The 576,716-nt window shown below is 42.0% G+C and overlaps 1 protein-coding gene and 1 long non-coding RNA gene across 7 annotated transcripts; one reads left to right on the top strand and one right to left on the bottom strand.

Annotated features, from left to right (window-relative positions):
- The first annotated feature begins 154,037 nt into the window (after positions 1-154,037).
- PLXNA2 (plexin A2) lies at positions 154,038-552,425 on the top strand. 5 transcript variants are annotated; one of them, XM_028734447.2, is made up of 32 exons: positions 154,044-154,612; positions 197,052-198,330; positions 201,376-201,558; positions 312,634-312,768; positions 383,500-383,600; positions 393,759-393,882; positions 395,206-395,359; positions 397,031-397,127; positions 400,563-400,677; positions 420,436-420,636; positions 424,804-424,900; positions 430,678-430,877; positions 448,033-448,184; positions 455,918-456,035; positions 463,608-463,744; positions 468,732-468,899; positions 472,996-473,089; positions 482,083-482,322; positions 482,968-483,111; positions 485,732-485,966; positions 492,351-492,493; positions 495,158-495,426; positions 509,868-509,934; positions 512,281-512,427; positions 513,981-514,140; positions 514,337-514,440; positions 527,192-527,291; positions 530,469-530,680; positions 531,584-531,753; positions 539,530-539,742; positions 540,340-540,490; positions 542,930-552,425. In XM_028734447.2, the coding sequence occupies exons 2-32, from the start codon at positions 197,143-197,145 to the stop codon at positions 543,023-543,025; spliced, it is 5,715 nt and encodes a 1,904-aa protein (XP_028590280.2). In that variant the 5' UTR covers positions 154,044-154,612; positions 197,052-197,142; the 3' UTR covers positions 543,026-552,425. The 5 variants fall into 5 exon arrangements, 4 of the variants coding, with proteins under 4 accessions (XP_028590283.2, XP_028590285.2, XP_028590280.2 ...); XM_028734448.2 differs by having other exon boundaries at positions 154,045-154,612; positions 530,490-530,680; XR_013392973.1 differs by lacking the exons at positions 400,563-400,677; positions 420,436-420,636; positions 424,804-424,900; ... (19 more) ...; positions 540,340-540,490; positions 542,930-552,425 and having other exon boundaries at positions 154,041-154,612; positions 395,211-395,359; positions 397,031-397,125.
- On the bottom strand, positions 266,054-278,921 carry LOC144327822 (uncharacterized). 2 transcript variants are annotated; one of them, XR_013392975.1, is made up of 4 exons: positions 278,794-278,909; positions 269,974-270,108; positions 267,596-267,680; positions 266,054-266,212 (listed from the first exon to the last, which is right to left on the bottom strand). It is a non-coding gene; the product is annotated as an uncharacterized LOC144327822 (long non-coding RNA). The 2 variants fall into 2 exon arrangements; XR_013392974.1 differs by lacking the exon at positions 269,974-270,108 and having other exon boundaries at positions 278,794-278,921.
- Positions 552,426-576,716: the final 24,291 nt, after the last annotated feature.

Here is a 576,716-nt window from a genome sequence, read left to right as displayed (position 1 = left end):
GGCATTGTTTTTGCTGTCACATATGATGTAAAGAACAATACAGGCGGCAATAATTACATTCAGCTCCTCAACTTCAAGTCAGATGGCCAGCCAGCACCAACAGTTCCCTGACCCACATTTCCACCTGCCCACCAATGAAACACCCACATGGGCATATATCTGGTTTGGAAGGGTAATTATGCTTTAAAAAAAGAAGAAGAAGAAGCTATTGAGGTGCTGCTTAGCACATCTGGAAGAAAACAGGTAGAAGAATGAGAGATTCAGGCATCTGCTAGCACAGAGTCCCAGTGCAGAAACTGATGAGGAAAAAACACAAGATGAGCATATTTATGTACCTTTAATTAGGGTCTGTAAAAGACCTAATTGTTTTTAAAAAAAACAAAAAAAACCATGAAGACTGCTTTAACCTCTCTCTGGTTACATGGACAGCATCTAACTTTAGAGGGAATTCTATCAAATCTGTCATTTAAAACCACTGAAGATAAAACATTTCAACAGACCAATCAAATAGCTCTTATGTACTTAGGCATTGTTTTAAAAGCATGCCTATAATTGACAACAGCTACAATTCTCCCAGATAAACGTGCCCATTTATTAAGATCCATAATGGAGTCATTCCAGAGTGTCCCTTCATTCACTAAAATATGTTTGGTTGAAACCCACTTTGTCAATGGCTTTTGCCACATACTGAAAATGTTTCCTTTTAGGAAGTCTTTGGGGGCCTAAGTTTTCACATTCTGCTGGAATTGGCTTAAGTGGAAGCTTTCTGCTTCTTACTGTTTTCATTCTACTTCATACTGTTCTTATTTTTGTTGCTGTTGTATTTTTATATGATAAAAATTCCAGGGATGGTTGTACCATGAGCCAAGACTTGGCTGTGGTGGTGGATCAGGAGAGGAAGTGAATCACACATACCCATCCACCACCCCGGGCTGCCCAATGGTCTGACTTGGTTTAAGGCATCCTCTTATGTTCCCTCAACAAGCACTTTTAAAGCAGCAACAGGAGGTTATTGCCTTATGGGGGAGAAGAGAAACAGGAAGCTCTTCTGCTGCAAATGGCAAAATGTCTTGCGGCAGATTGTTAGTTGAACTGCTTCAGGAAAGGCAGAACTGGATGTAGCTACACACAGACACACACACACACACACACACACACACACACACACGTGTTGTGCAGGTTTAGAAGCTGGTAGGGGTACCTCTAGTTAGATCATTGCCATCCTAAGAAAAGTCTTCCTTTTGTATATAAAAGAATAAACTGAAACATACGAGTTTATATAAAGCAGTCATGTCCAACAGGTAGATCAGGACCTACCGGTAGATCACTGGATGTATGTGGTAGATCACCAATAGATCACTGGTTCCCCCCAAAGAAGCTCAACAAGTTTGGCTTGACCTGAACCCCTAAAAAAACAGGCCTTCCTGTTCCCTAAAAAACAGCTCAACTTTGACCTGAACTCCCAGTTCACTGCCAATCTTTAAATCCATGAGTAGATCGCAGTCTCTTGGGAGGTGGCCAACCCTGATATAAAGCATAGTATATTAACTATGGTATCTCTCAAATGCAACTACTAAGTCTTTCTGAAATGACTTATCGGGATAAAGACCATACTCAAGTCCTAAATCCAGAATTTCTGCTTCTATTTAAGTAGATTGTATTTTACTTGTACCTTGACTGATGAATAAACAAAATATGTTTTCCCTTTCTTCTAATTTTTAAGTGTGAAACACACACACACAGAGAGAGAGAGAGAGAACATTGCTCACATAGCCATGCCATTACCGCTAATAAGATTCTGCGGAATAGGAGCAAGAGGCTCCTTCAAGTCAGGATGTGGCAGCTAGCCCAAGATGCATAGGCTCTGAATTTGCAATCTCATATATGCCATTGATCTCAACAGTAATAAAGGGAAGAAAGTGGAAGGAGTAACCAGGAGACACATTGGGGCCACGATGTCACCAAAATCACAGCTTGCAATAGATACCTGCCATATGAATTTGTTATTTGGCATGGCCATATTAAAAGTCTTGCAAAAACCATGCATTACATCAACTTTTGTGGAATCGTCTAGGCATCTACAAGAGCTATTTTACACACACACACACACACACACACACACACACACACACTATAGCAACTGATCTAATTGCAGGCTGGGCCTAATGCTGTTCTACTCTGAGAGTAAATGAGAATCAGGTGGGAGAGGCCAAGATAGTCTGTTGGCTGCCTTGAGGATTTTACCAGAATTATTGTTTCTTAAGTGTTCAAAGGCAATTTCATTTTCAACGAAGGAGTGCAGAATTTGGGTATGATAAACACAATACCAAAGGGATGCAGTGTGCAAGGACAAGACCATTTGACCTAAATTCTTGCAGTAGAGCTTGCTATAATGAACCCTGTCTTATCTCTGTGGATAGGCAGATGATTTGCAGACATCAAATTCTGTAATTCAGCGAATGCCGCTCTAAACTTGGGAGACCAGCACATATATACGCACAAAAGAATTGTTGATGCAGAATAATATACTTGCACATGGTAAGCAATAGACAAGCAACTGTATATCACAGTGAGCAATAATGTCAGGTTTGGGAATCAGATAAATTGCAAATAACAATGGAGAAGACAAGTGACCCTTGAGGAGAATCAGCTGATAGAATGAGACGAAGTGGATGTAAAGCCCTCTCCTTGTTTAGTGAAGGGGGATGGGTGCCAGTAAGATGGAGGATATTTTTGCAGAAAGTGGGGTAACGATGGACTATAAAGCTGTGTTGAGGCATAGACAAAATTATGACAGCTGTTAACACAGGGAAGTGGGGAAGGAGAGAAACCACAGTGTCAAGGAATAGACAGGAGTGTTCTAAGGTACATAGTATAAGGGCTTGTTCACATTTCTGTTTTCCCGTGTCTAGAAAGCATGGGCCCAAGTGATCGTCTGCTTGACCCACACATTCTAGGCATAGGTTCATGAGCCTCGTCTTTTTATTTTGTATTTTATTTCTTAAACTTCTATATTGCCCTTCATCAGAGGATAACAAGGTGGTTTATAATATAAAAACACAAAACACAACATAGTAATGAACGAAAACAATACCCTCAAACAAACATTTTTAAAGGCCTGAGAGAAGGGGAATGTTTTTTGCCTGGCACCTAAATATATGTAACGAATGCACCAAGCAAGCTTTTTACATAACAGAATAATCAAACGATCTGGATCCACAGGGCTAACGTCTACTAAATATGGACTGACACCTCTTCAGCCTTATCTGTGCTTTCAGAGAATTTGATCGGCACCTTGACCATGTGTGTCAAAGCTTAGCTAACAGCCGGATTTCACACCTTTCCAAATGCTGCAGTGTTGCTCCTGACGGTATTTATATGCATTGAAATAAACATATAAAGTATTTTGAGTGTGGATGGGGATACACATTTCAATATTGAGATAACATGCACATTTAAATATGTGTTTTGAGAGAAAATAGATGCTTAAATATGTACCTTGAAGGAAAATACACATTTTAGTATGATTTAATTATGCATTTTAAGAGTGGCTGCTTTTGGAAGATCACAGGCTAATGCAGAAATAGAACAGAATTCTGAATAAAAACATGCAAAAGTAAATGGACCTGGAGTAGACAGATCACCCATCCCAAAAATAACACCTGAAAATATTGCTAGAAGCAAAACAGAATTGAGTCAAACTACTATTGGTGTTTCACAATATTTATAGCAGCACCAATTCTCTTTTGATTTTTTTCAGCAATAGCTGGAAAAAATGTTTCCTTGTTCAGTTAGATCTCCTCATCTTCCATTTGCAGCAGAATATGATAAGTTATGTTGCATCGAAATGTCACCATATGACATTATTTGCACGATTGGCTCCGGTCTTTCTCTTTACTGAGTAACAATTGGGGGAAAGGGGTTCCCAGTTTGAAAGAAAGAGGTTTTAACTTTTTACCTCAGTTCAAATCCAGATGTTCTTCCACTAGAGATGGGGGTGATTCAATTCAATTCACATTTAATGTCAAATCTTACACCTTATGAAACAATATGAGAACTGAAACACAGCCTTCCTCCAAAATTCACACTTATCAAAAGTCTGCAAAACAGTTCTCTAAAGGCAAACATAGTTTGTTTGGTTTTTTACAAAAATGCATCTATTAGAGGAAAGTGTGCATAAAAATCAATATATTACTGAAAATAGTTTACAAAAATGCATTATGCTATGAGAAATTGCTTACAAAAATGTGTTCATTAGTGAAACCTGAATGCCAAAAAGGGTCTTTATTAGGAGAAAGTCACATTAAAATGCTGAAGAATTTTCAGGAGGATGCATAAAAAAGAAATTTGTGAATTAAGAACTGTAGAGAACTTATTTTGAGACTGGAAAAATGAGAAACATAGAGAACAGAAACCTTCTGTTGGAAGCCGCCCAGAGTGGCTGGGGAAACCCAGCCAGATGGGGGGGGGGTAGAAATAATAAATTTTATTATTATTATTATTATTATTATTATTATTATTATTATTATTACTACTACTATTACTATTATTATTCCTACCTTCCATGCTTCACATGCAGCTGCTGTTCACTCCAAGAGGGAAGTTGCCATGGGTGTAAACTTCCATAGATTTTCCCAAACTGAAAATGGAAGAGTTATCAGTTTTTCGAAATGTATTTGTGATCGTAATGATGTATTGATTTTTAGAAGAAGAAGAAGAAATATGAATACTTTCAAACCAAGTTAATTTTATCCTATCAATTTAGTTTTGCTCTCACAATATGTGAGGACCCCACAGTTAAATCTCTGTCACTGTACATCCCTTGTATTCTCCTACATGCCCCCTGAATTATATTAAAATCTAGATCATCTGTTACTAATTAAGTTGGACATTTTTTATCCAAATGTATTTCCAGATTTCCATCCCATACTTAAAAAAACAAATTAGTTAGCATTGCTTCATCCACAATATTGCTCCTGGAGTCACTTCCTGCATTTTGCATTGCTTTTAATGGAGAGGAAGATTCAAACCCTAAAAGGATGCCACAAGACAGAAAATGAGAAACATGTTCCTTTTTGAGATAAGAGGCAATGGTTAAGATAATATAAAGGGGGACAAGAAAGCAATAACCAAAACACCTGTTAGGAAAAATGGAACAAATTATTAAAATAAACACTTGAATCTCCTTCACAAAGGGCATTTGAGATAGTTTGTGACTGCATTATGTTCAGAAATTTCTGGGGTTTGATTCAGTCCTTTTATTCTGAAGATGCATGCTACATAACCACTTTTGTGATGTCCTTGGTCCTTGCATTCAGTAAGTGAATAGGAAGGGCGAAAGCATGAGATTATTCTAGATCTTTATTATAACAACTGGGTTATTTTATAACAACATTAACTGAAATGCAGTTCCACCGAGACTGCTGCCACCAGTTTCTTCACCCAGCCAGTGGCTATGATCTGATTGTCTCACTTTGTACATGTCCAGCAGAAGTCAGTTTCTACAATGGTTTGGCTGAGCATGTGAACAGAAGCACTAGTGAGCACAGCAGCAAACAGGATAAGCTGGGTGGGGGAGGGGAAGGTCACCACGCAAGACTTGCCATTCTGTATTTAAATCTATCATCACAGCTTTAGGCAGTGCTGGGTAATTACTTTGACTTGGTAGGAGACGTGTGGCACTATGCTGCGCAAACACATCGTGCTCATCAGAGTCAAATAATTGATCCAGCACGAGCCCACTGTCTCATACAGAATCCCCCCAACCAAAGGATGCTCCAGCCAGTTTACATTGCAAATGCGACTGCTTATGTCCCAGAAAACCGTGTTGCCTTTCCTCCTTTCTTTCTCATTTATGTACTTCGTCTCTATGCACACAGTAGCTGGTGGGTCATTTTTCAGACTTGGTGGTGGGATGTTTCTTTGTCCAGAAACAATTTCACTTCAAGCCCACAGGGCTTGTCAGTTGGCCCTTTGCCCAATTCCTGCTCCCTTTGCCGCAAATTACCAGGCAGGGAAATAAATGACAGTTTTCATCATTCCTGCGTAAATGATTCCGTGCTGAATCAGCCATTTTGGACTCTGACTGCATTGCCTGTCTGAGAAGAAAGGGCTGCATGCGTGGAGATGGCATGAAAGTCAAATGAAAATCTCCCAAGGAAGGGGGAGGGGATAAGAGATTTCAGCTTGTTGTTGTTCCCAGGCCTAAATAAATAAATAAATCCTCCTCTCTCTCCTTCTCTTCTTAACTCCTCCATCTTTCAAAAGCCCTTCCTTCCTTCCTTCCTTCCTTCCTTCCATTTTATTTTATTTTTTAAATTGGTTTTGTTGTGACAAAAAAGGGGACAGTTGAATTTTCAGGGGCAAAAGAGGACCAGACTCCTGCATATTTCATAGTCACATAGCTGACAAAGACTGAAATCTTATATTGAGCCCAATGAGCCTTACTTCTGAGTAGACATGTATAGAAATGTGCTATTAAAAAGCACTATTTGCAGAGATGGCATCCATTTCACCTGCAGTGGAGTGTTTACAAGGACTAACTTTGTGTTCATTTAGTGCCAGTGAGTCAGCACTAGACATTTCCTCCTTGTCCAGTGAACCTTGCTCAAGTGTAGGTTTAGACTGTAACTTTAAAGTGTTAGGTTTCTTTGACAGTTACATTTTTGTTTGACAATCGGGGGGGGGGGTATCTTTTCATATACTGAGCTGTATATTCGTCACCCTCGTGGGCTCACAGCTTTTGAGAATCGTTAATGTACTGTAATGAATGAGTTGCCAAAAGAGTTCGCCTGGCAACATTTATTAGCAAGATTGTAGCTGACACAACAGAAGATGACGAACCTTAGATTTATTTAGTGTAATGGGGGGATACATGAAGTGGCTGTTAAGTTTGGAAAAGAAGAAAGGCATAATTCACTAGAGCATTTAGTAAGCCATTCGTGATTTACTGTTAAAGCTGCCTGCCAGATTGACCTTTGGCAGACCAGTTCACTTCTCTGGGACCTAGCTTACTCTCTGCACAAGGAAATTAAGTAGTCCGTCTTAAATCCCGCATAGAGAGCACTGAAGATCTGCAGTCCTTACAGACAGTCAAACCACAGGAACCATCCTGTCAGAAACCTGCTTTACAGGCTGGCTCTTTAATTTATGCTTGAATCAATCCACTCCAAGATAAGAACATCCACAGGGACTGTCTTGCCTATGTATGCCCACCTGGGTACATTCTATCACATAATTTTGCTTTATACTTTTGGATGCATTGGATTTTATTTTTAGCCCACTGCATTCCATCCTGGTGTTAAACATAGGTGTGTCACTGCACATAAAAGCATAAATCTCCACAGGTGAGGCGTGCAGCTACTGAGAATCCATCTGTGGACTTGCTCCCTCCTTCATCTAGCAGCAGCCTATTCCACCTGGCTGAAGGAGAGGGAGAGATTGGAACCACGGCAAGGTAGTGAGTCTAAGAACTTTGGATTGCATTCAGCTGAGGCCACATTCATGCCATATATTTAAAGCACTATGCTATTACTTTAAGGAGGCATGGCTTCCCCCCTCACACCTACAATTTGTGAGGGGAACAGGGGCCTCCTAACAACCCTATAGTTCTCAGGATTTGGGGTGAAGCCATGTCCATAGTGCTTTAAATGCATGATGCAAATGTGGCCAAAGCTCTACTCAGAGAAAACCCATTGAAATCAATGAACCTAAGTTAGACATGTCCATGAACTTCAATAGATCTACGCTGAATTAGACTGCTGCTGGATGCCACCCTTGGAAATTTAAAAACTGGTACCTGCATTTGCTTTCCTCTTTCCAGTTTCCCATTTTTTTCCCATTTTCTGAGATGTCTTTTAGACAGTGCGCCTGAAGTCAGGGACTGTCTTGTGTATCATTGATCTGAGGTAAACAGTTCTGGGAACCTTTTCAGCTGAAGAGCAGGATAAAGATGCTTTAAATAAATCAACACATCTTTGTGTTCCCTTGAAGCCACAATTGGGACACAGATGGCAACCTTAAGAAGCCTCTCTCAAGATGGAAACAGGGCATGATGCTGGAGATCATAACAGGATTTTTCTTCTTTGGCAAAACTGTAGTACTGCAAAGGACTACAATTTTACTCAGAGCATCAGAACATTTGTGACAATGTTAATTTTTTTAACTGGCACAAGGGTTGGGGTATTTTGACAGTGGTTCCAACTCTCTCACTTGGGAGTTATATTTGGCTCCCTCCTTTCTTGTAGTTGGGCATTGAAAACATTTGTTTCAGATTGCTTTTAAATAGGGTTAACTAGAGTATTTGAGGTAAGGTAGGGTAGGGTTTTATTAAGTTGTTCTCATGGCTCTGCTCATATTTTATGCTAAACTGGCTGTCTAATTTGGAATGTCTCTTTTGCTCCATGACAGCTTTTTTATTATTGTCCTTGTCTCTCTTTTTTAATACTCATGTTGATAATGGCGTTAACTGCTTTTTTGTTATTGCTTTTTTCTATGCAGTCTTAGAGGGAATTTTGTCTTAGGGGAGATTTTTCTTATAGGTCTAAACATACATACATACATACATACATACATACATACATACATACATATGCCCAAATCACAGATATATTTTTTATAAAAAAACCACCAAACAAGACTAATAGCAGCAAGTGGAAGTGGAGAGCATAGGAAGAAAGAATTTAGCATCTTCTTCTCCAGTATTGCTGTTCCAATCAAAACCACCCATCCATACCTGTTTTAAAACAAAAACATTTTGGGAGATCCAGGGATAGATCTCCCCCTACATTGTGTCTGCTTTGGTCTATCAGCAGAGCAAGCCCCATTGTTAGGGAGAGTGAGAGTGGCCACTTCAGGTGATAGATGCAGAGGGGTAGTATGCAGTCTGGGCATACAGGGCTGTGTGTGTCACAGGATCTGCCTTGCCCCTCCTAAGATAGCCTACTGCATTCAGGCACAGTGGAAGATGCTGTGCTGTTACTAGTGTTGAAGGAAGATTGAAGTTCCAGACTCCTCAACTGCCTGCATGGAAAAATAGGAAAGGACACTATTTTGTCCTTCACCTTTGGTGGCAAAATGGTCCTCAGCTCACACTTCTAGTTATGAGGGACCCCACTAACATGTTTATACTGTATCAACTGAGTTGAGCTCAGGGAATTTAGGGCTTTACAGATTTATACAACTTTCTGCCAAAAAGAAAAAAGCTTTGATCAAAATTTATTTTTGCACTTCTCATTTTGAGCTTCTCTCTATGCCACTGATGAGTAAATGCAATTTAGTTTATACTTATGATTTGTATTATTATTATCATTTCCCTTTCTGTGCCTTCGTCTGGAGGTCTTTGAGTAACGCCAAAGTCCCAGATCCATCTGTGTGCTGAAACTTCATTGTAGAATAAAAATGCTACATTAGACTGTAAAGGGTAAAACTGATTACGTAATTATTTGCCCAGGGATTTTGAATTTCAGTGTCTTGTTACCATCTTGAAAACCCTATTGAGAGGGATTGTTTTCCCCAAATCCTCATTTGTAAGCAGTTTTGTTGTGATGCATTTCTTAAGTGCTTGGATGTTGAAGTGCACTTTGCAGAAAGGAGGGAGGAAGATTGCCTCAATTATGCCAGTAAATGCATCTCCATAGTAATTACAAGCTGGTCTTCATTTTTTATTCTTAGCCAATTGCCCTTCATCTTTTGCCTATTCGGGGAAAACAGCAGACGACCCAACATAGGGGTGCAACCAGTAAGTCCAGGGTAGTCACAGCTGCAAAACTGCAAAGTGGCAGCTCTTAGGTATGTAAGGAAGCAGCTACATGTGCCCCAGTACTAAGGAAAGTGGAAACTCTAATACCTCTAATACAACCCCATCCATTAGATAGAATCCTGTCCCACATCTGGTGAGCATTCTCTACAAAGGTCATATTCACGCCATCCATTTACGAGCCTCTTATCCCACTTTAATAGTTATAGGAACTGAGAATTGTCGTTTGTTAAGGGTGTCCCTCCACAGGGTATTAAGGCTACCAACTTGCAGAAGAATAATTCCAGGGCCTTGGGAGGGGTATATATAAGAGATTTCCTCCATAATCAGAGGGGAAGCAGAGGTTTGTCTCCTGTTGTTCCTTACCTTAAAATAATTAAGGGGTGGTTATGTGGTATGTTTCCCTGTCTGCAGATTTCTAAAGTTTTGCAGCTTCATATTGGCTTTTCTGGTGCTTGTTTGTTTCCTCCAATAGGTCTTACAATGTGAAGCTATCCTAATGTTCTGATGAGCTTTTGTTGTTGAAGCAAAGCAACAGCCCTTTTAAAAAACCAACACCTTAAATGAAGCTTTTAACTTTAAAAATTTAAATCCTGTGATTGTGTTCATTGACACACACAAAAGACAGTAACAATGCTCTGCTAGCATTTTAGACAGCCTCACTTCTTGCAAAGCCTATGGGCCTAGAGAAACATAAGAGATATGGAAAATACAGAGCAGTGCACAGAACAGGAAAGCACAAGAAAAGAGAGTGGCACAATGCGTTGTATGGGGCCTGATCTGACTTGGGGGGAGTATTGACATCCTGCTTTGACTCAGACAGGGGTAAAAGATCACTGAACCACCCACTGTGCCTCATTATTCAACCCCCTGCCCCAAGCTAAGTACATAACCCTACAATTTACCCTGTTTAGGGAAGTTTTTAATGTTTGGTTCTATTTTTAATATTCTGTTAGGAGCCAGCCAGATGGGCAGGGTATAAATTTATTATTATTATTATTATTATTAGCCACTTCACATCAGGAGTGGACAAAAAAAAATCAATAGCTGCTTTGGTTTTCAGAAGCTGTTTCATTCAGTGTTCAAAGACTGCCCTTTGCATGATGCACATGAATTTGACCAGATCCAGTGAAAGGAATGGAAAACCTTGTTTTGGTTTCATTAGATGTTGATGCAATGCTGTATTCATCTTGGTTTCTGGCAGTATAATTAGTTAAAGTAAGCTTTTAAAGTGGTGTCCCCTGCCCTCTTTCTGTCAATGCTGAGTCCTCAGTTGCTGTGATGTCATCAAATGTCAATGAGCATTGGAGCTGCAGAGAGAGTAAGATGTGAGCAATAGCTTGTTGAGAAAACAGCATTTTTGTGAGAGAAATTAAAGAGCCAATTAGCCAGAGACTGGAGGCACCATGATGTCTTGGAATGAGATAAGTGACAGAATGGATTAAGGAAGAAGGGCAGAACAGAAAGTAGAGAATGAAGATGGATACGTGGAGGAGGTAAAAGCAGGAAATTTAGGAAAGCATAAAGGAAAATGGGGTTGGAAACTTCACACAGAGGGTCTAGGGAAGAAAGGTCTTTAAGTTGTTGGTATGAGGGAAGTGAATGAGCAAATGAATTTTTCAGAAAAGGGATTGTGGGGATGCAGTCCAGGTACTTGTTTTTGCATTTTGATTTGAATTATTTGGTGAAAAGTTAGCAATGGCTCCTTAAATGTGTGCCAGAGCTATCAAATGAATTTTAAGGAGATTCTGAAAAAATCCCAAGAATGAACTTTTTAATTTATTGCACATCTACAGACCATAAACCTTATTAAAGAAGGGTTGTGGACATGATCCAATTGTCCTATATGTCAACATTAGAAGATTATTATAATCAGTGAAAAATGAGAGAGAAAGTAACTAGGGAAATTTACAATCAAGATTCTTCTATCAGCTTCCCTAACAGCTCCATCTCTTCTCAGAAGGACTGGAGCATTATTCTGGTAGTCAACAGTAGAATAGCAGGCTAAGTCCAAAGGGGCCTCTACTTATCAATTCTCCATCTGTAACAAGTTCTCAGTGAACATGACAGATATGTATAAAATCCTGCATTGTGTGGAGAAAACAGAGCTCTTGTCTCTCTCTCATGAGTCTAAAACCCAGAATAATCCAGCAAAACTGAAAGTTGAGAGATTCAGGACAGGCAAAATGAAGCACTTCACACAGTTAAACTATAGCATCCACTGACACAAACTGCAGTGATGTCCACTGATTTATATGGCCTTAAAAGAGGATTAGATGAATTCATCGAGGATACATGTATCAGTGGTAACTAGTCATGATGACTATATTGTCTTCAGTATCGCAGGCAGTATATCTCCAAATACCAGCTGCTGTGGACATGGATGGAAGCATGTTATTGCATTCTTGCCCTGCTTGTACACATTGATAGGCATCCGGTTGACCACCATGGAAACAGGATGCCAGACAAGATAGGTTTTTGGTCTGAATCACCTAGCTCTGAATTCATGAGGTCTTTCTGGTAGTCAGATGGCTCTCTCTTTAAGATGATGTAGAAATGCCTAAGCTGGCTAAGATAGAAATCCACAAAGCAATATCACAAAAGAAACAAAATATACAATAAAATTCATGGGGGGAAATAAAACAAACAGAATAGCAGAAAAATATAAGACCCTACACCATATGTGTTCTATTTCTGTAATAGGTCTGAGTGTGATTCTATTTTGAGAATCTTTTGTAAGAACCCCTCTGAGAACCCCTTGGCGCTAAAAAGTGCCATATAAGTATTATAAATAATAGATACACAACTACGGCATATTTCAGTAGTGCTAGGTTTGCTTTCTCTAGTGATGTGTGCAATTGGCCCACCAATCTAAGCTGGGCAAAAGCACTGCTAGCTACAACCCCCACATGCACATCCAGATCGCTCATTTCCACCATCACTGATGACAAGAAAAAACTGGAATTTTGTATCCCAAAAGACTGCCTTGTTTGATAAGGTGCGTAGTAGACTGCCTTTGCTTCCTGGATCTGCAATACAGACACTGCTTCAGTCCTGCTGACTTGCTTTCTGTGTTGTTGGTAGTTAGTGTGTGACGCTAATCAGTGTTAGAAGTAACATTTGGGGTAGGATAGGTTTTACCAAGAGGTTTTTATTTGCAGTGTCAAAAAGAGCCTTAGTAACCTGTAACCTTAGTAACCTGTGTCCTGATCTCTGTAGGCTGAGCAAGTCTCACAGGTGTAAGTTCCATAGAATTTAAAGGATTTTAATCCCACATAAGTATGTATAGAAGTGCAACTATAGGCTGGAAATTGATCTTTCTGTTTTCCACCCATAAGCAGGCACAAATACAAATATCCTCTGAGAACTCTATTTCCCTGCTCTTATTTTCCTTATGTTGATTAGGACATTCCTTCTTTAGGCAATGCTTTGAACCTAAATAATAATTCATTTTAATGTACTGCTGCATTTCCCCCCCTCCAGTCCCCACTATACAGGGAGGAAGCAGAATTAGTAATGGAAATACAGAATTTTAAAACAAAACTGCTTTTAAAACTGCAGTATACAAAAAAGGGGCCATAAGTACATTTTGCTTGCAAAACAGAGTAGTAAATGTGATTTTTCATTTACTCACATTTAGGAGGTGTTAAATGTACTGGAACGTAGCAATAACCATAGACTCCAACTGTATAGCAAGCTAAAAAATGTTATGGCAATCAGAGCTGGGGAAGTGACATAAGCTCTCTCCTCTCCACAATACCCTAAAGACTGGTGCTGTTTAATCCAAGTGAAGGACTTAACTTTTAATTGGAAAATAATGCTCCTTGATAGAGGTATCCAACATGGACTGACTCCAGACCACAGAAATTGTATCTTGCTTTCTGCCCTCTGACACAAACCTGCCAGATTTCTTCTGATTGGATGGTCGTGCTCCAAAATGAGAAGCTTCTCCATGAATCATCTAAAGCCTTGACGGGATCTTTGAAGTGGGTCACTTATCTCAGGTGCTTGAAAGTTGGCAGAGTAAATCTTTTTTGTGTGTGCTACTCTTTTGATGTCCTTCTGCTGCTTTGGCTCTGAAAAGGCATTAGCACACTCTGCATAGTATTTAGCATGCCAAGATTAATATCCTGAACTTACACACTGCTGCTCTTTCTTTTTCTTTCTTTCTTTCTTTCTTTCTTTCTTTCTTTCTTTCTTTCCTTCCTTCTTTTTGCAGCATCCTTTTAAAGTCATCCTAATGGAACTCTTCATAAACTTTTACAATCAACATGGCATGGCTGGATCTGCTAAGGAAGCTAAAATGTGACACCATTATCATACAGTGTGTGGAGAGATCCCTGAGCTCAGGAAACAGGGCTTGCTTCATTATCCCATCCAGGGCATAAATGGCAGTCTGCTTAGCACAATGAGTTCAGTAATTGCATTTGCTTGTGCTAGGTCCACACTAAGTTTTCAAATAATGCATCCAGACCTGAACATCTTCTGCTCCAGCAAGGTTTGGGTTGCAAAGAAAACATCTTCTCCTCCAGCAAGGTTTGGGTTGCAAAGAAAAGGAAACAATGTTTTCCCCGAGTGCCCGGAAATCAATCCATTGGTGCAATATTTACACTCACAGGGAGCAGCTCTTCAAAATCTCAGACATCTTTCCCAGACCTATCTAAATACTATTATTAATTATGATATTTACTATATTTATTAGTTGCTTTTTTCCAAAATGAAACTCAAAGTGACTTACCAAAAAATGGTGGCATGAACTAAAGCTGGGGTCTTCTATATGCAAATAATGCACTCTGACATTGAGCTGCAACCACACTATCTAAATTGCTTATTTGCAGGAACTGTCTCCTGCCCTGCCCCTCCAGCTTCTGAAGCAGAACTGCTCTCTGCCCCAGTGTCTTCCTGCTCACTAACCCTGGTGTCTCTTCAGCTTCCAGCACCTCCCCCCCCCCCGCCCAGTCTGCTCCTTCTTCTCCCTCTGACCACTCATTGTCATCCTACCACCTCTGGCTCTGAGCTTCTTCCCTGGGGGTTGCATCCAGCCAGTCCAGGGCACATGTATATGTGAAGCAGCCCTTAAAAGTCTGCCCAGAACTGACAACAGGTCAAATTCTTTATTCACCATTTTTCTACACTGAATTCCTAAAAAATATTGTTAACTATTCTAAATAACTGAAAACACCATCAACCTCTTATCTTGAGAAAAAGCAAGGTTCCACCTTTATTCTGATTCACAAGCCATCAACAGTTGTGGAAAAGTCAGAGATTCAACAGGAAAATGTTCACATCACTGTGACATGTTCAATTTCTGCCTATCATTCAGCTATTAAAAGCATGAGAGTCCTTCCAGAAAGAAAAGGAGGGGGCAACCCCATCTACTGGCTGCTGTGCCTGTTTAGTTACAGAATATCTGGTCTGTTCATTTCCATTTCAGATTGTAGTAAATGGGAGCATTATTATTATTTTAAATCAGTGCAAGCAACAGGGGGTTTCATCCCAACTTATACTAGAATAATATAGGCCAGTCATAATGAACCAGTTCCTGGGGTAGAATTAATGTGAGATAGTAGCGGTGATTAGGTAATTATCAAGCACTGTAAGTATTTAACCTTCCCTATGACAGACACATCTGGCATCACCTGAGCTCACACAGACTCTCTGAAAAGAATTATCAGTTTTAAATTGTGCCATTTAAACTATTAATCAAGAAATTAAGAATAAAGCAGGTCATCCACATATTGTCCTTGTGTTTTTAGTATTTTGGCATCACTCATATCTAGGTACTTCCTTTCTGCATTAGTATATAATGAAAATGGGATTGCAAGCATTTCAGGTTAGATAGGCAAATTGGCATTCACTTCCATAAAGGAAGGAGGGATACAGAAAGCTGCCTCATCTTCCATCAAACTAACAACCTGCCTAGCTCAGTATTGCTTGCATTGATTGGCAGTGGCTCTCCAAGGTTTCAGAAAGGAAGACTTTCCAAGTCCTACCTGGAGATGCTGCGGATTGAACCTGGGGCCTCCCACATGCAAAGAAAATGCTCTAGCACTGAGCTACAGCCCTCCCCCCTTTTTTCTCCAAAGAGCAGCAACACCACATTCCACTCTCAGATATTCACATGCAACATTTCTTCACTGTTCACATGCCTCCAAACATGGTGCTTGCAGGACTGATTGTTGGAATGGTGCTTTTAGAGATGAGACTCTCTCGAAGGGTGAATATATCCCTGAACTGTCATTCCCTTCCTGAATGAGGTTAGGTCTCTGCTTAGTTAGGGGAGAGTGACTCTTGCCCTAGCAGAAGCAGGTAAACAACCCACTCCTGTATAATCTATGAATCAGGACTATTAGGTTTATATTGGACAGCTAACACCACATAAAACTACACTGATCTAACCCCTTTCTTTTTAATTCAACTCATTTTACCGCAATACAGGACTACTTGTACAAGTGGTTCACATGCTAGTATTCCTCAATAGCTTGCATACGGCTTAACTGATCAACTAACAAGTGAGCTGTCCACGGTTCTGATCTCCTCCAAATTATCTGGAAACCAAGCCTTATGAGGAATACAGTGGTACCTCGGGTTGCAGATGCTTCACGTTACAGACTCTGCTAACCCAGAAACAATACCTCGGGTTAAGAACTTTGCTTCAGTATGAGAACAGAAATTGTGTGGCGGCAGCGCAGCGGCAGCGGGAGACCCCATTAGCTAAAGTGGTACCTCAGGTTAAGAACAGTTTCAGGTTAAGAACGGACCTCCAGAACGAATTAAGTTCTTAACCCGAGGTACCACTGTAGTTTAGAGATTCGGGTATGCTTAACCCAGAGAAGAGAATACTGAGAGGTGATATGATAGCCATCTTCAAATATCTAAAGAGCTGTCACATGGAAGATGGAGCAAGCTTCTTTTCTCCTGCTCTGGAGAGTAGGACCTGAACCAATGGATTCAAATTACAAGAAAAGAGATTCCTAACAAGGAAGAACCTTCTGACTGTAAGAGGTCTTGGACAGCAGAACAGATTGCCTCACAAGGTGGTGGACTCTTCTTCATCTGAAATTTTTAAACAGTGGTTGGATACCCATCTGTCAGGGATTATTTAGTTGAGATCCATGCATTGCAGGGGGTTTGGACTAGAACCTTGGGGTCCCTTCCAACTCTACAGTATGATTTTTTTGTATGGACTTTTTGTGTGCTTGGGCAGTTTGGCCCTGCAGGCTCTAGTCTGGAAGAAGGCAGCTCTCTTCTAGAATTGATTCAACCAGGATCAGTCAGCATGATATGGCAGTGATGCAGAGCTAGCCTTTCAACAACAATGTCATTGCCATTTTAGTTTAGGTAAATAACTGGACTTTTGTGAAACTACTTTTTTCATTAAAGTATTAGTGAGGGAGGTTTGTAGAAGAGCAAAGTCTGTTCTGAAAATATTTGGCACATGTATGTTTTTAACTGAACTTTCTATCATGCTATGTGTGCACAATTAAGGAACATCTCATGGCATGGTGAACATTTTTTACAGAAATTCTGTCTGAAAATGTGAAAAATATCTAAGGCAGGCTTCTTCAACCTCGGCCCTCCAGATGTTTTTGGCCTACAACTCCCATGATCCCTAGCTAGCAGGACCAGTGGTCAGAGATGATGGGAATTGTAGTCTCAAAACATCTGGAGGGCCGAGGTTGAGGAAGCCTAGTCTAAGGTTTTCAAGGTACCTTAACTCTAGCTTGTTGTTCAGAAATTGCATGATTTTAGTCCAGATATGACACCTGTAAAAAGATTACATGTTGTTCCTATATGCCATTCTATTGGCTGTGCTGAAACATAAATGGTCAATCAATATAATGGTACATGAGAAATTGACACATGAAGGGCTTGCATTCCTGAGTGCCACTGCCTAATCTGAGATAAAATAACACAGTGAATGATATAAGACACTGACAATGAAGTGCCATATTACATGGTGATATAATTATCTGATGACATCACTGGATCCTCACAATTCAAATCAAAATAAATTAAAAATCAAAGTGAAGGCTGGTGAACTCAGCTATCATTTTTAATTAGAATTGTTCCAGCTTGGCTTCTAACCATCTTTTATACATATAGTTGCAATTCTCTTCACATTGAAGACAAAATGCCTTGCCGTTGACTTCAAAAGAATGAGGTTTGCTCCTTCATCTTCTAGTTAAGAGAAGTCTGCATTCAAGAATCTCCTCCCTATGGAGATCAAATAACATCTTAACCTTGTCTTTGAAAAATAATAATTAGGCTGACAGCTCAGTCCTCAAAGTTCTACATGGGCCAAGTCACATTACAACAAATGGGTCTAAGACCAACAGAATACTTTGAAGTATACAGCAGATTTCTGAATAAGAAAGCTTGCATTCCAGTGTTCTTAATATTCTATTACTTACTTCTGAATTTTCCTCAATTTCAGAGTTTAATAAAGTCATAAGCAGCTAAAATAGCTTGAAAGTATTTGTGGTAGGTACTGTATCAGATTTGGTCATGGCCCTACATGTATTCATGTATTTCTTTCTGTTCCATATGCATTCTCTCTAACACAGAGTTTTTGTATTGTGCCCACAGTGTGGAGTGAGGAACAGGAGCAAATAACTACACAGTAGACTGAAGTGGAATTAAATGGCTACAGCTCATAGGGATCGGCATTGCACAGGGCAGAGATTCATTCATTGGGCAGCTTGACTGCTGACCAATATCTCTATCCCAGCCCTAGTGCTGGGATAACATTGGGAGTGGAATGAATCTCTGGTCAGTCACAGCATAAACTCATACTGTAATCTCATCATACAACTGGAGAAGAAATCAGCTGATGCTGAGGATGAGGCTTTGAAGTGTCACCCCCAAGACCCCAGGGTATGTCTACTCCCACTTGTCCCTGTTATTCATCCACTCCAGTGCCACTAAAGAATGGTTCACCTGATTCTGCATCCAATCTAATGCAACACAACAAATGCAACAAGCGAGACTGAATATTTCCCAATAAGTCATCACTGCCAATCCTCAAGAGCTGGACAAGGAGACATACGTATATGCACCTTGGAGCTTCTCCTATAACTTGTATTTGTGTATCTGTTTCTGATCAGTATGAGCGCTCTCCTATATCATAGTTTTAGCATTCATTTTGTATTCTTCTCACTACATCAAAGAGTCTCTTTCTTTCTCTTTATTAGTAGCCAGTAATATATTAATGCATTCCTTGGTGTGAAATGTGCTCTTAACTATTACCTTGGACACTCATTTAGCTGAATTTGATAGTGACAACACATTGACATTGGTAAGGTTAATGATCCAATCTTTTATTTCGTTGAACAAGTTGAACAACATTTAGTACACTGTTTCACGATGTCCTAGAGAGCTGTCTTGGCTATTACTTTAATCGTGCTATGGCATCTATGCCCTTTAAGTAATTGGCACCATGAAAATATTCTCTAAGTCCTGTCACAATTGATTAGTATTGTGCTGAATTACAGCAAGATTACTCTCTTTTTTTGCTTTTTACTGGAAGATGGCGAAATTTGATGCTTCAGTAAGTGCAACGTTGTTGATTCCAGTGTAAACCACCCAACAAATCCTTACTAGACTTCCAATATCCCACTTAATAACATCACCTGTATCAAGTATGGATACCATTACCCACATCTCACTTACATATTGTGGACACAGAATAATTTGCCAACCAATTCAAAGCACTATGGCTCAACACCACCTTTTGCTATGTTCCTCAACCTTTGACATTGTTGCATGTCTGACACAGTATCTCAAATCTGATGTATCCCATAGATCAGTGGTTCCCAGCCTTTTCAGTATGGTGATCTACAAGTCCAAATCTACTTGGGATGCTGACCCATTGATTTATTATCATATGATTTTTGGACCTTAAGTCTTCAGCAGTTATCAGATTCATGCATTTTAACTGCAGATTTGTCAATTTTATAAATATGATTTGAGATACCCAAGCTGTGCTTAACATCTATGAGCATCCTGTGGGCAAGGCTGGGAGAGACAACTGCCATTTATTGTTCTGATTCCCTAAACAAAACAGAGACAAACCTAAGCAAAATTAACATCAAAAAGTTTTTAATGCATACTACCAGCACTGACTTCTCTTATGTATCAAATAAGCACCCTTCCCCCCCATTGTACCCTATATATACTAGAGGTATATATAGACACCACTTAATTATTTTACTTTTGTTACCACTTGTGTATTAACCATTGTTTCTATCTTGCAATAAATCACATATTCTTTGTTTCTAGCCTTTGTTGTCTGATTGCTAATGCCCCCAGCTAAAAGTGTATAAGGGACGCGGGTGGCGCTGTGGGTAAAAGCCTCAGCGCCTAGGGCTTGCCGATCGGAAGGTCGGCGGTTCGAATCCCCGTGGCGGGGTGCGCTCCCGCTGCTCGGTCCCAGCGCCTGCCAACCTAGCAGTTCGAAAGCACCCCCGGGTGCAAGTAGATAAATAGGGACCGCTTTATAGTGGGAAGGTAAACGGCGTTTCCGTGTGCGGCTCTGGCTCGCCAGAGCAGCTTTGTCACGCTGGCCATGTGACCCGGAAGTGTCTCCGGACAGCGCTGGCCCACGGCCTCTTGAGTGAGATGGGCGCACAACCCCAGAGTCTGTCAAGACTGGCCCGTACGGGCAGGGGTACCTTTACCTTTTACCTTTAAAAGTGTATAAGGGTAATTTGACCTATGATCCCAAAATGCATGTGTCAGTTGAGCACATGCATCTCTGCATACATGAGTAAAGGGGTTGGGGGTGGGAAATGGTAACGTGTATCAGCTCACAGAGTTCAAAATGTGGTAAATTAGCCCTGGTGCATTTGTGCGACTTCCTGCTCATCTGGCTGAGTGGGGATCTGGTCTCCTAAGCCGAAAACCTGCCCTGTATGCACCACTGGGGATGAGTTAACACACTTCGCTGTGCTGTGGGTCTGTCTGTCTCATTACCTTACAAGGAATTTCTGTAGGTAACCACTGGCTCTTTAGTATATCATATGGTTTCAAGAACACATCCCTGAATGTGTGTCCAAAATAAGCATCTTATGTGGATAACACACCAATGGAACTGAATATGCCATTTTTGAAAGCAACGTATCCCATTCAATGTGTAGCATAGAGCAAGCAGGTTGGGAGGGTGATATCCCATTCAGGGCAAGGAGCCAGGAGCAACAGTATTGAAACGATGACATCTGGAAAAAGAAGTGGCATTTGGTGGCATTGATTTGGAATCTAGCCAAAGTATTCACTATGGGACTTGGAGACGCAAACACAACAGCATAAAACAAGAAAGACAGATCTTAACGGTGGCTGCTATTTGTCCTTCCACCACCTTCTCTTTTTCTTTTAAATTACCCTTGATTGTGTAGCATCTGCTCCTTTCAAGCCTGCATATGCTTCTCTTTTTACATCTGCATGTGCCTGTCTAGAAAAGGCATAAAAGCAACTGAAAAACAAATATCCATCAGAAAGTTTTCTTTCAAAGCCTACTGTAAATCAAATAGGCTGGCAAACAGAGCAGCTCAAAGCCTTACATACAAGTACTGAGTAATCTTATCTATCTAGGTAATCATTCTGAGAGACCAGTAACATTTTTAGAAGAGGCAAGACCCCAGGAAGAGACTTGTAATTGAAGTGGATTTGGCAGGCAGAATGGCTTCTCGGCAATGGAAGTTTAGCTGAGGTACCTGAAGAAAGAATTTCATATCTACACAGAGGCAGCCATCACAAAATACAAGTATATTTGCACCAAGGCTTTGCTTGCCGGGGTTAGGTTTTTTCACTGTTTCTCATAAGGTGGACAGTGAGTCCCTGAACAATTAATGATGAAAGACAAGCCTCTCTCAGCTTTCAGAGATGTTTCATAAGTCCAGACATCTACAAGTTGATCCCCTGTTGAAATACTGTGAGTTTCTCCTAGACATGGATCAGGGGTTCCAGTGGCCCCATGTAACTCATAGCCTTAAGTTATGTTTCCCTTCTCCACACCTGGTAATTGAAAGCTTCAGACAGCTTTACCTGCTACTCTCTGCTTGTTCAAAACTTAACAGGTGCACAAGCAAGTTCCAGTTCTCAGCCAGCCTAGTTTTTAATTTCATTAATGACTGTACGTACGTACGTATGTATATCTGTATCCCACCCTGCATCACATATGATAATGGTGCAGGTCACAACAAATAACGAAAAACAGATAAATGTAAAACCAAATCCATACATTCTTGAAGTTCTGACATCGGCCTCCTGTACTCCCTGCAATGCCTAAGGCTACTCCCATCTTAAATCCTAGGGTCAATGTAATATCATGTGATTATGCCCTGGAAATGTCTGTAAGTAAACACGGGGCAAAAATGTGAGCTCAAAAATATGAGCCGTTCCTCCACTGGAATCATTGAGATTCATTTTAAATATGGTCCAGGTTCAGCTGAGCCTTGATAAACCCCAGGATGAAGTTTGCTTTCCACCCAACCCATTAGGCCTTCTTTCCTTGGGGAAAAAGTATTTGGTGGTTTCAATATAATAGTGTAAGTCATGGAAACCTCACCAATTCTAAGTTGTACTGGTGCACCAGCCACTTAACTGACCTTTCTATCAAAGAAGAGTTGAAACAGCTTTATGACCTTTGACTGGATCCCAGCTCCTTATATGAAAACCCAATTAGGATACTCTCACAGTTTTAAAGCAGCTTTTGCCATTGAGAACTTGAGGTTTGGACTATTTTCTTCATATGACAGCACAGTTGCTTCCAGCCATGACAGGCTGTTTCATGATCTATGGTGTTATAATAGCAAAAGCTGTTCTTTATTGCTAAAAAATCCAAGCAATTCCATCTCCAATGCAACACAGGGGCTGAACATAAATCAATTATATATTTTTTGTTATCTCCAGTTGGTTCTCTGACAGTTCAGTCTCATAGAGCTATATAGCTGTACAATCCAATGCAAAAGAAGATTTACCTTAGGTCTTAAAGTGATCCCCATTTACAAACATCAAGATGTATTTGGGGTTTTTCCCCCAGCTCACTTCTTTAAGGTACTTCCTTTCCTGACCTTTCCTATAGCAATACCTGCAAGTAGATGAGCTGCTCCTTTATTGGAAACTTCCTCAATCTCCTTATCTGTATTCCTGTCACCACTCTGGCCTTCTTCCCTTGTATCCTTCTAAGGCTGGATAAGATACAATTTTGAAGCTGCAGCTACCCAATTATGCATTGGCTCTACAAGGTTCCTAGCACTTTATGTTGTCCATATCTGTTTTCACACTGGTAAAATCCATGATATTTGTGATTATCAGTTTACATTTCAAAATATATTCCTGTGCTACAGGGATTAAAGGTAGGACAACATTATGTAACTGTTTTGCAGAACCCAGACAGATGAAAACTTGGAATATATATTGGAATGAATGACTCTGAGAGTGGATTCAAGTATAATTATATCCATTGCTTCCTACTCCTCTCACGAACAAGTTTTTCTATTAAAAAAAAGTAGTAGTCAGTTGCAAAATTGGATACGTAATTTTTAAAAATTGAATCCTTGGGATAAAGGGAATAAATGAATATTGTATTTGTCAGATAACTCAAGTACACACGTGACAAGTGGATTATTGAGTAACTGGACAGGCTTGATGCTAACTGTAGACTAAGGTAGTAAAACAGAGATGGGTAACCTGTGATCTTCCAGACATTGTTGGACTCCATGCTATCAGCCCCAGCCAGTAGTCAGGAATGATGGGCCCTGTAGTCCAGCAGCTTCCCAATCCCTGCATTAGAAGAGCAGATAATGCCAAGAGCTGTTGATTTCAGGGGTTGCAAGTAGAGCAGCAGCAAGAATAAAGAGTGAAGATAGTATGAGGAGCTGCCATTCCTTTAGCTTTAGTTGTTAAACCCCTAGTGGAATCAAGATTGTTCAAGTGAAAGGCACATGAGCCTGATATGTTCATGTCTGCTGAAACATTGTAACCCATCACACAGCAGGCTGTGAAAAATAAAACCCTGCTTTTAAGTGATATTCTTGCCTTTCAACACCACATAGAGTAGACAGGGTACATTCAATACCAGTGGCGTAGCGTGGGGGTGCAGGGGGGGCCGGCCGCACCGGGCGCAACATCTGGGGTTAGGGCAAATCCACAGATTAGGGGGCGCAAATCCACGGGTTAGGGGGTGCAAATCCACGTGTTAGGGGGCGCAAATTACTTGCCTTGCCCCGGGTGCTGACAACCCACGCTACGCCACTGTTCAATACATAAGCTTAGCACCAGCAGTCAACCAGGATGGGCACTTGGCAAGGTCCCAAGGGGCTTAGAAGTGTCCCTCAATGGTACGACCCAGCTTTGCTGCCTTTGCTGCCTCAGGCTGCTTTAGCAGTGGGTCAGTGGCAATGTTGCTTTTCAGTGGGAGCAATTCTCAGCTTCCATCTGCAGTGGCTGCCTGCCATATGATTTTACCTAAAACATAATGCCCAGCCTACAGATCATTTCATAGATTTTTACAGTGTTAGGTTGGTGTTTTTTGTTTTTTTAAAAAAAGAAATGCTTAATGTCCCCTAGTGCTCTGTGAGCATTTGGTCTGAAAATAGACAAAACCAAACTGCAGACAAGTAGATGTGGGGAGGGGGGTTGCTAGGCACTTTTTTTACTAGGGAGAAGTAAAAGGAATTCAGTTCCTGTGAGTTTGTGGACACCAGTTCAATGGCATCAGTTGCCCAAACTTGGTTCAGGAGCCTCAAGGGGTGTAGGCCCAAGTTTTGAGTTTTGGGCCCTAGATAACATGGCCAAGCTAAGCAAAATTTGAAAGAGGTGTAAGTCTATCCTTGTTCAAGCCCACTCCACCCTTGGAAAGCCCCTTTTGTGAAATTTATGCCTACATAAATTATGCCAGCAGAGCCAGGTAAGGGACTTACGTTGTCGCATCTGCAGTTCAACTGTGGGTAAGAAATTTATGTTGGCATAGGCCTGTCTGAGCTCAGCTGAGAAACCTAAGCATCCACTGAATCCAAACTGTCTCATCCCACTGGATCTTGTGTTTGGACTGTGCTGTTTTTGTATTATTTTTGTATACTGTTTCAAGATTTTTAAAGATTCAAAGTGGTCTGGAAATTATTTTAATTAATTAATTAATTAAATTATTCATTTAAAGTTTAAGACAAAGGTCCACTTCGTGAGCTGCCAGCCGTCAAGACAAAAACGCTATATTACCTATCCAATCAGAAAAACTATAATTAACCTCTGTTTACAACCTAAATTATTATTCAGCCTGTGGCCGGCTGCTTCAGGAAATAACAATAAAAAAATAATTTTGACCTAGCTATGAGAGAAGATAGCCAATAGTGTGACAGAATGATAATGGCAGGTGTCAAACAGGGACATTGAAAATGGTCATAAAAGACCAAAAGCAGCGATCACAGCAAACAGCCACAGTTGGGAGCACAATATTAGGCTTTTTCTTTCTTAATCCACAGAGATGTAAAATGCTGGAAAATAAGACGAAAGTGTTTCTTGTCTCTGTGTGAAGAATCCATACAATTAACATGCTCAGGAGGTCTCTGCAACAGATGCTTGTTAGCCTAAACCGGGCACCAAAGAGCTTCAACAAAGCACAGAGTCATGAGCAGATAGGTCTTTAGTATAAAGCCATGTTTGCCTGCAAGCTGTATTTAATGAAAGCCATTCTCCACCACCACTCCTCCTTTGTTTTTTGTTTGTTTGTGTGTTTGTTTTTCCTGAATCTGAGATATTGGCAACCATTTCCTACTCTATTTTTTTAAGTATCCCTTATAAAAAGATACGGCATTACTGAATAGTCCCCTGCAGCAGCTTGTGACAGTTTTACTGCAATTTTTTGTTATCTTGCAGGAGGGCACAGCTGTGTTTCTCAATTGAAATTCAGGTTGTAGATTGAGCAACACAAAGCAAAATATGCCCTTTTCTAAAGCTAAGGCCTGTCCAGTCATGGGGACAATAACCCTAGGCTGATTTGACACTAAGGTGAACAATTAAAGGTGTTTGGCTGTTTGCTATAGGAGTTTATGTGCAGCTGAGAAAGCCCCTTGAGGTGCATGCAAAGGCTTGGAAACAGCTGTTTTCTTCTTCACATTCAGTTTGAGGTCACTTCTGGAGGTGCCCCTGAATTTTGCAGACAACCATGCAGCACTGTCTTTAGAAGAAGGAATTCAGGAGTTCTGTTGCGTGCATGGAGCCGTTACACACACACACACACACACACACACACACACACGGATTAGTAGCCCTATGCCCCACACCCAGAATACATACTTTGTCTCACAGTACATGTTTTCCATATTTTTTGTTACCGTAGCTGGGTTACCATCCTTTGCTAAGCAGATTGCTTGCTAATAACCAGGGATGATTGATGTTTCCTCAACAGATGCTACCAACTAGGGATGTTTTCCAGAATGGGCAATTTACCTGCAGGGTTGATTCTAAGTTGAGTGTTCTGTCATTGGGTGAACGTAACGAAGCTAAGGCAGAGGAACAGACAGCTTTTAGCTTGATTTTGCTAAAAATGGGGCGTCCATGGGGTGTAATTAGGATACAGCATTAGCAGTTGTGCTATGTGTTTTGAGGCATCAGCCTAGAGGAAGGATTTCACCTGTATCATTCATCTGATGAAGTAATGTACCCTGAAGAAGTGATATGTTTTCACAGGATGATTAACTGTGGAATGGTGTGTTTGAAATGCTATCCCATGACATTGTTTTAAATTACAGTTGCGTTGTCACCTATCTAGAACCCCATGTAGGTATAGGATTCATATGCCCATGGACTGCTATAGTAATTTCATTTTAATGAATGCAAATCCTTTTGGATTCATGGGTTGCACTGAAATCAGTGCCACAAGATCTTAGCAAGTGGGGAGCTCCTATCTGTACCCATAAGAGAATCATTGCATCTGATGTCCCAGCTCATTTTGCAATGTTGTGCTTCATTCTCAGATGACCCTGATTTGGGACATGGTATAAAACTACCAAATTTGTCAAGTATTAATTTTCCGGTATGTGTTGGATTCATCCTTCTCCTGTTTCCTATCCCTCCAAGTCTTTGTGTCTCATTCCCTCGTGTATAAAACTGGGTTCTCCTTGATTGCATGGCCTTGGCCCTTTCTCCACAGGTCCTCCCGAGTAGTTCCTGCTTATTACTTTCAGTAACAGCTTTTCATTTGCATTGGCTGCACCCACTTCCATCAGCCTTGCCCCAGCTCTGAATGCACAAAAGCCACATATGCTTATTTAGAACCATCAGAGACAAATGAAATGACCTCATTTAAAAAAATGTTTTATTCAAGTGTTTTGCAATTGCTCTTCCCTGCTCTCCTCTTGCCCTCCCTGTGGGTCTTTCCCTCCACCCTCAAGTTGAGTCTTCCTGGAACAGGCTACATATTTGTCTCTTGCTTCCCTGCACACCCATTATTATGGGGGATGCAGGAGTTCAGCTCAGCACCTCTGCTCAGTGGCTCGAAGTGGGTTGAATTGTAGCCAGCGGCAGGGGGGGGATAAATGTAGCGTAAGATGCCTTTTTCCATAGCAAACTGCAAATTGCCTCAGCAGCACGGTCCACAAAAGGTTCCTGCAGAGCGAATTTATCTCCCATTGTCGTCCCGAAGAGGGGAGCGGATAAGACCAGGCATTTTATTTTTAAAAAGTCACATTCGATCTTGTTCAGCTTGGAGTCCACAGCACTTTAAAGGACTTTCCACGGGGAAAAGTACAAGAATGCAAGCCCGAGAATGCGGCAGAGATAAAGGGATTTATTTTTAACAGCAGACAGGGTTCATGACCATGTAAGCATTTCAATTTCTAAGCCCCTCTCTTTGGATAATATAGTTTGCCAATGTGAGTGTTATGTCATCTAATGACCCATGGGGCAGAAGGAAGGTTGGCAGCAGGAGAAGGGGAATAGGAGGAATTTATCCAGTAATGATTCTCATATTCTGCCTTAAAAGGGGGAAAGAGACATGGAGTTTATCTCAGTCTCTTGATCTCCATTACTATAGTGCCACAGACATGGCAGTTTCCAACCAATCCTGTTCACAGTCTCCCTAGCTCACACTGTGATGCTACAGATAAGCACAGTTACTGTGCCACACACAGTGTGACTAGTAATAGCCACAGTGAGAAATATCACCTGAAAATACTGTAACACAAAGACTAAATGAAATCAAAAGCTTTGCATTTTTAAAAACAAACATTTCAATGTTACATAGCAAAAAAATTATAATAATCCTACAGTTGGGCAAAAGCAGCACAACATTGCAAGCTACTAAGAACAGAAATCCATTAATATAGTCCTCATAGGAAAGATCAAGGAATGGCAACTATGAGCCAAAGATGGCATAGCCAAGAATTGTGACAACCAAGGTCAAAATGGTTGAGCCATAATGGTAAATTAATAAGTAGCCTTCCCACAGCTTATTTTGACCTGAGCTCAAAATCCAGAGTTCAGCTTTGACTCATAAGTTATTTAATGAGTTCACCGGCACAATCACATCTTTGACAGTGAAACTGCTATATTTCTTTCCCACTCACCTGACAAAAGTGATATTGGGGGCCTTGCAAAATCTCCCTTCCTTCTTCCCTCACTCTCTCCATCTTGGATAATGTCAAACTAGAAATCCACAAGAAACAATATTGAGGATTTACAGCTATGACATTACTCTTGTGATGTATGTTTATTGTATGTAATATTGTTTTTAATATTATGTTTTAATGCTGTAACCCACCCAGGGATCTTAGGGTGAATAATATTCATTTGCTTAGAAAATTGCTGTTACTTTTCACTACAGAATGGCTTTCAAAGTTATAAGAAAAAAACTCATATTAAAAAAAAAACCACAACAGCCCTCTTTAAGCATACTAGCTGGGGCTGGCTTTTTGCTGCCAGAGGCAAAGGGCAAGATCTTCCCCTCCCATTCCATGTACAGAATCCAATTGGCAACAGAATCATACCTCAACACTGGCAATGGGACAGTGCCCTTCACTACACCTGTGGGTAGCAGGCTAGCTTTAGGATCCTGGGGGAATAGAGGGCTTTTGCTCTGCCCACTCCCTAGCACCTGCAGCCTGAGGCAGCTGTTTCAGTTTGCCTTATGGTAGGGCCAGCCTTTGTAAAAGTGACATGTAATATCTTCTACAGTTCTAAATCACTCAGGACACCTCCAAGGGAAATTGACCCTCCAACTCATGGGGGCCCCGTCATGGGGGACAGTGGTGACAGAGCAGAGAGCACCCTTGCTTTCCCTGATCTCCCTTTGTTCCTCGTGCAGTTGGGTTGTCTGAAGAGGGCTGGCATAAAAATGCATTCCTATATTTTATGACTAGCTTCCTAACTATATGAAAATGTAGGGCTGTCACCACACAGCCCCCTATTGGAGAATTTGTAGTGCCTCATAACAATCCTGGGTTTGCAGGATGCCAGGGTCAATTAGGGGAACAGAAGAGAAGGCAAGTGGCATAACTGCAGTGGTTGCCGCATGGGAGCTAAAAGGGAAGGGAAGGAAGAGTGGGATGTAGTGGGAGAGGTCTAGATAGATAGGGAAGGGTGGGTTGTTGATGATGATTTTTTTAAAAAACTGTTAACAAGGGAAAATAGCAGAGACAGCTACATCACAGAAGCTCGCACCAAAAGGCTAACACAACAAAGCTTTTCTCAACTCACTTTTTGGTGTACGGAAGCCTTGTCTAAACTGCAATTCCACCCACCCACCATCCTACTGCCGCTTCCTGACATTGTGAGGATGCTAGGAAGCAGCCATTGACAAAGTCACTGACAGAGCCAATGCAGCACTGGACCGTCTTCAACCAGATTTCAAAAATAAATAAATGAATATCTTCAAAAGGCAAGCAAAAATATTGGACAGAGGAGAGATTGTAAAGCCAGCAATGCTTAGATTAGCACTATCGGTCAGCTTTCCAGCATCAGTCTCTCCTGATAAAATACTGCAGCTAGATCAGATGTCAGGCCACTTTAGCTTGGAGATATGCATACTACCCATCCATAGGAAGGTGGTCAAGGAAACAACATCTAAGACAATTTTCTCCATGTATTCATTTTCTCTCATGCTAGAGGAAAACAGATTGACCTTTTTACAATTCATTGTGATATTCTGGGAAAAGAAATACCCTGGTGTGACATGTTATTATAGTGAGAAATACATTATGCACATTTTATGTGCTTATCTTTATAAAGGAACATTTGAAAATAAGAGAGTTTGCTCAGACACTGTAGCATTGGTAAATGACAGCAGTCAAAAACTATCATCCTTATGTGCAACAAAATATCCCACGCCACTGAAAACAACCCAGTTTCCTTCAAAGCAGCAATGAGGAACCAAATGTCATCCATATGTTGAACGTCAGCTCCAGCCAGCATGGGATGATGGGAGTTGTAGAACAATAACACCTGGAGAACACAGGTCTCCATCCCCACTATAAATAATTTTGACCTGGACCTTCACTGTGGTTCCTTCTATTAGGGCAGTATTTCTTGAATCATCTTGTAAAAGAGAAGGCACATCCTGAAGCTTTAAAGGTCTTTGCTACAGCTTTTTAGAATACTGGTTTTCTTTAGCAAATAAATGAAGAGACTGAAGGTGTGTGTACATCCTCATAATTACAAAAATAACCTGGCCATATTTTACTGTGTGACTGTTTTAAAACTGTTGCTTGTTTTTATTTTTATTTTTTTTAAATATTTTTTATTGCTTTGTTTTCCAGGTTCAAAGTACAGTGTCAATACATCGTCGGTAACACAACCAAAGCTTTTTTTACAAAATAAGAAAAAATAAAGAAAAAAAAATACCCTTTTCCAAGTCTTTTTTTTTTTTTCCATCATCAACTGGACTTCCCCACATCCTCCATCCCTGCATTCTTTACAATAAAAATCAACAGCAAATTAATACCTTGTTTCATGTGTTTTTGTGATTTCATCTAAATATTTACTCTAAAGGTTCAACTTTTCTCAGTCATAACTTGGTTTCGATCATTTCCGAATCTCAATACTGAAGCATGTTTTTCTCAAAACTTAGCAAATTCTCAACATTCATATAACTTGAAATGTTTTTGTAAATAGTCCTTAAATTTTTTCCAATCCTCTTCCACTGCCTCTTCTCCCAGGTCTTGGATTCTGCCGGTCATTTCAGCCAATTCCATGTAGTCCATCAGTTGCGTGTGCCATTCTTCCAGTGTGGGTAACTCCTGTGCCTTCCAGTATTTGGCTATAAGAATTCTTGCTGCTGTAGTTGCATATAAAAAGAAAGTTCTATCTTTCTTTAGCACTCTCTGGCCCACAATGCCCAGGAGGAAGGCTTCTGGTTTCTTATGAAAGGTATACTTAAATACCTTTTTCAACTCGTTATAAATCATTTCCCAGAAAGCCTTCACCCTCGGGCATGTCCACCAAAGGTGAAAGAATGTTCCTTCAGCCTCCTTACATTTCCAACATTTATTATCAGACAAATGATATATCTTTGCAAGTTTGACTGGGGTCATGTACCACCTGTACATCATTTTCATAATGTTTTCTTTTAAGGCACTACATGCCGTAAATTTCATACCAGTGGTCCATAACCTTTCCCAGTCTTCAAACATAATGTTGTACCCAATATCTTGCGCCCATTTTATCATGGCTGACTTAACTGTCTCGTCTTGAGTATTCCATTTAAGCAACAAGTTATACATTCTTGAAAGCACTTTCGTCTTAGGTTCAAGTAGTTCTGACTCTAATTTTGATTTTTCCACCTGGAAACCAATTTTTTTGTCCTTTTTGAAGATCTCTAAAATTTGGGCATAATGAAACCAGTCTCGCACCTTTCCTTTCAATTTTTCAAAGCTCTGCAACCTCCAAGTGTCCCCCACTTTTTCTGTTATTTCACAATATTTTGCCCAGCCACCCCCCATATTAAGTATTTTTGTGGCTTTTGCCTCCATCGGTGACAACCACCTCGGAGTCTTATTTTCGAGTAAGTCCTTGTATTTAATCCAGACAGTAAACAAAGATTTCCTGACAATATGGTTTTTAAATAACTTATGAGACTTTACCTTGTCGTACCACAAATATGCATGCCATCCAAAAGCATTGTTAAACCCTTCCAGATCTAGGACATCAGTGTTTTCTAGCAAGAACCAATCTTTCATCCAGCAGAAGAAACTTTTGCTTGTTTTTAACTGCTCTTGGTAACGTATTTGTTACTGTTCTGGCTTGTGAGTTTTTGCAGAAAAGTAGGGTATAAATTCATCATCATCACCACCATTTGCAAATATTTATAATGTGGCTTAAACAGCAGAATCAGTTATCCATCCCTCTCATCAATAAATGCATCAATGAGAATATCGACTTAAAGCAATAAAACTATCAATGTAGTTTTGTAGCATAAATATTGTAACATAACCAACTTTTTCTTAAAATGACAGTTAGTTCAGCTGTTTATTTACCTACATGTAGAATGTAAAATCCATCTACATCTTTGCAGACAATGGGTTTTCACACATTAGATTTTTGCCTAAGAATCAGAGCAAAACCCGTGAGCTTCAGAATTCATTTTTTGGGATAGAGCTTACCACTGGTGAGATATATATTTTAAATTAATTATTATTTCTTTGTGAAAACAAATTAATTAGTGGTGTAAAATTCCTGCACATCATGAAATTGGGTGGACTACATCCATGTGACTGAAGCAAAAATATGAAGAAAGGAATGTGAGAGTTAAATTGTATAACTAGAGTTATACAAAGTAACTAGAGTTCCTTTGGAAGATACATGTGAATATTCATCCTGAAGACTTTAGAATAGTGTATTCTAAGAATAGACTTTAGAAGAATAGTTTTTCAGATGAAGAAATAAATTTTCTTCAAGTCTTTCAGCATCCTTATTTACTAATAAGTGCATGCTTGTCAAAATGGTTTTTACAAGTGTATTCTCTTTTCACATCTACTCCATTGCTAATTGCTCTAAAATGTTATGCAGCTTAAGCTTTGTCTTTAAGTTGGAAAAATCACTTCCTGCACAATAAATAGCATTCATTCTAACATCTCAACTGAGAGAACATAAGTGAACAATTAGAGCAGAGCACAAATAATTTTTAAGTCAAGACCTTGGCGGGTCATGGACTGTAAAGTTTAATGTGCCTGTGGCTCCTGGCTTGATGGCAATTACATATAGTGAAATGAGAAGTGTCTCATAATTCTGTTCAGAATTGGAAACGTCTTCCCCTTCTTTGGCCATTAGTATTCTATGTAGTGCTCAGTCATTTAGTCAGAGGTACATGTAAGTGGTTGTTTGGATTGGTTCTTTTAATGCACTGGTGGTTCTTCTATCTTTTCATTCATTACTGGTCAGTGAGATTCCCACACCCCCTGCCTGCCTATATTGCACTGGCTGAGAATATTTCCCCAAAGTTTCAAAATTAGTTCAGCTTTTCTAATTTCAAAACCAATCTGAATTTTTTTTAATCAACCCTACCCTATAAACCAGGAAACCCATTTGCTCTGATCCATCAATCCATTCAGGTCTCTACCATATCACCTGTCTCCATCCATAAAAGGAAAATGTAAAATACAAGACCATTAGTTATTGGTCTGAACTCTGAAACATCAGACTAAAAGTTGATCTGCACATTCAGAACACTATTCTGTGTTCAAAATTCAAACTCTGGTGGTCAAAGATAGAGAAGACATTTCTCATTTTGCCTAGAAATATGGGGCTATTTCCCACATTTTAGTGGAGGCAATTACTTTGAACCTCTGCACCCATTTTCAAAGATCCTTGGAAAGATGCAAAGCAGACAACAATGTGGGACATGCCTTGTAGATAGAATCAGTATCAGCATGGAAGAAGCTGTGCATGTTCAGGATACTATTCTATGTTTCACATTCAAATAAAGCTCATCCCTCTACACTTGTTTTATAAATGCCCAGAAACAACACAGATTGTGGCAGAATGCTCTCTCTCTCTCTCTTGAGCATAGAGATACTTGAATGAAAGTTGGCACACACATTTATGAAATTCTTTATTTGATGTTCAATCACTTTCTCAAAATCTGTGCCCATTTTCAAAGGTGGGACGTATGCAAAAACTATTAATGACATATCAGAGACAAAAATCTCTAAAACACTGTTAATAGAAGTTAACAAATCCTGTAAGCATTACAGTCCCTAAATCTAACACTGTGTGACATCAACTCAGCAGGAACCTATCTGTGTCACTAATTATATAGTTCTCTGGCTCCAAGACATTATCAGTGAATAAATTATAATAAGGAACAGTTAGAGTTCAATAATGAACTTAGCAAAAGATAATAAGATAGTCATTAGACTGACAGAGCTTTGCCTGGTATTGAGGAGAGAACTGTGCTCTCTTAAGCAGTTCTTCTGCTAATCGAGTGTGCCATCACATGCAGGAAAACACATATTTCAATTAGTCTGAAAGAAAACACCAAGGGGAAGCCCTCCACCCACTGAGCCAGCCCTAGACTTGGATCCAGATGATTTGGCCTATCATCTCACTTCTGCAATCAATGTGTGAGCAAAATGTTTGGGGAAAGACATAGGCAGCCTGGGGATGATGAGCGATAGATGGATTATGCTTTCAGATGCTTAATATCATCACAGGATTTTTCTGAAGGATCCCTCTGGGAGACCTCATGGGAGTCACAATGGGTGGGAGAGGACTAAGTGTTCTGACAGATGTTGCTGCCAAGAGCAATAGGGTATACCGGAAAGTAAGAGGAAAGTAGTTACAGGAATGAGTCACTGCCAGTGTCTTAGAAGCAATGATTGCTCTGTAGATTTTACTGGCCCAAATGTACTGGCAATAATATACATTGAAGCTGTGGCCCTCCAGATGTTGTTGGACTCCAGCTCACATCAGCCCCAGCCAATATGCCCAATGCTCAGAGCTGATCAAAATGGTAGTCTAATGATATCTGTAAGGTCATAGGTTCCCCATTCTTGCCATATGGATTCTAAATGTTCATCAAGGTGATTACATGCACATTTCACACATTAAACTGTCTACAAGTGCTCCAAATCAACCTTCAGCTGTTTTCTTAGTCATCTTACTTCCACAGATGTTCAAGTTATTTTGTTTGTTCCGGCTTCCATAACTGACCCTTCAGATGGATTGAAATCTTTATGGTAAAAAGGAAGCTGGGGAACAGAAGGAGCAGAATGTTTAGCCTGTGGTCTCTGTGACTTACAGTGTGCTGATGAACTTATAACAGGGATTTATTCACCCAACTAAGATATAGAAGAAGGCAGAATAAATGTCACTCAGATGTGTCTGGACAACAATCTGGACTAGTTTTTGCCAGGATGCTCAGGGATCATGAAAACAAATACAGAAACCTTGGCTTAACAAGAATATCCAGGGCCCAGAGCCTCCATATACAGCAAAGTCTAAGAACAAATGATATTAGAAATGGTATCTCATGAATTCCACAAAATTATGCCTTATCACTACTGTAATTTATATCAGGCAGAAAACATTTCTTTGAGCTCTAAATCCATGACAGTTTGCATACTTTTGGCTATAACATCAAGTTGGTGAAATATAGGTTTCTAAAAACAATGCTAGCAGGCAGGGGTGGTGGGTCCCGTTTACCACTTGAGGCAAAACAGGAAGTGCCGCCCTGTCCTGCCACTGCCGCCGCCACTACTATCACCAGTGCTATCATAACTGAGACCACTGAGACCGCGTTCACCACCCACACTGCCATGTCCACTGTCTGCCTCTTTATTTATCTGGGTAAAGAGGAATGTTTTTGCTTGGTGCCTAAAGACATGCAATGATGGCACCAGGTGAGTCTTGTGCTGACAAGATGGAAGCAGGGGGGGGGAGCAGTGTTCTTGCACTTCTCCCTCCCATTCCCAAATATAAATCAACAGGAAAACACATTTATTTGTAATGTCAATGGGAATGTTGTTTTGTGTTTGTGGGGGAAGGAGAAAAGTCTGCTTGGAAATGAGTCATCTCTGCATGCAAGGAAGGCAACTGTTTTGGGGGTGGGAAGCCCTTTATGGATTTTCCTGTCCCTAGCCTGGTCTTCTAAGTTTAGAATCTGAATCGAGAGATCTTGTTTTTAATAATAGTAAGAACAATTAATTACAAGTAATTTAGCAAATGTCTTCATGGCCACAAATGCATTAAACGGAACAGATTAAATGTGATTCTGGGAAATTATACATTTTAACTCCATCTTTGATGAGTATGTAATACATAAACTCCCACAGCACCACACAGTATTTTGAATTGGGGGTCTTTTGAACAGGGAATTGCCATGCAGAGTTGCACTGTAACTGAGCTGGTTTATGAAGCCAAAAGGAATGAAGCACAGAAACATGTATTAAAGGGGGTGGGGTGGAGAGACTCAATTATTTGATGAAATTAAATGTATGACTGTCAAGTAAGAAAAAGCAGAAGTCAGCCATTCTCTGTCTTTAATAAATGGAGGCACATAATGGAACAGTGTTGGTGAGTTCGGAAAGAGCATTGCTTTGTACACACACACAAAGGGGGAGCCTAAAATACACTGGCATCTAATTCAGCTAACATCAATCTACTCAACTGAATGTATTCCATTTCCCTGTTGGAAGAATGTTTCATTGCTGAAATGTCTGTTCCTATTGTTATTTTAGTCATAAATTCCTTAAAGTTTATTGAAATGTGATTGTTCTCAAATCAATCAGACGATTTGGCTAGCTGCTGTTGAATCAATACACAAAGCAAGCAAGGTACCCACAAAATGGTAGCAAGGGGCCTATTGCTAAGTAGGCAGGCAAGACCTACCACTTCTCTCCTACTCCCAATGACTTTTGACACACCCTCCTTTTCTTTGGCCCCTGCTTTTTTCAGTCCTCTGCCCCTCCCTTTCTCAACCTTGGGTTCCCAGGTATTGCTGGACTACAACTCCCATCATCCAGTAAAGAATGATGGGAGTGGTAGTCCACCAACATCTGGGAGCCCAAGGTTGGAAAAGGCTGGGCTAGAGAATGCACTGGGACCCAGTGATTCAAAGCCACCTGCACATTCTTCCCTATCTGCCTTACTCTCATGGAAGCCCATGAGTTTTGTCTGGACTGTGAAGGGGAGAACAACACCAGTTGTGACTTATTGACACCTTCTTTTTCTTTTGCGCTTGTGTTTTGCTTTGTTGCTACTATAGACTAAGGGGGGAAGGTTCTTGCTGTGGATGCTTGTGGACAATGACTCAGGCGTTAGAGCCTGGATTGGCAGGAGAACAGGGGTGAAAGGTGTTAAGTTGCGCAAAAATCACACAGCCAGAATCTATTGGCCAAGAGTGACCTCCTCCTTTGTGTGAGAGGCCAAAGGCGAGTGAATGGGTTGTCATGAGTGAAAAATGGGCTAGGAATAATTGCTAAACCATTGTTGGTTAACCTGTTTGAATATCCCATTATTATTATTTTTCTAGGCATTTGATTAAATAGAAAATTTTAGTTTTTATCTTCATTGTGATTTTGTTTGTTTGCCTTAAAGAATTGTTAATTTGCTGTTTATTGGACCTGCTGATATGATTTTGTAATTTTTGTATATTGCTTTTCTCTATCTCTCTATCTATCCCTCCCTCCCTCCCTCCCTCTCTCTTCATCATTATTACTTTGCTCCCTGCCTCTGGGGCTGAAAATATGCAGTGGAGAGTTGGCAATAAATACTGTAAATAAATAAATAAATCTACACCAGTGTGATGGCTTGTGAATGCTCTTCGCAAGAAATGCCTCTGCTCACTCAGAGATACATATATATACAGTCTTTATTTTACATATGTACAAGCAGTGCATTACAATCAAGCACCCGAATCCTCTGGCTCAGATTCTGGGAGTGACTTATGCCAGCCCCTTCTCCAACAGAAAAGGTGGGGAAGTTTCACGTGATACCTCTGCCCATTCCTCTTTAACAGTCTCCTTTCTTTGGCAGACGGAATAGGCATTGTTTCACCGTCTGTGCCAGAACTTCCTGTGTGGTGTTGAGGCTCTGGTTCAACCTCCTGGCTTTCCCCTCTTTCCTCAATCGCCACTTCCTGCCCCCCTTCCTCTGCCTGTCTCTGCTCCTCCCCTTCATTCTCTGGCAATACCATGACAACCAGTAATGTCCCCTCAGTCATAAGTGATTAAGTGGACATTTACTGGAAAGCTGAATGGTACCTCAGAAAGGAGAAGAAGAAGAAAAACCCAACTTATCTTATATAGCAGCACTAATAGCAAAGTGAAAATGATGCCTAAGAAGCCAAAACAAGCACAAGAGGGTGTTGTCTATATGCATGGGGTAACTCCAAAGTTTGCAAAAGTATAAAAACATCTACAAAAACCCTTTTTTCAAAACCTACCAAAGAAACTTGGCCAACAATGAAAACTAACGAGCTGGATCTGTAAATAAACTTTCTCACTGAATCATCTGTGATTCATAAGGGGGGAATAAAACTTTCCAAATGGTGCTGCAAAAAAGAGAGGGAGAGAGAGTTTACATCAGCCCCACAGGATAGAATGAAAGGGCTGAATTTCTTTGATTTGTTTGATTCACTGAGAGGATATAAAAGAGAAGCAGCAAACACCTGGCCAGATTATCTCTGGCCAAGATACTAATGGAAAGAAAAATATCAGAACAGATGAAAATTAGGTTGTTTCTCGCTCAGGGAAGTTGGCAGAGGAGATCAAAGTGTTTCTGTCAATGGTGTCTGGCCTTTCATTAGTGGCAAAAGAATGCCCTGATTAATGGGTATGGGGCAAGGCTGCCATTGGCCTTGATGAACTGGGATACACTCAACAGAGTTCAGTGAGGGGAATCAAACTCCAAAGAGTTTTCAGCAATCACAGCCAAGATGCTGACAAAACCTGTAACTTATCATTGTCTGAGTTCAGTCTCAAAGGGGGGGAAATGTCAGAGTCATTTCCAGATTACTCACAAAGAATCAATAACCAAACAGGAAGACCCCATCCAACTGCATGCCCAAGGAGCCTTCTTCAAAATGCAGAGATTGGACTGATCAGGTGTTCAGCTAGAGAGCTGTCTGAAATTCAGGCATTCCTTACTCCCACCCAGACAGATTTCTGAAGAGGAATCCATACACAATCCTAGCAGTTTCATCAGAAAGAGGAACCCTTCCAGCAGCATTTGTGCATGTCGTTCCTCTTTCAGCTTGGAATGCCTGCTGGAAACCATGCACTTCTGTGCATGGATGGCCCTTTGGTAAACAAGGGAGTGTGCCATCAATCTGATGTATACTCTCACTTTCTCCACAGACAACAGGTGTGATGCTTATCTTATTCAACAAAAATCATGGATAACAGATTTTTATTAATTTATTTATGCTGTACTTTGCAGATCTGTACCCAAAGCGGCTAGCAAAAACAAAACAAAACAAAAGCACACAAAGCAAGGAACTATGGTAATAACAACAAAAGCTGTCATCATCATGTAAGTGAGTAACAAGGATCCCAGTGCCCATGGGTAACCTTTGTTGGCCTGTCAGAGTCCCAGCCACAGGAAGAGAAGCTGAACTAGAATACAGATACTTAGAAAGGTATGTGACACACTGGTTCCTTAAAAAGCCGAGAGAAAGGTTTTTAAACATTTCTACTGCCAAAGGATTCAGGATATATCTGCAAACATTAACTCGTATCATTCTACCATGAGACAGCTTGAGATTGGAAAATGTGCTGGTCGCTGATTCGAAACTGACCAGATGGAGCAATAACTTGAGTGGGTGGATTAGCAATTCATGGGACTCATCATCTATGTTTGGGGGATGAAAATTATTGTAGCAGCTGTTATTAATAATGAGATATTTTTGTGCTGCATATGGCACTTCTCTTACTTTTATGACACCTGACACATAGTACATGTGTTGGTCAACAAAACATTATTGAAGGAGTCATTCATCATTTGCACTGTGTGCAAAATTCCAATTAACATTGAGCACAACTTGAAATTGTAAAATATATTCCTCCGTGAGCAATCAAGGGTGCCAAGTTGCAGAAGATCACCTTTGAAGCATTTCTGATAGAGGAGGAGATGGAAGCAAACAGGATATTCTATAAACTCAGAGCTGCAGTGAAAATAGGAACAAAGGACTCTCGGAATTTTTCAATTATTGCTTAATTTCATGAATTCAAAATGAGTCAACCTTTTTTGGCAAGGGGTCAGTGGCTAATGATGATGATAATGATATGCAAGATCACACTCTTGTATATGTTTCATGTTAATTAATTGGGACCACTTCTTGGCCTCACACAATTGCTAACCCAGAATCCAATTTTCCACTTCTATATTTTTGTTATCATATTATATATACCTAGATTGTAAGAGCATCAGTTATTGGACCATTGTGATAATTAAATTGCCCCTAAGGTACAATTAAGGTTAGCAAGATGCCCACCATATGGTATACTGTAAATGTCTATGAAAATGTTGTCCTAAAGGTGACTATAATTGAATAGTCTCTGTCTTCTCAATTTGAGCTTCCATCAGGCTTTGCCCTACCTTCCTCTCATTTAGATCCTGCTTCCTCCTCTCATCAGTCTCTTGGTTTCCTTGCCCCAGAAGCTGAGTACAACAGCACACTCTTCACATGTGATTCCTAAAGGTAAAGGTAAAGCGACCCCTGACCATTAGGCCCAGTCGCGAACGACTCTGGGATTCCTAGCAACTGGTATTCAGAGGCATCATGCCTCCAACAATGGAGGTAGAATATAGCCATCATGGCTAGTATCCTCCATGAATGCCACAGATAGCGCCAGAAGAGCAACTTTGAAAAAGGTTTTCAGCTCGACTGAGATTGTAATCCGTCTCCAGTCTACCCTTACTCAAAGAATGGAGACTTTTAGAAAGCTAAATGCCTGGTCTGGAGATGGACACTTCTGCATTCTTTGACCTCCTGGAATGTTCCCTACACCATTGAGCAGGTGTGAGAGTGCAAGAGGATCTTGGTTCCTCAAGCTCAGGGGAAGGTGCATGTGAGGTTCCTAACTCTGGTTCAACACTTGGGTGAGCTCTGGCCTGATGGGCTCAGGCTCAGTATCAGAAGCCTGGTCCTGAGAATGTAGAGAACATAGGAGGCTGCCTTTTATCAAGACATGCCACTGGTTCATCAACCTCAGTATCGTCTACACTGACTGACTCCACGCTTGAGGCTGGGACCATGTCACCCTTGCTCCTTCTTATTCCTCTGCCACCACAGATCCTCTGGATCCTTCATGCTTTCTTGCCATCTTCCTTTTCCCACTCAGCTAATGCTGAACTAGGGGCTTTGCAAACCTGTAAATATGTGCTGGGGGTGGAGGGAAAAGATTGCTCCAGTGGCTGTAACTGTCACAAATGCCAGTTGCTAGGAATCGCAGAGTCGTTCGCGACTGGACCTAACTGTCAGGGGTCCCTTTACAGAAGGCTGGTCGTCGAAGAATTAATGCTTTTGAACGATGGTGCTGGAGAAGACTCTTGAGAGTCCCATGGACTGCAAGAAGCTCAAACCTATCCATTCTTAAGGAAATCAGCCCTGAGTGCTCACTGGAAGGACAGATCCCGAAGCTGAGGCTCCAATACTTTGGCAACCTCATGAGAAGAGAAGACTCCCTGGAAAACACCTTGATGCTGGGAAAGATTGAGGGCACAAGGAGAAGGGGACGACAGAGGACGAGATGGTTGGACAGTGTTCTCGAAGCTATCAATGTGAGTTTGACCAAACTGCGAGAGGCAGTGGAAGACAGCAGTGCCTGGCATGCTCTGATCCATGGGGTCACAAAGAGTCGAACACAACTAAACGACTAAACAGCAACATAATACATTGTTCCTAGCAGGAAGAAGTATGTGGTGACTAAGATTGTTACCTCCTCCCTTTCAACTTTCAGACCTCTGCACACTCATATTGGCAAAAGTGCATAGATGCACGAACAAATGGGGTTTCGTGTAGGCAACTGGAAGGGCAAGTGCTCTTAGGTACCCAAGAACACTCAGGACAACCCAAGCACACCTGACACCCCTGTTCTAAAGTTGCATGGAAGTAGACTGATATGAAGTGTCACTGGCATTTATAAGCATTAGCAGTTCAGGATTATTTTCAGGCAGGTGCTTGTCAGATTAAAATGTTTCTTGGGGATGGTGGCTTATTTCCTTTCTCAAATCAAATAGACTCTGCTGCCATCAGGGAGCAGAAGGGGAATCAATAGATTCTCTTTCTTTCCTCTCTATTCCCTTCAGAGAAAGGTCTCTGTATTTGCACAGTGGTAAAGTGCATTTTGCACATTTTTTTCCTGCAAGGTTCAGTCTTCGAATCTCTAACTAAAGAATATCAGGTAGACAGGCTTGGAGTTTTATAGATGATTGATTGATTGATTGATTGATTGATTGCATTTATATTCCACCTTTCCTTCAAGTAGCTTAAAGTGATGTTGTACATTGTTTTTCCTTTCACCACCACCCCCATTTTATTTTCACAACTATTCCATGAAGCATTTTATACATAAAGTGTGACTGCCCTAAAGTCACCTAGTAAGCTCAGTGGGGATTTGAACCCTGGTTTTCTAGGTCCTAGTTTAACACTCTATCCAATACACCACTACCATATCTTGGAATACAATTCTGGACTTGGTGGACCAATCCTCTGAGTCAGTCAAATGAAGCTTCCTTGTGTAAATAGGGTCTCAGATTATTCTACAGTTATCATGCAGTGGACAGAACATATGGGAGAGCAATGGCCAAAGCAGGACTTGAAGTTCCATGTGGAAATCTGAAAGGAAGTGCACTTCATTTAGGCTTCAGGTTCTAATTTATGGCCAGTCCTAAGACATCTAATGTTGGCTGAGATATATGTGCTGCCAAGTGCTATGAACTGAGCTAGTTTTATTTTCCTGCGGGTACGTGATATACAATGGCATTTGTAGATAAAATGCCCCTGATGATTCTAATAGTTGTTCATGGGTGCTATACTGTTAACAAAAAGGACACTCCAGTGAAGTACTTCTGAATAAACTTCTCTGCTATAACCATCAAGAGCTGTTCCATCGAAAATGGTCATAAAATGGTATTAGATGCTCGCAGGCATTTTAGGCACGAAATGGGCATTTATGTTTCATTTGCCACTGGCATGCTTTTTATAGCAGCACTCCTTAGGCTGCTTTGATGTCTGGATGTGTGAGTTTTTCTTTGCACACACAGATGCATCTGAATTATTATAGCACAGCTACAAGGCAAGGACTCTCGAACAACCGGTTCTTTAAACAGCTCCTGGGAATTGCCTGCATCTAACAAAGGAATCCACCAAGATTACCTCCTGTTTGGATAATATTCCGCTAATTGTGCTGTTTTATTTTCATTGTCATTTCTATTATCCCATGTCTGGTTCCCTGTCAAGCAAAGCATTTGGCTGTGTTTTATTTTACTACTTTGGCTATAAGGCTGCAAGATTGCTGACTCTTTTATTCCTAAAGATGGTCATTTTCCAGAGCAAGATTGCCAGCTTCATCCTATCACAATGCTGCAACGGGAAGAGAAGCTGGCCCTGCTGAAGTCCCTTTTCTAAGCCCTTGTCTAATATGGGGCTGGGGATTCACAGCTTAGAGGTTCAGTCCCCAACACCTCCATATGAAGGCTCTTGGAAAGCAGCTGTGAAAATCTCCACCTGAAATTCTAGACAGCCTCTGCCAAACAAAGCAGTCAGTGTCAAGCCTGACTACAGATGGCCTCATTACTATAAGAGAACTTCATACAGAGTGGACTTGTGGCTGGATTGCCAGGCTGCAAACTCGAGAATGCTCCTATTTCTTTAGAAGCAGAGTGACAAGATGCAAATGATGGCAAGACCACAGCACCTGGAATTGTGGTGACGAAGAGGGAATTTCAGCAGGTGTCATGCAAGCTACACCTTCTTCTGCAAAGCCTTTAAAAGGTCTTATCGCCTTTTCCATCTGACCACCCTATGCAATGTTGGTATCACCTGACATATTTCATGGCACCCACATAGATCCCTGAGTAGGACTCCTGCAAAGAATGCATGCAACCCTTTGGGTTCAATAGCCACCCAGGGAGGAAAAGATTCCACAGGAATGCTGTAGAAGGGGATTTCCTACATCAGCAAAGGCTCTGACTAGATGCCCTTTGGAAATTCCTTTCAAACATCAGCCAACATCCCCTCTGGTCTCTTGAACACAGAGTGTGCCCACAGGAATGGAAGTGACTAAAGTAGGGTACTTTGATGAGATCCGCTGGGGTCCTCAATCCACCTTCTCTGTCAATCTCCCCTGTGCCTGGAGAGAGCAAGAGGAAAGGCAAATTACAGACTCTTCTGGGTCTGGGTCTTAGCTTGGTGGACCATCAAACATACATGAGCCTATGACAGCTGACTGACCTTGCTGGATGTTTATATTCATCTATATCCCAGTGAAAAATTGGTCTCCTGGGAACCTGGTGTTGCTTTCCATAGGCATTATATAAAACCTGATGCAATTGCTTAGCCCCTCTGTGCCTTGAGTACCTTTTAAACAAAATTTAGGGACATTAAAGATGGTATTTCTCCTATTGGGATGCAGGTATACAATAGCTGAAGCAGCGGGACAGAGATCATACACATAAGTGCCTAGGCAGCTTGAAACTTAAGGCTTGGTGCTTCTGATCACCAGTAGAGGGGGATAAAACAGCAGCAGCTGAATCTGGCTTTGTTTCTTTCTTCCTACATCTGGAGAGAGGAAGAGATCAAAATCCTCTTCCCCTGTTTGTTTTGGTTTTTTAAAAAGATTCTGGCCTTTGTTTTGTTGCCATATATAGTAAAAGACCTTTTCTCTCTCTCCTGGACATTCTCACTGCCTGTGGGCAGTGAGGAAATACAGTGAAAGGAAAAAGGAAAGTGTTGGAAGAATTAGCAATGAAATGAATGGGATTTTATGACCGCAGGGGGGGGGGGAGCACGTTACTGGTTAGCCATGCTCCTTTTCCAGAATCCTTTCAAGTAAACATGGAACTCGAGCACTGATGTTAATGGGAGACATTCCACATTTAATCCTGCATTTCATCTAACCACAAGGTTGCGTGACTTCTCATTTATATGAACAGATGAAGTAAACTCTGTTATGTATGTATTCCTTATAAGTATATTTTGTAATGTGTTCGTATGATTCTAACCTCATTGTATACACGATTTTATGGTTTCTTCCATAAAAATGTCCACACTAGCTCCATTAAGCCTAGTGTAAAAATAACCAACAAATGTCAATGTAGCTGTAGCAGCTTTATTCTCTCTCTCCCTCTCTGTGTGTGTTATCTCCCCCCACCCCTCTTTCCAGGAAGAGCTGATGAAAACCAATAGGTTATTCTAGACTTTTTTAAGGGTAGTCCCCACTTTAATACATTTATGTGAATCCATATTACTTTTGGGGAACAGACATTGGTATCTTTAGACAAAACTGGGATACTCTTGGTTTTTATAAACACTGCTATGCTGTTTTAGGGACGCGGGTGGCACTGTGGGTTAAACCACAGAGCCTAGGACTTGCCGATCAGAAGGTCGGCAGTTCGAATCCCCGTGACGGGGTGAGCTCCTGTTGCTCAGTCCCTGCTCCTGCCAACCTAGCAATTCAAAAGCACATCAAAGTGCAAGTAGATAAATATGTACTGCTCTGGCAGGAAGGTAAAGGGCGTTTCCGTGCGCTGCTCTGATTCACCAGAAGTGGCTTAGTCATGCTGGCCACATGACCCGGAAGCTGTACGCCGGTTCCCTCGGCCAATAAAGTGAGATGAGCGCCGCAACCCCAGAGTCAGTCACGACTGGACCTAATGGTCAGGGGTCCCTTTACCTTTTTATGCTGTTTTCTTCCAGGCTCCCTTCCCCAATAAACGACTGCTCCCTCCTTTTGGCATTCATCTCCATCTACCATTAGAATTAAATCACTAACAACAAAAACAACAAACTGCTGAGCTCACAACCATCATATATTACTATCACTTCTCGTCAGCTAGTTTGATAATACTGGTTAACTAGCTGGAAACCAGTAGAATCTCCAAAGGGATGCAATGGTTACTTTTTCAGGGACAATTTGAGCTGATGTTTTAGTTCTCCTGAAACATGCACAAAGAAGCAAATTTCCAACACGAATTAACTCTGTTTAGAAAATGAAACAGTTGCTGCTGCATCCAATTTTTGCATAAGTACCTAAGTACACATCACAGCAAGATCACCTGCACTCTGAAAAAAGTGTGAAAAATCATACTAAACTTGCCGTCAATGCAACATTCACAGATGTTAGTTTAACAGAGCAGCTCTTTCCGACAGAGGAATTCAGAAGTTTGGCTGTGAATATGGCACAAACAACAGATGTTGCTGTAATGGACAATATTTTGCAGCTCAACATATTTTGTGCTAAGCACTCTTATGCTACAGTGAAATAGTTTCGAAAGTAACTTTGCCCTAAACTCCACCTGTGAAACCTTTGAGTAAGGATAGTTTATAAGGAACTCAAGTGCATGACAAAAAAGAAGGAGTTTAGTGGATTCATTGCTAAGGTACGTCTTTGTTGATGCTTTGCCAGGCCTCAGATATACTAATCTGAGATACACGATGCTACTGAGCTGACCCAGATCTGATCCCCTACCAGCAGAATTGCAGGCAGTGTGGGTGGCAGAGTTCACTAAGAGACAGAGAGATCATCAAAACCCTGTAACCCTTGTATTTATAAAAAATCATTTATTTATCTAAGGTGCTTATTTTGACTTGCTTTTATCTGAAGTTGCGCTGTGTTTCTATTTTTTATTGCTGCTGCTGAACGCTTTTTAATTCCACAATAGTTAGCTGATCTCTGCTTTTAATATATATATATACTGTATACGATTTTTGTTGTATGGCTTTATAGTCTTAACTGTTGTAAACTCCTCTGATTCTGTTTCTATGAATAGCAATACATAAATATTTTATAAATGACTTTGTTTATATGAGGACTGTGCTCAACAATGATTGCCTCCAGACTCTCAGTATTTTGCAGGATGGATCGAGCTGCAGACTTTCTGTACATTAGCATAGCTGAACACTACAAGGCCTGGTCAAGTACAAATAAGTTTCTACTTGGCACTGAAAAGAAAACAGAAACAAGACAGTGCAGCTTCTCTAAAGAAGACATTTCAAAGCTAAGGTGCCACAACTGAAAAGGCCTTGTCGCTAGTCAGTACTCATCACATTACACAAGGTGGAGGAATCCAAAGCTGAGCCTAATCTTAATCCCTGGTCTTTATATGTAAAAATCTGAATTTTAAATTGTGTTCTGAAATGAACTAGAAGCCACTGTTTATCTTTCTGTATTGCATCTTATATCCTGCTAAGGCACTAATTCAAGAAAAAAGGAAGGTTAGACATGCTTTTGGGGTAACACACATCAACACCACAATGGTATTTGGGGGGAAACAGGAAATGTTTTGTGGGATTCCATAACAGAAGTCTTGTCAATAAAAAATGGTTGTTTATCTCTATTTGCCAGTGGCCAAGCTTGGATGGAAATATTTAGGAAAGATGGAGCCAAAGCTGGAATCGATTTGAAGTATGGAGAAAAGTATTCATGTGAAGTCAGTAATAGCATTTTGACATTTATCAAGAGTGACTGATAGAATTTAGCAAGTCCAGTCTTCAAAAACTGAGTGGAGAAGGGGCATGAAAGCAATTCAGATATATAGAATGAGTTGTACTAAACAAGTTCAAGGTTGAGCTTATTAATATTTCAGGAGGAAAGCATTGGGCATTGGAAGGAGGGAATCTAAGGAAAATTGTGGGACTTGCACCAACAAAATGTTTTTAAAATACTCTGGCTGCAATCCATACTGAATACCTGAATTCAATGGGACATACTTGTGGCCAGGGTGGGGGAGAGATAAATTAAATTCTGTTCACATTTAAAGGCAAACACCCAATTCACACTTTATGAAAGAAGACAGAGAAACGTAGCCTTCCTTTTCAACTTGTACATTTCTGAATTTTGAAATGCAGTTCTGCAACTCAGTAATGTTTACAAAAAAATTATAGATGAAACCGTAAAAGCATATATTAGTGAAAACAATATAGAAAATACATTGTATTATGGGAAACTGCTTTGCAAAGATGTGTGTTTTAAGCAAAACTACATAGAAAATGTGTATGCCAGGAGATTATGGGCTGGAGGATGAATTTTCATGAGGAGATGATATAGATATAGATATAGATATAGATATAGATATAGATATAGATATAGATACAGATACAGATATAGATATAGATATAGATAGATATAGATTATAGATGATATAGATATAGATATAGATATAGATATAGATATAGATATAGATATAAAAATGCAAACTGATGCAGAAATATGGAGAACTGAATTTATGACTGGAAAAATTAGAAACTCAGAGAAATCAAAATTGACATATTTGCCCATCCCCTAAGTAAAGGTAAAGTAAATGAGGATAGAATCAAACTGCATGGCTACAATCCTTGCCACAGTTGTGTACATTTTATTCCATTCGGTAGGGTTTATGAGTGAGTAAAATAGATAGAATCACATTACACATAATTGTCTAGAAGCAGACACAATTAACCAAGAAAGTTTACTGATTCTAAATTTGTTTTTCAGTTATAAAATGAAATACTAGTATTCTTGTCTCTCAAAAACTCAAAGAAATTTGTAAGGATTCTACCGTGATGTAGGCATCATTATTGTTCAGCACCAGCATACTGTAAATAGAACTAAATCAGGTCAGTTGTGTATGTGAAAGAGCCTTGGCTCAAGCTGGGCCCTGCCAAATGAAATACAGGATTTGGTTGAGGTCCTCAAAGCTTCACATCTATTTCTTTCAATGGCATTTCTTCACAAAGTCACAAGCTCTGATTTGTTTTTTTTTAAAGGGACTGTGTAAGCACTTAGGTTTCTAGAATTCAGCAATAAGCTTTTTAAAAGTCTTGCCTAATTACAACCTACCCAAAATTCTGGTGCACAATATTTAAAGCTGGAACTTATTGCTTTATATCCACCTTTAACTTAAAATGATAGTCTAGGTTACTGGACAAAAAGTCTAAATTGTAAAATGCAGCCTGCTGAGTTAATTTCTTCCAGTTTATAAAGCATAGTTTTTATATTGAATGTAATGAGATGGTTACATTTACTTATTAAAACTGAACTGCAGTAGATGTGGGAATATTTTTGGTTGTTTTTGAAAAGTATGCCGACATCCCAATGAATAGTTGCAAGTTATCATTGAGTGGTGCTATTTTCTTCCTTTCAGCAGGGTTGCCCAATCTTCCAAGTACAGTAGGTTAAGTGATTTCTCAACCTTCTACTTAGTACAATAAACTTTGTCAGATGTTGTTATTATTATTATTTGCTCTGAGCACTACCCAGAGTGTAACAATTTGCATAAAATTCCCCTCTGACTTGGTGAGAATTTTAAATAGGATAGAAACAAAGCAGAGTTTTAAAAAGGGAATCTGGCAAGGTGGCTTTTATTTAATTTAGGTAGAACAGCATGTAATAATAGATGTTTAAAATGTCAGTAAAATTCAGCAGGAAATTGTTATTTGCATTGACAGTGTAAACCAAGTGCAATGACGGTCAATTGCCCCCACCACTTCCATCCTTGTACTGCAGCTGAAGGTTTTAGAGATGGATCAAACTGTTTTGATTCAGAACCTGGTAACATTTTTACTCAGAGGTACAGATTTCACTTTTCAACAAGGTTAAAGGAATATCCAACAAAAGCACATTATCTGCAGCACATTATGGATTATCACAGTTAGGCTGTAGCAAATTGATGCAAATGTCTGGGAAACCTATGGGGGGAAAATAACATAATGCACTCATGCTGCTTCTGAAATCATACAGACAGCAAAACAATCCTGCACAGCAGATATTCTAAAAAGTAAACCACATAGAAAACATCAAAATATTGTAACCCCCCTAGGGGATTAATAGATGTCACTATAGTCCTTTGGAAGAGCAGAGTGGCGATGAGAACTCAGTATAGATACTTCTGTCCAGGATGCCCTTCTCAGACCCAATTCATTAGCGGGGGGAAAGAAGAGTGAATCTCGTGGTTCCAATTCAAATAAGCCAGAACTACCAGATCTCTTCTGGATTGGTTTCCCTTGCTGACATGGATCAATGACACAATCCATTGTGACAATGAAGGCTTCCCACCCAATAAAAAAAAACTATCCGCTTCAGAGGCCTGATTTGTGCCAGGACCGTGACAAGGGAAAAGGTTTAAACTTTCCTTTCCCATCCCTTGTGATCCAATATTGGTCAACAACACACACAGCAGTTGATATAGATAGAGGGGACATACACACACAAGAGAGAGAGAGTCAAAGTTTCCCCCTACTATCCAGTTGTCTCCTTACTGTCTCCCACACTGTCAAATTGCATTATTACCTATGACGCTGAAGCAAAGGACAATATGAAGCCTTTAACCAGAACAAATGCTGCTGCCACTTATGTCCTCCCAGCCTATTGGCTTCATTATATGCTGGTTGAAGAAGCATAGGCACCACTGGTCCCACCCATCATCACCCAACTCCATCTCTGATCCAGGTGTATTTACTTCCAACTGGAGAAGGGGTGTAGCAGCACAACAAGTCCACTTGTTACTAGTCCTTGACACATGGTACTACCAGTCATAAAGAACCTTTGATAAGATCATGTATATGTGGTGCATAATGACCATGATGTCAATACAAGCTTAGGGAAGAAGAACAATAATACTGAAGAATAGTTGCCAATGTCCCTTGCTCATTTTGAAAAAGCCACTATAGCATACTGCCCTCTCTTAAAAGCAGAATAACAAGTGAAAAGGCACACTACATTGAGTGTGATGGACTCCCAATTGTTCAGGTATAGGGGTGGATGGGTGTTTTAATGGTTCTTTTCCCATTACTCACTGACAAGGACACCATGCCATGTGAGCAAGGGCTGAGGAGAAGACATGTGCTTTATACTTGAACTGAAGAGAGGCTTCCATTAGAATGCTGTTAACATGCAGGCCCTGTCCTGTTTTGACTGATAGCTCCACATAAGAGCAGCTGCTTTTGACTTTATGTACAGTAGACAATGGATGAAATGCCGCCTGCAGTGTTCAGCTGCTACACTTGAACAAAGAATAAGCCATAGTTGCCCCTGAAATAATGGCAATTGGTAAAGCACAATGGGTCTAGGTAGGCACTACAAAGTGAGAAGGCTCTTGTTTTTATGGTGTTTTATGTACACTGCCATGTTATGTCGTATGAAGTGGTGGTGTATTTTTAAAATAAGACTTTAATTTCTAAAACGATTTCTCTCCAGACAACCAAGACAATTTACATCCAACACCAATGTACTATACCTTTTTACATTTCCAGTTCTATTTTTTCCTGCCCTTCCTCCTGAAACAAGGAAGGAATAAAACATATCCAATAAAACAAACTTATAAAATACTAATTCAAGGCGCTAAAAACTGGCATTTACAGTCTGGGCAAATAGATAAGCACCCCCTAGTTAGAACTTGCTTCATCTCCAGCAAGGTCATTCCGTAATATAGGTGCCACCACAGTGAAGACTCTTTTCCATACCATCATAAGGCAAAGCTCTGTAGGCTGTGTGTTGTGGTTAACAGAGGCTCCTCTGCATATCTTAGTGCCCTGGCAGAGTTGTACGGGAAAAAGGCATGATCTTACATATCTTGGTCCCCATTTCTTTATGGCTTTATAAACAAACAAAATAACCTTAAGATTGGCTTGGTAGTACATTGGCAGCCAGTGCAGTTTTTTTTAGCATAGGTGTTTTGTGTGTTGTAGGAAGCACCAGTAAGCAACTGCACAAACTGCAGCTTCCAGACCTACTTTAAAGTCAGTCTCACAAAGAGCACATTGCAATGGTACATGCAGTGTTTTGATGATTTTTCAGGGGGTACTCAAGGGTACACAGTAATGGCACCTCTTTTTGTTGTTGTTGTTAAAAAGTGTGGCACTTACTGTAACAACTTCATGGTGAGTACCAGCACCTATTTTTCTAGGGGGAGGGGAGTAGTGGGCACATGCTACCAGTGTATGGATCACAGTGGCCAACCTATCCCGGAATGGTCATTACTGGAGCACCATCCAGAAATGGTAAGTGGCAACATAGACAACCATTTTTACCTATCAGACCAGAGTCAGGGACATGGAATATGAAGCTTCCCCCACTGAAAAGCAACCGAGGTGAAGCCACCTCCCACAATGCCTCTGCTGTAAAGGTGAATGAGGCAGTAACCAAGACAGAAAGACTCTGTTTGCATTGCACAGGAGCTAGTGAACGCAGTGCCTATGTGGGCGCAGGGTGGTGACATCATGAGGATATGAAGAGCATTGCTAGGCATTTAATAGCCATATGCAGACACAGTGCTGACAACTTGCTGCCAGTTGGGTTGCCAGCATATGCCTCTCTCCACTAAGGGCATGTTATCTCTCTCCCTTGGACAGTACTCAGCGGTGGTAACTGAAGACTACTGCCCACTCCATGGCTCAGCATCCTTACTTTAAAGTTAAAGACAAAACATTTCACTAGGTTGACAGTCCAGCAGCAATACTTGCACAAGGTCATATAGTGAATCCCAAACACTTGCCTCCCAAGTTCACTAGACCTTTAAAGCTTGCATCACTTCTTAGCTTACATCTCTTTACATGCAGACACTCTCATTCTTCCCTGAGTTTTCATCTTTTAAAATGAAGCCTTCTTCAGCCACTGTTATGCAGCAATGGGCTGTAATAAGCTTAGGCAGTGGGGGAGGCAGAGCTCCCACACTATCCAAAGGATACTAGAAGGCCAATTGCTTAGGAATGAGAAAATGAATTGGTTCCAAGGTAGTTGGGAGAAATTTGCTGGTGGGCTTTAATTGGGGTTAAGTTTGGCACACAGGTCAATTGAATGGTCAAATGTTGTAAATCGACTGGCTTATTGAACACCTATTATTTGACTACAGTGAAATATTGTTGAATATCCCACAAAGCCACAGTGCTGACTAGGTGGCCTGCTACCTAATTCATCACACCTGACTTTACAAAATGACATAATAAATAAATAAATATGTAGGCTGAACTTAATGTTCCAGGATAAACGCCAAAGCTTGTCTAGTGAATCATTCACATGTATAGAAACACTTGCCAAATATTGCTAAAAGATATAATAAAAACTCATTATAATTTTTAAAAAGTTACTTCCAATGTTGTACAATAAGTTAGCTAATTTGTTGCTGTAATTAACATAAATATCAAACACAATGATTAAATTGTCTTTTTAATTGTCCTGCTTTGAATCCTGCCACCCCCGCCATGCACCTGCTGTTTATCAAAATGTAAGGAGAACACTGGCTCACCACAGAATCATCTATTTTTGGCTGAATGGAGGAGTGAACAGGAACCTGAGAGTGATCCATTGCCCTGTGTGGAACCTTTGTGTGAACAAGCTATACACTTAGGTCCCCCCCCCCAACTTCTGTTTCCTGCATATATTTTTTTCAGGGTAGAGAACACATGTACGGTGCCAATGCATTTACAGCTTACATACAGCTTGTATACAAGTAGACCATAAACAGAACAGCAATACATGCTTAAGAGATCAGGTCTTGAAGAGCTGGCCCTACCATTAGACAGAATGATGCACCTGCCTGACACAGCTGATACTGGGTGTCATGAAATGGCTACAAATTACTAAACCATTTAGGCTGCAGTCCTGTGTCTGGGATATAATCTAACTCAGTGTTCTGCAAAACAATATGTAAGAGATTGTTAACATTTTTCCCAACATGGAGTGGGGAGCACCTCAGGCAGCAAAATGTTTTGGACTTTGTCAGAGGTAGAGACAACAGGCTCAGTTCTGTGTGCATCACCACCACCACCCTATGTCTAGTTGACCAGTGTATATGCCCTCAAAGTTTAGTATGATACCTACCGTTCCAAACAATGTTGTGGCTGCTTCATGTTAGGGACTAGCTTTAATTAGGAGAATTTACTGTGAAGTTACTGGGTGGTAGCAAGCTAAGTCAACTCAGAGCAGATCCTTTGAAGACCCTTTAAGTATGACTAATATTGGATATCACCCACAGTATTGTTAAAGCATTATGTGTATGGTAGGGTAATTAAAGTTTAAAAGCACATAATTGTTAAATTATAACATATACCGGTAATTTGAGGGAGGGGGACATCCATGTATTTTATTTTCAAAAGAGTAGTTGTAAGCATCCGCTTATTTTATTAAATTCTGTAGCTATCACAATTATTCCTCTGTGGGCTGACAGCTGGGCAACTTGAAGTTTCAGCTTGATTTGAAATGGCTGAGACATAGATTCCAAGGCAAAATAACCCCAGCTGCGTAATGGACATGCTGACAGAGCCTTTAACTAGGATGTTGTTCTCCACCTTAGCAAGCAGCAATTGTAATTATAGGTCAGGAAGGAGAGCTGTATTTCAGGTGAATAGAACCTGTTTGCATTTCTCCTGGCTAGAAAACACACACACACACACACACACAGAGAGAGAGAGAGAGAGAGAGAGAGAGAGAGAGAGAGAGGGGAAGTACAGGGCATATGGGAGTTTAAGCGTCTATTCTATGCCGGGGGGAGGGGTGTTCAATTCTGTGAGAAAACAATCTTGTGAGAATGAAGTTTTGCCATTTTTGGAAATGTATATGAGGTGTGTGTGTGTGGATACCAGAAGAGTGGTGGTGGTGACTTGTAGCACTAGCAGTACACTTAGAAAAATCACAGATATTTATTAAAGTTTTCAGGCACAAGAGTGGGGGAGGGGCAGGCAAACCTGAGGGTTGCATTCTCTTCAGAGCAACCCTCGGGATGGGGTGTGGGGGTTACATGCTTGTGCTGTTTCAGGTCAGAGGCAAAAAATGGCAGAGCAACTGTAATTTTGCCCTTGTATAGTACAGTAGTCAAGTTTCTACACACGCCCCACACCTCTTTGTCCTTCATCCAGGCAAGCAAGAAGCATTATTAGTATTCCAGGACACATTACAGCCTTGTGAAAGCATTCAGGACCAGTCAGGGGTGTGGCTGAGGAGCAAGCATGACCGGGGGGGGGGGCTGTACTGGGTGCCAGAGAGAGGGACATCTGTGAAGACTGTGAAGAATGCGGACCAGAGATTATTTGTGAAATGAAAGAATAGTCACAAAAAAGCCATCAACCAACTTGAAAGGTAAGCTAAGACCAACACAAAGCCTTGCACCTGACATGTGATAATTTCTCTTAATTTTTCTCTCCTCTTTAATAATTTTTGAATTCGGATTATTTTCTAATTAATTGATAGGGAATGGTTTGTGGGGGAAATGTGGAATTTTTTTATTTTATTTTTTGCACAGCACAAGGTTTGCTGCTCAGCCCTCATCAGAACACCAGGAAAGGTGAGGTGCAACACAGCTACAGCAGCAGTGCTGGGTTGAAGGCGGCTGCCAAACATGCCATTGATGATGCCAGGCCTGGTTATTCAGTTGGGGGGGGGGCACAGGGAGAAAACTGATTGGAATATGATAGGGAAATGAAGTAGTTGAAGGAATAGCACAGGCTCCATTTTAACTTTTACTGTTATTGATTCAAACTTGAATTATGCAAAAAAAAACCAAAACCTTCCTGCTTTAAAACTATGTTGTTTTAAACAAACACATGTTTAAAGGAAGAGGTCAGCATACTTCTCCACAAAAATTCAATATAGATCTCCACAGCTGCCCACTAAACACCACAAGATAAATAAGGAATTGGATTGTGCCACTTAGGCCTTTGTTTATTTTTCAAACACTAATGCACAAAAGAACACTAAATGTGGGCCGCTTGAGGTCTCGGACCCATAGGCTTTACTTTCTGAGGTAAACATTATTCTTGAGTGTATTAAAGTACATGGCAAAAGATTACATAAGGTACAAATAACATGAAAACAGCCATTGTGTGCCAGCATTTGCTTGCATTCTAGTCAAAAGAGTATCACAACACAAACCTTTATTCCTGCTCTAAGCAACAGTCAAAAGTTAACAGCCATTCCTGAATTAGATGTCTCTTCGGGTTGAGAGGAATTGCTTCCTGCAGCAGAAATATGAGTATTACTTCTAAGCACTTGGGTTGTGCAGTACTTTATAAAGCCACATCTTCTTCCTTATATGGTTTGACTCACAACAGGCTCATCTGAGTTACTCCACAGAAAATTGGAAGAGGCATCGGTGGCCATACACATCTGAACAAGGGACGGAGTTCGTTATTATTTTATTCCACCTTTCCTCCAACAAGCTCAAGGTGATTTAGTGTGTGTTATATGGCATTTAATTTACTTCCTGTTTTAGTAGGGAGAATTTTGCTACTCACCCTGTACCTCTCAGGTATGGCACAGTTCCCACTAGCTTAAACAAATAATTAAGAAACGTGAATAAGAACCTGACAGGACTAGCCAGGCTGTTAGGCCAAGTAAGGTGGTCACCTCAGGCAGCCAACGTTGTAGTGCTTTTTTGGCAAAATCGCAAATTGCCATTTTTGAGCTAATTTTATGGGCTGCCATAAACAAACACACCCAGGCCACTAAGTCAGCCTGCTGACATCTGCTGAATATACACGTGGGCAGAAGGCCCACTAGTGGTACCCCTGCTTGCAGAAAGCCCAGGATTCCTTGGATCCCAGACTGCTCTCACACCTGAGGCTGGCCTGCAATGGGCTCAATCTGCCTGCCCCCCCCCATCCATCATGAACGTCTGGGCTGCCAATGTGGTGGATCTGGCACACCCTTGAGTGCCAGCAGCAGTACACTGTTAGGATTGCTCTTCCTGGAGATGCCTGTCTACTCTGGGGTGAGTAAACTGTAGATGAACGCAGATCAGCATAGCTTCTCAAAGAACACCCCCCTCTGTCCATGGTGGTGCTTGTTTTAAAAAAGCAACAACCACCAATTCTGTTGTTTATGAATAGGAAAAAAGGAAAGGGAAACATTCATTTTTATTTGCCTCAAAAAAATAGGAGGTGGCAAGAGGCGCAATAGAGAAAACTATGGATGAAAAAAGGAATCTTGCGCAGTTACGTGAGATACACTAGCGAGTAGCTTTATATGTCTTTATATTGTTATTTCTAATATTAGTTTGCTGTTTCTCCATGAAAGCTGATTTATTTGAAATGTTATTACTTGAGAAACACCCTAATCTTTTTGTAATAATTCATATACTGGAGATTACAGTTTTGGAAGGCAGCCCAGCTCTGGCTCCAATCCTATTTATGGATTAAAGGATTTGAACAGCCTTGCAAGCTAGATCTCCAATAGCAAGGATAATGTAAACCTGGTTCCATATAAAATGCTTTTCCTCTGCAATCGTAACCCCATTAAAGGCAGATTGTTGGAGAGCACTGGACAAGAGGCCTTTTTCATTACAGCAGAAAAGGGATATCTTCAGCCCGCAAAGAGCAGGATTTTTCAGAGCCCTTATTAGGATCCCTCTCAGCCTTCTTTTGTGGTTAGCCATGGACCTGGAAGGCCATCAAGACAACTAATTACAGAAGCTTTGTGGCAAATTCTGAAAAATCTTTTGTGTGTCTTACCCCCAGGAAAAACAAAACAAAATGCCAATTGTTCCTTTGGGGAATCCCTAACAAGGAAAAATACCTCCTCAAACTTCATTTATTTTGAGCACTTGCCAGGAGATTGCAAAGGTGCAATATATTGTTTAAGATTTAGATGCTTCTAGTTAACTTCTGCACCAGGATTGTTTTCTGCTAAGATCAGTTCAAGATGCTGGTTTTATAATATGAAACCAGGTCAGTGGTAGAGCATCTGCTTTGCATTCAGAAGGTCCCAGGTTCAATCCTTGGCATCTACAAGACGGGCTGGGGAAAATTTCCTGCTTGGAACTCTGGAAATCCCCTGCCAGTCAGTGCAGACATACTGAGCTATATTGACCAGTAGTCTGACTCGGTATAAGGCAGCTTCCTATGTTCATATGAATCCGTGTTTCTGACGCCAAGTACAACTTTCGAGAGCCAGTGTGCTGTTCTTGTTAGAGTGCTGGAGAAGGACCGGGGAAGCCAGGGTTCAAATCCTCATTCATCCATGAAGTATACTGAGTAACCTTAAGCCAGTCACTATTTCTCAGCATACCGTAACTTACTTCACAGGACTGTTGTGAGGCAGAAATGGGAGAGAGGTGTTCATATCACCTTGAGCTTCTTGGAGAAAATGCAACAAATGTAATGGTAAAAGCTTTGGCTCTGCATATGTTGGAGCCCATCTCCTTGACTCTTTTGCTGTCTTCCGTTATAATTAGGCCAAGAAAATCTTCATAATGATGATTTCATCTTCGTGTCAAGCCTGCATAATGAGATTACACAGGAAGGTCCTGTTGCAGGTAACTGAGGGATTCTCTTTCTCTGAAGCCTCACCAAGTGCAATTGTTTTCTGGGAAATCTGTATTTTCTTGTTTGGGTTGAAGCTGGTGGTGGGAAACTATAAGATATATTCATGTTGTTGCCACCTAGTAGCCAAAGGGCAGATTTGTTTATTCTGAAAAGTTTAAGATACAGCATACTTCAGGGCTCAAGCTGTTTTCTGAGATGGATGCCAGGCTGAGTCGTGTGTGAACAGAGGACAAAATAAAACCAAGTTGCCATACTGTTACAGTTATGGAGGCTATACCAGCAATTTGATATGTTATACAAAATCCCACCTTCCCCGCCACACAAACGGGGCACTGTGCCTTTTACATTTCAAGAATACAGTAGGTAGAAGCAAAAAGACAGTACGTACAATATTCTCTGGCACTGTGATACAGTGATAGAGAATGCTGCATCTGTAAAATTTCTGCCTGCTGTGAAGGCACAGAGTTTCTGCCAGGAAAAAAGATGCTAGGATGACCGAGACTGATGCTATACATTTCAAAGCATTTGACCATCTGTTGATGACATCCAGTTTGGTTTCTTGTTATGATAGAATAGTGTGTCTGTGTGAGTGCAATCATGTGAGCGATAAGCATGCATGTGTTCTCAAACACAAATGTTCCTTTGTCCCTCTATCCTGAGTGGCTACATGCACAAGGATTAATGTTTCCATCTAATAAATTAATGTTGGCGATCGTTCTTAGAAATCTCTTCAGCTAATAAAAAAAATCATTGGCAGTAGGTGAGTGCATGGAGAGTGGGAAGGAATTTAGAACTGAAGCATCTGCTCCTGGTCCTAACTTCATGCATTAATGTGCAAGCTCCATACAGACAATCAGATGGCTGTGCAGGCATCAAGACCCTGGAAGAACAGAGACAGTCCCCATCCCTCCCCATTCACGAGCTCACTAACTATCCCAGTGTTAGTGTTGTGCTACACCTGTTAACCACTTGTATAGTGGGAGGAGGGAGCAAGACCATGCCAACTGGCCCTGCTTCTGATATCACATTCCCTGCTGGACACTAGCACTGTGATATCTCTGTTTCAGAGAACATATGTAAAGAACCTATGTGCATATAGGTGCACGTCACACTTCTTTTTATAATAGTCCGTAAAATGTGTGGATGTTGGCGGGCAAGACCAGCAAGTGTGGTCTAATTTTCTCTTCTGCACAGCGTAAAGATACGGAAGGGGCACCAACTGAATAGGATTGAAAGGCAACAGCAACTCTAGCAATTTTTTGGCCCATAAAATGTGTCCAGGATTAGAAGGGTCTAAGGTGCATATGTTCCTCGCAACAAATACAAGGCTGTGGGATAGACTTTGACAGAGGGAATGCTTTATTCAGGCAAAACTAGAAAAGAAATTACAGAAAGTCAAGAATAATTATGGGTCCTCCAGCAGCCAAGAAATGTTGGCATATTTTATTAAGCTCCCATATGGTGTAAGAATCTGTCTGTAAATAGAAGGTTGTGGGTTACTGTTTAAATAAAGAGGAGGGATGCTAAGACACCAGTTAAAGTTTTAAATTTCAGCTTTGTAATTTCAGCTTCTGCAAGTAGGCTACAGCCTTTCAATCTATACCTCTGTAGAGAGGATATGACAGGGCCCCTGTTATTTGAATTGTGATCATTCAAACGTTATGATGGAAAGAATCACTGACTAGTTTCCAAAACGCCATGTATTTTGCATGCAGAAGCTTTTCCGTTCTCTGCTGCAGTGGCAGATCCTGCACTTTTTTCAACCAAGCCCCTGAAAGGTTGGGGGCCCCATGGGGCAAAAGTCGCTTTCACTGGACAGCACAAATAAGCTACCACCATTACTCAGTATCTGCACTGAAACACTTTGGATTCCACCCGTCTTTGCTACCTATGTAATTCTGGTCAGGCTGTCATGATGATGAGTTCATAGACTGATTTAAAGTATCCTGAATGGGTCATTCAGTGAAGAATATACTGCCCAGAGGCTTGTGGTTGGAGCCCGTCTCTTGATTGGAGCCTATCCTCCCATGCTGTTTTTAAAAGATATATTATACAGAAGAACATATAAGATATACAGTGATAAATGAGTTTGCCTCCATTGCCAGAAGTGGACATAGACTACCACTTTGTGCCAAATGGGCTCTGGCAAATGTGAGAGAGCTTGCTCTGCCGTTAATACATCACCATGACTTACAGGCAGAAAATTCTTCATTTTATTCCTCCTTTGTATTTCAAATGCACCCAAACACTACGGCAGACAAAATGATTCTGTTAATGCTCCCTAAATGCGTCTGTAATCATTCATGCCGTCTTTTGATGCAGCCATGTTCTGGCTGACAGCCCAAATGTTTAATGGAGTCTCAGATGGAGCTTTGATGGGCATTTGCATGACTTAGGATGTTTCTGAATGTAAACAGAACCAGCATGGTATCCCTACTTGCACATGCACATGACCCCAGGAAAGAAATCCTAATTTCACTTCTTCTCTGAGTAAGGGGGCTCTTAAACTTAGGCAGGGGGTGGGCTCTTAAACTTAGCCAGATGGATTCTGTTTCCAAGCATTTTTTTCTGTCTGTCTAAGCAGGGGGAAGGTGGGTGGAAGCAACCTTTCCAAGACTTAGTGAACACTTACACACACGGCAGGGGGTTCTCTAATCACCGCGCTGCGCAATACAGCAAAAGGCAATTGATCTAGCTTGCAATTAGATGCTTTTCAAAATATCTTGTATGCTTATTAGAATGACGATGAAGGACAAAAAGGGTGAAAGTTATTCCTGTGCAAAAGACAAAACTGATGCTCTATTGATCTTTCCAGTTCACCATGCAAAACTTCATTCTGGGTGTTCCTTGTTCATGCCAGCGAGTCAAACAAATGTTGTGTTTGTTCAGTTTGGAAGAACATGGGTTCCATTTACCTCAGCAATGTATAGTCCCCCAATGAGTGCTGAGTAAGAAAATTCATTCCCATCCTGTCTCCAAAATAAGATTTATTTTAATATGTTTTGAATATTTAGATCCTACTCTTCAACAGGATTCTCAGTGTATCTGATTATTAGTGTCCTGTTTGAAATACAAAATGCAGCATGCCAATAATACAACATAGAAAATACAAGATAAAAGTATAGCTGCTGCCTAAAACCCCACCTTGCAGTTAAAAATGATTTAAGCTGAACAAACAAATAAATGAAGAGGCCTGGGCAAATCTGGAACAGCTTTTGGGATGGTGTAGTGCACACATTGGGGACGTGAGTGGCGCTGTGGGTAAAAGCCTCAGCACCTAGGGCTTGCCGATCGAAAGGTCGGCGGTTCGAATCCCCGCGGTGGGGTGCGCTCCCGTTGTTCGGTCCCAGCACCTGCCAACCTAGCAGTTCGAAAGCATCCCCAGGTGCAAGTAGATAAATAGGGACAGCTTACTAGCGGGAAGGTAAACGGCGTTCCATGTGCGGCTCTGGCTCGCCAGAGCAGCGACGTCATTCTGGCCACGTGACCCGGAAGTGTCTCCGGACAGCGCTGGCCCCCGGCCTCTTGAGTGAGATGGGCGCACAACCCTAGAGTCTGTCAAGACTGGCCCGTATGGGTAGGGGTACCTTTACCTTTACCTTTTTAGTGCACACATTGAGCAGAGGAGAAGGGGGGTGGTTCTGTTGCGCAAGGGAAAGTTGTTCTACAGAACATCATGGAAGAATGGATGGGATGTCACAAGGGGAGTTCAATGTAATGTATATAGAAATATGTGTAAAAAAATGAAAATTCAGTAAATCAAATAATTAAGAGAGGGGGGTGAGTTGTTCTAGTTGTGCAATTATTTAGTTATTGCCCCTCAAATTTGGCTGAGTAGCATACTGGCAGCCAGTGTAGGTCTTTCAGCAGAAGTGTTATATGCAATCTATGGCCCATGCCAGACAACAATCGTGCTGCTGCATTCTGCACTAGCTGCCCATTGACCAAGGTGCTGACTATATATAACAAACTATTATGGAATAAAGGGATACAGTGTATAGCAAGCAGAGAAGAGCCTTCTGTATAAGAATAAAGAGGGCACAAGTACAGCAATCCTGTGTGTGAGAGGAGGGATGTAATAATGGCACAAATGTGTCCACTTTTATCTCTGAAATGTTGAAGGGATATGTAACCTAAGAGAATCACACTATATTTTCACTGGCTTCTTTTTGTCCCCAAATTAAAATTCGTCTATTTAATTAAGCTGCAACAGAATTAACACACTACATGTGGTTCTGTGGCTCTTTCCCCATCCCCACTGGCTCTGGGAGGCTGAAACCTTTAGCAGAGGACTGGATAGGGGATCTCCAGAAAGGGAGAAAGTGTGCTGCATAATCCACTTCAGGAAATGACTATAGCTCAGTGGTAGAGCACATGCTTTGAATTATTTTATTTTATTTTATTTTACTTATTTAGTATATTTATGAGATGCCTCATAAAATCAATTCTCTAGGCATTGTACAAATAAAAGGAGAACAAAAACAATAAAACCACAATAAACCTAAGAGAATGTCATCAGAAAACCCAAAAACCAAATGTAAAACTAAAACAGCTACCAAATACATAAATATTAAATTCATCAATGGATACCACAGGGACTTAAAAGGCCTGGTAAAACATAAAAATCTTAACCTGATGTTGCAAAGACAGCAATGTGGGCACCATACAGGCCTCCCGAAAAAGAACATTTCATAGCCAGGGGGCCGCCACTGAAAAGGCCCTTTTTTCTCATGAATACAAACTGGCCATGTTAGACTTGATATAAGAAAGTTGCCTGTATTCCTCTACCCTTTCCTTGCCAGCCACTTAAAACTCATCCGCTCAAAATCATACCTCAGCTAATTTCCTATCCATGGGCAAGAGATGAAAATATGGATTATTAATCTTTTCCTATGTATGAAGAAAAGCTGTGGCAAGGTGGTGTGATGTTGAGTGGACCTTGTCCAGTAGGAAAAGTATTAAGTAGCTTGTCTGCCAGCCCTACCTCACCCACTGTCTCTCCTCCTCTTCTTCCTTCTAGCCCACTACTACATGACTAGCCTCTCCTTTGCCCCTAATTGGAGACAAATTCTTTGAATTAAATAATTCCCATCTTTAAAAACAGCATTATATGTTCAGTATCAATGGTAATCCTATTGCATATATTCTGTTTCCGATATCTATGACCACAGAATCATCTGTAATGGATTCAGAAATAGATTAGAATACCAAATTTGTATTAATGTTAATGGGCTATTTTTCAAATTAGTTTTATATCATACAAACCCTATTATTGTCGGCTGTTCACCCATTCTTGCCCGGCACTACATAGCTGTAACAATGAAACATGATGCCTTGGACAAAGCTCATACAAAGGGAGGCTTTCAATTGAGAAACGTTTGATCTGTGCATGCCATTCTTGCAACAACCCCCCACTAAATTCCAATCTCTAAAATGAATACATTTGGTGGAATCATTTGCTTGAATTTGCTGGGAACTTGAGGGTCAAACTGGACAGGAAAGATCCATCCACGTGTATTGTGGGGCTTCCTCCATGTATAAAGAAAGATGGGGGGGGGGTGAAAAAGGCTTCACAAGTGAGCCTTCCCAGAATTATTGTTCCATGTTCTGTTGCTTCAAGTATTTTGCTGCCAAGCTTGGCTTCCTTTGGTTTCTCAGCTGGGTTAAGAACAATAGGTGATAGGAAGCTAACCTGTCCTGTTTTCCAAGGATTTCCACTTATGCAATGAGACTTCCTCCCTCTTCTCCACCCCACTGTGCCTTCCCAGCATCCTCCCCAAATCTGCTCCGTGCACTGAGGGAATCCCAGAACAGGTTTAAGGAGTCCTATTATGCAAGCAGAAATCCTTCCACTGATATGAGGATTACGTAGTAATACTTTGGATACAGCCCCGGGTGTCTGGGGCAATGAAGCAAAAGTAGGAGTGGTCTCTCCCTTTGCCTGTGGGCCAATTTTCATGTTAAAATAAAGCCCTCTCCTTGCTTTATATGTCAACACAGAAGGTATATGAGCAATAAATATGGCTGTATTGCTACATTGACTTTGGTCCTGAAATAATAACCATGGAGAGTGGTAAACTATATCACTGGTTCCTCAAAAGCCACCTAATGTCTCATTAGGACTAAATGAACTGTGTATTGCAGCCTCAAGTGGCTAATTGAGCCCTTTAAATGTCAAGAAAGGAAAATACCATCTTATGAAGATCTATCCAATCTTTTTGCTTATGTGGCTTAAAATAATGCATGGCAAAACCAAAGCAGATACCATTACAAACTGTCTTGCACAGGTTGCTCTCCTCTAAACTCAATTCACACATTCAGAAGCTTTCATCCTTGTTCTTTATGGTATATAATCTAGGATAAGGGTCTCTAGCATGGAAACATTACCTCCTATGCTGCTTGTGAAAGGTTTCATTAAATATCCCCTTAAAAATCTACAATGACCATCTTCTGGTATTCCTGTCTGCATAGGGGAGGAGCCAGGGGTGACTCTGTTGTGAGACAAAATGAGGTAATTGACTTGGGTGGTGGGGGTGGCATATTTGCATGCCCAGACACCCTCCCCCCACTTCCTTGCAACACCAGCCCAAGCAGTTATCCAAGTATCAGCTATCCGGATAGTATATGACTCCCTTGAGCCTTCCACTCTCTGCCACTGTCATAGCCTCTGTTTTCTCACCTCCCATCCCTTGTTCGTTGCTTTGCTGCTGAGTGCTGGCCACGTCCTGAACTCCAGGAGAGGAGAGGCTGAAGGTATTCCAGAGGAAGGCATTCTGGGCAAAGTGGCCTACGAGATTGCCTGTCCTACCATATCTAAAAATTATCTTTTGAATTTAGTTAAATATTTAAAGCTACTAAAGTAACTTTAAACTTAGGATTGGGTTGCAAAGCGCATTTAAAAGCATCATGGATCACATTTAGCGCAAACTGCAGGGAACTGCTAGATCCAAAAGTTGTGACCTTCAATCATTGTTGCCTAAGTGTACTTAAACTGTTCTGGGACCTTGTGGTGGGTAAGAAACATCCTCATCATCATATTGTGTATTCTTTAAAGAAAATTCAATGGTTATATATTTTGTAAGTATAGTGGATAGGCCCTGTGGTAATTTCGCTAGTGGAGGTGTGGAATCAGTCCACTTTCAGCAGCTTATTTTGCCTGGTTTTTTAAAGTACAAAACAAAACAGAAAGTTGGTATGTTCTGTCTCTTGAATAAGTGCAGAGAGTAGTGTTCTACAGAGATTCTGTCTTGGCAGATTGGAAATCATAAAGCCATTCTTTGCAGTGTCTACAGAGGAATCACAGGCCGATCTTGATAAATAAAATGTGACATTCATAACACACCAAAAGAAAAGAAAGATAAAGGATAAGAGCCTTAACATCATTGCTTTAAAAAGCATGGTGATAAATAAGGGATATTATAATTCAGAGTCACTTGTTGGGGAGGGGGATATAATATTGTCTGAGAAGAAAGATGGATCATCCAAGTTGTTTGCCTGACAGTAAAATAATGGCTATTGGATGAGATGTTCAGTAGCATAGCAGAAAATCAGTGTTAAAAGAGAAGACAACATCCAGATAGGCACAGTACTGTACAGTTAGTATCCTGTTCGTGTATTGAAAAGAAGTGGGTGCACAAAGAAGGAGGAGATAAATGGGCAGAATGAGATGCTGAGCCTGGGTACAAATGTGTTTTTCCCTTCACCTCCAAGATAGGCATGTAGTGTAGAATGTAGTTATGGGTTGTGGTATGCCTGTGTAAATTTTTTTAAAAATACATTTATGTATACATATTGCATGCATTAATTCCTCTTTAAAAAAATGATTTTTTTACAAGCAGCTGTAAAACTGATGTAGACCTGGTTTGTGTGTGTTCATTCCTTGGTTCCAAATGATGACATGGACACTAACCAATAGGTGTCACCAACAGCCATACACACCATTGTTGAGTTATGCCACTCTTCAGCTCCCTTTTGGGAAGATGGATTGGATCTTCCCAGGTTCAGCCTGAAGATTAACAGAAACCAGCAAAACTGGTTTTAGCAGAAACTGCCATGCAATGTGGGGGGGGGGGGGAACTATTGTGTTGAGGATAACGAGGGCACTGGCACACAGATTTCTACATTATTTAGAATCATAGAACCATAGAGCTGGAGGGACCTTGCAGGTCACGTAATCCAACCCCCCTGCTCAGTGCAGGGTCTGCATTTCAAGTTGCAACCACAGCATCCCTGACAGGTGGACATAAATCCTAGGGAAAAGGTAATGAAGTGGCAAGACTGCATAGGAGATAATGGCAATCTCCCCCCCCAACCCCAATACTACAAAACATTATTTCATCTCCCCAGATTTCATATCCAAGGAGCAGTCCATGGCAGGATTTATCGGTCCAATGACATGTGTACGGTTTGATGACAATATCAAACAACACTTGCCTTACTCTTCTATAGAGGAAAAATGCTTACATTTGACATCTACTTGTAATGGCTTGCAGTTTGCACTCATTTCAGAGACTGGAGAGCTGGGTGGGTGTGAAGGTCAGAAGGTGGTGCTACAAGAACAGAGGAGTCCATCTGGCAGTGAGAGTGGGACAATGTGATGTGTGAAGCTGCTCAATGATTTGATTGGCAGGCAGGGCTGTGGCTCCACCTGGTCCGGCTGTCTAGCTGCAAAGCCATCCCAGGAATGCCATTGCCTCTTCCATTCTGAGCACTGGGAGTCACGGAAATTTCTCTCTGTAAAGCTTCTGTGAAACTGCTAATGGCTGTAGACAAAGCCAGCTTCTGACGACTTGGACTTCACTTACCAGTTGGTCCCTTTCATTATCAAACAAAAACCCGCTCAACCATCAAAGTTATGCCAGCTGGGCAGTAGGGATTGTGGGGGAAGGGGGGGGGAGAGAAAGCTTCTTCCAACAAACTCTAAACAAATCCCTTTATTGGGGTGGGGGTGGGATTCTCAGCTGCCCACACAGTTGGCCCAACAAAAAATCAGTTTCTCACCAGCCTGAGGATAGCTCCTGCATGTGTTGGTAATACCTCTTTATAGTAAAAGGAAGAAAGCTGAAACTACTACAGTAGTTATTTGGTCTAGGATAGTCAATATTTCAGCATGCTGCCATTAGCAGTTTTGCAAGCATTTTAGCACACATCCAAACAGCCGAAACAGGGTTTTTACTATTAAAAAAAGAAGACTATATTAAATATAGGCCTTTTGCCCTTTATATGTTCTTAGGTTTTCCAGTCCTATCAAGTCCTATCTAGTCCCAGTGGCCAACCGCATGCCCATAGGAAGCCCATAAACAGGATATGAAGGTGACTAAGGACTTCCTTTAGTTATCAGGTTGGATACTGTGAGAACATGATTTTGCTCTAATCCAGCCTGGTCTTATTATGTTGTTATGAGGGCATAGCTCCCTCCTGTTCTTTTATCCAGAGCAACTGGTATTCACAAGCATCCTGACACTGATCCTACAGCTAACATAAAGTCATCACTATTAGCCATTGATAGCAATATTGTTCATTAATGTTTCTAATTCTGTTTAAAAAGCCATCTGACCTAGTGGCTATCATCACATCTTGTGGCAGGAATTCCACAAGTTAACTATGCACTATGTGAAGGAGTAATTGCTTTTGCTTTTGTCCTGAGCCTCCCACAACTCAGCTTCAAATGATGAATTGTTCTAGAGCTATATTATTATTTCATTGTGAATTTAAATGGTTTTTAACTGCCCTGAGTGGTATATGGGCACCAGAAGGGTCTGCAGATTGCAGATCATGGATGAGATGATTTGGAGAATGGAAGGAAGGAGAAACTCCTCAACCATCTCAAAAGTAAGATAAGTGCACCCCACCCATGAGAATTTCATCAGCATTTTCTTTTCCCTTTGATAATTTCAAATGCAATTTCTTTTTTCACTTATTGATTGAGAATGGTCAAAATAATGTGGGAGAAATTTTCAACACAGCAGTACTTCCAATTTGATGTCTCAAATTGATAATGACATTCTGGAAACATTAAGTACAAGCATGTTCTAAGTCTGATGGTTCATATAATAGCTATTGCTGACTCCAAGAATAGCTTAAATGATGTGATATTTTGCAGTGTGATCAAGAAGACATTGATCATCTCTAAATTCTTGTCATCTCTAAATTGGACAGTAGTGAAAACTGTGCCTCTGGGTATCCTACTGAGCTCAGGGGTGGGAACCAAAGACAAAAATGATGTTCTTTTGCAGAGTCACCCACAAATAATAGAGTTACAGAATCAAAGAGTTGGAAGAGCCTATTTAGTCCAACTGTGCCAATACAGGAAATCAACTACTTGTCTTAGTTCAGTGGTAGAGCATCTACTTTGCATGCGGAAGGTCCCAGGTTCAATCTCCAAGATCTCCAGGTAGGACTGAGAGAGAATCCTGTCTGAAATTCTGGAGAGACCCTGCCTGTCAGTGTAGAAGATGACACTGAGCTAGATGGACCAATGGTCTGACTAAGTTTAAGATGGTTTTCTATGTTTCTATCCAACTTCTTCTTAAAAACCTTTAATTAAGGTGGGGTCACCACCATGTGAAGGAATCTGTTCCACTACTGAGCAGCTCATGCCATCAGGAAGACCATCCTGATGCTTAGTCTAACTGGTTTTTCATGCCATTCAGGCTCAACCCTCTGGAGCAACAGGAAACAAATTTGCTCCATCATATTTGTGGCAACCCTTCAGATATAACCTCTTAAACATCATCTTCACACCCACCAACTTCAGTTTTTCCTCATTGGATTAGGGATCTGTGGACTCAACTCTGAAATTCAACTGTGATTCACTTGGGTTGCCACCTCATATCAGAACATGCATGGAGAAGCTAGAAGAAAAGTAGGCTAGCTTAGAGCCCATCTTCATGCTGATCATAAAAAGAGTGGGAAGAGGATGAATGTGCTCTGGTGTTCCCAGTACATATCAAAACAGCTAGATCAGGCCAATGGCCCATCTAGTCCAACATCTCACAGTGGCCAACCAGATGTCTGTGGGAAACCCACAAACAAGAGCCCTGCACAAGAGCATTTTCTCCTCCTGCAGTTTCCAGCAACTAGTGGAGGCAGAGCATAGCCACCATGACTAGTAAGCCGTTGATAGCTTTAATCACTATGAATTTGTCTAATGCTCTTTTAAAGTCATTCAAGTTGATGGCCACTTCTGCCTTCGGTGGGACCAAGTTCCATAGTTTAACTATGCTCTGTGTGATAAGGTACTTTTTATCAGGGGTAGGGAACACTTTTTCAGGGCCACTTTCCTCCATGGACAATATTTTATGCTGCTTCTAATGTATTCATATTGCTGCACACCACCCTGATATTTCATGAACTGGTGTTAAATAAATACTTTTATGAGCAGATAGATATAGATAGAACAGACAAACAGACTTTGCAGGGACTGCATGCCAGTGGTGGGTCAGGTAATGAATGTGGCTCTCATCTTAGTACAGCAGACTGCAGTCCAGCCACCCAAAAGTCATCTACAAGTTATTTTCTCCAACCCTGCATGCTAGAGATGCTATTACAGTTCATTGACACATTCCAATTAGGCAACCCCCCCCAAAAAAAACCTGGATGAAGAGGATAAAACAGGTCCACATAGGGGTGTGGGTGTGACTTGGGGTAGAGGCATGCCATGGGGAGAGTCCTGAGGGCCAGAGCTATAGGGCCTAATTTGGCCCTTAGGTCTGAGGTTCTTGAGTGACACCAGTGCTATTTTTCTAGAAAAAGAGGTGCCAGAACTCACCATGAATGCCTCCCTTGTTCTCTTATAATTGCAATCGCACCCACCTGAGAGGTGTTGGAACTGAGTTCTGGCAAGTTCTGGCTGAAAAAAAGCACTGAGCGACACCATCAGTTACATCACAGTTTTTAAAGGAAAACATCAGAGACTCAGCACCTGCTACTTGCATTACACAGCAGGATATGCAGCAGGAGTGTGGAAGAGTTTATGAATGGATTTGCTGCCTAATGCATTCTCACATGAAATGACAATCTAAAAAAAAAAAGCATTTAAAATCCCACAATGCAATCCAGTCTTCAGTTGGCTGGGGGACTTACAACAAATTCAAACACCTGTGTAGCAGAGGAATGCACCTGCTTACTTCATTGCCGCTGATCAGTCTGAAGATTAGGACACTGTTTCTATTAAAATAAATAGGGTTCTTGTTGTTTTTAACCATGAAAGGATTTTAGGAACAACAGAACTGGATTTGTACATTTTCTGTATGAGTATTCAGCAAAACAAGGCCACTCAAATGTTATATTATATAAATCCACTTAATGACAGGCTGCAATCCTAATTACATTTACCGAGGAGTGTTCCATTGAACTCAGTGTGGCTGATTTCTGAGTAGACATATATAAGATTGCACTGCATTACTGTGATCTGTCCTCTGGGAAAGGAGATGATGATGATTATGCCTTATTAACTGCCCTTCACCATCTAACTTCCCAGGTTACAACAATTAAAACACACCATCAATATTAAAGCACAATATTACACAATATTTTAAACAATATAAAACAACTGTGTACTGTATGACACTGGATAACAACTGGATAATGAATATGTAGGAGGGCAGCATCTTGACAATAGTCTTCAGTCTCATCCCTGCTTGTTCATCCTGATGTATGCATGTACTTCTGAAGAGAGTCTTCAGCATCAGATGACTTTTCATGCAGCCTTCCCCAACCTAGTAACCCCCATGTGCGTTGATACTACAAAATGCCAGGAAACTGCAGCTGTTAAGGGACACATTATTCAGGCAACATAGGTATGAAATGGCATCCTATGTTGTGACTAGTTCCAGCTCCATCACTGCCTTGGAGTTAGATGGCAGATGGGTGAACCTAAGTCTCAGATATGTCCGTTCGCTGGAATAGACACATGGAGTCTATGATACTGAAGTTATAGTCATAGAACTGTAGAGTTGAAAGGGACTCCTAGGGTCATCTAATCCAAACCCCTGCAATGCAGGAATCACAGCTAAGTAATACCTGACAGATAGCCATCCAACCTCTGTTTAAAAACTTCCAATGAAGGAGAGACGGTCACTTTTTGTGGTAATGCATTCCATAGTCCAACAACTCTTACCACCAGAAAGTTGTTCCTATGTTTAATTGGAATCTCCTTTCTTTTAACTCATTGGTTGGGTTCTACCCTCTGGAGCAGCAGAAAACAAGCTTGCCCAAGCTTCCATGTGACAGCCCTTTAGAAATTTGAAGATGGCTATCATTTCACTCTAAGTCTTCTCTTCTCCAGGTTAAGCATATTTAACTCCCTCATCTGTTCCACATTACAAGTGCCCAGCTGACAACAAATGCCATCTACCTCCCAGGTTTCTTCTTATAATGGCAGAATACAAGTCAGATAACTCAGCCTTAGCTAAGTCCCCAGAGGGAAACAAGGGGCCCATTGCCTCCATCCCCAGGATGAACCATAATTTCCAGCTTTTCCAGATTTTTTAAGAGAGGGAGAAGGTTCCTCACATTTGTAGAACATGAGATAGGAAAAGTGTACAGCCACTATTCTTAGCTCTTTTTGGTGAGAAACTAGCCTGTTCTCTCTCAGTGTTTTTACTTTGCCACCCCTGCTGGAAGAAATCCTGCAGACACCCATGCCTATAAGTAGAGCTCTGCTGGATCAGATACAGTCCAGCATCCCATCACCCAAAGTGGCCAATCAAATATCTCTGCAGCCCAGTAAGGCTGGTTGGGTTGAGAAATGCTAACTTGCCCAAGGCTTATATAAGATGAGAAAACTACCGTATGAAGGTGCTGGATTTTTCACAGCGAAGTTCAACACTCTAACCAATATATATCACATTTGCTGTTATATTATATGATTTTTATTTATTTATTTATTTATTTTTTAAAAACTGTTGTGAAATGTGCAAAAAAATGTTTTTATGTTGCTCCAATGCTTCAAGTAAGAGCAGTAAGACTAATGTGTATCCACTAAAACAGTAAAGAACTTTGTACCTTTAGGAAAAAATATGTCTTCTCTGCTTCATATATTTTTAATTTCAAATTAATTGAAAGAACATTTATCAAGGTCTTAGTAGGAAGGAAATTAAATATTTTATATTAATGGAAGTATTCCTATGATACAAAGTTTGGAAAGCTTTAAAGAATAATTTCTGTTTAATAAATAATAAAACTACACTGGTCATTTAGGTGTACAATTAAATCCTCATTAAAAAGGTATACATTTATCATATTCTAGCAATAAATTAAATAGACAATTCTCCACTATAATTTTATGAAAGCTAAACAAATCTGTATTTAATGGCTGGAAGATGTGTAATCAGCATAATTGTCTTCTTAGCTCTAAGTGCAGTCTTTATTGGTTTCATGTAATTTAGAAGTATGACCTTTATTATGTCTTCCAAACTCAGCAAAACCTCCCTGTTTGTTTTTTAGCTGCAGGCATTTCTTTCCATTGCATTAATAAAATATTGAGTCCCAGGGATGGTTGTACACAAGAGAGCAGTCACAGTATATGGCAGCAAGAATTTTTTCCCCCAGATGTCTCTCAGATACTTAGGTCCCTGCCATACCCTAACCCTCCACATACTGTATTTACTATTGTATCATGGGATTCAATAGGTGGTATTCCAAGATAAATATACTTATTTATTTGTTCCTTTTGTACTCAACTCTTCTCAAACGGGCACCATGTTTGGCTTACATAACAACCCTGTGAGGTAGGTTAAGCTGAAAGACTGATTTGCCCTAAGCTATTCTGCAAGCTTAATAGTTGCAGACCAAAGCACATGAGTCAATGGCAGGTCAGGATCCAATTTTAGGAGCAAAAGAGGTTCATTGTGTTGATATTAAAATTAGACTCAAAGAAAAGTGACATCAAGGGACACAGGTAAGTAAATGAAATTACTGACAAGGTGAAGGGATGGCTCTAAAAATTATATTTTCTCATTTGTTGCTTGAGGCAGATCCACATTTAAAAAGACAAAACTACTGCCACATTTAGTTTGGGCGTGAGCGGCAACCTGGGGTTCCCATAGCCATCCCCAGCCATTTAGCTACTATCCCACATTGCCTTAAGCTTACAAAACTGAAAACACATATGGCTGTGAGATCTAACTTTATATGCTTGAGTTAAGATCTACATTCCAAGTAGGATATGTCTTCTTCAGTGTTGGACAGCCCCATCAAAATGGTGTCAAATAGAACAAGGTGTCTGGCTTAGGTCAAGAGGCAGAAAGTTTAGAAGAGGGTATAACTTCACAAGAGCTGAGAAACAGACTCAAATGAGACATTGTTCATCTGAATGGAAACGTGGATAAAATGGCTAAATGTTCATCTCCCCCTGCAGGCCACATTTGGTGCCACAATGTCAGATGATGTATTTTTGCCTTCGTGGTTTGAAATCAAACTGTGTGGGCAAAGTCAATGTGCTGATTGTCAGGCCTATGCAACTGATCAGGCCCTTGTGGCCTTTACTTGCTCCACACTTGAAATCATATATGACATTAGGTGTAGGGCAGTTGGGTATGGGCTTCTCCAAAATGGCGTCACAGGACAAATACAGAAACCAGTGGGCCAGAGTTTCCCCACTGCTTGACTAGAAAGAAATTATTTTCCCCACTCCCTCGCAACACTAGAACCAATTGAACTTATTGATAGTGGTTTCAGGACTAACCAACCAACAAAATTCTCACATGGAACAAAATATCTTACGGAATTCATTACTTTGTTATGCGGTGGATTTTTAAAAAGTAATTGGGTTAAAAACTCAAAAAAGCAACCTCTACTTTACAAATCCTCTGGAAACTTGCCTTTGATTGCCATGTGACGGAGACAATCAACAGGGTATGGTTGTCATTGTCATGGCCTGCAGCTGAGAAGTGTCTAACTAACCACAATTACAAGACAATGTTGCACTAGATGTGGAATGACGAATCTGTGGCCCTCCAGATGTTGTTGGACTACAACTCCCATCAGCCCTGACCATTGACTATGCTGTCTTGGATTGAGGAATCCCAACATCTGGAGGGCTGCAAGTACCACACCTCTTCACCAGAGGGACCTGTGGTCTTACCCAGTGTACCAATTCTTACAATACATTAAACGTCAATGCAGAGAGCTCTTTATACATCTCAAAACATGCCGATTCAACTACTCATTCCTTTGTAACATTTAATTATAGGAAGGATACCATCTGCGAACAGTTTATGACAGATAATATAACATAACATTCTTCTCCTTGTGTTTGACTATTATTCAACAAGAATGTCAGCAAGCTCTAGTTTTATTTTTGGTTCACCCATTCTGAAACTGTGATATTATCAATCCATGGAGTCACAGAGTTCCATAGTACATAACAGATAAATCTTCATGGAGGAAAAATGTGTCAGCTATCAAAAGAGACTACATTTCCCAATATACCTTTCAACTTACATACATGCTCATTTTCCACTGCATTGAATGGCTGCAGCTCCAGTCAAGACCTGGGATTCAGCTACATTAGTCAAGAAACAGTGTTTTGAATGGGTTATAAACATGCAACACCAGGTGGCACCAGAGAGCAAAAGAAATTCTAAGCGATTTTCCTTAGTGTTTGTTTTTCTTTTGTTATAACAATTTGATTTCAGACTTACGGGGTTTTTTCCCCTGTATGCAGATCCACCCCTGGTTTTCTGCAGTCAAGAACATTGTGTGAGACACACAGCAAGGAGAAAGCACATAAATATAAGGGAGTGTGGTGGGATCAGTCTTGCCATTTGCTGGTTCCCAAAACAATTTGAATGTCCCCAACACTACCCTGGCACACCTATATTTTTTTTTAAAAAAATTTTTTATTGGGTTTTCAAATTTTATAAAGACAACACACACATAAAAAAGACAAAGACAAAACACGTATAATTTCATATCCTTACTTTCTTATCCCTCTTTCCCTGACTTCCCCCCACCCCCCCCCTCATACATCCCAATTTCCAAAGTTAGTTCAGCAAGTTTTTATCCCTCCCTTAACCTAATCTGTTGTTTTTGAACTTAATTCTTTTAACTAAGTCACATTTTACTTATCCCATTCTCTTATTAATATCAAATCTTTTTTTTCTAAGGTCGACCTAATTTCTCATCCACAAATTTCCCCTTTTTTATATTAAAATATAAATCAAAATAACAAAACACAAAAGTCATAAATTTTCCAACTTCTGCTCTCCCCCTCTCCCCCTACCCCGGTTTCCGTCCCTTCCCAAATAATTATCCACCCATACAGTTCCTAGCCCGGATTCCTCACGTCCGAGGCCTTTAAATCTCTGTCCGTCTCTCTCTGTCGGTTTTGTTGGTAGTCCTTTTTGTTGGACCTCAGGTTTCGAGGGTGATCTGTCACAACCTCATCTCCTTCTCTTGCGTCCAAAGTAGTTAAAAGAACTTGCTGCCAGAGATCTGCCATAGGTCTCCCGTACTCAAACTCAGAAAAGAAGAGGAAGTCCCAATCATATTCCTTTGCTCTTTTAAAATCCATTATTCCAAAAAGTCCAGAGACTTCCTCCTTTGCTTTTCTCATCCTTCTCACCTTTCCCAGATTTGTAATCCAAAAATCTTCTGCTTCATTTTCTGACAACATAGACTTCTGCTTGACATTTTCTGCCAGTACTTTCTCCCCTCCTTCCTCCTTTTCCATCAATTCCACAGATGTCACTTCTGATTCAGCTGCAGATTTTTCCCCAGTCAAGTCCTTTGTTCCATCAGTAGGGTTGTTTGTTTTAGAGATCAAGGTCGTGAGTTCTTTGTTCATAGCCATACTCTGTTCTTGCAAAATTCCCACGAGAAAAAAAGCTCTTTCAATTTCTGCCAGTAATTTTCCCTCTGCAGCCATTGCAATGTCACTAAATCCCCCCTAGGGGGATTCCAGTTAAGTTACTTTCCTTTCCAACAATCCGTTACTTTGTTTTTTTATTATTATTACTTTGTTTCCAACCACTTCTAGTAAAATGTAACACTTTTAGTCCAGAGAGATATTAAGTAATTCAATTCTTAGTTTTGTCCACCCGTTTGACAGCTCCTTTGACAGCTGTCAAACTCCTTATTCTTTTTCGTAGGACTCACACGCAGGACGCTCCCGGGTTCGGGGGGGGGGGTTACACAAATTTTTCTAACGCTCCTTTCTTCTCTCCAGCACAAAAAACTTCTTCTATCAAATTCTTGGAGTAGCTTTTATCAAACATCAAAAACACACTGTTCTCTCAACCTTAGTTCTCCGATCCTTGCTTTAGATCGTTTGTAGATAGGGGGGTGCGGACTTCCCTTTAGCACATCCCCCCGGTCGTACCAAATTAAAGGTAGGAATTTTTAAAGTCCGAATTCCCTGTACTCACAGGTTTTTGTTTCCAGTCCAAATTTCGGGAAGAAAGTTAACGCTCTCCGGCCATGGCTCGCGGCTTCGCTCCACTGAAGTAGCGGTCTACTCCCAGCACCACGCCACTCTCCGTACCCTCTCCGTAGCCTTTAAAAAGGCTCTTCGTGGGTCAGGGAGGGCGCTTAAGGTGCCCACTGAGACACCAAGTCCACAGGCATCCGCGCCTGTGGTTTCTGAGGGTCCCCGTGTCGCCGGCACGGCAAGACCCGTCTTCAGCAGAGCCGATTCCCTCCGGAGCTCGGAGGGAATCCGCCATTAGCCGATCGCGTCAACCCGGAAGTCCCTACCCTGGCACACCTAGGAACCTTTGGAGGAAAGCTCCCAGTGGCATCAATGGCAACATTTTCCCTTAGGCTCTGAGCCACGTGGGAGAGAGGCTTCATTCTGGTCAGCTGTGTGTTGCATATCTCATTTTGCCCTGCTGCTTAGATAGATGCATTTCACTTCATAATGCAACATATTTTCAAACCAGCCATGTCCAGTTTCTAAATGTATTGATTCTGCTATCATTTCACTTGGTCGTCCCTCCACCACCACCTTTTTCATTTGTCACTGATCTCTCTGTAAGAACACATACAACTTTCAGTAGCAGATTCTTTTTTATTCTGTGCAAATGTGATTTGTAACTGAATGGGTAACTGAAAATCCTTTTGGCACAGCATCATAAAACAATAGAGCATGTGTTGCTAATACCATTTCCCTCTTACAAAGAAAACTTTTTCAAGCCAGCCAATTGCTGAAATGTCAAGAATTTGATCCAAAAGCCTCTTGGGGGCCAGGAGCACTCCTCCACGGGGTGCAACACACACGTTGCAACCTGGCATTTAAGCAGCTGCTCCTATAGATCATGTTCTTAAATATTCACTAGCATTTGTCAAAGAACCTGAGAAATATGTTTCAGTCTTGTAAAACAGACTATAGAAAAATACCTCTCTCCTTAGTGCATTCACAAAACATAATGAATTTAGGGAAAAGGGAACCAAGATGCATAGTATTCTTTACCTGAATAATCAGTTCCAACTTCCCACAGTTTTCAAAAAAAAAGCATCGGTAGTTCTAGGAGGAAGGATAGTTACAGGATAGATCAGTGGCCATCTTGAGACTAAAATGTTTGGATGGTAAATATAATTTGGAACCAGATAATTTGCCGAGCCCAAATAGCTGGAAGGCACAAAAATAAAGTGAGACCAGTTGCAGCATAAGGGCAGAGGGCCGTCTCGTGAGTGGCGCCTGACCTGTGGAATGCCCTTTCATCAGATGTCAAGGAAATAAATCTAAAAGATGACTTTTAGAAGACATCTGAAGGCAGACCTGTTTAGGGAAGTTCTCAATTTTGATGTTTTATTGTATTTTTAATATTTTGTTGGAAGCCGCCTAGAGTGGTTGGGGAAACTCAACCAGATAGGTGGGGTATTAATAATAATAATAATGTGGTTTCCCGGCTGTGCTGCCCATCTGGCTAAGAGGGTACGTCACCCCTGCCCTTGCTGCACCCCATACCACTACCAATGGCTCGCCACTACAGCTGGGGAGCAGAGCAGCAGCAGCAGCCCACTTCATCTGCCACCATTGAATGAGATCATACAGGAATGACCACCAGATGATCCTGGTGAAAGACAGAATGCCATCTCCTGAAGACAGGAGCTGCATCCTAGTGCCCCGATGACTTGACACATATTTGTCAAAATATGTAACTGAATGGGTAACTGATCAAAATGACAAATACATTGATCAAAATGACAAATGATATCGGCCTACCACATTGAGTAGGGATGAATACAACTCCAGTGTCTGTATACTGTATTCACAATGTTTGACCTCAAAAGGCTGGTGTTTTTCCCATGCTGCTTTCCTTTCCTAGAAAAACAGCTTTTAATGTAATGTATTAAATAGGTGATCACAGATTCACTTTTGCAAGATTATGTTTGTATTAAATCCAGGTTTCATTTAAAACCAGGTAATTTAAGTTTACCACATGTATTATGTATCTTTTTAAGCGGGTTGATTTTTTTTTTAAAAAAAGAATCCAATTTAAATTCCCTCCCCCTATCACTTATCTATTTTGCCTTTCCTCAAACTTCCCTCATTATAGATGAAGGAAGACATTTCAAACAGCTCTAAAATGGTCAAAAGCACCAGTGTATGTTTACTTAGAAAATCTCACTGGATCCCATGATACTGTACTTATTCCCAAGAAAGCATACATGGACTTGGAGCTTTAAGCCCAAAGTAACATGTATATGTGATTGAGCTATGCAAGTATGTGTCTCCTTGAGTTCTAAGGCTCCTTTACTTAGTCCATACTGTCTTGCTTTGGAGGCTGAAACTATCAAGGTAGCATTTTGCAATATATTGAAGAAATCTGAAATAGTGTTTAAACAAATCCTTTGTCTACATTATCTTTTCATCTAAGATGTTTGCAGTGCTTTGAATGAACTAAAGCAGGAGCTGGTTTTACATGAAAGCAACCAGCACACTTTTTTATCAGCTATGTTATATATGAGTCTAATTTATACACTGCTATTGCTGGAAAGTAAAGAATCCTCTTAAAAGAAAAAAAGCAAATAAAGGGCTGCAGTGGCAAATTATGGAAGCTGGAATCACACAAAGACCAAAAGTAAAAAACAAAGGGAGGGAAATCACAAGATTGTGTATGTTTCTTTATACTCCTCAAGTAGGATTATTGTTGGTTTTATGGAAAGTTCATCCTGAAGGCACATGGCAGTTGCATTAGTTTAGCAAGATTGAGCTGTTTAAAATTTCAGGGTTGTCCGCCAAAAAAATAATAATAGGAAGTTGTATGGAGAGGAATGTGCTGACAGCAGTAATGTTTCGGTAATAATTCATGTGTTGTAGATGATGCTCTGGAAAGCAGCCCAGCTGGCTAATGCAGATTGGTGATGCTCTCCTGCTGATGGCTGTACAATTGATTGGCATTTCTGCTCCATCATGAAATCAGCTTGCAAATTAAATGGAGATAGTTTGGAAAGGGGGGGAGCGAGAACAGAAGAAGGGTCTCACTGCCTGAATGTGTTGCGTTGGATGAGGTTCAGAGGGTTGGGTTCTTCTCAAAAGAAAAAAGCTGGGTTTGTCAGCTCAGTTTGATTTCAACTAGTGCTCAATCATCCAGCAAAAGAAGCACCCTTGCCTTCTGCCTGATTCAGTCCCTCCTTCCTTTTCTCTCTTCCTCTCTCAATAATACACTGCTGATATTATATAGATATGCACCTGCTGGTGTTCATGAAGTCCTTTGCTCATCTGACTTTTCAGGCAGCGCTCAAGTAGGTACTGAAGCATGGAGGTGAAAGCTAAAGATAACACATCATCTTGAAACATGTCTTAGGACAAGAGCACTTGACTATGGCCAAGTATATTGAATATGTGGATCTCCCTCAAGTTCTCATGCAGTGGTTCACAGCACCACTCAGGCGACTCTCCCACCATGACAGACTTCCTACTTGCTGTTTCCCATTTGTAGCAGCATGAAGAAAACAGTCCTATTTGTGTGGTGGGCACCACAGAGATAGATTGCCCAAATGCAAAGGACTGCCACATGGTGACAGTTGTCATGTCAAACAATTTAAAGCAGCTTTCATGTGGCAGCCACAACAGATGCATTGTATGGCAGCTGGAAGACATGCACTTTTTGTTTAGGCTATCATGGGACAGCAAGAAAATATGGAGGGGGTGGTACCTTGAAACATTTTTTTTAAAAAAGTTACTCACCATGAAATCATCAGACTCTTGGCCCAACCTTCTTCTCAGGGTAGTTTTGTGGATAGTAGGGGACAACATGTGTGCCACTTTGATCAGCTTGGAAGATGGATGAGATATAGAACATAATGTAAATAAGACTTCCTTATTAAAGATCTGGGCACATTTGCAGATGCATCCATTACTGGATGCTAGGAGTAAGGAACAGTTAAGCTGAGTGTAAATTATACAAGTTCAGCAGAGGTGAGACTCTTCCTTGGTGTGCGGTAAAAATATCACATGTTCACACTTTTTTCAGTACCCAGAAATACAACAAAGTAATGTCTCTTTCCACAATTCACTAGAATGAAAGTGTATCCAGCTGTAGCTCAGATATCATCGCTTTTATATAAAATACAGCAGGACATTTACCAACATTCTACCAAGCATTACTGTAAATAATTAAAACTGAACACTTAATCAAAATTACTAAATGCATTTGCTGCTGTAACATACTTGCTATAAAAAGAAACTTGTTTTCTATCTCTGTCTTGCACAGTAATATCTTCATTTATTTAGACTGCAATCTTACGTGCATATACAGTACAGTGGTACCTTGGGTTAAGAACTTAATTCGTTCTGGAGGTCTGTTCTTAACCTGAAACTGTTCTTAACCTGAAGCACCACTTTAGCTAATGGGGCCTCCCGCTGCCGCCACGCCGCTGCTGCATGATTTCTTTTCTCATCCTGAAGCAAAGTTCTTAACCCTAGGTATTATTTCTGGGTTAGCAGAGTCTGTAACCTGAAGCGTCTGTAACCTGAGGTACCACTGTATCTGGAAATAAGCTCCATTGAATTCAATGTGGCTTGCTTCAAAGTTGAGTATAGGATTGTACTGCTTTTACTGTACTTACATTAACATTAACTTTATCTTAAAGGTTCAAAGCATGTAAGGTTTAAAATTTATATTATGCTTATCTCAAATGCCTCAAAGCAGTTAAAGTGATCTCCAACTGAGTATGATGAAATGAAAAAGACTCACAAGCTCCCAGCTGCTGGGCATAAATAAATATATGTAGCTTGAGGTCCACTTAAAATGGATTCTGCATCCCTTTGGTTAAGATCCTAAAGCAAAAAGTGGGGGCAAAGGTAGATTGTCTGCCCTATCCAAACCCTATCCAAAAGATCCATAGAATTGCTGTGTCCATTTTTCTCTTATAATCACAGAGTAGCTGAAAGAGTGATTGAAGAATGGATAAGATTTCCAGCTTTTTAGTTTGTGATTAAGGAAAATGCAGGTTCTAACCCACATGATAAGCACTAAGTGAAAAAGCAATGCTCATGAATTCTGTTTTAATGAACACTAAGTAGAAGAACATAATCTCATGTATGTGGCATTATACTACTTCCATATAATGTGATTAGCAAAACTCCAGGGAAGGAGGGATCCATAGCTGTGCAGTTTTAGCTGCCAAAACTGCAAAAGGGCCAGTTATTACTAGGATTTTTATTTTTTTATTTTTTTATACCTTATTTACAAAACACACAGAATCTCATAAGTAGGTTGTGGGGTGGGTGGAAGCTGCAATGCTATTTTTACAGCAGAGGGGTAAAGGCATTAAGGAGGTCAGCATGGAGGTCACTGGTGTAGACATTTCCTCCAGAATGTACCCAAAGAAGTTTATCAATCCATCCATCTTTCCTGGGAATGCTATGAATTGAAGCTCTGTGAGGGGAATAGGGGTCTCCTGACAACTCTCAGCAGCCTTAAACTACAGTTCCCAGGATTCTTTGGGGGAAAGCTATGACCGTTTAGAGTGATATAATATTGCTTTAAATGTATAGTACAGATGGGGCCCATTGGTATTTTGCAGAATGGAGAATTCCCAGCAACCTTGCACTAAACTATCTGACTTTTAGAAGACATCTGAAGGCAGCCCTGCAGAGGGAAGTTTTTAATGTTTGATGTTTTAGTGTTCTTTTATAATCGTTGTAAGCTGCACAGAGTGGTTGGGGCAACCCAGTCAGATGGGCAGAATTAATTTAAGAAGAAGAAGAAGAAGAAGAAGAAGAAGAAGAAGAAGAAGAAGAAGAAGAAGAAGAAGAAGAAGAAGTAGTAGCTGGTCATTTAGTGGTTTGAATAAGGAACAGTGATAAGAAATACTCAGGCACTGTATTCAATTGTTAGCCAAACCATGAGAAGTTTCAATTAGGTTTGATGCTTTAAAAAAATAGCCTGATACAAATATATATCTGAGTAAAGAAGAGTTTCGATTTTATATCCTGCTTTATCACTGCCCTAAGGAGTCTCAAAGTGGCTAACAATCTCCTTTCCCTTCCTCCCCCACAACAAACACTCTGTGAGGTGAGTGGGGCTGAGAGACTTCAGAGAAGTGTGACTAGCCCAAGGTCACCCAGCAGCTGCATGTGGAGGAGCGGGGAATCAAACCCGGTTCACCAGATTACGAGTCTTAACCACTACACCACACTGGCTCTCAGTGTGAATGGATGTGCCTGTGCAATATTAAAACAAAAAAAACAAGCAATATATTTAAGACAAGTGAGTGAGTCTTTTATAGAAAATAGAGTACAGTAATGCTAGGATGAAAACTAAATGTGCTAAATAATTCAGAAAAACCTCTCCATGTTAAGAGTATATATTTACTATTTGCCATTGCAGATAACACTGCAACACTACATTTTAATTATATTAATGCAAATAGAAAATAAAAGTATAACACATATTCAATGAGATAAAGTAAATAAAATGGGAAGGTTCTTTGTTATACATAACAAGTGAATTGTTAATATGCACATATATTATCCCACATTTGATATCATACCTAAATTAGCAATAAATGTGCAACAGCAAAATATAAATCCCAATAAAGACTATATACCATGCCAATCTTAAAAATATCATATCACTCCAAGCAAGACATATAACTGAACAAGAGCTATATTTTATACAAAAAATTGTACATATAACAAAATAATGCACCTTACGCTAATTAAATCTAAACAATTTCTCTTATACTTCATGATCATACCACCTGGTCATGTCAGGGGATGACCCCCCACACACACACACACAGAGTTAGGGTGAACCTCATCCTATTTATCAACCTACAGACAGGCTGCTTTATACCAGACACACATCAAATGCCTTGGCCAAAACCTACTTGTTGTGGCCTCTTTCAACCCAGTACCAATGCCTTGTATCTTATTTCTGTTGTTGGCCCCTCACCAGGCTGTGGGCATCATGTGCCTGGGTATGCAAACACATCAGAACTAATGCCCACAAAGACCAGCTACAACCTGACCTCCATATAAGATTTATGCAAAAAATTCAGATGAATGCTCAATAAAATGGTTGTCTGGAGGAGCCCTCTGTTCTGCCTATTGGCAGAAAGGCAGGAAATAAAGAAAATAAATTAATAAACAACAAAACACAGGTGCATTATTTCCTCCAGGGACTGGCTAGAAAATGGTTTTCCTAGGTTGTGAATGTTTTGGTTGGTTGTATTTATGAAATTAGAAAATGTTCAGGATTTCAGAATTTACCAGAAAAAATACTTCCCTGCTGTCCTCTTTGAACTGAAATGGGGAAGAAATGCACTTGATTTTTTTTCATCTCTCTCATCACATTGGAACATTTCTAAAGAACAATAAAGCAGTTCTGCTACACCAGCCACTACTTCGTGCTTCTCTTCTGCATTAGTAATTTAATCTGGCATTCAATTTATGCATCTACAGACATCTGTAACAAAACCCAAGGTTTCTTCCTACACAGCTTCTTTTGTTGTTATAATAATCTGCTTATTGAATTTTCTTCAATAGTCATAAAATAGAAAGGTCTTGGTAAGAAAACAGGCTATGCTACGTTAGCACAATTCACTTGATATTTAGAAAGAATATTGTTGGGTTGCACAATGTACCTTCATGTCTAACTTGCCTAGAAACAGGTGAGAGCAAGAACTCAACTTGTCTGTGCAGAGCCTTTAGCAATAAATGAATGTTCAGGAAGCCACAATGCAATAAAACAACTGAATGTGGCATATAGACAAAGCAAGAGAGAATGAGGGGAAGAGGGATATATATATATATATATATATTCATTTTTTGGAATACATTATATTCACACACACACACATCTGTATATTCCAGTAAAAAGGGCATTGGACAAAATCCACACCTCAGCTCAGGTCAAGGAGCACATAACCACCAGCTCCTGAAAGGACCATCAACAGAGAACAGTCCTACCATGACCTTTCCTGGGGCTATTTAAGACATGTGTGTCCTGAGGAAAAGCAGAAGAGGAAAAGTCCAGCCCTGGGAGCTAGTACCATCAGTTCCTAAAATCAGCATGAGAATATTTTGTTGTTTAGGTTAATATTTAAAATACAAAGAAATGTTTGAAATATAAATGCACAGCATCTAAGTATCTGGAATACCACCTCCTTGTCTTCAGATCCTTTCAGGTGTTGATCAGCAGAGGAGGTCTTCTTGATAGTTCCAGCATCCTCAGAATTGGCCGGGGAGATGGCATTCTCTGTGGTAGCCCCTAAGCTGTGGAATTCCCTCCCCACAAAGGGGCCTCTGGCACCTTCATTGTATAGCCTTCATTATATGCTGAAGATGCTGTTTACCCTGGCTATAAACAGAAACCCTGTGCAATGTCTTCTGTTTGCACAATGGGGCTTTCTGCCCTTTTCTTCCTCCTGTGCACCCCTCAAAATTGGCTTTGTTTTTTTCCTGCAGCCAGTTAAGATGGCCCCTCCTCACCCAACCTACATGATCCTGAAACTGGATTATGCCAGAGAAAAACCTCAGCAGAATTGACAGGCATTTGCAAATACTCTCTCTATATTTTTCAAAATGCTTTTGGCTTGAGATCTATGAATTATTAGTGCATTGAGATTTTGCACACACTTATACTACATGGTTTGGGATTATGTTCAACTCTGTTGATGAGTGAGGATCAAGTATCACAGAATACTGTAAGGGAGAAATGCTCCAAAGACTTTTGAATTACTTCTTTCACCATTAATTCTATGACATACTGTTAGGGACTTTTGCAGACTGGTCTGCTTCCGTAAGAGATGGCAAGGAATCTTAAGAGATCAGTTTGTGGTGCAAGGAAATAGCATGGAGGTAGAAAGGAAATGGCTATAAAGGGGGAGTTATCACAACTGAGAAAACTCGCATGAAACACACACACACACACACACACACACACACACACACACACACACACCAAAAAGTCTTCAGGTTCTACCTAGATACATAAAATAATTTCCCAATCTTTGGACAGCAGAGATGGAGTTCTTTTTTAAAAAAGTATTTTGCACATGCTCATGGACACTTTAACCATTCAACTTATTAGTCTTGTCAACACAAGGATTTTTACTTCTACAATGAGACTTTCACCTTTTCCTCCTTCCATGCATATCCTACACCCTCCTCAGATTATGTGGGAGATTCCATGTGTACCCTGCGCCCTCCTTGGATATGTTCTAGAGGCTTGGGAGAATCCACAGAACATATTGGGGAGAGGGAATATCATTCCATTGCACAAACAGAAATCCTTACACTGACAGAAAATTCATGGGGTGGTATGTTCGATAATAACTAATATTCTTTTTAAAAGACTTCTTTCGCCTTGGAAATGAATTCTGCATATGTTCAATGGCACTCAGCTATAAGTGCCAATGTGTTGGAAACAAAATATGAGAGCGTTGCTCAAGATCAGAATTGCTCAGGCATAAGCCCATTGCATCTGCCATGGAGAGATTTGACTTCCATGAGATCTGGTGTGATCCAGACATTGTACACAGGAAGCTGCCTTATACTGAATCAGACCCTTTGTCTATCTTGTTCAGTGTTGGTTACACTGACTGGCAGAGGCTCCCAGAGTTTCAATCAGGAACATTTCCTACCCTTACCCTGGGATTGAATCTGAGACTTTTGCATGTTCTCTACCACTGAGTTTCAACTTACTTCCCCATGAATCTTACTTCAAAATTTGAAGGGCTTAGAGCTGTTTTACAAATACTGTAAACACATAACATCTGTAAGGCTGCAACAAATGTTACCAACCTGCACATACCAGCATGTTACTAGGAATGCAAGTGTGACACGACAAGCTATTTTCCGGAAGAAAACTGTTACCCTGTGGATAAGGGAAAGTGTCGGTCTAAAGATAGATGCCGCGCTGTCTGGAAACAATTGTGCAGATCAGCATCCTTACTTTTTAGTACATGCATGCACAATATTCTAATTCTGTTAGCAAAAAAATAAACATAACATCACGACCACCAATTCCTTCTCCCTTTGAGACTTCTCAAGTGAAGAAAAGTCGAGTATCAGATTCTAGTCTCAGATAAATGAACCCTGCTGTTCCATGTGGCTTCACTATATTGTGTGCTGGGAAGGAGCATAGTGGTCCCTAGACAAGGAAGTTTTTAAAAGGCAGCTGGTTTTTGAAATGTTTTACAGGCCGCAGCTGCCTTTGTAATTGCTTACAGAACAAAATAAGCACCAAAGCAAACAGACACACACACAGAAAAAAAAATCCAAAACTGGTTTCTCTTCCAAGAAACTGAATACAAGATCAACAAGCAGTGAGAGCCAAGGAGTCTAATTCCCTTCCATTCATTTTAGCCCATTATCATACTGACCCATTTGACGGTGATGCTTGTAATGAGTAATAACTTCTGAATCGAAGAGGGTGACTGTCAGTTTGAGGGAAGCCTGACGGGAAATAGCGCTGAAGCATTACTGTCAACAGGTCTAATTGAGTCTTGATAATTTCCCCATCTAAAGATATTAGCTAGGGCTACTTTGCCATGTGGTTTTGCAAACCTCTCAGCTGAAGAGCGGAAATATTAGTATGTGAGCTGCTTTGGGAGGCATTAATTGTCTGAAAAGTGGGATAAAATATAGTAAATAAATAAAAACAGTAGATCCACTGCTTTGAAAGGGTGTCTGCTGTTTGTTAGTAAAGCAAAAAGTACAAAGATGACAGAGGTTTCCAGCCTTTTCCCATCCAAAGAAAGCCTAATGTGGAACCCCTAGACTTCCAACTGTGCAGAGATTTGTTAAGCATCTAACAATATTATTGAAACAGACTGCTCCACTTAGATCTACTAGTAGACATGTGTCATGCCAGACAAGGCGTTATGGTGACTGAGGCAGAAAATCCAAATAGCACAAACTGGAGATTCCTCTGACAACAGCTTCACTGAACTGAGCAGGGTAAGGACACTATTATGAGAACACTACTGAGTTCTTGCACTGCTCTGTTCCTGTTGTTTTCAATGCTGGATTTATGTGGGAGAGATTCTTCATGGATTCTCATCAATGTGTCAGATCTGTGTGATACCCTGGTGATGGCCACACCTACCCCAAGAGACCTGCCTCACCTTACCTCAAGTAACTTATGTTGCCTATGGCTTCCTTTCTATATTAAGATGTGCCAAGGAAAGGTTCAAATTCTCAGCTGAAGCTATTTTTCTCAGTATCATTTCTTATTCCAGTCCCAGATTTCTGCTGCTCATCCTCAGTAAAATTAGATTAACCTGGTGTGTGAATGTTCAACTGTACAACAGATACAGCGAATTCCTGGGGAAAGTGAAAGCTCAGGGTATGTCTCACCATGAAACATCTCACTGAAGAGGCTTTTAAAAAAATATTCATCCAATAAAGGAATAGAAAAAAACATTAGATGATTATTTTCTTCCCACTCTAAATTGAATCAAACAGTCAAAAAATATTACAGTTCTTTGCCAACCAGACTAAATATGCTTAGCGTACGTGTGAAATTCAAATCATTTTAAATTTTATATGGAGTTGTTGTTTTACTCAGGCCTGTTAAACTATGCAACACTCCAGAATGACTTGCTTATGATCTTTTAATATTTTGGTCTCTCCAATGTGTTGTTATTATAATTATTATTTATTCATTTAATGAATTGCTTCCTGTGCAGTATCTTGAAATGATTTCACAATAAAATCACACACACACAAATATAATTGCATATATAAAACCAGTAGTTTTTGTTTTTTTAATCATTTCAGTCCAATATAGATACCTACTGGGGAAAAGTCTCCAATTAAAAGGCTTGTTGAAAAAGAAAAGACAACAGAGGCAGCAGCTCTCAGGCTCCTCCTCTGTCTATTACATACCAGGGTTGTTGGGATCAACTCCCATCATCTTTCACCATTAGCTACACTGGGAATGGGGGATAGAAGCTGGAGTCCAGCAACTACATTGTCTGGCCCTGGAGTTTACAATATAGAGCTTCAGTACTTTTTAACTGGACCTCTAATATGGGGCTACTAGAGTCAGGGTTCATAGTTGGCATGGGTATACAATATAATAAACACCTATATGGCACTTTCAGTGCTAAAAACATCTCACACACTTTATTCTCAGTTCACCTTTCTAAGGTAGTCCAATATATTGGTGATGTGGAGGTTGAGTTTGAAAAATTGTTTTGCCAGAGAATGGCAACAGTGATGTAAAATGGGAAATTCCAGCTGATAGCTCATACACTTAACAGATAAGTGTCACCAGATCCCACCTCTGTATATTAACTCACATACACTGAAATCAAGAATAGAACATCCCAATTTTGCCAAACTATGTTGCTTCCTTTTTACAGTGCAAGCCTAACCATGCCTACTCAGGAGTAAGTCTCCCTGTATTCAGTGGGCCTACTCAAGATAATTGATAGGATTGCTGCCCTAGCCTTACAACTTTCATAGGTAAACAGTCACAAGTAGCCCATACTGACAAAGTCTGAGAAGTTGTTTGCCCAGTTAGCTGGCACATCCCACTTATACTGACATCACATTTAAGTAATCACGGTGCAGCCATTTGATCTTTCACATCCCTGAGTGTTTATTCCTAGCTATCATTCTTCACAGTAATACTGTCCATGTTAACCTATTTGGCAACTCTGTATGATTCAGCTATTTGTCCTGATAAATACACCCACATACATAACCTCCCCTGTAACAAGTGCCAGCAGTGAAAGCATCGATTTTATGCTTTTTTGCTTTGCTACCTAGAATGCTTTCTGCAGAAAGAAGACTCCCAACCCAGAAGGTCATGTTTGAAACAAGGATGACGGTAGAGACTAGCACACCAGGAGAATGGCCGTGAACTCCTACCAAAAAAAAAAGCTGCCATTTACAAAAGCTTATACCAGTCCTGCTTTATCTATTTAACCTTTTCCTCTTTCAAAACACAGTTGTTATTTTAGACAGGCTAAATTGATTTCACCACGCATTTCGCCATGACATTTGCTTCTTTTATTTTGGTGTGTGGGACTGAGTTCTCACCGTGTTTCCAGCGCTTTAACCTCTGTGCTTTTAAGCTTTTTCACCTTGAAAGAAGGAAGCTCTTCCACACTTAACCAATTAAATATACATACCACAGTGTTCTCGAAAAGATCAGTAAAAGTGTGTACACCGTGAAGGGAAAGCATTTTAGGATGAATTATTGATCAGAATTTCAATTAAAACAACAACAACTGTCACTGTGTCCTGTTGGGCCAGAGAATTGTACCATCATGTAGCATTCATAGGGTTAAAGAGGATGGTGTCTCTGGCAACTTCCACATTTGCATTTAAAGCATTATGAAACATTTAAAGCATCTTGGGAACTGTAGTTTGTTGTTTGGTGCCGAGAATTGTTAGGAGTCATACACCCCATTCCCCTCATAGAGCTGCAATTATCAGAATCCCGCTTCCCAAGAAACAATGGGAATTGGGAGCTCTGTGAGGAGAATAGGAGTCTCCTAACAAGTCTCAGCAAATTACACTTCTCTGGGGAAACCATGATTGTTTAGAGCAGAATGATAGTTCTTTTGATGTACAGTGTGGATGTGGCCTCTGCCTCAAGGTCTATTCATTAGCTGGGCAGCAGTGGTTCGCTCACTAACCTCCTTAAGATGTATGGTGGTGAGGAACAGCAGCAATAGCTTACTCATCGGCTGTCTGCCTGGATAGCAAGTAGATGGTGAGGCAGGGAGCAGGGAACTCACAGAGGGTGTTTTGCTGAAGGGTCCTCCAAAATCTGGAGCCAACACTGCAAGGCCTTGAATTCTTCTCAGAGAGATGGAGGGGGAGAGAGAGGGAGGGAGAGAGAGACTCTTAACTGGCTGAAGCAGCAGCAGCTGTGGTTTGGGGGCCACAAGAATATATGATTGCTCCTTCCCTTTCTGGCACATTGGTAACATGTCAGGAAGAAAAGTAGCAGAGGAAATGCAGAAGAGAATTGGAAGAAGGCATGGACCTGAAGAATCAATAACCTTCCAAGTCCCCCAGCATTTCCCAAGTCATGCTGAGACTGCAGCAGTTTTGGTTTTAGAGCTGGTGTTCCCATCATCCCTGACCGAAGTCCAAGCTGTCTAGTGCTGATGGGAGTAGCAGTCCAGCAATACCTGGAGAGCACCATGTTGGTTACCTTTGATGCACCCTTCTATTCTTCTGGAAGAAGCCTGCCAGGGCACTGGATATGGTGGTTCAATAATCCTCAATTCTCCCTCCGCTATTTAGGATTGCAACCTGAATCTCCAGAAGCTAGCACTATGTCCAAACTAAAAGCCTTCACATTACAATGCACATTTGCAAATTCTGACTGTAAAATATGTGGCAAATATTATTGGGGGCAAATGACAATTCATTATCTGGGTAGGGAACAGGAAGACAAACTGAACAGCATTTTGAACACGGATTAGCAGCAGAGAAGACTATAACATCTCCATTAGCAGTACTGTTGTTGTTTTTCTTTAGATGAGTCATATTCATTTGCAATACAGAGATTCAATGTCCCTTACCTCCATACATCCTCTTTGGCTTTGTGGACCATTAAATAAAATTAATAATTAACCATGTTGTCAAGGACTTAGATTAATTTCTGCAGTAATGGCCAGGTTGAAAACTTTCCTGATCAAGCTGAACTGGAGTAGGTTTCAGCTGAAGTCCCTGAACTGAAAAGATAATAGATTAATCTAACTCATTACATGAGTGAGAAATGTATTCTCTCGCTCACTTCCTCTTTCACCACTTTATGATAAAGTATCTTGTTATCGGCTAGAAATGTGAGTTACAAAAATAGTGATGCATGATACACCACTGAATGTCTGCTTGAGATTAACGGGGAAGGCAAATGGCTTCCATAATTATAGTTTGTCAAGATGACCATGATCGGCCTCTTTACTCATAAATTTGGTTTGATCAAATGGAGATTCTAGTCATATATTTGCATCTGTGCATATAAAACTAATGCCTTCCCCAGAACGTTTTTCTTACACACTTGTTGGCTGTGACCTTGGAATAGGGCATATCCAGTCAAGATCATTAATATCTAGCAAGTTTCACTTATCTGTGCTGCAACATTCTCAACAAAGGCAGGTGCCAGCCAGTACTGCCCCATTGCCAAACCCTAACACTGTGTGGTCTGGTAGCTGCTCACCCAATATGTTGTGCTGTGCACCAGCTCCTACCCGCCTGATGATAGAGCAGTTGCACCATTCTGCAATGTATACAAAACACAGAGCATGCTGTGGGGTGGGAGAAGCATCTAGGAGGACCAGAGGAGAAGGTGGGGAGAAGGTGGGATTTCTGGTCAGCTGGGCTAAAAGTTCCTTCCTCTTCAAGGCCAAAGAAAGACAGGAGGGAAAGGGCAGCAGGGGCAGAATGGAACCTTGCACCAGAGTTTCGGAAGCAACCTGCCCTGAGGGTAGGGCAGCACTGTTGGCTGCCTGTAGTCTGAGGTTTGAACTCATGAGCCAAAAAAAAATTGCATAGCTTAACAACAACGAGCAACAGGGATCTGAGAAAGCATGTTTAATTCCCTTATATAAAATAAGCACATCATTAAAAGTACACCATTTTATTCGAACATACTGCATAAACATCTCACATTTCTCCCAATTGTCAAAAGTAGTTGAACTGAAATATTTGAGGGGGGGGAATCAATAAATCTCACTTAATCTTGTTTAATTTGTGCAATCACAGGAATATTGATTTTGTTTTTTACCTACAAATATATCAGTTTGAATAAAACATGATTGAGCTTCAGTTTTGATGTAACTTGCAGCCAGTCTGGATAAATTTTAACTTCATTTTTGGTTTGTTTTATGTCTACTTTTTCTTTTAATTTACTCCTCTCCTCTTTACAAATAAATGGAGCCTGTATGTGTTTGAGAGAGGTGATTATATTATAACCTCCCATGGATAAATACAACTTTGAAACTGCCAGATTTAACTAATGTTATAACCATTCATTTATGTTACTAATAAATTGAAGAAACAATGGACTTTTATAAGCAGAATATGTTGTGTGGAAAAATATAGCACCAGGAATCTTTTCCACCCCACATCATCTGTGAGAAGGATTCTGAAGCACAGAAGCTTGTGGGATGTAAAAATGGGATGCTTTTAATGTTGGGCATAGGCAGAATTAAAGGTAAAGGGACCCCTGACCATTAAGTCCAGCCGTGGACAACTCTGGGGTTGCGGCGCTCATCTTGCTTTACTGGCCAAGGGAGCCAGTGTTTGTCCGCAGACAGCTTCCGGGTCATGTGGCCAGCATGACTAAGCTGCTTCTGGAAAACCAGAGCAGCGCACAGAAACACAATTTACCTTCCTGCCAGAGTGGTACCCATTTATCTACTTGCACTTGATGTGCTTTCGAACTGCTGGGTGGGCAGGAACAGGGACCGAACAATGGGAGCTTACCCTGTCGCGGGGATTCGAACCACCAACCTTCCAATCGGCAAGCCCTAGGCTCAGTGGTTTAGACCACAGCGCCACCCGCATCCCATAGGCAGAATTAGCAAGGGCTAAAGGAAGGAACTTGGCTGAATACAGAAGTTTATCTCTGCACCTGCTCACTGACAGGGCAGCCCTACCATTAGGCAAAGGGCAGCAACTGCCTCAGGCAGCTAATGCTGTGAAAGGAATGGCAACAGTGTTGGAGGACAGAACTGTGTGTGCCATGTGACCTGCCCTGAGCCACCTCAGCTAGCTGGTCTCCTTAGGTACAGTGGAGAACACTGTTCCATAACTGGTGCTGAAGTTTGATTTACCTGTTTTTAGGTGGTTGCTTTTACTGGGTTTTTTGAAGTTCTAATTGTATTTTAGTATTGACATTTTCTCCTTCTGGGCCCTTTGGAGTTTGTGAGATGTTCCCATTAGGAAATGCTATCATTTAAACTGTAGCTGAATGATTGTCTCACCCCTTATATGCTTATAAAATCAAATGATCATCTCACTTGGAACATCATCTCACCTCTTATATATGCAATCAGTCTCGGTGCTTTTTAGGGGAGCACCTCCTGCAGATACCATCTTATCAGGAGGTTTGTTCTACACAATGTAGGAATCAGGCTTTTGGTGTTGTGGAAACCTACCCTTTTGAAGTTCCTCCCCTTTGAATATATACTTTCAGAACCTACAGCAAGCAGTTTAAGCTGAGATCTTTCCCAGTCTGCATCAGTACTGGAAATATTTTTTAAACATTTTAAATATATTTTATTATTTTATCTCTTGTTGTTTGCTGCCCAGGATTCTTCTGTGATAAATAAATAAGTTCCTTCCCTTCAAATTGCATTGAGAGCTTCTTGTCTCCAAGAGCCCACTGAGGTCAAGTCAGCAGATCAAAGCTCAATGAGCAAAATAAAAAAATATGCAAATTAGGTAACTTTCAGATAACTTTTGAAGCACCAAAATGAGCAGTCCAAAGGGAAAATATATTGAAATCAAACAGAGAAGACTCGGAGTGCAAGAAAATTAAATGTATTTTTTGTGATGGTACTTACATTTTTTTACATTAAAAATGAAAAATATTGTTTAATAAAACACTTAAAATGAGATTTTTAGGCTATCTCATTGGTAGTTTGACATCAGTAGAAATTCCTTGCTGGTCATCAGATGGACCAGAATTGTCAGATTCATAATATCAGAAGATGCAGTTTATGTAAATATTCAGGATTTTATCTATATTAATTTACCTTGGAGCAATAATTACAGGATTTTCCAGGCATATAGTCAACTGGTTTCCTTTTGAAATCCTATTTTTATTAGAAATATATAAAAATGCATAGAAGCATCCTGCGGTAGATATATAATATTTCTACATCAGTGCTTAACTTTTTTCAGCACACCACCACACAGGAGGCATGGTTACTCATACCCAGTTGGCTTCACAGCCTGTGTTTTGCCACTTGTGCTCTCGCTGTCTGGCCTGTTTCATTGTGCTTAGTGCACTGGTGTAACAAGGTGCAGAACAGGTTTCACGATACCAGAGATGATGCTCAGGGACAACCACCTCAACAACAAGTGTGATAAGCACTTCAACAGGTTCACCAGTTCTATCTACTGGAAACCCCCTCATGGCATTCAGGATTCCATTACTCTCCAGGGGCAGACCATCTTAATCTGCCCACCACAGATCCTGCAGGGGAGGATTAGAACTATAAATCCAAACTTCTGCCATGAAGTGACCTGACTGTGACAACGACGTAACATCCACCCCCACTTCCATCTCCAGATCACCCCTTCCTCCATCTGGAGCAAACACTAAATCAGATACCGACTATTATGTAAAGATAGTTTCTTAATTGCTTACATAAACCTGGCGGCATATATAGATTTTCCGCAGATATTTAAAGGTTGAAACACAAGGTACCTGCTGATTCTGCATTGGAAGAGCATTTCACAGGACTGAGCCAATCACACTAAAGCAGGCATGGCCAAACTTGGCCCTCCAGCTGTTTTGGGACTACAACTCCCATCATCCCTAGCTAACAGGACCAGTGGTCAGGGATGATGGGAATTGTAGTCCCAAAACAGCTGGAGGGCTAAGTTTGGCCATGCCTGTAATAAAGGCTCTGTTTTGTGTTGATGTCAGATGAGCCTCACCTACTCAGGAAACTACCAACGGCACTCCTGCAAATTATTACAGTGATCAAGTTAGGATATAAGGGTTTATCCTGAACCTGGGTTGTTCAGGGTCTTGTAAATTATTGCAATACCTTGAACCTGGCTCAGTAGTTCATTGGCAGCCTGTGCTTATGCTTTCCGTACTTAACCTGAAACTGTTCTTAACCTGAAGCACTACTTTAGCTAATGGGGCCTCCTGCTGCCGCTGTGCCGCCAGAGCACGATTTCTGTTCTTATCCTGAAGCCAAGTTCTTAACCTGAAGCACTATTTCTGGGTTAGCGGAGTCTGTAACCTGAAGCGTATGTAACCTGAAGCATATGTAACCTGAAGCATATGTAACCCGAGGTACCACTGTAAAGCATTTAAACTTACTAAACAGAGGGGTAGAGGAGGGCAGCACTGTAAGTGGCTAGAACAAGTTATTTATACCCTATAGAACAAGTCTAATAGCCTTTTATTCCCACGCTTCACCATGCTGCATGATTCTGTTATTTTAATACTCTGCTGGGGACTCTCTCTTGCAGGAGAGTGTGTTTAGACCCACGCTTTGGATCCAGGGATCCAGTCAAGTCTCTTACTAATTGCCCCACATGGGTGATCTATATCCTACCCCTCACGCCACCCTCCACAGCCATTGTCCTCTGGGATATAGTCAGAGTGAGGAGGTGAATGAGATGGTTAGGTATTAATAAGTTTATACTCAGAAGTCCAGGACGTTTTTTTAGTGGTAACTCACAGGAATTCAGTTCCAGCACCATTCAGGCAGGCGCTTGAAAAATAGCACTGCAGAAGTCAATGAGCAAATGACTGCCATTTTGTAAAACAGCATGAGGAGCAGACTCCTTTATATGCCATCTTCAAGACCTACCAAGATTGTGGAGCTGCAGATATCAATATGGCATGCCTTGCTCTTTCCAAACATGTCATTGACACTTGTCAAGCCGTGCAAAAGTCGGGGTGTGTGTGTTCTGTTTAAGGTTCCAACCCAAATTTCAGGAGAATTCAAAAGAGAACTCAGTTGCCATGAAAGTCAAGCACAGCAATGAGCTTCAATCTGCGCAGAAAGAAGAGTGCAGATGGACTGCTGGGATGGCAGGCCCAAAACTCCCCTCCTGCCTGCTCCTCTCAATCAAGCTGGTCCCTAAATCTGTGACTTTAACCAGACTTCATGCCCAGGAGCTCAGTCTGGGTGTGGCGGATAGCCAAATAGGCAAGCCAAGAATAGCATGCCTGTTTATATAAGCCATTCCAATGGGCCAGAGCAACTAGCATCTGTCCCAGCATTAAGAATTTGACAGTTATCCTCATGTCTGAGCCAAATAGCCTCTGGAGCATGTTGTTTTTAAACATCTAATTCTAATTTCTTTTCTCTTTCATTTCATTTATCATCTATGTAGCTGCTGTAATGTTAAAAGTGCTTTACAATCTGTGTCTTCCCCTCTCATGAAAGTACTTCGAGAGGGTGTCTAAGCCAGTGCTTGTGGCATATTTCATTTTATTTCGCTTTTGGCCTTAGTTATATTGGCATTCAACTTTGTGCAATTCCCATTAGGAAGCTCTTCCTTCTCCTAGAATTTCTGTAGAGTTTGGTTTTTATTTTTATTTAACAAATGCCAAAATGCAAGCATAAATCTAAACAATCTGATACAGCTTGAATAGTAACTGAATAGATATGTGCTGTTGAAGGAAAAGAATGAACAGCTGTGGTATATCAAAAGAACCACACCTTAGACAACATGCAAACTGAAACACAGCTATAATTTGAAATTCACACTGTTCTGTAATTTTGCAATGCGCTTCTATAGCCAAGCAATGTTTACAAAAATGCATACACTGTGATAAATTGTACATAAACTGCAAACAATAGTGAATTTAACCAACAAAAATGTATCATATATGGGGAAATGGGTTTGCAAAAATGTGTGTTTTAGGCAAAACAGCATACAGATATATGTACATTGGCAGAAATTCCCACTAACACCAATGTTTAATTTTTACAAGGATGTTGTTTTTTAAGCAAACTGGTGTGGAAATGTGGAAAAATGGGGAAATGAAAGAAATAAAAAATGACAGATTCACCAATCCCTACCTACAGAATATATAAATGCATACACTCAGAGAGCAGCAGAGCGTGTCATAACACCCAATTTAGGGCTCATCCACATTTCTGCTTGTCCTGTGCCTAGAAACAGTGTTAGAAACTGAGATATGAAAGCTAGGAGCCAAATGGCACCTTAAACTTAAGTTATGGGTGCCGCAACAGAGTGTCTAGGCGCGCTTTTTTATAACAAGAATACAAAGCTGAACATGAACTGCAGCTAAAATCTTATGTTCATTTTCCGCATGGTCTAGTCCTCATCTGAAGACTGCAAAAAACAAAGTCATACTTCCCCTTCCCCAAAGGACTTCCCTTTACCCACCCACCCCTAATATTCTTCTGAAGGTCCCTTCCCCAGTCTTCAGAGAGTGCCTGGAAGTGAGGAAGCAGTGACAGTTTTAATCTGAAATCTTAGGTGCAGTACTGCGCCCAGAGCTCAGAAACTGCTCGCATTAATGAAATTCTCTGTCACAAAACGTGCCTAGCACAATGGGAGTTTCCAACGCTGCATAGAAAGCATGGGTCCACATGGTTTTTCACTCTGCGGCTCTACCCACACTTCCTAAGCATGGGTCTGCCCCACTTCTTTCCCAGGGAAAACGTGCTCTTTAGCTCTAAATCAGAACAAATGGCAATCCGTTGAAATCCAAAATTGCCATTTGCTCTGATTGCTTGCTAAACAGTGGTTTTCCCTAGGAGAAAAGAGCAGGACAAGAGGAAGTGTGGATAAGCCCTTAGTCAGCTGGTGGTCACAGAATGTGACTTCCTCTCTGCTAATACAGTATGTTCCATCAGTTACCCTGGCATCTTGGCATCCTGGCAGTCTTATTCTGAAAAATGTCTCAGAGCTAGAATACACCACTGCATGTACAGCATGATAGTATGCATGTTTACTCACAAGCTTACTCCCAAGAAAGTGAGACTAGGATTGCAGTTTTATTTTTTTAAATCCACTTTTCTCTGCACTGTGTACACCATCCTCAACCAGCACTAGAATGACCATCTAAAGACTCCTGAAGCAGACCTGATTTAGTACTAGTTCCTCTATAGTTGCTCCTTTTTTGTTGCACAGAAATAATAATATCTACCTTAAAGGCCACTTCCAATCAACCTTTTGTTTCCCACTTGTAAACATCCGTCTGGAGATTTCCCTGCCCTAAATGCAAACATATTTGCAGAACAATCATATCAGGCTTTGCCCATGCAGATCCTGCAAAACAGATATCTTCGTAGCCTGTGTTGGCATCAGGCTGAAATAGAGACTATGGTGACCAACACCCCAGCTGCAAAAACTGACTCTAGAATTGGATATACATAAATATGTGAAATCAATCCTATTATCAAAAGAAAACTTAGCCAGATTTTGAATACTACTTGTGTTTACTTAGCTTCCACAGTGGTGACTCTAACAAGGAGCCTTTTCAAAACTTACATGAGATTAGCTCACGTTTAAAACTTACAAAATCATGCATGTGTTCCTAGGTGGAGGAATTTAGCCACTACAAGTTGCTGAAGTCACAGGCACTCTCCTGTGTTGTGTATGGGTTGGAAAGTTGGGAGAAGGACCAGGGAGATCCAGGTTCAAATCCCACTCAGTCATGAATACCACCTTGGGACAATTACTAGCTTTCATCCTAATGTACCTCAAACACTTGTTTGAGTTTATTTAAGGAAAGGTGGGGAAACAATTTTTTTATATGCAAGAAATCACCTTCTACAGCGGTCACAATGGGCAGGCTAATGGGACGATCACACTTTCCACAGCACCGAAATATCACAATTTGCTTTTGTAAAAAACTAATGTAATGTGCCCTCAACTGTAATGCTACCTTCAGGAAAGTGTCTGTCAGGATCCTTGCAACTTTGCTGGGGGGGGGGGCAAGGTGGAATCATGTGAAAAAGTCCATAATAAAAAAGTTCCCCAGGGAACCTCGGGGGCTTGCTGCACTTTGATGCTCATTAATGAGCTGCCAGTTTTTGTACAGAGGCCAGGACTTGCATGTACAGAGATGACACTGAACAGCTAGAGGAGGCGGCAGGGTCCTGTCCACCCTCAACACCGCAGCACAATGAAACTCTGACATGATCTGCACAGTGCTTGAAAGAAGCAGCCACTCATCAGCTCGTGTGTCAGAAATAAAAAAGAATTGGCATTAGCACGATGGCATTTACCGGTGCTGTTGTCACTGGTGCAGCAATGCCCAAGATATTATCAGGAAGAGGAAAGGAGCTTTGCTTAATCTCAGAGATTTCTCTGCAACAGTTCAACTGATTGTTCAGTGCCACTTTCAAACCTTTCCTAGAATGCATATCCCCACGTCCTGTGAGCCTGCAACCCATTCATCAGTGTTTTCCCATCAGTGTCAGTGCTACCATGTCCAGCTTATCCAAATGAGAAGCTAAACAAATCCTCAGAAACACATTCAGGGTAGGAATACCTGGGCTGCTACAGAGGCAAACCAAATGCTTTAAATTGAAGCCTCTTATTTTGGCAAGGCTGGAATGTAGCCCACTCCAGAATGGTAGGAGTTACATCCATTTCTCCATCCACTTTTCTCTTTGACCCAAACCATCACTAGTTCCTCACAAAAGGAATGTGGCCCTCATGCTGAACAAAGATACTCACTTCAGAATCAAAGCCAGCAAGCAGAAGAAGATTCCCTGGCTCAGGATTGTTTACATCTGGCCTTAAACATTCACAAAATGCTTCTATGCATAGGCGCCAACTCTATGTAGCTGAGGTCACTTCAGCTGCTCCCCAAGTATGTGGAGATGAGGCTGAGCACCCACAACCTTGAGGGGCCGAACCTCACTGTGGCAGCAGCAGGCCCCTCTGGGCCTCCCCACATCAACGGAGGCCCTCACGGCCTCCTCCCAATGCATGTGATGTCACACATGTGTGACCCCACACATATGTAATGAGCAACCCCCCCCCCCAATATCGGACAGCACTTGGCCCCTCTGCTCCTATGCATCAGCTTATCTTACGGCTGAGTAATGTGAGGGTCATTTAAATCGGTGGCCATGTGACTGTGTCACATGATGCTCCACTAGGCCAGCAGCCCACAAGACTGCATCACAAATGGAAAGCCATCAAAGCTTTGATATATGTATTTAATATATTAAGCAGTATAGAAATTATGTAATCTATCAAAGCTTTGATGGCTTTCCATTTGTGGTAGAAAAAACTGAAGCAACAACATTCAACTTAAACAAAATATTACAAAAATGCACAGCTACATATAAAAATGCTACATTAATACAAAGTGTGTGTGTATATATATATATATAAATAATTTTCAATTCATTTTCCTTCTGACATACCTTTCCTCCCACCCTCTGGATTCTCACCCAGGGTTCAAACAAACTCTCAGGTCACCACAAAAGACTCACCCTGAGAAAAGTTCCTGGGAACAGTGGACATCTCCGTAGTCTCTTACTCTAGACTTACTGTACTTTTTATGGGCAGGCGCAAGGTCGATGGTACTTCCTCAGGCTGCCCACAGCTGTGTCCCATTCAGCTGCACTCTCCACACCCAGTTCCAGGTGCAACAGGTTTGTTGAGTTTCCTAGGGACAATTCCATTGTAAGTATATCCCTCCACAAAAGTGGTTATTTTTAAATAAAGACTCCTATTTTCTCTCTCTGCAGGACTAATAGCACCAGGACTGAAAGGGATGTAGATTAGGAAGTTGTCACAGGAGGGTTAACCCCTTCAGATGCCAAAGCCCCAAACACCACTTCTCTAATCAGATTCGGACCCTACACACTGCAGCTCATTTTAAGTAAAGTATATCATGGTGGGAACAACCTGGACTCTGCTTCCATGTATAATTGCAGCTATGGAACTATTTCGTTTAATGACATATGCATTGTTCTAAAGAATTTTTTTCATCCAGTAATGGGACATTTTTCAGATTTTCTTAAGCCCTTAATAGCATCTGAATGTCATTTAATGAATGCTTATTAGGAAGTGCTACAGACTGAGCATTTTGGATCCTATTAGCCCAGTGGAAAATATGAAAGAAAAACAACTTTGCATTTCTTGTGTGGGCCTCACCTGCTAAATCTTTTATTTGATGCTGTAGCATGCCTTGTGTATGGGATATCATATGTTTTATGAGCATTCTGACCAGATTCTCACATCTTTGACATGAAAAGACTAGAGAAATGAGCAGTTTTCAACTTGCAACATGATCTCTCCCTGATGATACGCACCACACTGAGGTCCTTCTAATAATTTTTACACTTTTCAAAGGTTTGACATTTCCCACACAAAGTCTCTGGAGGTGAGGGATGCTTAAAAAGGAAATGGGGAAAAAGTTCAACACTGAAAGTCAGGAAAGAACTCTCCATCAAATTCATATTTTCTCCACTTGGATCTGTAAAACCAAATTATATCAAAGAACAGAGGTCAGCATCAAGACACCTTAATAAAAGATACACTTTCAAAAGCTTTCAGTATGCAGCAGATATAAGACTGGATTTTCCAAACAAGATTACTTGTACTATGAATTTTCACTGTCTAGATCTAGAGGACCACTTCTGCAAATCTTATTTCAGGTTACAGTGGCATTAAACTGTGGCATAAATTTGAAATCTGTTAGGGAATTTTATAAACTGAACACATTTTCAGTTATGAATTTATGTATGCAAATTCAACATTTGCAGTGCATCTGCCCCTCAGTAACAAGTAATATATGTTATCAGAATATATGGTATTTCACACAATAGAGAGATGCAGGGCAAACCTAAGCTTGTTTACTCAAAAGTAAGTCAGATTGAGCTCAGTGGGGCTTACCTCTTAGTATGCATGCTTAACTTTATAGTCTTACAATACAACCCTATACACATACCTGGCAGTCTATTTGAACTCAATGGAGTTGAATAGACAAGTATAGGATTGCACTAATTGCGTCCAGGTTTCATAAACCACCAGTTTGGGCTAAAAACAATTTCATTGGGGATGTGTATACACTTTTTGTATTCCCTCACTCTACATTTTAAGAATGATATGTGATTTTTGCAAAATGAAACATTATTGCATGGCACATACATATTAGTGAGGGCTGGACCTTTTAGTTGATAAATTGGTTCAATTAATTGATTAAAAACATTATGATTTTGATTAAAGAGCTGTCCATAATTAATTTATATCGCTCAGGAGGGACTGTGTCTTCTAAGATTATGTCTGCTGAGACATACATCATCTAAAACAAGCCTATGCTTGCTCTCCTTTAAAAAAAACCCCCACCATAAATTGTATTGCATTTTTTCATAACAAAAAGCATATTTAACAGAAAACTCAAGTACAAGCCATTGTGTTCATGTTGCATGCACCTATTCCATTCTAATATTTTGTAGTGTTAACCTCAGGGTGAAAAAGCCCTCCAGAACTATGTAACCCATTCTATCAGTTACATAAGCTAAAAAGGGGGACCAAATTTGCCATATTATGGGAATCTAGCAAGTGCCATTTCCAGTGTTTGGCTATTTTCATACAAACTCCATGTCAGTATCATAAATAAGAAACTCTTGTGAAGGATTTTTATCTGCAGATCAAATATAGAAAACAGTTCAGTGATTGGGTGCATCTCAATCAAATTCTTCATTATATCTGTGACCAGTATCCAATATGTCTGAACTGAGGGACACTTGTACCATCAGTTTCCACATCCCCTCCACTCCACAGATGATAAGATGTTATAGATATACACTTGTGCAATGTACAATATACACTGATTCACTGAGGTCAAGTGACAGCAATGTACAAAAGGTCAGCACAGATTCCTATATCCCTGCTTATGGAATTCACTTTGCTCACTTGGTTCACGTTCCATCGCATCTCTCCTGTGGGATCTCAGTACCACTTTCAGATAATTCAGGTTGTATGCCCTCTTCCTTAAAAAAAACTATTAGCATATGCAAATTTGTGCAAATGTACTTGATTGATTAAGTCTCAGTATTAATCAAGTATTAGCATCTGGAGCAGGCTCAGTTGTTCCCATATCAACATTTTTACTTATGCAGCACCCTTCAACACCTTCCACTGAATTGCAGAGGTCATGGGCAAGGTCATCCAATGGATACACTTTCAGAATGAGTGAATGGTACTTCATTAGTCAGTGTACATGTTAGCATTTTTATTGCAGAGTCTCTGCAAGGAACGAAGCATGTCGATGCAAGCTACTTCAGGAGCCAGCATTTCCCTTCCCCATCTGCTTTTCCGTGGTGTGCCCATATTTGCACAACTGTCACCTCTATCTTCCCTGCATGTTTTCTCCATCTTCAAGCTTGTTCCTGTCATGTTTTGGGGGCTCTAAAAGTGGGCAGAGAGACATTTCATTCACTTCAAAGAGTGAATGTCAATTTCCTCTGTTTCGAAGGAATTGCTTTTCTGCTAATGATCAGACAAAAAGACAAATGGCACTACTTTGCAACTTTATGGTTTGCAAGACAACTTCCATCCTATATTTATTCATATTCTCCTATACATGTGTGCTTTGGATATGAACATGATCGTTTCTACAGTCACTTATACATATGCATGTACATGCACATTCACCCATACAATGATAATGGGCCAATATCCACACATCTGGTATAGGCTGTAAATAACAGCAATCCAAATCACCCTTATGCCAGGCTGTCAGGGGAGGGGGCTGGATTGGGCAACACCTCCATTCAGCACTGCTGGCTGAGCCCTCCTGCTGACACTTGCATGCCTCCATTGGCACCAACTTCCCCCTTCCACTAGCTGAACATGCAGGTGGAATGCTGTCAGGTTCTTTGCTGCCAGATGCACCTCTAAGGGGCGATCATTCCAGATTCAGGGCCCTACCATGGAAAAGGCCCTTCTTTGTGTCTCCACACCTGACTCCTGATGTTAAACAAGGCTTGAGCAGTTCAGTTGTAAACCTGATTCCATGCTCTTCTGCCCAGGTATGATGAAAATCTTTGCAGACTTGCTATCTGTTATCCATAGCAATGAATATGTGGGATTTATTTCAGGAGTGAAATATCATGCCTGTTAATGGTTCTTTAGTGCCATCAAATTCCTAACATTGATATATTACAATTTAACCTTCTTTATTATGCTTTGGCTGTCTTTACCTTTGCTCAAAGTTCTCCTGCTAGGATTACTCACATTTTCTGCTTCGTAGAAGCTACCAAACCTTTCCTCAGTTATCTCCACAGGCTATCCTTGACCTTTCACATCCAGAAAAAATTCTTGTCTTTACATTCAAGTCTTTCTGTGATCCTGCCCGGTCCTGTCCTTTTGGTTTTTGTTTCTCACTAAATCCATGTCTGAGACATTTGCTCTTGCCAACCCCCATCATCATTTGTGAAACCTCCTCCTCACTTGCTAAGAGAACATTCAGCTGCACGATACATGGATCTGTCTCCTCCTTCCTGCTCCACTTGTTCTATTTCCATATATCTGTTTCTTGCCTTAGATTTGTATACAACTACATATAAACACTTGGAACATAGGAAGCTGCCTTATACAAAGTTAGGCCATCGGTCCATCTAGTTCAGTTTCGACACTAGGGGTGGGGACCCTCTGGTCCAGGGGCCATATGTGGTCCTTCAAAACTCTCTTTCTGGCCTTTGTGACTGTCCCCAAGCAACACACACCGTCTAACCTGCTGCATCCCTCACCAATCCAACTTTGAACCCTCCCCAAGTGTTTTTACATCATCACAAGCAGACCTTTGCCACAAAACATGAAGCCTTCCAAAAGTTTTAGGACAAAGATGTGCAGCTTCTGAAGTTTGGGGGAAAGGGGAACTCCCTCTCATTCACAATGGAAAGTAAAGGGAGATTTCACCCATGCTAATTTCTAGGTATGCTTTAAAGGTAAGGTGTAGATCTTTTCTGTGATACTGGTTCTGTCTCTGAACATTGGGAAAGGAGACCTCCCTGAGTCTGCAGCTTAATTTGGTCTGCTGTTGTTTGCATTTTTAATATGTAACAACACACAAATCCCTGCATAGGATCAGCCTGCAAGGCTACATAAAGTCCTAAGCATAATGACTTGGAAGTAAGCCTCCTTGAAATCAATGAGTAAACAAAGTTAGCATTGGGCTGAAAGCTAGCTACTGAGCTCTGAGCTTGTTCCACTAATGAGATTGGCTGTTGTCCCCCTCTCTCTACGAAAATAATCATCCAGTTGCTTTCTCAGTCCTCTGCAAGCAGTTTGCATTCATTTAAGACAAGGAACTTGCCAAACCTTGAAACATGAGCAATAAAAGGGAAGGGTGAGGCACAAATTCCCTTGATAATCAATTTGCAGAAATTGAAAGCAGAGAATTAACTGCCATTTCCAAACCCAGACGTCTCTTCTTGTTTACAATCACCCACCTCTATAGACCTTAAGGTTTCCTTTTCTTTAACTGCCAGCCAGTCAGTGTCCCTCAGTCTCACTTACTATAAAGTAAAAGGGCTCTGAGATCTTTTGGGGAGGCCCTAGTTTTGCTGCCAATATCCTTTTATCTAGAATATTGCAGTCTAAGGAATAGAGGAGCACAGGTCCTTTCCAAACTATAACTGGATTAAAGTGCTCTGGCACAACAAACCTATTTGTAAAGAAAATGGACGTTTTGCCATAAGGGAAGTGGTGGGGCAACATAGTAGAAAGTGTACCATAAAACTCAATCAATAAGAAGTTGTATAATTTCTGTGCAAACAAATCAGGGTGAATACTCAAAAAACAGTGGATATTGTATAACCTCCGTATGAGCTTTGCTCAAACAAATCAAGACTGATGCTAAATAAACAGGCCTGCCCCACAAATATAGACTGCCCCCAAACAGCAACCCCTTCTCAGTTATTCTAGACACTTTCCCAAGAAAGAAGCGCCAGCTCTTGCCTCCGTTTGTTAATGTAACTTGGCTACAAACATCTTTTTAATAACAGCCCCATTAACCTCTTTGCTTGTCATGCAACTTGGAATGCTTTCAGCGCCACAAGTAGAATAAAGAAATCTGACACTCATTCTTTAAGCAATTAGACTTTGTAAGATCAACAGTGTGCATTTCATTAAGGAAATGGATCCATCAGCCTTGGGAGTGTCACATGAATATTTCTTCATAGTGGAAAATGCACATGTTTACAAACTGAGCCACTTGAAATAGTTTTACAAACAGCTGTTTAACTGTGTTAGCAAAATTACTAGCTGCATTCCTTATTCATTTTTTTAATGTAGCATTTAGTGTAAATTGATATTTTTCCCCAATTAACTTTCACAAAAGAGAAGCAAGTTACTTCTACCCATAAAGGATGCACTCAGGTCTCTGTCAGGGATCCCATCCCAAATGCTACCACAGAGGTGAGTAAGAAAGAAAGCTTTATTCAAGGCTCACAACAGTATAGGTTATGGTATAGATACAGATCACCTCAGACACAATGAGTCTGAAACAAGATATCATGGGTCCAAGGCCAGACAAAAGCTGTGAAGATGTTTCAAGAAATTGCCATGCCCCTCCTGCCAGCTTTTAAAGATGAGAAGTGGTGTGTTCATGAGTGAGACCCCCTCTCTCTCTGAGACATTTGCACTTGGAGACACACTCTTCCTTAATGGAGGTTCGACTGAGGAGGTGGCATAAAGTTGTTGGTGATGGGATACAGCTCTGCCCCTCTGACTGTCCATTCCACAGTGATGGGATGGAGGTCAGCCCCTCCAGCTGTCCAGCCTCCCCTCTTGGCTGGTCAACACCCTAACCCATTGCCAGGGAATCTATCCATTTCATGGATGGGGCAGGACAGAGAACCAGTGAAACTGCTTCTGCTTCCCCCAACCTCTAAAGGTGAAAGAGTTGGGGGGCATCCTTCATTTTGGGCTGCTTCCCACAGAGAGCATCCTCAACATCTTCCTCCTCTGCTTCCTCATCCGGCAGCAACTGCCATGACAGCCCCAAGCCAACTCAGATCATGGGGCTCACTCCAGTCTCAGATAAAAAAATATAAACTTCAGGCACTGTCTGGTCCTCACCATGGGATAGATGTGTTAAATAGTGGGTAGACATAGCAGACAACGCAGCGATTTCTCCAAAGCAGCTCTTTATTTGTAAGCTGGAACAGAACTGAACTGCAAACAGCTCAGCCGGCCTGCTTTTATAGGCAGCCAGCTGTCAACATTGTAGCAACAACAACCCAGGGTTTCCCACCTAAAGTAACTGACGTGGACCTGAGTGAAAACTATATACACGATACTCCTGGTGGCCAGGGTGAGAACTTCAATACATAACAAGATATATATTGCATTTTGTCACTTAAATGGTGCTTTGAACAAAGTGCTCAAACACTATCCTTATGGAGGGCAACATTTGGTTCTTGGAATTACAGTGTTGCGCTGATAGCTTTAGATACTCATGGGTTCGTAATCCCATCTTCTCATCCTTCCATTGAAACACGGGTCATATTTCTCCTATGATGCCCAGCCTTTGGAAACTTCCCCCCTCCTCACTCTCACCCCAGGTAGGGCAGTGCAGTCTTTGGCATCTTTTAAAGATTCATTTGTTCAATCAAGCTGACTTTGCTGACTTTTAATACCAGGCTTTTAGTGCTGATCATTTTTATTGATTTGTTTTCTGCAGTGGATTGTTGTTCCTGTAATTTGTATTTTAATGAATTGTAACTCTGGATCTTAATGTGTTGTCTTGATACCATTGGTACACCACCCAGAGATTATGATGATGAAAGACAGTACATAAATATTTGTAGTAGTAGTAGTTGTAGTAGTAGTAGTAGTAGTAATAATAATAATAATAATAATAATATGATATGTAGCATGAAATTAACCTCCAGATGGTTCATTTTTCTTGAGGATGATGATTGGCAATGACATCTTTCACATTAACATGATAAGTATCATGAATGCAGAAGCCAGAGCTTCTCAACCTACTGTAGCTGAAAAACTCATTTGTAAATGTACCTGACCTACTGGGACCAGAAAAACAATCACAGTGCTGTGGAAGACAGTTGAATTTGCAATATATTCACAGCATCCAGGGAAAGAGAGGAATTGGTGGAGAAAGGACAGGCATTCATGGCCCTTCCAGACTGTTGCTATTTCGGGGTGGGATTCAATCATATACTAGCAAATTCAGGTAGCACAATTAAGGCTGTTTTAGAACTCTTGCACAGACTTTTGTGACCAGGGAAGTGATGGGAAAATGCAGTGGAAAGCATGTGACAATGCTTGATGCAATGTCATCTAGCCTTCCTGCAAATAAATCAGGATGAATGTTCAGAAAATCGGCTGTCTGGATCTGACTTTAGTGTACAGAATTTATCTGGGGAATTATTTCATCACAGAGGAGCTATGTGTTTCAGGATCTTGGGGTGAAAGTTACTACAGAAGACTTGAGCGCTGCTGATACAGTTCTCTCCAAAAATTTCTCCATCCTCCCTTTGGTTCAACTGGTTTTTCTCTAGCCGACTGACTCATTTTTCTCTTTGGCTAGACACCATGTGGAAAGTTCCCTGGGTTATTTCCACTTGACTACACAACAGCAGCTGGCAACAGTGACAAAACTGCAGCTAGTTAGTTGTGGAAGGGCAGTTTTAATCTGTTCATTGCCCTCTTGATGAGCTCAGCCATTTGGTGTTTTGGGACATGCCCTTTAGGCTAAGAAGCATATTCCAAAAAATCACTTTCCCCCATCTCTCAATGAATTTCTGTTTCTCCTGATTACTGACTAGATCCTAGAAGAACTGAACATTTATGCAGTCATAGAATTAGGAAGGGGTAGAAAGTTCAAAACAACTTTGCAGGATAGTGTTCCTGTGGAAAACTGAAATATTTCATTGTTCCTAAAAAAAAAAATAAAGTTCACCACACTCAATTGTACTGTGAATGGCGCTGCCTTCCCCCGAAAGTTTTACTCCATTCATAATTAAAAATCAGTCTATATTTCAATTTTGTACCTGTATGATCAGCATTCATCCAAATGCTGTTGCTCATTGCTGGTGCATGCTCTGAAGTTGATGCTCTAATGGAAACTGTCTTATATTTGCTGAACTTGACATTACACTTTAATATGGAAATATATTTACAGAATAATGCCTTGTCTTCTGGGCAATCAGCCGGCTTGGGGGTGTCACATACTATATTTCACCAGGGATTTTGAGGGCAGCAAGGTGGAGTACGGATCAATTCTGCCTCATACTCATTGCTGATTTCTGCTACTAGGAAGGTTCCTTGGATTTTATAGGGAAGATTCTTGTGTATTTAATGGCTGCATGAAATTGTTTGTGCAAAGAGCAGGAAGAAAGGTGCTGAAATCCTTCTAGATCACTCATAGTATGAAGATTTGGTATAGGAACTGTGCTATCTTGCCAAATACTACAGTGTCTAGGCAGCATTGTGATAATGTGCAAAACAATGTAAGCCAACTCTTGAGGAAAGTGACCTTAATAATAATAATAATAATAATAATAATAATAATAATAATAATAATTAACTGATATACTGACATTGTCATAACAGATACACATGTTTACATGAATACAGACAGAAGGATACAGATAACTCTATTATGAGGATTTCTCTTTCACTTTGCACTCTTGTTCCTTCTCACTCAGCTGTTGCACCCCCTCCTTCTCATCCCCCATTATACTGTTGTGATGTCTCCTCTCAGACATAAGTACGGTACTTATCAAATTAATGAATTTTATGTATTTTTGTTAATCTGTGTATTTTAAAAAAATTTTAAAGCACACGACTTTTGGCTGCACGATATCTATTAATAAAGACAGGTAATTGTGTGATATTTTTAGAATGGATGAAAAATGTCAGAAAACACTCTTGCCTAGATTTCTGCAAGCATTTAGTGAATATTTAACCTTAACATTTGAACAGAACAATTCCATTAAATAGGATGGAACTACATGGAAGCTTTCCATAGCACCTTCATAGAACATACTGAAGTGTCCATTCAAATGGAACTGAATAGCCCAGAAGGAAATAATCACTTTCTCTAATCCCTTTGTTCTTCTTTTTTCCACTCCCTGCCTCTCACTTGTATCATAAATAGTGAAATTGCTTTAAAAATGCTCAGGATGTTTTATGACCTGGTCACTAGTGGTGCTTACACTGATGTGTTAAGTTGTACCTTGGATACTGTTGCTAGGTGGAAATGGAGCAGATAGCAATATGTCACCATGTTCCTTTGGCAGCACAATGACAGAGCATGTGTGGGAGAAACCAACTGTCTTGCTCTCACTATGTGTGGGTTGCAAAAACAAAAACTTTACACAAACTCTTCTTTTCCATTTTAATCTTTCACAGCTTTGCAAGTGCCACCTCCTCCATTTTTTTCCTGTTGAGTTGTTGTTGTTGTTGTTGTTGAGTTCCCCTAGACTTAATTTTTGGGGATGGAGAAAAATACTATGGAATATGAACAGTGCTTCAGCCTGGGCACAGATGAACTGCACTGTATTTATAAGAATGCTTTAATCCATGGAGAGAATTTGCAGTTCTCAAACCTTCCATAAAATATGCTATGGGAATAGGCAGCAGAGTTCTTACAAAGGAGGGGAGCTCAGTGGTAAAGCAGCTGCTCTGCATGCAGAAAACCCCCAGGTTTGATTCCAAGTAGATCCAGATAGGACTAGAGAAGACTCCTACCTGAAACCCCAGAAAGCCACTGTACTCAGTGTAAACAGCACTAAATGAACCAGCGGTAAGGTTTTTATGAACATATGAAGGATTAGTTAAATGGGTGCAAAGTGTGACTAAGGGACAGCTTGCCAAAGGCTTAAACAAGTATGATATACTTTATGGATTCACATTGTGATATCTGAGAAAGTAAGTTGTACTTACAGAGTACAACTACACAGGATGTACTCTAATATGATCTAATATTTAACACAGAGTAGACAACTGGAGAAGAATACTGGTTGCTAGAAGGCACAAGATAGGAGAGTACTGTTAAGCTTGGACCCTGCTGCTGGGCTTCCCAGAGGCATCTGGTTGGCCACTGTGAGAACAGGGTGTTGGACTAGATAGGTGACTGGCCTGCTGCAGTAGGTTCTTGCGTTGTTCTTATGAAGGTGCAAATGAAGGCAGGGCTAAACAGATTCCTTTCAAGGTGGTCTCTTTACTGAGCACAGCACTGTCTAGTTCCCCATTATGAAAGTTATTATTCATGACAAGGGTGCAGTTTCTTGGGATGTCATATATTCCATTTCCTATGCAGCTGACATTCAGTACACAGTACACACAACACCAGATACTCAGAAAAAAAATCATAAGAACAAAGTACAGTGGTACCTCGGGTTACAGACGCTTCAGGTTACAGACGCTTCAGGTTACAGACTCCGCTAACCCAGAAATAGTACCTCGGGTTAAGAACTTTGCTTCAGGATGAGAACAGAAATCGTGCAGCAGCGGCACAGCAGGAGGCCCCATTAGCTAAAGTGGTGCTTCAGGTTAAATTTCAGGTTAAGAACGGACCTCCAGAATGAATTAAGTACTTAACCCGAGGTACCACTGTATGGGATTTCAAGGGCAGCTGACAACATTTATGCCCAGTTTGTGACACATAGACACACACAGCTTCCTTTCTTGATACTATGTTGCACAACTCAGCCCATTTCAGGGCTTCTTTTCCTTGGTCCCCAACGCTGCTGCTATCCAGCTTCCAGATGGGTTGGAAGGAAACAAATAGTCTGGGTTTGAAAGAGAAAACAGGGAACAAATAGGGAGTTCTGATCCAGGGATGGGAACCTGTGGCCCTCCTGATGTTGTTGGACTTCAAGTCCCATTATTCTTCACCGTTGGCAGTGCTGTCTGGGGCTTATGGGAGTTGTAATCCAACAACATCCGGAAACCCACAGGTTCCCAACATTAAGAACCCAGCAAACAAGAGTGGCCAAATACAGGTCTTTCAGGACCCTGGACAGGTCATGAGGACAACTTCCAACACCTGCTTTGTTTAAACTGAATTCTTATACTCTCAGACCACTCTCAGACTTTGCCCCGAACAGAAAGAAGACAATCCTTAAATGGAGAGTCCTTTGACCCCACCATCACCACCCCCCACCTTCCCTGGCCCTCTGCTGACCATGCATTAGGAAGAACATATTTAAAGGGCAGAATTTTCTGCACACATAGAGTGTACCTATGATTAAGAACCATGGTTGCACAAGGAATGCCTGAATATGAAGCAAACACCCAAATAAGGTTATGAATTCTCAACATTTTACTAGGTGATGTCTGAAAACACCCCTCTTCATTTATCTAAGTTGTAATGGGGCATTTAAAAAAAATTAAAGTTGTAGTGCCTGCCAGGTTTCTCAAGATGATGATGATGATAGTTGCTATAGTTGTTATTTAAAAACATGTATTATTCTTTATGCCTCTCATAGGGAATAAAAAAGTTTTTTTCAAAAAACTATGAGGCCAAACAAGACACGTTAATTAAGTTCTAAGCAGTATACTCTCATAGAAACATGGTACAGTGACTTTATCATACGAGGTAGAGACACTCATCTCATGCTGAGCTTTTAGTGACAGCACTGGGAATCTACAGATTGAAGACAGAAAACTCCTAGCATTTCATATATATAGTGTTCTACAAAAATCCCAGCAATTAAAGACACAGATGGCACTTTCCCCAAAAGGTTCAAGAGAACATTGTTCAATTAAAACAAAATCTGGTATGTAGAAAGCATACATTAATCCATCTCCTGATAATATTGAATATATATATATATTTTAAAGAATTGCAGCAAATGTCTCTCTCTCTCATTGATCATATAACTCTGCTAGTATCACCCTTGAAATGGGCTGAATCTGAAACTTTGATAGACAATTTGAAATCAGGAAAAGCTCCAGGGCTAAATGGATTTTCATCCGAGTGGTACAAAGTACTGAAAAATAAATTTGGATCTTGCTACTTAAAGTTAAGAGCAAAGCTGAAAAAACTAATCAATTGCTTGATTCTATGCAGGAGGCACATATTTCTATTTGGTTTTAAAAGGATAAAAATCCTATGAACTGCTCAGGCTATAGACATATCTCTGTTGATAGTAAGATTCATGAGGCTGCTGTCTGAATACTTTTTGTGATTATCACTATGGGCTTGTGTGATGGGCAGGTCCCAGCCACCCTCTGGGTCCTGTGCCTTCTGGGGAAGAGAGACTGGCCACAGCACACTGTGTCCCTCTGCTGTGTCCCCTCAGCTGTGTCCCCCATTTGAGGTACTTGTTGCCACCAGATAAGAGATTGTTTGCCAGGTTGTTCCTTAAGCCTCCTTAGGTAGCTGCAGGTTAGGGCATTGAGGCGTGAGAGTGCTTACGTTAAGCTAAGACCATACTGTTTTATGAAACAATAAATTAGTTTACAGAGATGGAAATAAAATGGAATGTAAGACATGCAAACACTAGAAAGAATGAAAAATGAAATGCCCCAAAATGAGAAACACAAAATATTTCCTTTGGAGCAAAACAAACCAAAATTGGGCAAACACAATTCTCTATCCTTGGTCTATACAGACCCTAACTTACCTGGGTTCCTTACCTGCAAGTAAACCCTTTGTGCCTTGAAGTCCTCCTCACCATCTTCAAAACTTTGGTTGTCACACTTGTTGAAATTATTGATCTAACAGTTTCCAGAATGACAACTGGTAGTATAGATTCCCCCTGTCAATTATAGACCCCTCCTTTGGGTTTCAGGAAATCTGATGCTTTTAAATCTCCCACCTTCAAATGAGAGATGTGCAGTTCTGTATATCAGCAATGGTGCACACCTTTGTCTTGATGTTTAGAGCCTCAGGGCACTTGCAAGGACTTTCAAGTTATCTCTACATTCCCCCTACAGGTTGTGACAAGACATGCAAGCAAGACATACATTCCCATATAATACACAGACAGTTCAGGGTAGTAATGTCCCATACATCTGCAGTTTGTCTGAAAGTAATGCTGAACCATGGCATGCGATTGGGGGGAAATGAGAACGGCCCAGAATAATTGGTAGATGTTACTTTAATGGGAGCTAATGATTAAGAAATAGCCTCTCCCAATTAAAATGCTTCAGAGGTATCTCCAGCTATCAGAACTTGAAGATGACACACGCATCCCTCAAGCTAACTGGAGATGGATGATGTAAACTCTGTTGATTGGCATCCGTTTGTCTTTGGAGACAATGGAGGAATGTGCCTTTGGGGGTGAAGTCAAAACTGTTGGGAGGCTACAGCGCATGCTGTGGCTGTAGAAACCAATACAGGAGAGACATGTTTTGTTGCAGCTGGGGCAGATGAAGACATCCGGTTGTGCTGCTGCAGATGCACCATGGTATTTCTTGTCTCTGCACTCCTCCCTGCAGTCATTTCTCCTCTGATCTCTGCTAGGCATGCATAATCTATCTGTCTCCAAGCACTGTGGTTTTCTGCAAGGGATTCCAGCACAGCAGAGTTAATGTTGCCAGCCTTCGTGTCACATTTGCAGACATCTTTGTAACACAGTGTTCGACTGTCAATTGGCCTAGTGCCAGAAGCCAGCTCCTCATAGAGCATGTCCTTGGGGATTTGGCCATTATCCATTATGTGGACATGACCAAACCAGTGTAGATGTCGCTGAGACAGGAATGTGAACATGCTGGGAATGTGGGCTTGGGACAGCATATATTTGTTCGAGACTGTCCTGCCATGTGATAGAAATACTGCATATATGAAGGAAATACCATTTTGGGACAGAGAAACACAGAAGGAAGAGAGCGCTGTAACTTAAAGGCATAGCACCTGAAGAGTGAACACCTTTCTCTCTGGGGATATGGTGGGAAGTATCATATAGCCTGCTTGGTAGGTCTTTGGAATGGAGAAGAATTTTGTTCTTTCCACATTTTTAAGTGAACCAACCTAATCTGCACCTTCTGGACTAATGCACAGACCAGAATGTAATTCTCCTTTGGATTTTGCGCTTCTCTGAGTTTTGCAATACACTTCTCAGCTCTGAAAACACACCAAAATTTATTTAAAATGTATATTTTAGGAGAAAATACATTTAGAAATTCCTACATTGAGAAAAAAATACACAATGAAGTACATATTTTGTGATTATACACACACACATATATGCATGTATCTAAATATAAAATGTCATACAGATTTTTTAAAAGAAAACAACAAAAATTAATGCAGAAACAGGATGAGACTGGCATAACCATGTATACATTCAAAACTGACAGCGACTAGAAATAGCATGCTGCTTGCCTTCTATTTATTTTTAAATAAATCAAATATTACAAAAGTACCACAAGTCTCCAGTACTCCCACCTCCCAAAAAACTTCAGAGCTCTGGAACTTGCACACACCCAGGAAAGCAGACAGCACATAACAAGACCAACATGACTTTATCAAAATCTGCCTTTTTTTAAGGGGGGGAGGGTTATCAGAAGACTGGGTTGTGGACAGGGTTCTGTCATCTTGGGAATTTAGCTGGGATACTGTCTACAGCTGAAATACAGAGAATACCTGCTTTTAGCTATATGTTCAAAAGACATGGGAAGGTTTTATATAGTGCCTTGGCAAAATATGTTTTCTCAGGGCAAATTGTTAAACCAGCAATTGTATTATGTAAAAACATATTGGATAGCTTAAGTGACTATATTGAGAGCAGCTACAGTTCAGTGGAATGGATCCAGGAGTCTTGGCTATTACACATTCATAAAGAAAAGTTGCAATTAAATCTATTACATCTACTTCAATAGATTTATATCCACAACTCATTCAAGAAAGTATTATTTTGTAAGTATGGCAAGTTCTAATTAATTTTTGAAATTGGATTAGTAACACAAAATAATTTTTAGCACTGTGAGAGGTCACCAGCAATTTTAGTACACATTATAGAATGGCCCACTGCTTGTGGGAAGATGTAGATCAGGCATAGGCAAACTCGGCCCTCCAGATGTTTTTGGCCTACAACTCCCATCATCCCTGACCACTGGTCCTGTTAGCTAGGGATGATAGGAGTTGTAGGCCAAAAACATCTGGTAGGCCGAGTCTGCCTATGCCTGATGTAGATATTAACATGATCCTATTTTATGTTTCTCATTTCTTATTCTAGATTATTTTCCTAATGCTCAATAGTAACTATGGTTACTATTGACAGCTGTTCTGGTAGCCGATGGTAGAAAATCTTTCTACTTTCCTTATGTGGATCAATAACTTAAAGACCTACTAGATTCGGTCAATTAAGCAAAAGTTGCTTACAACAGAGAAAATTATCCAAAGAAGTTTGATCTAATTTGGAAACTATTATGGAGCTTTATAGAGATTGAAATATCTGGATGGTTTTGGAGGCATCAGATACCTGTGACTTTACTCTCCATTACTTTATTTAAACATGTTCACATCTAAAAATGGAGAAAGACAAACTATCGCGAGATGCTTTTAATAGGGCAAAACTAAGGCTGCAATCTTATTTACACTTCCCTGGGAGTAAGTCCCACTGAACTCACTGGAACTTACTTCTGGGTAGATTGCTCTGTAAATCATTTATGGTTTGTGGGTGTGGGTGTGTGGGTGTAATGAAGCAACAGAGTACTCATTAAAAGCCTGTGTGGCCATATCTGTCTGACAGAGGCAAATTGTAAATGTGGTGTAAGTTGTCCAGTTGTTGTTGTTGTTTTTACACCCTGTCCATCTGACTGGGTTTTCCCAGCCACTCTGGGCAGGTTCCAACAGAATATAAAAACACAGTGAGACATCAAACATTAAAAACTTCCCTTCACAGGGCTGCCTTCAGATGTCTTCTGAAAGTTGTATAGTTGTTAATCGGTTTGACGTCTGATGGGAGGGCATTCCACAGGGAGCATGCCACCACCGAGAAAGCCCTCTGCCTGGTTCCCTGTAACTTCACTTCCCACAGTGAGGGAACTGCCAGAAGGTCCTCAGAGCTATATCTCAGTGCCTGGGTTGAATGATGTTGGTGGAGACGCTCCTTCAGGTATACTGGGCCGAGGCCCAAGTTTGAGAACCTACAGCCCTCCAGGTGTCACAGGAATACAATTCCCATCATCACTGTTGCTGGACTGCAACTACCATCATCCCTGAATACATGTTTGAGTACAACAACATCTGGAGGGCTGCAGGTTCTCTACCTCTGTACTAGTAAAGGTAAAGGGACCCCTGACCATTAGGTCCAGTCGTGACCGACTCTGGGGTTGCGGCACTCATCTCACTTTATTGGCCCAGGGAGCTGGCGTACAGCTTCCGGGTCATGTGGCCAGCATGACTAAGCCACTTCTGGCAAAACAGAGCAGCACACAGAAACGCCATTTACCATTTAAACTGCTAGGTGGGCAGGAGCAGGGACCGAGCAACGGGAGCTCACCCCGTTGAGGAGATTCGAACCGCCAACATTCTGATCAGCAAGTCCTAGGCTCTGTAGTTTAACCCACAGTGCCACCCGCGTCCCATCTACCTCTGTACTAAGCAGCAGATAACTCAGGCACAAGTAGCAATTTGCTGTGCTGTCACTGTGTAGAATTGCACACTATTCAGATACCAGCATCTTTACAGCCAAGTACTTTGATGCTTTGAGAAAATTCTGGCCACTGTTCTTTTACAAATCTGAAATATAGTTAATCAGGAGTAAAGGAATATGGTCCTGGGCTTTAGTTTTTTCACACAGATCCCTATCTACTATAGGATCAGATGATGCAGGTGGGGAGAGAGATTTCTGAATGTGCAAGCTTACTCTCCAGGGTGCTTCAGCTGATGAGGAGTCTGTAAAGAAAATCAACTTTGGAAATCATTGAGAGAGAGAGAAATCCTTTTTTCCCCCTGTGCTGCCTGCCAGGTGATTGATCTGGTCCATTCGGAGCATCAGATCATAGCATTCTGTAATATAATTTTGCTTATGTGATCTGTCTTTGTATGTGATCAATATGATAAATACTATTTAAAAAATATATATTGCAAGGCAAAGTGTGTTATTTCTCACTAAAGCAGGCAGCCAAAGGGGCATGCTCTGCCCCCGTGCTATGTGTCTCATGAAGCAGAAAAGCAATTCAGTCAGACTACAGGGCTACAGACAAAGTGGTATATTCTTGGCAATAAATGCAAATGATTTGAATTCATTTCCCTGCTAAGAGAGAGAGAGAAATTAAAGCTAAAGATATTGCAGATCAAGGATTTCAACTTTAAGCTGGCACAAAATTATCATAAAGGAAAACAAGTGACTAAAGAGGGGGGAAGAGGGGGAGATGCCTCTGAAATATTCTGTGCTAATGAACAGACCCCTGCTCTGGGTTTGAAGTACCTCTCTGCTCTGCAGCTCCCCTCCCCCCACCCCCCACCATGCACAATAGCATGAGGCCTTTGCTGCAATCAGTCGGCTAAGAACAGCTTGTAAATATTTGGATGCTCATTGGCCCATGAGGATAAATCGTCCTCCCTTAACATCAAAGAGTTCCTTTGCTAGTGCCTTTGTTAGGTAACAAATGGCTGCAGTTTCTGAAGCACATTCAGATTTCTTTTAATGAGTTGTGACATTTTTCTTAGCCTTTTTCCCCCCAGAAGGAAAGTGAAGTGGTCCATGCTTGATTATTAATCATGATGAAACAAAGAATAATAATGCTGATTTCTTTCATTCTGCTTGCAAAGACCAGAAATAGACAGAAGTTCGCCAGTGCAAAGATAAATGGATTCTCTTATATAACAATTACCGGAGTGTTCTTCTGTATACCAAGAAAGAACACAAGAGCCACTTTGCCACAGCATCCAAACACTTCATTTATCTACAGTGCAGTTGAGCTGTGTCACTACCCTTGTTGAACTGAAATGTTGTGCAACTGTTGTCACAATTACTTTGTTTTCTCTTTTTCCTGGTTGGATGTCAAACAACAATGAGTACACTGGGATTTTTGAGGAGGCCCAGCCCCACCGTGAAGGAACTGTAGAGCACTCGACAGAGTTTTGACCATGCTCAAAATTGGAATCCATAATTGAGCTGTGTCCTTCAAATTTCAGCTGTTCAGTTGTGGCATCCTTGGGTAGTCATGTGTGGTGATGGAGTGTACCAAAGGCACAGTGCAAGCCAGGATCAAAGAAGGTGAATTGGGGGTGGGAAATGAACCAGGGATCCTGTTGAAGGCATACAGCCCATTTCCCCAGTTCAGGAAAGCTTTGAACTAGTGCCTGGCACTCTTAAAGCAGTGATTTCAGCAATGGAACAGCTTAGATTATTCTGAGAAGCACATGCCAGTTAATATCTGTTGGTGCCTGCTTGCCTCCTCCAACCTGGCCCCTTCCATTGTCCTCTCACTCAGAGCAATGAAGCCTCAGTGGGGTGCCATGGCCCTGCTGAGCATGGCCAGGAGCCGGCCGTATTGCAAGACCATGGGGCAACCAGAGGGCATCAAGTTGGAACAGGAAATGGACCGTCCTTTTATGCACTGGAGCACTATTCCTACCAAGCACTTCCAGCCCAGCCTGCCCAGATTGCGTATTCCAAAACTGGAAGATACTATCAATAGATATTTAGCTGCTCAGAAGCCACTATTGAATGAAGAAGTCAGAAATACTGAAAAAAACTTGCTAGAAAGTTTGAAACAGGATAAGGGAAGTTCATACATCCTGCTCTTCCGGAACATGATAGAATGAATAAACATCCAAGCTGTTTATCAGGCCAAGGATTTGATCACCACTGACTTACCCTGAAGTACCTTGTCCAGCGCAGAGGTGGATGTATTCCTAATCAAACCTACAAGAACATAAACCATATTATAGTAGTACATTAGGCAGTGTAGCAGTTATTCATGGTGGGTTTGGACGAGTGGTGCTAGATGGTTTTGGAGTTGGATACAATGTGATGATTGGATGGGAAGTACAGTGGTACCTCAGGTTAAGAACTTAATTCGTTCTGGAGGTCCGTTCTTAACTGTTCTTAACCTGAAGCACCACTTTAGCTAATGGGGCCTCCCGCTGCCGCCGCACCGCTGCTGCACAATTTCTGTTCTCATCCTGAAGCAAAGTTCTTAACCCGAGGTACTATTTCTGGGTTAGGAGTCTGTAACCTGAAGCGTCGGTAACCTGAAGTGTATGTAACCCGAGGTACCACTGTAATATAACTAGATCTTTAGAAAAAGACCTAGAAGAATTTATAAAATGCCTTGAGTATACCTTAAATGATATATCTGACATCTTAGAATGATGAAGTCTTAAATTAATAGTATCAGACTTCCCATTATTTTGAGCTAGCAAAATAATGACACAAAATAAACATTTTAATATTGTGTGGACTACCAGGAAAATCAAGTTAGAAAAGGAACTTTTCTTGGACCATAGCTGTCAACTTTCCCCTTTTTTAAAGGGAAATTCTCTTATTCCGAATAGGATTCCTCGCAAGAAAAGAGAAAAGTTGACAGCTATGTCTTGGACACTGTAGAAAGCCCAGCAATTCAGACAAAAAGTTAAAGCATTTCTAGGTGAATGACAATATACTAATACTCTATTTTTTTGTTACTGTATATTATTGCTGTATATATATTCCTGTATATTATTGCTATTATTGATTTTATAATATATAAAATCAACAATAATATAATATTTTCCTAGTTTTTTATCTCTTCTGTTCCTGTTCCTGTGGCTGTGTGTGTGTGTGTGTATGTGTGTGTGTGTAGGCCAAGAACTGGAGATTGAGCTTCAACCCACTAAGCTACGAATCCCACAAATTAAGGGAAACTTAAATTAAGGGGGAATTAATGGAGGTTAGCTTACACCAATACACTGCACTTGCTTTTCTTCTTATGAAGCAATTTTAGCCACAACATAGCATTATTTATACACCTTGGAATTTGAGGAGCTGGTAACCCAAGAATTTCCTGCACTAAAATTGTTCAGAGATTTGAAAGTATTGGCAGGCAACTCTTTGGTTTCCCCTGTTGCCAGTCCAAATTTGTTCTTCCCGGTCCAGATAACATCAAAAGGCATGCAACAACAACAGAAAATCTCCAAATATTTGTAATTAAAAGCAGTCCTCTCTCTTCATCAGGGCCAGTGTTGCTAGCTCATTGGGTGCCAGAGCCAGCTAATATTTGCCAAGGAAAATATTCTTGCTAAAACCTTATTCCTTATCTAAATACTGAGATGGTCTGGAAATGGAACTTGGCAGAAACCCACAAATTTTACTCATAGGATTTAATCATGTGTGCATGGCGGCGGGGGGGGGGGGGGGAGGTAAGTGCCTAACTTTGATCCAGTTGGTTTTTTTAAAAAAATGATTGAAATAGGTGGGTAGGCTGATTAGCCAAATGCCCTGCAGGTCACACAGCTTGAGAGGCACATGGAATGTTGCACAGTGCCAATCACTGTAACACAGTAAACACACTTTTCTCTTCCTTTATTTTTAAACCTGTGTGCTCTTTTACCAATCTGTACACTGGGCGCCAAATTACTGACAGGTGACTCTACCTAATTCATGTTTCCTTGTCCTCCTTTTCTGAATTTCCACTACAGTTCTCCAACCAAGCAATGTGGGCAAAAATCAACATATTAGTAAAGAAATAGCATACAAAATGCATTATTTTAGGTAAAATTGCTTGCAAAAATATGTATTTGGGGGCTAATGAATTTTTGCAAGGGTTTCTTTAAATAAAATAAAATAAATTGTAACCTGATGTGGATAGGTGGAAAACTGAACTGCAAATTGGAAAAATGAGAGAAACTGAAACTGACAGATTCACCTATCCCTACCGACAGGTTTGATTAGTGTTTATTATATCAAGCATCACTTTGCACCAAGAATTGCCCCACTGTCATGAAGATCATGATCATTACAGAATGGAAAGAGCAAGGCAGCAGTGATCAGCTATGACCTGGAAAGCCTGAAGCTAAAAATCTCAGCTATAGCTCTAAGCAGCCATAACTGAGGCTGTGGGAAAATACATACTCAGCCAGAGGCCTTTTGAAACTTTTTAATGCTGCCAGTCATCTGACTGTAAATGGAAGAGGTGCAATAAAAACTTTCAGTACTGTCTAATATTTCACACTCAGTCTAAACATTTCAACCAGCAAAGATAAAAGATCTACATATTTCTTTTAATTAATGTAACTGCCTTTGCTGCCATGTGAGTTTCTCACAGCATTTAATGCAATTATTGCACAAGCTTTTAATGTAAGAATAATTCTCTTTCTATGGGGGAAAGTATATGTGGTTTGTTTTAGCTCAGACAAGCTAATTTTGTTGGAGCAAAGACAAAATTAATGGGTTTCAGCCAGTGGTGGCTTTGCACTAGTGGAAATCATTCTGCTCATACACGGCAGGTCACCCAGTTTTGCCAACCCTTAGTATTGCACGCATGCACACGTGCGCGCACACACACACAATATCTGCTTCTGAGACTCTGAAGGAATATAGGATATGGTGCAAATGGGGTGTCAGGGGGTTGCTCGAGAGCAATCAGGCAAATGCCTCCCTGGTCTGTTGTAAAGCCTTGTTATTGGTGCCAAAAAAAAACCTTCACCATGCAGAGCGCCACTGTTCCGTGGCTCGCTCATTCACTGGCAGAATCTTAGAGTGGGCGGTCCTTAAACCTTCCCCAGCAGAGTAGTTTCTTGACCCCCAGTCTGCGCTTCCCCTCTCTGCACGGAAGCCTACTGCGCAAGGAGGGCGTGGGTAACGGAGGACCTCTCTCCTCCCCTCTTTGCTCAGGCAAGGTGTCCTGGCACCGCCTCGCCTCCTCCGAGCTGTGGAACTCCTCTCCACTGGAGGCGTGGTTACTCTCCTCTGCTGAGGAGGTGCTGCATCCAACGATCTTTGGGGGCTCTCTGTAATCCATCCGGCTTTTACCCTCTTGCCCCTGAGCCAATGGCAGTTCCCTGACATGGGGGGATCACAATATGCAAGAAGAAGCATTTTCCACCAGTGCAAATCCATCATTGGATACAACCCAATGATTTTTGCTTGAATTCCAAACAAGTTCTCTGATCGTGTTTGGAACTCTGTCCAGGAGACTTGGCCAAATGCAGCTGTTTTAATTCAGTCAACGCTTAACCTGACACCCCCTCCTCTGTTTTCCTTAACTCTGTCTCTGAATTTGAACCTTGTGCTTTGTTCATTTAAATTGTGGAAGCTGCCTGCCCAGTCTTTCTCTCTCATCATCCTTTCCTACTTCTAGATCTTTTGCTTTAAATTGTTTTGCTGCTTTTGATGTTTTAGTTTCCTTTCTGCTGCATTCCTCTGGGGTTTTTTTCTCTTTGTGCTAAAAGTAAACCTAGAATTTGTTTAAATATTATCATTCCAGGAGCTCCAGATCCTGGTCCAAAATTTCATTCCAAAATATACTATGCTCCTGATAAATCTGCTGTGCATTTACCCTAAGAACATATCTCCATTGCAGATTAAATTTCTCCTGTGATTTTGATTGCATGACTTAGTGTACCAGTTCAATTGCTCCCCATTAGAGAAACATCTTACATTTTCACACATTTACTAAGCCTGGAACATCTAGATTATCCTTCAGGATATATGGATGCAGGCTTGATTTCTGTTATGCTCACAAGTGCTTCCCACTTTGAAGAAACCCTGCCTAGTCCGTTTATGATAGACACCTTTTTATTATTTCTCATAACTAAGACTGTAAAACATATGAAGTTCTATTGCTCACCCACCTCCCACCAGACTGAAGACACAAGACATTTAGGGATAGACCAGCCAAATGGCTGATCTGTGTCTTTCATCACCGACTCACCAAGAATGAGCAAGGGAAGGCCATAGAGGACAAGGGCTGTAGCTCGGCGGTGAACTTCGGATTTGCTTGCCTAAGGTCCCAGATTAAATCCCTATCATCTCCAAGTAGAGCTGGTAGAGAAATCCCTGTCTTAGAGAGCTCCTGTCAGTCAGTGTATGGAGCTAGATTAGACCAAAGGTCTGATTCAGTATAAGGCAGCTCTCAATATTTGTACCATAATGCTTTCTTCTAAGCTGCTTTGTGCATCTTCAGACAGAGTAGGGTAAAGAAGAAGAAAATCTGCTTCCAGGGGAACAATTGAAATTGGGAGTAGTAGGGGAGACCTAACCCTTTCGTCATCCATTATTTTCCCACTCCAGATTACCTCCAGAGGATTTCCCTTCCCCTTCCAGACTCCTGTGTTCTATTTGGGCAAATATGCATTGAAACCCTGTGGAAGGCAGAAACATTGAAGTAGATACGGAGTTAGGGAAAAGCTAACCTGCTTTTCTCCCCTCCTCCCCTCTTTTCTGATACCAAGCACTCTTCCAGTTGTGGTTGTCTTTCCTGTTTAAAAGGGGCCACTGGGGCAATATTACATGCATCTGCATGTAACATCTAGATTTACTCTTTCAGTTCAGATCAACATCACAGATGCCTTAAACTGACATGGTAAATAACCAGTGCAGATGAGCACGAAGTCATTTGTTTTCAGTAGCTTCTATGGCAGAGATTGCAGTTGCACATCCTGTTTTCTAATGAACAGGAATATAGCTAAACAGAAAGCTGCAGAACGTGGTCAGTCAGTTTCCTTAGATGACATCAAGTCTAAAGACGGTTGATTATCCCCAGATAGCATCACCAAAATGATTTGTAAGTGTTCTCTAAACTTTAGAGAATTGATTTATTTATGAAAATGTTTGGCTAAAAGAATTGTGTCGTGTCTGTTTTTTTGCTTGGAAACATTTGAAAGCCAAGACATTTATTGTGATTTGCTTTTGTTACCAAATGCCAAAATGTTTGACTTTTCAGAAACAAGTATGTTAGGTCTTAGGGCAGAAGAGGAGACTGTAAATTACACGGCAAGCAGCAGTCCCATTCCTTCTGCAATATGACACTATGTGACATGATGGCATCAGTTTCCAGAGAAATAACTAATGAAGTATTAGTCTTTTGCAACAAAACTAAACAAAACGCTTGTGACATTTTAAAAGATTTGCTTGTAAGCTATTATTCACTTCTTCTTAGACTTTTCTTACTTACCTAATTTTTGTATAGGTAAATAAACATAACCCAGCAGCTGCATGTGGAGGAGCAGAGACGCGAACCCAGTTCACCAGATTACGAGTATACCGCTCTTAACCACTACACCACACTGGCTCAGGAAAGGTGCTTCAGTCAGATTTTTAGAGTGCTGTCAAGTTTAAAGTCTTTTGAACATCTTAGGTGATCAAGTAGAGCAGGGCAACCATATCTTGCCCTCCAGATCTTTTGGACTGCAAATCCAACCATCCCTTACCATTAACCATGGTGGCTAGGGCAGATGGGAGATGTAGTTCACAGCATCTGTAGGGCACCATGTTGGCTATTCCTAAAGTATTCCACATGTGGTGTGGCTGTGGGCTTGTGGACAGATAGATTTCCAGCTGTGGATAACATTTCATGCCTTTAATGTAGTGAATCACAACTCAAGAAAATCTTTGCTACCATTTAATTATTAACCTTTACAATCTCACAAGACTCTCTCCTTTTCATAACATCATCACACTCCATGTTTCTCTGTACCTTCTCCACCAGGCAACTAGAAAGGTCAGGGACAGCCCAAGTCCATTGTGCTGTTATAGGGATGGTTACTGGTAGGTTCCTGCTGAACCCTTCCTTCACCTCCAGTCTTGGAGCTGACCCTGTTAGCAGAAGAAGCTGCTGTCCTCTTTCATGAGTACTGTCTCTGAAGTGCTTATTTCACTGCTGGAGTGGAATATTAATGTGAACAATTATTTGTACGTATGACCCCACTCTAAGAATGTATGACTCCAAATAAACACCATCTTTGTTCAGGAGCTGATTCAGAGTCTTTTGAAACAAAAGGGATAGAAGCTGCAAATTCACCACTTCTACCTCAAGACCTGCAGTGGCAATGAGCAAAGCAGCAGCATTACTTTTGGAAAGAGCATTTTGAACCAGAAAGGAAGACCAAAAAGAGAAATGCTCAGATCCCCAAGCCTGCTTTTAAAATGCCCTTTTATTTCATTATAATTTTTCTTGGTGCTTTGCAAGGGGGGGAAAAGTGAAAAGACCAGCTGTATGGCCAGAGCTCCATAGGGACCATTTTCCCCGCACTACATTGCTATTACGTTTTTCCTCTAGACCCCCAGAAAGAGCAATGTTTAATTGGTGTCCTGGTGAAATAAAATATTTCAAATGGCTGAATTTTCCATCCTTTGCTGCAGAACTAATCCCCCCAATATCCAGGGGCCCCTCACTGAGTATTCAACTAAAGAAAGGAATCGGCAGTGAGCTCTCCTTAATACATCTGGCCACAATGCTCAAACTCCCTAGGTACCTTTATCGTACAATAACCCAATACATCAATTAAACCCAACAGACCTTTCTTCAATAATCACCACCTCGCACAATAAATCTCTTTCAGTGATCATTTCTTTTCTACTCACAGCAGACCCTTTTGCATATGGGATGTCTTAGTGGACGTCTCTCTCCTTTTTTTAATGTTAGCTTGGTGGCAGGGGTAAAGTGAGAAATAATAATTCAATCGCCTAAGCTGGAATGTGGTATCTGTTTTTGATGTTTTCTACTTCAGCTGCCCACTACCACATATGCACACCAAATCAAAGGGCAGCTTTTAGAAAGCAGGTGCCTAATAGAAATGATGGGTTCAGGTTATATTATAATTTGAAATAATGTGCTTTTCCAGCAGAAATCCATACCCTTAAGCTTCTGGACACAACCCACCTGCACATTTCCCTAATATTCTGCTGTGTCCTTATGCAGCTCCTGTTCATTTAAATCAGAAAGAAAACTCAGGTGGATTGTGCCTTTTATTAGAATTTGTGCAGCAAAAGTTAAAAACAGAGAGATTCTCCTTCAGGTTTTTAAAGCATGTATTTATGGCTATTAAATATCCACCCAATAGGCTGTAGAATGTTAAGCCAACAGGAGATATACCTAATATTTGAGAACTGAATTTTTCTTTTCTTTTTAAAAATATTTTTAATATTAACAACAAAATCTAACAATATGCCAAAACAAGAAAGAAAGAATTCCAAACCTTACAGATTAAAACACGAAACTAAGAATGAAAGAAAAGAAAAGAAAAGAAACAAGAAAAAAGACAAAGAAAAAAGAAGAAAAACAGACATTTTCCCAACACCATATTCATCGTTACATAACCAAAGTTGATAAAACAAAGAGTTCCACTGATCTCACAACACTTCATTTCAGTGTCGTTATATCTTTCTGTATTTCCTTATTATCTCAATCCTAATGTGTGTGTATATAAATATTCCTTCCCCTTTCTATTCACGAGAACTGACTTTTTCTGGAGAATGAGTCTTGCTACCTTAGTTTTATTTTCATTTGCACCCCATGCTTCTCTCTTCCCCCACATTTTCTCTGTAGTCAACATCATTCCCTTCCCACTGTCTGCCAAGAAATACCTTTTACTAGAGGGGCGAGGAATGCCTTCTGGCTGGCAGGACATATCTCCCTACCCCAATGGTCAAATCTGACAGGTGAGCATGGTCTCCTTCTTGTCCATCACCTGATGTCAGGTGACAGAGTGCTTTGAAGCCCGAAATGTTGAGACTTCAAAGCACAGCACGGGGCTGTTTGAAAGCCAGTTTGAAAACACACACACACCCGCCACCCCAGAAGTTTAAACAGCAGCAAAGTTCAGAAAACCAAGATAAATGATGCCACTCAGTGTAGACAATACTGAGCTAGATAGACCTTTTTTGATGTTTGGATGTAGGATCAGTGCTGGGCCAAAGCTTACTGTGGGGTTCACACCCCAAATTCCTTATTTGTTATGGGCATCATGCTTTCATGAGCACTGTGAAACATGAAAATTATGAATGAAGAAAACTATTGTGTTTCATGAAGGAGACAGTTGCCTGGTCATTAAGATATATTATATAATGGGGTATTCCAAAGCTTACTTCGGGGTTTGGCACTAGGCCTGTTAGCAGACCAGCTCTGTGTTACAAAGATGTCTGCAAGAGTGACATGAAAGCTGGCAACATTAACCCCACAGTGTGGGAATCCCTTGTGGATGACCACCATGCCTGGAGACAGACAGACAAGTTGTGTATCCACAGCAGTGACCACAGAAGGAATGACCACTTGGAGGAGTGCAGAGAGAAAAAACTCTATAGTGCACCTGTAGCAGCAAAACCTTCACCTCCCCGACATGCAGTAAAACATGTCTTTCCTGTACTGGTCTCTACAGCCACAGCAGGTACTGTTACTCTTCAGTGGATTGACTTTACCCCCGAAGGTATACTCTTCCATTGTCTCTGAAGACAGATGGATGCCAACAACTTTGGGGTTTAGGGACATACTATATGCTTTAGTTCTATTTTAAGTTTTCTGATTGAGCTGCATTTTCAACTTTCAAATAAAAGATTGATAACTTCTAATCAGCTTCAACACCATAAAAAGGGAACGTGATCATTGTAAGCAATGGAACTGTATGCACTACGAGAGCTTTTATCCCTGCCCCTTCAGAATAATGCTGTCTGAAACTCCTGACTGAGAGCTACTAGCTCAGGCATAGGCAAACTCAGCCCTCCAGATGTTTTGGGACTACAACTCCCATCATCCCTAGCTAACAGGACCAGTGGTCAGGGATGATGGGAGTTGTAGTCCCAAAACATCTGGAGGGCCAAGTTTGCCTATGCATGTACTAGCTGATATATCTTCACAGCTTTGTGGGGAGAAAGTAGACAACCATTTATCTCTTGTTCTTGAGTTTGCCTCAAAATCTCTCTTTTGGCCATCCTTCCCCAACCTGGTGCCCTCCAGATGTTTGGGACTTTAGCTCCCATAGGCATGCTAACTGGGGATGATGGGGCTGCAGTCCAAAATATCTGGAGTATTCCAGCTTGGGAAAGCTATTTAGAACTTAGGAGCTGGGTTTCATGAAGATGCTGCGTTGCACAGAGGTCTTTTTCATGAAGTGTTCAAAATATCTCCCCATAGAGGCGTCTAAGAACAGTAGCTAAGTGAGCCATGACAAAACCTGAACACTGCTTCCTTATAGGAAAAAGCATATTCAATATGCTGTCATGTATGAATTATGGACAAGGGTCTTTCCCCACTTTTCCTCCTTTTTTTTTCTTTTTTGTATGTATGCATGCATTGAGAAAACGCAGATGTCCCTGCCTAATATGCTCCAATAAGGGTTATAAAAGCTATAGTGCTTTTAAAGGAGGGACATCCATTATTCTCAATGAAGCTGTCACTTTCTGAAATAAGGGGTGTTGCTTTAAAATAAAGGACATCTGGCAACTCTGACACTAGCACCCCAGCCCACGCACACATACATATTCTGACAGCTGTACAAGTTCAAAGCCGAATGCCTGATCTGACTATTAGAAGATGATGAAGCCTTAAAAGAACTAGAATAACTCTGCTTGTCTGTTTCTCCTCAAGGACTATGTGGAAACGTCTTAGTTAGTTAATCAATAATTGACTTAATAGCCCATAATGGCTCATTCTGATCAGATACAGTCCATTGGACAAATGTTCTGCAAATTACAGTCCTTTATGTTCTCCATTCATGTACGGCTGTACAACTTTCATTCAGTTCCTTTATTTTAGACAAGATTCCATGGAGAAGCCAGAAAAATTATGTGCATTGTCTAGACCTGACATATATCAAGAATCACCCTTCTTTTATATGTACCCACTCAAGCCCTGAGATCAGTTTCAGAATCCCTGCTTTGTCAGAGATTCAACTGCCAGGTGAAAAGCGGAGGCCCTTTTCAGTGATGGCCCCAAAGTCTGAAATGGCCTCACTACTGAGCGGGTTTGGCAGAGCGCCAGTGAATGGGTACAAGGAGGAAGGCCTTTTAAGTGATGGCACCAAAGTTTTGGAATGACTTTCCTAGTGAGGTTGATTGATCTTTGAAATTTCACCATTTCAAAAAGGATTTTAATGCTTAATACTTGCTTATTAAAGATTGTTTTACAGTTTGTTTTGTCAATTTTATAACTATGGTTTTGATGTTTGCATTGGGCTGTGCAATTAAATTCAACTCACAGAAGACCAATTTAAATGAACCTGTTGGTAATGCCCATTAATTTCAATTGGTCTACTCTAGGTATGATTAATGTTGGAAAGAATCTATTGTTCTAAGTAGTTCTTATTTTATAGTTGGGTGTGCATTTTATAGAAAAGATGGGTACAAAAAGAATAAATATGCCCAAATTAGCAGAGAGGAAGAAGCAAAACAGTATTGCAGCTACCTGGAATAGACTTCTGGGGGTATTTTATTTTATTTTTTAAGCATCTAGCAATTTCACAGCAGCAACATCTCAAAGGGAATGACTGGTTGCTGGGGGAAAACAGGAAAGTCTTTTGCTGATAATGAAGGTGTGTGCTTTTTCCTGGGTTTGTTACCTGGCCCAGTAGAACTGGGTGGTTTTTTTGCAGCCTGCGCAATATTTGTTTTAGCCTAACTTCCACGATAAGCAATGTACAAATATAATGTGTGTGTATTTACATTAAAATACAGGGGCCAGCCTTCTAGTTAACTACAGAGTTGTTAACAGGCCCTAAGAAGTGTCTACATATGAAACACACAGAGGGTCTTTACTCATTCACCTGCCAAACAGCTCCCCTAGAAGGAACTGTTGCTCATCATAAACATGGCAGATTACAAGACTTTGACTATGAAACAGCAAATGGCTCTCTCCACCACTTCTCACTCCATGAAGAGGTGTAGTACCAGAATTCCAATTTCATCTCACTCACCAGAAAATTACTTTATTTCCTGTGATGTAGGGAGGGATCCCAGCTGGTGGTTTCACTCAATCCTGTTTGCTATCACATGGTATTATTGGTCCACATTCCAGCACATATAGCACATCCTTGCTACAGTCAGTAATCACAATGCTGACTTCAGACTGGACATAGTCTTCTTCACTGTCAGTACTGCCTATTCACTTTCCCTTCCCCTCCAGGCTCAGTTTATGCAATGACACAGAGGGATAGCAGAAGGGAAATGGAGGCTGTTCCATCTACTTATTGTTGCAGCAGTCTGGGTGCTCAGGAAGACTTGATCAACAAGCAGTATGGCCAGAAAGCTCCAGGGCTTGGCTGTGGCGTCCCTGTTTGGTGGAGGGAGTGGGGACAGAGAGAGAGACTTTGCAGGTTCCCAACAAGGCTGATCCCTGATGTCAGCCCCAGATGTTCTACTTCCACTGTCAGATGCTGCATCCCTGTGAATACCAGTGGACAGAGTGCTGTTGTGCTCGTGTCTTGCTTGTAGGCGTCCCACAGGCATCTGGTTGGCCACTGTGAGAACAGGATGCTGGACTAGATGGGCCATTGACATCAGCGAACATGCTCTTCTTATGTCCAGAACAGTAATCACAGTTGACCTAGAAAAGATGCAAGTATTTTGAATGAGCTACTGGTGTAAAACTCTCAATATTCTATGGAGAAATGAAACTCTAGAGTCTAGGTCAAAACTAAAAAGCATTATGAGGCTTTTGTGCCACTGTGACTTGCATGATGTGTAGTGCAGACTGCCCATCTAGCAGCACCTTAGAAGAGAAAACATGTCAAAGCACAATAAAGTATTCACTCACGCTATGTGAGTGTGTGTGTATTTATGTGAGCATTTGCATTTAAATTACTACCTCCCTTCCCAAACAGGGATTTCCACAAGGAAACAGAGTAGATGCAAAGCCCTGACCTGCCTTTAAGAACAGCAAATGGCAATGGGGAAATATAGGCCAATGTAGTGTTGGCATTGTCCTCTCAGGATTGTTTGCAAGGCCCAGGAGTGTAACTAGCAAGGATGCAGAAGGGTATTAATGAAAAGAGTTATGAGGGCCTGTGACACATAATGGTCACATTACTAGACTATTTTCCGGGCTGGGAATGAAGTGGACGTCTGTGTAACTGCATTGAAACCTGGCATGCAGCTTCCTTGCTGTGTTAAGTTCAGTACCTAGCCAAGCTGGAAGCTGCACTGATTGGACTTACTGGCATTAACAATATGATGATGGTCAATGAGTATTACTGAACTAAAGCAGCAATAATGATCCTGATCATGATGATGATCATGAGGCTTAATGTGCTTCAGGCATCAACAAATAGTGGTTGTCAACTGGCTCTTGGAGGCTTGTTACTAGGCATGGTTGATGGAGGAGAAATGTAGCTACGAACTCCAGCATCAAGAAGAGAAGCTTGGCAAGGGACAAGAGAGAGGAATGGATAAATCAGTAGACCCAGTCCATTGGGATTTGGCAGCCTGGCGCTCCGAGGGGATGGGACATGACTTTGGAAATGGACAAGATCTGTCTTTGGTCTTTGGGTCTGTATGGAAAGTGGGAAAGATAGTATTTAAATTTATTAGAATAGCTGCATAATACATAAATCTTGTTCAGACCACAATCAATCATGAATGCATGGATGAAGTGGGGTTATGCCCACTGCCCCTGCCCACCAGCATCCATGGGTTTGGTGGAAAGGCTGAACACAGCCAACATACAACACAACTACATGTAGGCTCTGTATCAGGTGTCTTACTTTGGCAATGTGCATGATCTGATAGAAATTGCCTGCTTATATACAACTTGTACATGTGTAGGTTCTTTTTGCTCCTTTGAATGAGCATGTTGTTGTTGTTTAGTCGTTTAGTCGTGTCCGACTCTTCGTGACCCCATGGACCAGAGCACGCCAGGCACTCCTGTCTTCCACCGCCTCCCGCAGTTTGGTCAGGCTCATGTTTGTAGCTTCGAGAACACTATCCAACCATCTCATCCTCTGTCGTCCCCTTCTCCTTGTGCCCTCCATCTTTCCCAACATCAGGGTCTTTTCCAGGGAGTCTTCTCTTCTCATGAGGTGGCCAAAGTATTGGAGCCTCAACTCCACGATCTGTCCTTCCAGTGAGCACTCAGGTCTGATTTCCTTAAGAATGGATGCGTTTGATCTTCTTGCAGTCTTGAATGAGCATATGGAGTTCATTAAAATGTAAAGGTAAAGGTAAAGGGACCCCTGACCATTAGGTCCAGTTGTGGCCGACTCTGGGGTTGTGGCGCTCATCTCGCGTTATTGGCTGAGGGAGCCGGCGTACAGCTTCTGGGTCGTGTGGCCAGCATGACTAAGCCACTTCTGGCGAACCAGAGCAGCGCATGGAAACGCCATTTACCTTCCCACCGGAGTGGTACCTATTTATCTACTTGCACTTTGACGTGCTTTTGAACTGCTAGGTTGGCAGGAGCAGGGACCGAGCAACGGGAGCTTACCCCGTCACGGGGATTCGAACCGCCGACCTTCTGATCAGCAAGTCCTAGGCTCTGTGGTTTAACCCACAGCGCTACCGGCATCCCCATGGAGTTCATAGCCATGGATAAAAGGCAGAATCCTGCTTCCCCCTTCTGCATATTTGGTGAATATGTGAACGTGGAAGGGGGTATAGGGTGCTGTTGTTCTGTGACAAAATGGTAACAAAATGCAATAAATAAGTTGTTTCACTTATAGCTCAAATCTTAGTATCTAAGACCGAAGCCAGCTCAATACATATTGGCACCTTCTCCCTCATTCCACATATAGATTAGTGGACTGGCGATGGGATGGTGTCCTCCACTGCATTGCACCTAAGACATCAGGCCAGGCCAGGTGGCATACATTGACCTGTCCTCCCACAGAAGAGAGTAGTCAGGGGGGCTTCAGGGGGGCAACCAAGGGGCCGCCTCCATTGATATTCCCTCTGCAGCAAAGTGTGACAGTTGCCTTAATTTGCCCAAAGCTTGCCCTGTCCAACACCCCAGAGTTGATATGCTCTTCCTCAATATTATTATTATTACTATATCACTCTTCATCTGAGGATCACAGGGAAGTTTAAAATACAAAAACACAAAAATGCATAATGTTGTAACAAACAAAAGCAATACCCCACCTGGTTTTATCCATCCCAGAACTCAAGATTTGGCAGGCTAGAAATCTTTTCATAGGTGATTTCACATTCATAGCTGGTATCCTTTTTGCTCCCCTCAGGTGACATTGATCTTTGAACTCTGATAAAGAGAGAACCTGAAAAAGAGAGAGAGAGATATCTGCATTAGCATGATGATGTATAGGAGATCTGACCATTTGTCCTGTAATATGACTGCATATTCTCTTTTGTATAATGTTTTAGTTTTCTCTTTATAGCATACTTTTTTTAATAAAAACAATCTCTGACATGTATCTTTAGTACCTTTCTGCACAATGGAAACCCATGCATTAAAAGATACAAACAAATGTCTTGGTATGAGTTACTGGCACAGCAAGGAGAACATGCCAAATGAAAATGTTCCATCTGCTAAACCGTTACCTCACTTTTAATTGTGGAGAACAAATAATGCAAATTAGAATTCACATTTGCAAAAAAATATCTGGCATAACATTCATCCTATTCTTTCAGTGTCTCAGAAAACACTATTTAGGATATTGCAGAATTCTAGGATAATTCTATCCTTTTCCAGTGTATTCCGCCTTAGTCCTTTGGAGCCATTCTCAAGTAGCTTATGAAAGCAGGTTCAAAACAGCATATTATCTGAGCCTTCAATTTTTGGTATCTGAGCAGAAACTGTTGGCAATTGTGTTTTTGACAGTAACAAGACATCCTGTAACTCAAGAGTCTCAGGCATTCTGTTCTTCTGTCACTGAACTGAATGAAAACATATTTAAATGGGGGTGGGTGGGATCCCTGTTAATTTTTTCCTTCATTCAAATGGCAGGGTGCGGGGGAAGAGAAGAAAATCTCACATTTGCCAGGATCTTAGAGGGGAATGACAACAAACTGGTGAGGCAAAGAAAGATCATCTTCCATCTTCCAAGGATTAATCTAGAAAGAGCAAAATGAATGTGAAATAGCTTAAAGCAATTTTTGCAAAAGAAGGGGCAGAAGAATTATAAAGTAAAGGCTCCCCTCAATTTTTTTCTCTGTTTTGCATGCACAGATTTTCCTGTTTGATGTTTCAATTCACTATTGAAGGTAATAACTGAGTAGAACTAATAATTTTGATATAATTGCCTGTGATTCTCCTATAGCAGTGATTAAGGTTAAATTATTATTAGCTCCCTTGAATGTTGCTTCAAAGTGGCACAATGCCTGTGAGCACAGTTTTCCATTGTAGGCCTGCCTGGTACACCATGGAAGCTATAGATGGTGCTGTTTTCTTTTCCCATGATTTCCAGTGAAGCCTTCAAGAAATCCTAAGCAGGCACCCAGCTGGTTTCTTGGACAATATCCAAAATGGCTTTGTGTAAGAGAGAAGGGTCACTTGATTCACTGGAAAATATATCAAGATAGGGAAATATTATGTTTTCCCTTGTTAAGTACAGTACAAACATTTGCCTTATTGCCGAACTATTGTGGTGATAATGGTGACACCACTGAACTCTGTCACAGCATTGATGTGCATGCAGGTTGTGATTTGCCACGAAGTAGAAAAATGTTCAGAGTGAGAGGTGATCCAGATAGTTGTGAGCTTTGATTTTGACATGTTCTTCTCCTTGTCCTTGTCCTTGTCCTTGTCCTTGTCCTTCTCCTTCTCCTTCTCCTCCTTCTTCTTCTCCTTCTCCTTCTCCTCCTCCTTCTTCTTCTCCTTCTCCTCCTTCTCCTCCTTCTCCTTCTTTGGCCATCACTTGTAGCTGAGTAAGATTGTCTTCCATGAAAATGGTCTTAACAGTGAGTCCGTAAGTGACTGTGGAGGCCAATTTTGAATCCACCCATCCTTCCACAGTGGGGACATAGGTTTCTGGGAGGGAGTTGATCACAGTGAGGGTTTTCCAGACATGCCTTCCTCTTAGCTTGTTTCTCCTTTTTGCCCTGAGTTTGTGCTTCTTCAAAGTCCATGACACCTTTGGTAAAGGCTGTTCTCCAGTTGGAGCACTCTCAGGCCAGTGTTTCCCAGTTATCAGTGCTTATACTACATTTTTTCAGATTTGCTTTGAGAGCGTCTTTAAACCTCTTTTGTTGTTGCTTTTGGGGAGTAGAGTAGTTGCTTTGGGAGACAATAATCAGGCATCCAAACAACATGGCCAGTTCAATGAAGTTGATGTTGAAGATCATGCACAAAGTTCCCACATTGCTGGCTGTCGCATCTCAGCAACTGTCAAGCTCCAGACAGTGTGGCAGTGTTCCAAAAAATGGCAGGGGCTGAGCTCTGGAACAGCAAATATAATCAGAGGGAGTACTTACCACTCAACATTCTCAATTTGAGTGGGACATCATGGAATTACAGAAACCATCACGACTTCTGAGTAGTTCCTGGAATGTCCCATTTTTTTTGCTCCAGTGCTCTGGCAAGTCACCTGGATGATGCCAGTGCCAGACCAAAAGACATTCAGTTTTTGGGTCTCTCACTCTCACACAAGTCACCTTACTTCAGCGAGGACTCGGGACCAAAAATGAGCATCCTGATTTTGATCAGCGGGATGTTGGTGGGTATAGGGGTAGGTGCACTACAAGAGATGCTTATAAGAGTTCATGAAGAGAGACAACAATGATGTAATTTATGCTCTGATCAGTGGCCACCACCTTCTCTGCCACCATGTTGGCCAAGATGCAGCTGAAAAAGCTGGAGCAGCTACTGGTGGGTAAACTGCAGTGTAGCAAGAGCATCCTGTGCATGGAGACCCTGCTGGGCTTCTGGTCAGCCTCTACACCAAGTGTAGCCATAAGTCGCCACTCCAGAGGGACAGGCTCATCTTGGACTTCCTTAAATGGAATAGACCTCCTGATTATTGAGAGTGATGTAGGCAAGTTCCTCATCAATGGCACCTGGGCAGGCTACCCAGAGTAATCATACGCCCTCTACCCAAGGACCCCAGCCAGCACAACATCTGGCTGAGCTGCCTTAACAACCGGCATTATGTGTATTTTATATACATATGTATCAGCATGGTCAAGCAGTCAGAAATTCATGCAGTTGTATATTTGCCTACACATAAAAATGCATGTACATAGAGGCATAGTAACACAGGGAGAAGTATTGGAACTAAGGGGACACCCATGCTTAATAAAAACCAGATACAAACACAGATGGGCATGATGTGTATAAGGGATTCTCACACAGCTTTTCTCCTGATTCAGCTCACAAAATGAGCTCAATGACAAACAGAGGAATGGGTGCACTGGCAAACAGAGCCGTAACTAGGTGATCTTGCGCCCCGGCAGAACTGTCCAGATTGAACCCCCTAGCCATGGACAAATTAGCTGTTTTTTCCGCCTCTCCTCCAACACCCCCACCCACCCTTTCAATTCACCCTCTATTTAAAACCATATCTTATGAGGCGATAATCAATATTTATATTTATGGACATATTTTGCAGGGGGGGAAATCACCTGCACTCCTGGTGGGGGCCCACACCACCCCCTAGCTACAGTCCTGCTGGCAAATCGGAATGTCCAGCTGCTACGACTTCATTGTTTAATCTCCACACACACACACACACACACCACTTTTGAGATCATGAAAGCTTCTTAGAAGAATATAACAGGTGACTTGACTCATACGTTTCCCATAATGGTGCTATGGTGGTGTTCACCTGACCTCCCAACAGCAAAGTCACTGCAGCTTACCAAAGAGATGAAGGGGTGAATTGGGGGAACTTGGCACAGTGTAAACGCACCAGCAGAGTCAAACTGGCACTTCTGCTGGTGCATTTGCACCACACCAACCTCCCCACTTCCACAACACTCCCCCTCTCCCTCTCAGTGAACAGCAGCAGCTCAGTTATCAGGAGGTCAGGTGGACACTGTTACCCCACCACATTGTCCACTACTCAGTATTAGTCAAAAATATGACGTCTGTCCCTTTGAACCTTGCAATTCTTATCACAAAGATCACAGGGGAAATTATATGTCCAGATGCCCAAGTGTTCCTTTTTAACACTTCCTTTTACAAGCAGAACCAACGTGTAAGGCGTATATAGCGTAACTATATCCTCATACCCTGCAGCCTTTTCCCTCTTATTTGCTCCATACTGTTCTTGTGAGTGGCATTTATTTTTTTACGGAGCCAGTAAAGCCTTGGACACATATTTACAATGGTTCCATTTCAGAATGATGGAGCTGGATTCACCTGCTTTTTGTTTGTTTGAATCGACCGGACGGTTTGACAAAATTTGAGCATTGAAACAAGAGAGATCTGTTTGAAGATGTACTGCCCTGGTTCTTTTCAGTAAATGCTTTTACTGATTCTGTGTATACCACAATACAGATGTAACCCCAAACCTCCAAACTACTTGGTGATAAAGCGGTATCCACGTGTGTGAGAGAAAGAGAACTGGGAATATAAGGGAAGACAACAGGTGCAAAGTTTAGATCTTACAGGCACAATTTGGAGATTGCATTCAATTGCTCCAAAAAGCAGGCAACAGTACACCATGCGAATTAGGCAATTTGTCTGTGCTGCTGCCATTTTTTAAAGAGCTGTCTATGGGGTGTAGAGAAAATAGCTCTGGGCCATTAGGCTTGTTTGACCCCAGATGTCACTGCAAAGTGTTCAGATCTGGGATTTTGAATTTCTCATGCATATGTATTTTACTGGATCTGCAACAGAGATACTTCTTTTTCTGTCACTGGTGATGGGATGAGGAGGAGGATTGCAACCCAGGATCAGGCCTCTAAATAAACAAATGTTTAACCTTATTCTCTCCTGAGATGAGAAATCGCCTCAGGCAAGCTAACAATCGCCCCTTCCAGTACACAGCAGGCAGAGGAGTGTGTGAAAGAGAGCCAAAAGTATTTTGCTTTTCTCGCTCACTCATTTGCGTCCTGTTTTATTTATTTTAAACATTTGCATCCTGCCTTTCCACTATTGAGCCCTCAAGGTGGCTCACACAACATCAAAAGCTATGTTAGAAGAAACCAAAAGCTCTCCTGGAGATTTCAAAAATCCAATCAATATCAGCTAAAATAAAAAAGCACTCTATAACACCCTCCCACACCTCCTTCCCACCAAACAGCTGATCGGCACAATTGCTCATACTTGACAGAGCTATACACAGAGAGACCTGCATGCACATTTGTATCAGAACTGCAGAAGCCTAACCACTCTCCCTCTTTATTTCCCAACTGTACGTGCATGAACAACAAGCAATAAATATTGGCACCGAATGAGTGCCAATTTGTACCGAAAAGTGTTTTGAGTACTAATGCTTTCTCTGGGGGTGGGTGATGGTCACCTCAAATTATATAAATCTTCTCTGTTTGGGGTAAAAGCATGTTCATGTTCAGATTGAAGACGAGTGCCAAATAGCCTTGAAACCTGATTAGGCAAGCTGCAGTATTCATTGCTTTGCATACAAGCAATCCCGGTTTAATATTGCAGCCCACCTGAGCTGTTTTCTTCCTGCCTGCATTCTAGCTCATAACATCCAGCAGGCTGTGAAATAGGCTGCCAAGCTGCCTTCTCGGAAGCCCAGGCTAGATCAACCACATTTCTGTGAGCCCAAGGAAGAGGTGGAAGGAACCATTTGCAATCAATATATAACAGACAGGATGTAGGATGCAGACAGTCATGCAAAAAGGGAAATATTGGAGATGCTCTATCTTACTGCAGAAGAAAAACATGCATTAGTGGTATATAGATATAGATCGTACTTAACTATAGAAGGTTTTTCAGTGGAGGTCTAGAATAGAGCACATGACAGTAAAAGATGGAGATGTTCTTTCGCTGCAGGGAGCATTTTGGAGACACCTTTATCCTGCTTGGCTCAGAGCTCTTTTTCTTGGGTTCTGGTTTCGGCAGGGCCAGATTTAGGTTTGATGAGGCCCTAAGCTACTGAAGGTAATGGCGCCCTTTATATGTCCAGCTGTCCTTTGTCAACAACAAATTGTCGCTGTTTTTTGTTTTGGATATATACTATATGGTAATTTATGGACCTAATAGGTATCTAAAGCCATTTGCACATAACAAAATATGTATTTTATCAAAGTAATTGTTGAAAAACTTTCCTTTATTTTTTGGAGGGCCCCCAAGAGAGTGGGGCCCTAAGCTATAGCTTGTTTAGCTTATACGTAAATTCGACACTGGGTTTTGGTCCTCCAGACCTGCTTAGTTTTGCTGCACCTCAAACATGCTCCTCATAAATGGTCCTCAACCCAGTTTTGGTTTATAGGTGATGGGAATAAAACTGCCTGAGGCCCCTTTGGCTATTCTAAACAACACCTCATTGTGTTACAGTGTGTTTGGAATTGCAGGCTGTGTGCCTTAGTGTTCATGTGCATACATTTACATGCAAGTGCAATGCCTTATTGTTCACATGTGTGCATTTATTATTTGTTAATTGCCTTCCACACACATGCCTCAGAACAATGTAAAAAATTCATTAGCACTTAAAACGAAAAAGGTTAACAGCAACATCAGATAAATGGATTTGCATACATGTGCAGTACCACCTGGTGGCTTCTGCTTCTCTCTAGGTCTTTACAGAACTCTTAGCTACAAGGGACAGGTGAGCACATGTGCACTGTCTCTCATAACACGGAGCCAGAACATATGTCAGAGGATTTCTTCAGTTCTTTTGCATCTCTTTTGCATGGTTTTTGTTGGTGACACTTCTATAGCCCTTGACTTTGGCCCTAAAAACATAGCAATGGAGACTTCATATCTACATGTTAGAGAATCATTGGTCTGTTTTTAAAAGCATGGCTTTCCAAAGGAATCATAATTATTTCATGCTATTTCCCCACATTTTTAGCACCAAGAGAGAGCAGATATTTATACACTTCTGCTATTTTATGCACTTCCTCCTATTTCATTGAAGTCACTTCAATTTGCATCCTGAACATATTGGCAACAGAACAGCAAAGCAAACAGAGACAAACAAGACAAATATTAAACACAATTTAGACTTAATAGCACAGTTTTTACATTTAGGGTAATGTTTATGAGCTATACAACAAATACAGTGAAAGGATAGCATAAAGGATTCAATTTGCAAACAAAAGGACTGCATTTGCATCTATATACTTAAGCTCTTCTGAGGAGCAAAATTAGAAAAAGAGTCTGGCTGTTTTACTTCATTTTTCACCCTCTTCTCTTCCAAGCAACCTTTCATGGCCAGGAAATGAGGCTGTAAATTAATGAATGGGATCCACGCAATAGCTGCTTAAAAGTTTAGCTTAACATGCGAAAAGCTCAATGTTACCACGATCACCAAGCTACCACCAGTCCTGGGTGTATTCAGAAGTGGTGGGGTGGGTAGTTTGCTAGCAACATGACCAGATGCTCAAATGTTACAGATAGCTGCCACACACACATACCAGTAGTAAGCTTTCAAGTGGCTAACAGGCAATTTGACCACCCTGCAATTTTGAGCCTAACAGGAAGAAACAGAAACCTGCTCCTTTAAAAAATGGGACAAGTATGAAGATGTTGATCATGGGTAGGCAAACTAAGGCCCAGGGGCTGGATCCGGCCCAATCGCCTTCTAAATCCGGCCCGCGGACAGTCTGGGAATCAGCGTGTTTTTACACGAGTAGAATGTGTCCTTTTATTTAAAATGCATCTCTGAGTTATTTGTGGGGCATAGGAATTCGTTCATTTCTCCCCCCAAAAAATATAGTCCGGCCCCCCACAAGGTCTGAGGGACAGTGGACCGGCCCCCTGCTGAAAAGGTTTGCTGAACCCTGATGTTGCTGATGGATCCAGGCTTTCCCTTCTGTTAGAAGAAGAGACAGGGGCTTACTTGGGAGAGTGAGACTCTTAACACCAGCTTAGATCCCATTCAGTGTATGGATAGTGCTCCTTTTTATTGCTGCAGGCATGCAACCTACCACTAGAGGGAGTCTAATGCACCTTTACAGCAGTACTCGCATCTTCCCCAAGACTGTGTCAAGAAAACTAGAGGCTCTGTGTTCATTGTCGTGGCAAAAATAAAAGCAGCTTCTTTATTCATGTTTATGCCGTGGCTTATTCCATATCCACCAAAATAACAGAATGGCTCTGAGTAGCACAGAATCACCTGGGCAGGGCACTTCCCACGTAGTTAGCGGCAAGAGTTGACCTGAATGTCAAAACTGCAGCCGTTGGCACCTGCTCTCTGCTACAAGCATATTCAAGAATTGTGGGCTGTTAGGAGGAGGCCATCAAAGAGAGAACTGCCTATTGCGCTTTCCCTCGGGCTTGGTTGGCTAAAAACCTCAGCTGCTCCTGCACATATGGCTCGCCTTTTGTCATAATTTGTGTTCTTTGTGCTTTCCGAGATGAGAGATTTATTTACATCAGTCAAATCTCTCGAGTTCTGGGAGGCATTTTTTGTTTGCTTCCTCGGCTCGGCGATGCATCTGGAATCAGGTTCCTGCAAAGTTAGCTGGCCTTTGTTTAGTGCCGTATTAATATCACTTTTGACATTTGCAATGAGGCAGCACCGTCTACTCCCAATCACTTGAAATTACTATGATCATTACAAGGACAGACATTCACAAGTGCTCAGCTCTCCTCTGGCACTTAAGTGCCCCACAAGGTCACTGGCGGCTTCAGAAACCCTTCCTGTTGCACAGGGTCTCTCTGTCAATGCTGCCACGTTCCCTTTGGTCTGGCTGGAAGGGATGCAGGTCAGCTCCATCGGCAGAGATTGCATGGGATTATTTCAGTCTGACCTGCTGCCTTGCCACCTACAGTAAGTGTGAATGCACCCTATAACTCTGCCTGGAAACAATAAGCAGGTTGCAAGTGTGGAGAATGTAGCACACTGTCAGAGAGACATGCTGCTTACTCAGCAAGCTGCTGAATGCCCCACCAGCTTGAACTTCTTCAGGGCCTAAAGTAGTAACCCCTGTACAAGCACATTACATTAACCTAATCTCATTTAGAAAAGGCCACTCCACGGGGCACAGGCTGGCTCTAGAGTGGTCATCTGACCCACTTTGGAGGGGGAGAAGGCTTGCTGCATTTCCAAAATGTACGTCTGCTGTCTGAACCCGTTGTTTCTCACCTTACATTAAGAGTTTAAGCTTAATGGAACAAAGCAACCTTTTTTATTTTTATTGTCTTCTTTGAGTGTGATTTGGCTGTGATTTGACACGTAGAGGGAAAAACTCTGTCCCCCCCAAAAAACACACCCAGATTTTGGAATGCAACTGTATAGAGTCCCAGGGTTTTAGATTAAAAGCAGGAGTGTGACATGAGTATGTAAGGAAAGCCCAAAGTGTTGACTCCACAAGGACAATTGCTTAAACCCCCTTAAAATGGCTTCTTCCCAGGACTGGGCTCCAGGACTTTGGAATTCCTTGGGCAATAGACCAATCCTTGGGCAAGATGTCAATCATTAATTTCCCTTAAGGGAAGCTCAGAGTGATCTGGGTGGGTTCCTCCATCGTTGTCCTCCCCCAGAGGACTCTGGGAAAATCGAGCCCTTCAATTTGCTCTGGGTGTCTGATGAGGCCAGAAGCAGGACCCAGCACTTGCCTGACCCTGTTGAACTCTAGTGCTGCCCATGTCTCATTCCATCAGCCTATATGCATGCATGCATGTGTACATAATTTGCCCTGCCTTCCTTCCTCCTCACAGACACTGTTTTCTATCCGGTGAAGATCTCCTTTGTTCCTTGCTGCCGCTGCACCTCATCTCATCCTACTCTTCCCCTTAGAAGAGTACAGAGCAAGTTGCATACAGGTAAGAGGACTTCACCACCAAATAACATCTATATAAGAAAATATTGCCCTTATACATTTCTGAATAGAACATAAATACATGTTCCACTTCAGGCGACTGACTAACATTTGCTGCTTTAGCTATCACCTGAAGGCCAGCTAACATTTGACATGATGTAGCCAGTGTACACCAGTGTTTACAGCACTGGAGTACCATATTGCTTAAGTTACAAACTCATTGGATAGCCGTAGGCAAGCCACTAATTCTGTCAGACTCCATATGAGGATAATGATAATGATGGTGGCCTGACATATAGCCTTTGTTAGAATTACTGCAGTAATGTATAGCAGAGTTGGGGACCCTCAAGCCTGCAGACCAAGTGCAGCCCTCCTTCCAGGCCTCTCCACCTGTCCCTTGGGATTCTCCACAGACCACACAACCTCCCAAGCCACACTCCTTACCAGCTCTGCTTGGACTGTTTTTGCCTGGCTGGAATATGTCCTTGAACTCTGATAATGTTTCTTGCTTGCCTAGGCAGAGGATAGGGAAGGGTGTGGTTGTGAAGGAACTACAGTCATACCTCGGGTTACGAATGCTGCGAGTTGTGCATTTTCAGGTTGCGGACCACACTGGACCAGGAAGTACCAGGATAGGTTACTTCCGGGTTTCGGTGCTCGCGCATGCGCAGAAGCGCAAAATGGCGTCATGTGCATGCGCAGAAATGCCAAATTGTGTCACGCGCGTGCACAGACACGGCGCTTCAGGCTGCAAATGCTGCGGGTTGTGAATGTGCCTCCCGCACGGATCACATTGACAACCCAAGGTATGACTGTACTGAAAAAAAGGTAAAATTTATATCCCTTGCTCCACCCACTTCTGCCTCTGGCCTCCCCCACCACTGGCCTGTGGCTCCTGAGCAGCTTCACAGAATAGAATGTTGGCATCAAACTTCAACATTATCCCCCCCCCCCCCCAATATATAGGAAGGAAAGTTCTTAGTACATTCCAAATGTGCTATATAAATAGGTGGTGGTGATGATGATAAAATAATATTATCATCAGGAGGGAGACTCCTTGAAGAACTAAATTCAATAAAATTGTGATGGGGAAATTCAAGTCTCCAAGCAGTCGGTAGTATCAGTTATAGGCGTGCACCAAGTAGCCACAGTAGCATATTGGTATTCGAGGGAGTGCCTTAAAAATCACTTTGCTTATCACTGCCAAACCTTTGATAATGATATCAGCACTGTCCTATCTGATTCACATTGCCTTTCTTCACAAGGGAGACATCTTCTTTAGTGCCTCATAGCTAGTCATGCTGAGGAATTTTCCACACTTGGCCTAGTTTTAGAAATATAGTGGTATTCATGGTGGATGGGAAACCAATATTGCACTTAAGGCAGAGGGCATCTGTTCAGAGGTGATACCAAAAGCTCATGAAGGTTGAAATGGGAATGTAACTTGATGTAGGGTAGCGTGACAGGTTCCACCACACTGGGCACCAAGCCAGGGGTGCTGCAGGGCATTGCCAACTAAAACATAGTGAACTGAGCAGAACAGAAGGAAAGAGGAGGGAAGACACTGAATTTTGGGCTCACACAGGATGCCTCTGAAATTTGAAAGACCAAAGTCCACCCCTGAACCTTCGCACACTCTGAAAACTTGTGCATGGGTTGCAAAGCTTCACAAATGTGTACACCAACTGCATAAGAAAGCCTAAAAGGTGCTTTGACTGTCACTTGTGAAAATGTCCTGAATGGTGACAGTCTTGGCCCAGGGAAGCAGCAGATTCATAGACTTGAAAGGCCTACCATCGGCACTAGTGAGCACACAGACTGTCAGAATGTCTGCACAGCCTAACTCTCCTGTGAGTGGTGAGTCTTGGATGTCCAATGGAGAGGAGGAGGAAGACCTTTCCCAATTTCGTGGTACAGTCATACCTCGAGTTACGGACACTTCAGGTTGTGTTTTTTCGGGTTATGGACTGCCAAAACCCAGAAGTACCGGAACGGGTTACTTCCAGGTTTCGGCAGTCGCACATGCGCAGAAGCGCTAAATCGCACTTTGCGCATGTGCAGAAGCGCTGAATCGCAACCCACGCGTGCGCAGACGCACAGCTGCAGGTTGCAAACACTGCGGGTTGCAAACGTTCATCCTGCATGGATCACGTTTGCAACCCAAGCATCCACTGTATTGCAATGTCTCTGCACTACCACACTGAACAACTTCCAGAGGGGTAACTGTTAGTCTGTTGTAGCAAAAAGGTAAGAAATGGTGGCAGTCTCAAGGTCACCAGTGGGCTTCATGGCTGAGTAGAGATTAGAACCTGGCCTCTCCTAGACACAGTACAACATTATTGCCTCTATACTACGCTAGGTACGCATACAGCTATAGAGGAAAATGTAAAACAGTGAAACCAAGTGTATTTGCTGTATTTGCATTTCATAGCCATTTGACACCACTGTTAAGTGTGTACATGTGTGGATAAAACTCAATCCTAGTCCATGAAATCTTATGCCATAATAAATCTGATGATGTTTAAGGTGTCACTAGAGTGCTTAAACCGAACAGTCATACCTTTGTACGCCATACCTGATAGCACCACTTAAGAACCTTGAGAAATGCCTTGTTGGAGCAGACCCAAAATTCATCCAGACTTATCCTCCATTGATAGACTTATCCTCCATTAATTTGTCTAATCTCTCTAAAAAGCCAACTAAACTAATGACTAGGACCGTGTTGTGGTAATGAATTCTGTAAGTTAATTATGTGTTGAGAGGGAAGAGATACTTCCTTTTGTTTGTGGTTAACCTATTGGAAATCAGTTTCAGTGGATGACCCTGTAGAAAAGTGATACACAAACTGGGAGAAAATTTGGCTAGGATTTTTTTTTAAAAAAAGAAAAGAAAATACAGTTGTGCTGCACAATGTCCTCACTGAAATGCAATTGGAAGGGAGGTCTTCTAATAATGAAGTGCCTCTTTTTTGTCAAAATTGTCTTTAACTTTTTCAAGGATAAGAGATTTTTTTGGCTGATTTTCTGCCTAGTTTAAGGTGAGTCACTTAAAAGGTTTTATTTTGGAGGGGGGCAGAATGCAGCCTTTCCTCAAAATAAAAATGTCAAGGAATCATGTTTCATAGGAAATAAAGGAGGCAACCCTACACTCACATACAAGTGAGGGCGATCAAACTGAATGGGGCTTATTTCTGATGTATAGGATAGCAACTCAGCAAGGAGTATAGCTCACCAGATCATAAGTGATTTTAGAACCATTAACTTGTAATCACCTGCTCAAATGCAGCTTACGTTGGTAGCAACTAAAAGTTTTTACTGTGGACTGATAATTTAGTGGTTGTGTGTGATAGCTTGAGGACATCGTTTTAAAGCTTTATTGAAGCAAGTCCTGTCTTGACTGCATCTCATAACTGATTCATGCATCCCATGTTGGAGTTATTTTTTCAACCAGGTTGGTTTTTTAAAAAGAAACATTTGAAAGTGCTGGTTGTAAGAGTGACAGATGAGTGGGTTCACCACATAGCCAAATCATTGTCATGCCTTGGGGAAATAGGGCAAGAGCCACAGAGATGTCGGGCTAAGCATACAAAGCACTGATTTGAGAGGTTGCATATGCTCCTGCTGGGTGTGTACATCTGCATGCGGCAGAGGCTTACTCCTTGATCCCATAGCTCAGCAATGGGGAACCTCCATCCCACTGGCCTAATTAGGCCCACCAGACTAATTGGCCCATAAGATCGTTTTGGCCAAGGCATGTCGACCGATCCCACAATTTACATTAGATGTGAGGCACTGATGTTTCCTGGGCTGAAAGGAGATTTCTAGGCACTGTCGATCAGTAGCATGCAAAAATCCATGCACAGTGCTTTGCAACTAAGTAGCCCACACTACTGGTTTTCTGTTGTTGGCATGGGTAGCTTGCGAGAAAATGGTGCCTGTCTTCTCCAGGAACAACTTCCATTCTTCAGACTGCACACTGCAGTGCTCTGCCAGGAATACTTGCAACTGCTTCATACAGGGGCGGGAGACAAATGCAGTGTGGCCCACAGCAATGTCCCTTGCCAAAAATGATGAACTAAGCCATAGTGGCTCATCTCCCATGCTTATGCTACCACGCTCAAGCAGTAGGAGACTGTAGAGTGCCGTAGATGTTTTCTGTGGAAAAAGAGTGCCGTGGTGGACGCCAATCAGCTCCAGCCAACATAAAGCTCTTTATGGTTTTGGACAGGGCCTGTCTGAACAGCAGACTGAGGCAGCAGAATCCAAGGGGCGCCACCATGGGTGTCCCTGCCACCACCAGAGAAGCGGCTGCAGCAATGGTTTCCAGGTTCCACAGTGATACTGTGAGAGCCCCATGAAATCTCATGAGATCTTTGGGGAGTCCAGAAGTCGCTGCCACAGCCTCATGACCCTTGTAAATGAGGCTTTGGCGGTGGCAGCACATCTCCATTTTGCATCAGGAGCCAAAATGGGATGGCCTACCCCTGGTTTGGGACAAAGTATCCTTTCTCCCATGCAAATGCCATCTTTCTGACACTGCTCTAGGTGCCACTGCCCTCAGAGGTGAGACAGGTGGTAACCCGAAAAAGGGTCTCTCTCTTTTTGCTGTGGCACTGTTTACAGAACTCACTCCCCAAGGAGATTTGCTTGGCATCTTCCTTGTTGCCTTTAAGGCACCAGATAAAAACATCCTTGCTCTCCCAAACCTTTTAGGTGTTCTTTGAATTTTTTTTAAGGCTGCAATACCATGCACACCTACTTGTGAAGGAGTAAAGTCTCATTGAACTTGGTGGGCAGAGAATTGTACTGTTAAAACACTTTCTGCTTTCTCTCAACTCTGTTGTCTTAAGTCTTTTTTACAGTGTATTTCTTAGTTAGAACCCTCTAGGTGGGATTCATCCAACTGTTCCCATCAGCAAAAGCCTTGTGCTAGGACTTCCACCTGCCCTGGCATCATCTGATGAAGGATGGTTTTAAAAAGCACAAACCTTTACACTGTACTATTTTGCCACTAAGAAAATGCAATGTTTTCCCCAGCTTAAATATCAGGTGGTACTGTTTGGAATATCAGCACCTACTGGACAGTACCTGTAACATCTCCTCGAGCATGTTCAGCTTTATGAAAGCATTAAAAAGATTTTGTTTTTAAATTATTTAAAGGGTGGGTATTTTACACACACACACACACACACTGCTTAAGCATGTGGGGAGGGTTTGTGCTCTTGTAGCCCATTTTAAATAAAAGCAGTGCTCCCCTGTCTTCTGACATGGAAAGAACAGTAGAACTATTCTGAGTAAAAAAAAAGTTTGTCAACCAATACTAATGTCAGCTGCTCTACGAATGTGTAGCATAGACTTGGGTGCAAGCAGCATTGGAGCAAGGAGACATTATTCTCTTGTTCTGGCATGGAGGCTGCTGTGACAGACCCTGTGCTGCAGCCTTTTTATAACTATAATAAATAACAGGACTGTTGGGATTCATACTGAATGTTTGCTGGACTTGCTCTAGTCTTTAAATCTCCCTCTAATTGAGCCCAAAGCTTCTGGCTAAGCGGATAATTTCTGATGACTCAATGCCAGGAATTTTGAGAGAGCCAGTGTGATGTAGTGGATAGAATGGTATGTTTGAACCAGAAGTACCCAAGTTTACTTCCCTGGTCACTTATAAAGCTGAGTCAATCCACCGTCTCAGTCTATTCTACCTCACAAGGTTGTTGTGGGGATCAGCAGAATAACCCCCCAGGGATGCTTCTCTGAGCTGCTTGGCAGAAGGCTGAGATAAAAGTTATGATGATGATTAACAAAGCATACTTCACCATTCATTATTTTATTTCTAATTCAATTTCTAAACTGCCCTTCATCAATTATGATCCCAGAGCAATTTACAGCACAGGCATCAATTCATTAAAACAATGAATTCTTAACTAACAATTTTAAAACAGCTTAAAACAAACCATATGATCAGTGCAGAGGACAACCCTCATCAATTTACTGCTGGACTTGTAAAAGAAATTTCCACCAAAGGCCTGGGTGAGGAGTAGGAAGGGAGGAGAAATTTGATTCAGTATGCACTTACAGTTGGATCTATCAAATTCACATTTTCCAAAACAGTAAGTGAACTGAAACACAAGTGTTCTTGAAAATTCGCAGTTATCCAGATTTTGTGATGCAGTCCTCCTACCAAGGGATGCGTACAAAAATTCATACTACATATTAGGGGAAAGACTGTATTAACAATGAAGATATTGGTGAAAATAACATACAAAAATGCATATGGAGAAACTGCATGAAAAATGTGTTTATTAGGGGGAAATTTACCCTAAAACGCTGATAGATTGTCTGGAGGATTTGCTGTTTAAAAAACTGCAAATTGCTGCAAAATGTGGATAACTGAATTTAAGACCGGGGAAAATGAGAAACCGAGAGAACTGAAATTGACAGAATATTCCATCCCTAACGTGGAGCTCCATCTTTAACTGGCACCAAAAATGTCAAAGGAAGCCTTACATTGCAGCAATCAGATGAGGGAGTTAGCAGAGCATGGATTACAGAGTCCAGAGTCCAGGTAGTCCAGGTCCCAAAACAACCATAGCTGGCAAACTGGTCATAGCTGGAAATAGCTACTTGGGTCTGCAGTAACATGCTGGATCCATGAGCCCCATCCCCTGCAGACTATCTACCCAATTCCTCAACACAAGAACCACCAATCCACAACCCCTTGTTGAGTTTCAACTTTAGTTTATCATCCAGCCCCATGAACATAGCCATTATTGTATCAGAACTCAGTGTCAGCTTTAAGATTTGACACAAAAGCCAAAAAGATGAAGGCGCTCGTCTTCAGCCCAAATCCTGGGACATACATATATATGGAACTATGTCAGACAAAGGCTGGAGACAAGGAAATAGAACCCCCTTCATAGCTTGGCTTGGACAAGAAGAAAACAGTAGACAGGATCTGAACACCAAGGATATGATTCAGCCCCTTTGGGCAAACATTGTTCAGACAGCATGACAGCTGGTACTGAATTCTTTAATAATAATAATAATAATAATAATAATAATAATAATAATAATAATATACTGCCCTATACCTGGAGGTCTCAGGGCAGTTCACAGAATGCATGAATGCATAGAAGAGGAAGCAGGATCTTAACTTCTGGCTCCTCCTCTCAGCCTTCCTGTGATCTTATGCACAAAATCTACACAAGTGCAAGTGGTACACACAAAGCATCTCTCTGCACCCTGTGTGCATGTGTCATTTGATTACACTGTGTACAAAAGGACCACTGAATACATGGAGGTCCCTTCAGTAGAAGAGCCAGGCAGCAGATGCTGGGAAGTGGGGGACAGCAGTAAAGTCTTAAGAGAGGATGGAGCTTTGTATGCCACACAACTTGACCTGCATCCCCTAAGCTGGCCTACTGTCCTCAGGTGCACTGTCCTATCACCAGAGGCGAGGTAAGACACAGCTGCCAGCCTATTGGCTTCTGTACATGGAAGGAGTGGGGAGCTACAGTGGTACCTCTGGTTATGTACTTAATTCGTTCCGGAGGTCCATTCTTAACCTGAAACTGTTCTTAACCTGAAGCACCACTTTAGCTAATAGGGCCTCCTGCTGCTGCTGCTGCGCCGCCGCGCGATTTCTGTTCTCATCCTGAAGCAAAGTTCTTAACCCGAGGTACTAGTTCTGGGTTAGCGGAGTCTGTAACCTGAAGCGTATGTAACCTGAAGCATATGTAACCCAAGGTACCACTGTATGCCCAATATGGAATCAGCTTCCACAATTATGGTGCAGGAAAACTGTAGTGTGAAAACTCACCACTTCAGATCGCATCATGTTTTGCTGTATGGTTCCCCCTCTCCACAGCAATATGTGTAACTTGGATGTGCTTTTCATTGGGGAAATGGTGCAAGACTGGGGGCTGACCTCTTGCACACTCTTTCACATGCACAGTCCTACACAGATTCAAGCCATTCCTGCAGCTGTTCTGTTCCAACCGATTGCTCACTCAGTGAAGGAATAGATACAGCACACATTTCCTAGGCAGGTACAGTGGCACCTTGGGTTACAGATGCTTCAGATTACAGACGCTTCAGGTTACAGACTCCACTAACCCAGAAATAGTACCTCAGGTTAAGAACTTTGCTTCAGGATGAGAACAGAAATCACGCAGTGGCGGCGTGGTGGCAGCGGGAGGCCCCATTAGCTAAAGTGGTACCTCAGGTTAAGAACAGTTTCAGGTTAAGAACGGACCTCCAGAACGAATTATGTTCTTAACCCAAGGTACCACTGTAGTTCCAGTGATGATTTGCCTTGCGTATGTTACATTTGCTCCCATTTCCAACCAAAAAGATCACTGAAGAGTCATCTGAAATCAAAAAGTCTTTTGGGGTGTACCAGCAGATTCATCACTGCCCACTCCCAATTCCCATGTTCAGAGATGGTTAGTGAATATATTTAGATCCTGCCTTTCTTTTGAAAGAATAAGAATCCCCCCTCCCTAGATAATTACTTACTTAGATTCCTGCCTGCTGCACAAGCCACTGGGCCCTTTAAGTCAAAGTCAACTAAAATAAGAACAATACATAAAACTCTATAAAATAACACAGCCCTTAAAATATTCCACACAGAAATTCAACAATAATTCGCTACATTGCAATTTATTAATAGCAGCAGTAACAACTAATTGATTTGTCTCCTCCTCCAAACGTCCTCTGAAAAAGGTGGGTCTTAACCACCCTAAAGCTATCAACTTTACAGTTAAGAAATGGGGCCTCAGGAAGGTGGGAGTTCTTGGTGGGAGAGGGGCCACCACTGAAAAGGCTTGCAGCACTTGTTATAGTACTAGACTAGTCACTACCTACATTTCCTGTATAGAAAGATGGATATCTAGCAATATTTTGAAGGAAACGGACAAACGTCTGTAGTTAAAATGTGTTAACTTTCTTCTGCGGCACTCCTGTGCCCACTTTATTGGGGAGGAAGGCTTACTTCTGAGTAAGCATGCATCTCCTTGCCCTGTTCATTTCTCTGCTTCCCCTGCCTAGAAATCTGGTGGGAAAATACTATTTCCCCGTGTTGTATTGCACCTACCCGCCGCACCTTTGCACTCCCAGGTGTGTCTGTGTTTCCTGATTTCCGCACAGGAATTTCCTGAATTGATGCACATCGACTATGACACGCCGTCGTAGCTTAGCTTGACACTCGCCTATATGGAAACCCTGAACCCTACATTCCATAATCGCAAAACACTCTCCCGAGAGACTTTCAGCATAATGTGCAACAGGCCGGAAGGAAGAGCTAGGACCACCCTTTTTTTCCTCCTTTTTATTTGAAGGCTGCGATCCTGTGGTCACTTCCTTGGGAGCCTGCCTCCCGGGGACACTTGCTGCAAACCTTTTGGTGGTATGGGTGGGGGGACAAGGAGAAGAGTGAAGGAGAGAGGGAGGTCCCCCTCCCCTCCCTCCATCCCCAGGATGATGTCCCACCTGTGGCAACGCACCTGTGCGCCTGATTTTACCTGGCCCAGCTCGCGCGGCTCTGGGATTGAGCCCCCTGAGCCCACTTCCCCTTCTTCAGGCTGCCTTGCCGTCCCCTTTTTCGCCCGCCAGCCTTGGACGCAGGAGCCGGTGCCAGCCACCCCGATTCTTCCTCTTGAGCTCTGAATTCTGTTGCTTTTCCGCTGGAGTTTGGCTTTCTGCTCCCTCCCTCCTCCCCCCGCCCCTCCACTCCCTTCCCTTAGGAGCCAGCGAGGACCCCCACCCACCCCCTTGACAGGTAGCATCCCTGCTGTGGATGAATGGGGGGAGGGCGACAACCCCGGCTGCGGATCTATTCCAAAACATATACCTGCTTCCACACACGCCCACCCCCTAAAAATCATCCCTGTTCCTTCCCGATCCAGCCAAAATCTTCCCCCTCCCTCCGACGGATTCCTTGATTTTGCTTTGCTCTGACGTTACCGAGGAGAGAGGAAGAGGGAGAGAGAAGCGGGCGTGGGGGGAGTTCCAAAGACTGCAGCAAATTGGGGCAGGCCTGGGATCTGTGGGCGCTGGCCGGGGAAGGGTTAATCCCCGGTGCCTGTATGTTAATGAGCTCCATGGTAATGCAAGGAGGCCGGCTTTCGCGGGCAGGCTGCTGGTGATGGAGAGAGGAGGGAGGGAGGGAGGGAGAAGGAGCGCCGTGCCAGTCTAGCTCCTGTGGTACTGGCAGAAAGCGAGCGAGAGCGAAGCGCGCGGAGTGAGCGAGCGTGAGGGAGAGAGAGAGAGAGGGTGGGCGGGAGCGAGAGGGAAACGCCGAGCCACATCCATGAAGGAAATGACAGCGTGAGGCAGGCGAGGCAAGGCAGCCCTAGCCAGCCAGCCAGCCGCCGCCGGGGCTCGCCGATGCCAGCCCGGAGTCCGAACGGATCCCTGAGGTGGCCAAGCCCCGCCAGCCAGACGAGCGGGAAGCAGCCTCGGGCACCGCATCTCGGGCACAACAAGCGGGCGAGGCGCGCGCGCCGGGCTGCTGCCGCGGAATGACTGACTGACTGACTGACGCGCGGACTGAGTGCCGGAGGGGCGGCAGGCAGGCAGGCAGGCAGCGGCTCCGTCAGGCAGGAGGAGCAGCCGCCGCGCGACTTTCGGAATACAGATCCATGCCAGGCTGGCCGGGGGTTTCATGAAGCCGGGCTGTGTGTGGATTACCTCGCCGTAATTCCGAGGAGGGAGAGGGCGACGGGGAGCGCCCGGGCAGCGGCGAGGCGAAAGAGTCCTTCTGGAGCCTGGGTAAGTCCGCGAAGGCTGCCCACCGCGGAGCCCGCGCCTTGCCCGCCAGCACCTGGTTCCCGCCCCGCTCGGCTCGCTCTGGAGCGCAGCAGGGCAGTCTGCTTTCCTTATCGATTCTCGACGGGTTTATGTTAAATATGATGATGGTGGCTCACCAGCCACTTTCCCGCCGTCGCGGCGGGGGGGGGGGGGGAGGTGTCGCCTCTCTTGACAGCGCGATCCCAGTCGCCGTGCCCGCTCCCCGTGGACTTCCGCGGGACTCGCTCCCAGTTTGTAAGGGGGTGTTGCTGCATGTAGAGGATTGCAAGCCGTCCAGGCGCTTCTCCCTCGGCGGGAACGGTGGCTTTCTAGCCGTGGGGACGCAAGACAGGTGCGTCTCTGGAGCCCGCTCCCCTCGAGCCGTCGATGGCGGCAGGAGGTCGCTCCCCTGATCTCTAGGATCGCTGCTTCCAAACGGGCTCGATCTCTTCGGGATTGTGCTGCTCCTTCCGGAAGCCCGCTCCGCGTTTGGCGGAGGCAAGTGCGCTGGAAGAAGCAAACAGGTTCACCCTCCCGAAGAAAAGTTCCCACCGAGAGAGACTTGGAAGTGGTTTCGATTTCCCTTTGGAAACGTCTCTCCCAGTGTCCCAGCAGCTTCTGGGGGGCGGGGTATGACTTTGTATCCATGGTTCAAACCCTGCAGAGATGGTGATTCCCCCCCCCAAAAAAAACAACACCCCAAAGTTGCTTGCTTGATAGAATATCCCACCGCTGAAGCTTTTCTGTCTGTTGCACTGGTTTGCATTCCTCCTTATAATGCGGGTACCAGCCTCTCTGGGACCCTCTTTTGCAATGTGGCTCGCTGCAAAACTTCGTGTTTCTAGAGACTGTGGGTTGTTAAGTGCTGCCACAATAACTCCCAGTTAGATGATGAAGTCCACGGAACCACACTGAACAGAGGAGGAGTTTGCATGGTAAGGAAAGAGATAGGATCTGCTTTGGTTTGGGGATTCTGCAGGTGAGGAGGGAATAATAAGGGATACATCCAATTAGTAGACCATTGAAACCAATGGACTAAAGGTATGCCCAATCATTTCAACACGTCTACACTGAGTATGGTCAGCATTAGAACTTACCCTGTGATTGCCCACCCACCCCCGTTGTGTTTACAAGCATTCTCCCAGGATTTGTATAGCTTGTCAGTAAAATGGGTCACTTTAGCAGCTCTGACTGATTGTGGGTTATGAGCTCTCATTGACTGGGCTGCCTCATTGATGACATCGTTCCACCAAGTTAAGTCAATGACCTACTTTTTTCTATGGTCAGGAGACTGATATAACTATTCAGCAAAGACCAAATGCCATTCAAAGCCTGCAACGTCAATACCTTCAACACTTCATTTCCTTGGTATCCCCCTTGGCCAGCTCCTCCCTCCCTCCATGAACCTGCAGACTTTTTATAACACAGTGTTTTGGTATCATTCTGTTAAAACTGAATGAAAACAACCAGTGTAGACTTTGGAAGTAATATACAGTTGAAAGTTTCGTGCAGTGTGGGTCTTGAAATGGAAGAAAAAGTGATTCTTTGCTCTGATGGACCCACTGCAAGAAGATGAAGGTAACCCCTATTTATTCGCCATTCCCTGAATCACTATTTTCAGTGTATTTATTTGTTGACTGACCCCATCCCAGCACAACTTAAAAGAGGTTTGTGCTGTGGAAAGAGGTAATGGATTCTGTTTCAGAATCTGAACAAATTCCAAAAATGTAATAGACACTTCCTTTCTCTCTTGACACACACACCCCTCATCCCTGATCTAACCCTGCCTGATACTTCTCTTTAACCCTGTAATCTTCTGAACGCCTCAGCTGAAGAATATGAATTTCCTAGAATACAAAATTTAAACAAAGAAACAAATCCAGCAGTTCCAATCACTCTGATGGTAGAGAATAAATGTTTCCCTGCCTTTGGCTCTCTCTGTTTGGCAAAATTACACTTAACCCAGGACAAACTGGCTTGCAGTGCAGCAAAATGGAAATGGCATTTGGAATGGGTTTTGTGGTGGAGACACAGGGACCACAGGGTTTTTCAAAGGTGTCTCCTGTAATCTGAAACCCCCTGTGCTGAAAGGAGCAATGAAGAACTTTCTGCTTGGTTGCAAGGTTTCTTGAAGGCTTCGAAAGTTTTTTTTTGCTACTTTCAGGCTATAGGCATCCCTCATGTTCCATTGCAGTGTTTTGGGACTTGCACTGAGAAAGTTGCAAACAACTCTAGGGAAGTCATTTGGATACCAACATGCAAAACTCCAGAAAGCCATGGTGCAAGTAATTTGCATGTTTAGCCAAAACTCCCTGTAGTATTCTGGTGCACCAGTAAAAGTTATTCATGTGAGTGATTCCCCGCCCCCTGGCAACCCAGAACTTCATAAGTGCAGGTACACATGACTGTCTGTTTCTGCCCACTTTCACAACTGTTCCCAAAGAGAACTATCTCCTCAGCAGCGTCCAAAAGGCTGTCATCCTCCACTGGCAACAATAAAGTATTACTCTGTTGTTTCCACTCACACTTTAACTCTTGCCCTGGATCAATGTGTGCTAAAAGTTCACATCCTCTACTCTTTTTGCAAACACCATTTTGGCAGTCTACCTGCCCATCTAATTCTAAGCAACCGCACTGGTAGGGATGTGCCCTCCTGCTTTCTCTCTTCTGATATTTCCATTCAGTCCCTGGAACATTTTACTTCTTTGCCTGTCAGGCATCCATAAAAAAATAATGGTAGCAGCAGCAGCAGCAGCAGCAATAATAATAATAATAATAATAATAATAATAATAGCTTCCCACCTCTCTCCCAACCTGAGCCAGTGGGTGCTCTTGAGACAGGCCCTTTCCCCCATTTCCAAACACTCTTGATTATTCAGCTAATCTTTATTTCATGGGCACGTTACAAGAAACACACAAACAGAGGGAGAGAGAGTGGAAGGCGGTGACATGTTTAAAATACACAAGAAAGGCGCTGGCAGGAATATAATCGTCCTTATTCTGCTGATATGAAATATTTATGGCTCTAAGTTGCGGCGAGGTTCTCTCCCCCTTCCCCCTTCCTCTTTGCAAACCTTTCAGCACCACCCCTCCCCTTTCTGCCTCGGTAAAAATCATATTTAAACAATTCAGCACGGGGCCCTTCATTCTTACGCTTTACCCCCTCACCCAGCTGTCTCTTCGTGTAGCTGCGCACAGCTGTCTACATGCGTAGCCGGGGGGTACAATGTACTTCTGTCCATCACTACAAATGGGAAAACCAGGAATTGCTAGCCAAGCTACTAACCAAATCATAAAGAGACCCACGCATTGTGTTACAGTCTGTTAACTAGAAATAATTCACAACCATCCATTTAGCCAGGCCTGGGAAGGAGGGGGAAGCCTACAAAAGAAGCCCCCCAAACCCTCATTTCCCTCTCCTTCCTTCATCCAAGGTGCCTGTATTTGATAGCCAAAGCCTGCTTACCCCCTTGGGCATTCTGTTATTAATTCATTAGATCTGATCTTACTTTATTTTATTTTATTTTGCTCCCTCCTGGCATTCTCCCTCCCCACCCCCCCACCCCTTCTCACAATTCAAACAGTGGTGAATGGACAAAACTCCCTCAAGGGAAACATTTTTTCACTTAGTTACAAAGATTTCATGGCTAATTAGAGTAAATGTGGTTTTAAGAGTGTTAATCTCTTAACCAGCTTGGCTGGCAGGCCAGGGCGCTTACAAAAGGAAGAGAAGGATGAAAAGAGGAAGAGGGGGCTGCTTCTCAGGGTTCTACCATTATTGATGACGGTGTCCATCCTATCCAATAAGAGCCCTGTAGATGGTCAAGTTAGGCCCACCGCTCCTCTCAGTGAGGGATCCCTTCATAGAACAGGGCTCTGTCTTGATGTGGTTTGTATTCCCAGTCCTCCCCTACATGACCCCAAATTAGTGCCTGTGAAACTTAAAGCCTCAGAGGCTGAGGCAAAGGAAAGAAAGTTATTTGTCCTTAGAAAAGAGATTTCTGGAAAGCTTCGATGATAATAACATCAGAACAGAAAGAGGATCAAGGCAGTGTATTCTACTTGGCAGGTACAGGCTGCTGCCTAACGTGTTTTATGGGCAAGTTCATCCAATGCAGCTAAAAAAAATAAACTCTGTAAGATGTTTCCCCAAGCTCCACCAGCCCCATGGTTAGGGATGATGGGAACTGGAGTCTGGCAATGTGTGGAAGGGACCACAGGTTACACACCCCTGTGCTATATATAGCCTATGAAGTGTGATGAGAGGGAGGGTGCTGACGTATGATCCAAAGGCTTCTTCTCTGCCAAACATTTTGCAGGGAAGTTTTCCGAAACAGTTGAACCCTCCCCAGTCTCTTCAGTGGAGGCCCTTCACCCTCTTGTCTCCCAGAGATGGATCTGAGGACACATAGACAAATAAGGAGAGTTGTTTGTGTGCAGAATCATTCTGTCTCTGCCCAGCGTATCAGTTTTGCTTCAAGGTCAAATGTATGTTAATGATGGAGAGGTGAGGCAAGTGCTTCCAATTTTTCTTCTTTCTGACATCGTTTTCAGATCCAGAAGTGTTAAGGAGGGAGGGGGGGGGGAGGAAAGAAGGAAGAAAAAGAAAAAAGAAATCTCCCTGTCAAACCACTTTGGCATGAGCAGGAGTTAGTTGTGGGGTGGGATTTGTTTGTTTATTTATTTAAAATAAGGTTTCTTCTCTGAAGCAGATGGCTCCTGCCAGACCTGCAATCCATCTTCTCCTTGATACCATTTTGACATAAGACCCAACGCTGCAGTAAATAAACTCCAGGGCGCTGCAAGCCAAGGACTCCTGAGCTTGGCCAAAAAAACCCAGAGCCACTGATTAAGAATGCTCTGGATTTTCTATTGAGCTTCTTGTTTATTTAAATACGCCTGCCTTTTCCTTTTCTCTATGCTCAAGACATCCCAAAGTTTTCTCCAGTGACTTTCATCTTTTCGATTTTCACATGAATGGGTTGTGAAACCTGCAGTGCCACTTTTCCCCACTAGAGGGGGGCTCCTGCAGATAAAGGTTGATATACTGGAAAGTCGCTTTTGTATAGAGCAGTGGGTGGGTGGTAGTGGTGCCGGGAGCGGGACACTCTGCTATGATCATGCCACTGTTCAGAATCTGCTAAAAACCACCCAGTCTTTTCCTTCTGTATATCATATGGTGAAGCAAGGCATGCCTGTGCAGTTGTGTGCTTAAAATGTGATATACATCTGGCCTGCAAAGTCCTAGCTGTGAATGGCAGTAGCAGTATGGGGGGGGGGGAGCAAGAGCAGTTGAGTACTTGAAAAGCATTCCTGGTCTTGAACCAGGTTGATGTTTTCTCCCCTCGTTTTATCAGGGAGAGAGACCTGCTTTCAGAATCTTCTCAGCATGGTTCCATCTTTCTTTCGCCCCTGCTGTGGCTGGAATGTAGCTCCGAGAACAGCCACAGATGTTAGTAAAACAGCATTAGGAGGACTCTCAGAAATATAAAAATGCAGCAACTCAGAAAACCGATGTCAATTGTGAGGTCTCTCTCTTTCGTTCCCTTTCTCTCTCTAATCCAATATACCTTGCACCATGTCCGCTCCGCTGCTTGCTGTTTTGCCTGAATTAGGTCGCATCCTTGTGCTTCATTGGCTGGGAGAATATAGTGCGGCCTGACTCTGTTGGCAAACGGGGATACTACCTGGCATCTCTGTGGGATGGTGCATGCCAGCAGAGGGGTTCTGGGAAAGCGTTGGCCTCCCTCATTCCAATCTGATTGAGCCCAGCTCGTGTTTCTGAGTTTAATCTACACTTCTCTTTGGGCTGAAATTGAACTGGGGGGTGGAGGTGGCAGAAGGGGGGTGGCAGGTGGAGGCTGGAAATATGAAAAAAGAGATAAATGTATCGTGTTATGAAAGTTTAATCCTGCTTTGCTGTGGCTAAAATTACATTCAGGGCTGGAGATAAAAGGCATCGGAGTAACATTATAAAAAGGCCAGATCATCTTAAAAGGGAGAGCGATAGCGAGCCCAAGTCAGACAAGCCATCAATCCAATGCTCACACACAGAGGCAGTTCTCCAAGGGAGCGGAGAAGCAAATGAGGTGTGCTGCCGGTTCCCTCCTGCCTAATACTGCTGACTTGCTGCAGTGGGAAAAGAAAAGGCACTTGGCTCAGAATGTCCATATCGGAGAAACGGCTGACCGGCTGCCTGGTGTGTTGTTTGTCGGCCACTTTCTTCATGGGCTGGAATGGGCTGGCTGGGGGAACCTTGAACAGCGGGATCTCAGGGACCCCAACAGTGCAATCTGGAGACGATTAGCCACATTTGGAGGATCACAGAAGGTTGAGAGGTCTGTGAAGTTTTGGCACATGCACGATGCTGCTCAATAAGGCACACTGGAGTGAATGTGAACTATGGTGGAAGTGAAACAGTGGAATGCTGTCAGCAGCTTGTGTGTTTCAATAGATGGGTTGCACAGGGGACCTGAGTTCAAATGCTGCTCTCCTTAGATCCTGTGTATATTTCATATTATCAAATAGCAGCCCCTTTGCTATTTGTTAGACATTTGGAAAAAGCAAAGGCCAAACCAGTTCTTTATCTTTCTTGAAGCACATGCATTCATCAGCCCTCTCGCCAACTGCCACCAATGATTTCATGCTGTTCGGGTGCTTCACGTGTTCAGTACCTCTGAAGTCCTCAGTGACTCCTTTACATGTGAACTTTCTGGGTTAAGGCCAGGAAAGAAAGCAAATTCAACCCAATATTCTTCATAATGTTGCACAAATGGTTAATGACCAATGAGAATGAGAACTCTGGGAGAAGAGGAGCCAAATGGCAGTTGGTATAGGCCTTGCTGCATTCCTTCTTTTTGCTGAGGTAGAGTGTCACCCAAGAGAAGAGTTAATAGGCACACTCTTTCCCTGCAAAACAAAATTTAAAAATAAACACTTGAGATATAACTTATAACTGGTTCTCACCTCCATATTAGTTGGAGTTTCTGTTTATCGGTGGGGATGGAGCAAGACTAGTCAAAACAATTTACTGCCTGAGGCAATGAAAAGACAGTGCTGCCCCTTCTCCCCAATTCCACAAGCTGAATGAATCCCATTGGACTGGAAGTTGAAGGGACTGGAGAAGACAGGAAGAAGCTTTGGGAATTGTCACCATTCAGCTCCCATAGTGGCCTCTCCCTCCACACACCCCAACTGCCACCACAGGAGCATCTTGCCCTGAGGAGAGGGGAGAAGAAGCAGTAACAGCTTTTTCTAAACAAACAAGTTATCTTATCCATTCTGTTGTAACTTTATATATACAGTGGAACCTCGGTTTTCTAACATGAGCCATTCCAGAAGTCTGTTTGACTTCCGAAACGTTTGGAAATCAAGGATCAAGTTCAGTGGGGAAAATTGAGAAACACACCTCGGAAGCCGTTCAACTTCTGAGGCACGTTTCCCCACCACATCCTTTGCCTGATTTTGGCCATCCATTTTTTCCTAATGGTAGCTCTGGGCTGGAAACCTGAAAAGAGAACAGATTGTGACTGTTCTGTCTGCTGACAGACTTCTTTTTTTCCAACCTCACAGTGACCACCTGCCCCAAAGACTGAACTATAGGCCCTCACTCTATCACTGCATCGAGGTATAGTTTCTCTTTCTAGTGTTGAAGGAAGGTGAGGACAATATTTTCCCACCCGAGGGCAAAGCCTCATAAGGCTACAGTGTCTTCTGACCAGTATCTCTTAGTTCTTTCATGACACCTAACACCCTTTTTGCCCAATCCATATCACCAGTATATAGAATTATCCACCCTCCCCTTCTCCGGCAGAAAACCCCGCATACATATGTTGTGTCCAGTTTTATACTGTAGTTTTCCTCTGCCCACCCTGAGGTAGCATTTTCTGTGCATCTGCTCTTCTTGTCCTTATGCTGAGTTTCCAACAATTCATTTCTGCCAGTTTTCCTAGCATTTGCACCACTGATTTGAACCCATAGACCAGTGTTTCTCAAACTTGGGTCCCTAGCTTTTGTTGGAATACAACTCCCATCAACCCTGACAACTGATCCTACTAGCTAGGGACGATGAGAGTTGTAGTCCAACAACAGCTGGGGACCCAAATTTGAGCAACACAGCTATAGACAGAAAGTGTGAGGGAGAGCATCATTGTAGTAACAAGTGTGGTTTTTCCCTCACAGGCAGGCAGGCAGGCAGGCCTTCTTCTCCTTTGAAGTAAACTTCAAGAAAGTGAAAGGTGACATCTGGATAAATATTACTGTGACCTCTCACCTCCCATTCCTCCTCCAGCTTCACCTTTCTTATCACTCCCTAATGAATCCATCAACGTGGCAGCAGGAGGGAGAACAGCTCCTCCAGGCCAAAGCAAATTTTATTCCCCCAGCACCAATTTCCTCAGGGGTGGGTAAAGGGAAGAAGTGTTCCAAATTTTGAGGAATACTTCAGTTATTTTGAAGCCAACATCCAAACAGGAAAGGAAAGTCTCCTTCCTAGTTGCCTGGAGTGACCGGGAGGCTGGGCAAGTGTGAGATAAACATTTATTTTATTTTATTTTTGCAACATCAAAGCACTACTGGAGTGAGGCAGTCTGTACTCCCCAAGCTTGTTGAAGGCAGCTGAGGTCTGAGGTTATCAAATACTCAAAGTTGGCTCTTGGGAAAATCACTGTAATTTTGTGATAGTGTTGTTTTCTCACCCCGTCTCTCTGCTCTTTGCAATAAATATTTGAAAGCTAGAGTAGATGGGGCTTTTAAAATATCAGCAATGTTCACATTGGGGTGCCTTGGTCCTGAGATTCTGGGGGATTTCTGTGTCATTCACAGGTATGCAGGAGGGCTTTGTTCTTTGCAAGTTTCAATACAAATTCACCTGATCTGCACCTCCTGGACTAATGTGCAGATTGGAATGCAATTTACCCTACAGATTTTATATTTCTCCAAATTTTGAGATGCAGCTCTTGATTTAAAAAACAACAACCAAACTGTACATTAAAATGCATATTTTTGGGGCAAATACATTTAGAAATGTGTACTTTAAGAGAAAATATGTTTAGAAATGTGTAATTTGTGAGAAAATATGCATTTATTGTTTTTGTATAGATTTAAAAAAACACCTCTGATTAATGCAGAAATGGAATGAATTTATGAATGAACACATGTGAAAATGACTGTTCCAGCCACCATATTCATGGGGTAAAAATGCATCTAGTGATAGTGTAAGGCATAGTTCTTCCAACAGTGTAAGGCAATGCTCTTCAACTTTGTACCCCGTGATGTGTGGGCTAAATTGATTGGGGATGATGGGAGCTGAAGTCCAGCAACATTCGGCGACCCAAAGTTAAAGAATGGTGATGTAAAGGGCTTTGTGGTGTGGAATCAGGGCTGATGATACCTGGACTAAGATGAGACTATAAGAAAAAGAAACAAAGGATTCAGGCAAGACTATTGAATGTGTTAACACCTGCAGCAAGAGTTAAAATGTTCCACTCATGAAGGGCAGCAGGTGGGTGATTGGATAGAAAATGTAGATTAGGATGGAGGACAAGTACCGTACTATGCAGGAGCAAGGCTGAAATGTGGGAGCTGATGGTGGGTCACTAGGGAGAGCAGATTAAGGAACCATCCAAAACAGAGAGAAAAACATGACAATGATAGTGGAAATATAGGGAGCTTTTGTAGCAAGATCAGGGATTCACAAGGTCCTAGCTGAGACCTCCTTTACTGCTTGCACCTGAGCTGCTTCCATGAAATTTTCTTGGATCCTACACCCATGTTCTGGAACATGATACTCCACGCTTACCCAGGCCCATTCCTCCTGTGATTGCGACTGTTCTCTTCCTCATAAACCCTGACTTGGATATAAACAGGGTCTGTTATGATCACAGTAAACCCCTCAACAATCATGTAAAGTAGATATTATGATACCCCCTACAGATTGGTGGGTGCTGAGTCTACAAGAGAGATTGGTTTGCCTAAAACCACTGAGTACGTTCATAGCTGAGATGAGAGTTAAACCAATGGCTTCCCCACTCACACGCTTAGCTGAAACATTGCACCAGTTCTTATCAGCTGCTGGGAAGCCAATTTTTATGTTTCTCCCTTAATGCACCAAGCAGCATAAGGCAGCCAAACTCCCACTGCTCTTTACCAGTTTTCAGGAAGCTGAGAAAAACAGGAAACTTCTAGGGAGCAGTGCTTAGTCACAAACTGTTCTACATATGGAGGCTTTCAAGGAAGCTGACCACTGTTATGTACAGGCCTTAGTAAGACGCTGCTGACTCACCTTGGAAAAAATTATTCGGGTTATTTCCAGAGGTGATCTCTTTAGGAACAAATGCCTCTGGGAGAGGTTTGCATGCTTGCTTGAGACTGTATATTTCATTACTGGTCAGTTACCTTATTTGTAATCAGAGAATCCTATAAAATCCAGTAGAGGTTTGCCTTGCCTCTTCAGTAAGTAACACCTGAACTGATCTTCCTCTTCTACCTTTTCCCCAAGTCCCCTTTCCTTATCTGCCTTGTCTTTCTAAGCCTGATGGCAGCTCCCCCTCTTTTTAAATTGGCATTAGCTGCTTTGGGGGATATTGTTTGAAAAGTGAAATATAAACGTTGAAAATAAACTGGAAAATGGGGGTCCCGCTAAAGTTGGAAATCCTTCTTTCTCACCTAAAGTTGTTCAGTGCTGTGTAAATGGATAGTCTGTGTGGCACCCGGGTGGGGGGAGGGGAAGACACATTAAGAGAGTGAAGGAAAAGATCCATACCTGTCAATTCTACCACTTTCCAAATGAACCCAGAGCTTCGCCCATGGGAAGTGGAAACACATTCAGTAGATCTCATTGATCTGATCTGTTACGGTTAGATGAACTTGACCTGAAAGTGACATCGGGTCAATGAGATTTACCAAACAAAGTCTTCCGCTTCCCATAGGTCAGCCCTGCGGTTAACCAAAAGGCAGTCAGGTTAGCACCTCAACATTTATTCCTACCACTCTACTTTGATCTTTGCCCTAAAAGTGGAAGGCTCAGAAAGACATGGTCGCACAGGGTCTAGGCATGCAGCAACAGATTTACTATTTTGTTCCAAACCTCACCGTGCTAAGCATGGGATGTATCTACATCCAGAATAATTAGCCTCAGAAGCCCTGTGTGAGTGTCTCTGGGAATTAATGGCATCTGGTCCCCATAGCAGACTTCTTTAAAATGCTGTTGAATCCCAGAGCAGTAGCTACTATTCTCAGAGGAGAGTAAATTGAAGGGAAGTTTATTTAGCCAGCATCAGGAGCAAAAATACTGCCACCTCTATACAGTTCATGAATGGAATGGACTGTAGCAGTTTAGAGGAGCTAAGATTGATGTATATGTCCTTGGGTGGTGGTCTTTTGCATGTTCCCCAAGGACAGATGTATGGAAAGAAAGTCTGTCATTCAGCCTTGGGTGTGATTATCACTAAGGTTGCAATCTTATGCACACTTAACAGTGAGTAAACCTCAATAAACACAGTGAGGATGTACTTCTGAGTAAACAGCATTGAATTATGATGAACAGCTCACACTCTTCAATCCATTCCTGCTCCTGTTCAGCTGTAATGTTTTCTTTTAACAGGGTGAACATCCCCATCTTTTCTTTAATGCATTTTAGTGCTGTTCAGATAACCTACCGCACTTAGACATAGAGTGCCGGAGAAATGCAGGGCATGTTTTAATGGCTCTAGTGCAGGTGTACCAGGTTGCTAATGAGACCTTAATGTCGGTGGCATCATCATTGCCATGGAGAGGCAAGGGGACAGCAGCCAAACACGCTCCCTTTAACTGACATAAATGATCCATTAAATATTGCTGTGTTGTAGGCCTGCACAACTTGTGACCCACCAAGCCAAATGCCCTGTTTTTTGAAGTCTCAACTGAAAAGCAAAACCAGGAGATTTATCAAAGCCCATAGTGGGCTGTAATGTGTAGACAGGGAGTTGAACTTGACTTAGTGCATCACACAGTGCTAATCACTGCAAAAGGGAAGAATGCCATGTTACCCTAGGATAACCCTCTTGTTACCCTCTTGAACCTTGAGTCCCCAGGTGTTGTTTAACTACAACTCCCATAATCCCTGGCCATTAGCTAAGCTGGTTGAAGATGATAGGATTTGTAGTGCAACAACAAGTTTGTATTCCAAGGACCCAAGAACACTGCTCCAGGAAGTCAGTGCCATAATTATATTTGTTTTGAGCCTTGCCCCTGATACAGCCTGGATCATATCTATGGCCTTCATGCAACACACAGGGTGAAGTGTCCAAATGGACAACATTGTGCTGTCCTAGACACATTCACCAGCACATTCCTCATCACACAAAAGTCCAGCTGCATCCCTGAGGATATCCTTCAAGGCAAACTTTTGGAAAGTGCTAAATGTGGTTTATGGTAATCACCACTAGAGGACTCACAATTATTCCATAAATCCCCCCACCCCAGTACTCACAACTTTCATCCTCATTACCAAATGTTTCAGTGGAAAGAGCCTGAGCTAGGGAATCCTGTACATACTTTGGCTGCACCTTTGATATCATTGCAATGGTAGACCTAATATTGCGGAAGGCCTTTTTTTCCAGCCATTACCCTCGATCTAGAATCAACCTGGGAGCCTCTGGAAACATGAAGCTTGCAAAGCTCAGTGTGCTGCTACAATCTGCCTGGGCTGATAGATGCCAAGACTGGTCCATGTCAGCTTTAAAGCTGTGTAGCAATGGCAGAGAGCCTGCGAACCAAGTTAAAGAGCAAGCCTAGGAGTTCTTATTTGCTTGGTTGCTCTCTGTGTAATAATGTTCTGATAGAAGGGATTGTGCAATGCAGCCTTTCAAAGCATAGAAATCACACGGCATGGGCAATTCTAGTGCATCAGTTCCACCAAATAAATTCTCTGACTTGGAGGTGGTCACACATTGTGGCAGCCCAGGCTGCAAAGCACCAGAACAAATTTTTGGGAAGATGCAAAGACAGCTGCTGTTTAAGGACTCCAAAGCCTGTTTCAGTATTTGTTCAAAAATGGATAAATAAGTAGAATATGCCATAGGGATAGTGGACCAGTGTGAAGCTTCTTTCTTTTCTTTTTAAGTTTAGAAACCCCGACTGATTTTTATTTTATTTTTTGGCCTAAATTTTACCACTCTTCATCTAGTTTTCAAGAGGCAATAGTTGGTAATTTTGTCTTCCCAACCCCCAGCCCACCTCTGAAGAGGAATCTAGGCTTTAGTTGGTTTTAAAAAGATTATAGTACTCTGGTTTTCAGATTTAAGGGGCCCTTATAATTTAACTCTAATTGACATTTAGTAGCCACATCTTCAAAAAGCTCTGCCAGGTACTTTGGAAATTTTGTCTCCATTAGGAAAAATTGGCCTGTGCAGCCCACAGAAGCTAGAAACTACCACATCTGTGTGCAGCAGAGAATGGACATAAAGGACTCCTAGGGATTGATTTGAAGGTGTATTATGCTGCTGTGTGGTTGAAGTTTAAGCAGGTCTCTGACTGGTTCTTGCCAGGGGTGGGAGGCTGCCTGCCTGTGTGAGCCACAACTGAGATTTCTGAAGGAAGAGCAGAATAAAAGTGCCATAAATTACAGCACCATAAGAGATGTGGACATCAGTCGTTGCACATTTGTTACACATTTTTGTTCTCTACATTTTCTCAGCACTGAAAACATAGTATTTTGTTACTAGGGAACAACAAGTCTTCTATTGCACAGAATCAGGTTGTGCAAGTGAGGTTGAGCTGGGCTGCAGAACATATATATAAGTGTTGAAGACAGCTTCTGCAACTATGACATCAGTAATGATAAGCAGAAAACTCTCCTCTCCCCACCAGTTTTCAGAACTTTAATTGTTCAAGTCTTTCATAGCTTTGCACTCATCCAGCACTACCAGTTTTTGTTTTAGAACTTGAGCCCAAACAACAGCAGATATTTTAATTTAAGCGAGGGCTAAGGCCTTGAATTGGTTTTGAAAGCCAGGGAACATGTAAGGTCATGATTAAAAATAAACAAACAAACCTGCATCCTACTTTTAGATGGACACATCTTAGGTGGGATGTGCAGTGCCTTGCTGTCAAAAACATGACCAGGTCCACACTTGTTTAGTTTCAGCAATGCTACACCATAAAGTGTTCTCAGACTACTCACAGCTACCACATAGCATCTAATAATAAAGGAAGTTATCTCTGGGCACATGCAGAGTGTACTTCCATCACCATTGAGTAACCATAGCTCAGGAATTAGAGGTTTCTCAGATCAGAATGTATAGCTTCTAGGCAGGTTTTTGTGCCAGAAGTTTTCTCTGTAACAATTAACTACTGCATACTAGAATGTTTTTGCATCAGCATTAATTTAGCCAGTAAATGACTGTATGTTTGAAAACAAACATCCTCTAACACATCTGACACTAGTTCCTTCCTCTGTTTGTTTAAATTTGTTTTTAATGATGAAAAATTGAAATAAGAAAACTCACAAAATACTGACTCATAGATGCGGTCATCCCCAAACGATTCCTTCTCAGTTCTGTGATAAGCACCAACTGTAGATAACAACATGCTAAATTGTCTCATTATCAAACTACCTTTCTTCTTGTGGATCAGTTTTTCCTATCTAAACTTTATTATGATGGTTATTATTTTTGTCTGTGCAACGCTGGGGATTTTATAACTCTTCAAAAATACTAAAAATACTAAATGCCTGGGTAGGCTTGCATTAAAAATAGAATTCTCCAGATAAATATGCCAAACACTGACACAGGACCATCTCTACTGTCATTTGAGCTGTGGTAGTGGAGGCAGCACACACAAACACACACACACTTATTCTTCATGTACTGGCAAAGTTCAGCAAAATTACATAATGTGGACTGTTGGCTCTAAAAGCAAGTGAGTTTTGACTAAGCAACAGGATGGGAGAAGTGTTCTAGGCATTTTGGAATGAGGCAGGTTTTCCTGTGTTCCTGTGAAGAACAGCCCCATGAACAAATATGCAGGTTCAGAAAGATTTATCAGCATCCCAGGCTATCCTGGATTCAGTTTCTAGGGCTAGATGTAGGAAGGAAATGACTCAGTGGCTCTACAGGCCAAAGCAGCTTAGAAACTGACAAAAGACTGAAATGGAGCTAACATTCCGACACTTGCTTTCTTTGAGACAAATGTAGGAAATAGTGGTCCCACTTAGCAGATCCCAGACCATCCAATGTCAGAGTCTGAACTGTGAGACAAGAACAATGTTTTACTTTAGCCTGTAGGACTAAATGGCAGCTCTGTCGTCTTCAGGCACAGGGAATAAAGTGTATGCTGTCCCTTTAATTACAACCCAACCTCTGGACTCTTTCCCCACTCTACCCCCATTTCCCTTTGGCTAGGTAGGAGAAACATTGTTGCAGGCCTGCATTTTGAGCCCTTTCAGAGAGCTGCTCCACCTGTGTGTAGCCTGAATTCAGTAGACATCGCTCACCAGAAAACACGTGTTCTCTGAGAATGTAAGGATGCACATCAAAAGGCACTGGCCCAGCTCAGATGTCATATTAAATTACAGTTTATTTAGAATGGAGCCCAAATTTAAGAAACACTGGCATAGTCCCCATCCATTTCTTGGTCACACTATAATGTGACAAAGAGATCATGAAACCAAGGAAAGGCATTCACTATTTATTATCACCCCTTTTTTTTTTTTTTGAGAGCCAGTGTGGTGTAGTGGTTAAGAGTGGTAGTCTCGTAATCTGGGGAACCGGGTTCGCGTCTCCGCTCCTCCACATGCAGCTGCTGGGTGACCTTGGGCCAGTCACACTTCTCAGCCCCACTCACCTCACAGAGTGTTTGTTGTGGGGGAGGAAGGGAAAGGAGATTGTTAGCCGCTTTGAGACTCCTGAAGGGGAGTGAAAGGCGGGATATCAAATCCAAACTCTTCTTCTTCTTCTCCTCCTTCTTTCCATAATGGCTCTCTGGACAACATGTGTGGGGTTGCATCCAGGCATTGACAGATCTGGTCTTGCTTAGTTTCACAGGCTTGTTGCATCATGCACCTTTGGACCATATCCTGCTCCAGCAAAGGCCCTTACAGTGTTAACCATAAGTTAGGGCTTTCGTTTTCATTGCTTTGCATAAAATGTATTTCAAGTTATTTACTGGTATTCCACCTACAAAAATGCTGGTTGTAATTTGAAAATCAGGAAGGTTTAGTATTTAATTGAGCAAGAGTGTCAAATTTTGTCACAGTAGGTCTCCCTAAGTCCCTCATGTGTAATTGCATTTCCTTTTTCTGTACTGGAACCAGAAACAGTCTATTGCTGCCAGGTAGAAATGAAGTGCTTGGCTTGTGTCAAGGGACAAACACCAGAGAAGAAGGATTGCAAAAATAAAAGGTCACAGACCCTTGCATTACACTGAGAGGGAGGAAAAGCTGGTCCCAGATCGGTATCCTGCCATTTGAATTCTGGAACAGCACTTGTTCATTTTTGCATTGTGTGCACATTGCTGGGGATGCATTTTACTTGGTTCGCCACAGTGTCAGATACCATGGGGTGTGTGTCTGTTGTTTAATCACTATTGCAATTAAAAACTTCCTTAAGATCTCATTCTATGAGCCACTGCATAGCAAAAGTGAACATACAAGGAGCTGCTGGCGTAACACCATGGGACAAGGTTTCCACATTTCAAAAAGCGAAAAATCAGTGATTTCTGCCTGGACAGCTGAATCCTGTCTATGTCCGGGAAATTCCTGACCTATGGCAACCCTACCATAGGAGGAATTCAACATCACCCTCTTCTGGTGATTCCATCAGCCTGCCAGGTGGAATGGGCACCCTCATCTCCTTTCATGTACTCTTCTGGAGGTTCTCGTGACTCTCCAGAGTGGATTTGAGGGAAGCATGGGGTGTGTGGGAGAAGAGCAGAGGAAGCCTCATTGCATTAGCAGGAGCCCATGCACTGGCTTCTGCTAGCACACCAGGTTAGTTGAACCCTGAGCCATGTCCTGTTTGCTTTGCACCTGTGTCACAAGCCAAGCCAAGTTCTTGCTGTGGCACACCAAGGGAAATAAGTGGCTGAATTTAAGGAGGAATGGTGTTCTAGGAATAGTAGCATGCTCTTTAGACCTAAAGCTGAGCCTACACTGAGCTTGAACTGAAAGCTAGCTCTACACCAGTATTTTATAGTTTAGTCTTTCCCCACTTCCTAGCTCTGCATTTTGACCTTGGTCAATATATATATATATTGAGTTTAGTCTAGGTATCTGGCTGAAGATGTAACTAGGCTTCCAACTTGGACAGCTTTAAATAGATGAGACAAATTCATGGAGGATAAAGCTATCGTAGGCTACTAGTCATGATACCTGTACAATGTCAGTATGCCTCTAAATGCCAGTTGCTGGGAAAGATGTGCAAGAAAGGTTGTTGTGCTCATGTCCTGCTTGTGGGCTTCTCATAGACACCTACTTGGCCACTGTGGGAACAGACTGTTTGACAAAATGGGCTTTTGGCCTGTTCCCACAGGGTTCTCATCTTCTTATGATACCCACCATCACAGCAAGTTGTATCTATACTGCTATGAGGTTAGAGAGTAAAGAATAGTGTTAGGCAAGCATGGCAATGACCATCTTTATATAGAACTTTCTACACCAAAGTCTTGCAAGATAACTGAGATCTGGCAAGAGGGAAGAAAATGAGACTTCATTCCAGGCTGCCAATCCTCTCAGAGCTGAATGATGCTTAAGGGCCTCATTATATCATCACACTGACTGGTCTTCCCTGTCTACATCCAGCCCATTTCTCATGGCAATCACTATTGTGTGGAACTCTCATCAGCTGCATCCTCCACCCTGTTAGCATGGCTGGGGAAGAGAAAATGGTTTTGGTTTTTTTAATGACAGGAACATCCTTAGCAAAGAAGCAAGAGTCAGTGTTAAAAATAAAAGAAAACAAGACAGCTTGTTTCATCCAAACAGAGAGGTTATTAAAGAAGCTTGAATTAATCAGTGATCTGCCACTGCTCTGAAATGGAAAAGCAGGGCTGTGAACTGAGTGGGAAGAAAGTCACTTTCCCAGGTACACATTTACATTAAATTATTATTGAAGAGGTCATACTGTGCTCTGTTGTGGATGCAGATATGCTCATCAGCCCTCTGCTTCTTGGGAAACAGATGCATAGAAAACACTTCAGTCGGGGGTGTTGCCATTACCAATGATCTGAGTACAAGACACGCATATTGCCAAGCATGGAAGCATTCCCACCTGCCTCCACTTCAGCTCCCAGTAGAATGGCTGCAAATTCAAATCTCAAAGTGTTCAGAATAGCATGCCTGATGGATCATGTGACTCTACACAGTGCCTAGTAACAGATCCTTGACATTTATCCTTGATCAGAGTATCCATCCCAATGCCAGACCTCGGAAATCAGGGCAAAGGACTATGCCTCATGCAGTGTATGGGCTCCATACCAGGGATGGTGGCTCCAGAAGTTGTTGTCCCTTGCAAGGTCAGATGCTGGGGCTGCTGGGAGTCCAGCAAGATCTGGAGGTCCACATGTTCCCTTCCCTGTTGCTTAGTTACCATGTCAATTAATTATCATACCATTACTGACCAACAGGAAACTAGAATGTAATTGGGTAACTTGTTCATAGTTTACTCACAGATGAGCAGGTACGAATCTTAAAAGGTATATAGGTTTCAGTTCCTGTGCTTGCAAGCATGTTTTCCATAGTATATATATATATATATATAAAGTAATACAGTTTTTTACAAGCTTATTTTGATGTGTGTACTGCCTGGACCAGTGTTGTCACATTTATTTCCCTTCTAAGCTAAGCTACTAATTCTTCTAAATCTTATTATTATACAGATCTATATATTCAACACTCTGAACAGTTTGTACAAATTGCCTCCTTTTAAGTGAAAGATAACCCCACCCAGAGTCTCATCATACATTTCTTTGCATGTATGTAAATCTGTATAGAACTGCCATGAATTGAGCAGTTATAAAATGCAGAAGACATCATAGCTCAGTGGCAGAGTACAAGTTTTGCATGTGGGATGCCCAGGTTCAATCCCAGCATCTCCAGCTAAAAGGCCTTAAATAGCAGAGCTGTGAGTCTCAGCCTAAGATGCTGTCATTCAGAGTAGCATTTGTTGTTGTGGTTGTTTAGTCGTGTCTGACTCTTCGTGACCCCATGGACCAGAGCACGCCAGGCACTTCTGTCTTCCACTGCCTCCCGCAGTTTGGTCAAACTCATGCTGGTAGCTTCGAGAACACTGTCCAACCATCTCGTCCTCTGTCGTCCCCTTCTCCTTGTGCCCTCAGTCTTTCCCAACATCAGGGTCTTTTCCAGGGAGTCTTCTCTTCTCATGAGGTGGCCAAAGTATTGGAGTCTCAGCTTCAGGATCTGTCTTTCCAGTGAGCACTCAGGGCTGATTTCCTTCAGAATAGATAGGTTTGAGTAGCGTATACTGGGCTAAATGAACAGTCAGCTTCATGGGAAATATAGGAAGTTGCCTCAAACAGTGCCATACTATTTTGTCTATCTAACCTGGTAGTTTAGTTAGTATAGTGCAGCAATTCTTTTGGGTTTCAGGCAGAGTTCTTTCTTTCCACCACGTCCTATTAAGGCATTGTCTCTTGATAGACCAAGGATCGAAACTGGGATCTTCTGTATACAAAGCATTTACTCTACATTCCCCCTCCCTATACTCAAACAGACCACAGAGAGCAGAGTGACGTGACTTAGTTTAGCCACAAAGTCAGATCATGCATGTACCCAGAAGTATACAACGCCATATGCTAGCTTCATCTGTTTATGGGAGATGTTTCCATTTTCTGTCTCTGATCTAAGACACCAATATGAACACATGAAGATGAGATAAAACCTACATAAATGGAAATTAACATTTCCTATTTTTAAAAAATCATGTTAGTACAAAATTACTAAATGGTTACCATTGGCCCAAATAAAACTCAGGTCTAGCCATACTAATTGGTTTCTACACTGCTGCATACAAAGCCCTTCCAAATGGTTTTCAACATTACATTTTATTCACATATCACTAGAATAAACAAGAGGTCTGTTTAGTTGCTCTAGTTCATTGTAAGCATACTTATGAGCCTCTGCTGTTTGCATGCACGTGATACTCTAGTATGGGGGAGGGTTTCTATTTTCTTCTTACCTTCCTTGTTGATATGTTGGGGTACTGTCTTTGTTTCTCTGAGAATAGTAAGAACCAGAATGTTGACAGCAAGGGTTTACATTCCTGTTGATTTTGCTTGGCGCTTACTGCTCACAAGCTCTGAAGATAATTCCACACCTGGAATAGAATTATTTATCCAGTAACTAGAGAGAATATTTCAGGGCTTGTGTATGTGCGGGCTTTTGCTGCTGCTTGTTCCTAATAATATCAATGCCGGCAGCAGAGTGAAATCTATAGCTGCACAGTCGGGGATTCGGAATTTCAGAACCTAATTTAAACAAATATACAATTTCCGGGTTTACTTATGTAACAGCACTGTGGCTTCTGTGAAGCCACCATGGGGAGCATTGAGGATTATGAACACCACTCTCTTTTAAAGGGCTGGCACGGCCAAGGGCTTGTGTTGTTTTAATGGGGTGCCTGGGGAGTCATTTAATTTGGTGCTGGGTGGGTTTATCTGCTGCAAGGAGTTTTTCCAGCATACAGACGGGGGGGGGGGGGGGACAAAGATCCTCTTGCACTTGCTTCTGTGCTGTGCTTTGTGGCACACAGGCAGCTAGTGTGTGAACTTTGACACTGAAGTCTTAAATTCAATTCATTTGAAGTCAATTTTTGATACAGAGCTTCTCCATAACCTTGGACAAGGTTATTCTACCTCATGTGCCTGTTCCTTTCCTATGCACTTTTTCTACCTACCCCATCAGATCAGCCAAAGGGCTTCATGTCTGAAGCACTGAGGGTCTTCACAAAGGTATTGCATTCATTGTGGATGCAGTACTGTTGTCATATGGGCTCTGCAATGTCTGTTACATAGTAAGTGACATTAAGATTGTGCTACATTCAGGAACAGTATGAACTGTCCCATTAGCACAAAGCAGCAGCCCATTATCCAGATTCTACCCCTTCGTTGGCCTAGAGAAACCTTGCAACTGGTTTGTGTTTCAGCCCTATCAAGGAGTTGTATAAACCTAATGCACATGCTGTGTTACCAACACCAGTGAAGAGTCTGACATCAGTCATTCTGATCCACCAGCAAATATGACACACAACTCCAATAAGGGGTGGGGAAGAAACCCACAACCTTAACAGGATGTGAGATTTAAATTTCAAAAAAGCATGAAAATTCACTATATAAAAACTGTTTTGCCTAAGCCTATGCTTCAGTTGCAACCATTTTAACTCTCCTGCATTGCTTTGGTTTTAGTAAGGATGAGAACTGGGGCCGAGTTACACTGAATTAGGTCAATGTTCCATCTAGCTCAGTAATGTTTATTATGACTGGCAGTGGCCTCCCATGGATAAAGCAGAGGGTTGTGTTTCTTCCGGCCCAGGTCTGTTATGCAGGATTCTGCTCTTTAAAATAAAATGGGAGTTAAACCTGAGACATTTTCTTATCTGTTTATTTAAATGTTTTCAGGCATAGCCCCCAAAGGTGGCTTACAGATAATCATAAAATATAGAATCCAACAAAATACTATTTGAAGTTAACACAAAACCCAACAGGCTTAAAAACAGGATCTTGAAATTTGAATTCATGGGCCAAAACTATCCAATATAAATTTCATACAGTTCATGCCATCCAAAGGTAGAATGGAACACTGAAAAGATTTCAAGGTACCCTTTTAAACACAAATGTTGTTTTAATGGCCATTAGCAGGCCAGTACTGTAGGTTACATCCATTAGATGCATTCATCTGTTACACAAGCACTGAGTACTGTTCTTCCCCGGTCTAGAGTTGGGAGTTGTCTCTAACTAATCAGAACAAGGGATTGCCATTTCACTCAGGAATAACTGTAGCAGTAACATGGGAGGTAGCATACAGGGAATAAAGAGGTGCTCCAGGGTGTTAGTTTCAGCCAGAGCTCAGATCTAGAAACCTTGGACACAGAACCACTTTTAGTATGGGTTAAATTCCTCTTCCTAACCCCATCCAGCCAATACACATATGGGATATAAAACTACAGACTTTCATATAAGAGAACAAGTCTTATTTTGATTGCAGTTATCACAAATGTGTGCTTGCCAAATTCAGGATATAGGTACTTTCTTGGATTTTATAGCTTACAGGGAAATGTAGCAAATTCACTCTTGCTCTCTCTCTCTGGGTTTGGTTCCACATGATCTTTACACATGAAGGTTGTTGGCTTAGTGTTTCTGGAAACCGATTGGCTGCCCAGCTTCACAGTATTTGCAAATAAGTGATTGAGATAAAGAGAACATACCTGATATTCCCAGCATGAATGTTCCACTCTTCGGAGATTTGTCCCAGCACAAGCTTGACTCCAAAATTACGTATGTGATGCTCTTTCCAGGTGAGTCTGAATAGAGCTTATCTATTTATCCATCGAGGGCTGATAATTTTGAGATGAAAGCCATGCATGGGAATCAAGGCTGAAATTTCAGTCTGGTTTCTCAGATGAAGCTCAAAGGATCTCAACGGGCATGAAGCAGCATATATAATTACTATTGGGCTAGAGTTCATGGAGCTGGTTGTGCCTTTCTTCAAATTATTGTTTACGTAAATTCCCCACTGTGCTAAATATTGTATATATCCAGATCACTAGGCTGAGATTATAACCTTAAGTCCCAAGTCACACTAATGTGTTTGGATGGGAACCTGTGGCTCAGAAAGATACAGTAGTCATTCTGAATCATGGAACTCTTTCCAGTGATGAGTTCTGTGATTTAATGAAATCTGTAGTAGTGAGTCCTCTCCATTATTTTCACGATAGGGCTCCTTGGTGCCAGATGGCACATCATCCCAACCCTGGAGGAAAATAATGCCTATGTGTGTGGGTGCCTCTCTGTCCTACACAATGCTTTTGGCAATTCCTTTTGGATAGCAGGAAGGGATGTAGCTCAGTAGATGCTCTGCAAACAGAAGGTCCCAAGTTCAATTCCCAGCATCTCCAGGCCAAGATAGGAGAAGACCCCTGACTGCAACCCTGGAAAGCTTCTGCCAATCAGTGCTGACAGTACTGGGTGAGATGAACTAATGGTTTGACTTATACCCAGTTGGGCTTTTGGTCCATCTGGCTCAATACTGGGTTTCAGGCAGATCCCACATGGGATCAGGTGGTGAAGATCTCTGGTGTAGCCCAAGGCACACATACCACTTTTTGTCTGCACCTCAAAGCATTTTCATTCTTTTCCATATCAAGGAAGCTGAATCACAGAGAAGGGAAGTAACTCACTCACAGAGTTATTTAGTTAGTCAGTGGCAAAACTGGAGATAGATTCCACCCCCCGCCCTCCACTTTGGCTGAAAATCACTATTCTTCCAAACCACTGTCTGCAGCTAAATGCTGTCATAACTTGCAATTTGCCCACAGTTATGCTTCCTCTTTTCCCCCAGACAATCTGACGTGTGTGAGGCAGAGATATGGGGTAGCGGGTGGGGGAGGAAAGAGAGAAGGCTCATCCGGTACACTTGTTGGATAAACAATATCTGAAACTGGGACAATAAGCGAGAATTAAGTCCATAATTCATGTGATTATGTTTGTTATCAGGGAAATGCCTTTTCACAGCTGGGTTTTATTCTTTCCCTCCAGCTCTCCTCCTCTTGAACCCCCCCTCCTCCCTCCAAATTTGGCAGGAAGCAATTATCGGAATACTGTACTTGGCCCTCCTAGCTATTTCTCAGATTTGTGAATACAATATTGCAGAAATATTATCCCTGTGCATACATAAAGGGCAGGAGGAAGATGGGTGGGCCAACAGGTCCTGGACACTGACATGTTTTAGATGTGCAACATTTCCATTCCCACTACTGGTACTGTGTATACAACATACATTTAAAACATAGCACCTGGCACCCCCAAGGAATCATGGGGACTGTAGTTAAGGGTGCTGGGAATTATAACCCTGTAGACTACAGCTCCCAGTATGGTGTGCACACAGCCACTGGATATGGTCATACCAGTAGTTTTATTATCCACCCACAACACAGCTAGTTCTAATCCCCTGGAACTTTGGCAAGAAGGTAGGATTGTCCATTGCTGGCTCCAAAACTTGAGGAGCTTTGAACAAGATTCCCTTAGTGGGGAGGGGGTCTCCGTGACACCGTGTCCTCCTTGCCACTTTCACCATGGCCCCCTTTGCCCTCTTCTTGTGAGTCCAATCTGCAGCATTGCCCAGAAGGAGAAACCAAGACAAGTGAAGACTGAAAGTCCTTCTTGCTCTTGATACTATTTGGACACTTAGAGAGGACAGTTGAGCAGGCAGCAATTTCAAGGAGGAGGAGCTGGGAAAGAGGGCACTGGGGTCAGCAGTACATCCCCCCTCCCCTCCGTAGGATATGTACCTAAGCAGGTACTGGGTGATGACAACCGCTGGTGCCAACTGTGTGCCAACTCCCTCACCTTTCTCTTTTTCCTATTAGTTTTACTCATATTTATTGCTCACATTCAATGCTAACTAAGGGAAACATTGAAGTATGCATACATTTCAATGAACAGTCATATGAAAATCAGCAAACAGGGCCCAACCCAACCTAATGGAAGCACTTTGGTATATCATTAGTTTCAATTGGAGTAGTAAACAAGTCTTTGCTGAATGGTAATTGAAATCAGTGGGACCCCCTACATGGTTATGTGGGGCTGGATTATGCCCACTGTTTCTATCTCTTTGTCTGTGGATGAAGCATTGGCACAGCCTGGATGAACTGCACACTTTCTCTCAAGCCTTATAAAAAGAGGCAGACAAGTAACAAGCAAGGCAGTGGGTATATTTCATTTGGCTTATGGCTTGGGAAGAAAGCTCCTACCTATCTTGGCTGCTGCTGCAGCCATGCCTGGATCCTATTATCATGGCTGCCTTAACAGATGGGAGCAAATGACCATGCCATACTGTGACAGACAAGATGTATGTTCTCCTATGTATCCTAAGCTACACCTCCCTCTCCCCACCTCAATCGACTAGCAATAGCTTTATGTGCTCATTTCTCCCTCATTCACTTGACTTACTCTGCATTTAGCTGTGTTAGGAATCACTTCTCAATTCTGTTCTGCTGGCTTTGCAGTGCAACTCACCTGGGACTAATTCATCTGCTCTGATTTCATTGGTTCTAGCCTACCAGCTGCCTTTGTAAAACCAAGTAGGGTTAAGTTGTGTGACATCCCCAAGGTCCAAAGTTTAGAGAGGTTGGGTTCAGATTGTTGTGTTTTTGTGGGTGGAATTTAATTGTATACCAGCAATTAAAGTTGATTTGGCACGTTTGTGAAACAAACCAGCTTCACAATACACCCCGCCAAAAAGATGACTTTTTGAAGTAAGACGAGTAATGGGAAAATGCCCTGGAAAGTGCAGGATAACAATTGCTTGATGCAATGTTATATAACTTCCCTGCAAACAAATCAGAATGAATGCTCTATAAACAGGTTGTCTGCAAGTGACCAGTGTCTTTACTCTGCTTCCTATGCTGGCACCCCAGGGAGTTACTGGTAAAATATATTTGATGGTGATCTAGTTAATCCAGCTTTACCACCGGAACAAAATGTGCTTCATACCATAAAATAGAGATTCTGCCACCACCTATAGCAGAGATTAAAACAATTAATGTGGGGAGCAGTTACTTTGGTTTAGAGATCTAGCTAGTAACTTTTCCAGCTTTCAGCCTCTAACTGGCCAACTCTCCCAAAATGTTATCGGTGGTAGTAACTTGGTAAAAAAGACTACAGAATTAAATGTGGGTGAGATAATAAATACTATTGGATCATAGCACACAAGTAAACCTGCCCAAGAAGTTAGGTTGATTATACAGCATAAACACAGAAGTTGCAGTCAAGGAAATAAATGTATGTTTGGCAGAACAATCAAAACCCAAGCTGGGAAGCAGTGAGCCACCCAGTCTACAGGCCCCATTGCTATGCCAGCTCTCAGCTGGCAGAATAGTCTGGTGCCAGTTTTCATGTCCCCTCTGCCTTCTGCTGTGAGATTGTTATAAGTGCATTGCATATTGGAATCTGTAATTTAATACATGAAAATAATTGGGGAGGAATAGGGGGGAAAGGGTGAGGTTGGAGTTTTTGGAGCAGGGCAGAGTTTATGTTTAGTTTCGTGTTTGAGTGAGTTGCTGGAACAAAGAAACTTCAAGCATTTGTCTCTGGCATTTTGGATTTCTTATAATGCAGCTCTCTAGCAAAGTTGAGCAGTTCTAGAGGCAGTGTCTTGTGCCCCAATGCAGAGCACAAGTCAAGGCAAATTCACACTTGTTCTAGCAAGACAATGCACATTTTGCTAATTTGCTTGTGTCTGGAAATACCAACGAAAGGTGCTACATGGTATCTGAAATCTTTGCATTGGAGGCAATCTAACCAGTGTGGGCATAGAGTTACATGCAATATTATGCACTGTATTCCTAACTTTGCATGATAGCCTGTTGGTCAACATCCAGCATCTAACGTTCCTTGGCTGTGCCTGTACCTTTAATCCCATTATGTTATTTTATTTCTTGGCCTGCATTGCCTCTTCTATTATCCCTTTCCCCTTACATGCTGTTGCCTTTGGATCTTGCCCAGTCCTAAATATATGTACCTACCTTACACTGAGTCTACAAATTGGTACCAGTAGCTCTCCATGGTTTCACCAGCACTTGTTGCCTGACCCTTTCACTCAGGCTGGTCCAATGTGCAGCCCAAGGGATGACTCAGTGCCTTTTGGCAACATCTGACACACACACACACCTCACGCTGCCTTCCCAAAGTCAGGTAAACAAGGCGCTGGGTTTTGGGGAGGGAGGGCTCTAGGACCCTGCCAGAGCCTTGTGCCTGCTGGCTATGGGAAAGCAGTGTGAGGGTTAGGGGGTGTCATATTTTGACCTTGCACCCCACCCCCATGCAAGGCAATGTGTGGCCCACAGGTTCCATGTTCAAGTACTCATTCAGCCCAATTGGTATGAAAAGTTGGATAGCCAGACTTTAACTGAAGATGTCAGGGATTGAACCTAGACCTGCTACATGGAAAGCATATACTCTACCATTGAGCTATAGCCCCTTCTGCTTATCTCCCTCGCCACCCATCAGCTAAGCCCTTTCTATCCATTTGAGCCACTAACAAGCCAGAGTGCACGGGAACAGATAGTGTGGTTTGATAAATAGGGGGATGGGTTGAGGCTGGTTCAATAGGATTGCTCATAGATATATATATTTTAGCCGAAATCATTGAAGCTTGTAAGATCTGCCCTTTTGGTGACCCTTGTTACAATATATGGAATTCTAGGGAATTTGTGACAGGCTGGTGACATATAACTGTGGTCAGTAGGGTGAAACAGTGCCTCCCCCTGTTCTTTGCAAGCCCATAATGAATCTTGCTTTGACATTGCAAAGTTGGTGAGGCAGAAGTATCATCTGCACTCAGAGAAACCAACCCCACCACCTCTACCTTGATACAGATATGTGATCTATCTATCTTGAGACCCTCGATGTTGCTTCTTTTCTACCTCCTGGCGGTTTGCTTTCCTTCGGTTTACTTTTTACATTGATATTACCACATGTTTCCTTCCCTGCTGATGTTTCCCAAAATCTTGGCTTTTAACTAAGGCAAGACTGCAGGGAAAACGTAAGAGCTCTTCTATGCATTCATTAACTTCAGTAACAAAACAGCAATTCTATATACCCAGGGAGCAAGCCCCATTGAGTGGCAGTTACTTCTGGCCAGACATGGATAGGACTATACTGTAGATTTCTAGGCATTCCAGTTGAAATTCCAAGTTTAGATTAGAACAACAATGCAAGGAAACTTGTTTTTTCATATAAGAGAATGTAAAATAGCTTGGAGTTCTCGAGACTTTTATGTCATTTTCAGGAAGCTTGAATACCAGCAATCCCTTTAGGGGCAATATTTGGCTGCAGGTCCTGTTTGTAGATTTGAGGTGCCATTTTCAATTAATGCAAATATGAAAATACCCTTTTTAAAACAGGTTTTATTTTCAACATGGATAAGATGGTGGGGGCTTTGAATGTGATAGCGATCAGGGGACTTTTGGAAAAAGAATGGCTATATGTAGGATTTGGGAAATGACCCTATGTCTTAAATTCTCCTTTTGGATTTGCTTCTGAACAAACTCGCTTAGGGTTGCCCTGCATATGTGCTTTCTCTCTCTGATGAATCCTTGCACATTTGTTTTCCAAGCATAGGTGATATGTGAAGGACAATCTAAAAAGCACCCAATTATCAAATATGATGGGATTAGTCTTAGAATGCCAGTTCTCAATTAGGTCATCGTCACACTGTGTCTGTGTTGATCACGGTTTATAACATAGGAGGCAAATCTGTGGCCAGCCCTCCAGATGTTTGGACTCCCAGCTGCCATCAGCCCCAGTCATCATGGCCAAGAACATCTGGAGAGCTACAGGTTCCTCCCATCTGAGTCACAACAGGTTCCATACTGCTGCCTTACAAGGTTCAAATTCACCTTCATGATTCCTTATTTTGCTGTTGTGTTTTGAAAATTTTAACTCAAAGTGAAGTGATGGCTGCTATGACAAAGTCACCATAACGCCATTATTGGGTCTCTGTGATTGATTGTTTTAATATCATGACGGGTCATGTATGTGTGATGAATGGAAAGCCCATCACTCCTAACTCAACCCAAATTCTCAAGGGTATAATGAGCTGTGACTAAAAAAGGGGGCGGGGGCAATTAAGCCTGCTTGTAAATGGTTTAGAACATGTAGAACAATTCAGTGTCATACAATCATAAGGTTTGGAAATGTGCTCAAAGGTCATCTGATCCAACCTTTTGCTGATGTAGGAAAAAGGCTGCAAAGGCTTTCCTGATAGATGGCCTTATACCCTCGGCTTAAAAATATGTAATGAAGGAGAGCCCACCAGCTTCCTAACATTCTGTTCCACTGCCAAACAGTTCATACCATACCACCTGGACCTTATTTGGAGCACCAGTTTGGAGAAGGCTGATATAAGAGGTTCAGGGGCTGGAGTCACCTATCATAAGGGTACTAGGAAGAAACCCAGTAGTAGGAGCTTCCAAAGGAATAAAAGGGATTTACTGATAAATTACACCCTAGAAAGCGAAATGTATCCTATTTTCCCAAAGAAAGCAAACTCTAGTTTAATGAAGCGTGCACAGCTAAAGCACATCTAAATGTTTCTCTTGTTCCCGTTGTTATTTTTGCAAGAGATTTTCTAATTGTCTGCATACAAGACTGATGGTAGTCCATAGCATCTGTCTACTACTAACAGCAAAAATGAGAGAAAAGACTAATCATGCCTCCTGCCATCACATGGAGATTAAATGACACTTCTACAACTCCCCCCCCCCCTTTCAAACACCCGCTCCCGCTTTTCCTTCAATGAGAATCACAGGCATTTGAATAATAATACTATGGTCTCCATTAAGATGACAGTGGCGAAAAAATCAGCTCAAACCCTGTGATTATGCCTTCAATCTAATAATTATTTAAATACCAGATAACGCCTTTCAGACTAATTGAGGCCTTTCAGCTGCCTGCATTCGATTGCACTGCTGCATTTACTCCCTCTCAACTTCCTTTACCAAATGGGTCCAAATTGCTTTTAAAATTGCATTTATAGGCTACATAAATTACGCTGCTCTCTTCTTCCCCCATAAGCCACCCCACAGAGTGGACAGGCAGTATAAATGATTTGAGTTAACCTGCTTGTATTATCCTTGTTTACACAATAAGACAAACAGAGAGTGAGAGCATGTTAGGGTGCCGTAGTGTAGGAAATTTGCAGTGGGCTAAGACATGTGGAAGCTGAATTCAAGCTTAGGAGGAAGACGCAGTAACCTGATCCTGCACATGGCTGTTCAGTAGTACCTCCCATTGAGTTCAGTGGGGCTTATTTCAGGATAAGTAGGTGTAGGGGTGTAGATCAAGAGCTAAAACTCTTCTGGATCTAAAGCTTTTATGCAGCTACTGCCTTTGTATCAGAATATGGAAATAGCTATTTGATTTTATGATGGAGTATCTATTTATTCGTTTTTGGCCACCTTGCATATTTATAGTTAAAGAAAGATGAGGTTGAATTTTGCTAATATATCAGTAAGTGAAAATTAAAGAGATTAGGTTTGTTTCCCGAAAGAAGAATTTGTGAGATCCTCTATGATCAAATGGGCACAAGATGTGGGTCATAATATTGATTTGAATCTGTGGGAACAATTGTGGAAAATAAATTTAAAATTCATTGCTGGTTTTTAAGGAGAACTCCTTAAAAATGATCCACAGGCAGTACTTGACACCAAGCAGACTAGCCAAAAAGTCTAGATCCAAAAGTGACTTATGTTGGAAGTGTAAACAAACAACAAGCACATTTTACCATTCATGGTGGTCTTGTAGAATAATAAAAGAATTTTGGGAGGTGGTGTATAATGAACTTAAAGCATTTAAAAGAACATTTCCCCCAAACCCAGAAGCTTTCCTTCTGGGAATAATGACAACAGAAGACTTGTTTCAGCTTTCCCTAATCTGGTTCCTCTCAGATGCTTGGACTACAAATCTCACCATTCCTGAACATTGATCAATGATAGGAGTTAAGAGTCCAACAGCATCTAGAGGGCCACAGCCTCTCCATCCCTGGTATACAGTCATATTTTTTTTACTACACCCTAGAAGAGCAGAGTAAGAGCAAATGTCCTACCATATATTTTTCCTATAGTGTCTACATGTCTGTCTGTCTGTCTGTCTGTCTGTCTGTCTCTCTCTCTCTCTCTCTCTCTCTCACACACACACACACACACACACACACACACACACCTTGGTATCTGCTTTCACGCTGTGCTGTCATTTTGCCATTTTATCAGAGAACAAAGCTACTTAGATACTTTGGTTCTCTGTTCCAGTCAGTGGTGTTTATTACAGGTTATCATGCTCCTTTTGTACACTTGAAAAGCAGTTAGCAGCCTCAAGTATCTTCCTTAGAGCAGGAGCACCTGAGCCACTTGATTTTGCCCTTTGGAAACGATCTTACTCCTGTAAGAAGGAGGGAGAGTTTTATTTTGTAAAACTTCACTTGGGAAATTAATGAGAGGAAATATGTGAGTGAGGTTGAGCTGAAAGGTGAGCTGGTAACCTTGCATTCCAGTCCCATTCTGTTTCCACTCTTTAATTCATGTTCGCCTCACGGTAACTCTCCAGCTCCACTGCTGCAATCTTCCTCCTCATAATAGGAACTGTTATTTGCCTTTCATTAACACTGAGACAGATACAATGGCTGCAAATGAAAAGGCCTCCAAGAAGAGAAGGAGTCATCACTTAGCTGAACTGGCTGCCTGTTATAATTGCCCTTTCCCTCACCTCCCCCCTCCTCCATCATGTCACTGTACCCCAGGAGAGTCTTAGTTACTTTTGAAAAACACTTGTATCTTCAGCTTCCCTGTTTGGAAGAAATGTTAGCAAACTTAAAGTGAAACTGTTCTATGGCGCTTGCCTATCCACCCTTATCAGCTCTTGATTTTGATGTGGCTTGCTTGCAGCATCTTAAAATTATTTTTAAAATGGGAAACAAGAACAGAAAGACTGGACAACTTGTACACTTTTTCTTTGACCCATTAGGGAACCCTTTTCTAAGATCCTAAGTGTTAGCAACTACACACACAGACACACACACCCTTGGGTAGATGGCTAACATTGAATTAACCCTTCAGTTGCACATTGAATGACATTTGCTGCTGCTCTTCCAAGAACGTAAGGGAAGCTTGCTGAATCAAACCAGTGGCCCACCTAGCCCAGCATCCTGATCTCACCATGGCCATCCAGAGCCCTATGGGAAGCCCATAAACAGGACTTGAATACAACACCATTCTCCCCTCCTGTAATTTCCAGCAGCTGGTATTTAGAAGCATGCTATCTTTGACCGGGCAGGTGGCGCTGTGGGTTAAACCACAGAGCCTAGGACTTGCCAATCAGAAGGTCGGCGGTTCAAATCCCCGTGACGGGGTGAGCTCCCGTTGCTCAGTCCCTGCTCCTGCCAACCTAGCAGTTCGAAAGCACGTCAAAGTGCAAGTAGATAAATAGGTACCGCTCCGGCAGGAAGGAAAACAGCATTTCCGTGTGTTGCTCTGGTTCGCCAGAAGCGGCTTAGTCATGCTGGCCACATGACCTGGAAGCTGTACGCCGTCTCCCTCGGCCAATAAAGCGAGATGAGCACCGCAACCCCAGAGTCGGTCACGACTGGACCTAATGGTCAGGGGTCCCTTTACCTTTACCTATCTTTGACACTGGAAGTAGGACATGGCCAGCCAGCCAGCCATACCTTACCAGCCCTATTGCAATGATATTAACAATCCAGTAGAACTGGCTCAGCAAATTAGTACCTTAGCCAAACCACAGTGAACTACCTTCTATAATTTAGGACCTATAATCCAGATAGTGGAGCATCACCATAGGTTTCTCAGTAGAAGAAACAGAGCCCAGACTTTCTTTTTACTAAGAAAAGCGTGTTTTGTTAGAAGAACAGCAAAAGAAGCATCAATTTATGAGTTGGAGCAAATGGAGAAGGGGTTGGGTTGTAAGGGAGGGGAAGAAGATGAGCTGAAGTAGCAGAGAGAGAAGCAGGGCTTGTTTCTTATCCTTAGTCCTCTGAGGAAAATGGAGGAAAAGAAGTTTTCAATGGTAGATTAAATTCAAAGAGTGGGAACATCAGATGTTCCCAAGCCACAGTGGGGTTTCTATTGGACAGAAGTTTGGGGTAATAGGGCACAAAGGCAGGCACCCAACTGTGAGTTTCAAGAGTCAGTGAGACAGAGTGTCTGCCAGCAAGACTGCTCTCAAAGGCACACAGAATGCAGAGGCTCAAAGGCAGTTGTACTTTAAAGAAAACAAAAGACCAGGGTGTCAACTGAAAAGGGGCCAGAGATTCCAAGACAGTGATTCCAAGACTACTTTTTCAAAAGGAGGCTGTAGATGGGTGAACTCGTACTAGGCAGAAAAATCCAGCCGTGCATGGGGCTCGGTGTTGTCAGAGAGTGGCAGAGTATTTCCCTAATCCCAAGCCTGATGCTTACTGCTGATCATGCACATGCATGATTTAGTGTTATGTCTGAATATGGTGACTGTTGCTTGCCAAGGCCACTCGATGAAATCATGCCTGAGCTGAAATTAGAGCAAGGGATGTCTAGTAAACAACTTGTGTTCTTAACCACAAGTTGCTCCGACTGTTTGCAAATTTATTCAGCAATTCCTCTTGTGTAAAATAAAATTCTACCCTCCTACATTGTTCACTTGCATTAAGCCTCAAAGGATTTCTTTGTCTACTGGGGTCTTAGTGTCAGACGGAGGTTCAACTTTAGTGGTTACAGTAAGGTTTCGGCAATGGAAGAAAATATGTAGGCTCTTTCATTGTCAGAGATATCTATTAAGGTGTTGAATGAACCTCTGCAGATTAATCTCAACATCACTAAACATTAACTTCATGAGCCCTTTACATCTGGCATCATTTTATGACATACAGTATTTAATAACAGAAGCAGAATTAATTCTAGTGCAGGAGAGAATCTCTTTGCTGGACTATACAGCTTATATATGTTTGTGAAAGCTGACAAGAACATCTGCTTAAAAAAACAACTCGACAAAATGCAAAGGAATGATAATATGTATATTATTGTGAAACCTAGAGCTCAGATGCGGGTTCCTTGAGGTAGTGTTTTCAGATAGCATGCTAGAAGAATGTGATGTCTTTAGGAATTCTGCAAATTGTGGTACAGTGGTACCTCAGGTTACATACGCTTCAGGTTACATACGCTTCAGGTTACAGACTCCGCTAACCCAGAAATAGTGCTTCAGGATGAGAACTTTGCTTCAGGATGAGAACAGAAATCGTGCTCCGGTGGCATGGCAGCAGCAGGAGGCCCCGTTAGCTAAAGTGGTGCTTCAGGTTAAGAACAGTTTCAGGTTAAGTACTGACCTCCGGAACGAATTAAGTACTTAACCTGAGGTACCACTGTATATATATTTTCAGCAGCAGTTGAGTTGATCATACTCACTTGTGGATTTCAGCCTTGTAGGTTCAGAAAGTGGTATATCTGATTTAAAAGTGAGTGAACTGAAAGGGAAAAGGCTTGATTAAATTATATAGCCAAGCAATCCAGAAGAAGTTTCTGAAATCTACTAAATCTCTACAGAAACAGTATATGATAATATTACTCAGCTATCCATCTAGAACTTTAAAGTATTTAAAGCATTTCAAAAGGCAATTTTAGGCACACTTACCACAAAGGTGGGTCACTTATTATTCACATATTGCAGAAAGAAAATGAGACTGAGTGAATGGTGGGTTGCCTGATTTAATATGTGGGTGGTTTTTTTGAATCAACGATTTCTTCATTCCCAGCACTACAACATTACACCAGTTCTCTTGTTAGAAAGGACAGGAGAGACCAAGTGGAACAAGTGGGGGGGAGTATTAATATTCCATTTCCATGCAAACATCTAACACTTTAGTACAGAGTTTGCCTTGGTCTAGTGTCAGCTGCCAAGGCCCATGCTGATGTTTGCCCTAGACTTCCTGAACTGGGCAGCTGGGTTTGGGAAGCCACCATTTTAGATCTTTAAAGTCTTGTTGTCAGAGTGGGCAGCCCAATTCCTCCATACACACTGCCCAGGCTTGCACTCCAGGGAAGTCATTTTGGTGCTGCTAACACAGCAGTTTGACTTCACCCCTGGAGGCATACTCCATTGTCTCTCAAGACAGATGGCTGCCAACAAGTGCATGACATAGTATCACTGCAAGGAATTGTGGGAAATTTAAAATAGTGGCCTCCCAGCCATCTGTCACTGCCGCCAGGTAAGCCTGCAGTAGGGGTGACGCAAAAACTTTCCCAAGAACCTCCTTGTCCCTGGTTTTGCCCATGCGTCCAGAAACCCTATGGCTAGTTCTCACTGAGATGGCAAGATATTCTTGCCTAGCTTTCTTCCTGAAATGTTATTTTTTGTGTGTGCTTTAAGTCATATAGGCCTACACCTACAACCTGAAATTATACAACCCAAACATAGGTTTATTTACCTCAATGTGGACTAGGCCTCTGTGACAGCCGTTTGAAGAGTTGGACAAATCCGTGATACCATCCTTCCAACTTTATTTGTTCTCAGACTAATAGGAAACACACATCTTCACTACCACTTCCTTAAATGACCTAATTTACTTGCTGCTTCCCCAAAGTTTACTGTCTCTCCCTTACGCTGCTTCTTAACCTACTTTGCATCAGAACTGCTAAGTCATGAAAATCAGGTTATTACAGAAGGCAATTTTTATCTTGAAGCACTAAAACCTGCATTGTGGCTTCCTGTATTGTACCTTCAGTTCATCTCTGCTGTGTTTTTAGCCTGAGGGGCAGCTTAAAGCTACAGGTTTGAATGAGGCTTAGTTGGTTCTCCAGGGAGCAATCAGACTCCGGTTGGGTTGACTCACTCCATCTTTCTAAGGAGGCTAAATAAAGTAACTAGTGCTCTTCTAAAGGGGCCCATCTGTATCAGGCATTCTGTTGTGCTTAATATCTAAACTGAAGGGTCAAAAGGCTCAAATCCCACATTATTAAAAACCATAACTTACAGCTAGAACATATACAGTGTATTTCTTAGAAAGAAGGATAAAGCCTTTATGGCTTTTAATCTAGAAAACAAGGTAACTGAATGTAAAAGAGGGTTATCAGTGTGGAGACAATGAATATACACTCCCCCCTTCTTCTATATAACGTTAGAATTTGGGAGCCCTTTGCCTGAATATGTGAGGACTTACCGTAAAACATAGGTGGGGTCTTCTCAGAGTCTTTTCACGTTTTAATGTCATATCAGTATGCCTAATTAACTTATGGGATTCACAGCTACAGTGATGTGATGGTCACTAACTTAAATCCTTTTTTTGAAAAAACAAAGAAATTGTATGTCTAACTCATGGCAGATTGGCTTTCTCATAATACTAGAACCCAAGATCATTCAGTGAAGCTGATAACAAGTAATTCACACAGCACACAGATAAACTACAGCATTTTCTTCCACAAGATGTACTGGAAGTAATGAAGGGATAAGTCTATCAATAGCTATTAGTAATAATAGTTATTTTCTCCAGTATCAGAGGCTTCTTAATATCAGTTGCTCGAGACAGAGCTATTGTCCTCATGTCCTGCTTATAGGCTTCCCAGAGGCATCTGGTTGGCCGTTGTAGGAAACTGGATGCTGGGTTAGATAGGCCTTTGGCCTGATCCATCAAGGCTCATCTTATGATCCTTTGTAAGGACTATTGAGGATGACAGTTAAATGGAACATCCATATACAGCCCCAGTATACCTCTAAGCACCAGATAATGGACACAAATGATAGGGATGGTCATCATTTTCATGTCTTGATTTTGTGGTTCCAAAGATATCTGCTTGTCCCCTGTTGGCTATAGAAAGCTGGATGAGCAGAGCTCTCTGGTGAGATTTAACTGTGATTCCTGCATTTCAGGGGGTTAGACTAGATGACCACAGTTCTATAAGTCTATGATTCTATGATTCTAAGAATAATGTTTCATTTTAGTGAATAGTTAGAGATTTTCTGCAAGAGGAGAAAGGCCTGTTGTATTTTTGAATCGGCACCAACCTTCCTCTCCCTTTGTACCACCACATGCCTATTGACTGGCTCTCCCACCCTCAGAAAAGAAGAACCAGGGCTGCCTGAGTTACAGCAGCAAAAATTGTGCTCCTCCTTTGAAGTTTAAATGTTATTTTTGGCTCCTGAAACAGAAATGCATATTTTATGGAATCCAACAGTTTGACATGCAGCAAAATATGACAGAATGGGATGCTCCTGTCCAGGGTTCCAGTCCAGCCAGGCATGCCCTCTATATTCCCCCTGTCTACTGCATACCCTCCAACATTTCTCCAATGAAATTAGGGGTGTCCCATTCCAGAATGATAATTTTACTATTTATACCCCACACCTCTTACTGGGTTGTCCAAGCCACTCTGGGCAGCTTCTAACATATATAAAAACATAATAAAACATTAAACTTTTTTTTAAAAAAAACAAACCTTCCCTATACAGGGTTGCCTTCAGACAGCTTGGGGGTTGGATAACTCCATACCCTCCAACAGTCCTCCAATGAAAATAGGGACATCCTAATGAAAAGCGGGACATTCTAGGATCAAATCAGAAACTAGGATGGCTTCTCTAAATCAGGCACATCCCTGGAAAATAGGGCTACTTGGAGGGTCTGCTACTGGTTTTCAATTTCTCTAGAGCAATCAGTAAGCATGTCAGGGCCACTGAGCACACTCAGTCGTAATTAGGCTGTTCTGGAGTTATTGTACCTTAGGATTCCCCCCTCCCATTTTATGTACTTCTGCAATCCTGGAGGTACCTCCAAACATGGTGATACCTTCCTGTTGTGTGTGGATTTAAATTAAATAAAAACAGAGATATTTATATACTGTAACTGATGGCACTAAGAGAACTTTTAGTATGTATATGTATATATTCTTAGCAAGTATTTCCTCACCTGTAAAATACACTGCACATAGGATTTAGAATCTGAGGAGAGATAATTCTGGGTAATTTACTAAAAAAGGGGGGACAATGGGGGAGAGAAAAAAGAACTGCTTTGTTTGGATGAAATATTACATGTATTGAGGACTCCTGGGCTTATGGTGGCAATAATTATAGAACAAAAGCTTCTCATTTCTTATGCTATCTGTCCATACAATTTAGTGTAGCCAGAACTTTCTTCCATTAAAAAAGGAGCCCTCAAATTGTATTGGAACTGGCACTTGTATAACAAGCTTTTTGGAGCAGTTTGGTTAAAGCGTTTTCACAGGATTAAGTTAAAAGAAGTTCTGGTTCTCACTTAGCAGAAATCATCCTGTAAATAGCATTGTGTAGCTGTATTCCACAGTGTTTCAGGTAAGTAGGGAGTTCTTAGGTGAAAAGGGGATTATGAAGCATAAAGCATTTTGTCTCTCTCTTTTTTCATCCTCATGGTGTAGCTTGAGGAAGGGGGTGGTTATTTCAGAGAAGGAAAACACAGAGAGACAGCTGGCTTGTAATAACTTCATATCCCGGAAGGGTGGATAAAAGGCTCTCTGATGTAAGCCTGCATCACATAACCAGTGCTTTTCTAAGGCAAGCCTCCTATTTCCTAAGGAAATCCCAACCTTATGACTCCTAATTCTACTTGACAGTTGCCTGTGTTTGAATGAAAGGGAAGGAGAGGCAGGTGGGCAGCAGAAAGGATCTCTTAAAGGTCCTACTCCAGCCCTTTGCCAAACAGCTTGCTTATTTCAGTCCACACAGTGTTAGTTCTATTAACTCATACAACCATCTAGGCACATCATTGCTGATTGAAAAGTGTATTACTATTACTACCGTTATTATTTTCTTACCCACATATCACCATATGTTTCTGGGACAGTTTGCAACAATATAAAAATCTGATATTACTTATTTTTTAATTAAATTCATGCCCTGCTTTTCCTCCCAAAGGATCATTTTAAAAATCAATTACAAAGGCACTCTGGTAAAGAGGCCCATCTTCAGCATATGATGAAAGCTCTACAGTGAAGGTAGCAGACATAGTGTATCTCCACCACCAGCCTGTTTCAAACAAGCCAATGATTTGCAGCATCTGGATTTAAGCATTACTTGGCAAACACTGGCAAAAAGCTTGTTACCAGGCTGAAACCATCCTAAAACTGATTTGATGGGAGTAGATGTGTGGGCATGCAGCAGAGGCAGAAGGACTTGCATAGGCAGCATTTTCAAAGCAAGCGCCACTAGCAGAGCTCACAAAATGCACAAAGCATACAAGAACAATGGAATAAATTACTTCAACATCTTTTTCTTCCAAAGCACTGTGATTGGGCAGCTCTGATGAAATCAGTCCCTCTGATTAGGAGCTAGACCTGTAGTCACAAAAGACCTCCTACACTCCCTATTCTGATGTTTTCTTTGTATGACAAGCTTGCAGAGAAATGCCCCCAGATTAGTATGGAGCTCCTCCCTTCAGTTTGGGCATTTTGAAGAGATTGTTCTTCAGCTCAGACAAGTGCTGAATCTGTCCCCAAAAAATCCCCTGCTTTGGGCTCACCCACACTTCCATTTGCTCTGCCGCTTTCTTGCAGGAAACCCCACTCTTTACCACTGAATCGGAACAAATGATGATTGGCTTTCCATAGATTGCCATTTGTTCCAATTCAGCAGTAAAGAGCATGTTTTCCAGGAAAAAGCTGCAGGGCAAATGTAAAACCATTCAGACCCATGCCTAGAAAGTGCAGGAAAACCAGAAAACCACTCAGACCCATGCTTTCTAGGCACTGGACAAAGAGAAGTGTGGACGAACCCTATGGGGATTTGTCCAAATCCAAAACACATCCCTATTAATGTAGAATCTTGATTCAGAGCAGGAGATGGCCAAAAGAAAGAGAGAAGGGAGGGCTCACCAAACATCATCTCCAGCCCTAGGTTGAATTTCCCTGTGGATCCACAATAGAAAAAAGGTGCCTCATCCTTGGTGTATATGCATCTTTAAATGCACATGCTCCAAAAGTCTGATTAGCCCCCCTTTCCAATAGGCATCAATATGTGTGCTAAAAGATGAAAATATTACTTCCACCCCTCACATATCTGCTGCACAAACACTGGCATAATACTGATGCTTCCAATCACAACATATAGCATGGCTCCTCCTTTAGGTTACCTGAAATAGATGCTTTGAGCACTGTGTACACCAAAATCCAAGGGCTTCAGTGTGGTAAGTGGATGTCCAAAACTACTTGAATGAGAGCCACAGCAATTGCAGACTTTGTGTAAACAGCACTTTGCCTTGTCTGAGTCCATTGAGTGCTTTTGTTGGAAAGGAGAATTGCAGCTGCTGAACTCGACCCCCTTGCAATGAATGTTCTTTCAGACAGGTACTATGCACAGCTGATGGGCAGCGTACAGATCAAAAAAGGGACAGAAGCCGGTATTGAAAAGAGCATACAGCTGCTGCCTGCCAGAACCAATCAAAGGCTGCCCTGCTGTGATAACAAAGAGCAGGGGATGAGCTGCTCCTAGTCAGGGTGAGTGTCAGCTAGCTGAAAAGAGAGGAGGTGGCAGAATTGGGAGATTCCACAAGGCTTCAGCGCAGTGTTCAATGCTACGCAGGTTGTCACTGACAGAAACCCTAGGATACTGTTTACAAGAGGAGCAAATAGCTTTCAAACAAAGCACTTCACTCATATCTGACTAGCGGCAGGAAAAGCTTTCTTTTTACAGAGGCTCCTTCAGTATCTCTCAGAAGTTCATCCCCAACATTTGATTTAAGCTCCCTGACTTGCCTGGTTCAGTGTTATTCAGTCTTATGTTTCTGAAGCATTAAAGACAGAAAAAGCAAATAAGAACAGGGGAGTATATTAAGGAGCTTAAAACACACACACCCCAGTGGTGTCAGCTCAACTATTGGACTGGATTTGATTGATTATATTTCTATGCCACTTTTCATTCAAATGAATCCCAAAGTGGCTTACAAACAATAAATAGCAATAACATGATAGAACATAATAGAACATCACAAATACAGCATATATCATATGGAATAATTGGATAAAGCCATGAAAGGGGTGCCCCAGTGATGCATAGTGACAAAATACTTTATCCTTGTTCTAGATGGACAATTCACCTGGCCTAGGGAGTGAATGCGATGGTCAGGGAATGTCAGATAGCAACCGGACACAGTCTGCAACTGCTTTCAGTTTAAGCACAGGTATTATCAAAGGTGGGGCAGTAAAGTGGGAGAGAGGCAAGAAAAGAATGAGCATGGTAAGAGGGGAAAGGCTTTGGTTTTGTTGAGAGGCAACTTCAGTGCTTCTTTCCACGTGGCCCATTTATGGGAAAGGAGCGGAATGTGAAAGGTCCCATATTCAGGTCCAAGCATCTGCAATTGAAAGAGCCCAGGCAGGATGGCAAGGAAAGATGCCCACCTGATAACCTGAAAAGCTAATTCCAGGAAGAGTAGATGGTACCAAGCTGTGTCAACCAATGCTGTGTCTTGAAAGAAGCAGCTTCATTACATAATGTCTGTATGATTGTGTCTGTGTGGGAGAAGGCCAAAGAAAATATGTAGCGGCAGCCATGGGGAGAGTAAAGGTTACATGGTTATCTTCTAGGTAACTTTACTTCAGCTGAACCTAGTATCTAAAGAAATATGGTGTTCAGATGCATGGCTTGTTCAATCCATGCTCTTACTAACTAGACATTTTCAATAGATGTGCAAACTTTGCACTTCTTCTTCTGCAGAAAATGATATGCCAAATAATAATTTTGCACCAGTCTTCTTGATCAAGACAGTTCTCTCCTCACTTCTTGCTTTCCACAATGAACAGACATGAAAATGCTCTGGTATCGCTTTCTAATAGCCCAAGGCCCTGTCTGCACTTTCCCCTGCTGCCCCTCCATGCAAGAGGAGAGACATGGCAACACATTGTACCTTACAAAGCAGATATTCCCCACGATCATCACTTTCCACCTCAGAGCAGACCCCAGTGGTATCTATGAAGTGAACCATCAGGCATTCACTAAGGTTATAAATGAAAGCTCACACTGCAGTAAGTTGAATTCATGTCTCCTGGGACTCTTTGTCTTCAGCCAGGGGTCAAAATTCCCAGCATGGTTGCATATTGGTGAGTGGCTGAGACCACTTGATGCAGATTATGCAAGCAGGCATGGAGCCAGCCCTCTGTGGGCTTGCCAATTACAGAAGGTGCAGACACAGCCTAAGGCACCACAATGCCTGTGCATGTGAGGAATGTAGAAACAAACAGGAGGTGCTGCAGACATGTAAGCCATCTCTTCCTGATATTTCTTTCTCTTTAATTACATTGTAACCCTCATGGATTTCACAGAGAGGAAACCCTTCTTATTCACCTGTCAATTCAACACCTTGTCATAAGCCCCCCTCCCAGCCAAGGTTCTTAGATCTGATGCCTGGGTAGGTGAACTGTCTGCAAAATACTTGTCTTTGGGCTGAGATTGATTATTCCCTCCTGCAGCTGAATGAACTCATGACTCAGAGCATATTATGAGCAGTTAAACTGCGTAACAATTAATGCACAGAGGCGGAACAGAGTGCTAAATCCTGCAGTGTTTACCCAAATGGGAACGCTGTTCATGGGTTTAGAGATGTCCTCTTTTGATCTCAAGGAGTTTTAGTGAGTGGGTAGAGGAGTGTTTAAGTTCTTTCTACATGATATTTTAGGTCTAATCTCCCCTCTTCTGTTTTTTTCCTCTTTTTCTGTAGAATCATGTGAGAAACACTGCTGTGGCAAGAGAGACACACACAGGGAGTTTTGAGGTTCACACTCCCTTTCCTCCTCACTCTCCACCACAGAATGGAACAGAGAAAGATCTGGCCTCGGATATGGGACTCCGAAGACTCATCGGTGGCCTTGGTGTTTCTTTGCCTGGTTTTATTTTCATGGAATGCCACTAGCACTCCCGTCTATAATACCTTCCACTCTGAGAACCGTGATTGGACTTTCAACCATCTGACTGTCCATCAGGCCACTGGAGCAGTCTATGTGGGAGCCATCAATCGGGTTTACAAGCTGTCTGGGAACTTGACCATCTTGGTTGCTCACAAAACAGGACCAGAGGAGGACAACAAATCCTGCTACCCACCACTCATAGTGCAGCCCTGCACTGAGATCCTAACACTGACTAACAATGTGAACAAGCTGCTGATAATTGATTACACAGAAAATAGGCTGTTGGCCTGTGGGAGCCTCTACCAAGGAGTCTGCAAGCTGCTGCGATTGGATGATCTCTTCATCCTGGTGGAACCATCTCACAAGAAGGAGCACTATCTTTCCAGTGTTAACAAAACTGGCACTATGTATGGAGTTATAGTTCGCTCTGAGGGTGAGGATGGGAAGCTTTTCATTGGTACAGCAGTAGATGGCAAGCAGGATTACTTCCCCACTCTCTCCAGCCGGAAGCTGCCACGTGACCCAGAGTCATCAGCTATGTTGGATTATGAACTTCACAGTGACTTTGTTTCATCACTCATAAAAATCCCTTCAGACACACTGGCCTTGGTCTCACACTTTGACATCTTTTATATCTATGGATTTTCCAGCGGCAACTTTGTCTATTTTCTGACTGTCCAGCCAGAGACTCCTGAGGGTGTCTCCATCAACTCAGCTAGCGATCTCTTCTACACATCTCGAATTGTGCGTCTCTGCAAGGATGACCCCAAGTTCCACTCCTATGTTTCTCTGCCATTTGGTTGTGTCAAAGGTGATGTGGAATATCGCCTCCTACAGGCAGCCTACCTTTCCAAGCCCGGGGAGGTGCTGGCCAGGTCCCTCAATATCACTGCCCAGGATGATGTCCTTTTTGCCATTTTCTCCAAGGGACAAAAGCAGTATCACCAGCCCCCTGATGACTCAGCTCTTTGCATCTTTCCCATCCGTGCTATCAATGCCCAAATTAAGGAGCGCTTACAGTCTTGCTACCAAGGGGAAGGCAACTTGGAACTCAACTGGCTGCTTGGGAAAGATGTTCAGTGTACCAAGGCGGTAAGAATGTTCACAGTATTTCACCTAGATTTCCTGCAGAGGAATAGAAAATATTGTAGTGAGCAATATTGAGTAGCAACAGAAATTCTAGGGTGTAAAAACTGGTTTCTGATATCCTTCATAGGAACTTGGAGAACATCTCTTGAAGTATTGTTGCCTTCTAATTAATAATATAATCATTATTTTGGTTCAAGTAGGTTCAAATATTGGCTTCCTCTGTGACCTTGAGCAAGTTCTGTTTTCTCATACTCGTATGGAAAATAAGAACACCAATAATGATGTATCAGCCTCAGCAGGACATTGGGAGGGATAACTAGTTATGGAAAATCTTTTTGAAAAACATTTGCCATTTATCAGCATTCCTGCATAAAGCAGAGCTATTATCGAGTTATTTCTGCCATTGCTCCCCAAGTATCAAACTGAGAAATAGAATCCATTCATTAATCACAATGGAAAGGCAAATTCTTTTATGGCCAAGAGTTGTTCTTCTGTTATAGTAATGGAGGGCAAAACTAAGATGTAGCTGATTTGGTAGATTCCATTTCTTCTTGAAATCTGGTCTGAAGCCAAACCTGAAAGTGCAGCAAAGAAGCACCCTTCCTCCCTGAGCAGGAAGGTTTCATGCAAACAAGCCTGAAAGATTAATGGCCAATTTCAGTTGCACATTTTGGTCTTCTTGGTTATTGATTAATGTAGCTGGCCCACTTGGATAAGTGCAGAAGATCCAAGACAGAGAAAAATCAATTTATTCTGTAGCTTATTGTGGCAAATAAAAGAAACTGGGGTGTTAAGAGACATCCCATTTAATGTGTACATTCATGCAGCTAGTTGTGCCAGGGTAATTAAAACATTGTTAAGACAAGGTTCCTTAATTTCACTGGAGCTAGATAGTCATCCTGTTTGGTCACACTCATCATAGACAGAAGACGCTATGTAGCATTCACTTGTTATTCAGGATCTTCATTTTCAAAAATGCTCAAAGTTTTTATAGAGGGGGGTCTCTTAACATTTATTGCAGAGGTGAGGAACCTCAAACCTGGAGGGCCAGTTGCAGCCCTCCAAGCTGCTCTGTCTGGCCCTTAGGACCCTCCCCAGCCCATTGCTCTCACCACCACTGCTTTGAACCACCCCTTTAGCATTTTTGCCTGGCTGGAAAGTGTCCTTGAATTCTCATAATGCTTCTTGCTTGCCTGGATAGGGAATAGTAAGAGGTTTGTCACTCTGTGTAGATACAAGGGTACTATACAGAGGTAAGATTTACACCGGTTGTTCTATCCACATTTGCCTATTTCCTGACATGTGCCTCCCCCAACCAAAAAAATCATAGACAGAAGGCAATTGCCCAGAAGGCAATGTGGCCCTTGGAATGGGCTATGCTCCTGATTTATATGGGGGAAGGGAAATGATAGACAGAAGTGCCAGCTTATGAGGCCAATGGGGGGGGGGCGCGATGTTGCACAAGCGACATCCCGACATTGCACACGTGATGTCAGGACATTGGGAGGAGCCAGAGGAGGAGCCAGATGCAGCAGCTGCACTGTTCACTGACTGGTGGCTCCTCCTGGCACCACCACTGGTGGGAGGCTGTTTCGACCCTCCTTCCCCTCCATGGCAGGAGGAAGAGAAGGCGCTTCTGTGGTTTTTAGGCATGGGGAGCCCCGGCCCCGATCCCAAAAATGTAAGGGTTCCCAAAAGTGCATGGCCTCCTGGAGCTGATTGCAGTTCACTGGGTGCTTTGTGGGAAAGCTCTCTTAAAAGCAAACTGCTACGGTAATTCTTGTCATTAAAGCTGGATTGTGTGGAGATGACTGCATGAGAGAAGGAACCAAACACATTGAGAAAATCAGTTTCTTTTCTCCCTTCAGAGTGAAAAGAGACCTGTACTTTCTCTGGCTGTTTTTGATCCTATACTACTAACAGTTGAATCCTTTTCTTTCTTTTGACAAGTGGGGAAAATGATATAGCCAATTTCAGCCATCACCCCTCTGCCATGTCATTTGCAGAGGAAGAGCAGAATGAAGAGCTCTGTGTCTGAATGAGGAAAGTCCAGTGTACTAAGGATGGTACTAAATTCAATTCAAGGCTGATAAAATGGCTTAGGAGTTAGCTCTCTGCTTGGCTGGCTTCCTGGGTCTGCTGAACTGTGGAAGCAAAAATGCTAACAGGTGATGGAATAGGGGAATGAGGGTGGGGTGCATTTCAGGAAGCAATGCATCCTAAGGACTTTGAATAGCATTTTGCTTAGGTCTATGTACACTAGCAGCTAGTGAAAAGACAACAAAGCTTTGAGGGTCAGTTTAGAGCTAGGGTGGGGAACCTGTGGGGAACTTCCAGGTATTGTTGGATTATATCTCCCATCAGCTCCTGTCAACATAGCCAATGTTCAGGGAACATGGGAGTTGTAGTCTTTCAACATCTCGAGAACCACAGGTTCTCACCCCTGTGGTTATGATGTTTCATGGTGTGTGCAAGGCCTCCTCTTCTCAATGAAGGTAGGGAAATTATGAAACACAGAGGAATGTGAGTGATCAAACCTTTCCTTGGGGAAAAGCTATAGCTCAGAGGTAGAGCATCTGCATTGGTTTAGGGATGGGGATATTCCCTCTATGAAATTCTGGAGAGCTATGCCAGCCACTGTAGGCAATGCTGAGCTAAACAGGCCAATGGTCTGACTCAGTATAAGGAATCTTTGTTCCTTAGGTCCAAAGTCTGCAAAATGTAATTGAGACACCAATGGAAATGATATATGCAGTTGTGTGCATATGCATATGCACATGTACACAAGTCTACTTCTGCAAAGGGTTTTGTAAAACATGTTCTGAGGATGCCACCATGAACTGAATCTTCCAGGCAAGTCTTATAAGAGATCTAAAAAGGATCTGGTCTCAGATTTTGGAATGCTGCCTTGGGCCCAGCTGAACAAAGATTTGTTATACGCTAGATGTTGTCAGGTGTTGCTTAGGGAGGCTTAGCCTTATGAAGGTTGCTTTGTCTCCACTTTCTTGCCTGTCATCCACACTCACCAAAATGCCTTCTCCCTTTCAGCCAGTCCCAATAGATGACAACTTCTGTGGGTTGGACATTAACCAGCCACTGGGAGGTTCCATACCAGTAGAAGGGGTGACTCTTTACACATCCAGCCGCGATCGGATGACTTCTGTCACTTCATATGTCTACAATGGCTACAGTGTGGTGTTTGTGGGCACCAAGAGTGGCAAGCTGAAGAAAGTAAGTTTGTTCTTTTGACTCTGGGGAGCTCAGACCATGTCTCTTCTTTTCTCTGTCTTTTGCTGGAGAGTATAGCTGGCTTCCAATAGTTGTAGAGGCCAGTTTACTGATAAGTATAAATGTAATTTGAAAATAAAAAGGGTACACTTGAAACCATCAGACAGGTAAGTGTAATTTGTATTTGCTGTCAGTTATGCTCTAAAGTCAAAGCCCAGCCATTAAAAGCACTACAGAGATACAAAAGCCACTAGAAATGTAAAGACTCTCACACATGCACAGATTCTTGTGGGGGTCTCATTGCTTTACAAAGGGAAAAAAGTAGATTTTATCATTCTCCTGGGGGGATGCAATTCAATATACCTGAGACTGCATGGTCTGCTTAATAACCACTTTCTCCCACAGTTCCATGTAGCTGTAAGAGGCACATCTGGATGTTTAGATGTTCAGTTCATAAGGATTGCCTTAGACAATACGCAAGGCATCCAAAATTGTTTGCACTTGTTTCTTGAAGAAATGTGTTCTTTCACATAGAAATGTGGTTCTTTACTGGTTGCTTAGGAAGCAAGAAACTGTCCAAAAACTGTCTTCATTTGGAGCGAGTGAAAGGGCATCCTTTCCAGAGTGTCTGTTTAGTGATGGTAGGGCAGAGCAGTGAACATGGATTTTAACAGTACTAGATGGTGCCCATCATTTACATTCTCTTGCTGGCTTTTTTCCCCACTGTCAACGTAGACTTCTGGAATATAAATGTTCGTGGGATTGGATTCTGCTCTTCTTAAGTCACCCCGAAGGTTATTGTGATCAAAGACCTTAGTGGGACAGGATTCATGTGTCATGTTTGCTCAGTTCATTGTGGCAGCTCCTCCTCCCTGTACCTTCTCTAGTTGTCTCCTTGCTGATTGCATTCATTGAAGTGTGCTTATCGACCCATCACAGCACTGATAAGTGTTGTGTCCTATCAAGCTGGTTCTACCCTCAGAAGTTGTCAGGAACACAGTGTCATCCTTCTCATCTCCCATAGCCTAAGCGTGTGTGGTGCTTCAGACAGCAGTGGAAGGAATTGTATAATACTAAGGTGGGCTGTGCAGTGTGGCTGGCTGGCTGGCTTCCTCAATGAGTGTGGTTGGATGTCCTGGAAGAAAAGGGGGATATTTGCTACAGTAGGAAGCTCCAGTAGTAAATGGAGGAGGGAAATAGTGCAAACCTGTGCATTGACATCAGTTAGCTGGCTTTTAAGTCTGAAAGAATTTGGCACAGCGTGCAAAACACCTGGTGTTTTAAGGTATTCAATATTAAAATCACACTTGGGTAGTTTCACAGTTATGCCACTACCAAGAATTAATGTGTTGCACTGTATTTGAGGCTCATCCTTTTATTCATGGCCACAGATTTGCACTGAGAACTGATCTTTAATCTCTTTTGGAATACTATCTGTATGTTTACCAAAGCCTGGTGAGCAGGCACTCTTGATAGCACTCCTACTGTTTGCTAGTAAAAGTCCTGCTTGGACTGGACAATATATCTTCTCTCTGTTGAGAAGGGAGCGGGTTAACTGGCAGTGGTAGCCTCTTGGGCAGCCCATAGCCTGAGGTAAGCTTTGCTTTTCTGAATGTAGTCTTGCCTCTCACCTTCCACCCTTCTTACTGACCTCTGTGTGATAGATTGACTTCATTAGATAACATTCCTTCCTGTTTGCATCACAGAGGAAAGGCTACTTGCCTGAGGCAAAGAAATATTCCAGATTCCTTTTGCCCTTAAAGAAAAGCCTTGTTTTGTGGAACTTAGGAGTCAGTGATTAAGTTGGACTTTCCATTCCATATATCCATGTCAAAGCTCATTGCTAAATTAGCGTCAGCAGTCTCCAAATACATTGATCCATTCCTTTCCATTGAATGATAACAAAGCTGGTGATTTTGACCTGTCCTGGGCAGGTACCAGTTTTCATTTAGAACGGACAGAAAGCAGCCTGGTACCTGTGCATAAAAATGCAATGTAGTACAATATACCAGTGGGGCAACATTTTTATTATATTATATGAATAAAATAGCCCACCATTCTTCTGAAGAGCTCAGTGTGGCACACATGATTCTCTCCCTTCCCCATTTTATTCTCACAGCAACCAGTAGGTTAGGCTGAGGTATGGCCACTGCTTCAAGCTCACCCAGCATGGCTTTATGGCTGGGTGGGTATTTAAACTGTGGTCACCTAGGTTCTCATCCAAGGGTGGAATTTAACAAAGCATTCCAGACAAGTGGTACATGGAAGCAATCTCATACTGACAAATGATAAAGTGGCCATTCAGGGCAGGGCAATCCCATGCACATTTACTCCGAACCTGGGAGGCCACTGGATAACCTTGGGCTGGTCACCATCTCTCAGCCTAACTTACTTCATAGGATTGTTTATTGAGAGGATAAAATTGGGACAGAAGAACCATTTGCACCACCTTGAGCAACTTGGAGGAAAGGCAAGATAAAACTATATTAATAAATAATAAGTTCTACCATGATCAATGGGTCTTGTTCCCATATAATTATGTATTCATGTTTACTCATAAGTAAGTGTTAATTAGGCCGCAATCCTATGCACATTTATCTGTGAATAAGCCTTGTTGAAGGTGGTAAGACACTTCTCAGTATTCATGTGTAGTACCTGGCTGCTTGAAATCCAGGGCAGGAAATGGTTTATCACTCTATAATTGCTTCCTTTGCTTCCAGTACTGCACTTAGTACAGACTCCAATAGACTACTAGCAGCATTGTACTCTGTGAGCTATTGGCCTAACCCACTATATAAATGACCCCCCCAATTCATCTGTAGCTTTGAACCCCGCATTCCAGGATAACATATTGCAAAGATACCCTAGATGAGTAGACAGTGGGTGGTGAGTGCGTTGTACTGCATTAGTGGCTGGGGAAGGCCTAGCTTTAAAGGCACTTAAAGCAAGCAGCTTGTGCTTGCATGTTAGCTGTTTAATATACCAAGTAGAATTGTGTCCCATTAATTATGTAGGATTACTAAAGGAATGCTCTTTCCGGGTTGGTTTAATCCCCGATGGCATTTATGTAGTGGAGGCCTTTTAAACATCTACGATTCTGATGCAGAGTAGATCTATATATGGTGTTTGGCTTTACTGCAGTCACAGAGTAGAAAAAAAGAGAGGGAATGGGTTTTTGTGTTTATGCCTCCTGTGTTCCAGAGGTCTGCAAACATTTGCTGGGAATTTAGATTAAATCTCTGGTTAATTTATCCCAAACATATACTGAAACTAATCCTTCATGGCGTTTAAAAGATGATATTATTTGTAGTGCTGTTTAATACTATTATTATGTAACAGAATTCTCCATCATGCATGCCTGATCTGAAGTTGCTTCGTTTTACTATTCCACTAAAATTGCCAGCCATCCAACAAGAGGGATTGGGTTGACAAAGAGTCATCACAGAGGATTAGTTGATGCGTCCTAGAACCTGGCTATTCTTACTCCGTAATGGTTTTAGCTTTACGGGTGCATCGTGCTTTACATACCTTCCGGTTTTTGATACTGTGCAGTAGATAAGACAGCGGAACTATCAGCATTCTGTAGGGTGGGAAGTGGTGCACTAAGGGCATCCTTAGTCACATTCATACATAGTGGGCAATCTATCCCAGAGTGAGTGGACTCACCTCAGAGAAGTTGGGTCAGCTGCATTGGTTCATTGCAAACTTGCCAGCCTTGCTGGTACACTTACAGATGGACCTGCCTTACTCTTTTATCCAACCAATCCATCACATGGATTCTCCAACCAATCCATCACATGGAAGCGAATTGAACATCCGAGTGTTAAGTGGGACAGCAGCAGCTCCGTTGTTGGGCTGAAAGCTCTGTGTGCTTTTAGTAATGGCAGCTGGTGAGGCGATGGTAGTAAGACAACACAGTCACTAAGTACCACCAAGGGGGAGGATTCATAGTTCAGGAGCAGAGTATGTGTTATTCTTTAAGCGATCAGGTAGACCTTTCTGCCTGAGACCTTGGAGAACTGTTGCTGGCCAGAGTGGACAGTACTGGGCGAGCCAGACAAACACTCTGACCTTGTAAAAGACAAGATTCCTCTATTCTGTGAAGTGGACCCTGGTCACCTTGGCTGCTGTTTAGTGGTGGCTAATCTCCACTCCAGAACACCAGATACAACTACCATTTAGGCCAGGGGTCAGCCAACTTTTTCAGCAGGGGGCTGGTCCACCATCCCTCAGACCTATATTTTGAAAAAAAGAAGAAGAATGAATTCATATGCCCCACAAATAATCCAGAGATGCGTTTTAAATAAAAGCACACATTCTACTCGTATAAAAACATGCTGATTCCCGGACCATCCGAGGGACGGATTGAGAAGGCGATTGGGCCAGATCCAGCCCCTGGGCCTTAGTTTGCCTACCCATGATTTAGGCATTTCCTTCCTCTCTCTTTATGCAAGGTAGAATTTCAAATTTAATATATCAGTCACCATGATAGGAGCTTGAAAAAAGGTGAATTACTAGCCTGTAGTGTTTCTACTTTGGATTATTACTTTGTTCATTGGGGGGGGGGGGGATATCTGTATATCAATCTGATTTTACAGGGCAGTTGACAATCATGTAAAAAAAGAAAATTGAAAGGGGGGGGAGGCATCTCTTATCACCTTTCTAAATGAAATCACATACTCTCCCCTAGTTTGTTGTGGGTAATCAGTCTGACAACTGTGGGCAGAGGGAGGTGCCCCAGGTAAGTCAGAAAACTAGACCTCAGGGCTATTGTGCTAGTTGATTTTATCTTTGTTATAGAAAAAGTGGAAAGGTTATCATCTTGGACTAGGACTAGTCAGCCAGCCTACCTTACGGGGTTGTTATGAGGGGAAGAACCATGAAGACCACCTTGAGCTCCTTGGAGGAAAGGAAGGAGATAAATGTAATTAATTAAATAATTCATCACATGAAGAGGGAGCTAGTTGGGAAGAATTGCAAAGGGCATCCTAGAAAAATCAGACAGTGTTGGTAAAGTTTGTTTTGGCTGAGCATATCTTATTACAACTTTGTGTTTTATTGATATTAATGACCTTCATGTGTCTCTGATCTTAGGGCTGTGACCACTTTATTCATTGCCCTTCATAAGACATTGGTTACTCTGCAGGTGGGGGGTGGAGTTTCCTCCAGGGTTGCTAGCAGCAATTTTGGAAAATCTAGAAGGCTTTCAGGAAATTGTGTTTACACAGGGGAAAAAAGACAGGCTGTTAACAATGGATGGGACACTAACCTGCTATTGAAAGCAATAACACTTTGCCATAGCATTCAGGGGATGGAATGCTCCCTACCTCAGTTTCCTGCCAGTAACACAATTGTCTGCCTGCCTTAAAGCATTGTGGAGGAGAAGTGCATTGTAAAATCTAAACACAATTTACAGGGTCACCACTTTGATTACCAGTCTGAGCCAATGGGGGTGAAAAGCCAGGAATCCTGATTGTATAGCAAGCCACCTCATCGCTATTACTCGAAGTCTCCAGATGAATGATTTTCCCTCCCTTTCTTTTTGCCCTGTGGGGATTTCCCTGCTAGAAAAAAGTCAGGATGCTGAATGTATCATTTTTCTAAATTTATCTGCATGTCCTCTGAGGATTCATTATTGGAAACATTACATTCCTTTGGTGGTGTGCTATTTCCTATTAGCTAATTAGCCCATTCCTGTGAAACTCTTTGGACTAGTCTGTCTCTTTTTCTCTGAGGATTTCAGTGTTGCAAGGACCCCAGTACCGCAGAAGAGCTGGAGAGATTCCTTATTTCTGGCTACATCACAAACCTGCTGGGTCTCTATATTGCTTTTGCAAATACTGAGTGAATACTCTTAACCTCAAGTACAACATATTACAGCTTAACAGTCAGGAATATATGATTAGACTGTTAGACCGGGAGACCAGGGTTCAAATCCTCACTCAGCCAAGAAGCTCACTGGGTAATCTTGAGCCAATCACTGTCTTTCAGCCTAACCTACCTCAAAGGGTTGTTGTGAGAATAAAATAAGGAGTGGGGAGAGCCATGCATACCACCTTGAGTTCATTTAGGTAAAGGTGGGACCTAAGTGAAATTGTGTGTGTGTGTGTGTGTGTGTGTGTGTGTGTGTGTGTGTACACACACAGAGAGAAAGAGAGATTGACAACAGCATAGGCTGTGCATATTGTAACCAAATGCTGTATGCATTTGAGTGTAATCCATAAACATGCTGGTTATGGCAATCTTAAAATGTCCCACGAGCAGATAATACTGTTACATAGCCTATAATCGATGTAGTCTCTAGCTCCCCAGCTATGCTTAAGGTTGGGGACTGGAGAGGAGTGCTGCATCCATGCCAGGACTCCACAAATAAATTCATTTGCTGTGATCACTATGGGGAATCCTTAAGCTGAGCGTGGGCAACATAACCCCCTTGCCTCAGCTCAGAGCAACTGCCCAAGGTGATCATGATACGGATGAGCCCTCATCCCCTTACACATCAGCTTGGAGTAAAGAGAAGTGCAGGGCCTTGCCCTTGCAGTCATGCTGGGCTTTCGCAGTACCTGGAGCATTTCCCAAACTCAGTGTGCCATCACAGACAGGATGCTGGCCCTTCATTCAAGAAGAAGAGGCAGGATTGATGGCAAATCACACATCTGGGCTCTGCGACAAAGCCAACCAAAATTTGTAAAGCCCTGATGAGTGCAATGGACCACTTTTCTGGAAGGCATCTTATGGTAGCCAAAAAAAAAAAGGCACAGAAATTCTTTGCTCATTTTCCCTCTGTGAATCATTCTGGGTGGTTGCAAACCTTTATTTCCAGCAGCTACTTTGCTGTGTAAAATCAAACTGAACATATTTATTAACTTCCTGGCATTGGAGCACCTCTTGCTTTTCCATAAAGCTAAGGAGAGCTCTGTTTAAGATTGAAAAGCTAGCAGTGGGTTATGGTCAACCCAGACTCCTTTTGCAAATTGAAATTCTGTCATGGTGATTCAAGCCTGACTGTTCTGGACACTTGGAAATACTTCATTTCTGCTGCAAATTGCAAAGCTCTGTACACACATACACTTAGAGACCTGCCATTGGGTGCTGTCCCCTCTTTGTCTACAAAGCCCCTTCTCCCTGCCCCCCCCCCCCCATTCCCCACGCTACTTTATTCCAGCCAGTCACAGCTATAACTGACTTTTGGAAAGGAGGGGGGTTTGTCTGCTTTAAAAAGAGCGAGAGCTTAATGCTGCTTCCCCTATAATGAGATTGGCTCGCTTCCCAGACTCCTGCTAGTGAGCTTGCTGTTTGTTTTGTTGTTTTATGAGCCCCAGAGGGCCCGGCGAGCTGGGCTTTTGGAAGCTGGGCAAGGCCAGTGTCGGCAGTTTATTTACAGTTTACAACCAGCCTATGGGGGAGCTTTATTTTTGTGACAAGTCTAGAGAATGCTGGACCCTCCAGGGACTAGGCCAAATTTTATCCATGTCAAATGCCAGGAGGATATTTGGCTATCCTGAAGCAAGGAATGAGGTGGACAAAAGCTAAGTATCTGGCAAGGGGATAGAGGTTTTGTTGTGATGTTTGGAACAGGACAATATGACACTATTGGTGTATTACTTTTTCAGGATCTCTTACTATGGGCTGTAGTAGTTCTCTGGCATGTCTCCACATGCACACTTAAATAAGACAGTTTCAGCTGAATTTGACACATGGCATAAATGCAAAAGTGGCCAACTCTTAGGTTCAAAAGTGATGGGAAGCACTTATTTAAGTCCCAGGGGCTTTTTACTAAGATTTAGAACCCTTAAACCACTTATGCACTCTAGAAAATGGTACCCATGGTGAATTTAAAACAAAACAAATCCTTTGCAGCCTGGTATATTTGCATTAGTTTCTAAGCAGGTGAAACAATAATGGACTTCTGAGTAAATTCTGCCACTAGAAAACTTTGGCAATTTTGGACAAGTCAAAGCAGGCTTGGAGTTTTTTGCTCAGTGATTCAAAATCTGAGATTACTCTCTAGAGGAGAGACGAAATCATGAGAAAGTTGTTTCAGTAGATAAGGGCAAAATAAATTAGGCTCCAGCAGAAATTTTGTGATGTTGATTTAAAAGAAAGAAAGAAAGAAAGAAAGAAAGAAAGAAAGAAAGAAAGAAAGAAAGACAGACACGGGACATTTTATCTCTAAAAAAATAATTAAAAAAATCTGTTTGTGTACCAGCCAGCTTGAAGCTTTCCTCTCTTTTTACTTCTTTCAACTTTGTACTAAGCTATTTCCTCTTGGTTTCCACCCTGCAAGTCCAACATTTCTCCGATGAAAATAGGGACATCCCATTCCATAATGATAATTTTACTATTTGTACCCCACACATCTTACTGGGTTGCCCCAGCTACTCTGAGCAGCTTCCAACATATATAAAAACACAATAATTGCCTTCAGGCAACCTTCAGACAGCTCAGGGGTCAGATAACTTCATACCCTGCAACATTTATCCAGTGCAAATAGGGACACCTTACCATATCCTCCAACATTGCTCCAAAGAAAATGGGGACATCCTAAGGAAAAGTGGGACATTCCAGGATCAAATCAGAAACATTCTATGTCCTTTTAAAGGTGTTTGTGGAAGGGGAGGTGTTATTGGTTTGGTTTGTTTTGGTTTTAGTTTTTATTATGTATCTTGTGTTATCATTTTGTATTTTTATGTTGTGAGATGCCCTGTGATCTTCAGGTGAAGGGTAGTACACAAATTTAATAAATAATAATAATAATAATAATAATAATAATAATAATAATAATAATAATAATACATTGAAGGCACTTCTCATTGTAGCATAAAATAAAAGCTGTCAGTTTAACCACCGCTTTTTGCAGCTTTTGCAGGGGGTCTAGATTGATAATGCACATTTAGTGCTGGATTTTCCAAGAGCAGTAGCTGGATGCACAAAGGAAGCAGAGAAGTGCGGGGAAACAGCTTGGGGGGGGTAGGTGGGGGGGGGGTTATATGCACAAATTTACAGAAGGTATTCCATGGATAACACAGACAGCCTGCAGAGGGTTTTCCATAGATATTGGATGAATCTTGGATGGAACAGTGTGTTGGGGGGGAGGAGCTTTGGGGAAATAAAGGGACAAGTTATTGTCCTGTTGTTAGACACGTAACAAGCCACTGTGGAGATCTTGCATGGTTCCTATTAATTCCATGTGAACAGTCTGTAGTGATCTTACAAACAGTCTTATAGCTGCACAGCTGCCATCTGATGAAGTTTTGTGAAGGAGAAAATATTTGATGCCAAAATCTGAATTCCAATGAGCTGGTTGCTTTAATGGCATGATGCCAAGATATATTCTTTTAAAAATAAGAAAATGTGTTGCTGCTTATGCATTTAGAGGTATAATGTCCCTCTGTCTGGAGAATAATGCTTTGCTTTAGTAAAAGCACCGAATGCCTGAGTTGATTCTATCCCATCAGTAAAGGTCAGCTTTAAAAATTGCACTTTTGCTAGCATGAGTCATGGGAACAAATATTTAAGGGACTGGGCACAATCTGAGCCTAACTAATTTAATCCTGCTGTATCTGGGTTTCAAATGACATTTAGTTAGCTCTAATGCTTTCTAACCATATCCTCTTGTTTGATATATCCTTGCCTAAAGTGCAATGTGATGGCCTTCATTAGAATAAAGAATCCTATTGTTGGAGTAGTATAGCATGTAGATATTCTTCTGGGAAATGCTTTCTTCTGGCTGCAGCTGAAGGTAATGAAGGGAAACCTGTACTTAAACTGATGCGCTCCTTGGTGCTCATCTGAGACTAGCAGCAAATGCATCTGGGTTACTAGGTCTTTTCCTTCCATCCCAACCTGTTAGAAAGAATTTATTGAATGAAAAGCGTATTACCGGTTTACAGGTGGTAGGTGAACTAATGCTCGTTTCAGCTTTGCAGATTATGTTTCAGTTAACCTTCCATTAAGATGTAGTTTTTACATCCATCCCATCCCAAACAACTACCACACCGATCCACACATGTTTTGCATTCCTGACATTGGGGTCGTGTCCCCTGTCGTGTCACAGCAGGGCAGATGGAATGACTAGGGTAGATTGCCTGGTTCATGGGTGAAAAATCAATCTTGTCTTTCATGCCAAGAAGTGGTGTGTCATATTATAGCTAATAAATCAGTGAAGTGCCCTTCATCCAGCTTGTCAGTGGAGGACAGTGTTTGTGTGATTGAGAATAAATGAAGGCCAGAGTGCTGTCAGGCATGGAGAAGTGTGTGTATAATTTTGCCATCATGCCGTTTATACCTGCTACTATAAGAAAAATGAGTTTGCTGGGATAACTTAGAGCCACACACTGCAACAGCATGTGGTCAGGGGCCACAGAAACACCCTAGAAAAAAACAACTCCAAAGACTGTAGCTTTGCCAGTAGGTTTTTCCCCCTTCTTGTTAGCAAAGTATTCATACCATGACACAATTCTAGTTGTTTTTGTATCAGTAGGAATGGACAGGTATTGTGTATTAGATAAGTCTAAATGTTCTGTCAGTTATTCCATATGAACAGTCTTGTCCTCTTGATTCAAAAGGTCTTAAGCTTTCAGTTTTTCAAATCCTTTGTTTAAAAAACAACAGGTCAGAGATGAACAAATTTATTAAGATGTAACAAATTTATTAAGCTTTTGTGGACTACAGTCCATCAGATGCAAGTCCATGAAAGCAGTTGTCCATTTTACAGGTGGTAGGTGAACTGATGTTGTTTCAGTTACCTTGCATCTACAATATGGTAAAACTGTATTCTTTATGGGTAAGAACCAGAACTTTGCATTCTGCTCAAAGACAGACCAGATGCCACTGGATCTTTTTAAAGAGCTGTGAGCTTTTATCCCAGCTGGAGTCATGAAGTTCATTGGGTGATCCTGGGTCAATCACTGCCTTTCTGCCTAACCTACCTCTCAACATTGTGAAAATAAAATGTTTTGCCACCTTGAGCTTCTTGGAAGAAAGGTAGAATTAAAATGAATAATGAAACAAATAATTATGTGCATGCACACTGATGACTGTATAAATAATAGTTATAGTTGTTATTATTATACTAAGACATTTAACTGTTCACAGCATTTGATGCTGATTATATCAATGATCATTTCAACAGTATATTGCCACTTTTCACAGTCCTTCAAATTGCACATAGCAAATCTTGCATGCCAACCCTAGTTCTTCCCTAGTCACAGACAGAACAACATAATTTTGCTATAACCAATATGTTGCAAATGCTAAATCATGCATAGCTGACTAATTTGCTTGCTTCTTTTTTAAAAAAAACAAAAACAAAACAAATCTGGATTTATTTTCCATTCACAGTATTTAGAATCCAGTGAAATCCTAGACAGCCATAGTTCACTAAAATTGATTCAGTCAGGCTCTTTTCCAGACACTAGTAAATATTTTGTTTAACTGAGAAGTTACCTCATTCTTGGACATTGTGCCATGAAATATGCATTGTGGGCAATGAAATAATCAATTATATGTTGTATGAAATATGGCCAGTTTGCCAAGAGAATTAGCAGAACTATGGTTTTTGTGTGTGTTGGTAAAATCATGCATTTCTCCTGTGACAAACTAGCAATTTGGTCAGCCACAGTATTGTTTATTTCCTATTGTAAATCTTTGTTTTCTTTCTCCTCCCCTTTTATTTTGCTTTATGTTGCATAGCTGTTGCCCTTTCACCCATTTGTGATAATAATCCTAGCAAGTCCTACACGTGATTTATTTTTTATTTCATTTTTATTTCCGTTTCTCCATGGAGTTTCCTGGCTTAGTGGACAATTTAAATCTGTTCATACTCTGACACGCTGTTACCACTGTACCACACTAGCTCTCTCTCATATACTCATATAATGGGCTATGGATAGAGGTTTTCCCATTTCTCTGTAAATTCACGTATTATTCGGATTCTTGGAATATTTCAACCACAAGGGGCTCAAGCCAAAGACTCATGCAGCTGGGAGCCAAAGACTCATGAAACCTGACTCAGCAGTTCTCAAACAAATATCTGGAGAGTGAGAAAGACCAAACAAATTTAGGACCCCTCCAAATGACCTGCTTTTTGAGCATTCATCCTGATTTACTAATACAGAGTGTTTCCAGGCTTTACTGGGCAAGTATTATATGTTCATTCTCTTAACAGCAGTGAGCATTCATCCTGAATTTATGCTCATTTGCTTGTTGGACACTTATACATCTTACTGGTAGTCATTCATCCATCCCACACTTCTCAATGCATTTTCCCATCATTTCCCAAACCACAGAAATTCTTCTTTTTGCAAGTGGATTTGTTGTTCTAGGATATTTTGCACTTTAATCTACAGTACTTTCATTGCACAAACCTTACATTCCACTATACACTTGAATCATTCCTGCAAAATCATGACAGTTTAAGGGAGGCATCCTCAGCTGTTTCAAGTGCTACTGGTCGCTCCATTCTAGCTCCTCACCAGCATGTGTCCCAGCAGGTAGTACCTGGAACACCCTCCCTGGGGGGAGGAAAGCAAACTTCGTTCTCCCCATGTCCCAGGTTGATTGTTTTCCTCTACTAGCCTCAGATTAGTATTGGACAGATTTGAGCAGATAGGATTGCTATGAGGAACCCATGAATGCTCTTTCTCCACATTCTTTGCAACACTAAGTGGCTGAACAAAGTTGTGCTGCAACTCTGGAAATGGAGGAAATAATACTATTTCCAGTGTGGTGTAGTGGTTAAGAGCGGTAGTCTCGTAATCTGGGGAACCGGGTTCGCATCTCCGCTCCTCCACATGCAGCTGCTGGGTGACCTTGGGCCAGTCACACTTCTTTGAAGTCTCTCACCCCCACTCACCTCACAGAGTGTTTGTTGTGGGGGAGGAAGGGAAAGGAGAATGTTAGCCGCTTTGAGACTCCTGAAGGGGAGTGAAAGGCGGGATATCAAATCCAAACTCTTCTTCTTCTTCTTCTTCTTCTTCTTCTTCTTCTTCTTCTTCTTCTTCTTCTACTACTACTACTAAGAGTGCAATCCTAACCATAACTACCCAGACGTAAGTGCTATGGAATTCAATGAGGCTTAGTCCCAGGTAAGTGATGTTAGGATTGCAAGTTTAAGACAATGGGGAGTTGAACAAAAGGGATTGGGTGTGTGAGTCATTGCTAAGAAAGAGAGGCTATGTTCCTTGCTGGATAGGGAAGCTTTTTATGCTCTTGTTTTTGATTACCTTTCCTTGTTGTTTGCTTGAGGTAATTCTTCCATATGTGCAGCCTTTAAAATGTGATTCTGTTGAGACATTTGTATTATTACAACTCCAAGACTCTGTGCAGTTAGCTTTATGTACCTATTGAATATTTCAATGCACTGTGCATAATGCTATCTATATTCATAAGCCAAGCAGGCAATGGACAATGGCTTTATACTCCACACAGTTAAATAATAGTAGTGAGGGATCACATTTGCCTGGCTCTCCTGACTGGCTAGCTTCAAATGTCATGACTTTCACTTGAATGTGCTGATTTTTTTATGCAGCTTACCTGGGTGTGATTTATTCTGTTGTTGATGATTCTATTGGCCTGAGGGGAGATGAGAAAGTCTGGATGCTGGTCAGGAACCCAGGTAGCTGCTGTGGGGACCTCCAGTCCTAGAGCAGGGATGTCCAGATCAAAGGTTTCATGGAATATAGAAATCTGCTAGAGGGTTCTACTTCCCACAGTAATCTTCAGCTTCAGCAACTAGGGGGGAGTGAACTGTGACAGGCCAGCATCCTTGTCCCCACTGATCACATGCTCTGTCACAGACAAAATGCCCTGTGAGACATAACATAGAGCTGACAGAGTGCTAGGCTTCAAACAGGAGGGCTTTCCCTTTAGAAAGCTGCATTTCTCAATAATGTAGCAGGACCTGAGAGTAATAGGCAAGAAATATGGAGTACTCATCTTAACAAGTTGTCTGCTTCTAGGGAACTGTCCGAGGTACTGAAAGACCTCTCCCCCCCCCCCCTCCTTATTTCCTGGTTCTGATTCTCAGTCTTGATGAGATACAGAGTGAATAGATGTCAAGTCCCCGTCCTTGTTATCTGTTCCAGATTGCTTTCTCCAAACATCATTTTTGGCTCACCCTCAGCAAGACTGAGCAGAATATTCCCCATAGTTGGGAATGGTTAAAGGAATTGGCCCTTTTGCTACACCAAAATATTTGTGCCCACCATCTAACACTACAGAAATACAATCTAAGCCCTATAGTCACATTGATTGCAGCAGCTGAGATTTAAGCATGTGCTTAACTCTCCTATTGAAATCAATTGGAATGGAAAGTGCTTAACTTTGGCTGACATATGCTTTAAATCATTTTAAATATAGAATTACTGTTGAGGATTGTGAACTCTCCTATGGTACGGGCAAATCCAATAGCAGTTACCATGAAAAATGTGCAATAAACTGCCACATGAATGCCAATACATTTTACAGAATTTACTTGGAAAATATACATTGCCCATGGCTTGGGCTATTCTACCTACGTTGTCTATGCTAACTGTATTTTATACTGTTCTGTTAGTTTGGGGTGGTGGTGGTGTTGAACTAGACAATCAGAAATCACCAGCATGTGTTCCAAAATCACAAAATGGATTTAACAAGTGAGCTGTGATTCTTTCTCAACTGATTTTCTGGTTTCTGGTATTCTTGAGGCTAGACACGATATAGGCCACATTTTCAAGTATTTCCTGATGATAATGTAAGCTGAAAATGAGTTTGTTTGTTTTTAACTCCTTGACTCACAAAATTATGGGCTTAATTCACATCCCATTGAATTTAATAGCAATGGTGTCATAGTTTTTAATGGAGCTTGATTGTGCCCATTAAAACTTGGAACAGAAACATTTAAAAATAGAATAAATATTACAAGACTTATTCAAAAATGTTTGAGTTGGCAAAGGAATTCAAGCATAAAGATGAATCACTGTATTTTAATCGTAACAGACAATAGTGATAACTAAAATAGAATGAGAAAGATGTGCAAAAAATGGATTAATTTAGCAAAATGTGGATAACAGAAACCTCCCAGTACTTTTAACACCTTTGCAGATAACCAAAAGCAGCACTATCCTATAACCCTAATGATAGTTTTATATGCTGCACCTATATAAAATATGGCCTTGCTGCAAAAGCAGTAGCAGTGCTGCACATTTGTCATTTTTAAAAACCAATAGGATTATTGTACACTCTGCACTGGAGCACACAAGCTCAGAACCCTAGTAGGGGAATGTATGGGAAATGCATCTGGAAGACAAAATTGTATTGAGAAGTTAGTGATCTAACACGGAGCCTTTCCTGCCTCTGTTCCTCGCCCCTCCCTCACTCTTGTTAAGTTTTCTGATAGTGTGAGAACAGTCTTTAATGCCATGAGAATGTTGGGAGGAGGTGAAGCCCCACACACAGCTGCCTTAATCAGTTGTGGAGGATAATGCTGGGTACCTTCTTTGATGTTGGACATTGTTTTGAGAAAGTGAGGCATTGGGAGGGGGTTGGCTAATGGATGATCTGCACGTAGCCAGTCTTGGAAGCCACATAGGCTACCTATAAAATTGAACAGTTTGGGCAGAGTTTCTTTGAAGCTTGTGCATGGACTGATCGGTTGCAGGGCCGTTCAAACTGAGGCTACCTGGGGGAGTCACTTCGCTGCTTCTTGAGGGCTTCCAAGTGGCAGATTGAAGTGCTTGCTTGGTATGTATACATTGCATGCTGTTTTAGAATAAAATCTTTAATCTTCTCACTCACTTGTGTATTTGCTTCTGAATCTCATTTTAAAAGAACCACCTTGCCTTTGGCAAGACAGGGAACCAGTGGGGAAGACTGGTTCACACAGCTTCAGAGGACCGTTGCTTGGTGATATTTGCCAGGACTCTTCTTAAAGTTTCTATAGCCTATGGGCACTTTAAAAAGCAATACATTTATTGAAAATCTAGGGAAATGTTCTTGTAGATATTTCAGTAATGTGATCTTTACCTAAACTGACTCTGGAATTTCCCATGTGCAAACTAACTGAGGACCAGTAGCTGTTGGCATAGGGGTTCTGCTATGATTTTGTCAGTGGATAAGCAACCACCTTTTTACTGGTTGTGTAAGTTTTGATATCAGGGATGTTTGAATAGCATGGATTAAACTAGACAGCTTCTACTAGTTCTTCACTATTTCTGCTACTTTCTTCTTTTGCATGGTCATAACTGGACAACATAACTATAAATTTACTTAAAAGCTCATTCTGAAGTAGAACATATTTTCTCAAGTTCCTTTTTGCTGCCCCTCTAAACTTGTGCCATGTTACACCTGTTCATGTATCCCACACAATTCTCCTGAATCAAGCACATTGTGTGATGGAACAAAGCTGGTGTTTCCACATCTTTTAGCTAGCAGCTCATTTTGCCAACGTGCAGGCATCCCATCACAATGAAAATTGATTAGCACTAATGTAATTAAAGGAATGGTTGCCAAGGTGTTCTTCATAATGTTTAAATTATCCTCCTTCCCACCCCCCTGGTGCCTCTCCACATATTCACTCTGCTTTTGCTGAAGACAAATTTCCTTTTCTTCCATATGTTCTTATTGGAACAGAGTTTTATTTTTGCCTGTGAAAGTTCACAATACGCACCAGATAGACAGCATTTGGAGCAAAGCCTACTGAAGTGCAAAGCATGTTGAACATTTCCCTAGACCTTAGGAAATTGATTGCCAGATTGAATGAGTTCCATCCCTTCTTTAAAAAAAATTGTTACACATGCCTGCATGCAAAATGCACCTCTGGTGGATGTGTTAGTGTAGAATTAGCTGTGTGTGTGTCTTTTAAAAACCTAAGAAGTGGAGACTGAGAAAGGATCAGTATGCAATTTTTTAAAAAGAGAGAGAATTTATCCTTTAGTCTATCACCATGTCTTCAATTATGGGCAATACTGAACATTTCATAGGCAAACATAAAACATTTGTTCTACACAGGTAAATAATACTATTCTCTCAAGTTCAGCTATCCTTAAAGGTTCTCATTAGAGAATGCCTTTTGAATCACTCATGGGGTCTTGCTTCCTTTAAATGATATAATTGTACTAATTGGGTGGCAGGTGGTGGGGAGTAGCACAGCTACAGTATTTCTTTATTCCGAATATTATTCCTGAGGTTTAGAGGGAGGTTTGCAATATCAGCATGTTGCAAATATCAACATAACATTTCTCACCATAATACAAATGTAAAACATCATTTCTCCCCCTGCCTGCTTCTCCCAAGCCACATCAGCACTGTGGTTTTGATGTGGGACAGGTGTACATTCACTAAGCATCTAGATTGCTTATGACTTTATCCCATTATGATCCACTGCCTGTCCTGGCTCATCCACAGTGCATGTGACAGCAAATGCAAGACCACCACAGACTGTGCAACCTGTGCAATACTTTGAAACTGTAGAAAAAGGTGTCTGCTGTATCAAAGTACCTGCTTCCTTCCCGTATTTCCGGGTTAGTATGAAGTCAGTAAGAAAGAAGGCAAACCTGTGGTCTAAAGAAGTTGTTGTGACTACAACACCCATTATTCCTCACCCAACAACCTCTGAAAGGTCTAAGGATGCCCACTCCAATTCTAGAGGGCACATAACAAGGCAGCATATAATTTTACTTGCACTTCTTTTGTGAAGTTAGGGCACAGCTGTTATGCTGTTATGCTCAAGACAGGTGTACAAAGAAATCATGGAGGAACAGAGAGAGAAGAAAGCAGTCTCTTCTCTCTATCAGTTTCTACTATAAATGTTTAAGGTCTGATTGGTAAGCACGAGTTTCTGCTCTTTCTGTTTCTACCAACCAGCAAATCCATCAGGGATACAAGGATGAAAGCCTGGTGTCCAATTCAAGATCCATACTTTCTTTTTTTTGTCAAAGGGTAATGAAAAACTCTCAGGCAAACCATGCTGAAGTAAGACTGCTGAATTCCCATTGGGACTTGAAAAAGTAGAGGGTGGCCCTCACCCTTTGCATCATTCTTAGTAGTGACCATGCACACTTACATCATATTTGGAGATGAACTGTCTGTGTCTGTGTAGGTAAACTAAAAATTGTACAAGCCTGTTGTTTCAAAGTCCTTGCCCAGGGTAGCCAATGTGTGCCCTTTAGATGCTGGCCACACTCATTGGGGCTGCTGGGACTTGCATCCAATAGTACCTGGAAGCTCTACCATGTTGGCTTCCTCTGACCTTATCTGTCCGTTCAGAGAGGCAGGCTTGTGCAGGTCCAAAGTGGAAGGTTTGGTTTTTAAAAATTATTCTTGACCTTGCCATCCTATTCTCATTGTTGGAGGAGTAGAGCATGATGAATTTGCAAAGATCCTGATAATATGCTGCAGTCCCCCCCCCCAACAAACCTGATTATCAACTTAATGGTGTGTGTGTGTGTGTGTGTGTGTGTGTGTACACACACACACACACACAGAGAGAGAGAGAGAGAGAGAGAGAGAGAGAGAGAGAGAGAGAGAGACTAAGATAGTGACAGAGGTGTAAAAGCTGAGCACATTCCCTGCAAACATAAGACAGAAGTAGCTGTGGGCAGGTCTCGGTTTCAAAGCTATTCTGGAACACAGCATGCCTCCCTAAATTGCTGTTTTGGTTTCTGATCAAGTGTGCTGTGGATTATTGTTATCGTTCCTGAATGCTGCCAGCTAGTGCTGCTCCAGCAGCATGTAGGAAAATATAAAAGGCCATAGTCAAAATTATTACATGTATTGAGCATGCAAATTCATCATATAAGCCTCTGCCGGGTATTTATGGCCATATTAAATGGGCACAAGCTGGATGCAGCCAAACTTTATTTCATGGCAAGTCTATTGCATCCCTCATGATACATAGTCCCTTCCCCCCTTTTTGATTACTGCCCTTTGCATTTCTGGAAATAGATGCCTAGAAAGGCAGATGCCATCTTTCTCAGGCCTGAGCTAGGTAATAAACCAAGAGTGATAAAACATGGTTTGTGATACAAGCTATCCTAGAGGCAGGAAGGTGCAGGCATATAGACATTGTGCTGTAGACATTACTGCTTCTATGTTAGAGAATCAATGGAACAGCATAAATATAGGATCTGCTGTCAAAAAAAGGATGCAGGAGATCCTCATCCCGCATTAATTACTATCTTAATCCGGTACATCCTGGCTGGCCCAAACCCTGGAATGCCTATGCTGAAGCTTTTAAAACATAGCCATTGCTCTATGATTTTAGTACTAGTAGAGCTGCCTGCCAGCCATTAGGGTTGGTCCAATGCCAGGTTGGTACTTTGGCTTTTCTGCATAGCACCTTCCAGAGTACATTGTGGCCTTCACTGAGAATATTATGCATTGCAATCTGCCCATAATTTTTCCTTGTTCCCACATTGGTACAGCATTTTCTCCCTGCTAAGGAAATGTTCCAGACCCTTGAATTGTTGGATTGCTTCAGAATTATACTCCATAGTTCTATTATACACTAAAATTGGAAGCTCAAAAGACAGCTAGGTGGAATCTACACATATACAAAAACCATTCTGAAAATGCTTTTTTAAAAGCGTTTTAAAAATACATTGAATTTTCCATAAGGCTCATCATCGCCATCTAGTGTCACATTGTATATTGCACTTAAAACACACTTAAAACATTTTACTTGCAGCTGTATAGTGTGGTGTCTTCCTCCTCCTCCTCTTCTTCTTAATTTCTAAGTGGTTTAAGTATTTTTAAAATTATGTGTAATTAAAATGCACAATAAAATGTGTATGATCTGCTATTTTATTTTTGGAGACTAAAAATGTGTTTTATTAATGTTGTGAATAATAAATTAATTGATGATGATGATGTAAACTTACTCCTTTCTGTTCCTGGGGTCCAAACTATGCATGGTTTAGACTATAAATAGGAGCCACCAGATCTGGGATGCGGTGGGGGAGCACAGGTGAAGTTTGTTTTTTTAACCCCTTGGGCACTTTTTCTTAATTGGGAGCACAGTGCTCTCTCCAGAGCTGCTATTTGTGTGGTGTGGAAAGCTATTGCCATGGCTGGCAAAATAAAGATGCTGATCATCCATTCTGCCTGCCTTTTTCCACTCTAGATAATAGCATGCTTTGTTCAGAGCCTGTCTTTAACTGTAACACCTCTCACAAATGGGGGCCTGACCCCATTTAAGGCCTGTAGATAGTGGTGTTCTATAAATAAATAATATCAGATGCAAAGTGTTCATGATAATAAATGAACGAGGCACTTTCTTACAAAATCCAGCAGGCCTAAAGTTAGACTTAAAAGCTCACTTAGCATTCAGCTGGTTAATCTTGTAGTCAATGAGCAAAGGGTGATTGAAGCCCACTAGTTTCATTCCATAAACATAGATGGTTTAAAGGGAAAAAACAGTCTGAATGAATAATTTGCTAAATGAGGAAGTAAGATTCTTCCAACATGCAGATCAGCAAACAAAATGCTGAGAAACAGCAGCCCAGAATAACAACACGACATGACGGCAAGTTCAGAATAATTAGTGTATGAGTCAAATTCATCCTATGCAATTATCACAATGCCTACTTTTTATCCCTGTTGCCATTCTAGTTCATTATTGTTATCATTAATTTAAGAAAAGAAGAAGAAAAAATGTGGCATACATGGTCCTCCCTGTCCCCATTTTATCCTCACAACAACCCCATGAGGCAGGTTAGGCTGAGAGGCAGTGACTGGCCCAAGGTCATCCAGTGAGCTTTGTGGCTGAGTGGGGATTTGAACCCTGGTCTGCCAGGTCTTAGTACAACACTCTAACCACTACACCACACTGGCTCAGTTATTTGTTCAGTTATGGGTGTTTGCATCAAAAAGGCACATGGATGAAAGTGGTGTGCATTTAAAATATATGTAGACATCCTATTGCTTGAGAGAGACGCTACATTCATTATTGTATATTGGACTTCATTAACCTGCTGCCTACAGGCTTTAATTTATGCCACTCTCAGCTTTCTAAAAGGAATGTGCATGGTAACAACATAACATTTTGACTGGTTATAGTTAAGAATTGCTCATCTTAGCATGGACTTGGTTCACCCAAACCTATCAGCTTATTGAAAACAGTTGTGTATGTTAACTTATGAGCTGATTTGCACCTTCAGCATCTAAGATCAACTAGTATAGCAAAAATCTAAAACAAATTGTTCTTTCAAGGAATTTTCTAGTCTTCCTTCAGCTGCTTGGCAGTTGACGTGTCGTGCTTGGCAGTAAACATGTTCATTGGGAGCTCTTTTTGGTGGGGCTGATTGGGACATAACCCTTTTTTCTGTCTGCTATTTCCCTTGCTCCATGTCTCCTTTTCACCAAAAGCTTTCCATCTGAAAATTGTGCATTTGAAAATCTGCAGGGGAAAAGCTAGGGAATGAGCAATGCGGAGCCAGGTAATGTCATGTGGGAATAGGATGGGAGTAGCCCACATGGTGCTCTTCAGATATTATTGGACTCCAGTTCCCATTAGCTCCAGCCATCAAAGCCAATAGTCAGGGATGATGGGAGCTGTAGTCCAGCACTATCTAGAAGGCTTCATGTTGGCTATACTGGGAAACAATGAAGCACATCCACCACACCCATTTCTCCACTCCAAACTGCCCATTACAAATGACTTTTTCGTATTGTAAAACATCTCTTAGGTTACCAGAACACATGTTTGAGCCTCAGCCAGCAGCTTCCAGCTGCCTTACGGGATGCTTACATTGGATCTCTATCCTGCATCCTATTTAAAAAAATAAAAAGTGCTAAATTTGCTGCTTTCTGTAGAAGGAGCTAGCCTGTGTGCATAACCTGTGTACATAAATGAGTAATCTTTGGGGGACCATTCAGGCCTTTGTTCACTGACATTTTAGTTTATTGGCACATTATGGGAGGCAAGTTTTGGTAAAGCAAATAGATTATAGAACAAATGTCACAACCTTTTCTCCAATTCAGCAAGTGAGTAACAGGCCACTTGATATGGATACTTCCCACCCTGTGAAGTTCATGACCTGAAGGCAAAACATTACACAGCAAAACCAGACTGCATTCACTGCATTATCCTGTCAAGGCTGCAGAATGTCACCACACCACTCCATTGCACCAGGGAATGAATTTAAGTGGGGACTGCACAAACACAAGTGTGTTCTATTTGGCTCTCCCATACACACCTGTCCACAACTGAATGCATCATCTAACAGGGTAGTGAGAACTATTTCATACATAGTGCCAGCTTGTTTCTTCAACTAGTGGAGGTTCGGAACCCACAGCCTGTGTGTTAGTTGTGTGATGCTTTTACTCCAACAAGATTCTGCACGTTTTACATGCCATCACAAACTACATCAATGTGGGTCACAGTGGCATGGAAATACCAACTTAGGTTCCTTTATTTTGTGTTGCACAATGTACTCAGCACAGAAAGAGAGAACTGCCACAGGTTGAATGAAACAAGTGACCACTGTGGATCGGTAATGTGAATTGGACCTGACTTTCAGGTTCCTGCTATCTTAACGATAGTGAAAATTAACGTGTCACACATCACAAAACACCATTATAGAAGTCTGGGAACGGTCAGTCCTTCATTTTAACCAATCCATGAAATGAACAGACAAGTGAAAGTACTTTTTCATACATTGCATACTTAAAAGGAGTGGAATTCATTCCTACAAGAGGTGGTGATGGCCATCAGCTTGTATGACTTTGAAAGAGTACTAGACATTTCATGCAGGATAAGGCTCTTAATGGCTACCAGCCACAATGGCTGTGTTCTGCCTCCAGTGCTGGAGGCATAGCTGTCAACTGTCCCTTATTTGGCGAGAAACTCCCTTATCCCAGCGCCGTTTCCCGCTGCTGTGCCAGATTGATGATGTCCATTAAATTTCCCAGGTTTCATGCTCACCCGGCTTGGGAGGGAAGCAGTGGCTCGGGGTCCTCCGCCTCATCTCCGTCTCTCCCTTTCCCCCCTCAGGGGAACATCATGAGGAGACGGGTGGTGGTGGGTGGGCAGGCAGCCCCCCTCTTGTGAGACTTCCGCTGCGCTGCCAGGGGAAAGCAGAGGCAGCGGCAGCCTGAGGGAGGAGGAAGAGGAGGGGATGGGGAGGGACACAGAAGGGCAGCGCTTCGGGCGCCGCAGCACCGCAACCGCCTCATGCCGGGCTCACAGGCGGCGTGGGCAAGAGTCTCTCTCCCTCCCTCCCTCTCTCTCGGGCAGAGAAGGGCCGATGGAACTCCTTGTGCCAGGACGACAGCAGCCCCGATGTGCTGCTTAGCATACCCTCCAACCAGTGCAGCATCTTAATGTAGTGATTTCCCCCTCTGCATCCCTTTCATAACTCTAGTTTTATAAATCATTTGTCCATCCATAGTTCAAATTTCTACTATAAGTTTTCTGTCAATCCTACCAATGTATGTAACTCTTTACAATAGCTTTTCAAATAAATTATAAACTTTCCCCATTCTTTATTAAAGAGGTCGGTCCTCTTCTTGGTTTCTAATTCTGCCTGTAAGCTTTGCCATCTCGACGTCATTCATCAGTTTTGTCTGCCACTCTTCTTTGGTGGGAGTTGTAGACCCTTAAGATCATGTAGCCAACCCCCTGCAAAACACAGTCAGTGGCAGCCAAAGCAGCATGGCTCCATGAGTGCCGGATTTCTGTATAAGCTAAGCAAAATCCCTTATTTTGGCTGCTGATCCCTTATTTTCGAGACTGCTGGTCCCTTATTTTCAAATCTGTAAGTTGGCAGCTATGGCTGGAGGCAATATGCCTTTAAATACAATTTGCTGGGAATCACAGGTTGAGAGGGCACTGTTGTATTCAGGTTCTGCTTTCAGGCTTCCCATGGACATCTTGCTGGCCACTATGAGAATTTGCCCTTAGAATATAAGAAGAGCCTTGATGTTTTAGGCCAATGAATTGCTTTTACTAGGAATGTGTGTGCTTTATTTAGCTGGCACAAAAATGGTTTTCTATAAGGGCAGCAGGATGCACTGGTCTGTGTGGGATTGTTGTTGCTTTTTCCGAGAAGTGATAGTTTTGAGACTTAACTGGCTCTAAAGAAGGATGTCTATCTTGATCCACCACCCTAGCATAGGCGCCGACTCCATGGGGCTTGAGGGGGCCCGAGCCCCCTCAAAAATTCGTTTGGGGGGGCTCCGCCCCCCCAATAATCTCCGGCGCCCCTCCAGCAGAGCGCCATCGCCGCCCCTCCCCCAGCCCAAAATGCACAGGGAGGGGCGGGCTGCATGCCTCCTGCCCTCCCTCCCGAGCAAAAGCTCCACCCAATTTCCTTTGGAGCTGATTAATAGGCGCAGCACGCTCTCCCCTATTCGCTCACGAGGAGGCGGCGCCACTTTATTTGCATATTCATGAGCTTATTTATTATTCATGAGCTTTCCCGGCCCCCCCCCCCAATATTTTTTATAAGTCCGCGTCCCTGCACCCTAGTAGAGGGTCCCATTCCTTTCCAGCTTGTTGACAGCTTTGCAGCACTCACCATCATGGCTATGGGGACAGGGAAGCATTATATCAGTGCAGAGCTCCTGATCAGCAGGCATTTCTTTTGTTTAACAGACTGCTGGCTGGAATTCAGAGCCCCTGGGGAGAGCAATTCCCCATCATTGTCAACACTACTGTCCTAATTATGCTCATAAGAAATAAAGTGAGCACAAGGAGATTTACACTCTTTAAACTCTGTTCCTGTTATGTCTGAACAGGAGGGGACAGATGGAGTCTATTTCAACATGAAAAGACCAAAAGGCAGAAGGGAGGAGGGAAAATTCCTTTCCACCCCTACAGCTGATACCAAAGTGTGTTGGGTCTGCCCAGCTCATAGAAGACGGAAGGCTTTCTGCACCTTTTTAATTCTTGGAAAGCTGACATCCTAATCTTCCAATTGAACATCTCTGGGGAAGATCATGCCATTACCAGATGTAACTTCAGAGGAAGCAGCTGCTTGTCTATCCAAGAGAAATTTTGACATGACTTGTTCACATGTAGCATTATAGCTTGGGATATTCCTGGTGAATTTTGAATGCTCACAGAAGATGCACATAGTTACCCTGGCATTACAGACTTCTATCCTGTAATCACTTTGCCATGAACAGTTTTCTCCTCTTCTGTGACACTGTTTGACAGGTAAAGAATGGGAAGCATCTGCAATACAATTATAAGGGGCTTGGAATCATGTATGATTTCTAAAGATGTCACATTTGCAGAAACCAGAGGGTACTACAATCTATTTGCATCCTGAAGTAGGAAAGAAAGCAATGTATAGGTTTGGAATACCTATCCTGTTCACATTGTTTTCTAGCCTTCTGCCATGAATTTATCAAAATACAATCAGTCAGGTAGCTAAACTGGTGCAGTTAAATAATTTAAATCAGGGCCAGCTAGGACTCACTCAAGAAATTTTTGGTCTGCATGCAGGTGCCCTTTATAGTGAACCATTTGAGACTGTAGAGCAGAGAGGAAAAGGACAGTATCATCTTCTCCAAACTCTAGAGTTGTTCCAGCCTTAAACAATCCATTGATTCTCCCTGATCTGGAATGACATATATATATACTTTAAGGGCAAGCCTGGGTCTTTGCCTTGGCCAAAACAACTAGTCTTGATAGGCAATCTTCCTACCTTTGCCTTCAATCTCCCTCCTTGCCACCTTACCCCTTATCCCTTAGTTTTGTGGCCTCAGCCAGTGAATTACTCTATTTGGGACTATTTATGGCTTTAAATTTTGTCTAGTGGTCTTTGGGCTGCCTTGGCCCCTTGCTCTGCAGAATTTGCTTCGGCTGCTGTGGCATTAAGTGTATGATATGCAATTCAGATCTTCCTTCCTCCAAAAATCTATTTAAAAATCTTGGTTTTTAAATAAACTAGCCTGGTTTTTTATTTTATTTTACTTTAACAATAGTAAAGCAAAGTATGAACAAAACACAGTGGGAAGTACCTCTGTTTTCATTAGAACGCAAAAAAAAAAGGAATTCAGCAAGTGAGAAATAGTCTTCCGGATGGGTAGCTGCTTGAGTTCTCTTTTCTTTTTCACTCTCTTTATTTTAAATCATAACTGATAAAAGGCTCCCATTAATCCAAAGGGTAGGTTAAAAATAGAGAGCAGCTTTGATTTGGGCAGCTGATAAGGGCACAGAGGGGACCTGAAGGCGGGAGAGCCCCGGATAAAATTGCATCTGTTAAGATCCCCGGACTGGATTAGGGCTTGCTTAGCTTTCCAAGGGGGTCCGGATTTGCAATGCGTGATGGGAATATAATTACCGTGAAAGCGGATAAAGCTTTTCTTTTACTTTTGCAAGATTTTTGTCACTGTCCCAGCAATAAAGGAATTAGCAGTTCTTTCTGCCACCAGATCTTTCATCTCTCTACTAACCCCACCTCTTCCCCCACCTTCAAATCAAGCCTGGCCATTCTTTGTAGCAAGAAGTTTAGCTCAGCTTTAAGAAGCCATTCAGAATGGAAGAATTAAGCTGATGGATGATGCTACTTGGGAATGAAGTGTGATAATGGATCAGAAGTTCTGTTCTTATCCCCTTTCCACATCCTTGGAGCACTGGGGTTACCTTTCACATATGAGAGTTATCACAGATTTGGAGACTGCTGATACCAACAAGGATCTAAAGATCTAGCCACATTTGTTCCAAATTTCCCAAAATTCACCTAGTTGGCTAGGAGCCAATTTACAATTCGTCAGACGTATGTCCTTAGGAACATAGCTGTGTTTTGTGTGCCCATTTTTAAATGTACACTTTAGCATGCTGTCATCTTGTGTGGACCAACAGTGAAGCTAAGATGTCTTGGCAGATGCTTCACATGAACTAAGAATATAATATAGAAAGTGCCTGGAAATTCTTTCCAACCTGTGGTTGTTTCATCCATGCCAAGCATACCGGAGTTCCCCAACAGGCAAAACAATTGGATCAGAAGCTTGAAATCTGCTTGGCTAAGCTTTTCAGATGTAGGGTTAGTTAAGAAGAAGTGGTCTTTCTCCTAGGCTCCAGATGATTCAAGTTTTCCTTGCAGTATTAGAAATCATTGCCTCCAACAGCAGAGTGTATAAGCTTGTTATTTTTTGCAGCAGTTTATCTTTCCTTGACATGCTGTTTTCTTGAACACACTCATCATCATTGTGTGGGGAAAGTAGGGGTGTGAAACAGAGGTCCATGGAACACTTTAGCAGTGATTTCTTTTATCATGGTTAGATATATTGGTGATAATATGATGGCAGAAATCAAAGTTTGTCTGTGTAGTTCAATTTCACAGTGTTATATGCAGTTGTGTATCTGTGGTGCGGGAAGCAGATTAGTGCCCCAAGAGTAAAGAAAATAAAATAGGAGGGGGTCATCACGGACTTCTAAGTAACCATGTTCAAGACAATAGTGCTGGCAGAGTTATAGATGAAGGATGAGCTCCAGGAGCTCCTATGGAAAGGTCAACAGCAAGCTTTAGCTAAAAGTGATGTGTTGCTTGCATCTTTCTGTGTTCCAATGTCAGGGGGGAAAGATGATGCTTTCCATTTACTCAGCTAGGAAAAGACCTGCCAAGTTTTCTTATTAAAGAGAGAGTAAGAAACAGCAAGCAGAGTATAGCCTTCAATCACTATTTCAACTTGCAGACAGGTAGGCCGTTGACAATCTATATGCTGACCTGGCATTCTGAGCTCTCCTCCTTGGAATACCAAGAGCTCAGGAGACTTGATATGAATTTTCATCCTAGCATCAGACAGCAGCTTTAGCTAAGCCTGAGGCTGGGATCCATGGCCCTTATGCTGAATATTCCACAGATCAGAACCCCGTTCACAGACCCTCCAAGTGTCCCTATTTTCCAGGGACATCCCTAATTTAGAGATGCTGCCCCAGTTTCTGATTTGATCCCAGAATGTCCCACTTTTTGTTAGGATGTCCTCATTTTCATTGGAGAAATGTTGGAGGGTATGGATTTATCCAACCCCTGAGCCGTCTGAAGGCAATCCTGTATAGGGAAGTTTTTTAAAAAAATGTAATATATATGTTTTATATGCATTGGAAGCTGCTCAGAGTGGCTGGGGTAACCCAGTAAGGTGTGTGGGGTATAAATAGTAAGATTGTCATTATGAAATGGGACATCCCTGTTTTCATTGGAGAAATGTTGGAGGGTATGTGTTCAGGCATCCTCCCTCCCTCTATTAACAATGGCATAACAAAAGAGCAAAGCCACTCTAGTTGGCTCCAACCCCACTGTTGTCTCTCCACCCTCAGTGCCCACAAGTTGCAGGAATGTCTGCAGTGGGGAAGCCTGCCAAATGCATATAGCTGCCCCCTATCCCATGATCTGGGCTCTGATCACACAGGAGGCAGTGTGGGCTTCTAGATCATGTGCATTCCAGTATCCTTCCCCATTGTAGGCATTTCCCCCCACCATATGGTTGCTAGGGGATGGGTGGAAGGGATGCAATGATCAAAACGAGGTGACATAACTGTTTTGTAGCATTCCACTTCACTGTGGAGCCACACAGCAAAGGCACAATTCATTGGATGCTTATAAATCATTTTGCCTTTAAGATGTTGTTCACTCACTCCGAGGATGTATAGAGAAATCATGCAGGAGATTTGTGGCAGAGAGAAAAGGGCACAGTTCCTTTAAGTCTCTGGTTGTGCATCTTCCCCTTTGGTTGAATTGCCCAGTGAGATGAGGTAGGGCATTGTATTTTTTAAACTGTTGCAGAAAGAGCAGGAAGAAGCTGCAACACAGCTAATAGGTTGATTTAGAGAGATGCAAGCAGTGGCTATTTATGAATCCTAGCAAGCAGGTGTAACTATAAAAACCCTTTGTCTCACATAGCAGCTGGGATCGTTAAGAAGCTGTGATCAGGGATGCTGCAAAACAGGTTTCATGATATCTGTGTGTGTTATTTCTCTAGGAACATTAAAGAGCAGCTGACACACGCTAGAAAATGTTGATAAATAGTGTTCTTTTCTTAAACTTTTCTGCCTCCACAGCACAAATGCATTTTAAGTTGGGTTCGCATTCCTTTCCCTATTTATCTGAGATATTTGTGTAAATGGTGTAGAGCGATGGAAGCCCCAATCACAAGTTGGCCAAATCAGGAGGAGGAGAAAGGATTACAGGGAAAGGTCTAGTTACAGGGCAAGAGACTGTGAGAAATTCCATAAGAGGGAGAGGGAGGAAGAAGAGGGTAGTGTTTCATGAAGAAGAGGCTGTAAAGCTTGCTGAAGAAAGGAGAGTGAAGCCCATACTGTTGATGCAGGGCCAAGTTGCTGGCTAATTTGGCCTTAAGGGGTTTGAATCTTCCTAGACCTTCAGATTATCCCAAGCAAATACTTTCTGGCTGCTTCGAGAGAGGTGGGAACATTTTTCAGCCCAAATTTCCTCTTGAGTAACCTTCTGGGGGCTACTTACCAGTGGTTGGTGTGTGACAAAAGTGGCTGTGACCAGACACACACCTTTCTCCATCCTGGAAAGGAACAGGCATCATTCCAACCAGGTGAAGCAGAGTCAGTAAGGCCTGTGGCCTGGTGGGTGTATGTTTATGGCCCAGGGCTAATTACAGAGGCCTGGATATTATAGCCCATTTTGCCCTCCCAGCTGGGTTCAGAGACCAGAACATCCTTGAGGCCATTTACAGGAGAGGCAAAGGCCTGCAGCCAGAGGCGTAGCAAGGTCACGTGGTACCCAGTGTGGAATTTTTTTGTCGCCCCCCCCCCCCGACATCAACAGTTTGGGGTAGGCTTGGGAGTCATGGGTGGGTGGCATGCCGAATGTCACCCCCCTCAGCGATGACACCCGGGGTGGTCCGCACCTGCCACACACCCCTTCCTACACCTCTGCCTGCAGCTCTTGCAGCAGTCATGTTACCATGGCAAACAAGGACTTGTTAACAAGGTTTTGCTGAAGATGTTTTCTCCAAAGACACAGTGTCTAGGAACATTTTAGCTTGTAGGGTCACTATTGTGGATTATTAACGAAAAATAAAATGTACTGCCATTTTGGCTGCACCTGGAAAGTTCACGCTATGGGGAAGATAGGAGGAGTGCATTCTCTAATACAAGGCACATTTTTATTACCATATTCATTTCCAGACCCCTCAGAATCAGTGAGATGTTCCTAAGTTGGAGAGGATTCAAGCAAGCAGTAAAAATGTTGAAAGGGCTGGAATTAGCTACTGAAGATGAAATATGGCTTGCTTAGCCAAGTGATGAGTAAGCAGGACTTGACAAGCATCTGCTGTGAACGTGTTTGAAATGTGCTACATCTAGACTTTCTGAGCTCACTGCAAGAAGTGCATGGAAAAGTTTGTGTCTTGTTACTTAGTTGATCCTACTAGATGGCCATCAAGATGCTTCAGACTTTAAAATATGGAAAGGCGTTTACCAATAAGCACACACATATTCTCTCTCTGTCTCTCTCTGTCTGTCTCTCTCTCTGTCTGTCTGTCTGTCTCTCTCTCTCTCTCTCTCTGCTACTCACAGACAAGAAAGGAATAATTTAATAAGATGTGAAGAAATGTAATAAACCAAGGTGGTTACTGTTACACTGCAATCAGTGTATGGAGTAGTCCATCACAGAATAATGGAACATCATATGGGAATTTATAAGATCAAGTTTGTGCTAGTCCTATTCATAAATGAATAGGTGCAATGAGAAGGGGATTGGTGCACAGTCTGAGCTAGGGGACCCCCTCGCCATGCAATCCATTCCTCATGGGACCTCAGAAGTAAGCCCAGTTGACTTCCATGAGATTTATTCCTAGGTAAGTGTGTAAAGGATTGCAGCCAGTTAAAATCTTTAATGTCTATGTAGCTTTCGGCAAGCCACTATTTGCTCAGCTTCAACACTCCCTGCCTCTCAATAATATTGACTTACCTTTTCAATTTGTTGTAAGGATTCCTGAGATAAATGTACGCAGTGCTAACAACAAAAAAGCAATATTATTATCTACTAATTTGCTGTGAAACTTGGGGCAGCTCTTTTATTGGTTTCTTGAAGCCAGAGTAGGTATGGCAGCTGAGTAGGAGTATGAAGATCACAGGTCTTTCCCTCATTGCTTGTTGTCAACCAAATGGCTACAGAAAAATCTCATTAGATGCAAAGCCTATGGAGCTGCCCCCCCACCAACCTCCACAAAATACTGCAGATTTCCATGTGTTTATAACACCACACCACAGCAGGAGCAGTGATTTCTATAACAGGACTTCTCGGTGGTGACACCCCACTTACGTTACAATTAAGATGCATCATGCACCGATATTGTTTTCATTCCTCCATCTTGTGAAGATGCTCCACTTTTTCTAGGCCTTTATAAGGCCTGGAAGGTGTGGTGTGTTGAGGCCTAGGAGTACTTCTACTTTGCTTCTGCTGTCATGTGAACACATATGTTTAGTTCTAAGTATTATGTTGATAATGTGTGTGTGCTCCGGGATCTGGGACCCTCAGATGAGGGGTGGATTATAAATATCTGAAATGAAGAAGTAAACAAAAGATAGCACAGACCAGGGAATTGTTTTTCAGCCCAAAGGCCACTTTCCTTCATACAAAAACTTCCAGGGGCTGCATGCCAGTGGTGGGTGGAATGAGAAGCAAAAGTGGGTGTGGAAATGGATGTGACTCTTACCTGTGTACTATAAACTGCATTCCAGCAAAAGCCAGAGATTTCTCACACCCACATCCACCTGCCATGTACCACTTCAAGGCAACCAGGGGGATTATCAGAGGTTAAGGAACATCCCAGCTAGGCAGATGCATTCAAGGAAGGTGCAGGGCACAGCTAGTGAGGGGTATGGCCTGAGGAGAGGGAGTCTCCCAGAGGAGAGTCCCAAGGAGCCTGGAGGGCCTGAGGTTCCCCACCTCTGTTATAGACACAGGCTAAGGAGAAAGGGGGACTGTTTCTTTTTAGTGAATAGAGCAATGTGTGACCAAGCAGATGCAAATTCTCATTTCTTGCTGCCCTCTGGCATATGATGCTGAGAATTTTTTTATGAGTTGGGTTAGAGAGCTACCCCAGCTGTTGCTTCTTCCTTAACTGGTTTCAGTGACTGCTGACCCCCCTCCCCCCCAAAAAAAAATATCGCTGCTCAGATGAACTGAGCTTCGCAGGGAATTTTAGTTGGGGCCAGGCCAGCTGAGCTGTTAGTCTATTAAACAGTGATAGATAAACAGCATGCTGGGTTTCTGCTCATTCCCTTGTGCTTGGGGTCAAAGCCGACTGGGGCTTTGATGGCGCCAGACACAGAGAGAGAAGGAGGAGAGCACCCGTGTGGCCCATGCAAAGCACAGAATTCTAATGTTCACCCTGCCTGTGGAGAAACTGAATAAATCTGACAGTTGTAGCTGTCATAAACATCAGCCGCAGAAGCAAGTTGTGGAAGGCAGAGGAAGATAGCTCGGCTTTCACTATGCACTAGTTGCTTTATGCCTATTTGAATGATCCTTTTGGGATGTTGATGCTACTGGGATGCTACTTAGTGGCTAGAGAGTGGGCAGTTTTAAAGCTCCCTCAATTTCACTATCTTAAGAACTAAAATAACTCTAAAATACTAAAACAATGCTTAGGTAGCAATTATTTTAGTGGTCTTATGAGTGGTCACTGTACTTACTTTGCATACATTTAACCATTACTTGAAGTATTTATTTATTTTAACAGTACACACACAGACCTGCCAATCCTGCCAACTCAATTTAATGTGAGTTTGCATAGTTTCAATAGCAGCCATAGTGCTTGAATTATTGGAGGGGGGAGTCCTTCCATATACTCCCACCTTAACCCCAGCTCTAGCCTGATCCTTTCCCCTCTTTAGGGGAATATTTTTAAAATATCAACTTGAAAGAACCATTGTAAAGTGTAAAGGATCTTCTGCCCACCCACCTCAATGTAATCCAAGCCCTGGTGGAGAGTCCTTGCATCTCTATTGCCAGGCGGGATCTGTACTGTTCCCACAGACACTTGGAGCTAGGATTAAATTCTTCCCCTCTGACTCTACTACATTTGTCCCAGGTGACCTCGAAATTTCAGAGATGACCTTTCCATGATAGGGGCATTGGGGTGGTGCGGGGTCAAGCTGAAGAGCTATTTGAAAACACTAGCAGTATGGAACAAAGGGCAATAATGCTGAGGGTGGGCTGAGTTTGCAAGCAAAGCTACATGCATGCAGTGGAACCAGTGGGCAATTCTCCAGCAGACAGTGTACACACACACATACACACACACACAAACGCACACACAGTGGTACATTTAATGTCCTGAAATGTAAAACATACAGCTGAGTTCTTGCTTCAAATCAACACTACCCAAAGTTTCCACTTTCTTTCTACTGTGTTGTTGCTTCCATATAATTCCTAGCTTTCTTTGGCATATGCAAAGACGGAGATCTAAACCCCCAAGAAAAACACAGTTTTTTGCAAAATAAGTTTTTTCTTCCTGTTTGCTATATTGCTGAATTCCCCCTAACAATCCCCCCCCATACACAGTAGCAAGGTTTTATATTATCACTTATTTCAAGATAGCAACTGCATAGGCTGCACAATCAATAGCTTTATCAAAGTTCAAGCAGGTTGGGGCATGAAAAAGAGCCCTGAAATAATCCGAATATGCAACGGTCTTGTCATTTCAGAGATAGGTGACCATGTAAGTGTTAATATCATTCCAAAGCAGCAAGCAGGCAAGGAAGAGAGAATAGCATGCACTCTCTGCTGGAAGCACATTTGCAGATGTTACCATTTATAGCACAATCCTAACCATGTCTCCCCAGAACTATTGAATTCAATTGAGCTCACTCCCAGGCAAGTAAGGCTAGGAGTGCAACCTTATCCAGTATGCAAGGGTCTTTTTGTGGCAGGGTGTTTGTGAGAAAGAGAAATGCATGTTGTGTACACGGGCTCCTTCACAGATTACAAGAAGCTGGCAGGAACGATTATGAAGACATAATGTGTACCTCTCTACGTGGTATAGAAAAATGTGCTCTGCTGTTGCCGAATCTAACCTGAAACAGAGACTCTCACCCTGTTGACATCATCTCCCCGCCCTAGCCCAAACGGGAGAACAGTTTCACAGATGCCAGAAAGCTCATTGTTTATCTAGATATGTCACCAGAACCTCGGGTCAGAGAGGGGCCACAAATCTATCACTTTCCCTCCATGGGTCTGGATGAGTTCCTCTGCTGACAGCTCATGGGCAGAGCTATTCCCCCATCCTTCTTTCATCTCAACTCTCTCTCTACAGTCTTAATGGCTTTAACACGTGGGAGAGCTACTGCTAACAATGCTAATGCCTTCCACCCTGCAGAGAGAAACACCCGTCATGTGTTCCCTGAGTGATATGAGAGCATTGCTCTTGCTTCTTGCAGTATGTTTGCAATTGCTCTGGTTAAAACATTGCTGCTGTTGACCAGTAGAACTTTGAGAAATCTGCTCTTAGCTTATTAACAAAGGGCACAATTCACCCAGAGCTCTCCAGCAAAAGTCCCATTTATACGAAAGGGAGCTACTTAACAGAATCACTGATGATCATCTAGTCCAACCCCCTGCAATGCAGGAAACTCAACTAAGGTATCCATGACAGTTGGCCATCCAATAGTGGCGGACTTTGGGCTTTCAGATTGCTGCAGCACCCCGTGCAACACCAGAATTCAGTGTGTGCGTGCACACACCCACCCACCCGCCTCTCACCTTCCGTTCTAAGTCACTGTTGTAGCCCTTCCTGTGGCACCCTCTTGGCTCACCACCCAGTGTGGGCAAAACGATCACACTCTCCTAAATCCAACCTCTGCTTAAAAACCTCCAAGAAAGGAGAGTCTACCACCCGGAATAGCATTCAGTACAGTATAAGAATAGCTTGCATTGCAGCAGGGAATTTCATGGTGGCAGCAGCTTTTGGAATTTGCCTCTTGTATTTATTCATACCCCAGCACACAGATGTCATGCTGCTTACATATGCTTTAAATTAATAATAATAATATGAAGGTTACCATAGTGCCTGAATATGTCACAATCTGTATTTATCCTTATAACACCCTTCTAAGGTTGGGCATATGTGTCCTTATCCATACTGGACAGATGGGGACTGAAGCACATTCAAAGTAATTCTTCATAGCAGGATTTATTTCTGTTAATGTCATGTAGCTGTGATTTACAGCATATTTATCTTTTTCATGTGCTCCTGATCTCTTGCACATTTTCTTTTATTCTTTCTTTAGTATGTTTATATCCCACCTTTTTCCATTGTAGGGCTCAAGGTGGTGTACAAGTGGTCTCCAATCCATACACCAACCAAACACAGACCTGTTTAGCTTCAGCAAGGTGACTACATCATTTCCTCTTAGGGTCAGACCATGCCCTGATTTTGTTTTGTTATCTGCACTGTTGAATAGTTCTGGAGTTAACTCAGCATCACTTGGTGTAAAGTAGGAGTGAGCAGAATGTAGATCAGACTCTACCGTTAGATAATTTTGCATGTTGCAACACACACACACAGAGACCTATTACTGCCTTAAGTAGTAAAAAACAAAAACAAGACGTCTCCACACCTACAGTAAAGGAAAAGTTTGCTCATTTTATTGCCCTTCCATCTTTGAGAATTGCACAGTTCCCTATTCCCACAGGCAGGGGTAGATGTAGGGGAGCGCAACTGGTTCAGATGCACTGGGCGCAAAGCCTCAGAGGTGCTGCTGGGATGCTGCAATTATTATTTACAATGGAGCATGAGAGGCAGAGTGGCACTGGATTTGGACATTGCCCTCCTGGGCACTGCTGAAATTTGAGACCCCAAGATCTGCCACTGCCACAGGCTGATTGTGAGCGTGGCACAGAAAAACTGTAAATGAGCAAGAGAATCAAAAGTCTGTGCAAATCCAGTTCAAAAGAAGCTTACCTATGTAGATTATCACCATTCGTAGTGCAGCAGACTACAAAATGCAGTAGGCAGCTATAATATTAGAGATGAGGGGTAGTGTTACAGTCCCTGGTTAATCTCTTATGCACAAAATCATGAGAAGTGATTTCTATGACCTAGATCCAAATTTGGGTCTGGACATACTTTGTTGGGCTGTAAAATGCATAGTGCAGCTTGTAATCACTCTTCACTCAATTCACTATGCTATATTCCAGCTGTGCACAGTGAAGAAATCACAGGCATTAAATAAATATGCATAATAGGGGTAGGGTGATAGTTTAGCTGTGGCTCTGTAGGTTACTTGAAGATGTACAATATCTGTGGGGAAAGGCATAGCTCTCCCAGTGCTGGCCATATCCTGCTTCCCAAGCTCAGTTCCTTCTTAAAAGCATGGAGATCAGATTTGATTTGAGCGGTTGTTCAATGTGTTGACATACTTTGACACAGCAAGCAGTAGGCTCCTCTTTGCAAACACCCATCCCTCAGTCATCTCAGGTGCAATCAGCTCATCTCAATTCTGGGAACCTTGCCCAGGGAGAGAGCAGTAGGACCCCAAGCACTCTGGGCCTCTGCAGATTTGAGTTGGCACCAAGCTGTCTGTGTATGTCTTTAGTACTGTGAAAACAAGTGTCTCTGTGCCATCCTGCTGCCACAAGAAGGCTTCTTTCTGACAGGTGCTATCCTGATTGAGCCGATGCTCCTGGAATGCACACTGTCGTGGGGAGCATTCAATTTCCTCCCTGACAGGTAGGCTCTTCCTTTAATAGAATCTTGCAGTATTCATTATACTGGCAAAGCAGGGTTTAGTATCGCACAAAGCTTCGCCTCCCCCTCTTCACCCCATGTACACAAAAGCCCTGTGTGAATAAGAATGCAGTAAATGTCTCCCTCTCCCAGATTTATTCCTTCATTAGTAATTTAAATAAATTCCACTGTATAGGAGAGACTTCTATAAAACTGCTGCATTTTCTTTCTCCCTGCAGAATAAATACTGGGGCTGCATCCCTGATAGCACACATCTCCTTGGGATTTTCTCCTGGCACAAAGTAACAAGGAGAAAAGGAGATGTGTTTTTGGAAACTAGGCAGGCTCTTCGGATTCAGTACAGAACAAGATCTGCATGTCTTCCTGGCTGCTGAAAAGGGAGAATTTTTGCACGTACACTATAGTGGTTCAGTAGTAGAAAAAGCTGCACCTGTTAAAATGCTCTCATCTATGCGTGCCTTACATAATTTGACAGTCCTGTTCTTTTGCCAACCTATACATACTGTTTCAAAGGATGCATTTCCTTTGCCGGGCACATTGCAGTTATCCCAGAACAGGTGGCAAATGGGAGCTGATGGCTAGGAGATACTTGGGAATCTCTGAGCCTGGCAGTGACTAGCCAAGAAAGAGATCGTTGAGTGACAGCTTAGGGGAAACCTCAACTCAATATACAGTTCTGGAAAAGGCAAATGTCGGAGATCATTAGGAAAGGGACTGAAGAGAAAACAGTGTCATAATGACACAACTGGAAAGCTGTGCAGAGTTTAAACATACCATAGTGCTGGAAAGCATACCAAATAGAGTAACAGAAAAGACCAAAGGAATGGAGTACATTTCATATGCAGGAAGACACTTTTTAGTTTAGAAAACATATATCTAAGGGAAGATGATAGAAGTTGCTTTTGGGGGATAAAAAGAAATGATGAGTGATGTAGAGAAAGTGGGCCTTCTTCTCCCTCTCTGGGCACCTAGTGAAACTGACTCAGTAGATTCTGGACATCAAAACAAGCAGCTCTTAATGAACTGCATAATAACTAAATGATGTAGTTTGCTGATTCAGGATATGGAGATAGCCACTGAAATGCATGACTTTAAAAGGGGAGTAAACAAATTAATGAGGGATGGACCTTTCAACATGCTTTCTAGGCACAGGCTGGCATTTTAAAGCTCCGTCTCCAAGCATTTTTGTTTTTGCCCTGCCAATTTCCCCAGGAAAACCTGCTCTTTAACACTGATGGGGAACAAACAGCAATCCGGGCTTTCCACAGATTGCCATTTGCTCTGGTTCAGCAGTAAAGAGTTGGTTTTTGTGGGGAAAGCACTAGGACAAAAAGAAGAGTGCCTAGACATGGAGCTTTAAAGAATATACCTCTTCCTAGAAATGCAGCACAAAAGGAAGTCTGGAGGAGCCCAAGTCCACTGTTCACATGCCCTCATTTAAGGTGCCACTTCCTCTACCAGCCAGATTGGGCAAGCTTCCAATCTCCACGGAAGCTTCTCTGCCCACCTACGTAGGCACCACCTCGTACACCTCGACAAAAACAAGATTTTCCACCATCCATATCTTCCAGCATCACAATATCATTTCTTTTATTTAAAACATTTTGGTATATTGTATGCTTTAGGCCATCCCACATGAGCTTCTGGGTTGCAGTAAAGCCATCAGCAGCTAAAAGGCATGAGCAATCAACGAACCAAACAGAACAGGAGTCAACAGGGAAACTAAAATTAGTCAAAGCTGCCTTAGGCACTCTCTGGCTGGGGGAATCTGCTGATTTATTTATTTATTTATTTATTTATTTATTATTTATTTCAACTTGCATTATCTCTATTTAGAATTTATAGGTAATTGATTCCCCCCCCCCCTTCTCCTTTCTCTATGTGACAATGAAGAGCATTATTAGCACTCGATGGAGCAGCTTGCATTGCACCCTAGGTGAAGAGATTGCAACCAGCACCTATCCCTCAACGTATGCTGCTATCTCTGTTTTCTCACTATGTGTACAAGTTACTGGTGGTGAATGGAATTTATACTTAATACCAGAGGCTAAGAGCTCTGCAGGTATACAAGAGCTTTGACTTGTTGAAAGTGATTGCAGAGCTGATATGCATGACTCGGTATGGAAAACAGATATTTATTTTCTAAATATGTATTTAGATGTGATTGTAGAGAACAAGAAAATAGTCCTTTTTGAAATTTAAGAGTGAAACTGACAATCCAGTGTAGCATACTCATGCCCCTTGTTATCTACTGCTGTCCATTTGTGCTATTGCTCCTCAATCCTGCTATATTATTCCATGCCACAAACTTATTCAGTATGTCGTATTTCTTCCAAGAAGGTCATCATGTCAAATATGGCTGCCTCTCACACTTAAAATATTACACCCCTTACGATTTTTTGGTATAAGCTATGTTTTAGCTGAAGAACCATTCTACTCAAAGACTTTTATTTCCATTTAAGTTACATTTCTTCTGTGTTGTAATGTGTACTTTCCAAGCTCAGGTTCTGTAGTGATACTTGGACTGTCCACATGCTGCAGAGCCTATGATGTGTACAAACAGTGTATGTGTGAGAGAGCCCTGCTTTTTGCAGAACTCATTATCATGCAAACAGAGTCTACACCAGGAATGAGTAGCTGGATCCAGCCAGTCAGCCAGATCCTTATCCCACCCACTCCCAACCTGTGAGCCAAGTTTAAAAAGAGGTTGGACCACCCACATATCAGTCGCCTGATGCCACATGACCCTATTTTTTCATAGTGCACTGCACAGCCCTTGGCAAGCCCTGATGATGAGTTGCTCGTTAATGCTTGCAAAGCTCTATGCACAATCCCGTGCAAGCCCCAACAACCAGTTGATTGCTTGTTAGATCTCAGTTTCCTACTAAGCATAATGGCTAGCTTCTACCTCCACTGTTGGAGTTTGGCTTTGAATGCTAGTTGCTGAGAATCTCAGGTGAGGAAACTGTTGTTGTGCTCATTTTCTGCTTGCCGGCTTTGCAGAGGCATCTGATTGGCCACTGTGAGAATGGGATGCTGGCACTGTGAGAATAGGATGCTGTACTAGATGGACCATTGGTCTGATTCAGCAGGCTCTTACTATGTTCCTATGTAATTTGGTGTTATCCATACAAGGGGTCCACAGCAGCAAAAAACCTCGATGGGTTGTTATCCAATTCCAAGCCATCCACCATTTAACATTTTATAGAATACCATGTCTTTATCATAGCATCACTCTGGAGCACTGGAGAACATTTTAAATGCTGGATGGCTCCCAGCCAATCATCATGCAATGTAGAATTTAATTGTAGGAAAAAGGGGAGGGCAGGTAGGTCAATGAAGAGCAGGCAACAACCCTTGGGCCTTGGCAGCTATCTAAAGACACTGGGTGCTAATGCCAAGCTTGAAGAAAACTATCATATCTCTCTTATGATTCATAAAGCTACATTGGTCTTAGTGCCACAGATATTTTCAAGAGTCAAGTGGGAAAGGGATTATTAAATGTTCAATGAATATCAGATAAGGAGTTATGATAATCCTGCTTGATTATATAAAAAAAAAAAAACCCTCTAGAAACTGGGCACAATGAGCTCCAATTAGATTCAGTGAGTTTTCAACTGAATGATTTTTTTTTCTTTTCGGCTTCATAGACCAGAGTTTTTAGTCCAGCTTGAGGGCTCTATATCCTGCAGCTTAGAACTAGAGTAAACAACTTCACAGGAGCCGGTAAGAGCCTTCTTCACAAGACCTGCCCCCTAGATCCATTGTGGAAACTTTTTCTTAGAACCACATAGGTTAAAAGTTTAAAAGCTTAAGGTTTCATTCATAATTCACGTATCAATAAGGCTTTGATTCCTCCCAGGGAAAAAGGAGCCTTTATCTGGAGTGCATGCTGATAAGGTTACTACCAAGCTGCAGTTCAGGACCTGTTTAGGATTTCTTTGTAGGGTTGTCTTTTAAGAAGCAAAGGCAAATTGTGCGCAGCTCCTGGGGGCTGGTGAAAGGATAGAGAAACTACTCTGTTTTGGGTCACTGGTTTGACCCTTGCCCAGGTCAGTAGTTGTCAAAAGTCATTACTGTCAGCTTGATGTTCACTGGGCTGTGAAGAATGAGCCCCTGGGTCTCAGTTGAGTCCCTAGTATGGGCAGATGTCCATGTGATGGTTTCCATTTTAGCTGACCAGGCAGCTACTCAACTGTTGCCCTCTAGAACTTCAGCCCAAGACCTGCATTCAGGGGATGGGGCTTGTAACAGATTCACGTTCTCTTTTGTGATAACATTGTTGGGATGTCACAACACTGGGAAGTATTAATTAATGCTATTAAGATATACTCGTGGCATCTACCTGCATGCTTACTCTTTTTCAATTACTTGTGTAGCATGATAAGGAGGCATGACTGGAAAAAAGCAAAAAAGATGGCACAAATACCATAATAACAATATGAATATGCAATACCAGTAATAAGGACCCTGGGTGAAAAGCAATCAAATTCTCCCTCTCTCCCCAGGTCAATACTATTTTATGGACTTCTACAACTCTGTTTCCTACCTTCCAATCCAATGATTCACAAAGTAACTTATGAGCAACTGGAAATAACACAAAACAAAAACAAAAGACAGCACATACACACGTTTACCAATGGCCTGTAGGCCTCTGGATGATGGAAGGGGCTAGTGCTAGGCCAGTTGGCAGCTGGAGCAGAGTGTACTTTCTGGCAGGGAGGGGAAAAGCAAACTCCCAGAAGCTGTGCTTTCTGTGGATGACAGATGGGGCCAAGGTGATGCTCTCCTGGGAAGCAGAGGGTGAAACCTACCAGAGGTCTTTGTTCGCCTGGTTGGTGGTACTGTTAACTTTTCTCTCCTCCTCCAATGCAGTTTTGGTACCCAAAAGTAATGGGAGGACTACCAGATAGCATAACTGATAATGCCTGGAAGAGTAACCTAGAGCTCCAAATTAGTTCAAATATAGCTGGGGTACTGCAGTAATGAAGCTGAGTTACTCATTCTGGCTGTGGAAACTTTACCCCGTGTCCTGGGGCTACTTGTGTGGGTCACTGTGGTAAGATTTTCATTGTCCCGCAACACCTGTAGTTGGCAAAGCATCTAGAGTCATGCGCCCTTACTGTGGCGGCTGTTTGGGTACCCAATGTTAATGATGACTCTAGGAGCACTCTCAGACTTTGCACCCCTTGTTTCAAATGCAATGCAACCCCATTCAGAATAGGCAAGCTTCCCAATTCTTAGATGCAGTAACTGCCTACCCATAGAACTCCTGACTTGTCAGGATTCATCTTTAACTGGTTAGTCCTCATCCAGCCGACGACTACATCCATGCATCACTCTGAGACCTGCATATGCTTCACCTGATTCAGTTGGTTCAGGGAAGCAGAAATGAGCTTAACATTGTTGCCACTTGATTGGGACTAACAGGAGAGTCCATTGAAATATTTCTTTCCTCCATCTTTGAAACCTTTTGCTGTGTCTTTCTGCGAAGCAAATTGCCTGCCTCTCAATTTCCCACCCACCTGGAACTGCTCCTGAGCACATGATTCCAGTGCATGGGTTGCTGTGTCTTATGAATGAATGTTTTCTGGCAGTTTCTAGTCTGTGGCCCCAGCTGGAATGGTGAAGATTACAGCTGAACTGGCTTGGACTAGCAGATGCTGCTGTTAGTTGATCCCCTTGGCTTTACTTCATGACAGTGAACCTTCATGCCCATTCCTTCCATTTTTAAAGGGTCAGGCTGATACTGAAAGGATTAATCTAATCCTCCCTTTACCCACACCTTCTCATGCAGCTGGTCCATGCTGTTCAGCTGTTAGTGTTTTTATTGGCACGCATACACACACACACACACACACACACACACACACACACTTAACCAAATTTTCTGAAGCTTGCAGTACCATGAAACCTCTCATTTGCCATAATAATTCTGTGATAATTCTTGCTGAATGTAGCCTTCAAAGAGACGGGTATAAGCATTTTCAGACACTGTGTGATGGGGATTTCTAGGGAAACCTGACTATCACTGTGTGTTTTGGAAGAATTGAACCATAAGCAGGCAATGGAAAGAACAATGAAATTTTCTGAATGACACATAAGACTAAAATCCCAACTGCTTCCTGAAGATTCCACAGCGCACCTGGTAGGTTCTGTTGCCATCACACTTCCCCTCCCCTCCAGATTTGTAAGCCTCATTATAGATTTCTCTGATGACTAAAGGAAACATAATCCTTTTCATAGAAGTTCTGTGTTCAACACTGGCCAACAAGGACTGTCAAAACAGCCACTTGGACATGTTTTTTAAAAAAAGATTTGTCATGACGTAATTTGAAAACTGTGTTGTGTGCTAAAAAATCAAGATACTTGAAGTTGAGTAAACCTACTTGACAGTAAACCTACCTGCTAAAATGTCATTATTATTATCAAGTCCCTGTAAAAGATGGATCAAACTATTTCTGGACCCTTTGTGGGTCTATCCATAAGTCCGCTCCATTCATTTGCAATTAATCTACTTTTTTATTTTTAAAAAATGCAAATTTGCTTCTAAACATTTTTTAAAAGCATTTAAAAATGTATCTCAAAATGTATTTTGATAGGTTTCTGAGTGGATCACTGAATCAGATAACTATGTTCTGATCTGCACATTAATTCAGGAGGTGCAGATCAGATGAGTTTATATTAAAATTCACAGAGATCAAATTCCTCAAGAATCCTCATTGCCTGCGATTTTGGATTCTGCATATGTGTGTGTATACAGTTCTCTTTCTCAGAGAAGATCTGTGCTTTTTGAGATGTTGCTTATGAGAGATCTAATTCAACTCTGCCTTGAGGATTCTCTGACATACTGAAAGGGAAATCATGACCTTTCCCCGCCCCCTGGACTTTCCTGCACAAAGCACATAATGGGAAACATTTTGCCACCTTTCCCCAAGCCCGGTAGTTTTATTAGTAGAGCAGTTAATGCCATCCCTTCAATGAATACTTTAAACTTTGCATTGCAACAAGAATATGCTGTGTACTTAAGACTCTGTTCCAATTAATGTTGTGGATATGTCAATTATCTATTCTTGTGCAAAGAAAGAGGCCTCTGAAATTCACAAGTGATACTGGGACATTCCTTTTATGGCACCATTCGTTAGCCACAATGATGTTGTCTTTCCCACCCACTTTTCAAGGGCCTTAAGAGAAATTCTGACTTGTAGGGCATTGCATAAGTCACATTTGAGCAAATCCACATATCCCCAGCAACATACTGTGCTATCCTATGAATGTTTAATCAGAACTAAGTCTGAAGATGCTAAAAACATAGGAAGCTGCCTTCTACCAGGTCAGACTATTTGTTCATCAAACCCAATATTGTCTACTCTAACTGGCAGTGTCTCTCTAGTCTCAGGCAAAGGTCTTTCACATCACCTGCTAACAAAGTTCAAACTCTCTTTTTTTGCAAAATGGAATGTGTTTATCACAGTAGAAGCCTGTTATATCTGTGGTAGGGCTCCTTTCCTCCCTGCAGGCATAGAAAACCACAACTTTAAGACTTCCGGACAGCAACACATTTCTAAAGTAGACATATGGTTTGTGCCACATTTCTGCAATAAAACAACATGATCAGAACACAGTAGCTGGAATTGGCAACTCCCATGCCTATAATTTGGTCTACATATGTGGGCACTGTGTTCTCCCATTTCCACTTTTCTCTGTCTCTCTGACTTGTACAAAGAGCAAAAGAGGACAGCGAGTCTTTTGAGGGGTATTTGGAAGTAAGGTCCAGATGGCAATGGGCTTAAGGTTGCTCAAGAAGCACTGATTCCATAAGAAGAACATGGACCTAGAAACAGATAAACAGCAGGTGTGCATTTTGTAGGCTTTTGCTTCTCCAGATCTCATATTAAATGCTCTAGGCATCTCTGGAACATCACACAGCCAGAAAATTGTGCTGCTTGTTTCACTAATTCTTCTGTGGTCAGGTCTCCTAATTCTAATAATCTATACAGAACTTGGCAGGGCACAGTTTAATTTCATTTGCATGAGAAATAGCACATTGCAAAATTGGCTTCACACAAAAGGCTCATGCTGGGATTCTGATCTTTGCTATAGTTGTACCCAAGACTGCTATGCTGTCTTCTGGATGAGGATATAAAGGTTTGGGGATCCAATTTGAGGGTAGGAGGAAAAGGAATCAATAACGTTCTATTAATAGTCAGGAAACAAATACTGGCAAAGTCAAACAACCATCTTACATCAAGACCTTATCAGATGCCAGTTTTTTCTCAACCACAACAGGCACTTTCTTTGCATGAAACAAAGACTTTATTCATGAAGACTGGCGTGCTAACTCATTTTACATAATTTGTCTACTGTATTACAGTTGGAATTACTGCATGAGAAACCAGAAAATATGGTTATGTAAATTGCCTTCAGTTAAACCAAAACAAAAGTCTTGTTGATCGATGCAGTGTTAACCTCCAAGTTATACTACTTTAATACAGTCTACATAGCTCTGCCTTTGATGACTATCTGGAAACTGCAGTTAGTTCAGAATGTGGTGACTGGGGCTGCAATCTTAACATCACTTACCTGGGTGTAAGCCACATCAAATTCAATAGGACTTACTTCTGAGTGGACATGGTTAGAATTATGTTGTAGATTACTAACTTTGACAGGACATTATGGTCATATTACACTAGTGCTATGCCAATTGCTGTCTCTCAGTCCCCTTTCAGGTCCAATTTAAAGTGACAGTGTTTTTTACCTTTAAGGCTTACAATTTAGGACCAGAATACTTGTTGGATCACCTTTCTTTGTATATGCCTGTTGTTATGTCTGAAGCAAGGGGAAAAGAGGGTCTTTTCAATTATGGTGCCCCAATTATGGAATGCTGTCTCCAGAGGACCACCGGGCACCTCTGGCAAATATATTTATTAGTCTTAATTTAGTCTTAATTTTAAGCCTGCTGCCACATGTCTGGCATCTGGTCACCCTATTGGGTGGGAATTCCCTAAATAGTATATGCAGGTAAAAACAGCTACCATAGATTTTATTGTTGGTAACCCATCCTCCCTAATCCAAGATTATTTCAAATATCAGATGGAGGAAAATTCACAGTTGTTTGTGTGTTTTAGTCCCAAGCAGAGGTAGAGGAGAAATTCATTTGGCCTGCATTTTAAAGCAAACCAAACTTTAAGCAGGTGATGAGCACAAATATTTCCCCCTAGTATGGTGTTTTGTTTTGTTCTGTTTCTTGTTTCTCTTGTTGGAAAATAGGAAGTTTCCTTATACAAAATCAGGGCATTGGTCCATCCACTTCAGTATTGTCTACCTTAAGTGGCAGAAGCTTTCCCAAGGTTCCAGTCTCTACCAGTCCTACCTGGAGATGCCATGGATTGGATGTTCTGCATGCAAAGCAGATGCTGTGCTGTTGAGTTTGAATGGTTTAGTGTTCTTATTTGTGGTATTATTGCTTGTTGGTTTTAGAAGTTTGTAAGTCACCTTGCATTCTTTCTTTCTTTTAAATTGAAAGACGACCTACAGATGCATAATCAAATTGATTTTAGTCTTGCATTGTGTGTCCTAAGAGACTACTTCTTCAGTGAATGCTGTGTGTTGTGGGTGACAGAGGTTTTATCATCCATCTTGAACTTCTTTCAGATTAGAATAAACATTGAAACACATCAGCTGCTCTCTGCTGTTTTCTAAACTAATCTGCCCACCTCATTGCCACATCTCTCAGGATACTAATAATTGCTCCAAGACACTTCAACTTTCATTAAAGTTCCTTTCCTGAATTTGACCAAGAAGCAAGACAGAGCTGTAAGTGGAATTTTGGAGGGTAGGGAGAGGGATATGGAAAATAGAATAGAGTGGGGGGGGGGGGAGAGAAAGAGAGAACCTCCATGTTATTAGGAGAAGGAAAATCATTTGACAATCAGCCTCTGGCAATCTGGTGGTGCTGTCTGAGAGAACAATTTACCTGTCAGCACCCATCAGAATGGGGGAAGCTAGGAAAAGAATGGCAGCTGTATGGAAGAAGGTGGGGAGGGGAGAGGTTTGTGAGGAGGTAGAAGAGGAAAAGGTGAATCACTGATGAGCGCTGCACTGTATTCCCAAGAGGCTTTGGTATGTCTGGGAGGGGGACCTCCTGTGGGTGCTTACCAGTCTTTCCATGATTCACTAGCATTTTCCCTCTAGAGGCAGGTGATGTAAGTTTCAAATATGAAGATTCAAGTTATTCTGCACAGCAGTGGGAGTTCCCATTTCCATTGTGTTTGCTGCAGCCCAGTCCCCCCCCCCCCCCAAAGCTCATCTTGTATGAAGAAATTGAATATGAACCATGTGGGAAAACTTCTGACATGCTTAGCTCAAACCTCGCTCAATATTTCCCAACCTAGTGCCCTCCAGATGTTGTGAGCTACAACTCCCATCGTCCCTGACCATTGGGTATGATAGCTGTGGCTGATGGGAGTAGCAGTCCAAAACTTCTGGAAGGCACCGCCAGGTTAAGAAAGGCCGGGTCGGGTCAAGGTCACACACAAAGGATCTGTGATATTATGCATGGGCTGAACCTGGGGGCTTGTGCCCAAATTACTGGACTCCTACTTCCTTCTCTGCAGACTGTTTCTTCCCAGGTCTCTTGCTTCTTTGCTTTATCAGTTTTCCCTCTTTCTCAGACTGCAATCCATCCCTATCTTCCCTTTGCAGACTGCTGACGTGTAGCAAGTCTATCTAATAATCCATCTCCATGTTCCCTCCAGCACTTATGTGACTGGCTGACTGGAAACTGCCAGCATTTGGGGGGTTAATGCACCCAAAATAGCATACTGACTCTCTTTAGGGTGGAAAATTAAAACTGCCACAAATAAAGCCAAAGAAAGAAAGAAAGAAAGAAAGAAAGAAAGAAAGAAAGAAAGAAAGAAAGAAACCTTCGTAAGTCAGTGGTGTGTCTCCTCTTAGTTATGGAGGCTTCCTCCTTTATAAAAGGCATGCCCTCCTCACAGGTGAGAAATTATAGCAACCCATAGATGCCAGCATTTATTCCACTTCTTTCCCACCCACCCCTCAGTGCAGACAACAGGTGTCTTATGATAATTGATGCCAGGCTTTTTTGGCACATCTAACTAAGGAGCAGACTGTACAAGGAATGCAAGTGATGTGACTTATTACTCCTTGGGCCCCAGAGAGGAGTTCCTGACTCCAACCCAATCAAATAACAAAGAAGAGAGGCAGTAAAAATCCATGAACAAGTCTAGGCTTGATTAACCACTTGGGCTAAAAATATCTCAGTGATGCCTCCCACCCAGTGTTCAAAGCAGAACCAAATCCGGTGTCCCCGTAGCATTAGAAAGGGCAAGTGGTGGGGAATGTGTTAGGAGAATGACTTGCATCATTATGTTATGATTGTTCCCAAGTACTTTCTTATTTTCTGTATACTCTTTGCTGATATGTACGGTACTGCATTTATATATAACGTTGGAGCTGCAATTTAAACATACGGAGCTGGCTTCCCTAAGAAATTGACAATGCCCTCATGTTTCAGAACATTCCCAGAACATAGGAACATACAACAAGCCTTGCTGGATCAGGCCAAAGGCCCATCTAGGGAAATCTGCAAGCAGGACATGAGCAAAACATCACTCTTGTCAACCAGCAATTCCTAGCAACTGGCATTCAGAGGCATACTGCCATCAGTGGGTGTAGAAAATAGCCATTATGGCTAATAGCCATTGATACCCTTACTTTCCATGAGCCCTCTTTGCCCTGGTGGTACCTTTCCTGATCTCCTGTATACATTCCAGCTGAGTTTCTAATATAGTGGGTTTAAACAACTCCCAAGCATTTGGGGGGGGGGAGAATTGACCCATCATTTTACCATTGCCCTCATTTTGGGGAAATTTGCTCTTTTGAAATCAAATGTGACTGTGTTCAATTTTCTTTACGATTGTCCATTTACATATATATAGTACTGGATAGCACCATGGTCACTGTTCCCAACCACTTTGACAACAGTTACATTTCAAACCCTGTGCTTACTAATGAACTCTATGAACTGCTATTAAACCCACAGAGAGCACAAGGTGTTTCATAACATGTATGCAGACAGGATGACAGGGTGCAATACAGGAGAGGGTTCCTGTACCTTTAATAATTGTGGAATCCAGATTCCTCATGGGCCACGTGGTTGCCACCTCAGCAGAAATGTGGCTGCATGGTAAAGTCCGACTGGGTGATTATGATTGCTGGTGCAATGCAAATAGCAGCAAATGTATCCCACTGGAATTAATTACCACCATCTAAATAAACCACTGTAAATCACACTGCTGCATTCAAGCCATTTTTGGAACCCATCCATGGATGCCTGTGAGTTAGCAGAGACCAACATTTGACAGAAATGTGACTGCATCCGAACTCTTGATATGAAATCACAGATTTGGTAACTAAGCAGCTGCCATTTCAAGAGAATGCTGAGGCTCCGTTCCATCTCAGCTGAGAGATTTGTGTCTGTTGTCACTGGAGCCTTCTTGTCTGGTGCTGCTTGTAAACTTTCCAAATGAATTACCCTGTGTAAGTCACACGCTCCTCCTCCTCCTCTGGACAGCCTGCACTCTGATCTGTCCTTGCCCAACCTTTGGGCACTGCAGTCCTTTTTTGCTATTTCTAAGGGGCATGTGAGTTGAGGCAAGGTGATGTCTGAGTAAATTGACCTTGACAGAAATCTATAACTACTGGTGCCCCAGAGGTACAAATGTCTGAAGATGGAAACAAACCGGTTGCATTCTGGAATCTATTTCCATTCTTTCATTTTCACAGTTTTAAAATTTTTTTTTTTAAATGTTATCGGAATCATATTTCTACATAGATTCAAGAGTTCTAACAATGTGTCCAGCTGTATTTACTGCTGATTTGGTTCCCTAGTTCCCATTATCAATTGTGTGGGTGGACAGGGAACACCATGAAGCGTAGTCCCTGGCGTGTTGACTCTAAGTGACTGAATGCATCTGAATGCATCCCTCTTCCAGTCAGACACTACAGACTTAAATTGGCTTCATGGTTGTTCCCTCTTTCTAGAGAATCATAGGGACTGTTCTGCGGCATGCGGAAGGGGCTAGAAACCTCTTAGCATAAAATTCTCAACACCTCACCATTGGGTATTTGGGGAAAGCTATGGCAGCAGAAGTGATATAAAGCCAATATAAGTTTGTAGCATAGATAGGCTTAGAGAACAATCTGTGACAGCGACAGCACAATGCTTTTGAAGAAAGATATGGTATAACTTGCTCCATTCCACCTAAAATTTTGCCATATTTTCTGAACTACTAATATGGTGTGACGGATAGTTCAGCATAGACCAGGAAGATTTGGGTTGAAGTTCCACCTTTCTTTAGGCAAGTTACTGCCTCTCCCCCCTCAGGCTAGCATTGTTAAAATGAGAATAGTAGCTGGTTGTCTGCATGAGGATCTGTTAAAGTGTGGATCACTAAGAATATTGGCCCAAGTCTTCCAGATTCCGTTTTGAACTCCTTACTCCATCTTGAAGTACCTAAGCAGGTGGCTTATCCAATAGCTTTTCCTCACAATATTTCCCATTTCCATTTAGCTATCTTTCACAACTCCAAGTTCTCTTTCCAACAACAGTTGTATAGCACATGTTTGATGAGATCAAACATTCAAAAGCATTTGCTTTTATGGACACAAGCCCTTTTCATCAGCTAGATGAACTGAGATTTATTTTTATTTTTTTTGCATCTATATAAAGGAGAAAAATGTACAGTATGGTGGGAGATTAATGGCAATGAATAAAAAAAAATACAGCCAGTGATAATTACAGTAATAATTGCATTTATATCCTAGTCCCACCTTTCAAAGTGAAACATATGGTTCTCCCCTCCATTTCTTCCTCACAATAACCCTGTGAGGTATGTTAGGATGAGAGACAGTGACTGGCCCAAGGTCACCCAGTGAGCATCATGGTTGAGTGGGGACTTGAACCCTGGTCTCCCAGGTCCTCGTTCAAGATAAGCACTACACTGCAGTGGCTTAATTAGAGTACAGTATGTTAAATGAGCACACCTTTAAGAATAGCAGTTTGGTGTTAATTTACTTAGCACTGAGGAAATGATTGTAATAACATTTGTGAGTGGGGCAGGAACCCAGTCAGAAGAAACAGCCATCAATAGTCCAAAGGTCTATGAAAGCTTGTTTCATAGTTCCTAGTCTTAAAGCTGCAATAAGACTCTTTGCTGTTTTTGCTGCAAGAGACTAACATGGTTACCCCTCCAGAAATTCATAAAGGAAAAGTAATAGTAGAAGGAATAAATATTAATTGATCTCACACATGAAGCATTTTTGTCCAAAATTTGATGGCATGGTCTATTATGGTTCAAGATAATCCTCAATCAAGTGAACAGGAACAAAAGAAGACACTTTGTACTGAATCAGACCATTGGTCCATATACCTCCATATTGTCTGCCTTAACTGGAAGTGGTCCTCTAGTGTTTCAGTCAGGAAATGTTCCCAAACCTACCAAAAGATGCCGGAATATTCTGCATGCAAAGCAAATCCCTCCCCTAAACTGGATCAGCATTCTCTTGCTGAAATTTATTTGACTTGGTTGCATCTGTGGCGATAAGTTCCAGGGTTCGGTGCCCAAGTTGACAACCACAGAACTCTGCTTCATGTCTTGCCATTCTCATGTGACTGGGGGATATGTAGATGTTGTGGTTTTGCCTTCCCAGCTGTTCCCCAGCTGTGCTGCAGCCTGAGGCAGATGGATATTCAACCAGAGTGTTCTTTTTTTCAGACAAGTTCTCTCTTTTCTTCTGGCTTTTGTTAAGGCTCAGCAGTGAGGAGAATTACAATCCACAAACATTCCATCTAATTTTAAACTGTGTAAATTATTTTTTAAAAAATAAGCAATGAGTTATTTTAGGAAGGGGTAGCATGTTAATTTAACCAGGATGGATGGCTTTGCCTTCCCCGACTTAACGGCTTTTGTATTGTGCTTGATTATTTTCCTTTTAAATTGATGGTCCTACCCTGGCTGCCCCATCACCCACATCTGCACAACTATTCTTTCCTATTTTGAACACAGACATAGACTGCCAGCACAGCTGTGCTTCTGGTGACTTATTTTCTCTCTTTGTAAACAGAATCACATAACTATCTCCCTTACATGTACAATATATGTGCTGTAATTGTTGCTCCTTTTTAGCTGACTAGGAAGCTGCTGCAGTTTAGCCAATGCAATAATTACTGGGGTTCTCTTATTGCTCATAATACTGAAAATTGACCATATGTGTAGTGGGAGGATGTGTCATGAAGGTGCAGCTGTAGCCCAAGGCATCCTTAACGCATCAGTCTATAAATAAACTCAGAAAGCTACAGCAGTTGCACAGAGTTTACAGATCCTTCTTCTGTTTTAGTGTATGGGTCATTGCTTATTTACATAGTACTATAGTGATCTACCCCAAATTGTACTCTTGCTGCATTTTGTGGAAAATATTCTGAATGTTGCTTGCTCTGAATTAAAAGCTAAGCAAATTTCCTCAGACGAAAATGCTGGTGAGGTCATAAATGTCTGTTTATAATTCCCCACTCTCTGTTCACATTTTGTTTTCATTCTTTTCAGTCTGTCTTATTTTTTTATTTTTCCATTTGTTGAAGTGGTAAGGGGGAAGAAAGAGATGTAAAGTGGTAGGTAATCAGAGCTGCTTCAGAAGTTCCAGTTTGTTCTTCCCAAGATTGGCCCTGCAAGTAAAGGATCCCTGTACAATAACTTATGTCTTATGAAGGGGTAAGACACATGTGTATATGAGGATCAGATGTAGGGCAATTATGGAATGGTTTAGCATATCCAGGTATGACTTGTGCACGGCTGTGGGTATAAAGCTTTGTCCCACTATTATTATCGTCACTTGCTACAGTGCTCTTGTTAGCAAGATCCTTTTAGAAAAGATCCATATAATTATGGAAAGTTTGCTGGCATGTCACATGTACCTCCCGGCTTATGTGCAATATGATGTATTCCAGGAATAATATAATAGCTCTTGGATTTTTAACTTGATTGGGTTTCAGCTGCTGCAGTGTGAATGGCCATCTTTGTGGCAGTTTCCAGCTGCTCTGTCCATCCCGAGCTGTCCATCTCCTGCACCATGGCATTATTCTATCCTTTATTATTACAGAGCAGTGGTTCAGCAATGGTTCCTGCATGTGGATGGCTAGATCGATCGATAGATAAATCTCACCCTGATATTTTATGAGAGGGTGATACAGTGGTACCTCTAGATGCAAACGCAACCTGCGTCTGCGTGTGCCGCGATTCGCCGCTTCCGCACATGCGTGTGATGTCATTTTGAACACACGTCATTACTTCCAGGTCACCACAGCGCGCAACCCAAAATTACTCATCCCGAAGCTTTGAGCTCATTGCTTGCACCTGATACTGTCACCAAAATGCTGTTGAGGTTGCTAATAGGACCGGTCCATAATCCTTAGGAGTGGGATGAGGTATTATTCAGCTGCTCTTGGCTGGAAAATGTCATTTGGGTAGTTTTGATGCCAGTTTGTGTTAAGTGACAAACATGGCCATTCAAACCCTATTCTCTATTGCTTTAATCTAGGTGGAAAAATAATTTAGTGCTTTGGAGAGCAGCAAGCCTACGTTTTGATTTCTTCATTGTAATACATCTAGCCTCCAAGGATTCTGTTGAGGACTGTCCAAAATAAATAGATTAAGATGAGGAGGGTAGACAAGGGACTCCGTGCTATACAATGTAATTCAGTGCTGATTGCACTGAGCAGGAGAAGACCCTCCCTTGGTGCCATGGTGCAGCTCATTCACTGATTATTCATATTCTATGTGAATTGTGCAGTTTGCATAGTGATTTATTCATTTTCTTCGAAGTATCAAAGATGGGATGCCAATTATTATTTATTTTCATTTACAATCTGCCTAAAAATATACCAATCCTAATGGGCCAATCATCTGGTCTAGTAGTGAGAAGCCAAGGTTCATGTGTGGAATTTAATTAGCTCCCAGGTGTTCAAAATGAAAAGCAATCCATACATTTCTGGTAAGAAATGCGAACGAGAGTCCATGCTTGGCATATTATATTAAATTATATATGTGTACACTTCAGCATGGCAAAGAGAGTAAAACAGACAGTTTAACTTTTCTAAACTGGGTATCCTAAATGTTTTGGAGACACATTAAGGGAATGCAATTTTTAAAAAATAGGTGCTTTATGAAACTTAACAGGTAATTTATCATTTCCTTTGGGAGATGCTCAGTTCAGTGTCACAGTTATCAGGGCCTGATTGTATACAGAATTAGGTGCTGAATCGGTGAACTTACATATGCCTAATTCCACATTAGATTGCAGAATTGCTTTATGTAATACATTATTTATGTGTGGGTGTTTGGAGTAATGACTCTGTGCGGAGACATCTAGGACTACTTCCTAATGAGGTTTGGACTGGGCAGCTGACCTACTTCCTTAGCTGGGGGATCCAGAAGATGGTGTGCTCCTGGAGACTGGTAAAATATGACCCTCAAGACTGAACTATTTCAGTGTGCTGCTCTATGAGTACTTCCTTTGAGGTTGGTCTGGAAGCTACAGGCAGTAGAAAATGCAGAGACAATTGAATGGTGTCTTGTATGCCTCCTTCCAGTAACTCCTGCAGCCAAGCTGATGCCATATTGCTTTCCTTTCCTTTGGACCATATCACTGAGGCCAAGAGTGGGGTCTTGTTCTCTGGGCAGCCCAGGACCTCCATACACACTGGCTAGGCTTGCACCCTAGAGAGGTCACTTCAGTGCTGCTAATGCAGTGGTTTGACTTCACCCCCAGAGGTGCACTCAGTTGTCTCTCGAGATTGGTGGGTGCCAACAACAACAACAGCAGGCTACTAGGTACATGTTCCCGAGTTCTGAAAGTGTTTTACTGGCTATCTATATGCCAGCAGGCCAAGTTCAAGGTACCTCTGCTAACATGCCAAGCTCTATATGGCTCAGGACCTGTGTCTGATGAAACACATTCTCCTATAAGTACCTGTGCCCAGACATTTAATCTATCATTCTCTTGATGCTGCTGCATTTGCCCTGAATTCAATATGCAGCAACCCAAAACAAACCATTCTTGTTACAACCTATGACACTCCCTTCCCTTCCCTTCCCTTCCCTTCCCGATAAGACCTGTCACAACCCCTATGAGGCTTTGCCACCATTTAAAATTATATATTTTTGCTCAGGCTTTTGGTTGATTCCCCCCCCTCCTCTGCCATTTGTCTTTCATATTTTTATTTTCAGTAGGTGCAGCGGCTTCTTCGAAGTGCTGTGGATTGTTTCAGCCCAGTAGTGTGGTTTTAAGTTGTTCAGATTGTTGTTGTAAACTGCTTTGGTGGGAACATGACCTCAAAAGTGGTCTATAAACCTCATATATAAGCATGACTAGCTCTACCACTTGAATGCTGCCCGGGGCATGATGAAGCACTGTATGGGAACTCAGGAAGTTACATTATGCTGAGTCAGATTATCTGGCTCAGTGTTGTATACATCTGCTTTCCATATGTTTTGGACCACAGCACCCATTAGCCCCAGCCAGTCCTGATGTGAGTTGTAGTACAACACATCTGGAGAGTACCAGGTAGGCAAAAGCTGGTATACACAGTCCAGCAACAACTCTACAGGAATTCAGACAGGGTTCTCCCTGTCTCCAACTTGGAGATGCCAGGGATTGAACCTGAGACTTTATGCATGCTATAGCCCTTTCCCTGAAGATTATTGGTGATAAATAGCAGTAGTAGCAGTGGTGTTTCTGTTCTATTACAATAATAATAATAATAATAATAATAATAATAATAATAAATTTTATTTATATCCCGCCCTCCCCAGCCGAAGCCGGGCTCAGGGCGGCTAACAACACTAAAACAATGCAACATTATAAAAACATTATAAAAATTAATTAAAATACAAATTGATGGCAACCATAAACTAAAGTTTTGTAAAGGTTGCCAAAGGAGGGAGTCAGGCTGTGCCCTGACCAAAGGCCTGGTGGAACAGCTCTGTCTTGCAGGCCCTGCGAAAAGATGTCAAGTCCTGCAGGGCCCTTGTCTCTTGCGACAGAGCGTTCCACCAGGTTGGAGCCGCAACCGAAAAAGCTCTGGCTCTAGTTGAGGCCAGCCTAACCTCTCTGTGGCCTGGGACCTTCAAGATGTTTTTATTTGAAGACCGTAAGTTCCTCTGTGGGGCATACCAGGAGAGGCGGTCCCGTAGGTACGAGGGTCCTAGGCCGTATAGGGCTTTGAAGGTTAAAACCAGCACCTTAAACCTGATCCTGTACTCCACCGGGAGCCAGTGCAGCTGGTATAGCACCGGATGAATGTGATCTCGCATCGAAGACCCTGTAAGGAGTCTCGCTGCGGCATTCTGCACCCGCTGGAGTTTCTGGGTCAGTCTCAAGGGCAGCCCCACGTAGAGCGAGTTACAATAATCCAGTCTGGAGGTGACCGTCGCGTGGATCACAGTGGCTAGGTCAGGGCGAGAGAGGTAAGGAGCCAACTGCTTAGCTTGGCGGAGATGAAAAAATGCCGCCTTTGTTATAGCTGCAATCTGCGCCTCCATGGAGAGGGAGGTATCAAAGATTACACCCAAACTCTTAACGGACGGTGCTGGCACTAATTGCACCCCCGCAAGAGATGGGAGTTGCCCCCTCAATCTCATATCGTCCCGTCCCAGCCAGAGGACCTCTGTCTTCGAGGGATTTAACTTCAACCGGCTCCCACGTAACCATCCAGCCACAGCTTCCAAGCATCTGATCAGTGTGTCTGGGGCCGAGTCAGGATGGCCATCCATCAACAGATAGAGTTGGGTGTCATCAGCATACTGATGGCAGCCCAGCCCAAAACTCCGGACAAGCTGGGCAAGGGGGCGCATAAAGATGTTAAAAAGCATTGGGGAGAGTATCGCACCCTGGGGCACTCCACACACCAAGGAGTGGAGGGATGGCAATTTCCCCCCAAGCGCCACCCTCTGTCCCCGACCAGAGAGAAACGAGCGCAGCCATTGAAGGACTGTGCCCTGGATCCCCACGTCGGCAAGGCGGTGGTCCAGGAGTTCGTGATCGACCATGTTGAAAGCTGCTGACAGGTCTAGAAGAATCAGCAGCCCCGACCCGCCTCGATCCAGCTGCCTGCGGAGATCATCTGTTAGGGTGACCAGAGCTGTCTCAGTCCCATGACCAGCGCGGAAGCCGGACTGGAATGGATCCAGAGCCGATGTTTCATCCAGAAACCTACCAAGCTGTTCCACAACCGCTCTCTCAATCACCTTACCCAGGAATGGAAGGTTCGAAACCGGGTGGTAATTGGATAGATCTAAGGGATCTAATGATGTTTTCTTTAAAAGCGGGCGCACCACTGCCTCCTTCAGTTCCCCTGGGAATGTCCCGGTGCCAAGGGACAAATTGATGATATCCCCCAGGGGGGCCCGCACCTCGTCTGGACACGCTCTAATCAGCCAGGACGGGCACGGGTCGAGAGGACAAGTGGTGGGCTTTCCAGCTCGGAGGAGTCTGTCCACATCGGCTGGGGATGCAATACAATCCCAGTATTTGGGAGGTGGTTTGCATGTGGATAATGGGTTTTATTTTAATTAATTGATTGATTTTTTTGTTAGTGTAATGCTATGTCAAAAATCCATCTGTGCCAGTACTTGGTCCAAAGGGTGGGATGGAGCTTTTGTGGAGTGAGCAATATAGACACACATCTAAGAAACAGGGGTATGTGTGAGAAGTGTACATATTGGAGAATCTCCTTGCATATTAAAGAAGGTGGCTGCAGTAGAAGATGCTAGGGGACCTGAGATTTTGCTATCCAAACCAATGTTTAAAAAGAAGAAGCCTGGAAGCATGTTTAAAATGCTATTGGGAGATTCTTAGGTTCACATCCTAATTAACAGAAGCAAATACAGAAATGGTGCTAAGCAAAGGCTACATGTATTAGCATTTAATTATATAACAAAACCCAAGTCTATTATAGTCACTCCTGGGAGCAAAGATAGCAGGCAATCTAAGGTGGAGTTACATTTTTTTAATAAAAAAAAATCTGTAATGAATTAATTTAAATATATACTATATTGCCTGTCTCCAACGGGGACATCTGAAACTGTAGATGGACTACAGAGCTGAGTTATGGTCAGGTTAGTTAGTTGCCTGCTCCTTCCCTGACCTCTGTTCTACACCCAATGATAAATTTGTCGCTATTTTCACATAGGGCCAGTAGCTGTGCTTGTCTAAGGATAGAATGAGTAGTTTTAAGAAACAGATTCAGTGGCACTTTTTCATCTTGTCAAGAGGAGCACATTGAGCTCTTTGGTGTGAATTGCATTCATTGTGATTAACCCTGCAGGTCCTTATGTTAATATCAACACACTGATAGTTTTCATAGGGTTTAGATGGCTAGGAAATGACCTACAAGCTACAGTCCTAAACACACTGGGAAGCAAGCCCTCTTGAACATAGCAAGCATGAAGAGGATTGCGCAGTTAGAGCTTGATTGATTGAGCAATCTATTTAATTAATTAATCTTCCTTATCACCTGCCCTTCACTGAATGGTCCTAGGATAGGTTACAAAAATATCATAATTAAAACAAGTAGAAATGATACTAAAATCAAAAATTGAAACCACAAAACTAACCAATGTGTCATAATGATGGCAAGAATCTCTTTCCTCCTGCCTCTTCCAGGTAGGAAGGGATTAAAAAAAAGTTGTGGATATGGTTATGTGGGTGTAACAGGAGAAACAACTATTTTTGCTTAGAATGCTGATACCTGAATATGTGACTATGTAATTCCAATGATCTGGCAGGAATGTATTTTCATGCTCCTCTGAATAGATACATTCTTTAAAATGTGCATTATCAATTACTGATTGCTATTTTTGCCTCAAGCGAAATAGCATAAAGACAATCCTTCTCAGGGCATGACCTCTTTACACTAGAGAATGATTGTGGTGGCATTTCTGAAAGTATGAAATGTTAACTTTTGAGCATTCATAAATTATGCATTCTGGTGTAAAATTACGCAAGCGTGCTTGTGTGAATAAAGGGGGACTCATAAGTGTCCCTTTGTGAAAGGAACCTTTGTTACCATAGCTTCCATTGTGAGTTGTGAGCTCTTTGAAACCAAACAAATATGGTGCTCTAAACCTGAATGGGTATAACCCAAGTCAACTTTGATCCTGAACCATTGGGGAAGCATTCATACATTGTTTCCAAAACTGTACAGATCTGGTTCAGGGAGATGTGGTTATTGATCATTTCATTACATTACTGATCATATTGCATTGCACTTCAGTCCAACGAAGGTCTATATTGATCCATCAAACTGAATCGAAAAGCATATGCCCAGGAGAGCTCTGTAACATCACAGCATGGAACGTCCATACTTTTGGATCTCCTTTCCCCATCTTCTACATGTGCTACCTGTCTTGTGTGATATCTCTGCACTCTGAGACGGGTTTTGGCTCTCTTAACACAGGCAGATAGACTTATCTAGGTGAGAATGCTCTGGGGCTTTATGATGTAGGATGTAGTTAAGGACCAGTTAGGTAGTACTTTGGCTTGAGGTTGTACAGTCTGACCACTTGAAACCTTCAAGCTCCATGCAGGTCTAAATGTGGAATTATCTTTGTGTTTTATTTACCCCCCAAAATTAGTAAACATAAAAAAATAATGGATTGGGGAAGAGATCCTTATATGAGCAGAATATTCCAACTCTTGCTGACACATAGAGTCCATGGCATATGATTTTGCCAGCACAAGAGACTTAATATGAGGCATGATACTAAGCTAAGATGACGGAGGGTCTGATCAAGCCTTGAATCTCCTATAATGTTCCTATGTCAATAAACCCTTGCAGAAACAAATGGTGCACTGAGCTAAATGCTCTTCTTCTCTTCTCTGGGCAATCAATATCCCTGAAGAACAGAATGCAATCCCTCGCTGTTTGAGAGATAATTGAAAAAGTCCAGGAATGTAAATAATTAACACTATTTGTAGGATATGGTGAGCTCTTTCCCTAGTGCCTTGTCGGAGTAAGTTTGTACCATCTGATTGATCACAATTTTGATTGATGTCTTAGTAATTCTCAAAACCTCCCATTCAGGTGACAGTACATTGGCCATAGAGTGGTTGTCTGGACCCAACTGATGGCTTGCTTACAGAAAATCAACTCATGGCTCTGCTTTTGGGGCACTATATGTGTGAGGGACAGAGAGAGGAAGAAGTATTAAAATGGAAAGTGTTGTAATGATACAGATCTTCTAAAGGATATGTTCTGCTTTTCCTGTTTTCTTGTACGACAACACTACTGTGGTGCACAAAATCGCTGAATTATAGGACTGGAATGTCCTCAAAGTCATGTGCTTGACAGAGTGAGGGGAGTTGGGGATGTATAAGCAAGGGCATACCATAGATCATTTCAACAGCATGTCAGGATACAGCCCCAGGAGTATACACAAGCCCAAGCCCCAGACTGTTTACCTGTGTAGAATCTGTGCAGCCTTCACAAACGCATAAGCAGAAACATCCAGGGTGTGAAAGGTGACACAAAAATGCAAGTGGTTCTAAAACTGTGGCTTGAATGACAGGTTTGTTCTTTACAGCATTTCTCACTGAAATAACATCCTTTCCCCTTAGCACATAGCACATAGTTCTAGGGGCCAACTGACCACAGTCTTGAAGGTTATCCTCCTCTGGCATGTTGCTTTTGTGAAGAACAGGTGATCAAAAAAAGCAACCTAACATATTTACTGTGCTTAGGGGTAATTAAGTTCAATGGGACTTCAGATATTAGGGTTAAACTGTTAAAGTAGACATATAATCCGTAATAGGGAAAGGCCATTGGTTTTAGGGTAGCCATGTGTCTTGCTTTACAGAGGACAGCCCTCTATTTGAAGACATCCTCTTGATATCCAGTTTAAAGATAACTACAAGAAAGGAGTGCAGACTCTTGAAGTTGGCTGTCAGCAGTTAGCAACTGGACAGCAGATTGAGCAGACAATCAAGTTACTTCTAAGTGGCTACAAGCCTCTGTATACCAGTTGCTGAGAATCATATGGGGAGAGTGCTTTCTGGTTGTGAGCTTCCTATAGGTGGCTGGTTGGCCACTGTGATAACACAGGATGCTGGTCTACATGGGGCTTTGTTCTGATCCAACAGACTCTTCCTCTGTTCTTATGAAGTGTCATTCCCAGAGGCATTTAGAAGGGCAGGGGACTGATGCTCACCAGCTAGGGTGGCACTGTGGTCTAAACCACTGAGCCTCTTGGACTTGCTGTTAGGAAGGTCGGCGGTTCGAATCCCTGCGACGGGGTGAGCTCTAGTTGCTCTGCCCCAGCTTCTGCCAACCTAGCAGTTCAAAAGCACGCCAGTGCAAGTAGATAAATAGGTATTGCTGCAGCAGGAAGGTAAACGGCATTTCCGTGCACTCTGGCACTTGTCACAGTGTACCGTTGCACCAGAAGCAGTTTAGTTATGCTGGCCAGAAAGCTGTCTGTGACAAACGCCAGCTCCCTTGGCCTGAAAAGTGAGATGAGTGCCGCACCCCATAGTCACCTTTGTTTGAACTTAACCGTCCTTTACTTACCGTCCTTTACTTACTATTAAGTGTCATTCCCAGAGGCATTTAGGAGGGTGGGGGACTGATGCTCACCAGCCAGTGGTGTCACGTGGTGTGTTGCTGCCACTGATAAGATCTGCCTGAACGAACTCTCTCATATACACACATCACCAAAATGAATTGTAGCATTATTCCCAAGGGCATTTGGGAGAGGTGAAAGGTGGCTACTATTTCATAATTTCTGGAAGACTACCACTGTAATGGTGGTGGGGGGAAAAGAAGCTTAAGTTTTGCTTAAATCCCACCCCCACCCAACTCCCTCAAAATTTAAGCAGGCTTCCAAGTTGGCTGCTGTCAAAACAAAGGCTAAATTTTGCTTTGAAATGAAGATGGGAGTTTCCAGAATTTGGGGAGCTCAGATTCTCAGAATAAACAAGTGATTAAGATAAATGCAAAAGTTGGCACTTGCACATTTCCCCATGCCTTCTATGCTCATCGATCCTTCAGATTTGGCCCCAGTAGGGAACAGGCACCTTAACCCCTGCATAAAAAGCTTTGTCAGCCTGAGAAAGAAGAAGAAGATGATGCAGCTATTGATAAAGAAAATGCCTAACCCACTGCAGTGCAATGAAAAGATTAAGTGTGGGGACTTGGCTGAGATCAATTGTAATGGCTTTGACCCTGCCATGTGTAAAGCATCTAGGGCAAATGCAGAGTGACAGGTTAGGGGTCACTGATTTGGAGCATCAAGGAATAAGAAGAGATAATAAGCAGACCCTCTCCCTTCCAGGTGAGTGCCTTGCAGGATCAGCCACAAAGCCAAATTTACCAAGGCAGAAAGACCCATGGCTGAGCTTAATGGGGCATGCCAGCTACTTGCGTCATCTGTTTTCAAATAAGGGCTCTGTGCTTCAGAATTGGGGGGGGGGGGTAGGAAGGAGATTTTTTTTATTATTTAAATCACTGGAACTAGTTTATCTAGAACTTTCAGTCATTCTCAGATACAGTGATTTGGCCTTACTGGGTTGAGTTCTTATATGTTAGATGGGAGATGAATGAAACTGCAATCACTATGAAGTTGTATTCCTTTGAAATGTTTCGGGGCAAAAGGACAAGGCCTTATCTGTGCTGGAATAAGTGATCACGGAGCTACACTAATGCAAACTGATGAGGTGCAGGCCAAGGGTACATAAGAACTCCATGTATGACCTCGAACATTTAGACCTATTATTCAGCATAGGATTGCCTACATTTTTTCAGAGACTTATATTGCCTTAGCAACCATCAGAAGACTGCACAGTATTTATCTTTCCGAGAGGCAGACTGCAATCAGATCCTTAAGGAATTAGAATTACCTGTGCAAGCTCATCAGGCATTTGAGGAGGGGATAGGCTGGCAGAATTGCAACAGAGGGCAGTCCACCCCTAGTATTTTGGTGCAGGTGAATGCTTTTTAATCTATCTCTGCTTGCATGGTGGCACTTTTTTGATATTTTATGTTAATTTCCCACCCATCCCCCACCAAGGGTACATAGAGTATGTTTATGGCATCAAGTGCTTTTTCAACTCCATAGGATGACACTTTGAAGTCCCTTCCCAGCGTCTGCTCTGTGCAGCTTGTTTGCTTAAACAGCTGCCACTTATTGCCCTTGGGGTAGCAGCACATTATGGGCTAACTGATTTCGGTCCTTTAAATCTATAAAGAATAGGAAGTGCTATGTCAATATAAGTCAGTCTTGTATTATTAACAATAAACGGTGTAGTATGTACTGTGGTATATAGACTCATAAAAATAAAGTAGCTATACTCCATAAGGAAGAGGAATAACCGACTAGATATAACTATAAGGTGTCTACTTACATACTCATCTCACTAAGAAATATATTGATGGTTTTCTGCTGTCTGGTTAAAAATCATCTTCCGCGAGTAAGACTCTACTGGTGATATCATCATGTGAAAGACTCCCTGCGGGGGATATTTTGACAGAAAGTGTGATAAAGTATAATACTATGGATATCTCCCCCATTTGCTATTTATGAGGGATTCTGTTACCTAGAGGGATTAATCCTCTATCGTTTTACAGTACAATATAGATTTTCCCCACTGTTTCTCTGCATATATAATAAGCTAACATTCTTAAGCATTGCACACTATGTGACATGTTTTGTGGCAGGGGATTTTTTATTTTATTTTTTGCAAACTAGCAAGGTATTTCCCTTCTCTGTCCTGTCCCAAATCATCACTAACCTGCAAACACAAATTTCAGTGTTTTAAAAAAAGGAGAATTGTTTCTATGTGGGTTCTTTTGGTTTTTTAAATCGGCATGGAAGCACAACTGTCGAGATAAAGAAAATGTGCAGCGGTTCCCTTTTCCTGTGTCAGAAATATGAATCTTCTCCTTCATACACTGCTTTCCCTGATCCAGTGATCATCCACAGACAAAAGATAGAACCATGAGAACAGCTGTTTTTTAAAAAAAGGAAAAAAACCCTATAAACTTCACTAAAATCACCACCAACTAAATGGCTTACAGAAATGGAAGGTTTTTTACACTAGAGTTTCTGTCATATGTTGGGCATTTATTTGATTACCATGCTTTATTCTCTGTTGGCTGCACAATGGACCTTCCTCTCCCTGTGCACCATCTAAATCTGTTCTGGGTTTCTCCTTGCTCCAGGGTTTCCTCTGGAGCAGATTTGGGGAGGGTGCAGGTGGCTCATGGAGAGAGTAGAGGCAGGAGTTCTGCCATGGAGGTGGGCAGTATCCAATGAAGTGCTTCCATCATTGCTATTTATGGTATTCGCATGCCACCAATTTACAAAATGTTCTCTGGGTAGTTCACCAGAGGAAGGGAAGCATGAATAAGAAAAGAAAAAGTAGCAGGATAAAAAGAACGTGTAGCAAAGGAATAACAGCAAAGTGGATACAGTGGTACCTCGGGTTATAGATGCTTCAGGTTGCAGACTCTGCTAACCCAGAAATAGTACCTCGGGTTAAGAACTTTGCTTCAGGATGAGAATAGAAACCACGCAGCGGTGGCAGTGGGAAGCCCCATTAGCTAAAGTGGTACCTCAGGTTAAAAACAGTTTCAGGTTAAGAACGGACCTCCAGAACAAATTAAGTTCTTAACCCGAGGTACCACTGTACTAAAAAGCACTAAAAAGCAAGGAGGCTGAGGTAAGAAAATGGGAGACCAAAGAGCAGAAGACTGCAGCAGTCAGAGTGAGAAATCACCAGGGCATGAACCATATATTTGCAAAGAAGATAGAGAAGAAGGATTGTACTATATATTTGTACTGTTGTAAACAATGGTGGAACATTATCTTCTTTCTTCCCAGCTCCTTTCAGATGTTTGCCTTTTAGAAGGTGGTTTTCACAAAATCTGCAAAATAGAATTGGGATATGAAATATTTGGAGTACAAAATGAGTGGCTTTCCTTTTCCCATTTTACTGTATACAAGACAGGTAGCACCTTGTCCTTGTTAACGCCTTTGCTGGTCACTAATATTCTTTTAGTATGAACTCAGAAAATATGGTTTGAATTAACACTAGTGAGTTTGACTCTTTTTTTCAAACCTACAATGAATAAATCTGGGCAAGCTGTAGCAGTACAACAGCCTTCCTTATGAGAATGTTGGCAAATTCTGTTTTCACCTGGGCCAGAAACACTCTTGAAACAGCTTTTCTTGGAGCTGCTTATGGCTTCTAACCCAACAGAGGCCAGGCCACACAGAATGACGCTGTAACCAGTACAAGTCATATGTACAGGTGGACAATTATTTTTCCCCATTCCATTTTGTAATTCCTCCACTGGTTGGCTCTGCCCCGCATTTCACTTGGCCTGTGTTTCCATTTTACATGGAAAAATCCTGTAATTTCAGAGGTGACACATGCATAGCTTCCACTTGAACAGATTTCCATTTATTGTGTTTGTTTGTGAATCATTTTCTATGTGATTGTGTGCATTATAACACCCACCTACATATCCATAGGAGATCATATACACAATCTCATCCTTTTCGTGCAATCTTGACTTGCTAGTGTGAATCCTAACATGAATATAGACCCCCCCCACCTCATTCTCTTAAAGGCACAAAGATGGTTTGTCCAGTTTGACAGTGCTGTACTGCTTCTAAGTTCTGCATCTAGAAACCTTCTCTACTAAGAGGAGAAAGAGGCACTGTCCATTTCTTTCTTTCTAACCCAGTACCATTGAGGCAGAAAGCCTACTAACAGTAGGTAAAAGCCACTATAACTGTAGCTGTGGCTTAATGGTATATAGTGATGTTTGTCTCTGAGCAAAAACTCTACACAGAGCAATCCAGAACTCTGCAGCTGTTCACTTTCCATCCTCAGATTTGTCTAAGGCTCGCCTAAGAAAGGAAGGTGCTGTGGTCAGAGGTTCCATTTTTACCTCTGCTCTCAACTCTTTCAAAGTTCCCAAGGGCCACCATGACCCCCCAAGAGGCTGTTCTTACCCACCACAAGGATCACATTATACGAGGCACGGGCATTTATTTGAGCATTCCTGCTCCTGGTGCCAGGACTAGCTAAAACCAGATTGTCTAGCATCTAGTATTTTTGAGATATTTTTACACTTAAAAGGTGTGCACAGATGTCTCAGTTCCTCCATCAGAAAAAAAGATATTTTACTCAAGAAGATTTCAACTTCCAAATTAACGTAAGCCCGTTATTAGATCAATCAAAATGGCACAACATAGAGTGCATGCTTTTGAGTTCTCAAGTAGATTCAATTCTCACTCACCAGGGATTCCTCTTAAGGCCTAATTCAGCCGACTATGATGGGGGTCCTCAAAGTCTACTTTCTGCAAGTTGACAGACCTGTCGCTCTAATGTGTGAAAATAATTAAGCATTAGGAAAGAAAATTCAATCACAAGGGGAGACAATTTCATTTCTAGCCTCATCTTTCTGGATTGGTTTTCTGGCGCTCTACTGGAAGCCTCAAACACATTTTCTTTATACCTTATGCCATTTATCACTTTAGATTTTCGGCAAATACCGGCAATCACAAATCAGCACATTTTTAATTTGCTGGCATGTTTCAGGCACATATACTACATAATGAAGCAGCGTAGGCTAACACCTAAGACTTAACCAGGAATTCTTAAGATTCAAAGAACTAAGGACTGGGGTATAGTTCAGTGATGGAGACATGTGTAAGGTTAGCTGAAAGAATGTCTTCTCCTACATGTGCCTACCTGAGCCTTGATATCTCTTCCCTGCTCTGGATTCCCCTGACAAATGAAGTGAGGTTTCTTTAGTAGTGGCATTCCAGCTATGGAATCATATTTCCAGAGGTGTACCTGGTGCCATCTGTGTGGTCTTTTCAGCACTAGGTGAACACCTTTCTATTCCCCAGTAGTGGGACATGTGGGATGGAGCCAGAAAGCCACTCTCCCAACATACATATCACTGCTGCTTACCTGGACAGGACTGGGGCAGGATGATAGCAAAGTCACACCACCTTACAGCTGAACCGGCACAAGCTTCTGGTTAACCATAGTGTTTTTGATGATGGAACTACATGCTCCAGCTTCACTTCTGCCCCACCCATCCAGGTAAGGAGCAGTCACACTGGTACGACTACAATACCCACTGCAGCTATTCATGCAAGCCTTTTAAACAAGAAGCTTCACATTCTGGACCTCTCAATTTTAGATTGTTATAAATTGTGCTTTAATGTTTAAGTAATTTTTTAATAGTTTTATTGGTTTATACTGTATTTTAATGTTGCATTTATTATTTATTGCTTTGTAAGCTGCCATGAGAACCTCTGTTATAGGGTGAATATATAAATGTAGATGATGAAGATAATGTCATTCCTAGTTTAAAATTGATATCGAGAGGTTCAGAGGGTGGCAACATGAGAACAGGCCTTCTCTGCAGTGGCTCCCCATCTATGGAATGCTCTCCCCAAGGTAGTTTGCCTGGCACCATCATTATACACCTTTAGGCACCAGGCAAAAATGTTCCTTTTTAAACCAGGCCTTTGGTTGATCTTATTGACATCCAATGCCCTTTTAGAATGTGGCTCTTTTTGGGGTTTTTTATTGGGTTATTGTTTTTTGTTTGATTTTATATGTTGTGGTCTTGTTTGTGAACTGCCCTGAGACCCTTGGGTATACGGCAGTGTATAAATGGAATAATAATAATAAATTACATTGAGAGCTGGAGAGTCGCAGTTAGCCAGATTTGACTCTGTTGGGCCAAGTGGGCCAAATACTCTGAGATATGGAGCTGCAGTACAGTTTTGAACTACAGCTTCCATCACCCTGATCATTGGCCATGCTGGCTGGGGCTGATGAGATTTTGGAGTTCCAAATGTCTAGACTGTGTCAGGCCAGAGAAGGAGGTTCACATTGTGCCAAAGCCAGATAGCCTTGGGCATGTCATTATCTTTTCAGCCTCAGTTCCTCATCTGTAAAAATGGAACAGTGATCTATAGCAGTTATTTCACAACAAAGGGGTTTTTTTTGGTTGAAAAAAATAATAAATGAGGGTCAGGTAGTGTGTGTTCCAATTCAGCATGGTTAACATAACTGCAGGTGTACCACTCCAGGTGAACTGCTGCCCATGTGGGCTAGACCTGGGGTGGGCTAGACCATGTGGGCTAGACCATGTGGGCTAGACATGGGTGAAGTAGATGGTTATTAAAGAGGATTACACAAATTCACGGGGGATAAAGCTATTGATGGCTATGTTCTATTTCTACTGATGGAGGCAGTATGCTTCTGAATTCCAGTTGCTGGAAACCACAAGAGAGTGCTGTTGTACTCAGGTCCTGCTTGCAGATTTCCCATAGACATCTGGCTGGCCACTGTGAGAACAGGATGCTGGACTAGATGGGCCACTGGCCTGATCCAGCAGCTTTCAGCTTATGTTCTTAAGTCTTTCCTATTCAGCTAACTTTGCTTGCACACATGGCCTGGTTTGTCACACATAAATAGCTAACCATATGGAGAGGTAGGCCTGCAGATAGAGTCCTTGGCACCAACTATGTATCTGGGGTAATGTTTGAATTGAACCTAATCAAAATGAATGTAGAGACTATTGTGTAGAGTGTGCCACAGCACATGTCTCCATTTGAACTACTGCAGCATGAAGCACACAAAAGCCCTCACTTGTCCCCAGTTCCTTCAGTTAGTGTCCCTTTGTTCTCTTCATACTTCCCTTGCATAGTACATTTCCAGCAGGGCCACATTGGGTGGACTCTGGGCTGGAAGGCTACTAGAATTAGCTTTCACATTGTGTTTGTTCTGGAAAGATAAGAGGGAAAAGAGTGAGCGTGGAGGGAGGGAGGGAGGGAGGGAGGGGAGCAGTGCGGAAGTTATGCATGAATCCATACTGTGAAATTAATACCAAGAGATATGCTCTAGGCTAGCAATATTTCTACGGGATTTATTTTGGAAATGGAATATTTTTACCTCAGGCGATAGACCTGTCTCCCTCACCCCACTGGCTTCCAATCCCGGTGCTGAGGAAGCCAATGGATACATTTTCTGTCGGCTCTGTGGAACAACTCTAGCTTGCAATGTGATACTGAGGAGGAATTTTAATTTCATGCTGTGTACGGCAGGCGCATGCACCAGTAGCAGTTGTATAATTTCAGATATGAATAGATGTACAGTATTCATAAGATGAACGAATGTGTTGCCTGCCATGCAGCTTTCATTTCTTCCGGCCTCTTTGCCATGTGCACATCACCCTTGTTGTCCACTCGTCATTGCTCTTGCTAAAATCGAAAGTATGTCTTTGCCAGATGGACACGTACAGCAGCGAGAGGAGTGTGTCTCTTGGTTACACTACGAGCAAGTTCACGGCCCTTTTGTTGCTTTAATTTCTCTGAGAAGATCCAAACATGATGCTGTTTTGCTTGGAAGGTGATATTTTTAACCTCCTGCCTCTCTTGCTTAGCTTTACAAGCTTTAAACGAGAGCAGCGGTAAGACAGCAGAACCCATTAGTGCTGCTAGGATTACAGGGAGGTTGTTAAATAATTAGCTACTTTATTTTCTTAAGTGAATCACCCACTGGTGGAAATGGTTGGGCTGATGGCCCTGGAGATGTAGGATACTTATTTCCCTGCTTGACAAATCCGATGGTAAAAGCAATTCTGTTGGTGTTGTATAGTCTGTGTGCAAAAGTTTAGGACAAGGGAGTTTCATTCTCTGTCTCACTATAAAAGTGTTGCACACAAGAAGAGCCCTGGGTTGATGGCTGTTCTGGCTGAAATCTCAGCTGTAAAACAAATATGCCAAAGCCAAGAAAATCTTTAAATGTCTTCTAACACCATCTCCGAGATGAACAACTTTGCCTGTTCTCATACTAAACTGTTTGTAAACACAGCCACGCATTTCACCATGTCCATCAAAATCAACAGACTTTGTTGCTTCACAGATGAATAAATCTTCAGCTGTATGGAAGTAGATCTTGCTAATTTGTCTATGTGGTTGGGAAAAGATGAATACCCAAAATCATATGTTGCAGTTGCCAGAGAAGTGAATACAGAGGCAGAAAGCCTAAGGTTTGAGGGATTTATCAATAGAACTAGCAGAATTGGCTGGGATAGGTGGGTTTGTAAATGAGACTAGAAGCATTTGCAACAATACAAATGATCCTTGCTCCTTTTCTCATCTTATCTACTTGACAGCCACTGGCAATGCACTAAGTTGAAACCCAGCAGTGATAGAGCTAGCTATTTGCATTTCCTGCCAACCTGCTTGAAGGATGGAGGAACCCGGCAGAGTCACCAGATGGACCTTGCTTTGTAGAAATTAACAATCCTGATGGGTTTGTCAGGCCACCACATCCTCTCTTGACTCTTAATTCCCATCCTGTAATTCGTTTTCAACCCACCAGGTGGAGAATGACTATTGTCATTGTCTAAAAGCACTGTTGGTCTTGGTTTGAGGGCTATGTATCCACCTAAGAAAGAGATGCACAGCTGAAAGAGTAAGGTGGTTTATAGACAGGATGTTCTCCAGTCATCAGCTGCAGGATGTGATTGATTTATTTAGGACAAGCATCACTCATGCTTGATTTAGAGGCTTTCTAGTCAGAAATAGGAATGTTGGAGGAATTCAAGTTCTACACGTTCTTCTGCAAACTGCACCCACTAGATGAATGTGTGGATCAGAATGGAGTTGTCCTTCGCATTCCTCTAAGTTTTGAGATACAGTTTGCAACTCAAGAAACATTCTGAAATGCTTTGAAATGTATATTTTAGGATGAAATATGTTTAGAAATGCATACATGGGACTTAGTGGGAAAATACACATCCAAATATGAATTTAAATACAAAATTCAAAATTGCAGATTGGTGCAGAAATGGGAGGGAACAAACCTATGAATGAACACATGTGAAATTGGCATGGATTGAAAATGGACAGATCCAGTCATCCCTAGTCAGAACCAAAAATGCTATTTTTAGTGTAAGAAATGCACATTTCCAGGCTAAGCATGAATTTGGCAATGGCTTATCTCCTAATGCTATGTTAATCTTTGTCTTTTCTTGAATTAGTCATCCTGCAATGTTCTGACAGGAGATACAGCAGATTAAGATGACCACTCTATCCTTTGAAGGGTCTATCAAAGGACAGCTTGTGGTAACCATGCTTTCTCCCAGTAGAAAATGGGGGATTAGCCTTACCCCTTCACCCTTCTTACTTCTATGTCATATTCAGACCAGTTATACAACTGGCACAAAGCTGAACTCTCCCCCCACCCAGTCCTTAGAATGTGCATGCCCTTCCTCTACGCACAAGCCCCGCCTCATAATGATGCCGGTTTTTCTGCTTTTAAATAAGGCAATGTGTCTTCCTCCAACTTAGCCTGCAGCACAAGCATTGTAGTTAACATTCTCAAAGCTTTCCTTGACAACCGTGTGGGTCCTAAGCTTTCCTTATTCTACAAAAATGAAAGTTTAAATCCTCACAAATGTTATCACAAGGCAAAAATGGCTTCATGTGCAGCTGATGAGCTGTGCATTCTTGTAAACCTACATGCTTAATTTCTGGGTGATGAATGCATTTTAGCCTAACTGTTATCCGTGCACGCACACAAGCTATTTAGACTTAATGGCTATGGATTGATACAGCTGGGGAACTCATTAAAGAGTTCAGCAGCAAAGCAGACTCATAATTAATAAAATACAGACTTTCATTTGAAATCATTGCCCAGAGTAGCTTGCTAATAGCGGCAGAGCCGTCTGCTTGGTTCAGTCAAGCGCTCAGTTTGTCACCATTCCTTTGGAAACCCACACAGCCTTGAGTTTGTATTCTCCCCCTAGATGTTAATCTGAGGTGCACATCAAGTTCAACAAAATTCCCATCAGCGCCGCTTCATTGATTGAGGTGTTTTCTCTGGGGCTTTGTAGTGGTTGTGGTAATTTAAAAGAAAAGTAGCAACCCCTTGCTCCTCAGACACCTGGGATGAACTCAAAAGAACCTAAGCAGCCAGCAGTTTTGCCTTTCTGGAAGAAAAAAAGAAATTGGGCATAGACTGCAAGTTTACACTTGACCTTCTAGTTGTTCGTATTTGTGGGCCAAGAAAACCAGGTTCAACTTCCCCTCTGCATGAAGCTTCTTCATACATTTATGATGTAGAGTTTTGTATTGTGTGGCTCTGAAATGCATGAGACCATCTGTTTCCCCACAGTGAGTGAACTCAAAAGGTTCTGACAGGTGTACTCTCTGCCGCCACAGCTACTAATACTACAAGTAGCCATGCAAGCAGTGTCCTTGGCAAGAGAGCTGCCCACTGTGATGCCCTCCAGAGGTTGCTGGGCTATAGCCCAGATCACCTCTCACCATTGATCATGTTGGCTGGGGCTGATGGAAGTTGTAGTCCAACAACATCTGAAAGATACTACACTGGCTACCTCTCCGTATATCAAATCTAGTGTGTCTTGCTTTAGTTTTCAGCACTAGTGCTTTATGGCAGGAGCTTCAGGTAAGCACTATTGAGTTTGAGGATTCAAATAATATATATACTGCTTTCAGACAATAGTTGGTTAAAGCAGTGCCATTAGGTAACAGTAGACTGGCTCTCTTTTAATGGTCCTGTGAATTACCTTGCTTGCTTCAAAATATCATAGCTTCATGCTTGTTCTGCTGAGTCCCTGGACTTCTTCCCCAAAGTCCTGCCCTGATGGCACTATTGGTTGGTTTCTACATTGTCATCTAAAGTACACACTGAATGAGCTAGGCTGAAAAATAAACCAAGTGCTTGATGATTCCAACTGTACCTGTTGACGATTTTGAATCTTTCAATAATTTTTGTCACAATAAATGGTTCCTAGCAAAACACTGCAGTGGCTCATATTGTTTCTGCTGTTCCACAAACACAATAAAAATGGATTTTCTTTTCTAATTTGAAGTATAATGCACAGCTGCTTTTTAGTAGAATCAACATGATAAACACTCATAATGGCTTGTGCACACTATGGCATAGCAAAAGATTTGCTACCCCATGCTTTGTCTGCATTCAAAACCACAAGACACTGAACCCCACAATGTAATTTGTCTACAAGTCCTTTGTAGGCCTCAGTTCTTTCCCTTAGAGACTTCTGCAGTACACCAGAGGAGCTGGAATCCTGCAGTTTTGCTCACCAACCGCATTCTCAGAAGCTGAATGCAAACCACAACATGCCTAATGAAATGTGACATTGCAGCAAAGCATTGTTGTTATGAATCTGTGTGGGCTTTTAAAAACAAAACATGGAGAAGCTAAAGGATGAGTCTTATGAGAAACAGCAATAACCAATCTGGATGTCCTGACAACAAGTATTAACAGGGCCTTCAAAGTGGAAAAGAGGTTGTCTGGGGTGGCACAGATTCCTTCAGTTAATATTCCAGGCCAACCCTGATCAAAATTGCAAATATGCTGAAGAGGGATGGCTTATGGGATGGATTTTTATTTTTAAAAAAACAAGCATAAAACTTCAGTAACTTGTATGGGGGAAATCAGATTAACATGTTGTTGGGCACCTAAACATAGTACCACTCTTACTTCCATGCATTCACCAAACTCACGGATGTCTAATGCTGTGTATAACCATTGACCATGCTGGATGGGGTCAACAGGAGTGGGGAGTCCAAATCTGGATCATCACATGTTCCCCACCACTGATTTAGAGGTTGGGGAAGACACTGGTGAGTGATGAATTAGTGGTGACAAAGTATTACTGGAAGTGCTAGTCAAGTGAGGTTAGGGTAGTGTGGGAATTTGCTGATGGCAAAGGTCTATGTCAGGGTGATCCAACATGCAGCCCAAGGGCCAATGCCTTTTTTGGCAGCCCTCAGCAACATTTGACACACACACCCCCCAGCTCTCACACTGCCTTCCCAAAGCTTGAGGGCTCTGACAGGGTACTAGAAACCTCCTACCTCCTTCCCAAAGCTTAATTAGCACTTTCCCGGCTTTGGGGAGGTGGTGGGAGGGCTCTTGGACTCTGCCAAAGTCTTGTACCTCCTTTCCAAAGCCCAGCCTTGCTCCCCCCACCCCCATACAACAATTTTTGGCCTTGCTTCCCACATCCACGCATGACAAGTCAGTCTAGACAAAGGCACTTAAAGATGGAAGGAGATGCATATTGCAGAGTAGTTTAAGGGAGTGCTATTCCATGTATAAAGAAGCAACATGGCAGGAAATACAGAGATATAAGTGGGAAAAGAAAGCAATGGATTCAGTAGCAAATGAGCTTGTGTGCAGTGCAGAGTAAAAGAAGGGAGCATAATATAGGGCTAAAATTACCGTAATTTCCTAGTATCCAGCCACAGTCCTAGTGTGGGCAACAATTATGTTCTGCTTTCTTCAACATCTCTCCCCTTTGGGAAGTTTCTATAAATGCATGTCATTTGTGAATAAAACTTCTCCCATCTATTTTAGCTTCTGAGCTCCTTATGGATAGCAGCAAAAAACTGGAGAAGGTGCAGTTCCATGATCCTCCAGTTCAAATTTCCTTGGAGCTACCATATCTCACTATTGATCATTTTTAAAATCAATCCATATAATAGTGATTTGCTTCGTTAATTTGATTTATTGCTATTAGATAGCACACAGAGAAAAAAGGTTAATAGCTAGTTAGCAAATAACTGATAAATGGCAGTGAACAGCTATGTCTTAAAATGAGCTTGCCACACATGCACAACACTCTTTAGGTTGTGCACATAGCAAAGCCTGGTCTCCTGCCTGCAATTCTTCTTTAGTGAAGAAGTCACACCTCTTCTCAAATCAACAGTTTACTAATCAACTCCAGCAGAGAAAGAAATCCAGTAGCCATTTTCACCAGTGCTAGCAATCTTCTCCAGCTCCTCACCTGGCAAACTTTAGAGGACTTGTGATTGGCAGGAAACAGCAGGCAGTCAAAACCAACATGGGTACCAAACCCTTAAAAATGGGCTGTGACCATATAGCTTTGTCCCTCACTGACCATCAGAAAACCTGCAACTGACTGTAGCTCACTGGTGGGGCATCTGCCTTGCAAGCTGAAGGTCCCACGTTCAAGCCCTGGCAGGTTCAAGACACTGAGCTAGATGGACCAATGGTCTGACTCGGTGTAAGGCAGCTTCATATATTCCTATCTAACCTGTTTTGCTCATTAGGAGACCAGAAGCCTGTTGGCAATAGTGAATGTTAGGATAGTTAGGCTTGAACTAAAAAGGTTCTTGTAATTTATTTTTTTGACACAGCGTTTTGCTTTGTTCCAGTTGTCCTCTTCTTCCTTTATTATTATTAATAAAAATAAACTTCACATAATTTGGCTGTTGGAGTCTTGGGTGTGTTATTGTAATCTCCCATGTGCCAAGTTACCGGGCACATACTACTTGAGTTGGGACTGAGCAGGCTGCAGGTGGGGATAGGCAGCTGGATGTCAGTTCCACGTTCCTGTTAAGTGCAGTGATGCATTTATGGGAGGGGAAATGGGAGACAATTCTCCAGGGTGGTGAATTTGAGGAGAGGCAGCATTTGCCACACCAGCAGAGGGCCTGGACTCTTAATTTTTAAAAAAAGTTCGCATGTGCTCTAGGAGAAATGTCATAAGCCTATATGTGAGCCCCTCTCCCTCACAATTTCTGTGAAATGTGCTAATGTAGCTTGGCTGCTCTAAATCACCCTTATGAATGAAGTCAGAGCTGTCAGCTAAGGGTGCAGGAGCCCTTTCTAGGGACCCCACACGTGTCTCCACTAGACAAAGCCAGCAGCGGAGGTGGCAAAAGTTCCTTCCTTGGGGGCCCCAGGACTTATTTCTCCCCACTACTCCCTGGCAAGTCAGACAGGATCTTTTCCTCTTCCCCTTTCTGGCAACAGGGGTGATGGTAGAAGAAGCAGGTAAAAATGGAGCAGGATGGGATGGACTGTCTTGACTTGAGCAACATTGGGCAACAACAGGTTCTGTTGTTTATGGGGCAATTCTCTTCTTCCTCCTCCCTGCCTCTACCCACTGAAAGGGGATTCTGGTTTATGATTCAGAATCTGTAGGAATCCGTGTCCCACTTATACTCCTGCCCCACTGCTCCTGAAACTTCCCTATCACTTACTGCCCAAGTTTACTCAGCAGTAAGTCCCAGTGTATCCAATTAGACATATTCTCAGGTAATGCGTACAGGATTGCAGTCTCAATGTTTGGGAGAGGAGGGGAGCTTCACCAGTTAAGTTTCAGTAACCCTCACACACCTTGCTTCCCTAGGTAAGGGAGGGCAAAGTGGTGTCCCAAAGAGCGTTGGGGTGGTGCTGGAGGTGCCTTTCTAGGAATGTGTGCCCCTGAGCTGCAGTAGCACTGTCTTCCTCATGTCTGAATGTGAGTTAATAGTGTTAAATAGTTTCTCCTTGGAGCAAGTGGGTGGGGGTACAGGCGCTATAAATACATCTCTGGATAAGTGCAAGAAGTGTAGGGTCTGCTGGTTCCCTGGAAGTGACTCTCACCTATAGTGGGAGGTTGCTCAGGGGCATGTGGTGGCAACTTAAGAGATCACTTTGAGAGACCTTGACTGGCTGTTGTGAACGGAAGGGAGGCAGAGAGTAAAACCAGGATCTTTGCCACCACCCCTTCCCTTCTGTTACACTGCATAATATATAATTTAAGCAAGTCTAGTTGTGTTGCATATAGAATTTCTATGATACAAATGTTTCTGGCTTAAACTGACTTGTCTCCCAAATGTGGCTGATATGGTTCCTCACTCACATTCTAGAGATAATTAGTTCAATAAAAATCATAGCCTTATCTATTCTCCTCACATGGTATCAACCCTATGAAAAAAAAATGTAATTGACAGCTTTAAGTTAATGTAAATTAACTTAACGTAAATTAATGTAAATTAATGCATTAACTTAATGTAAATTGAGTTATTAGTATAAATCAGTTTCAAAGAGGCTTGTGGGTGTATTTTGCCATTTAAGAGGAATCATAGCTGGGGACAAGGCATAACTCGCTCAGTTGTAAAGCACGTTCTTTGCTTTCAGAATGCCCCAGGTTATATCTTTGGCATTTAAACTCAAAAGGCAGTGCTGGAGTTTTGTAAAAGTTTGCAAAGGATAGTCGGGTGTTTCTATTTTCTTCTTTTAATTGAAAAGGGAAAATTACAAACTAAACATCCCTCCTCCTCCTTCTCCCCCTTTTCCCCTACCTAAAAGGATAGCTCACATCTAAATAATAATAGTAGAATGCCCATAAGCCCTGTGGAAAGAGGTCAAAAGTTGCTGAGGTCAATACAAAGGAAGATATTAACACAACCATATATTACGCAATGTGGCAAGTACAATTCATCTTGCAGGGTTTTTGTTCATGTGCTGGATAGAGAGGCATTTCTAATGCAAATACAAGAACTTGTGCTCCTTTCCCACTCCCCTCCTTTAAAATGCTTCCTTCAGATCCTAGCACAGAACTTCACTTGCTTCCTGATACAATGTCTATAATTAAGGGGGCTTATTGCCCTTGCTAACCTTTTAAAGAGAGAGAAACCCAGTAGACTCATCACCTTCCACCGCCGGGTATATCTCAACAGATCAAGTGAATGCTTGTCCCTGGAATCCAGAGACAGTTCTCAGCAACTGCTAGCTATTTAATGTTTAAATAGTCGCATGTCAAGATAGTTGTGTGGCAGCCGCTAACCTTATGGCTTTTGAAGTGTGATTTGAAAAGCAGCCACAATCTGTTGTTTTGTCGTCCCCAGGACTTGACTTTAGATACAGCTCCACTTGGCTCATAAATCAAGCACAAGTCAACTCCCGGTTGTGCGTTTGAGACATCTCCACCATCCTCTAGATGTTGTAAAAAAGGCTGTTGAAAAATTATTGAACTGATTTGATTGTGCTTGCTGCTTTATCACCTGCCAAGTGGCAGCACAATACGCGGGAGAGAGAGAGGTCATAGCCAGTTACCCAAGCTTTATCCACTCTACCTCAGCCTCCAGCCATCTGGCTAGTGGTCTGGCTTTCTCTGACTAATCTGCAGCCCCAGACCTTTATGATTCAGAGGCAACAAAGGGAATCTCCCACAGCAGACGACTACCACCACCACCCCCGGCGAACTAGTAGAAAAGTTGTGGTCGTAGATGGAAGCTGCCTTCTACAAGCTTTACAACTGTGTGTCATTTTCTGCCAGACATGTGAGATAAGGAGTGGGGAGGCAACTTTGCAAGGATGGCTCTGAGGCTGAGAGACCACAAACCAGCCAAGGGGCAGACTCACGTTACATTGGCATTCCATGGTGGTTTTGGGGGGCAGGAATGATTTCCCAGCAGCTGAATAAAAGGTGGAATAATGGCAAAGGAACAAAAAAACAACAACCCTCGAAAACCTCACCCTTCTGAAACAACCCACCCTTGCAGCAACCACAGTGTGTAAACTTGATATCCCAGCTGGAGTTCATTAGCAATTCAATTCCTCCATAGTGTGTTTAGTTTAGCATGGCACTTGTGGCTAGAGAAGAAAGAGGTGAAATTTATCAAGTTTTCGTTTGGGCTGTGGAGAGAATGACTCGCTTGTAAGCTTCCTCTACTGTCTGCTCCTGAAATACCCCAGTCTGCTGGGAAGCAGCTTGCTCTGGACCATTTTGCATTTGTTCTCCCTCTCCTTGCGTTTTCCCTTTTTCTTTTGGCAAGTGCAGGCAAAGGCAAAGTCTGTCCTCTGTACATTCGTCAAATTACACTAAACTACGAAGGTTTACAATTCCAAGGAAATGTAAATGGTTGTGCATCAAAGGTGTCATGTATCCTCAAACAGAGGGGGATCTCTTGGTGGCTACCTATACAGTTACAAAATCCCACTACTCTACTTGGAAACACTTTCTTTGACTGAGTATCTGTCAGAAGTTATTTAAGAACCAGCTGCTTGAGCTGGTCTTTAGAAATTATGAATAAGCCCGTTTGGGGGGATTAATGTATTTAAACCCTGTTTTATTGTATATTTAGGAGCGTTTATATGATTATTTTTTTGTTCTAGGGATAGGTTCCTATCTTGTCATGTCATAAATTTCACTGAATACATTTCCAAACTGCTGTTTGCGTCAATTGAGCACTAAAGAGCAGATTTCTGAGTTGGAAAGCAGTGGGAAAAGAGGAAGCATGCATAAGCCCACACTTCCACATGTCCTATGCCTAGAAAGCATGGGTTTTCCACTTGTCCTGAGCTTTCTTTGTGAATGTGCAATAAAGGTAGGGCTTTTTTTCAGCCAGAACTCAGTTCCGGCACCTCTTAGGTGGGCGCCATTGCCATTCTAAGTGAATGAGGGAGGTGTTCCATGAGTGAGTTCTAGCACCTCTTTTTCTAGAAAAAGTTTTAGTGTGTACACAACCTATATTAACATTGTTCATGTTTCAGGGAGCCTCCAGACGGGCAAATGGATCATTCAGCTAGCTAGTTTGCAACAGTATTCCTCTTCTTAGTTATTGGAGTTTGTGATTCCAGATTAAAATAGGGGAAGAACATGGGCTGGCATTTTGATGCAGCTAACATGTAGATGCTGTGAAATACTTGCATGCATGAGGAGCCCTGATCTCACCATTTATATGCATCTGGCAACATTTACAGAAAAAAGCTACGCCCCGCCCCTTCCCTCCTGCCTCCATGGCTCTTTCTGCTCTCCCATCTAGGAACATAGGCAGCTGGGGCCTGGATATATTGTGTCACTCATGAAAAGTTCAAACTGCTCTGGCATTATAGACCAGGGGAGTTATGTACTTGAGACTGGTTGCCCTTAACCAGCCATGTTTTCAGATATATGACAGTTTATAACTGCATTCCGCCCCCTGCCCCACCATCATTCTAGCATATATGATGAGCCGTTTTTAATGAGATTTGATCCATTCTGTTGTATTTTTATACTGAGTTTTGATATGCTGCTTTTTTGTTTCATGATTTTTATATTGACTTTTGATTCTGTATGCTGTCCTTGCAGAGGGTTTTGTGTATCTTCTCCCTTCTCTTTGTTGTCTTCTCCACTGTCTGTTTTCAATTGCAGACTCCTCTCTAAAGCATAATGTACACTGATAGAATATTAGTAATGGTAAACATTAGCCAGTTGCATTAAATATGGACCTTGCTCTGACACTATCAGCTGATGCTGACAACAGCAGGTAGGATAAACTAAACAGATGAACCCAGGCTCAGGCTACCCTTTTGTGTCCTGCAGGCATGCACAGTTTAGTTTTTGCCTGAAGACTGCAGATCAGGGAAACTGACACACTCCAATGTTATCCAAGCTTCAACATCTTACACCTGGGACAGCTTGCCTTACAAGCTGATCTGTCCAAACTCCTCTGGGACGGCATGTTTGAGTTTATTTCTGATGCATTGATGGCATGGGAGGAGTTGTTACATATTTGTTGTTGCAGGCTAATGCCCTATTATTGAAGTTCTGTCATCAAGCCAGAAAGCTCCATTTGCAATCAATGCCTTGTTCCTGATGCCTCCCTTGTGTGGGAAAACTGAACTTTGAGGCAGGGGATTGGTTTACCTTGTTCAGTGCAATGATGGGTGTCAGCTGGTACATCACATAGGACTTCACTGTAAGAGGAACTTTTGTGTAAAAAAAAAAAAGGAGTGCATTCTTTTCCTATAACTGATTGTTACAGGGTTTAGTACAATGAATGTTTCTGGCTGCAGTTTCTGCAGACTTCAATATGGTGAGGAGGAAGAAAATGTTTGTCAATGAGAATTTTAGGCCCATAAGCTCACACATGTACCTATCAAAGCAAGAAGATTTATTTTCCTCTACTTGTATGATTAACCTAACAGCCTGCTTTTCAGAAGGGGTCATCCATCAGAATTAAGAGACAGTACTTTGAAAATGAATCTGGTTAGGGTCTTTTGTATTTGAAAGAATACACCACTGGGGTTAACTTGCACAAACTTAGAGCGACACAATTTGGCTGTTAATGAAAGGGATGGGGTTCCTACATCAGAAGAACCTTTATCTTTTGTAGGAAATCCAATATAGCCATGACTTGAAGATGGCCTACTGCACTATGGGGAATTGTGCTAAAGAGCTATGAAAAGTTTGTCTTGTGGGAAGACTTGGGAGCTAATTGAATGCCATAGGGTTAAGAAAATGCATTTTCCCCCAGGCACCCAAGGGATGAGCCATGAGGAGAGAACATTTATTTCCGTGTGCATTTTGCATGACTCACTTATTAACACCTTCTTTGTGTTCATGTAATATTCCTTCTGGAAGATGGATACTCCAGTCCAAGAAACTCCAGTCCATTTTCTCCCAGGCTCATTTCAAATCTTCAGTTTCAGACATCTGAAATGGGTCTCAAAAGAATAAAAATTGGTTGATCTTTTCCAGGATCTGAGCCCTTTGACAAGCCTGATGACTGCATCATTGGACACACAAAGGCACCCAGTGGCCACCTCATCTACTACACCCCTTCCAACCTGCATATTAGGTTCAATGCCCTTCTACTGCCCTCACCAGTTTAATTGGTAGAGATGGTGGCCCACAGGAAGGTGCCTTCAGTCTTTTGGGTTATTATCTACATTGACAGATGGTGGCTTTCCAGGGTTTCAGGCAGGAGTTTCTCCCAGTCACACTTGGAGATGCTGATGATTGAACCTCAGACCTTTTCCCATGCAAAACAGATGCTCTGTCACTAAGCTATGGCCCTTTCCTGAACCAAGATCATGAAGCCTTGGATCAGGCTGTGAGCACAATTCTCTAGCTCCCATCCCATGTTCAACAAATAGTCACAAATAGTGTGAAATAGAAGAGGTAGAAGGGAAAGCCTGATCTACAGGGCCGAGGGGCCAGAGGGTCTACACTTGGACTGTTCAAAAAGCCTTATCCTTAGACTTTTTTTTAAAAAATGATTGTTTGGACATTCAGCAGATGTCCTCTTCATTATAATATAGCTAAGGATCATATTTGTCTTTCTTTCTTTCTTTCTTTCTTTCTTTCTTCACTAAGGACCCATCTATCAAGGAGATCCTCAAACTTTTATTTGTGGCATCTTCTAATCTACACAATGCAAAAAGAGTTGCTTAAGAATGTTGTGAATGGATGACCCTGCTCAGAACAGGGTTTGGCAAAATGACATAAAGTCCATTCCAGTTCAATAATTCTATGATTGTGTGAATTATGGGTTCCCAAGAATCAATTATGGCAGATGGAGCTGATTATAGTATTTTGTTTTCTTCTGTCCCTGCAGAAGTTTGAATTAATGCATGTTTAAATAGAGAGCTCCCAGATGCAATTTTTTTCTACCAATTCCCCAAGTATATTGAGTGTTAAGCTGATGAAACAAATGGTTAGAAGCAGGGCCAGCTCTACCATTAGCTGGAGTGAGACGACTGCCTCAGGCAATAGATGCTGGGGTGAGGGTAATAGTGGCAATTCATATTCACACACACACCCAGCCATTCCCCTTTGTTGGTGTGGCAGAACTGTGCCACATGACTGGTCATGTCCCCATAACTAGTTTGTGGCCTTTTGCATGTTAAGAGGTTACAATCCCATTGCCAGTGTTAAAATAAGAACTCTGGGGTTGCGGCGCTCATCTTGCTTTATTGGCCGAGGGAGCCAGCGTATAGCTTCTGGGTCATGTGGCTAGCATGACTAGGCTGCTTCTGGCTAACCAGAGCAGCACACGGAAATGCCATTTACCTTCCCGCCGGAGCGGTACCTATTTATCTACTTGCACTTTGTGCTTTCGAACTGCTAGGTTGGCAGGAGCAGGGACTGAGCAACGGGAGCTCACCCTGTCGCGGGGATTCAAACCGCTGACCTTCTGATTGGCAAGTCCTAGGCTCTGTGGTTTAATCCACAGCGCCATCCGCGTCCCTTACATCAAATCTGAGCTGGATACAATTCCAAATGTTCTGGGTCTGGCCCTCTTTAGAAGACTCATAATTTTTTTCTGAAGTAGCCAATGTGTATGTGATTTTGACCTTTAAAATGTGTCCCATCTACATCTTCATTTGCACCCTTTTTAACTTGGAAGAACACACGAGAATTTTTGAATGCCAGTATGATGTTGTGATTGCATTTTCTCTTTTCTCAGCTGACACTCCCCCCGCCCCAACCAAGCCTGCCTGTTTTAAAAACCAGGGTTCCAAAATTCACAGCTGGGCTTCCAATTAAAGTGGCTAAATTCTCCAAAGTGTGGAGCATCTGTCACTCTTACCATCTGAAATCAGTCAGAGCTGCCTCAGCTTTGAAGCTCTGGGAAGCCAGCCACTTTTATTCACAGGCCTAAATGTAGATTCTGGAGCCCAGCTTTAGGCAGACATGTTTGCAGGGTGGGGAGGGAATTGGCCTGAGAAAACTGATGTTGTTCTCTCCTGATGTGTGTGTGTGTTGGTTTGCAAAGTTAGAAGTGCAGATGGGGGGAAAGTTGCCCAAACTGGCAACTGCTACTACCGGTACTTGGTCTGCCAGTTTTCTTGCTACCCCAACAGGGATGCGGTAGCAGCCTTTTTGTCTGGATGAGACGAGCCATGCAGTATTTTGAGAGATGTCAGGCCTATTACACTCAGGAAATCATTTGGTGTTGTCTAGGAAAACAAATCTACAAGGATAGTAGGGAGGGGAGGGGAAGAGAATTGGTGGTGGGCTGTTTCTTTGTGAAAACCACTGAACCACACACTTGTATTTTCCTAGCCAAATAGACCTGAAAGACTATTAAAACAGTGTTTTTCTGCCTGACGTTGGCAATGAGGGAGCTAATTACGCTGGATTAGAGTTTTCTGTTTAATTACATGAAAAATGTAGTGCAGTTAATAGTCTAGAGGCTGTAAGGAGGCTAAAGGAACATCCTTGTGTTTATCCACTGGTGGGTCAGGTAAGATTATGAAATGTGAAGAATAGAACTTTTGCCTGTTTAAGAGTCATGTAAAGGAGGGGGGTTTTATAGCCCTCTTCTGAAGGCACACGAGGCTGGCAGCTTGCTGAAGCTAAGCAGGTCTGGGTCTGGTCAGTGCCTGGATGAGGGGCCACCCTGAGAAACAAGCATACACCATCTTGAGTTCCATGGTGGAAGAAACGCAGGGTATAAATGTAAGAAAGCAAATAAACAAACCTGATACTTATTTAAGGGTGAGAGAAACTGCACCCTCAGCCATTGCTCTTAAAAGTACAGGAGCATTGCTTTCCTTTGCATCTGGTCATTTCAAAAAGATGTGAGGGGGAAGCTTTCTGCAGGATCAGAACCACAACTACTAAGGACAGGCGAAAAGAATGAAGGACACATCTGGCTTGATATATGCTATTATTATCATTTCATTATTATTTATTAAATTTCCATACCACCCTTCATCCAAAGATCACAGGGTGGTTCACAAAATATGCTTAGGGAAGTTCAAGAGAGAGAGGAAAAAGTTAGAAGAAACAACAGCTGAAGAGAGGGGTTCAGAGATGCCAGGTACAATGAATTTGATTTCTGGGCCAGGTGATTTTTCAGTTGAGTCTTCGGCAATCTTTCCCAACCAGGTGCCCTCTAAATATTTTGGACTACAACCCACATCATCCCCAGGCAGTACAGCCAGAGGAGGTTTGTCTATGGCACATTTTAATATCCATACAATTTGAAAAATTCCTTCCAGTAGCACCTTAAAGACCAACTAAGTTAGTTCTTGGTATGAGCTTTCATGTGCATGCACACTTCTTCAGATACTGTGCATGCACACGAAAGCTCATACCAAGAACTAACTTAGTTGGTCTTTAAGGTGCTACTGGAAGGAATTTTTTGACTATGGCAGACCAACACGGCTACCTATCTGTAACCATACAATTTGAGATGGTCAGAATGGCATCTACCAAAGCAGGGACCTGCCTCCGTTTTCTCACAGAGAAGATTCTGAGGAGTTTTTACTGTTTCCTGCATGGAACTGTGAGGTACTCCCAAAAGCTTGCTGTAATTCCTAGTGCTGATGACTGCACCATCTAAAGCTTGGCACTCCGGGTCACTGCCCTGGAGGTCATGAGCAGAAAAGCCATCAGGTTTAATCATATTATCCTGCCTGAGCAGGCTTTGAACCTGACCTCCTGACACTGGACATCTGAAACCTGGACCACAGGAGCCCAACCTAATTGCTTTTCTCCTCTAGCCTCCCGTGTTAGTACTGCTTGCCTATTGTTATCCTGACCCAGTTCTGTCCTTTGGCTGCATTACTTACACTGGCTTCCTTCAAGGAAGAATATAAGGGATGCAAGCTGTATAAGCTCAGCCCAGCAGCTCACTGCATATTCAGAAAATCCTGCACAGGATTCTCACTAGCACTGTACTGCATCATTAGAACCAACTGCTCATTTTCTTTTCATGGATGAGAGAAGACTTGGCCCTGTTTCCACTTAAGGACAGTCTCAATGTGATGGTGAAGACAAGTAGAAGATGAGAGCTGTCCAGCCTCGCCCCCAAGTGTGTTGTGCTCTTCTCTGCACAGAACTCTGTGCCCAGTTTCTTGTTAATTTGCTACAGTCGCATGATTCTCAACAAGGGAGACAGATTACCTTAAGAGGCACAAACAATTGTTTGGGAATTCAAAGATTCTAGCAGTTCTTAAGTTTGCTTCAGGATTCTAAGTGTTGAATCAGTACCTCATCTCCTTCCTAACAATACACATGAAGCATCTGTGGTCTAAACAACTAAGCCTCTTGGGCTTGCCAATCAGAAGGTCCGCAGTTCGAATCTACATGACAGTGGTGAGCTTCAATTGCTCTGTCCCAGCTTCCTGGCTTTCTGTTCTTTTCCACTGAACTGCTTTATGTCATTCTCCAGGAGCAGGCATCTACTAGGCTAAAAATCCAGCCCAGCTGTTTATTGCCATTTTGCACTTTGGAACTTAATCTGGAACCCATAAGGCTTCCATCAAGGAATACAAATCTCCTCTCCCTATGATCTAGGAATCTAGGACTCCATCCAGAGATGGGAGCGGTGGGCAGAGACGGCAGGCAGCTGGATTAGTTTCCTTAATTCACATATGTTGCCAAATCCTCTGCAATGCTGAATTGCAACACTTATGGGAATCTGTTTCTGCTTCCTTGGGGTCCCAGATCCTTCTGGAGGAACAAATTTTCTGATAAGTTCTACCCTTCAAGGAATATGCTTGAGAGACATATACTTGTGTGACAGAAAGATGAAAGTGTCTGTACTTGTACAGTGGTACCTTGGGTTAAGAACTTAATTTATTCTGGAGGTCCATTCTTAACCTGAAACTGTTCTTAACCTGAGGTACCACTTTAGCTAATGGGGCCTCCCGCTGCCGCTGTGCCGCCGGAGCACAATTTCTGTTCTCATCCTGAAGCAAAGTTCTTAACCTGAGGTACTATTTCTGGGTTAGCGGAGTCTGTAACCTAAAGCGTCTGTAACCTGAAGCATCTGTAACCCGAAGTACCACTGTATATTAATATTGTAAACCAGAATGGATGCAATACAGTTGAGCTTTCCAGACCCTCCTGTACTTTGTTCCTGAATATGTGTAGGAGCAACTCTCACTTGTTCTCTCCCTTCCTTTTGCATCAAATCTAAGCTTTCCTGTTGCCAATTCTGAATCAATATCTCAATAGCTGCACTGCCTAAGTATACTAGTGGGACTTGTAACATGCAGCCTTCTTTCCCTGTGTAAGTTTTCTACTAATTGCCAATTGTTATATGCAAACTTCAAAAGATAGTTCCTTGCCCACATGGGTTTGTGACATCATCTACTTCAAAGAGTTCATTTCGTTGATAAGGGAGGGATTTTCTGTGACTTGGGTTTCAGCTCCTAGCCTGACTGGCCAATTTCCAAAGAGGCATACTGCTGACAGCCTCCACCCAGCTGAGACACAGGCAGAAAACATTGGTTGGAAGAATGATCTAAGTAAATAATTATGTTTGGCTTTTTACACATAAGCTAAATGTATGCAATTAACAAAATGCTATTTTATGTGATTATAAACCAAAAAATGGCCAAATGTCTGAATTTGTTCTTTTTTCCAAGGCTCTTGCCAGCTACAACATCTCAGTCACAGCAAGATTGAATCCCTTTATGTGTTGCTATAAAATATAGGGTAGGGGAGACACATGATCTTCCAGAAAACCATGTGCATGAAGACAGAAACCTGTGTATGGTCTTAGGCAGGGCAAACTTCTCCCTGTGGATCCCACAGGGGACAAAGTAACTGGAAGTTTCCAGAGTTAGGCTTCAGTGTGAAAGCTGCTTGGCATAATATCATTTGCAAGATGATGGCATACATTCCAACTGGTACCTGTCCCAATAAATCACTCTCCCTGTTTGGCCTCTACTTTGCTTTGGGGAGATGCCTAATTAAAATGTTCTTTACGTTTCTAACTGCCTGTCCAGAGGATACATGTTGCAGCTTGTTTATAACAAGATTAAACATTCCAGAAAATGTTCTTAAGTGCTTAAGGAAAGCAATGAGCATTTTACCAACACAAAATCAGGTTCAGTTTGCCAAAGCATCCTGAGCTAACAAACAGATATCAAACAGGCAAGGCTTGGAGAGACCATTGCCTTCACCTCTGGAGAGCCATTGTCCATTCAAGCAGACTTCAACTAATAGCTGGCTCCTGTATAAGCCAGCTTCATATGTGAATGTTAAAAGTCACCCTGGCATGAAGCAACAAGCATATGGGACTGCCTAGAGCAGTGTTGAGACCTATGGCAGATTTCATTATTTATCCAAAATGACTGCAGGTTCAAACAATTGAGTCCCACCAGCTCCTCTTGCCAGCCTCTGGGGCACAAATGCTTTCATCCATTGAACCTGTTATAAAGATTGGTCCCCAGCTACTACTTATACATCCCAGGTTTGTTCATGATGCTCAGTTTCACAGCACATCACTAATCCATGCAGTTACAAACTTGCTGGATTGCTATCTCTTTGCTCCTCTTCCAGTTCTGCTGCTGTGAATTATGTCATGGCTTGGCTTAGTGTGTCATCTGAACCTGAGCTTGTGGTAAACCAAGAAGATACTCTTTTTTACACATCATAGTTTGTCTGAAATGAGACAAACCACAAGCCCAGGTACAGCGTACATAGCTCACAGCAATGAAGCAGCAGTAGGACCAGAGAAGGAGCAAAACAGCCATGATCTCCTTGCTGCCAACCTGCATGTTCATGTGTTTTTTCTAAGCCATGGTTTGGCTTAGTGTTAGAAGTGAATAAAGTCACTGACTCACAGTTCTACTGCTACGACCTATCCCCAGTTGAGACCTGAGGTATGCCATGACACCTAAGCCAGTGTATTTACAGGCCATAAAAAAAATATTGGTATCCAGAATGGCATTTCTGAGCATGAGCCTCAGTTACAATATGATAAATAACAAAGAGTCTCGAGGCACCTTAAAGACTAACACGTTTATGATAGCATAAGCTTTTGTGGACTGGAGATTTCTTCAGCAGTTGCATCTCAGGATGAAAGCTTTCGCTATAATACATTTATCAATGATTAAGATGCTAGAAGACTCTGTTGGGTTTGTTGCAGCAGACCAGCATGGCTACCACTCTGGAAATTGAAAGGGGCAGGTCCAGTCTTTGCAATTTGTAGGCAAAACGCACACACGCGCAAACACACACACACACACACACTTATTTTAAAAGATAGAACATATTCCTAACATGGAACAGCCAGTATTCTTCTGCACTGTAAATGACAGGTTTCCATCAACAGCCAGTGTATTATTATTAGGTTATTTTTATTAATACCCTGTCCATCTGGCTGGGTTTCCCCAGCCACTCTGAGCCACTTAGAGCATATCTAAAAATAAAATAGAAACATCAAGCATTAAAAACCTCCCAATACAGTCCCTTAGGGCTGCCTTCAGATGTCTTCTAAAAGTTGTGTAATTCTTTATCTCCTTGACATCCACAGGGAGGGCGCCACTACTGGAGGGGGAAGAGTAGGTGTGAAAACTTCTGTCCTGCTACCACACCAAGAGATTTCCCAGGAAGTTATGGGTATTCAAGATTAGATAATTATCAATTAGGAAAAACTTCTGAGCAACTATTAATTATAATAATATTAGTAAGATTTCCAGCTATTACGTTTAATTTAGATCCTTAACCACAGGGAGTCTGGCTGCATCAGCAGTTTCCACTTGGATGCCTCTGCAACACTTTTACAAAAAAAACTCCAAACAAACAAGAAAACAAATTTAGCATTTCAAAGGAACCATATAATGGCTTGCAGTCCAGCCGGAACCATTTAAAAATGCATTGTGTTCATAGGTTCACAGCAATCATTCAATGGTATTTCATAGATCTCTGACGATATTATGGAATGTATTCATTCCAATGCTGTGCTAAGAACAGAAAGAGAAATCTTTATCCCATGAAAGTCAACAGTAAAGATACTATTGAGATCAGCCATTGTGCATGCTTGTGCATTGTAGTCTTGTACGTGTGTGCATCAAGATTCTCTTGCTGCAATTTACTAGTTATAATACAGGGGGAAACACAGCTCTCCAGAACAATCTCTGAAATTCTGAGCTAGCTTCATCTGGCATGGAAGGATCCCCCAATTTACGGTTTTATCCTTGATGATAACTTGTCTTACAATTTCCTATGGAGATGAATTGCCCCGAGCAAATGATTCACACTTGAGCTATTGTCAAACAGTGCTGTGAACGGCTATTTATTCCATGTTTCCTGGTCATTCAACCAAACTCAGCTAGTTTAGGCTGTGTGCTGTCCTGTCAGCTGTGAAACCTGTTACTGTGAAACAGTTATCTTCTGGGAGAAAAATCGGCACTGAAGGTCAGGGGATTAGTCATGTCGATGGGCATGGAGAGGCATGAATGGACAATACTAACAGGGCTTTCTGTAGAACTTCCTAGCAAAAAAAGGGAAAGCCAAACACCAATCTAGATGTGATAAAAGAGCTTTCTTGTGGTTCTGCTGTTATCAATAACAATACATTTCACCGAATCACTCCCATGCTTTTTTATAAAGGCAGGACTATCCCAAGAAACACTGCTGCCTGAAGCAAAAGACAGGTGGTGTCGCTCATCCTTTATATAGGACTTGTTCAAATTGGCAATCTTATTTCAACATTAGTGATAGGACAGTGTCCTCCCCATAGCAGAAGTCTAGCTTAAGGGGTCATGTGGCCCACACAGCTCTATCCTCCAACACATTTCTGCTGTTACACACTCCCCTCTCCCTCAGCATTTGCTGTCTGAGGCAGCCGCCTCCCTCTAAGCATTGCTAATGGTATTGGCAACATAAGGATCGGTGTCAACAGGTTTTAAAAGTTCCTGTTTTAAAGGTACAAATTTCCCTGCCATTGGTCCTTCCACAGAAGCTAACATCAGTTGTAGAGAGTTATGCAGAACTGCAGGCAATGTTCTATTACATTTTGGGTTTTTGCACAGAACTACCCAGAATTTGTCATTGGATATGTTATTCTGCGCATGCACTATGAGCCTTGAATGTCTGGGCTGCTTTTAGTTGTTGCTGTACAATGGAAGGAAGAAGAGTGTTGCGCATGCTGTTGTGCAAGGCAGCATAAGGCTGCAATCCTGTACACACTTACGTTCAAAATAATTGGCCCGCAGTTAAGGTAAAGGGACTGAATTATGAGTTTGGCTCCACCTACTGTACTTTGTCTTAAAAGAAGGGAGGTCATGCCATTTTGATCAGTTGAATCTCTAGTGTCCAGATTTGTGGGGAAAATAAAATACCAGATCATGATAAAAGAAAAACCAACCTTGTCTGCCCAGCTCCCCAGATTTGATTCTAATGAATCTATCCCCAGAAGAATAGTACTTAATTAATTAGTAGCTCATTTGCATGGAGGTGGCACACTATTAAAGTTCCTCTCCTGCAAGCAGGGATATGACAAGGTGCAGGATGACAGCTTTTCAAATAAAAAATCTTTCAAACGAAATGATCTTCCTGAACTGCTGGTTTTGTTCTCAACAAGTATTCTCGGGCAGAAATAAATTAAAGATGCTATGGCAGCTGATTATTCTTGGTGTAGAGCACGTCCTTACCTTTCCCTTTCCCGTGTGTGTGTGTGTGTGTGTGTGTGTGTGTGTGTGTGACTCCTGCTGCAAGTCGTATCTGGAGGCACCTTTTTCAGGACTAGCTAGTCGAGCCCACCCAAATTGGTGGCTTACTCATAACACCTTTTGAACATTTCATGGGCTCCAAAAATGGCAGGTAACCCTCCCAGTGTCTCTTGTCCCCCAAACCCATGGGACCTTGGGTGGCCCTGGCTGCTGGAGCCTGCTTAAGGGCTACACCTAATATAGGGAAGGGTCCTCACCCCACAAGACCATATTGGGGCACTCAATGAACAAAATCATTGGAGGGTTTTTATCTCACCCAATTCAGCTCTGAGAGAAGGGGTGTGATTCCACAGCTGGAGTAGGCTTGGAGCAGGTGAGGGTCATATGCCTCATCAAGCCCAGATGCTGCAATCAGCATGCAAAGTACACACAGGAAGCAGAGCTGAAGTTCTGGGTCTGCTCAACTGCCCTTGTTGATGCACCTTAGCTTGGATTCTCCTGGACCTCCATGGGACTGTATTCTGACTGCTGGACTGTATTCTGACTGCTGGACTTCTTCAGGTATCTGAAGAAGTGTGCATGCACACGAAAGCTCATACCAAGAACTAACTTAGTTGGTCTTTAAGGTGCTACTGGAAGGAATTTTTTTTGTTTTGACTATGTCAGACCAACACGGCTACCCATCTGTAATTCAGACTTGGGTTACTTGAATTGACCCTAGACTCATTTCCTTTGGATTTTGGACTTTGTTTGTATGGATTGACCCATGGACTTTAAACTTTGGACTTGCTTACTGCCTTGCTGCCAGGTAGGCCAGAGCTTCAGAACAGTGATGTTTCCCGCCCCCCTCCATTTTGACTCAGGCACACCTCACTCACAGGCCCTCCTTCTGGAAACACAGATCCAACTTACGACCCCAGTGTCACATGTCACCCCAATCTCCAGGTCAGTGTAAGATCTCAGGGTTTCCTGGTGCTTACCCAGGGACTGTGTTTCCTTTTGGAAATGAGTCTCAGCAGAAACTGTGGTGTCTTTATGATATATGGTTTATTTACACATATATACAACCTCAATCTACTACGAAGTGATTCCCAACATCGGGACCCAAAGAAGGTATTGTTTCTCCCATAGCTATGGATTCAAACAGAAACCAGCTGTGACTGCCTTTCCCACCTGCAGCTTTTCTTCAGCTTCTGGCTAGCATTGCATTCTTCCCCCTACTTCTCTAACCCTTGGCTTTTATCTGTAGAGTGAAAGGGAACCCACCTCTTTGCCATCTCACATAGTTCCTTTGATCTTCTGTTGCTCTTAATGGTGCATTCCCCTGGCTATCATCTCACACAGGAGGCTAGTCTGGTTTAATTAGCTTTTAACAGATGCTGATTCCAGAGGATTTACAAGTGTCTAGTACACAGCCTAATACACAGGGTCTAGCTGTCACCGCACACAGGAGACTAACCTAACTTAGTTAGCATTTGACACTCAACACCTTAATTAAATTCTAGCACCTACTGGACCCAGGGCTTTAAGGTTTCTAGCACCCACAAACTCATAAAATAATAATAATTACAGCATATATAAAAACACAGTATTTATAAAAGCAGTTCATTTAAGTTAACAATAAAAGTATCATGAATTGAGGGTGAGGGTGAGCCCTTGCAGGGATAACACAAGGCAAATATAAGATCCAGAGGGTGGGCCAGCATGTCAGATCTAAGCCTTGTTTGCCTGGATGGAGGAAAGGGAGGGGTGTCTGAATGTGTGTAGAAACAAGTGTACTGTACGAAAGGTAGCCTTGTTCCATTTGTGCCTCTGGCTTCACCCACCACTGGCACGCGACCCTGGAAAGCTGCCTAGAGGAAAATGCAGCGCTCAGGCTGAAAACGGTTCCTTACCTCCTTTCTTATGGATTGCATTGGGCTAGACGTTTAATGGTGGCGAGGAATCCTCTTTGTTTCTGAAGTTCTTATTTCTGCCACAAGGCAGAAACCATGGGAATGGCACCAGTCAGTAAAGCATTCGTAAAATATTTAACGAGACAAATTCTTCCCTTTTTCGTTGCTTCAATTATGTAGAGCTTGAAGCGAATAGCTTGAATATTACATTTTGCTCTAGAAATATTGACTGAAAGGCAAAGTTAATTCCACAGCTGGTTGTATATTTGCAGCTGTGAGAGGATACATTCATTGCTTCCTTTTGTGTTCAAAATCTCTCTGATGTGGACTTTACCTCTAACTTCCTTACTGAGCCTGCACTGCTCTTGCAGCCATGCACAGCAGCCTGATGACCTCCCATGCACAAATTTTCCATTTCCACTACACTGCATGAGACAACCACTTATCCCAGGGGTTGTCAACCTGGTCCCTACCGCCCACTAGTAGGCATTTCAGGATTCTAGGTGGGCGGTAGGGGGTTCTATGGCACAAGCTGAATCCTCCTTCCATCGAGCAATGGTGGGCGGTAAGGAAATTTTACCATCAAGGAAGATGCATTAGTGGGCGGTAGGTATAAAAATGTTGACTACCCCTGACTTATCCCATGCTATCTAGGCATGGGTCTGAATGGTTTTTTGTTTACCCCACCAACAATCAGAACAAATTTCAATCCACAGAAAACCCAATTGACATATGTTCTGATTGATAAGCAAACAGTGAGTTTCCCCAGAAGAAAGCAGCGGGACAAGCAGAAGTGTAGGCAAGCCCTTGGCCACACAGGTGTGTCTTCAAGCACCAGTGGAACGCCAGTAACAATGGGGCCTCACCTGTTTCAGCAGGGAGAGCATTCCACAACACTGGTGCCACCAGTGAAAAACCCAGCACTGTGGTACCACAAGCTGGTAATCATTAGGCACATTAGTCTTTTTCTTTTTCTTTTTTTGAAGAGAGCCTTTTCCATTATGAAAGGACACTATCTGGGATGGAGAGGTTGGTAGGAATTCTGTTTTGCTTGCCTCTTTGAGTCCCTTTAGACAGCACTTTTGTAGGGACACTGATGTGCATCGTATGCACATCTGATCCCTCACACAGCTGTGACTACATTCCATACTGGGGCCCTGTGTACTGCGATCACAGGGCAGTTAACAATATAAAAACACAAAAATACATCTCATAGTAACAAACAAAAACAAAAAAAATAGTTTCAAAGGCCATAGATTGTTTAATCCACCGCTTTTCAGCTAGGATACTTTCAAAGGGATTCACAATAAAAAAAAAGTCTATGTAACACACACACAAAAGACCATAAAAGACTATTTTAAAAGTGCCAACTTTGTTTGTTCCTATACTTGTGGGTTATTTTACTGATATGCCAAATTAAGAATATTGGAAGCTGTCCCACTGTGTTGGATATATATTCATCTCATTTTGTAACTAGATTATTAACTCTGAAAAATTGCCAGCTATCTCAGCATCTTTACAGTAAAGAGAGAGAGAGAAAGGGAAAAACTAATCTAAAACCTCCTTACTCACTGAGGAGTCTAGAGCTGGTGATCAGAAGACCCTATGGTAATCCACTTGCATATGCAGTTCTGTTGATTTTGCAGCAGTCCTGGATTAAGAAATCTGCCCACTGAGCTTCAGCAATTCATAAGCAGCTCCACCACAGCAAACATGCAAACCCCATCCCTTTGGGGCAGCAAGCTGTTTGTTATGCAAAGTATTGTGTGCCCTGACAATTTCCTGTAACAAACGGTACATAATAATTTTCTCTAATGAACCGCAGAGTAACAGCCTAGCAGCATATGAAGCAAAATGTACACTTGTGTGTACAGGCACTTGCATGCATGTGTTTGTTGGGTGGAATGAAAAGACATTTTTTGGACTGACTCAGTTTCAGTTTCCAGCTTCTGTTTAACGAAAATGTTTTCATACCCAAAGTAAGGAGCACTGCATATGCTGGATCCGTCTCCAAGTTTTAGTCCCTTCCCAGAGCTGCAACTGTTCAGGCTCTCTGGTGCCAAAAGGGAACCATGGGCTCTTGCTAGAATAAAAGCTGTATGTGGCATCTGCCTGTCTGTGTGCCCATGTCTGGACTCAGGAGGGGTCACTTTGTCTCAATCTTTGCCCACACCAAAGTGCCCTTGAAGGGATTTGGCCAGAGCAATGGGAAGAGGCTTAAAGCAATCCATGCCCTTTCAGTTTGTATGGAACACGGTGCGCTGATCTATTTTCCTAAGACAGAACAAAAGGAATGTTGTGTCCCTGTTTTAGAGAAATGAGAGAATTATTGGACTGCCACATGTACTGTTTGTGTGCCACAAATTCTCAGCACACAAAGATTGGGATACTTAGAATTTCAAGTATTCAGTCATGGTGTTTCTTACACACACACACACACACACACACACACACACGTTCTATGCCAGCAGGCTTCTTGTGTCTGAAAATGCACACGTGTAATAATGGTTCTGCCAGTAACATACAAGTTTCCACAACCTGGTTCCCTCCAGATGTTTGAACTACAATTTTGATTGGCCCCAGTGAAAATGGCCAATAGTCAAGGATGGTGGGATTTATAGTCCCAAATACCCAAAATACTTTTTTAAAGAACAGCCCCAAATCACAAAGGTATTATTAGGAAGACTCCAAAAGGTATAGTTTTACCAGCCCTGTTTAGAATTTTTCTAACAGTCCAACATCTCTGCCAGTGCTTTTTATCTAGTTAGAAGCAAATCGGTTATATCAGATTTTGTATACCATGCCGATACTCTGAAATCTCAAGGAGACTGACCTGCAATACAGGCGACAGTGAAATCTGGATTATCACTTTAATTTGTAATTTGCCAAACAAAACTCACACTAATTTCACCGGAATTTATATGGGAAGTAAGAACATCACACAGTAAATTGAACCTCAGAGCCAATTTAAATTTCACACATTCACAGCTTCTGTGAAGAGACTGTTCTACCCCCCAGTATAAATATTATTATTTATACAGGTTTCTGTCCTAAGGGACTTGCAGTCTAAAATCTGATACAGGACCTCAGCACATGGGTTTGCAGCCATTGTACCACCAAGAACGTCTGCAGTGCCTCTGAATGTTTCTGGAGGAGGCAACATGGAGGTGTGTGTGTTTATTTATTTAAATATGTATCAGCAGATAAGACTCAAAGTACAGTAACATGAAAAAACCTACACCTCATGCAAATTCACAAAGCACCAATAAAACGAACATACAGAGTAGCAATCACTGCAGGAAGCCATGACAGCTCTAGCCTGGAGCATTGCATATAGTCACAGTTTAGCCCAGGTTACACTAAAGGTAAAGGTAAAGGTAAAGGTACCCCTGCCCGTACGGGCCAGTCTTGACAGACTCTAGGGTTGTGCGCCCATCTCACTCAAGAGGCCGGGGGCCAGCGCTGTCCGGAGACACTTCCAGGTCACGTGGCCAGTGTGACAAGCTGCATCTGGCGAGCCAGCGCAGCACACGGAAACGCCGTTTACAGGTTACACTAGGCTCATGTATTCTCACCATGCCACTTTTGTCTTGCAAATTGGTCCTGGTTTACCTACTCTTGTAACAAAGCATGCCTATGTTTGAGCAAAGAGCTGAGTCAAGATTTTTTTCAGGACAAGATAGCAAATGATCATCATAATACTTTATTTAAAACTGTGTGTTTGTGTGTGCACTGATTTTTTTCTGGCAGAACACTCCAGAATAGGGTACTGGCACCTTTGTTCAGGATGCCACTGCTGCCTGCTAGCCAGAGGTGGGTACCTATTTTGCCCAATGCTAGGGCATACACACACACACGTGCGCGCACACACACACACACACACACACAGTCTGTGTATCTTGGAGATGGAAGGCAGGAGTAGCAGGGATATCCCTGCACACTCAGGCCGTCAGTGGTGGGTGACTTCTTCATCTCATGCTGGGACTAGATGGAGGGTGGGGACAGTGGGCGGGAGGGATGGCAGGGTTATCCCCACATGCTCAGGCCTGGTGGGTGCCTCCTTTGCCCTATGATTGGGCTTCTCTCTGTGTGTGATTGAGAGAGCTGTGCTTTGTGTGAGAGCAGAAGAGATATATTTGTGGTGTGTGTGTGATGGAAGTGGGGAGAGAGCTCTAGATATTGTCTATGTGCATGTAAGAGAACAAGAGGCATGTATGTGAGGTCTGGTGGGGAGGTGAAGTTGGACAAAGGAGATATCTGTGTGCGATGTGGGGGGGAGTTGCATGTGCATCTGTAGTCTATGAGTACATGTATGCACTGGGTTTGTGTGTGTGCAAGTGAGAGTGTGGCTAGCCAACTTGTGTATTTACCCTGGCACCAGGGTATGCTCCCTGTTATTAGGCAGCAACAGCATCATTGTATGTGCAGAGCAAATCAATATTGTGTGATTGCCACAACCAGGACCAGCAGGATACAGCAGTGACTTCCTATGGTACACATGGGAGATGAGGCAGGGGCAAACATCAATGACTCTCCTCTTTCTAATTTTGTGCAATGCCACACATCCTATAGTAGCCATTTTGGGAGTGGTGCCCTTGTCATCAATTAATTTTTAGTTCTTGATAAATCAAACTAGTAAAATCTATTAAAAATAAAACATTTGGCTTTGTGCATGTTTTATTTTTATTATCAACTCTTAAAAGCTCACCACAAGTTCAATAGAAAAGTGGGGAGGGACATGGGAGGAGGGGAGAGGTGGGAGAGGCATTTTACAATTTATCAAGACATAAACACTAGCACCTTGTTTATTTATTTTTAACAATAACAACAAGCACTGTACATACAGCATAAGAAACCTGTCCCCAACCATTTCCAGTACAGTATAGCATTAGCAGGCAAGGCAGCTGCATGGAGAGATAGTTTAAAGTTTTCTGCCCTCCCTTACAATTATCTTGGCATTTAGGGTCAGACTATGAGCCTTCCTCTAGGGAGCTTCAGGCTGCTGAGTCGAGACTTTGAACATTTAGTTAACATTTCCATCAATAGGGCTTGGGAAGCCTGGGTGTGAGTGCGTGTGTGCCAGAGAGAGAAAAAGAAATACACAGCCAAACATTTTGACACGAGTGTTGAACTTACAAAAGACTTGAATCTATAAATAATTTGGGTCATAAAGCCTTATGAAAATAAACCCTGTGGCTCTTTTTCTTTTTCTTCTCAGCATTGAATGTGGTGCTGCACTCCCAATTCTGCCTCATTAGTTCACTCTCCAGCTTCTCAGATCTAAGTCCCAGCTCTCCTCCTTTCACATTCTCTATGGCTTGAAGCTCCTCTAGTGATTCACAGAACATGCATGTGTGTTTTTCACACAGACATGAACACAGGAGCCATCTCTTCGCCTCTCCAATAAAATATTTGCGGGGGACGGGCCCACCAAAGTTGAGGGCATTGCTATTCAAATGGTGTGCATGCACCATGTCATTTGATCAATAATGCAGGGTGGGGCTTACATGCCCTCCCCCACGGGCAGGGTGATCAGATGATGAAGCTAAAGCAGGGGCATCAGTGTGAGATGGGCAGCAGAAGCAGCAGGGCAGGACAGTTGCTGGGGGCCCACCTTGGCCTGTCCCGGCTGTTCCTCTGCAACTCGCCTGGTCCACCTGCCACCACACTGCTTCGCCATTCACTTCCCTTCCTGCTGGGACACCTATGTGCTGCTCTGTTGTCATATTGCAGGAGGCATGGCTGCCAATTGGCAGCCGTGCAAACTGCAGTTTGATGATCATTATAGACTATATACTACACTAAAAAGTTAAGGCAAGCTTCCTCACTTTGTAGGCCAGAGCCTGCCAAGACATTTTGGCACCTGACATGAATCACAGCATGGTGGCAGTGTCCCCCTGCCCCCGCCAAGGAGGAAGGGTGAGTGAAGCTCTACATCTGGAACAAGGAGGGGAGGAGACCAGGAGCACCTTCTATTCACCAAAAGGTTGCTGTAGAGGAGGCAGAGGGAGGACTTGCTAATCCAACCTCCAAGGAGTGTGCTGCAGCTGTTACTGCCACCATGGCCGCTGCCATAGCAATGGGGGATGCATTCCTTGGAGGCTGGACCTGCTGTCCCTGTGCATCCTGCCACCTGAGGCAGTTGCTTCACCTTGCCTCATGGGTAGGCCAGCCTTGTTGTAGAGCCAGGACAAGAGGCTGTTTATTGATGAACAGAGTAACACAGACAACTACATAGGAAAATGAAAAGTAAATGAAAGTGACCACAAGAATAAGTTAAAAGGGTGGGGTCTTAGCCCCAACCCATAATAACAGAGGCAATATTTAACTCTATAATTACCACTTACTACGGCTGGGAAGGGGGGTGGGAAGTGGTGGAATCATTGGATATGTATATTTGCAAAGAGCATGTGCCTTAAACAATAAACAGGAAAAAATGGGAGTAAGAAGGAAGGCATATGTCAAAGAGTGGTTAGGCCTGAAAATCAAAGCAGACAGGCTTGCCTGGCCTCATGCTGTGTTGCTGCTTTGTTTATCTTATGCCCAGGAGTGTGAGAAAAAGCCTGGGATGTGAAGCTGGATTTGCAGTCCCAGCTCAATTGTCTGTCCTTAGTTGCAGCCCCAAATCACATGTTAATGATTGTTGTGGCTTCAAAAAGCTATTTCAGTGCTAGGGTCACCACACCAGTGCCTTATATTTTATACATGGAGGTCTGCCAGGTTTCATACATCTGTTTGTTTCTTGTCTTCTGCTAATATTACAACCACATCTGCTTGTGTTTTAATAAAACAGAGCTTTCGCTGCTCAAAACATTGTATTTCCCACCAGTTAGGTGAAGCTTAATTCTAAAACAGGAAGGAGAAGCAAGACAACTACACGCCCTGACTTGGAAACAATTTCCCAAGGCTAGATTTATGGTGCAGTTACTTGGTAGTAAATGGAAGGCACTCTGAGTATGAATAGGGGCTTGCTTTTTCACAGCTCCTAGATGAGAGGGAGCTGGCACTGGAAACTGGGTCTGGTGAAGTGTGTCAAAGTTTCTCCCGAATTGTGTTCTTATGGAAGACATTAGTAGGTAGGAGGGAGAGGGTGAGAGGGTGATGTAAGCATGGCAGTTGCATTTCCTTTGGAACCTGAGACCCTCCAAATATTGTTTGACTTCAACTCACATCAGCCTCTGCAAGGGTGCCCAGTGGTCAGGGATGATAGAAGCTGTTAGTCCAGCAACATCTTAAGGCCTACAGGCTAGTCATTGTGATGCCTTTTATTGTATCAATGAGTACAGCTGCCAGTATATCTCTCTCTCTCTACAGCCCCCCCCCCCCCCCCGCAAGCAGGGCTCTTGTACCTGTAATACACGTGTCGCAGAAATCCAGCAAGTAAAGCTTTGTTGCATCCATATGGTAGGAAATGTTTTGCCATCAACTAAGCTTCTTAGCTTTCACTGCCCATTTGCAGTCTAAAATGGATGATGGTGTTTATTACTACCATGTCTACGTAGCAGCCCATCACAATTTAGTTGATACAAGCCTTTATTATGAGGCTGGTTTATTTTCTATCCCATTTGAAACACTGGGAAAGAGGTAACCTGACTAGTGTGTTTAATTTCTAATGACGTGAAATGGCTTCTTGGCTTTGTGTTTATGGCTTTCCTTTTGCTTTGGAAGGAGCTGTGCCTCGTGTCATACTCTCTCACGTACAGCAGATTCTCACAGAGCCTTTAGAAAATGGACCCATTTACTGATGCCCTCACAACAACAAATGGAGATGATGTCCACTACGAATTACTCTATTCCACAATAATTTAGGGCTAAATAGAGGAAGTGTGACAGAGATGCTGAGATGAGGGGGCCTGCAGGTAACACGGTTAATTGAATACGCTGATTTGAATTGAATATGCGTGTAAAGAGTCATCATTAATTTCCTCATGGACATATCTATGATTTAAGGGGAAGATTTTTAATAGGATTAGTATTTCACTTTAATTTCAAAGGGGAAGCTTCCCACCCAGAAGACAGGGCACTAAATCACACCAGTATTGCTCCTTAATGTATCAGAACACAGGATGAGGTGTGGAAGCTGAACAGCAGCCTTTGGAGAGGCTGGGTGTTTCTGCTGTATTTTGTGATAGTGAAGCTATTTATATAGAAGCCTTAGCAGATGCCAAAGTTAGCAGCAAAGAGAAATGTTAAATTAAGTGACTGCCACCACGTAGATGCCAAAGAGCCGAGGATCCAGCGATCCTTGCAGCTTCACAATAGTGGAGTAAATTTATGAAATATGCCTTGTGACTCTCTTTTCTCATTTTGTTATCATGGCATTCTGTAGTCATAATATTTCCCTCTCTCTCTCTCTCTCTCTCCCCCCCCCACTCCCCCCCTCACCCCAGTTATGGGATCTAGGGATCCCTTCACTTTCTTCAGCTATATCAGAAATCATTACAGCTAAAAACATGCAGATGTTTCAGCACCATAACATTTCTGGAGGCACATACCCAAAGGATCTGGCTAATGAGGTTGAGGATTTTATTGTATATCGTACTGGACTGCAACTTCTGGAAGAGGGTGTGTTTATAGCTTGGCTCATTTGTTTGCACCATCTACACACTGATGCCTGAATTGTGTAGCCTGCAAAGAACTCTGGTGGGTGGGTGAGGCAGGAGATGAGATAACACCCTCGAAAAGGTCTGAATTAAGTAGGGGTGTCACCTGCCCAGATAAACAGCAGCTTGACAGAAGCAGCTTCCCAGGTGGGACAGAGCTGCTAAGCTAGCTTCACAGCAGCTGCATTACCCTTCCTTCTTGGGAGGAAGAGGTGGCTTAAGAATCCTGGTATATTAGGGAGCAACAAGCCATGACCCCAGGTTCACATTTCATGAAAAGCCAAACTGAGCTGCAAATTCCTGCTTGGTTTCTCCTGCTTACATCAAATGAGCAGCAAAGTTAGAGCAATGGGGTCATGTCCACGAGCATGTTGCTGGTGCACAATAAACCATGATAAGCCAGGGTGGAACCAATGTTGCTGGCCTTTCAGCCCTTGCTCATTTTGAAATATAGTCCCCATTTTTCATGATCAGTTTTCAGGCCTACCCTTCTGGTTGGGCTAAGACAGTTAGTGGAGCAGGGGTCTCCTGGAGGGAGGGGCACAGAAGGTACTGGATGCAGTTCTTCAAAATGCCAGATTGGATATACTCTTTCTGTATGTCTGAAGATATGGGAAATGTAGCCATGGTTCTCTGGGAATTCAGAGGAATAAACCTTGCTGCCTTCATGATATGAAGCTCGGTGTGCAGGCACTTATACAGCTATTTTTCCAGCACCTAACAGTTTGTCATGAAATTCTGTCTCTCTGAAGAATTCATAATGAAAAAAGACAGGTAATTTAATCATGGAAAGTTCCCACAAAGAGTTTTTAACGCCCTTTAATGAGAGCCTGCGGAGAGGAACTGGAAGGAGATGCCGACCCATCATAGCTTAGTTACAATGACAGTTGTGATGGTGAGTAAAATACTGAGAAGAATCAGTACAATAGGCGAGTGGGGGCCTCTGTGTTGTGTCAGAGACTTGAATGGATCAGACACTATCACCAGGGGTGCTATGCTGCAACATATACATGGCACAATATGGTATTTTACTAATCTCTTAAGATAATTCAGAGCTTATGCCTGCAGTCTACATTGTAGGAGCATTAGCGAGACAAATCTCCACCTTGCCTTTAAAGAACTGAAATTTCCAAATTGGAATGCATTCTGCTTGGTCACATGCAAATGTTTTGCTGGCCTTGAATGCTCTGAGCTGGTACTAATATTTGGATTTGCAGATTATGCTGTTAGGCTCCTTTCAACCAGTATTTGCAAACACACATCAGCATTGATTGAGAAAACAAGCTTCTTCCATCCCAGGAGACTCCTCAGCATCACAGCTGAGTCCTAGTGTAGGCTTCTTCTCCATCCTCTGTTTCATGAACTGTTCTGTGAGTTTCTACCTGCATATATGCCTTTTTCCATGGAATTTCTGAGATTCAACTGGTCACTTATTAATTAGCTCTAGCTCTTTCAGCCCCTTCATGGATCACTGCCTTGCCGTGGCGAAGGGGCTTGAAGAACTCAGAGAAGCTATGAACTACGCCGAGCAGGGCACACAAGATGAACAAGTCATAGTGGAGAGTTTTGACCAAACGTGATCCACCTGGAGGAGGAACCGGCAAGCCACTCCAGTATCCTGCCAAGAAAACTCCATGGACAAAGACAACAGGCATATAAAAGTTATGACGCTGGAAGATGAGCCCCTCAGGTCGGAAGGCGTCCAACATGCTACTGGGGAAGAGCGGAGGGCAAGTACAAGTAGATCCAGAGCTGATGAAGCGGCTGGGCCAAAGCCGAAAGGACGCTCAGTTGCGGATATGCCTGGAAGCGAAAGGAAAGTCCAATGCTGTAAAGAAAAATATTGCATAGGAACCTGGAATGTAAGAACCATGAACCTGGGTAAGCTGGAGGTGGTCAAAAATGAGATGGCAAGAATAAATATTGACATCCTGGGCATCAGTGAACTAAAATGGACGGGAATGGGCGAATTCAGTTCGGATGACCATCACATCTACTACTGTGGGCAAGAAACCCGTAAAAGAAATGGAGTGGCCCTCATAGTCAACAAAAGAGTGGCGAAAGCTGTACTAGGATGCAATCTCAAAAATGATAGAATGATCTCGATACGAATCCAAGGCAGACCTTTTAACATCACAGTAATCCAAGTTTATGCACCAACTACTGGCGCTGAAGAAACTGAAATTGACCAATTCTATGAAGACTTACAAGACCTTATAGAAGTGACACCAAAGAAGGATGTTCTTCTCATTATAGGGGATTGGAATGCTAAAGTAGGGAGTCAAGAGATAAAAGGAACAACTGGCAAGTTTGGCCTTGGAGTTCAAAACGAAGCAGGGCAAAGGCTAATAGAGTTCTGCCAAGAGAACAAGCTGGTCATCACAAACACTCTTTTCCAACAACACAAGAGACGACTCTACACATGGACATCACCAGATGGACAGCATCGAAATCAGATTGATTATATTCTCTGCAGCCAAAGATGGAGAAGCTCTATACAGTCAGCAAAAACAAGACCTGGAGCTGACTGTGGCTCAGATCATCAGCTTCTTATAGCAAAATTCAAGCTTAAACTGAAGAAAGTAGGAAAAACCACTGGGCCAGTAAGATACAATCTAAGTCAAATCCCTTATGAATACACAGTGGAAGTGAGGAACAGGTTTAAGGATTTAGATTTGGTGGACAGAGTGCCTGAAGAACTATGGATGGAGGCTCGTAACATTGTACAGGAGGCAGCAACGAAAACCATCCCAATGAAAAGGAAATGCAAGAAAGCAAAGTGGCTGTCCAACGAGGCCTTACAAATAGCGGAGGAGAGAAGGCAAGCAAAATGTGAGGGAGATAGTGAAAGATACAGGAAATTGAATGCAGATTTCCAAAGAATAGCAAGGAGAGACAAGAAGGCCTTCTTAAACGAGCAATGCAAACAAATAGAGGAAAACAACAGAATGGGAAGAACCAGAGATCTGTTCAAGAAAATTGGAGATATGAAAGGAACATTTCGTACAAAGATTACCATAATAAAGGACAAAAGTGGTAAGGACCTAACAGAAGCAGAAGACATCAAGAAGAGGTGGCAAGAATACACAGAGGAATTATACCAGAAGGATATGGATGTCTCGTACACCCCAGGTAGTGTGGTTGCTGACCTTGAGCCAGACATCCTGGAAAGTGAAGTCAAATGGGCCTTAGAAAGCACTGCAAATAACAAGGCCAGTGGAAGTGATGGTATTCCAGCTGAACTATTTAAAATTTTAAAAGATGATGCTGTTAAGGTGCTACACTCAATATGCCAGCAAATTTGGAAAACTCAGCAGTGGCCAGAAGATTGGAGAAGATCAGTCTACATCCCAATCCCAAAGAAAGGCAGTGCCAAAGAATGCTCCAACTACCGCACAATTGCACTCATTTCACACGCTAGCAAGGTTATGCTTAAAATTCTACAAGGAAGGCTCAAGCAGTATGTGGACCGAGAACTCCCAGAAGTGCAAGCTGGATTTAGAAGAGGCAGAGGAACCAGAGACCAAATTGCAAACATGCGCTGGATTATGGAGAAAGCTAGAGAGTTCCAGAAAGACATCTACTTCTGCTTCATTGACTATGCAAAAGCCTTTGACTGTGTCGACCACAGCAAACTATGGCAAGTTCTTAAAGAAATGGGAGTGCCTGATCACCTCATCTGTCTCCTGAGAAATCTCTATGTGGGACAAGAAGCTACAGTTAGAACTGGATATGGAACAACTGATTGGTTCAAAATTGGGAAAGGAGTACGGCAAGGCTGCATTTTGTCTCCCTGCTTATTTAATTTGTATGCAGAATACATCATGCGAAAGGCTGGGCTGGATGAATCCCAAGCTGGAATTAAGATTGCCGGAAGAAATATCAACAACCTCAGATATGCAGATGACACAACCTTGATGGCAGAAAGTGAGGAGGAATTAAAGAACCTTTTAATGAGGGTGAAAGAGGAGAGCGCAAAATATGGTCTGAAGCTCAACATCAAAAAAACGAAGATCATGGCCACTGGTCCCATCACCTCCTGGCAAATAGAAGGGGAAGAAATGGAGGCAGTGAGAGATTTTACTTTCTTGGGCTCCATGATCACTGCAGATGGTGACAGCAGCCACGAAATTAAAAGACGCCTGCTTCTTGGGAGAAGGGCAATGACAGGCCTAGACAGCATCTTGAGAAGTAGAGACGTCACCTTGCCAACAAAGGTCCGTATAGTTAAAGCCATGGTTTTCCCAGTAGTGATGTATGGAAGTGAGAGCTGGACCATAAAGAAGGCTGATCGCCGAAGAATTGATGCTTTTGAATTATGGTGCTGGAGAAGACTCTTGAGAGTCCCATGGACTGCAAGAAGATCAAACGCATCCATTCTTAAGGAAATCAGCCCTGAGTGCTCACTGGAAGGACAGATCGTGAAGCTGAGGCTCCAGTACTTTGGCCACCTCATGAGAAGAGAAGACTCCCTGGAGAAGACCCTGATGCTGGGAAAGATGGAGGGCACAAGGAGAAGGGGGCGACAGAGGACAAGATGGTTGGATAGTGTTTTCGAGGTTACCAGCATGAGTTTGACCAAACTGCGGGAGGTAGTGGAGGACAGAGGTGCCTGGCGTGCTCTGGTCCATGGGGTCACGAAGAGTCGGACACGACTAAACGACTAAACAACAACAACAGCTCTTTCAGAATCTGCATGGCCCCAATAAATGATTAATGGAGACCTTTGGGGGAAAGGTTTTAAAACTATTGCTATGAAAGTGAGTTACTGTAGACAAAAAGAGAAGGTACCTGTCTCAAGATGCCACTGTGCAACAGTTGTCCATCTGAAGCTGAAGTGGTCATGCTGTGGCCCTCCAGATGTTTTTGGACTCCATGCCATCAGCCCCTGAATGTCTAGTGGGCAGGGATGATCGGAGTTGGAGTCCAGCAACATCTAACGCATCTAAGGCCTCCTTCAAAATGTAAGAATGGCTTATGGCTCTAGAATCCCTAAATAATGCATAGCTTCCACACTGGCATTTTAAAAACTGCACATTCTAGTTTGGATCAATGTAAACCATGTAAATGCTTGCAATTGCTTTTGGAAGCATGCTTTGTTAACAAACATGTGAGGGGGACAGCAGGAATGAGCATGCTGGTTCTGCCACCTCTATTGCTGTTACAAGGTGTCACTCTAAAGCCATAGATGTACCAGCTACATTTGAGAACCTTAATAATGCAGGGTTCTAAAATGCACAGGGAGCCTTCAAAGCTCTCTTCAGATTGTCACCTTCTGTGAGTTAGATGGTGACCAATACAATGACAAAGGAGGGTGAAACTAGCATGTTAACTCTCTTTCTCTTCCTCATGTGTAACAGCTAAGTTTTTTTTCTCTGATAGTCATAAGGAAATGCACAGGTATGTGCTTATTTTTCCCTCTACCATTTATTATGTACCTAGCATTAAAGACAAGTGCCTGAATCCAACAGCAAGACTAGCTGACACAGCCAGAATCATACAGATAATTTGTGGCTTAGGAGGGCATTGAACTGCCTCCCTAGCACCATAGTCCACTCAGGGCATTTCTTCTGACCTGAATGAGATGAGGATATCCTGTTTTATGAAGGATTTGTTGATTATCTGCTCATGGAAAGAAAAGGCAATGCGTCCTTGCCAGAAACTCCAACTCAGTCATGTCTCAGTGATCAAGAAATGCCACCACGCCAGGCCTAGAAACACATTGCCTACTGGCCTGCGAGGATTAATTAAATTACAATCAGACATTTTAATGGAAGGACTTTGGAGGCTGTTGTCTTGGCAACTGTTTTAAACAGCTGCTTTAATGATGGGTGGAGAAGGAGGTTGCTGGGAGAGCTGGGCTTGGGGACGGAGCAGCAATCTGCTTTCTTAAAAGTGGCAGAGATGTTGAGCAGAGATGGGGCTTTTGGAATTAGTTTTGTCTTGTCTTACCCATCATGCAACACGGCACACTTATTTTCCTTTTGGAGCTAAACCAACATTATAAATTATTATGATTGTCATTTTGGGGGGAAAGGAAAGTGTTCTGTAAATGTTCTGATTCTCTCCTCGGCCCTTCTCGACTTCTCTCCTACCTTTCCCAGAAGCTCAGCCATCGCTAACATTTTCTTTTCATGCTTCAGCCATAGCTTGACAATTAGAAATTGAGTCACTGAACAGCAAGATGGGACAATGAGCGACAGCCAGGCAGGAGGCTGCAGCAGATGGCTCCTTTGTGACAAGCTCTCCCCCCTTGCAACAGCTCAGTCTCTGTCCCCATCCTCCTAGCATGGAATCTCATGCAAGTGCTTTGAAGCGCCCCTTCGCACACAGCGGTTTTCTGGCCAGCAAGTAACAGAATCTCTGTCAGTGAGTGCCCCTGGCCCATCAGGCAGCTTCATGAAGCCCTTGGTTCACATGGCTGGTCTAATCTCCCAGCCTGATGGTTGCCAATGTTTGCAGCTTGGTGTTATGTAGACACCATGTTGTAATCAAATGGCTACTCAAATATGCAAATCCTGGTAGGGAAAAGACAATGTAATTTGTTTGTTTATCCCTCCCCCCTCTCTCCCCAAAGGCCATAAATGATTAACATTGGAAAAGAGACCCGGGTGTACTCAAAACAGTTCTGTTCCTGCTGTGTGCATAGGGGTCTGTTATAATCCAAGCAGAGTTTTCTTGCAGCAGGAGGGATTTGTATAATGAAGCCTAAAATATCACCCACACCAACAGGCCAGGAGGCCTTCGTACAGAACAAGCCAAATACCCTTCTGCTTCATTTGTTTATCAGCCAAGGACTATATTTTCATTTACTGGAGTCAGCAGACTTCAGGAGGTGACCCGTATTGGATAAAAATTTCAAACTTGTTTTTAGGTATTTCATTCTAGTGCCCAAAGTAGACAAATCCAAATGGCACTCCTCACAATAGTTTTAAAAAAGACATAATAAATGAAATAGCTCACAATTTGCTGCTTGTAACAACACCTCAAAATCTTCTGCACAAGCTGGGCAGCCTCACAGGGCTGAACTAAATCACATTTTCATTACTGATTTTAGGCAAATACCTAGGTGTTGATGGTTGATAAACCCATGTCAGGGTTGTACTGTTTCATACTTTATATGGGACTCACATGCTTGAATACTCCTTCATTTAACACCCCCCCCCAAAAAAAAAACCCTTTAAGTGTTAGAGGGGAGACCTATGCTAGAATATTTCTCCCTGATGTTCTATTTTTGTGTGGATGAACATTCAATAATGTGATTCTGCTTAGTCCTACCTACTGGATAGCTCAGCCACGGTTGCAGGCTTGATCCCTGTAAGGGACAGCTGCATATTCCTGCATTGCAGGATTAGATGATCCTCAACTTCCTTTCCAACTCTATTATTCTATGTCTGCCAACTAAAATAAAATATTGGGGGTGAGGGTGGCTTGTAAGCCCTGGCCCAAATAATTGCTCACAAGACACAGTGCACACACATGCCCATCAACTTGGGGAGGGGGGCAGCCCCCTCAAATATTCTATGGGAGGGGGGACGGGACAAAGGAATTTAGGACCCTAGGAGTTGGCTGCTATGCTGCCAATCCCTATAGCCCAAGGTGGTGATAGCCCAGACACAGGTTTACCTCTTCAATGAGAATCATTAAAACAATGGGATGCAGGCTTCCGCTAACTAAATTTGAAAAGTCATTGTTCAAGTTTCTAACTATTACTAGCCTAAGCTGCAGTTATATATGTAATTGCTAACTCAGACTGTGGGCTGCTAGGCCACTCAGTGTATGCCATGTATAACTGATGGAAGGTTTTTGCTCTTATGTAATAAAAATATTGTTTTATTTACTTTTATGTTTTGATACTAGAATTTGGGGCTTTTGAAACACTTTATTGCTTTGCTAGATGTTGCCTGTCACCTTGGAAGGCGATAGGCACAGACATGCATGGGTGGCAGTTAGGGTCCTCTTTCCAATGCTTATAAGTGAAAAATTAATAGTTGGAGTTTTTTTAAAAAGGGGGGGGGGATAGGTAAAGGTGCAGTAAAGTGTTGTTTTCAAATCTGGAGCAAATGTACAAAGGAATAATGAAAAATAACCTGGGGATCGGTGATTAGAGCCCCTACCTACATTGTCTACGTTTCCATCCTCATTAAGGGTAGAGAGCCCTAGGCCTGGGCCCCAAATACAGTCCTCCAGGCCCCTCTATCTTCACTGACAGCTATAGCTTCCAATCCAGGTCAGAATCTTGCCCAACACTCTCCAATAACGGTAACTGAAAAAAGCAATACTTTAACTGTGGCTAACAAAGAGTTATTCCCCTCATAAGTGACTACCGTGACTTCAAATTGCATTCACTTATGTGGGGGGAAATGCAAGAAGGTTATGGCTGTTTTGGTTTCCCAGTGCAAGTGAATGGGAGAAACACAATTTGAATTCAGGTCTGAATCGATCTGGATCAAATTGGTGTCCATTCTGAACTACTGAATCAGGTCCTGCATCAGATGAGAGGGGGTATTTGCAGAGGGAATAAAATACAAATAAAGTACTGATGGTAACAGTTGCCATTCTCTCTCACACAAAGTTGTATAAATAATACAAACATTCTGGCATTGTTAAGCCAATTAACACACATAGTGTGATAAAATTAAATTTTGCTGATTCAGTCCGCAAGTGAGAACCTCTTGATGAATTGTAATTCAGCAGTTTCACATTGTAGTTTTGCTTTGAAATTCCTTTGTTCCAGTGTGGAACTATTTGTTCCAGAGCGTTCTGAAAGGTTGAAATGTTCTCCCACTGTTTTTATTAATATTGCTTTTGCTGATATTAGATTTGTTTCTGTTTGTTATTTAGTGTAGCAACTGGTCTATTTCTCCTATGTTGAACACAGGAGGGCATTGTTGACAGGTATATAGAGTTATATAGAGATATAGATATACATATTTCACATTGGAAGATGAGCTGATGCTGTGTATGACATGATTCAGACCTGTAATAGTGTTGTCAGTGTAGACAAAGGGACAGAGTTGGCATCTGGGTATGCTGCAGGGTCTGGTTCCTGTATTCGTACCTCTGTTATGTGGCCTGTTGCTCACAAATTAAATGAAGAACTGTGTTTGAATGTCTATATTCTGTTTCAAAGGAATGCATGATCAAACAATGCATTCAGGTCAAGCCTGTGTTCTGCTGACATTTAGAAGTGACACACTTGCTTTTTCACTTGGTGAAATTGTATGAAGAATCAACACATAGTGGGGTGGGAAAGAGCAAAATCATTCAGCTTCCATATATTAATTTATTATGTACACATAAAGCTGGGACGGGAAATCTGTGGTCCTCCAGATGCTCCTAAACTACAGCTCCCATCATCCCTGACCATTGGCCATGCTGGCTGGGACTAGCTGAATTCCAATACCTGCAGAGTCAAAGGTTTCCCATCCCTGACAAAGGGCTTGCATGCATTCAAGTTGTATCTGCATAGACACAACTGGAACCTGAATAGTGGGGGCCCCAGTCATGAAGAAAGCCTATAAGCATCCAAGTGTTCATTTATGTTCTGTGCACACAAGGTCAATGGACTTGTGGAGATTGGAGCAGGGACTCTCCTCTGTTTTCCTTTCCATTGTGTGTGCAATTTAACTATTGAATACCTAAAATGCATTCCAAATGTCGTTTGTGAATTCTTCACAGCACTCTTATAATATGATTCCATTTGGATGTGCTGGGTATCAAACCAGCCATATATTTACTTTCCATCGTATAGCCACTCGATTAGGATCTGCCTGTATTTCTCCCTCACATTTAATGACAGTGATTTAACCTGCAGTATGTCTTTATTCCAGATCCGAGCAGATGGGCCTCCTCATGGTGGCATTCAGTATGAAATGGTGCCAGTTTTCAAGGACGGGAGTCATATCCTTCGTGACATGGCCTTCTCCACAGATCATAATTACCTCTATGTCATGTCAGAAAGACAGGTAAGCCTTGCTCTTTAAAACCACAGTAGGCTTTAAGCTTAGCTCCTCTGCAATGGGAAAGCCTTGCATGTTCCAAAGGACTCTTAACATTTGCTTCAGGTATGGATAGTGCCAAAGGTAGCTTTATTTTTATCTGAGTCTGGCCAGAGACAACTGTCAGTGCACCAGGGGAGGAGGAGTTTTCCTTCTCATCAGCACACTATTGTCTCTAAGAAATGGAAATTGGACAGTGCCACTATGAATGAAATATGGTTCGGGGATTTGGACTTCATTCTGCTATCAAATCCCATCCCTAGCAGAAGCCACTTCCATTCATTCCTCTCCTTGTGTTTGGCAGTAGGCTACTTTTACATAGAATTGCCCTTTGTTGTTTTATTCTTCTAGATTTCAAGGTTGTGTTTGTGTGTGCAAGAGGCTATGAAATCATAATATTGTGATTGGAGATAAAATGTGCGGCAGGTGGATAGTGTTCAAGTATGTGCAGGATACAGTTTTGTTACATGTGTCTTCTGTCCAGCCATATCCTGACCTTCCCCTCTTTAGTGTTAGGAAATATAGCAGTGGCAAGGATTCTGGATGGCACTTCTGAGTGTTGTTAGTGTAACATACAAACCATGTTTAGATTGAAAGTGTTTTGAGACTTTGGTACTTTTTATTTAGAAATGTAGGAATTCAAATACCGTCCCATGAACAACTGATCAGCTTTACAATAAGTTTGAATGATTCTGTGATCCACCTCTAAACCTTTAAGAACTCATTGGCCTTGTCCTTTAAAAGGTCTAGATATAACCAATAAATTCAATCTTTTGCTTTAAATTTCACCCACACAATGCAGTTATACACCTGGTTTTAAAGGGACACGGGTGGCACTGTGGTCTAACCCACTGAGCCTCTTGGGCTTGCCAATCGTAAGGTCAGCAGTTCAAAACCGAACGACAGGGTGAGCTCCCGTTGCTTTGTCCCAGCTCCTGCCAACCTAGCAGCTTGAAAGCATACCTGCATGAGTAGATAAATAGGTACTGCTATGGGAGAAAGGTAAACAATGTTTCTGTGCGCTTTGGCATATGTCAAGGTGTTCTGTGCACCATTTATTCATGCTGGCCACATGACCCGGAAAAAGCTGTCTGCAGACAAATACCGGCTCCCTTGGCCTGAAAGCGGAGATAAGCACTGCACCCCATAGTTGAATTTGACTGGACTTAACCATCCAGGGGTCCTTTACCTTTAACTTACCTATACCTGGAATTAGAGCAATCCATACCCCAATTCCCCACTGATATGGCTTTGTGGGGCAGTGGGGCCACCACTGCATCCACAGCCCTGATGTTCATCATGGCTGCATCCAACAGCGATCCAGCCAATGTGCCTGCCACCCAGCAGCATGGTAGGCAAGTAGATGGAGGAGGTTGGCACAAGGAGAGCTGGGTTGAAGGACACCTCTGCTCCTTCCAAACCCACCTTCAGCCCAATGTAAGGAGGGTTTGGATTGCTCATTTAGTGCTACATCTGTGCTATCTTGGGATGGGCTGATGAGGGAAAGAAATTGTCTCCGAGTAGTTGCAAACAGGTTCTGTGATGGGGCTCAGATCTTATCCATTCACTACTCACTAGGTTGTTCTATAATTTTTCAATTCAGTCTGATAGGTTCAGTCTAAGACTTCACCCAAACTGGAAATAGTCACCATTTGATTGAAGACCGTGGCAACATGTGCATGAATTCTACTGGAACTAGACTGTATCAATAGATGCAATCTAGATAGAAGGTTTCTTCTTAGTTTGATACCACTGTTGTCTTCATGGGTTTTTCTCTTTCTTATGATTAGGCACAATTTATCTGTGTTGTCCTCCATGAAGTGTCGCTTATAATTTTCTCTACTTCATGGTGATCCCTCTGCAGTGAATTCACAATGTACATATCTCACTTGCCCCAGGCTGTTTTGTCAGTAGTTCTCATTTATCACATTTACCCTACAGCCATTGGGTGGTGATCCACACAACACTTCAGCTGGTGAGCATACACTTAAAACAGCACAATTCCACTTGGATGGTATTTAATGTGAGCATGCAATTTTAGGAAATTGATGGTTTGCTCTAAACTTTCTTGATGTTCAGAACTCATTTTACTTGAGAGGAAAGAGGAGAGTGACAAACTCCCTCCCTCTAAACCAAATTTTAAACAGTGAGCTGGTAGCTGAGTCACTGCTTCCCAGGTTGTGTCAGCTGTTCGATTCCCTGATATTTACTGTCTTCATGGTCCTTGCTCTGAACCTGTTTATGAGTGTGATAAACTGTGCTTCTGAAAAAAGGAACCAGATTGTACCCCGCAACACCAAAATGATTATGATGGAAATTTATTGCCTTTGCAGTCCACTAGAGTCTGTTGCTTAAGGGAGCCAACACCATGTAAATAATCCAGAACCTCGACTGTAACAGATCAACTGCATTCCACTCCTGTCGGGGATGAGAAAATGCAAGAGGTCCCAGCCATGAAGCCCTGCTCTTGGGTTCACTGATTCAGTTAAGCATTTTAGTGGCTATCATTCATGGCTCTGTAATGGTGAATAATTTGTCTAGTGCTGTGTGTATGGCAGTAGATGAGGGTATCATCTCAAGGAGTCTGGTTTGTGCTACATTTTTATTTGTAGAATTTAATTCTTTGGAAATGGATTTTCAGAAGGCAGTACAAGGGACTTGATTTTCCAGTTTTTTTATTTTCTATATTAGCTCATATTGAACAAAAAAAGACTCATAGGGTTGTATTCAATGTAGTTCTACTCAAAGTAGACCTCTTGGACCATATTCAAGTAACCAATAATCCATAGCTAGCAGTAGGTTGGCATTTATGCATCATAAAAAGGCAGAGAAGAACAGGCATGGACTGGCAGGGCTCCAAAAAGTGTGGGGTGGAGGCAGGGGGCCAGGAGTGTAACCCAGGAGTGTGAGCTAATGATTTATGGGACTCGGTGCTGCCTGCATGGCAGGAGCCAAGTCAGGGAGAGGAGGAAGAGTCAGGGCAGTTTGAGATGGAAGAAGGTGTGCAGGATGTCACAGAGGAAGAAGAAACTATTCAGACAAGGGAAAGGCCAGTCGACTCTTTACTTTCTCCCACCCCGCTGTCTCCTAGGACCAGGAGGGGCTTGAAAAGGGAAGAGCAGCAACAACTTCCATGCAGGCAAAGTCTCAGGTTGCAGTCATGCAACCCCTCAGAACAGGGTATATAAGCTGGAGGAGGGGAGGGGGCCCACTGTTGCTGCAACCTGTGGACAGCTGCCTAGAGGTTAGAAAATGTCTGTGTGTGTATATATATTTGGAGCACCGTGGGAGCTGCTTCTCTTGTCATTAAAGAGTTAACTATCAACTTCTTTAGCAGGGGCAGCAGTCTGTGACAGGAACACAGAACTACATTAGATTTGCATGTGTACAGATGTAAATTTGGAAATTATTATTATAATTTAAATAGAAACACGTTGCATCTCTGCATTGTGGGGAAGACTGTGGCCAGGTGATCTGCACTGCCCAGGTGCTGACTCTTGATGTGCAACATGCCCTCTCACCTTATGGTTCTTTATCTGTAAACAAGACATGGACTGAACAACCCTTCAAATGAGACGACTGTCCTCTGACAGGCCTGCAAACAGAAGACTGTCCTCTGAAAAGTCAGACACATGGCCATCAGAGATGATAATCCTGCTGTGTGATTATTAAGTGAAAAGAGTTAGCCACCCCTGCCTTGGAGCTATAAACACAGAGTACAGTGTACCCCAGACAGCTTCGTGAATCATCATCTTCTTAGAACTCGTATTACAGATGGTTGTGCTCTAAGCCGTTTACTGACATCTTTCTTGCTTCTCCCCCCTTCTTGTTTGTTTAACATCCAGCTGTAGGAAGAGTTCAATGAATCACAAAAGCTAGCTCAGCACTTCATGACCTTTAGTTGCTCCTAATAAATGTATTATGATACTGCATCTTAGATTTTTCCCCCTCCTTTTTCTAATGGATCAACATGACTTCTTCTATTCTATTTTTTGTCAAAGCAGCAAATGGAGGTGGGCCCAGCTGTGAGGTGCAAGAGTTGTGCTTCCTCAACTATAATGTCCCATTGTAAATTTAAATTGGCTGGTCATTTTTGCAAGGATGCCTTATCTCTAGCTTGGCAGGAATAATTCAAAGAAACTGAACCACACACGAAGTTTCCCAATAGAGATGGAGCAGGGATGTCTTCAACTCATCTGTTATGGGGTGAGAGGGCCTAAATATTCATCAGAGCTGCTAATTCTCTTAATTGTGAATTGGGGAGAGTTACTAAATAATGAAAAATACCTAAAGTGCAATTCCATTAAGAACTGTGTTTTACTCAATGGTGAAGTGTTTTACATGTCTCCTTTGTTGTTAACCTGTTCGTGATCGTTTCTGTACCACTGTTCCCAGTTAAGAGAAGAGACTCTTCTCACAGAGATCTTAAGGAAGTGAAACATTTTTTGTGCAGAGTGCTTTTTAATGACTAGCAGGGAAAAAACATAGGTTATTTCATTGGGGACAAAAATAGAGGAAAGTTTAAAAAAAGACCACCAAATTCAATCTGCAAAAGCAGCTGGAATCAAATATGAAATTTTGAAGAGACTTTGAAACTTCACTTGAGTCTGCAAAAAGAGAAGCAAAGAAAGCTGAATAAAGTTCTTCTGCCTTCACAAGTTTTGTCAGAGAGATATCCTGGTACTTCACTGGCTTTGAAGTTCTGTCGATGCAGTGATGTATGGGAGAAAAGTGTGGTCCATGTCTTTTTTCCCTATGATTTCTATTCTGCCATTTGCAATCAAAGACCCTCCTTCTGTTTTTGGCCTATTCACCATATTAAGTTATTTATTAGCAGATTACATTCCTTGACTTTCTTTGGTGGTATTCATGTGTGTATCCGCTAAACTAGTAGAGCAGACTAGGAATCAGTTATTTTCTTAGGAGTAACTTTTCCTAAGAAACAAGAAGCTTTTCTCTTAGGTATTAAAGGTCCAGAGATCCTGAAGGACCAGATTAAACTATTTATGTATGCGACCACGGCTGCACAGATTCTGTTAGCCCAGAAATGGAAAGATGCTACAACTCTGACCAAGGAAGAGTGGCAGATAAAATTGATGAACTATGCTGAGATTGCAAAACTTACAGGAAGAGTTAGAAACCAGGAAGAGGTGGACTTTAATAACGAATGGGGAAAGTTTACAATCTGAAAAACTATTGTAAACAATTACATACATTGGTAGGATTGACAGAAAACTTGTAGCAAAAATTTGAACTATGGAATGATAAAGGATTTATGAGAATAAAGTTATGAAAGAGATGCAGAGGGGAAAATAATTATATTAAGATCCACAATGGGGGGGAGTGAAGTCAAAGGGGATTTTATGTTTATGTTTTCATTTTGCTTGTATATGTAAAATAGAAAATTCAAAAAAAGGAATCAGCTGGTGAAATTGATGGTTTGACCTTTATTCTCTGGGAAACTGCTCTTAAGCAGTTATCATAGGTTGCTGATGTCACCATATATCTTTTTATCTCTATTATTCTCCTTTTGTACAGCATTTGGAACTGAATCTGTAATGTTTTCAGCTTTGGTCTATTGAACGTAATATCTGTCTGTCAATAATTTGTCACATCTGTTTAACAGATATCCTATTTCTAGGCTAATAGCCCTGAATAAGAGAAATTGCTCTTGTTGCTTTTAACTCACAAGCTTAACACAACTGCTCTGTACCCTTGTGATCTGATCTTATGGGCCACTTTGCATGCTATGAGACAGAAATGCTCTTTTCCTCATTGAGCATTGCAATATGTGGAGGAGAGAGGAGTGTCTGAAAATACCTGGGAGATTCAGTTGGCCCAAGTTCCTGAGCTCTCGGTGTATTTGCAAACAAATGCATCTTTCTTTGCAGATCTTTCTCACTTGGTGCCATTGTCTTTGCTTGACGTGAGCAGTGAGCAAACCTCTCCAACTGTTAAGAGATAATACTAAATCAATCATATGAAGAGAAACAGTTTTAGCTTGAAATGTGTCAGGATAAGCCATGTGCTCTATCTGTCAACCAAGCACAGTTCCCAAAATTTTGTCAAGCGCTGGCATTACAATGACTGGCGCCTAGGATAAGACAATGTAGTTGCAGCAAGGTGCAGCGAGGCAAATAGGACAGGGTTGATTCCAGAGGCTGGGGTCACAGGCTAAACTTCCACTGCACCCTTTTATTTTCTCCCACATGAGTGCATCTCATTGCATTCTACAGGGACAAGGAGTACAGCATGACTCTCATCACATTATGGTAATTGTGTGAGGGGCAACGCCTGAAGAGTGCTATGGAACAGTATTTTCTGCACATGTGGTCACTATACATATCCCTAGGAATCCTGCACAGGTTTGGAGGGCTACATGAAAAAATGGAGTACCATTTTATATCTGTGCTATTTTGAAAGTTGTTTCACAGCATCCATACTTAAAATAATGCGCTATAAATTGTCTCTGACAGAGAAGCAAAGCTGTTTGTGCTTCTGCATATGTGGAATAGCAGCAGGTGATTCTGCAACTCAGGATGAAGATCGCTGACACAGGGTGATATGCTGTGTCAGTGAAGCTAGAAATTGCAGCGACTGTTGTAGGCAAAACTGAGGCCCACTGGCACATCTGCACTGAGAGAATTTGTGAGGAGCCATTTTTAGCTTGCTTCTCAGCATGAGCTGCCTTGCGTTTCTCAAAAACATCCAAATTCAATTAGCATGTTTTTATGTGTGTGCTTTCTAAAGAAAATACAGCGCTGAATCCTGGGTCCTTGCTGCTATTTCTGCTAGTGATTTATTTTTATTTTTATTTTTTGCTTGCTTCTGCAGAAATTAATGAACCCTGAGGATACACAATCGGGCATGTTGCACCTGGAGTTGCACTCAGTGATTACACAACAGTTTGAGGGGTTAAAGAGAAAACAACAGCAGAACACTTGTAAATGTCCAGGGATTGCCACCAGCCCGCATAGTGGAGGCAGATTGATCCTGCTGTGGTCCCCAACCTCCATACTGGGAAGCAAATCCCACTGATATTAAGTGGACTTCCTTCTGAGTATACTAGTGCTGTACCAAAATCTGCCTCTGGTTTTTTGGAGGTTTTTGTCCACTGTGAAAGAGGCTTAAACTTTTCTGCCCCATTCTTAGGACTCTTGAGGATTTCTCTGGCGACTGTGGGCAACCATGTATTAATACTAGTTCTGCTGTGGTTTAATGCCTCACCACCACCACCTTTAGAGTTTTTGTGATGGATCACTGATCTGTCATTTGAACAACTACTTTCTATGCACACAGTTCCTCTTCTGTATACCTTACCCTTAACCCTCCTTTCCACATAAAGCCTCTTGACATCACTTCTTCCTTTGAGTATGGCTTGTTCACACTGCACGACAGCTCTTTTCCATTGCTTGAGTAGCTCAAAGAGGCTGTGCTGTAAACTTGGGACCTTGTTGTTCCCAAATCCTGCCTAATGCTTTATTTAGGAAACATAGGTTGTTCTCCTTCCTTGGCTTCACCTGTGGAAATAATTCTTGAAAGAGAGAGAGAGAGAATAAGTGAACAATAGAGCACCTGAAATGATTTCTCATGGCTTATGTGACATTTTTACACTGGCTTGATGTAGTTCAGAGACCCTTATGCAGAATATTATGAACAGAGCTGCACTCACGCCTGTCACTCGGCGGGAGGTGGGAGAAGATTAATGCCATGCCCTAAAGATTCTCCTCACGTTGCAGGGAGAAGGGCAAGACAGTCAAAGCAGAGGGAAGGCTGGGCCCCTGCCTGTATAAATGATAGGCCTTCTTACACCAAGCCTAGGGGAGGCAGGTGAACTCTGTATGGAAGAGGTGGGAACATTGACTCTTGAAGGTTATTTGAATTAAAAGGGTGGAGGGGTGTACTTCTTTTAACTGCAGCCAGAGAAGAGCCACAGAAAGGTTACATACATAGTTCAGTTCAAGGAAACCTTATTGCCATGAAAAAACTTTACATAAATTGCCAAGGTTTGTGAAAGCGATAGATCCCCTCAGGCCAATCCCAGGAAGTTTTCATTGGACCAGGTAATTAGCATTTGCTATGGGGGAGTCATTCCAAGAAGTTGTGAAAGGGAAGACATGAGGGAATAGATGGGTTTTCTGCTCATTACCCAATACCAAAGTTTGGTATGCAATTTATTCCAGTACAGCTGGAGGGTATCTCTTTACCCTCCTGAGTGAAGCTAGGCATACTAATCTACATCTACATAGTATTGCCACTTCATCCGGGGGGGGGGGGGGGGGAGCTGCCTCCTCACCAAGCCTGCTGTTGTGTCTGTAATTTGCACATGTGAATTCATTTAAATTTAGGCAAATTTAAAATCGGCAATTGCCGAACACCACTGCTCAACTAAGATCACCCAAACACTGCAAGATTACAGAGCCAAAAAAATGAGGCTATTTTAAGGTTGACCTGATCAGAGTTAAGAAAATGGGGTGGGGGGTTACTCAAGCTAGCATGGAGAAAATATATTGCCCTTGCAATGCATAATAGTACTAAGGAGAAATGTAAGCATTGTATCCGTTTCTGTCCGTTTAAAGTTTCATAATTGCAGGCAATTATGAGATGTGTCATTAATTGTTTTAATTGCTATAAGGGCTGAAGATTAAGAGTGCAAGGTGATATTTCCCACTATCAACAGAGCAGTGCTTTTTGGATCCCTTCCAGTCGGGATTCAGGCCTCATCATGGGACTGAAACTGCCTTGGTCGCACTGGTTGATGATCTCCGGCGGGCTAGGGACAAAGGTGAGAGCTGTTTCCTAGTTCTGCTGGATCTCTCAGCGGCGTTTGATACCATCGACCATAGCATCCTTCTGGACCGTCTTGAGGGGCTGGGAGCTGGGGGCACTGTCATACAGTGGTTCCGCTCCTTCCTCCTGGGCCGTGTTCAGAAAGTGGTGGTGGGGGATGAGTGTTCAGACCCCTGGGCTCTCACTTGTGGGGTGCCTCAGGGTTCTGTCCTCTCCCCAATGCTTTTCAACATTTACATGCAGCCGCTGGGAGAGATCATCAGGAGGTTTGGGCTGGGTGTTCATCAGTATGCCGATGATACCCAGCTCTACCTCTCTTTTAAATCAGAACCAGTGAAGGCGGTGAAGGTCCTGCATGAGTGTCTGGAGGCGGTTGGAGGATGGATGGCGGCTAACAGATTGAGATTGAATCCTGACAAAACAGAAGTACTGTTTTTGGGGGACAGGAGGCGGGCAGGTGTGGAGGATTCCCTGGTCCTGAATGGGGTAACTGTGCCCCTGAAGGACCAGGTGCGCAGCCTGGGAGTCATTTTGGACTCACAGCTGTCCATGGAGGCACAGGTTAAATCTGTGTCCAGGGCAGCTGTTTACCAGCTCCATCTGGTACGTAGGCTGAGACCCTATCTGCCTGCGGACTGTCTCGCCAGAGTGGTGCATGCTCTGGTTATCTCCCGCTTGGACTACTGCAATGCACTCTACGTGGGGCTACCTTTGAAGGTGACTCGGAAACTACAATTAATCCAGAATGCGGCAGCTAGACTGGTGACTGGGGGCGGCCGCCGAGACCATATAACACCGGTCTTGAAAGACCTGCATTGGCTCCCAGTACGTTTCCGAGCACAATTCAAAGTGTTGCTGCTGACCTTTAAAGCCCTAAACGGCCTCGGTCCAGTATACCTGAAGGAGCGTCTCCACCCCCATCATTCTGCCCGGACGCTGAGGTCCAGCGCCGAGGGCCTTCTGGCGGTTCCCTCATTGCGAGAAGCAAAGCTACAAGGAACCAGGCAGAGGGCCTTCTCGGTAGTGGCGCCCGCCCTGTGGAACGCCCTTCCAGCAGATGTCAAAGCGATAAACAACTACCTAACATTCAGAAGACATCTTAAGGCAGCCCTGTTCAGGGAAGTTTTTAACATGTGATTTTACTGTATTTTTGGTTTTTATGGAAGCCGCCCAGAGTGGCTGGGGAGGCCCAGCCAGATGGGCGGGGTATAAATAATAAATTATTATTATTATTATTATTATTATTATTATTATTATTATTATTATTTCAGAAACTTCCATTAATTTCAGTTAGAGATATAAATTTCTGGAAATTTTGAAGCCATTGTGAATTCCCCAGACACCCTTTTCTTAAAGGACATTTTGAGAAAATTTTAATATATGCAGTACATTATTTCTTATTAAACCTGAACTTATTTCACTCCATTTACAACATAAAGGGGACTCATTTGCAGCTTAATAAGAATACAAAATTTTGCTATATGGTTGGAACAGGGAACAGGATATGGCTGTGGACAATTAGAGAAATTATCTGGAAGTTTGCTTAGAAATAATACCCTCTTCGTATAGTGGCTCTTACTTCCCAACAAACACAAATACGATGGCAGCCTTGAAAGTATAAATGGCTGCAGTCCTAGGGGCCTTTTTCAGCCTGAGGACCAGAACTTCTTATGAGCTACACACTGGTGGCAAAAAGTGGGTGAAGTAGTGGATGCAATTCATACCTATGTATAGTGGGCTACATTCCAGTAGTTACACGCATCAGAGGTTTCTACATGCCTACAACCATCTCTTTATCCAGACAAGCAAGATGCATTATCACAGTGCAAGGAGACATTCCAGCTGGTTGAGGAGGACATGGAACAGGACCAAGAAGAGATTTGGGCTGGGGGAAGACAGAAGAGGCTTAGAGGGCTACATGTGGACCCTAGCCTGAGGTTCCCCACTCCTCTTATGTGCACTTACCTGGGGGTCCCATTGAACCCAAAGCAGACATGCATTGGATTGTACCTTTGTACCAAGATAGCCACTGGAAGTGAGAGGTGTGAAGATTAACCGCAAGGGTCAATAAGACATCAGATTCAGGATACTTGCTGCTAGAATCTCCAAAATCACTGGAAGAGGGCAAGCAGCAATTTACAAAAAATGAAGGCCCTGTATGCTCATCTCATGAAGATGGCAGCCTCTTGAATCTTGATTTGAGTGTGGCATAAATCTACAGTATAGATAGGAGCTATAATTTTCTGTAGCTTCTTCATTTTGTTTTGGGGCAGAACAAACCTCAGTGGGGCTGAGGGGTTGCAGACCCACTGCTGCATCTCAAGCCTGCCTGGCTTACGCCAGGCAGAGTGGAAGACAGGGAGGTGGTAGTTTTGTATTCAATTTAGATTGGAGGGGTGTGTGGAGGATCAGGGTCCTTGGAGGATTTTGAGGATTTGGATCTTGTGGATCCAAAACTACTGGCATATTGCCCTGCATCAGACCTTTCAGAGCTTTCTGCCCACCTGGGCATAGACCATGGCATAGCAGATCACCATCACAAACTCCTCTCTGCAGAGGCTAATGGAGACGTACCTACAGACCATGCATAACTAAATATATTGCTGGCCCAGTTAGCTTTTAGTGCTGGGATACTTGTAGAAATAAATTTGTATTTTTATTTTGTATTACTGTTGTACAGTGGATGTTTTTCATCATTAAAGCTGTGTTGTACGTACTTTGCTCAGGAAGTCAGCCAATAAATATTTTGAATAATAAAAGCATGTGACGTACGACTGTATTATAAAACCTTGTATTAAAACAGATTCCAGTGAGTCCTCCCACCATGTCCCCCCCCCATTCCAATATTTTTCATCAGAAAAGATGGAATCAAGACACACTTGTGTGTGTAGTAAAGACGGTAAATGGGTTTTAAAAGCAATCCAAATCCCCAGAAATCCTCCAAAAACAATCTAAACTTTCCTTGCTAGTTTTTCTATTTTGGGAACGCTTGCGAATATGTTTGTGTAGCATTCATCGTTTTGTCTATCAGTAAATTTCAATTGTTATCAAGGGATCTGTTTCAGTGATGTGTGCAGGAATGTGGGAATTGACATTTACTAATAAAAATAAAATCCTGCCAACTCTATACAGAAAAGCTCCATAGGAATGCGAGTTCCAAGAGCCTGTAATTAGAACTTGCACCTGGTGCCCTGTCACAAAGTCTCACAGCAACTTACATTGATGTTGACTTCATAGTCTTGTTGCTGTTTTGAAAAGTAAGAAAGAAAAGTTCTGGGAAAGACAAAGGCGTTTTTGGACTCTGTTACATTAATGCTGGGAGGGTTGGTTTCTTCTTGAATGATGTGAACACCTACAATTCTGGCTATGTTTGTCAGCAAGACCATTCCAATAATTGGCAGGGCTGCAAAGAGATTAAAAGTGTGTTCCCAAAATTTGGAAATATTTAAAGATACAGGGGAAACACTATACATTTGCATAGGAGTGCTTCAGTCTCAATCTGAAAATATAGCAAATAAATGTTGTTTTTTTCTTTACTAGGACTGTTACTCACTTCAATAATAAATCTTGGTTCATTTCAAATGAGTTTTAGTCAATTAACTGGTGGATTATCTGATTGAATATGTTTATGAATAAAAAGAATTATAAAGATAAAAGTGTGATAAAAGGACCTTTCCGGCTCACTATATCATCTGCAGAGTCCAAGATATTATTTTACCCTTACATTGTTTGCAGTCTTGCTGCTAGTATTCAGAGATTCACTCCCTCTGCTTATGGAAGTTCCATTTAGCTGTTGTTACTAATAGTCATTTATACTTCCTCCGGTTTAATCCAGCAGATCCAAGTAGGCTGAACTAATGTCAAGTAGGTGGCTTGGTGGCTCTGTCCCATCAGACCTGCCACTACTGTAAATGTTGGTTGATTATTGTATTTTATTTACTGCATGGTCCAAAAGCATCCTGATACTAAACTGCAAACCAACAACTGAATTTCAGTGCCTCTCTGGGCCCAGATTTTCTCCCACAACACACACACAATCCTTTTTCTTTCCCTTCAAGGCAAATAATGCTTTTCCTTGGAGCTTATTTCTTGCAACACTTTTATTAAACACAACACAAAATGCTTAATCAATTAATCGGTTCAGTTAATTGACTAATGTTGCTGCTCCATTCTTCAGGGATTTCTGAAAATACAGTATGTGTTGTGCATTTTCAAGATTTAGTGCTAGTCTGAGGATGAATGTACAGTACTCAGGGCAAGTTGTCGTCAGTATCTCCCAGAACACTAGTTGTTAAATTTTATTTTCTTGAGCACTACTGCTCCAGTTTGCTTATTCTTGGCAGACCACATTTCTTCCTTTATGGCCTCCATGTGAGAAGCCACTTGAAAGACCTGAATTAAAATCCAACTTCCCCTGCCCTCCAGTGGAAGTCTGCCAGACACCTGAGCTAAAGGGAGAGGACAATCATTGCTATCTTGCTAGTGGATGCTATTATATTTGTGCAAGATCCATTGAGCTACAATTGCCTTGTGTGTGCATCTTGTAGATGTGCCCATGAGTGCTCATATGACCAGAAGTGGAGCCTATTGCTTTCTGCTGCCTGTGTGGAGTTAGAGCCCTACTGTGTGACTTGGCCTTGACTCTGCATGATGTACCATACCACCTACCTCCAATTTCTAAATTGCTTTAACTCATCTTTTTCTGAAATTTGGACAGCTTGTACCTCTTACCTAGGAAATGCTCCAGACCATATTTCCTAGGACAAATGTTATTAATTTTATTTTTGGCCCACTGCTACGCTACTGTTCCACACCACACTATCAGAATTTCTTGTAAAGAAAGCTGTTGTCATATGCGTATCTATTTTTTGTCACCTCTCAAAGCACCCTTTGCTGGTTGTGAAGTAATTGCCTAGCAAATGTTTTAGTGTCGGGAGCCACAGAGGCACAGGAGCCTCTGGAAGTAAATTGTAATGAAACTCTGTGCCCTAAAATGTGTAAGTCCCATGAAAACAGCTTTGTGTTTGAGCTGGATTTTCTGGCTGGTGAGTCCGGCATGGGGGTGGGGTGGGGGGGTTGGACAAGGAGTAAATGCTAGATGCCCAGACGATTTACAAGCATTTAGGATTGGGTTGAGGGCGAAGAAAAGTAAAGAAGGGCCATCAATTGATCAGGAAGGCCATAAATGTTCCTAGTGTCCTGAAAAGAAGTGAGATAAACCAGCAGAAATGCATAAGGATGGAAAGAGCTGGGAAATAAAATGAGGAGGGTAAAACTCAAACCATTTTAAATTTGAAGTTAAACTGCTTTTCCAGATGGTTTTCTATACATGATCATGAATATAGTTGCTGCACTGAAACCAGGGAGCTCTGTTGTTGTTAAGTTAATCAAATATATTTTGCTCAATGTTTACACCCATTCCGGTGAGATATCTCTTCTGATAATGATTATGCTGGATGGGTGGAATACATAAGGTTGAGATTGATTGCAGTTGGAACAGGCTTTAAAAAAGTAACGGTTTGGCTTACGTATTGAGAGCTGAAGCTATAGGCTCTCTCATCTTAATGGAATTCAAGGCATACTTAAAAAAAATGAAATACCTATACCTTTTCCAATCTTGCCAAGTTCTGTGTTAAGGCAAGATGTTAAGGCACTTACCGGTCATGTACACACAGTTCAGAATTTAAATAAATCTGCACTTTGTGTAGACGTGCAAAAGGAAGAAAAGAAAGAATTGTAATTGGGTCAGAAACCTGCATTTACAAATGTTTCCCCTTGAGTGGAAATTAAAATGAATATTTTCAGATTCTGAGCATACCCACCTGAAGCATTTAAATAGAGTTTTGAATAGAATTAATGGATCCCTTAAAAGTAGCAGTCCATCTCACCCCTGCCTAACCCTGCCCATCCACCCCCACCCCAGTAAGCAGCAGCACCAGTGTTGGGAGGCTAGTGCCATGGCACCACTCCACTCTGCTACTGTTCACACAAATGTAGAAGAGGCCAAAGCAGATATCCAGGAAGATATCACGAAGTCTTCTGACTTATACCAGCTGGACTATAACTCCCATAATTCCTGGCCACTGGCTATTCTGGCTGCAGTTGATGAGAGCTGGTGTTTTGCAACATCTGGAGGGTCATAGATTCCCCATAACACTAGTTTATAAGAAATTAAACTACAGGAAATTAAGCTTAAGGAAAGTCTATGATAGGAGTGGCTTGAGAACTGCATTAGCCCAATAAAAAGCTTTGGGGCAGTAGTGGACCTGGTTTCCTAGTGTGATGAGGATGCTATGCAGTCACTCCTGCTCTTTAGAAGGGACCCAGTCCTCTAAGAAGGTCTTTCCAGCTTCATGGAAGACACTGGGTTCATTTAAAAAAGAAAAAAAGCTGTACCCAGTGTGCATAGTAGGCCCAAGTGCGAACAAGATGGATCCCCCTAGGAAGCACAGAGGACAGATCTTACTGTGTGAGCGGATCCACTCAAGAGCAGTCCTGACTCTTGTCAAATCCTACTTTCATGTCACCTCATGATCAAGTGTATCGAAGAGGACTAAAAAATCGAATAGGCTTAGCAAGATATAATTTCCGCTGTCAGTTTCAAGATACAGATCAGTGACTACAAGGATACTGCTGCTGCCTTATAGGGATGAAAACTGGGCTGGTATGGCTTCTTGTTGAGGAAGTCCTTGGTTAGAGAGGGATTGGCAAAGAAGGATGCTCCTGTTGGTTCATTACTGCCCTTTCCCCTCTCATTATGGCATTCGACTTTTAGATTAAACTTCCAGGTTCTCTTTTTCCTGTAATCACTCAGACGTAATAGAGAAATCTGGCTAAAATTAGTCTGAGGTCATTTAAGAGAAGCTACCTGACAAGCAAGACGTTTTAATTACTTTTAATTGATCTAAAAAAAGAGCATAAGCAGGTGGGATAACATACTGCTTCATTTTTCTCTGCTAGCAGATAATTTGTCCGATTTTAAGAGCGCTAGCACTTGTCCTTGCCTAAGTCAATCTTAGGACATTTCTGAATTGTCACTCAATTTGCACACGCGTGCACACAATCACAATATCCCATGGACATTATTGTCTGTTCAACAGGGGCCATTCAGCAAAGTATTACTGTAAGCTCTGCGTCTGTCTTTCAAACCACATGGCTATGTGTTTGTCTGTGTTTAATATTATCACATAATTTGCAGACTACACGTGATTGAGGGGATGAGAGGTTAAAGCTGGTTTTCTCCTTTTGAATGAGGAAAATCCAACATGAATTTATTATAGCAGAAATTACTGTTAATGTCTTTGCTCTGAGTGCACTGGCTTTTCAGAAAGTGCAATGCTTTATGCAGCATTTCAGTCTCTCTTTTTAATGTTGTTTAGAATTACTCACTTTTAATTCCCCGCTTAATCCTTTCCCACCTGTCTATCTGAGCCCCAAGGTTCCCAGCATGAACTTGCCTTGATGTTCATTTCCTTTCCCATTTTTATCACATTCCTGTTGTTTAATTGTCCGATCAGCAGTCACCATGCTGAAATGTTTCTAGCTTTCTCATAAGGGAAGCATAGTTTCTACCAATGCCAATGCAGAAGTAATGGCGAAATGGCTTTGGCTTTTCTCAATGGAGAATACTTAAAATCCATGTTTTTTTCCCTACAACCACTTGAGTCACATCCACACCATACATTTAAAGCACATAGCTTTCCCCAAAGAATCATGGGAACAGTAGTTTGATATGAGTGCTGGAAATTGTAGCTCTCTGGTGGGTAAACTGCAGTTCCCTTGATTCTTTGGCAAAAACCATGTGCTTTAAATGTGCTTTAAATGTATAGTATGGATGCATGTCTGAGATTTGGTATACTGTGACTGCTTTGATTTGCTTAATTCTCCCCTTTTCTCTGGCAAAATGAGAACAAGGCACTTTAATGCAACCTCATACATTTAACTTACAGCTGCTGTTGTCATTCTTCTAAGAACCAAGTCAAACCCTAACAGCAGCAGTTCCACATGTTTAAACACAAAACTACTCTGAAAAGACAGTTGGGTGCCCACTTTTATTTGTTTATAATTTGAAGTATTTTTACCCTGCTGCTTGGCTGCAAAGGGCTCTCAGAGCAGCTTACAAGATAAATAAGAAGACAGTTTCATGCCCTCAGGTAGACAAAATACACAAAACAAAAGGAAAAGCCATTTGAAAGGGAGGTGCAAACTCAGGACCACAGATCCCCTTACAAAGTTTACTTAACAACTAGCTGGAAAGGAAATCTTCAAGGAGAGGAGCTAAAGATGTCTGGTCTCTCAGCAGATCCAATGGAGAAGCGCTGCTTCCCCTCTTTCCCTCTGCTATAGGCTGGTGAAATGGCAAATGTCAGGTGACAGTTGATGTGGGAAGCAGATGGTGCTGACCAGCAACTGAGAAGATGGCAACACTGCTTCCCTTCCCTCCCTGTGCTGTAACCTGACAGAACTGGCTGCTGCCTGGTAACAGCTGATGGAGGAAAAAGCTTGATGGAGCTGGCAAAGTGGGTGGGTGAATAATTTGTAACTCTTTACACTTCTGTGGCTTACATCCCCTCTCCCTAGATGCATTTCTTCCAGCCAGGACCATGTCTATTGTCTGTTCTGGTTCAGGGAAAAAGAAATTAGGATGAGAGGTTGTGGAGTGCTAATAGCAGCAAGTAGGATGAGGGTTCTATATTAGCATACAGGACTTACATTTTTTAAAGAAGGGTCTTTTTTTCCTTGACAGCTTTCTTCTTCTATTTGAATTTAATTTATTTACCTATTTAATGTGTTTATAGGGACGCGGGATCCCATAGGGATCGTATGGTCGACGGTTCAAATCCCCGCGGCGGGGTGAGCTCCCGTCGTTCGATCCCAGCTCCTGCCCACCTAGCAGTTCGAAAGCACCCTTAAGTGCAAGTAGATAAATAGGTACCACTTTATAGCGGGAAGGTAAACGGCGTTTCCGTGTTCTGCGCTGGTGCAGGCTCGCCAGAGCAGTTTAGTCACGCTGGCCACGTGACCCGGAAGTGTCTCCGGACAGCGCTGGCCCCCGGCCTCTTAAGCGAGATGGGCGCGCAACCCCAGAGTCGGACATGACTGGCCCGTACAGGCAGGGGTACCTTTACCTTTTACCTGTTTATATTCCATCTTTCCTGCAAGAGAAGTGTAGGGCTCAATTCCTTTTCCTGTGATCCTCACAACAATTCTGTGAGGTAGGTTAGGCTGAGAGCCGGTGACAAGTTCAAAGTCACCCAGTAAGCTTCATGGCTGAGTGGGGATGTGAACCCTAATCTCCCAGGCCCTAGTCCAACACTCGGACCATGACACCACTTAAATGGTGGTGTGCTTGTGATGTATGGGAGGGGGGCAGGAAACAACAGTAGTATTGCTCTGTTTATTCTTATTTTTGAAATTGAACATTTTAAAACTTTAGTTACACATTCCATGGTAAACTGAATAAATAGCAGCCTTGTTAAGTTTAAGGGTGTGGCTTGACCAAAATGACCTGGTGGGCCAAATGTGGAGGCCTAGAGGACATAGTTCCCCACTGGGATATATGAAAACACACAGTGACTAGCAGCTGCTAGTTTAGAAAGTGATAAACAGATCCATTTTTACTGTCACTCTCCCTCCCTTTTCATAAGAATAAGAATAACAAGGTAGGAAACTATATTCTCAAGTCAGGTAATTACTTAAAGGACAAAGCTGAAATGTCCCATTGCCCAATTCAAAAAGTGCTCAACTATGAAATTTAAAAGCAAACCTCAGACTCCTTGTTCTCTCTCTATCAGGACTTCCTTTCCTATTCCTTTTCAGTACTGTACTGTTAGAGGCTTTTCAGTAAATGAGTTTGGCGGCTAGTCAGCCGGTGAGGAAGGGGAATTGTTCACGCTGGGCGCTAACAGAAAAGAAACATAACTCACAATATGGAGAAGGGAGCTTTGAAATTGCACAAATTATTCCATTTTATATTTTAATTAGTTTGAATTAGCAATGGGAATAGATGCATAAAATGATCCAGTGAAGGGTGAAATGGGAAAAGGGATACGGTATAGTGTATCACTTTATTATTATGAAGTTTGCAGGGAGTGAATGTAAGAGGCACACAGACCCTCTCCTGGTTGCTGAGACTCATTAAGCTGATCCATGAAGACTCAGCAGGGATGCATGGAAAGTTGTCATATGCAGAACCACCTGCACGTTGATGGAAACCAAAGGATCGCCTCTGGCCTGGACGTTCTTTCCTTCACTACTGAGAGGAGGGCATTTCCTTTACATACTGCTAATACATGTTGCTATTACTGGCTTTCCCCCAAAATGCCATTCTAGATGCTGTGAAAGTCCCAAATGCCATGTAAAACACTAGCATTCGGTGTAGAAATAGTGAGATGAGATCAAGCAGATGGAGAAAAAAACATAATTTTTTTAAAAAAGCAGTCACTTTGCTCTCTGTATATCTGTTAATGATTTCAATTCCAAAGGACAAAGGACATGTAAAGATTTAGTGGCTACTAGAAAAGACACTTTATGCACCAACTACTGGTGCTGAAGAAACTGAAATTGACCAATTCTATGAAGACTTACAAGACCTTATAGAAATGACACCAAAGAAGGATGTTCTGCTCATAATAGGGGATTGGAATGCTAAAGTAGGGAATCAAGAGATAAAAGGAACAACTGGCAAGTTTGGCCTTGGAGTTCAAAACGAAGCAGGGCAAAGGCTAATAGAGTTCTGTCAAGAGAACAAGCTGGTCATCACAAACACGCTTTTCCAACAACACAAGAGACGACTCTACACATGGACATCACCAGATGGGCAGCATCGAAATCAGATTGATTATATTCTCTGCAGCCAAAGATGGAGAAGCTCTATACAGTCAGCAAAAACAAGACCTGGAGCTGACTGTGGCTCAGATCATCAGCTTCTTATAGCAAAATTCAAGCTTAAACTGAAGAAAGTAGGAAAAACCACTGGGCCGGTAAGATACAATCTAAGTCAAATCCCTTATGAATACACAGTGGAAGTGAGGAACAGGTTTCAGGATTTAGATTTGGTGGACAGAGTGCCTGAAGAACTATGGATGGAGACTCGTAACATTATACAAGAGGCAGCAACTAAAACCATCCCAATGAAAAGGAAATGCAAGAATGCAAAGTGGCTGTCCAACGAGGCCTTACAAATAGCGGGGGAGAGAAGGCAAGCAAAATGCGAGGGAGATAGTGAAAGATACAGGAAATTGAATGCAGATTTCCAAAAAATAGCAAGGAGAGACAAGAAGGCCTTCTTAAACGAGCAATGCAAAGAAATAGAGGAAAACAATAGAATGGGAAGAACCAGAGATCTGTTCAAGAAAATTGGAGATATGAAAGGAACATTTTGTACAAAGATTTCCATAATAAAAGACAAAAGTGGAAAGGACCTAACAGAAGCAGAAGGCATCAAGAAGAGGTGGCAAGAATACACAGAGGAACTATACCAGAAAGAAATTGATGTCTCGTATACCCCAGGTAGTGTGGTTGCTGACCTTGAGCCAGACATCCTGGAAAGTGAAGTCAAATGGGCCTTAGAAAGCATTGCTAATAACAAGGCCAGTGGAAGTGATGATATTCCAGCTGAATTATTTAAAATTTTAAAAGATGATGCTGTTAAGGTGCTACACTCAATATGCCAGCAAATTTGGAAAACTCAGCAGTGGCCAGAAGATTGGAGAAGATCAGTCTACATCCCAATCCCAAAGAAGGGAAGTGCCAAAGAATGCTCCAACTACCGCACAATTGCACTTATTTCACACGCTAGCAAGGTTATGCTTAAAATTCTACAAGGCAGGCTTAAGCAGTATGTGGACCGAGAACTCCCAGAAGTGCAAGCTGGATTTAGAAGAGGCAGAGGAACCAGAGACCAAATTGCAAACATGCGCTGGATTATGGAGAAAGCTAGAGAGTTCCAGAAAGACATCTACTTCTGCTTCATTGACTATGCAAAAGCCTTTGACTGTGTGGACCACAGCAAACTATGGCAAGTTCTTAAAGAAATGGGAGTGCCTGATCACCTCATCTGTCTCCTGAGAAATCTCTATGTGGGACAAGAAGCTACAGTTAGAACTGGATATGGAACAACTGATTGGTTCAAAATTGGGAAAGGAGTACGACAAGGCTGTATATTGTCCCCCTGCTTATTTAACTTATATGCAGAATTCATCATGCGAAAGGCTGGGCTGGATGAATCCCAAGCCGGAATTAAGATCGCCGGAAGAAATATCAACAACCTCAGATATGCAGATGACACAACCTTGATGGCAGAAAGTGAGGAGGAATTAAAGAACCTTTTAATGAGGGTGAAAGAGGAGAGCGCAAAATATGGTCTGAAGCTCAACATCAAAAAAACGAAGATCATGGCCACTGGTCCCATCACCTCCTGGCAAATAGAAGGGGAAGAAATGGAGGCAGTGAGAGATTTTATTTTCTTGGGCTCCATGATCACTGCAGATGGTGACAGCAGTCACGAAATTAAAAGACGCCTGCTCCTTGGGAGAAAGGCGATGGCAAATCTAGACAACATCTTAAAAAGTAGAGACATCACCTTACCAACAAAGGTCCGTATAGTTAAAGCCATGGTTTTCCCAGTAGTGATGTATGGAAGTGAGAGCTGGACCATAAAGAAGGCTGATCGCCGAAGAATTGATGCTTTTGAATTATGGTGCTGGAGGAAACTCTTGAGAGTCCCATGGACTGCAAGAAGATCAAACGCATCCATTCTTAAGGAAATCAGACCTGAGTGCTCACTGGAAGGACAGATCGTGAAGTTGAGGCTCCAATACTTTGGCCACCTCATGAGAAGAGAAGACTCCCTGGAAAAGACCCTGATGTTGGGAAAGATGGAGGGCACAAGGAGAAGGGGACGACAGAGGATGAGATGGTTGGATAGTGTTCTCGAAGCTACAAACATGAGCCTGACCAAACTGCGGGAGGCGGTGGAAGACAGGAGTGCCTGGCGTGCTCTGGTCCATGGGGTCACGAAGAGTCGGACACGACTAAACGACTAAACAACAACAACAAGAAAAGACACTTCAAATTGCATCCTTGAGAAGATTTTGAAATACTTTCAGATTTCATGTTTTAGGTAAAAACATCTTCTTGAAGTAGATTGAGGTCGGTCATCACATCTTATCTGAGATTAATTTTACACCATTACTGTAATTGTCATATGTATGCATACATTTTTGAAAGACAGTGTGGTCTTACTATCTCTATCTTTCAAAGGGAGAGAAGAGTACGGTAGTACCTTGGGTTACAGACGCTTCAGGTTACATACGCTTCAGGTTACAGACTCTGCTAACCCTGAAGTAGTACCTCGGGTTAAGAACTTTACTTCAGGATGAGAACAGAAATCGTGCGGCGGTGGCACGGCGGCAGCAAGAGGCCCCCTTAGCTAAAGTGGTACCTCAGGATAAGAACAGTTTCAGGTGAAGAACGGACCTCTGGAACGAATTAAGTTCTTAACCCAAGGTACCACTGTAAATGACTGTGCATAATGATGAGCCAGACTTTTTGGTTTATTGTAACTGATGCATGCTGGCTGATCACTCTCACTTTGCTCCTCATATGGCTCAAGCATAATAAACAAACCTGGAAACCTTGGCTTCCCGTTACAACCAAACCAGGGATCATGGTTTGATGCTGCCTAAAAGGATAACTGGCCAACCTTCAAATGCAATCTAATCCCCTGGACAACCACAATCAGGCTTAATAGAGCGGCATATCCACTGACACATTCACAGCCCCACTGCTGCCAGGCCAGTATGGCAATGAGTCCTAGATTGAACCCTGTGCCACCATGTGATGGCAACAAGTTTGGCTCAGCATCCCACTCTGCCCCTTACCCACCCCAGCCTGTTTCAGTAGTTTCTTTTGACTCCTTTCAGCAGGGATACTGCTGACAATTGCACTCGCCGCTTGGGCAAATGCATTGCGGGCACTGCTTGCCAGTGGTACTCTGCTGCTGGTGGAGGCCAGGGGATTGGATTGCTCTGCCTGCTGTAGTCTATTTTTTGGAAGCCACAAACCACAATCCCTGTTCATAACAGAAAGTCAAGTTGTTTATCCCACAGAAGAGCAAACTGGGACCTACAATGTATTGGGCAGCATGCAGCAGCACTCTTCTCATCCCTAAACCACGATCAGTCAAAAACTTTGGCTTATCGTTACATTTGAATGCAGCTACTGAGTGACTTGACCAAAACTATTTGGGGAGTTGGTGGCAGAGAAAAGATTTATGCCTGCAGCTCAGTCTTATTTCTTTTATACCAAGCCAGCTATTGTTTTGGGAAGTCTTCTGAATTGAGGCTACAAAACTTATGCAGCTAAAACCTGGGTTAGCAGTCGAGATCTATGTTCCCTCCAAAGCGGGGGGGGGGGGAGAGAGAGTTTGCTTATATAAAGAGTCACTCTGGACCGTACCCCACAGAGCTCCCGACATTCTTCAGGAGGCACTTGATAACTTTGGCATCTCCTGGCGACGTTGCTGAGGAAAAGCAGCTCCATTAATAATCTTCTATTTATTTTAGCAATCCAGGAATGTGCCAGGCAGACTAAACATTCTGGCTTCCCCTCTACCTCAAAGCTCATAGGAGTAAGGAAGTGAGGAGGGCAGGATGCCAGCATCAACAGTGCCCACTGCTAAGCCTGCAACTTTAAATCTGCCAAGTTGCTAGTGTCCCTGCTGAGAGTGGAATGTAGTGTTCATCAGAAGGTGTCTGATAGGACAAGAATAGTAGCACCGTGAGAATCTTGCTGGGCCTTAGGCACACAATTTTAGATTTCAGATTCAGTTGGGAAGGGAGGAAGGAGGGAGGGAGGATGAAGTAGTAGTACACAATTTGCCACTAATAGGCTTTGAAAGTCATTTTCTCCTTTTATAGTAAGAATAGCAGCCAACTATTTCACAAATGTAATGATACCATCAGCCATCACCAGTCTGGTGCCCTGCATATGTTGTTGGACTACAACTCCCATCAGTCCCAGCCAGCATTCCATTCTGGGTAGGGCTGGTGGGAGTTGTAGTCCCACAACATTTAGAGGGCCCCACGTTGACAAAGTGAAGTGATACCTCGCTGTGAACACATAACTAATCTATGGCGTGCTTTAGAATTTTGACTTATGAGTTATGTGTTGGAAGGACTGTCAGAGGATGTGCCCAGATGTTGAGAGAGTAGTAGTCATTGTCTAAAACAAACAATGTCATTCTAGCATACTGCATTTTCTACAGACAACAGGAGCTCTGCTCAGAGAGTTGGGCATAATGTTTCTGTGTTTAGCATGACAAATGATGGATTATGATACCTTTGCAGCATGCTACGATTGCTTTCTGATTGGAACCATGGCTGGCTGTTGTTGTTTTTAAATGCACGCACAATTTATATATGAAGAAGTCCAACACAGAAGTAATTTTGAGAACCATTTGCTGTCATTGTGTAAATCCCAGACTGAATGTTGTAGATGGAAAGGGTTTCTGGAAATCCTCTTTCAGTCCCCAGGGGCAAACCTCTGAGAAAATTCTCACTGAGCAGATGATTTAAGCCTTTTTGGATAAAATTCAAATTCCTAATCTTCCTTCTCCCAATTTAAGAGATTTATTAGCTCAGACAAACACAGCATCAGTTGGAGTGTTCTATGCTAATACTGTTGCTTTGAAAGGAAAATGCTCTTCTGGTGGTGAGTGAGGCAGTAGTGAATATGTAATCATTGCAAGACAGTTTAGAAATTGTCTAAATTCCCTCTATCTGTGATACATTTAGGATTAGCAACCTGTCTGTGGATATCTGTAGCATTGCCTGGAGATTTCAATGACAATTTAAAACATTGTAGAACATTCTGATTTCTTCCAGCCTGATATGAGACTGGCAAAAGACACACAAATCACTGGAAAAAACAACTAAGCACAATTCTGTGGGTATTTAGTCAAAAGTAAGCCCCATTTTATTAATTGGGACTTACTTCTCAGCAGGTGTGTTTAGGATTGCAGCCAGAGACTGCAATCCCATACATGTCTACTCAGTAAGTCTCATTGAGTTCCATAGGCCTTTACCAACAGGTAATACACGGTAATTTCTTTCTTTCAAAACCATTGCCTTTGTCCACATTGCAATTATCTAAGCCAAGTATTTATTTTATTTCTGTAATTTATATACTGCTTAATTACAATTGTCTCTAAGCTGTGTACATAAAGCTCAACAAATAAAGATAAAATTAGCTAAAGACTAACTATAAAATCTGATCACAGCTGGGCGTTCTATGAAATTGGGTCCACAATACTGAATGCAAGACTCCTAGTGGATACAAGCCATGCATCTGAGCCATGGGGGACCACTAACAGCGACTCCCCTGGAGACTTTAGAGATTGGGTAGGAATAAAAATATCTGGTTGGTCCTAATGTAACATGCACCTAAGGCACTAAGGGCCTTGTAAATCAATACAAGAACCTTCCCTGTAGTAGATTGGCACCCGGTACAAGCTTTTAAACAGCATTTTGCACCAGCTGAAGCCTCCAGATGAGGACTCAGAGAAGCCACACATAGAGTACATTGGAAGAATGTTTGGATGTGGGCTGATGGAACATAGTTGTTAATGTCTAAGAGTACAGTCCTATCTACTGAAAAGTAAGTTCTGTTGAGTTCAGTCGAGTTTACTTCCAGGAAAATGGGGTTCGGATGCAGCCAAAGTCCCTTTTTATGAGCTATATACCTGTGTTGGCCTGGTAGGACGTGGGAGAGTGTGAATAAAGTGGGGAATAAAAAGAAACTGAGGTTAAATTATTAAGCAGAATTCCTAACAAGAGAATTGGAAATGGTTTTATATATATATATATATTATTTCAGGTATAATGAGGTTAGACTTTCAAATGAAATATTGTCTGGTGAAACCCTCATTGTTCTCTTCTTCCGCCCATTCCTCTCCCTACCTCAACCTTCTGCTGCGCTGTCTGAATTGCTCAGAAAGCACTACCTCTCTCCATCACTTCAATGTCATGTCTTTATCAAAGCTCCTCCTCAAGATATAGAGATAGTCTTGCACAGCTCATATTTTGCAAAGATGTATGCAATGATCTATATTCTTGGCAACACATTCATTCTCAGGATAAATCTGGCAGTGCTGTCCTCACTTAGTAGTAACCCCCACACAGCATGAACCATTTCGTACCAGCAAATTTGATTCTGCTGTGCTCATGAAAGGTTATGCAATTGGGCAAGGCTACCATCTAAAATCCAATCTTCCTGCCGTGATTGCTCGTCTCTCCTTGTTGGACAAAATTGGGCTATTTTTGTACATCCAGAAGACAGCAGGAAAGAGATTATGCATCAGATTATGGTTATCTTCCAACTCTGAGGATTGCCAGCCCAAAAGGGAATTTGTCAGGGCACTCAACTGCGGAGGAGTCACTACCAGCATTTCAGAGTAAGCTGGGAGCTGGAGCATAAAGGCTGCTTTACATGGTCTTCAGCAGAAAGAAAATATTATTTCTTATGTATGTTACTGACACCAAGGCAATGGTGTGTGTCACAAAAGAGGGGGTGGAAGATTGGCAGGCATAAGAGGAAGTCAAAATACATTATTTCATGTTAAGTCACACAGACTTTGAAATTGGGCTGGTTTATGTACATTCTGAGAGGTGATAATAAGGCCCTACTGATAACATCGCCATCAAAGGTATGGGTGAATATATTTTGGACAGAGTTCGCCAATCCAATCTTTTTAGCTGTTTATATTTTTCTTGCTCTGTGGTCTTCTGTTTCTTTATTCAGTATAAATGTTTCCTTTTAATGAAAATCAAGCCAAGTACAAGCGTGTGGTTTCTCAGCTCTTTCAGTATAAATACATATGATCTGATACAGTTCTGGAAACTATGCTGATGCTATAATTTAAAAGGAATAAAGGGGATTATTTTTAGGATTTGGAAAAGGTCGGGCTGTAATTTCAGAACCTACCGAAATACAAAGCGATGAATGAAAAATGTGTGATGATGATAGTGCTGATAACACTATCATTGATACACTATTGAGAGGGCACTTTTCTCATACTGGATAAGCTTCCTTGGACAGGCTGGGCACTTCTCAAAATGCCTTCATTATTGGAATGGGATTGGTGTTCATTACGTGGGGGAGCTCCATATTTTGTATGCCAAAGGTCCCAGATACATCTCCAAGTTGGGTGGGAAGGACTTTTGTATTAAACTCTTGAAAGCCACTGCCAGTCAGTGCAAGCAGTACTGAGGTAGATGGACCAGAGGCCTAACTCAGTGTAAGGCAGTTTCTTACATTCCTAGGTGTGGGACTTTTTTGGAAACCTGCCCTATGAGATATTCTCATCCCTGAAGTCTGCAAGGCAAGCTGAAACAGGTTTGTTCATTCTGGCATTTGCAGGAGGTTAATGTTTAAACCGGGCATCAAAATGTAGTTGTCTTGTTTTATAGGCACTTATTTTATTGATCGGTTTTATCTGCTCTAACTATTCATGCTATTGATAATGTATTTAAATTGTTCCTTGTACCCTGCCCTGAGATCACTTGCAGTGAATGGTGGCTTAGAGCTATTTTAAATAAATAAATTTACTGTGGTTGTTTTAGGAAGCAACCATAGAATCGCTGTTGCTGCCTTTGGATTATACTAGCATTTAGTAATGGGGCAGAGCTGAAGTTGGGAGTGGGTGAATTTCAAATAGATTTCCGTGGTCCATTCCTAGGTCCATTTCAGATAGGATACACAAAACTAGGCACATACTACATGCATGTGCATGTCCAAGTTCCCTTCAAAATGCTTTGTTTTGCCCTGCTAGCCCCTAGAGGTTTGTGGAGGGAGGCAAGGAAGGCTCTTGGCAGCTATATGACAGGGGAGGGTGCCAGGAGCAGGTCAGCAATAACTCGCATGGTTTCAGTGAAGTTAACTCTTTATTCAAAGAAACAATGCAGTCCAGAACCAGGCCTAGTCAGCACAGTAATGCTTCCCAGTAGAACATGCCCCTATGAGGCAGTTGTGATGACTGAAGCTGTCTTCCTACAGCTCCATAAGGATTCTCTTCCCCCAGTTCTTTCGCAAGCACTCTGAGGCTCTGTTGTCTTGCCTGTCTTTGCTTCTCCCTCTTCATACCTCTTTGGGTTCTGGGAGACCAGCAGGGAGTGGAGCTGGTCACAACAGGAGCAGGAGACAGCTTGGCTTCCTTACCAGCCTAACTCATCTCTGCCTATTGACCCCCAGCTTCCCTAACCTCCTCTTCTGCCTCTGGTTCTGGACTGCTCTCTGCCGCAGCCTTTTTTTGCTCACATAATCCTATTACTTTTTCAGCTTCCAACACCACCTCCTCCCAGTCTGCTCGACTTATTGTCGTCCCACCTCCAGTCCCCTGACTCGGAGCCTTCTTCCCTTCGGGGTTGCCTTGAGGGTTCCCCAACAGCTACCTCCCACCACTCCTCTGCATCCGGCCAGTTCATGACACTCTAGGTCTCAGGTTTCAAGCAGCAAGCATCCAGATATGCTTGGAACTATGGGAAATATATTCTATTGGACAGCTGTCCTTATGCACAATGAATATTAGAAAATGTGCAGACTCCTTATCTGCCTTTAATCCTGTATGTATCAGATCAATTAACTTCCACCTAATCCCGTTCTCTTTTCAGTCTTGTGTGCACTATTAACACTGACTGGAATAATTAGTACTTTTCCTAGTGTGGGGACCTGGAGTTATGGGCTGTGGAGTAGATTGGCTGTTGCCATTGAATCAGTACACTATTACACCCATGCTTGGCCTTGACTTTGGCCCTGTCCAAAGGGTTGTTTGCAGGCTGCTGTTTTCAACGTTTGGGGTGTAAGCAGAATTGAATACCTTTCCTAGGAGAGTCCTGAAACTGTTGCCCACTGGCATCAATTGCTGTCTCCCCTGGTCTCCCCATGCACTGAAATCTTAATAAGTAGGAGCAGTCCCACACCTAGGAAGGATTATTTCAAAAAATAAACACAGTCATGGTTGCTAACCACGCAATAAAAGTAGTCTCTAGGTTGGCCCTGAGATGCTTTCCATGTATGAGTCATGCAATTTCTTACATGGAACTGACTTCCAAGTGGGGAATTGATCTTGTGTGAAATGACTATTAAGCGCAGGCTGCGTGTACGAACCATACATCTCAACTATGCTCAGACTGTGTATAACACAAGGAGAATGGCAAATGTCATTTAGCCTCCCCAAAGTTGATTTGTGATTTTACACTCTTCTGTAATGGCCTGGCTTTGAGATGGAGTGGCTTCCTGTAACTCTGAGGGTCAGCTGAAATCAAGCTGTAATTCTATAGAAGGCTGGGCTTTATTTCATTGTGCAGTCTGTGTGTAATCACATTGATGGCAGTGGCATAATGCGTTTGAATTATTGGTGTCTCCAGAAAAAAAAAGGCAGCATCTCCCTTTGCTCTCTATTGTTACTGTCTCAGGATATAAGGAGTGAGAACTGTAGGCTCCAGGCAAGAATGTATAAATCTAGATAGAAAACCATTCCTGGATAATGAAACCCTGGGAGAGAGGGATTCAGCTTCCCACCCTTAAGTCTTATATAACAGAGGTTGAGGTGAATCCATCGCAGTTACTTGCAGTCTGTTCTCACTTTTCTCATGGTTTTGCCTCTACACATGATTGTATTAGCTGGAGTAGATGAGATGGTGCCATTGTTCTTGAACAATGAGCCTCAGGGCAGTAATTTTTTCATGTATGCTTCTGTGAAAATTACAGTTTGTTTGTCTGCAAAAATAAAAAATAAATAAAAAATCCACAACATACCAAGCAGGATGTGAAAATGGCTAACAAAATAAGTCAATTAAGCTCTGCAGTGCTTGCCTTTTTTTGTTGGTCAGCTTTTTTCAGTGTATAAATTGAAGGAATGGGCCCCTAAAGCAAATCATCAAAGCACCGTCTCCCAGATCTATGTGTTTAATTTTACATTTTCTCTGTTGGCTGGGACTGTCCATGGAGTGGAATTGGCTCCCGTCCAGAGTTGTGTTTGCTTAGACCCTCACTTTGCTGCTAAGTACTGACGTGGCAGCTCCTATTGTGTGAAACAGGATTATCTTGATTCTTTCTTGTTCAGAGTCCATTATGTGTGCTGAAGTTTATGTGTGCATCTGTTGCATTGTTTGACTTATTAGAATAAATCCCAATAAACAGTTGTGAGCACAAAGGCTCATTTTCAGATCCAGACCACACACAGCCACCAGTGCCTTTCTCTGGAGATTTCAGCTTTGATAGAGTTGGGAAACCCCAGGCCATTATTTCTAGCCACTATTTGTGTGGCTTTGGAGTTCCTGTGATTGTGAGTTGTATCCTTACTTACTGATGCAACACCAGACTCTAAATGATGGTCATCATATCATCCTGTCTGATTGCTGTGAAAAGAGGCAATAAGAGGCAATAAATAACCTTACTACATTCTGAGTATATGGAGTTACTCTGTGTCTTTAGTTGTTTCGTTAGTTCTAAGGACTGCAATACAAGAGCTAAAACTAGTACTAGAGGCTTAAATAATAATAAAAAACAGGTATCTGTAATCCTAGAAGGAAATCTGTCAAAAATCAGACAGGCAGGGGGACTTGAATAATGATTGCTGTGTTTTCTGCTTATGCCAGTAAAGTACCCCCAGTGGCTGAAGGAGCTGTGGTGTCTGATAAGCCAAATCAGCACTTCCTCCTTCAACTACCAGCTGAGGAGGTGTGGGAATCTGACAGCTCTAGCCCATGCTAAGCAATCAAAGAACAATTCCTCACTGTTGCACACATCATGTTCCTGTTTTGTGAATTAGCTTCCCACATTCTGCCTTGCTTTGTCTTATCCACTGGCTGTTTAAACTTGACCTTTGTCTGACTATGAATATTGATCTCTAGATCAGGCACACCTTCAGAATGACATCCTGCCCAGTTCATTCAGCACCCACCATGATTGCATTCTCTGCCATTCCATAATAGATTTAGACAGTTGATTTAGACAACCAACTTAATAACCTGTTCTCGTTATTATTACTTTGTCACATATTACGGATACCATTTTTATTTTTAGAATGTCATTTCTTTAAAAAACAAACAAACCACTGTGTGATGAACTGGGCTAAGTTTCATACGCTAACGGCATATAACAATATTTATTTATAAAAATATTAATATATCACCTTTAAACCCTGGTGGTTTACAACCATAAACATACATTCTAATACAAGAAAAATTGAAAGCAGTAATTTTTTGAAGCGTATTTGTTTGTTTGATTTCCTGCCTGTCATTCACAGTAAGGTCCCAGGATGGCTTATAGCAGTACAATAATACAATGAAAAGCAAATAAAAGAAGTTAAACAGTATGGCTCCATTTATTAAAACAAGCATTTAAGGAATAACCAGGACTTTTTCAATTCAGTATGTGGAATTCGCTTGGAACAGAATAGTACCCACACAGACCAAATTCATTTGTAGGAGAGCAATTGGAGGAGCCTGTATGGAAGTGACTGAGAAATTATTGTACGTAGTAGCATCTATGTGGTGGGACATAAGGTGATGTACTATGCTTTCTGCTTCAGTAAGCCAATCATATAATGTTTCCACGATTGCAGCAACTGAGTCTTGCAGAAGACATGTCCACTCCATTGGCCTGGGAGCCTTGGGGTTAATATCACACCTTTACTACCATCTTGCAGAAATGGTTTTCACCATTATCTATGTGGTTCCTTAAAATACAAAGGGAGGTGGGGTTAGCAAGTAACAGAATGGTTGTCTGAATCTACCCTGGCATAAACTTAATAGCATGTATGATTTTAATAACAAGAATAGATCCTAGAAATCATACTCTTAATAATTTTTGCTCCTGTGCATTTTTTCCAAAGCGCCTGGAACTCGGGTGCTTGCCGCTTGTGGAGAAGTGGGCAGCAGGCATCTCCAGTGAATGAAAACGCCACCCTTTCAATCTTCCCAAATGTCCCTGGCATTGGGGAGCGATTAAAATGTTCAGTCGGTGCAGCTGGCCCGTGCACCTTTCAGTGCTGTGGAGCAAGGAGCAAAAAAATTCCCATTAGGTTTGTACTGCTGAGAGGCACACCAACCACTGCATGGACTGGTGAAAGAGTAATCTTTTTACCCACTTCCCAGTGCCCTGTTGTAGGATGGCTAATCTCCTGCCACTGCTGCTCCCCACACCCCTTTGCCCAGAAAGGCAGGCAGTGCTCATACGTATATAGGCGTGGCCAATGGTACTGTGCCCTCAAACCTGGAGCCAACGCTGCTGGAAGTAGATTGTGCCAGAGACCATGTACTTAAGCCAGATGGATCTTATCCAAATGGGTGTTTCCAGTTTATTAAATATTGCAGCCATTTCTAAATATATCCCCTTCACTTTTTCAGTTCAGTAAATTCTATACGTTTCTGGAACACCTTTACGGTATTACTATACTAAGCTGCCATGTTTAAAAAATAAAGGTGATTGTTTGTGGCTAATTAAAAGTAAATAAAGGAGATAAAACTGATGACACCTGACTGTAATGTACGGGCAAAAGATTATGACCTATAAACTCCATGTGTAACCAATCAAAAATGCATGTGGTGGACAAGATACAAATGCAGTATAGAAAGAGCTTTCCATTTTGCTTATAGGACATGGAGTTTGCATTGTTTTGCATTCTCTTCATCTCCTGCCTGGCCCAATGAGAGTTCGTTGTCCTTTGCGTATAATGAAGGCTTTGAACATTTAATACATTTTTTAAAACGCTAACTAATCTTTCTTAATGTTCCACAGTTGCATGTTCTGTAATTGAATGTGTTTTATTTAGAAAATAACATTTAGTGCCACTTTGGATTCCAATTATTTTTCAATTGGACTTTGAGGGTCTGATTGCTTTGTCGTTTCGATATGCACAAAAGAGGGAAACATCAGAGAAGGCAAACAACAAATTATTTCCGGAGCTGATTACTGGGGGAGCTGATAAAATGGGATGACACAGAGCCAAACAGACTTCATGGGACAAACACATTGAAGCAAGTAGAATTTGAAGTCAGGGATGAGCTTTGGTTCAGCTTCCAAAAACTGTCAGGAAGAAATTGCAGCCCTGGAAGAAGAAAAGGCAAGGTTGACATAGGTGTGACCTACTGACAAAATGAAAGCTAGTTTTCCTATCAGTGTTTTAGAATACTATTGCAGGTACCTTGTGTTATACTTAGCTGGTGTAACAGAAACCTGCCATGCTGAGTCCAAGTGGACCTGAAATGTCAGACTACTGCTCAAAATTTGTGAGCTTCAAAGCAAATAATCAGGAAACAAGATGAAAGAGTTTTATAATTTCTCCAACTGATAGTTGCTTGCAGGAGTGCCTACAGGGGGAAATATTAGACTAAGAGTGATATTGGACTAATTCATTCTCTGAATAGACCCACTGAAATAGGTGGATTTATCATAGCCAATAGGTCTACTCAGAGTATCCTAGTCAGATACTAGCCTTAGAAAATAAATAAGGGATTAGTAGGGAGGGGTCAGTGTTTTATGAAATTGCTAAAGAAAGATGGATTGAATCTGAACTGTCAATTTTAACTTGTTTCGTGTTTATTAAAGGTGCCTGATACTTGCATCAGAGCTTCTCTTCTTTCAGCTTCTTAAAAGCGAAACTGTGTTTAACAATTAACAACAAAAAACTTTTCAAGTAACATAAATTACTGGCAGAATATGAATAGGGCTTGAGGAAAATCAGTTGCCCCTTACCCTCTTCCTGGACCTTCAGGGAATGCAGCTTAAGCCTGGGCTCTTTAGTGGACATAGCCCTTCAGAGTATGGTAATTGTTCTAGACATCAGCCAGATATTCTGAAAGGCTTCTCTCTGTCACTGTTAGATTCCTGATATAATTTCTTTTTCTTCAACTGCAATAAATCATGTAGGGAGCCTTGCTTGAAATAAAGGTCTGGCGGGAATAGAATGAGTAGTTTAATTTTATTTCATGTTGGGAAGACCTCAGGGAGCTTCTGAGTGGTTTGAAACTTTCTCCAGAAATAGGTGTAAAGTTTTTCCTTGACTTACAGTTTAGTGCATTGTGGGTAAAAGGAAGGCTTCATTTCAGAGCTGTAAGGAAGTTTTTTATATATACACAGTGGTACCTCAGTTTAAGAACAGTCCGGTTTAAGAACAATTCGGTTTACAAACTCTGCAAAACCAGAAGTAGTGTCCCGGTTTGAGAACTTTACCTTGGTCTGAGAATGGAATACGAATGGTGGAAGGGCACTGGCGGTGGGAGGCCTCATTAGGGAAAGCGTGCCTCAGTTTAAGAATGGTTTTGGTTTAAGAACCATTTAAGAATGGTTTTGGTTTAAGAATGGATTAAGTTCGTAAACCGAAGTACCACTGTAGAGGGGTTTTTAAAAGTAAACTTTTTGTAGAAACATACAGAAATGCAGAAACATTCAGAAATACAAACAGAAGATGAACTGCTTTTTAAAAAATAAACCACAATTAAAGGTAAAGGTACCCCTGCCCGTACGGGCCAGTCTTGACAGACTCTAGGGTTGTGCGCCCATCTCACTCAAGAGGCCGGGGGCCAGCGCTGTCCGGAGACACTTCCGGGTCACGTGGCCAGCATGACAAGCTGCATCTGGCGAGCCAGAGCCGCACACGGAAACGCCGTTTACCTTCCCGCTAGTAAGCGGTCCCTATTTATCTACTTGCCCCCGGGGGTGCTTTCGAACTGCTAGGTTGGCAGGCGCTGGGACCGAACAACAGGAGCGCACCCCGCCACGGGGATTCGAACCGCCGACCTTTCGATCGGCAAGCTCTAGGCGCTGAGGCTTTTACCCACAGCGCCACCCGCGTCCCGCTATTAGTAAACCACAATTAGTAGGGGGGAAATCCAGTTGTTTCAGTTCAATTTTTAGTACTGATATTTCACTATAAATCTTTGGACTAAAACAGAGCCAACCAGCTTTCCATTGTCCATATACCCCCAAAAGCTCAGCAAAACACAAGCATGGCTTGTTCTAAAACTCAACGCTATTTGTTTCTGGCTTTAGTTTCAGTCACTTTCTAGAACGAAATCATATTAATTGTATAAGGAAACTAATTAATTGTGTCTACTGCACTGCATGGGGGGTCTGCAGTGCACAGCTGGTTTCATGAAGCCTGAATAACCTTGGAGGTGCTGCAGGGGTGAAAACTGTATTGTGTGCTACCCTTTGCCAGAATAACAAACTGGCAAATCAACATTTCTATTATTAATGTGAGTATTTTCTGCCAATCTGAAAAGTTAAAAACACAATGTTTTCATGGGACAATATCGTCAAAGAAGAGCCCATACAGTTGACCAAAGTATCCCAGAGTGAGCTACCTCCTACACCTCTGTATAATCCTGCTAAGTGTTAAAGTTAAATGAACCACCCCAGGTTCACCTCAAAACAATCAAACCTAGCTGTGAATGCTTATATGTTGGGCAGAGAGGAAAGGTTGTCACATGGCACTTCCAAGTCCTCTATCAGTGAGCACGTGTTGATAGGCATAAGTGCTGTGTTAATAGCTGTTGCTTCTGCCACATTCATTCCAACCATACACAGTGAAGCTTCTTTAATTCTCTCTGGAAAGAGCAGCAAACCAAGTGATTGCTTTTGGTAAATCATTCCTGAAGGTGGTTACCAATGAATTGTTCTTAACAGGTATATTATTTGGATCCATCCATAAGGCAATTAAATCGGCAATCCCTGTGTCTTTTGCTCGTAGACACTGCTCAGTGTGGAGATGTCCTTAGCTATCGAGCTACAAACAAGCTAGTTCTTGGGTTCTCCAACATTTGAGAGAAACCAAGTACATAGATCTTGCAGAACCTGTGGCAATTCCCCAGTTATTTTAATTTTATTTCATTCATGGCACTAATATACCACTCTTCTTTATAATTACACAGGGAAGTTCTTCTTAAAGGCCTAAATCATAGAGAGGCTGGGGATTAGATTACAAATTATTCTCAAACTGATGCAAGAAGGATAACACAATTTGCTGCCAAACCCTGATTACCAACCCTTTTAAAAGAAAGGGCCTTTGAACCACAAGGGTATTGCAGCAGCATCTAGGACAGAAAAGTAGATGCAGTCCCCCCGTGTTTGCTTCAGAAACTTGTATAGGTGTTGGAAAAGGCACCTAGGTTTGTTCACAAACACTTCTCTTTGGTGTAACACAGTCCCTGTATTCCTCAGCTGAGATTTCACTTTTTCTGAGATCTGTTTGGGGCATTTTCAGCAACATTCATCTCTCGTGGAATGTAATCAAACATCCAGCAGCCTTCCTTCCCAAGCAGCTTCTGTGCAGTAACCAGCTACTGCAATGCTACAGTTTTCTGCATGGATATCTGACAAAGGTTCATTTTTCACAATGGCGGTCAGGTTCCTAAATTGCTTTTGACAGCTAGACAAGCTGATATATAGAACTGGGCGGAACAACAGGAAAAAAAAGCTTGAGTGCTCAAACAGGAAGGGTGATAGAAGGTAGTTAGAAAATGACACCAAACAGTTCTCTACAATAGAAGTATGTCAGGGGTGCAATCAACCCAAAGGATGGATGGCCAAGTTCTAAATTCTCTAGCAGTGTAAACTTATATAGCATCACCATTCAAAGTGTCACTGGGAAATGGCATGGAAATTGTATTCAGTGCTATAATTATCATGTGTATGCATGCCTTGGGCATTTCTGTAGGATACATATGTATTGGGTGGGCCGTTTTTCCTTTTGAGGGCTACAGAATGCTTTTGTAGACACACACCAGTGGTAGGCAAAGCCAGAGAGCCACTAAGAGGTGAAACCAGAAAGAAAAGTTTTCTGGATTAAATAATCTTGACTAAAGACCAAGCTACTGCATTTTTTGCAATTACCATCAGATTAGAATTCCCAATCCTATGCAGGTCTATTCAGGGTTTGATGCAGTTATTCCTGATAAGAGGGAGTGGGGGGCGGTGAGATTACAGCAGATACTGATTTGGAAAGCAAGTGAAAGTAATTCATTTATGATATCCATGTGCTACGGATTTTAGGGATTGCTTTCTTCCTCTCCCTATCTCCATCCTGTGCTTCTCAGTTTTGTGTGCGCATGTGTGAGACACAGACAGAGAGACCAAAGTGACCAAGCCTTCAGCCAGACTACATTTTCTTTTAGATACGGTACATTTTCTTAACTTTTCCTACTTGTACACGTTACCACCTTTCGGATTATGAAATGTAGTTTTGTGCTTTCAATGCTACATATGTCTTATGGGCCAGAAGGGATGGTAATTACCAGATGGAGTTAATGAACAATGTGACCTTTTTTGATAGCCCAGTAAAATTTTCAGCCATATTGACCATTGGTAATGGGTAGCTTTCAGCAAAACAAAATGAGAACAAAAATCCCACACCCTAATTATGTATTTTTAAAAAGTAATATACAATTTGGGGCTATACGTTTTATACCTTTTTGCCCAAATTAGGCTCAAGTGGGCTCAAATTGATTGGAGAAAACCCATAATATAGTGAATTAATTTTTGGAAGCATCACTGAAAAGATGGTGAACCAAGGGCAAATAACGTGAAGGGGAACTTATTTTTCAGGTTTCATTTACAGGTGAAATTGTTCATAGGTATGGTCTCTGTAACAAGGCAGGTAAATAACCGACTTGATACCAATTTCTGGACATGCGAAGAGACTGTGAGAAAAGCTGCCAGGTTCCCTTAGTGCACAACAAACCCCCACTCCCTTTTGTCTTGGATACATATGCTTCTCATTTTTCATATCCTGCTTTCCTGCTGCCTGCATTTTTCTCGTGAGAAAAGACACAGATAAGTATGGAGGTTCATTTGCCAATTCCTGATTTACTCCATTTCTTCTTAACCATTTTTTCCTCCCCTCCCATTAGCAGTGTTATTTATTTATGCCCTGTACGAGCTACTGAGGACACTTGCTGCTTTGCTCCTACTTTCAAGTGCCAGCTTGGCCTTGATTAGTTGCCCAGTAAGAGATGAAAAGCAGGATTCGTGGTCTCCCTTTGCTGTACCTGAAGGGAAATTCCTTCCTTCAATCCAGCAGGTGGCTGCCAATCGATCAGTGAGAGAAGAGCTTGACTTGGCAGGGTGGGTCCACTCCATAGGATTTCCTTTCTTCCCTTGGCTGGTAATTAGAGGTTTCGGAGTGAGAAAGGGGAGGTCACACATGGGGCAGGCCTATTAACCTCATCCCTGGCTGATTGTCCTATGGAGAAACCTCTCTGCAGCACTGAGTTTTCATCCAGCTTTGAAGGGGAGGTTAAGGGAGGGAAGTCTGCGCTTCACTGCTTCCTGTGCCCCTGCTGTCTACAGAAGAGAAGAAAACCAGCAAAAGAGAACTGGAATGAGCTTAGGTTGGATACTGGCTGAGTTAGGCAGTTATTACAGAAGGAGTTTTTCTTTACATTTTACCTATTGCCTCTTTTCAAACTCTTGAGGCTTAGCTACATACCTGACTTATTTATAGGGCTATAGGACATTTTCTGACACTCCCAGTTTTGCCGCATCTTTTAGTGGCTATTTTTACCTTGCTAGTTTTATTTGTCATTATTTCATTTGGTAGATAATTTATCGTATTTATAAAAATGTATATAATATATAGTTATAAAAGCATCAAACAGCACTTCATGCAAGCTGGCTCTGGATCCCAGCTAGAATTTAGTTATTCATTAAAATAATATATACACTATTGTGATTAACAAAGCATAATATTTTATTTATGTGGCAAAACTTTTTGGCTTCCCCTTTCATCAGCTGCTGTGATAAAAAGGAAATTACACTGTTTCCTGCTCTGATTTCCACCATCATTTGATTTTTATCAGAGAAGCCAAAAAGGTTTTGCAACATAAATTTAAAAACCCCGTTTTTGTTAATCACGGTAACATATAATATATATATATAGAGAGAGAGAGAGAGAGAGAAATTAATACTCCAATAAAGAGCCATTAAGATTGTTTAATCAAATTCAAATAATCATAATTCATATTAGCAATGTGTATTTTGTTGCAATATCACTTGCCACAAAGCTCCAAATTTCTCCCACATTTTAATGTTCTGTTGATCTTTGGTATGCCTGACCAGTGTAAACAAGCCCCATAGTGTCCTGAGAAATGCAGCTTTTTGCCTGGTATAACTCTATATTTTTATTCATTTAGAAAGATTTCTAGACAGCTTAATCTTAAAGGTCATACATGGTACACACAATAAAAATATTGGTAAAGCACAGCTAAAACCCACAAAACTTTTTTAAAAACCCAAATGTCCAAAGATAATAAAACACAAAAATAAGTCAGTAAAACTTTGAAAGCAGACGTAGATAACTAAACTGTATGTCTGGATAGGCTTTCTAAAAAGTGTTCAGGAAACAACTAAAACCATATAGTGAAGGCTCATGCCCAATGTCAACAGTTGCATACAATGTTGTGAAAGTGGAAGGGAGCTAACAAAACTCCTATTTCCTTTCCCTCCTCATTCCCTGCATTCTTCCCCAAAATCACTATCAAAAGGGTAGCAGAACTTGCTTGAACATTATGGGCTCTGCTATGAGAGGGAGAAATTGACTGGAATTGGACAGAGGAATCTTGCACTACACACACAAGATTCCCTGTTTTAGACCATTTCCTCCTTCCACTGCAACGCTAAAAGTTACAGCCCATGAGATTTGGTAGGTTTCCCCTGACCCTTTGATAAAATTTCAGGAAGCTAGGGGAGATGTGAGGTGCCATCACAGAGCCATTTTAAAGTACCGGTAGTTATCTCATACATTCAACTGAAAAGAACGATTTCTTTAAGAGTAAGGTGGGTGCATCAGGAATTTCACCGGGCAATCTTTACTCCATCTGGCACATTACGATGCTTGCTAATATTCATAAGAGTTAAGTAAGAGGCTGTATGTTTTTTATAACAGTTTTTAATAAACACCTCATTGCATTCCCCTAGAGGACCTCCTGCCCACCTGCCTAGCAGGCAGAAGGGGAAGGTTGGTGCTGAGAGAGTCAAGTTCCCATCACTCTATCAGCAGCGGGAGGCTAACAGCCAGCATTGCTGAATGCAAGGCCACCCTATGTACTCTTTTCTTCCCATGGTCAGATTTAGTAGTTTTAACTATTTTATTGAACGGTTATTAAGTAATGATGATTTTCCTATTAATACATGGGATTTTTCTTATTCTTTATGAACCTATTTATTACTGCCACTTAGAGAACATATTTTCTTCACATCAAACTAACTAGAATATTTTGAAATAAAACTGTTTGGTAATATAGTACATTCAGTTTTATAGTATTGATATTTCCTAATGCTTAAATATTAAACATGATTAGATATTGTGTAATAGTTTTTAAAACATGCAAAATTATTTCACACACACACATATAATGACTATTGCAAACAAAATTAGAGAGAATGAATATATCTTTATCATACCCTGGTTTAATTTGGATTCGGAAACAGAGCTGTTTATCAAGGCTGAAGCATTAAGTAGATAATCCATTTTTGAAAGGATTCACCAAAAAATAAAAGCTCTCTAGCCTATCAAAGGCTTTTTCAGCCTCTAGAAATAAGAATGCAATTTAACTTATGCTTTTTAACATATTTCATTATGTTACATGTTTTACAGCATTTACAATGTACTAAACATTTTGCTTGTGCATATTGCCAACAGCTAATTATTATGCTTATTCTTGGCCAGTTCTGTCCCATGGAAAGGAAATCCCTAGTTAGCAGTTATAGCAAAATAATAATATTATTTTATAAAAAATAAAGTATTGTTTCTATTCATAGAGCCTATTCAATAGAGCCTTTTCAGGATCAATGTTTATTCCTGAACTTTAAACATGTATTATTTGATATCCTACATTCCTTATGGCAGAATTAGTTCATACAGTTTTCCTTGGTACATGCAAAATATTGCAGTTTCTCTTGATTGGGGTTCAAGGTTGAAAGTTGAACAAGTAACACAAGACAGAGATACATGGATTTTTTTATGTTTGAGAAGCTTTCAGGAATTGGATTTCTCAAAAGTTTTTATAGTTTTAGTTTTTCGCTAGTTGTTTTATCAAATATAAGAGAAAGCAAAACCTATTTATCTAGAATCCTTTAAACTTGCAAAAAGTATTGTTGTATTAGTATCTCTTCTAAGTAGAAAAACATTTGCTCAGAATAAAACCCTAATAAACTATTAATAAGAGAAAATAATGAGTGATCTAAACAATAACACTGTGTGCTGTGTGAGACCAATACACTAACCTTATTTGACTGGCTCACAGCTGAACTCCTTGACCAAACCTCCTGTGGCTCAGACAGCTGTTTCTATTTTTAAGTAGGCTAATGGGAGCTTCTTGTATGTTCTTTCCCCTAGTTCCCTGGGGCACTTCTAAACCACAAACACTAGTACTTGCTCTGCTGTGTGTAGCAGAATAAAGGAGAAGCCAGGAACTTAAATGTACTTGACTAGCTAGTTTGTGTGAATGAGAACTGTCTAGCCTCAAGAGGAGAATGGGATTTTTGAAGAGTCAAGTCTTGATGGGATGCTGCTAATGTCGTTGTTGCCATAACAACATGATATTTTCCCGCTCCTGGCCAAATGTCCCTCAGTTAGGTTAACAGCCTGGAATGGTGAATTGATGTCTCTTGTTGAGAGATGGTCTCCTGAAACCTTGGTGACCCTCCTTTCCCCCAAAGAAATGTGCAAATCAATTTCAAATAGATGGGGGCAAAGTGAGAACAGAGTGTTGGCTGAACTGAGAAGCACCTTGGGATGCAGAATATCTTTTTCTGGATCTCTGGAGTACAGTGGTAGGTCTGCTGCCTTGTAGAAGCTGTTTGCTTCTACTGTACTTATGCTGCATTTGTAAACCAAGCAAACACTACGAAGACAAAAATGGTTTCATCCAAAAGAAACCAAAGCTAGGTAACACTGTTGCCCCAGACACCTCTCACTGCTTGGGAATGTGGGGAACATACCATATTAAAGTGTGTTCTTACTGTTAAGGCTGAGTTAATCATGTCATAATAATGAAGGGTGGGGGAGGACAGATACAGCTTAACTTCTTTGACCCACCCACCCCCTTGATTTGGCAAACTAGCTGCTGTTTCCAGGGCTCCTGTCATTCAACCATTGGTTTAAGAGTTACTGTAGTTTTAAGAAAAAGAATGTGGAAGGTCTATTATATGATCCACCCTTCTGTCTGCATGCTCCAAGCTCTGAGCATAAATCTCTGGCGGAAAATTATTTAACCTGAGCTTACTCATTTCTTTTGTAAGAAGTTTCATTACTTAAGATTTATAAAGGTACTGAATTGGAAAGGTCATCTGTCCCCTCAGCTGCAGGAATGATAGTTCATGTGACTCTTCTGCCTTCCTGAACATTTGGCTAGAGTGGGAAAATCAGAGGCAGTGGGAAGTTAATATATATTTTCCATGAACATGCATCCCACTTCCCCAGTTTCACTCATGGTGCCTCTGTTCTTTCAGTAGCATTCTATAGAGATGCCTGCTTTTGCACTTTTCTGAAGGAAGTACTGTGTCAGGAATGCTGGAGCGTGTAACTAGGAGTCCCAAAGCCTGCAGTGTGTCTCCATGCTTGACCCCAGTTTGGTGAGCTACATAGGAGGACACTGTGTACAAAGGCAGGTCTAAGAACTCTCTCTAACCATGGTAGGAAATAGAGACATGCAGCATCGGCCCCTCTGGTTGGCAGATAATATGGACTAGCCAGGTCTGATATAAATGCTAGGAGTGAGATCCAACATAGAACGAGCAGCGATCCACTCACACAACTGGACAAAACTGAAAGGAGCTGAATGGGTGGAGAAGAGAAACAAGAAGTCCCATTGAAGAATAATTTAATAATAATAATTTTATTATTAATACCCTGCACATCTGGCTGGGTTTTCCCAGCCACTCTGGGTGGCTTACAACACATCTAATAACATAATAAAAACATCAATCCTTAAAAACTTCCCTAAACAGGGCTGCCTTCGGATGTCTTGTAAAAGTCAGAGAGTTGTTTATTTCCTTGACATCTGAAGGGAGGGCATTCCACAGGAAGGGTGCCACTATGGAGAACCAGGTTCTCTGCCTGGTTCCCTGTAATGTCACTTCTCGCAGTGAGGAAACTAGCAGAAGACCCTCGGAGGAGGGCTTCAGTGTCCAGGTTCAACGATGGGGGAGGAGACGCTCCTTCAGGTATACAGGGCTGGGGCTGGAAGTGAATTTCCACTGTGCAAGCAGGGATAACCAATAAAGCTAACACAATAAACTGCATATCTGAATGCAGCCTCTATCTTCAACTCTCTTAAAGAAACAAATATTGTATTTGTCCAGCCTTATAATGCTATCAGAAATAGGATAGGAGAAACCAAGCAGCTGCAAGAATATGCTCTAAAATATACACTGCTAATACATGTTTGTCATATAATGCAGCATTTCTCAACATCTCTGTGTGTTGCCTCTTTCTCACTTTTCATGAGATTAAAAAACTCCACATCTCTTTTAATGGCTCCAAACAGCAGCAGAGAAGAATTTGCTTCTACATGGAATATGGCCTTGTTATTTATCGATGAAGAGTAATTGAAATAATTTTATAGAGTCTGCTAATGCAGTATCCAGGGATCTAATCTATCTGTTGGATATTTATGGGTAATATTCCGGTGCTTCTTTCATTCATTACTGCTTTCATTAAGGCTCTAATCCCATTTAGAGGCTTGTTTGTCATTTTAAACTCCCCGGTTTAATCATGGCCTGTCCTAATCCTTTTTTAACAGCACAACTGAACTTAGGGGTTTCTGGCAGCCGCAGGCAGGGGGGAGGGATTCCCTGCTTCCTAACATATGGTACTTTAGAAACAGCGGGTCTCTTGTGAATGGATCAGCCTTTGTAATTAAAGGCAATGGGCCAGAGGAGCTCAGCTCCCTTTAAGCTTCTGGAAAGTTCAGTGATATGGAACACAGTCGTGATGATCTATCATGGTGAAAGACCGCTCAGCGTAGTCTTGTAATGGCTGCATGGTGAAGGTGGCCCTCTAAAAGCCTGTTGACAAGGTCAGACCATTTTCTGGTAAGGTCTGGAGTGGTGGCAGCTTTGCCTTCCTGTAAGGGTGGAAGACACATTAAGATGGTCCATCACCAAAGAATTAAGGAAGCTGATGGTATCCTGAATGTTTTGAGGAAGTTGAGTAGAGCTGGGGATTCTTTCAAGATTCTGGTCTCACTGTGGAATGGTGGGATGAGAAGGGTCATTGATGGAATCCCTCCCAGGTGCCTTCTCTGACATTGTAGAGTACAAAATGCCCTCTGGATTTCCAGGAAGCTTTGGATGATGAAGTAAATTGGACAATGGCAAATGGAGCAAATGGCATGGAACTCACCATGAAGATGACTTAACATGGGCTAGAGCACATATTCCTGTGCCTATCGTGTGGCAGTGAAGAGGTATTATTACTTTCCATTTTTAAATGAGGGGTGGATGTGACCACTACTCAAACACCTCCACTGGATCTGGAGGTCTGCAACAATTAATGTCCAGTTGCAAATGCCATTTCCTTAGGAAAGGAAATGCGTTTCCTCCAAGCACACTTTGAGGAAACACATTACAGTCTTGGTTCAGGCCTGATTTTGGTACAGAATCAGCCTTGGTCACCTTGATGAATGACTTTTATTGGGAGAGCCAGAAAGGAAGTGAAACCCTATTGGTTTCCTGGATCTGTTGGCTGATTTTCATAACATTAACCATGATATCCTTCTCATGTGGCTCTCTGGGTTAGTAGCTGGGCGTTTGCTAGTTCCCCATAGTCGCCTACATCCTCTGTGTGAGTGTATGCTAGAACAGTCACACTTATTTGATGACTATTAACAAGTCATTGGGGACTTCAGCTGATCTCTTCCCACAGTAATTTTGAATCTATTTTGTCTTCTGAAACAATCCATGTGTTTTCAAGCAGAGCACTTTCTAAATCTGTTAATGTTGATGAGAAGAATTCTTGTAGGTAGCCTGGGCCTTAGTGGAACTATGGTGGCCAAAAATACTCTCTCCTTCCAGCATTCTTGCTTGAGACACAAAGTACCATACAGATTCTTCCTACACTTCTGTTGTATTTTTCGTTTCTTTTTGAGCTGCAGTTAGTCTTCACTGACTTATTGCACATCTCTTTTACAAAATCACTCCCTTTATTTATTATGTGAACATAAATGCATATATAATGCTGGGTGCTAAGTACAAATACTCAGTGCTTTTTTTCTTAAAAAATGTTTAGGGGCACTCTCATTTTGACTCAAGAAAATCACTATTTTATAGTTCAAATTGGGGAAAATAAATAGAGTAAATGGACAAAAGTACAAATGTTTACAAAATGTTTAGGGGTATGCGTACCCTTGCATTCCCCCCCCCCCCGAAAAATGCACTGCAAATACTGTATGCTTCAGATAGAACGTTAGACTTATTGAAAATGCTCCAACCCCCCATTTTGAATATTTTCACCCTTATTTATAAAATGCCTAAAGTTCCCTGTAGGTGGGTAGTATGCAAATGTGGAGCCTATTTGCTTGGAGATGCAGATGACCTAAAAGCAGAAGTTGTATGCAAATCTCAGAACCAGAAGACATGTGCATTATAAATGGGCAAGACAAAGGAAACTAGGCCACGATGCATAGATGTGCTATCACAATGATTTCCATGGGTTCCAAATGAAAGTAAACTGAAGCCCAATCCAAAAATATCTGGGGTGATTTTTCCATCATTAAGCTCTGAAACCCAGATAAATTATAAATTATGAACACATTGATATTGGGTTGTGTCCAGCGCTGCCATTCTGCTCATGCAACAGACTTCTACTCGCACAACAGAATATCCCCCTCCCCTGCAGTCCCTGTGCACCCCCGGGAGCAGATGGGAGCAGGGGCAGAATGAATATAAGGTAGTTCCTTTGTGCAAGTGGAACTCTGCATGCACAGTGTTGGAATCAACCCAGTGCCTCAAGGACTTCTCCTGGGCAAGGGCCATCCAACAATGCTCCTATCTTGATTGCTCCACTACAAATATTGGGGAGTGAGACTATGCCTACTGACCTTATATCTCAGTTGGCAGAGCATGAGGGTTGTGGGTTCGAACCACATGTTGGCCAAAAGATTCCTGCATTGCAAGGGGTTGGACTTGATGATCCTTGTGGTCTGTTCCAGAGCTACAGTTCTATTGGTCTATGACCTGGTAATTACATCTAGTGCAGCTCTCTCACTGAATGCTCCTGTGTGGGCATTAATGCTTGAAGAAGGATATACATCCAGTGTGCGTAGACCCAGATCATGTTGGCAGTTTCCTTCCCAGTAACGTTTATGTGGCTTACTGTGTGCAGACATGGTGATGAAGAAGATGTTGCAAAACGTATTGAGAGCAGTTGTTACTAGACAAGTGCAATAAAACCCATGTAAAGCAGAACTGCACACAAAATTTAATTGGCATATATATTTTGGGAATACAGACGCTAACCTAACTGCTTTGCAGAGGGTGGATGTTAATGTGCTAGAATCCTCTCTCTCTCTCTCTCTCTCTCTCTGTGTGTGTGTGTGTGTGTTCTAAATGTGTTACTGAAAATAATATCATGCATATGAATAACTGCACAGTTTAGCATGTTAAGTGCATGTTCAAATGCGCTCTCAGCCACAGGTGTATGATCTTGGTGCCCTTCTGCTTAAAGTGAGGTGCTGAATTCTGGCTTGAAACAGCAGCTATTAGTGGCACGAGGCCAAAAATGCTAGAAGATGGAATTAAGAAAAGTACAGACTTCCCTGCCTAGAGCTATATGAAGCACAGAGGAGAAGCATTAAAGGAGTTAGTACAAAGCAGCCAGAGATTCTCCCTAGTTACATCAGGAGACAACGGCATTACAGAATCGCTTGTCTTGGGGTGACCTTTGCAGTCTGACCAAAGAAACCAATTCTTCAAACTAAAGTAAACACCTGATCTTTGATTCCTTCCCACTCCTGGAGGCAATAGAGTGAGATTCTTTAATATTTCAGAACAGCCTTTCCCAACATTCCTTTTTTGTTTTTTTCAGACTCTTCTGCAGCCACCGCTCACTACCTCTAGCTGTGGTCTGCAAAGGAATGTTTGGTGAGGTCATGACAAAGCAGCATCAATCCTTTTGTCCCACAGGGATTGGTTGTGGGGGGGGATAATAATTCATTACCTATAGCACCAAGGCAGGATTACATTCCCCAGGTGGTGAGGAGTCTGGGCCTAATTAGAGTTCCAGGGAATCAAACCATTGTGCTGTTAAAGATTCTCTGGCAACATTCTGATTAAAACAGTAATTTTAATAAGCATAGCTTGATTGTTAAGTGCTCACCGAACACCTAATTACGTCGGTTATAACTCCAAAATTATTTAAAATCCTATTTTTGCCACTTATACCTAGAGTGGGAGGGACACCTGCCCAATAATTATTCCCCTTAATTAAGTTTCTGTCTTTAAATGACTGTAAGGCATTGTTTTGCAGGTTACATGGTAGGAGGAATAACAGCCATGGGTAATGCTGTTATCCAATGTGAAATCTAATTCCAGTTGCATTGGATAGTTCTCTACCTGGGCTGAGAATTTTCTTCACACATTTCCCCCTTTCCCATAATAATTATTTCCCTTTGAGGTCTGATGGATAAGATTGGCAGGTACCTGATGGTATATGGATGCAGTGCATGACTCTGAATCTATTACCAGGTTTTAAGAGAACAACTTATTTGCAAAGGTTAAGGCACTCCATGCTTTGAAAAAGACAGTTCAGGTGGGACATTAGAATAGGTCAGATTGGATATTCTGCCCTCTGCCCCCCTTTTTTGTCTTTGATTGTGTTTGAAACTCAAAGCATCAATGTTGCTCCCTTCTCAACAAAATGTCAATGATACCTTAATAAGTTGAAAAAAAGAAATTAAAATGAACATTTGGGTATTTCAGAACAAAGTGAAATGTTTTCAACTTTTAAGAGGGTCCATTTTGTTTCAGTATAAATACTTGGCAATTTCTCTTTTGGCTTTTGACCCAGAAAAGTTTAAGAAACAAACTGACGTTTTACTCATAACGGAATTGTGGTTATCAGGCCTCATGGCAGTGAATCATCAGAGTTCCCTGAGGACCTCCATCCTCATTGTCCCTCGTTCTCTCTTGCATTGAACTTCCATCTCTCTTGCCTACCTTTATTAGCCTTTTGACATCTAGACTATGGTTCACATTTGACTTCCAAACCAAAATCAGAAACTCACTTCAAACCTTGGTTTCTGATTCTGGCTTGAAGGGCAGATACACACCAGACTAATTTAGATGTCAAAGCAAACAATGGTTAGCAGTAACAAGCAGTGCTTTTTTAAGGAAAAAGGGTGCCAGTACTCCCCATGAAGTTATTACAGTAAGTGCCACACTTTTAACATTTGAAAAAAGTTGTCAGTAAGGCATACCCTTGAGTAGCCCCAGAAAAAGGCCACACACAAGAGGAGGAAAGTGTGCAAGCCACTGACTTATTACTGAATATGATTGAGCCATGGCTTGTTTGAGCATGAGTCTTTCCTTCTTCAGCAAAGTTTCCTCTATGTTATGTTGGGCAGGTTTATAATTTTAGAGACTTGCACTTTTTTATTTTATTTTTTATTATTTGTATTCCTCTGCTGTATAACATTGCCCATTGTGAAGCAAGCACTTTGCAATCTGTAATCAGCGATCTCCTTTTACTCAAATTATATATCTCCACAAGATTCTCACAGGAGTGTGGGCTGAGTCAGACAGGGTGTTTTCCTAAACAAAGAAAGGTCACTACTATGATTTGGGGGGGGGGATGCACAGGGGGGGCATTGGAAGATGAAAATAAGCTTTGCGGTTCCTGCAGTTCCAATAGTAGGTGATTTGCAAAGAAAGGATTTATTTTGAAATAGTTTACTAAAGTCTTGCTTTAGTCCCTTGTCCCTAGCTATTACAGCCTTTTTGGAAGAGGAGGAACTCTGTCTCCCTTTTTCAGGAAAGTGAAAAGGTTTCTTACTGCATGCATAGATTTGACAGCCTAGTGTTCATGTTGAAGAGATTGTGCAGAATTGGCCACTGTGGATGATGTGCCATTACTCTGTCCTGACCCGATTCAAAATCAACAGAGGCTTTATGACCTTGAACCGCGCAGTCCTAAATCACTGCATCTGGGGCTCAAGCTCTCTCATTTCTTCACCCTAGCACAGCTGTTAGTTCTGCACTGGCTTTATCTGTGACATGTACATGCGCAGGATAGCTTAAATAGCAACGCCTGTGGCAGAGCCAGGATACTATAAAGATTTCAGCAGCTTATTCAGGTTGTCTGAGTGATGTGTCTGGAAGGAGCCATGTGTTTATATAAGGCCAGAGTTTGTTCAGTTTATGGAGCTTTTCTGAAAATGAGGCCATGGGTGGCACAATGGGAATTGCTGAGGAAATGTTGACTCTTATTTGATATTTATATGAAATTTTAGCCAGCTAGAGTATATATGAGCCATGCACCGAGTTTTCAGCCAGGGTGGAAATAATAATGATAAACTGCAGCCAAATATTTGACCTGTAAGTTCCAAATGAGCGATGTGAAATTTTCCCCCTGCCTCACTTCTCCATGCCCCTCATCGCTTCCCAAATTTCCTTTTTCTTTTCATTCCACTTACCATCACAGAATTATTCTGGGTGACTTTTTCTTTCCGCTTCTCTTTCCAACTGAACCATCACCAGCCTACTGTCATTTGTCTCACTGGCCTTCCTGTGCTTTTGTAGAAGTAAAGGATCCCTTGATGAATGCGTGTGTGTGTGTGTGCGCGCGCGCGTGCATGCGTGTGTGCGCATGTGTATGTTCTTGAAGTATCATGCCTTGTTGTTAGTAAAAGACTAAGAATCCTGTATTGAGCAAGAGACTACTACTATTATTTTTTTAAGCATTCCCCTTCTACTTATAAGGCACTCCAAGCAGCACACATGTCCCTGCCCACATATAGTACATGCTTCCTGTGAGGATCCTCCACATGCTGATGCTGCTGGCCCTGCCATTTCATGTTGCCCCCGTGCCCCCACTCCATCCACCCATTAGGGGAGTCTGAAGAGCAGAGCACCCCAAGCTTCCAAACAGTCCTGCTATCCCTAACCATCCCTAGAAGCCAGCACCGATTTCAGGTTTTGCAGTGCTCACTCCGGTAGTTCTAACCTACTGCAGGACCATCATTTTCCTTCCTCAGTTTAGCCCAAAGTTGTTGGTAAGGAGGGGAATAAATGCTCAGTTGAAGCACAAAGTTATTTGCCAGCGATCCTCTCTGCTTCTTTTACCCTCTTTTGCAGGTTTGGCATCCTTGTCTAATATCACAAATATATTCTATGAACAATAAAGGTGGAAGGATAGTTTCTTATTTTCTGGTGGACTCTTGACATGTCTTATGCTGACCACTGCCTCCAAACATACAGAATCTGCTCATGTAACTTCTGTAGATGACATCTTACAGTCCACATAGATTCTGTACCTGGAGATCTGCAACATATGCAGTGTTAGCTAGTCACACCTGGAAATCTCATTAAGATGCTGGAATATTTTTTGTTTTGCTATACATTTCAGATAGATGGGAATCCATTTTTAGCAGATTCATACACGGAATTTGGTCATTCCTACTCAATAAAGCTATGGTCACATCAGACCACCTCTTGCCTGAATACCTGGTTATGACTGTGCCGCTGGTCCATTGTCATAACATTCTAAACTAATCATATGCAACCTTATACACAAAAATACATATACTGTTTGCACAATACATACAGTGGTACCTCTGGTTATGAACTTAATTTGTTCCAGAGGTCCATTTGTAACCGGAAACCGTTCTTAACATGAGGCGTGCTTTTGCTAATGGTGCCTCCTGCTGCTCCTGCGCCGCCGGAATGAGACTTCTGCTCGCATCCCGGGGCAAAGTTCGCAACTGAGAGCATCTACTTCCAGGTTAGCGAAGCTCATAACCCAAAGCATTCATAAGGAGGACAGTACGTAACACAAGGTTCCACTGTATATGAAAGGCGAGCCTCATGTTGTACTTACTATATACAGTAACTGCAGCCTAATTGTTTAAGTATTAATACTAAAAAGTATTTGTATAGATTTATATGCATTGTTGTGTGTGCCTGTTTATGCACTAGTTACTTAGGAAACCTGAAGTACATATGTGCATATAATATTATATTTATAAGAATGTGTATAATGCAGAAGCATTGTTCACATTTTTAGAGGAACTAGCAAAAAATAACCTCACTTATTAATAAAAGGAGCGAGATGGGAATTTGAAAAAAAATTATCTGTGCAGATAACCTCAACATTAAAATTTTCAGAGAATTCCACCCACTAATTCCATCCCTAAAGAGAAAATTCCATCCACTAATTCTATCCCTAAAGCACAGGATACTTTTGGTGACATGAATAAATGAAGAGGCTCTCTCCAGTTTCCCTCAGCTCAGATTCAAATGCAGCAAAACAGAAATGAATTCAAGTGATCCTCAGGGTTCAACACTCTGCCTTGTCAAACACATGCTGGATAATGAAACAGACTTTTGCAGTATCCTCTGAAAGCTTCATTGTAATTGTAAATTATGGACAGAAGTGATTGGGAAAAGGTGGAGACAATCATCCGGGAGCTGCATTGGTAAAAGTGTCGTGGATAAAGCCAATCTCCATACATGAAAAAGGCAGGTATCAGACTGGACCTAGGCCTGTTGGGAAAGAGAAATGGATAATGGCTGATTCCACACCTCTGAAAATACAAAAAGAAAAGCTGTTACCCAGATGTGTTTCCATCCTTAGGTGAACACAAACAGGCTCCTTTGTAGGGGAAAACCAGAATACTTGGTAGGGGGGAAAGTAGGCAATCAATGTATAGATTAATCTGCACAAAGTGCAGATTAATTACAGGTGGTGTGCTATATACAGTACCTCGCAAGACGAATGCCTCGCAAGACAAAAAACTCGCTAGACGAAAGGGTTTTTTTGTTTTTTGAGCTGCTTCACAAGACGATTTTCCCTATGGGCTTGCTTCAGAAGACGGAAACGTCTTGCAAGTTTGTTTCCTTTTTCTTAACACCGTTAATACAGTTGTGACTTGACTTCGAGGAGCAACTCATAGAACGCGGTGTGGTAGCCCTTTTTGAGGTTTTTAAAGACTTTGGTGGTTTTTGAAGCTTTTCCAAAACTTTTCCGACACCGTGCTTCACAAGACGAAAAGAATCGCAAGATGACAAAACTCGCGTAACGAATTAATTTCATCTTGCGAGGCACCACTGTGTGTGTGTGTGTGTGTATGTGTGTGTGTGTGTGTGTGTGTGTGTGTGTGTATGGAATAGAAATAGAAACTTGGAGGATGCAAAAGTTCCATACTATTTTGTGACATTTTGGTTGGCCTAATAAAGCCATTTACCTAATATGGATTTGAATGGTTCTTGTTTGCATAGAAAACTCACATTTTCCCCTCATTTCATCTGAGAAAAGAAAAGATAGCCTTCCCCAAGTTCACTGTTATTTCAGCATGTTTCACTGGAGCTCCTCAAGGAACTCTGATGATTCACTGGAGTTGTGGCAAGCCACAGGCAGTCTTTGGTTTCCCCTCAGCATTCATTTGCTCCAACCAGAATGCTTACTTGGTGTTCTGAATCTTTCCTTAAGCATTCTGTTCTGTTTCATATTTTCCCTTCGGGGAACAGCCTGGGCAGAGTTGCCCTAAGATGAAAGAACTAAGATACGGGAGTTGAATTAATTTATGGCATTCACTGCCACAAGATGTGATGATGGCCACAAGTTTTAAATCCTATTTATTAAAATGGGATCAGACAAATTTATGATCGGTAAGTCTTTTATTAGCCGTGATAGCTAGATGAGACACACATATTTATAGGCAATATTTCTCTGAATACTGAATGCTGTAGGGTGAGAACAGTTAGGGCCTTGCCCTCATTTGGTTTTTCCAGAAACATGCTGTCCACTCTTGGAAAAAAAGATGCTGGACTTAGATGCATCCTTGGTCTAATCCAGCAGATCTCTTTTCATGTTCTTAAGGTGCTCTTTGAGCAAAGTAGAACTAGTTTCATCAGAGAAATTGAATGTGTGTGCTAAGGAGGCAATTTTTCCCTGAATTTGGTTTTCGTAATCCATTTTTAGTTATGTCTGAAGGAGTACCCCCCTTCACACTGACCTGCCTGGGTGTTTAGATCAGCAGGAAAAGCCCTGTTGGCAGTGTTGCCGATCTCTGTGGTTCAAGTTGTGGCAAAGTGTGAGAGGGATTTGTGTGTGGTGGTTCCAAGGCTAGGGAATGCCCTCCCCTCTGAGGTGTATCCTGTGACATCATTGCATGCTTTTTGACAATTGGTCATCAAGATGTACTTCTTTAGACCTGGGTATTTAGCCGAGTGGATGTCTTCCTTGCTTCTGCATTGCTGTTCTTTGCTTTTGCTTTGTAGTCTTATGTTATGGTTTTAATGTAAGTTGTGCCTGTTTTAATTGTGGTAACTTTGTTTCCCTCCCTGAGACCACTAGTTAAAGAGCAGCTGTAGGTACAAATAATAAACGAATGTAGGAATTTTTTTGCTTCAGATTTGGTATTTACCCTTTGATGACGCTGCAGCTTATAAGGGTCATCTGTGGATTTGATTTCAGAAAATTGCCCAGGCCACTGGGACCAGTTGACTTAAAATATGAGATCCAGCTTTGACTCAGCCTCTTGTCCTGCTGTGTAACCTTAGGTCATTTCTTTCATGCTTGGGGATAGTGTTTTGATCTCCAATTATACAGATTAAAAACAATACATTGAATTATCTTCAGATTATGTTTGTGTTGTCCTAAAGCCAAATGCTCTTCTTTTTGTTGCACCATCAAACTTCACACTATCTGTCCACATGCAAATTTTGAAATGAGTCAATATAGCAATGAACCAGCTAGATATAAAGAAAGTCAACAGATGCTCTGAAATGTACCTGCAGGTGTTAGTACATGGTGGGGAATCTATTTGAAAGGCAGATTGTGTTTGAGGCCATAAAACGTCATACTTTGTGAAAGAATGGGTCCAGATGCCTTTGATTCTTTGACCCAGTGGAGTTAGCTATGCATCTGCCTCTTTGCCTTCTGGAAACTCAAATCAACATCCTTCATGATGTGGAATGCTTTAAAAGTTCGTGTATTATTTTCCAGGGGTGATCAGAGATGTGGTTTGATGTTTCACATAGTTTCATGGGACCACTACCATCTGCACTCTATCCCCAATATACAGACACGTTAAGCCACACAACTGGTTTCATGTTGCAACATTGTCAGATACTGTGTATTGCATAAAAATTACAGCACGGTATATAATTCCAAATAGTCTATATACCAATTTATTTATTTTGCAAATATATTAACCTTTGCCAAAGGTGAGGTTAATGAACCTGTGTACAATAAGATAAAATTAGATGAAATACAAAAGTTACAAACTCTACAAACAAATAAAATCACTGCTCTAATTATACAATTATCATTCCATAAAAAGACAGGGTCACGCTTCAGGGGAAGCCTTCTTAAACAAAAATGCCCAGTAGCCACCTAAATATCAGGATGCTAGGCACCTGTCTAATTTCAGCTGGCAGATGATTGCAGAAGACTGGGGCTAAAACACTAAAAGCCCTGTTTCTAGTACAAACTAGAAACACCATCTGGTATTGTGTTTACTGTGCAGCTTTCGTGATCCATATATTGGGAAGGAATCAGAAATACTCCAACAATTTTATCAAGGAACTGAAGTTTGCTTGCTTTCCGCAAACCCTTCCTAACAACCCCATTCATGGATTTCAGCTATGGTAATCAGATATGGTCTAAAAATGAAGATAACTCATTCCCAAGGAAATCTGGAAGGTATAGCACCACACCACGAATATCCTGTTTCTATTGCACTCCTTGATGGCCCAGGGGGGAAAATTGAATACCTTTTTAATTCTAATGAGCCACAGTGGAATTGTCAAAACAAGAATCATGTGTTATATTTTAAAATTAATCCACCTTTGGTTTGAACCAAGTGAGGTTAGCATAAATATGCATATCTAGCAACTGCCATAATGTCAATGTAGGCAATCATACAATTACTGTCAGCTATGTGGAAACGTTGACCTTTAAGGACCAGTCAAAAGAGTGTTGGATGCAAAACTAAAATAACTGCCATTTGGGGCCCAGCAGCCTTAATTCCATGAAGACCCATCAAAGCAAGACAGATGAACCCCTGTAGCTTGATGCCATCTTTTTTGTGGGTCAAATACTGATCCAGAAACACACACACAACATAGCCTACGTTGCATGCGCTCTTCTGTTACAATGGCCTACGTAAATGAACATAATTTTTTTTTCAAAGTGAGAGTGTCATCCAGAGGCACCTAATATGTTTCAGCCAGAAATATAAAGTGGTGGCCCAAACCAATGATCCAGCGTTAAGTTATCTGCACTCTAAATTACAGCAGTAGGCACTTGCAATTTGACAGTCATCACTGCTAGTCTAGATGGACGGCAGGATCAGTAAAGTGGGATCAACCAATGTGTTGTTCAGCTCAGCACTGACAAAGACATATTCAAATCTGTTGAGACCCCTAGTGAGTTTGATACCCACCAGGCTACAAACAGACAGGCTCACCCTAGCATAGCACTGGACCTAGCACAAATGGACCAGCCTCTCTTCTTCAGCTATTTCTCAGATTAGAGTTGAGGAGCAGCGGAGTGACTCGCACCCACTCCCCAGCTCTGGAAGGAATGCAGAACTTGTCCTCTGCAGGTCTTGAGGGTGGTTTGCGCACTTCCAAACTCAGGGGATGAGTCTCCTCCCCTCCTTTCCAGCTGGAAATTGGAAGTGGAGGAGGAAGGCTATGTTCCTGCAGTTGTACTAAGCCTCAAAGGGCAAGTTCCCTGAGGATACCAAGGCCACTCAAAATGTGTAGACCCCTGGCTATAAAAATCTACAAAACTCTTCTTTGAGATGCTTCCTTTTGCAGTTCTTGGTTGATGATGCTGTCATTGCAAGGAACAACTTTCTAAAAGTGTTCCTAGAAATGAGGAACTAAAGTTGAGTGAGGGATAATGGCTTGAAGTCAGGCCTCCCAGTTTTTTTCTGTTGAACCACACTACCTCCTATATTTAATTATAGGTATAAATCTTAAATGTTGTGAAATGTCTTTTTAGCTCAATGCTTAGAAACAGGCTGCACTCTCTTTGTCTGGTTTAGCTGAACTTTTATAAGGCTGAAAAGGAGACATGGTGCTCTTACGTTTATTTTCTCTAAGCTCATGCTTTATAACTGCTACAAACTGATAAGTTGTATATACAGATACAGATATGTCCCAATTTTATGACTCCTAACAGAGCACATAGTTGTGTGTGTGTGTTTAATGAATGAAAGAAAATATCACTGAAAAGTTCATCAACTTTCAGCTCCTGCTCACTGAGTGATAGATAGCTTTAATTACATTGAATTACTCAGCATCTCCCCAGAACTCCCCAAAGTCATTAAAAATAGATTTTCTGTTTGAACTCCTCTCACCACGACGGGTCTCCAAGGCAGTGCGCCGCTGACGGGATGCCCCATGGGTTGGCTCCTAGTCAGAGAGGTCAGCAGCTTGTTTTGGTAGCAATCACAAAGGCGGGAATGGAGGCATAAGGAGGGGAGAAAGGTATTCAGGATTGCACCAATCATCCCTGCTCACACAAGGAGCAATTTTTTTATTATTTAATTAATTATTTCTAGGACCATATTGCTTGGCATATTTGTTTTATGGCTCTGATGGCTAGTCAAGGAAAGAAGTAGATCTAAACATAAGGGGTTGTGGAATGTCCCCATAGGGTTTGTAAAACAGAGCCAATCAGGCAATCAAGGAAAACAGTAATGAGTCTTTATCATTTAATTACTGGGTAGGAAGTTCTGTAATTAGGGAAGTGAAAAGTGAGCCCCAGAGCAGCTATGTCAAACAAACAAACAAAAAGGTTGGTGTGCCTTGAGGTTTCTGTAAAAAAAAGTGGAAGTAGTACCAGGTAAATGCTGGTATCCTGGTACTTGTGAGAAATAATATTAAGAATTGATTTTGAAATGACTTAAAATGAAAACGGTGTAAATTATTATACTGGTATACATTATTTGACCATCATGTTTTGTACTCATTCCTTTCATATATACTTATTCATCAGCTTTAAAAAAGAATTATGAAATACAGTATGCAGAATATATTATACTAATAATTTAATATGTAGTCATGCTGAGATGACATGTTTCATTGAGGTTGTTGCAGATACAAGTTACTGTTCACCCAGCTGACTTCAAACTATTCTGTCATTGGTTCAGACAGTCATGTAGCAGCTGGGCTGCCATGAGCTCAGAACAGCAAGTCATATGACTGCTGACCCTGTGTGCTGAAATTGGCATGGTTTGGCTTTTTAGCAGTTGATCATAACCTCTCAGAAGCTGCAGATGAGGACCAAGAGCTAAGCCATGCTCGAGTTACATGACACTATTAGCCCACAAGAGACAGTATGGTGGATTGTGTCTCACATATGACCTGGGAAAACAAGAATTCTCCTTTTATCCATGAAGCTCACCAGTTAACACTGGCTCAAAAAATACCACGTAGCCTACTGCAGGGCTGCCCTGATTCCCCAAGTCTGGAGGAGTTGTGAGACTGACTCCTGTGTCCATTGTGTTCGAGTGAGAGCAGTCTGGGGCATAGGGACAGATCCTACTATGTTCGTGTGATGCATGTGATTTTATGTAATTAAAAAGGATAGCAGAAGGGCAGGGGGGTATGGAATGGGAAGGTGGAAGTGCAGCTGGTGTAGCAATTTAGAACATTTCAAACTGTACACAGATGGGAATGCTGCATCTTTCCTCATCCTCTCATCTTTCTTTCTCTGGGACCCACTGTAGACAGCTGCAAGTCAATCCCCTTCCCTGCTACTTTGCAAAGACAGCTCTGCACATATATCCCATTACAGGTTAAGAGACCTGCTTTTCCCCTAGAATTTACCACTTGTGGTATATATGTGGAGGTGAGTGGAGGAGATATGTGGAAATATTCTCACCCCTCGCCACACACACACACTCATGCTTCTGTCCTCTCTGCCCCTAGGTTTTTGCTGTATGATCTTCGCCCCGCAAATCCTGTCCATCTGTTGTCCATTTCTGTTAGAGAGCTTTGGAACCTTAGGCAGGAGCAGGTAGATATGTGCACACTAATGAGAGGAGTCCATCAAAGCATAGCAGAGAGATCTTGAGACTTCTTGCTCTACTTGTCAGGAACCTTTCCCTGTGCCAAAAGTATTTCTGATTGCCAGGGACTCAGACAGTTATGTACTAGGAAAATATGTTGTTAATGGGGGTAACACTAGATAGGGTTGTTGGAGGTTTTTCTTTATGAGCTCAAGGCTAACTTACTATTAACATTTCTCATCTAAGCTAGTTTATATATTTGTGTTGTGTTTTATTAATAGCTTTAATGTTTGATGTGATACTTCTCCCCGTTTCCTTCTCTTCTGTTGCTTTGCAGCATTCTTTATCTCTTACCTTTTTAAATTTTCTTTCCTCTTGTTAAAGTTGTGCAGGGTTCATAGGAGAGAACGGGGATAAGAAGGGGTGGGATGTCAGGTTGTTCGTGAATGTTCAGTTGATCATAAGAATCAGTCTGTGCACATTCACAACTTTCACACCTTGTTTGTACACATGTACTGGAAACCTACTTAATCCAAGAAAGGTGTGGGTAGGTGTGGCAGGCCCCTCTGCATCTGCAACACATTACTACCATATTGTAGTAATACTTTCTGAAAAGAAGATTGATCTAGTACTAAGTGCTGATTCTCACATGTGTGTACCGGTCGCATTTATTCTTGCAGACTTCTTTCAGTGAGGTCAAAGTGGCATTTTAGCCTCACGAAAGCTATTCAAGATAAGCTAGGCTGAGAGAGAATGAGCTTCACATATGAGAGAGGCTTTCTCACATCTCCAGTCCAACAGTCAAACCACTAGATTTGATACCTTGCAGCTGAATGTGTGAACTGCCATTATGTAAAAAATATTGACAGTAAAGTAGATTCTGCAGTAGGATCCTTGCGAAGTGTTGCTATATAGGCAGAGTCTGCTCTTAAAAGTGTAAATACTTGTAATGTGTTACCTCTTGTCCATATTATATAAAATACTTGTAATTTCATTCGAACGCAAGTCAAAAAGTGCAAGTAGATAAATAGGTACCTTTCCTGCGGGAAGGTAAACAGCATTTCCGTGTTTCTCTGGTTTCCCCAGAAGCAGCTTAGTCTTGCTGGCCAGATGACCTGGAAAAACTGTCTGCAGACAGACATCTGCTCCCTTGGCCTGTAAAGTGAGATGAGCGCAACCCCCACTTAACTGTCAGGGGCCCTTTACCTTTACCTTTTTTAAACATATTCATTAAAACTCACGAACAAAACTTCTACGATTATAAGTATTTCTTTTTTCAAAAAAGTTTATTTTGATGTTGCTCACTCCCAGATGACCTGCTTACTGGTCATTCATGTTGATTTCTTTGCATATTTTTTTTGGGGGGGGGATGTTAGACGCCACTGGCTATTTATTGAGCATTCATTCTGATATGTTTGTTTGTTTGTTGCGTCAAGTAATTTTAAGCCCACACTTTCCAGTTCATTTTCCCTTCCTTTTCCTTACTACAAAATAATTTAATTTGGGGGAGAAGTGGGCTTTTTGCAGAAGAGCACCTAATTAATTTTAAATGGTGCAATCTGAATTTACTGGTATTTAATTGAATCCTAACCAAAGAGAGCAGTGCCTTGGAAGCACCTCTTGTAGCAATGAATTAAATTCAAGATGTTTATTTGAGATTTTAAAAAAGGTTGCAACACTGCCCAACCCCTAGTACTTGCATCTCCTCTTGCAGGTGGAAGGATGTTGCAGATAATTTTCATGGCGGCTCTTTCAAGTTACTTTGGGTTTCTGCTATTAACCTGTTTTCCACATTTTCCATTTTGCACTGGTTTGAGATTCTTCTTAGACTTCCTGATTTCATTGCCTTAAGTCAACAATGATACATATCATTCAGCCTACAATCTTGTATTTCAGTCACACTTTTCTTTTTTGTTTGTTTCTGCTTCATGTGGCATCCCACATGCAAAAGCACTTTGATCTCAGAAGGATAATTACAACGGCAGCAAACAGTATAAAAAACAATTAAGACACAAACAAGTGTGCTTTCATTTTCTGCCTTTGTAAAGAGCAAGAACACACACACTCTTTTTCTGCCTTTAGTGCTGTTAGAAGTTTCAGAGCCCAGAGTGGTGAGATAGAACTACATGATAATATGCAAATTCAGTGGCAGTTCTGTCCTCAATCAACTAAATTGTGTGTAAGAGGCAGAATGGAAATAGGAGGACATATTTAAATTGTGGATTACAAGAGCAAACACAGACAAACAAAATCAAGAAGGGAACATTTCTTGGTTGTTAAAATGAATCCACTTCAGCTATTCTTTGATGGAGATCTTCAACAGTAACTCACCTTCTCCCTGACAAAGATGTGGCTATCAGTAAATGGCGGAGCTAAACATATGTCTGGCAGAAAGCAAAAGAGAAGCACCTGCCATGCTTGTTTGTGGCATAGGTGTGTAAAAGTACCATATTTCTTAATATCACAGAGTGTTCAGGAGGCAGAATGTGTACATACTGAGAACAGTACCACATTAGGCTTTAATCTAGATTTTTTTTCTTACTCTCAATCTATTCAAAACACTTTAGTTATAACATAAAGAGACATGTGCTTGCACTGTATGCACCAGTAGGGCTGCCATGTGGGTGGCACTGTGGTCTAAACCACTGAGCCTTTTGGGCTTGCCGATTGGAAGATTGGCGGTTCGAATCTGTGCAACGGGGTGAGTTCCCATTGCTCTGTGCCAGCTTTTGTCAACCTAGCAGTTTGAATGCATAACAGTGCAAGTAGATAAATAGGTACCGCTGTGGCGGGAGGGTAAACAGCATTTACATGCGCTCTGGCTCTCGTCATGGTGTTCCGTGCACCAGAAGCGGTTTAGTTATGCTGACCACATGACCCAGAAAGCTGCAGACAAACGCTGACTCCCTCGGCCTGAAAGCGAGATGAGCGCTGCATCCCATAGTTGCCTTTGACTGGACTCAACTGTCCAGGGGTCCTGTACCTTCCTACTTTTTTTTTTTTTTTTTTTTTTTACAAAAAGCTTAAAGTTGCTGAGCTTTTTTTAGACAAACCCAAAAGTCCCACCTTTAGGAAATTCCGCCTTTGAAATCCCGGTAATGTCTGGAAAACTCCAGACATATGGCAGCCTTATACACCCCCATTAACCTTTGATGGTCTTTCTTAAAAGGCAGGACAGGCAACCTTTCCTAGGCTACACATTCCAAAGTATCACACTTGCACACAGCTGGTTTCAGCATAGCTCTGTTAATGTGCACAGGACATGGCACTGAGTGGGTGACATGTCCTATAAAGGCAAAGGAATCAATATGGATTGCTGAGAGTATTATCATTATCATCATCAGTGCTTTTTTTAAGATGCTGGTACTTACCTTGAAGTTGTTACAGTAAGTGCCACACTTTTAACATTTTGGAGCCGGGGGGGGGGAGTGCTGGTACTATGTACCTCTGAGTACCCCCCATAAAACACTGGTGGTTGTTGTTGTTTCTATACCACTCTTCATCCAAGGGCCACAGGGCTGTTTACAATATAAAAACATGAAAATACATACCATTCTAACAAACAAAATCAATACCCCACCCCCCAGTTTAAAAGGCCATAGATTGTTTCATTAACCAAGGGCCTGATAGAACAGCAATGTTTTTGTCTGGTGCCTAAAGCTATGTAACGAGGGGACCAGGTGAACCTCCCTAGGGAGAGCTTTCCACAAGTGGAGAACCACTGCAGAAAAGGCCCGTTCTCATGTTGCTACCCTCCAGAGCTATCTTGGAGGGGGCACACAAAGAAGAGCCTCAGATAATGGTTGCAGCCACTTATGCATGTATGCCTTGGGGCACATTAAAGGTTCTGTGGATTGTGTGTGTGCGCGCACACACACATTTACAAGGCACATAGTCACTACATGTGCATTCTACTTGCTGGAGCCATGTATGAACCATCCCGAGGAGCTATACTCAGGTAATATGAAGCCTAACATCTTGGAGTGGAAATGCATATAGGACAAAATTCTAGAAACAGATCTTGACACAGGAAATGACGTACATATTAATTCCACTGTTAAGATAATGGATCTTTAGCTCTAATGTGTGACACTAATGACATGCCTGTCTTTTAAACACAACGTGTGAGAGGACCCCCAAAATCTACATCATTGAACAAACACATATGTTCATGAGGCCTGTGAACCTCAAAGACACTGCAAGAAGGGAACTGGGCAGTGCTTTGTTAGCTGATTAATTCAGTTCCAGTGCTATGCTCCTTCCCAGGATAGCTTGTCCAACCCCATCCTAGTTATAACCTCTCTGTCAACTGGCTTTGTCCACAAACACTGCATGCCTAACATTCTCCCAGCAAGGTTTGCAAGATCTAATTTATTGTGCTTTGAGATCCTTGATGAAAGGCGTGACAGGACTGCAAAGTGTTCCGTCATGTCAAAAAGCCTGGGTTATAAAGCCCCCAGTGGCCTTTGGCAGGCGTTTCATGTGACGGGCTCAGAGACTTGCTTTCCTGCTCTCTGAAGAAAGAAAAATCCACCTCTTGCATAGTGTCCCATGACAATCGCCTTAATTAAAACACTGTAGGATGTCGGTGAGCATGATGTTGCCGAGTGAGAAGAATTCCGACGCTGAGATTCAGCAGCCGTCGGGGTGACAACTTCAGAGAGAAGGGAGGGTGATTTGAATCATGGAGCTGCTCTTCTTTCTGCTTTCAGAACAATTTCCGAGAATGGGGGCTGCAGATTTGGTGTAGGGCTCGCTCTGCGTTCCACAAACAGTCCTCTTGTGTGTCCAGTTTCTGTTTTCTTTGCAGCCTGTCTGCTCATTTTCAGAGATGATGTTTGCAAAAACAGGTGTCCAATCCGAGTGTTCTTGCTGAGGAGGCACAGGGAGGGAGGCAGATTCCAGATTGGAGATGGGATTAAGTTCTTTCTTTCTGGTTGTTTTTCATTCCTTTGGAAACCTCAGAGAACTTAATCCCACCTCTTTCACCACCCCACCTGATTTCGTAAGTCCTTGTGCCAATGCAACATTCCTTTCAAGCATGACAATCAAATTTCCCAAAGAAAAGGAGCTGGGAAGAGAGAAATTCTAAGAAATTGTAAAGTAGGTAATAAACACATTCAGGAGTGGAAATGAAGCACGCCACATAGAACAGCAATGTCAAATGGGATTGGAAATGTACACAAACATCTGTGTGTGTGTTTGGGCAAAATGTGCAAGTTAATAATGATAGCAGTCACATCAGTTTTTGGTGTGTGTACCTGGTTAGAAGGGCTGTCCATTGCATGAATACAAATGTTATCTGAACACACCATTCGAGAGTGGGACCTTTTACTACCTGTAAGAAAGACTTCACTGCAGGTTCACAAATAATTTCCCAAGAGTCCAGCTTCTGTAGTGATTCATTGCCTGAATTGTATTTAATGTGTGGGTTTAGATGAAAACCCACTGGTACCCTGAATTCTTTAGCTCTGCAAAATCAGTGGTTTCATGCAGTTCTTCCAATAAATTATAACAGAGCAGTGCATTTTAAAACTGACCCAGAGGCAGAAACTAGTGCAATGGGTGGTAGCTGAGTATGTCATACTCAGAGGGGATCCATGGAAATAAATGGTATTTAGTTAATTATGACTAACTTCACTGGTTTTAATGGATGTACTCCAAGCATGATGTAGCTGCGATTCTAACTCTACTTACTTGGGTGTAAGCCTCATTGGAATTCAATGGGGCTTACATCTGAGTAGACATGGTTAGGATTGCTGCTTTAGTTGGATACTATCCAATGTCTTAGAAAAAAATAAGAAGCATACACACTCAGCCACTTAAACATTCAAATATCAGTTTAGATATTTGATATCTGGGGAAAGACTGGAAGCGTTTGGTGCAGCCCTATAACAAGGGTGGGGGAAATGGGAGCACAGTAAAAAATCAATTCACAGGTAGCACTTGTCATTCAAGCACCTCAGAAGATTCCAATCATATGAAGACATAAAATTCAAAATAAAAGTAATTATATGGGGAAACTAAGGTAGAAGATCCTACAAAGTGGGTCACTCCAACAGTGATCTGTGGGCAAGTCTGGCAAAAAAAGATAAGAATATATATGGGCTTGAGATAAGAGCAAAGCTATTCTAAAAGAAACCGTTCTGTTGCCTACTGTACAAGAAATCACCAGTCAGTTAGCAGAACTATTTATAGTCTTTGATGCCAGTAGTGGATATTGGCAAATTCAGCTGGATGACACAAAAGTTCCAGACTATACATTCAATTTATTTTTTGGCAGTTACAGGTTTTTTGGAGGGGGTGGAGCAGGGTTGTACTTCTGCAAATCTTTGAGTTACGCACACACACTGTTTCCCTTTCCTCTTGTATGTGGGTGATGGTATTTTTAGTGCCATGTGGGAATTTGCCCTCCAATTTCTTGAAAGTTTTAATCCCCAGTGAAAGAGGCATGCATTTTTTATGCTTCATTCTCAAGGCACTTTACAATTTCTTTAGGATTTCTGCAATTGTGTGGTTTTAAGCTTACCTTAATATTGCAAAGTGGTCAGGGATAGTGTGTGTGTTTTATTCCAGTAAATGTTTTTAGTCTGCAACCTCTCCAGCAACCCACACTACTCAATTATGTCTGCCCCTGGGCATTAACAGAAACATAGGCACTGGGGAAGGCTGCAGAGTATAGACCAGGGGTCAGCAACCTTTTTCAGCCGTGGGTCGGTCCACGGTCACTCAGAGCATGTGGTGGGCTGGACTATATTTTTTTTTGGGGGGGATGAACAAATTCCTATGCCCCACAAATAACCCAGAGATGCATTTTAAATAAAAGGATACATTCTACTCATGTAAAAACATGCTGATTCCCAGACCATCTGTGGGCCGGATTGAGAAGGCGATTGGGTCGCATCCGACCCCTGGGCCTTATGTTGCCTACCCCTGGTACAGACTATTGACAAGATGTTTTGTTGAATGAAGGGACACTCACAAACATGCATCCATCACCTCATAATTAAGGTAAGCATTACAGAAACCCTGTGTCCCACTCATGAGAATTTCACCAAATTTTTCTCTCCACTTTGATAATTTTTTTATGTGATTTCTGTTCTTACCGAGAAATTTTCAGCACAGGGCCGGCTGTTTCTGCTACATAAGGATTGACACACAGATAATGAGTTTGCTATTAGTAGCTGATGGTGCTATTTTTAGAGATTGGGTATGGTAGCCATCTCATGTAATACTGTATCTGCTTTGTAAAAAGATGCCACAGGAGACTGAGGTGTGAAACAAATAAACTCTACTTAACACCTCTGCATTTCTTATGTAAGAAAAGCTCTGCTGGATCAACTCAAAGGCCTGTCTAGGCCAACATTCTGTTTTCAGAAGATACCCTTGCTTATTGAAATTTATTTTGAGTAATTGTATACATGATGGAACCACTTTTTTAGAATAAGAGAATGGCCCCAAGACTTAATATAATGAATACTAAATATCATGCATAACAACCATCAGCAAACTGGGGTACATAAAAGAAGGACACATATAGCTGTTGATTAGTCAGGCATAGGTTCTCATATAGGAGAACTGGAACAGACAGGTATCAGATGTCAAACCTGCAAGAAAAACCAGAAACTACTTTGCCTCATGAAATTCCAAAAGGACCCAGTTACTGTCTGTCAGAATGGTGTGTAGAAACCTGCAAAAGTGACTGAGCAACATATGACCCCAAGATAATATTTGGTTCAGACTGATGGTTCAGCTGTCTACAAGAGCAACAGAAGAGATCTGCAGAGCATTACAAGTCTTGAGCCGGTGATGGATGAAACAACTGAGAATGCAGGCATACCTATATCAAATATAGACAAGCAAGAGTCTCAAGACAGAACAAATGGAATTCTTGTAACTGAAAAGTGCCAGAGAGACTTCAGATAAACTTTTTGACAGTGAGATGCCTGTGAGTACACAAAGTGGCAGAAAGATAAGAAAAAACTACAGATCATAACTACTTCCTTTAAAAAGAGGAAAGGAGTTACTGTGTTACTCTATGTTATTCTGTATTACTATAGTATGTATTCTTGTGTTTGTAATTGTAAACTGCCCTGTGATCCTTGGATGGAGGGTGGTATAGAAATTTAATTAATTAATTAATTAATTAATTAACAATAGGACAACAGCAAGGTTCCTCACTTGACAGAAGGTATCATAAAATATAGTAATTTATGCTGTTTCAAACTCAGGTCTTACTTCATATAAAATGTGATTTCTTTTTTAACTTTAAAAAAATTGTTCCCCACCACCACCACCACCCTCAATATTACATATGTGTGTGCTTGTGACTGAGAAAGAGTTGTTTATAACAGCCCTGCAATATAGTCCAGTTAATAATACAGATTAGAAGTGGGTTGAGGTGGTGTGGATTTTCAGCGAAAAATCTCCTATATAGAACATTGCTCAAATTGCTGCAGAGGTAAAACTAGCTCAGTTGCCCACCTCCAAGCTCTTCCCATCCCAATCCTCCACTCAGTTGCATGCAGACATCTTATTTACTTGCATGCTGATGTGCTGCATGTTTAGATACTTAAAACAAAGACAAATAATTACATTTTCATTAAAATTAAGTGTAAAGTTTCCAGAATTAGTAAATTACTTTCTCGATATGCAGATTAGGCTTTCCAAATATGGAGAACTTTAATGTGGCAATCCTACCATGGTAAGCTTCTTTTCCTTGCCTCCTGCAAGATACCGCCTACGTTTTAGTCACTACTCAGCTCTATCTACTTTATCAGTGCATATATTTTTGCCCGACTGCCAAATATCGAACAAGAGCATTGTTTCACCTAGCAAGTGACTTAATGTCACCTTTCATTTAACTTGAGAATAGGGTCAGACTATGGAATAAGACCCAAGAATCTTATGATAGCTACACCTGCTTGCTTGTTCCAAGGGGACTTGAGCTGCATCTGACTTCATACCCTTTTCGTTTTACTCACTTACACACATCCATTTTTTTCCTCTGGAGAAATCTGTTAAGTAGGGCCCAGGAAACAAGAAAAATAGGGGCCTTATTGATTTCAAATGTAGAGAGGAACTGAGTTCCCACTGTATCAACAGTATTTGGCGTGAAAGTGGCCTTTGTTCCAAGGCACACTGATTCCTTTCAGCTTCTGACTCTCCAGCTGCTGGGAGCTGGGCAGTGTTTTGACGAACGGAGCAAATGCAACGCAGACAGTTGTTTTAATTCTTAGCCAGTTGCCGACATCACTCACAAGGGCCAGAAAAATTAAGAGGGGGGAAAGAGTCTGGATTCTTTCCTTTAGTTAACTCGGCACAAGAACTATATTTGGATAGCAAGGCAGAATGAGAGTCCATTGGTGAGTGTAACAGATACAGCAGACTTTGCTTATGCATGGAAGAGGAGAACTGGAGCAGGAATTAAAAAAAACAAAACTCCTCAAACCTACTGGAGCACAAAGCTTTTTGAGAGTGGGAGGGGCATAAAACTTTAATTTTCTCTTCACTTCCAATCAAAACCCCAGAAGCTCATTTTCTTTTACATTCTTCCTAGCTCCTTGCCTGTTTCTTTCTCTTTATTATTAGCATTGTGTATATAGTGCCAGAAATACACAAAAAGTACCTGTAACTTATTCATCTTCCTTTGCAGAACTTCATTTTCCCTATATCAAGTTCAAGTAGTTCAACAAACATACCATTCAAGGAGAAATGTGTCTTCCACATATATACATAATATCTGAGTCCCCAATTGAATTAACTAGCCTATGAACTGCAAATCAGTTGATAGATGAACAGAAAAAGATCCGGTTAAGTCAGGACATGAAGGAAAAAGGCATTTTGATCTTTGGTTAAAGGGTGGTATATAAATTCAAATCATCATTATCTTCTATGTGCTTCCCCAGTAATATGTTCAGAAGCATGTTGCTGGATGTAGGATATATGTATGATGACTAGTAGCCATTGATAACTTATCTTCCATGAGTTTGTTCAGTACCCTTTTAAAATCATCCAGGTTGGCAGCCATTGCCATATATTGGGCAAGCAAATTCTATAGTTTTAACTATGTGAAGAGGTATCTACTTTTGTCTGTCTTGACTCTTCCACCATTCAGCATCATTGGATGGCCAGGGTTCCAGTATTATGAGAGAGGAAGAGAACATTTAAAGATCCCTTTCTTCACACCTTGTAATATTTTACAAACTTTTATCATGCCCCCCCCCCCAATTCACCTACAGACATTGCAATCTTCCCTTGTAAGGGAGTTGCTGAATCCCTTGATCCTTTAATCTTCCTCTTCCAGCATCTTTCCCAACACTACATTATCAATGAGTACATGGCTCTTTTAATCCACATCTTGCTATGACCCTTCCCTGGAGGAAGTATTGCCTGAAAACAAGGCAACGCAGAGTGCATTTTCTCAGATCCATGAGGAATACACAGCCATCCCCTGGTCACACCCATGTCTGCTGTAATTCATGTGGTTCGACATTTGTGGGAACAGCTTTTTGATCCGGAGCTGTGCCAGGAGAAGTGTTGCTTGAGGCATTAGCAGACAGGTTTCCCTTGCTCAAGCCAGGAATCGATCCTTGATGTGTTCAGCTTGGACTGCTGGGCCATCTGTCAGCACAGGCTGTACCCTGCTCTCTGGCCCTGCTAGGCTTCTCCGCAGTTACACAAAGTACCAGCAGGCAGCGAGGAGGTTGTTGGTTGATGTACAGCTATCCATGTGCCGATGCAGTTGAAAGGAGTAATCATGATGATTGTTATTTTGTTCAGAGAAATGTTTACAGGCCCCATAAAGACACAAATGCAGCAGCCCTCATCTATAAAATGGGTATTTGATTTATTCCAGCTTGTGGCACTGACTGGCCAGACTTGGTTGCCAGCTTTCCATCCTGTTCTGCCACCTCTTCCTTTGAATTTACCCTTCTATCATAATTACATTTTCAAACACAAAGGATGTAGCAGTTCTTGCTGCATGGGCTACCCTGTTGCTAGGCTTCATAGAGTGATATGCATGGCTCTTCTGGTGCTTCATGTGCTGCCTGAAATGTCAGTGGAAATCTCTGGAATATGCTCCAATGCAGCATTCTGCCTCCAACATTCTCCCAGTTTGAACCCAGCTGAGAATCCCTTCACCTCTACAGATTTGTGATCAAGGACGCTGCTTGTAAACATATAAAGTAACACAGATCTCTGTGTGGTCCCTTTGTCATCTGAATAGACATCTTTGCCACTCTACGGAACTATACTGCTGCCTAATGTGTCCTCCCCACTAATGAATTATTTCCCCTGGCTTTTGATTCTTCTTCAGTTAGGAAGATGAAAATTCAGCACCACTCAACACCTTGTTACACTTCTTCCATGGGAATGGCTGTATAGGAACAGAGACAGATTTAAGGGAGTGCAATGAGTTTGGTTGCACTGGGCACAGAGCCTCAGGGGTGCTGCAGGGAACACCACAACTATTATTCGGAATTGAGCTTGAGAGGCGGAGGAGCACCAAATTTTGGTGTTACACAGGGCGCCACTGAAATTTGAGACCCCACAGTCTGCCACGGATATGAATGTCTAGGAGTTAATGGGATCCTTTGAGGGGGAAATCTGATGTGGGCTAAGGAAACCAGGAATTCTCCTTAGACACGAATTCGTTACTTGGTCTTTGGCAAATCACTTTCTGTCAGCCTGTCTGTACATTGTACATGGAAAAGATATTGAATAAATTGATACACTATTAATAATCAATATTTTGAATCCTATTGCTTTCCTCTGCTTGTCAAGATTGAGTGTTTCCATTTTATTCTTTTGACTTTTCCCTGCCTTGCTTCAGTCAGATAAATTGTTCAGATAGAAAGCTCTGCTTAAGGACTCTGAGGAAACTCTAAGCCCCTATTGAATGACATCAGTGGGTAAAATAAGCTTGGAAATGGTGAAACAGAGGTGGCCTTGCCATTTGGCAGACTGAAGTGGCTGCCTCAAGCAACTGATTTTGGGTGTCATGAAAGGGTAGCAAATTGTTAGTTATTTAACTTATTATTGTATTTTTACTATCTCCTGTGAAAAAAAATAATTTGGCCAGTCTTGGATACTATGCACTTTGACTTGTAAGGGATGGCATTTACTGTTCCATCTCATGCAGAAAAATGTTGTGAGCCAGCTCTGAAGTGTCTATTCTAAACTGTTGCAATCTGCAATATTTTGAGAAGAAATCAAAATCAGTTGACTAGTGGTGCTCTGAGGACTTCATTCAGCCAGGGCCTGTGTATCAGTTCAGAAGTCCTTTGCTATCAATAGGCATATTGGCCCAAGGATACTAGTATCTTAAACAGAGGTGTAGCTAAGGGTCCCTTGCGCCCTTGGCTCAGGGTGCCACTCCCCCCCCCCTTTTTCCCCCAGGAGCAGACACACTTGCTTTCTTAAGGGCTGCAGCTAATCATCACCCACAGAGATGCATCCATCACATATTGGGCCCACGTTAGAATGAAAGCAGTGGTGGGAAGCAGCAATCTATTTACTTACATTTGTAAGAACGTGTTTTAATTTTAAAATTTATGTGCTCACTCACTGCAGAAAGTTCAGCAGTGCATAGCTTGTTTTCTTGATTTATTGTGCAAACAAGACGAGTGAATGTTTGCTTTATTCCCTTTCTTTCTAGGTGTCTCAGGTTCCCGTTGAATCATGTGAACAGTACACAACCTGTGGAGAATGTCTGAGTTCAGGAGACCCTCACTGTGGTTGGTGTGCTCTGCACCATACGTAAGTTCAGCATTAACTGGTGATTATTATCTTAAGATCAACTCAAATACCTCTTAATTCCTTCCATATGTGATGCCATTATTACTTAATTAATGCAGTTCTAAAAGCCACCAGTCACTATACTAGTTAGGGGTTGTTGTTTTCTTTCTTTCTTAATTCATATGATAAAAATCTTTCAGCTTTTAAAGAATACTGCATTTTGTAAGAGAGAAATTAATGCAAAAGAGTAAGGCAACATGGAATGTTCCTTCAGGACACTAAATCTTGTATACACACATATTTTAGGCATCTGAGTGATCCCTAAATCTTGCACTGTTTTCAGAAACACTATGAGCAGAATCATTTGCATTTTCACAGGCAGTCACATCAGCACAATAATCCCATTTTCATTTACATCGGTATTGTGATGTGGCTGTAAAATCTGGCCAAATAAATGAGATAGAAAATAAATGATATGAAACTTATGATGCTTTCAAATAATAATAGTAATCATTTTCAGCTTCCAAGTTACATAGACATGTGTTTTTTACCATTAATGTGATGCATTCATTAGACATTTTCTTATATCAAACTCCAGAAACAGCCACAATCTCCTCTAAAACCTGCTTATTTTAGGCCAAGATTGTCAGTTCAATCTTATTGCAATGTCTCTCCTGTACTTTGTTTTCTCCTTGCTTCTATTTCTTTTCTACAAAACAAGCTACCGCACACCTGCCAACAGCCTTTCCTGGCATCAATCACTTCCCTTACATTGTAACCTAACAGAATCACTGTTTAAATACCACTTAGAAATTTCAGAAAGGCTGTACACTTCAGTCTCTGGCTTAAACCCTGCAAAGTAATGAAATTGTCCAGGCTTCCTAGCCTAGCTATTCTCCACTGAGCTTGTCGGTGTCTGCTGGGACAAAGGATAAAGGTTTTCTAGGCAACATCCTGGGGAAAGCTTAGGAAGCTGTGCCTCTGAATTATTGAGGTGTTTGGCATCTTTCTCTCTCCCACAATGGCAATGCTGCCTCAAGCGGAAGGGGTGCCCAAAGTCTGAAGGAGGGAGAGGCCTGGAGTTCACTTACAGAAAGGAGTCCAAAAAAACCCTTGGGCCTGTTGCCAGCACTCCCATTAAATGTTTAGCAGTTGGGGTGGAGGCAAAGGGTACCCACACAATAGCAGCTGGCAAAATGCCCATGCAGCAGGTGTTGAGAGAGTGACAGGGAGAGAGCAGAGGAAGGCTCTGATGAAATATCCTGATTGGATCAGAGACCTGCATATAGCAGGCTAATTTCTATGCCACTTTGTCAGAAGGCATTTAACTTCCAAGGCTCGTTGCAACATTAAAAAACGACAACAAACAGTTTTGTCTTTAACCTGCTCCTCATGCCATTTTGAAGTCAAAGTAAAGCAAATGCAGATGGGTTTTCCATAAAGTGCAGGTTCTGTTTGGGCATAAAAATAAGCACTGGGTTTTCCAAAATACTAAGCATCCAGTTTCATGCAGCCTCTCAACAAAGACTTTCTACATCACAGTTCTACCGGAACAGGGGAAGCTGTGGACAGAAAGGGTGGTTCTCCCTCCCTCTCTCCCTCCCTCTCTACAACTTTTAAAGGTGTAAAAGTTGATTAAGAGCCTAGATTTGGCAAGTGAAAGCACTATATATAAGTACATAGGTGCTCAGAAGGCTGTCTGAAGGAAGTAACCTACATTGTTTTAAACTGAAGCATCTTGGGATCACATTCTGCAACATTCCTTTCCCCCTCCCATTAATATTTTTTAAATTATTTTCAATTAATTCACATTACATGTTAATTGCCATACACCTTCAACGTTGTACATAACATGAATATATTATTTCTGCAAATTCCCCACATCTAACCCTGCAACATTCCTATTGGCCTGATTCTCAAGTTTGAGGCTAAACTCACTAGGGTTGTTGTTAGGGCAGTGGCAGGGGCTGCTGTTAGGGCTTAAGCCATTTTAGAGCAATGTTTTGTGCATTCTGATCAGCTCTGGGTGCATATTGATTGAGAGCCAGTGTGGTGTAGTGGTTAAGAGCGGTAGTCTCGTAATCTGGGGAACCGGGTTCGCGTCTCCACTCCTCCACATGCAGCTGCTGGGTGACCTTGGGCCAGTCACACTTCTTTGAAGTCTCTCAGCCCCACTCACCTCACAGAGTGTTTGTTATGGAGGAGGAAGGGAAAGGAGAATGTTAGCCGCTTTGAGACTCCTTCGGGTAGTGATAAAGCGGGATATCAAATCCAAACTCTCTTCTTTTCTGTCCTCCCTCCTTTCTTCTCTACTGGTGCAATCTACTGGGAACTACCTCTTTGTGTAAGCCCTTTCTTCTCCAGAGTTTTGTGTAGTGAGTGGGTACCTTAAAACAATGTTAGCCAGGGTGGTGACTTCCATAAGGTGTTGGACTGCAATTCCCATTATCCCTTACCATTGACCATTCTGGCTTGGGCTGGTGAGAAGCTGAAGTCCAACAGTATCTGAAAGGCACCATGTTGGCTACCTCTCTTAAAACATGTCATAGGTCCATCCTACCACTACATAGGCCAGGGTAAGCTTAGTGACTAGCTTTGCTACATTTGCAGAGGTTCAGCCTATAATCCTAAACACATTTGCCAGGAAGTAAACTTTATGAAGGCAGCAAGACTTACTTCTGAGTAGGCATGCATAGGATTGTGCTGTCAGCTGTTCTTTTTTTCTTGACCTGCAGAGGCTCAGTATGAAAAGGTTTGAGACTGTGTGGTTCAGACTCTTATGTTCCAAGACCAGAACGAAAGATTAATAGATTAGTTAGCCTGACCTCCTGCATTATACCTTGCACAGACCACAGATGTTGAACCAGTAACTCCTGCAAAATCCTTCTAATCACTGCAAAACATGTTTTGCTGGGAGTTGAACCTTAGACCCTTTGCTCCTCCAGATGGATTCTTGTTCTTTGACCAGAAAGTGTGGCTGGTTCACTGCTTTGTGTTGTTCAGACAAACAGGGAATACCTAGCTAATTGCAGTCTCTTTTGATTAAGCTGTTCAAGCCATGGCATAAGGTCTTTTCTAGCATAATATTGCCTATATTTCTTTCCCCACCCCCAATGTGTCCACAATAGAGAGGTCAGGAGTCATTTGGGAGATGAGGGAGGCCAGCAACGGAAAATAGACCAGTGCCTGTTCTGAAAGAGATCTCAGAGAGCTGTCTGACAGTGCCTTCTTGAGGATTAATGGGCAGACAGTCAGCAATGTATGGAAAGTAGGTTCCAACATTTGGCCAAAGAAGAGAAGGGGATATGCAAGACTGATTCATACATCTATTTTTCATGCATCTGGTGTAACATTCAAAGGGAAACGAGCACACCTTCACTGCAATGCCCCTATATCTGAAACCTGCACATTTGCCACAAGGAAATGTCCCCTGCCCCTCACTTGAAGCATGAAAAGCAAGTGTGAGAGTCAGTGGCATATCTGCTTTTCCCACTTTGGCATGACATCTGCAGCTGCTGTCAAGTTCACACCTACACAGATACAAAACCACTTGTGATTCATGAAGACAGAACAGAAACTGCAAGCAAGAATACTCATCTCCAGAGAAAGTACAGTATGGTGGTACCTCGAGTTACAAACTTAATTCATTCCAGAGGTCCATTCTTAACCCGAAACCGTTCTTAACCTGAGGCACGCTTTTGTTAATGGGGCCTCCCACTGCTGCCACGCCACTGGTGTGTGATTTCCGTTCCCATCCTGGGGCAAAGTTCTTAACCTGAGGTACTACTTCCGGGTTAGCAGAGTTTGTAACCCGAAGTGTTTGTAACCTGAAGCGTTTGTAACCCGAGGTACCACTGTACTTAATTTGAGTCAGGCAGAGCCCCACTACTGAGCAAGAAAACCTGTTTTTAAAGCTAGCATTCATCCCTAAGTTGTGTGAAGTAATCTTCTGAAAGAATCTCCCTCTGAGTAAATGCAGAGTGGCCACAGCTTCTCCCATTAAAGGGCAGAGTTTTTAGACAGACTCAGGTCTTACTTGTTTTGAAAGCAACCACTGGATAACATCCCGCTTGCTCCTACTTTCTCAATAGACTTTACATCAATCAGCTTTGTCAGAGGTGATCCTTAGTTGTCACCATTGGAACAGTGTTTCTCAGCCAGCTGTGTTGTACTTGAAGCAAACAGGAGTCTCAAGGAAGGATCAGGATCCTTTAGTCACTGATACGTCTAAGGTTGCTTCCAGATGACCTGTTTATTGAACATTCATCCTGATTTATTTGCACAAAGTTAGTCTGGAGGTTATAGAATGTTAGTTGTTTCCTGGGCATTCATTTTGATTTGGTTGCAATAAGTTTTTATGATGCAATAAGTTTTTGCAGGCATCTATCACCAGAAACAGAACACAGCTGGGACAAGAATTGATGAAGCACCATTGCAATAATTGTGATGACTTACTAACACCACAGAGCCAGTCAGGGGCAAAGGAACATTTCAGCCTCTGGGACCCTTATTCCCAGTTCTGACATGCAGCTATTCTTAATATAACCCCAAAATCCCTTCTTAGGTAACAATTGAAATGCAAGGCAAGATGTGAGACTTTGTAGGTTTACAGATCAGAATAAAAATCTACTGGTCCCAAGGCAGCCAAATGCAGCATGGAGTTGCAAGTTTATACAGAACATGCTACAGTGGCTCTGTTCAGTCTAATCATATTTTATCAGCCTCTCCTTAGAATTTTCCTGCCTCAAAAATGTCTTCTTTGAGCACTGATTATTTTTTAAGCCCTAGTCTGAACCTTATGAATAACTGTGTTAATCTTACTGTTCCCAGAGCTGCTCTCCTATTTGCTTGGAGGCTTTTAGCACATGAGTGTTTGTATTTTAGTTGTCAGCTCTTGCTTCTAATTGTTATGTTCCCTCTGTCAGATGGGTCAGTTGCCTCAATGATCTGCACAGAAGAGGTTGGAGGTCAACGCAGTGTTGTTCACATTGCATTTTTTAGGCGGCTAATAAAGGCAGATAAGAATATGGACATTTGGGATGGTGATATCACTTTATGGCCAACTTTTAAATGCTTGAGGCTCCTTGCCATGATCCCTTGGATGACGAAGTCAGGCAGATTTATAGGTCACTCAGTATTCCCAATATGTGAATTACGGGCCACCTCCTCTTCAGCTGGGGCTCTCAAAGTTCACATCTGATTCAGCAGTGCATGCATGAGTGCACTTTGCTTCTTCCAAGCTTTGGACACATGCACAATGTTCATTTCCATTTTTGTACAAATGCAAAATAGCTCATTTTTAGGATTTGGAGAAGAACTCGTTATTCCACACACTTATAGACAAGTTGGTGGTGGGTGATGATAGTGGGAAACTGGTGAAAAGAGAGCATGTTGGAATATGGAACAACCTTCACACTGTCCCCAGGGGCCTGCTTGCTGCTGTGAGAAACGAGGGGTGCTAAAGCCAGGAAGTTGAGTGAGGAAAGGGGCCTAAAAACAGCTTAACTAAAATAAGAGGGCAGAGTATGGAGTCGGTTCTGAAGCAGGAACCAGAAGATAGTGTGGCACAGGAGTTCTGCTACAAAGTAGATGGTTCATAGAATCATAGAATTGGAAGGTCCCTTGAAGATAATCTAGTTCAACTTCTGCAGATGCAGAAAATGCACAGCTACTCCTACAGCATCTCTGATAAGTGACAATTCAGCTGACGAATGAGAGTCCACCTTAAAGAAGATCGGTTCCCAAATATTTTATAGAACCTGTGTGCAAGTCCTATTCAAGATTGCTACTTTTCTTCCTTTTATGGACATTGCAGTGATGCTGAAAACTACTTTGTTGAGTCCCCACCTGTCGCACAGCTTTTTAATGCACAAAACCTCTGTCAGGAAAACTACTCTGGGTGCTTTCAGTTAGAGATGAATGATGATCTTGATTTTATCTTCCCCTAACATTTCACCATGGCAAGATCCACCAGCATCAAATCAAGGGTGAAAGTTGGTGGCAACAAAGATGTTCCGAGCCCTGTGAGAAACACTGTTTACCTCATCTCAACCTTTCTGCCTTGGATTTTGCTTTGAGCAGTATTCAGCAGCATCTCTTCATGCCATACTTCAGAAAGCCTTGGCTTCTCCATAAAATCTCATTTTTATATAAAAAAATCGATGTTAAAATGGAAGGAAAGACTGTTGTCTTGTGTGCAAAGTATCCAGCAGCTGGTGTGCCTACTAAATGACAGTGTCTCCATGTTAAACTGAAAAGAACGGAAGATCTTATTCCTCCTCCTCCTCTTCCTCCTTCTTCATTAGCCACCCTGTTGTTCTGGTGGCAGGTAGAGCCCACAAGGAGACTGCTAAAGAGTCTCCTTGGTCCAGTAGGATCTATAACCTGCAGGGCTCCTCCATATGCTGCTGTTTGCTACTATGTTATTGTCTCCAGACCTATTTATCTCTGTTAGGTCTGTTGCCATAAATAGTATGATAAAAAAGAGCCATTCCAGCAAGTCAATGAGATAAAGGCTCCAGTCAAGAGCTCACTTTAGAGCAATCTTGCCGATTCACTTAAAACACAATAATTCTTTTCTTTGTCAGCATTCATATTTTGGTCCATTATATTCAAGTAAAGGAGAAGGGTGCAGGGAGAAAATAGCGGTATCAATTGCCAGGTATCACTGTGGCTGTTTGCAAAGGGAAAATGGTTAGTACTCCCCCACCCCACTGCAGCGGGAAGGGCTATTGAGAAGTAAATGGTTTTTCAGTGAAGATTCCTGGTTTTGTGAGCTGTTCTTGTCACCTCATCTGGAGGAAGTTTGTCACAGAAAGCTTAAGACTCTTTGTTAAGCAGTCAACATGTCTGCTTATGTAGACATTTTACGCTAGCTTGAATCCAGCCATCACAAAAGGAAAACATTGAAACTGGTTCTTTTGCAATGTGCGTTGAAACTGGTTTTTTTGCTATGTGCTTGCTTTTCATTACATCTGGTCTCAATAGAAAGAGAAAAACTAAATCTTCTTGCTCTGCTTACAACGATAGCCAACATGGAGGCCTCCAGGGGTTGGACTACAACTTCCATCATCCCCAGCCAGCATGACCAATAGTTATGAATGGTGTGAGCATAAGTTCAGTAACATATGGAGAGCACCACATTGGCTACTCCTGGGTTACAGTAACAAAATGCTTCTAACAGTAATTTGAAGAAGGAGTCTATAGAAGGGCATAAAGTTCTGGTGTGGGGCTCCAGAGTCTTTCAGCATTTATTCATAATTATGCCATATGTCCACAGGGGCTAATGTGGTGCTTTCCAGATGTTTGGGACTATAGTTGCCATTGGTCACATCTGGATGGCACTATACTGGCTACCCCTGCCATACTGATTTTATACTAAAACATTGTACCTGGTGAAATTCATATGTAGTACTAGTTCCCATGTGTTTGTCTAACACACAATGCAAAATATTTAATCAAAATGGCTAGAAGACAGACGCACATCTACCTTCTTAAAAAACTGTTGTATGAAAACTGTCTCCCTAGCAGAAGGGGCAAACTGGCAACTCTCAGGCAGAATGTGTGTGTATGTGTGTGTTTAAAAAAATAAAAATCATATTGTTTCAAGGGGTGTGTGTCTGAAGATCATCTTGTTCGTCTTCCTTGAAAACTAGTAGCAGAGCCGTCTGTAGCTCTGAAAATGTAGAAGTGTCTTGCAACAGCTGAGAACAGGCACCATCAAGGTTCACTGTGCCACATTCACCTGTGGGGATTGAAACGTACCAGATAATTCAAATAAGCCAAGCAAAAGAAAAGAAAAGTGCATGGTTACCTTAAACCCCAATTTCCTAGAAAAATTCTTTTTTCTTCCTCTATTCCTTCAAAAGAAACTGGGCAATGAGCATGAAAACAGACCCCATTCCCCTCCAGATAAATTTGTTTTACTTTCCTCTTCCAGACAAGGCCATGAACCATGAATGCCACCTTTTGTTCTGGGCCTCCTGCCCCATCCTCATCATGTGCCTTGTTATTTACCCTGAATAGCACTGCAGGCAGAACTACAGCATCCGTGGTGCTTCTTTAGCAGCACTCCTTCTTCTCACTTTCTCAAAGCTGTTCCTTAGTGTGCTCAATGACCTCTTAGCCTCTCGTGATGAAGAAAATGGAAAGATGGAGGGACGATTAGCCTTTTCTCTCCATTTTTCTTCATTTTGATAGGAGCTCAAGAGTTTCAGCCCGCTCTGGGGGCCTTCTCAGATGAAATGGCTTTGGTGATGAGCCAGGTGTCCAACACATGCCAGCTGCAGTGCTCATAACTCAGCTTGTGACACGTAATGGCTTCTGTTCAAAGAGGAGCGTTGGGGGGAGGAGAGAGCCTGGGAGACTCAGGCATGATAACAGGCCTTAACTCTAGTGTCTCCAGTGTGAGGGAGAGGAATTCAAGCTTCAAGCCCCTTCACCTCTCTGGGAAGGAGATTAATTAGCCACAGGTTTTGTTTTTAACTAAAGCATAGGTGTCACGCTGCTCTTGCCTTCCTCTAGCATTCGGTTCTTTAAGTCTGAGTGGCTGCATTTTCTAATGTTTAGAAAAAAAGAGAAAAGGGCCACAAGCAGACACAGAGTGTTGGCTATTCACTCTCCATAACTGAGGCTCCGTTTCCAACTGCTTAGCATACAAAATCCATGTCTCCTTCAGTTTTAGACTTTAACCAAGAGAATCTTTTTGTTTGATTGGTTCTTGTTTTGTTTAAAGATTGTATCTTCAGAGGTTTCCATTGCTGGCATCTGTCTGTCTCAGGAGACAGTGGAGGAGTTCGCCTTTGGGGGTGAGGTCAAGCTGTTGGACAGTTGCAGCTCTTGGTGTGGCTGTAGAAATTGATGAAGGAGAGACATGTTTTGTTGCAGCTGAGGCAGATGAAGGTGTTCAGTTGTGCTGCTGCAGATGCAACATGGTGTTTCTTCTCTCCGTGCTCCTCCCTGCGGTTATTTATTTACTGCTATGGAAACATGACTGGACTATCATCTGTTAACTGACTTTCTGAAGAATTTTAAAATGGGAACTTTATCTAAAAAATAATAATATCTGCTTTCAGCTGAAGGTGCTAAGGCCTATCTGGTGCTGATGGGAGTTGTAGTTCAACAGCATCTGGAGGGCACAGTGTTGGCTAGTACTGCCCTTTGCTCACCATCACCTGAGCCTCTTTCAGACATTTATCATGACATTGATATTCATGGGCAAGACAGTGTTTTTTAATTGTGTATGAAAAATTAGGGAAAAATTAGCAAGTGTTCTTTAGCCCACTCTCAGCCCCAGGCAACAAAGCCCAAATAAATTAGAATATGGGCTTTTGCTAAAACAGGGCTGGGCATTTTCTATATTCAGGTGGCTCTTTTTTTCATAGACTGGTCCAGCGACACACACAGGCCAGTCTACTAATGATCAGACTCTATAGTAAAATCACCACCCTGTAGCAGTAAAAGCTTCATGATTATGAAGCACAAGCATTCAGGCATGCCTAGGACATTATATATAAAAGGCAAATGCAGCTATAACACGAACTGTTGCATATCTCTTATCTCTCATTTTGAAAACAATTTTGGTTATAAGCACAAGCTTGATTAAAATCTGTTAGGGTCAATGGGAGCCAAATAAAATTGCTTTATTGACCAGATAGGCCACAAGCCCCTTTACTGGCCAACCCTGCTCTTTGTTCAACAGATTATTCTGGTTTCAGCTGATTTTCACTCCCTGATATTCCAGACTTGGATTCCCCATAGCTGAGGCATCTGTGCTTTGACTGATAATGCCTTTTCTAGCTATTGGAAAGACGGACGCAGGATGCGACCGATGGGTTTAAATCGTGAGTGAATTGGAGAAAGTGAACGTTACGTGGGCTTTCAGAACCAGTGATGAAGTCCGTTAATTAATACGGAGGTGGTGCATTAAACTAAAAAACAAAAAACTATTTTCCTCCCACAGTAGAAAGGCATTTCACTAGGACTAGGCCTCCTACACACAGACATTCAAATTATGTAAATTTCTATCAGAAATGTAGGTGTATGGCCAGTGTATGCAAAACGTTTTTCAATATCTTATTGCTGTGTGGATGGGAATGGCTGGAACTGGCCAAATACAAGGCCATATGGCCAAATTTTGAGAGTCTTGCTTATCTGCTTCCCCTGTACTTTTCATATCAGGTGTTCCCGGAGGGACAAGTGTGAGAGGGCAGATGAACCATATCGATTTGCAGCCAGCATCAAGCAATGCATGAGCATCATTGTGCAACCTAGCAGCATCCCGGTTTCTGAGCACAGCCTTCCGGTAGGTAGCCATGGTGGGTGGTTGCTTGCTTGTTTAAAGAGCATTTCCTTTGTTTATTCTCTGAAGTACTGCTAGAGTATTATTTATTAATTAACTATTAAATTTCCATACTGTTCTTCACCTGAAGTTCACAGGGTGGTTTAGAATATAAAACCTCAAAAATACATACATACATACAACAACAACAACAACAACAACTACTACTACTACTACTACTACTACTACTACTACTCTCCAAATACAGTATCATTATATGCAGCATGATGTGTCATCAAAGAAAATGGCACAAGAATGATTTTGCTTAATACTTCCTACGAGAGCAGCCTTCGCCAACCTAGTCCACCCCCACCAGATGTTTTAGATTAGAACTCCCATCAACCCCCAGCCACCACACGTTGGCAAAGGCTGCATAGTAGCCAAAAAGAAGAAGTCCTTTTGTAATCCCCACCCTCAAAGCAGTGCAAAGTGGGCACAGTGCAAAGCTCTAATATCTTTTCAACTTAGAATTGTGAGAAGATGGACGCTGTAAGGTTACTTACTCTGTATGGCAAAAAAGAAAAAGAAACCCTACATCAACTATGACATTGATTTTAAAATCATGCTTAGTATTGCCAGTTACAGAGTTATAAAGGCTACTCCATAACCCTCTCAGAGGGTGGAAGCTGCAGTTCGAATCATTCTCTGTTCACGTTCAGCTGCTGGTGCTATAGCTCTGAAGCAGCCGCATGCAACTCAGTGATAATTGTCTTTTTACAGGCCACTGTGAGTTTGGCTTCTGGAGTGTTCCCACTGGTGGATAAAGAACCAATCCTTGCTGAGTTCTGTGTGTAGCATTGGCATCTGTTCTATAACCTTGCTGCGTGTCACCAGTGGTTGGCCAACAAAAATGTGCTTGTTGTACACTGGGACCTGAGCGGTTAATGGGAATAGGCCCTAAGCAGATATAATTGGCTGATCAGTCACTCATTTTGAATGGCAAATATAACCTCATTATATTTTCAAATGGCAAGTGCACAAAAGTTCCCCTGATTGAAACCTGAGGTGCTTGCGATTTTATTAAAAGATTTGAACTGTTAGGCTGTGAGAAAATAGTCAATTCCACCTCTACCTGCTGGTATTATGACTCTTCAGGTCTGTGGAGCAACTAGATGCTAACTAGTGATTTTGGAAACAGTTGAAGAGCAGCCTGCATCTTTGCTTCTCATCTCTTTGAGAAAGAAAGAGAATAAATGCCCCACTTTCCCTTTCCCTTCTCTCTTATGCAATGACAGGTGGTGATCTCTTTCCCTTTCTGCTTTTTGGTTTTGTTTTGTTTTGTTGTAGCTCAGCTTGCTGGTGAGAGACGCACCTGACCTGTCGACTGGTATCACTTGCGTATTTGGAAACCTCACTGAAGTTGAAGGCCAAGTTTTGGGCAACCAAATTGTATGCATTTCACCAGCATCAAAAGATGTTCCTGCCATACCTGTGGACCAAGGTGAGCTGGCTTATGATTTGAGGTACAATATAGGCAGGCAACCCATCATACACACTGCAGGAATTTGTGGCACAAAAGGACAGGATCTGGACGGCTGGCGGGCTTGACTAGATTTAGATTTAGGCCTGCACTTCTGCCTTCCCCTGCAGTGATATGTGGATAAAGTTATTTTTCCCAAGAGCAGGCAAGAAAGGGATATCATCCACAAACCTGGCTTCCCAGTAGTGTAATTCTACCCAAATTTATGTACCACACAAATTTAAAAGTCAGTCTCCAAGCCATCTGCTTTCTGGGCTCTGCATCATTAGGGGTCTCAGTCTTTTGTAATCTGAGGCGGGCCAGAAAGGAGGTAGTGTGGGTGTTACTCACACTCTGAAGTATGACTCAGTCACCATGAGTGGGTGGAGAAGTCTTCTAATTTTTGGGCTGTTGCTTTGCTAATGCCATGGCTGTCAAACTCTCTCTGACATACACAGTTACCAAACAGCTCATTGTTTCAAACTTGTTTTCTCATTGGCTGATTTCCAAATATCCATACTTTCTTCTTATCTGTTTTATATGCAGAAAACACTTAATGAATATGCACATAAATCCAGGCAGCCCTGAAAGTTCTGAACAGGGCTCAGCACAAACTCCTGTTGCAGTTCAACTAGCATATTCATTTTTCTGATGATTTCATCTCCTCCCCCTTTAATGCTGACTTTGGAGCCATCAGAGGAATACATTTCCATAAAGTATTGGAAGCATTATGCACACCTTTGTTCATATACTAAGTACCTGGAACATAGGTGAAATAATCAGGAAAGCATGACCTGTCAATCTTAGGCACGGTATTTGTGTTATCCCAATGTTGTGGGAGTTTCAGCATCAATGGCACTTCTTACACCATTGGGATAACATGAGAAGCCACTGGACCATGCAGCAGTGCAACCTGTCTTGTCAGCATTATCCTGGGGAAACTGAGGTATCATGTAGAAAAGGTGCAGCCTAGTATTCTTATGGCCCTCTGCTTCTCACATAGCCCTAGTGGATAGGAAGGCTGCCTTATACCAAGTCAGATCATTGGTCCATCTAGTTCAGTATTGTCCCCACTGACTATCGGTGGCACTCCAGGGTTTCAGACAAAAAAACCCCCACATCCCCCATCCTTTCTGGAAATGCCAGGGATTAAACCTAGACCCACTGCATGCAACACAGATGCTCTACCACTGAGCCACAGCCCTTCCCATGTGAGCATCAGGCCTTGAGAGATGGTGACAGGACACAAGAGAAGAAGTGGTTTCTTAGGTATGCACAGTTCGGTCATTTTAAGGTTTTATAGTTCAGAAGAATGCCATTTACCAGTATCTGGAAGGCATTAGGGATCCAGTGCTAAAGCACCAGTGGGATGTGACCCAGTATCCTCTTAGAGCAGGAGGCAGGTCACTGCACACTGTCACAGCTGAAGATAAAAGCCTTCTGTTTGGCTTTGAAGCTCTGAATTATGTTTGCCACATCCAAGTTAGAAAGAAAAAGTTGCAAGGATCTCACTGGATTTGTGGGGAAGCAAACTTGCTTGCAGCTCAAGTCCAGGAAGATGGAGGAAAGATGCCCCAAAGATACTGAATGATATATGAGGAATCTGAAATATTATATCATTATGTTTCAATTATCTACTCTTTCTTTCTCCAGATTGGTTTGGGATAGAGCTGCTTCTGAAATCGAGAGAGACAGGAAAGATGTTTGTCAGCACAGAGTTCAAGTTCTACAACTGCAGTGCCCACCAGCTGTAAGACACCCTTTCTTGTTCTTCCTTATCTATCAGAACCTGAAGGCTTTAGCAATAATTCTAGATCTGTACTATAAAGGTTTCTCAGCACAGGAAAAGTCTGTCTGTGCAGACCTATATCTGTATCTATTCAGAAACAAGCCCCATTGGGTTCTGTGGGGCTTACTCCTAGGTAGGTGAGTATAGGATTGCAGCCTGTGTCAAACATTAGACTTGAAGACCAAGATAAGATGGATAAAGGTGCCCTGGCAACAATATCCACCACCATCTACACTAGGCAGAACAATTATTTCTCGAGTGTGTCAGGAAAACTATTTATTTATTTTTAGTTGCACCCATATATTATAAGCACAACTTGATTATCTTGTCACTAATGGAAGTATAGAAATGATTAGATACTAATGACAGGCCAATATAACATTCTCATAGCATGAAGGTGTAAATCATTATAAGCTGCCTCAAGCATTTTTGTGAGGGAGGGGGTTCTATAAACAGACAAAATAAATAAAACCAATAAATCAAATTTTGTGGTATTGTGCTTGTGCAACTATTGATATGTCTCACGTTAAGCCCTTATATACTAGCTGTTGGTTTTGAAGATCCTGAACCCAAGTTTTGCTTTCCTTAATTACTGTAACCCACAAGCTTGATGTTAATCCATCTCTCCCCAAAAGAGGTGAGCGGTTCATCAGAATGACTGCTCACCAGTGATAATCGAGCAAGCTAAGCTTGTCATCCAGGCATCCAAAGTGATGCCATAAACTTAGCATAACTAAGAGTTGGGGAAGTGGTCAAGCTGGCAGGGAAGCAGGAATTCTATGAAACAATAGCTGTCCTAAACTAGGAGAGAGGTGGGAGTCATGAGGGGGGAAATCCAAACTGAAATTCCAAACTGGTCCAGTGGAAGGCAAAGAGGCCAACAGCAGGTAGAGAAAGAGCCAATGGCAAGCAGAGTTTTGCCCCCATTCTCCTAGGGCATCACTGAGACTAAGGAAAAGGAAGCTGACAGCCAGTGGTTGTAAGTGAGAAGGCAGGCAAGTAAGGGATGGCTGACAACACACTGAGGTTAGTGAGGCAGAGCCCCATTTGCCCTAATGGAGCTGCTGGGACTGGAAACAGATATGTTCATGTTTGACAATGGGAATAGCCAACGCTTCATCTTAGTACTGATATGCTAAGTGAAGAAAGCTGCATTTAGATCCTGCAAATGGGAGCTGAAGAGCAGGCGCCACACAGATCCCTGCCAATCTGAGAAAGGGGGAGAGAAATGGGTCAAATAAATGAGTAATTAAATATGCTCATACTGCTTAATATTCCTACCCCACTCAGATTTGCATTTGTATGATTAGAATAAGCTTCCTTAGCTATTAAGGTCATTACAGAGGAATCAAAAGGCAATTACAATTGAGAATATAAGATGGAAGAAGATGGTTAATGTGTGTTTTAGCACAGTAAGGGGTGGGGTGAAGGGAGCTGCCCACACTCTCTAGTTTGGCATTGAAGTATCTTCTGTTTGTGAGGTGGTAAAATTCCTCATAACTCATATTAGCTTTTTAGATTAGATTAGTTTTCTCAGTGGTAACATAGAGACTAATAGATCATGCTGACATTAAAAATATCTGCCTGTCCATACTGGCCTAAAAGAAACAACCTCTGATTGTCTGTTCCATTGCCATTGCTTGCTATGGGAAAACAGAACCAAAGGATTCAGTGCCATGAAATGGGGAAATTAGCATGAGGAATTGAACTCTTACATCACACAGATGCTGTTGGCCTCTGAAAATATAAACTTCTCCCTTTTCTCCCACGTTGTTTATTATTAGAAATAGAAGAAATGGCTCTTCTGTGTGCTAGAAGCAGAAATGCTCATGATTCAAATGCTGTTTAGAAGTTTGTCCCTTTGGGAGCAGCTGCTCTCAAAATATCCCAAGGCAAAAATTGGATAAAAACACCATCTCAGTGACAGGCAAAGAAAAATTGCATGCATTGCAGAGGCTAACCAAAGCCCTGGGCAGATTCTGAAGCAATCATAGTTATCTTTGCTTGAGCTCTAGCTGACCCACTAGATGGCATTAAACTATTGCTCGTGCTGTCACATACCAGTTATAGACAGAAACTTTCCAGGTAAGTGGCTTGCCAGCACAATGCCCATATGGAGCTACATGAAACCTGTAACTCTCAAGACAGAAGGCAAATTTATACCAATCTGCCACCAGCAGAGACCTGGGACAGAATTATTTTTTCCTCTGTGTGAATACTTAATTGTATTCCAAACCATTTGGCCACATTGTAAACTTTCAGCTCTGATACTACAACCACAGAGAAAAACCCTCAGTACACAAACAGTGAAATTGACCACTTTTAATTTTGCATTGACCAGCTGAGTTATGCAAACCTAAGCTCTTCAAAGTTAAGGGAAGGGAAGATAGTCATTGTGGGCCAAAAATAATTTGACTCAAATTATTTCGGCATGGTTTTCCTTTTTCTACGTGCAGCGGTAGCTATCACATGAAGGCTAGCCTTGAAATTGCAATTTACCATACAAAACCAGTAGTCATGGATCAGAGGTTGAACACACTAGGATGCCTTAGACAATTCTCTATTCCCTCTGATTCAGTCCTGCACTGCAATATGGAGATAATAATACTAACCTACCTTACTGGGTTGTTGTAATGTTTACTGAGATTATGTATGTGAAGCACTTTGAACACTTAGAAAGTGCAATATAAATGCTAAGTACAGTGGTACCTTGGTTTATGAACTTAATCTGTTCCGGAAGTCCATTCTTAAACCGAAACTGTTCTTAAACCGAGGTGCGCTTTCCCTAATGAGGCCTCCCACTGCCGGTGCCCTTCCACTGTTCGGATTCGGTTCTTAGACTGAGGTAAAGTTTGCAAACTGGGACACTGCTTCCGGTTTTGTGGAGTTTGTAAACCGAATTGTTCGTAAACAGAACTGTTCTTAAACTGAGCTACCACTGTATTGCTATTGCGTCCTATCATTGGCATAGGCCTGTCAGCATAGGCCTGCAGTGCAGAAACATTAATTTTTCTTAATTCTTAAGTTTTATTTAGATAATTTCACATTATTCTGCAATCCCACTGCCCATCTGTTGATTTTAAATTTTGACACTTGCTAGAAGCAAGGAAGAAAGACATTTGGCAGTCAAGGCTGACATTAAAAATGAAAAAGGCACAAAACTGGCAATATCATGGACACAAGAATGTAATAAATATTCACCTAGTAAATCATATTTAAGGGTTAATTATGTTAACCAAATGTGTAAATGTTTAATGAGCTTTCTATCATCCATAAATTTTGTTGATATGTCAATAGTATCATTAACTGGCTCTTCGGTAATAATTATACATTTGTCAATAATAAACACATTTGCCCAGACTGAAACCTAGAGGTCCTTTATTCCTTTCTTGGCAGGTGCCTGTCTTGTGTGAACAGTGCTTTTCGTTGCCACTGGTGTAAATATCGAAACCTCTGCACTCATGACCCCACAACGTGTTCGTTTCAAGAGGGGAGGATCAATGTCTCTGAGGTATGAATACTGAATTTAAAGACTAGGCAGCACCTTTGAGTGCTGATCTTAGATGTTATCTTCATGATGGTGCCTGACTCTTTCCCCCCTCCTTCCATCCCCACCCCTGAAAAAAAGTCTCAAGATTTCCCAAGGTGAAAAGTAAAGGTGAGTAGTTTGGTTGATGAGCTCATTTTAGCACCAGGGGTAGGCGGGCTAAAAGTAAATGGAAGGTGCGGGACTACTCAGGTGCATAGCATGACTCAAGTCAAAGATGGATGTATATTTATAAGCAGAAGGCTTGTGAAAAATTCTCTCTATTGGAAGGATGGTAAATAGCACCTATTTGATTGATGCAAAAGATAATGATCCCTATCATCTTCTATTCTAGCAAAAATTGGGTTCTTTAACTTTAGGCGGCAATGTACCATCTGCTTATTCAAGCATAAATCTCAGAAATAAATGGGGTTTATACATTCATAGCTGGCAGGATTCCACCACTTTACATGAATTGTCACAACCATGCAGTGCATATATGTTTACAATGTGTACTTCTGACATGATAGCTCAGTCACAGAACTGGCAAAAACAGGCTTTACAGAGTAATTGGTGCAGAGTAGTTTAGAGAGAAGGTAAAACTGTTGAATGCTTCATCTTCTCTGGATGATGGAGAGAAATTTTAGATACATTGTTTCTTATCAATGTTTTTACTTGAATTGTGATTGATGTTAACCCAAATGTACTAACCTATCTGTAAATATAAACATACTTGTGAATACACTCGTAGCTTGGAAGTCGAATGGAATCCGTTCCGGAAGTCCGTTCGACTTCCAAAACATTCGGAAACCAAAGCGCGGCTTCTGATTTGCTTCAGAAAGCTCCTGCAGCCAATTGGAAGCCACAGAAGCCCCATAAGATGTTAGGGTTCCAAAGAACGTTCACAAACCAGAACACTCACTTCTGGGCTTGCGGCGTTCGGGAGCCAAAATGTCTGAGTACCAAGGCATTTGGGACCCATGGTACGACTGTAGGGGTGTGGATTCATGTTATGGATATCTGCTGTTTGTCTCTAGGCTGAAACTAGGTAATCGCAAACATGAACACCCTAAAGCACAGGTTTGAAGGTCTGCTCCCACATTTATAGGGAAGGGCCATAGCTGAGTGGCTGAGCCTCTGCTTTGCATGCAGAAGGTCCCTGGTTCCATCTCTGGCATTTCCAGGTAGGACTGGGTCCTTGAAGAGCCCCTTCTAGTCAATATCAATGGCCTGACCCCATATAAGGCAGCATCCTTTGCCCCTAACAAGGGGCTGAGTAAAGGGCAAGAGAAAGAGTGCAGCCAGGTGGCTATCCTTGCTGCAGGGAATAGCATACCCAGGCACACCAGCTCAACCAAGCATGTTCTGCTCTAAGAGGAAGCTCCCCTCTCATCTGTTTGCTAGCAATATGGTGGGAACACACTCTGTCTATCATCTGTCTATCTGTCCCAGCTTTCTGCCTAACAGGTTTCTGAGGTTGCTGAGAAAGAGTGAAAATTAAAGCATGATAAATACAAGATTCTTTTTAAAGGCAGTGATGACTTATGATTGCTAACAGTTTTAAGAGCTGCCAGGCTTAACCTTTGGGTCTCTGTGCAGCTGCCCCACATGGCAGGCTACTGAACTTCTCATTGCAGCATCTGCCTAAGGTAGTTTAGTATACTCTGCCCCAAGACTGATCCCGCCAAAGCTGACTAGTGGAACCTCCTGGACAGGAAGACCTGAGGCACCTTCTTATTCCCATTAGTTTTTCCCAAGCAACAAGATCTTCCTGAGGATTTGATTGTTCCTTTATTATTTAGTTGCTCTTCAGTCCTGACTTCTGGTTTACTCTTCAGTTCTACTTCCTAGTTTATCCCTTAATCCCGACATACTGAGAGGGTCTAAGCATTAGTGTTGAGTTTTGCTAGAGATCTGAGGCCCTATCAGCTGCCAAACGATGTCAGGTCCTGATGCTGGACCTGAGATTCACAGGTTGTTCTGTTTATTAGGAAAAGCGTCTCATTGAGATTTGGCAGCTGCATGACCTTTTGAGTTGTTGGTCATTCTCTGGCCGAAAGCAGTTGAACCTGAAAGGGCTCGTTTTGTAGGTCTTGTTATTAGAGTAATGATGTTCAGGTCTTGTTATGGATGGAGATTATTTGAGGGCTGTGCTGAAGAAGTGCTATACCCTTCTAGCTGAGAAGAGTGAGTATTTTGAGGGAGGAATGAGGGACAGGATACTACCCATGAGATCAAGGGAACACTTTCATTTTCCTTCTGACATTAAGAACATTAAGCCATCAGCATTTTTAAAACATTGGAGGTGGAGAGTGTCTACATTTTGGTTGAAAACCTCACATATATTTGACATTGCAAACAGGAATAAGTGGTTGTCATTCAGCCTCATAAAGACGGAGTCTGACCAGCAAGGAAATGAGATTGAAGAGGGAAAAAATGTTCAGCAATAAAAGGGACCATCAAGTTTCCTTTCTTCTTATCAAGTAATGATGCTCCATGCTGCATCAACAAAAAAGCATCAAGCTGAAACAACATGTGTGCCTTCCAGGTTAGAGAAGATGCCAGGAAATAGGTAATATAAAACTAGACATAATATATGTATATACATGAGCAGGGCTTGGCAACAGACAGGCATACATGATTGGAAGCCGCCACTGCCTCGCTTCTGCCTGTAACCAAAAGTGACACCAGGTGGCTTATACTGTTTGAACTTTTAAGTGTTTCATCAGAAGTGAGAGAAGACACTCGAGGGGTTCTCAACTCTGGAGACAAAGCTTTAAATAGCTTGATACAAAAGGAAGAAGCATCTTTCCAAACTGGCAAGAGGGAGCTGTTATCTTTTATTTTTCCTGTGCTCTAGTGAGGATGGATTTTCCTTCCTATCTGGTGAGGTTGCCTGCATTCCCTTTGCTCAACTTTGGAATTCAGTTTCTGCACTTTGAAGGCAGTGATGTCAAAGTTCCCCTCTTTTGTAGGTTGCTCTTACTATCCCCAGTGGGAGGGAGTGAGGGAGAGAAACAGGATTTGTCTAGACCAGGAAAAGGAAGCGAATGAGTGGCACAGCTGGAAATCCAAATCCAGGGGGGATTCTGACTCTGTGTCTTTTCTAATTGCTATTGCAAAACCTCTTCATGGTTTTGAGCAAGACATTCCAAAGGGCCATTTTCACATTGTGCTAAAGTATCCTAAAAGTCTGTCAGTGTGGAAAGTCCTGAGGTAGATAGATAGATAGATAGATAGATAGATAGATAGATAGATAGATAGATAGATAAATTTATTGTCATTGTCCGTATATACACAGTATACACAACAACGAAAATCAAACACCCACCCAAAGACCGGGTTCACATACACATTTGCACGTATCTCCAACACTCTCATCCTATTCAGACATAATCTATAAAAACATAACATAATCCAGAATATAACATAACCTATTAAAGGCATAACATAACCTAAAACCTGTCTCATTCCTTCCTACTCCCTGCTTGCTATTCCTTGCAACTGGCCCTGAGATCATTATTTAGTGCAATCAGGGCTCTTGGATAGAAACTATTCAGAAGGCGTGTGGTTCGTGTTTTCATTGTCCTATATCTTCTGCCTGAAGGCAACAGTTCGAAGAAGTTGTGAGCAGGATGGGTGGGATCTCTCAGGATATTGTGTGACTTCTTCAAAGTGCGAGACATGAAGATCTCATCCAGGGTTGGTAGTTGGAGCCCAATAACATTCTGGGCAATTTTAGTTATTCTCTGTAAAGCTTTTTTATCCGTTTCAGAGCTGCTCCCATACCACGATAATATACTATAGGTTAAGACACTCTCGATGGTACTGTGATAATAGGACAGAAGTAGGTGCTGAGATAGATTCAGTCCCCTGAGCATTCTCAGGAAATACAACCTCCCCTGCACCTTCCTCACAACCATATTAATATTTGCAGTCCATGAGAGGTCCTCAGAGATATAAATGCCCAGGTATTTAAAACTACCAACCCTCTCCACCTCCTCGCCATTTATGTGCAATGGTAAAAATACACTTTTCTTTCTCCTAAAGTCAATTATGAGTTCTTTGGTTTTTTTGGTGTTAAGCATAAGATTGTTTTCTTTACACCATTGAATTAACCCCTGTACTTCTTTCCTATAAGCAGTCTCATCGTTCTCACTAATGAGCCCCACCAATGTTGTATCATCCGCAAATTTGATGATTGTATTGGACTTATACAGTGGGGTGCAATCAAATGTGTACAGGGAATAGAGAAAGGGACTTAGCACACATCCCTGAGGGGCTCCTGTGCTTAATACTAGAGTAGAAGAATAGTAAGGTCCCATTCTCACTGTCTGCGGCCTGAGGGTTGCAGAAGCATGCTAATTTTTGTTACCTATTAAAAATATATTTCTAGGACCTAGTTTGGGGGAACCAAGGTGCCTGGAAATTCTGCCTGTCACTTCCTGCCTGTCCTTTATAGCTGGCAGAACTTCTGTTAAGCACTCTTTAGTTAGCTTATGTTGAGCAAACTATGCTGTTATGCTGTTCCTCGTTGCTCAGCATAGCCATGTTGACACAAATGAAACACTGTTCCTCCTTGCTCCACATGCTTATGCGCTTACACTGACCCAACTAGCTTAGCAGTCTAATTTGCTTAGTCTCTCTGAAGAAAATAAAATGCTGTTTGTTAGAACAAAAGTGTAATCCAGTTATTCTGTTGCAAAAGCCACTTTGTAGATAGTAATATGGGGGGGGGGGTCCTCTGTAAGGTTTCTATTTTCAGCACCATCCTGTTAGCAAAGCTGTTCTTACATCTGCCTTAATATATCAGCAGAATATTCACACACAAATAGACGTTGTTAACAGAAGATGCATTGCCCTTTGGAAGCAAAGCAAAAATGATAATATTTCAATCAAACTAGTTTCTGTCAAAGAAAGAAGTATATGCACAGTCTCCCACATGGATACTTGCCAACTGCAGCTCAGTATCAGGATGTAAGTGCAGCATCCTGCCTCCACAACCATTTTAATGCATTAGTTAACACATCTGTTTTGAAAGGTTAAAATCATACCCTTTGTCAGATGTTAACCAATGGTAAGAACCATGACATGTTGATAGCAATTGCTTGTTTGTGCCAGTGTAAAGGCAACCTGAAGCCTTTAAAGTAAGGTTATACTTTGCAAAATGACTGAAAAAGTGGCACTTTCATGTTTCACCACTTTGTTCCCTGTTAATGCTCGGAGGCAGAACTATAGTTTACAATCACTCAAGTAAATTTGCACTGCTTGGCTTCTTTTACTGTTTGCACTTTGGCAGAATTAATCTTTAGCACAGTTAAACAACAGTGCACTTATGCCTGTGCAAACCAACCCGCCATGGCATCAAGGAAGCGAAATACATAATTTGTCTGAGGGATTCACTGACAACAGTATAATTCACCTTGTGTGAATCAGTTGTCACAATATTTGTTGACAGAAATATTTCTATCCTACCTTTCCATCAAGCATCCGCAAGGCAGCTTACAATATAAAGTTGAAGAATTTAAGAACAAATGGCAATATAAAATAGCCACAAGAGAAAATTTAACACCCCCTATTTTCTTCTCAGTGTTGCTGCACCCTCACTTTACTCAAATTTCTGCCATTGTTTGAAGCAGCCAATTTTTTTTCCCTTTTCAGTGTTCTTCTCTATTTGCTGTACTCAAATCTCCCTCTTCCATTCCAGCTACTTCATGTAAGAGATAAAGGATGCAGAGCCATCAAAAATCCCATAGTATTTTACTCAAACCTCTGACTTTGTTTAAATCCACCATTTCCCTCTCAGCTCCCTCTTTTACTGACTTTTAAACTTCTGCCATTGTTTTAAACCACTCCCCCCTCTCATTGTCCATCCCTTCCTGCTCCCAAGCCATGGCCACTGCTGTTGTGCGAGCTGCCTTGTCTTTTGCCTTCTCTCCAACCCTGATTTCATGCAAATCCAGGATTGTGTTGAGGCACTCCAAAACCTCCAATGGCGGCTTGTGTAATGACATTAACATTTTTTATTATATAGAGACATTAGGATAAATATTAACGCATAATTGAACTAACTAAACAGCTCCTTACAAAAGCCTTGGTGAAAATATATATTTTAGGCAGCACCCAAAAATAAGCAATGTCAGCAGCAGCTATAACTTGGGGAAGAAATTTCCCAGCCAATGTACCACCACAGAAAAGGTTCTATCTTATGTGGCGGGACTGTAAGGTAAGGTAAAGTAAAGGACCCCTGGACTGTTAAGTCCAGTCAAAGGCAACAATGGGGTGCAGTTTTCGTCTCAATTTTCAGACCGAGGGAGCTGGCATTTGTCCACAGACAGCTTTCCAAGTCATGTGGCCAACATGACTAAACGGTTACTGGTGCACGGAGGACCATGATGAGTGCCAGAGCGCACAGAAATGTTGTTTACCTTCCCGTCGCAGCAGTACCTATTTATCTACTTGCACTGGTGTGCTTTCAAACTGCTAGGTTGGCAGAAGCTGGGACAAAGCAACGGAAGCTTACCATGTCACATGAATTCAAACTGTGAACCTTCTGATTGACAAACCCAAGAGGCTCAGTGGTTTAGGTTACAGCGCCACCCGTGTCCCTGATGGAACTATAAGACATCAGGGTGATATAAGGAAAAGCATTCCTTCAAATAATGGATCCAAGTCTTTTATGACCCAACATAGGATAGCAATGATATCCTGCATATCTTAATGTTTCATCCAATTTCTGGGTTGTTATTTAATTCCTGCACATGGGCAGCAACCCAATTATATTTTTTTGCCTATGAATGTCTTCTGTTCAGGCGATTCTCCCACAGCTCAAAAGAAACACCAGAGAAATAAAAATAAAAATGTAGGGAAGGTGGACTACTGTGCATATACAAACACTGGCTTGGAAAGTGGAAATAGAAGCAGTGTATTCTCACCATGAATTCAAAGTTAACATGAAGCTCAGCATCAAGTGAAGACGCAGTTTGAGATTGGAGTGTGGCCTAGAGACTTGCCATCTCTGTTGATAAATTGAACAGCAGTGAACCCAGCTTGAATCTAAGATCCCCACATTGTTTTCAGTGATAGCACTTGGGGGGGGGGATCATTTTATTGTAACAGAGTCATTGGAATCAAGGAAACCCTTGATGCTAACAGATCTGCATTTAAGCAGAGAGCAGACATGCCATTTAATGGAGACTGGAAGAAATGAACTTGGGCCACTGTCATAGCAATCCATAGGTGGTCAAACAAGACTTCTAGGATGTAGTTTCCATTTGCTTTTCTTCAGGGATTGAAAAAAATGCACTACAACATTAAATACTTGTATACTAGTGTAAACTAGTGTATACTTGTTCTTATTAATATTTTGAGAAATGGAGTTAACTAAGATTAAAAGAAAAGGAACATGGAACATATCTGCACCCATAAAAGCAAGGGATTTGTCTGATGAAAAGGGCTTATAAGAAAGGACCTTCACCTTGGATGTCACTTTCAAATGAGCCCTATAACATGAACAATTTATGTAAGAAAAAGAAAGTTGTCATAAAGCTGTGCTTGGGTGAGATTTATGGTAATAAAATAGTTTAAATGGGGGAAATCTTCAGATGTCAGAGAATATATTTATATATTTCCCGTAGTCTCATCCCAGTGGGAAGATAGGAGAAAATAAATTCAATTGTTCTCCCAAATTTGAACATCACCATTCTGCTTTGGTGTTCAGTTTGTACAGATAATGTTGCTTCCAACAGGGGTGGCACTGAATCAGGCAGGTGGAACATTCACAGGCTCTGGAAGGTTAAACTGGAGGTGTGTTCTGTTTCGTTTTAGTGGAAATGTTTAGGTAACATTATCACCTGGCTAATCCCCATTCCTGATCGTGTTTTCAGCCTGTTTTGAAGTTTCTTGTAATTATAGTCATTGTCAGCAGCAGCAACAAAAACTGAAGCATCTGCCTGATCTTTAAATGCCCAGATTTATTTACTAGAGGTTGGAGTCTTATAAAGAGTTAACTGACTTATTCATGAGTTTTTGCTGATAGATTTTGCATATGAACAAAACATTAACATGGGCACATGTTTATGTTAAACAACACAGAAAAACAACACAAAAATCGCAAATGCATCCACAAGGCTTTTCATGTGCATGTTTCCCTCTATTTATTAGGCAGTACATGGAACCATGTACATGAAAAGACCTGTGCATGCATTTGCGATTTTTGTGTTGTTTTTCTGTTCAGCATTCCTTTTTCCTTCCTGGGTAGAACTGAACCACCAAAACATGTTTTACATTTCTTCAAGATTGAAAGGCAGATTGTAGCTCTGTGGCTGAAATGGAAAGACTTCAAAATCCAGCTAGGTGCATTATGGGTTTCGATGGTTTGTAGCTTCATACTCTGCTGAAACAAGAAATCCCCTACTTCTGAACTGAAGTCATGTCTAAGTTCTTTCTTGTGAATGTGGGTTCATGGCCCACCAAGTCCATGAAATCCCTTTTGCTCCCAAAGAAAGGGAGCAAGTGTACACATTGTAGGGTGGGATGGCAGAGAGACAGAAGAGAGAGTTTGTTGAGGTGCCAAGGATAGAATACACTTTGTGCAGGAGGCAGAGATCCTGTCCCTACCCTGGCTGCAGAACCTTTGCAATGTGGGGCTGGGATTGAGGTTGAATTCATATCACCCAGTACTGATCCTGCAAAGGAGCCCACGGGGCAAAGCAGTATGGCAAGTAAGTTGTCAAGGGCAGATCTAGCGGAGTATGGCCAGTTTGTTCACACTGGGCATAGAGCTTCTGGAATGCCGCAGCTTGCATGGCAACTATTCTATCCGATGGAAAGTTAGAGATGGGGGCACCAGATTCTGGTGTTGCACAGGGCGCCACTGCAATTTGAGATGCCGAGGGCCGCCACTGCCTGGTGCACTTGCAGCTGTTCGACTGGTAGGATCCTGTAGGAGGCACTCAGTTCCCTTCCCCCAGGAGAAGGTGTCTGTGAGGGTCTTGGCTCCAGTTCTGTGTTATGACAGCCCTGATGCTATGACATCTGGTTCACTAGTACCTGCCTGCCATTCCCAGGTTCAGTGCTTTCCTCATCACCAGCATTAGACTCAGAGCCATGGATCCAGTCTGGTTCCTTAGCTGGTAGAATGGCAGCCTTTCCTTAGTGTCATCTTCACTGCTAGGCTTTGGGGCCATAACTTCTCTATAACTATTGTCCAGATATTGTGAGATTTTTCTGGAGCTAATCAGACATAGTGTTAGAACAAAACATGTAATTCCAAAAAGAGTCTTCTCTATAACAAGGGAAGTGTGTATGTACAATTAAACTAGGTAGGACTTGTAGTTTTACATCAGCCATTTTGTGGCAGTGCAAATGATACTTTCTAAAATTTCCTATTGTACTCACAAATGCAAATAGGTTGGAGATCTAGGATGTACAGCACAAAACCTAAACGTCCTGAATATCTGTCTCATTTAACAGAGCTAATTAACATTTCACTTCACAACACATGCAATTTGTAATCTAATTCATGAATGTGCCGTTAGCATGAAATATACGGCATGTTTTGTTGAATTGCAATTCTTGAAGAGACCATATTTCTGGAAATGCAAAAATCTCTTCTTTTAACACATTTCCTATCATGTAAATTGGGTTTATACTACCTTTTTCATGTTAGGGCAAAATTAAATAATGTAATACATGAAACCAAAACATTGATTTAGTTCTCATCAGCACATCCCTCTTGGGAAATGTCTTATGTAGTTTCACACAGTGCAATTGAAGTGCAATTTTCTTTTGTGGTCTACCAAAACATTGTTTGGGTTTTGTGGCGGGGGATTCATGTCCTCGGAGAGAAAGAAACATCAATTCAGAATGCAATCCTGGAGGTATGCTGAAAACAAAATTCTTATGCTCCATGTCTGTCAGTCTTTAAGGTTCAAATGTAGCTTTAAGCGCTTATTGTTTTGCCTTGGTAGAAATGCTGACCTCGTCGTTTTTTAGCAAGCTCCATTCAAAAGACTTCAGAAATACCTAGCAGCTCAAATTTAGCAAACCACCTAATCTAGAAGGCAGCGGCAGAGGAAGGCGCTCGGGTGCCTGGGGCAGCGCGCCCAGGGGCAGCGCTAGCTGCCCATAGGGGCGGGGTGCACCACGGGGCCTCTGGAGTCTGCCTGCCTCCTCCCACTCAGCCGCCCTACAGCTGGGGGGGGGGGAGGCAGTAGGCAAACCATTTGGGAAGCGCAGAGCCTGCACGCTGCAGGCCCTGTGGTGAGTGCCGCCCAATATTTTGTCACTCAGTGGTGACACCCAGGCCGGCTCGCACCCCCTTCCTCCGCTCCTGCTACAAGGTCCTGCTACAAGGTTTATTTATATATCATTTTGAGCTGAGTTTGCTGATACATAGGGCAGTGTTTTTGCAACATAGCTCAGTTCCTAATTAATCATTCAAAGAAAGATTGGATGGAGACATATAAAATAAAGCAGCTTGTCAAAGAGCTAAGCTGTGGTGCCAAATGCTTTGCAATTTCAGCTATTGGACTACTTACCATAATTGCCATTAATGCCATTTAGGAAACCTCAGAGAAAAGTGTAAAACATATCAGAGCAGATTCAGAAGACTAGATATCAAGATAGGAGGGGAAGGAGATCAGACGTAAAACCAGATATCACTTGCTCAATGTAGAGTGGGAGGTCAGTGTTTATTGCCAGCTTCCTAGATCAATTGGGGGGGGGGGAGGGCTGTTCATTAAGGTCCAAGAGTAGCAAAAATACGTCAACGGTTTCTTTAAAGAAAACAGTTATTTCTGGAATATTATGTAGATGGCATCCAGAGAAATACGGGAAAACCTGTCCATAGATCTGACGCCATGGAGATTATATGTACCACTACAAAATATGCATTCCAAATTGTAGCTTTGTAGTCTGATTGACTGCTCATCTATTTTTTTTCCTGCCAAGATCTTAGATATATTTCGTAGAAATTATTTTGCTGAACTTTTCCTCTGCGTATGAAATTTATTCATTTCCCCAGATAGAAACCTGCTTCAGGTGGGGATTAAAATAAGAACTTTGTGTTCCCTGAACTTTCATTATCTGATTTTCATTATCCTAGGCTGGCTGTTAACTTAAGCCAGTAGCAGTCAACAAATTACATTGTTAGCTATCATCAAGAGGTGACAAAAAGAATGTCATACTCTTTGTTTCCATAATGAATTTTTCCTCTCTTTTTTCCCTATAAAGAAGGATAAAGAAGCCAGTATCAACTTTTCCCAGTTCTCCTGAGCTTGTCAGGGAAATGATTTATTGTTGATTAGATTTGTGCTGCATATTGCCTAGAGTTCTGTTGTGTGTGTGGTATTTTTTATTTTTTGAAGGAGAGGGATTTCAACCTCAAGGGGGGGGGGAATAGATTTTAAAATTTACTGGCAGTGGAACATTCCCTCTCTCTCCTCCCCCTGCCCACCCCTTCACAACACTTCCAATCTATCCTGGAGGGCTGGGGGGAAACCCCAAGCAGATATTTTTTTGCAGGAGGAGGCGGAGTACACTGGGAGCAGATTAGGAGGGAAAGTTCATTTGCTTGTGTAACAGCTTTGTTGGATATCAGCCAGAATGGCCTGGGTTTGCTTGCACTGGAAAGAAGATTCTGCTTTATACCAAGTCAGACTTGAGCCATCGAACCTACTACTATGTGTTTGACTGAGCTCCTGTGATCTCCTAATGATCACTACAGTGGTACCTTGGTTCCCAAATGGCTTAGTTGTCAAAAAATTGACTCCTGAACGCCACAAACCCAAAAGTAAGTGTTCTGGTTTATGAACGTTTTTCAGAAGCCGAACTTCCGACACTGCTTCTGCGGCTTCTGCTTGAGTGCAGGAAGTTCCTGCAGCCATTCGGAAGCTGCACCTTGGTTTTCGAGCGGTTTCAGGAGTCAAACGGACTCCTGGAATGGATTAAGTTCGAGAACCAAGGTACCACTGTATACAGTTTCACTTGTACACACATACACCTTCATTATATTGGGATCCTTCCCTTTTACAAATTGGGCTTTTCTATACACTTTCCATGATTTTGTCCTTTCTCCTGCAGTTCTGTAGTGTAAGAGTTTTCATTTTGTTTTGTGTTTGTTTGTTTTTTTATTTAAAAAAAAAACCTGCTGTGAATCTGATTGATTTAAAAAAAAATGTAGGCTGTCGAGTTTCAGTAACTTGGCAATGGAGAAATTTGCAACAAGATAAGAGAAGTTACCAACACTGTGTTTGGGAAAGGAGCACAAGAGGGTGACTCACATTTTAGGGCAAAATATTGACAAGAATCAAAGGCATAAATGAGATAAAGCTGAGGTTGCAGGTGCAAAGGGACATATTTACTCAAAAGAAATTGGCTGACATGAACTGCATTTTAAATTATTTGTTATGTTTAATCATCATGGTAAAACTGAGCTTGTCTGTTTGCAAAGCAAAGGCCAGAAAACAACATGCAATAAGCGGTTGGATTTCTTAAAGGAATATGAGATTACAGCAGCTAAATTCTTTGGCTTTTATTGGGTTTTGGCTTTTTAATGCCAAGTTTCCAAAGGATCACATTATTATTTGGATTCAACCAGTTAAATTAGCAATTATGTTAGCAAAATCAATGAAGCCATCCACAATGTACAGGGAGAGCAGAGTTTTAGATCACATGCCAATTCTGTTAGTGTTTATCAATGTGCATAATTAGCTAATGCTTCCAAAGATGCTTGAGAGAAGACAGCCTGTAAATAAGAAGCTTGTTCCTGTCCCTTGGGTTCCAAATCTTCTTTGCTTAGAAAGTCATTCTCAAACATTAGTGACTGTGATAAAATATGTTTTCAAATACCCCATGATGATCTTCTTGTTACGTTCTTTAGAAAACTTGCAACATATTGGCTCAGCTGGCATGTGCTGCTAATTCAAATCATGGTTTAATGTCAATGTCCGAGGGTGTGAGATCCAGAGAAGAGATTGTGGCTGTGGAACTGCAGTGAGCTAAGCCATGGTTTGTCTTAGCATTTCATTCAAAGTCAGGCTCATGGTTTGCCGGAGTCTGGACAACATACTAAGCCAAACTGTGTCAAAGGATTGCACCCTTCAGAACAAGGGAGTTGCAGTGGAAAGAGGGAATTGATGAAGATTGCTTCAGTCCCTCTTCCACTGGTGGTAGGCTGCTGTGAATCAATAAGACTTTTGTCAGCAGAGGGACATCAATTTCAAAGAATCATAAAATTGTAGAGTTGGAAGGGACCCAAGGGTCATTTAGTTCAACCCCCTACAATGCAGGAAGCTTTTGCCCAACATGGGGCTCAAACCCACACCCCTGAGATTAAGAGTCTGATGTTCTACCGACTGAGCTATCCCAGGACTTGATACAATTCTATTTATTTTCTAACTGGATAATATGCTAGGATCCTTTTGGAACAGATGCCCAACATTCGTACAAGGTCCAGTGATGTATGTTATTTGTTTGCATCCCCCTTCAGACAGCACATCACATCAACTTTTAAAGTATTATTGTCTGTTGCCAATGAAAAGGATAATGATTCATGTGGCCAAGCAGTTTATTTTAACTGGAAAGTCAAAAAGGGGAATAGAGAAGATGGTCTCTCATGGCATGCAGAATTCTTTCTTTCTTTCTTTCTTTCTTTCTTTCTTTCTTTCTTTCTTTCTTTCTTTCTTTCTTTCTTTCTTTCTTTTAACACCCTGGCACATCAGTTCTGTTTACCTAAGCCCTTGCATAACATACATGTGTGAATTCGGCAACCTTAAAACAAATCGCCATAAAGCAAAAAAAAAGAAGAAGAACCCAATATGCAGCAAGCCATCGCAGAGCACTATAGAAACACTCAACAGTGCTCTCCGTAATATACAGTATGTCTCTCCTAAGCAAACCCAGTGCTATGCACAAGCCCCTACAGGTTCTGTGACTTCATTCACTCATCTGACAAATTCAGTAAAAATGGCCAGTAGCAATGCAGTACTCACAAGTGCCCTGTGCAGTTGGTGATGTTGCATCCTGTAGCATATCCTTCCACATCTTAGATGCCTTTATTAATGCAATCACTGAAGCTGTCAAACAGGAGAAAGGTCCTACAGTTACTCTCTTCTCCCTGGAGTGGAGCATACATGCTGTCTGAATCTTTACTTTCACTACAGTTCCGATGTGACATTTTTCGCCCAATGAAACCTTTGCTACGAGAAAAACTCCATTATAGCCTCCTTGTATGTAACAATAATAGAAATCCTTTTTGCCAGCAGCATTTCTAACCCTACAGTCAACAGATTTGGTTTGAGGGTGAAAAGGAAAGGGAACTGTCACACACTTTGCCATAGGAAAAAGCTGTTTTCCCGGCACGCTTCAGATCTATTGAAAGACTAATCCTGGAGAATAGTGGGCCATATAACAGAGTTCTTTTTCAAGACGTAAACTCTGAGGCTATACAATGACTTGCCTACAGGGTTTTTATATTACAATCGTTGTTATATTTCAACAAAACAGCAGATCATCTTAAATGTCATGTTTTGAATCTTGAAAAGACCATAATTATACACCTGTAATTTTGGTGCCTATCTCATCTCATGATGTTTTGAGGACCGCAGTCTTAAAAACAAAATGAATGAAATAAAATCAATGCTGGCAGTAGACTAGCACCACCAACAAAAGTGCATGATAGCCGATTAGTACTGAAGTCTGTTTCTATCTTTCCTTTGTCTTCATCTGCAGTCTTTCGGATAGCATTTTTTATTTTTATTTTGAAATGTGTCAATTTCAAGAATCCCTCATGGTTCCACTTTTCTGGTATATAGGTCCTGCTTTTGTAGTACAATTATAATTTGAACTCTTATCAACAAAGCAGAAAAGACAACAGTGTCACTGGAAACTAGAGAATACAGCAACATTGACAGCCACACCACAGTGTCTTTGGTCACCGTGTCACAATATCACATTGTCATGTTCTTAAAATGCTTCCACTGTCTACAGTGAAGACGACTGTGGAGCAGTCACCAACCAAGTGAGACAAAATTGCAATCTGGGCCCAGGAGGTGGAGAATTCGGACGTGGTCATCGTCAGGCATGTAATACAAGGAGAGCCTGGGCCTATCTTCAAAAGTGGTGGTTGGTTATGAGGCTCATACAGACATTACCACCAAGAGTGACTCCCTCTATTGTATGTGCAGCTAGGATGGAACTTTGCAGTTGACAGGATAACTGGGGAAGTAAGATTGATAGCTAGGATGTGAATTTTGTCACAAGTAATGGACAGCGGGGTCAGGTGTTGCTGCTCATCTGAACTCCAGTCAGTTAGGATAGGGTAGGATAGTCAGCATGGTGCAAATGCACCACAGGAGCTAATCTGGTGCTCCTGCTGGTGTGTTTGCACCATGACTTCATAACCCTTTCCATATGCCTCCCAGTAAACGGCAGTAACATAACCAACCAGGGATCAGAAGAGCAGTGCTCCCCCACCATGCCATCCACTAATGTAAGTCACATAGCTTCTGTCTGCTTTCGACATTATTAAAGTGTTGCAACCAAAATAAATTTTTTAAAAGCAAATGGTTGTATATATGTTACTGTCATCAGTATCACATGTGAGGTTTGATCACGTACATTGAAAATTCCTTTGCATGTGTTCCCTGCCATGGTTACTGATTTGTATAAAATGGGTACCAAGAAGCCCCATGAAACTATTTTCCTTAAGATATAAAATAAGGGCTATATTTACAGAGCATCTCTTAGTCTGCTGCATGAGTTAATGTTTACTTACTAGATGCTGCTTTGGTTCTGTTAGCTGTGCAAACAACATTATAGTGACACCTAGTGACAGATTAGAGGCACTGAATATTTGTGAAATGAGGAGAAAGCCTCCAAGAGAGGGTGCACCCTAACACTGATAAAAATCCACAAATAACTTGATTGTGTCAACTATATCTAAAATTATTTTAATCCTTTGACTTCCTTAAGAATATCTCTATTTGTAATGGTGAGCAGTGAGCATGATTTCAGCAGTACCCTAGGAAAGGTAAATGGTAGATCTGGGTCGTACTTCTCCACCTGTGTAAGATGAGCTGCTTCAGAAGCATGGCTGAGGGAACTCAGCATAGATGCTTTGAGTCATAAACATTTTCTTTCAGTTCATAAAGTCACTGCCTTGAAAGTAAGGTCATTTCCCCCCTGGCGACAACGTGGTTTTCCCCCCAACTGGATTTGAAAATTATTTCTTACTACTAATCTGCCCAAAATCCCTCTTGAAAAAACAAAATAAAATATATACCAGAGGTCCAATAAAAAGTTTATGAAGCAGCAGGACAAAGCTTCTGGCTTTCCCAAAGAGGAAAGCATCTGTTTCCCGTTTATCCACACCTGAGCTAGTCAAAAAGTTTGAATCTTTAGTAAATGAGGTCACGAGAACACAGACACGTGCTTTATACTGAATCAGCCACTGCTCCATATAGTTCAATATTAGCTGCACTGACCTCCCCTCAGCTTTCTGGGATTTCAGGCAGTAGATGTTTCCAGCCCTACCTGGAGATGCTGGGAATTGAGCCTGGGACCTTATTTATGCAAAATATATATGAAGAAGCATCTCCACCCCCATCGTTCAGCCCGGACACTGAGGTCCAGCTCCAAGGGCCTTCTAGCGGTTCCCTCACTGTGAGAAGTGACGCTTCAGGGAACCAGGCAGAGGACCTTATCAATGGTGGCACCTGCTCTGTGGAATGCCCTCCCATCAGATGTCAAGGCTTTTAGATGTCTGACTTTTAGAAGACATCTGAAGGCAGCCCTGTTTAGGGAAGTTTTTAATGTTTGATATTTTATCGCTTTAAAGTATGGAGCTAGTGCAGACACACAATGGCACTAGTGAAAATTCATTAGTGGAATGGCCAAAAGAGGACAGAGTCAAGGTGAGACATGGACAGCACAGGAAGAAGAAACACACTTATGCTGTTTCCAGTGTCTTGTGACCCCTTTTTTTACAAGCCATGCACAATGTGAGTGGAGAGATTTCTCTCCTTCTCTGTGGTTGAGCTCAAACTCCTTAATGTTTAATTTGAAGAGGGGAAAAAAGTTTCTTAATGGAAAAAGATTGTGACACCAGGAAACAGAGTATTACATAAATGGTTATGTTGGAAGCCCAAATTTTCCATTTCATAATTAGCAAATATAAGTGTTGTCATTTGCTGTTAACAAATCATGCTTCAGGGCACAGTATGTAACTGGATGAGTGATTTATTTTGAAAGTTGTGAGTGCTATGAATTATATATTTTAGCGTTCTTGTTTGTGAAGCCAGACAAATGAAACAAATTATTACAAATCAAAAAGGAAGTTCTCAAAGAAGATTAATATACTAAGCCAACATATTTGTCAAAAGTTTATATTTGTCAGTTTGAAAAGCCCTACTTGTTTAAGCACTAAATAGAAAAAATCCTTATTTGAAAAAGACCCTTTGAAACTGTTTTCCTGATTTCTTTTCAAGGGGCAGTCATTTTTAGAGCAGCTCCAATTTGGTTGAGAAAGCAAATGGGGAGTTTTGACTTGTCTGTTGCTCATAAATTTTATTCACTAAATCATCTTCCAGGAGCTGTATTCCTTCCTAGCTATCTGATTGATAAGTTGTCTGTCTAAATCAGAGATGTTTTCTGTGTTGACAGGCTGGTTTGTTTATTCCCATGCTTAATAAGAAGTTGTTCTAGGGCATCAAGAGATATTGCCCCAGAAGAGTTTGGGCTTAAATTCACAAGACCATTTAAAAAAGGATAGATGTGGGTGGTTGCTATAGAGAAATTTGTTCTTCACAAGGGCAAAAGTGATATTCCTGAATATGAGTTGTATGAGGGGACAGAGCTTGTTACCTTTTATAGGTTTCTCAAAAGCCTCTAGCTGACCTCTGTTTAAAACAGGGTGCTGTACTAAATGCCCTCAGGAATCTCCTAAGACCTTCACCAACCCTCATCCATGCCCTCCTCGAGTGCTCTTAACTTAGTTGGAATGTGTCTTTGAACACCTCTTGCTTTTCTGGAAGAAAGATGCATACATGGTTGTCTGTTTGCGTGTATAACCTTTGTTTTTTTTCATAGCTAGACTGTGGCTGACTATACAAAGTAGGAGACACACCCATTGCTGTGTCTGCTTTTTGCCCCTGGCCTTGTCCACTACTGGGACGAGAGCGCCAGAAGGTTACCTATGAGGGATTGTGGCCTTTCGGCTGATCAAAGATTCCCTGCTGCTGTCATATAGGTAAAAATGTAAGAGCCCTTCTGGATCAGGTCAAAGATTCGTCTCAGCTAGAAGAACCCTGTTCCCAGCAAGATTTAGTTATTTCCTTTTGTGCATTTCAAAATGAATACCCTTCATTCTAAGTACCTGTGGCTATTAACTTTATTTAGATATTTGATTTTACCGAACAAAAGAACCCTGGGTTTCCTTTATATTTCAGTTGCTAGAAAGCAAAGGCTGGCAAAAATATTACAAAGGAAAAGTATGAAAATAATCCAAAGTTTTTAGCTGAAATGGATGTTTTCATTTTAAAAAATGCCTTCTATCTCTCTTGGGTTTTTTGTTTTTTTAATTACAGATAGGTAGCCGTGTTGGTCTGCCATAGTCAAAACAAAAAAAATTCCTTCCAGTAGCACCTTAAAGACCAACTAAGTTAGTTCTTGGTATGAGCTTTCGTGTGCATGCACACTTCTTCAGATACCTGAAGAAGTATCTGAAGAAGTGTGCATGCACACGAAAGCTCATACCAAGAACTAACTTAGTTGGTCTTTAAGGTGCTACTGGAAGGAATTTGTTTGTTTGTTTGTTTTTTTAATGTAATTCTTCCACCTGCTCCAGTTACAATTACAGCTGAGCCAAAATGCCTCTCCCAATGCCTTTGTATGCTACACTATTGGGAGCAGGATTTTGGTCATGGCGTGGCTAGGAGAGTGGCATGAAAGAGGGTGAAGTGAATTTATCACTGGCTGCAGTGGTGATACCAAGAGTCCCGATAGCTGCCATTTTACCCCTGCAGGCCCTGAAAAGACTAGATGACTAGCAAATGACTAGATGAAGATATTTTGGGATCAGAATAAAGTCCATGCTTCCTGCTATCACTTTCTCTGTGTTCTACTGGACAGGCCTTTGCCTGTACTGTTAAGACCACAAAAGACACGGCAGTGAAAAAAATTTTTTGTGAACTGTCTTCCCTCCCACCACCTCCCCTCAGAATCCTTGAATTTAAAGTCAAAGTTTTAAGCTTAACCCTTGTTGCAATCATTTTTCAGCTCAAAGGCTGCATTTTTTTCTGGGAAACCTTCCAGGATTCAATGTCCATGGTGAGTGGGGCTGGAGGTGAAAATAGGCAGAACAACAAAAGTGAATTCTACCATTGTATAGTAGGCTGCTTTCTTCAAACTCACACATCTCCCTGTATCACCCATCTAGGCCAGGAAGACATTCAAGCTATGTTCCAACCAGGCGAAAAAAGAAGGGTGTAAAGCAAGGCTGGTGAGGGGGTGGCCTAGAGAAAGCCACATTTGTCCCCTCCACCTGAGGTTCCTCATCCCTTATTTATGTTTTGTATCTACAACAGATTTCTGGGAAATAGCCGAACCATAATTGTATCTGCATTTACATTATTGATATGCAATTCCCCAGAGTCCACGTGTGTCTTCAGGAAACAACTGTATTCAGAGTACCATGTGCCCGCAGTTGCCTAATACATTGCTGTTTTCAAATATGTTTTCCAGGATTGCCCACAGCTGTTCCGTACAGAAGAGATTTTGATCCCTGTTGGTGAAGTGAAGCCCATCACCCTGAAGGCTAGAAATTTACCTCAGCCTCAGTCCGGCCAGCGTGGCTATGAGTGTGTCCTCAACATCCAAGGGGTAGTCTATCGGGTGCCTGCTCTGCGCTTCAACAGTTCAAGTGTCCAGTGCCAGAATAGTTCTGTAAGTTGATTGGGAGATGAGGAATAATAAAAAAGGAATAGCTGGAATAGAAAAGGTTGTGCATAAAAGGAGTTGGGGATTTATTTATTTGCAATATTTCTAGCCTCCCTTTCAAAAAAAAAAAACAGTACAAAGTGGCTTTACAGAATTTTTTTTAAGATGGGAAGTAGAATATAAAATCAAAAGAGTAGAAGGTAGTAGTTTAAAACAACAGAAAAGCAGCAGCAAAAATGTCCAACTAATTCCCAATTGCCTGGGAGAACTAAAAAGTCTCCCTCTGCTAGGGGAGCACTGAAAACTAGGTTTCTACAGGCTTCCTACCCTAGCGTTTAGCTCCTGAGTTATATGGTATTACAGGATTTGGCTTCTAGCACACAGTGACCCTTCAGTGATCTTATTAGTCTGAGTTGCTTTAATTGAATAAATGAGTGATACTTACCATCCCATCACTTGGCTGTTTAACTCATGATCCCTGTAGCTTGTTGAGCGGCTTCCGCACACTAGGCATAGGTGCCAACTCCCTGGGGCTGGGCACCCACAAATTTTGGTGCCAGGGACATGCACACTGCATGGCATCCATGGCCCCAGGCACCCACGGTAGTGGGGCCAAGCTGGCATTCCTGTCACCAGGTTATTCTGAATTTATATGTTGATAAATCTGACACTGATACATTGTAAAACATATATGTATATACAGAGGCTGTGTCCTCAGTTTCAACATTATTTCAACAATCAATAAACTATATGAAGAAACTTCATAGATTACATCAGAATAGTGCTGTTAATGTTTAATGCATTACTGTATTTTAATATTTTGTTGGAAGCCGCCCAGAGTGACTGGGGAAGCCCAGCCAGATGGGCGGGGTATAAATAATAAATTATTATTATATTATTATATTCATTCACTAGGGAAACTTGCCCCCAAGACTTTTTCATCCTTCCCACTGTCCTCTTGAAAGGGTCTGGGGTACAGATATAGTTCAGGTTTTGAAGCTAGGTCTGCTGTAATAGTAAAAACCTGTTATTTGGAAGGAATTTTCTTTTCTTTCTTTTTTTGCCTGACAATTAGACAAATATTTAGAAACTAAGAGATCTCCCGGGAGTGCTTATACAAAGCACCATGCATGGAGCATTTACCGCTTGCATCCATTCATCATGACTGCCCATTCCTTAATGCCACAGCAGGCTGTTACACAGCACAATGCTAGCCTTTCTGTCCAATCCCTTTGAATAGAGCACACTTAGAATCTCTTTTGGAAATGAGAAATTTCTTTTATGGTGCTTGATAACTGCAGGAATATCTTGCTCACGTATGTTTACTCATGTTCAAGGTACTGAAGAGGCTGCCACCCTAGAAGGCAAAGCTACAAATGAGGCAAAGCTACAAATGAGGAAAATGTAGATGGTAGAATAAAAGGCATTGGGAAGCATTATTCTGGGAGATGAAACAAAAGAACCAGGGGTTAAGCTAATCCTGAATTCCAGACGGGAATGTGCTACAGGCAAGTGAGGTGTTTAATTAGAATCCTGGCCCCAGAGAAGATCTTTTATCTGTCAGCTTCCCCGTCTGTGACTGTGGGGGGTCAGGAAAGGGGGAGCTGGGGCGGGGATGTGACAAAGGTGTTAAGGCAAAGCTAATTCACACAGGAGAGATAAAGAGAATTGCAGGCCTCTTATCAGGGAGCTGTCAAATTCCAAGCTGCAGTAGCTTGATAGAATGTGTAATACTGGAAAGCTGCCTGTTGCTGGGAGAAGAGAAAGAAGGAACTGGGATGAGGAGAGGGAAGGAAGATAAAACAGCCTCCCTTAAATAAGCATAGTCAAGGAGGTGGCTGCAATGCTTCTTGCTGCGAAACGGGAGTTCTTTGTCCCACAGGAGTGTCCAAGCTGACAAGAATAATGTTGGAATCAATCACACCAGTCAGGGCAATTAGCCTTTATTGCATTCCCAAGTCCCGTAAAAACTGCCGTCACTGTGGCCCAGAAAAACAACTTTGCAGCCTTCAAAAGCAAACAAACAGACAAACAAACGTGGGACTAATCCAGCTGGTTCCTTTATATTGTTGTAAGTGCTCAAATCCCACTCACATATACGATTTCTACAAATGCTATGTCTTTCCTATATTACTTTCAGGTAAGGAAACTGAACGCTTATAGAACATTACATAGGATGAGCAGGCTCACATCTTTTTCACTGCAGCCAGTAGTTGGTACCTGTGCTGTGAAATTGTACAGAACTACTACTCCCTCAAGTTAAAAGGGAGTAGGCTTTGTGGCACCTACAGCAGCAAGCTGGATGGCTGTGTCTCACTTGCCTGCTTAAAGTGGCTTAGAATGCCACTTTAATTGCAGAGGCAGTCAGATCTGTGTGCTAAGACTGGACTCTTGTAGTGCTCTCTGGGAGTCACAAAGAACAGGAGAGGGGAGGAAAAGTCTACTTACACGCTTACTGTTCATACTTTTTGACTTCTGCCATGGATGGTACTGCTGCTTTTTCCTGGCCTGGGGCTCCTTTTCCCTGTGGCATTTTTGGCCCTAACTGTGCAGTTCAAAAGTACCGTGTCTGTAAAATCAAAGAGACACTTGCTTCATTGTGAACATATTACAAAATGCACAGCTTTTTCTAGATAATGAGCCTAACCTTCTCATTGAAAAACGTAATTTGAGGCATAGACTTTTTTTTGAAAGGGGAAGGGAAGGACAGGCTAGCTGAATTATAGATTTTGTTCTTCCACACAGGCAACCTGTAGAGGCATTGGACAGCCCCGATCCTAGTCCTCTATCGGTTAGGCATGAGAATTTCAGCTCTTGAAAGCCATTACTTTTCTTGAAAAATGGGGCCCGCAACATTATAGGGTTGCCATATGTCTGGAGTTTCCCAGACATAACACAAATACTGCAGTCAAAAGCATTGTCTGGGCAGAAATTGGGGAAATGTCCGGGAAAATCTTGATGTCTGCCAACCCATGTCAGCAGTGTCATTTTCCCTTTAAAAATAGCTCAAAATTAAAAAAAAAATAAAGCTCAACAATGTTTGTGTTCAGATTTTCACTTTTTGAAATACGGCAACCCTACACAACAAATTTTGCCGCATGGAATGCTCTTGGCCGGAGCTCCAGCCAGCTAGCCATCCCGTCTTTTATGATGCTCCATTGCAATCCTCCCCTCATCAGGTTTCCTTCCTACCTCCTCCAACAGCCACTCAGCATTTTATGGACACTGAGCATGGTTGGTTTTCATTGGGCTGTTTTGCTTTGGTTTTGTGATACCTTAAGGTTTCCCCCCAAAGTTTTTCATTCTTTTCTTCTGCCAACCTCAGGATTCTCCTGAGCCTGCTGATAACCTTCCTCTACTTCATGGATAGTGCCACTTAAATACATAAGGATCAGCACTCAGAAAATGAGTTTGCTATTAGTATTGTTGTAAACTGTGGTGATGGGTTGAAATTCAGCCCAAATTTGCTTTTTGTTGCAGAAAGATGGAAAGATTGGTTTTCAGAGTTTAGAATAGAGAGTTTTTAAGGGTGAAAGCTGAAAGCGGTGATGTTTTGAAGCAGAGCTGGTGATAACAAGCATTTGCGTGATTATCTAACAGTATATATGGTGGTGGTAGTTGAAGAAGAGAGAAGACTGCAGTTCTTATCAACCCAACAAGCTTTGAGCCACTGACCTTTGGATGAAAACTTTTCCTAAAACTATGGTCATATGTATTTTCCTTTGTACTGCCTAAAGCATCGCTATGCCAATGCCAATTAGAATATATTTTCCAAGTAAGTTCCATAAAATACTCTGGCATGTTTGCATATAGTAGAGCCTAATGTGGCCTCCTAAAGGAGTGTAGGATTCTCTTTTTCATTTCATTAATTCTTGGTGATGGGGCTTTATTGGCAAACCAAGGGCTGAGTGGTGAGAACAGTCTGCATGAATTGGATAATTAATCTATTACCTCTCTCTGGGCCCATCAGCTGATTTAATTATGCCTCTATGGCAAGCAGAAGTGTCTCTCCATGCAGATAATGGAAATATATGTTGCAATTCAACTCCTGCCACCCATTCCTAAGTCATGTATTGTCAAAAATCTCTAAACAATATTTGTCCATTCTAATGGCTCTTCCTTTTATTTTCACACAAAGCCTTCATATATGTATTTCATTTCTTTGTTCCTTAGTATCTCTATGATGGAATGGACATAAGTAACTTAGCAGTAGATTTTGCTGTGGTTTGGAATGGAAACTTCATTATTGACAACCCAGAGGATTTGAAAGGTAAATAATATATTCTTAGTTTATTTTGATATATTTTCATTTTCATTAATATGTATTGTGGGAATTTTTGAAATTTTATTTTCATCCAATTCAGATCATTTGATGCTTTAAAATAAATCCTGTTTCGCTAGAGCAATATGGTTATATTTGTCATTTCTTAAATTCTGGAAGACCAGACTCTTGACAAAGGGGGTGGGTGTGCAAGATCATATCTATCTATATCTATATCTATCTATATATCTATCTATATCTATATCTATCTATATATATCTATCTATATATATAGATATAGATATATAGATATATAGATATATAGATATATAGATATATAGATATATAGATATATAGATATATAGATATATAGATATATAGATATATAGATATATAGATAAGCATTATAATTCTCTTATCCTTAGACCTCTCCAAGGATGACTGTAAATTTGCTGCGGGAAATTTTTATGTCATTGCTTGAAACAATCCAAATGGGATGAGTGTGTGCCACATTTCAGTGGTGAGAGGGAAAATAGATTAAGAACTACACAGACTTTATGTAAATATATATTTCAGATAATTTATAGGAAACAATTTTCTGCTGTTCAAAGCTGTATACGATATTACACCCTAAACTACAAATATTAAAAAAACACCAAAAATACATAAAGCCTCCAAGGCCCATAGTGCAAATGTTATCCATACTGTTAGAATTCCAAAAAACAAAAAGGCTTTTGTTACTGCCCCAGTGAACAATAGGCAAGTCATCCTATGAATTCCCCATGTTCCACATGGTCGCTATTTTCAGGTGGGAGTCAATCACATACCTGCTGTTGGAGGTTGCCCAATTAAAGATGATTTGATGCTCTTGCAGAACAAATTGACCTCCCCACAGTGCAATGGAAAGTGCAATGGAAAGTGCACTGGAAAGTATGGAATAACCCTTGCTTGTTGCAATGTCGTCTAGCCTTCCTGCAAACTGTGCAAATCAGAATGAATGCTCAATAAGCAGGTTGTCTGAGAGTAACCAAGGAAAATCTATTCCATGTCCTAAGTGCAAGGCAGGGCCTCTCCGGCTGCTTTCAGGGAACAAGGAGGAACTTGATTACGAAGGGTATCAGGATTATCATTTAAGCCCAAACTGGCATAAACATAACTGAGATGGAAATATGCAGCTGCCTTAAGATTCCTTTTACATTATTTCTTCTTAAAGGCTTGGAGGAGGGGGAGGCGTGAATCCGGCATTAACAGTCTGAAAAAAATGAATCTCTCAGCCTGCCATAGAACATAAGTTGAGCTCTAAGCTCAATCCTCGAGACATCTGGATGTAAGCGGGTTATAAGGCTTTACAATCAGTGTTGGAGAGGTCTGAGGGTAATAGGCTTACAAGATTGTATGCTTGTTTTTTGCAATACCATGTTGCCATCTATTGCCCTGTATGCACTATTTATGACCTACCTGTTGGGTTAAATGAGATTTGCCAGCCTTTATGACTCACTTGAGGTGTGACATCCTTAACCTCCTATGGCTCTGATTCTAACTCTCATAGAATCCCTTCTGCTTAATGTTGACATTATAAAGGTGTCAGGCTGGAGACAAATAGTTGCTGTTTTCTGAAGCGTTGAGGGTTGTTAGAAGAAGGTATCACTGCTCATAATGTCCACGTTTTGCAGGAATCTATTCATAGGAGATTTGGTTTATAATGCCTTCAGAATTTATCAACTGGAAGGCATTGGGAACTACAACTCCTGTGTACTCTGGAGGGAAAGAGTGTCCTAGTCCAGGGTTTCCCAAACTTAGGTCTCCAGCTGTTTTTGGACTACAATTCCCATCATCCCTGACCACAAGTCCTGCTAGCTAGGGATAATGGGAGTTGTAGTCCAAAAACAGTTGGAGAACCAACTGGCAGAAAATCTATTACAAGCCAAGCCCAGACTTTGCAGATTATTTGGGCTCAGTTGATAGTCAAACCATGATTTCTGACATGGGGAAGTTTACTGCTTCAGTTATGAAGCCCTGGTTCAGATGGCATGCTAAATCAAACCAAACATTGCTTAGCACAGTGCAGCAGCAAAAAGATCCAGGGAAGATCAAAGGAGCAACGTGCTAACTCCAAGGTATGAATCAAACTAGTGATTCACAGCACTTTCTAGTGACAGATGAACTCACAAGAAAAGTACTTGCCCCCCCTTTTTTAAAAAATTGGCATAAGTTTCTATTAGGACATGATTTTTTTGATTATGGTACAGTTGTACCTTGGTTTTCGAACAGTTTCATTCACAAACAACTTGGAACGCAAACATCACAAATCCGGAAATAGCAGTTCCGGTTTGTGAACTTTGCATTGGAAGCCGAATGTCCAGTGCGACTTCCAATTGGCTGCAGGATGCTCCTGTGCCATGGTTTCTGAATGTTTCGGAAGTCGAACAAACTTCTGGAATGCATTCTGTTCAAAAACCAAGGTACGACACACACACACACACAAAACACAATATTTCAGGCATGAGATCCCCGTTGTGGAAAGAAGAAGACTTGATATAATTGACCCATCACATCTTCAGATCCTGAACCAATCCATATTTGAAAGACTTTAAGACTTCAAACATGGGTTAGCAATTGGATTGACCCATTCAGTACATAATTATATGTGACTCAAGATGATTGAAAGGAGTCAGCTAAATTGGTCTAGGATGGCAGCCTTAGTTGGTTGACTCTGCACATTAAAGAAGGAAGGATGCTTAATGGTAACTGCTGCTACAGGTGACGTGTCTAGAAAAATACACATGATGCCAGGGTCAGTTATTATATGACCCAAACAAGCCTTGTGAAAACAGCAGGCTTGGTCCATGAAATGAATACCCATTAAAGAATCTGGTTTTTACAGCAGCAAGGACATCCATTAAATGGGTTCCCATTTGTTCCCCTCTGAGCTATATTTTGCTTTCAAATGCTTTTGAAGTTTACTGTGGAACCTGATATATTGTGAGTCTTGCCAGGCTCCCTGGGAATGGAGACATTGTTTTCAATGAAGTCTTTCTTGGTTGAAATCAGTGGAGGAAACTAAACAAAGAGGTTTTGAAGGCTGTCGTCCAAATCAAGCATGGAAGAAATAGTATCTAAGAACATCTGCAGAAAGGTTCAACAGGAAGGAGAAGGGTTTATATGTCCCCATTGTCCAAACTCTTGTATGCAAGTACAAATCTTGCTTGACCTTGCCCAAAGTACTTCAGTTATGCTTTCAGTTTCATGCTGGCTAGCACTATTTACTAATATCTGGAGATATTAGTATCTGGAACCACTAAATCAAAAAGGAGGAGGAGTTTACTCAGCAATCTTTTCAAAAGTGATCTTGATCCACAGTTTGTATGTCCTTAGTCTAGCGAACCTTAACAATCTGAGATATAAGATATTGCTCTGAATGTTCGGGGGGGGAGCCAAAGACTCTTCAGCTGTGTCAGAATATTGTATATGGAGCATGGATATCCAAATTAAAATGTTTTGTAAAAGATTGGGAGATAGAGAGTAAAATCAATAATATGAATGCCCATCTTTAAACAGAGGTTTAGTATCGTAACTAAAACCTACTAATCCTGAAAATCAGAGTCATGAGTAAAGTTTGATTGATCCCTCAATTCAGATTGCAAGTATCAAAGCTGCATTCATGTTAGTGGTTTGCCTCTAACTATATCTGGGCACACTATCACTATTAGGTTTACACTTTACCAGTAGTTGGTTTGGTATTAAATTACTGCTGGAATATCCAAGTATCAGGGGAACCAACAGTAAAGGATCAGCGTAAACTGTTCTTAAGCATAGAACAATTAGTTCTGTCTACCTAGGCAAAAATAGTTGCACTGGTGATCATTTTCAAAGTCAGGATGCTTCATTCTCCCTTGCTCAAACAAGAGAATATGATGCCAAAGCAGCAAATAGAAACAACAGTGACTTAACACACACACACACACACACTGAAGTTGTAGTTTGGACAGTGTGAAAGTGATTAAGATATTTGGAGAAGTAGGTGATAATGGACCTACTCCTTTTTACAAAGCAAATTTACCTAGTAGCTTTAATTTTATTATCAAAACATTCTCTCATTTCTGCCATATGACTTCTGTGCTATGAATTCTTTCCTTTTACGGATGGTGTATGCATACATTTTAAAAAATCCCAAGTATTCTGGCATATTAACTACTAAAATATTCATAGTCCAAAAAAGTTTATAAACTTATGCTGTAATGAATTGTTCGTCTTTAAGGTGCCACAAGTCTCTTAGCTGTTTTTGCTGCAACAGGCTGAAATATCTACCCCTCTGAAAATTGTTTTATGTTTAAAGTAGAGGTGGGTAGTCTGTGGCTCTGAGAAGATGGCAAGCAGAAAGAAAATGGGAGGGGGGCACAAAGATATAATGAAGGGTGTGCCCTGTCCTCTTCTGGTCTCACTTCCATCCACCACTCGTCCTGGCCCTTTCCACTACTGGCAGATACCCCCTGAAAAAATGTGGTACTTGACACACACACAAAAAGGTTCCTAACTCCTGCCCTTGTTTAAAGAGTAGGAAATGTGGATTTCGTTTTTGTTTTGTTTTTTGTTATTATGAGAACCCAGAGATATATCGAGATATGGACAGGGACTAAAGCAGCTGGTTGTAAGCTCTTACCTTCACTTTGACCAGGGTTCAGTGCCTACCCAGCCAAATAAGCTGCTGAAAGAGATGGCTTCAGTTTCGTAGCTCGGTTGCATTTTGCCAGCCCCAAGCACTTTAGTACCCAGAAAAGACATTTACATTTTGTAGTACAGGGATGGAAAAACTCTACTACTAAGCCTCAAAATGTTGATGAACACACCTTACATGCAGGCTGTCCTGTTCCGAAAGTCTCCATTGGTCTGAACTACACATTCAAGCCATGCAACTCCTCTTCAGGTATTCAGTCCGCATGCACGAGAGCAAAAAGTGTGTTGAGGACTGGGCAGCCCCACCTCAGGGTCTGAACATGATTAGAAGCCTCCTCACAACTGGGAATCCAGAAAATGTAGGTTTCCAGGTCACAGAAAGGCTTCTAAGCACATTCAGCTAAACAAGCCCTTTTCCAATCTTTTGTGTAAAGTTAGCAGTGAAGGGGGTTTGGGATGATACATAACTCTCTGCCCTCTCATGCTCAGACCAGATACCTGAAGATAGCTGAATAATTCAATCTGGACAAGTCTTTATTCATTCATTTATTCCAGTTTGGAATAATCTGGACAAGTCTTTATTCATTCATTTATTCCAGTTTCCTTCCATCATTGGCATTCATACTAGTTTAACAAAATCTCATAAAAACTTCCATATAATAAAAACATAAAACAGCATATAAAATCAGAGAGCATGCCATTATGCATAAATGGCAACAATAAAAGGACCAGTTTAATCATTAACAGTTGACAGAGTAACCCAACACACATCCACACAAAAAAGCAGTGTGAGTAAACAGGACAGGCTTTGCTTGATGCCTTTATGATTCCTACAAAAGGGCCAGGCAGGTTTCCTTTGGAAAGGGGTTGCAAAGTCAGGGCACAGCCACAGAAAAGGCCCTATTTTCAGTAGTCACCCATCAAACGGCAGATGAGGGTACCCAGTAAAAGGCCTAAGATGGCCATTTCACCTGGTGGGCAGATTTGTATCTGGGTCAGTACAAGCATCAGTTCACACCTTCCAGCAATGTGAGCAGGTGTATCTCATTTGATCTCTCAGGTGTGGGCTGTCTCCCACTCTCTGCTCATGCTCCCAATCTCTGTCTCCACAGTTCACCTGTACAAATGTGCAGCCCAGCGGGAAAGTTGTGGGTTGTGCCTGAAAGCAGATCAGAAATTTGAGTGTGGCTGGTGCACTGGAGAAGGGAGGTGTACTCTGCGTCAGCACTGCCCCTCTCCTATTGGTGGATGGGGAAGGTGGCTCGACTGGTCAAGCAGGAATGTCAAATGCTCCAACCCACGAATCACTGAGGTAAAGATATTTAAATCAATTGGATTCCATTCACTTCTTTGCTTGTTTACTTGATTTATCTTTCTATTTTTAAGCCAACCCCCCCCCTTTTTTTGTATATTACAACTTAATATGCATGTTTCAATAATGTATAATGATCAGGAAGAGGCTTTTTCAGTAGTGACACCCTGGCTGTGAAATGCCCTTTCCAGAGACACTTACCTGATGCCTTGTTTGATATCCTTTCAGCACAGGGCAAAGACCTTTTAATTCTGTCAGGTCTTTCCATCTATTTTATTGCCAGTTTGAACCTGTTTTATCTCTACCATGGAATTTTAGGCTGATGTTATATTTTCATGGATTTTTAAAAATCCATTTCCTGTATTTGATGATTAGCCATGCGGAGATACTTTTAAAGTAAACACCCAAAATAAGTAAATGAATAAGCTCTACAGAAAAGAGACCCATTTGTCTGCTTCTTCTCCGCTTGCCTGATCAGTGTGTCTCCTCCTCCCACCACCACTTAGCAAGTGATGATCTGGGGACTCCACAGAGGGCATATTGATCCCACCCCTCCTCCATCCCCCCCCAAAACTTGGCAGAACCACCACTTAATTCCACAGTTTCACTTCCATACGCTTTGGAATTACCCGTTCCTTGTTCCAGCTGGTTTGTCCCAATATAACATGTTCTCCTTGTTACATAAAAGTGGAAAATAAAGTGGTATGTGATTTCCTATTAAATTAATTGTGCAGCATCTATGCTTCACGGCCAACATGCACTTTTACTGGCCTTGATCACCCACTCTCGGTTGTCAGGCTCAGACATCAGTATGAGGGTGTCCTCCCTGCCCTTCGGCAGGCACACTAATTAAAACAAGGAAGTAATTAGTCCGTAATTGATTTCTCTGGATTGCAGGCCAGTGCAGGGGGCAATAGTCTTATGAAAACTTTGTTCTCTCTGATGCTGTCATTGGTAGAAACTGACAATGTTTAGCAGTAGCTTTCAGTAGTGAAACTACAGACTGAGATAATCACTGGTCCTCTGCTTGTTGATTCCAGACACCGAGCTTCCTTTATTCATTACCTTGATATTTATACCAATGCTACTTCAAAATTTCAGAATTGTGTGACTTACCAGAGAAAGCCTCAGAGCAGTGCCAGTACTTGTAGCTATAAAAGCATCACCCAGTTAAAGACCATAGTAAAAATTAAAAAATAATAATGCCCTGTCAAATAAGTATTCTTAATGCTCTAGTTAATTCAAATTTGGTGTATAACAGAGGCAGAACAATCTCTACTTAACTTCTGACCAGAGATTATATAGAATTAGTTCAGCCTTGTAAACAGGGCCATAAAAATTACTAGCCTGCAAACAACTTTACTAGCCTGTGGGGGGCTGATGAAGCAGGCACGGAGAGCTCTGACCCTCCTCTAGCAGATCACTGCATGTTCAGCCTCCTCTTCAAGCCTGCTCACTTGCCTGCATAGAATTACCGGTACATGTGCTAGCCTGTATTCAGTACCTTGCTTGTGGCTACTAGGCAGATGCTTATGTAGAAGCCTGAGTTTGTTACATGAAAAGATTTTGGCAGGGACTGTCTTACTGTTGATCTTTGTAAGTCACTCTGGGAGCCTTTTTAGCTAAAGAGCTCTGTAAAAATGCTATAAATAGAGAGCCAGATTCAGTATCAGCCTCATTGCAGAACTGCGGGAGTAGTAACTTGGTTCTTTAGTGCCAGTGTTATAAAGTCCGGAAGTTTGCCATAGAGAATTTTGCCATAGAGAATTTACTTCATCAGGGATTAAGCTCGGCCAAATTTCAGGGAGAAAATATAATGAAGACTGGCTTGTTGGTGGCAGTTTTAGAATTTTGCATTGCACTCTAAGGGTGACGTTAGTCCCCCTCCCCTTTCCAAAACATGCTTTAGATTTTTCTCAGCTCATAAAACATACTTGGGCAGTTTAGATTTTATCAAATATTCATGCATTTTGGAGGAGGTTTGCTTTTCATTAGTTTGGTGAAATCCATTGTGTCTTTTACAGGGTCCTCATTTTAATCAACAGGAAATTATTTAAGGGCAAGTTACGCAGATTGTATAGCGCTTTATGGTGGTTCATCTTGCCACAAATGGCAAATGCATCAGGAAGGAAGTAGCTTGAAGAAGCAGAGACAGAAGGCCAAAACAGATGTGATGTGGGAAATCCTTGTTTATAAAATGCTATGTGTGTTTTAATTTATATTGATTAACTATGATTCTTTCTATTAATACCATTTAATGCTTATATAGTATTAATAAAATTAAATATATTAATAGATGTGGAGTGGATCCACCATGAGGAAGGGGGATAACTGGTAACCTCTAGGTTAGCTTTACTGAAGGCAGTTCAGAAACTTCAGCTGGTTCAGCAGCCAGGCTGCTTATAGGGACAAGATGGTGAGACTATAACACCAATCCTGTCCTGACTTCACCGGCTGCCAGTTAGTTTCCAGGCCCAATTCAGTTTGCTGGCTTTGACCTATAAAGCCTTAAATGGCTCAGGATTGCAATTCCTCAAGGATTGCCTGTCCCCATGTGAACTGACCCAGACCCTGCAATCATCATCTGAGGTCCTTCTTTGTGTGCCTCCTCCATGAGAGGTCCAGAGGGCAACACAAGAATGGGCCTTATCTTCAGTGGCCCCATGTGGAATGTTCTCCCCAGAGAGGCATTGCCTGGCAACTTCATTGCATATCTTTAGGCGCCAGGCAAACACATTCCTCTTTTCCTAGGCCTTTGGCTAATTAAACAATCTATGGCATCTTGATTGCCTAGATGGGGGATATGTGTATAAAAATCTCTGATTTAACACAACTGGGTTTAGTCTGTTTCACAAACATTTGATTCACATCCATGGCTCCACACACGTTTTGTCCTTTGCCCCATCTGCCTTGTGACCCCCCAGAGAGTTGTCCACAAGAGAAGGTCATCCTTGGGGTAAAAAGGTTCCCCATTCCTGACATAGATAATGATGTCTCCTTGTTTCAAGCATAGAATTATAGACTTGTAGAGTTGGAAGAGACCACAAGGCTCATCTAGTCCAACCCCCTGCCATGCAGGAATCTTTTGCCCAATGTGGAGCTCAAACCCACGACCCTGAAATTAAGAGTCTCATGCTCTACCGACTGAGCTATCCCAGCATCTGTGCACTACTTTCTAATTATCAACATGGTTATTATGGTAGCCCTTGCTTGTGGCAACACATTGGCCACATAGTGTGCAGGAGCAGATTAGTAGGCAAGCTCTTTCATGCCAATCTCTTAAAAGCCAATGAAGCGAAAGAGAGAGACTTCAGAGCTGAGGAACTGAGAGTTTATGCAAACCAATAAGACTAATTAAGACGGGGGCTTGCAGCACCATTGTGTTATAAGAAAGATACTGCTCCCTTTCCCATATCGGGTATCTAAGAGCCCATATAGAGTCCTTAAGTAGGTTCTCTATCGGTAGGAGAAAATAACAGAGGCCAACCAGAGAATACTGAGAAGCAAAGCAGCTAGTAAGCATGATCTTTATTAAACTGTTGCAACAGGGTCCCCCACTCCCCCCACGCAGGGTGGAAGGAGAGGAACCCAGAAAAATGGTGTGCAAGGTCTTACATAGACTTTTTGAAATTCCCTTCCCTGTAGCTGAAGACCACCCCCCAAAACATCATACATACATGGGGGGAGGCAGTCTACAGCAGAAAACCTGTCTGTCAGGATACCTGATAATGGTCAACCATTGCTCAACCTGGGCAGTCTGGCCATTCCTTTGTGATGGTAAATACTTTAGTTCCCAAATCTCTTACATAAATTGATAGTTTGCTCAGCTTAACAGATACTTGCCAGACTGTATTTGCAAAGGGAGGTGTAATGCCCCTACAGTCCAAAGACAACTGGAAAGCTTTCCCCATTTCCTTCCTCCTTGCAGAGGAATATTTGAGGTCAGTTGGGAGAGTCAAAATGACTTCAGGATTGCTCTCCTGTACTGTTTCGGACACTATACTTATGCACATGTGTTTGCCTTGTACATTTATGAACATTTCATATATATATATATATATATATATATATATATATATATATATATATGACCTTAGGATTCCTATAACAATTGCAAAGAACAATTGGCTGTGGAGTTCTCAGTAAGTACTGCAAGATGTTTCCTTTTCGCTCATTCTGAAGAGCAGTGGCTGAACAAATGGCTGGAATGGCTACTTGAACAGAATATTCTTTTCACCACTTTTTCCCACATTCCTCATTAAGCTCCCTTGAATCACTCCTCACCCTCTTTATGGGTTGTTAGTTAAAAACAACAACTCCTAGTGCTTCAGTTTATTACTTTTTGACAAGAAATGGTACCTATTTATTCTAAGTAAATGAGTCTCAATTAACTTCACTCAATCATCCCCAAATCCCGACTTGAGAGCTCTTGTGAAAGCACATACTGTTTATATGTCACACAGAGACACCAGTCAACACTCAAAAGCCCTATCAGCTCATTTGTTGAATGAGATCCTGCAACATCTGCAGCAGCCTTGTTTTGGACTACAGCTGCCATCACTCCTAGCCAACATGGCCAAGGGTCAGGGATGATGGGAGTTGTAGTCCAAAACATCTGAAGGGCCCCAGGGTAGGGAAGTTGATCTATAGTACATATTTTGCGATTGCTTGAGGTGGAGACCAAAGAGGAAATGGTTGCAAAAACTCAAATGTGTACAGTGGTACCTCGGGTTAAGTATTTAATTCATTCCGGAGGTCCGTTCTTAACCTGAAACTGTTCTTAACCTGAAGCACCACTTTAGCTAATGAGGCCTCCTGCTGCTGCCGCGCTGCCGGAGCACGGTTTCTGTTCTCAACCTGAAGCAAAGTTCTTAACCCGAGGTACTATTTCTGGGTTAGCGGAGTATGTAACCTGAAACGTATGTAACCCGAGGTACCACTGTACATGGAACTGAGACGCACATGCTAAGGATACTAAAATGGCAGGAAGAATAATCTAGGATGATTGAAATAACTGATTTCAAATGAAAATGATACCTTGTGGAGAAAATGAGTATTAGATAGACCAAAATGGGTGTTGGATATAGATCAAATGCATTTCCAGAGAAATACCACACTAAGTCCTGGTATCAATTTTGTTGCTGTTAAGTTTCCTCAAGAGCTTGGGGGGGGGGGGAGTGACAAGTAGCAACTGTTGATTTAGCACTTCCTGGCTCCTAGTATTTACTTCAGATGTTTGTTAGTTTCATAAGCAAAGTGGTTCAGTCTTTGTTTCTCTATGTTCTTGTTTGTTTGTTTGTTTGTTTGTTTGTTTGTTTGGCAAATGTATAGCCTTTTCAAAAGTTGTTCTCAAAGAAGGTTATAATTAAAGAAAAATAAAGTATCAATACAATTATAGCAATAATAAATAGAGTATTAACAGAGGCACAGAGTAGGATAGAAATGTTATATATAAATTGCAATTATGCAAAAACCCAGGCAATTATGTTAATTTACTTTTATGGCTGACTAATACAAGAAGCGTAACCAGTGGTTTTTTTAAATCCATGGCAAAACAAATGGGCAAACAATCACACCATTATGAAGCTCATCCCACTATTAAAATGAATATTGTGTTTGTAAGTGATTATTGAAAAATAGTACTGCAGATCTTCCCCTCTACATAATCAGGGACTAAATAAAGCTCCCTGCCCCCCCCCCATTGTTGCTCTGAAAGTACAACATGCAAGCATGTGTGAAAATATATTTAGCTAACTTTGGTATCCCATATTCACTAGGTTTTTGGTGCTTTGTTAGCCACAGCCTTTCATTTTCAATAGTATTTAAGCAAAGCACAGACATTATGCTGGCTCTTTGCCCAAGACTGAACTTTTCATCTCCTTTCTACAGCCATTAGAACCAAGCAATGTTCCTCTCTTTCAGCTTGATTCTGTGTGACACTAAGACCCGCCCTTTCTGCCAACCTGATGGGCTTAGTGCATTTTATTTTCATCCCAAGGGGTTTAGTTTCCATTTTTTATTTTTAATCAAAACCTTGAGCCCTTCTATAAATAAACAAACTTGCCTTCTCAGCATTTTAAAGTTGTTCTTCTCACAAAGATCTCTGTGCTGTGTGCAAAGACCTGGGGGTTGCATGTCACCAGGAGCAAGAAAAGGGATCTGAGAACAATTTTTCCTTCCAAATGAAACATTCAGACAGATGTAACATTTTCAGAAATCAGAGATTTCACTTCACTTCCTTTCCTCAAGCGAACCAGAAGGCAAAAGCAATTCCTTGACTCAACAAAGAAACATCTCACAGCAAATGCTGGCCAAGTTGTTTCTCCAATATCATCCTTGAGTTAAATTTCAAAATCTACAATATCTTTATTGGGACTTTAATTAATTCTCTGGAATTCTTAATCAGACAGGATGTTAATCCAAACAGAGAAAGTGAGGATAGAAAAAGCTGGTTTGATGTTGACTATTCTCAGTTTAGTCAGGGTCATAAGACAGAATGTGCAGGCTAATAGTGCAGGCTGTGTGTGTCTACTGAGAAACATGCTCCATCACACTTACCTCAGAGTAAGGCCCATAGGGTTGCATCCAGCAAAGCCATTCCACAAGTCAAACACCTTCTGTACTTACACCAGAACTTCCTCTTCTTCTTCTTCTGCATATCCCTCATACCACAAACCTTCCCTGAGAGTTCCCACAAACCTCCAGACCAGATCTGTTGGGTGGGTGTGCTTGTGTACATGCTTGTGGGGTTTACAATGAGTAGAGGTGGGATGCAAAGTTCCGTTGCACACGTGGAAATTGTTCAGATCTCACAATAACTTGGTTTCAACCTACTGATAGCAATATAACATGCTACCAAGCAAACATGTATAGGATTGTTTTGTGAATTGTACTGGACTCTACTAGGTGTTACGATGATTTCAGATTGCCTATAGGACTGTTGTGGAAGAGAAAAGCATAATGGTTTAGCCTCTGTTGGGGGGGAGCATAAGACCCCTTAGTTATGAAAGAATGGTATAATTGGTTTGATTGTCTAGGAGGAAATGAACACAACTCATCTTTGTTAACAGGAATTCAAATTAGAGTTAGAGGAAAATCTTAGGCCATTCCTCTTCATCAACTCTCAATGTCCATGGTAGATAGTAATTTGTATCAATGATTTCCATGAGTGAAAAACAGTGAGGCTACTTAAGTTTGAATCAGCCAGTTTATACAGCCTAACTATGTGCAGGCATGATGAGTTCATACCATTGAACTAAGAACATACTCCTGAGCACCAGTACGCATGTAGCATTTCGTTTCTTAACCACAGGATTGCAAAATCTCTCCCCACCCTCTGCATTCTGGAGCACTAATTTGAACTCCTAGTCTAACGTCAGTTAAGCGTTACTCCAGCAGTATCATTAGATATGGTTAGCGCTACCCAGGATTCCCATTTAACCCAGGTTCTGAAACCATGCTTTGAAAACCATTTTGCCCAACCTGGGGCTTGAACCCACAACTCTGAGATGAAGACTTCCATGCTCTACTGACTGAGCTATCCAGGAGTGCTGTACCAGCCCTCAAAATTGTATAGGACTGCAAGTGAACTTTCTGGAAAATAGAGGAAGAGGGTAAAATTGCATCAGAGGAAGATTACTATTATTTCCACGAAGTGTTTCTCAAATGTGGGTCTTCAGCGAATGTTGGACTACAACTCCCATCATCCCTGACCACTGGTGCTGCTAGCCAAGGATGATGGGAGTTTTAGTCCAACAACATACTTGGAGGTCCAAGTTTGAGAAACACTGGAAACAGATCAAGGCGATGTAAGCTTTTTAAAACGGTAATGAGCCAATGGGGAGTGGAGATTAGGGGGATCTTTACTTGTTGACATAAAAGAAAAATCAATAATAGTGTACATGTTAACATGAAATATTTTCCATCCACACAGTGCATCGTTGGGATCTATCCCATGTCCCCCCTGACAGCATAAATCTTCCCTTGCTGCCCGCAGCATCAGTGATTAAATAAATAAAAAATCAGCTTCCTTATGAACAAGCAGTGCTCTGATCTCCTATTCATTTATTTGCAGGCCTCATTAATATAACATCACTGCAACAAACAGCTAACGGGGGTTGTGCGGGGAGGAGTGTCAGGCTGAATAATGGAGTTGCTCTGCTGAGATAACAATTAGGTTTGGAATATACTATCAGCTAAGACAGAGACAAGAAGTGATCATGCCAGGCTGATGAACTAGCTCTGTGGATGTGCTGAGCCCCTGCTGGGCTCATCTACTGGGATGGAGCCAGCTACAAATATAACCATGGAACAAAAAGCGTATGTTATTCGTATAGCTTTGAAAGGCCACAACTTTGCAACTCTCCCCTCCCCTCTTTTGTCAGATACGGTGCTATTATGTTCAAGATGGCTTTTATTACAGGACTTGATGGGCTCATTTTTCCCCACCTGTGATTAATTGATTTTATTTATCCTCTCTTTCCTCTCTCGCTTGCTGTTCCGAGACCTTGGAATATATTATAATATGCTCAAAACAAAATTCTAAAAATATCACACACACACATACACGGCACCTGTTCTCATCCTTCTGCAGAGTATGGACTTGTGAATGTCAGTGGGATGGTGTCTGTGTTAATATGGTACATGTATCAGCACAGCAATGGCAGCTGTGTGTCAGTTATGTTTGTTTTGCTAAAGAGGTGCTGCTTGGTTTATGTGGTCCTGGTACCCACATGTTGGAATATTACCCCCTTTTGTCTTTGCAGTCTAATTATGCTGCAGAAATTGAGTTTCTGCTTAGTTGCTGTTTCTTGTATTGTATCAGTGCAACATCATGACCTGCAAGGCTATACTGGCCCATTTACCCAGTTCTATCCAGTTGTTTGTTTTGCACAGCAGACCACAGGACTGAGCTAAATTAATGATGATGGGAGGTAACTAAGAAGTAAAGGTAAAGGTAAAGGGACCCCTGACCAAAACGTCCAGTCGTGACCGACTCTGGGGTTGCGGCGCTCATCTCGCTTTATTGGCCGAGGGAGCCAGCGTACAGCTTCCGGGTTATGTGGCCAGCATGACTAAGCCACTTCTGGCGAACCAGAACAGCACACAGAAACGCCGTTTACCTTTCCGCTGGAGCGGTACCTATTTATCTACTTGCACTTTGACGTGCTTTTAAACTGTTAGGTGGGCAGGAGCAGGGACTGAGCAACGGGAGCTCACCCCGTTGCGGGGATTCAAACCGCCAACCTTCTGATCGGCAAGTCCTAGGCTCTGTGGTTTAACCCACAGCGCCACCCGCGTCCCAGCGCCACCTGCGTCCCAATTAAGAGGTACAGGAGCATAATTGAGTCATGGGCAAAGGCTGTATATAGAAGGTTTCAGGTTCAATCCCTAGAATATCCAGCTAGAGCTGGGGGTGTCTCCTGTCTGAAACCCTGAAGAGCTGCTGCCCATTAGAGTGGAGAATGGTCTGACTTATAACACATGTGTGCTTATGTAGTCTTGCTTTTCAGTTCCTCTTCTGCACCTGTCCTATAGGAAAAATGTTTTTAAAATAACTCCTGTTTCAGTTTCTGGGCAGGCAAATAAGGTTTTTCCTATTATCAGCGAAGCCTTGTGATGGGCAATTAATATTTTGGAGCTTGGATGACAGGCTTTGAGGAGAACCATTGGAGGACGTTTCCTAATATATGTTCGTCCCCATAGATACTTCTCCTGACTGACACCTTCATAATGATAATATAATACTTTGCCTTGCGTGGCTTCTTTTATCCAGTGATTGTAAAGGGCTTTAAATATCAGAAGCAGCTGGAGCATTGTGACATGCTGGCAGAGTTGGGATTAGAACTCACAAGTAGCAAATTCCAGGAGTTGGAGGTTTGTCCTAGAAACACCCTCCTTCCTTTCCTCTTTGTTGCAACGATGAATGCAGTAAGGATTACTAAGCATCTTGTGTATTAACACACCAGCTAACTAGGGACTATGCATTAATAGAAAAAGGCTCTGCATATATATCCCTATCTGGATAGGGAATTGTATATGCAGCAGGGTGCTATTCATGTGATTTCCCAGCTCAATCTAGTATTCATAGCTACTGCACACAATCTTTTTTTCTTTTTCTTTTTTAAGCTAGGATCCCAGTGATCTGCTACCTGGGGACTGGATTCAATTCCGTTCTCTCCCCCTTACCCACCAATCATCAGTACAGCTGCAGCTTTTTAAAAGGGCTCTGTGTGCACATCTCTGACTGCTGCGCACATGCTTTGCTGGATCAGAGCTGAAAAGTGAAATATAGATGATAATTACAATGATCTGGCTGTAATTTGGTTGCTGATGCTAATAACACCCCTCCCCTCACCCAGAGCAAGCATTTCTATGACATATTTAATTAACATCTTCTGACACCACTGATCTTGTGCCTTTAGCAGCCTGACACACAGAATTTTAGTTTTTTCCATCATTTATCTCTGTTCTAGGAAAAGCGCCGCCTGCTAAATTTCTGTGTGATAGGCTGCTGCTGTACCAACTTCTGATGTGTGGGAAGGATTCCAGGAGCCAGTCAAGGCTACCTCAAAGCCAGTTCCAGCTAGACGTTCCCTTCTCCACCCTCTCAGGCCTGTCCTGATTCCAGGAGGGAGAGGGAAAGAGGCAAAGGTTGTAAAGGGAAGGCTATACTCTTCCTCTTCTGTTATGACTGCCAATCTGCGTAGGCCAGCTGTGAAAGGGGGGGGGGCTGAGGTAGGCCTTCCACCATACTCCCCTTATGTTTGTTCTGAACCCCAAGGAAGCAAAGCAAATACTTTTGTGGGGAGGCTAATAGAATATCCCATTGTCATGCAACTCTCACAGGAATCCAAGATAGGTTGGTTTTCTCTGTCAAATCCCACTGATGCACACATGAATCCAAATGGACTAGCCACATGAAGGGGCAGAAAGGTGCTTTAAGAAAATAAAAATGTAGCCTATGAAAGATATGCCTACACAAATTTAGGTTTCTCCTCAAAAGCAGTGCAGCATTTTGGAGGGAAAGTGGCAAAGAAATGTTGGGAACATTTAATTCTTAAGGGCTCTTGACTCAAGTTGGGTTCTGATGGATTGGCAGGACAGAGCCACCTGTCAGATGGAAATGTGCTGTTCTTGCCTTTTAGAAGTTGGTAGGTGCAACTGTCAGGGTGTTAACTACTGCAGGAGTTGCTCAATTTCCCAGAAAACCGGCTTGTATATTGGGACTTAGAAGGAGCTACAATGGTCTTTTTGCCTCTAGGGAATGGAAGCTGAGCAAACTGTCAGTTTTTGAAGAGAGAAGCTGTGAGTAGGCCATAACCATGTCACAAAGATCACCTCAGAGCCTGCTGCTCTCCCACCCCATTTTACCAGTTGTCCTGTGGGAAGGATTTCAGAGAGAAAGAACAGGCAAAGACCACCCCAGAGCCTGATTCAATTGGACCTTCCCCTTCCCAAACCACAGAGCCATTCTACAACCACCTGCCCCGTGAGAAGGATCCTGATGAATTTTATATGTTGATCTTACTTATTGTGGCTTTTAAAGCTGTAGTTTGGTGTTCCTTAGAAGAATTTGTATCCTGAAAGGTAAAATATAAATAAATGAAAGAAATTAATTAATATTATAGGTAGAGGATTATAGTAAAAGGATAGCAACTGTGTGGCTGGTTTTATGTCAACACGGTAATGCCAAAAGAAACCTGAAGTTGGCCCCAACTCATATAATTTACCTTGAATCTACATACAAATAGGATCTAAAAGCTACTCTTTTTCTTTATAAAAAATGCTTCTAGTTTGGATACCAGAGACATGGCAGCTGGCTGGACTTTGGCCTGGTCTTGTTATGTCTAGAGAGGTCTATATAACTGGACCCTTTAAGTATTTGCTGCCTTCTGTGATTATTACTGAATTTCCCCAGCTGTAATTAATTGAATGCATCTGTTCTAACCCCGTGGCTGCATTGTGACACAGTTCCTTCAAAACTGTTCAATTAGCGGCCACTAAAATCTAGGTCGAATGGGAAGTCTGGTTCGGGTATTTTCCAGGTCAAAACATTTGGAAAACAGAAAAGCCACACTGCGTTGTTTGACATTGTAGTAAGGTTTTGTTGACTCAAGTCAGATAAGAAACGTTCCCAGTATCTAAATAAATAAATAAGTGTGTGTGTGTGTGTGTGTGTGTGTGTGTGTAAAAGCTTTGGATTTTTATGGGAGGGGCAAAGCACCTCAGTTTGTGATGCAAATGCTGCAGCAAATGCATTTTTAAAATAACATACAGATGTAAGGGAAATAACTGTCAAGAATCGTGAACCATAGTGTACGGGTGACTTGTAAACATTAGCAGCAGCAGGCCTTCAACGGTGCTTAGTATAATATAATGCAATTTGATTTTTGTATCGTGTCCTTTGTAGACACATGATGCTTTGCAAAGGAAAATGATACAAGACACACTGCAGAGTGCTAGTTACAGAAAGCAGGAGTGTAACAGACGCTACACAGTGAAGAGATTAAAGCTTTTAGTCCCAGGGCTGAATGCAGAGGGGAGGATGGGAACTAAAGCAGAGGCAAGAGAAAGAAAGGAGTGTTTTTTAGAACACAATGCAGCCCTATACATAATGGTACCTGCACAGTCAACTATATCTTGGGATGTGTTTTGCATTAATATAATATGATTTTAGACTTGCAGAATAAAGGAGCATAATATGGTTTTAGACTTGCAGAATAAAGGAGCAGAAGTGAAGTGAGAAAAATTAAGAAACGTAAGTGAGAGTGGAAAGAATTGGGTTTGGCTGTGATTTGATTGAGGGCAAGAACTGAGTGAGGAAGGCTTGCATTCAGAGAAGTCATTGGGAGTGTCTAGATCCCATCAGAACACTCCTCAGTTATTCCCAGCACCAATCAGGTGGACAGCAAGAGGAAGAAAGCACATGGTGTGATAGGAACAGCTGATGAGTGTTGTCATAGGAGCACCACTCCTCTGTTCCTAGAGCTAAGCAGTGGGAAGAGGTCCTGCATACCTCACCAAAGTTGGCCAAAGGCTGCATGTAGCCCATGGCACTCATATGTGAGCTAGAAGACCAACTTGTAGTGGGAGTGGAGAGTGAGTACACAGTGGTACTCAGGTTATAATTTGAGCACAGTGCACTGAAGTTTAGGCAATGGTGTACTGGAGATGGTTGGTGGTTGTAGATCAGTGGTGGGCAGAAGGGAGATCAGGATCTACTGGTAAATCTCTGGGTGCTTTGCAGTAGATCAGGGTTCCCAATTGCTTTATCAACAGGAACAACAAATTGACTTTCCCCACCTAAATTAGGTGTCTGCAGGCATACTTTTGTGTGAAAGGCTGGGACCTCTGTTCAGTTCTTGAACCGAAAGCAATTTCTTCAGCTCAGAATGTGCTTAGAGACAACCTGATGCTTCATTCTGACTATGTATCCTTTACATCTGGCTCTGCTGGGTAGATCTTACGGTCCTAGTGAATCTGACATGGCTGTGGTCCGCCCACCCCTGTTGTAGAGGGTACCTTTTCCTAGACTAGGAGCTGAAGTGCTTGTGGCAGAGGTGTACTATAAATAGACAGGTCATGAAGTAAACTCCCCCTTTTAGTATTTCAAAAAGACATTTAAGGAGGTGTGAATGCTTTGCTCCCTAATAAAATGTGGTATTTAACATTCAGTGCCTGTCCAAAGCGAAGCTTAATGAAGTTCTCCAAAGTAACTGTCAAGCCTTTTAAGGTTAGTAGCTTTTATAAAAGTCTATAAAAAGCCAGTCCTAAACCTCCCAGCAGACATTTCTGCCACTAACAACCAGCTGTAGCCTCCCACCAGCTTTCTTGTGTTCCACCATAGTAGGTACGGAGGTTGCCTCCCACGCCTGTAGGTTGTCAGGGCATGATTCAGAAGCTGAGATGTAGATGCTGGGCTAGGAGTGATTACGGTAAACGACACAGCCTTCTTAGCCGGACAGAATTAGTGGGTTTGCAGTGTTTAGAGTGCATGTGAAAATTGCAAGAGGAAATGCAACAACAAAGGCTAAAAGGAATGATTGGATTGCTAGTGACACTTTCTAAGGATATGTTGTGAATATCTCACATTGGTATGAATTTAACTTTCACATCTGGCCTCCCACAGCTGTGCAAGAAACAGGTGGCAATTGGCACAGCTGTTGAATTATTATATTTAAACTTATACTGGAGTTACGGTCCATTGGTGCGGGGTCATATTATATATTACATAGCCATATAAAGTACAACAGAGTAAAATAACACCTTAATTCTTAAGTTTCTACCTTCACAGTTGCTGCATGAGATCATATGGAAAGCTCTTGCTTTCTCATTTCCTCCCTTCCTTTCCCTCTCTTTGTTATCTCCCCTGCTGTTAAAATTTATTGTAACCTCCTTAGGGCAGAGATCCTACCCACCCATTTTATTTTTATTTTGCCTATGCTGCTCTATACAGCACCATGCAGATAGATGGCATTAGAGAGACAGAGAGAAGTAATAATGTTATATTCACTGGGTCTTCTCTTCCTCATATCACATGTGTGTTTACTGTTTCTTGATTATACAGTAGTGCTGCAGTGGACAAATACATGATGGTCTGGAAGGAATAAAGATTCTCTCTCTCTCTCTCTCTCTCTCACACACACACACACACACACACACACACACACCTTAACCAGATAGGAACACAAGTGCTGCAGATGTATCCTAAGATGATACCAAATACTGTGCTTGAGAGGGTTAGCTATAGTCTGTTTTATGGTCCATTTGTAAAACAAATAAACACCACACATGCATCCCAGTGAAACACGCTCAACTTTCGGGGTGATTTTTCACACCCCTTTGCAAAAGGAAGCACAACTATTTGCAGAAAGTGCCTCAAAATCTGGCCTATTCCTAGTTCATAAGATGACAGCCACAAAATTTGCCAAGCAGTAGAGGCAGTGGAAAATTATAGAAATTTCTGGGAGTCTGTTCAGTTCTTCAGTTGCTGTTGTTTTTTTTAATACTACATGCTGAAAATGTGAGAATCTCAGTTTTCCCTTCTTAATAAAATAACTTTATCACCTCTACAAATGTGGGAGAAAATTCAAATGTGGAACTATATCACAAGAGTTAGAAGCACTATACTGTAAAAACATAATATACTAGCAACTAGATGTCAATAAAGGGCTGTAAGATGTTAGTCCTTTGCTTTGTGAGTTAGCATCATATATATTTGGAGTTTGGGAATGACACCTCAATCTTTGTTAGTCTTATTATCTCTTATTAGGTGAATATGTTATTATCAGGGAATTGTAGTATAACTTACATAAAATTTATTTTCTATTGATGAACTGACTGGAGATCCACTAACCTTTACAGAAATAAATTGGCCTAAATAATCAGTTTTAGGATCCTACTTTTGACCAATGCAATTCAGGGTTCTCCAAGATACACACAAAGTAGAGAGATTCAAACTGGTCTGTTGGCGGGAGGGGAATCTAATTCTACAATCAGGAAATACCTTTATAGGACCAACAAAAATGTCGCATTAACTTTTCAGGGTTCTATGCCCCCAAACCACTAGTTAATACCACCTAATTTGACTTTTATGGACTTTTTATCTAGTACATAAGCTAAAATTGTAAGGTGAACATTTCCCCCTTTATTTACCTTCACAAGGAATCTGTGTGTTTTGCTTAAAACTGGAGACAAATTTGGATAACTGCTAGATTTTACATTTTCAAAATGGGGAATCAACCATTATTTGCTTCTTTGACCCAACAGCCCTTAGTAATGCCTGCCTGGATCCTAGCAGCATATAATCCAATTAACAGAGCAAGCCTAGCTATAGAAAGCCAATGTTAAGGTGCTAGGTCATGTGAGGAAGCTGCCAAGGGGTTTTGAAGAGGTGTAAGTCTCTCCTTGCCCTGTCCCACCCCCCACCTTTCCCCTTTTGGGGGAACAACCCTGGCTCAGCCAACTGAACCCCTGCTGAGCTGGGATGAGGGGCTTACACTAGTTGAGACCCAGTTGGAAGAGCCCAAGATCCACCAAATCCAAACTCTCTCAATCCCAAGGTTTAGATTGTGCAGTCAGTCTGCAGCGTCCTCTTACAAGCTGCCTTAAGGCTAAATGTAGGCTAGGCTTCATGCTTCAACACCAAGCCAGCTCTGTTCCCTCTATTTTGCTTAATGTTAGCCCGATGAAGAGCTCTGGAGAACTTGAGTGTTTGCTCACCATTTTGTGGCATTTACATTGGTCCTAATAAAAGTATAACTCAGCTGTGTATTTAGACTTTTCACAGTCACAGGCCATTAAGTTGTTTCTGCTACTGTAATGTTCACTGAGTATATTCAGATGGGCAGATTTCCTCATTACTCATACCTGGAAACACTGCAGATGTCTTGAACAACTTACACTTCACTGAATATTCTGTTCCAGTTAATGCTTCATTTCCAGGTATCTTTGCTTAGTAACTCATTAAATAGGCACTAATCTCCCTGCAGTGATCCTCCTTTACATTTGGACAAAAGCAGCTCTGTCCAAATCTTAAAAGGCAATTTCATGCACATTTTTAACAGTGATTTTGCACATATCTATACCAAACAGGGGGTGCATTCTTCTGGGTGTGGGTGACAGGAGGGAGAATTGCTTTTACCTGCATAATGATACCTGGTCCATAACCTTCCCCCCCCCCTCACTAAGCTTTCTGGTATACCACACCAAAGTTATTGTGATGGGGAGATATTTTTTGAATATTTAGCATTATTGAAAAAAACCAACAGATTTCATAATCCTAAGAAGATGGTGGTTTGTGTACCACAAACTAACAACAGTATATTGACAGGGATAATTAATGACAAATTGATTTCCCCAGCCCCTGCGCTCTGGTTTCATACATTACTTTAGCCACCTTATGCTCCTAAATTGTATGCTCATTTTCTAGATGGGTCACTGGGGTCTAGAAATACTGTAGTGTGCTCAAAGTTGTTGAAACAGTATTCACAATAGATGGTGGGGAGTTGTTTTTGTTTTGTTTTTTAAAGCTAAGCTTTCTACACTAACACATTTAGCTCCAATCCTTTTTTGTGTGGCCATACAGCTTTTGGTTTTCTGTGAGATATAGTTTGTTTTTATTGTTGACCCTGTGCTCTGCTTCCCTCACCAGATCCTAACAGTGTCAGGCCCACCAGAGGGAGGAACACGAGTTACAATTCGTGGTGTTAACCTGGGCCTGGATTTCTCCGAGATCGCCCACAACGTACAAGTGGCTGGTGTGGAATGTACACCATTGGAGGAGCAGTACATTATTGCCGAACAGTGAGTTGACGTGGCACCACCTGAACCTTTATGCGAGCTAAAAATCGCTTACAGCATTTAGCATAAATGCTGTTACCCCTTGCAACAAAGGGGGAAAGTACAACTGAGTATACTTATGCTAGGAGGAACAACATGGCAGGTGATTATATTTAAAAGTTGGAATCCTAATTGGTTATCTGAAGAGGATAAACCTGTAAGCCTGGGTGAGGCATTAGCGGGAAAAGTGTATAAGCTGTGACATTTGCTGCTTTAGGATTGTAATAAATGTAATAGTAATATAATGTGTAGGACCCAATGTAACCCTCTTACATGTGTAAAAAGCACTTTACTTCTCATATATTGGGATCAAATAGAATGCAATTAAATCACAAGTTGTGGGTTGGTGGGTTTTTTTAAAGATGTATTTGGCAATTACTCCAGTGTAATGTAAAATATGAAATTGTATTAAGGGTTATTGTTTATAACACAGGAGAAAGTACCAACCTGCGCTCTTCATAGAAATAGTATCTGGTGTCTTTAATGACTTTGCCATTTGAATTCATATAGAGTCTAATTCACCCCAGTAGCACTTGTGTACTTTTCCCTTGTGACCATGGGGGGTCGAGGGGGTGGTGAATGTGAACACCTCATTATGTTAAGTGCATCACCAATAAGGCATGGCTATTGTGAAGTTAAGTGACAGTTTTCACCTGGTTGAAATTATTAGACTCTCTCCACCACCACCTCATTCCAAGTCCATCTTCTGTGAACAAAGGGACAAGCATGGCTTCTCCAACTATATAGGACAGCAGAACTCCTATCAGGAATGTGCTTCCTTTAATAAGCTTTCATATTTTATACAAAGTCTCAGTGTGAATACCTTTCGACTAAAGATGTGCTCCAAGTATAGGTTATCTTAACAAAAGTTAACTTCTGTTTCTGCATATAAAACTCTGCATGTCAACAGCATGCAGGTGAAGGAATCATGGCTGTATTTTAATATTTGGTTGGGAGCCGCCCAGAGTGGCTGAGGAAATTATTATTATGGTTAGAAAGGGGTCCTGTTTCAAAACCTTCATGCACGTGCATTTTGAGGTTGTATGGTTCCACAGGCTTTTTCTCAGGGTGCAAATAGATTCCTCCTAGACAGTCTGATGCAAAACCATACTGCTTTTCTTAAGGCCAACATGACCTAAACAGCATATTGTGTGTGGCAGTAAAGAGGGCAACAACTCCGGTTAATAGTTTATGCTTAATTAACCCTGCCTCGGCGCTGAGATGATTTCTGGGGTCACCTTCCCGCATAACACCTCACACAGTTCTATATTCCTGTCATTTCCTCCTTTCGCGTTCCACAGCACTGCACAAAGGAAAGCCCCATACCTGTCAGGCCAGATTCTCGGCGAGTATAAATCAGCAGCGCTCCAAAGATCTAGGGCTGTCTTGCACCAACTAAGAACCGAGAGGCTGGAATTTCTTTCTTTCTATCTTGCGGATTAAACAACCCTTTAAAACTTTTATTAAGCATTTTGGTTCCTTCCAAGCCTGGGCTCCTGCTTTGCTAAGCAACTTTCCTGATGAGCACCTTGCAGTTTGCACTCAGCCTCCTCCCAGTTCCAATTGGAATGCGTCCTGCCGTGCTGCCGGATGCAGGCAGCCATTTGTTAAGCGTGTGAGGCAGTGACAGCAGTTTAATCCGAATAGGCCTCTGCTGGAGTCAATTCATTTATTTCACTAAGAAAAATGTCAGCTGAAAATTAGAAAATAGGCATGTAACAAAGGATGGGCCAACAACCCTTTCCCAGTGACACATGTCCTCGTGTTAGCTGCTTATTTGTTTGTTTTTGTGGAGTTTCCTATGGGGGGGGAGTCAGTATACGGAAAGGAGGAGCATGTCAGTAATTACTCATCCATGCAGCATAAGGTAAGAAAGAAAACATTAAGCATTGTTTTCACCCACTGACTAGAAGCTTTAAGAATATCCAGAGGGACAGTCTGTGGCAGGAAAGAACAACAAGGAAGAATACTGTGGCACCTTTTAAATGGACACATTTATTATGGCATAACCTTCATTGACACAGCCTGCTTCATCAGATATGTGACATAATACCCTAAATTACAGAAATATGCACACATGGTTGGGCATTTGTATGTAAACACTGAGGTCAGAAGGAAACAAAATGCAGAAAAATTCAGATAATGCTAACTGTTTACAGTAGCCATTCACACAAAAACAGTTGTTGATAACAGGCATTGGCAATCCAATTGACACATGTAGTGTGATTTTAAAAACAACAGCCTACCTCTGTCCCGATTCAGTCTGCAGGTGCTAGTATTGAACAACTTGATGCTTTGTAATTTGGCAGTTTCATATGACAAGTCTCCGTTTGATGTTCCATTGTTCAGGATTGTAACTTTAAGGTCAGTTACAGAAAGTCCTCTTTGTGTGAATAGCCATTGTTAATAACATAATTGTCATCATCTGTACTTTCTGCATTTAATTTCTTTCTAATCTCACGGTTTACAATCCCACTCCTGTCCCTAAACATTTATATTTTCCTGTAACTCAGGATAACATTCCATGTCTCAAGTGGAATGTAGCCTATGAAAGTTTATTTGTTATTTGTTAGTCTTTGCCACTGGCTTTTTGTTGTTTTTTCCTGCAACAGACTAACATGGTTACCCCTATGGAAATTAATAATAGTACAGAACTACTAAGCAAGATAAAGCTCTTTCTTGGTAAAGGCATAGAGCAAAGCACAGGGTAATATTCTCAGCTTGACTTCTCCTTTGAGTAATCAAGTTCAATGAGGTTTAGGAAGATTCTTCAGACAATCTTTCTCCCTATAGATTACTGCTATCAGTGTTCATACTTTGGAATAAACTCCTGTTAAGATTTAACACCTGGCCTATATACAAAGCAGGATGAGGTAGTAGAGTAGACCACTACTTTCGACTGCAGGTAGGAGATGCCTTTTTATTGCTTCTCCGCATAAAGGTAAAGGTAAAGGGACCCCTGACCATTAGGTCCAGTCGTGGCCGACTCTGGGGTTGCGGCGCTCATCTCGCTTTATTGGCCGAGGGAGCCGGTGTACAGCTTCCGGGTCATGTGGCCAGCATGACTAAGCCGCTTCTGGCGAACCAGAGCAGTGCACGGAAACGCTGTTTACCTTCCCTCAGGAGCAGTACCTATTTATCTACTTGCACTTTGACGTGCTTTCGAACTGCTAGATGGGCAGGAGCAGGGACCGAGCAATGGGAGCTCACCCCGTTGCGGGGATTTGAACCACCAACCTTCTGATCAGCAAGTCCTAGGCTCTGTGATTTAACCCACAGCACCACCCACGTCCCTTACCCTTATTCTCCGCATATCCTGCTGCAAATAGAAAAGTAGCATTTCTGGGAGGGAAGTTTAGCTCTCACTCTGCTCTGCAAGATTTCTGTTTACTGGGAACTGCTGCCTTTTGAAAAATACATGGAAGCATTTAAATGTAATTTCCCACTGACAAAGCTGCAGTTTAAGAGAATAAACTTTATGCTGCAACAATTCTGTATTAAAGTAGATGCTAATGATTGTAGGATATATGAAGGGGGTGGGCAGAGGAGACCTTCTTAGTCTTGTTCTCTGATGGCATGCTCCCTGAAGATTAAAGTGATGTGGGTGGAAGCAATGGATTTGACAGTGCTAGCAAATGTTGTACAGTGCAGGACAAAAAAAAAAAAATCACTCCTGCTTTGGTGAAGGCAGTGCATTCAAATGGTTGCACCAGGAGATTCTGCTCCTAGCTCTAACTCACCTTGGGCAAATCACTAAATTACTAAGTGCCTTAGTTGCCTCCTCTCGAAAATCAGCATAGCTATATTTATCTATTGTTCTTGCCTGTGGTGGCGTGGGTGGCCTAGTGCTTGAAAAGTACCTTTAGATCCTGGGATAAAAGATTCTATAGAAGAGCAAAGTAACATTATTATTACAGTAATAGCTTGAGGCCGTGTACTAATGCCATCATAAGCTGTAGTAGGAATGGGTTTGCACAGCCATTACACGTTATAAACTGTAATATTCTGTTTTATTTTTAGGAGAAGGGATGGGGGATTATTGAAATTATCCTCTTTTGATGGTGGCATGAAACCCTGATTTTATAATCGCAATTCTAATTAGAGCTCTCAAGCTTTCAAAGATTGTTAACATCATTAAAACATTTATCCTGGGCAGATAACAGCAAGTGTTGGCTGCCTTTTCAATAGGAGTCCAGATAAAAGGGCGCTCTTAAGGGTTCTGTGGGCAGAATGAATCCTGAGACTGTAATGATTTGCCATGTTCTAGGCATGCTATCTATCAGCCGGCAATTAGGTTAATATTGGTTAAAGGGCCACTTAACCTAGTAATCGGCTCCCTTTGGCTCTTCTGAGAGCGTCAGGTTTTTTAACATGATACCTGTAGCTTTGGCCTGGATTAGGATTTCTATTTCGGATTAGGTTGACCATAGCAATTAATATCCCATCTTTAATTTCTTACTTGCCTGTGGGTGTCATAACTGTGCATTATTATTCAAAGGTATAAATTCTGCCTCTGAAATGGAAGAATGAAAAGGTAGCTTCAACTAAAGGCTGCTAAAAGGAATGGAATCTCACTCCATGGAAAACACAAGTTGTGTTTTTTCAGAGACACCAAAGGTAGCAAAATTTAGAGCAATGCTTTCTTATGTGGTTTTGAGACCAGTGGAATGTTCGAAGTACCTTTACTTCAGAGTAAATTTGGATAGGGTTTTGAAAAACTGTGAGAAACTACACGGTTTGTATATTTTCATCAAGAGCATTATATAATGCATTTTCCCAGAAGTACCTGTCTTGTCCATGGGTACTTAGAAATCATAGAATTGTAGAGTTGGAAGGGACCTTGAGGAACATCTAGTCCAACCCCCTGCAATGCACAAATATGCAGCTGTCCTATACGGGGATCAAACCTGCATCCTTGGATGGATGTGATGTTTGCATAGGGGTTATGTTTGAAAAATCAAACGTGTAGACCCAAACCACATGATGGTTAACCTACATTAAATACAGAAAACAACCATGCAAAATTTGCAATCTAAATATGGGCAGCTATAAATTTGGAGGAGGGACAGACATACCAGGGGCGGGTGCAATCCTGCTAACCCATCACAGAGTTTTTGTCAATTCATCTAAATCAGCTCATTTACCATATGCATGCTCAACTAGATTTCAGAAGCTCTGTAGGGTGTGGCATGGTGAATTTAGGATAGGTTGCAAGGTAAGTGGAGGTTAAACAATCACAGAAGTGTCCTTAATGTATCTAATTCACACAAAAATAATGCTGATAATACAGTTTTAAAACACATCATTCTTTATGTCAAATTAAATCAGCATTCAAATATTCTTGAGAAGAAGGGGAATTTGTGGGAGATTCTTTACCTCCAGTAGGTTTTTATTCTGTTTATATACTGTGACCAAAATGAATCCCACTGAGTTTAGTGCGTAAGCTTGGAGAAGGAAGAAGCTCTATTTTGATCAGAGTGAAAGAGAGAGGCACGCACATAATCCATGATTAAGATGATGATAGAGAAGACCATACAAAGGATTTAGGAATACAGGACAACTGCTATGATTCTCCAAGGGCAACAACTCTTTGAGGAGCTTGTGTTGCTGTGATGTGCAGCGATAGCGGATCTCACATTTGGTAGCATTTACGTGTTTAATGTTAAGCCTCTTTCAAAGATTCTGTCTAAAGTGTCTCTTTGTGGTTTATTTAAGTTTCTTTGTGGAAGGAGATTTTACTAAGGCTGCAGAAAATGGTAGGATGGTATAGGGTGCTGTTGTTATTGTGCTTTCACAGAATGAGCTGCCATCAGTACAGCAAGCAGGGGTGTTGCAAGAAATCAAGTGGGTCTCTCTCTAGTGAGCCAGTGTGGTGTAGTGGTTAAGAGCGGTAGTCTCATAATCTGGGGAACCGGGTTCGCGTCTCCGCTCCTCCACATGCAGCTGCTGGGTGACCTTGGGCCAGTCACACTTCTTTGAAGTCTCTCAGCCCCACTCACCTCACAGAGTGTTTGTTGTGGGGGAGGAAGGGAAAGGAGAATGTTAGCCGCTTTGAGACTCCTGAAGGGGAGTGAAAGGCGGGATATCAAATCCAAACTCCTCCTCCTCTTCTTCTTCTTCTTCTTCTTCTTCTTCTTCTTCTTCTTCTTCTTCTTCTTCTTCTTCTTCTTTTCTCTCTCTCTCTCTCTCTCTCTCTCTCTCTCTCTCACACACACACACACACACACACACAAATCTGGTATATCTGGTAGTATAACCACCCCCACTTTAGCTGTAGATCCACCCACTCAGTTGTATGGCACAACATGTGATACATTCTTCACTGTGGGTTACCACCCTTTTTCATTACTTTGAATCCCAACTCACCCTCATTTCCAATACAAGCTCAGATTTTGTCAGCAGCCCTATTTTAAGGAGCGTCTCATCCTGTTTCAGCCTGATAATGGACGGCCAAAATAATAGCAAAGAAAATATAAAGGAGACAGAAAGAGACGTACATGTACTAGTTGTCTGTTATGCTCCCCTTCAATCAGGGCCGGATTTAGGTTTGATGAGGCCCTAAGCCAGGCATAGGCAAACTCGACCCTCCAGATGTTTTGGGACTACAACTCCCACCATCCCTTACCACTGGTCCTGTTAGCTAGGGATGGTGGGAGTTTTAGTCCCAAAACATATGGAGGACCGAGTTTGCCTATGCCTGCCCTACGCTCCTGAAGGTAATGGGGCCCTTTATATGTCCTGTTGTCCTTTGTCAACAACAAATTGTTGCTATTTTTTGTGTTGAATATATGCTATATGGTAATTTATGGACCTAATAGGTATCTAAAGCCATTTGCACATAACAAAATATGTATTTTATCAAAGTAATTGAAGTGAAATACAATTAAGAAGAAATATATAAATAGTGAAATTTTGGGGGGGTGGGGCCAAGAGAGTGGGGCCTTAAGCTATAGCTTGTTTAGCTTATACGTAAATCCAGCAGTGCCTTCAATGCATTCACTCCATTCAGTCAGTCATTGTGGCTGGTCCCACACCACATCCCTGCATATATTCTAGTCCCCATCCCACCCCAATCTCTGGTTTTTTGGAGGGGGGCATAAGAATGGTTCTTGATCGCATGTACAGTTGTGCACAGGGTCCATTTGTGCATAATGCCTGTTGTATGAAAAGTGGGACCAGCAGTCACAATTATCTCCTTCGTGCATTGATTGAACATGTGGAGAGAGAAGAGTAGCTGTTTTATCTGTGAATATTATATCATTGTGCCAATGTTATGTTCCACCTGCCTCATGCTCTCAACACTATCGGAGCATTCTCTTGTGATCAACTTGCAGAGTTTATCGTACCCCATTGGTGTATGTGTGCCTGTTGTTCATTAAACTGTGACCTGCAATGAGAGCCATTCCGTTAATGAACTCATCTTTTAATTCAAGGACTTCACACTTTCTCTTCTATAGGCTAATATATTTGCCATTTGTGCTTTGCTTAGCACTCAAGTTTACAGCTTGCAATAATTGTAACTAATTTTGACTTTCTCCCCTTTGAATTACTGCATGGCAAAAGGAAAAAAGAAAGACTCTATCATTAGCTCATTCAGAAAATGAGAGAATCAAGGTTGAAAATGATGGGGCTGGGAACGCAGCTAGGTACAACTTCCTTTCTTTTTCTAGGACTCACTATGGATTTTACATTTTCAGAATTGTGTGTGAGATGGGACAGGCTGAGCCTGACATCAGTTCCGGCCCTGCACTTCTCTGCATCGGAGAGTGCAAGTCAGAATTTGTGGCCAAGTCTGCACAGCATTACACATTTGTGGTAAGTACCAGTGCATTCAAATTCCTACCAGATACAAAAAGAGTCATTTCCACCTCTTACAAATTAATGTTTACTGGGGATACAGAATTTTTCCAAAGGTCTATAAATGGTTTATTATCCATGCTTTGATGATGATCCAGCAAATGTTTAGTTGATAAACTGTAATCATGTTTAGCATACCAGCTATCACATACCCTCCAAAATTTCTCCGATGAAAACAGGGATGTCCCATTCCATAATTATAATTTTACTATTTATAGCCCACACATTTTACTGGGTTGCCCCAGCCACTCTGGGCAGCTTCCAACATATATAAAAACATTAAACATTTTTTTTTAAACTTCCCTATACAGGATTGCCTTCAGGCGGCTCAGGGGTCAGATAACTCCATACCTTCCAACATTTCTCCAATGAAAATAGGGACGCCCTAAGGAAAAGTGGGACATTCCAGGATCAAATCAGAAACCAGGATGGCTTCTCTAAATCAGGGATGTCCCTGGAAAATAGGGACACTTGGAGGGTCTGCTATCAGGATATGATTGATCATTTGCTTTTGCATTACTGTCATCTTATTAACATGGATATGTCTTCCTCGACTTCTTCTCAGCTTGGTCTCAGTTTAGTAAAGTAGTATTTGAAAGCATATCACAATAAATTAAATGTGGCTTCATTGCAGTGCCAGTGACCGTCCCCAAATTGCAACTTCATGTGATAAGTTGTTAAGAAATGTAAAGTCTGTTGTGTGAGAGGGCTGTGGAGAAGTGTTTTCTAGTGACCAGCACATGGAGGGGGGGACATCATATTTGAGCTCGCCATTAAGATTTAACGTGTAACAACTCCTTTTGTATTTTGACAGAATAGTTTTATATATTCATTTTATTACTTTTCTACTTTCCCCCCTTTATCACCCAGGCACATAATGATACCTGGGCTTTGTTTCTTTAGACAGCCATGTACTCTTCACCTGCTTGAATGATAAAAAAAGAGCAGTCATGAGTTTATACATTCCTACTTAATACCGAAGGCCTTCAAATTCCCTATGTATTTGTCCATTGTATTATAGGAGAAGCAATTTTCCTCCCACCTGTCATGCAAGGCTTTGCATTTCTAGAGCAGCGTTTCGGCATCTGGGGTCTCCAGCTGTTTTTGAACTACAGTTCCCATCATCCCAGACAACTGGTCCTGCTATCTAGGGATGATGGGAGTTGTAGTCCAACAACAGTTGGAGAGCCAAGTTTGGGAAACGCTGTTCTAGAGGTTGTGTAAATCACGGGGAAATGAAGAAGAATTAAACGAAGACTTATTCAGGGGTGAGAGAAGCAGTGGATAAAAATACAGTGGTACCTTGGGTTGAGTACTTAATTCGTTCCGGAGGTCCGTTCTTAACCTGAAACTGTTCTTAACCTGAAGCACCACTTTAGCTAATGGGGCCTCCTGCTGCTGCCACACCGCTGGAGCACAATTTCTGTTCTCATCCTGAAGCAAAGTTCTTAACCTGAAGCACTATTTCTGGGTTAGCGGAGTCTGTAACCTGAAGCGTATGTAACCCAAGGTACTACTGTAGTAGAAAGAAATATAATTTCCAGCATATAAAAAAGAATCATGGAACAACTTTCTCCCTAATGACTACACTATTCTATACAATAAAAAGATGTTAACTAAAATTGGGATTTAGTACTTAAACGTTACAGTCCACATTGTATAAAGGAAACTCAGTTCTGATCCAGACTAACAGTGTGTCCATGAAGCCCTCTGTTAAGCCTGACTTAAGCCTGCTTAAAGTGGTTTACAAATAAAAAGGAAAATTAATAATTCAACCATTAAAACACAAATTAACAAACTAAAGGTAATGTGGGGCCCTAACATCAACCACTTAATAACCTTGATTGTATCTAGTGATTAATTCGTGGGCCAAATGTTTTGTCAAACTTAAATCTCTCATTGCCCCTAGACTGCTTATTATCAGTTTATGTGTTATGCTTATATTGTTACATACATAACAGTGTATGTATTATGCTTACACTATTGCCTTGTAAAATCATGTTATATCCTCACCCAAAACTAAGGCTGACTCTTACCGCTTACAGGTATCTTCTGTGCCAAAGTGTGTCTTTGCAATGTGAGTTTGCAATACTTTTGATATCTCCCTCCCTCTTTGTCATCCTGCCGAGGATGCATAATTCTTTCTCTCCCCACGCCCTACTTTCACAATGGAAAGAATAATGAGAACACTTATTACTCTGGAATTTAATTAATAGAATTAATCTATGGAGTTGCCTCTTTCTATTATGTTACACATGCATTCAGAACACTATGGAATAGTTTTGTGTAGCTGCCAAAAACAAGGTTTTCTTGTACTGCTTACGCTGAAAAGTAAAGATTTCTGTCTCTTCTATCTCTCTCCTCAATCCTCCCCCACTTTCTTTTGCATCTTTGCTTGATTTACAATGGTATTTCTCCATTTAGGTAGCAAATGGATGCTAATTCAATAGAGGTTCCATTTATCTGCTTAATCCAGAGTTCCTCATTGCAGCCTTCCATTCCTGAAGCGATCATTGCACTCTTCTGTTATTTAATTATCAACCATTTTGTTCATATGATTGCAAGTCACACCTGGGGCTTTTCTGCATTCCCCCTTTTGCCTAAACAAGGCATTTTATCCAGCCTCATTGATTTTGTGTTGACTGCATGCTAGTGCTTACCAATTGTCCACAATTTGTATAGTAATTGATAGATGAGTCAGTTAGCACCTGCCTTCCCATCACTGTTATGAGCAACATACTAGAATGGAAACTTAATTTAGTGGTGGCACAATATTACTTTAATGGTGGCACATGAACAGCTTGCAGAAGACAAGGAGTCAAGAGATCAGAGTTAGCAGAAAACATTTAATTATTTTTATTTACTTATTATATTTTATTTTATTATGCCTTATAATTTTATTACTAAAACACCAAGGCAGTGGTGGAATTGCTTTGGTGACATCTTGGTGCATTTGGTGCTGCACCAAGAAAGCTATATGTAATGTGATGGGGGAGAGCCCTTCATTGAGGAAGCACACAGTCTTCCTTAAGCCTAAAGAAATCCTGCTAAAGCCTAAAGAAATATGCACCCACGGGTGCTAGAGATGAACCAAGCCATAACTTTAAAGCCTGCCTCAGATGCTAAGGACAAAATTGTTTAAAGAGCTTAAGGCCTGCTTTTGAAGATACTTTCAGGCATATTTTTGAACTGAGAGGCCTTGCTTGTTGATAAACATAGAAGTTTTACTCAGAGTAGACCTGTTTAATGGACCTAACTTAGTCATGTAACTTAATTTTAATGGGTCTCTTCTTAGTAAGCCTTAGTTGAAAACCATCCATAGCAGGGGTCAGCAACCTTTTTCAGCCGTGGGCTGGCCATTGTCCCTCAGACCATGTGGTGGGCCGGACTATATATATATTTTTGGGGGGGAGGGGGGGAATATGAATGAATTCCAATGCCCCACAAATAACCCAGAGATGCATTTTAAATTAAAGCACACATTCTACTCGTGTAAAAACACGCTGATTCCCGGACTGTCCGCAGGCCGGATAGAGAAGGCGATTGGGCTGCATCCGGCACCCGGGCCTTAGGTTGCCTACCCCTGATCCATAGTGATAATTATTTCATTTTCTCCAGAGTAACCATATAGGGCTTGCATGAAGCTGCTTTTATATATAGAGAGAGTAAGTGCTTCCAAACATCCCAAAATGAATCCAGAGCAGTGCCCAAAATGGCCGCTGTGCTCTCACAGGAAAAAACAGGATGTCCCGGTTTTTCTAGGACAGTTGCAGGGTATAGACTAGTAATCTGATTTTTTAAGCATATGTAACCTAGGCTACATGCACTCACACACTCCTCTGAATCCTCCAAGTAATCAAAAAGCATTATCAGAATTCGTGGACTCATCCCAGTCAAGCAAAAACACTTCAGGTGTGAAGCAGGGCCAGTGAGGAATGAGTTCTGGGGAGAGTTCTGAGGGCCAGATAGAAAGGCCCAGAGGCCAGAGGCCAGACGCCTGCCCCCTCACACTCTAGGAGAAGCAGGCAATATATGTGAGCAAGAGGAGTGTAGGGTGGCTGTGCTTCTTGAAAGGAATGAGAAGGGGAAAGGGAAAGGGAAAGGATGTTGTATCATAGCAAATAGTCATAGCTGTCAACTTTTCCCTTTTCTTGCGAGGAATCCTATTCAGAATAAGGAAATTTCCCTTTAAAAAAGGGAAACGTTGACAGCTATGCAAATAGTACCTGCAGTGGAAGCAGGTTTCACCTCCATCAATTTATTAGAAAGGGAGCTGAGACCATTCACAGTGTCTTATGTAAGGTCTCTAAATAGTCTAATAGAAGTAATGATATTCTGTAACATAGTCTGCCGAGTTTGATCTGGCAAGCCGACCATAGGACTTCCTCGCCCAGCTTAGAACTGCCTTTTGTATTCAAACCCTTCAGCATCAGAAGAAGTCACGCCGCTAGTGCCAGAGGCACAGAGCATTCATTGTATTGGTCCATGTCAAACTGCTTGTTGTTGAAGAACAATTCTTTTACTGTACAGAAGGCCAACAGTCTAGGGCCACGTAAAGTAATAGCCAGTGCATGAGTGAAGACAGTTGTGAAGATGAAGCTCCATGTAACACCTTGCAGCAACTTGTTCAACATATGTTGTAAGTTATCATCCTTTGCATTGCAAGGCCTTTTTATGACTGGAAGAAGACTTCTCCTGTTGCCTGGATATATATTTTTTGCTTCTCTGTTGGCACAGGCTTCATAAAGGAAAGTCAGTGGTACTTAAATATTGTAATGAGATGGAGAGATGGCAGAAGGTGGGGCTCAGCTTCAACACTCTCTTCCTATACTTGACACTAAACAGATTTTGCTTGTATGTTTTACGGCCAAACTAGATATGATGGCAGCTGCCTCGTTTGCTTGTTCACATGTCTTTCCCATTCATGTATAAAGCAGAGAATGTCTAATTTGAACATTAAAAGCAATGTGTAGGTAAGGGGAGCAGAATTACGACCACTGTCTTCTCCTTGCCCTGCCTTGATTCCATGTAGTTAGTCCAGCATTTGTGTTCTTTTGTCTAAGTCTTCCTCATCTCTGGTATTAAATCTGGCAGGAGAAAAAGGAGCTTGATCAAAGGGCCAGAGGAGAGAAGGTTTAGCTCTCCACACCAGTGCTCCTTTTTGATGTGACAGTTAGACACCCTTCCCACCTTATACATGTATGTGTGAGCAGGTTAGACGTGAGGTAGCAAATGTAAAATGGCCACATTTTATTTGGCCATAAGACATCAGTTATATTGGGTTGACCGTCTTCTGAGTCTGATTCAAGAGGTGAGTAATCAACTGAAGAAATAGGAGTCAATCACCCCATGCAAGATAAATTCTGTCGTCCTCCTCCTTTCATCCTTGGACAAACCATTATGTAAACAGCAGCAGGGTTGTGAGTCTAGGTGGGATGTTCACAATTCATTGAGGAAAATAGTGATTTAAGAGAGTCAGTAAGGGTGTCTGACTGAAACACCCTGAAATTCCTTGTTTATGTAGACAGTGCTTGTTATCCCAGCATAATAATCGGTAAGTGTATCAGAAAATACTAGGGGAATCACAGTGAAAAAGTTGGCTGCTAGCCAAAACATGGGGGACTGTTGGCCCAAGGAAAGGCGACTTTGTTTAGCATGAGGGGATACTGGAAGAGTCATAACTAATTTGAATACTTCATTATGCAGGATTAATCTAATTTGCACATTAGCTTCAAGAATGGAGAACTGCAGCATGTTAGGTCTCTTACATTTAATTTACAGTATTTATATTCTGGGGAGATACCCTCAAAAACCTTGCTCTGTCTTTGAAATCATAACAAGCAAAAATAATTTGAGCTCCTTATTACTGCTCCTCATAATTTTGAGCCTTTTCCTTATTTTGGCTTGATATATCATGAGGGCCAAAATCTTCAAAACTGAAACAAAATACCCTAACAAACTAAGACACCTTGGAAACCATGTGAGACCTAAAGTCTGCCAGTTTCTGCAATAGCCATCCTGTCCATTGTTATCTAAAATTGCATAGAATTGTGCATTTTACATTTCTTAGGAGTTCAGGGCTGTAACCACCCTGTGTTAAGTGCTATTTAATATTAACGATGCTGTGCTTTTCATTGATAGATTTCAGAGCATTTTGCTCTAGAAGTCAGTATCATTATCTACATTGTATAGAGGAGAGAAATCATGACACAGAAGAGCCATTCAGTAGGCTAGGCAGGAACTGGGATAAGCACTTATTTATACTGAGTTCAATCACCTACCTAGACTACAATGCTGTCATTAGAGCATCATTATGTAGCATAAAACTCAGGCCCAGATGTAAGTCTCATATCTGGATAAAACCTATCCCTCTGATTGTTCCTTATATAGCCTCTTTGAATGCCTTCCAATCCCCCAAAGCTGGAGAAAGCATATCTGAAACATTCAGGGTAGGTCACTTTTCAGAGCCAGGGCACTGGATTAGTTTGACCACTGAGTTGATTTTATATGGCAGTTTGGATGCTGCCTTCTGGGAAATACCATGATCTGAGAGTCTGTCATACTATATGTAGTATGAAGTGTGTCATATTCACTGTACTGTCTGTTGCTGAACAAAGATGGGACTGTTCAGGGAATTCAGAAGGGATGTTGCCCAACAGCGGATATGAGTCATTGTGGGGAAAGGGCTAGCTAAACAACTTGGTTATATCCATGGACTAAAAACAAAGCTGTACCTGATTTATTCAGATTTATTTAGTAAGAATAAGCAGCAGTCACTAATTATGAACACGTTGATTGACCTTAATTCTTTTAGTTCTGCATGGGGAGAAATGCAGTCTCTAAAATAGTTTCATTTCAAATCCTAACAGTTCATAAAACTTCTATGTTTATGTATATTTTTGTGATCTGTGACATTGATGGTTTTATTTTATTGTTACTATGTCTTCCATTGCTTTTGTCCAAGGAGTCCAGAGCAGTGTTTTTTCCTCACGAAAATCCTGTGACGTGGCTAGGCTTCACAATAGTGCCTAGGCCCAAGCTGAGCAACTTTTATTGTTTTGTGATGTTTTGAGCCTCAGGGTTTATCCACACTTCCTTTTGTCCTACTTCTTTCCCCTCGGGAAAACCCTTCTTTCGCACTCAGTCAGAGCAAACAGCAATTTCGGTTTTCTCTGGATTGATGTTTGCTCCAATTTAGCACTAAAGAGTGGGGAAAGGATTAGAGCAAAGGGAAAACCACTCAGATCTGTTCTTTTGAGGCACAGGACAAGCAGAAGTATGGATAGCAGTTTCCCACATCCAAGCACCAAATTGGGGGAGTTATTTACATTAAAGAAACTTGAGGGGAGGGGCAAAAAGAAAGAAATACAACTGGATACAAACTCTTCCTGCTAGCTATATTTGGTCATGTATTTCATGTCTTCAACCAAAGGACCTACCTTCACATAGAAATGCAACTTAGTGCTGTAGTCTTATATGCAACAGCATCACACCATAGCAGATTATCTTGTTCTTTTCTTTCTTTCCAAGAACCCTGCAGTGAGCACCTTGAGTCCTAGCCGTGGACCAGAATCGGGAGGGACTATGGTGACCATCGCTGGCCATTTTCTGGGGGCTGGCAGCAGTGTATCGGTGTTGCTGGGTAACCAGACCTGCGAGTTTTATGGGTAAGGGGGCTGGTCCATGGATATCAGTGTGTGTTATTGTAATTGTGCTTCCATGGGCAGCGTTTCAGCTACTCCAGCTATAATATGCCCAATATCTTCTTAATCACCTTAAGCTACCCTGTCACTGACAATAATGAGCATTGCATAGCAATGAGCCAGTTTAATGTTTATTCATTTTATCCATTGCTTTATTTTCATATAGTAAAATCCTGCCCCTACTGCAGATCCCAAGGATGTTCTGCTGTTGTAAAAATCCCTTTAAAGTATCTCCACCCCCCTCGTCTCATGAGTAAATGCAATCCTGAAAGAACTATAGGCATCTCTTTCCACTTTGGTATCCTGATTGTAGATGTAGCAGAAGATTGGCAGTTGCCAGAATGGTGGGGAAAGTTCTAATTGACAGAGACTAAGGATAAAGTGTTACTCTTTTCATATTGAAGCTTGAGCTGTCACCAACAAATACCTGTTTTTATTTCTGGGATGAATTCCATATTTCACCACTTTTACTCTTTATGGAAAAATGCATACTATATTATTTGTCATTTTAAAAACATACAGTACATTGATAGATACACCCTGATTTATGCACCATTCATATGAGCTACAGTGATCATTAATAAGCATCTGTTGACATATGCCTTTCTGCATTGTAGTACTAGTGTAGCTTTTTATCAACTGTTCCAAATATTTCATAATACGAAAAACATTCTTTCCAGGCTTTATGAAGAGATATTGGAATTTGGGCTAGTCACAAAGGCTCTTCTACTCAGTGGCACTCCATCCCCACCTCAAATGTCCTAGTATGGGGGACATGTTCATATGTTCACAGGAAAAGTGCTCTCGGGGCCTAGTCTGAAGTCATATGGTGCTGCAGCTCAGTGGAACAGCATGTGTGTGGCACAAAAATGGCCCCAGATTCAGTCCCTGGTATGTCCAGGCAGGGCTGGCAAAACACTAGACAGGGACTGCCAGTCAGTACTTGTGCACAGTGCCTTGAGTTCCATGATGGAAGAAATGTAGGATATAAATGTAACTGCAGTAAAAGTGATAAAATAGTTGCTCAGAGGAGTAGGAAATGTATGTGCATTGTTCAAGAAGGGATGTGGAAAGCCAGGTTCCACCTTTTGGTCTATTTCCCCCACTTGGATCTGTTGCTTGTTCGTAGGATAGAGGGAACTTGGTGAGATGAGGAAGTACAATGTCACTTGCCTGTTCTGCTTTCTCCTTTCACCTGCTATAAAACCAGCTTTTCCTATGGAGGCATAATATATGGGAATTGCTGCTTTCTGCAGCCTCTGAAGAGATAAAACAGCTGAGCACCCATTTTATGCCTGGACTGGGGAGCAGTAGATTAGGGACAGCATGTTAATGAGTGAGTAGGATTTAATGGACTTAGTATTTCCTCATCTCATTCAATAAAGGGTTCATTTATACCTTTGGAACAGATAAAAAGGAAAACAGAATATGCTTAGTTAAACTTTACCACCTATTTCATTTCATATCTGTAGATGAGATTTCTTCTTCACAGCCTTTGGTTCTCCGATGTCTTTTTAAGTCTTGACTTGTGTAGAAGCTCTCTTGGAAACTAGTGCTGGGACGTAGCCAATGCTTTTTTCCTAGAAAAATAGGTGCCAGTACTCACCATGAAGTTGTTGCAGTAAGTGCCACACTTTTTAACAACAACAAAAAGAGGTGCCAGTACCTCATGCCCTTGAGTACCCCTTGGGGGCTCCACTTTTGTAACAAGAAGTAGAAGGGATACGTTCTTTTAATTTTCTGGCCATCCAGGGCTCTGGAATGCTGAATGTCCCATTCAAACAGCTTAAGGTTTCAAGGGCATAGCTACCAGTAAGCCTTTACAACTCTGCTAGAGCGAATAGTTTTCCTGGTAATCAAAATTATTATTTTATAATGGTCTGTAGGTAGAATTTTTGTAGAATATTTTATTTCAGTGTGCTGTTCAAGTCTGGCTTCCAAGGCCAGACTTGGTCCAGCATAATAATCCATATAAATAAATGGTTATATTTAGTCATTGCTCCTAATTCACTGATCTAATTACTCCATATAACCTGTAAACTAACACTGCTGAGAATCCAGCAGTATGCTGTTTACTCCAGCCTTTCCATACAAGGTCATAACATGGCCTGTTTCTTCCCACCCCCTTCTCTCTTTTTTATTGCACGGTTTGTAGGTGATGAACTTGGCATGTACTCATGATGTGCAGGGAGACTGATTAGATGAAGCAGTTTCTAATGAGATTCACTATAATTACAGCTTCCCTCTATTCTCCTGCCTCTGATCGGAGGAGTGGGGAGATTCACCATGACGACATGGTAATAGCGCAGAAAGCTAATTAACTGATCACAGGGAGCTTGCAGTAATTCTTTGCCAGCAGTGATGTGTCGCTTTGGATCTCACACAAGGGCTAAGCAGGCTTCTCTGAAGTCTGGTCTCTAGCATGCTAAAATGCCTGTACTCACATGAGGCCACTGGTGGCAGGGAATAGCTAGGACATGACAGAGAATAGCTAGGAATCATTCAGCTCTAAGCAGAGTTGACTTATTCTGAAGCCCAAGATAAATAATTGTAGCTGTTTCTACAACTCTACTTAGTCTTCCTTTTTTACTTTGCATCTTCCATTCCTTCTCTCTCTCTTGTTACCCTTTCTTCCTCCTTCCTCTTCTATTGTCTTCTCTCTCTCTCTCTCTCTCTCTCTCTCTCACACACACACACACACACACACAGAGAGAGAGAGAGAGAGAGAGAGAGAGAGAGAGAGAGAGAATATACTGACTCTTGCCAAAAACACATCAACAGAGGCTCTTAACTGCACATTAGAGATCTTTACTCAATAGCAGTAGGATTCAATAATTCAGGAGCCAGGCTAGAAACTTACAACTGAGCAGAAACAACAAAGATGTCCCAACAAGTCCTCACACCTCTCCTGTCAAGTTTTTATAGACGAGGTGTGGCAAGGTTACTCATAAGACTCTTTTGCCTTGCGAGAATACGTTCTGTCTGGGTGAGTGAATCTGTTCCCATCAGTTGAAGTAGTGCACAGTGCTTGGCAAGAGAAATGCACTCATTCTTCTGACTCCTATTCAGTCCCTGCCACCTCTGGCTCAGCCATCCCTAATGGGTTGTTCCTAATGAGGCTCTACACTCAGCAGAAGAGGAGGAAATGGGAGAACCTGCATCCTCTATACCCGGTCCCCACAATTCCCCCTCCTCAGTCTGAGACTGCCAGGTCATGGCCTGTCCCCACAGGGATGTGGGGCTCATGATACACACATATAAATTTGAGTTGTATGATCCTTAAAACAGAATGCTTACTGGCTGTTGGAAGGGGAAGAATGAGAAATCTTTGAACCTTTTTTGCATTGGAAGGGGAGAGTTTGGCTTACTTTTCTTAAAAATGAGGTGGTAATATTTCTTCCTCTTGCTTTTTTTTTAAGTCTGAAAAGTCTTACATAGCTGCTCCTGTCTCATTTCCAGGCTTGGGGCTCGCCAGAATGCCCATGGCAGGATAAGGAAGTCCTGTCACAACATACACTTGCTGCTGTCACCACCTCACTTTTAAGTAAAGTATTCATGAGATTTCTCCTATCCACCCCAGTTTTTGAGGGCAGTTTCTTTTCAACCTCCCTCTTTCCAACCCCCCCCCCCCAAAGTTGGGCTGAAACTATTGACCCAGCTCCAACATGACCTATGTTTTTATCACTGCAGACTAACTTGAAGCTCATACCTTGTACTGAATCTTCCTGCTGCTTTTGTGTGCCAACACCACACTTGACCCAAGCAGTATTACTATTAATATATTATGGTTAAACATGTTTATTACAGCTTTTCTTAAGAAGGCCAAGAACCTTCAGAATTCTAATTGTATGATTGCACATTTACACGTCAGGATTGTATTTCTAGGGCATATACTCACTGTGGCATGCAAGTCTTATGATTTAACTATCTCTTTTCCTGACATTTGCTAGCTCAGAATCACTCCTCTCTCCTAGCTGCTTTCCCATCCTTAGGGGAAATGTACAGGTTCTCCATATCTTTTGCTGGGGTTGATTTTGAGCAGACTAAGAGCAGAAAGTGGTCACTTCTAGACAACCTGTTTAATGAGTTTTTCGCCTGATTTGTTCATGGAAAGATTAGGCAACATAGGCTATTTAATTCATCTTTATTTGTTTGCAGGCAGATTAGATGATATGGCATCAAGCAAGTACTATTCCACACTTGCCTGTTCATTGTCCCATCACTTTCCTTATCATTAAAAGTTCAGTCTTTTTGAGGAAGCAGGTTTGTTTTGCAACAGCTCGAAATCAGCTTTAATTGCGCAGCCTGGAATTTGTCAGGATGTGATTGACTCCCACCTAAATATAGTGACAGTCTGGAAGCGTCCTTAATTAACCCTTCCCTGCCCATTTCTTTTCTCAAACCTACACCCATCCAAGGCTGTTTCCGTTGAAAAACAAACTGTCAGGAGTACAGAGGCATGCAAACCTTCCATCCCAGCTTCTTTCACACACATACACATTAGTCAGCCTTTTGCCTAACCTCCATGAAAAAAGGTTTTCACACAAGGGTGTTTTTAATCCAGCAAGGACCCACATGCAACCTGATGCTGAATAGATAGGACTCTACCACATGCTTGGAAGACTTGAAACACCACAGCAAATTTAAAACTCTGAGCAAGTTCCAGTCTTAATATTACAATGTGTTGTGTCAGTTGAATGCAAAAAGTTGTAATGCCTTCAGTTGGTTAAGCCTTGTACTGTGGCATTATTTGTCTTGTGCCTTCAAGTAGGTACCATATCTGTTAGGTAGGCAATACATCTCTCCACAAAGGTTGTCACCCATTTGTATTTGGTAGAGTGAGCCCAATGAATTCATTTTATCTGTGGGTCATCCTGAGTGCTTGTTGTTACCTGCCCCTTGATTGCCTTCCTATTTGTTAAAGGTTCCACTTCTCTCTTCTCTTTTACAGGAGGTCCATAAATGAAATTGTGTGTGTGTCAGCACCTTCCACTCATGGCCTTGGCTCTGTCCATGTCTCAGTCAGTGTGGACCGGGCCCAGTTAGAGAGCATGTTGCAGTTTGAGTACATTGATGACCCCAGAGTTCAACGTATTGATCCTGAGTGGAGCATTGCCAGGTAACTGGACTCTTTTAACAGCAGAAGCACCAGGAGAGCAAATGGTTAGAATCAGGACATGGCTAATCCCCCAGCTTCCCAACAGTGGTGAAAGTTATCAAAGCTGGTTGTAGTTTTGGAAGGATTGCTTCAAAGCAGAGCCGTCTTTCTTATTGGGCTTACTGGCGCATTGTGCCAGGGCGCTGGCCTCTCAGGGGCGCCCCAGTGAGTGGGGGAGCTGCGCGGCTTTACTGGCAGCCTCCCCCTTTCCCTGCACACACGCCAGCTGTGCCCCATGAACCATATGGCTGGCAGGCGTGCAGCTTCCTTCCCAAGCCTCCGCGAGAGGAGAGCATCCCTGCAGAGGCTTGAGAAAAGGTCGACAACTCTGGGAAACATGGGGGGCGCCAGAGGGATCTTTGCACCATGGCACCGGATATGCTTAAGACGGTCCTGGTTCAAAGCCACAGTTTTCGCAAGGACTGCTATGTTTTGGGAGTCAGTGGGGCTTCAAGTGAGTCAAAATGTATTGAAATTTCTCCTTTTGGATCATGCTTCAGTTCTATGAGAATTCAACCATTCTGTGAGGAAGGTGCTCAGTGAGAGAGTTGTCCAACCTCATGTAGCAGTTAAAAAACAGAGATGATTGTGTGGTAAAATGAGTCAGTCTATGTTTCATGTGACAATACCATTTTGATACCTTGCTTTAGGTGTGTAATTGGGACTTGAAATAGGTTGAAATTGCAGATTCACTATGGTATCTTGGGGTATCATAGTTCAAAGTAGCATACTTGGCTACACAGCTGATAGCATGCATAGTATGGGTGATGAGCAGTGATATTCTCAGTCTTGGTGCTAGCGTTTTCATCAGATTGTGCCTCTGGCCAGGCTATTGCCTGTTCCAAGCCCAAAAAGAACAAATAAAACAAATATTAGGTGTGAAGGAGTGGGAAAGAATTGTCATTATATTGGCTTCTTCTCTAGAGCAGATATAAAAGGCACACATAATACTCGTCTCCACAAATGTCTTTAATAAAAGGGATAGATATTAGTAATCTTAAAATAATTTTTTTTGCAAAACCCATTAAGCATCTTTAGTATCTGCTGAAAGTGTTTCATCATTTGAAAACAATTGAAACAGTTGCTCATAATTGCTATACTGAAATAATGATGGGGGTGGTGGTTGTTTTGTTTTTAATTCCTTCCAAGTTCCTCTCTAAATGCCTCTTTCTATAAACCAAGAAGGGAAAAATCTGATTGAATTAGTTTCTTGTTGAAGATACCTCTTTGCAGATGCAAATTCTATAAATATATTTGATAGACATGACAGTGCAAGAGTCCATTCAACTTGTATTGTTGTTTTTTTAAGTACAGCAAAAGTTTTAAGGAATTATGAAAGCCTGAACTATGTGTCACTTTCTGCAGATTCTCCCACTTCCTATCCCTCTCAGCCCTTGGAAACTTATTAGTAATGACTCTAGAATCAACACTAACTTTAAAAACACTAATTTAAAAACACACAGAGCAAAGAAAACATGGTCTATGACTCAGTTCAGCAAAGCCAAATCCCTTATGTTACAAAAAAGGACTATTATCTATAATTCCCTTCCATTGCTTTGCTCGCTATTGTCAACACCCAGCTTCTCAGGCTCCTTGGGGATTTATTCCACCTGTGTAAATACTGCAGATTTATGGATGAGGTCTGATCTTCCAAGAAGCTTGGGACATCCATTCTTGTGGATTTTCTGGACTCAAATGACCTGGACATATTGATAAATTAGGCCCCTCAGAGCAGTGCACTATGATTGCTGGGCCTCTGAACAGTAGTTCTGTATAAATTAGCTTCCTATGTTCCTACGTAGTTGCAGAAGCTCAGAAGTCTCTCTGGTGGTGGGGGGTGGGGGATCCCACTTCATTCCTGTTCAACATAATGCAAAAGTACAAACTATCTGGAATAGTATGTTTCCCATCCACAGACCTGCATTCATCATTGCTAGGCAGTTAGAACATCCCTGTTCCCTGAGTTGGAAAATAAGAGTTATTAACTCAATTGTAATTACTGAGGCAATTACAACCATGGCAATCTGTGACAAGATTCTGGGAGAGCAAATGGAGCCCCGTGATCGCTCCCATCTGCTGAAGAAGTGCACAATTGCTCATTAAGGCCTCCTTCTTAAGAGCACCAGAGAGTCAAAAAAAAAAAAAGGTGATCAAAACATACCAGTTGCCTAAAGATGCACAGCTACACATTCCAGGAGCACACTAAAGTGCAGGAGCTGATAGACCACTATCTAAAATGCTGGGTCAGTTTCTTCACTGCTGTAACTTTTTTTAGCTTTTGTAGAGCTGCACGCAAAGGATGAAATGTTTATACAGTAGTTTCACACTGAAAACAAAACTGGACATCTGAGGAGAGGGAAATGTTCCCTACATAAATGAGCAGAAGTGAAATCTTAAGAGGAGATTCTGCCTTGACTCTAGACATCACTGGGAACATTGTGTACGTCATACTGGGGGGGAAATCAGTATGAGAACTTTTTAAAACTTCCACTTCTAGCACCTTAGGGAAACTAGTTCTGTGCACTCAGTGGCACAGGGACGGTGCTTGAAGATATGTGGTCTTACACATATACACAGCCTGAGCATCGGATGGAGGGGCTTAGAGCATTTCACCCACTTCTCTATTAGTCACAGCTTTCAATCCAGCACAGAGCAAGACATGTCTCTATCATCAGCTCTTGCAGCATCTCCCCTCCAGCTTCCAACTCACTCAACACAGCAACTTTCCAGCCCAGCCCCATTTTTTTGCCCTTTTGGTTGTTTCTCACCTAGATGCAGTTGTTGCAACCCAGCTCATTGCTTTGAAAAGCTCATCAGGGCAGAGTACTAAAGTGGCCAGCTGGTCTTCATCTTCAAAGAAACTTGCCTGACCAGTTCCCCAACCTCCTCTAACCTTATAAGAATACTATAATGAGCCCCCCCTATATCATGTAAAACTTTGGCTTTTTGGATGTAGGGAAGACAAAATAAAGACTTGGCTAGTAGTGGCCAACCTTCTCATCAGCCTAAGGCCAGGAATAGCGTGAAGGGAGGGAGAAGAATTTGAGTGACTGGAGCTGAGCAGATCTCTGGTACACTATAAATTCATTGCAGGGGAAACTGAAGATAACATTTATTGCACAGAAGTGATTCAGTAGTCTGCCAAGTCATAGACTCAGACTGGGCTAAGTGTGATTGTGAAGGCACTCATAAGTTGCGTAGGAATTTTGAGGGGCTGGTTTTCTCAAATACAGCAGGGCTGTTGTCTTTTTTCATATGTTAAGGTCACTTTCAGGTGCTTAGCCTATTCCAAAGAAGCTCTGCATAAGGTCAGTGTTTATAGCAGGCTGGATTGGCTGTGGGTCTTTTTTTAACTTCTAATGTGGAACAACCATAATTCCCCGCTCCTCCCTGACATCTCTGCTACTGTGGAGGTTAAAAAGAAATTTACTGGTTGATTTTCAAATGAGCTGAGCTGTGCTAAGCTGTGCTGAGTGTTTCAGCTGAGGAAATGGTCTCAAGTTCCTTGATGAGCAGCTTTGCTGTCACTTGCTTTGGCCATCATAGTCCTCTTTTCACTTATTTGACAACCATTTCTTCCATGTAAATTCTTGCCTTGTGTGTAATAATTTTGCTGGGAATTACAGAGGAAGGAAGGCTAGCAAAACAGCAACTTGTTCGCTGCAAGAGCTATATAATATGACACTTCTCTTTCTTCGGAGCATGCATCACTGTATAAACCATTAAGCACTCTAACAAATTCATTGTTGTTATTTATTTAGTCCTGGATCTTTATATTTTTCCTCCTGCCAACCCTAAGAAATGTTACGGGGAGAGGTGACTGCCCACTAGGGGGACAGATGATACTAGAAAATCCAATTAACTTGCAAGACAGCTCTAGCCAGAGTCAGGGTGATGGTATATTAATCCGGTTTGTCACCTAGTTCCTATACAGCCTGGAGAAAACATATTGCTGAGTTCAACAAGCATTTGTATTTGCCAGAAACATGGGCAATGGGCTCTGCCCCAGTCCCCCTTGCCAAACCTTATTAATCCAATGTCATCTGCTTCCCCACAGCGGCCACACACCTCTGACTGTCACAGGGTCCAACCTGGATGTCATACAAGAGCCCAGGATCCGAGTGAAGTACAATGGCAAAGAGTCTGTCAATGTAAGTAGTCGCTCTTGCCAATGGTTTCATCTTGCCTTAATCCACTCATTGTATGGTTCTTTGTGGACACGGCCATGTCATCATAAATTGTATTTCTACAGAGGTTTTTTTACTAGCTTGCTTGCTTCCAAAAAGTTTCAAATTTACACTTACAGTCCAAGACATAGAGACATGAATCACAAGCGGTCATGTGCATAGAAGTCCTTTGAACAGGAAAACTAGCAAACTGATCCTGTAGAGTTCAGTGGCAATTATTCCCAAGCAACTGTGCACAGGATTTCAGCCTCAGTTGTCTACATTCAATGGGAGAATTTCAAGCATATTTCACTCTTATGAACATCACTTCTCTACATGAGAAGAAAAGTATTGTGAAGTGAAATCTAGATGATGCACCATCTTAAACTCCCTTTGGAACATACCTTATTTTAATGTAAGTCATTTGACTATAAGGTAAAATGTAATATAAATACTTAGTAATAATCAGGGAAGCCATTACTAACTTGTCCGTTGATTTCAGCAGGTCTGATCTGAACATGACTCGATTGGATACAAACACACATAAGCAAACACACATAAGCAAATCTTTTTCAAACATACAATCAACAAAACAATTATTTCCCATGAGCTCCAAAAGTACAAGGGAAACCTTCCAATTACTGTCTCATTTTACATTTACCTTGAAACTAACAGTACTTTAAATCTTTAAGGTAAAGGTAAAGGTACCCCTGCCCATGCGGGCCAGTCTTGACAGACCGCGGCGGGGTGAGCTCTCGTCTTTCGGTCCCAGCTCCTGCCCACCTAGCAGTTCGAAAGCACACTTAAGTGCAAGTAGATAAATAGGTACCGCTTTATAGCAGGAAGGTAAACGGCATTTCCGTGTGCTGCGCTTGTGCTGGCTCGCCAGAGCAGCTTCGTCACGCTGGCCACGTGACCCGGAAGTGTCTCCGGACAGCGCTGGCCCCCGGCCTCTTGAGTGAGATGGGCGCACAACCCTAGAGTCGGACACGACTGGCCCGTACGGGCAGGGGTACCTTTACCTTTACCTTACTTTTTCACTAGTTTCACAGAGGCACTAGAAGTTTTGCATAGACAGCTACCTGGAAGGCACATGCCTGTGCACAATGACTTTTTCCAGGATAAGATCCACTCACTTGGCCATGCAGTGCCTAAGCTAAATGCTGGATTCTTCTTCATCTGGAATTGTGAGGTCTGTGTGGGCAGTGCAGTGCATCCAGAAAAGAATTGTGTTTGTGCAGAATAGCTCACTCTACATAGTACCTTTTTATAATATCTGAAGAGTGTACCCTACATCACCATTGTGGAGTTAAACTGCATGAGTGGCCCCCTTGTGCAGTCACATCTTAGGGGACATCAAGTGAACCTACTTTTTTAGGGCAGGGAGTCATTATCACAGAGGGCTCATTCCTACTTTGCTCCACAAAGCCCTGTCATTTGGAGAAACTGCATTAAGCAGAGGACAATAGAGACATATGGGCTGGTGTCATTGGTGAGGCCCCACTATATATCATCCAAGACACACACAAAACCCTCAGCAGAAGGGAGAGGTGCGCTAAGTAAACATGCAGGGAGGATTTGAAAGAGACACAATGGAAGTGGTGTCTCCGCTGAGTCCACCCCTCCTGAGCACCTGCTTTATGAAAAGAGGCTACCCTGGGGGCCATTGTGGAACTATCAGAGCCTCATAAAAACAAGAGATGAAGAGCCTTTTTAAGCACACACATTTGCCCTGCCCCAGGTCAGTGTGAAAGATAGCCCATGGGCCTTGCAAATGTAGTTCATGTTTGCATTTCCCCATAGTTTCTCCTTGCTCTTAGGATGCCCTCCGTGAGTTCAGTAACTAAGGGTCCACACCTAGAGGTCCGCTTTCAGTCATACCTCTAAAATGATAATAATTGTACCACTGCAAGTTCTTGTGAGCTCCTTCCCTTTCATCCAAAGAAGTTGCCGCCCTAGCTCAGTCCCCCCCCCCCCTTAACAAGGTACTCTTGAGGTGCTTTTGTTCAAAGCAGGTTTAATTTTTAAACATGGTTTGTGTTGCTGTTCCATTGCCAAAAAATGTGCACCTATGAGCCAAGACAAAATACAGTAAAGGTTTCTGCAGCTGCTGGTCCAGATGTTTCTCTGCATCTTATGAGAAAATTAAGAAATTACATATGCAGCTGTGCATGGTACTTACACAACACAATTGAAGGAAGAAGACCCTCTGAGAAGGAAGGAGTGCAAGAAATTGGTTTATGCACAATGCTGTTGCGAGTACAGCATTCCAACCCAAATGGCCTTCATGCTTCCCAGATGGTACTCTTGGTTAGTCTTCGTTGCCACATTGAGATTCTGTGCTTGTGCAGAATACCCAGATATGCATGTTTGTAGTGGAGGAGAGGTGCAATTTGCCTCCTGTACCTTACTGACTATGGAACTTTAGGAACTTGAAACCTTAAGTAAATATGACATTCTTTCCTTTCCTTTCCATCTATCTCTTTTTATTAGCTCTATATGGCCTTTCAAACCATTTGTCCCTCACTTTATAAACCACCATGAATAGTTAAAGCCAATAAATAGGGTTGTAATCCATTTTATCTTTGGGTATAGAATGTAAATTGTGATCTCCCTTGACTCTGTAATTCAGATATTGCAACAGCTGCCAGGGTAATCAGAATTCACAGAAGAAAGGGGCAGAGCTCACTCAGTAGCAGACATGCTTGGCATACACACAGCTCCGTTTCAATCCCTGGCATCTCCAGGAGGGGCTGGGAAAAACTCGAGCCAGAAGAGCCAATAACAGTGTGAACTTACGGTAGCCAACATGGTGCCCTTTGGATGTTGGATTACAGTGCCGATCAGCCCTGACTGTTGGCCGTTCTGGCTGGGGCTGATGGGAGTTGGAGTCCCAACAAGATCTGAAGAGCCACAGGCTACCCCCTGCCTCCCCCCGCCCTGGCATAGACAATTCTGAAGCAGATGGATCAATGGCCAGAGTTAATATAAGGAACGTTCCTTTGTATTTATGTTCAGGTGACATGTTTCCATATCAGGGAACTTTTAAATATATATTCTTCCTTTCCTTCAGTTGATAATGAGCTTTTCCCTGCCCTGCTTCTGTTCTGTGCCAGTGTCTATAGACCATGTCACTAATGCATTTTTACCATATTTATTTATTTATAAAATTTGTATACCCCCCTTCATCTGAAGATCACAACATAAAAATGCAAAATGACAACAAAAGATCACAAGAGATGTGGGTCATTATGTTTTCATCTAGATTCATCTTTCTCTTTGTGTTTTTTTTATTTCTCTGAGTACTAGAGTAGGACTATTAGTGTTGCCTTGATTACTGATAAACCTAAACCATTGCTCCCTGCAACCCTACCTGGACTGCGATAGTCTGGCCTCAGCCATGTTAATTATTTTTAATCTGGCTTTAAGATTTTGTTCCCTTTGAATCCTTGTGATTTATGACTGTTCAGATTTTTTATTGAGGACTGGTACAAGTTGGTGTGAAACTTGGAACAGTGAACACACTTTGGTTTAGATGCACAGCCATTCAATTTTCACAATTAAATACTTGTTTGGGTCCCTCAGATGTTCCCATCTCAAGACTAATATTTGATTCCAGTTGTAGAGTTGCAAAGACTGTGTACACCTGTTCCAGCATTGGCCAGCACCAGAAATTCATTAATGATATGTCAAATGCACACACCTTATACCTCAATGAATTGTGATGCTGCAGGATGTTTTATGTTTTTGAATATTGTTGTTTTGCAAGGAGTTTAGAACACCATAAAGAAAGCAAATTTACTCATGCCTTTAAGTGACTTTCAGGAGCTGTTCTTCAATAAAACAGCTGAATTTTACTACATGGCAACATGACTTTGTGTGTGCGCATGTTACCGGCAGTACTCAGAGTTCACAGCCGATAAAAAGATCCTCATACAGGATTGGATATTGACTATTGAGGTCATGAGGAAGTCTAAGCAAGATGTCACATTGATGAAGGGCATGTAGATACGTATTGCTGGGATACTGTGCTGATGAGCTGTGTGCTTTTATGATGCCTGCCATTTTTCAGGAAGGAAAACCACATAAATCTGTGAAAATGTAGCTTTTGATTACTTACCTTTTAAAACGCACTGCTGAGGCAGTTCTCCACAAATGTCAAGACTTGAAATGGTAAAACTGATGACTGCAGTTGTGCTTACAGTTATTTGCTCTCAAATCCATTAATATAAATGAAATTTAAGTGCACTTAAGTGAGCGCAGTGTTGCTGCTGAGATTCGTACGATTCTAAATGGTAGCTATAGAGCAATACTCTGAAATAGTCTGATGTTTGCTGGCAGAGCTTTCTTCTTCCTTCTCATTTGTTCTCATTAGGGATGTTATCAAGGGTCAGAAAAAGTGCTCAGTAGGGATACTTCTGAAGCTGAACAGGAAAGTGGAATGGGCATGTTCCTTGGTCCAACTACCTTTCCTTCTCCCCCTGCCTTTCCCCACTGTTGTATAATTTCAGCAAAATGATACTGTGGTGTCTTTATGAAATATGGTTTGTTTACACACATATACAACCCAAGCCTACAATGGAGGAGCTTAAAGCACTGACACCCCAAGGGGTTTTTGTTTCTCCTACGGCCACAGCCTTGGATTCCAGCAGAAATCAGACATGGTTCTGTCTCCAAACTGCCTAATCTTCAACCTTTGTGGTAGTTTCTACCTTACACACACACACACACACACACACACACACACACACCCTCAACTCTGGCCTTTGTCTTTCTAACTACCAGTGAGTTGAGGGATGCCCATCCATTTTCTGTCTGGCACAGAGCCACTTCCTTTGTTACCTTAATGACCTATACCTAGAGGGCCATTACCTCACCAGGAAGCTAGCCTGGCTATTCAAGGAATTGAATCTGTTCTGGATTCAGGAATTGGAACGGGGCTCAGGCATACAACCTACCCCTGCCCCGCAGCTCTTAACACTATTTTTAGATACAATTAAAGGTTCAGGTACTAGGGGGTGACTTGGAATGCTCTTGTCTTTTCAGCATTCCAGCTGCATACAATACATGCAGGTGGGTTCCAAGTATTACTGCCACATGCTTTCTCACTGCTCTGGAGCTCTTCAGGCAGATTGACATGACGGCTTCAGTGGAAGCCAGCATAGAAAAAGTTTGCATCCCAGACAAAAATGTGGCTGTTATGGATTCCTCGTGGCAAAGCTCTCATTTGTAGACCTGACTCTGCCATTACTATTGGATTCTCACTCGCTGGATCATCACCTTGTCGTGGTGAGTGGATTTGCACGTTCCTATGACCCTTGTGAGCGAAGCCGCCGGGAATCTCGTACTCCCAGCAGGGTCACCCAAGGTGGTAAGGTCAAAGGGAAGGAGCTAGACAGAGAATGACCCAAGAAGTCCTCAATGGCAGAACAGGAGGATGATAACAAACGGTATGTTACAACAGCTGTGAAGGTGGATGAAGGCTGCAACAGATAGGAATCTACTGGCTCGTTGTGACTACTCATGCCATCGGAACAGAGCCCTACTGCGAAGACTGTGCATTGGTCAGCATGCACTGATCTACACACATAAAGCAAATTCACACACAGGCGTCTTCCAAAAACCCATCCCAAACCCCAAAAGTCCCATGGCGATCGGCAAATGGTAACGGGGCAGGATCGACAAATCTGGAAGTCCCTAGTCAAGAACTGGCACATGGGCTGTGGATAGATTCAGTTGTTCTGACTCAAGGAATGAGGCAGTTGAGCAGCTCGGCAGCTGTATCCATGACTGAACAGCCCTTTTTAGGATCCACTCTGCTCACCCCAAAAAGGAGGAGAGAGGGGCGAGGAAAGGTGCCCTAAACATAGTCTGCCTCCCTTTTTCCCTGTCTGGATTAAGGCACGTGTGCTTTAAAGCACCATTAGTTGTTTTTTTAAAAAAGATGTAAGCCTACCTTGAATCATGCTTAGAAAGGTATAAGCACCTTTCAGGAGCTTATAGACTCCAGGAGTAGTAGCCATGCTCTGCTTCCTAATGAACTCTTCTTCCAGGGGAAGAAGGGAACTGGACTGCCAACTTTTTACCAGTGGGACATAACCTTCGTTTTACCTCAAATCCCTTGTGACCCACTGATTGTTCTTTACAGCTGGCCTGGGGAAATTGCTTAGATTTGTCACCAGAACCAGACATTAATTACAAGTTTAGCTGAAAGGCATATGTGGCAGACAATAGCACAGCATGGAAGTAGTGTGTGTATATGGAGCAGGGGGTAGAGGTCTGGTTCTGCTACTATTTTCAGTATCAAGTGCTGTCTGCTGGCCTAGTGATTGGCTGAGGACAAAGGGAGAATATAACATGCAGATCTGAGCTCATGGTACATTTGCTGCATTCCATGTTAGAGAACCTAAGGAGAAATATCATTTGCCTTGCGTCCACCAGTAGCAGGTCTTTCGGTGTTGTGGCCCCTTTAATGTGCAATTCATTACTATTGTGAAAAGGCTGCTCCAACAATTGAGGGTACAACCCAAACCTCCTTTTCACCAGGTTAGAAGGGGGTATTGGGCAAATGTGCCCATCAGTCCACCTCTGGTGGCCTCCACCCACACTCCGTTGACACAGCTAGCAAGATTTAGTGAAAAGACCAGAAATGAGGCAGTCAGAGGCTGGGCTGACCTGCCCCAGGGTCCACTGGACCGCAAGCTGGCCCAATGGCAGTGGGCCTGATAAGGACTGGATTGCTGCACCAGCTTCAGGCTGCCTACCTTCCTTCTGCCCAGTTGGTACATGTGGCAGGGCTCCTGCTTTAAGAATGCCTGGCAAAAGCCAGGTTTTGGCTTCCACCTTTCCTCGTTTTGATTCTACTCTTTTCTTTTACATGCATACTCAGTACTTTTTTATGTACCCAAGACTATACTGAATGAAATTCTTAACAATTTTCCACTGCTCATCTTCTAGAGTTATTTGTTATTTAAACTCTATTACTTTTGCTGCACATTTTATACTTATCTTTAGTTTTCTATACACCGCTATGATCTTATAATGTGAGCAGGTGATGAATAAATAATATTCCAAACAGGTTTGATTCAACGACTCAAGAGTTCTTCACATTTCTTTCTGGTATTCTTCTGTAACCATCTGTTAAAATAAACCTGAACCTGAATAGATGCCCAGTTTTTTATTAACAAATTGTTAGTTTGGTGCAGCTTTTATTGTATGTTCAGTACACTTATCAAAGTTCCTTGGTATTGCCCCAGGCTTCTCTGAATTTTTCTTTATGTAAGAATTAGGGAGGGGGGCAATGAGTTTAGGAATCTGGAGTTTTCCCATAAATACCAATAATTTAAAGAATTTTGGTTTATTTTTGTTTTCCTTTTATTTGTTTCTCTTTCTTGAGGATTAATCAGCATGTGAAATAGAAAAGAGTCCCACACTTTTACAAACCTTCACTGCAGTCAGTGAATTACACAAATTTTAATTTTGAAACTGTTGGGGCAGGGGTTTATAACTTTGTGCAATGAGAACTAAATTGATTTAGTGCTATATCATTAAATCTTTCTGCATAGTAAAATAGGGAAGAGAGAGATGTGAACCAGATATGTGTTGTGGAAACCACTTTTCTACTCAATGCCTGTGGTTACACATGCTTGTAAAAGTGAAATCTATAGTCAGATTAGTGTGATGTTGAAACATGGAAGAGAGCTTGTGAGCTGTTTCTTGTAGTCTGCAAATACAGTGAGAAAACATCTTCATGTGTCCCTGTATTTATTTCTGTACTTAGGTAGCATATCCCATTATTTCCAGCACACTACAGCTATGCCAAATCTCCCAGTGTTATATATCTCTATTAGTTATCTGTGACTTGCAAGGACATTTTTTTAAATCTCCTGGCGAGCAAATGCAGAAGAGAAAATGCTCCTCTTTCATGTACAGAGTCAGACACACACACCAAATTGAGTCTTGTCTGTAGACTCAAGTTGCACAAGTTGGTGCAAGTAGCACATAGAATCATAGAATCATAGAATCATAGAATCATAGAATCATAGAGTTGGAAGAGACCACAAGGGCCATCGAGTCCAACCCCCTGCCAAGCAGGAAACACCATCAGAGCACTCCTGACATATGGTTGTCAAGCCTCTGCTTAAAGACCTCCAAAGAAGGAGACTCCACCACACTCCTTGGCAGCAAATTCCACTGTCGAACAGCTCTTACTATCAGGAAGTTCTTCCTAATGTTTAGGTGGAATCTTCTTTCTTGTAGTTTGGATCCATTGCTCCGTGTCCGCTTCTCTGGAGCAGCAGAAAACAGCCTTTCTCCCTCCTCTATGTGACATCCTTTTATATATTTGAACATGGCTATCATATCACCCCTTAACCTCCTCTTCTCCAGGCTAAACATGCCCAGCTCCCTTAGCCGTTCCTAATAAGGCATCGTTTCCAGGCCTTTGACCATTTTGGTTGCCCTCCTCTGGACACGTTCCAGTTTGTCAGTGTCCTTCTTGAACTGTGGTGCCCAGAACTGGACACAGTACTCCAGGTGAGGTCTGACCAGAGCAGAATACAGTGGCACTATTACTTCCCTTGATCTAGATGCTATACTCCTATTGATGAGGCCCAGAATTGCATTGGCTTTTTTAGCTGCCGCGTCACACTGTTGGCTCATGTCAAGTTTGTGGTCAACCAAGACTCCTAGATCCTTTTCACATGTACTGCTCTCAAGCCAGGTGTCACCCATCTTGTATTTGTGCCTCTCATTTTTTTTGCCCAAGTGCAATACTTTACATTTCTCCCTGTTAAAATTCATCTTGTTTGTTTTGGCCCAGTTTTGGATTGGAACAAGTTCTGATATTTTGTTTGTGTCCAACTCCAGTTTGTGTCCAACTCCAGTGACATCAATAGAGATACATGAAATATTGGGGCACTTCTCAAAGACAAAAATATTTTATTCAAAGCATAAAATCCTTGGTTATCTGCTTCCAGGTATGCAAAGTTGTGAATTCAACCACCCTAACTTGCCTGGCTCCCTCCCTCACTCTGGAGTACCGACCCGGTTTGGATGCTGTTGAGCGACCTGATGAATTTGGATTCATCTTTAACAATGTTCAGTCCTTGCTGATTTACAATGACACCAAGTTTATCTACTACCCAAACCCTACCTTTGAACTTCTAAGTGCCACTGGGGTGCTGGATCAGAAGCCAGGCTCACCCATAATCTTGAAGGTAAGATGATGAACACAGCCCTGATAAGAGCACAAACCCAAACTCATTGGAACACCACATTTCAAATCTTGCCCCCATTTGACAAATCTCCCTATGTATTTATTGCATTAGGACCACTTAACACTTTACATTTTTAGGTGCACACATTGGATTTTTAAATTGTGCATCTAAAATTGTAATGTCCAGCAGAGGTCTCCACTAACGGAAGAGGAAAGCAGACAATATTTGATGATTCCCCCTGCACCACCCAACAACACTTTGATGTTGGCCTCCACTAGATCAAAGACTTCGGCAAGCAGAAGAACTATTTAGTTTGCACAAGGATGCTGTTGGATGCCACCCTGAATTTTGGGAGGTGGAGGAAGGTTCAAGCTTAAATGCAACAGACACACACTTTCATCATGTACCTTTCCATACTAGGAGTCAGCTCTCATTAAACTGTGCAGTTGATTATCGAAACATATACCATTATCACTAATAGCTATTGGAAAATAATTATACACGGAATTTGTTACAGCATATCTTTAAAAGTACACAGCACACAATATGTCGTAATTGTTGATTTTGTGCTGAAAAGCTGATCAAGAAGAAGCCAAGGCATTTACTAGGATCTTCTTAGAACCTTCTCTCACTTATTTCCCACAGGGTAAAAATCTGTGTCCCCCTGCCACTGGTGGAGCAAAGCTGAATTACACTGTTCTGATTGGAGAGACTCCTTGTGCTGTCACCGTCTCTGAGACCCAGCTACTGTGTGAACCACCAAATCTCACTGGGCAACACAAAGTTATGGTGAGGTCCAAGAAGAATACTTTTGTCTACCGATCTTCTGATTTTGATTTTCCCCTCTTAGTGATGATTTGGAAGTAGTATCCCTTTCTTCTCCATCTACTGTTCTGGCTTTTGACATGGAGCTGAGGTAGGGCGCAATCCTTTGATGTGAATGTCCCAGATTTTTCAGAGATACAGGAAATCCAGATGCATGTCTTTGAATACTCCTATGAATTTTATTGAAGGATGACATGGATATTTTTCTAAATAAATGAATGAATTTGATAACACACTGCAATAAAACATTTTAACTTATACATGTAAATATATAATACCTTGTAGAAGTTATTGCTGCAGGGAATAGACTGTGGAGGAAATGGATGGATCTGTTGATTGATCCAGTAGGGTTCTTCCTATGTAGACAGGAGGTTCTGTATTTGTAGAACCTTTTTTTTTTTTTTTAGCCACACACACATTACACAAGCACACACTGGATCAGTGTGAATTTTGCATGGTAATATATAGCAGCAATGGATAAATGAGATTTAGCTCTGACCTTCTACCTGATAAGTCTGAAACCCCATAGCTGTTGAAAAATAAAAAGTGCCATCACACTTTTGAGCCTAGCTAGTTTTATTGCAGCAAGAGGTTTTGCAGACAGCAAAACATGTAAGTGGGTGTGTTGGGCTCCCAACACAGTGGGAAGCAAACCCCTCATCTCAGCTCATGCTAGCATAAGCTATAGCTGAAGACAGGATTAGCTTGTCTGTCAGGTTTATTGATGAAAGCCATTTATTCAGCTTTATGCTCTAAGGGCACGACTGCGCCAGATACATCCCATAACAAATAAGGCACAATGATGGCAGACAAATAACCATTTTAAAAATGGTACAAGGACAATAGTGTGGACACAGACTAATTGTTGTTTGTAATTTTGCTCCACTCAGATGAAGAAGAGAGGCATAATTCTATGAGAATTTTTACACACTTGTTTTATAACTGGTTTCTTGAAACAAGGTGATAGGATTAGAAGTAGATGTTTTTCTTCCTGCTAGTCTCAACTTTAATAGATATGGTAGCAAAGTGCTGGTGTGTTACCTCATTTTTAAGCTAATCTTTTCACCTAAAATGAATGAGCCAGGGAGCACAAGGGAAATTACAGTTGTATGATAATGCCCCATTCAAAATACTGCCACTGGTGTATAATATAATACAGTTAATGATCAAACAGGCAACCTCTGAAGAGTTTTGGCAGTGCTTGCATGATGCTTTGGTTCCAGATCATTTTCTCAGGTTTACCCACTGAAAAGGATTGAACTGAAATGCAGGGGAAAGGTGTGTTTATTGAATAAGGCAGTATCTCTTGGGACTCTTATTTATTGTATTTGGAGGACAAACCAGTGAAGCTGGTATCCTTACATTTCAATTCCCCAAAAGAAGTTGGTCCTTTAATCAAACCTGCCTAACGATCTTCCAAGTTTATTTTGCTGGGATCTAGTAAAACCTTATCTGCTTTGTGTCTTATACTCTCGGGTGCCAAGTCATAACAGCTCCCTGTCGAAATAGCACTGTAACATAGCCCTTTCCCATTAGTATCTGCACTTATCAGAGGCCATAGCATGTTCTGCAAAACTTAGTCCATCCTTAACTGTCTATCTGTTTATTTGCCGCAATCCCATGGTTTACCCCAGGCCCCCGCCATTCCATCTCTTTTGTTTTTCCTCTCTTCTTTCCTACTTCCTCTTTAAACTTCTTAGTCAATGAAATTGTCATTCTGTCTCTAATGTCCATGGTTTACAAAAGGAAGCTGAAAGCTTGTGAAATGAAAGTCAAATGGAGCCATCAGATAATCAGAACAAAGCCCAGAGATAGTGCCGGGATGATGCATTTATCGCAACTTGAAGCCTTTTCTGTGTTTCAAGTAGGCTGTGCCCTTTCTCTCTGTAGATAGACAAGACCATGCAAGCAGTGTCTGTGATTTGGCAGACCAAACTTTAGACTGTGTGCCTTCTGAAGGCATAGTTGGCTCTTTGGGAATTATTCCCAGAGCAGGTCTGACATGGGCAGGGGACCACTGTCAGGTACTAGTCCTTGACTAGACACATTTCTAAAGAAAAATCCTGCGAAGATGACTACTGGAGCAAAAATAGAAGTTTCTTTCCGTAGATCAGCTCCTTTGCAGATAAGCAGAGAGACACATTTAGAGCCTGTAATAGAAATTCTCAGGGGGTGAAATTTCTGGGGGTGGCCCACCCTGTTTTGATGCTCAAGGTGAAATGGGAGGTGCCGTCCTGCCACTGCTGCTGCTGCCTGAACCACCAGCAGAGAAGTTGTGCTGGCATCACCACTGATTTCAAGTCAGATGTTGCATGATCCACAAGTTCCTATGTGATTTTGGCGAGCTCTCTCCTGAAATCGGCACCAATGCAGGCACTGCTTCTCTGCCAGGAGTGGAGGTGGTGGGACAGGCAAGGTCAGCCCTGAGGTCTTCCTCAGAAGCAGGTTGTTGACGCTGTTTGATGCTTTGCACAACAGTTGGCGTGACCTCCTTCCTAAGTAGGTATCTTCTCCCTAGACCACTCTACTTGAGAGCACTGCGATAAAGTTTGATGACTATGTCCAATGTCTTTTGCTTGACTAGGTGCATGTAGGTGGCATCATCTTCTCCCCTGGCTCAGTGAATGTGATCTCGGACAGCCTCCTGACCTTGCCAGCTATTGTCAGCATTGCAGCAGGAGGCAGCCTTCTTCTCATCATCGTAATTATTGTCCTCATTGCCTACAAGCGCAAATCTCGTGAAAACGACCTAACCCTCAAGAGGCTACAGATGCAGATGGACAACCTAGAGTCTCGGGTGGCCCTCGAATGCAAAGAAGGTCAGTAGTACTACCCCAGGTATTCGCCTCCACTAATCTAGTAATGTCTAATGACACATGAGAAAAGGTCTACTTAAGCAAGGGCTTGTGCATGTGTCTTTCACAAAAAGTATATTCACAGCACTGCCTAGCACAATTTGACAGAGGCATCAGAGGGATCCAGAGAAGTTCCTTATCAGTGAAAACGAGTTTCCCTTGTTGCACTGACAGTGGCATAATTTGTGAATGAAGGGAAGTGCATCATGGAGATCAGTTTCAGAAGACTGTGGGAAGCTGTATATTCTTGATCTCCAGTAGATCTCGTCTCCTCAGGTTATTGCTAATATGTGGTGTCCATTAACAAATGACAAAGGCATCTGCTTCATGGTCTCAGACTGATGGTGTCAACTTGCCTGGCCAGCAGCAGCTTGAGCCTGTCTTGGCTGGACAGAAAACCAGGTAGAACATAGGAACCAAGAGCTGAGACATGTGACCGCAAGCCGATAATCACCAGCCTATGGCAAAACTACCGTAACTGGGTTCCATTTGCTAATCTTAATTGTCCTTACTGAGCAATGAAGGGAAAAACAATTTCCCAGGTAACCTGATTCAGAATGATTTCTGGCTTTGTATGTACAGAATCTTAAAACTTGCTTTATTAACACATGTCATGGAGCCAAATAACTGAAATCCAAAAATGGCTCAGTTGATGCACCAGCTGTGGCTGTGGATGGGCATTCTTTGCCACAGAGGACACCTGGGAGTCCATGGACAAATATGGTTCGAAGAGAACCCCTAAACTGTGTATCTGTTCTTTCAGAGGGAGTGCAGTCCCATCTAGAACAGCCAGACTCCCCAGTCCTCAGACCTGGGAACAACTTACCCACAATGCTCCTTCTTAGCATGTTCCATCTTCAGTCTACTTTTCCTTATCCATTCCACCAGTACATCCAGGTGCTAGTTTAGCTTATGCATGGTTTCTCCTGACTCATATTTAATAGAAAAGTAGAGTTGAGTTTCTTAGTGCCCCATATATCCTCCCAATGACTTTATATAGATGTTAAATAGCATTGGGGGAAAGCAGTGCACAATATGTAGTCCATCAATGCTAGTCTCTGGTAGTGGCCATGCAGATAGGAGCAGAACCACTGTAAATGGTGCCTCTGGCTCCCTACCCCCAGAGATGGTCCATCATGGGTTGATGGTATCAAAAGCTACTGAGATCCAATAGTAGCAGTAGGGTTGCACTCCCCTACCTGTCCCTTGAAGCAGGTCATCTCTTACAACCACCAGGATGATTCTGTGCCAAACCCTGGCCTGAACCCAGACTAGAATGGGTCCAGATAATTTGCTTCCTCCATAAGTGCCTGCAGCTGAACTGCCAGTCAGCACCCCACAAATTTGTATGAACAAGCCAGGATGGGCAAGGGTCAAAAGGGCAAGCAGTGGGATGGACAACCAGAAGCATCTTATCCATATCCTCAGGTCTCAATCAATGGAACTGATCCCACAGAATCGGATGAAACCATGCACAGTATGGCTTACTGGACACAATATTAGCAGCTTTTTGTCAATGACATATGTAGCTGATAATGGGAAACAAGTTAAGGTCTGACACTTGCAGCAACTCTCCATTCCTACCTGTGTGTGCACGGTAGGTAGGAGTGGAGAGTCGCTGCAAGTGTCAGACCTTAACTTGTTTCCCATTATCAGCTACATATGTCATTGACAAAAAGCCATGGACATTGATTTTATATTATCTTTTGTCCTCTTGGTAAGAGTTATTGCCATAGCATACTTCCTGCCTTGGTGTTACTGACTCCCAAGGCTAATTTAACCTTTCTCTTGTGTAAACTGTATAAATCTTTGGGGAAAGGGTATCATTTTGCCAATACACATGACATTCAAGCTTCAATTGAAGGGACACAAATGCAGCAAAGCACCAGTGTCTGAAATGGCCAGGGCAGAGAAAAGACCTGTCCCCATAATTCCACAGTGCTAAAAATTCCATTAGCCCACAACATAACTTTGTTTAAATTGAGCTTTCCTGGAACAAGGACTGCTCAACTGATGAACACAGAAAGAGAGACAAGACCACAAGGAAACACAAAGCAATGTACTCATAATCTTATCAATCCACTATGTGTTAGGATTAGACAGACTCAGACAAAAGAATCATTAACTTTTTCCTACCCTTGCACTATATACAGACTTTATTCCAAAGTAAGTGTCTGAGGATTATAATCATGGCTGTAACAACATTGTTATAGAAGATGATAGACTGCCATAATCACACATTAGGTCTGCATTCTCCGCACACTTAGCTTGGATCAAAGTCCACTGAACATTGTGGGGCTTATTTCCAAGAACATTCATCAGATCAGGATGGAAGAACCCTGCAGACACTAGGATGAGCCATTTCACACAAAACTTTGTCATTTTCATATATACACACATATTCCTTAGCACATCTGTTTTGCCTAACATAACTTTTCCCTGTTGACTGAATACATCTCCAGTACTGAACAGTACCAAGTCTTGTTTCCGTGGTAACTGCCTCCTGCTTACCCTGTTGCCTTTGATCTGGTGTGAATTTAACAGGGCCTAAGCTCACGTACAGCTGTCAAATAAACATTTGGTCAATCTCTCTTAAACACACCCACTCATAAAATGCCCTCTTTTGCAGACGGAGAGGCTCAGAGCTCTCCCGTGAAGTCTGTATGCGAGGGAAGACAGTAACGAGTGTATTGGATGCAGAGACATCCATTGCCTGACTAATGTGTGGAGAACAGGATTAGCCCTTGATCCTATTTAAGCAACATGTACAGAGTTTGTTGGTGCCAGGTCATTAGGCCTTGCTGTCTGCTGACCCTTTCCTGTAGGCATTTTATGTGGATGTTAGGAAAGCCAGAAACCTTGCAATGATCCAAGTGTTACATGGAGTGAGTTAGAACCAGGCAGAAAAATAATTTACAGCCCTCGGTGATTGACAGAGTTAGTGAGTGAATTCACACATTTTTACACTTCAGAACACTGAATAGGAGCGCAGGCCACCCAGTGGAGGGGGAAAGGCCAAAGTCTGGAAGTAGATGTGGAGTTTCTTGCCTGTATTTTGCACAATTAAAAAAAAAAATCATTTCCTATCTAGTATTCCTGCTTCACCCCAAAGCAAACATTGAAAGGGATTTTTTAAAAGAAGACGAAGAAGACAACTTCCTCACTCTTGACTGCTTTTTAAATACTGTTTAAATATTTTTCATTGGGAAATAGAGATGAACACATTCCATGTTGTAATGTTCTGAATGGCAAGAGAGATGGGTCCTCTTCTCAAACCAATACAGCCAGGATAGCTCAGTTAGAGTGTGGTGCTGATAACGCCAAAGTTGCAGGTTCAATCCCTGTATGGGACAGCTGCATATCCCTGCATTGCATGAGATTAGACTAGATGATCCCAGGGTCCCTTCCAACTCTAAAATTTTATGATTCTTTGATTCTATTACATCGCTTCCATAGTGGTGCCATCTTGGGATTTGTAGACCTTTTAAGGGACACTGAAATTACATTTGGAAAGTTGGGGAGGTTGCTTTGCGGACAGGGCAGGGGACCTTCTATGATCTGGTTATTGGTCTGAGCCAGAAAAGGATTTGAACGCTATTGGGGGTACTAAAAGCCCATTTATCCTTTGAAGTGAGCTTTTGAGAGCCCAGGAGTTCATTTCTGAGCCATGGTTGTGAACAGTTCAAAGGCAAGCTAGTGAGTGCCATCACTTCCCTGTTCTTCTGCCACCCTGTCTTGGGCAAAGCAGGTGAGACATTGGTGGAAGGTGCTTGGGGGGGGGGGGACCAAACTTTTTTCAAATATTCACTGTAGAGACTTTTTTTTAAAAAAAGTTTGAGCCATTACAAGTGTTCATTATGACTCTTTCAGGTGAGCAGCAGATTCATGTATGCATGAAGAGACTTATTGTGGTTACTCAGCAGGGTACATATAACTCTGGGAATGTAGCACTCAAAGGTGACTGAGATGTGCAATTTGTTGGTTTGGGATGTTTTCTTTTTCAAATGAAACATTTCAAAGCTAAAAGGACAAAGAAGCAGAACACTTGTTAGACTGAAGTCTAATTAAGAATCAAGACATTTATTTTCAGACAGTGCTGTTGCAGATCAAAAACTAACTCTTCTCAGCAGTAGTCATGGGTGAGCAATAGAATGATTTTTACAGTTACCATATAAATGTCAGTCCTATAAAATGAAGCACCAGTAAATTTTCTCGGATAAGTCGATAGGGTTGAAATCCTATACCCACTTACCTGGGAATAAGTCCCATTGAACTCAATGGGGAATGCTTCTGAGGGAAATGGTTTAGGATTGCACAGGACCTAAAGGTCTTCTAAAACATTTCTGAGATCTTGGAGGTTTAAAAACTCCTTATTGCAATCACCCCACATCTTCATATTTTGCCATGTCATCTAGCTTCTCATTCAGGTTTCCACAAGCAAGACAACCCCAGTGTGGTCTCCCAAGCAGGGTTATAGAAACTAATTTGAATGTAAGCTTATCTCATCAAGCAAGAGCAAGCTGTTTTGAGCCATTCTGCACTGACCAAAGTGTAGTGGAAGACAATAGCCAACTGTGGGTGGGCAAGTTCTGGGTATCTAGACCTCTCAGGGTTTTAGTTAGGTCCCATCCTGAATGTGGAACTTTTATGGGGCAGGGCGGTGGTGGTGGAGTTAGTCTTCACTTTTGGTGATATAATGAACAGAATGCAGGCAGTATTTTATCCAATTGATCACTGGGAAACAGTGTTACTCCTGCCTTCCAGTGTTGTGGCAAGTGAGCACAAACAATGACAAGCATCAGGCCCTTATCTATTTTTTTCCAAATATATTTTATTTCACTAATTCTTTAATACAGCTAAAAATATTAATATGTTAGACTACCTGGCGTGGTTATTCTGCAACAATTGCTTGTTCCCTTAAACCCCCTCCTAACAAAATTCCACCTACAGGGTATATTGTAGCGTTTTCCTATTGTATATTCTTGTCTCACTGCAAATTGGAACTGAATGCTCAAGAAATTATTCACCAAAGGTTAATATGCAATTTTCACAAGGTAGTATTCTCTCCCCCACCCCCAGCAAAAGAACCCTGCAGTTCTGAAAGTTATGTTATCCCTTTGTCACATGACAGGGAAACACTAGTAGGGTGATCAATTTTCCACTGCTAAAAAAAAGAACAAGAGTGCTAATTTATATATTTAGATGCAGATTTAGGGGGGAAATTACTATAATTTATATAGAAATAAGATATATCTACCCATAGTAAAAACTGTGACCCAGGTGAGGAACTTCAAGGTCCCTGCTCATTCTCCTTATATATCTTAATCTTTTACACCTTCAAATACAGAACTATCCCTTATAGAGGAGGACGCATGACACCCAACGCACCAGCAAAGTTCTCATTTGTGAAGAAATGTAAATAACATTAACTTGTTCAGCAGGGAAGTCTGCTGTCTTTTACCATAGCAGATTTTAATGAGGACAAAGAAACACCCCCTAATCAGCACTGGTATTTTTTACAAATAAGTATGCAATTATGTTTGCATCTTAGGGCCAGTTTACATTCACCAGAACAAGCCTCTCCAGTGTCTGTGTGTCTTAGGAGAGCATCCGCGTTTGCATAGTGCCGCTATACCAACACTTAATGTGTTGGAGGTATGACATATGCACAGAATGTTTCTGCAGTCCTTCCTCCTTGAAAAGGGGAGGAAGGACTGGATATATTGTACATGCACACTGCCATGAAACATGTTGCACTGCCGCCAGCATTTAGAGTTTTCGTGCTCTTTCCCTATGCACATCAAAAGCCCATTGCATGAAGCCTGTTGCAGTCCTTTACACCTGCAGTTCTCTACCCCCACTTGAAAGCATTGTTTTCTTCCTGGGCACTGGCTAATGCCATTTAAGCTGCAGAGCATGGGGAAGGAATCCATGTGCTAGCCACAGCAAAAAAACCAAAAAACATTTAGGCTGAGGTGTGGATAGAGTGAGTGAGTGACTGTGAAAGAGAAGCTGCACAGTACAGTGATTTAAAAATAGGATCTTTATTTTTATCTAGTGCCTTTCAAGGCATTTTCAGTGCTTACATACAAGGTGTGAACAGCATACAAATTAGCAAGTCTGTTTTGTTCTCAGCATCTGTTCTTTGCATTGTGCTTCTCTTCCTCTCTCTCATGCTGGGGAAGTGGCTCCCAGCTTGAGGGCATATCTGAGTGACACAGAGAGGTCTAGAGTAAACGAGCTTCCCTGAGCTGGCTCATTTGCAGTCCTTGATTGCTTGTACTGCAGCCTGCATTTCCAGTGCTCACTTCTGATTGTCTTGTCTTTCTCCCTCCCTTTCTCTAATAGCTTTTGCAGAGCTGCAGACAGACATCAACGAGTTAACCAGCGACCTGGACCGCTCAGGGATCCCTTACCTTGACTATCGCACATATGCCATGCGGGTCCTCTTCCCTGGCATAGAGGACCACCCTGTCCTGCGTGAACTAGAGGTAATGAAATAGCAGCACATTCTCCCTGCCTCTCTGTTTCATCAGGTAGCAAGCGTTGTTGCTTCCCAGGTTCCCACTAGGAAGCTAGATTGAAACCTACACAGCTGTGAAAGCACCTTTCTGCCTCCCACGCTGAATCTTATTAGAAGTGCTGGGCTAAGCACATTGAACACTCAAGTTCGCTGTAACAAAAGGCTTGTGTTTTGTGTAGTTTACACGCAGTTTGCTTCCTCTTGATTTCTTCTGTGTGGCTTCAGTCCTACTATTCCCCACACCCCCAGTTGCTAAAGCCCCATGACCAGCAGCTGTTTAAAGGTTTCTTGAATTCTCTGTTTGTTGAAAGAAAACCAGAGAGTGGGGGTGTCTGGGGAAAATTACACTCTGCTTGTGCCCCAAGGAAAACAACTCTCCTGTTTTGCAAAGAACAAAACCCAGCAACTTCTCAAATTTTCTACATCTCTTCCTTCGCTTGGCAGAACTCTTGGACCTTGGGCACATCCCTTCGGCTTTGTCCGCTGAAAAATTGTGTTGTCAGCCATCCCAATTTTGAGTTACTTTTTATATAGATAAAGCAAGTGCAGGAGCAGATGGAACCCATTATTCAGTATGAAAATGCTGCTGCTGGCATTTGACCATGGAAAAATAAAAGAAGGAGCATTGCCATCAGTTGCATTTCTGTGCATTAGTCGCATATGCTGCCTTTGTGAGAGTAATAACATGGAAATGCCCATGCCTCAATAGTCCTGTGAAGCTGTTTGCATTTCATTTTTCCTGCTGCTGGATCCTGTACAAACATTTCCGTGTCCCCTTTGCCTTGTCAGTCAAGATTCTGCTGTAGAATGTAAGGAGCTCTGCAGCCTGCCTCTTTCTACTCCCAGTTTGCAAAACGGTTACACATGATGGCAGAGAAAATTCAATGACTGCATATAGGGTAGATTAACAGCTTTGCTGTCCTACTATACTTCTGCAGTACCCTGCCGATAGCTGTTTAACTTATTGATCAATATACGAAGTCCTTCTCTGGGGCTCTAATTAAAACAAGCCTGGTAGCTACTGTTCGTATCTCAAGTGGTAGTATTTTGAAGACCTGGGCTTGGAGGATCAGACCTAAGTTAAGTGAAAGAAATATACACTAGGTTTTATTTTTCAAGTGTGTTTTTACAATAAAAAGAAAATTGACCAAGCCCAATGGCAAAAATGTGCTGTAGTACAAGTTTCATGGGTCATCTGACAGGCTTGCACAACACTTCTTATTTTACTACTAAGCCTAAACAGCTTGTATGCAAATCTCTTTGTCCCTAGTAAGAGAGCAGTTATAGACTAGTATGAAAAGGTCATGAACAAAGCTAAATTTGATTGATTGCAAATTAAGCCTAACTAAAGCTTAACCCATTCATGCACTTTTTAATTATTTATTGCTCTAAAACATTGGTCTACATATGGGAGGGTTATATGACGTGAATGGCAGGACCTCTTTCAACCTATATGATTTGATTTTTTTCAAGATGTTTAATTTATATTATAAATTGAAATAACTTGCAGTCAGATAAAGACGAGTTTTACCCCCCAACTTTCCTGTCTCAAGACTTTGGGGCAATTAGCCGAGCCACTGGTATTGCACCTGTGGAAATGGGTGTTTAAGTAATCAGTCGTGCCTTGCTTTCTCTATTTATATCACCAAATAGCAAGCAAATATTGATGCTAGCTACTTCTTTTATTTACCATTTCCCAAAAAAGCTATAGTAGTGATGAATGTGCTGCCAATTACACAGCTGCTTAGTTACATAACGTGAGCAACTTGAACACATAAGTCACTGAAAACTTTGGAGAAGAATTATGCTCAGTGCTTTATCATTTTGACTCATAATGAATTACTTACAAACAGGACTAGTAGGAAAGCCTGGATGTTTTTTGTTGTTTTACTGCCATTTCACAATAAAGCAGTTGCCTAAATTAGTAATTAATTTGCCAGTGGGAGTGTCACTTTTGTGCAACCGATGCACAATTCACGTGCCACTTAGTGGGCTTTTAACCTCAGTGCACAGACAATATAATGTACTTCTTAGCAATAAGGTCCCATACGCGGAACAACTTTGTGGTCAGCCTTAGGTGAGAGACATCACACTTTATCTGCTAGCTCACCCCATATATAGAGAGACAAGAGATCACTTTCTGAAACCTTTGCTCACACAAGCAAGCAGGTACACCCCGGCAGAAATAGTTCAGTTTCTTCTGAGTGACAATCATATATTTGTAGCACAGAGAGTAGCCCTGTATGCATTGGCTACACCCCCCCCCCAAAAAAAAAAAGAAAAAGCAGGAAAAAGGAGTTAGGTAAAATCAGTGTAAATTGTTGTGCTGATTCAGAAGTTTAATTTAAAATCAAGCTGGATTTGAGTTTGTTGGTGTCTCTGGTAACCTTTCATGGATGGTGGCTCATATTATTCATGTATGGTCTGCATTGGTACTGTTGCTGCAGGTTTGTCATGGCCTTTGGCTAGAACAATAAACTTCTATGATTGATTGATTGATTGATTGATTGATTGATTGATTGATGTACTTTGTAGGGCTACACTCTGAGCTTTTGGAAAGTTGAAGCCAGGCTGGAAATAGGAGGCATTGCTCTTTAAACTGATTCCTGAAGACACACTTCCCATTTTACAGGTGCAAGGGAATGGACAGCAGAATGTTGAAAAGGCCTTGAAGCTATTTGCCCACCTGATCAATAACAAGGTCTTTCTGCTGACATTTATCCGTACCCTGGAGATGCAGCGAAGTTTCTCCATGCGTGACCGTGGCAATGTGGCTTCCCTCATCATGACAGGACTTCAGGGAAAGCTAGAATATGCCACTGATGTCCTGAAGCAGTTGCTCTCTGATCTGATTGAGAAGAACCTGGAGAACAAGAATCATCCCAAGCTTCTCCTGCGCAGGTAAAAGTGAAGAGAGAAAAGGTGGTTTGATAGATGTTGTTACCTTTTTTGGAAAGGCTGTGGTTCAAGAATGCAATAGCCCAGGTGTGCTAATGTGAAGGGCATGGGGGCTGGAAAAGTGAGTGCTCCCTAATGTTCCTGAAATCACCAAGTTCACCCACCAGATGTAACCTTTGAACAGTCTTCTTCTTTGGCGATCACTCGTAGCCAAGTAAGATTTGTCTTCCATAAACACGGTTTTAACAATGAGTCTGTAAGTGACTATGGAGGCCAATTCTGGATCCACACGTCCTTCCACGGTGGGGACATTGGTTTCCGGGTGGGAGTTGATCACGGTGTGGATTTGCCAAGCGTGTCTTTCTCTTAGCACATTTCTCCTTTGTGTCCTAAGTTTGAGTGTCTTCAAAGCCATGACACCTTTGGTAAAGGCTGTTCTCCAATTGGTGCGCTTGCAGGCAAGTGTTTCCCAATTGTTGGTGTTTATACAACACCAACGCGGGTGGTGCTGTGGGTTAAACCACAGAGCCTAGGACTTGCCGATCAGAAGGTCGGTGGTTCGAAACCCCATGACGGGGTGAGCTCCCGTTGCTCGGTCCCTGCTCCTGCCAACCTAGCAGTTTGAAAGCACATCAAAGTGCAAGTAGATAAATAGGTACCGCTCCGGCGGGAAGGTAAACGGCGTTTCCGTGCGCTGCTCTGTTTCGCCAGAAGTGGCTTAGTCATGCTGGCCACATGACCCAGAAGCTCCCTCAGCCAATAAAGCAAGATGAGCGCCACAACCTCAGAGTCGGTCATTGTATTATACAACACCATGTGCTTAAAGACCTCTTGCAAAAACCTTTGCTGTACCATTCTGGTTTTGCCCTGGAAAATCTGGTGTCTCCATTAGAATGTTTGATATCCCAGCTTCCTGCCATTGTTCCTCTTTCCCAATGACTGCTGAGAAAACTAACATGTTATGTGGATGACTCTATTTGCTTTTGTATCGACCAAGCACAAGCAAGGAGGGCGGAACCCCTGCCATAAGTGTAAGATTTTAAAGTGGGCAAGTCTGGAGCAAAGTGGCAGTAGCTACAAGAGTAACAAAGGATAACACAACTGGCTAAGAGGAAGCCATGGAGGAGGAGCATCATTCAGTCATAGTTATGGTAGCAAAACTGAAATGTTAGCCTCCTGGCTACAGTTGATGCTATGGGACAGTTTCCTGCTTAGGGGCACCAGGAAGGCAAGTAACAGAGGGCAAAAAACATGTCAGTTGTATCTGACTATTCTATCTTCTACTAAAGTTATCTGCTGATTTATCTTCTGTAGCACCTCAGTTCCTATGTAATGGCAAGTTTAGTGATGCTGCACTAGCACAAAACTTGTGCTAGACCAGTGAGTCTTAGAAATTTGCTGTACATTCAGAGAGACTTCTGTAAAGAGTCTTTGTTCTGAAAAATCTGAGGACAGAGTTTCAGGCAGTAAAGAGCAGGGAATTCTCATTGTAGTAAGACACACCAAGACCCCATGTGACTTTCTCATTTTTTTATTAATTACTTTTTCATGTTGCCTTTAATGTCTCAGAAACTGAGCCAGGGATCCTTGCCTAAGCTTTTCACCTGACCTGCACCAGGAGTGCCTGGAGGTCTCAGTGTTGTCAAGGAGCAACTCCACATGGGGTGACCCTAGGTGACAGTAATAAGTAAGAATATGCAGCAGAGGTTTTGACAACTTGACAGTTTAAATGCATTACTCAGCTTCAGCAGCCTGACCCTGACCTACAGGGACATTAGCCATGTTACTCTACATTTTCCAGATGTCAGGTTTTTATTCCCAGGCACACCATTTTTAGCCTACCTGGTATGTTGGTAGAGATTCTCTCACCCCTCCTCCAAGCTAGCTATTGTGAATAGACAGGAAATCAGATCCACCAATTAAGTCGTGTCCATATAGAGTAATTGCCGGGTCTGAGAGGCATCGTTTTCAATATGTCTTCAAGCCACTGGGCAACTGTTCCAACCCGTGCATATCTATTTTAATCCAAATGGCAGAAAAAGGAAATAGTAAGGTCACTGTAGGTGGAGCATAGCACACCAAATAAAGTTGCACAAATTCTGCATAATGGTACCTACCTTTTGTAGCAATATCTTCTATTTTATTCCTGCATGGGAACACTTTGACTGACACAGAGAGCATCAGAGCCTGGAGACCCATGCTAGCTTCTCATTTTGACATCACTCTTGGTAGTGATGGCTTTTTCTAAAGTCTGAACATTCCATTCCTCTGCTTATAACCAGTCCCATTTTACTTGCTAGGAAGGCAGTATCTAGGGTACAAACCCTACAAAGTTCATTGGATAGCTGCATACAGTTAGGCCTCATCTATGCTAATGAAAGGAAGGGAAGAAAGGTGCAGAAAGTATGTCAAAGAAAAGCACTGGAGGCAATCATTCTCTTATATCCAGTTTAAGACCTTGCGCAGCCACCCGTGAAATCATACGATAGAGTTAACCTCATGTTACTGGAGACAGGAAAGGGAAATGAATTGGCTGCTCATGGCCCCTGGTAGAGAATAGCATTTTTCTTCATGCCACCAGCCCTGTATAGCACAACTGGGACTTTGTGGTAAACTGGCTGCTGAGTCTTAAAGGGGTTCACTTTGATAGATGGATGAGGATAGAATTCCAGAGTCTACCAGATGGGATCTGTGCTTTCCAAAATTCTGACCTCTTTCCACAGAAGAGGGGTTAAAAACACCAGAGAACCATCATTCTCACCACTGTCATGAGGTTACACAGGTCCTTAGGTATCAGACACACTCCCTGCCTTTCCAACCTCCACCTCAATTGCAACCTCCACCTTTCTCCAACCTATTTCATCTTCTATTTGGTCGAGCAAGAGAGTAGCTGTCAAAAGGAGGGAAACAAGATGAAGGGCAAGTATACAGGAAAACATGTTCCCTCAGGAGTTAGGTATGGACAGGAGATTAATCTGAGGGGAGATTCAGGTCAAGGATTCAATACACCTAATTTATCTGAATCTTTGAAGTGACATAGTCCTTATGACAAAGCCACTCGGTGTTATGTTTCTTTGGCCTGTTTCTCACAGAACATGGGCTAATTTTTGCAGTCAGCAGTAATCTTACAGCCTTCTGTCTGAATGATATTCCACATAACATCCCCCCAAAATAAGAATTGTTGTGTTCAAATACGTTATTAGGTACAGGTTATGCCAGGGAAAGTTAACTCATAGGTTGAAAAAGAGGAAAATGCATTTACCAAGACATTTCCCCATGATTTTGTGCAGATGCATGCCCATTTTCTGAATGGCAAGACTTAATGAATGTCATGTTGCATTGCATTTTTACATCAGATATGTATCCTAGCCTCTTTGTGTTTATTTACTCAGTGTTATGACAGAAATGAAAAGAGCACTATGAAGAGTGAGAGCTCACTTCCTGCCTTTTCTTAAACTTGGCACGGTTATTTCTTTGCAGAAAGTATTTTGGACTAAAGGTTGCAGTTAAAAGTTTAACAAACTAGAGTTTGGGTAACACAAGAGAGTATTTGCAGCAGAATATATCTAATTCTCTTCTCCCATTCCTATGCAGAGAAGGCCCTGTGGTTCATATATGTTTGCATTTTAAATGCCATCCAGTGTTCAGCAAAGTGGTAGTTTTGGAACAATGCCAGGGGCAGAATTTCCTTTCTCTTGTGTCTCTGAATTGTCTAACTATATTGCATGTTACCTAACTTCTTGTTTGACTCCTTACTCTGGCCCTGCTCGGACGTTACATAAATTGAAAAGGCATCAATAACCTGACAGACATGGGTAATTTTAGCTCATAGACTGCAATGCTGGACTGCCTTGGTGATAGGTATGTTACAACACTGCTCCAACACAATCCTGTTCTTGTTCCTATCTAGGAATAAGAAAGAGGTGTGATCTTCAGAGTCATGAATGGGACTGCTAACAAAAGATATTCTAGCTATTGGTGTAGTGTAACTACTGTAGTAGTAATAGTAGTATGAATTCAGCAACCTGAGACTCTTTGCTTGCATGGAGGGAAACCCTGTTTCTGATAGTGGAGTGGAACATGGTCATAGGAGGAGTAACTCAGCTCAGAAATTGAAGTGCTCTGTCATTCCCCAGCCCCCAATAATTTTTGCAGCTGCAGAAAAGGACAGAAGACTGAATTCTTCTGGCAGAGCTGTTAGTAATGACTTTTCACTGTTCTCTAAAAATATAAGGCTGGTGATGATCTCAGCATTTCCTTGCGTCCTGCCACCGCCACCAGCAGGTTTTCTTCGTAATCCAGTGCACCACATCAGAGCCAGCCTGGCAGCTTCATAGCTTCATTCCCAGAGAGACAGAGCACGAGGCAAGATCAACAAGCCCACAGAGGCTGTGTGTGGCAAGCTGTCCTACTGCTCTTGTCTTCTCTTGCCTGCCTAAAGTGTACATGACATGTTTTATTTGACTTTTTCCATGCCAAACCCAGAGTCTTCAGTGCATCCAGTTATGAGCTGTGAAGGCGTCTTGGAGCTGAAAAGGGAAAAGAATTAAGTCAGAAGCAGATGTTTCTCTGCCTGAAGAAGGCTTAGAAAGAAATCCCTGACAGCCTTTCTTGTGGCAGAGTCAGATGCTGGGAAAGTCAACCCTCAGATAACACTAATGCTACTCAAAGTAAAATAAGAATTACTAAACTGGGACAGAGCAGTAGTCCACAGCCCAGCACAGGATCCTGTTGAGCAGTATAGAGCTAGCACAGGAAGCTTTTTGCAGCCTGAGAGACACTTTCTTTTCTGGGCAATCTTATAGGGGCCACATGCCAGTGATGGGCAGGGCTTGAGGCAAAAGTTGGTGGAGCAATGAATGTAAATATTACTTTTGTACAGTGAACTAGTTTCTACACATACTCACACACCCCTTTCTAGCCTTCATCCATGTAAACAAGGCGTGTTCAGCCCCTTAGCCTGAGGTTTCCCATATTACTGGTCGCTCTGTGTCTTAGAGTTTGAATGGGCAGAAATCAAGTACTGTATTGCATGGCTGGTGCAGTTTTATTTTTTTAAGTTACAGAAACATGTCAGGAGTAGTTATCAGAAATCTTCATTACAGACAGCCATAATGTTCTAGGCTTACTTGATAGGTATGGTTCAATTTCTATAAGCAGCTGGGTCCTTTTCAGGTATCCCTATGAAGTGACCCTTCAAAAGCACAGGTGGAGCTACACACTATGATGACACAAATGGTTGTTTTTACTCCCCACTTCAAATACTTTAAAGTATGACCATATTCATACCATGTATTTAAAGCACTGTGATTACACTTTAAGCAGTCATAGCTTCCCCTAAAATAATCCTAGCAACCGTAGTTTGTTAAGGGTGCTGAGAGTTGTTAAGAGACTCCTATTCCTCTCACAGAACTCTCAGTTCCCAGAGTGGTTTAATAATCAATCCCTCTGCATAGGAAACTCTGGGAATTGTAGCTCTGTGTGATGCACTTTTTCCAGCATTAATCATACAGTGTAGTTTGCCCTAGGATGCATGAGAAAGCTCCAATTCATGCAAGACATTGCCTTATGCAAATTAGGACTCTGTACAGGCTTAAACTTCTTGTGAGCTCTCATCAAAATCAGCTGCAGAATAGGTATCAATTTTGATGAAGTTAGATTGAGGAACAGGAGGTCAATCCTGCATGATTTCCAATCAACCCCTCAAGTTTCACACAGAAATTTGTGAAACCCTATTCTCTTTTTGCAATAGCGCTGTTGGTAGAGAATGAGACTCTTAACCTCATGGACTCGAGTCCCACATTGGGCAAAAGATTTCTGCATTGTAGATTCCTACAAGTCTATGATTCTATGAACACAAGTTCAGATTTCTAAAATGTATCTTTAATGGAGATTTGTTACCACACCCCGGACTCTGAAACACCTGACCAGGCAGAAACCCAAATGAAAAAATAGCATTGTTTGCTAAAGGTGAAGGCTGCCATTCTAACCCCTAAAGAGAGTTAAGATTAGGAGTAGCGCTCTGCTAGCTGGCAGGTGGGGAGGTGTCTCCACTGCGAGTGTAAAGCCTGAAATGGGGCACTGCAGGGATGAAGCATGGCTAGCAATGCGTAGATCTGTTTCCTGGAGAGTAGCCCAATCAGAGCCCCTCTGCTACACTACCCTGGGCATGGCATAGCAAAAAAGGAATAAAAAAAGCCTAGCCACCTTCTGACCTGGACAGTGTGAGCAGTTAGGCTCCAGATGCAGTACACTGCTCCATTCCACTGTGTTGCTCCTGCTGGAGATTTGGTTTGCTCTGCTCATATGAAGATTTTGTGTGTCTTGTACTAGGAATGTTCATGAGGCCCCAAGGAGAATAATTGATCTCTTTGTTGGACTTCAAGCAGATTATTTTTTTATACCCTGCCCATGTGGCTGGGTTTCCCCAGCCACTCTGGGTGGCTCCCAATTGAATATTAAAAACACAATACAACATTAAACATTAAAAACTTCCCTAAACAGGGCTGCCTTCAGATGTCTTTTAAAAGTACGATAGTTGCTTATTTCCTTGACATCTGCTGGGAGGGCGTTCCACAGGGCAGGTGCCACTACCGAGAAGCCCCTTTGCCTTGTTCCCTGTAACCTCACAATGAGGGAACCGCCAGAAGGCCCTCAGCGCTGGATCTCAGTGTCCATGCTGAATGATGGGGTGGAGATGCTCCTTCAGGTATACAGGACCGAGGCCATTTAGGGCTTTAAAGACAGCACCAAACTTTGAATTGTGCTCAGAAACGTACTGGGAGCCAATTCAGGTCTCTCAGGACTGGTGTTATATGGTCCCAGCGGCCACTCCCAGTCACCAGTCTAGCTGCCACATTCTGAATTAACTGCAGTTTCCGAGTCACCTTCAAAGGTAGCGCATTGCAGTAGTCCAAGCAGGAGATAACTAGAGCATGCACCATTCTGGCGAGAGAGTCTGTGGGCAGGTAGCGTCTCAGCCTGCGTACCAGATGGAGCTGGTAGACAGCTGTCCTGGACACAGAATTGACCTGCGCCTCTATGGACAGCTGTGAGTCCAAAATGACTCCCAGGCTGCGCACCTGGTCCTTCAGGGGCACAGTTACCCCATTCAGGACCCACCTGCCCCCCAAAAACAGTACTCCTGTCTTGTCAGGATGCAACCTCAATCTGTTAGCTGCCATTCATCCTCCAACTGCCTCCAGGCACTCACACAGGACCTTCACCGCCTTCACTGGTTCTGATTTAAGAGAGGCAGAGCTGGGTATCATCTACATACTGACGAACACCCAGCCCAAACCCCCTGATGATCTCTCCCAGCGGCTTCATATAGATATTAAAAAGCATGGGGGAAAGGACAGAACCCTGAGGCAACCCACAAGTGAGAGCCCAGGGGTCTGAACACTCATCCCCCAACACCACTTTCTGGACACGGCCCGTGCAAAAGTGAACATTCCACCTTCTGCTGCTTCACATGCAATCTACAGTTGCAGGCTTTCAAATTTAAGAAAACAGTGTGAATATTAGAGTTCAGGGTTAGATCTAGCATATAAAGAACCTCAGATATTCACGTGCCACCTTTTTCGTTTGCAAAGAATTCTGGTCTTCAGTGGGGGGGAAATCAATGGAGTGTAGTTATGAAAGTTAGAGTAGTTTTCTAAACATAAAGTCCATGCGGAGGGCAGGTGAGACCTGAAAATTGCAACCCCAAGTGATCCCCGAAGGTCTCACTATGCAGAATGCTTTCCAGCTGTGCATTTAAGACAGTCACCTTCTCCTGCACTTCAGCGCGCAGTGTGTTGCATTTCACCTCTTCTGTCCCAGAAATGCAATGCCGGGAGTGCTATACCACTCTTCCCCTTGCTCCTGCTCTGTTGTTGACTTTGATAGATGACACGCTGCTGAGGTTGAGAGGAGGAACCATGAGGTCTGATGAAACCACAGCAGCAGCTTCAGAAGGGTTAATGAGAAGTAGCAGTTATTCATAAGGCAAGGGAAAGATGCAAGGAGGGAACCAGAGGGAACAGCAAAACAACTTAAAAGCCTACTCCACTGTGTGAAGATCAAACATTTCAGACAGAAAGCTACAAATAAAGGCCTGTTCCAGCCCTGTGGATCGGCAGACTCCTTGAGTTTTATTTAGTATGCAAAATATTGTGAGATGGAACATTTTGTTCTAAGTTAATAATGAATGAGCAGCCACAAAGTGGGAGATTATTTTATTTTATTTTATTTTTGAGATCTGGGATGGAAGCACTTTCTAGCTGGCGTTTGTTTCCCCCCTTTCCCACCCCCCTTCCCCCTCTGTCTCTCATTACACTTTCCTTTTCAGGAATCTGGGGAAAGTTGATACTAAATGAAATTGCTATGCTTGTACTCAGAACAAGAATCAGACAGGCAGTTCAGAGTCCCAGACAAACCCAAGAAAAATTAATAAAATACACATTGATTTTTCAGGGAATCTCCTAAACCTCTTTGATTGGCTTAGTTTTATTCCCCTTGCCTCTAGACAGCCAAAGGGCTTTGGTTTCTGGCGTCAGGCTTCCTTCCCCCCACCCCAACTTTTTTTTAAGCTGGCTCATCTCTGGAGTGTGATTTGCTGTCGTTATGTGGTCAATATGAAAAGGATTTTCTTTGAGTCTGGGGATGGTCCCATGCTGCTTTAATCTTTGAGAGCTTATTTAATATTTTTAGAGGCAGATCTATAGCAGTATTTTCCGAGTCTGTGGAGCAAAAAGCATACCTGCTGTGTGGGTCAATGCAGTGCTTCCAGATCAGAAGGTCCTCTTTAGCAGATGAGAGAATAGCAGAGGTCCCTCCAGAACATGGCAAGCAAGCGTTAAGGGAGTGCTTGTGGGACCTCCAGCACAGACCAGATTTTAGAGATTGCTGAACACAGTAAGATGTGGGTGGCAAAATAATATGCAGAAGATTAGAAACTTACTGTGGGAGCTCAGTGTAATGGGTGAAGAATGTGTATATATATTTTGCTGGAACTCAGGAAATTAGCACAGATTTGGGTGTTCCTTTTTCAGTGATGACATTCAAAATCATTACAGTGGCAACAAAACTATAGTAATGATTTTATTTTTATTTTTTAAACAGCCAGTATCCAAAGATCCTTCTCTATCTAGCCCAGTCAAACTTATGGCCTTTCCCCCCCTTTGAACAGCTGACTCACATGCAGTTTCACAAATTGCTTTATGAGATGCCTTTCAGCTGGAAAAGCAAATAACCATGCATCATGGTCAGGGAGTGGGGCTGTGAGAAAAGCCCCCTTGGGTTCACGCAGTTAGTTTCATAGTTATTTAGATCATACCTGATATTTATTGTTTGTTATAGTGACTTTCAGTCTAAGGCTGCAGTCCTCTGAACACTTACTTGTAAGCAAACCCCATTGAACACAGTGGGATTTACTTTTAGTGCTGATTCAACACATACACAGAATCAGGCTGCACACCTGGTCCGATAAAGGTTTCTATAAAGGCGGGCTCTGGATCCAGACATTGTTATGCTTAGAGCAGACTTGTTGAAATCATCTACTGAAGTCACAATTATCTCAAGTCCCTTTGATTGCAGCGGCTCTGTTCTGAGCTAGTCTGAATTCAGTCCAAGGGTGAAACGTGGTTAAGATAAACAATAGGATGAGAAACATCATACCTAACAAGAAGGATGAAGAAAGAATATTAGGAGCAACAGCAATCATAAAGAAGTAGCAGAGGAAATATGTTAAGTGCCAAAACAAGTTTAAACTGAATTCTGTACAGAAAAACAAAAACAGTGTAAAGTCACAAGATGAGATGTGGTATGATCAAATTGGAGAAAGCTTAAAACCTCCCCTCCCCCTGTGCCTCTGATCAAACTCAAAATTGTTGAATAAACAGTTGGGATAAAGATGCAGATTATTTGCTTGTTTTGGACCTAATGGTTCAAACTGTTGCGTGTCTAGTCACAGAGCCCCCATTCTGGTGTGCCCAATCAGTAAAGAGGGTTAATAAGTGGACATGACAACTGTCTGGGATTTGAAATGGCCGCATCTTTATTGATTTCAGATGTAGGAAGCCTTGGCATAGGCATTAAGCGTATATCCCTCTCAGCCCCATCCTGCTAGGAGGACTGAGGCATGAGGGATTCAGGGGTGGATCCATCGCAAAACACAGGTTCATGTGGATGGTTCCCAAATGCTGAGGGGAGCTCTATGGCCCGCTAGCCCACACAACTGACTTTTTGGACAGAGACTTCCCTCCAGACTCCTCTAATGGGGTACGCTATTAGCGCCGCCGCAGGGAGAAAAAGAGAGGGATGAGTCACCACTTCACCCCCACCCACCCCCGCTTGGATGAAATACTATAGGATTCCTTCCAAGACCTAAACCTAAACTGCCAAAGTTGTGCCTAGTGCTGTGGGGAAGGCAAAACCTGCCATGCAGGGAATATTCCTCCCTGGCCCCAAATATGGCAACCGTCAACAGACCACAGCAAAGCCCATCTAGCTGAAAGGGATGAGTTAGCAAAAAGCAGCTACTAATGAAAGGAGGGGGGCAGGGTGGGTGACGCTCCTGGTCAACTGGACTGCCGCGTGCAGGGTTGGCCAGGCTAAATAGATGGCGGGTGGATCTGAGGGAAGCCTGCCTCCCTCAGGTCCGCTCACCAGGCCACACACCCTGGACACCACAGATTGCCTCATTTGACTCCAGCTTTTGGCAGGAACCCGAGAGTCTCTGTGGTGGCCAGGGAGGCTGCAAGACAAAGCGGTGCAAGGTGAGAGAACTGCACCAGGTCGCAGCTGCCACTCACCGCGGATAGGACGGTAAGCGGCCATTATCAGGATTGTTACAACTTTCTCTCTGTATGGCTTTTTAGAGCATTTGCCTAATGATCTGGATACATATTTTTAATTTTTTTCAATGGACTGGTATATTTGTTTACTGTTGGCTGCTTGTTTATTCAAGGTGTTTCATAGAAGTTAACTATTATTTTTCTCGTTATCAGAAGCATTTTTTTTTTAAAGAAGGCATTAGCAAGGTACTTTCCTCTCATCAAATAACAACTATTTGTGATGTGGAAATCTTTTGTCTTCACAGTTCCATACACATTTTATACATGTATCTGTCTATGGAGTAAAAAACCAAACATACAAAAATAGATGGAGCTGCAAAGCTATAGTTAATATTTGTTCTGAGGGTCTGTGAATTGTTGGCAAAGAGAAACAATAACATATTCCATATCAACACTATTCCTGAAATGAGTGGAATGAGGAGCAGACAGGATACATAAAAACATATTGACCTTCAATTTCATATAGTATATCACAATATGGTCTTTACATGGAATCTGACACAGAATGTGGACTCTGATTCCTGGTTTTCATTTTTTTCAAAAGCAAGTTTGTAATCATAATTGCTTTAGACGAATTTCTGTTCCTAGTTCTATGCTGTCTTCTGCCACTCTATCCGCAGCATACTTCCTTTCCTAAAATAGTTGGTATTCTATGAAAACCCAATTCTCTCTCTCTCTCTCTCTCTCTCTCTCTCTCTCTCTCTGTGTGTGTGTGTGTGTGTGTTTGGATTGAGAGACAGGTAGAATTTGAGCACTGCTTATAGGAATAAGTTTCCATACCCCAGAATTTGTTGGCTTGTATAAGTACAGCAGAACCAGATATTATTTAAACTTTGATCCGTACAACATGGGAGATTCCCTAACATTAGTAAACTAGGAAGATTAACCACACCATCAAGAAAAATATTTGAAGTGACCTTTGTCACATATTTTCCAAGCCCTCCTACCAGAAATCTTATAAACAGAGATGTCAGCAGGAATGCAGCATTCAACACTGCTGAGCAATAGCCCCTCCTTTTTCTATATAAAGAAAAAATCTTTTGAATATCACCTTCACTCATCAAGTAGCAAAGAGTCATGCCTGAAACTATTTGAAAAATGTCTGTACCAGTTGTAAGGTAGGAAAAAGTGTTTACTGGATCTCTGGTGACCAGTTACTCTGCTAAAAACGGATTCTTACTAAAGCACTGTATACTTCATTGTCATTTGAGAAAGATGCACCCTAGCATATAATTTTAGGACAACGTGCAGCTGAATGATGCATAGCAGTGCTGTTCGTTGCTGGTGGGAAAGTCAGGTGGTTAAACATTGCCACTGATCAGTGTCCTATGGAAGAAAGTCTATAGATGTTCCACTTATAAAGGATATCATCCTGCCTTGGGAAAGATTCATTTGCAGCATGTTTTCGGCTGGCACAGCTGGTAATAAATTAAGTAGCTCGTCTACAGCTGCTCTATGAACACCCTGGCTCAGCACGTAGTGAGAACAGGAACTCTACTCCTCTCATTGATGCATCTTTCAAAATCTTCCCCATTTCCCAGGAACAGAGGCTGTATCACTTTTAAAGAGGAATCAAGGCAATCCTGCCGTGCCAGCATTAAAAACTATCATTAAGAACCATTGTATTTAAATTAGAGATAATCTTGGACACAATGTGAGGAGCTAGTGCTGGGTGTGGCCCTTGAGAAAAGCTGCAATTTCCCCTGCCATTGTCACTCTGCTGTCCTTGATTGCCACCAGCCACAAATTCCAGTGATTTACTGAGCTACAGGGTATAATTTGCACCAAGTGTGAGGAGTTACAGCTCCACCAGGCATCCCCCTTCAGAGGGGCTGCTGTGATGGGCTGTCAGCTGGGCTTTGTTACTTTCAGTTCATGAGCAATCTGCATTTACTTCTTGCTGAAAATGTGGGAGGGGCAGAGGAAGGGACAAAAGCTTCAGATTGACTTTCCAATTCCAATTGATCAAAAATCAAGAGTGGGACCTTCCAGCATTCATAAACGATGGCATTAAAGTCAATTTTTCTTGTTCCTTCAACTCCCCCTCCCCCACTTTCTGCTGGAATGCATTGCAATCACATTTTCAGACACCCTGAAGGCGGGAAACTGACATTTCCTAACAATTACTATTATTATAGGTATTCCATTGGCTCCCACCCTTCCACCAAGGAGCTCCCTGTGGCATTTCAGTTCAGCCTTCCCCAGCCTATTGACCACAAGATGCTTTGGGTTATACAACAGCTATCAGTTGTGCTGGCTTGGGCCAATAGTTGTCGTAGTGTGGAATATCTAGGACGCAACAGGTTGGGGAAGGCTGTTTTAGCCCCACAGCAAGTCTTGTCAGGTAAGCTAGGTTGGGAGAGTATGTCTTACCCAAAGGCCACCCAATGACAGAACTTTGAATTCCACAGCTATTAGGACACACATTCTCTGTATCATGAGCCCCAAGAACATCATCTGCTGCTTGGACAAATGAATGCATACTTGCTGTTTCTAAGATTAGCCTTGAAAAATGCACCATTTCTGATGCAGTCAGGAGAGGTGTGGTGGCCTTAAAAAGCTCAGCGTACCATTTTCCTACTTCCAAACTTAAAAGGGCTATTTAACTCTTTGGGTGCTGTTGCTCACATAGCAGGTACAGTATTAGGAAAACAGAGTGTCCCTCGTCCAGCAATTGTTAGTTGTGACCAAGGCAGTAGCCCTTCTCACAATAAATTGGGGTTCCAACTTGCTTTGTAGAAAGATAAGGCTGCATGTTCCACTGAAAGGAACACTGAAACATTGTAGTTCACAGCTTGATAGATATTAGCACATAGCATATGCAGCAATGAGTATTGCAATAGATCCCTACTGTAGTTCACGTTTAGTTTTGCCCTCAGAGTACATTGTGGAGTTTATGTTTATCTTTGTTTGAACTATTTTTCTTGCAGCAGATGGCTTTCTGTTACTTAGCGTATTGTCTGCTGCTGTGCCTTTTGTCCATTATTTCATCAAAAAGCAGAAAAAATCTAAAAATAAAAAAATACAGACAGATACACAATTATATTGTGTGATGAAATGCCACATTTTTCTATTGCATTGGTGCCCTGGCACTAATCCCCTGGTTCTGCAAAGAAAAAGATTGTAAAGGGAGGAGTCTTTGCAATCATATATTTTTGATTGATTGATTGATTGATTGATTGAATTTATATACTTCCCTATACCCGGAGGTCTCAGGGCTGTTCACATAAAAAGCTACTGTGCTTAATTTAGGAGGGAGGGAGAAGTTAAACTAGTCCTTACTTTTGGGTTGGGGTATTGTTTAGGTGGTTTGGTTGTTGCAGCTGTTATTGATATTAATATTTTGTATCTTCATTTTTTGATCTTAGAATGATTTCTGTGGGACTTGTTGGAATTTTTCAATTATGGTTGTGTGCTTTTTGGTGTATTTTATTTATGACTACTTTTGTTATGTTTGCAATTGTGTAAATCTTTTCATGTTTCAAGCAGCCTTCAGCATGGCTCTAGCCATCTAAAGGCAACATACAAATTAAATTATGATGATCTATTCATTTTTTTTTTAATTTTGATGTGGGCTTAATAAAACTCCTTCTAATCTCTTCCCAGGACTGAGTCAGTGGCTGAGAAGATGTTGACTAATTGGTTTGCTTTCCTTCTCCACAAATTCCTAAAGGTAAAGAGTCAGCTGCTTCTACCCTGAATCCATTTCCTTTGTTATGTTCTTTGCAAGTTCTTGTTTTCTGTGGTCACCTCCAGAGCATCAGTATTTTGCAGTAAGGATGCAAGCTTAAGCCAGAAATGTAGGTTTCCATAATTAAAGTGGATTAAAGTGCTTTGTAACCCTAGCACACACAAAAACCAGACTTTATGAAGTTAGGAAAGTAATGGGGAAATGCGCTAGAAGTGTGGGATGGACAAATAATTAATAGGAAGGTGTAAAATCACCACATAAGCAAATCAGGATGAATTCTCATTGTAGTATCACAAATCAGATCAAAAGCTCAATAAAGACCAGACATTGTCTAATCTGCATGTAAGCTTTGTATTAACTCTTCAAGTGGCTGGAGGAAGTTAAACCCAGAGACAGGGAGTAATAGGAGGAAAGTGTAGAGACCGCCTGTGTACAAATGCAGCTTTGGTTCTCTAATCTGTGAATGGGTTTTTGCCCTCACTACACTCTGCTATGCATTCTGGGAACTGTTACTATTTGAAAAGGCCATAATTCTGCAAAATAATTCTCAGCACTTTCCCTAGACTCACATGGGGGAAGTCAGGATGATTTAGGATTGTAGTACAGGTGTGTTCTATACTGGTTCCCTTAGCACATGACTTTCTAGATTACATTACAAATCTGAAATGTCACACATGTGTACTCAGCAGAGGGAGATCAAGGCACAGATACAACAGATTAAAAGAGAAAAGAGTAGGAAGACGAAATACTCTACTGGTCTCGAGCCAATGCAGTTCAGTTCCCCATTCTCCTATACTGTATCTAATGCATTATCAAGAGCTGGATATTCATATTTTATTTTAGACATTGAATACATTTTATGGCTACTTCAGATGGCTACGGATGTTGGCGCCTGTTTGATCTTGTGGTGTTTTATAATGCAGTCCATTAGAGAGTTATTCCCCATTTTATACATTTGGTGATTGTGATCAGGGCTTTTTCCCCAGCCGAAGCTCACTGGAGCTCAGTTCTGGCACCTCTCAGATGGGCGCCATTGCCATTCTAAGAGAACAAGGGAGAAGTTCTTGGTGAGCTCCAGCACCTCTTTTACTAGAAAAATAGCACTGATTGTAATTATTGTTTACACAGCACCATCTATATACTTGATGACTTCTAGAGTCCTATAGGTAAAATTAACGAGGTACCTGCTCTTCAGGAGCTTGCAATCAAAAATAAAGTGGGGTGGGGGGAGGCAATAATACAAAGGGTTGAATATGGGCAAATGCAGTTGCACATCTAGTGGATGGATTTGAAGAGTGGTGTCATGGAATTGTAGAATTATAGAGTTGGAAGGGACCAGGAAGGTCATCTAGTCCAACCCCCTGTGATGCAGGAATGATTTGCCCAACGTGGGGCTTGAACCAACGACCTTGAGATTAAGAGTCTCGTGCTTTACTGACTGAGCTTTCCTGAGCTTCTGCATCATGTGGGTTGAGACAGAATAATAATTTTGGTAGCAGAGTTTTGGAGCAATGTGAGAAAACTTAGATATAAAAGGAGGAAGCCAAAGATGAGAATGTTGCAGTAGTCAAGGCTGGAGATTACCACAGAATGAATCAGAGTAGAGTTTTAGCCAAGGGATCAGAGAGGAGTGGGTGAATTTTTGTAATAACATAAAAAGAAAAGTGTCTTTGTAGTTGATTGAATGTAACAAGGGAGATATTATGTGTCTTCTTTTTCTTGAATTTCTGGTTTATTTAGATACTTTAGTTGTGAATGTTTCATATTTAATGCTTTGTTTTATTGCTTTACTATTAATGCTGACCAAATTGAAAGCACACATGTTTTGAACACTATTTAGTGAGGTACATCCCCAGTAAATTGAGCAGTATTATGAACTTACCTCTAGGGCAGGGAATTGGATCTAGCCGGAGTCTTGGCTGCAAATGCGGCCAACCCTCCATGGGTCATTTTGGCAGATGGGCAGGATCACCCCATTGTCAGTCACTTGACATCATATAACACCTATAATGAAACTACACCTAACATGTATAATGTATACATGTTAGGTGTAAAAGCCAATGTTTGTGTTTTCCTTACTAAATGGTGCATAAAACAAGGACACATCCTTTCTGGTTACATATTTTTGCAACACATCCTGTAATCTTTAGAAACCAAAACCATGCAAACTCAAATCAGCCAACATTGCTTGTGAAGCTCAACGAATTTAAAAAATCAGGAGGGTTGTGTAGCTGCTTTTAAATTATACTTGTTTGCCATGGTTTCTCTGCCTTTGACAAGTTCTATCTTTATCAGTGTGCAAGTTCTCTTGTGTTCTGTGTCAAACAGGAATGTGCTGGAGAGCCACTCTTCATGTTGTACTGTGCCATCAAGCAACAGATGGAGAAAGGCCCAATTGATGCCATTACGGGGGAGGCACGTTATTCCCTGAGTGAGGACAAGCTGATCCGGCAGCAGATTGAGTACAAAACTCTAGTGAGTGGGTGCCTTCTCTGAACAATTTTTGGTTGCACCAGCCATCAGCCATTATGGGGAACATAATCCCCAGGGCTGGACATAGATTGAATGGGGATGTTAGGTGGCAATTTTTTCCTGTCCCAGGTGCTTTATATAATAGTAGAATGTTTTCATGGTGATTCTTATTGTGGAAACTCTGGGTCCATATCCAAGCAGAGAAGCTTCCTGAGAAAAGATGTGAAGCCCAGGCACCTTAGTGAATAGTAATACAAACCTAATACTTTTACTTTTAAGCCAGCCCGTTGTTCTTAATGGTAGGGAAAATGCTTAAAGATTCCACATAGGGTGGAAATAGGCAGTTAGCCATCTCAGCTAGTTCCAACCCTCATTTTCAGAATTGTGGCTGATGTTCCATGATACAGGTGAGGTTTTTAAAAGAGGCCCCGTGGAATATGTGTACTCTGTATCCATGGGGCCTCTTTTAAAGGACTCATCCTGTAGTATAGTATAGTATATGTACAGTTGAATTACAAATGGAGAAGGAATATTGGAGGGGGGAATCACATCCCAGTGTGGACTCACCTGTACAAAACTCTTGGACCAATGTATACATTGTCCCTGGGAAGGACATTGGACAAATGTATTGGGGGGGGGGGACATAGTGAATACCATGGGTTCAAAGTGACAATCACATTTTTCCTCAGACAATATCCCTAGGCAGGGCATCATATCCCAACACCAATATTGCCAGGAGGCATTTGCCACCTTGTTTGCTGCCTGTGTGGAGCCAGTCACACTTCCTAGCAGTTCCAGGTGGCTAGGTCCTGTTGGAGAAAAGAGGGAAAAGATTGTAAAGCCCCTAGACCAGGCATGTCCAAAGTCCGTTTCGGGGGCCTAATATGGCCCACCAGTCGATTTAATCCGGGCCCCATGTCCTGGGGTAAAATCCTTTAAAAAGCTCAGCAACTTCAGTCGGCCCTCATGCATGTTCACTTCATCAAAACTGACCCTCTTTGAAAAACGTTTGGGCACCCCTGCTCTAGACCACCTCATTAGTTCCTGTTTTTAACTACATTGGTGTAGATTTGTGTTAAAAAAAAATCCCAAAAACCTGCACATTAAACTGCAAAAACAGGACAGAGTTAATCTGTTAGTGTCTAAAAATAAAATACGCTTAAACTGGACAAAGAGCAAGCCATCCATCCGTAATCTGAAGGGATGAACCAGGCTTTCCAAAGCATTATGTATATCACCCGTGGGCATCATCCATGCACAAATTTTATCCACCTTCCCAAGGGACAGAGAGAGCTACAGTAATTGTATGTACGCAATTGTCTAATTATGTAGACTACATCTCTGCATACTTACAGATCTAGGTCTCCACAAGCTTTCTATGAAATGGAAAATCATTTTTTTTAAATCAGTTTAGCTTCCCTGTCTTAATAGGACTTAATTGTGAACAGGCATTTTTATACCTCCAACTTAGGTTGAGAATTCCTGTAATATGCAGATGATTTCTTCTTAGCTTTTCTGAGTTCATCTTAATATTCCCATTCTTTTCTCTTCTCTAGATCTTGAACTGTGTGAATCCAGACAATGAGAACAGTCCTGAGATTCCTGTGAAAGTGTTGAACTGTGACACCATCACTCAGGTCAAAGAGAAGATTCTGGATGCAGTGTATAAAAATGTCCCATACTCACAAAGGCCACGAGCTGTTGACATGGACTTGGGTAGGAACATACTTGGTTTGGGAAAGAGCTACTTATGGAAATGGGGTGGGAACAGCAGTTACACAGGAATCAATAGAAGAATAATTTAACCCATCCTTCCTTTCTTGGAGGTTCAGCATTTCAGAGAACCATCCTACCAATGAGATGACTGTGCCTCTGTCCTTGATTGTCTAACATTGTCTTCCTTCTCCTGCAGAGTGGCGGCAAGGCCGAATAGCACGTGTGGTCCTTCAGGATGAAGATATCACCACCAAGATTGAGGGTGACTGGAAGCGGCTAAACACCTTGATTCATTACCAGGTAAGCAAGTAAAGCCTAGAATTCAGCCCACAGAAATCAGCTGAGCGGAAGACAAAGCAAAAAAAAAAAAAAAACCCCTCAGAAATTTAATTCCTCTGTATCTCCTCTAACAAGACAGGCAGAGAGAGTCACATTCTTATGATAAATCAGAACGGCTCAATGTGTTCACGTATTAAAAGGGAAAACAGCCCTGACACACATCTCACAGGAACAAGCAGAGCTGAAAATTGACTAAATTAAAAATGCCAGCCATGTTCACAAGACAGACAGCATATGCAGAGGAGCTGAGCTCCCAGCGCTAAGGATACCGAGGCCAGTGTAGTAGCTGCCCTGTCAGAAGCGGAGGGCTGAAATGTGACAGAGGAGTGTGGGGGTGAAATCTGCCACAGGCTGCAGATCATGCAGCTGGGTAGAGCGATAGTCAGAACAAATGTCCCGAGATATCAGGCTGCATGGGCAATTGGTTTTCCACCAATTCACACATACAAAGCTCTGCTACAGCTCAATTTAGAGAGACTGGCCCATTTCATATGTCACTGTCTCCATACTGTGAAGATCTGGGCTCAGTTCCCTGCTCTGCCACAGAGCCAATCTGTGACTTTTGAGCAAATAATTGAGGAAATAATTTGTCATGCTATGCAAATTCAGTGTTGATGAAACTTGCAAAAGCTGCATAAGCCAGAAACTGGTTAATTATGTTGCATTGCAGATCACCAAGTTTGAATACTCAGCCAAGCCCATCCGCTTATCTGAGTCTGGAGTGATACACAAGAAATGTGTGTATTGGAATGGAACTGTATTAGCCCTAGGTGGTGGAACAGCATTCCTAAGGGCAGATGTGCTGTCCTAGTAATCCTATCTGCTTTGTCATTTTTTCAATTGACACTTCCATTCATTTACAATGAAACCTCCTACTTAGTAACTTTTCTAATTATTCATCAAAAAGGGTGGGAGATTGACTCTTGCTCAGCCAGATGCTTGGCATTTAAGGTAGGAAGGTCGTGTGATTTTTATCAGGTCTACAATTTTCAGATCATTTCAAAGGATATTGTTAATCCCTCGTGGCCATGAATTCTATGAATTGTTTGATTTTTCTGTGTGCAGTACAGTCGTACCTTGTTTTGCGGCCAGGATCTGTTCTGGAGCCCCAGCCACTAGCCAAAAAGGGCGCAGGGCAAAGCGCCATGTCTGCACGTGCATGCGGAGCGGTTTGCGCTTCTGTGCATGCGCAGTTTAATGCTTCTGCACATGCGTGAGCTGCAAACCCAGAGTAACCCATTCTGGTACTTCTGGGTTTGCCATGGATGTTCGCTGGAATGGACGCTAGACTAGGCGGATGTTCGCGGAGGTATTACTGCATATCCTAAAACAACAGATTTCCTCAGCACTTGCTCCTTCAGAAGTCCTTTTCAGTTTGTCTTAAATTTAGTCCCTTCTACAGCCATGTGGTGGCTTTCCTTTGCAGTAAGACTTGTGGTGGGTACAGTAATCTGCTCCTGTCCATGTCACAAATGCCATCATCTCCATTGGCTTGTCAGGAGGGAGGGGTACTCAGGAGAATTCAGCTCTTATCCTGTGGTTATGTCCACATGCCCACAAGCATAGAAATAAAAGAGAGAAAAAGTAAAACTGTGTTGTTCTTCCCAATAAAAACATAATACTGCTTGAAATTGAATATCAGAAATGCTGTTTGACTGCATGTATATCCTCAACATAAAGCCCCTCCACATGTTAGATGTATGAAGGGTCCTCCTGTAATTACCAGGGAGTGAAGCTGCATCACTCGCTTGTTCTGCCTAGCTCCACCCATCCATCCATGATTTCATAGATTCATAGAATTGTACAGTTGGAAGGGATCACAAGGGAATCCTTTTGCCCAGTGTGGGGCTGGAGCCCATGACCTTGAGATTAAGAGTATCATGCTCTACCGACTGAGCTGTTGTCTACACTGATTTGACTGGACATCTGCAGGAGGAAAACCTATACATGCAGACCTCCTTTTGTATAGATTGCCTCAGAAGTAGAGCCCTAACCGCACAAGGTTCACATTGAAGCCTATGCACACTGTTGTCTATGCACATAAACATTCCCTGTTGCAGATGTCCATGCTCAGTACGTTGACTTTGGAGACAGAGAGAGAAAGCTATGTGATTTGGGGGTAGGGTCAGCTCCATAATAATCACACAAACACCCCTTAAATTGCAAAGCATTTCCATTATAGTCACAAAGGTACACCCCTGAACTGCCACGTTGCTTTTCCTTTTACTAGTTCTCAATATTATTAGACTGTATCCCTCATAATGCTCTGTGCTCCACTAGCTTCTTAGAAACAAGACAAGTTGACACACAGTAGGCACATGGATTCCCCCCCCCCTGAAATTAGGTTCCCAACACCCTTCTTTTACTGTAAATATGTATCATTCATTTGTGTATATCAGTTAAGTTATGTGCTTGCAAATGCTACACTGGCTAATTGAAAAGGCATGACAAGTGTACAGTGGTACCTCGGGTTACATACACTTCAGGTTACATACGCTTCAGGTTACAGACTCCGCTAACCCAGAAATATTACCTCGGGTTAAGAACTTTGCTTTAGGATGAGAACAGAAATCGTGCTCCGGCAGCAGGAGGCCCTGCTAAAGTGGTGCTTCAGGTTAAGAACAGTTTCAGGTTAAGAACGGACCTCCGGAACGAATTAAGTACTTAACCCGAGGTACCACTATATACCACTTTACTATATTTAGCAAACTTAAAAAATAGTTTTTCTAAATCTGTATGTCCAGGAAGCTAAATGCATGTTGAATCCTTTGCATGATATGGGTCTGCATGGATTTCAATATGAGCCAAGTGAATAAATTACTGTCTCTTTGTGATGGTCAAAAAGCACCCAGGTGAATCCTGTGCAATCTTAAGCATGTTTATTCAGAGGTAACCCCAACTTTGTTAAATTAAACATTCCTTTGTAAGTGTAGTTTGCATTGCAACCTAAGTTGCCTATTTTAGGAATGGTAACATATTCTTGCCTGCTGTTTGAGCAGGAGGGTTTGTGTCTACTACAGGGATTTTGGGGGCCACATATACTGTTGGTGTCACATGCATAAACCATTTATTTATCTTCAGTCAGCAAATAAACGAGCCAGTCTCCTAGATGCAGCTTCTGGCAACCTCTGCAACCCTTGCAATTCACTGCTTGATAACCCCATTTCCCCAAAGAATTCAGCCTTGTAATGTGTGCAAATGACATTGTCCAGACAAGGATTGCATGGCAGAGGAATTCAATGAATTTTCAATTGCAGGTGCTGATTAGGGTGAAATAGAGAGTGCACTAGACTGAGAGCAGATTTAACCCTTGCTGAGATAGGGTTACCTCACCACCAGTGAGCCAGTGGTTAGGAATATTTGACAGGTGAGGGAAGGATTGGAAGAAGGGGCTGACTGATCATGTTGCAGCTGCTTTACATTTTCCTGTGGGAAAGGAAAGGAGCTTGCTAACAGGTGGCTGTCCTCTGGCTTTATGCAGTTTCCGATTAGGTTTTTTTTTTTAAATATCCACATGTTTATAGAGTGAAAATTCTCTGAAGGGTCCTGATAAAGTTCTGTTTCTGAGGCCAAACCAATATCTGGATAAAAGATATACAACCCCATGTACTGCCCTTATTAGTTACTGTATTTTTATAGACCACCAATGGCATAAGTTCTTGGGCAGCTTATAAGAAATAAGAGTCACACTGATTAATAAAAATGAAAGAGCAAAACAAATAAATAGCATCATAAAAACTTTAACCCACAGAGAAAGAAATAAGACCAATTATATATCAGTCTCTGAGCCCAAATTTTAAAATCACAAATTATTTTAAAGACTTGAGCAATTAAAGAAATTACATCTGTTGCTAAAAAGACCATAAAGAAATTGTCAAGCAAGCCACTCTAAGGAGGCTATTCTACAGTCAGGTTGCCACCACCAAGAATGTCCTGTCCATAGTAGCCGCTCATCTTGCGTCATTTGAGCAGGACCTTTGAAGAGGATCTTAAATTCTCAGTAGATATACACAGAAGGAAAAGCTAATCTTTTAAGTGACTTGGCCCCAATCTATTTAGATATAAAGGACAACACTCTGAACTGGTCCAGAAACAAACCAAGAGTCACTACACCTGATAAGGCACTGACATAATATGATAAAAGATATCTTGTGACCATATTATACATATTGTGGCTCTGTTTTAAACTGAACACACACATCTGTGCACACAGTTCCCCCTACTGTGCTAATTATTAGCTCCTCCAGCCTTCCAAGAGGAAAAATGGACTTAAAATGAAAAACCTGCTTCCCTCCCTGCCCCCAACTGAGATTCAAGAGTAGTAGAGAGTTGGAGCAGCTGTACTATCAGTGGTCTATCATAGAGATTCATACCATATATGTAAATCGGAAGATCTCAGGATTCCAGAATGGAAAAGCAACTAAAGAAGAGAGGTTCCTCCATAGAAGGAGAAAGCACTAGGTGAAAGGGGGGAGGATGCTGGGTTGGGAAGGATGGAGGGGGAAGTAGTAAGGAATTCTGGACAACGATGAAAAGTGAAGCTTCAGTACTTAGACAAACCAGAGTTTTGCTTGGGAAGAAAATGTTATCTGATTGAGGGCAATGCAGTAGGCCTATGCACCCATTACAATCCTTCTGATTCCCTCCAACCCTACAGTCCTTGGATGTAAGATTGCTGATTAACCTATTTCAGCCTGTCTGTTTCTCTTGAACTTTCAGCTCAGAATAAATATTGCTTCTTGAAGCCTTTCAAAGGATTCCCCTTGCGCACTGTAACCCCTTCTCTATATGCTGTACAAAGAAGAAAACACTTTAAAAACATTTCACTTTAGAAATCTAGCCTCCTTCAATTGCTTTCATTGTTATTGTTACAGGCTTGAAGGAGGCCCTCTTGACAACCTATCTGCTCACAAAACCAAGCTTTAAAGCCAGCAGCACTTAACTGGCCCAGGACTGCCACAGTTCTCAGTAAAATAAAGAGCGGGGGGGGGGGGGCTCTCCCTGTAGATCTTGAGAAGTGGGCAGGTCCATATGACATAGCATCAGTCATACTATGTCCAGTCTTCATAAGGTAGCTGTTGAGATGTTCATAAAAACTTTCCAGTTGGTGCCCATATAGCAATCACACAGCTACAGTCATGTATCAGTCACCATAGAGGTGCTTGCAGGGGGCTGTGGGGGACAACCACAGGGATAAAACAATGGCAGTTATTGTCACGAAAATGTTATTTCCTTGCAATAACATTTAGGGAGGCTGGCAAGAGAGAAGATGTTTGGATCCCCTAAAACAATTGCAGGGTGCATGTTTTTCTGCAACAAACTAGTAACTTAGAAAGGCCTTTAAACAGGGTGGTGCCACTTGTTCCAGTTATAATACAGATTGTTAACCCAGGCCAGTATCCTTGACTGCAGTGCAGTATGTGAGGAATTAATATACCTCATAGGCTACTGTGGGATTACCAAGAAAGTCACCCTGGACTGTAATGCATCTGTAATGCCCCGTGCTTCTGTTTTGTCACGTCCCATTTTGGCTGGAGAAGGAAGAATCCATTGTAAATTTTGGCTGGAGCAGAAGGGCACGGCAACTCCTGTGACAGTGCGGGTGCATCATCATGAGCCAACAGCATGATGGCAATTGTGGCAAATTGCACAGAAAATCCTTTTGCCTGTTTGTGTTACTGTGGAAGTGTGGTTGAAGAGTTCTTGCCAGTGGTACAGGGTCTACACACACAGGAGTGTATTCCCACATGTAATTTGTGAAAATAAAAACATGAGAAGCAATTGTATCCATGACATTATATAAATCAGATGCAGGTGTGCTGGGCTACTTCCAGGATTCTTCATACAGACAAACCCTTCCTTGTTTGAAGCTTTTTCATGAATTAAATTCATACCTTTGGAAGGAGTTATGTCAGCAGCATTTTTCAAGGTGCAGAGTGCTTTACAGCTCTCTCCTGTTTTATCCTCATGGCTGCTCTGCAGAGCAGGTAAAGCTGAGAGATCATGACTTGCCCACAGCCACCCATGGAGCTTCATGGCTAAGCAGGGCTTGAGCAGCTTTCTGCCCTGTCTAACACCAACATTTTGCCTACAGATCAAAATGCAGGCTTCTGGTTGTAGGTTTGCAGACTGGTATAATATAGTACAAATGCAGGCTAAGATTTCTGCAAAGCCACCTCAGCTGTTATTAAAGGGAATGGAGAAGTGGGGATTTTCACAAGCAGCTAAATAACTAAAAAGCACAAATTCCCTTCACTTTGAAAATCCCGGCCCAGCCTCCATTTAAAATGATTGGGAATCAACTAGTATCCAAATCCCTTTGGTAATGTGGAAAGTCTCAGCATTAATAAATAGCTGGGGCTATCACCCGCGCTGCCAGGATCATGTAAGGGTTTAAATGCCCTGTTCTTTTGTTCTTTCGCTGTGCTAAATCAACCTCTGTTGTGGGGGCATGTGTGCTGTCGTATGCATGTATTCAGTAGCAGTTGCCTAAGGCATGCATTTCAGGGATGCTAGCATTTTGCTGTGCTCCTGGTTTGTCCTTTACATTAATCAGCCCATTGCCCCAACTGACAGTAATAGCTGTTTCTATTTCATGAGTATGAAAAAGCAATAATTTGCTGCCAAATGTGCACAATCCTTTTTTAGCGTATACCAGATCATTTAGCAACCCAACTAGAGATTGCTTAAGCCGCATAGAGCAGCTGGCCTTTCTGCGACAGAAGTCTTATCAAAGTGACACTCTACAAATGCTAGTCACAATTCTGAGTTCATTCCTAACAAATTTTCTTTTCACTTTCAGTAATAATGTTCCTTTTAGTTATCAAAATTACAGAAGCTTCAGGACCGGACAATGCAATGAATGCAGGTGTGTTCTAAACAGGGCAGTCATCAGTTGTCCACAGTTTATTATTCAGTCCTGAACTGAGGACAATTCATTTTCCTGCAATAACTGAGTGCCCCATACCATTTAAAAGTGACACACATTTGTAGCAAATTGATGCTATTCTTTTGAAGGACCAGGTGCACAGTCTGAGGGTGCTGCCGGACCAAGTATTGCTTCTGGAATCTCAGGTGACAGCTGTGACCAGAAGTGCCTTTTATCATTTTAAGTTGATTTGCCAGCTGTGGCCACTAGGAAAAGATCGCCATGATGCATAGCTTGGTAACCTCCACATTAGAGTGCAGTAGCACACTCTATGTGAGTCAGCCTTGAAAACTATTCAGAAACTTCAGTCTACCTTGCTGGTGACTGGGAGACAGTGAAAGCACATGACATGTCTACTGGAAGTCTGTGGTGGCTCCCAATCGGAATACAATTAGAATAGTTACTTTTAACCTTAAAAGCCCACAACCTTGATAACACACATGAACATAAGAGCAACTTTGCTGGATCAGGCATCCCAAAATATACAACATTAAGGTCTTAAGATGAGGGTTTTGCTCTGAGCTCTTTCCTTATCAGAAGAGACATAGAGCAGACCCTTCTCAGTTGTAGCACCTGTATTATAGAATTTCCTCCCCAGGAGAACTTGGACACTCTAGATCTGTTCTTACCTTCAGGCACCTGGCCAAAACTTCTTTTCAGCATGCATTTTGGAGGTGCTTTTAAAAGCCTGATTTACCTTGTTGTTTTATGGGGGGGGAGGTTACATGCATTGATTTTAATGGTTAAATTGGTATTTCCTTCGGTTGGGATTTATTGTTTGTTCTCATCCTGAGCATAGGTGAAATGATAAGATATAATCTGAAAACAAGAATTCATACATATATTTTGTAGTCTTCCCTTTTCTTCCTGCTATAGCAATATATTAGGTTACTGTGAGGCTTGGGGTCACCACCCAGCATCTCTGAGCCTAACCTTGAAAAACGTAACGGTGGATTTACAGTAAACCCTGTGGCCTCAAAATATGAGAGCGAGAGTTTAAAATCTTGCCCATAACCTCCTGTTTGCAGACACTTAAGAGGAATGTCTGTCCTAGTTGCTCCCTGTTCCTCTTGGAAGTAGGCATGGCTACCCTGCTTAATACTGTGCTCCCTAGATATGGTCTGCCTCATACAGAACAAGCCCAGGAAGAATGGCTGCAGCATCCCCATTAACAGGACAATCAGGCTGTCTAAGCTCTTCATATGGCCTAGGCTGGTTCCCACAGTAGATGATAAGCCAGGCTCCTAGCTACAGTCCTTCTGTAGAAGCAAAGTTCAGCTCACAGATCATTCCTTTCACATATGCAATATCAGATTGAATTTTGAGAACTCTAACTTCAGAGCTGCCCTATCCAATTTTCCAATTTGAATTATATTGTCAAATATGTCTGGGTCTTCCTAAAAAATAAATAAATAAATAAATAAAAAGCTTAACAACTTTTTGATGGGCGGATGGGAGTTTAACCAGAGGGCAACATACATTATCTTTGCTTTTGTGGATTTTTAATGCAGCCGCAGAACCTCCAAAGGTGTTGAAGAACATAAGTGTCCACACAATTGCATCCCTAGATATTTGCATGTGTTGTATAAGTGACTCACACAGCTGTATGGGACTCCTCTAGTGCAGCAGCTCTCCAAATAGAGATGCAGCCGAAACACAAATCAAATACAGTTCAGGCACTGTAGAACTGTACAGTTCAGGTCAGTGGAAAGCTACAAAATCTCCATTTACTGTTTCTAAGGGCCAGCATATTGCAGCATGTCGCTAACTTCAGATTAGCAGTCCCTTGAAATGTACACCATTTATTACCAATTGCAATAAATAAAACTGAAAATGTAAGTGCTCTGAAAACAGATTGAAAGATTCAAGAAGATTGAAAGGGGGAAATATAGCTTTCACAATTGCGTCCTATTACAAGAAAAATGGCTTGCCCTCAATTTAACATTGAACAATGTATAATTGCATATGTAAGGTTAATTCCAAGGCGGCAAACCAAGTCAATGGAAAGCTGAAAGCACTAAGGAAAGAGAGATTAGAGACTATTTCCAATTAAATATTAAGGATAGGGAAGAATAAGCAAAACAGAAAACAAAACCCAGTTGCCTTATCCAGTAGCTGACTCTCATCGTTTCATGCACGTGAATGGAACATGTATTCCCCAGTTGTTTTTATTGTTTCTTAACCTAGTAGGTTTTTTGAAAGGACTAGGAAGAAACTTCTCCACTGAATAACTAGTGCCTTTTGCATGCATTGTTTGGACTAAATGAGCTAATGAGCTTGGAAGAATCATAGAATTGTAGAGTTGGAGGGGGCTACAAGGATAATCTAGTCCAACCCCCTACAATGCAGAAACCCACGTTCCTGAGATTAAGAGTCTCACGCTCTACTAACCAAGTTATCCTAGAGCCTTCGCTACATAAGGTACATGTATAGAACTGGCAGGTAGGGCCCATGCATGAGTCAATTCACATGGCAATATGAATCAGATATCATCTGTTAAAGAGGTACTGTTAGGAATGGTTTGGATACATCGTTTTACCCATTCCTGTCATAGCATTCTGATGCCATGGCTCAGGTGGAAAGCGCAACACTCTGTTGTAAAATATGTACACCAGCTGCCACTGAAGTCATCGCACTGAATTAAGTATACAGGTTCTACAAAGATATGGATTAAAACTGAAAGACATCCATCAGTTTCTCCTTCTTCACCAGATTTTATGTTTGGATGGATATGTGTGAAGTGGGCTGGAGCATGTGCATCAGATATTACTTTAGCTGACAAGAACAAGCCTTCCACCGAAGCCTTGGATGGATGCAGAGCTGCAAAACCACTAGGTGTTTGGTTACCCAGGAATTTAGTACTTTGACACTGGTGGCTAAGAATTTGAAGTATTTGTCAAACCCTGTTTGAAGTGAGAGTATGTGTGTGCATGTGTGTTGTATCTGGGTTTTTTTCTTTTTCTTTTGGTTAACTACAGCTCTGAAGAAACTCTGCAAACCCAGAAGCCTGGGAGTGATTTCTTTTGTGTGTGAACTGCCTTTTGTATTTCAGCTGCTGGAATTAAACCGAAGTGGCAGCTAATAACATCATAAGAAAATAATATGATTGTTGATCGTTCCTTCTAGAGACTTATAAATTGGGTGAAAGGATGTGGAGGAGGAGAAATAACAGAGGCACAAAGTGTTGTGCTTGCCAAATATAAATACATTATTCTTGCTGCATATCATGCTAGGCCCTATTATTAATAGAAGGAAAAAATAACATTTATAATAACTTCTGTAATGAAGGGCTTCATGGGCCTCCATACATTAGTAATCGTTTGCCTTTTGCTGGGAACTCTAATGCTTATCACTGATGTAGCGCTTTGACTACACAATCCTATGTGTGTCTACTCAAAAGTAAGCCCTGTTGAATTCAGTGGAGCTTTCTCTCAGGTAGTATGTATAGGATTACAGCCTAAACTCACAATCTTATGAATTCTCACAACATCCCTGTGAATGAAACAAGGTGTTGGGTTTAGACCGAGGGTTGTTAAATTCAGATCAAAATATTTAGTTGTTGTTGAGACAAATAAGCTAAAATAATGTAAGGCACCCTTACATGTTGTATTCTAGATACAGAAATAATAATTAAAAGAGGGCTGTGACATCCTTGAGTCTGCTTTATTTCTTTATTCTAAGTATTTTTCTACCACCTCAGGGCAGTTTACAAAGGAATAACGCAATAAAAATGTAAATAGATTAAAAAAAACCATGCACAAAATTATGAAAGATTCATAAAACAGAATGATTATAATTGCATCTAAAAATAAATATAATAGGACTGAGACTCTTGTAGGTAAGAGCAAGGCTGGCGTCAAGACCAATATGCAGCATTTCAAAATGTGAGTCTGCCTAGTCTTACTGTTTAAACAAAGATATATCATTGACATCATGTCTGCACTTCAGCACTCTATTAGCTGAATTGTAGAGTTGGAAGGGAACCCAAGGGTCATCTAGTTCAACCCCCAGCAATTCAGGAATCTCAACTAAAGCATCCATGACAGATGGCCATCCAACCTCTGCTTTAAAACTTCCAATGAAGTAGAGTCCACCACCTCCCGAGGAAGTCTGTTCACTGTCGAACAGCTCTCATTGTCAGAAAGTTCTTTCTGATGTTTAGTCAGAATTTTTTTCTTGTAACTTTAAGCCATTGGTTCAGGTCATACCCTCCTGAGGGGGAGAAAACAAGGTTGCTTCATCTTCCATTTGATAGCCCTTTAGATATTTGAAGATGACTATCATAGCTCCACTCAGTCTCCTCTTTACCAGGCTGCACATCCCCAACTCCCTCAGCTGTTCCTCATAACATGGGTAGGCAAACTAAGGCCCAATCTAAATCCAGCCCACAGACAGTCTGGGAATCAGCATGTTTTTACATTAGAATGTGTCCTTTTATTTAAAATGCATCTCTGGGTTATTTGTGGAGCCTGCCTGGTGTTTTAACATCAGTAGAATGTGTGCTTTTATTTAAAATGCATCTCTGGGTTATTTGTGGGGCATAGGAATTCATTCTTTCCCCCCTAAAAATATAGTCCAGCCCCCTACAAGGTCTGAGGGACAGTGGACCAGCTCCCTGCTGAAAAAGTTTGCTGACCGCTGATAAGCCTTGGTTTCCAAACCATCTTGGTTGCCCTCCCCTACACACATTCCAGCTTGTCAATATCCATCTTAAATTGTGGTGCCCCAAACTGGACACATCACTCCAGGTGGGGTCTGACCAAGGCAGGATAGAGTGGTACTATTACATCCTTTGATCTGGAGACCATACTTCTATTGATGCAACCTAGAATAGCATTAGCTTTTTTTGCAGCTTGATCACACTGTTGACTCATATTAAGCTTGTGGTCTACTAAGACCCCCTAGATCCTTTTCACATGTGCTGGCAAGCCCGGTTGAGCACCTTCAAAATGAACAGCTTTTTAATGATTTAACACCAGCAGTGGGATGATTTGAAAGGGTATAGGCCCATCCAAACTCATATAAGACAGGCACAAGTCAAGAGAGCATTCCCAGTTTGAATAGCTTACCATTTAAATTCCCACAATTGTTCCACACTAGGAGGCTGTTAATACAAATCTCAGAGATGTAAAGGTCTGTTAATGAAGATAAGTTAAAAACTGTATGACTCTCAGATTTATAGGGAGGGTAAAATTAAATGCTACCACTAAAACCTGCTATAACAAAATCTCGTTAGTGTTAATGTTCATTTATGGTTTGACTTCCCCAAATTTAATTCACCCCTCCTTTTTGGTGCATTTGTGGGACTGACAATTTAAGATCTTGAAAGATGATTTTATGACTTGTTCTGCTGTAAATCAAACTTTTAAAGTTCATAAAAATGGTTAAAATAAAAAATGGTTTAATATGAATGTTTTATGGTCCATAACATTATTATAGCTGTTTTATTCCCAGTGCGTTATTGCTTTAATTGGGTTGCTACAATTCTTGGGAATCTCAATTTTTATTGGAGTAAATGTAATCCTAAATCAAATGACCAAGAATGCCCTCAATATGTTTTCCCAGCTCCATTCTCAGTCATTTTCTTCAGGGATAGAACAAACCAACAAAGGAAATATATCCTTTGTTTTCTCATTGGTCCTCTGGCACCATGTGCCGTTCCATATGTTTCTGCCAAACTTTCACTGTTCTTAGCTAGCTGGACTCTGTGAACATCTTTTAGGGCAGAATTTCTTTACAATATTCCATTGCTTGCTTATCTTTTGTGCTCCTTTCTCCCAACAGGTGTCTGATCGCTCTGTAGTGGCCCTCGTTCCCAAGCAGACCTCATCCTACAACATTCCCGCCTCTGCCAGCATATCACGGACCTCAATTAGCAGATATGGTAAGAAGCAAAGTGATGTGATGTAAACTTTCCTTGAATTTCCAGATTAGTGGTCTAATCAGCTAATTGTGCCAGCAAGCTTATTAGAGTTCTTACCTCTGGCTCTGAGGCATGGAACATGCTATCTTTTTATTTTTTGTATACAAAAAATCACTGGGTGCAGTCCAAAGCTGTACAGTAACTTTGATGCACACACAGATCACATCACATACCAGGACTGCCCCTTTCTGTCTTTGAGGGCTTGTCCACACCTCTGTTTGCCTTGCCACTGTCTCCCAGGAAAACCAGAGTTTACTGCTGAATCAGACCAAATGTCAATCGGATTTTCTATGGATTGCTGTTTGTTCTGATTCAGCTGTAAATAGCGTGTTTTGCAGGGGAAAGCTGCAGGGCAAATGCAAAACTGCTGGGACCTGTGCTTTCTAGGCACGGGACAAAGGAAGTGTGGGAGAGCCCTGAGTTATGAGTTGCTGTGCCTATGAAATGGGACTATCTGTGTGTATACCAGAACTAGAAGCATTCTCTTAAAGCAGTTACTCCTACAGAGCTGCTGTTTCTTCAATGCTCTATTTGAAATTTGTTGCAATGGGTGCTAATTTCAAATATCCAGGGTTCTCAGATGTCCCCACTGAAATTATCACAAAATTAACCAATTTGGTAAGAAATTAGGCTGGCCGGCAAAGGACCTATTCAGATGTTATCCTTTTGATGTGTGCATCAAAACTTGTGCAATTCAGCATTCCCGACCCTGCTGTCCTCTGGATGTTCGGAGCATCAACCCTGGCCATTTGCCATGGCCATGGGTTGGGCTGCTGGGAGATGTGGTCAAAAACATCTAGAGGGCACCAGGGTGGTACTGTACACCTAAAATGTAATTTGTGACTAGACCGTGGCTGTTTGGGAAATGGCTGTGTCTATTCTCACGTTTTGGTTTGGGGAAGAAATCAGTGGGTAATTTTGACTCAGCCCTAAAGTGGAAACTTGTGTATCCTCAAAGAGCCGTATTGATTATAGTTTGCTCTCAAGTGTGCACTCAGTCATTAACCCAGATATGCTGCTGTTTTGTTTGCAAGATACCAAAGAACTACATATTGCAGTAAAATGAGCTGCATGCCTATCCATTTTTAGAAAAGTTGAATAAATTATAATTGGTTATTGGTTATCTTTTTCTTGCAAGATAATTAATTATAATTTGGACTTTATTATATTGCTTTGTTATTTGCTATCATTTATTCTCCTAATTTCCTTATGGCAATTATAAAAGGAATGTTGGGAGGTGATCAAGTCCTGATTGTGGAGGGCCCAACTGTTTTATCAAAGAATCAAACTGGGATTGAAATTAAATAACAAATTTGAGAATTTGGACATATTTATTTTTGCCATCTGTTTCTGGCAAAAGTTTGTGTTGAATGAAATAGTTGCTCTACATTTTTCTGTAACAAAAATGCTGAGATGTTTTGCTGAAGTTACAAGTGAAATGGATTTTCAGCTCTTTCATGCTGCTGGCTAGTTTGTGAGGAAAAGGTCTAAGTACCACCGACCTCTATTCATAAAAATTTCAAAATATTTATTTCAAAATGAAAACTATGGAGGGAATACTTTGTAGAGACAGCACCATTACAACTATCTGCAACAACTTATCTCTGCTTGCAATTAACTGGGTTTGCATCCACACTATACCTGTAAGGCACATTCTTTCCCTCAAAGAATTCTGGGCCCTGTAGTTTACCCTCCACAGAGTTACAATTCCCAGCAACCCTTAACAGTGCCCAGAGTTCTTTGAGGGGGGAATGCTTTGAATATGCTTTAAAGTTATGGTGTGTAAAGGTAAAAGGTAGGTAAAGGACCCCTGGATGGTTAAGTCCAGTCAAAGGCAACTATGGGGTTGCAGCGCTCATCTCGCTTTCAGGCCGAGAGAGCCGGCATTTGTCCACAGACAGCTTTCCGGGTCATGTGGCCAGCATGACTAAATCGCTTCTGGCGCAACGGAACACTGTGACAGAAACCAGAGTGCACGGAAATGCCGTTTACCTTCCTGCCACAGCGGTACCTATTTATCTACTTGCACTGGCGTGCTTTCGAACTGCTAGGTTGGCAGGAGCTGGGACAGAGCAACAGGAGCTCACTCCGTTGTGGAGATTCGAACCGCCGACCTTCCAATCGGCAATCCCAAGAAGCTCAGTGGTTTAGACCACAGTATAAAGCCCTTTTGAGAGTTCTTCTGGGCAAGGACCCCTGATATGGAGGATAGAACTCAAGCTGTATTCAAGCAATATCAATATTGAACTATTCAGAGTCAGAAGTTGCTATTAGAGCATTTGCACACTAAGTCTCCACAGTTGTTGCTAATATTGATATTGATATCTCTGATTGCGCAGATGGCATGCAAATGAAGCCCTATTTACTCTCTCTGCATTTGCATTATGTATTGGTGCAAAGCTAGATCTAAAAATAGAATGATTCAGTGCTCTCACCCCTTAATTACATCCACAGGAATATTCATATTTATCTGAGCATTAATCAAGAGTGAAGCTTCAGAAAATTTTGTAATGATTCACTCACTCGCCTCCTAATTTATGGGGATCCCTTTAATCCTACTGTCACCCAGAAGGGAAGAACAGCAAATTAAGAAACTAGCCTGAGCTGGTCATAGCAAAACAAGGATTTGCTTAAAAACAAGGCATAAGAAATATCAAACAGACGGACAGTGGCTAGTCTAGCTTTCATCTACTGCCAAAACAAAACAAAACCCTGTTCCAATCCCCTGGTGAATAATAGTAGACTCCTCACATGGCATGGGCAGATACTGCACAATTTGTCATCTTACATTAAGCTGCTACTGTGTGTAGGAGCTATAGTAGCCAAGATTACTTAGGTTTAGAAGGTTTTGTTTTCAATTCTAACTGGATGGCGACTGTGTTTCACCTAATCAATTCTTTTATCCAAGGTCGTGTGGTTGCACATAATGGTGCCCATATCCATCATAAAGTACAAAAAATATCTGGCATATTTTGCAATAGAATGGCAGACTGTTTGTGAAAGACTGTGGCTTGATAGTGTGTTCACATTTTCACTGCTCTTTAAATAAGCCACTAAAGTTGCCTTCACTGTTAGAAAATTGTGGACGAAGTAAGACAGAGATATAACCAAGCCTGTTTTCCTTTTGTGCATCACCAGCTTCTTTTTCCTCCTGCCCAGATTCCACATTTCGGTACACAGGCAGCCCAGACAGTCTCCGTTCCAGGGCTCCCATGATTACCCCAGACCTAGAGAGTGGGGTGAAAGTCTGGCACTTAGTCAAGAACCATGACCACGGTGACCAGAAGGAAGGTGATCGGGGCAGTAAGATGGTGTCAGAGATCTACCTGACAAGGCTGCTTGCTACAAAGGTAATATCAATTTCTGTTGCAAAGCTCCCAAAGCACCGTCCATGCAAAACTGTGGTATATTAACCAGTAATGTTAACAAAGAAACATCAAAATCTGTTTGGGAAGCAGCATATTAACTGGCCACCTGTAGAGCTTTGTGAAAATGAGACCATTGTTCTCATTATGCTTTTGGGTTGCTGATGAACAGGTGAAAAAGCAACCCTCTTGCACCTTAAAGCTTCTTGCACCTTAAATGTCACCCCAGGGTCCCATATTTTATTAATATTTGACTGGCTGGTCCAGCACCAGAGTTTTGATCCTGTATCTCTTTTTCATCAGTGCATGAAGCAATGGTAAGACACAAGTGAGTTAATATTATTATTCTTCCGGGGCAGTCGCACGTGATCTCACTTCCAATACTTTTTGCAAAAGTTTTGGAATGATCACACTGCTTCATTTCCAATCAGTGTCTATCCTGTAACTTCATGCTGAAAACCTGTAACTTTTTATATTGCATATATTCTGGTTTGCTTTTATCCTGCTTTTGTTGCAGACAGCAATGGGGAAGCACCTAAAATGCCAAACCACATATATTGGACTATTATTGTATCAATAACATGCTGTAGAATACACCTGCAATTAAACACCAGTTTGGATAATATATATAAATTTTTGTGCTTTCTTTTAACGTTTTTATTTGCCGCATTCTGGGATTGTTTGTAACAATGAAGATTGAGTGGCACATATATTTAAAATAACTATCAGTTAATAATAACAGGGGCAGCTTTACAGTCTGTAAATGAGTCTGTGAAGTTACTGAGGCTGGTTCAGCTCAGCTCTGCCTATCCTAATACTGTCCTGCAACTGCCTCTGCTGATGATTTGAGGCCAAATACCCTCACACTCTCGTCTCTGCTCCCATCAGGGTACGCTGCAAAAGTTTGTGGATGACTTGTTTGAGACCTTGTTCAGCACTGTGCACCGAGGCAGCGCTCTCCCACTGGCCATCAAATATATGTTTGATTTCTTGGATGAGCAAGCGGATAAGCACGGCATCCACGACACTGACGTGAGGCACACATGGAAGAGCAACTGGTGAGAGGGGTCAAAGTTTATGAGTGTGGACAAAAATTGCTGAGATACGGGAATGTGTAAGCCCTTGTGGTCAGAGCAGGGTTTGTCTCATTCAGTTGGAGGCCTCCTGAGCCTATCACAGAACTTTCTAGATCATGTCCAGCTTGCTTTCTGAAGGCAAACACAGTTTCGGATTCTCCATATTGCTCTAAAAGTAGACGGAGCCATTTTTTTACTTGTGAACTAGCATGTTTTGTTGCATTTCGTGGGGCCTTAGGCATACATTTTTCACAAGGAGAAATCCTTCTGCCAGCAGATCTATTTAGTTGGATACCGACCATTGATTTGAGATGCCTGAAACACCCATGTAGGTTTAACAGGGTAGCTCTGCTCCTGACTCAGCCATTTCATGCTGCTTTGCTATCCTCCCTCAGCCCTATTCATTCCATTCAATCCATCATGCATATGTGTAAGCTCAGTCTTGATTTGAGTCACCGATGCTCTAGCCCAGCCATTTGAGTTCCAATGACCCAACAAAAGCTATGCCAGCACAGCCCCACGGTGCCTTGCAGAAGCTTACATGGTGCCACAGAAGAAGTCTATATAGCAGAGTCTTCCACAAAGCAGTCCCCTTCCTCCTTGATTTAAAATCATAATCTCTTACTTTTTAAAATGGGAAACATCAGTAGGGCTGCCATATGTCTGGGTTTTCCTGGACACGTCCAGGAATTCAGCTGGAAAATGGCGTCCAGGCAGATTTTCAGCAAATCGGAAAAATGTCTGGGAAAACCCAGATATATGGCAAGATGGGTTAATTAAAAAAAAAATCCTTTAAAAATTCAGGTGTGAAGCAGGGCCAGTGAGGGGTGTGGTCTGGGGACAGTTCTGAGGACCAGATAGAAAGGCCCAGAGGCCCCAGGCCTGAGGTCTGCCCCCTCCCCCACTCTAGGAGAAGCAGGTAATATATGTGAGCAAGAGGAGTGTAGCTGTGCTTCTTGAAAGGAATGAGAAGGGGGAAAAGGAAAGGGAAAGGACTTTGTATCACAGGAAATAGCCACCAGGGAAGCTGCAAACCACCTCTGGTATGAGTTGGAGATAATAAAAAGATAAAACCAAGGCAGAATATGCTCTCCTTGATATAGCTGGGCATTTCTGGGCAAACCTGAACTGTATTGAATTGCCTTGTTCAAATTCATAGTGCAGTGGAGCAGGGGCAGCCAAGGGAAGGCAAATTCAGAGACTCAGATTAAAGTCTGTTCATTGTCTAAAAGCCTTTCAAGCTTGAAACAAACAAAAGAAATAGTTCTCCTGAAAATTCTTATTTGGTTACTCCCGAAAAAGAAAGTGGTGCTCAGATCCATTTCTAACTAGGTACTTATTCTTACTGGAAGTATTTAAGTAGAGTTGCTGATTCTTTTCCTGTTCAGCTCTTTTTTTCTAATATTTTATGCAGCTTTATAGTTGTAGCACCATCTGCTTCCCTCGGACAACAATACAAATTACGTCCTTGGTGTCTTGTGCAGAATTTACTGTGTTTAAAACTATTTCTCTAGCACAGAATGATCAGATTTGCTTAAAGAGCAGTCACATAAAAACCTGCCAGCCTCCCTATCAGATCAGCACCAAAGCTACCAAAAAGAAATACAATTTCAATTTGTGGTCTGCTGGCCTGTCAATGCTCGCATAGCCACAACCCATATTCTGGTTGATGGCCACACTGGCAGAAACCTAAGCTGACAGTAGCCTAGTTCATCTGAAGCTGTAGTGACCATTTGCTCAACAACCAATATGGAGAAGTAGCTGAATCAGGAATGATTTTCAATGTTTGAAGTAATGAAAATAGACTTCTGAGGCTTTCAGGACTAAAGGTACAATAAAGGACACACTTATTTCTACTCCATCCAGCAGAGGGCCCTGCTTCACCAGATTCACTATTTTGTTCTTGACAATGATAAAACCCTAACACTTCAAAGAAAGCACAAGATTTGTATTAGGAAAGTGTGGAATAATTTGACCTCAACGTCGCTCAGTATATAGCCATTTATTTTCAGGACAGAGGCTTGGGATTGATTCCTACCTGTCTCTCTTTAATTATTCCAGCCTTATTAATTATTCCATTACTTGATAGTGTTATCACATCTAGAGCTGATTGAGTGATGCTCTCTCAGTCAGCAGAGCCAGAAACACAATCCATGTTTGCTGAATTTGCAGAGAGGCACCTAAAGGGCAAAGGCAGCGTTCTCCACTTTATCACTGAGAAGAGGTGACAGGTTTTGGAAAAGGCTGGACAGGAGCTGAGGAGGGGAAGCCAACATGAAGTCACCCTAAAAGTGCAGTTGTAGCTAAGACCAGGGAAGGACCGGAGCTCAGTGGAAGAGCATCTGCTTTGCATGCAGGAGGTCTCAGGTTCAATCTCCAGGTAGGGTTAGGGGAGATCTGTATCTGAGATCGCAGAGAGCCACTGCCAGTCAGTGTAGAGTAGACTATAGACAGAACTCAACTATATGGACCAAGGGTCTGAATCCATATAAGGCAGCTTCTTACGTTCCTAAGACTCTGCCAAATGTTCATGAATTTCATAAGTCTCATTTTAAACCCTTATCACACCCCTGTACTTGTGGTAGGGTGGGGCAGGCTGTAACTATTTTGTAAATAAATTTTAATTGGTTTCCATAGATGCATTGCAAGAACTAAGTAGAGAAACTAAACATTAGCATAACAATTACTTGGTTGCTGGTGAGATCCCAAGGGGGAAGCCTGTTATTATTAACATGCATGTTTGAGAGCTTCCCCACTCTGCAGTTTGTCTGTCCAAACCCCCAAAACCTTAAAAATGAACTTTTAGATGAAAGAAAAGTCTCAAAGGGGCTATTGGAAGTAGAACAAAAACAACCTGTAAGGATAGTTGTTACTTACCTTAGTTGTAACAACTACTTAGTTCAGTGGTTTCCAAACCCTTTTATTGCACACGAACCACTTGAAAATTGCTGAGGGTCTTGGAGGGCCACTTAATAATTTTTTCTGCCTTTTGTAGCAATTGTAATGTGCAATCGTATTTTTACAGACGCACTACAGATCACCTGAATGTGGTCCATGGACCAGTTAGGGAACTCCCGACTTAGTTTGAGCATCTAACAGATGTGACTGGTCAAGTACCCACTTCCCAAGTGTATTTGATGAGTTTCACCCAAAATCTTGCTTACGAGATAGGGTGTCTGAGAGGAGGTCATGCTTCAATCAAGTACAACTGATTCAAGCAGCAGTTTATTCCACACTTTCAGAACAATTGCTGCTTTTACATCTTTCTCTTGGCTTTTATTTTAGGATTAAGAATTCCCTGTGTTAGAAATTTACCATTGGAAGGAGAATAAAAGCTCATACGTATACCAAGCATGAACCCCCAGACAATGTGTGTGTTGTGTGTGTGTTCTTCAATCCCTTGTGGTTTGAAAAGCCTCTAATCATCCTGTCTGCCAAAGCCAGATTCCCTGCTAAGGCAGTAGGGAGCTAAAAACAATTTAACAGAAGCTTTAGAGGAATGAGTTATTAGGATAAAATGTTGGAATCTGGAATAAAATGACACATCTTAATGCTACCAAGTGGCGCTGATGAGTAGAGATTTCCACCCCCTGTGGCTGCCAGACCCCATGAGCCTTTAGTACAGAGAGATCCTCAACCGTAGCTGATCTCTGCATACAGCAGCTGGGGGAGGGGAATCTTGAAAGGAGAGACAGACACTCCTGTGTCCAAATTCCAACCGGCATCCAAATCTTCCTCTTTCAACTGTGATCATGCAAACACAAACAGCTGCCTTACTCTAAGTCAGATCATTGGTCCATTTAGCTCAGCAAAAGTGTCCACTCCCTCCCTGCCATCTGAGATATTTTAACTGGAAATACCAAAGATCGAACCTAGGGATAGATTAATCTCTTTCCAGCTCATGTCATTTTTGCATCTTTTTTAACCATACAGTAGTCCCATTCCATCTCTGCATTAATCTGTGAATACATGTCTTAATTGTGTCAAAATGCATCTTGAAATACATATTTCAATATCTATTTAATTGTGCAATTTCTCTCAAAACACATTGTTTTGATTTATCTCAAAATTTTATTTTGGTTTAAACCCCCCCCCCCCCTATTTTGGTACGCTCAAACTGCTAAGAACTGTAGCACAACATTTGGAGAAGTGCACAGTGTATTGCATAGCTAGGTTCCAATCCACACATTAGTCCAAGAGGTCATTTGGTCAGGGCAATTTGGTACAGCAATTTGTGAAGACGGAATTCTTCAAATCATCTTAGTTGGGCCTTGGATTTTCTACATGCAAAGTTCGTATCCTGCGATTGACCTGTTGCCCTTTCCCGAGCACTCAGATCCTTCCACAGCTGGACTCAGGAAAAGGAAAGCAAGAACTTAATATTTATTTCATGGTTTTAATTTGTATGCCTGCCAGATTGCATATACTTGCAGGAAGCATTTCTGGAGTGGGCAAGTTCCCCTTTTTGACCTGCTTTTTGGCAGCTGCTGAATGATAAATTGAGGGTTTTTTTCCAATCCTTGCTGCCACCACACTGCCAGCAGCAACTTGCTTATGTGAGACAGAACTTGCCTCTTTCCAAATCTATCTAGTCCTTCTTAGTATCACCCCCCCCCCCAGTACATCTGCTACATTTGGAGCTGGCTGGTAATTACTGAAATCAAATAAATGTGCAGATTGAATTTAATGCAGAGGGTATCATAATTGATCTAGAAAGAAAAGCATGTTGTCCCAGGCCTTCCAAGAAAAAAAAACTTAAGATGCCTTGCACCTTTTCTATGGGATTCTCTTATGCCTCTTTTGGATTTGTTCATTCCCACAGCACATATACAGCCTGGCAAATAGTGCTATCTGCCAGGGGGAAGCAGTGCTGGTTTTACAAATGGGGAATCAAACTCACTGAGATTTAGGACCATGCCCGGCATTAGCAGCAGATTTTGGCAGTTGACCCAAGCTGCCCAGACTATTTAGTGCTAGAGCACCATCTTTTTTCTTTCCTGGGTGTTGTCGCTCCACTGAAGGAGGGGTTACTCTTATCCCCTGATTGTCCCGAAGAAAGAAAGATTTAAGCATTATAGTGTTTTGAAGATTGAGGTGTTTTACTGGTGCTGTGAAGGTCAGTCAGGAGAAGTGTTGAGTGAAGTAACTGAAAGTTACTGAAAGAACAAGGTTGGCAATTTGTTGGGAATTACACTCTTTTGCAGACTGGGAAATGCTTATTGGACAGAATCCAAGTTGGAACAGCAGAGAAACAATCTAGCTTAGCATTGGGTGCACACAGTAGTTCATCTTTATTAAAGCAGGATTCCCTGTCACACACTCAAAAGCTAGCAGGAAGTGGCAGCTTTGTTTTGATCCTGCCACAGAGGAAAGTGAATCATATATTACAGATGCCTAGGATTTAGAAGGAAAGCCTCTAACTCGCCGTCCAAGAGGACAGGGCAACAGGCTGTCACCCTCTGCTTTTTGTTGCAAGCATCTGGCAAAGCAGTAAGAAAATGGCTAAAAGTGCCTATGACTTTGTAGTGTGAAACTGACACTGCAAGTCTTGAGCTGCATGAACAATTGGGAGAAGGGGTTCTAGAGATTTGTCAGAAACATGTCTCAGTGTTGCACCTCATCATGAACACAGTCAAAAGAAACCTGCCTGTTGTCATGTTCCACTGCTGACACAGTTTAAGGAAAGATGTAAGGAATTAGCCCCTGTGTATTAGTAAAATGCAGTGTGTAGGAGTTTAGCAGCCAGTCAAGTTTCCTCAAGAACTGCAGTGCTGTTTGTGACTTATTCCTGGTTCAGCTCATCTATTTATTTCTTATGTCTTTAACACAACTGATCTATTCACTATAGAACAGAAGCCCAGAGGCGAAATCTCCCTGGACAGGTATTCAGGAGGGAATCAAGCCCACAGTGGGCAGTAATTTCCCCTGGAGATTCATGATCCCTCTAGTACATTTTATGATTGTGTTTGTCAAACTGAACTGTTTTTTAAAAACTGGAAAACAACACATTTTCAAGCCCAACTATGACCCAAAATTGGGCATATGCTCTTAAGTCTGCATTGATATTATCAGAAGCATTGCAGAATCTGTCTGCCTGTCCCTAAATCTCTCATAGATACTCAAGATCACTACACTTTCCCCCCCCAACCTTACCTTACCTGCTGACAGGTTTAGACTTATTCAATTTATACTTCATTTCCCACTTTAAAAAATCTTGAAGTGATTTACAACCCAAGTAAAAAAATAAAAAAATAAAAATTGCATAAACATTATTAAAAACAGATTTCACAGCACAATAGCATATAATTGCAGCCTAAATCTCCAGGAAAACATAAACATCTCTGCCTGACATCTGAAATGATGACAAGTTTGGCACCAGGGGAATTCCCTGGGGAAAGCATTTCTTCTGGTCTGCCAGAGGGAAGGATGCAACTCAGTTTTCCCTCCTGGCATAGAAACATAGGAAATAGCCCAATCTATTCTGACTTGAAGTGGCTCTCCAAGATCTGAGGCCATCCCTTGCTTAAGATTGAATCTGAGAGACTGAATACTGAGATAAATTAAAAACCCATTCCCTAGAAATACTCAGTGGTTAAGCAGTAGTGGGCAGCATGGTGAAACGAAGATGCTTACCTGACCTCTCAGCAGGTGAGTCACTGCTACTTACCAAGAGGGGCAAGGCAGCAGAGAGGGTAGCATAGTGCAAACACACTGGCAGGAGCACAGGGTTGGCTCAGCCAGTCATTTGCACTTCACCACCACCTCACCTCTCCTGGTAAGCAGCAGCGACTCATCTGCCAAGAGATTGGGTGAGCACCTCTGCCCTGCCACACCACCTGCAGCTGTATTCAAGGCAAGAATTATAAGTCACCAAGTTTACTTTCTAGACCAAGGAATTATCAAGTATGGCAATATCACTAATTTTCTCCAGCAATGGATGAAAATAGCTGTTGACATGCCTAGGACCAGCCATTATTCACAAACTTCTGTAAAGAACATTTATGCAATCAAAATGTATAATTCTCTTTCTGAGGATGGTTACCTGGAGTTTGAAACAGATACTCATTTTTTTTAAAAAATAGGAACACAGAGTTTTTGTTTTTTCTCAGAGGATAATGTTGGCCTTTATGAGCAAAAGAGACAAGCAAGTAAATGAACACAACACCGGCTCTCTTCAGATTAATTAAAAATTAAAGAGAAGGGCTGACACTCTCTTAAAAAAACTTATTGTGAGTTGGCTCTGGGTACATAGGATGAGCCTATTGGCACAATATATGCAACAGGAACCTATTAACATATTAAATGCAAACACATACCCATTTGGAGAGTAGCCATAGAACAGGATTTGCACAGAACTGGCTAGAAAACATAATCACTCTAGTGAGTGTTCAGCACACAAAAAACAAAAAAACAACAACAGTGCAACAAGAAAATCGCTCAAATTTGATTTTGTGTACTTTTCCTAACATCTTACAGGAAAACGATTTTGAATTTGGCTGCAGTTTAGTTCCCATTGTAATCTGGTTCTGATTCTTTTTCTGTACTGCGTGGAGCCTTTCTTACTAAACATATACTCTTAATTTTTTGTGGGCATTGCATACTATTTTGTGAGGGAGAAAGGAAGGAAGGAAGGAGAAAGAAAGAAAGAAAGAAAGAAAGAAAGAAAGAAAGAAAGAAAGAAAGAAAAAGAAAATTTTGGTGAGAGAAGATATGTTATTCTCTTCCTTGAACTTGTAATGTGTGCTTATGTTTCTACAGCCTTCCCCTCCGTTTCTGGGTGAATGTAATTAAAAATCCACAGTTCGTCTTTGACATCCATAAGGGAAGTATCACAGATGCCTGCCTCTCAGTCGTGGCTCAGACCTTTATGGATTCTTGTTCCACCTCAGAGCACCGCCTGGGCAAGGACTCCCCCTCCAACAAGCTGCTCTATGCTAAGGACATACCCAGCTATAAAAGCTGGGTAGAGAGGTAAGTGGGGATCAATGAATGCCTACTATGTTGTGAGCTGCTTCCTCCAAATTTCTCCCAAGTATGCAGTTACTGTGGTACTTTCACTGAGAACTGCTGCATTGGGTTAGCACAGACAGAAAAGTGTTGTCTTCTTGTGTCATCAAATATCTATTTGCACATACTGGAAGTGTTGTAGTATTAACCACAGTGTCCTCTCCCATTCACGTTCTTGTTTTGCTTCCTAATGTACTTTCCTCTTTTTCTTTCAATTCATTCTAGTGCTGTTTTAGTTTTTGACTGAGCTTTCACTCTTTGATCATCAGTTGCTCTTCTCTCTTCTCAAGCTCCAAAAGTATTTCTACAAGTGGAGTTGCTTGTTTCGTTTTCCATTACTAAGTAATACAGGGTTGCTGTTTTTTCAGAAATAAGCAGTTGCTAGTTTTTATGTAATGCTGTTAACATGGCATGTGGCAACATATCCATTATTTGAAAAAATGCAACTTACTTTAAGCTTCTTTATAAACCCTACAAGACCTATCTGTCTAGCAATATACACATTCCTTTCTGTTTCCAAAGTACACCATTCTCATGTATTCCTTTCCATTTCTTTTGCAGGTATTATGCAGACATTGCAAAACTCCCAGCCATCAGTGACCAAGATATGAATGCCTACCTCGCAGAACAGTCACGCCTGCACTCTATTGATTTCAACATGCTGAGTGCACTCAATGAAATCTATTCCTATGTCAGCAAATACAGTGAGGAGGTGAGGAAACATTTCTTCCTTGGAGGGGCCCAAGGAACTATTTGTCTCTTGAGGCACCTGAGTGTTGTTGCCATAACTCGATGGATAAGACACACAAGGCCTATTCAGTTACTATTCAGTGGGGGGGGGCATAGTGGAATCATGTAGGGGGCACAAAGACATAAATGCTGTCCCTTCAACACCCCCACTACAACCCCACCAGCATCATTCCTGGTCTTTCCATGCTGAGCAGAAAGGCTTGAGGAAGGATATAAATACATTTGACTGAAGCTCTAAGGAGCCTGCTCACACTTCTATCCTGCAGCACATAGGACTAAGCAGTTGAACCACCTTTGGATTTCACACACACACCAACGCCGAAAAGAAAATATTTTGGATTGCAGCCTTAACAATTTACAATATTAAATATTAGTAGTAACATTTCATAAACAGGGCACCACAGCTAAGAAGGCCCTCTCCCTAGCTGCTTTCAACTCAGCTGGTGAAGTCTATGTGCACAGTCAGGCTTGTACCTTGTCCCAAGCCATGAAGGGTTTAAAGGTTAGCACAAGCATATTGAATGATGCTCAGAAATAAGTCAGTGATCAGGAAGATAGGGTTGCGCTACGTCCTGAATTTCCCGGACATACTTGGAATACTGCAGTTGGAAGCAGTGTTCAGGCGGAAATCGTAAAATGTCCAGGAAAATCTGGCAATCTATGTCGGCAGTGTCGTTTTTGCCGACTTTCCTTAACAGTAGCTCCAAAATTACTTTTTGAAATATGGGAACTCTAGTGAAGATACTTAAGAAAAGAAATTGGTCCCGGTCAAAAGCCCTTCAGCTGTATTTGAACAGCAGACACACACACCCCGTTATCCCATATCAAAAGATGTGTTTGAAACACCTGAGTTTTAAAAACAGCTTGCCATTGTGGCATTTTGTCTGTGAAAGGTACATGTCCAGTTCTTGAGATTCTGGTCCCATATATCATAAACATATTCTTAGTGTAACTTGGAACCAAAAGAACCCAAACCATGCATGCTCCTAGTTTTTATGTATCACATCCTAATGGTTTAAAAACTAAACCGTTAAAAGCCTGGGGAAATAAAATGAATGGTGTCAAAAAGAGAGAAAGGTAAAGGACTCTTCCTGAATTCCATAAGCAGAATGCCACAACCAAGAAGTCCCTAATCACAGGCACCAATATAACATGGGCTAGTTTTTAATCTTGAAATCTAAAAGCAGTCATCTCTAAATTTCTATAAATGAGCTTGTAAATCCCTGTAGTATTGTAGATTTAAAACATGTGTTATAAAATAGCTTTATTGTGAAATGTGACGTAAAAACCCCAAAAACACCCTCTGAAGTGTTATTTGAGACCCATGATAATTTCTAGTTATCTTTGTCAGGTTGCCTCATTTGTGATTCTATCCACTATCTACCATTATCGAAATTTATTTCAAAAAGAATTGAATTAGTGACTACTCTTCATCATTATGTAATTACATCACAGTCGTCAGAGAAAGCAGAGTTGTGGTTTAAATGTTTATTTTAAAAAAGCTGCTTGAAAAGCCGAACTGCTCTCCAAATGCTTTCAAAAAAGCATTCTGACCTACGGTGCTGTCCCACCATCCCTTTCCCCCCAGAAATGAATAGTATGGCACAACTCAAACACAATCTATTTTGCAAAGTGTTGCTGGCAGCATGGGCTCTTCTGATGGATGCATCACTTGAAACCAAGTTCCCACCATCTGTTCAACCCTTTAATTTGCAGTGCAAGAAAAGCCTATTTTGCAATTACAACCATTAAAAGCAAGGCTTTTGTCATTTAATTGCATGTATAAGCGCGTGGTACTGTGCAGCAGCCATTTGCCGATTAGGGATGAGAACCTCATTACTTTCTTGTTAAATGATACAGGAAATGTAGCATCCAGAATATGATTGTGTTTTTTGCTGGTAATGTGCACCACTGTGATAACACAAAAATGTGTATGGGCTGGTGAAGGCAGTGGCACTCTGCTTTGCAGTCATTTTGCCCTTAACCTTTTTCTTGGGGGGAAATACAGCTAAAGGCTAGGATTAGGTTGGTCATCTACCCTCATGCATCTTCCAAGCTCTCTAAAAAAAGTAACAGGTGTATATATATCGTAACTACTAACAAAGCTAGACTGAAATGTCAGAACATCACTCCTGTGTATGTATCTGGTTGGCCACTGTGAAATCAAGGTGCTGGACTTCTGGTCCAGCAGAACTCCACTTTTGGTTTTATGTGTAATCCACAGAATAGAATCAACGCAGTTTTCTTAGCAGAATATATATAAATACCAAAATCATCTAGATTTTCTAAAACCATTTCTTTGTTTCTATCTTTCCTTTTTTCCATCCCTCTCTCCATTTAATCTGACTCATTATTATTAGTTCTGCTCTTTCTAACGTGTTGGCATTTATCTTGGTTCTAGATCATCGGGGCTCTGGAGCAGGATGAGCAGGCGCGCCGGCAGCGCTTGGCATACAAAGTAGAACAGCTTATTGGTGCCATGTCTATGGAGAGCTGAAGAAAGGAGCAGGAACTCCTGGAACAAAGAGATGGAAGTAGTTGCCTCAAAAACTTCTGGGAACTGAGTAAAACCAGCAAGGAGGCTGCTGGGAACACACCTAAAGTACTGTGACAACCTCCACCGAGGAAGAGATGTTAGCCCAGATACGTAGCTCAAAATTCGATCATCAGATTTCAGCCAAAAGGACAGAAGAAAACCAGTAACAATGGCGCATCTAAAAAAGAAACCAGTTGGGTTTGCCAAGAAGTTGAGTTCCTCAAGTTGTACACCTAGAAAGGTTCTGGGAAGCCTAGATTCCTCCATGACTGCTGCTTTGCATGAAAGTTGTTTGATGTATATTAGGAGATAACAAAAATGCTATTTAAAGTTTTGTTTTGTTTTTTAAAGAAAAAGGAAAGAGAGAAGAAAAAAAATGAAATGTAACAAAAACCACAGTGGCCACATCAAATATCCCATTGAAAAAATTCCGCTGCATACACTGCCCCTCCCATCTCATGAGATCCCCGTTGTCTGTGGCTCAGATGGATGGTTCGCAAGTGGATTTTCACGCCTTTGGGAATGTTTGAAAAACTCCATTTATGCCTCTGCCTGGGAACTTACAGAAAGCCCCGCAAGCACAAATTTGCACCAAACCTTTCAAATAGTGCAGCTGGGGAAAGAAAGTCCAGCAGTCTGTATCTGCAAGAGGCACTTAGCAGAAATGTACCTGAGTGGAAAAGCCATCCAGTCCTTCAGCCCATCTGTCTTGAAATTCATCTTCAGCTGTGTATTTATAGAGTACAGATATTTTTTTAATACTCCTTATTTACCGTTGGAGGGGCATATGATTTTATGAAAGTCCTTCATTCCTCTTCTGCGTTGATACAAACCTTCTCCCTGTTGAAGAGATTCCTCCCTGTCTCTGTGTATTTGACAACTGTGTTCCTAAGGAATGTCCTGTCCGTTTTGAAGCTAAGGAAATTGTGAGTGGTTTAAACTGAAACTGGTGCATTGTGGGCTTCTGCAGGTGCAATTTGTGTAAAAACTAATTGGCTTTCTTAGTTGCTTGGGGTGTGGGTTGGTTAGCTTTTGGGCCGTTGTTTTCCTAGTCACTATGTGATTTCTTGCAGTAAAGGAAAAAATGTTTACAGCAAGTAATACTTGAACAACGTAGACCTAGTGAGGCAACATATTTATTGCTTTCCCACATTGGATTCGCTGGTGCTTATGCAATCAGGACAAATGGCATTTGCATTTTTTTTCCTCACACCATATGCAAGGTCATGCAAAGGTCAAGCATAAGACTTCTATGTCTAGTGGGAAGGGAGACAAAAGGAAATGGCACACTCTACATGCCTGTTAATGGCTGTTGTCTTTGTCTTTGTCCATGTGTCCTGTCTTGGGTTAGGTTTCTTAGCTGACCCTAACAGCCCATTTCTTAGTGATCAGTTGAAGGCTGGTGTCTGTGAGTTGTTGTTGTTGTTCCTTTTTTAAAAAAGAAAAAGACCAAAGCTTTCTTGTCCCTTTCGAGAGTGCCAAGTAGCAGGTGGGATGCTGTAAATATTACTCTCTGTAATAAATATTGATATTTGTGCAGGCTGCAGCTAAGAAGGGTGACTGGGGCAAGACAATTAGGCCTAATGGAAGGCAAGATTATCGACCACACGGTTTCAGATCCCGTGACTGGAATCTGAGTCGGATTTGAGATAAGTAGAATGGTTCCCTCAAGCGAGGTCTAGGAAGAAGCTGGTTGTGACACCAGCATGTATGACCATTCTGACTGTGCCACCACCTCCCAAACTGTATAGCATTTTCAGCATAAGGCAATTAAATGTCTAGGGTTTAAAACAGCTGCTCTTGATGGATTCAGTGGATACTATCGCCTGTCCGTTATAGGTTACCAGAGCACCAGTACTGTACTGGAAAACCTAAAGGTGTTTGGGGAGGAGTTGTCATGAAGTAACCATTTAGTAACTTTGTATAGCTGTTTGATGAAGGGAATTTTTAGAAAAACAAGGGAGGAATTCAACATTGTGCTAAGCTGAAAATTTGCTCTCTTCCCCCTGCGTACTGTTCTGGGACACATACACACACACTGAATCAATTTTTGGGAGGATAGTGGCAAGCATGGGGAGGAGAGGGTTAAAGCCATGTTGCACAAGTGGAAGTCATTGTGCAGTGCTTCCACTGACAGGAGGAGTCATTAGGTGAATCCCCACCCCTACCCCAAAGGCTTTTGCTCCTAACTCACTTCTATAGCACCTATATATCTCAGCTGTCTCCTGGGCCTATCCTTGCCACATCAGTCCAAAGCAGGATTTAGACTTCAGAAGCACTGGAAGGTACTATTATATGCATGAAGTGGGCTCCATGCAATTAGGAAGTGGGGTGGTGCTGGTGGCCCTACCCATGACATTGTGCACCTCCCTCCCCCCACGTTGAGCATGAACATCTGAATAGGGGGAGCCTATGTTTCTAGAGCTCTATGTGCATAGGCTTCCACAAGATATGGAATTCTGCATGAATGGGTTTCCAAATTGCGTGGAAGTGCACAGGCGTAGAGCTGTCCGTTTGTAGGCTTCCTCTCTTCAGTTGTCCATACTCACTGGGTCAGGGAGGCTTGCAGTATCAGGGGAGGGACCACCTCAGCCCTCTTTCCTGTTTATTGAGTGGAGTCCTTTCATGAGCAGGCTCATACATTATTAAGATCCTGTTCACCATATGAGGAAGGAGCATCTTCTCTGGTAGAGCAGACACTTCTTGCCACTAAATGGCTTGGGCAGCCATGCCACTACCCCTATTTCCTATAGTGAGAGATGGAGCTGCTTCCACAGAAGGCTGAGGGTGAGTGGGTTGCACGTTAAATCCCTTACTCTGTGAGAATCCCCAATTTTTACTTTCTAATCATTATCCTGAATGCTGCCAGCAAAAGGATAAAGGAAAGGAGCAACTTGCTGCTTTAATTATAATTCATTAAAAGCTGTGCCAAGCCCACTTTCCCCCTGATAATTCACTTTCATAAGTTTCCCTGGGCCCTATTAATAGCCTGAAAGAAATACTAATGACTGACCTTGTGCAATAAGCCAAAGCCTTTGACATTCACAGCAGCCAAAGCTTTGCAGCCAGAAAGCTCTGATTTACATTGACTTGGCAGGAACAGGGACCAGGAGCCAAATGAATGGAGGCATCTCAGAAGAAGGGCAGCTTGGTTTCCAGAGTGTTACCTCTGTACTGTCTGGCAGTGTGAGTTTGATTGCAAGAGCAGATTTGTCTCCTCTGTTCCTGAACTTAATTGTTAATGTTTAACAGCCAATTTTTGTTAAAAGAATTTCCACTTCACCCAATTACAGGTACTTCACAATTAGATCATGTTAGGTCTCCTTCAGTGCACTTTCATTTTTATTGATTTTCACTTTTTACAGATGTTCTGTATGGGTGTACCTTCATCTTTCCAAACTGAGGCTGCAGTTTCTTGAGTATTTAATCAAAAGTAGAGGAAGAGGTAACTCACCCAGAGGTACTATCTAGAAGGGGTGGGTAACACTAGAGTTGCTGGTTTAGGTTGTGTAGCCATCTAGTGGCAAAATGCACATCAATTGGCTTGATCCTTTTGTTGTTAGCAGGTGTCAGGCATGCTGATTCAGGCACTGTCTGCAAGTGCCCCCTAACTATAAGCATTGCTTCCTACAGTTACACTTTTCCGTTGTATACTGATGATCTCCACACACAGTTTTTAAGGCTGGAAGGGATCTCCTGTGTGGTATCATTTCTTCTAGTATTTTCTGCCCTCTGGCTGGATGAAATTTATCTAAAGCTGAACTGGGAATACAAGTCGTTCTCGAATTTCTGCTCCACAATTAAATAAATATGGGAACCAAACAGCTACCAAACAGTCCAGTTGTGGCTGCTTCATAGCCTGATTCATGGATGGCTTTAGTATGGTGGGGTAAGATTCAAATACTGTTTTCTTTGGACAGCAGCAGGGTTTGAGCATTTAAAAGCCGTTGCATTTGCCTTAGGTGACATTCCCTATCTGTGTCAGTGACTCCTTCCCCTGATGTTTGAGTCCCAGCTTGCTCTGTTTCAGGTGTTTTCACATCAAAGCCAGAGACGTCATTTCTGGAATTTCTGTGCCTAGCACGGCCGTTTGAATAATTCCATTTAATCTTCCATTGATGAGTGCTATCCAGAGCCATCAAAGAGCCCACTGCAAGGGGTAGTGATGTGCTAATCAAATGCTTCTTTCCTTTGAAGGCCTTCGTTTTTAAAAAATAAAATAAAATTCCATCTAGTTAGCACACTTGCCTGCCCCTGCTGTAGTGGGGGGTTTTTTCCCCCCTCCCAGCACTAAAATTCTGCATCCGCATCACTTGCCAAAGCAATGGACCCTTCTGTCAGTAATAGGTTCCATGATCATTTAGAGTGTGGTAGAAGGGGTAAACAGCTAAAGTGCTACAGCTGTTCTGAGAAGAGCCTCTGGCTAAATTAACAATTTGTGTTGCAAAAATGTTTATAATTTAATTTATTTAAAACAGGTTTAGGTCACCTTAAAAGACAGAAACCCTCTCAAAGTGGTAAAAACAAGGTAAAATCAAATACAGTACAGTCACAGTCTGAAAATACATAATAAAGGCCAGCAGTAGTTAAAAAACAACAATACCTGTCTGACCCAAAATTACACATATTGAACCAGCTACTGAACCATGAAACAGCCAAAGGAAATATCTCATGTAAAAGCCAGGTCTTTAATGTGCTCCAAAAAGCCTGTAACAATTAAGTCTTCCCAGTGGCCATGTATACCAGCAGTGTGGGGCCACTGCAGAAGAGGCTCTCTCCTAAGAAGGGTGGTTGGTGATCATAACATGTAGGCAGGCTGTTATGAATGAAGGTGGTCCTTTGGTTGACTCAGCCCCAAACTTTTTTAATGCTTTAAAAATTATAAACAGCACTTTAAATTGGGATCAGAAATGCACAGGCAGCCAGTTCAGCTGTTGCCATGTGTCACCTGAATTGACCACCTGGCTTCCACCAGAACTTGAGTAGTTACATTTTGCAGTAGCTGAAGTTTCTGAACTCTCTGCAAATGCAATCCTACAAACAACACAGATGCAACTAGTACACATATCTAGATGGGCTGCTGTGCCAACAGCTACCCTAAGCTGGCAAAGAGCATACCAACCCACCTCAGCCACCTAAGCTTTCCTATTTAGTGCCTATTTAGTGTGGACTTTGCTCTTAAAAGGGAGTGCAGCCCCATCTAAGCTCAGTTGTAAATCTCCTTCCAAAATAGTCTATTTCCCTATTTGTCGTACCTCCATGTTTTCTAGACTCAGTATCATTGTCATGGGCTGACATCATAAAGTAGGACTTTTTATCAAAGTGTCCTCCCATTCCTTGCGCTTAATAATATTTTGGGTCAAAAGAATGCCTGCCAGGACAGCTCATTTCTGCCCTCTGCCAAAGTGCTAGAAGGGCTCCCAGACCCCTTTAGCAGCAGATACTTTGCTAGAATGGTCCCACTTACTCATTTGAGTTTACTTCAGTTTAAGTGAAATCATTTGTCATCATAGTCTAGATGAACTGCCCCAAAATTTCATCAGCCTAACAAAGGGGCCAAAGTTTTGATATATCATTTGTGCATCTCAGTGCAGTGTCTCTTCTCTTAAACTTTTCCTCCCACCCAAACACAAGAGCTGCTGGTACTGTGCTTCAGTTCTTCTCCAAGTAGTCCTGTTTGTTCACCTAAGCTGCGTAGAGTGTGGATGAATGGAACTCATCTGCAACCATTCCAGTTAGAGGTAGACAACGTCATAGGATGCCTCCAGTGTGCAAATGTTGCCATAATGGAAAGGCATAGTGGCATGTGTTTTGTTGCTCTTGCCTGCCATGCTCTACACCTGGATGAAGGACTGAGAACATCCCTGGAAGGCTCCAGTTTGAGAGAACTCTTATTTCAACTTGCGTAAGAATGAGAGCAGTTCCCATTAGCATCGGCAGGTGCTGTGACTTCCCCTTCAGCCCTCCTTTTAGGCTCCAGTATTATCTACAGTCACCTGTCAATGGGAGTCAGTTCAACAGGCAAAATGAAACAAAAATAGCCTGACCTGATTAAGCTTTGGGGGAGGAGAGAGAGGCTGAGTGGAGACTCAACCCTGGTGAAAAAGGACACAGCAGCAGGAGCAGTTGGAGAAGAATAAATACCCAACATGAAAGAGCCATTTAAACTCCAGCAGAGCTAGAGTTTATCAGATTTCAGCATTCCATTTGTACTATAAACCACAAGCCAGTAACAATACAGAGAGATGCTAACTGTATATGTTTACTTGCTAGTGAGCAGTCTGATCTTCTAAATAATAAATGTGTTTCCAGAGATAACTTCTCTCTCTTCCCCCAGTTAGTTCTGGTTCCCATTAACTGTTACCCATCTGTCCAAGATCCCATCCAGTGAGCACAGCAGTGGGAGCTAAGTGAAAAATATTCAAGAGACATGCATCGTTTTTCAAGATGCTAACTGAATTTTCCAAAACTATCAACAATAAACAGATCTCCCTCCTTTTGTATCTGTGTGTGATGACTACCAATCAACCTCATACCTTGCCAGTGTAATGCAGATAAGGCACCTTACCTTTGTAGACAGGGATATGTATCAAGGGATGTTAATTTGAGTTCAATGCATTAGCCTACTCTTCTGAAAGAAATCATAGCCCATAAACAAATGTGCTAAGGAAAGGCCACAATCTAAATGCAGGTCATTCAGTTTTAGAAGATTTTTTTAAAAAAAAAATGTTTTAAAATTGAAACACCTTTTGAATGTATTTCCTTTTGAAAGACTTCATCGGAATTTAAAAAATGGTTCTGTGGAATTCCAGTAAAATATGTCTCTGACGGATTTTGTAGTGTTTTGAAATATTCTTGAGATCTTCTGTGACTTTCCTCCCCCCCTTTCCAAATGTACATCTTCACTTAGTATATATAACTAGCAGTATCTCACAATACTAGGAAATGAGAAGAAGCATGAGTCAGCCATTCTTTCTCTTTTTGGACTTCTTATGTCACTTGCAAATGGGGATCTTTTTCCCCAGTTCTCTCAGAGTGAGAAGAATGGGCTAGGAATCAGGTATCTCACCAGAAGAGAGATTGCAAATTTTCCCTTGATACATTACATCAGAAGTGCAAAAAAGAAAGTGCACTCATTTTTCCTCCTAAAGCATGGGTAGGCAAACTAAGGCCCAGGGGCCGGATCCGGCCCAATCGCCTTCTAAATCCGGCCTGGTGGACAGTCTGGGAATCAGCGTGTTTTTACATGAGTAGAATATGTCATTTTATTTAAAATGCATCTCTGAGTTATGTGTGGGGCCTGCCTGCTGTTTCTACATGAGTAGAATGTGTGTTTTTATTTAAAATGCATCTCTGGGTTATTTATGGGGCATAGGAATACATTCATTCCCCCCCCCAAAAAAAATATAGTCTGGCCCCCCACAAGGTCTGAGGGACAGTGGACCGGCCCCCTGCTGGAAAAGTTTTCTGACCCCTGTCCTAAAGCCATCCTGGGAACCATAAGCAGTGTTTCCAGACAAATTGAGGATACAAATGAACTCCAGAACCCTGTGTAATCATTTATGCCTCTGTAAGCCAGGGATGGTGAACAAGTCACCCTCTAGCAGTTGTTGAACTTCAGCCCCAGCCAGCATGGCTGATGGTCAGAGATGACGGGAGCAGTAGTTCAACAACCTCTGGAGGGCCACAGCTTCCACAGCCCTGCTGTAAACAATTTTCAGATCTGGTGACCATCTTGAAGGGATTTCATAAGGAATCAATGTAGAGAGCTCCCCCCATAACATTTCAAGGCTCTGTGGTACATCTGTATCCTTACCTCAGATGCAGGCAGGGAGAGAATCTGCCTAGATGCTGTGTTCAGCTCCTATTAGCAACAAACACAGCATCAGGAAAATTTGAAGAACATAACGCAATTCATCTCATCTAGTCATTTGAGACTGCCATTGTTTTTCAACATATGGAATCAATCAGGTCACGTAACTGAAACACAGTTTGTTTTCAATGTGGTTAATGCTTAGGTGTCTGTGTTTGTCTATTGTTTTTGACCAGAATTTCTCTTTTATGTTGTCTGTGTTTTGCCTTCTTGTCTGTGTATTCCCCCCCTTCGCAGATGAAACCTGATGAGGGTCTGAGTCTGAAAAATACATTTATACCAATAAACAAGCAGAAGTGTGGACACTTTAAACCTTCCATATCTTTTGTTTTGTCTTGTTACAAGGCATGTGGTGCTTCATTCAGAGAAGTCAGCAAAATTTTTAAACCAACTTTTCATATGGTTGTTTTTTTAAAACCATGTTGTTGGCCAAAAATGGACGCTTTTTTAATAGGATACTACAAAATTGGGGAGGGGGAGATACCAAAATACACTTGACAACTTGTTCATAAGTAAAAAGGGAACTTTGGTACCTGTCAGTTTTAATTCTCCAAAATTTAGTACCATTTCTGAAAAGTAAAAATAGTTGGCATTTCAAAATTTGCTGTCAACATTCTGCTTAGATAATGTCCCGGTGATCTTGGAACAAGATATTGGAAGGTTTACAGGGACCGTACTTTGCACAAACAGTTTCTGAAATGGTGCTTTTGTTTTGAAATGTTCAAAACACTTTCTAGATTTATTGTGAGCATGATATAGGTCTTGTCCATAAGCTTTCATTGTGCCTGACAGCAGGATGGGGGTTATTTACAACCAAGTATGTTCGGATAGCACTGGCGGCCGAATCCACCGAGCAGCTCCTACCAAGCCTTGTTAAAATGGATGGGGGCCCTGACGATGCCATGCTCGGTGGATTCCTTTCCAGTGTTGTGCTACAAGGAATCTTTATTCTCATTTGATGTTTCGTTCTGTAGCTGCACTAATATCAAAAATAATAATAGAGAGGACCCAAATCTTGTGGAATTAATCTGGTGGGATTTCTAATAATGATCCAGTTGAGTACTGTAAGGAAGATTTGAGGTGGCATGAGAAAGGGCTTCTATTTAATTTGTCCCATTCCTGGAACTGAATTGCTGCAGAAGTCTGGTAAGGCTGTTGGACTGCATAGCCTACATGTACCCACTCTACACTACCCTAAACATTTTCTCATCCTCTTCCTCCTCCTTTATACTTGACACACTGGAGTTCTGTATTATATTTTTTTTTTTTTAAGATGGTTGTCTGGTTTTTGTTGTTTTTACAAGTGTTGTGGGGGGGAATGTAAGAAAGCTGAAGTATTTAAAAAAATGTTCCAAGGGGAAAAAAGGTTTTTGTTATTCTAATATATTATTGTGTACCTATTGTAAATATGAAACACTCCTATTTTGCAATCCAAGGACTCACTTTGTACTGTTGTTATATATAAATAAAGTTTACTGGATAAAAATATCTGTATCTTGTTCCTGAGCGAGCTTGGCTTGGGATAGGTAGGATTTACTACTGCTTGCACTTGCTAAACCAGTGAGGGATATTTACTTGCTGTGTTGCACCAGTAATAAATCAGTAACGGGAGATGCGAAACGAAATATTTAATCTCCAATTTATTTTTGCAGCATGCCAACCACTTAAAACTCAAGAGGCTGAAGAAGAAGAAGGTTAAACACTGCCATCTAGCTACATGTACTGATTTTTTTTCCTTAACAAAGAAACATTTTCCCCAGCAATAACTGTTTTCTAAAAAAAAAAGTCATACTATTGAGAAATACTTGTGAGTGTCAAATAATTAAGAGTGAGGAAATACTTTTTAGGTTGTGGAGTGATAATGGGGGAGATTTTGTTTTCTGTGCTGACTCTCCTTTTAGGGTATGGGCACATTCATTTGTACCTGGCCTGCTGTATGATCTTGAGGAGGACATTTCCACGATATCTCTCCTCCTATAGCCAAAGAATATGCATCTTCACATTTAGCCTTTTATAGCAAGAGACTTGTGTTTTAATTCACACCCTGATCAGATTCCAAATTCTCTATGGCATATATACGCTTCCTTCTCTAAATGAGGAGCTGCATGCACTCCTCATTTAGAGAATGGGTGTTGCATAGAAGGCTTATAAGCCTATGTAGGTGCAGAGCAGGTCAGAAAATCAGCAATAACCTGAACAGCTGGATAACATCACCGGTTATCTGGTGCAACATGTGAGTATCTGCAAGTGTGCTCATATGATGCTGGGTGGTGTTGCTAGTGTGTTTGGTGATTTTCTTGGAAGCTATCCCCGTCCCCCTTATTGGTTCATCCAGAGAAATCTGGTCCTGCATGTAACTTGGCATCATTTATAATTGTCAAAGGCATAATCTTCAAGGCAAGACATTGAATGAGCTGCTTGATTAAGCTGAGTACTTAAGATCAGGTTTCCAAGAGAATTTAGTATTCATTTGACTATTTGTTGACTATTCCGTCAATCCTGTTGCTTGTTCTATACATTCTATGGGACTTCCAATTAGCATGCAAAATCATCTTCATGTTGAAACAGTGAGTGATGCCACCTCAGTAACATATTACTTCTCTCCATGTGATACCAGTGCCTCTCATGGAGAGTACCCACAACCAAGCTCTCCAAGTCTATACAATTAAGTCAGGATCATACAGAGAGTGGTGTTACATGATGCATGTTATGGAAAAGACACCAAGCAGATGCTGTTTCAAGTGACCTCTGAACAATAGTCATAACATGTACACAGATCCTTTAATTATAAATTCTGGCGTGTAAGATCGCCACCAAGACAGTTGTGAGCTGGCATTCTTCACTGAGCTGTTTCCCCCTGCTCACATTGTGTATTAGATTACATATATTCAGTGGCGTAGCGTGGGGGGTGCAGGGGGGCCGGCCGCACCGGGCGCAACATCGGGGGGGGGGGCGCTCGCCGCCTCCGGAGTTGCCGAAGAGCCTCGGGCCAGGCTGTAGCAGAGCCCTATGACTCGCGGAACCGACGAGCTGGCAGCGGCTCTCAGCGCTCGCCGCGGTCCCCGCGCGTCAGGGCCGCGGAGGGCGCACCAGGCAGCCCCTCCTCACAGCCCCGCCGCTGCCACTGCTGCTGCAGCTGCTGGGCCATGTTGCATTTTCCTCGCCTCTCTGCCCTCCTCCTCCTCCGGGCAAGCGGCGTCGTTTGGGCGCCAGCGCCAGCGGCAACTCGCCTCAGATCACCTGACATGGACCCACCGCCGCCGCTGTGGCTACCTTACCGTAAATACCCCAGCCCAGGCAGCAGCAAGAATAAGCTGGCAGCGGCGGCGGGTTAGGGGGCGCAAATTACTTGCCTTGCCCCGGGTTAGGGGGCGCAAATTACTTGCCTTGCCCCAGGTGCTGACAACCCACGCTACGCCGCTGCATATATTTACTTTCTCTAAATTATTAAGCAGGAAGCAGTAATCAGAAGGAACTATTGATGGATGCTGGGGAGAGATTTTTTGTTTTCGTTTCTGGAAAATTGATAACATATCCATGTGTCTTGCCTGTTTTCTGTTGTACTCTGCTGCAATAGCCCTTTATTTGGACACCAGAGAAATCAAACTTGTGTCCACCAGCAGCATAAAGTAATCTTAGATGAAGCTAGCAAACACAGTCAAATTACAACAAAAAGAAGAGTACAACACCCAGCAATGATGGGTCTTACCACAAGGTATGCCACAATTTTTAATGCTGTAAAAAACTTGTCACATGGATGCTTTAGTAGAAGTTGGACTACATGACCCTAGGGGTCCATTCTAACTGTACAATTCTATAATTCTATTATTTTCCTCTCCCCACTTAACAAATACTGTGGCCCATTAGATATGCTTTCATTGTTTTATCTCAAAGTCCCTTAGGACTTTCAGAAGCACTTAGGGATGGTAAAGTGTAAAATCACACACGTATGGGCACATAAAGCTTTGTGTTGATTCACAGGAAATAACTGATTTCTCATTCATTTTGTCATTGATCTACCAAGCAAGAAATGCTGGCTACAGCCCTGCTCTTGAATCACAGATGACCCGGTACTCACCATGAAGTTGTTACTGTAAGTGTCACACTTTTTAACAACCAAAAAAAGAGGGGCTGGTACTCTGTACCCTTGAGTACCCCATGGGGAAAAAGCTGTGTGTGTGCGCGCATGTGTACACACACACACACACACACAATTTTCTCATGAAAATTGAAAGGGTGGAGGGAGGAACTGTCAACCATAAGAGTTCAGGGGTGCCTTGAAAATAAGGTGGCCAAGTGCAAAAAAGGAGAGGGTTCCTGCACCTGTAATAGTTGTTTGGAGGAGGTAATTGCAGCAGGTGTTGCTTATTAATGATGCAAGCTACACCTGTTGAAAGTCCCTTCAACTCAGCTATTCTAGGTATAGGAGGGCCTCTCTTGTATCTGGCCACATTTTTGAAAATACAATTGGAACTGAGCTGGTACAGCAACATTATTCTGCTCCCCTGTGAAAGAGGTGCCTGGTCCAAATCCTGTAGTGACAATTTAGTTAGATTTCCCCAGGGGGAAGTTTTATAACTTTTAAAGACAGTGAACAAATACTTAGATCAGGAAACTTCCTGTGGTTGCTGAAACCCCTTTCAAAAAAACCCGGCTTCCAGTGAGGATATTTAACTGTACAATCTAAGGCATGCCAGTTCAGAAGAAAGTCCTACTTACTCAACGGGAATTGCTGCCAGGTGAATGTGCATGGGGTTGCAATGCCTAACCTAAAGCCTCAGATTAAAGGTGAGCAAACATTCATCTCAGTCTAGTCCTTGTGAACTATTTTTGTGGTGGTGGTATATATTTCCATGATGTCGCAAAACAAGTTAATTCCTGAGCTGCAGGTTTCAAATCTGTGTCACTGCAAACAAGTGGAAGGGAGGGCTCAGCCCATCCATTTTCATATTATTAAATGAACAGAAGGAGCTAGGGAGTTCCGCTTCAGAAAAGCAATCTTAACCAGGAACTGAGAACCTATGCACAATGTATGGTATTCCTGTTTTCCTAAAGATCCTGGGAGGTAAGCTGTTCTCTCAGCTGCAAGGATAAAGCGTAATCTTTCAAAAATGCATTACCAACTTTGTACCATAAGAGAGAGCTCCAGGGGAATCTTTCGTTTGCTGACTAGTCTGGCTTGATTTAGCAAAGCTGCATGTGAACCTTGTTTACATATGAAGGCATGAGTTCTGAGCACGCTCTCCCCCAGAAACTATTGTTCCTTGAGGTAGAAAGAATGCACTGCCTTTCCCAGCTTGTCCTTTGAGCAGGCACTGGGAGCTGCTTCTGAGTGGCAGGAATCAATGAGCGACTTTCCCAGCAGCTGTCTGTCAACTTTAATGACCAATCTGGTTGCAATTACAGCAATGAACTTTCTCTAACAGCCCCAAATTACTCTGGGTGATGAGAAGAGACAGAGAAATGGAGACCCTTTGGGGAGGGCAGAAAGGAAATATGCTAATCCAGGACAAAGGTGGAGGGGGGGGGTTGTTCACTCATCTCAAAATGAAGCTCAGATTTTTTAATATATTTTGAGAGAGACTGCCAATAAAAGCTCCTCATCAAGTTCCAGTGTGGCGAACAGCAGAGAGTTAATGGATCAGAACATTGCTTTATTGGGGGATACTGTCCAATTTTCAGAATGTAGAAATGACTTCATTTAGAAAATAAACTTACAGCCTCACAGCAGTCCAGCATAGTGATGGGTAAATTCTCCCGGACTGATTTGGATTGGAGGCAGTGATTTACAATTGAAAGTGCACCAAAAAGTTCCCTTACTTTCTTTTGCTACGATTTGTGATTGTTAAACCCTTCAACACCCACTCACCCCGGCCTACTGCAGTGGCAACTGCCCCCCTCTGCCAGTGTAACAAGGAGAAGGGCTGGTGGGTGCCCAGAACCTCCAGCATTGTTGCAATGTGCTTGGGGGGACAGTAGTGAAGTGATGAATTCTAAAGCACTCTTTAGCCACAGCCCTTTTAACACTCAACAAAAATAAATGTTTTTTTGACTAATGGATTCACCATGTCTTATAAACACCAAGCTAGCCTTTTCCTCACTCCTCTTTCTTAGCAGTCAGCCTGAAGAAGCACTCTGGTGGATTTTGGAATTTTTCAAAATGAAAATTGTAGCTTAACCCCTAGCTAAGTATGCTATGCAGTTTACCTCTTCTTTAGCTTAGCTTATTTGGTGTGATTCTCTCTGAGAAAAGCTTGTTGATTTGACATGCAGGTGACTGGCAAATAGCTCCCCGGAGATGCTATCATTGTTGCTGCTATGGAATAAGTGGCAGTGTGTTAGCCCTTGCACATCCCTGCTCCAACACCCCACCACTGGAGAATGAGAGGGGATCTACCTGCTATAACAGAAGGGTGGGAGACCTGATATTCCTTTCCTTCCATAACTGCCAGACTGGGTAGGTCAGCCTGTACCAACTTGCCACCACACCCATTGTGCTTCCTCTAACCCTGGATGGGAGTGCTTCCCAAAGATCCGAGACAATATCCGCCCTCCCTTCCCCACAGGTGGGCGGGATTTGTGGCACCGAGCGGGGCTCACCTGGGCGGGAGCCACCCACCTGCTTGGGCCGGCCTTTGACCAGTCCTCTGCCAGAGAGGACAATGGACGGCCAGCCGGGGGTGGGCCCAAGGCCAAAAGAAAAGAGGCTGTCTCAGTTGCCCAAGCCTCTTTTGCTGTTCTTCCTTCCAGGATCAGGATCACCAGGAGTGTGTCAAGGCAGCCGGACTGAGGTAAGTAACCAGCCTCTTCACGTTTTGCCTGGGGGGGGCTTGGCCCCTCCACCAGGCTAGGCTGCATTTTTGCGGCCTTCTTTCTTTCACTAGGCCGTAGCGGCCTTTTCAGCTTTTGCTGGCTAGGCCGCAGGGGCGGCCTGCTAGGCCCCCAGCTAGGCCGCAGGGGTGGCCTGCTTGTTTTTGCAGCGGGGGGGGGGGGGTGTGAGCATGGCTCCCCTGTCTCTGCCAGCCGCCGGTCTGGGGCGCTGCCAGCCCGAGCGGGTGGCACAGCCCCTGACTAGGCCGCAAGGGCGGCCTGCTGGGCCCCTGGCTAGGCCGCAGGGGCAGCCTGCTTGTTTTTGCGGTGGCAGATACAAGGGGAATACAAGGGGAAATACAAGGGGAATCAAGATGGCATCCAGCGTAATGTGTCCCTCCCCAGAGATCAAAGTAGCTTGCTTTTCTCTGTCAAGCGCCACTCATACATATGTACCATGAAACAATTGCCTAAGTATATGAGAGACTGGAATAAGTATATTAAGAATTTAAAAACAAAACAGGAGGACAAAGGTTAAAACAGAATGGTACATGAAAAAGAAACAACGTGTTTCATTTTAAGTTCCTACTGAATATTCTGTTATAGCTTCTTACAAACAGGCTTCTGGTCTCCTTACAAGGAGCCGTGTTTAAAGTCATTTAAGGGACAAAGGACTGTGTGGAAACAGTCAATTTTTAAGAGTGTGTTGCCCCAGATGGATCTTGACTGACAGCTGGCATTGTCCTGCCAATCACAAGGCAGTCAGTAGCTAGGAGAATGCTCAGCGTAGAAAAGTGGCAATAGGCTGGAGATGGGCTACAAACAGAGGCAGATTTAGGGGAGCATGATTGGTTTGGTTGTACTGGGTGACAAGCCTCAGGGGTACCACAGAGAATGTCACAACTATGATTTAGAACGGAGCACAAGAAGTTGGGGAGAGGTGAATTTTGGAATCACACAAGGTGTTGCTGAAATTTGAGACCCCAAGGTCTGCCACTTCTCTGGAGGCACAAAATAGCAGGCTTTCCTGAGCTCTTGGTGGTTTCTCCTCCATTGATAGAGAATTAATGACTGGGGAGACTGAGCAATCTTAAATGGGTTGGGGAGAGCAGAACCGCACCACACCTGCTAGAGTCATTGAAGCAAGCTGCACAACTGAGCAGTTCATAAGGTGGAGAGGGAGGGATGGGCTTAAAATCCAAAGTGGAGAAAATTCAGGAGCCACAATATTGAACACAAGCATTATTAGTCACAAAGGTTCATTCAAATGATGTGAAGAAGGAACCTAGGTGAATTACCACCTTGTACTGTATGAAGAAGGAACATGATTCACATTAAGCATGTCTGGAAGATTTGTCAATCTCTAATTTGCAACCACACCATGTTTTCAGGAACCAGAAGCCTTTGCATTTAAACACCAGCGTTTTGGGCAATTTCTGGGCTCTGTTATTGCCAAGGGGAGCAATCGTACAGAGAATGCTCATGTGATACTTAATGTATCTTTTAGTCTTCCATTCATTACTTCTGAATGTTGTTAATGGTGAACTGTGGAAAGCTGAATATATATTTTTATCAAGGTAGTCTTTTCATTCTTCTTATGAACATATACCGTTCTTAGTACCTCTTTAGTGCGGCCGTTCCAATGACATTTCAGATGCGGAACAAAAAGTCATCTGGTGATGACAAATTAATTTTCTGAGAACTTTGTCAGATTTTACATTCACACAGGATGCTTTTGGCCTGCCTCCACAAACACCACAGCAGGTGTGTACAATATATTGTTACACAAGGGGTATACTCTGTGCTGCTCACTGTACCACAGCCAAAACAAATCAGGATATGAAGTGTCTTTCTCAACAAGCCAAATAAGTGATGAGAAGGGAACAGAACAGAAGCTCCTGCAATTCAGTGCTCTGGAGAAACTAAGATTCGGCTGTGAGTTTCAGGGACATCTCAGTAGTGCAGGCAATCAGATACCAGAAGATGAAGAATTCCTTCTCCAAATCCTTCCTCAGGGAGGCCATTGTCTCTTTTGGCCTTGTGGGTTACAAAAGAAATTTTAATGGGAATAAGGAGGATTCCGTGGTGGCAGGGTCATTTGTATTCCATGCCACCTTGGCCGGATATAACTATACTTAATTAAAATTACATTTTGTCTAGTGTGCACTTCACAGGGCTTTATCTGCACTGACAAGGTCAAATGATGCTTAGGAAAGTTAATATAAAATGCAGATAGTGTGCTCTTCTCAAAGCCCTCACCCTATCAACCTCTCCTGTCGAACATGGCGAGCCCAGGACCTGCATCCAGAAGAGCTTCTGAAGGAACTTCAAAATGCAACCTGTGGAAACTAGCCCTTTCCTCATATTTAAGGAGCATGTTTAATCCTGCCTGAACAGGATCACGATGCTTGCTTTAATGTTGCACAGTTATCATGTAGTTATAAAGACAAGCTCACACAAGAACTCTGAGGAATCCAGCATTTAGAAAAGATGATTTTAATTGTCAGCTTTGCTTTTCCTTTCCCATTTTCTTCCTTCACTTTCTTTCTTATGAACCACCTAGATGAAAATCTAGGTGAGGATGGCATTTCAGAATTTGATTTTGTAAACCTTTCATGAGAAACAGTCATCCAATGGACTTTGATTGCTGCCCTAACCCCTCTGCAAGCTCCCTCATCCCCAGTGCTGTCTGTCTCCCTCCTGGATTTTGTTTAGGTAAAGAAAGCACAGACTAACTGCCACCAATTAATATGTAGCAGACCCACCACACAGTACGCCAATTAAACAAATTTCTACAATTTACCACAGGCTATCTTGGGGGGGGGGGTGTTCTTGTGCAAGGGAAACTTTGATTCAGGGAATCTCCAGCAGGAGCTGAACAAACAAGAAAAGTTTTATTTACCAAAGGGGTTCATGAAACAAAGTTGGGTCAGAAGATGCATTTTTTCAGGTAGAACTTAACTTATTATTTTAAATACAGTATAAAGTTGTCACATGCTTAAACACAATAGTGTTTCAGCTTTTCATAAACTTCCCTTGCTAAAAATGAGTTGTTACGCTTCAAGAAGATGTTCAGGTTTCTCGAATAGGTGGTAAAATGCTCAGCTCAGTTTCTGTTACTTCACTTTCATTGCTTTACTTAGTTCAACTCAAATCAGAACCAATTCTCCCTCGGACAAACCCTATCCTAATGATTATCTCCAATCTCAAATCAAGCCCTATCTCTCAAACTAAACCCTATTTCACTGCAGCTCTTTCCCTTCTCTATTCCCCTCTCCAAACTCCCTCAGAAATTGCTCGTTTTATTCTCCCTCCCAAAGTGCTGCTCCACACACACACCCTTCTAGCTAGCTGTCTTGGTAGCTTATCAGAGAGAGGCTCCAGCACTCTGGTGGGATTCTGAGGGACTGCATCAACAGACTCTGCTGTTCATCACAACTGGAAAATCCACAATGCTGCTATGCTTACCACATCACACTTCCCAAAGGCCTATTCTGGCAATCAGAAACCAAAATTTCTCCCCACCTCCTCTCTTCTCCTTGCAAATCAGCAGAAAGAGAATATGACAACTGTAATGATCTCGCGGAAGAGGGAAAGAAAGCCCATACAGGGCAAATGGCAGCATTCTCTGGAGAGGAAGGTTCTGGAAATCTTCTCCACCACTTCTCACAAGCTCTGTCAACCATTATCAATCTTAGGCTACAGTGAAAGTGGTTGTAAGGATTGTAATCTACATGTAACTATTTTTCTCTCCTATGTCTTTGAGCTCTTTCAAAAATATAGGTTCTTGCATGCCTGGTAAAGTATGAGTGTTTATAAGCATTAAAATGTCTGGCTGGCCATTTGGGTACAGTGTTGACATGACAGCTCCACTAAAAATCAATTGTTTGTTTTGGTGCAATGATCAGTGTTGTGCATGGTGAGTACTGAGACCAAGACTCAGGATATCCTGGAACTGCCATCAGAAAGCCAAGAGCAGGGATGCTCAAATTAATTATTCTCCCGTTTACTTCATGTTATCATAGAATTGTAGGATCTAGTGAAGAAAGCTCATGCCACAAAAACATGTTCTTCTTTAAGATGACGCACAACTCTGCTGTTTTCTCTACATTGTTTCACATGGCTACTCTTCTGGAATTTTCCCACAGGTATCTCCATTCTTCATTGCCAGTCTCAGCTTTTGTTTAGCCTTTTCTCTGTCCTTTTAAGCTGCATCGTATCAGGAACATTTCTCAGTTTCTTCCTGCCTGCCTTTCAAGATAAGCTAATAGATGTGGCATTTTTAATCATCAAACATAATCACTACATTAATTTTGACCTGCAGTTGTTGAAATCCCAACATCTTTCCATCTCTACAACGCTTTGCTGGAGGGTGTCACGTAATTGGTTTTAATCACAGATGGTTGTTTTAAATTGACAATAATAAACCCCCAAAACCCAGTGCCTTTTATTCCAATAAGTATTCCTTTGAGTTACCACGTATAGATGGATCATTTGAAATTTAAATTTACCAGTGGCATTTCTAGTGGCAGGCAGATCAATGTAGTCCATAGTACTCTGTACCACATAGATCTTCAGAGCTTTCTTTCTTCTGCTTGGAGAAAGATTCACAAGTTGAATATTTTATTCTCCTAATAATGAGTTTAGCTTTTGGGCCGGCATATAAGCCCCTCCTGAGGCCTAATGAGTGAACTCCCCAACCCAACCCAAAATGGCTTATTTATGGAATCTGATTATTTGCATTCCCTTGTGGGAAATTCCAGACTCATTCAGCAGCTAGGATGCACCGAGGACATCATTAGCAAGAGAGTAAGGTGATGGGAATGTGCTTTTGCTTATCCCACAGTGGTTCTAAAAGGAAAAAAAACCAGCTCTATTGTCTTCATCTGAGTGCAGTATTCCACTAATTATGCACATATTGCCAGTGGTGTACTAGGACCCAATGGTGAATTTAAGTATCAAAAAGGTCAGCAAAAAATTGCTGCTCCCCATTTCCAAATTGGGCCTTTATGACCTCCCATTTCCCACTGGAGGATGGGCCATTTGGAGCATTAAGCATTTCTGGCATGCTGACTTTCCCATGTGTTGACCTTTAATTCTGCCCTTGTAGGATGCTCCCACTGATAGAGGCTCCACTTCTCATCACCCTGATGAAATTCTAATTGTCTGTAACTAATTTAAAAGAATTTGCAATTGTATAATCTTTAGCAATCTCTGTAATCACACACGTAATTTTAGGGAAATTCAGATCACATATCTCATAGGCAGCAACTCTCATATAATGCATAGAGAAAGCTGGCTTTGAATATGGGAGACTTAAATTTAAGTCAGGGCCAGATCTCAGAAGCAGAGCAGATACTTTGCCTGCAGAGATCAGGTGGCCGAAAAGTTTTTTGCCTGAGATCTGCCTCAGTCGGAATAGACAATATTGGTCAACATGAACAAATAGTGTGACTTTGTGTGTGGCATGCTAATAAGTAAGGTGCTAATGCAAGTAAGGTGATCAGGCATTCTCTCCCTGAAAAGTCAAATCAGAGTCCAGTTACCAGCACCAACCCAGAATACTTCAGCTTATATTGGACCTACTCTTGCTAGATAAGGACTATCACAATGAATCTCACTAAATGTCCTGTTCTGGTCCCATAGAGGAGCACATGGAGAGAGGCAAGTGTTGCAGCACCAATAGAGAGCTGCTAATAATAATTTAATAATAATTTATTTGTACCCCACCCCTCTGACTGGGTTGCCCCAGCCACTCTGGGCAGCTTCCAGCATTTATAAAAACATAATAAAACATTAAACCTTAAAAAGCTTCCCTATACAGGGCTGCCTTCAAATGTTTCCTAAATGTTATATGAAGTGATAATTTATTATTTGAGCCACTTGCTCCAACAAGAGATAAAAGTGAACTGAGGCCTTTTGAGCCTCTGCCTCCAGTCAACCTCTTATGCTGCACCCTCTTTGTTGGACAGTCCTTAAAGGGTCAGCCCTCTGGCTTGAAGGTGGTGACTTTTCCCGTGCTTCAGGGCCTCCCACTATGCCATTGGACTGGCATAGTAGTATGGTAGGCCAGAGTAAAGTGCCCTTGAGAGTCCCTGGTGTGGTTCTGAATCACATCTGATTCAGTGGACTCCTACCAACCAGCCTCAGGTTCAGATGACCCCTGATCACCATCTGAAGAGGCAGTGTGGCCCAGCTCATCAGATAGTGGCACTCTGATTCTGTGTCCTGATCATTGCCAAACTCCATGATCATAGCACTCATTAAACTCAGCTCCTACACTTTGAGTAGATTCTGAGACAGGTCTATTCTTCATCAGTTTAAGGTTATGATCTTAAGTCAAATCAATTTCACTGAAATCAGCAAATACTCAATAAATATGTTATGGCTGTGGTGAAAGGGTTAAAGACTACACAATCTTCAGTACCCAGAAGCAACTCTGAGGACATGTATACCAGGAGCTTCTTTGAGAATTGCACATTTGTGTGCCGCAAACTTTCAGTGGGGTATCAGAAATATGAATGATACTCATATAAATGGAACAAGCACTTTCATTCAGCTCTAAAAGTTAACTCCTCTTCAGTGACCATTGATATGTATTTCAGGTGCCAAACTGTGAAATTTCAGCACGTTCTTCTCATTGATAAAGTTTTCATTTGGACCTCAGAAGGACCTACTATAATCTTTTTGTCTCAGGGTCCTGCTCATGTATCAGGCATGGTGTGTATGTTCCCACTTTCCTGGGCACGTCAAGGGGCCTTGCATTGACAGAACTTTAGTGGCAGAAGATTATGGTGTTTGGTTGCTTAATGTGAAATCTGTCATCCAGGAAACACTGTGCTCTAAGACAATATCAATAGAAATACTTCCCCAGAATTTGAAGGGATTATTTTGCAATAAAAGAGGAAAAGCCTACTTACGCTGCATGAATTCCCTTTCAGTCTTGCGAGTCTCTTTCCAGGAGTTAGGGAAGGGGAGGTATTGTGCATATGCTGGTCTGCCTAGCAAGAAGACCAGAATGATTATTTTATGAATAATGTGTTTGCATGGTCAGGGCTAGTTTAATGGAGGAGTGTTCCTCTCCATTGCTGGGAGTAGTAAAGTTCCAGCTGTGTTCTAAGTGAAGGTTGCTTCTCTCTTTATTTTATTGGTTAGAAATATGAAGGGGGGGGGTATTCTTTACAGCACTCCCCTTTGTTAGTCAGGGTGATGTCCTGATGCATTAACCAGACATTGAAAACGAATGCTACAGACATGGAATTAAAATTGCAGAGGAGGTGTTACAAATTTGTAATATCTCGTGTGTAATGCATTCAGTGATCTCTGGTAACTCTGAACTGAAAATGTGTGAGTGAAAATTGGTGGCTTTGTTTGAAATGAGTGGTTAATAGAATGTTGCTTAATGTATTGCTCTTTTGTATTTGAAAAAATATTCAAATAAAATGGTTTCACCCCAAAAAAATTGCAGAGTTGTAAATCTGGTCAGAATTCAGTGTAGTACATTGATGTGAAACTTAAATGGGAAACAGTGTGTTTAAGAGAGCTGCCTGCAAGTGGATTCACATCTCATGGTGCATGCACACATTTCTTTTGTTCCACTGTCACATCTGATCAAACAGATTGGGAAATTTTTTTGAAGCAATACAAGACCTGCCAAACTTGTTATCAGAGGCACAAGGGAGATGACTGTACTTACCACGAGCAGCAATCCCTCTTTCAAATTGCCTCCAGCTCTCTGAAAAAAACCACTATTATTTGACTTTCCTTTCAGGACTGGTTCAATACATTTTGCTGCCTAAGGTTAAAGACAGGAGGGCACTTTCTCCCCAACCAGACTGGCAGCTAAATCGTACTTCAACACTGATGACACTGCATTACACTGAACCTGAGCCCTTGCTGCCTCAACATGGCCTTCACCCTGCACCATTCAGGTAAGTGGCAGTGATGCTTGTGTCAGTAGGACCACATGCACTGATTATTTCTGCAGCAAACTTGTTTAAGTGACTCAGGTCAAGCTGTGTGGCATGCATAGCTCTGTCCTCCAATACAGAGGAATGGTTGGGGATGCTCAGAAGGAACAGCCAGGGATTTGTCATCTGCTGCCTGAGGCAGCTGTCTCATTCTGATCCTGTCTCTTTGGGAACAGCAATGGAATTGCTGCCTAATATGTCCCTAGAGTTGTGAGAAGGCATTGATTTCTATTTCAACCCATGTTCAGCACATGCAGTGCTGTTTCTGTTCCTCTGCAATTTGACTTCTGACAAAAAATTCATTCATCAGCTTGTGCTATGCAATCAATTACATTGTAATTATGTTATTCCACACCGTTCATTTCAGTGCAAAGGAAACACAATGCAAATGGGGGGGGATCATCAATTATGTGTCAGTTGTACGAATTGTATTCACTGGATTGATTTCCATTTCTGGCATAGGACAAATAAGCAAACTTCAGCAAATTCTGCCAGAAATCTCTGACATCCCTAAATATTACCTAACAGTTCTGTCAGTAAAATATCTTGATATGTTTATTTGTTTCTCCAAATGTGTGCCAAATCATTCACATCTCTCTCCTTTTCCCCCTTGCGCATATTCCTGTACTTTATTCTTTACACTTACGGGTTGAAATGCACAGTTGTCAGTGGAGGAGGAGTTGCAATACCTTCTCCATAGCCATTCTCCTCCCCAGATCCACAAACCAAAACCCCCTCACAGCTCTATTCAGCCCATGCACACTACTAAGTCCTCCATCATCACTCATACACAGGCTACAATGAGCAATTTCTTCCCTTTTCCTTTTCTTTCCATCATTCTTTCTCTTGAAATGACATTTCAGATAAGATATATGAGCTTATGTTTGAGCTGCAGCAGACAGCATTAAGGAGAGGTTGAGCGCAACATCCTTTGTTAGCGCCTGGCTCCCTAGTCTAGTTCCTTGCTTCTGCAGCAACTCTTGCAGCCTTTTACTACTGAAGCAGCTTAACCTCTTGCCTGTTTCATCCTTAGGTCTGTCCAACCCCTGGCTGACTATATCCCTGGAACAGTCCTCCTCTATTCAACAGAACCACATTTCTTTAGGTCTCCCCATTTGCATTGTGGGTGTTCCTTCTGAGCAGAGCCAAGCATCATTTTTTAGTGTGGCTAGGTAGAACTGATGACAAAATGCACCACTCCACATGTGGCTCTTTCATGTACTTCTATGGATCTGGGGCTTAATATTCTTCCGTCAACAAATGCTAGGTCAGTCTAGGGCCAGAATGCTTATTTGAAGTCATGCACCCAGTGTTTCGGAGCTGAGAATTCCACATTGGGTTCTCGCTTTGGGAAGCAGAGCTGAAGGTCGTTCATTAAGTAACGAAGCTAGATCCTTAATGAATGGAAGAGTAGGATGAATAAGCCAGAGTAACTACCGTGATTTGTTGTCATGTTTGACTCCTGAACCATGAAAGGTTAGGGAGAGCCACTTTCTTCCAAACTACTCTTCTCAAGAGCACTGCAGCCTACTATAATTGAATTGTGGCAAGAGATAGCTCTCCTACAGTGAAGCAGCAAACACATAACTGGGAGTAAGTCCCATTGAAGGGAGTGGGACTTCCTTCCAAGTAAATATGTAATGGGTTGCTGTAAGTGTGCCCTCTTTGTACAAGCATATATGAAAATTGGGAACATACACAAAGGTGATGTGGTGTGTTTTTTAAAAAAAACCTGTTCCTTATCCCTTTTCATACAGTAATGAAAATTATTATTATCTAATAAAACAGAAGTCCATCAACATTTGCTGTGCCCTTATACTTATTTCCAGTGGTGGAATCTAGTCTCAGTTGTTCACCAAGTCAATTTGAAGCAAAATATCTGTAACTAAGAAGGGATGGGACACCTACCCAAGCTTAAACAATTACATTAGAATTGAATTCATGGCTCCATTTGATAATTAAGACAGACATCTCCTTTAGTTTGTCATTGTATTGATGAATTGAGCTATTGTTTTTACATTTGATTACTGAAGTTTTATGGCTACCATTTCACCCTTACTGCTCTTGAAAACTGTCTTTCCTAACTACATGGGCAAGCCCAGAGGGTTAATGTTAGGGGAGATCATAATTGTTATTTTTGTAAGCTTCTTATACAACATTTGCTATTTCGGTCAACCATATGTATTAAATGAGTCTGTTCAGAATCGTGTAATTATATACACATGGTAAGCAGGGCCTTTTGTTTTGTTTGTTTTGAATTTCAGTGTTTCCTGAATTACAGCATATCATTTCTGTTTTAATGGGAATAAAGTCAAATGTAAGTCCCACTATCTGGATGTGAAACATGGATTTTAAAAAAATCAATGGCAGGTTTTTCTTGGTATTTTCATGGTTGCGTCAGCTGATTTTAACTCATAGATTAATTGGGTAAAGTTTTAATTGCTCTTGTCTGCTCTCATTGAAGTCAATGAGGCCCGTGCTTGCTTGCTTGCTTGCTTAGAGCTCTTTTATCCTCTCAGTTTGATAACATTCCTAAAGCAGAAGTATCATTCATACCATATAGAATTCATGCACAAAATAAAACAACAAATAGCAGAAGACAGCACAAGAGATATAGAGCAGCAATATAATTTAAAAGCCACCAAAAGTCACCACCCCTTTTAACTGGGCATTGAAAGATTAATAAGGCTGGCACAAGGCAAGGAGATAGGTGGCCATGACTGAGAAAGCTCCATCCATCTAGAGAATTGTTGTGGATTGTGCTCTGTACTAATCACCTTCCATAGCACAAGATCTTAATTATTCTGTTAATTATATAAAAATACTCTGTATTCCAGATTCTCAAGTCTATGGAGGAAAACATTGCCATGAGCTTTTCCTTTACATTTTTAAGGTATCTTACATAAGGAGTGAGTCCTTCCCTTCACTATCCTCAAAAGGGTCCCTTGCAACTCTACAGTTCTATGATCAATGAACCCTGTTCTGCCATCGCAGGTAGTTGCCACCGAATACTTGTTGCTGAGAATAAGAAGTGGGGGTGATGCTGTTTCACTCATGTCCTGCTTGTGGGCTTCCCAAGACAGCTGGTTGGCCCCTATGAAAATAGGGTGCTGGACTAGAAGCCTTTTCAAGCTTTTTGTGAAACAAGTGTCTGACTGGGTGCTGCACCATAAAATAGGAGACTTAAAACACTTTTGAAAATACTCATTTTGGTCCAGTTTTGTAGTAGAGGGGTTACATGTAGATATGGGAACATATTTTTTTCAGAGCAGTCTGCCAGAGTGCCAGAGTAATTGACAAACTCTTCCTGCTCTGGCAAGTGAATGAGGTGATAATGAGGCTTTTATGGTTGTTTTGAATCTGTGAGCTCTGCTGCTGTGTCCCAGTGTCTGCCAACCTAGCAGTTCAAAAGCATGCCAGTGCAAGTAGATAAATAGGTACTGCTGAGGCGGGAAGGTGTTTCCGTTCACTCTGGCTTCCATCACGGTGTTCTGTTGTGCCAGAAGCAGTTTAGTCATGCTGGCCACATGACCCGGAAAGCTGTCTGTGGAGAAACACCGGCTCCCTTGGCCTGAAAGCGAGATGAGCGCTACACCCCATAGCATTTCAGTCATGCTGATCCTAATAAATTGAGTATTGAGCTATATACTGCTGCTGGGGGGGGGGGGGTTGCACACACAGCTATCTGCATTTTTGGATTCTCCTTGGAGTATGGCTATGGACATCCCTTTAGGGGTGTGGCTGTAGGGACTATCAATATGAGCCCTTGCACTTCAAAATTTGTCAAAATTGCCCCATGTATTAGAATTACAAAGGTCTCTATTAGGCATTCACATTTTAAAAAAAATAATCCACACACCTCAAAGGCTATTTAAGCTGCCTGTGAGAAACCACCTTCCCTTTTTTTCAGGTGAGGCTGTTGCTTAATGCTCTCCAAATTGCAATTCCAGTCCAGCTCCTGGTTTCTGAAAGAAAGAGGAAAGCATTTTCTCCCTTTTTAGATCTCAATTAGATTTGGCTTTGAAGGGAACATATAAAATGCTTAGGTTCACTTTTTTCTTTTTTAAGCCATGTTCAGCTTCTCCAAAGGGATGTTTGGGGAGGGGGGCACTGAGTGGGGAGTGCTCCTGAATGAGGTTTTTAAACATCCCTTTGACAGAGTCATTTGATTTTTACAGCAAGAACCCACAGTCGGCCTGAGCTCACCACAGAGGCATTGCCTCAGGCAGTACAGGAGTTTATAGCCTAGGTCAGGGATCCCAATGCATATTTTACAAGTACTCTCAAATGGCACTTTAGCCTTTGGCAGGCAGGTGTAAGTCGGAAGAGGCTGCTGCACACAGAAGAGAAGGAGCATCATCCCTGTTATCTGCAAGGGCAAATGAGCAGCAGATAGAAACCCAGGAAGGAAATGTTACAGATGGGTAGCCGTGTTGGTCTGCCATAGTCAAAACAAAAAAAATTCCTTCCAGTAGCACCTTAAAGACCAACTAAGTTAGTTCTAACTTAGTTGGTCTTTAAGGTGCTACTGGAAGGAATTTTTTTTGTTTTGACCAGGAAGGAAATGTGAGAGGACTTTAGGCTGGGGATGTGGAAACACAGCACTCCTCAAGGCTAAAGAAAGTGCACAAAATATTGCTGTCAAAGAATTTGTTCAGCACTCTTCCCTTTCATATGAATAATCTCTTTCATATGAATATTAGCTAAAATATTGTACTACCTAAAATAGTATCGTTTGTATCCAGTTGGTGTTGATATCAGCTTTGGTTAGTTTGACTTAGTTCCCCAAATGCTTTCCTAAGGATAAGGAACCAAAACCTGCTCCATTCCTGCTCCTTGTCTTAATACCAGCAAGGATCTTTCCACACCACACATTTTCCATAGTTGCACTATGCTCACTCAATTTTATGAGGTCTTCATGATACTGTCATCAGTGCCCTCCTGTTCTTCCATCTTTTGTCAAACCGCAGAAAATCCAACTTTTTAATTAAATACCTTTTTAATTAATACCTGATGATGTACTTTTGACTTGTACAGTGATGTAAAAGGTGGATCCATGGATCACCCGCATCCATGTTTTCATGCACATTCTGGTTACTTTGTTAGTTAAAAATACAGGTTTTTTTATTCAATCTTGTGATTTATTGGGGGGGCAATTTTATATTTATAAACTATGAAAAAGTTCACAGAATAATGTAAGATGAAAATATATTGGTGCCATTTTATTCAAATTTATAACATTATTGAAGTAATCACATCAATCATGCTGTGCTTCTTAATGATTTAAAATTTTGATGGGGGGGGAGAAAAATTATTAAAATGGGGTGCTCGGGTAAATTCTCTTTCCCCGTCTATAGAGCCATGCCATGCCCTGTATAAGAAACACAGAAGGATGTATACCACACAAAATGCAGTATTTTTCAATTTGTACAGCTACAATTTGGCATGTAAGTTACAGTGGGAGAGAAGGAATTGGATAGCATTAGGAGCCACCAGGATGGAAGTGCCCTATAATTCTGAAGTAGGGAAGAAGAAGAATTACTGGGCAGGGTGGTGATGGATCCCAAGTACAAACAGCGCTGAACTAGCTGTGCTAGCTGCAAGTTGCTGGATAGATCTAGGATCCAGTGGATCCTTGGCTGGCCCAGCTCTGCCCTGCCCTCATATAGGGGCCTTAGTCTTCCAGTCTGAAAACTGCTGGCAATAGTTTGGCAACAGCCCATTTTATTGGCAGGCAATGCGGGGCATTCTGTGATAGCTGAGCCTTGCTCCTCACTAGCAGGTATGGGGAAAACTTCCAAAACACAGCAGCTCCAGCTTGGGGGTGTATGTGTCAGTATTGCTCTGCCCATCGTGGAAAGTCATACAACTTTCTGTGACTCAGTTTTCTACCTGTAAAACTGAATAACAGCATAAAGGAATGATATTACAGCAGTGAGTACATCTGCTACTAGATTTACAGCTACCTATACAGAAAGCTGTACTAAAATGATTTCATGTCCTAAAGACTTATTAACCACCCACTTAATAAGTAAGGAGGAGCACCCTGATGGAACTGTCTCCATCCACTCCCTGTTGGTTATGCTACAATGTTATTCTGTTTAGAAATGGATGAATCAAGGCAGAACCTGCCAGGTAACAGTTTAGATCTCCCCAACCTGGTGATGGTAGGTGACCAAGACCCAGAAACCATGAAGTTATGTCAGTAAAAGCAGTTGGCATATCTTCACTCAAAGCAGAAGAAAACTCATGGCCGAACAAGGGCTGCTTCAAGGGGATAAGCCCCAGGTAAATCTTGTCCTGCTTTGGTCTGGCTCATGCCAAGAGGCTGAGAAACCAAGTTTAAATCACAGGAAATCCTCACAAAGCCGCCTTCAGTAAGCTGTGTGCGCTCCCAGAGTTTCATGTTCCGACACACCTCCTCTCCCTGTTTGTAAAACAATCTTTTTAATTTTCTGGTTGGCTTGGCAAATCACAGCTGCTCGTTCCCCAGAGCTGCCGAGTGCATTTGCTCAGGTTCCTATTTACATACAGTTGGGCTTTTAATTTCCTTCTCACCACACATTTTATAAAGAAACCTTCTGAAATGCTGCAGATGGCTGAGAGGGGGGAACCATCTACAGGTCTCAGATCTGAAAGCCCAGCGTGAAAAAGGCGAATTTCACTTAACAACAGAGCCCCTGGTTTGTTGTGGATGCCCCATGGCGAGGGTTGGCTTTCCACTCATTATTTCTTTAACTCAATAGCTTTTACAGTTACCCAGTCTGAGCCAAGGTACTTGAGTAATAATTGATACATGCCACTGAGAGAGGCTTATTAAACACTAGCTTTTGAAGGGTGAAAGTGGCTGTCCTCACAGGTGGTAACAAGCAGAGAGAAACCCGGGACTGGAGGGAAAATTAGCTCTCCTTCAGCATCTGTTATCACAATTACAATACGAAAAGGGCTGCCACAAGAAGACTCCTCCTGCAAACGCCCCCATTCTAGAAAATGATAGGGATTTTCTCAGCTTGCTGCATAATGCAGCTGAGTTAATTACTGCCATTTTGCAGAGCACTGCCCAATCCCACTACCAAACAAATCCTGAATAGAAACAGAGGGTAGCGAACAGGAATTGCTAATTCACTAGCAATGGGGTTGATTGGCAATAGGGATTCTCCTTTGCAGGTTGGAGGGGGGGGAACTAATTGGCGCACTGTAGTGATTAATACACTACAATTTGTACACATGGTGATTATGGAGATAATTTATGCATTCCACCAATGATTATTTCTGCACTATTAAAATCAGTAGCACTATTAAAAGCAGTTTGACTATATATATATATATATATATATATATATATATATATATATCGTTCATCTCCTTAATACGGATATTTGAATTTCACACACCACATTAGAAGTGCTGTATAGATAATCATTGCCTGAAACAGATTACACATTTTTTAAAAAAAAAGTATCTTGGCTATTCTGTTTTATGAAAGCATTCTTGAACCTTTTTAACACTGTTAATTAACAGCAATAGAGCTCAAACTCTCAAGAACTTTGAGCCCCGCTAGGCTTCAGACAAGTCAAAGAAGAGGCAAAAATCTGGTCAGCCAAGCTCTTAAAATATTCACCTGTTGCCTCTCAACTCATATACAGGCATAAAATATTTCTCAGCGTGTTTATAAGATCATTATTTGCTTTGCCTCCATGTACCCCTGCTTTATATTTAAGAGCAAAGTAGGTTAGAGATCCATAGTGGCATCTGTTTGTGTGTAATTTCATTTTGGCTTAAGAGCTTCGACAAGTCCCACTGGAAGCGGTTGGAATTTAGCACACAAGGATAAGATTGAGGATAAGTATGTGATCTCAAAATGTGTTTGGACAGAAGATCTGTTTTTAAAAGGATATCTTAAGAGTAGTTTACAAGGCAGAATTAGCCTATTGAAAAGATAGGGTGGATGCCTTGAAAAGCACAGGTTGCCTATCACATGCCTGATTCAGACCTGATCCACAAATACTCAGTCAGAAGTAAATTCCATTGAATTCAGTGAGATTTACTGCCAAGTAAGTGTGTGTAGGATTCAGACGTTAACAACGACAACAATAATAAATAAGTTTATTATTTATATGCTGCCCATCTAACTAGGTTGCCCCAGACACTCTGGGCGGCTTTAGAAGTGTGGTTGTTGTGCAAACTGATTCTATGTATTTTCGGTTGGAAGTAAGTCCTCCTACCTAAGTTTGAAATCCTGTGTACACTTACTTGTGATGGGAATAAGCCCTATAGACACAGTGGGGCTCACCTTTGAGTAAACATGCAGTTGACTGAGCTGTTAATAAAGGTGTGAGCCTAAGCTGTTCAATGGTATTTACCCTCTGGTAAGTCATAGGTTTGGGAGAGAACTAAATAAACAGTTTGGATCTAAACTTACCTGTTTAAAAATATATTATTGACTCAGCATGCACAGTTTAGTTATACTCAGATGCACCGTATTCTTTTGTCAGTTTCCTCATTTAAACAGGACCTGTGTTAAGCGTTGTGATAATTGGTTCATTAAAAACAGACACCCATTAATGAGAAAGGGATAATAGCTTTAATACACAGGGGGAGTGATAGTGTAAGGCACATGTCTTTATTCTGAAACCCTAACAGCTTATTCCTTTTACTAATAAGATTGGTTTATTGTGACTGCATGTTTACAAATCCCATGTATAAGTTATTGACAGGCTCTGAAATGCCGTTAGGAAGGCACACTGCTCTCGAAACATTGGAGCCTGGCCTTATATTTGCCCAGATACTCTGGGCACAACCAAATGTCATTCTGCTGTGGTATCAATATTTGAGCAGATCTGCTTGTAAATGGCCAGTTCTAGGCATAAATGTTTCACAATTGTGACAGATAAACTCAGCCCTGCACCCAGTGAAAGCTTCTCTGGATGTTAGCCATGACTTTACAAGAAGCCTCTGCTGAGACAGCAGGAGGAGGAATAAATGTTCATTTTGGCAAAGTTAACAACTACTTCTGTGGTGCTGGGGCAACCCACAAGACCTCCTCTCCCTTGGAGATTATAGCCATCCTTCCTCATACTGCAAGCTAAGTTCAGAATTTGGACAAAAGATTGATAACGACTCAGGTTGGTTGGTTGGTTGGTTGGTTGGTTTGTTTGTTTGTTTGTTTGTTTGTGAAAAACCGTGTGACTTGTTTTTTAACATCACCTGAGATGAATGTAGGATTGATTTTGGTAAAAAATAGAAACTGTGGAAAACCACACAGGTGCAGAACAAAAAATAGCTGAACAAATATGGAATGAAATGTGATAAACTTGATACGTGTTTTGAGTATCAGTCTTCATCATTCCTTATTTGTTCAGCTACTGTATTTTATGCTTGGGAACCTGAGTCAGGCCATTAGTGCATGTAGCTCAGTATTATCTACACTGGCTAGCAGCAGCTTATCAGAATTTCAGATGGCGTCTCTCCCAGCCCTACATGGAGATGCCATGTTTTTACATTTTTGGTTGCAAATGGACTTGCAATGGAAAATTTCTGTGGTGCCTCACTTCCCTTGATGCCCTAAGCACATGCTTATTTTTCTTAATCCAAGCCTGGGTAGATACCCTAACGGTGGATTATCTGATGTTGATCCATGGCCCTGAATTAGGGCAGGGTGGGGAACCTGTGGCCGTCCATATCTTGTTGGACTCCAACTCTCACCAGCCACAACCAGCATGGCCAATGGTCAGAGAGGATGGGAGCTGTATTCCAGCAAGTGTACCAGCTCAAAGGGACTGAGCCCTTTAGGCCCTCCCTATATTTTTGGGGTTGGGGCTGCCCTCACTCCATGTTACAGAGGTGAAGCATGGAGCCAACTGTGGTGCGGCTCCAGTCACTGGTTCCTTCTCTTCCTACAATGGAGGGGAAGGAGGGTTGAAGCAGTCTCCTGCTGGTATAAGTGAGATAAAGGCCTCTTTCCACGTTTCGGGTGCCTTTTTCCCCTCCAATATTTCATTACAAACTTCTTTCAGTGGTAGCACTAAACCTTCTCTCAAAGCTTTATAGTATCTAGCCGTCAGTCCATCTGGTCCTGGAGACTTTCCCAGTTGTGCCTTTTGAATGGCCTCCTCTATTTCCTGTTCTGTTATTTTCTCATTCAAAATCAACTTGCCCTGTTCTGGGATTTTCGGTAATCCATAATTTTTAAGAAATTCTTCTATTTCTTGTTCGTTTACTGGCCCTTGTGTGTATAATTTCCTAAAGAAACTTTGAAAACAGTTACTTATCTCATTTGGCTTATGAACATTCTTTCCCTCTATCTCCAAACAAGTAACTGTATTCAATTTTTGCCTCTTTTTCAGTTGCCATGCAAGGAGCTTCCCACACTTGTCTGCAGACTCAAAAGTCCTTTGTCTCATTTGCTTAATTTTCCATTCTATCTCTTGATTTGTCAGTTCCATATATTGCGTCTGATAATATTTTATTTCTCTCAAAATTTCTTGAGACTTTGGTTTTGACCTCAGTTTCTTTTCTCCTTCCTTCATTTTTTCTAAAATTCTTTCTTTCCTTTCATTTTGCTTTTTCCTCTTGATTGAATTCTGTTGTATCAGGAAGCCTCTCATCACGGCTTTACTCGCGTCCCAAATTGTTCTTTTTTCCACATCTGTTCTCCAATTTATCTCAAAATAATCTTTCAATGTCTTTTGGGCCTTTATACAAAATTGTTCATCTCTAAATAGGGAGTCATTCATTCTCCATCTAAAGGATCCAGTTGTTGTCATTTTCATTTCCATCTTTACGGCATTATGGTCGGAGCAGGTTTTTGGGCAGATTTCTACTTTTTTAATCTTTGTAGCCATCACACTAGATACCCAAATTTGGTCGATTCTCGTCCATGTCATTTTAGATTCCGAGAAAAAAGTTCCCTCTCTCTCGAGAGGATTCTTTGTTCTCCAGATGTCAATCAAGTCCATGTTTTCCGTCATCTCGAAGAAAGTCTTTGGTAATCTTCCTT

The sequence above is a fragment of the Podarcis muralis genome, chromosome 5 (genome assembly GCF_964188315.1).
Source record: "Podarcis muralis chromosome 5, rPodMur119.hap1.1, whole genome shotgun sequence".
NCBI classification, from domain to species: Eukaryota; Metazoa; Chordata; class Lepidosauria; order Squamata; family Lacertidae; genus Podarcis; species Podarcis muralis.
Note: the sequence above shows the minus strand (reverse complement) of the source record. Positions and strands in the feature narration are given on the sequence as shown.

What these genes read in the sequence shown, in the direction of transcription:
- PLXNA2 (XM_028734447.2), top strand. Translation starts at nt 197,143, where the DNA reads ATGGAACAGAGAAAGATCTGGCCTCGGATATGGGACTCCGAAGACTCA. An exon ending in GACCTCAATTAGCAGATATG is followed by an intron (nt 527,292 to 530,468) that starts GTAAGAAGCAAA and finishes GTGCATCACCAG; the next exon opens with CTTCTTTTTCCTCCTGCCCA. An exon ending in TATAAAAGCTGGGTAGAGAG is followed by an intron (nt 539,743 to 540,339) that starts GTAAGTGGGGAT and finishes TTTCTTTTGCAG; the next exon opens with GTATTATGCAGACATTGCAA.